Source organism: Bacillus rossius, chromosome 1, assembly GCF_032445375.1.
Source record: "Bacillus rossius redtenbacheri isolate Brsri chromosome 1, Brsri_v3, whole genome shotgun sequence".
NCBI classification, from domain to species: domain Eukaryota; kingdom Metazoa; phylum Arthropoda; class Insecta; order Phasmatodea; family Bacillidae; genus Bacillus; species Bacillus rossius.
Genome location: NC_086330.1, coordinates 8,232,436 through 8,809,151, shown reverse-complemented (window position 1 = coordinate 8,809,151; position 576,716 = coordinate 8,232,436). Strand labels below are relative to the sequence as shown.

Here is a 576,716-nt window from a genome sequence, read left to right as displayed (position 1 = left end):
TGAGACTGTGGGCATCCCTCTCTCGTACTTCTAACCCATCTGCTAGCGACTCTTCGTGAGACCGCAGGCATCCCTCTCTCCTACTTCTAACCCATCTGCTAGCGACTCTTCCTGAGACCGTGGGCATCCCTCTCTCCTACTTCTAACCCATCTGCTAGGGACTCTTCGTGAGACCGTGGGCATCCCTCTCTCGTACTTCTAACCCATCTGCTAGCGACTCTTCCTGAGACCGCGGGCATCCCTCTCTCCTACTCCTAACCCATCTGCTAGGGACTCTTCGTGAGACCGTGGGCATCCCTCTCTCGTACTTCTAACCCATCTGCTAGCTACTCTTCATGAGACAGCAGGCATCCTTCTCTCGTACTTCTAACCCATCTGCTAGCGACTCTTCCTGAGACCGCGGGCATCCCTCTCTCCTACTTCTAACCCATCTGCTAGGGACTCTTCGTGTGACCATGGACATACCTCTCTCGTACTTCTAACCCATCTGCTAGCGACTCTTCGTGAGACCGCAGGCATCCCTCTCTCCTACTTCTAACCCATCTGCTAGCGACCCTTCCTGAGACCGCGGGCATCCCTCTCTCCTACTTCTAACCCATCTGCATAGGACTCTTCGTGAGACCGTGGGCATCTCTCTCTCGTACTTCTAACCCATCTCCTAGCGACTCTTCGTGAGACTGCAGGCATCCTTCTCTCGTACTTTTAACCCATTTGCTAGCGACTCTTCCTGAGACCGCGGGAATCCCTCTCTCCTACTTCTAACCCATCTGCTAGGGACTTTTCGTGAGACCGTGGGCATCCCTCTCTCGTACCTCTAACCCATCTGCTAGCGACTCTTCCTGAGACCGCGGGCATCCATCTCTCCTACTTCTAACCCATCTGCTAGGGACTCTTCGTGAGACCGTGGGAATCCCTCTCTCGTACTTCTAACCCATCTGCTAGCGACTCTTCGTGAGACCGCAGGCATCCTTCTCTCGTACTTCTAACCCATCTGCTAGCGACTCTTCCTGAGACCTCGGGCATCCCTCTCTCCTACTTCTAACCCATCTGCTAGCGACTCTTCGTGAGACCGCAGGCATCCCTCTCTCCTACTTCTAACCCATCTGCTAGCGACTCTTCGTGAGACCGTGGGCATCCCTCTCTCATACTTCTAACCCATCTGCTAGCGACTCTTCGTGAGACCGCAGGCATCCCCCTGTCCTACTTCTAACCCATCTGCTAGCGACTTTTCCTGAGACCACGGGCATCCCTCTCTCCTACTTCTAACCCATCTGCTAGGGACTCTTCGTGAGACCGTGGGCATTTCGCTCTCGTACTTCTAACCCATCTGCTAGCGACTCTTCGTGGGACCGCGGGTATCCCTCTCTCTTACTTCTAACCCATCTGCTAGCGACTCTTCGTGAGACCGTGGGCATCCCTCTCTCGTACTTCTAACCCCTCTTTATAGCGACTCTTCGTGAGACAGCGGGCATCCCTCTCTCTTACTTCTAACCCATCTGCTAGCGACTCTTCGTGAGACCGTGGGCATCCCTCTCTCGTACTTCTAACCCATCTGCTAGGGAATCTTCGTGAGACCGTGGGCATTTGCTCTCGTAGTTCTAACCCATCTGCTAGCGACTCTTCGTGAGACCGTGGGCATCCCTCTCTCGTACTTCTAACCCATCTGCTAGCGACTCTTAGTGAGACCGCAGGCATCCCCCTGTCCTACTTCTAACCCATCTGCTAGCGACTTTTCCTGAGACCACGGGCATCCCTCTCTCCTACTTCTAACCCATCTGCTAGGGACTCTTCGTGAGACCGTGGGCATTTCGCTCTCGTACTTCTAACCCATCTGCTAGCGACTCTTGGTGAGACCGCAGGGATCCCTCTCTCCTACTTCTAACCCATCTGCTAGCGACTCTTCCTGAGACCGCGGGCATCCCTCTCTCCTACTTCTAACCCATCTGCTAGGGACTCTTCGTGAGACCGTGGGCATCCCTCTCTCGTACTTCTAACCCATCTGCTAGCGACTCTTCGTGAGATCGCAGGCATCCCTCTCTCCTACTTCTAACCCATCTGCTAGCGACTCTTCCTGAGACCGCGGGCATCCCTCTCTCCTACTTCTAACCCATCTGCTAGGGACTCTTCGTGAGACCGTGGGCATCCCTCTCTCGTACTTCTAACCCATCTGCTAGCGACTCTTCGTGAGACCGTGGGCATCCCTCTCTCGTACTTTCAACCCATCTGCTAGCGACTCTTCCTGAGACCGCGGGCATCACTCTCTCCTACTTCTAACCCATCTGCTAGGGACTCTTCGTGAGACCGTGGGCATCCCTCTCTCGTACTTCTAACCCATCTGCTAGCGACTCTTCGTGAGACCGCAGGCATCCTTCTCTCGTACTTCTAACCCATCTGCTAGCGACTCTTCCTGAGACCGCGGGAATCCCTCTCTCCTACTTCTAACCCATCTGCTAGGGACTCTTCGTGAGACCATGGGCATCCCTCTCTCGTACTTCTAACCCATCTGCTAGCGACTCTTCGTGAGACCGCAGGCATCCCTCTCTTCTACTTCTAACCCATCTGCTAGCGACTCTTCCTGAGACCGCGGGCATCCCTCTCTCCTACTTCTAACCCATCTGCTTAGGACTCTTCGTGAGACCGTGGGCATCCCTCTCTCTTACTTCTAACCCATCTGCTAGCGACTCTTCGTGAGACCGCAGGCATCCTTCTCTCGTACTTCTAACCCATCTGCTAGCGACTCTTCCTGAGACCGCGGGCATCCCTCTCTCCTACTTCTAACCCATCTGCTAGGGACTTTTCGTGAGACCGTGGGCATCCCTCTCTCGTACTTCTAACCCATCTGCTAGCGACTCTTCCTGAGACCGCGGGCATCCATCTCTCCTACTTCTAACCCATCTGCTAGGGACTCTTCGTAAGACCGTGGGCATCCCTCTCTCGTACTTCTAACCCATCTGCTAGCGACTCTTCGTGAGACCGCAGGCATCCTTCTCTCGTACTTCTAACCCATCTGCTAGCGACTCTTCCTGAGACCGCGGGCATCCCTCTCTCCTACTTCTAACCCATCTGCTAGCGACTCTTCGTGAGACCGCAGGCATCCCTCTCTCCTACTTCTAACCCATCTGCTAGCGACTCTTCGTGAGACCGTGGGCATCCCTCTCGCGTACTTCTAACCCATCTGCTAGCGACTCTTTGTGAGACCGCAGGCATCCCCCTGTCCTACTTCTAACCCATCTGCTAGCGACTTTTCCTGAGACCACGGGCATCCCTCTCTCCTACTTCAAACCCATCTGCTAGGGACTCTTCGTGAGACCGTGGGCATTTCGCTCTCGTACTTCTAACCCATCTGCTAGCGACTCTTCGTGAGACCGCGGGCATCCCTCTCTCCTACTTCTAACCCATCTGCTAGGGACTCTTCGTGAGACGGTGGGCATCCCTCTCTCGTACTTCTAACCCATCTGCTAGCGACTCTTCGTGAGACCGCAGGCATCCCTCTCTCCTACTTCTAACCCATCTGCTAGCGACTCTTCCTGAGACCGCGGGCATCCCTCTCTCCTACTTCTAACCCATCTGCTAGGGACTCTTCGTGAGACTGTGGGCATCCCTCTCTCGTACTTCTAACCCATCTGCTAGCGACTCTTCGTGAGACCGCAGGCATCCCTCTCTCCTACTTCTAACCCATCTGCTAGCGACTCTTCCTGAGACCGTGGGCATCCCTCTCTCCTACTTCTAACCCATCTGCTAGGGACTCTTCGTGAGACCGTGGGCATCCCTCTCTCGTACTTCTAACCCATCTGCTAGCGACTCTTCCTGAGACCGCGGGCATCCCTCTCTCCTACTTCTAACCCATCTGCTAGGGACTCTTCGTGAGACCGTGGGCATCCCTCTCTCGTACTTCTAACCCATCTGCTAGCTACTCTTCATGAGACAGCAGGCATCCTTCTCTCGTACTTCTAACCCATCTGCTAGCGACTCTTCCTGAGACCGCGGGCATCCCTCTCTCCTACTTCTAACCCATCTGCTAGGGACTCTTCGTGTGACCATGGACATACCTCTCTCGTACTTCTAACCCATCTGCTAGCGACTCTTCGTGAGACCGCAGGCATCCTTCTCTCGTACTTCTAACCCATCTGCTAGCGACTCTTCCTGAGACCTCGGGCATCCCTCTCTCCTACTTCTAACCCATCTGCTAGCGACTCTTCGTGAGACCGCAGGCATCCCTCTCTCCTACTTCTAACCCATCTGCTAGCGACTCTTCGTGAGACCGTGGGCATCCCTCTCTCATACTTCTAACCCATCTGCTAGCGACTCTTCGTGAGACCGCAGGCATCCCCCTGTCCTACTTCTAACCCATCTGCTAGCGACTTTTCCTGAGACCACGGGCATCCCTCTCTCATACTTCTAACCCATCTGCTAGGGACTCTTCGTGAGACCGTGGGCATTTCGCTCTCGTACTTCTAACCCATCTGCTAGCGACTCTTCGTGAGACCGCGGGTATCCCTCTCTCTTACTTCTAACCCATCTGCTAGCGACTCTTCGTGAGACCGTGGGCATCCCTCTCTCGTACTTCTAACCCATCTGCTAGCGACTCTTCGTGAGACCGCGGGCATCCCTCTCTCTTACTTCTAACCCATCTGCTAGCGACTCTTCGTGAGACCGTGGGCATCCCTCTCTCGTACTTCTAACCCATCTGCTAGGGAATCTTCGTGAGACCGTGGGCATTTGCTCTCGTAGTTCTAACCCATCTGCTAGCGACTCTTCGTGAGACCGTGGGCATCCCTCTCTCGTACTTCTAACCCATCTGCTAGCGACTCTTCGTGAGACCGCAGGCATCCCCCTGTCCTACTTCTAACCCATCTGCTAGCGACTTTTCCTGAGACCACGGGCATCCCTCTCTCCTACTTCTAACCCATCTGCTAGGGACTCTTCGTGAGACCGTGGGCATTTCGCTCTCGTACTTCTAACCCATCTGCTAGCGACTCTTGGTGAGACCGCAGGGATCCCTCTCTCCTACTTCTAACCCATCTGCTAGCGACTCTTCCTGAGACCGCGGGCATCCCTCTCTCCTACTTCTAACCCATCTGCTAGGGACTCTTCGTGAGACCGTGGGCATCCCTCTCTCGTACTTCTAACCCATCTGCTAGCGACTCTTCGTGAGATCGCAGGCATCCCTCTCTCCTACTTCTAACCCATCTGCTAGCGACTCTTCCTGAGACCGCGGGCATCCCTCTCTCCTACTTCTAACCCATCTGCTAGGGACTCTTCGTGAGACCGTGGGCATCCCTCTCTCGTACTTCTAACCCATCTGCTAGCGACTCTTCGTGAGACCGTGGGCATCCCTCTCTCGTACTTTCAACCCATCTGCTAGCGACTCTTCCTGAGACCGCGGGCATCACTCTCTCCTACTTCTAACCCATCTGCTAGGGACTCTTCGTGAGACCGTGGGCATCCCTCTCTCGTACTTCTAACCCATCTGCTAGCGACTCTTCGTGAGACCGCAGGCATCCTTCTCTCGTACTTCTAACCCATCTGCTAGCGACTCTTCCTGAGACCGCGGGAATCCCTCTCTCCTACTTCTAACCCATCTGCTAGGGACTCTTCGTGAGACCATGGGCATCCCTCTCTCGTACTTCTAACCCATCTGCTAGCGACTCTTCGTGAGACCGCAGGCATCCCTCTCTCCTACTTCTAACCCATCTGCTAGCGACTCTTCCTGAGACCGCGGGCATCCCTCTCTCCTACTTCTAACCCATCTGCTTAGGACTCTTCGTGAGACCGTGGGCATCCCTCTCTCTTACTTCTAACCCATCTGCTAGCGACTCTTCGTGAGACCGCAGGCATCCTTCTCTCGTACTTCTAACCCATCTGCTAGCGACTCTTCCTGAGACCGCGGGCATCCCTCTCTCCTACTTCTAACCCATCTGCTAGGGACTTTTCGTGAGACCGTGGGCATCCCTCTCTCGTACTTCTAACCCATCTGCTAGCGACTCTTCCTGAGACCGCGGGCATCCATCTCTCCTACTTCTAACCCATCTGCTAGGGACTCTTCGTGAGACCGTGGGCATCCCTCTCTCGTACTTCTAACCCATCTGCTAGCTACTCTTCATGAGACAGCAGGCATCCTTCTCTCGTACTTCTAAATTCATCTGCTAGCGACTCTTCCTGAGACCGCGGGCATCCCTCTCTCCTACTTCTAACCCATCTGCTAGGGACTCTTCGTGTGACCATGGACATACCTCTCTCGTACTTCTAACCCATCTGCTAGCGACTCTTCGTGAGACCGCAGGCATCCTTCTCTTGTACTTCTAACCCATCTGCTAGCGACTCTTCCTGAGACCTCGGGCATCCCTCTCTCCTACTTCTAACCCATCTGCTAGCGACTCTTCGTGAGACCGCAGGCATCCCTCTCTCCTACTTCTAACCCATCTGCTAGCGACTCTTCGTGAGACCGTGGGCATCCCTCTCTCATACTTCTAACCCATCTGCTAGCGACTCTTCGTGAGACCGCAGGCATCCCCCTGTCCTACTTCTAACCCATCTGCTAGCGACTTTTCCTGAGACCACGGGCATCCCTCTCTCCTACTTCTAACCCATCTGCTAGGGACTCTTCGTGAGACCGTGGGCATTTCGCTCTCGTACTTCTAACCCATCTGCTAGCGACTCTTCGTGAGACCGCGGGTATCCCTCTCTCTTACTTCTAACCCATCTGCTAGCGACTCTTCGTGAGACCGTGGGCATCCCTCTCTCGTACTTCTAACCCATCTGCTAGCGACTCTTCGTGAGACCGCGGGCATCCCTCTCTCTTACTTCTAACCCATCTGCTAGCGACTCTTCGTGAGACCGTGGGCATCCCTCTCTCGTACTTCTAACCCATCTGCTAGGGAATCTTCGTGAGACCGTGGGCATTTGCTCTCGTAGTTCTAACCCATCTGCTAGCGACTCTTCGTGAGACCGTGGGCATCCCTCTCTCGTACTTCTAACCCATCTGCTAGCGACTCTTCGTGAGACCGCAGGCATCCCCCTGTCCTACTTCTAACCCATCTGCTAGCGACTTTTCCTGAGACCACGGGCATCCCTCTCTCCTACTTCTAACCCATCTGCTAGGGACTCTTCGTGAGACCGTGGGCATTTCGCTCTCGTACTTCTAACCCATCTGCTAGCGACTCTTGGTGAGACCGCAGGGATCCCTCTCTCCTACTTCTAACCCATCTGCTAGCGACTCTTCCTGAGACCGCGGGCATCCCTCTCTCCTACTTCTAACCCATCTGCTAGGGACTCTTCGTGAGACCGTGGGCATCCCTCTCTCGTACTTCTAACCCATCTGCTAGCGACTCTTCGTGAGATCGCAGGCATCCCTCTCTCCTACTTCTAACCCATCTGCTAGCGACTCTTCCTGAGACCGCGGGCATCCCTCTCTCCTACTTCTAACCCATCTGCTAGGGACTCTTCGTGAGACCGTGGGCATCCCTCTCTCGTACTTCTAACCCATCTGCTAGCGACTCTTCGTGAGACCGTGGGCATCCCTCTCTCGTACTTTCAACCCATCTGCTAGCGACTCTTCCTGAGACCGCGGGCATCACTCTCTCCTACTTCTAACCCATCTGCTAGGGACTCTTCGTGAGACCGTGGGCATCCCTCTCTCGTACTTCTAACCCATCTGCTAGCGACTCTTCGTGAGACCGCAGGCATCCTTCTCTCGTACTTCTAACCCATCTGCTAGCGACTCTTCCTGAGACCGCGGGAATCCCTCTCTCCTACTTCTAACCCATCTGCTAGGGACTCTTCGTGAGACCATGGGCATCCCTCTCTCGTACTTCTAACCCATCTGCTAGCGACTCTTCGTGAGACCGCAGGCATCCCTCTCTCCTACTTCTAATCCATCTGCTAGCGACTCTTCCTGAGACCGCGGGCATCCCTCTCTCCTACTTCTAACCCATCTGCTTAGGACTCTTCGTGAGACCGTGGGCATCCCTCTCTCTTACTTCTAACCCATCTGCTAGCGACTCTTCGTGAGACCGCAGGCATCCTTCTCTCGTACTTCTAACCCATCTGCTAGCGACTCTTCCTGAGACCGCGGGCATCCCTCTCTCCTACTTCTAACCCATCTGCTAGGGACTTTTCGTGAGACCGTGGGCATCCCTCTCTCGTACTTCTAACCCATCTGCTAGCGACTCTTCGTGAGACCGCAGGCATCCCTCTCTCCTACTTCTAACCCATCTGCTAGCGACTCTTCCTGAGACCGCGGGCATCCCTCTCTCCTACTTCTAACCCATCTGCTTAGGACTCTTCGTGAGACCGTGGGCATCCCTCTCTCTTACTTCTAACCCATCTGCTAGCGACTCTTCGTGAGACCGCAGGCATCCTTCTCTCGTACTTCTAACCCATCTGCTAGCGACTCTTCCTGAGACCGCGGGCATCCCTCTCTCCTACTTCTAACCCATCTGCTAGGGACTTTTCGTGAGACCGTGGGCATCCCTCTCTCGTACTTCTAACCCATCTGCTAGCGACTCTTCCTGAGACCGCGGGCATCCATCTCTCCTACTTCTAACCCATCTGCTAGGGACTCTTCGTAAGACCGTGGGCATCCCTCTCTCGTACTTCTAACCCATCTGCTAGCGACTCTTCGTGAGACCGCAGGCATCCTTCTCTCGTACTTCTAACCCATCTGCTAGCGACTCTTCCTGAGATCGCGGGCATCCCTCTCTCCTACTTCTAACCCATCTGCTAGCGACTCTTCGTGAGACCGCAGGCATCCCTCTCTCCTACTTCTAACCCATCTGCTAGCGACTCTTCGTGAGACCGTGGGCATCCCTCTCTCGTACTTCTAACCCATCTGCTAGCGACTCTTTGTGAGACCGCAGGCATCCCCCTGTCCTACTTCTAACCCATCTGCTAGCGACTTTTCCTGAGACCACGGGCATCCCTCTCTCGTACTTCTAACCCATCTGCTAGCGACTCTTCGTGAGACCGCAGGCATCCCTCTCTCCTACTTCTAACCCATCTGCTAGCGACTCTTCCTGAGACCGTGGGCATCCCTCTCTCCTACTTCTAACCCATCTGCTAGGGACTCTTCGTGAGACCGTGGGCATCCCTCTCTCGTACTTCTAACCCATCTGCTAGCGACTCTTCCTGAGACCGCGGGCATCCCTCTCTCCTACTTCTAACCCATCTGCTAGGGACTCTTCGTGAGACCGTGGGCATCCCTCTCTCGTACTTCTAACCCATCTGCTAGCTACTCTTCATGAGACAGCAGGCATCCTTCTCTCGTACTTCTAACCCATCTGCTAGCGACTCTTCCTGAAACCGCGGGCATCCCTCTCTCCTACTTCTAACCCATCTGCTAGGGACTCTTCGTGTGACCATGGACATACCTCTCTCGTACTTCTAACCCATCTGCTAGCGACTCTTCGTGAGACCGCAGGCATCCCTCTCTCCTACTTCTAACCCATCTGCTAGCGACCCTTCCTGAGACCGCGGGCATCCCTCTCTCCTACTTCTTACCCATCTGCATAGGACTCTTCGTGAGACCGTGGGCATCTCTCTCTCGTACTTCTAACCCATCTCCTAGCGACTCTTCGTGAGACCGCAGGCATCCTTCTCTCGTACTTCTAACCCATTTGCTAGCGACTCTTCCTGAGACCGCGGGAATCCCTCTCTCCTACTTCTAACCCATCTGCTAGGGACTTTTCGTGAGACCGTGGGCATCCCTCTCTCGTACTTCTAACCCATCTGCTAGCGACTCTTCCTGAGACCGCGGGCATCCATCTCTCCTACTTCTAACCCATCTGCTAGGGACTCTTCGTGAGACCGTGGGCATCCCTCTCTCGTACTTCTAACCCATCTGCTAGCGACTCTTCGTGAGACCGCAGGCATCCTTCTCTCGTACTTCTAACCTATCTGCTAGCGACTCTTCCTGAGACCTCGGGCATCCCTCTCTCCTACTTCTAACCCATCTGCTAGCGACTCTTCGTGAGACCGCAGGCATCCCTCTCTCCTACTTCTAACCCATCTGCTAGCGACTCTTCGTGAGACCGTGGGCATCCCTCTCTCATACTTCTAACCCATCTGCTAGCGACTCTTCGTGAGACCGCAGGCATCCCCCTGTCCTACTTCTAACCCATCTGCTAGCGACTTTTCCTGAGACCACGGGCATCCCTCTCTCCTACTTCTAACCCATCTGCTAGGGACTCTTCGTGAGACCGTGGGCATTTCGCTCTCGTACTTCTAACCCATCTGCTAGCGACTCTTCGTGAGACCGCGGGCATCCCTCTCTCTTACTTCTAACCCATCTGCTAGCGACTCTTCGTGAGACCGTGGGCATCCCTCTCTCGTACTTCTAACCCATCTGCTAGCGACTCTTCGTGAGACCGCGGGCATCCCTCTCTCTTACTTCTAACCCATCTGCTAGCGACTCTTCGTGAGACCGTGGGCATCCCTCTCTCGTACTTCTAACCCATCTGCTAGGGAATCTTCGTGAGACCGTGGGCATTTGCTCTCGTAGTTCTAACCCATCTGCTAGCGACTCTTCGTGAGACTGTGGGCATCCCTCTCTCGTACTTCTAACCCATCTGCTAGCGACTCTTCGTGAGACTGCAGGCATCCCCCTGTCCTACTTCTAACCCATCTGCTAGCGACTTTTCCTGAGACCACGGGCATCCCTCTCTCCTACTTCTAACCCATCTGCTAGGGACTGTTCGTGAGACCGTGGGCATTTCGCTCTCGTACTTCTAACCCATCTGCTAGCGACTCTTGGTGAGACCGCAGGGATCCCTCTCTCCTACTTCTAACCCATCTGCTAGCGACTCTTCCTGAGACCGCGGGCATCCCTCTCTCCTACTTCTAACCCATCTGCTAGGGACTCTTCGTGAGACCGTGGGCATCCCTCTCTCGTACTTCTAACCCATCTGCTAGCGACTCTTCGTGAGATCGCAGGCATCCCTCTCTCCTACTTCTAACCCATCTGCTAGCGACTCTTCCTGAGACCGCGGGCATCCCTCTCTCCTACTTCTAACCCATCTGCTAGGGACTCTTCGTGAGACCGTGGGCATCCCTCTCTCGTACTTTCAACCCATCTGCTAGCGACTCTTCCTGAGACCGCGGGCATCACTCTCTCCTACTTCTAACCCATCTGCTAGGGACTCTTCGTGAGACCGTGGGCATCCCTCTCTCGTACTTCTAACCCATCTGCTAGCGACTCTTCGTGAGACCGCAGGCATCCTTCTCTCGTACTTCTAACACATCTGCTAGCGACTCTTCCTGAGACCGCGGGAATCCCTCTCTCCTACTTCTAACCCATCTGCTAGGGACTCTTCGTGAGACCATGGGCATCCCTCTCTCGTACTTCTAACCCATCTGCTAGCGACTCTTCGTGAGACCGCAGGCATCCCTCTCTCCTACTTCTAACCCATCTGCTAGCGACTCTTCCTGATACCGCGGGCATCCTTCTCTCCTACTTCTAACCCATTTGCTAGGGACTCTTCGTGAGACCGTGGGCATCACTCTCTCGTACTTTTAACCCATCTTCTAGCGACTCTTCGTGAGACCGCAGGTATCCTTCTCTCGTACTTCTAACCCATCTGCTAGCGACTCTTCCTGAGACCGCGGGCATCCCTCTCTCCTACTTCTAACCCATCTGCTAGCGACTCTTCGTGAGACCGTGGGCATCCCTCTCTCGTACTTCTAACCCATCTGCTAGCGACTCTTCGTGAAACCGCAGGCATCCTTCTCTCGTACTTCTAACCCATCTGCTAGCGACTCTTCCTGAGGCAACGAGCATCACTCTCTCCTACTTCTAACCCATCTGCTAGGGACTCTTCGTGAGACCGTGGGCATCCCTCTCTCTTACTTCTAACCCATCTGCTAGCGACTCTTCATTAGACCGCGGGCATCCCTCTCTCCTACTTCTAACCCATCTGCTAGGGACTCTTCGTGAAAATGTGGGCATCCCTCTCTCGTACTTCTAACCCATCTGCTAGCGACTCTTCGTGAGACTGCAGGCATCCTTCTCTCGTACTTCTAACCCATCTGCTAGCGACTCTTCCTGAGACCGCGGGCATCCCTCTCTCCTACTTCTAACCCATCTGCTAGGGACTCTTCGTGAGACCGTGGGCATCCCTCTCTCTTACTTCTAACCCATCTGCTAGCGACTCTTCCTGAGACCGTGAACATCCCTCTCTCGTACTTCTAACCCATCTGCTAGCGACTCTTCGTGAGACCGCAGGCATCCCTCTCTCCTACTTCTAACCCATCTGCTAGCGACTCTTCCTGAGACCGTGAGCATCCCTCTCTCGTACTTCTAACCCATCTGCTAGCGACTCTTCGTGAGACCGCAGGCATCCCTCTCTCCTACTTCTAACCCATCTGCTAGCGACTCTTCGTGAGACCGTGGGCATCCCTCTCTCCTACCTCTAACCCATCTGCTAGCGACTCTTCGTGAGACCGCAGGCATCCCTCTCTCCTACTTCTAACCCATCTGCTAGCGACTCTTCGTGAGACCGCAGGCATCCCTCTCTCCTACTTCTAACCCATCTGCTAGCGACTCTTCCTGAGACCGCGGGCATCCCTCTCTCCTACTTCTAACCCATCTGCTAGGGACTCTTCGTGAGACCGTGGGCATCCCTCTCTCGTACTTCTAACCCATCTGCTAGCGACTCTTCGTGACACCGCAGGCATCCCTCTCTCCTACTTCTAACCCATCTGCTAGCGACTTTTCCTGAGACCGCGGGCATCCCTCTCTCCTACTTCTAACCCATCTGCTAGGGACTCTTCGTGAGACCGTGGGCATCCCTCTCTCGTACTTCTAACCCATCTGCTAGCGACTCTTCGTGAGACCGCAGGCATCCCTCTCTCCTACCTCTAACCCATCTGCTAGCGACTCTTCCTGAGACCGCGGGCATCCCTCTCTCCTACTTCTAACCCATCTGCTAGGGACTCTTCGTGAGACCGTGGGCATCCCTCTCTCGTACTTCTAACCCATCTGCTAGCGACTCTTCCTGAGACCGCGGGCATCCCTCTCTCCTACTTCTAACCCATCTGCTAGGGACTCTTCGTGAGACCGTGGGCATCCCTCTCTCGTACTTCTAACCCATCTGCTATCGACTCTTCGTGAGACCGCAGGCATCCTTCTCTCGTACTTCTAACCCATCTGCTAGCGACTCTTCCTGAGACCGCGGGCATCCCTCTCTCCTACTTCTAACCCATCTGCTAGGGACTCTTCGTGAGACCATGGGCATCCCTCTCTCGTACTTCTAACCCATCTGCTAGCGACTCTTCGTGAGACCGCAGGCATCCCTCTCTCCTACTTCTAACCCATCTGCTAGCGACTCTTCCTGAGACCGCGGTCATCCCTCTCTCCTACTTCTAACCCATCTGCTTAGGACTCTTCGTGAGACCGTGGGCATCCCTCTCTCGTACTTCTAACCCATCTGCTAGCGACTCTTCGTGAGACCGCAGGCATCCTTCTCTCCTACTTCTAACCCATCTGCTAGCGACTCTTCCTGAGACCGCGGGCATCCCTCTCTCCTACTTCTAACCCATCTGCTAGGGACTTTTCGTGAGACCGTGGGCATCCCTCTCTCGTACTTCTAACCCATCTGCTAGCGACTCTTCCTGAGACCGCGGGCATCCATCTCTCCTACTTCTAACCCATCTGCTAGGGACTCTTCGTGAGACCGTGGGCATCCCACTCTCGTACTTCTAACCCATCTGCTAGCGACTCTTCGTGAGACCGCAGGCATCCTTCTCTCGTACTTCTAACCCATCTGCTAGCGACTCTTCCTGAGACCGCGGGCATCCCTCTCTCCTACTTCTAACCCATCTGCTAGCGACTCTTCGGGAGACCGCAGGCATCCCTCTCTCCTACTTCTAACCCATCTGCTAGCGACTCTTCGTGAGACCGTGGAAATCCCTCTCTCGTACTTCTAACCCATCTGCTAGCGACTCTTCGTGAGACCGCAGGCATCCCCCTGTCCTACTTCTAACCCATCTGCTAGCGACTTTTCCTGAGACCACGGGCATCCCTCTCTCCTACTTCTAACCCATCTGCTAGGGACTCTTCGTGAGACCGTTAGGATTTCGCTCTCGTACTTCTAACCCATCTGCTAGCGACTCTTCGTGAGACCGCGGGCATCCCTCTCTCTTACTTCTAACCCATCTGCTAGCGACTCTTCGTGAGACCGTGGGCATCCCTCTCTCGTACTTCTAATCCATCTGCTAGCGACTCTTCGTGAGACCGCGGGCATCCCTCTCTCTTACTTCTAACCCATCTGCTAGCGACTCTTCGTGAGACCGTGGGCATCCCTCTCTCGTACTTCTAACCCATCTGCTAGGGACTCTTCGTGAGAACGTGGGCATTTTGCTCTCGTACTTCTAACCCATCTGCTAGCGACTCTTCGTGAGACCGTGGGCATCCCTCTCTCGTACTTCTAACCCATCTGCTAGCGACTCTTCGTGAGACCGCAGGCATCCCCCTGTCCTACTTCTAACCCATCTGCTAGCGACTTTTCCTGAGTCCACGGGCATCCCTCTCTCCTACTTCTAACCCATCTGCTAGGGACTCTTCGTGAGACCGTGGACATTTCGCTCTCGTACTTCTAACCCATCTGCTAGCGACTCTTCGTGAGACCGCAGGGATCCCTCTCTCCTACTTCTAACCCATCTGCTAGCGACTCTTCCTGAGACCGCGGGCATCCCTCTCTCCTACTTCTAACCCATCTGCTAGGGACTCTTCGTGAGACCGTGTGCATCCCTCTCTCGTACTTCTAACCCATCTGCTAGCGACTCTTCGTGAGACCGCAGGCAGCCCTCTCTCCTACTTCTAACCCATCTACTAGCGACTCTTCCTGAGACCGCGGGCATCCCTCTCTCCTACTTCTATCCCATCTGCTAGGGACTCTTCGTGAGACCGTGGGCATCCCTCTCTCGTACTTTCAACCCATCTGCTAGCGACTATTCCTGAGACCGCGGGCATCACTCTCTCCTACTTCTAACCCATCTGCTAGGGACTCTTCGTGAGACCGTGGGCATCCCTCTATCGTACTTCTAACCCATCTGCTAGCGACTCTTCGTGAGACCGCAGGCATCCTTCTCTCGTACTTCTAACCAATCTGCTACCGACTCTTCCTGAGACCGCGGGCATCCCTCTCTCCTACTTCTAACCCATCTGCTAGGGACTCTTCGTGAGACCATGGGCATCCCTCTCTCGTACTTCTAACCCATCTGCTAGCGACTCTTCGTGAGACCGCAGGCATCCCTCTCTCCTACTTCTAACCCATCTGCTAGTGACTCTTCCTGAGACCGCGGGCATCCTTCTCTCCTACTTCTAACCCATCTGCTAGGGACTCTTCGTGAGACCGTGGGCATCACTCTCTCGTACTTCTAACCCATCTGCTAGCGACTCTTCGTGAGACCGCAGGCATCCTTCTCTCGTACTTCTAAACCATCTGCTAGCGACTCTTCCTGAGAGCGCGGGCATCACTCTCTCCTACTTCCAACCCATCTGCTAGGGACTCTTTTTGAGACCGTGGGCATCCCTCTCTCGTACTTCTAACCCATCTGCTAGCAACTCTTCCTGAGACCGCGGGCATCCCTCTCTCCTACTTCTAACCCATCTGCTAGGGACTCTTCGTGAAACCGTGGGCATCCCTCTCTCGTACTTCTAACCCATCTGCTAGCGACTCTTCGTGAGACTGCAGGCATCCTTCTCTCGTACTTCTAACCCATCTGCTAGCGACTCTTCCTGAGACCGCGGGCATCCCTCTCTCCTACTTCTAACCCATCTGCTAGGGACTCTTCGTGAGACCGTGGGCATCCCTCTCTCCTACTTCTAACCCATCTGCTAGCGACTCTTCCTGAGACCGTGAGCATCCCTCTCTCGTACTTTTAACCCATCTGCTAGCGACTCTTCGTGAGACCGCAGGCTTCCCTCTCTCCTACTTCTAACCCATCTGCTAGCGACTCTTCCTGAGACCGTGAGCATCCCTCTCTCGTACTTCTAACCCATCTGCTAGCGACTCTTTGTGAGACCGCAGGCATCCCTCTCTCCTACTTCTAACCCATCTGCTAGCGACTCTTCGTGAGACCGTGGGCATCCCTCTCTCCTACTTCTAACCCATCTGCTAGCGACTCTTCGTGAGACCGCAGGCATCCCTCTCTCCTACTTCTAACCCATCTGCTAGCGACTCTTCGTGAGACCGCAGGCATCCCTCTCTCCTACTTCTAACCCATCTGCTAGGGACTCTTCCTAAGACGGCGGGCATCCCTCTCTCCTACTTCTAACCCATCTGCTAGGGACTCTTCGTGAGACCTTGGGCATCCCTCTCTCGTACTTCTAACCCATCTGCTAGCGACTCTTCGTGAGACTGCAGGCATCCTTCTCTCGTACTTCTAACCCATCTGCTAGCGACTCTTCCTGAGACCGCGGGCATCCCTCTCTCCTACTTCTAACCCATCTGCTAGGGACTCTTCGTGAGACCGTGGGCATCCCTCTCTCCTACTTCTAACCTATCTGCTAGCGACTCTTCGTGAGACCGTGAGCATCCCTCTCTCGTACTTCTAACCCATCTGCTAGCGACTCTTCGTGAGACCGCAGGCATCCCTCTTTCCTACTTCTAACCAATCTGCTAGGGACTCTTCCTGAGACCGCGGGCATCCCTCTCTCCTACTTCTAACCCATCTTCTAGGGACTCTTCGTGAGACCGTGGGCATCCCTCTCTCGTACTTCTAACCCATCTGCTAGCGACTCTTCGTGAGACTGCAGGCATCCTTCTCTCGTACTTCTAACCCATCTGCTAGCGACTCTTCCTGAGACCGCGGGCATCACTCTCTCCTACTTCTAACCCATCTGCTAGGGACTCTTCGTGAGACCGTGGGCATCACTCTCTCGTACTTCTTACCCATCTTCTAGCGACTCTTCGTGAGACCGCAGGCATCCTTCTCTCGTACTTCTAACCCATCTGCCAGCGACTCTTCCTGAGACCGCGGGCATCCCACTCTCCTTCTTCTAACCCATCTGCTAGCGACTCTTCGTGAGACCGTGGACATCCCTCTCTCATACTTCTAACCCATCTGCTAGAGACTCTTCGTGAGACCGCAGGCATCCTTCTCTCGTACTTCTAACCCATCTGCTAGCGACTCTTCCTGAGACCTCGGGCATCACTCTCTCCTACTTCTAACCCATCTGCAAGGGACTCTTCGTGAGACCGTGGGCATCCCTCTCTCGTACTTCTAACCCATCTGCTAGCGACTCTTCCTGAGACCGCGGGCATCCCTCTCTCCTACTTCTTACCCATCTGCTAGGGACTCTTCGTGAAACCGTGGGCATCCCTCTCTCGTACTTCTAACCCATCTGCTAGCGACTCTTCGTGAGACTGCAGGCATCCTTCTCTCGTACTTCTAACCCATCTGCTAGAGACTCTTCGTGAGACCGCAGGCATCCCTCTCTCCTACTTCTAACCCATCTGCTAGGGACTCTTCGTGAAACCGTGGGCATCCCTCTCTCGTACTTCTAACCCATCTGCTAGCGACTCTTCCTGAGACCGCGGGCATCCCTCTCTCCTACTTCTAACCCATCTGCTAGGGACTCTTCGTGAAACCGTGGGCATCCCTCTCTCGTACTTCTAACCCATCTGCTAGCGACTCTTCGTGAGACTGCAGGCATCCTTCTCTCGTACTTCTAACCCATCTGCTAGCGACTCTTCCTGAGACCGCGGGCATCCCTCTCTCCTACGTCTAACCCATCTGCTAGGGACTCTTCGTGAGACCGCAGGCATCCCTCTCTCCTACTTCTATTCCATCTGCTAGCGACTCTTCGTGAGACCGCAGGCATCCCTCTCTTATACTTCTAACCCATCTGCTAGCGACTCTTCGTGAGACCGTGGGCATCCCTCTCTCATTCTTCTAACCCATCTGCTAGCCACTCTTCGTGAGACCGCAGGCATCCTTCTTTCGTACTTCTAACCCATCTGCTAGCGACTCTTCCTGAGACCGCGGGCATCCCTCTCTCCTACTTCTAACCCATCTGCTAGGGACTCTTCGTGAGACCGCAGGCGTCCCTCTCTCGTACTTCTAACCCATCTGCTAGCGACTCTTCGTGAGACCGCAGGCATCCCTCTCTCGTACTTCTAACCCATCTGCAAGCGACTCTTCGTGAGACCGTGGGCATCCCTCTCTCGTACTTCTAACCCATCTGCTAGCGACTCTTCCTGAGACCGCGGGCATCCCTCTCTTCTACTTCTAACCCATATGCTAGGGACTCTTCGTGAGACCGTGGGCATCCCTCTCTCGTACTTCTAACCCATCTGCTAGCGACTCTTCCTGAGACCGCGGACATCCCTCTCTCGTACTTTTAACCCATCTGCTAGCGACTCTTCGTGAGACCGTGGGCATCCCTCTCTCGTACTTCTAACCCATCTGCTAGCGACTCTTCCTGAGACCGCGGGCATCCCTCTCTCCTACTTCTAACCCATCTGCTAGGGACTCTTCGTGAGACCGTGGGCATCCCTCTCTCGTACTTCTAACCCATCTGCTAGCGACTCTTCCTGAGACCGCGGGCATCCCTCTCTCCTACTTCTAACCCATCTGCTAGGGACTTTTCGTGAGACCGTGGGCATCCCTCTTTCGTACTTCTAACCCATCATCTAGCGACTCTTCCTGAGACCGCGGGCATCCCTCTCTCCTACATCTAACCCATCTGCTAGGGACTCTTCGTGAGACCGTGGGCATCCCTCTCTCCTACTTCTAACCCATCTGCTAGCGACTCTTCGTGAGACCGCGGGCATCCCTCTCTCCTACTTCTAACCCATCTGCTAGCGACTCTTCGTGAGACCGTGGGCATCTCTCTCTCGTACTTCTAACCCATCTGCTAGCGACTCTTCCTGAGACCGCGGGCTTCCCTCTCTCCTACTTCTAACCCATCTGCTAGCGACTCTTCGTGAGACCGCAGGCTTCCCTCTCTCCTACTTCTAACCCATCTGCTAGCGACTCTTCCTGAGACCGCGGGCATCCCTCTCTCCTACTTCTAACCCATCTGCTAGCGACTCTTCCTGAGACCGCGGGCATCCCTCTCTTGTACTTCTAACCCATCTGCTAGCGACTCTTCGTGAGACCGTGGGCATCCCTCTCTCGTACTTCTAACCCATCTGCTAGCGACTCTTCCTGAGACCGCGGGCATCCCTCTCTCGTACTTCTAACCCATCTGCTAGCGACTCTTCGTGAGACCGTGGGCATCCCTCTCTCGTACTTCTAACCCATCTGCTAGCGACTCTTCCTGAGACCGCGGGCATCCCTCTCTCCTACTTCTAACCCATCTGCTAGGGACTCTTCGTCAGACCGTGGGCATCCCTCTCTCCTACTTCTAACCCATCTGCTAGCGACTCTTCCTGAGACCGCGGGCATCCCTCTCTCCTACTTCTAACCCATCTGCTAGCGACTCTTCGTGAGACCGCGGGCATCCCTCTCTCCTACTTCTAACCCATCTGCTAGCGACTCTTCCTGAGACCGCGGGCATCCCTCTCTCCTACTTCTAACCCATCTGCTAGCGACTCTTCCTGAGACCGCGGGCATCCCTCTCTCGTACTTCTAACCCATCTGCTAGCGACTCTTCCTGAGACCGCGGGCATCCCTCTCTCCTACTTCTAACCCATCTGCTAGGGACTCTTCTTGAGACCGTGGGCATCCCTCTCTCGTACTTCTAACCCATCTGCTAGCGACTCTTCGTGAGACTGCGGGCATCCCTCTCTCCTACTTCCAATCTTCCTGCTAGCGACTCCTTGCGAGACCGCGGGCATCCCTCTCTTCTACACCCAATCTTCCTGCTAGCTACTCCTTGTCAGCACGTCCTCGATCAGCTGCACTGGGCCGAACGGTCCACTCCCGCCTCAGAGTGTGAGGCTGCTCTACCCAATAGCTGGCGCCGGGCAAACAACACAACAACTGAACGACCGAGCGACGTCTACCCCGTCTCCACAGCTTCATCAGAGACGATTCCGCGACAACTATATACACAGCCAAATCCATTCTTATTTTTGTTTAACTTTCTAAATATTGTCTGAAACATTTCGTTAAAATACATTTTAATGTAACGAACCATTATTGAAAGTGGTAGAAATAACAAGATTTGAAAGAAAAAAATTAGTACTTTTTTAAATGTATAAACTATCAAATCCATTATAATTTAATGTATGAATTTTAAACTTTATCTGAAACTTTGATTAAAACAATTTTTTATGAAACTAAGTATTACCGTAAAACCATGGTTTGAAATTTTAAAAAAAAAAAAATAATTTTCTTATTATTAAATTCGTTCAAATTTATTTTAACCCATCTTAATTTGTCTTAAGCCTTTGGCAAAACAAATTTTTATATGACTGCGTTATGTATTATTGCAAGGAATAAAAATAGGTTTAGAAGGTCAAAAAAAAGTTGGCATAATACGAAATTCATTCTAAACTTTTCAATGCTGGGTGCATTGTGTTAAAAAAAAAAAAACATTCACAATTTTCACTGCATGGACAATGAGAACATGTTTAATCTATTATTTTGTAATGTTGAAGAACATCAATATGTTGTGTGCTTTTAGTTCATAAAATGTTCCAGAAGTTTATTGAAGTTAAAAAATATAAAATAGGTACTTAGAAATTTACCTACGCCTGCCAGCTGTGCCGAAAGGGATATTTTCACCGCTGCTATTAGATTTATGGCCTTTAGATGCAGCCTCCTGCACTTAAGCTTTATAACTCTTATCTCCCTTCCATTTAAGGGAGGGTCACCCCTTTTTCATACCCTCCTTACAGGCACGAAACGTCCCGCCATCTGCTTCAGTAAGTTTCTCATGGCAACCCCATTTTTCGTCCAGACCTTCAGTCTCTGCCCGCCTACAATACTCCATCAAGTATGCCTCCACCCACCACTTTATCTGTCCTACGCCACATTTTTACGGCTTCCTCTCGCCTTTTCTTTTCCACCCACCGTCCCATTTCAATCTCCACCACCGGGACCCTGTGGTTGCTGATTCCCTCCATGTACTTCTTACTGCCAGCTCCACCGGTCTCTTTAGCTCCACATCTAACAGGTCTCGATTTTCCTCCTCCGCTCTAACACTACCTTTCCTGGAGTTCTCCCCCACCACCTGCCCCGGTCCTCTCTTTACCAGTTGAGCTACCCATTTCTGGTCCCTGCTCCCACACCAGCCAGCTACAATCTAGTCTATCCTTATTAGCTCCAGGATGTTCCCCCCCTCCCCTTGTACACATACAGCAGCCTGATCTGTCTCTCCCATCCCCTAACCATCATCTGCTTGGTCACTCACCCATTCAACCCTTCCAACAACACCCTTCCGAAAGCATACCATCAACCCAGCGATAACAGATATCATATTTTCTTTTTAACCCTACTATTAATTTTAATAGTGTGACTACTCTGATGGGACCAAATTTGAGACAGTATTTTGACGAATTTCTAAGAGGGGCACTTTAGGTAAAATAACCTTAGAAGCATATGATTATATTTGTCGAAATCCAAGTCTCATGTTCGTGAAGTATGTCAAGCTTAGTATTTACAGTTATTTCCACAATGCATAAAGCATGGAAGCTAACAAATCTCAAATCAACATTCGTCTTTAAGCGAAAGTACGAAAACAGTATATATATATATATATATACATACATATATATATATATATATATATATATATATAGCAGTGGCGTCTCGTCAGGGCAAGCAAGGCAAGCAGTGCTTGCCAAGGCAGTTTCCAGACATTGTATTTTTTAAATAAATATTTTATTCAGTATAGTATTTTACTTTGGCTCGTGCAGTTAGGTGTATGTATTTTTACACTATCTTCTTGGAACCCAATACTGTGCGCTGTGCGCTATTAGAAAATAACTCGTTGACACACAAAACATGCTGTTTTAGAAGCGTTGCTAGGTTTAGAAGCGCTGGTAGGACCGCTTTCAGCAAGAAGGCTGCCGCAGTAGTTTCCTTTCGGAAGGGGGGTGGCATGGTACAAAGGTTCGAGGAGGGGATTGGCTGCAAAAATACGTGGTAGAAGCTACGAAGGTAACGCTTTCTTGCCGAACTGAAGCGAACAAGACCGAAGCAGACGGTGGAATTCTTCCGCCGACTGCTTCGGCTATGTCCGCTACATTTCGGCAGGGCAGGTGGCGAGGTGGCGTTTCAGGAATGATTGACGTGCCAGTTTCTTGGTACACATACCAGTTAACAGAGTTTCTGATCACGTATGAAGATAATTTCTTTTGTGTTGGTACGATAATACCAAGATTTAATTTTTACTATTCTAGTACATTTTTATGAGGTTCTTCTCTTTTTTTTAGTACTTACTTTGCCATGTGTTGTCTGTTTATATATTTTGTACCAGATATCGATGATACTACACTCCCGCTTAGTATATAAATAATGCAGAGTAGGTATTTTATTATCAGAATAATGTAAGTCAAAATTTATTATTTTTCAAAAATAATTTATAATTTAAAAAAATGTTAATTTTTCTACCTGTGGAATAGTCAATGTTCAGTTAAGAAAACTACTTAAACAGCACCCTTTTGTACCTTGAAATCCATATTTTCCTGGGGGAGGGCCCCCTGACCCCTCCCCCCCCCCCCCCCCTCCCGAGTCATGTTTAGGGGTGAACGGAGTAGTTGTTGCTTCCCCTCATGTAAACCTCACGCCTCGCCACTGCTATCTGGCGTATTCTGCTGATGGAAGTAGGGGAACAAGCTGCATTGTGGGAAGAAGAGACCACGAGTGGAAGTGTGTGTTGGAGAAAGGGAAATTCGTTTTTCGTGAGGACAGTGCAACAGTAGTGTATGCAGGAAATTTTTCGTGGTGGGCTGTGTTGGTAGAAGGGGTAGGGGTAGGGGTTGAAAAAATTACAAATTAGAACACGTCTATTAAAAAAAACTTACATTAATATTGACACTAACGCACTGACAGATGGGTCTAGAGAACTAGCCCTAAGCGATGCTGCTTCTCACAAAGTTGGCATCGCAGGTGTTGCAACAGATCGCCTCGCATCACCTAAAATAACCTTCACTGGTACTTTGAAAATCGTTTCCCAACTTTGATGTGTGGGGAAGGGGGTGGGGTTATATATCCCCTCCACCCCCCTGCGTCCGCCCACAACATGCAAGAGTGGAATAGACTTCACGTTTCAAGGTTGGTATTAGCACAGGGACTAAGATATTGGAAGTGAGAGGAACAGGGAGGTTTATTATATGTTTGGGAGAATAAATAGGAATGATAACTGCCTGCACAGTGTAAAAGATGAACCAAATGTAGGCACGCAACTCGAGACACTAATAAATCTCGATTGCTATGAGAGTCGCTTGATGAAAAACAAACACACATTTCCCTATTGTGTTTTGTAACTTTGTACACTATTCGTGTGATACAAGAAAAATTATTTTTCTGACAGTGGCGAAAAGAGCAACCTGTAACGAAATAGATTAATGTTTCACTTAAAATAAATTAAATTGTATTGCATGAATAAGGAAACATTGAGTCTGGGGGGTCAGGTCACTTGATGCCCATACGATACGGGTTCGAGGTACAAATTGTTTTCCCCAAAGGCGTTTGCCCTAAACGTAGGGCAAAATGATTTTAGAAGAAATAATGTTATAGCAAACGAAGTTTGGACCAACGGCTCTAGGTAAGATGCTATGAACTCCGGGTTCAAATCCCTGTGGGGTCAAATCCAGATTTTTTGCAAAGCGGAAACATTGCATGTGTTATTATGATTCTGTGTTTGTTTTTGGGTTTTCGCCCACCCAAGCATTCCGTGACTCTTCCAGTTCACAGTTTCACCTTCCATCTGCATCGATGAAGACCTCAGTCTGTTTGTGCCAGATGACTGGAACATATGCCATTTCCCGAAACGTCGCAACTGTTTTGTCATAGGGAACTTGCTGTGTTAGTCTGTGCTGTTGTCGTTGTGTTGTCCATAATACATGTTTAGGTTCATCGTTGGGTCCATCTGTTCGCTGTGTGGTCCAGGGTTCCTTATTATTAGGGACTGGAAAATTTCTATTCGGTTTCGATGACCTCTAGGATCGATTCCACGATCCTCTATGTACGCGGGAAAATTACACCAGCTCATTGGCTACTGACTCGTGACACCTGCTAAACTGGGATGTTTGTGATTAGATACTTCTTCCGTTGAGGGTCATTCATTGACTCACAGTCCTTCAGGCAAACTGCGTTCCAATTACTGAAGCGGCAATAAGTTACACGCATTTGGATTCTAGCCTATCGCGAAATGAAATCGCCAATTTTTCCAGTCTCTACTTATTATGCATTCTTGAAATTTTTTATACGACAAACAGTGCGAAAACTGCAATGTCATATGTTCAAAGAATAAAATTACCCATTGCATGCATTCCATTGCATCGAAGAACGTATGATGGCCTTGATATTGAATGTATTAAACATTATTTCTTGCACTCATTTCTCGCCGGGGTCGTTTAGAAGGCAGCCGTACGTACATACGTAAAGTCCCGGTCACTAAGGTCAAAATAAAAGAAATTATATCAGGGGAATTAAAAATAGGCGAAGGGCGCACATGACAAAGAATCAAAAGACCCGTACATAACATTTCCAACAATTTAAAAAAAAAAATCGCGGCTTTCACAGCTAAGCTCAATACGATAATAAAAGATGGCTCACAATTTGGGCGGGAACTCGTGCACGAAGTAGGCCAGCGGCCTTTACAAAAAAACGTCACGGCCATGAACACGCGGCTGCCAAATTACACAGACGCCAGAGCGTTTAGAACAGGTCCACACGTTATCGACCATCTGCGTGCGACCGCAGCGCGTGGCTTCCCATCCGCCGGCGCGATATGTGGACGCAGTTCCTCCGGCTGCCGAGAGGTGGCAGAGTGGTGCCTGTCCCCCCTTCACTCTCGTTTCCCTGTGCCAGCCTCCAGCTGTTAAAACTGTGTCTCGCGCGCAAGGCAGAGACACACCGCGCCTGTCGTCCGACGAAGCCGCCCACCCAGGCAGGTCAGTAGCGCCGCCCAGCGTTTTCCCTGGGTCACTATAGCTAGCTTTTAGGCTAGACCATGAGGGCGAAACTGAGACCTAGTTTTTTGAAGTAGTTATGGGCCCGTCCGCTAGATAGTAGTTTTCGTAAAATGTTAGGAGAAGTAATGCATAAGCTATTATCAGGCAAACAAACCAGTGATAATTCACTCTATTTAGGTAGCCACTAATTTTGTGGTGTGTAATACAATGAGTTTTTGCACCTCCTACTCCTTTATTTATTACATGACGGTTTATTACAAAACAGCATTTAGTATTTTCGCATCGATTAAATTTGTTTTGCGCCGTCGTCAAGGAGATAACTTAATATAACCAAAGAAAAATATTAGGGTAAGCTACTTTTTTTAGTTATTACTGTTGGTGAGAAACTTTTAACACAGATGCTATCTAGAATAGAATTTCATTTTAATGATTGAGTGAAATAAAAGTTATGGGCTAATTATTTTTAAGATAAATATTTTGTAATTTTTCTCTTTACATACAGCTAAGCTCTTTTATGATTTTAATTAAAAACATTGTTCATCCAGATTTATTTTCCCGGAAGCTTTAGTCACAAAATTAATACACTTAAATGTAATGGTTGATTGTTTCTTGTTAAATTATATTACCAAATGTCTTAAAATATGTGGCCTTAAAAGTATAATAGGACAGTAATTTGGCCTCAAATAATTTGTGAAATAGGCACTTGGCAGAGAAATATCTGGCCTAAACACATCTAGTCTCAAAATTGTTTGCCTAAAGTCACTTTGCCTAAAATATTTAGACATACTATTATTTGATTTAATATTGGGCATAAAGTCACTTGGCTTAAAATAAATTGGTCTAAAATTGTTTGATCGATATTAGGCCCAAAATTTTGTGGCCAAGTTACTTCCGTCTGAATTACTGATAATAACCTATTGCTAGTTCAATAAAAAGATTGGTTGTCTCTGTAAAGTCGGTTTACGGACGATAGTTTAACGTGACGTCATAACAAAACATTGATGAAATGATTGCATACTTTTATGAATAAAATTGAATCATTTTTATTGAATTATCACTATTTTGTATGGATACAAAGAATTAGTGAAATGAAATCTACAATTTAATTGATAAATTTACTTTTATTTGCACTCATTATTTCAAATATGTTTATTACTTAACGAAGAGATTATTTTAACTATAACTTTTATACATGTTTGCTATTTAACTTCTAATCTGTGTTATTCTGTTTAGGATATGACGATGATAGGAAAAGTAGGAAACGAATGGGAGTGTTTCAAGTTTAATGTGCTTCGAAAAAGTCAAATCGATGGTTGTTCCAATCGAGTGGAAGAGAGATAGATGCGGCTCAAGCGTACAATGAGTGTAACGGGACACTTTTTCGTGCGTGCAGCCGAAGTTCATCGATTTATTAGACGTTGTCACGCCAAAAAAAAAAAAAACTTTGTATGAGAACCTCTATTCCGATTTTTTATTTGCTGGTAGTTATGGGCCCGCCCAACAGATAGCGACACATGTCACGTGAAACATGGTTTCAGTTTCCACTCTAAATGTCGCACTTCCTTATTTCCCTCCTTGTTCTGTGGGCTAGACTATCAAAGGTTCGTCAGCCATGGCTGGCCAATAAATCCCAATTAGCACAAGATGCACGCGCCCTTGTTCTGCATGATTGAAACCCCGCATGGTAGAATGTATAGGCTTCGGCCTGAGACACACTTAGGTCCTCCCCTAACCTGGACCATCCCCTTACACACTTAGATTAATTTAGGCTAGGAAAAAAAATCATGGTCACGTGACCAGTCCGAGGGCCCCGGAGCGGGTGGAAGGGGGGGGGATGAAGGTAGCTATAAGAATATATTATAGATAGGCTTTTGTTTCTGGGTGGCATACAATATCTTTCGGCGACGTGGAAAAGGGAGGGAGGTGTTTCTCCCTCGGAAAAGTTAAAAAATATATATAATGCTTGAAAAAGCGTTTAATATTTTAAGACATCTAAGTGCTTTTTTCAAAATATTAAATGCTTAAATAAAAATTGGCACTACCGAAGTGTGTTATGTCCTAGTACTTGTTTAAACTGAAGGCTGCTCTCGAAGAGCGTGTCCATCTCAAAACAGAAGGGGGGGAAAGGAGGGCCGCAATTTTCGGAATTCAACCTCTTTCATGGTGGAGGAGTGTCCATAGATTCATATAATTATCAACAATAAAAAGAAAAAAAAAAACATTATTACAATTTTTTGAACATTAGTTTATGAGAATTCGTTACACATTTTCTATACCGACAGGGCCTTGTTCCTTGTCTTAATTTATTTTTTTCCTCGTTGGAAAAAAAAGGGAGGGGTCTGACCCCCCCCCCCCCTTTTTTTTTGCACTCCTGGATGAGCCCACACTATGTAGTTTCAAATTTGGCGTATCCAGTGACCATAAACTGTGTGCCACTTTCATTATTTTAGTCTGGCCCTTGGAAATAGAAAATTTGGGGGGGGGGGGGGGTACTTGGCTCCACTCTACTCCTCCCTGACTAAACCCTCGGGCAGCTGCTATGAAGTACTGTCAGCTTACCGGCTCTTGTTTTCCTGTCTGGATGCACTGTGCGACAGTGAAACAATTATGGTGTTCATGCGGTTTTCATAAACCTTGTTACCATACTTAACTTAATGAATTGTTCTTTGCTTGCAAGTTTGCGATTGGCTCGTTGTTGATACCAAACGCTCTGAAATACTACTATCCAAAAGGGGAAAAAAAAAACTACAGTAATCATGTGCGTGATGTTGCGAAATGGTTGGTAATCACTTTGTTAGTTATATATTCGTGTGAGCTGAAAAGTGTCGTGATGTACTGAAATAAAAAAAATGCCGGTTGAAAATAGTAACAAAATGATAAGTAAGATATGTGAATCTGTCTGTGTGTGTGTTGGTGTTTTCCAAAAATAGCCATTGTTTTTCGAAGAGTAACCCATTTGGTACTAGCCTATATAACTTAGGTGTTCATAAATTATTTTAAGATGGTATATTAATGCTCATCACGGCATTCAGAAGTTTAGCCATATTTCACCACAGCTCGTTTAGTAAAACTGAAGCTTGAACGAGGCGGGTAAATACGTGCCTATAGTCTGTCTCATGCTTGGATGGCAATATAGAGGTAATGTCGCACACGATTGCCCGGCTCGCTAACATCAAAATTATTATTTTGTAAACCATTCATGATTTTAATAGATTTAATATGTAATTTTTTATTTTACTATTTTTTTTTATTTTTCTAAGAACATAAAATATCACTGTTGACAGTATAAGTATAGTTTAATAAATTCTGAAAGGTAAATATGAATTCTAAACACCAATTACTATTTTTCGGGAAACACTATTTTTAGTTTTATATTCACTGTAACTATTTTTACACTAATGTTTTATGTATGCACTCGATAGATTTTGACGAGAGCTGACGATTGAAACCCAAACGAACGTCGTACCTTCTCCGAGTCAAAAGTTTATACTAGATGGAAATCTCGAAACGCAGAAAAAATGACCTCAAAATGGCGGCGCTTCCCCCTCCACCCCGCGCGCGATGCGTCACATTCCTAACTTAGCGTAACGAATTCTTTGATATTTTATCTATCCAGTGGTGTAATTAAATTAAATTTTGAATGGAGATGATAGATATGTAGATAGTAGATGCAACACCAAACTGTAGCCCCCCGATTTTCTTATCATTCGTTTTCTAAATTGCCTCCCACTGGAAACAATTTTGAAGACGTACTCACGTCAAAATGATGGCGCTAAGGGCGACACTGGCCTTCGCGTTACACGCCTCTTCGCCACTAAGCGCCAGACACCGAACTGTGGGACTTTAGGCGTTGGCTCCCTGCACCTCCCCATACCCCTTACAATTCTGTGTTTAGAATTCTTCGTACCTATTAATGTACGTGAAAACTCTTGTTTTAGCCTGTTTCCTGTCCAAAAAAAAAACACTTAAACCATGAAAATAAACTTGTATAGACAAGTGCAATATGTTATTGCCACTCATAATTCCGCGAGTTCTTCGGAATTTTATTGCAAGCATCTATAAAACTGACCCGAAGATAATTCATCACGAAAGAATATCAACATTTCTTAAGCTAAATCAGCAAAACCATCGTCAGAATTTAAGTTTCTAGGTTGGCTTAAAACTTTGTTTGATTTTTTTGAAGTGTAAACTTCTTTAGCCGCGTTGAGCGATTTTTGGTAGGGGCAAAACTCATGGGTTCGCGTCACCGACATGCTAGTGACGTGTTGCGCCAGACTGGCGAATCGCAGCGGCCTGTGTACATGTACACGCATATGTACACTAACACATTGTATATACTCGACTGTATCATGTGCGTGTTGGACTCTTTTTTGGATGGGTAAAATCTTGTGAGTTCGCATCACCGACATGCTGTAGTAGCAGTAAGTGAAGTTAATTTGACCACGTGAATACATGACCTAGGTCTGACATCACTGGTAAGTCATAGCTAGGTAATGAATTTTTACGTGATTTTTACATACCACTGACATCTGTTGTGACAAAAAAAATTATGTAAGGATAAATTATATCATGCTGACATCATACTGATGTAATACCGAAATCATTTTCTTACGTACATTTGATGTAGAAATGATGTCATATTACACATTTAAAAACAAAGTTTTAAGTTTTCACTTCTGTTGACAGTCCCCATGACTGGCTATTTTTTTTTCGAAGTATACAAGGGAGGGCCTCCATGGAAGTACACAGCCCACGGCGCCATTGCAAGTGACGTCATGTTCGATCAAACAAGACTTGGAGCCATGCAGTGCGCTATACTGCCTTGTCGGCAACCGTGACACACAAGTTGCCTGCACGCCAGGCGTTTATCTCGCTTCACATGAGATCTGCTTATCGAGGCCTACTAACCCAGATACTATAACAAAATACGACTAAACTCTTCTGCCAAACCTTTCTCGACCTCCCACCCAGCATCTGAAACATTAATCACTACGCTCTTAATTTACTACTTTACATCATTTGCAAGGCATAGTTTCAAATTTTGGTTCAAAACATACTCATTTGACCTACATACGTTTAATTTGCGTAAATTTAGCTTCATATCAAGATGGTTTTCAGCTCCCTAGCAATTAGTTGGTGAATATAATTTCTCATAATGGTTTGATGGTTTCATATTTTATTTGAAGTTATCAAATTTAATTTTGTATTCACGAATAAGATTGTCTGTAGCCCGTAGAACGTTAGTCCAAAAGCAATGGAACAGTTTTGCTGAAATCAGTCTGAAATACTTGTGAAGAAAGTAAAGATATTGACACCTATGAGACTACTAAACCATTTATAGATCAAAACCAATATTTATCAATAGTTATTTTAAGGGCAAGTTTATATCCAGATAATTGAGGAAAAATTATGAACAATGCTCTATTCAATACAATTTTTTTTAATGAGTTTTGGAATTTTTCCCTGAATTTTTAGCTAAATAATTACGAATTTCCAAGATGGCGACTTAATTTCAAGAGGCGGACACCACAGTAATAAATGATTACAATACTATAGCGTGTCGAAAATAAACTAATATGGTGGCAGCATCCTCTAGCAGACGAAAACAATATGTTGGATCCAAGACGACGGCCTCCAGCAGATGAAAACAAGATCGCGGACGTGACGTCATACTAGCTGGCGCTATATATACCGTGGCATTAGTGGTGGGAGGTCAGTCTGCCGGTGGCTTCCATGGAGGAAGGTTCTGTCACCATTTTTATTTTGGCCCTCACTGTGTTCGAACCAGGGACATCAATATGTGTGTTTTAATTAAAACTTTATTAAAAATTGATTAATTATTTTTTGTCAATTTTAAAATTTTCCCGATTTTCTAGTTAAATAATTACGAATTGACAAGATGGCGACCGTGACATAATCCAAGATGCCGAGATGTTTTTATTAAAAATGTTTTTATTTTTATTTTTAAAATTTTCACCATTCAAACAGATAATAATTACGGATTTTAAAGATGGTAGCCGCAACGGAAATTACAACGGTTACATAACAGTTCTATATGGCGGCCATGGCATCCTAATTGTCAAGGTCATAACCTCAGCGGCTCATAGCTGCTTGTAGATGAGGATTTTAAGCCGTTTTGTGGACTCTTCAAGCCACTGGCAAATGTGTGGACTAAAAAGGTAAATTTTCCCTCAAAACGGGAACTTTTCCCTCAAAATAGGGATATTTCTAGGAATTTTGTGTATTTTTTTAGGTAATTTGACCCCAAAAATGGCCGCTGTGTCTTCCGAATCCAATATGGCGGACGTCGGATCCAGCTCCCACTCCAGGCGCAAGAGAAAGATTTGCATACTATTCTATTTAACTGACGGTTTTACACTAGAATTAAAACGAAAAGAATGAATATTTGACCGTTAATAATTGCATTCAATATATAAGAAGGCACGCGACGATATGTAAATGGTACGGTTCCCAAGTCTTGGCAGATGTGCTCCCTCGCAGAACGGCGCAGTTACAGTCCACGTGTGGAACTGTCAGGGAGTGTTCGCTAGTTCACAGAGACATCCGTGTTAGCCTTGTGCACAACTGTAAAACATTCTGAAACGGGTCATGATGGTGAAAGTAACCTTCGTGGGCCTAGTCACCTGGGAGAACAAGGTGACATTGCCCACCCCCAACGATAGCAAGATTAAATGAAAGGCCAAACTTGCACAATACATGCTTCATAACTGATGTTTTTGACGTTATAACGTCTTATAAATCGATGAACGCCAGCTGCACGCACGAAAAATTGTCACGTTCCGCCTGAGCCGAGCCAACCACCGTGCGAGAAAATCTTCTATAATATCAAATAGGTTAAGGCGGGCTTTTTAACTAATTGTTCGTGATTATATTTAAACAAATGATTTAAATTAAATTTGGAAAAATTGTAAATAATATTTTAAAATTAAAATGTATGCAATTTTTCATCAATGTTTTCTTATGACGTTATCACGTAAAATTATAGTCCGTAAACCGACTTTACAGACAAACCCCCCCCCCCTTTTATTATCTACACGTATTTGTTTCTCATGCCCATGCATTGATATGACTAGGGTGGACGACCCTGTTCGTGTTCTAAAGTTTCGGTGCCTCGTTTTACTTTTATTCAAACCGGCGAAAGCAACTTTTTAGTTTATCTTCAACAACTTTTTTTAACCCTAAATCTTCCAAATTCAAATTTTCTGATAGTATTTATTAAAGTCATTATAATTGGCTATGCCTTATTTTATATGTAAGTGGAGATTTTGTGCCATTCGTTTGTTAGAATGCTATTGCAAAATAAAATATTTCTCCTGAGTCTCTGGTTATTTTAAAATATCCGCCATATCGTTTATTACAGAGCGTTTCCCAAGTATAGGCCCCGCCTCATCAGGGGTGTATGTGTGTCAGTGAGGCGGGATGATGCGCGACGCTCGCTGGTGCTTCTAGCGCGGTGTCTCCTCTGGACTGGCGCGCAGTCTTCTCGTCGTGCATATGAGCGGTGACCGTAACATTATATGGCGGAGAAAGGAAGTTAAAGGTGTAATGCAAGTCCCTTAAGTGCTTTCAAGAATCTGTACTGGTTGTTTTACGCCTAAAAATTACTCCTAAAACACGCCTTTTTAGCCATTCTCACTCTTCTAAAAATAAAAAATAAAAAATAAAAAATAAAAAACTAAATCCGAAATCAAACGTGCTTTTCGGCCCTTAGCGAATTCTTAAATGCTTTTCGTGAACAGACAATTTTGAGCAGTCTTCAAATCAATTTTCAATTCAATTTCAGAAGTTCTTTATTCTGGTATTATCATACACGAGCAGTTTACATAGGTACATTTGACATGCCAGCACATTGTGCTCTTTTGCCATTGATAAATACATTGATAATTTAAAGGTAAGTGAACATTGGTTATATATAACATTTACAGGTTTACAGTAGTTTTAGAATGATAGTTATTGAAGGAAAAGTTTAAAAAACCTTCATTATGTGTCCGGAGCCATTGGCTCAATGTCATTAATGCTAACTTTTTCCACATCTCTGAATACATTTAAATGTTGCTTTGTACATGGTTTTACACTAAGAATATATATTTACATTATTTTACATATATTTACACTTTCACTTTCACTGTCGCTTCAGGCGTGCAGGCTCCTTAAAGGCAATAATTAATGACTTTCTGGTTTTATATATATATATATTTTTATATATATTTCTTGTGTGCGTGTGTATGTCACTGAACTCCTCCTAGACGGCTGGACCGATTTTGATGAAATTTTGTGTGTGAGTTCACGGGGATTCGAGGATGGTTTAGATTCACAATTGGATATTTTATCTCGATTCTGAGTTAAGAAAAACTAAAAATACACGCTTTAAAAGCAAAAAAAACTAAGCATTGTTGATAATTAGCCTCCATGGCAACGGGCTTTTGCATTGTTGTTGCCTTCTGCGTAACCATGGGAAAGGTTTTTGGTAACGGCAGTGGCGTGCCCAAGAGGAGGGGTATGTATAATGAGAAGATACAAAATGTCCAGCGTAGAAATACTTACCGCCATATCCATATCTCACAAAAAGTACATTTGGGCAGGACAATGTCTGTCGGGTCCGCTAGAAAGATATATAGAGAGATAGAGATATAAATAGAAAGATAAGATAGAGTTATAGAGATATACATAGAGAGATAAAGAGAGATGCTTAGTATACGTTTAAAAAATTACAAAAAAAAATTGATTGAGGCATTGCAACGCATGCCGGGCATTATCTAGTTTATATATATATATATATATAGATATAGAAAACTTCTATTTAAAGTCGAGCTGTACCAACTTACGGGCAATAAATGAGCTAGACTAACAATAGATGCAATCGTGCATTCAACGTGTTTGAAATATGGAGTTAAGAGGTGTTTCAAATAACAGTTATTTAAACGACGAGATTAGGAAACGAAAGCGAAATTAGTTATCAGACTTATTAATAAATGCATATTTTAAACGATCAGAGGCGGACAGACAGTCGGTGTCGGGAAGATATCTGTCCCGGTCTACGGCAAGGAACCAGCACAGTAGGTCCTGGAGGGGGGTGCACCACAACGCCGAAATACCACAATGCCGAAATGCCACAACGCCGAAATGCCAAATTGACCACAACGCCGACAGATAGAAAACTGCTGTGTACCACAACGACGAAATACACTAACGCCGAAAAATGTCATTGCAGGACTGACACAAAGGTTAGGTTAGGTTAAACTAGGTTAGGTTAAACTAGGTTAGACTAGATTAGGTTAGACTAGGTTAGGTTAGACTAGGTTAGGTTAGACTAGGTTAGGTTAGACTACGTTAGGTTAGACTAGGTTAGGTTAGACTAGGTTAGGTTAGACTAGGTTAGGTTAGACTAGGTTAGGTTAGACGAGGTTAGGTTAGACGAGGTTAGGTTAGACGAGGTTAGGTTATACGAGGTTAGGTTAGACTAGGTTAGGTAAGACTAGGTTAGGTTAGGCTAGGATATGCTAGGTTAAGTTAGGTTAGGTTTGATTGTGGTATTTCGGCGTAAAGGTACATTTTAGAAACACACACAAATTCATCCAGTTGTTATTTCGGCGTTGTGGTACACATCAGTTTTCTAGCTGTCGGCGTTGTGGTCAATTTTGACATTCGACATTGTGGTATTTCGGCGTTGTGGTAACGACCCGTGCTGGAGTGGTTGTGGGTGCACCGTTGCGCCACCTCGCTGCGCTGCGAGGAGCCTGTGTCCTCCCCCCACCCCTCCCGCGCAGCTGACAGCTGTCGAGAGGGAACCCAGTCGCCGGGCGAGGTTTCCACACGCGAACCCGTCCGGCGGGTGTTTGCCCAACGCCGGGAGAAAGTCGGCGCCTCCGGCCGGGCGCACGCAGAACCAGACACGACGCGACACGACATCCTGTCCGACAGCAGCTGACTGCCACGCACTCACACACACGCAGGATCAGACGCGCCACGACGCCACGAAACAGTCGCGACATCGACTGACTGCTCCAACTTGGTCGCGGGCAGACTGTCTGATGGCTGCAGTGCTCTGTGCATGCGCGAGTATATAATTATATAAAATAAGGGGTGGTTGTCTGTAAAGTCGGTTTACGGACGATAAGTTTACGTGATAACGTCATAAGAAAACATTGATGAAAAATTGCATACTTTTTAATTTTCAAATATTATTCTACAGTTTTTGCAAATTTAATTTAAATAATTTGTTTAAATATAATCACGAGCAATTAGTTAAAAAGCCCGCCTTAACCTGTTTGATATTATAGAAGATTTTCTCGCACGGTGGTAGGCCGGTTCAATTTGTCATTGCCTCTCTATCGCTTGTTCCGCGCTCTCGCTTGCACGCTCGGCTTAAGCGGAATGTGACACTTTTTCGTACGTGCAGCAGGCGTTCATCGATTTATAAGACGTTATCACGTCAAAAAATTTGTTAGCAAAGGCATGCCATATCGTGCATGTAACTGACTAGTTAAAAACTGGTTCTCATTATTAATTTAATTTCAGCAGATATTCACTTGTAAAGTATTTTTTAATCGAATATTTCTCCATATTGAGATGGATTCAGATCGATTAGAATGTTTGGTACAGGAAAAGCCAATTTTTAAAATCCATCACGACGTAACGAAAATACGGCGCTTAAGCTGTCGTGCCGTGTCGCGTCTTGCATGATTCTGTGTGCGCCCAGCCTTGGACGGAGTCTGTGATCCGTTACTCGCACGAATACAACTGCCCCGCACGAGTCATGCTCGTACGATAACGAAACAGTTCTCACGCAACGATTTGTTTCGGTGCGGCGTGCACAGCAGTTATCAGGTACGCACTTTTGATCGTGGCAACTACATGTTACATCAGTAACCAGAGGCGGACGCAAGAGTGAAAGGGTGCGAGGAATTGTAGGAATATATGCTCCACCTCCCCAACCGGGAAGTTATAAAAAAAAATTTGCGACATTTCGGTAAAGGCGATGTGTTATTTTTGGTGACGAAGGGTGAACTAACACGATGCCTGGTGAAACAACAAGCTACACAGGATGTGACTCATGTTGAGATTAATAACGTAACAGTCCAAAACCCTTGTTGTTGACGTAAGTTTCTGAATACAAAAATACTAATTTTATTAATTTTAATATTTTTTCTCAAATCACTTTCCCCGCCCAACCTAAAAAAAGCCTTTCTCCGTCACTGTCAGCAACATGTTTGCTCTCTCATGTTTTGCAACACCATCAGCCATCACGAGGCATTTGGATTTTGTTTTTGGGGAAAATTAAAAGGGGGGGGGGATGTTTAAATAGTCTGATGATTCGCATCCCGCCAATTCTATCAGAGTTCGATTCCCGGTGGAGTGGGTCAGACACGGAATTTTTGCAAGTTTACATATCCTCAAAAATAATATATAATTCAATTAGTGGTTCGGGAGGGGCAATAGCCCCCACCACCCTCCTATGGAGTTGCGCTTGCTAGTGCGTTAGTAATACATGTCCCGGTTATAAAATTCACTAGTTTCAACTGTAAGCGCTGTAGAACGTTGGTTCAAAGACACAATTAAAGAGTAACTCAAACATGCGCGAGTACTGCTTTGTTTTTTTTTATTTCACGCTTGCAAAGCGAAAGAATGGCTCTTTCCCCATTTAGTAGAGGGTGAACCTGTAAACTTTATTTGGCAACAGGATGGAGCCCCTCCACATTGGAATCTCTTTGCACGAGAGTGGTTGAATGTCCAAGTCCCTGACAGCTGGATTGGTCGTAATGGTCGAGACGACAGAGCTCTTTTCCGCTGGCCTCCACGTTCACCAGACATAACGCCATGCGATTATTTATCCTTTGGGGCTAATTTCCGCCAGATTTGCCAGAGTCGAGGCACAGAAATGAAGAGGGCCATTACACTTCCGTCACTCCGGACTCGTTAACCAAAGTGTGGGAAGAATTGGACTTTTGAGTTGGATGTGTACAAGTAATCACCTACATCGGTTGCAGGTCTTCTATCCCCGTCCGAGGTAAAAAATAAATAAATAAATAAATCTCATTGGCACTTTGGAGCGGTGGCTGGGCCTCTCACTCCCCCAACCAAGGCTGATGCTCTCTCTCTCTCTCTCTCTCTCTCTCTCTCTCGGTAAACAATCCACAAACTCTGGCAGTTAGAGCACGTGAAGCCTTCTTTTCACAGACGAGAGAGCCAAACCACCGATCGTGCATCATCGGTTTTTTTTTTGTTTATTGTAAAAGGTTAGGTTAGCTACATTATAAATACTTTAAAACAGTGTGGACGGTTGATTTGGTTAGGATAGCTACATGAAAGATACTGTGAAATCATGTAAACGGTTTCCTAGCCCTGGATAGCTACATATTAAAAAGTTATTTGCTAAGCAACCATAAAATGATTTTACAGTATTTTTAATGTAGCTATACTTACCTAATATAATCAACCATCCACAATGTTTTAAATTATTTATAATGTAGCTAACCTATCCTAATCGAACGCAAAATTTAATGACACACCGGTTTATACAATGAGATAGAACGGGGGAGAAAAAAAAGCGAGCATGAACTCAGGGCCGGTGCAAGGTAAATTGGCGCCCTAGGCGAAAAACCTTAATGCCCCCCTTCCCCCCCCCCGGGCCGGACCACCGAAAAAAATTTTCTTTGCCTCAAAATACAGCACGTAAGCCTAAGATTTTGTCAACAATCGAATGTAGGCAGGCTTGTGTTTTTTTACTTTTTTTGCTAATTATAAATCATAAACAGGTCACCGTGGACTTTAAATAATTACTTATATCAATATAAACATTCCAAACTGTTACAAAAATCCATTTTCATCTAGTTTCAATAATCGTTAAACATATATATATGAGCTGTTATGTGTCGTGCTGCGCCGCCCCCAGCTACTTGGCGCCCTAGGCGGTTGCCTAGTTCGCCTGTATGGACGCGCCGGCTCTGCATGAACTTCGGGGAACTTCGGGCGTGGCTCTCTCGTCTGTGAAATGAATGCTTCCCGGCCTCGGCTAGCGCCGGTCGCGCGAAGTAAACGACGTCGCCTTTCCCCGCTCTTTGCCCCGCCCCGTGACGCGGCAACTATTCCCCGCTCTTTGCCCCGCCCCGTGACGCGGCAACTATTCCCCGCTCTTTGCCCCGCCCCGTGACGCGGCAACTATTCCCCGCGCACTCGCTCTCGTTTCGAATGACAAAACGGAAGGAAAAGCAACGGTAAAATCACAAGGGCACCAAGCCAAGGTTGGCCTCGTAGATTATCATGCCTATAGCGTCCGGGATCAAGTCGTTCCTACAAACAATAGCTTCGCTGTGATCAGAGGTGGGTCCAAGGGAAATGCGTGTTTTGGAACCATACTGCACTGGCTGAAGATGTGTATGTCAACACCAATAAACGTTTGCTGTCATACATACGTTCAACTTTAATTTAAATTTACATTTTTTTTATATTTGCGGTTACAAGCCTACGTATTGAGACAATCTTAGTAATGTTTAACATATGCCTCAATTATTGCTGTTACAAAAGCTGCTATTATTATAAAATAACAAAAAAAATAAGTATTTGATGAAAGCGGGAAAATTACCATTGTCAAAGTTTGTTTTATTTACAAACTCATGATATAGAATAAATATAGTGAGATCATAGCGAACATGTGCATGGTTTTCAAAAAATTATTGCACTTTTCCACCCTTTAATTCTTTATTTATTACGACGAAGCATCTAAATAAATACAGTTACGAATAGGGAAAAACAGGTTCATAAGGATAACCCAATCTATACTTAATATTATAAAGCTGAAGAGTTTGTTTGTTTGTTTGAACGCGCAAAATCTCAGGAACCACTGGTCCGATTTGAAAAATTCTTTCAGTGTTGGATAGTACATTTATCGAGGAAGGAAATAGGCTATATTATATCATCAATAACATTAGGGATACTTACTAAAGGTCCAATTTAGAATCAAATGCGTTGGAGGGGGTTAGATACAACATGCAGTACACGTACGAAGTGTGTTTTGACAATGCCGCAGGCGCTAGAAGTTTATTTCCTATTGCCTATTAACATTGTTGCCACGCACTAGATACCTTATCATTCTTAATTTTCCCACACAAGTAAAAAACGCCCGTGTGATAATAACAACGAAGCAATCAGTACCCTCATAAGAGTTCAATTAGTATTTAAATACTTTTTATCACTTTAAATCGCAAACCTAAACTATTGTTTTTTTTCCTCTCTCTGTGTTTAATTTGTTTTTATTGCCCTATTTTTCAAGTATATATATTTTACAGACTTGAAACTTCACAGTAATGTTCCTTATGTTACACAGGATGACATTTTCCGAAAATTAGATCCCATGGGTGGTTAAAACCAGGCAACAGTGGGTACTTTGTCTGCATGAGAACAGGATTTTGCATTGTTCATGCCTTCTGTGTCTCCATGGCAACGGGCATCGCGCGGCAGTGGCGTACCCACAAGGAGGGGCATGTATAATGAGCGGCGCAAGAGTGATTTGCCTGTAGACTGCCGTAGCGAAGTACGGGTACATCAGTTGTACGTTGCGTGCACGAGTCGGGAAACCATCGCTGCTATTCATTTTCTCTCCGGTACATTATACAGCATTGTAATAAATTTTCACTGAATTTTTTTTAATTTACTATTACTGTAAATGGGAGATGTAGATTAATTTTTTCCATTAGTATAGCCGTGCAAAGCCGGGTCGGGCAGCTAGTTAATTATATATGGATTCATTTGCCACTAATATTTACATTACTAATTAAATCACTACACTTATTGTATGTTCACAAATCACTAAGTATCTGTCAATTCCACAGTTCACACTCCTCACTGGAGTTAGGCTCACCTCGCACCTGTCCACACACACACACACACACACACACACACACACACACAGTATCGCACTACTCAGTCACACACGCACAGTCCCGTCGCCCCTCGCTTGCGCCGCTCGCAAAGGGGGTGTCGCCGCTTTTTTACCCGTGGCTGTTTTTCTGGAACTGACTGGAGCGGTGATGACGTGTTGCGTCCCGCCGGGCCGCCGACCCGCCGCTCGAAGCATCCAGAATAGCGTAGCGTTGTTCGCACCACTCCACGCGGTGGACTCCCAGACCACTCAGGGACAGATGACAGCGCTGAGGAAGGAAGGCGCGCGTGACGTCAGTGGCAATGCGGGGCCGCTAGCCATATATGTATATCGGTCCTATCTTCCCTCCCCACAGCGAATGCAATGTGGACGTTGCTGTCAGCCGGTATTCTTCCTCTCTATCTATCTTTCTCTCTCTCCCTCTCCCTCTCCCTCTCCCTCTCCCTCTTCTCCCCTTCACCCCTGCATTCCATCCTTGATCCATCTTACTGTCCCGTTTCACGCCACTATGTTAGCTAGAGTGCTACGACTTCCTCCTGTCAATTCGGCACTTGTCCCGTACGGCGTGATTAGTCAGTGGCAGACTCCAAAACTAGTGAAGTAGATGGAAGGAGGGCCACAAACTTCCCCCTTGGCTCTGCCGCTGCCTGCAGTTAAGCCCGTATGCTACAGTGGAAGGTCTTCTGCCGCTGCTATCACAGCTTCCACCAAAACTGCTGCCCGAAACCTGTAAGCAAGAAGCTATTGGCAGGGGCGAAGAATATGGTGGAAATATTGCCCCCCCCCCCCCCCCCCAACCAACCAACCCAAAAATAAATCCAACCAAACAAATATAAAGAATTTTAAAGCAAACAGCAGGCAAAGTGTTTCTCTATACCTCCCTCTCCCACCGTAATGAAATCCTGTGCACACTCCTGGCTACAGACGCCAGTGCAATGATCTAAAATTAGAAATAGGTCCATGTTACAGGTTTGAAAACATTGCCAGACCAATTCCTGTGAACTCACTACGCAAAAATGTATTATTCGGAAAAAAAAAAAAAAAAAAAAAGACAACCAAGCTCGCAACAAGTATGTAAAGTAAGATTTTCCCTACAACAGATTTTATCAATTTAACCAATTTATGAAGCTCAGTACCACAGTAATTTAATCCCGCTAACCACCTTCAAGTATGACGGATTGACTCAGGACCTGTTTGATCTCACTTAAGCACCAACCTGAATAATAACAGATATGAAAATTACTTGCTGTCAATGAAGAAATTACAGGTAATTCACAATGGAAAAAAAAGGCCACTGAAGAAAGCTGTAAATGGGTTGAATGAGGGCTCTGAACTTCAAGGCATAAAAAAAAGAGGTTCTGGACGAAACTTGCCGCAGGCTACGCACGCCACAGCCTTTCGTGTGTCGCAACAGCGGGAACTTTCACAAGAGAGGGACAGATCTTGGCTCTCCAAGTTTACAGCTGGTGTCGACAAGACACATGTTCATCCTGAGCACCGAGTGAGGCAATACGTGACATTAGTAAATAAGAGAACTATAAATTTGTGCTCTTCATTATCTACAAGTACGATAATTATGAATTCCTTAAATTGATATTATATTTAAAATAACAGTTATTATTTGAAATGTACCTAGGTAAACAAAATTAATTGTCTGAAAACTCATATATAAACAAATTAACATTTCACTAACATATATGCAATGTTTGTTTCTTTAATATAAAAAACTAGGAAAGCATTAATCTCCCTAACAGTATATTAACTATTTAAAAAAAAACTGAAAAAACACGCTTTTATCAACTATGGACTAAAAAGTTCATGAATTATTGTTTAAAATTCATGCTTTAGCAATAACGTCTAAAATAGGGTTTTACCAGTGGCCATTGAAGAGTTCCACTATCCACCTTTTGGCTCCAACGTCAAATCATTTGTACTGCCATCCGGATTACATCTACTTGCAAAGTTTCAAATCGATATGACAATTAGAAGTAGGTAAAAATAGACTTCCAAGATTTGTTTACATACTACTTTAGTTAGTTACAAGTGAAGCCAATATAAGCGTTTTGAATATGAACACAATTGTGTAAAATTAAAAAAAAAATTAGCATTAGGTAGTAATGATAATGATGCTAGTTCATAAATCACAGCAACACAGGGGCCCGTACTGATGCTCTAAGATGATCGTTAAATTTATCTTGTTCTTTGGTTCTCGTCGCCTGCTTCCCATAGAGCAGTCCCCTGAAACACGCCATAATTCAAACTTGCGTGCTACTGTTTGTGCCAGTCACTTCGCACTTCTTTTTCCGGACATGTTCCCTAACCAAAATGACTTGTTTTGGAATTCCCTGCCACTCATTAAATTTATGCCCTGAAATTCACGAACATACTGTAAGTACTGTACGATATTATTTCTTATAAAGTGGAACTTTTTTTTTTGCATAGTAAAGCTGTGGAAGGACACATAAAGGAGGAGGGGAAAAAAAGGGAAAATGTGTGTAGTTCTTACTTGTGACACTTGTTTTAATTATTTTTTTAAAAATAAAATGAATAAAATGTAAAAATTTACTTCATTTAATCAATTTTAATTGTTATTTGTATGGGGTTGTTCCATAACAAATACTCGTATTTCCATGCTTGGGGAGTATTTATCCTGCGAGCCACATTAATAGAGTTCCATGGCTAACAAACAGGTTTAATGAACACGATCAAACCTGACTGTATTTACCTTCTCAAAACTCACAGCAATTTTTTTAAAAGCAATTCTGATGGTGGTTCTTTTTAACATGTTCCTTCATCAACCACCCATACTTTTTTTTTAGTTTGTCACCATGAATCGAAAGTAACCAACTATTTTTATTTGTGTCACATTTACTCTGAAAATCAGGAACTCGGAAATTATTTTTTAACGTGATAACGTCTTATAAATCGATGAACGCCGGATGCACGCACGAAAAAGCACGACTCATTGTCACGTTCCGCCTGAGCCGAGCGTCCAAGAACCGGACAACCACCGTGCGAGAAAATATTCCATAATTTCAAACAGGTTAAGGCGGGCTTTTTAACTAATTTTTCGTGACTATATTTAAACAAATTGTTTAAATTATATTTTGCAAAAAAAAATAACTGTAAATAATATTTGAAAATTAAAAAAGTATGCAATTTTTCATCAATGTTTTCTTATGGCGTTATCACGTAAAATTATCGTCCGTAAACCGACTTTACAGACAAACCCCCCCCCCTTATTTTATTATTATTATTTCGGATAAATACTGGCTGAAAAAAAGGGGGGGGGGAAATAAAGATGTCACTCTTGTTGACTCTGTTCGTTCAAGAAACCCGTGGCTGAGTGTTTCTCGTGCCGCTGCAGTGTAATGTCTGCGTGGTTCCAGGATGGTCAGGATGATCCTCGTCGCCGCGGTCGCGCTGCTCGGGGCAGTCGCAGCCTTCAAGAGCGGCGCCCCCGACTCGGAGCAAGTGTGCAGGACCATGGTGCCGGAGCACATGGCGGAGATCCAGCCCCTCAGCAGCTTCCCCTACAAGGTGACCGTCGACCCGACGTCCATCAGACCGGGCCAGAGCGTGACCTTGAAGATCTCCGGCAGCGACGACAACCCCATCAGGGGGTTCCTGGTGCAGGCGCGCGTCGGCGGCACTCCCATCGGGCAGTTCGAGGCGGGTCCCCAGGTCCAGGCGATAGACTGCTTGCAGGGCGCCAAGGTAACCCACTTAGCGCTCTACTGTCAACTGGACGTGCAAACCCCGGACCTGTCTGTGGCAGTGACGCACAACTTGTTTCCCCCGGGGAACGAAGGAGTGAATGAATCTCGTCAACATCTGGGTTGTTAGAGACGTCCAGTCGTGGCCCGTCTACAATGGAAGTGTCCTAAACTGTGTCCGAAGGACACTCGTCGCCGATCGGTCCACGCGACCCCTCTGACGTCATGCGTCAAGTGGGCGAAAGGTCCGAACCTACCTGGTCCCGAAGACATTCGTCAATTTGAACCTTTTTGTCCCAACCTGTGTACTTCGGACACAGAAAAAGAACAGAACACTCACGATATTTGAATTTCCGGTTCTCGTTTGAAAATGTGGTGTTTGTTTTTGTTATTGAAGGAAATGGAAGGTGTTGTTAGTCACTTATAACTTACATAACTTTCATAAGTTCAGTCTCAAACTACAAAGCATCAAAACAATAAACAAAAACATTTGGTTTGGCTCATTTACTGCGCTCTGGTGACAACTTTAGAAATCAATACATTCGGACATCGGACATCGCAATTGTGGACAGGGCAGTTTTCGGTGAGACAATGTGACGTCACTCACATTCGGATAAGGACACGGACCACGCACAGGTTCGGGCTCACAAGGGCGTCGCCAGCCGATGGGCTAGAGGGGGGGAGGGGGCAAGTTGTGGGAAAAGTATGTTTTTTTTTTGCATTTGGCTTAATTTTTTTGAATCTCTAGGGCTCTAGGGGGGGGGGGCACCTGCCCCCCCCCCTTACCACCCTGGCGACGCCCTTGCGACCAGTAGTGACGAGACAAGACTGAACCATTGAAGGAAAGTATTGGTGAGGGGAAAAAGGGCTACCATGAGAAAACGCACCTGTTCTCTGCAACGTCAGCCATGTTTCACCCCTTGTGAAAAATCCAGGTTCTGCCGAAAACCGGAATTGAACACCTTGGCGGAAAGAAAATAGTCTGACCATTCAAACCACCAGGTTAGACCTTTATGATCAAGGCTTTTGTACAGAAGCACACACTACTGTAAATAAAATAAAATGAACCCACCTTAATTTAAAAATAAGTACCTTTAAAAATATTACGTGGCTTGGTTTAGCAGTTTTATTTTATACTTTACCACTCATTCCATTGATCTACTAGTATGTAGCAAAAGTTAGACTGAATTTTCAGTCAATTGCATCAATTTCAGTGTGTGATACAGACATCCAGACCACAGGAAACAAGTAGTCTTCAAGACTGTGTGAAGCAATAGGCTAGATTAAATTAGAAGATGTGTCCCACTACGCTGGATTTTTTGCAATGACAGTCGATGTTTTATGTACCAATAGTAGAAGGGGGCATTACCATATCTCTAATACAGCTGAGACAAGCTGAGGGTTCTTCATCAGATGCGAAACTTTGCTTTCGCTTAACTTCGGAACTAAATGATCTACAGACTTGAAATTTTATTTGAAGTATGTGATTTTATAGCTTACTGGATGACGAAAATTTCTGCGTTCTGGTCTTATCTGAAAATGCGGCGAAATGGTTCCAGTAAAGGATGGTACGGCAGTGTTTGCTTCGCGCTCGACTTGGCGGGGGCACTGCCGTGCCCCCCGATAATCACGGGCAATGAACTTATCAGTATAAGTAATTTAAAAAAATGTTGATTGCAAATCAGCACAATAAAAGTTGATTCTGTTTGAACTGAAAATCAAATGCTAACATATTCCAATTAAATAATTAAATTTATTATACACCTATATATATATAATATTGGATTTTGGTATGTATTTATGTATGTATGTATGTATGTATGGCGTTGATAAACTCCGAAACCATTTGACCGATCGCCATGAAAATCGGTATAAATTGATATTTGAACACCGAGAATATCTTCCAAAAATATTGTTTCTCCAATTGCGTTACGCTATATATTATTATTAGTTCGAATTATTTTAATTTGGTTTGATTATATGGCGATTGGAACAGTCAAAAATATTGTTCATTCACGAAAACTATTAATAAAAATGTATTTAATTTATCATCAATTTATTCCGATATTAACAATAGAATATTATCAATGTGAGTAGCTAATCTATTTTTCATTTTCCAAATTTTTTTCTAAAAACCTTTGTAGATTCTAGATTACATACAAAAAATTCCATTTTAGACACACAGAGTTAAATAAATAAACACTGGCAGGACAATGTATGACGGTGTCTGCTAGTAGCATGGCCCCCACATTCTACTACGGGTCCTGGACTCAGGATCAGACACGGACCCCCTATTTTACAGTCGCGTGCTACATTATAACTGCCTGGTTATTTCTCATCCATACTCCTTTTAGAATGTAATTTAACCTGAAAATACAAGTATTATGGTTAAATATTTTTATAGTCGAAACTAAACTTTATTTATAAAATTATTTTATTCAACAATGACCACAGGGAGCATGCGTTGGAGTGGCGTCGCCGCTGACGAAACTTCCCTCCTCTACCGGTTCCCCCACCACGTACCTAACTATTCCCTTCTTGCGATCGAACTTATCTTAACGCTCAAAAGTCGTAGCCCCCTCAGCAAAGAAGTTTCTCTAAAAAAAAAAACAGGGGGGGGGGGGTGTTTGTCTGTAAAGTCGGTTTACGGACGATAATTTTACGTGATAACGTCATAAGAAAACATTGATGAAAAATTGCATACTTTTTAATGTTAAAATATTATTTACAGTTTTTGCAAATCTAATTTAAAAAATTTATTTTAATATAATCACGAACAATTAGTTATAGAAATAAACTGAAATCAAATCAATGTCAATAAATTGTTAATTTGAAATGACGAAATTGGACAAATATATCAATTTTTTTTTTAATTGCTGCTTTTAAAAAGCCCGCCTTAACCTGTTTGATATTGTAGAAGATTTTCTCGCACGGTGGTTGGCCGGTTCTTGCACGCTCGGCTCAGGCGGAACGTTACAATGAGTCATTCTTTTTCGTGCGTGCAGCCAGCGTTCATCGATTCATAAGACGTTATCACGTCCAAAAATAAAAAATAATGGGTAGGCCAGGTCCCTGGACCCATGGGTCCACCCAGCCCCACCCTTGTGGGGGCCATGGCTACTACTACATATAATTGCTAATGATAGCTAGCAATAAACTAATGTAGTTTTAGCAACAGGTACTTTAAGCAAACTGTGAGGTTCCCGACGTGTTGTGGCAGAACGCAGCGACGCACAGCAACGGAGAGAAGAAGCCTGAAGTGAAGCTGGTGTGGACGGCCCCCAAAGACCTCCAAGAAAGCATCAAGTTCAGGTGAGTGAGAGACACAAACTCCACGAGAAAGCCACGAGTATATCCCTTCCACAGTCGACCACTGGGATACCTAAGCAGCTCTACACGCCTTCTTTTAAGGAAAATTATAATACCTACTGTTTTTAGATTTATAAATAATTCAACATTTTCATTTACATACTATATATTGGATGTCTTAATAAAAATGTTACGGATATGATACCAGGTTCGAAGGATAGCCCAATATGTTTTATTCCAAGTCCAATTATTCAAAAATATATTTTTTTTTCGAGTGGGGGAAAAAACGGGTTTTGTAACGATAGCCCAATTAATTTAATACAGTTTTATTTGTTTGAATTATATAAAAAAAATTGGTTGTCTGTAAAGTCGGTTTACGGACGATAGTTTGTGACAACGTCATAACAAAACATTGATGTAATGATTGCATACTTCTATGAATAAAATTGAATCATTTTTATTGAATTATCAGTCTTTTGTATGGATACAAAGAAGGAGTGAAATGAAATCTACAATTTAATTGATAAATTTACTTTTTTTGCACTCATTAATTCAAATATGTTTATTACTTTAACGAACAGATTATTTTAACTATAACATTTATACATGTTTGCTATTTAACTTCTTCCAATCTGTGTTATTCTGTTGAGGATAGGACGATGATAGGAAAAGTAGGAAACGAATGGGAGTGTTTCAAGTTTATGTGCCTCGAAAAAGTCAAATCGATGGTTGTTCCAATCGAGTGGAAGAGAGATAGATGCGGCTCAAGTGTACAATGAGCGTAACGGTACAAAGAGTCAGGGGCGTAGCCAGGGGGGGGGTTTTAGGGGTTCAAACCCCCCCCCCTTAGCGCCAAATCTTTAATTAATTTCTTATTAATCACTCAAACAAATTTCATATTAAAATTAATAAAATTTTTACCATTATAATATTTAAATATAAGTACCGGAAACTGCTAAAATAGCACTATTTTACAACTTAAAATCCAAATTTTCCCGGGGGAGGACCCCCGGACCCCCCGCTTTAATACGGGGGGGGGGGGGGGGGGCCATGCTTCTTAACACCCCCCATACACAAATCCTGGCTACGCCACTGCAAAGAGTAATCCTTTTTCGTGCGCGCAGCCGGCGTTCATTGGTTTATTAGACGTTGCCACGGCAAAAAAAAATAATTCTGTTCAAGTCTGTCACAATAAATATTTCAACCTAATTGTGTCACAATTTACGTATGTCACTAGTCCTTGTTCGAGCACCACCGTCTCCCATCACTCTTACCACCACCGAGTCACGCACTGCATCACAAGCACAGCTCCAATGAGAGGGCAGGAGGGGGCTGAAATTTTAATTTTCTGTTTATTTCACAAGATACATTATTTTCAATTAAGTACCTAAATTCACGGGTTAAACTTGTTAGGTCACGAAAAGTTTCATGAAAGTTGCAAATTTCAGTAATCGAGACCATGAATTTTGTTCTATATTCTATCACCGATCTCTGACTTACTAAATGTCATTCTCTGTAGGAAAACCCCTCCCTAAAAGTCTTTTTATGAAGACGTGGGTCTTCCTCTCTTCAGCTGTGTAGCCCTTCCCCACAAGCTGAATAGACTTCTCTTCGCCTCGGGATTGCAATCGTCGCGAGTATTCACACGCGGCTATCGCTAAGCCAAACACTTGTCTCGTTCCGTGAGCTGACATGCTTACATAGCATACGAAAAGAGGAATGATATCGTAGCTCAATAAATATCCTTTATCTGCGTCCCAGAAACTGCCTGAGAATGTGCGCAAGGTTGTGACCAGAATTTCCGATACGCGATGTCAGCGGCGCAAGAACAAAGGGGGAACAGCATGACAAGGCACGTGTCATCGCTCAGGATGAAGTGTCTCGGAGACAGCTGATGTCAAACGGCGTGCGACAAAGGTAATTCCATCGCTTAGTGAACGCTTAAAAGCGTCATGCCTCTCAAACAACGGGTAGACTGGCCGTCTCTGGAAATATCTTCTCTCAACAATGTCTTTCCAACCATCCTTAAGTCTGATTGAAGTAAAACTGGTGTTAACTAACACCTAAGATATTTGAAGCAGAAGCAGCCCATCATTTTACATTAATACCAACCATCATCAAATGATTGTCGCAGGTTGATTCAGGGTGGTAGGCCATTTGACATGTTATATATAGCCTTCAGCTCTGCCTTAAAATAATTGTACGTATTACCTCAAATGGCTGGCAGTTACATTCTACCCTCCCGTTCTGTAAATGCAGGAATTCTTTGTTTTCCTTTTCAAGCTAATTTTACGTCTAATAACCGCTACTCTGTACACTTTTGTGTTTCAGGGTGACCGTAGTTAAGAAGGGTGATGTGTACTGGGTTGGATACGAGACTCGTCCCATCAGTGTTTCTGCAGTAAGTACAGACAATTCTAAACACGTGTGTGCAATGCAATGGCATCACCAGAGCTTTCATAAATACTTGGTGGCCTTATTGCCATGACACAGAAAACTATTTATATTTAATTAGAGTGACCAATGCCCAAAGTTGGTTGGGAAAAATGTTCACTAAAATCACTGGATATTATCTTTATCTAGTAAAAATAAATTTGAATTATAAACAATAAAAATTAAAATATGTACTTAAATTCAAGAAAACCAAAAATATTTACGAATATTATTACAGATTACACGGTCAAAGGAAAAGCTACACAGAACAATCAATGTTGAGTTTTACAGTGAAACTACATCATAATGCAACTGGAAAAAATAATAAAAAATCACTAGATTTTGTAACTTAATAATTAAAGTATAATTAACTGTTAATAAATGTAAAACAGCTTGTAGAAACCTGGAAAAAAAAACTTTTAAGTGAGGTAGTACTTCAAATTAATAGTCATTTTCAAACATTACTTTGTAGTCTGAACAATTTCAACAATTTTTATACATATTAATTGGTAACTTCAATAACATAGACAAACGAAACCTACCTATCTTTTTGATAGCAAATTAAACTTAAAATCATGTAATTTGTTTACTAAAATAATAAATTGTAATCAGACTTTGTTTAGTAGATATTATATAACCTTTTTTAACCACAATTTTTGTACAAGATGGTATTTGCTTAGTAATCATAAATCTTGCTGTTCTAAAATATTAGTATGTAAAATTCTTGTTATATTTTTAGTCTAGCTTAATTTTTTGGTTTCATTATTATGTATCTTTTTGCCTGTTCTACTGTTGTCTTGTTTTGTATGGTATAGTTGTTCTGTGTGTTTGTGTTGTGTGCTGTATTCCTGCTAGCGTCAGCTGGCTATCCGCTAGCAGTGCCCACCTGTTGTAGTTCTCTCCTTGCAGGCGATGCCTACCTGCACTTAGAGCATGAATGGGTCTGGTGCTTGCGTGCCTGTAGGGACGACAATGTCCTTTGTACCTGTTTGTATGTCGTGCCCACCTAAAACGTTCCCAAACTGTTGGTGGGCAAGTTACAAATTTAAATTAAAAAAAATAGCAAGTCATGGGGACTGTCAACAGAAGTGAAACCTTAAAAATTTGTTTTTAAATGTTTAATATGACATCATTTCTACTTTTCAAATGTACGTAAGAAAATGATTTTGGTATTACATCAGTACGATGTCAGCATGATATCATTTATCCTTACATCATTTTTTTGTCACAACAGATGTCAGTGGTACGTAAAAATTACGTATGTAATTCATTACTTAGCTATGACTTACCAGTGATGTCAGACCTAGGTCATGTATTCACGTGATCCAATTAACTTCACTTACTGCTACAACAGCATGTCGGTGACGCAAACTCACAAGATTTTACCCATACAAAAAAGAGTCCAACACGCACATGATACAGTCGAGTATGTACAATGTATTAATGTACATATGCGTGTACATGTACACAGGCAGCTGCGATTCGCCAGTCTGGCGCAACACGTCACTAGCATGTCGGTGACGCGAACCCATGAGTTTTGCCCCTACTAAAAATCGCTCAATGCGGCTAAAGAAGTTTTCACTTAAAAAAAAAAATCACAAGTGTTCCCGTGCTTAACCAAACAACCTAGTGGTCACTGAACAAGTCCCGAGCATGCACGTGTACCAACTGGCACTTTCAAACTATAAAACAGCACGCAGTACCTCAATAGTCAGTGAGGCACTGTATGCTGCATGGAGGAAACAGACTCTTGACCACCTGAAACTAATAACTTCCTAAACACACCCCACTTCTTTGTTTCAGAGCTGAGATGCGAGCCCTGTCAAGCACGTCAACAAAGCCACCAGGAATTTCAAATGAAAATGTAATTATTCAAACTGATGACTTCACAAAGAAAGCAGCTAAAACATTTTTATGTTGTAGTAATATGTACTGTTCCTGTACATCGTGAGTAAATACGTTGCCCAGGATAAAAAAAAGTTTATTTGGTTTGTACGTACGATACTTTGGAGTTAAAAGAAATGGAACATTGCTGTTACGGAGATGGATAAATTCATCTCGCAACTTTCTGGAACACTAATTTGGTGTGTTCATTTGCACATATAGGTATCAAATCAATTGGGATAGAAAGTGATATGTTGTTGCAAAAGGAGACAAAAACCTGCTTCTATAAAGCAAAACACTTTTAAAAATTATTTCCAAGGATGTATAAAACACCATTAAAATATTGTCTGTTAAAAAGTTTACTTGTAAATGCACAATAATCAATAACACTAGCCAATTTAAGCAGCCCACCTCCCTTGAGCCATTTTGTGAGTTTGAGGCCCATATACAAAAATGAAGAGCATGACACACTAGTATATAACTGGTAGTCATGAGACTTTAAAAGATGTCTCTAATTTGAAGTGACCATCTGTTTATCTCTCTGTAATAACAAGGTATGCATTAACCAAACTTGTATTACTTAAATTTTTTTTTATATAAATACCAAAGAAATTTCAAAAAATTTAAATTATTATTATTTATTTATAATTATTATTATTATTATAATTATTATTATTTAAATTATTTAAATTACATGCATAATACACTTATAAAAAATGACATTTAATATCTGCACCTAATTTTATTCAATACCAATGTACTTTTTTTTTTATACAAATAGGAAAACATTTTTTAGGTTACGTACACTTGCGATCAGAAAAGAGTTTTTGCTACTCTTAAAATACTTGAGACAATGGAATGCAGCAAAGTTTTTTGAATTATGTACAAGAGGAGGAACATATATTTTCCACCTGTTTGCCCCAGTCTATACCAAACCAAGGGGCTTAATTTCAGAATTCTGTGATGTTTGTATTAACCATTAACACACGTAACTGTTTCTCGGTAGGGCAAAAACCACTTTGTATTACATGATAACCTTATTTTGTACTATACATAGTATGTATTATATAGTTCACGAGAGTGAATATACTTTTAGTTTATGAGAGTTTTGAATTAACAGGGTTTTCAATTTTTCATTAATGCAGATTAACTGTGTAATGGATGGTGTTACGACTGCAGCGCCCACGTGACATGTAGCACACTCCGTGTGTAAAGACCGTACCTGTCGTACACACTGCAAGATGGTGCCTGGCGAGATTCGACTGTTCTTTGCTCGTTACCTGATGAGTTCATTAAAGCTACTGTTCTACCTGACCACACAAAATCATGCCTCCTGAACTATAAATGTTTAACATGGGCTTATACTAGAGTCCTGCCTGCTTTAAGACATGTTGGCTAAACGACACACAACAATGCCTAGTTTGCTAGTGAACTAGGTAAGGCCTTCACTCATTATTTATGAGCCCTGGAATCTTGTCTGCTACCGATTGGTCGGGAGCTCACCCCGGCTTGGGATATTTAACTTTGAGTTTTTCACGTGCAGAAGCTTGCAACATAAAACTATCAGCTTGCAAATGCATTTCCTAGTTAAAAATTCAAACTATATACTTTCTGTTTGGTCTAGAAAATTTATTTGTACAACATGCGGTGGAGTTAATACATTCAAATTACAACAGCACAAATTAGCCACATTCAATACCAGTTTGCAAAAACATAGTACCATTTTATTGTAAATTAGTAAAATTACCAAACAATTTGTATGTACATCTGTAGCTGGAATATAAGTTTATGAAGTATAGTATGGCCAATAAACAGAAAACCTCCATGCGTTGTGACACACACTAGTGTACATATTTCTCTTCTCAAGTTTACTTCTGCATATGTGCTAATCACAACAAAACAGATTTTAAAAAGTATCAAATACTGTAACTAGTATTTAATGTCGTTAAGTTTTCAACTCCCCACTGCCATCCTGTAGAATAAATGAAACTACACAAAGTGCAGCAACAGGGAAATAATAAAGGTAATACTACACATAATACACAAAGCTAACCTGTAGTCACTCCGTAAGAAAGCTTCAATGTTTAACAGTGATGTTATATTTATAATACGACCACAAATTAATGCATTGATTGTGTACAAACTACTGCTTTGTACTTATTTGCCATTTGAAGAATCACAAATGTGATGACTTTGTCTGAAGTAACATCAAAAATGTCACACACAGACAAAACCAATTAAAAATAATTAATTAATAAATAAATACATTACAAAAATGCTTTTCACTCAAGTCGATGCACATCTTAAGTAAAAATGTTTAACATATCCAACACTGGATCAAATATCAATGAGCAAAGGGCAAAAACTACCCCAATTACAAGTGAACTACAAAACCAAATCCAGCTGCAAGTTTCTTCACAACTTAAAGAACACGGCATGGAAATATCTCAAGTCTTTGAGTGAAATGATACTCGTAAACATGTTCCTGCGATCACACGCACGTGTTCGCAGTTGCAGCGCATGTGCAACCTGCAACAAATAGCCTGCAACAAAATAACAAGAACCAAGTCAACGACACAACCAACTTGCATTTTCTTGGCACAAACCTAAAAATGTATTTTTCAATGACAGATTACTCAGGTTTTCAGGCTGTCCACACAACAGTGAAACTTTTAAATTCTTTTTTTATGCTTTTTCTAATGGTGAAAATTTTAAGGGGGGAAAAAAATCTTTCACAATTTAACAATTTTTTTTTAAGCGAGTTTAACTTAACCAGATCCAAAACAAGTTAATAAACGATAAAGTATACGGATGATAAATGTGCTGAATAACCTATTAAGTCCATATCATCTGGAAGAAAAATTTGGATTCACAACTTGAAATAAGGCAAGACCATTTTCTCTACCTATTATTTTACATAACTAGACCATTTTTACTTTAGTAAGAATTAATTAATGCATGAAAATATTACAGTTGTTTTCAGCATTGTTGGGTGATTTCTTCCTTCTGAAAATTGAAATAAAATATATAACGTAGTTTACATAAATGCTAGTGATGAGTCAAATCCCAATTTTCTTGAATCCGAATTCTCGAATTAAAATACCAGATAGTACCTTGAATATACCACTTGAATCCAAATATAGGTGTCGTAAGTGCCAAAAATAAAATGTTCAATAAATGAAAAAAAAAAAAAAATTATGGTGTTGAAATATTTTACTCTTTAAATGGTTGTTACACAAATTAAGTTTCCAGAATCAATACATATTGTCATTTTCTTTATATAATTACTAGGGATGGGCCAGTCAAATCCTAGAATCTCACCGAATCACCAGTATTTGGAAGTTTCGGGATTCAAGGAAAAAGATTCGGTATTAGACAAAAAATATTCTAAGGAAAATATTGGAATAAAAAAAAAAGGAAATTAAAAAATTTAACACAGGCAAAAGTTTACTAAGCTTATTAATGTTTATTTTTGTACTTATCCTAATACCATTCCCCAAAATATTATTCTTTGAATATATATATCATATATATAATATATATATTATATATGATATATATATCATATATATCATATATATATCACATAAATATTATATATACTATATATAATATATATTATATATTATATATATATTATTATATATTATATATTGGTGCACCACTAATATATATATATATATATATATATAATATATTATATATATATTATATATGATATATTATATATATATTAGTGGTGCACCGATGCGGATACAGATGAATCGTAATCAGCGATTATGGGTACTTTCCGATTAATCGTAATCACAGATTATCTTAATGATTACTTTGCCGATTATCTACGTCCCGGCGTAATTAAGTAGGTTTTTACCGTGTAATATTTTGTTACACATTTTAGGACAAAATACGGTAATATTTGTATATATTAGAAAATTCATCTAACTCCGTCATATCACGATTACAGATATTTTGTTAAGTTTAATAAATCTCATTGCCTCGAACAATAAAAAATACATTTTTCCTACACGTTTATTTACGTTTTGTCTTTTGTTTTTGTTTAGTGGCCTTGTACATTACCTATAGCCAGAGACGTAAAATAGATGGCACGCAATCAAAATACCACAAGCAGTTGCAGTGGATTCTATGACAATCGATCTTTTCAAGTCGTAGTAGCGGTTTAAAATCGTGGTCCCGATACCTTCTAGAGTTTATCACTGCGTTTTACAAGCTCATTATGGGCGTTTTTGGTAACATTATCCGTTGTTGTTATTTGTATGTGACGTGAAAAGTGAAAAAGTATTTATAATTTTATATATTCAGTCAACATAAATAAAATCTCACGTGCTAGAATTGGTTTTGAGTCATTTTTATATAAAAATAGTGAGATGGCGAGTAGGGAGAAAAAAAAGTGAAGTGTGGAAACATTTTTCTATAAACTCAAGTGAATAAAATAAAGAAACATGTTTACATTGTTAAACGGTAATTTCTCGATGCAACCTTATGTGATAGTCGATAATAATGCTAGTTTTCCGCAACAAAAACTTACCAATTGTAAATTACAATTATTAGACTGTAGTTCAAGTTGTTTACAATAACAAATATAAATAGGAGTTAATATAATTTACACTTTGCAATGACTTAATAGTGTATTTTATATATTTTTATACTGTTATTATAACTGTATTCTCAATTTTACCTAATCTTGTTATTAAATTCACATGGGAATAAAAATTTTTGTGTGCATTATTACACTTAAAAAAATTTGTTCATTATAATCGGTAACTGAATCGGTATCTGCCGATTATTGCTCTCATAATCGGTAATCGGTAAAGTCATATCGGTGCACCACTAATATATATATATATATAAAAAGTATACATCACATGCACTCATCTGGAAAAATTAGTACATGAAACGAATATAAATATACAGGTTGCCATATTAAAGGGTAAAATATGGTGAAGTGCAAAATTTGCGGTAAATGACAAAATCCTGCTGTTTTTGAAGTTTTTGCCCGAAATTTCTCGACATTTGTTTAGGAAAAAACGGTAGTTTGGCGTGGAACATACAGAGATTAGGAAAGGATCCAGACGAAGCATTAGCAGTCAGAAGTGAAGCCTTTTTTTCCTAATTTTTTCTTTCTGTTATACAGATTCCTATATGGCAGATGTTTATGTTTGCATCAGCCCCTTATGACTATTGGTTGTAATTTCAGCTTTTTGGAAGTCTTTTAGAAAGACAATCACCAGTGCATACATTATTATAAAATTAAAGTCTGATATTAATTTTTACAATACTAATGAAACAATACGCGTGAAATTTCTTTCGATCGTCGGTTAAGGTTACGTGCTCCGATGTTTCTAACTGAAAGAGACGTCACATAACTTCTTTAAATTGTCTCGGTAAAAGTTCCCTATAACGTATCCAATTTTGTTTCTTGATCCTGAGGACATGATCCTGTAGTACATGACTGTTGCCGTTTATATTTTAAACGTTTAAAAGTTCTTGTACATAGAAAAAACTTGTGATATAACAATGAATTATGATTGTTAGTTGAACACAAAATAAAGGTTTTTTATTTAACTTACGAACATTATTGATTATTATATCAAGTTTTTGTTATGTGCAGGATTTTTCGACATACTACATTAAAACAGCAAGCGTTTTATGTACCACAGGATCAAGGGATAAACTTGGATACATTATAATATAAATAACTATTATGATTCTCTGTCGGTTATTCAACCCAGGAATTTTTGTTTCACTTAAATTCATTTTCAAAACTGAAAGTTCCAACTGTTTTAATGTTGATTGCAATAGTTGAATACTTGCAACAAAAAAAAACCCTAACAAATTTGCATCTACCATTCTGATACAAAAATGTTAAGTACCTCATCTACCCGAACATGATAACTTCAAATTTCAAACAACTTCAAACACTGTACAAATTCTATTATTACCCAACCTTGAATATTGACTACCTCAAATGTTTTAATAACAGAAAACCATGCATTTTCTGTATTAAATAACAAGTAAATACAATAAGTTTAATTTAGAGAGCTGAAAAATGTTCTCACGACTTACTTTAGCTGGAGACAGGTGGGAACATCAACACACTAGCACATGACGACGGTGGCACATGCCACTCAGCAGAACTTCCACCGATTCCCGCACTCATTGCACAGGACGAACGTGGTCATAGGCTCATCAGCACTCCTGGTCTGAATCTGCAGTTGCACGCAACAACACACATTAACACCAACTCGACGGAAGATATTGCCAGCGCAGTCACAACTTCACGTCAAGATTTTTTATTCTTTTCTAAAATTACATATTTCTTCAGTAATGATTTTAACTTTATATAGGTGTTATATATTACACATAAATGAAATTTATTTTGATTAAAATTTTTTTTTTATTAGTGATGGGATGGATTGATTCCACATTTCAATTCCGATTCTAAATACATACCAATCTTATTTTATTTCTGAATGAAATTATGGAAATTCAAGCAGAAGGTTAACCTGAAGAACAACACTTTAGAAGTCTAAATGTACATACATTTTCTGAAAATTTACATTTGAAAAGCTTACAAGTATTGGGAAACATATAATTAAAACTGATCAAAATCCACGATTTTGTGTTCTCGTGAAATTCCTCTCTCCTGCCATAATCTTTAACAGTCCTGATTGTTGTGTTTCAATTGATGAAGTCAGTGAAAGTTTATATTGAAAATAAAAGACTAACTGATCATAAGATATTTTCTGTTTATCGTGATTCAAATTCAAAATTGACTTAATAATAATGCAAGCTATCGTGGTAATGGCAAATGAAACAACACAAACATAAAAACAGTGCATTTTGTAATAAAAAATTGTTTACATACCGGAAGCAACATGTTACACACTATAATAAATCTTTGGCATTCAATTTTATTAATATATGTCTGTGTGTATTTTTTTTATGTCCGACTGAGAGGCTATAAGCAATACACTCACATAATAAACACTTAATAAGTATTTCAGTAGGTCTTCACCTTTAATGGGTCTCAATAGTCAACATAAAACAATAAATAAAATTTTGAAACTTAAATACAATATTTTAGTTTTAATTCTGTTTTCTATATATATTAGGTATTAGTGTATTAGTATTACACATAGGATATTTATTCTTTAAAAACAACGATCATTGCAGTTCATAAATGATAAGTTTCCAACTTAATAGTTTAAGTAATTGCATTAACTGAAAGTTGATATTTTAATAGTTTACTGAACGACCCAAGTATTAAGTTAAAATAGCCCTATGACAGATTAGATTAGATTGAGAATCTGCCTCGAGTGTTTCACACAATTTCAGAGTAATTTAAGGTTGCTAAGCTCAGAGAATAGAACAGAAGATTCTTGGAGTTAAGGACCTCTGGACCTGTCCCTTGTTGATTCGGGACCTCTGGAATGAAGCTAGCAAGATGTCTACCACTACAACTTAAGTAAGAAGCTGTATTCTGGAACACTGGTGTCATCCTTCGGGTTGGCTGAAAAGTCCTAAATTAGGATTGGCCTCACCAACGATGACATCAGGAATTCTCGAGGCTCCTAACATCGGTCATTGCTCTGCACGGTTGTACACTAGGACCGTGAGCGACTACCCAAGTCTGATCCAAATACAATTCAAGACGTCCTAGACTTGGACTCTAGATGAAATCTAGTTCAAATCGCAGTCGTCACGTATTTCCTGTCTCCAATGCGCGATCCCTGGACCATCGGGATCACCACACACACGCACACACACACACACACACACACACACGCACGTGAGACGTCTTGCCACGTCCAAAGTCTAGACTAGAAATTACATTTCTGTTTCTGATTATTGAAGAAAAGTTACTATTCAAGTTCATTCACTGGCCAAGGAACAACCATCCTAAGAGAAACTACGAAAGACTCAGAAATTCCTACTTGGCGAGCTTAGTAAAAGTGTAGGTGAATATAATGAAATGTGAATTGATGCGTAGCATAGCTAAAAACTGAATATTTAATCAAACAAGATAATTATGTACAGAAGCAATAACCAAAGATATATATAATCAAAACATATACTAGATAAAACATATCTGACTATGTACTGGGTCGCTCAAATACACAACCTGGATACTATGAACCACATAAATTGACAAGTTGCCACATTTAAGATTTAAATAAACAGAGATTTATGAAATACTAATAATAAAAATAACATGTAAATATGTCAAATGTTTACATATTTTTTAAGGCTAAAAGTTTATGAAGATCAATATATCAATGAAATTTTACTTTGTCTATCATACATACAGTGTTTTCTCGCATAATCGTCGCACATTTTATACTAAAATCAAGTTTGAAAAGTAGGGGTGCAACAATTATTCAGAATTTTTTTTTTGTTAGGTAAAGTTATTCATAAAAACCAAACCCGTTCATGGAAAGTACGTTTATTTAAAAAAAAATGGTGGAGTATACAAGAGCACGCCAAACAATTTATATTAATAATTTATGCAACAAAAACCTTTCTTCAACTTTAAATTGAAAAACAAAATCTGTGACCCAAACGCAAGCCACTTGAATCTGTGACGTGAACTAACGCATAACTATCGTTATAGTACACACTTACTACGAAAGAGTGTGGGCTATCAAATGCAGTTAACTCCGTACTTGACAGAGAGCGCGCGTTGCATGAATTGACGAGATATCCATATTCGACTACGTGTGCGCATTCTATACGGGAAGCTACATAACCAAACATGAATAATGCCATCTAGCGCTGGCTACATTTTTATAAGCGGTACACCGCGGCGACGCAGACAAACAGATAAAGGTTATTCCGTTTAAAAAGTCTTTAAAAGAAAATTTACACCTCAGACATCTTCGTATTTCCCTTAATTAAATAAGTGGTAATGTCCGAGAAAATATTAGAATTCTACTTTCAAATACATCCTTTTATACGGAAAAGATAATTACACAAAGCACTCTGAATTTAATAGCTGGACCAAAAACATCATGCGATGTTTACGCGAGTGTTTTTTTATTCAAGTTTTGACGCCCAAAAATATGGGTGCGACGATTATGCACGAGCAACGATTATGTGATAAAACAGGGTAAATGTAAAATTGTGAACACATTTATGAATAAAAAAAGAAAAGACAATATACAATTAAGTGCAAAGAAGAAACAGTAAACTCACTTGGTTGTAGGTACAGTTCCTCTTCTTGCACTTGCCGCACTTGAGCAAGTCTGTCTTCGTGCCTTGCACCGTGGCGAGCTGAGCATCATTGATGGCTTCTTTCAAGAATCTGTTACGAATTGTCTTCATTTCATCGCTTGCCATTTCCTGCAAAAATAGTTTAACCAAATACCAAAGTTTTACAAATATTGGCTAATTCATACATAAACACACACACAGAGAGAGAGAGAGAAAGAGAGAGAGAGAGAGAAAGATAGAGAGAGAGAGAAAGAGAGAGAGAAAGAGAAAGAGAGAGAAAGAGAGAGAGAGAGAAAGAGAGAAAGAAAGAGAGCGAAAGAGAGAGAGAGAGAGAGAAAGAGAAAAAAGAAAGAGAGAATGAGAGAAAGAGTGTCTTAGCTGCCTAAATATGTAAAAAAGAAATTTCTTACTAAACAATAATAGTGTGCCGTGTATTATGGATTTAGGCACGTTTTATTTAAAATTTTGTAATCTTAAATATTTTTTTTGGATATTTATTTTTTTTCTCATCTTATTTTCTTTACGGCCAGACCCTCAGCCTCTGTTCTCAGAGGCGAGCTGATTTTCTTTCCCACCCTCATGCTAGGCTAGCATTCTGGCTAATATTTCTCCCGCCTCCAGGCACGTCGGAGGCTGGTTACTTAATTTCTCCGCATGACTGCTTTTGCCTACAGCAGCTCGTGGAGCAGTGCTGAGCCCTGCTAACTCTGTCACGAATTGGTATAAGGTTCACTAGCAGCAAGACACGACAGGAGGATCCCGTGGGCCTTGCGTCCCACAGACCATGCATTTTTTGAAGCCATCCCCCCCCCCCCCCCCCCGCTCCCCCACCCATTCTTCTCAGAAGTGAAGCCAGGAGTGATGACCGCACGGGGACGTTAACCGAATTCAAGGCCATCTCAGGCTTGACAACTGCAGAGACGATTCTGGACTTTAACGACATCTAGCGATGGCTGTAGTCACTAACGCCACTTGTTGGCGTCGGCAGCGCCGACACTACTGCGCTCGCGCGGAGGTAACGACAACCTTTCTCCCCCTTATGTCTCGAGTCGCTAGGTGGCAACACTGGTTGCTCCATTACCCCCTAGCTTGACACACTCGTCGGCCACAAGTCGATTTATTAGTACTTCTTCTCGCCACCAAAAGATAGCGCCTCAGTCGCGCAGTCATTCCAGTAAGATCTAATTTTTTTATGCCGGACACCTTCGGGTGGGCTCGGTAATTTTCGGCTCAGAGCCTAGCCCCCCTCCCATTCTCTAGAGACCCCGCGCTTATTATATACTGACGATATTCCGCTCTGACTGACTGGTACTGTTTGTAACTGTGATCTTCGGCGAATCATCGGCATCGCACCTCGAATTATGTAGTCTTCTCAGACTAGAGGGATGAAGTCCCTATCTAAAATTAATATTAACCAGTCAGTAGTTTAGTTATGAGTAGAGAAACTTAGTATTTTTTTATATATATTTTTTAAATTAATCATGATGACTTCCGTGTCTACCGCGAATCGTGGTTCGGGTTTTCGAAGACGAGACGCCCTCTCCTGAGCACTAGGACCAACACCCTGTTTTGGTAAGTCTTGACGTCATCCCCCCCTTTAATTTCCCTCTATTGGCCTTTTGCGCCATTTAAGTATACTGTCTGGAAACAGGTCTAATTCTTTGGAATTTGGACTTCTGTTTCAGACAGGGTTCCAAGTTTGAGGCAGCCAAATTCATCTGCCAGAACCACTGGAATCGGATCCTGAGCAGAATCCACCATCTTTAGGCCTACTACCTCGATCACCGTCTACCTACAGCCCCGGGTGATACCCGCATCATTCTATCATTTTCTTATGAACTCAAAAATAGTGTAACCCAGTTAAGACAGCGGACAGTTAAAGCAGTTCGAGAAGAGGAAATTTATATAATGTTTTGCAAGGACTATATGTACAACCTTTAAAGTTACCGATGTTAATTTCATTCATTTCTTTAAATATTGTAATCTTTGTTATACATTCAGGGCCGGCCCTCTCGTAAATAACGTTAAGGAATATAATATGATAAGTGTAATTGTGAGGATTTAAGTAAGATCACTTATCCATGAAAAACAGATGTTACAAACAAAAATTTAATCTATAAAAAAAAGAAAGAACAATGATTAATAAAATAAGGAAGTCTATAGACGTAACTGTTGTTTTTATTTAGTTAATCTATAATAACGATCCTTTTCTCCCAAGTGTTCGCAGGGAGTCACTAAATTTTTTTGTTTACTCCAAGTGTCGCCTCTGTTGTTGACTTTTGATATTTATTAATTGTGGGCTCCAGTACTAAGAGTTTCCAAATCTTTTTAACTACTTATTTAATTATTCTTTAAGACACTTGGGGTATTACAATAGACTCCTTATATGAAAAACATACTATGGTAGAGTCTTGCTATTCTGAACCCGCTTATCCGGTCACCCGGTTAGTCCGGAATGGATTTCACATAAATATAAAAAAACAATATTTCATCATTTTTTCATGTTCAAAACCTAGGTATACATTAAACTAACATTAAAAAAAAAAAAAAAAACTGTAGGAAAAGTTGTATTAAAAAAAATTGTTATTTATATAATTATAATTATCTGAATCTTGTATTAGGTGTATTTTAAGGACAGTTCCGATTAATCCGGACAGGGTCCAATCCCATCTATTTGGGATTAGCGGGACTTTGCTGTATCATGCACTAAAAGGTTAACTTATGCCAGTTTCTTACACTAAATATATATGTATAAATATGTACATATGCATGGACCACCAGGTGATGGAGCTAGGGTGGGGCACACTGCTCAGGACAGTAGAAACACTGATGAAACTGTTTAAGGTGATTAAGGGGGAGATAGGTTGGACAGAGGAAGGTATAGAGTATAGAGGGAGGAGGGATCACAAGTGGAAGGTCCACAGGGAGCGGAGACGAACAGAAAGAGGGAGGCAAGTATTTCTGTGAGGACGGGGCGGGAGTGGAATGGGCTCGGAGAAAGATGGTAGCTGAGAGGAGGGAAGGACTTTAAGGAGGCGACTTCAGGAACTGGGAGAATAACGAAGGGGGCCACCGGGCGGAAGCCCAATCACAAGTGCATGCAATCAATCAAAATAGACAGTATATGTACAAAATCACAAGTAGCTTAAAATTAAAAAATATTTATACGGAGACAAATCAGACATACGATAATGTCTTGGCTTTCCAATGCACAGATTTTAGTGTCGCCTGGTGCCATGGCAGGCAGTCCTAATGCGTCGGGACACAGGAAGCGAACCGAGCCGGCAGGTTCTTGGGGGAGAGGCGAAGGAACGAAGGACAGCCACTGGGCCATGAGGCCTGCCAGTTCCCAGGAAACTAAGAAAGCCACTCCACAAAGTCCCTGCAAGTCGCTCAACGACCCATGCTGCATAAATGCCGCGGAAACTCACTTCCGCGGTCATGACGGCCAACTTTGTGGCGGGGATGGCGCCAACCAGGAAGTTCATTCTCAGCTGAGGGTTCTTGCCGTCCTTGAGGTTGGCGACGCGACTCCGCACCCTGTTCTTGTAGCGCATGTCCGTGTTTCGGAACTCGAGGAAGATGGCCTCCTCCAGCTCTTCCGCCAGCTCCTCGGGGGACGCACAGCCGTCCGGGATCTCTGGCGGACACATCGCGTCACACCACGGTCAGCTTCGACACGGCTGGAGGCGGGCACCCCGAACGCAAGGCATCAATGTGTCACGATGAAGCAATACATAGGCAGTGAAACATCATCATACGGTACCTAATATAAAGGATTTCTCACTTTAACCTATTTATTTTCAGAGCCCCACCACAATTTTAAATGTAGTAACAGTTCAGTATAAAGTTATTTCATTATTAAGTACTAAAATAGGTGGGTTTTTTCAGGTATGTTGTAATGAGATTTCACTGTTATCCCTAAAATAAAAAAATAAATAAAAAAATAAAACTTGAATCAGCCCTTTACTTTTATATCCATATATATAATGCATCTCTTTAATATATGAACTCTTAGAAAAAAACTATAAAAAAAAATGCATAATTTTGTTGAGAACAATGTTACGTTGGCAATGAGTAAAGAAAAAGAGTTCAATTTTTTTAACACCTCATTAACAGTGTTTTTTTTTTAATTGGTGGCTACTGAAATCTGTTGCTTTCCATTTTTTTAAAAATACAAATAAGTCTAAGAACTGGTGTAATAACGAAAAAAAAGTAGTTATACCTTTATAATAAAAACTTATACAAAATATCTTTAGCACTTTGTAATGAAGCAGCTTATAGTAGTCAAATTATACATAGTAGTTAAAATTTAGTTAAACCAGACAACAAGTAATTTTGTTTTAAAATAACATATAGGTGTAAATAACAGATTTCCTCTCTGGTTAATACATGCATAACAGTATTTAAAAGTACATTACCGCTAATAATTTATAACTTTATTTTACTTTTATTTTTCTACTGAAGCATTAACAATTAACAGCAGTATTATTTGTATTGTACATACATGTATGTAAATAGTATCAGTTTGCAATTTGATTGCAGCTTGGAAAAATAAATAAATTTCCTTAATCTACTATAAAACGCTGAAGTGTCAATTATTATTTTAGTTAAAACAATTTAGGATTTCTAACAAAAACAATAATTGGGATGAAAGTAAAAGCAGATCAGTTACATCTCAGCATTTGGACGAGGAAGTGAATACTGACTGAGGTTCCTCTAGTGAAGGAACAAGGAATATCAAGCTAGCCGAACCACAGTCCCTAGGTACCTACTGACATAGCCGGCAAAATGTTCACAGGAAAGCAGTCTGTTGCACAACACAGAATAAAAATGCAGAAAAGCTTTTTTTTCGAACAACACACTATTAAACTTGCTCAGAGTATTAAAATTCATTCCGCAACTACACCAATTTTCGTTTCAATATCTTTGGCCAGTACAGATTTTTTTAAAATTGTTTATTGAAAATTAAGTTTGATACATATGTCAATATATCTTTGGCTAGAGAAAGCTTTACAAAGTTCCACACTCTTTGCATGAAGTAAGGGCTAAAAAAACCAAATGTTTTACCATTTTTCTGATTAAATTAACTGAAAAAGTAGCCCTTTTTTATTTAAATCTAAGTTTTGATTCACACAATACAAAGTTAAAAATAAAAAGAATTAAAAATGTGCAAGATTGTAAGACTTTGTAGATGTTTACAATTCAAGAACAGAAATTCCAATACCAACTAAACGCGTGCAGCGGTGAAAATTCACAATACCAAACATTTATACGGAAATGTGTTTCATGAGGTCGCTTTGCATGGGAAACAGTACAAGTAATTTACGTTATGAGAAGCCCTGTATTATTGTTTATAATTAAAATTTAAAATATGGCCATAAGTTAATTAAAAAATGTCTCCGTCACATGTTATGAACATTTCTTTGCAATTCAAACAGTTGGTATTTTCAGTTGTTTGTAGTGGCGACGATGCTGTAAATACATCAAGTTTTTGTTCTCATATAACTTTACCGTGCTGGTGATATATTTATTTATGATGTATTAGATTCAAGAACATTACTACAACACAAGATGTTTTACGTTTTGATACGTATAACTGGCACACACACCTAAGAAATGATGCGAGTTCAAAGGATGTAATAGTACGAAAAGTGAACAGGCTACTGGTAGAATTTTAGGTTAAGACAGACACTTTCATTTTTCAGTAATTTCAGCCGAAAAGTAACAAACATATTGTGAATTCAACTATATTACCTGCAAAATCGGCTCCTGCCCATTCACATTGGCACATCTCTACCTGAAAGTACCAGGAATTCCCGTACTTTTGATGTAGCAAAAGAACCGGGAATTAAAAATTGATCCCCAGTTCTTTTGGAACTCGACATTGAGAGCATAAAATTTCATTTTTATTGTGCACTAAGGTTACTTCTGTTTGATACTCTCCTCTGGCGATCATGCGGGCGGGGCAGGGCGTTCCTGGGACTGCTGTGTGCGCTAGTGCCTGGGGTCCTTGCCCCAGTATCCTTCGATAACAATATTTTTTCTTTCAAGTTTGTTACGAAAAGAAGAAATGAAATTTTAAGTTTGTAATTATGTGATTTTGCATGTGTTGAAACAATTATTTGTTTAAAATTTTTTTTTCTATACAAATTTAGAGATTGAGAGTAAGACCTGAGAATAAAGTGATTTGTTTTAGTTAGTAGACGATTTTTGTAATTATGAAAAGGTAACACAAATGCTTATCCTTTTACTTTGTCACTAAAACTTGTTTATTCGCTCAAAACTAACTATTACTAATATTCATAATGTGCGCAGGCTTTCACAGCCATTGTCTGAAGTAGCTTGGCTTCTGGGTTGTAGCCGTGTCCTTGGCAGATAATACACCGACGTTTCGGTCAACATTGCAGTCGCCATCATCAGGGAACAGTAGCCAACTGCTCCCTGATGATGGCGACTGCAATGTCGACCAAAACGTCGGTGAATTATCTGCCAAGGACACGGCTACAACCCAGAAGCCAAGCTACTTTATTATTAATTCTATTTCTGACCACTGCTCCATTAATAAAAAAAAACTACCTAGTAGCGAAAGAACAGGGAATTCCCGGTTCTGAAAATCAGTTACTGTTCCAAACACCCTACGAGAGCCTGCATACGCGGGCTCAGTTACCTCCGTCTCCTTTGATCGCAGACGTCAGCAGCTCTCGGCACTTCAACCTGACCGCGTCCGTGGTGTTTGAAGTGGCCGGAGGAAACGTGCTTTGCACTTTCCTCTCTTTCTCCTTGTCTTTCGGTTCGTTGTCCTTTGGTTTCTCTTCTTTCTCTTTGGGCTTCTTGGAGCTGCTCGCAGGTTCTTTACTGTTGGGTGTATTCGAACCTAAAAGTTTAAGAACAATTAAAAAATAGAACAAATATAAACACTTGCAATGAGCACATATTTTATTGCAAAATGAAATGTGTAAGATAGGTTCAGTTGTGCTCCATGTAACAGCTTGCTAACCTACCATATTCATTATGTTTTTTGAAATATTAATTCTAAGTAAACTACACACAAAAATGTTTTTCAGAAACAAGCCATTAAAAAAAAATTATTTTAACAGGGAAGACAGCTCATACTTGCAAAATACTGTTTTTTCCCCAAAATTTTTGTTCCTTCATAAGAGAGTCACAAATATCTGGTATAAACCATTTCATGTTTTAAGATTTGCTAGCTATCAATCTTAAAATAGTAAAATTATGTGCAATTTCTTCACAGTGATTGACTTAAAATAAATACACAGTTAACTACCAACTTGTTTTGAAACAAATGGGTTTAGCATTGGCAAAATATTTTGAGTGAAAATAACGTGGATACTATTATTTCGCAGAAGAAGACACTCTTCAAATAGCACTGAATACATGGTTGCTACAAGCTTGGAATTCCAAAATTCCCTGAGCTGAATTGACAAATTTCCCTGACCTTCCAAACACGAACAATCCCGCAGCACCATTTGATGTCTACGGTTTTTCTGCAAGAAAGGAAGGTTGTATTTTCTGTTCAAATGTCCCATTTTCATGTTAAAACATACGCATACGAACATAAATGAATGATTACACGATAAAACCTCTTTTTATGGAAGAAAACTCTAGCAGACTTAAACTGCACCTATAATATTTTTTTTACTCAGTAGAGCTCACCCTGTTGAAATTAATTATTAGTAATCCTCTTTTCTGGGAAAAAAGTTATAAGTTGAATTTTTACTCCCTGACATAATAATTTTGAATCATTCAAGTTGTTTGCCACTCTGAATGGTTAGGTTTTATGTATTACAATTACATAATGTACTACATATGTATTACAATCATAATAATCAGTTGGAATAGGTTGACTAATATTAAAAATATTTTTAAAAAAGTGAAGATAGTTGGTTAGGCTAGATTAGCAACATTAAAAATACTTTCAATGCATTGGAACAATTGGTTATTATAGCTAACATTACCTAAAATTTTATGTCAAAATGAAAAACCAATAGTACTGAAGTAGGAACCACTTAATAGAATAACGAGTATAACCAAATTTTTAATATAATTTGAATTACAAATAATATAAACTATAATAAATTATTTATTTTGTGTTTACCTGAGGCACAAGCTGAAGTTACATGATTCTGAAAGCTAGTTTTATGAGTCACTCACTTCATACCGCCGTCCTCGCAGATTTGCTGATTATGGTTATGCAACACTTCATACCACATCATATATTTTTCTCTTTTTTTGTTTTGTTTTTAATTTCTAAATGATTCCAGATGCCATTCCCCCCCCCCCCCCCAACATCAAAACATGTGTGGTCTGGTTTTTCGTTTCATATATTTTGTTTAATAGTAACACATAAGCCCTACCTATACATCTAGTCTATACAAACATTTTAGAAATAACAAATATATTCTCCTTGAAAACACTTCGGTCTTCATCTCCTTATTAATTAAAATTTTATCGCAAGTGATAAAATTGTGCTGCTATTTTATAATAACTCCTTGTTAATTTTATCTCTAATAATCCACAGCATCCAATAATCTCCAGAATTATATTGTAAATAAATTCAGTGCTGGATTATTTATTAAGGTATGTCCTAAATTCTGCAAAGTACACATTTTTCACCCAGGCCCCTTAGAAAATGTTACAACAGGGTTCTATTCTTAGATATTGCAAAAAATATATAAGTGTATTTATGTGGTTTAAACAGTATAGAACTCAAAAAAATATATATATATTTTTTTTGATAATTTGAATAAAATCTGTCACAAGACTTAAACCAAATAAATCGCTTGTTTACATATGCAACCTAATAAAAACACTACTCACGTTACATTGAAAATATACATAAAAACTAGAGCAAAAACTACAAATGTCTTTAAACTAAAAGTCCAACTTAATGCCTATGTTCACAACGAAGAACTATCAGGTAACACTATTAACGCAGTAAGGGAAGTAGCAATTTATTTTCCACCAGCAGTAAAATAAATAAAAATGAAAGACATACCTGAAAGGAATTTTTTCCAATTTTTTATGAGTGTCTTGGAGAGACTGATCACGTCGTCATCCGAGCTTGATTTACGCAGAGCGTTCACCGTCATCCCGATTCTTGTTTTCGTGAGGACTTCTAGGTTGACCGGCAACTTCTGCAGCTCTTTCAGAAGTTCCAAGGCCTGCTCCTGACCCTGTGGAAGACAAACACAATGTGCAACAATTTTCAAAGAAATTTCTTCACGCAACTGTTGTAAAAATGATTTATGAAATGATTTTTATTTTTTACTAGGTAGCTGTACCCGACATGCTTCTCAATGCCACGTTAAAAACACAAGTATTTTGTTTGTTCACTCTGTTTATTGAAGTGCTTTTGGATACACAGTATTGTTGGTTTTCCTGTCTTTGACGCACACATAAGTCAGAAGGTTTTCCGACGCGTGAGCCAGCCACACACAGCTGTCCATGTGAGAAGCACCAATTTTCCAAATGTAGTCCACACACTTCTAGTGATGGTCTTGTGCCTTGTTCATGGTCATTGCAAAAGCGAGTCGCATCAGAAACTGCAAGCGTTTGAACTCGAATGGCATATCTGTTTGAATCATTGGGATGCGTGGCAACAGTACATCTTCTCCTTTAAATTTTCCATTTAAAATTGTAGCCTCTATGATAATGTTCATAATTTTCTTCACAAAAGGCCGGTACTGTCGTAAAGTCGCCGTGGATTTATGTTTCGGAGAAGAATGATAGGCACGCCAATTCTTAATGTCAACACTTGTGGCGGCATGCCTGGCAAATCAAGTGAACTCAAAAATTTAGTTGGATAATTTACTACTGGACTTAATGGACTTGTAAGTTCTCGTCTCGCCGGGTATTTTGTTTTGGATGCTGAAACTTATTGCATTGACATAGTTGTATTTAGTTGCTAATATAGCACATTCATCGAGCCACTGATGACTTCTGTAGTTCTGTGTGATATTTTATAAAACTTTGTCAACCAATTTGAAATATGGTTGCTATGATATTAAAGAAGTTTTTTTTTTTTTTTGCAAAGTGATACCATTGTGTGGATTCATCAGTCACCATACTCCCGTTTCCAATATCCAACAATTGTTTTGCGAAACATTCAGCGGATGTATCATCTTGTAAGTGGACACGCATATTGGATTTCAACGACAATTTCTGTACTTGTTGCCATAAAACTACTGACGTTTTGAGACATGGATTAAGTTCATCAGCGGGTGTTGAGCGCGGTATAACTTGTAGAGTTTGTCTAAACTCACCAGACAATAAAATGAGTGCACCACCAAAGTGCTGTTCATTTTTTTCTTCAAATCTTTTAGCGTACGATGAAGAGATTCTAATGATTCTTTGTGGCCCATAGTACATTCATCTCATATGATATGAATGATTGTAGTACTTTCCCCAGAACCTTTTGCTTATATTACATGTTGGTGTCTCAGTATTTGAATATTCAATAACAACTTCAAAGCTGAATGTGCTGTTGGACCACCATGCAAAATGGTTGCCGCAATTCCAGATAATGCAATTACCAGTGCAATATTTTTTTGTGATTGAATAGTAACAAAAATAAGAGAATTAAGGAATGTTTTGCCTGTTCCTCCGAGCGCATCTAGAAAATAAAAAAATCCACTGCTTTTGATTCTGATTGCATGCATCATTCTGTCTGGTCGACTTAGTAGACTCGTTCTTAACTAATGTGCTGAATGTCTTGAAGTTGTGGTTATTCTTCTAAACCACACCACTAATCTTAATGATCTAGTTAAATTTCATTTAGTTCAATTGTAGGGTAGTAGTTTATATTGTCTCTTGCCGTGAACTATAATATAAAAAAAAAATTCTGGTCTTACAAATTCATGCAGTGATTCAAATGTTCTATTATCATATTACAATCCATGAAATATAATATTAAAATTCTTCACGAATTATCATGGAATTCTTCAGAAGAGGCTTGTAGAACAATCGCAAGTGTAAACAACCAATAATAAATAAAAATCAATTACTCATCATTGTAACCTTTATAACAATTAATTAAATTGTCAAATTATACTTCTCACCTACAGTATGGTTTCTTATAGACTGATTTAGTTCTGGAACCTTACTTGTTGATTTCACATCAAACATAAGCTATCAAAAAAAACAGTTTTCTTTACAATAAAAGATAAATACGGTATATATAATTTTTGCACCACTTCTGATTCAATTAAGTATAGGTTTAGAAAAGCATATGAATATAACTATCCAAAAACAAAATAATAAATACTTGAAAATAAACAAACCTTTAACAAAATTTTTCTATATCATAACGAACACATGAATAGATAGTAATTATAACAAGTACAATTTTTTGTTGGAAATTCAGCTGTTAAAATATTTAACACCTAACAAACTAAATCATGCCTCTGGTCGCAGCTTATGAGCAAAAAAAAAAGTGATGGATTTTCTATTGTGTTAGTGTCATGATAGTGCTGTTTCTTAAATGTTCCAGCGATGTCAATTTATTTTATTTCAAAATTTCCTATTTTTTTGTTTGTTTTATCATCCCAAATTTCCTTTGACTTCATTACCCACTACTGAGTATTTCAGAGTTCAGTAGGAATTTAAGATCGCAGTTTTGCATGATAACCAACGAACAATATCAATACTAAAATTACTATTTTATGAATTGTTTTTCACTAGAAGGCTGTGATCCTAATAAATTATACACATTACTTCATCATACATCAAAAGCTTACATTTCAGCGACAATGGGGCCCAATGGCCGAGTGGTCAAACCACTCGCTTCTCACCGAGGTGATTCAGGATCAATTTATGGGGGGAAAGGGGAAGCGAACTCAGAATATTTTGTGAGTGGAACACTTGGTGGACGATGCCACGAGTTGGTAAGTTTTCTCAGGATAGCCTACTCCGTGTTTCCGTTCCAAATCATTCCATCATCGCTCCATTCTCATTTCAGCTCCTCTTACTATCTATCGTTAATGTCACCCCCTCAAAATCAACAAGACATTATGTCTATTCATTCTGTGACAATGATAAAATACATGAGTAATGTCAAAACCCTTAAAATGAAATTGAAAATGTTAGAAGAATAATTTATTATTTTTTGTTTGTATATTAATCTAATGTCGCAGTAAGTATTCAATAGACCTGTTAATTTACACTGCTCTTCCGTTATTCGGAAGTCGGTAAAAGCTGTCGTTACAATTTGAACCTGTGGGCTATCCATATCCTAAGCGAATGATATCACATTCTAAAATGAAAAACTGCAGTCTACAATTGCGATGTCCGACTTCTGATTTTACTGATTTCTAAAGTAGTTACCAGAGCACAGTAAATATACAGAACAAAAGTGAACGTTTTTCGAATGTTTATTTTTTTCATGCACTGTAAATTAGTTTGCAACTGTTCTGAATGTTAATTTAAGTTGTGAATGTTATGCGAGTTCAATAATTAAGGTATTCAGTAAGACAAAAGTAAATGTTAACAAATTATAAATCTAATCACACTCCCAAAAATAAATGTGATTTCGGCCTTTGAAAAACGCTGGTCGCAAACGGACAGCACTAATCAGTAATTTGTTTCTGTCTTCTTGGCTTTCTGTTCCGATCTCATTATCCATTATTTTCTGTTTATCTTTTTTAAACCGGAACCAGAAACAACAAATATAATGAGTGCATGTCTTCTGCTTAGCTACTGAAGGAAAAATATTAGGACAAAAAGTTCCAAGTTGACCAATGTATTCGGACCAGGGAGATTCGGAACATTGTTCAAACCATGACGTCTGATGATCATGTGGACCAATCAGTGATGAGAGTCCGCTGGACACAATTTAGGGCAATGCAATTGTAAATGGGCCATAATTGTTCCTTATTGTTTATCCAGTTTATTTTAAAATAAAAGAAAGGAATTGGTTGTCTTTACTATGCAAAGCTGTATAATAAGAAAAATATATTTGATTTTGAAAATATGACTATATGTAGAACATTGTTTCGGGGAGAAATTGTTGTTTAAAATATCCAATTATATTTTAATGTAAAAAAATAAAATAAATTAAGCAGTTGAATGTGTTTGTGATTCTCTAATTACCATCTTATAGACATACTGAACTTTATATTTCAAACAAAACCCGGGAAAGTACATCACCAGTATTAACACTCACGCTGCCATCTCCAGAACTCATTTTGGTTAATTTTTTTTGAATGCGCATTACTTCTTCTTCAACGCTCATGATTCTTTAGTAATGTATGTAATACGGTGAAGTTTTCAAAATATTCACAACCAACGGATAAAACCACGTTACAAAGAAATACCATCAAAACATCATCAAATTAAAAATTGTTAATGTTATATTTGACTAGCCAAATACTGAAAACATCTAAAGAAAAAACAGTACACCACTATTATAGCTAGATTCTTAAAATTTCTCGATATTGCTTACACAAACAGAAAACACCGATAACTGCCTAAAGGAAAACAAAAAACACAACAACTCGACGAGTGACAGTAGAGCAATAAACAAGAAGAGCATATCTCGCTCAAAACAGAAGAATAAAAATAGAATAAAAGTTTAGAAAATATTAACTTGTAAACACCGTGCGTACAAACATATCGGCCAATTAGCATTAAGGAGATAATTGTTTTTTTCATATAAAAGTTATAGAAATATAACTTAACCTGAAAGTTAAAACTCTTTAAAAAGTATTCCTTCAAAATAAAATATCTGACGACAGTCGTCGTACCCTCCCAGATACAGAGGCCGTACCTGGCCACCGACGCGGGCCTGAGGGGGCCTGTTTTCCCCCCAGTGAACCCCAGTGTGTGCGACGGCCAGGGACGCACCCGCGTGCGCCCTAGCATGCCAACGAGTGTTTTTTCTATGTGACTTTATCTTTTATTTCAGTGTGTATATATTTGTAAACGATTAAGGGATTTGAATGTGTGTAATTAACTTATTTTATTTATTATTCATTGTGCAAGTTCGCTGTGTAATTAATGTCTCGTGTATGTCTTTGTAAATAATTCAATAACTTTTTCTGAAGTGTTTCGCCGTAGTATGTAATTGCAGCCTGGCGCGCCGCGGGACGGAGCTCTCTCCCACGCCGGCCGATTTTCCCCTCCCTCCCCGCCACCCGCGGGCGCCGGCCCGCGGGCGAGCGGGGAGAGGCAGTCGCGTCCTGGTCTCGAGCGGAGACAGACGTGTTCGTTGCTCCGCGAGCCGCGCACGTTGCGCTCGGGATTGAACGTTCGCTCAGTCCGCAGTCGGTCACGGCAGCTGAGCTGCCACCGCGAATCAGCTTAGCATTGTTAACTTACGAGTCATCGGGAGACGTGTCTAGCGGGCAGTTTCTACAACGCGAACGTGGTGCTACGAGTCTCTGAACTTTTCGCCGTCCACGGAACATTACGTAACGGGCCGCGTATGTACAGCGCTCCGTCTTCGGGCCCTCTCTCACTGGGTCAGCCTAGCATTAATAAACTTTACGATTCGCGCCGAAACGTATTTGAGAACCGCCCCGTCATCAGGGAGTCCGTGTCGCCGTGGTAGGGCACTTGTTCCGCGACGGTTCCGCCAGGCTGCGGCAGGACTTTATAAGCGTTAATAAAAGACGGCTCGTGAAATTCGTTAATGCCGTGTTCTGCTTGCGACAACCTACCAACATTCCTCGCAATCACTTCACTCTCCCTCCAGGTCCCGCCTTTCCCGGTCCCGGCCACGTTGGCCTGGACCCACACCTCTCCGACGAGGGTAGTACGGGCATAACAGGACATTTATTTCAACGGGAAAACGGGGACCAAAAGCAGAGGGACGTCATTTGGCGCCCAACTAGTGTGGCCGTAAGCGCACGCAAGCGCACGCAAGCGCACGCAAGCGCGCAGGTGCAGGACAGAACGGAAGCAGGTGCGACAGCGCGGCGTGGGAGCGGCTCGAATTCGAGACGGCGCGCCGGCGCGCCGGCGGGAGATAACGCGGCGCGGGAACGTCGCGAATACGAGTCGTTTTCGGCGAGAGATAACGTGTCGTGGGGGCGACAGAAATACAAGACGGCGGTGCAGCGGTATCCCGGACTGAAGATAACGCGCCGGGGAGGATCGTATTGTATTACTGGGGGAGATTGTGTTCACGATCCGCGGATCAGTAGCACAGGAGGACAGGATGGCGTGGAAACAGGCGGGACAAGAAAGATACGAGCTAATCTGTTTCGAAATGGACTTGTGTGAGGAGGGAGACTCCGCGAAAATGGACGTAAAAAACGAGGTGTGCGGGTCCGGCGGCGCGGCCGAGGGCGCGAACAGCACGGACAGCACAGTTGAGGACAGTAAACGGGAACAGGGGGACAGGCACGCGGACGCAGATGGGCCGGTAGTGCGGTACGTGAGCACGCAGTTTGAGTTGCCAGAGTTTGCGGGGAGAGACAACGAGGACCCGCGGGAGTTTTTGCGGGAGTGTGAACACCTCCTAAAACTGTACGAAGTGCGACGGGCGGAGTGGACGCCGCGAGTGGCGGGACAGCTCCGCGGCGAGGCAAGGAACTGGTGGTCAATGGCCGGGAGTTTTGATACCGAGTGGGGACATTTTGTACGCCAAGTCAAAACTAGGTTTGATAACGATCAGGCGCGGGCAATGTGTTTGCGGACATTTTATTGCCGAAACCAGGAGGAGGACGAGAGTGCAGAGCAGTTCATTTACGAGAAGTTACGCATGTTCCGCCGATTGGGGACAAGTGGGGACGTGAGTGCGGCGTTGCCAACCATTGTCGAACAATTGCTGCCAGAGTTTCGCCCCTTCATGAGGACGGCTGCTGGTCGTGACACGGAGGAGTTCGTGGCCCTCGCCCGCGTGATCGAACGTGACATGTCGCAGTGGAGGACGGCACTCAGGGGCGCGAGAGCTCCCCGTGCTCGCTCGGGGCCGCGGGGGGTCACCGTCACAGAGGTCACGGACAGTGACTTGGCCGTGGTGAGCTACGCCGGCGGCGCGGGACCGCGCAGGACAACAGACCGCGGTGGCACCAGGGAACGCCCGGAACCAGCTGCGACAGGAGGAGGACGTCACGAGCGGACAGCTACGAGAGAGAGGGACGAACGTCCGCCGCAATGCCGTTTTTGCCCGGACGCGTACCATTGGCATCGCCTCTGCCCCACCAGAGCCGCGTGGGAGGAGGCGCGCGAAGGCAACACGTCGCAGGCGGGAAACGCAGGACCGGGGGCGGAGGGACAACTGGGTGCCGCTCCCCGGCCCGCCAGCCACCGGCAGTCCCAGTAACTGACAGAACACGCCGACCACCACCGGCGCCTACCGCACTAACGTCCTGTATGCCGCCGGGAAGCAGGGGACAACAGGACTGCTCCTCATCAGCTGTCCCCACGCCGGGGCAACTGCGGGGACAGCTGACTGCCGGCGCCACCACCGCGGCCCTGAGGCCGGGTATACCAGGGCCGGACCAGCCGCCTCGTCGACACGCCGTCGACGGGGTGGACAATCAGAGCATCAGCGCAGGCATCCCGCCGACCATCTCCGGGCAGGGACAGCTGACTGCCGGCGCCACCACCGCGGCCCTGAGGCCGGGTATACCAGGGCCGGACCAGCCGCCTCGTCGACACGCCGTCGACGGGGCGGACAACCAGAGCATCAGCGCAGGCATCCCGCCGGCCATCTCCGTGCAGGGACAGCTGACTGCCGGCGCCACCACCGCGGCCCTGAGGCCGGTTATACCAGGGCCGGACCAGCCGCCTCGTCGACCTGTCGTCGACGAGGTGGACCACCGGAACGTCAACACGTCGGCGCCGGAGCGAGCCGCGGACCTCGCCGCGAGTTCCCCACGCCCGGACGGCCAGGTGGCCGGGGGCGGTGGGGGACAGACGACTGCACAGCTGGGGCAGGTCGGCCCCGAGGAGCCGGAGCTGCTGCGAATTCCTGTCCGCGCTAACGGGCGGGAGATGCGGGCCCTGGTGGACACCGCCGCCAGCCGAACCTACATCGCGGCCCACCTGGTGGGAGCGGAGGCAGTGACACCGCGGAGGGAGCTGGTGCAGCTGGCCACCAGGGACACCGTAGTTGCAGCAGGGGGCATCACTCAGGTAACAATGAGCATCGTTGGTCACGTTAGCCACGTCGAGGCCTGGGTGGTCCCCGAGCTCCGCGAGGGGCTGATTCTGGGGGTCCCATGGCTGCACGAGGTCGACGCCACCGTGGAAGTACGAGCTGGCCGGATGCACTTCGGCACCCAGGGGCGCTGGACGGTGTACGGCGTGCACCAGGTTCCCCCCAGTCCCCCTCAGTCAGTCATTCGCCTAGAAGACCTTCAGCACGGTGTTCCAGAGGAGTACGTCGATGTCATCAACCATGTCCTCACCTCTCAGGCACAGGTATTTGCGGCCGCGGACCGGCTACGACGGACAAACGTGACGGAGCACCGGATACCGATGGTACCGCACCGCCCTCCCTTTGAGAAGGTATACGGATTTGGCATCCGGGAACGGGAGGCCATACAGACTCAAATTGACGAGATGTTACGTGACGGGGTAGTGGAACCCAGCACCTCCCCGTATAACTCACGGGTGGTGCTGGCCACCAAGAAAGACGGAAGTCTACGCTTTTGCGTAAACTTCAAGGCGATAAACAAACTGACCATTCCCGCCCCGCCCCCGCAGATCAATATCACAGACGCACTGGCAGGACTGGGGGACGCCACTATTTTCACGACACTAGACTTAAAATCAGGCTACTGGCAGGTGCCGGTATGTCTGGAGGACCGCCCTAAGACGGCATTTACGGCACCAGACGGTCGACGTTACCAGTTCTGCGCCATGCCGTTTGGTCTCATGGACGCCCCTGCCACGTTCCAGGCCCTGATGGTACGTGTTCTGGATGGGTACATTGGTGAGTTCGCCAGTGCCTATCTGGACGACGTTATCATCTGGTCCAGGACGTGGGAGGAACACGCGCACCATCTGGCATTGGTGCTAGAACGTATGGCCAGACACGGACTGACGTGCGCCCCAAAGAAATGCCACATTGGGGCCACGGAAATAGAGTTCCTAGGACACATAGTGACGGCGGAGGGGTGCCGCCCCCGACCTGAGCAGTTGGAGCTAATAGAGGGAAAGGGGGCACCGAAGACCAGGAAGCAGCTCCAGAAGCTGCTGGGGCTGCTCAACTGGCTGCGGTCCTTCGTCCCCGACTTCGCCACGGTGACGGCCCCGATGACGGACCTACTGTCGCCGAAGACTAAGTTCCGGTGGACCCCCACCGCGGACGAGGCCTTGCGACAGGTGAAGCGCCGGTTCAGGAACTGTCACACGCTCTCACGCCTGGTGCCCAGCCGCCCCATCTTCATCCAGACGGATGCGAGTCAGGAGGGGATGGGGGCGGTGTTGTACCAGATGGATGACCGGGGCGAGAGGCGCGTGATCGAGTACGCCAGTGCCAAGTTTGGGCAGGCTGAGCGGAAGTATCACGTGAATGAGCTAGAGTGCCTTGCGGTGGTCTGGGCCCTACAGAGGTACCGTCACCACGTCGAGGGCCGCTCATTCACGCTGAGAACCGACAGCCAATGCCTCCGCTGGTTGGACTCCGCTCAGGGCCGGAAGTCTAAGTTCACTCGGTGGGCCATGCTGATCCAGGAATTCTCGTTCACGGTCGAGCACATTCCTGGACGTGAAAATCAGTTGGCCGACGAGTTGTCCCGGAATCCGGACCCTGAGAATGAGTTCCACGACGACCAGGGCTGGGAGGAAGTGCTCCTCCCTGAGCGTGAGCGCGGGGTAGAGGACTCGGTGCCGCGACCGTGCGCGTTGTACGCGCTGACAAGCCCCATTGCTCCTGCACCCGACGCGCGACCCGAGACTATGACTGACCTGCTGGCGTGGGTCCACGCGGCGCAACTCCGGGACCCCGACACCCGGACCCGACTGACAGAGTGTGGGGAGGGGGTGATACCGGGCTGCCGGAGCCTGAACAGGGTGCTCCAGACCAGGGGGGCTCACAGGTCGAGCGGGTGGCGGACCCACGTGCCGCCCGAGGCCAGGCGCTGGGTCCTGAGCTACCTGCATGACCACCCCCTGGCGGGACACCCGGGCGCGGAGCAGACGCTGCGTGAGGTCAGACGGACGTTCCGCTGGCCTGGCGACGCGGCAGAAGTGAGACGCTACGTGCGGGCCTGCCTGCGTTGCCAGGAGTGGAAGTCCAGGCGACCCGACGGCAAGGAGCAGCAGGTCCCACGACGGCCCCGGAATCCCTTCCACACTGTGGCGGTGGATATTATGGGGCCGTATCCTCGCACGTCCCGTGGTCGGCGATTCATTGTTGTGGTCACGGATGTCTTCACCCGCTGGGCGGAGGCGTTCGCAGTACCAAACGTGAAAGCCGGCACCGTGATTGCCCTGCTCGAGCGCGAGTTCTTCCCGCGATACGGGTACCCCGCGGTCCTGCTGACGGACAACGGGGTGCAGTTCACGGGGAGAAGCTGGCGAGTGTCCTGCGCGTGTTGGGGGGTGGAGCATCACACGACGCCCACCTACCATCCGCGCGCGAATCCGACCGAAAGGCGGAATCAGGACATTAAAACTCAGCTGCGCATCCGGTTGGACGAGGACCACACCAAGTGGGACCTGCACCTGCCGACGCTGCTGTTTTGCCTGCGCCGTCGGACGAACGCGGTCACGGGCCATTCCCCCGCTGAACTGGTGCAGGGCCGGAACCTCGCCCTGCCCGGAGAAGCGCGAGCAACCCCCGACTTGCACGACATGACCACGGACGATCTGCGCGAAGACGCCCGACGTCGCCAAGCTGACTACCTGACTAGACGTACGCCGCAGACGCACCAGCCCCCAGCACGACTAGAGCCTGGCCAGCAGGTGTTTGTTAAGTGTCATCACCTGTCGGCTGGCGAGCGGGGCTTTTGCGCCAGTCTGGCTCCTAAGTGGGCGGGGCCACAGGAGATCGTAGACAGACTGGGCACCACCTCGTACCTCGTGCGTCGCGCCGACGGACGGACAACTAAGGTGCACAGGGATGACATTCGACTGATAGGCGACCCGCACGACGAGTACGACCACGACGACAGCGGACCAGTGGACGGTGACGAGGCCGAGGATGACGTCACCGAAGGTGTACTGGCCGACCTCGGCGCCCCTGTGGTGGTACCGCCGGAGCCGGACCTGGGACGTTGACGGGGACACGCCCACCCCAGGTCACTGCGGGGGGTTGGCAGGAACGTTGACAGGGACGACGACACACGGGACGGGACCGATGACAACGTCGCAGTAGGAGTCCTGGTCGACCTCGATGACCCCGTGGTGACGCCACCGGAGCCGGATCAGGGACGTCGACGGGGACACGCCCACCCCAGGTCACTGCGGGGGGTGGGCAGGAACGTTGACAGGGACGACGACACACGGGACAGGACCGATGACAACGTCGCAGTAGGGGTCCTGGTCGACCTCGGTGACCCCGTGGTGACGCCACCGGAGCCGGATCAGGGACGTCGACGGGGACACGCCCACCCCAGGTCACTGCGGGGGGTGGGCAGGAACGTTGACAGGGACGACGACACACGGGACAGGACCGATGACAACGTCGCAGTAGGGGTCCTGGTCGACCTCGGTGACCCCGTGGTGACGCCACCGGAGCCGGATCAGGGACGTCGACGGGGACACGCCCACCCCAGGTCACTGCGGGGGGTGGGCAGGAACGTTGACAGGGACGACGACACACGGGACAGGACCGATGACAACGTCGCAGTAGGAGTCCTGGTCGACCTCGGTGACCCCGTGGTGACGCCACCGGAGCCGGATCAGGGACGTCGACGAGGACACGCCCACCCCAGGTCAATGCGGGGGGTGGGCAGGAACGTTGACAGGGACGACGACACACGGGACAGGACCGATGACAACGTCGCAGTAGGAGTCCTGGTCGACCTCGGTGACCCCGTGGTGACGCCACCGGAGCCGGATCAGGGACGTCGACGAGGACACGCCCACCCCAAGTCACTGCGGGGGGTTGACAGGGACGACGACACCTGGGGCACGACACATGGACGGGCCCCCACGACGACACCGACTCAGCCTCCTACGGGGGGACAGCAAAAGGGGAACGGTGGTTGGCAACTGGCAAGAGGGGGCGGGGAACGGACGCCCGTCAGAAGGGGCGGAAGGGGTCCGCGTGGCGCAAGCATGGCAGAGCTGGAGCGCTTCGTGGACCGGGTGCTCCCGCCTGATGACGTCAGCGCCTACGCCAACGACACTGATGGACCACTCATCGAGGACCTAACACATGACAACACTGCTCAGGGCGACCTGGTCGACCTGAGTGAACCAGTGGTGACGTTGCCGGAGCCTACCCAGAGACGTGGACGGAGGTACGTCCACTCCTGGGAACGGCGGGTGACGGGGACGGACGTGAGCAAGGACGTGACAGACGGGGTAACGGTCCGGCTCCTCAGTGGGGAGGGCGATGTCGACAGGGCCCAGCAGGTGGTCCTGGACTTGCCTTCCGGGGAGCTGAGGATGACCGCTCACGCGGGGAGGGGACCGGCGTTGCGCCGGTCCACGCGTGAGAAGACGGCCCCCCACTACCTCCGGGACTACAAGTGGGGGAGTCAGCGCAAACCCCGAGACGTAAGACAAACGACCGACGGGGGGTTGCGCTGCAGCGTGATGCAGCTCCTGCCCCAGTTTGCCCGACCCGGACGGAATGACGTGACGAGCTCCGACGACCAGACAAGTGGCCGGACGCGGACGCGGCTGCCGGTCTAGGTCGGCGTCGGGGGCCAGGACGGCCTCGGGAGAGGGGGGGCATATGACGACAGTCGTCGTACCCTCCCAGATACAGAGGCCGTACCTGGCCACCGACGCGGGCCTGAGGGGGCCTGTTTTCCCCCCAGTGAACCCCAGTGTGTGCGACGGCCAGGGACGCACCCGCGTGCGCCCTAGCATGCCAACGAGTGTTTTTTCTATGTGACTTTATCTTTTATTTCAGTGTGTATATATTTGTAAACGATTAAGGGATTTGAATGTGTGTAATTAACTTATTTTATTTATTATTCATTGTGCAAGTTCGCTGTGTAATTAATGTCTCGTGTATGTCTTTGTAAATAATTCAATAACTTTTTCTGAAGTGTTTCGCCGTAGTATGTAATTGCAGCCTGGCGCGCCGCGGGACGGAGCTCTCTCCCACGCCGGCCGATTTTCCCCTCCCTCCCCGCCACCCGCGGGCGCCGGCCCGCGGGCGAGCGGGGAGAGGCAGTCGCGTCCTGGTCTCGAGCGGAGACAGACGTGTTCGTTGCTCCGCGAGCCGCGCACGTTGCGCTCGGGATTGAACGTTCGCTCAGTCCGCAGTCGGTCACGGCAGCTGAGCTGCCACCGCGAATCAGCTTAGCATTGTTAACTTACGAGTCATCGGGAGACGTGTCTAGCGGGCAGTTTCTACAACGCGAACGTGGTGCTACGAGTCTCTGAACTTTTCGCCGTCCACGGAACATTACGTAACGGGCCGCGTATGTACAGCGCTCCGTCTTCGGGCCCTCTCTCACTGGGTCAGCCTAGCATTAATAAACTTTACGATTCGCGCCGAAACGTATTTGAGAACCGCCCCGTCATCAGGGAGTCCGTGTCGCCGTGGTAGGGCACTTGTTCCGCGACGGTTCCGCCAGGCTGCGGCAGGACTTTATAAGCGTTAATAAAAGACGGCTCGTGAAATTCGTTAATGCCGTGTTCTGCTTGCGACAACCTACCAACATTCCTCGCAATCACTTCACTCTCCCTCCAGGTCCCGCCTTTCCCGGTCCCGGCCACGTTGGCCTGGATCCACACCTCTCCGACGAGGGCAGTACGGGCATAACAGGACATTTATTTCAACGGGAAAACGGGGACCAGAAGCCGAGGGACGTCATATGTATATAATCCCTCAAAATAAATAATAATAAAAAAGCCTTGGAAACAGATTTATTCTCATTCTTAGGCTTAAAATAGCTCTTCTTTCTTACAAAAAAAAATATTTTTTTTTCCATGGTGCACAGTAGCCTAATATATTGTCGTGTCCTGCACTTGGCCTCGGCCTCCTTGTGCGAGTGCTGCATGCTCATCCCTGAAACAAACATGGCTGCCCCAGACACCGCAGGGTAATTTTACGTAATATCTATGCCCAAGCTAGTTATCCTGTAAGATGGTGATGCACCCGGAGCCAATAGATGGCGTCTGCTGCAAAATGTAAATAATTGGAATTTATTGTGGCATTACTCAGGGAAGGAGTAATCTTCCGCTTGTGTTGGGAGCATCCCGAGATTCCGAAATCAGCATATTACCAGGACAGTCAGTGACATATTATAGAACATCATGGCAACAATTGCTGCCATGGCTGGCCAATCCCCTCCTAGCACATGATACATGCGACCCTCTCTCTGCATGGCTAATCCCAGCATGACAAAACCATGATAGGATTCGGCCTGAGATGCATTTAGGTCCCTCCCTAACCCGGACCCCTCCCAAACACAAATAATTTTTAGTTAGGTTAGGGAAACAAATACCAGGCTGAGATCCTTACCCCAGAATAATCTTGGGAGGGGGGGGGAAAGCAGTGGTCCAGTATTTGGTGTGGAGCTTGTTCTCTCTCCCCCCCCCCTTCCTCCAGGGTGGCCTTCGGGATTATGCTCTGAAATTATTCGCTGGAGCGGCCCTTGGGATTACGCTCTAGCATCCCTCTTCCCCTGGAGCGGCCTCTTGAGGATTACGTTCTAGGTCCTTTCCCCTCCTCTTCCTTGTTCCTCTGTCTAGCTAGGGGGCAGGCTGCAGACCCTCTCTGCCCGGCTGACTGCCCGACTACAGGAGCTGTTCGGCAGTGACGACTGAGGACGTCACACCCCGGGGGAAACTCACCCCACCTCAAGCCACTCCAGCACCGGACGCTGTTGTCGGGACACATCAATTTCTCTATATTTCTTCGCATAACGTTCAAAACCCTGCAGTATACAATAATTGCGACTTCAGTATATGTGTCTGGGTTTTAGATTGCACAGATTGGTCCACGTGACTTTCAGACATTAAAGAGGAGTTGGTAGTCCAAATAAGGACAAAATAGAACATAGTTTTTTGCGAGCATTTTATTTAACTTACAGATGTGTAAGAAATGCCATCGCCGGGGCCTCGGGTTCGAGTCCTGCGGCGAGTATAAGGGGCTGGTGGTGTTTTATGGTGTGTTTTTCCGGGAGGGCGCCAGGTTAGCTCGTACGTCTAACCAATGGGGTGGGTCGATCGGCCCCAGCGTGCTTCCCTAAACTCGTTGGCTGTATCTTAAGGGTGGAGTTAACTGCTAGTAGACAATGGTGACACTCCGACATTGGAAAGGATACATTTGTCCGTGAGTCTACCATCAGACTCAGAAAAGGACCTAAAGAGAATAAGGAAAAGGTACATATAATCATAGAATGCTATTCCAAAATAAGAAATCTACTAATGGACAAAGGCAGAATTTACATTGGTTTCTCCTCGTGTCGAGTAAGGGACTATATAGTGGCCACCAGGTGCTACAAGTGCCAGGCATATGGACACACCGCAGCCAAGTGTCGAGGCCAACTTGTATGCTCGGCATGTGGAGAGCCAGGACATAAGTTTGCAGAATGTAAGGCCAAGGACAAAGGTGAGAAATGTGCTAACTGCAAAAAGGCAAAACGAGACTACAACCATCGTGTAGTCTCAGTGGACTGCCCTGAGTACCAACGAGCTCTGTCTAGGGAACTTGATCGCACTAATATGAATAACTCTGCTTGCCCGCTCAAAATCAGGCAAATTAATCTACAGAGGTCTGCTGTAGCCTCAGTAGAAATGGTTCGAGTTGCAAAAGAGAGAGACTTGAATGTCGTGTTTATCCAGGAGCCATATGTTGTTAGAGGTAACATTCTGGAAATACCTGAAAGGCTATATAAAGTGAGGGCTTCCCCACAGGCAGCTTTATGGATTAGAAATACAAAGCTGATGTTCCTGTTAATGTCCAGTATCAGCAAAGAACACCATGTATGCTTGAAGTTGGAAATGGAGCCTTTGAGTTGACGTCGTCCGACCGAAGGCCACCCTAAAGCCCGACCTGCAACCGCCAGTATTCAACCCCGCTAACGGAATGCGCCCCTAGCCATGGCCCACCCGAGTCAGGCGAGCCACCAGCAACCAAGGTAGAACCCGGCCCCACCAAAATAAACAGACCGTCATTTCAATCAACCACGTTATAAAAACAAACACTGATTATTAAACAGTATTACGTATTAATTTAAAGTCGGTTGACGAAAGTGCGACGTAGGAGTGCCCGGGAACTCACGTGTGTAATACTTCGATACGTGTGTGAGTGTTCCCCTGGCGGCCTTCTGCCTGTATTAGTCAATGAAACCATGTGACATAATTATTCATCCCTCGTGTTACGTTATTACCTCCACCAGAGCAATCCGGCAAGAGACGAACAGTCGCTGGTGTGACGTAAAATTTAAATGAAATAATTCCTAAACATAATAACTTTAATTTGTAGAAGGGACAAATGACCTTGATTCAGCTTTAATATTTAATGTAAGAATTTAACGCCTTTAAATTCTATTATTAACATATCATATCAAAAACTAACGTAAAGAGGTCAACCCTGGCGTGAGGGCCACCGAGCCTCGGCCGGACGCCATGACATGATGCCAGTACAGCGCGACTCGTGGACCGGGGCGGACGCACGTCCCACGGAGAGACATCATCCTTTGTCCACACCGAGTTCACTTCTGGTAAATATAGTCACTTCTTAAAACCTCTTTTTTAATAACCTCTCCGTGCGTACCCGGTCCAATTTTCGGTCCAGGACTTAATCCGGCCGCATAACTTTAAACCCCCCCCCCCCTGCACCACACTTGGTCTGCGGGGTAGGTTCAGCATATGGTACGGGCCGCCTCCCGAAGAACAGAACTTTGGTTAATATCAGTCGCTCCGGCACTGACACCACCCCGTAAGGGAACTTTGAGCGAATTTAGCCGCGGTCCGCGCTCTACGACCGTGGACGCGAGCACTGCCTCGATACGTAGATTTACGGGATTGGCCGCCTCCAATCACCCTCACCCCTCGTTGAGTAACCAGGCTCAGAAACGCCTTGTGCCATGCTAACACGAATATTTAGTGACTTTGTAACGCACCCTCGTGCAACATTTCTTTTGTAAACGTGTGCAACGCAACTCCACATAACATTCATAGACTTGTGCAACGCACCCTCGTGTAACATTTCTTTGTAAACTTGTGCCACGTTTTTATTGAGTAACTTTCAAACTCGTTATTGTGTAATTGTGTAGTTTTTGTATTTTTGTGATGTCACCTGTTGTATGACGTGGCGTGTAACCAACGGCGTTACACCAAGGCCACAGTCGCCTGAATAAATGACGCACGTCATTTATTGTCTCATTTCAGCGTATGATTATTTCACCCTACGATTCCCAACCTCCGCCGAGTAGGGAATCCCTTAAACCCACGCAACATCGCCAACGGTCCTAGTGGGCCACGCAGGGCAATCGACCCCACGACCCACCTACCGATTAGCACCAGAGCTAGTCTGGCGCCCATCCGGACACATTACAGTCACAGCAGCCACTCCCGCTAGGAACCGCACTGGGACTCGAGCCCGAGACCCCGGACGACAGCAGAGTGTGCTCCTTGTGTCTTCGTACTTCCAGTTCTCAGACGATACTGAGGTCCATCTGCAGCAATGGGACAAAATACTGGAATTTGCTAAGAATGAAAGAAAGATAATAGGTGCAGATGTCAATGGAAAATCGGAGATGTGGGGGGTCACCGTTCAACAATGACAAAGGTAATCTAGGTTCAGAATACATTACGGCTAAGGATCTTTGGGTGGCAAAAGTACCTGGTACAATGGCAACTTACATCTCGCCAGCTTGCAACAGTGAGTCTTTCCTGGACGCCACTCTAGCAAACATGAGAACAAAGGAGCACATTCACAATTTGACAGTGGTAGAGGACATAACAAGCGACCACAGACTTATACTTTATGAAATTCACGAAGATAGGAAGGAACCAACGAGGGAAGTTTGAAATGTCAGATATGGCTGCAAAAAGGTGTACTGGCTCTAATTTGATAAAGATTTGAGAGAGGAACTGGATAAATACGACACCCAGAAGTCAATGAACCCAGAACATGACTCTGTTCTCTTAAGAAAAATCATGATAAAAGTGTGTAAAATGAATATGGCCAAATTGAAAAAGAAAAATAGAGAGGGACATGGTTGGTGGAATGGGGAGCTTGAGGAGCTGGGGATAACAGTCAAGAGAAAGAGGAAACAGATGAAACTACAAACAGATCCTGTAGCTAGAATGGAATTGATTCTGAAATATCGCCAACAAAGGAAAGCGTATACAAAAGCAATCAAAAAGGTGAAGAAAGAATCGTAGGAGAAAATGGTCACTGAACAAGGAAATGCTGACCCTTGGGACTTGGTATACAAGTTGTGTGCAGATCAAGAACCCAGTTGGACTTCCTGGTTTAATTTATAACAGTATACAACTGGTTTCAGTTAAACAGAACTTAGAATGTATCATGAATGGATTACTCCCAGATGATGACCCACTCCAGGATACATTCGAGCATAGAATGAAATGAGAAATGGCTAAAGAACTGCCTGACACACCTGAGACACCTCTATTTACCATGGAAGAACTTAAGTGGATAGTAAGAAATCTCAAGCCCAACAAAACACCAGGTCATGACCAAATAACCACAGAAATTATTTGGCGAGTCTTTGATAGAATCAATAATGTGCTAATGGAGTTATACAATAATGCTTTAGATCAAGGAATTATTCCCAAGGAATGGAAAATTGGAGTATTGAAGATACTATACAAAGGAAATGGGAAAGATCATGCGAATTAAGCTCCTATCGGCCGCTAACCATGCTTTCGGTTCTAGGAAAAATGTACGAGAAGCTAATCTGTAACAGGTTAAATGATTTCCTAGTGACCGTCCATGGTATCAGTGACAAGCAATATGGCTTCAGGAAAGACAGAAGCAGGGCCGGCACGTCCATATAGGCGAACTAGGCAACCGCCTAGGGCGCCAAGTAGCTGGGGGCGGCGTAGCACGACACATAACAGCTGATATAATATGTTTAACAATCATTGAAACTAGATGAAAATTGATTTTTGCAACAGTTTGGAATGTTTATATTGATATAAGTAATTATTTAAAGTCCAAGGTGACCTGTTTATGATTTGTAATAAGTAAAAATGTAAAAAAAAAAACACAATTGTTGACCAAATCTTAGGCTTACGTGATGTATTTTGAGGCAAGGAAAATTTTTTTTGGGGTGTCCGGCGGGGGGGGGGGGGTCATTAAGGTTTTTCGCCTAGGGCACCAATTTAACTTGCACCGGCCCTGGACAGAAGTACAGAATTTGCAATACTGGATGTAATCAAGGAAGTAAACTGCAGTAATACCCAGTATGTACTGGCCGTTACTATCGACATCGCTGGAGCGCTTGACAAAGCTTGGTGGCCTCAGATATTATGGCGACTAAATGAATGGGATTGTCCTGTCAACATCTACAGAGCAATAATGGCATTTTTCGACGATCGATCTTGTAGATGTCAAATTGGCAAAAATGTGAAAGAGAAGGTATTAACAAAGGGATGTCCCCAGGGATCGGTCCTAGGGCCGTTACTTTGGAACATCCTCTTTGACGATTTACTAAAACTAGAAATACCAGAAGGCTGTACCATCTATGGGTATGCAGATGATGGACTGCTACTCATACAAGATAATTCCAGGAAGAGTTTGGAAGAAAAGGCAGAAGAGGCACTAAGCATTGTCAGCGACTGGACATCAAAATGCAAATTGAGGATTGCGCCACAAAAAATTGGAAGCTATAATGCTCAAAGGTTCGTTGAGTGCAACAAGACCACCAGTTGTGATGTATCAAGGGAGACCTGTTAAAGCTGTAACAGCACTCAAATACTTAGGAGTGCACGTTGATACTCGTGGACGGTTCGGAACTCACATCAAGAAGGCAAGTGTGGAAGCCATGGAATTGTTTCACAAGCTTCGTGCTGTGGCACCTGCCAAATGGGGACTCTTGTACAAGACATTGAAGACAATCGATGTTGGAGTGTTTCTGGGCGTTATTTGCTATACGGTGGCAGTGTGGTATCAAGAGGTGGAAAATTTACACAAGAAAAGGGCAGTAGAGAGTGCACAAAGGGCTGCTTTGCTTACAATGACAAAAGCATACAGAACAACATCTACAGATGCACTACAAGTAGCAGCGGGTGTTATACCTATTGATCTTAACATCAAGAAATGAGGAGAGTTGGCACTGCTAGCCGCACGAGAAGTTATTTCAGATGAAGATAAATGGATAGCAAGAGAAATAACCCTAGACGAGTGGCAGAAGCATTGGGATTGCTCCAACAAAGGACTGTATATATGTACATCTTCTTCCCTGATGTCCGGAGAAGGTTAAATATGAAATGGCTTAAACCGGACATGGAAATATTAAGTTCAAGTTGTGGGATATGGCACTTGTGCACGATGATCATTGCACAACATGCGAGGTCCAGGATACTGCAGCTCATGTGTTATATGAGTGCAGAAAAACCGAAGACATCAGGGAGAAGTATAGCTGTATAGCCCAAGAACAAGATCTAAGATTGGCTGATATGGTAGGGATGCTACAGCACGAGGCAGGATTCAAGATATGGCGGACCTATATCAATGAAGTTTGCACGAGATTAGAAGAGTTCAACAGATGGATGGAGGAAGAAGGCCCATATGAAAATCAAAATGGGGAGTAAATCAAGATGGCCATTCGCATGGAGACCCATGTGTTTCGTGCGAGAAGGAAGAAATATCCAATCGATTGACAAAATTATTAGAGATGAAACTAGAAAAGGTGAGCATTACTATGCAAAACAATTGGCTTCCTTGAATGTGGATGTACCTCAATAGAAAGAATTGATTACCCACAGCCAGATCCAGAGGTCAATATCAGAATATGGAAACAGTACAGCTCCATCAGTTCAGCTGGAGGATGACATTCCTCAGGTACATACCAGCGCTAAAGGACAAGACCCATCAAGAGTTTATGCCAAACTCGAGTATGACTTGAGGCTCTCCAGGTTGGATGAGCCGAAAATCCAGAAAGCTGCAATAGCAGTGTTGGTGCGCAGTATGGAAGGAGGGAAGATGATCAATTTCCCGAACATGGATATTGTCGATAGACATTTACTTGCGAGGAACAATATCCCTCTGGATATTATCGAGTTGAGGTCCCTGCTTCGAGCCAACTTTGAGAGACTTGGGATAAACATCGATTTCCAAGAAATCAAAAAGGAAGCCGAAATGACATATGGTCGTTTCGTGTTCGATCATAGAAAACCTTTTAATGGATACCACCTGGTTGAAAGGTTGTGATGTCATTCGGCAGACAAGCTTACAACCAAACACGAACAAGGACGAGACAAACCAGAGAAGGAGAGGAAGAAATTTTTACGGATGTGACAAAGGAGAGATTTTATTCTGGACCAACGATTTTAAAAGAAATTTTAGGAAAAAACGAAATTATTGGATATTTTACAATAGACTTGTGATATTTTTTCGGAAACACATAAAAATAGAAATTTAAAAAAAAAAGATTTATAAAATGGACCAAAATTTTAACAAAAGATATAAATTTTATCAGAAAGACAGCAGAAGCAGGAACAAGAATGCAAGGCAAGGAACAAGAAAGCAGGAGAAGGAAAGGGGCTGAAGAATCAGCAGACAGGACAAGGAAAGGCAAATGACAAGATGCAGAAGGAAACGATCGAGAAGACCCAGAAAGACTGTGGGATCAGTGTCCTTGCATGTTCGTTGCCCCGGGTACAGGCAACCGTCCCGGAGCAATGGCATGCAAGAGATCCCACAAGGAATGACTGTAGTGTTTTTAACATCAGCCGCCGTGTACATTTTATTATGCATGGATGCAAAATGGACAAAGTATATCTTATAATATGGCAAAGCTATATTCTGGCTGAAGGCACGGCGGCTAAACAGAATTAATAAGTTGTTTCTGGTCGAGGTAAAAGAATGGTATACACCATTCTAAAAATTGGCATATGGTACAACTGAGGCCAATCGTCCAGATGCCAGCAAACCATCGGTTGTCATCTGCACAAAGTAGTGCTCCTGGTACACCCTCACGGGTTCAGTCCCAGGAGGAGGAGGTGTTGAGGCTCGCCCGGGCTTCGCCCGAAACAACTTGCTCCGATCGTTTGGAGCAGGCTCCAAGGGTTCCCTAGCCCGATGCGGAGTCGTCGTGGTGAGCGACGACACAGCTCCGGTGCTAGCCTGGACAGCTAGCACAGGTTGGATAGGCCTCCACTGGATCATGGGTTCACCGGGTGTTTTGAGGGGTTTCCAGCGTGATGTGGGAGATCGGCGGACAGCTGAGCGTGGTAAAGGGGCTGAGGCGGTGACTATGCTGGGATGGTGGCCCCAGCCACTAGTACCCTCCCGATCAAACAAGAGGGAGCGATCCCTAACAGTTCTGTTTTAAATAAGCTCTGGAATGTTTAATCAAAGCTAACTGGAACGATACTCCCACCCTACCCTGATAGGGCGCATATGTGGGAGGGGAACGCGAGAACGCCGGCCGTAAGGTCGGGATAATGTGCTCCGCTATCGGGTCTGCCAGACCAAGCCCGGGTGTCCGATGTCCTGCACGGAGTCGTCTTCGGCTGCCACTGCTCCGGTTCCCCTATGACCCTCGATGAGCGAGCTGAGTCTCCGGTTCCCACGGGTTGTCCTCGAAGCTGTTGGTCCTCCGTCAGCCGGAAGGGGCTGGTCACCCGCTACCCCCACTCCCTACTCCGGGGACAGGTCCGACGGCAAATCGCTTTCCAACATGGCGGCTTGGGAGCGTGGCGGTGACAGTTACGTATGAGCTGGAAATCCACTCATTCACTGGTCATGCACCTCTTAAATTATTTCTAAAGAAAATTTCAATACATTTACGAATTTACATTTAACTGCCAATCATTCCAGTAAATACGACTTACTATATTACACACAGTTTTTTTCCACACTACTCATCGAAGGTAGAAGTGTCAGGGAGGGTTAGGTCAAGGAAATGTGTTTTAAGGTACCTACAGAATAGGTGTTAAGTTTCAACCTTGTTTTGCCTAGCTTTATCAGCAGACTCAGACATTGTTTTGTGATATTAGTTTCGTATTAAAAAATTTAGTTAATATTTTCAAGTCTTACATTTAAAAATATTATTTTTTTAACTATGCTGAAAATACTTCATATTCATCCAAATAATTTAACTTAAAAGGTTTGGTTTGTCTTGCGAGATTACCGGAGAATGCACTCTGTTACAATGAGGCGAGGTAAAAACAAAACGTTGCATTAAAATTAGGTCTTGAAATTTTGCTCTCATCGCGCCCGAAGAAGTTTCACTTCGGGAATCGCACACTGCAATGGGCGCACGGACCTGCTCCTTCACGAACTCCTGGCATCGAGCCACGAGCCACGAGCCACGAGCACGCGACAGCCCGGGCTCTGCGGCTCGGTTTGTTCGGGAGCGACATTAGGAACCTGCGCCTTCCCCTCTCCCCCGCGCACAGCGCTCAACGCCCTTGGTCTCATCGCCGACACAGGGGAATTCCTCCTTGTTGGTGGCAATGATATTTTTTTTTTTTACAGATTTCTAGAGGGAGGGGCCAGTGACGTAGCCCGAGGGGGGGGGGGGTGGTGTTCGGGGGTCCGGATTCCTCCCTCTCTTTAGGAATTCAAAGGGAAAACAGATGTGTAGACAGATTTGTCCAATTATAGAAGAATTTCTAATTTTCCCATGTTTAAAAATAATAATATTTTGCTTGAATGAAAAAAATTGGTTGTCTGTAAAGTCAGTATACGGACGATAGTTTAACGTGACAACGTCATTACAAAACATTGATGAAATGATTGCACACTTTTATGAATAAAATTGAATAATTTTTACGTGTTTCAAGTTTAATGTGCCTCGAAAAAGTCAAATCGATGGTTGTTCCAATCGAGGGGAAGAGAGATAGATGCGGCGCAAGCGTACAATGAGCGTAACGGGACACATCGTAACGGGACACTTTTTCGTGCGTGCAGCCGGCGTTCATCGATTTATTAGAAGTTGTCACGTCAAAAATAATTGCTTGAATGAAACGTCAATTAAAATATGAAAATACGAACCAATTTTCGAATGAAATACTCAGTATTATCTAGAAGGGGAAAAAAAACTTATTTAATTTAAATGCCCAAACAACCATAGCCATGTGTTGTACTTAGAATATATTTCCTGGCAACTGGTTTTCATAAAAGAACAGAAATTTTTTTTCCCCTCCTTGTGTAGTGAGCCGTGAGCCAGGGTACTCCCGCTACCCCACTCCCCGCCCAACACTAGGCTTCATGCCACACGCGCGGTGTTGGCGCCGGTGCTGCGGTGAGAATGGCAACACCGCATCCTGGACGTGCGCGGCGCGTCGCAGCTGGACTTCCCGTCATCGCGCCGGAAGAGCGGTTTATAAGGCAAGAGGAGGAAGGAGAAGTGGGAGGGGGTGGTTTGTCACGCTTCCTGCGCTATCGGCAGTCCGCGCTGAGATGTGTCCCGCGGCGCTGCTGTGTCTGTGTCTGTGTCTGTGCCTGGGAGGCGTGGCGGCGCGGGACGACGGGACCTGCTCGTCGCGGGAGACGTGCGGGGAGTGTCTGCGCCACGCAGCCTGCGCCTGGTGCGGCGACCCGGTGAGCGCAGCAGGCACTGGCTTCAGCGGCCTCGCGATACTCCGTGTGCAACAACACCTCATTGGTAGAGACCTGCAAAATTCGCGGATTCATTGACCTCTAGGATAAACTCCACAGTCCTTTAAATACTCGCGGAAATGACACCTCTTCATTGGCTACTGACGCGTGAGACGTCTCAACTAGGCTGTCCGTAATTTGGCACTTTCTTGGTTTAGTCTTTCCCATTGGCTCACAGTTCCCGGATAAAATGTGGGCCAATCGCAGAAGCGGTACGAAGGTATAGTTGTTTTGATGCTAGCATATCGCGAAATGAATCCGCGAATTTTGCATGTCTCTACTCATTGGTAGAGACCTGAAAAATTCGCGGGTTCAATGACCTGTAGGATGAACTCCATAGTTCTACGTACACCCGGTCAAATGTCACCCACTCATTGGCTGCTGTGTTTTGAGACGTCCTAAATGTAGCAGCCTGTGATTCCATACAGCTTTGGTTGGGCGTTTCTCATTGGCCCAGAGTCCTCCAGGTGAGTTGTGAGCCAATAGCAGAGGTAGCACTGAGGTATAACTATTTGTATTTTAGCCTATCGCGAAATGAATTCGCGAATTTTTCCGGTCTCTACAAATTGGTTTCAGCGGCCTATAGAATACACTCCACGATACTCCGTGTGCAACACCAACTCATTGGCTGCCGGCTCGTGAGATGCGTTATAACTGGGCAAGGGGCGGATCCAGAATGCCAAATTATATTTACTTATACATTTGTAGTACATTTTGAAATATTTACTCCATTTCGTTTGTGGTTCAAAAAAAGTCCTGTTATCTATAGCACTGCACTATAATAATACTTAAGTAAGTTTGATGAACTGTGATAACAAATTATGAGAAAATTTAAAAATGACACAGTGTTCTGGAGAGAGGGGGAGGGGTCATGCCTTTATGGCATCTCTGGATCCGCCAATGCAGTTAATGCTTGTGATTCAATAGGCAACTTCGTTTTTCACAAGCTCAGAGTTGCTCAGGTAAACTGTAGTCCAATCAATGAAGCAGCATGAAGGTGAAAGAGTTTGGATTCTAGGCCATCGCGAAATGAATCTGCGAATTGTTCCGGTCTCTACCTGTAAGTGTGAAGTATTCTACATAGCTATAATTAGGGCCACGCAATTTTCTCGGTAATAATTCCTAGACTAGCCAATCACGAGGAAGAAACAGCTGGTGTGAATATATATATATATATATATATATATATATATATATATAGCCTGTTGCGATCAACTGAGCGTTCAGGTTGTTTGTTTTCTCTCGGGGAAAATGTCTGCTTTTAGCTATAATATAATACAAATATACGAACTACAAAACATTTGTATCTAAAGAGTGACTACAGAAAGCAAAAAGTACCTCCTTTACACGCATTGTGTAGTGTAAAGAAGGAAAACAGAGCAGTGAAAATTAATTCACTTAATTTTGGTACCCAAATATTTTGTGGTGTGGCATACCAGAAACACTACATCTCCTACTCATTTATATGCAGCATTTTTTTTTTAAATTTTGCACAAGTTAAATCACTTTTATTAAGTATATAATTAATCATCAAGTTAATTAACATTGTATACCTAGCCCTACCATTTGTAACGAAAAATTCATGTTACGTATAAATGAGTAGACGATGGAAACATTTCTGGTTTGCCACACCACCAAATATGTAGCTACCAAAATGGAGTGAATTAATTTTCACTGGGATTGTTTGCATGATAATAGCTTATTCATTACTTATCAACAATCAATGTAGCTAATTACCGCGGGTTCGTAAAGGATAGCCCAATTAAAGATTTTATTACGCGCACAGTTTTATTGATGGCCACTACTTATGTCACAAATAATCTTCTAAGATGGCAAATAATCAATTGCACTTAAAAGAATGTTGCTTCCCCAGTCACTCGTTTCTTACAATCAACACACCTCGCTGGGGCGCACCTCTGGTGCAACTCTCGCCGCAGCGCCCCTCGTGGATCTCCGCCGCGGGACTCCGTCGCCGCCGACGCACTTGCCTTCGCCGAGGATCCGCTCGACGCCTCGCTCGGAACTTCGCTCCGGACTCCACCGCGGGAACGCTCTCACCTGAACTCTCTCTCAACTGAACTCTCTTCATCTTATATTATATATCCACCGCCATTTCCAGAACTCACGAGCGCGGCCGGGGCCAGTCGCGTCATTCCGCGCCGACCCGACGCAGAAGTCTCTCGAAACACGTGTCGGCGGCTCGCGTAACTCCGCAGCCGTGAGGTGTCAGGTGTCTTAGCTATCAGCGCCACGCGGGGCGGCGGAAGGAAGGAGGGGGGAAAGCGACAAATCTTCCAGGCGTGCGTGGCGCGTCTCATGTTGCGGCAGCCGCCAGCCAGCTCTGCACCTGCACGTGACGCGGCCTTGCTCACGTTCGTAACAATATTATGAGAGTCGTCATCTGGCGGACGGGCCTGCAGTGTGGTGGGTACGAGAAGCATCAACTTGCAAACTTGCGCCCGAACACACTAAATTAAATTGAATGATTCCAGCTGGATGGAACACACAGAAGCTTCTGAGGTGACGTTGAATCAGAACACAGGCAAATTTCATACTCAACAAAATTATTATAGATATTTACTTCGTTTAACAAGGTAGATCAAGCATAGGATGTATACGCAAATAGTATACACAATTAATATAATATTAACTTTGTCTTTATAAGGCAATCACAAAACAACAACAAACTACTTCAGTAAATGAAAGTCTCTACCCCCCCCCCCCCCCCGTGGCCAGAAAGGTGGACGACTAGTGGTGGGCAGTGAAATACATACCTGTTACTTTTTCACCGATATCAAAATTTCACGGGTATACCTGTGACCAGTTTCTATAAGTATCAGTGAATTTCTGTGAAATTGATTACCTACAGTAATACGACCACTAGCTTTAAGTGTCCTCATAATCGTTGAATTGAGTTTCTGACGTTTTCAGTCTTAGTACAATCATTTTTTATGTATATATTCTGAAGTAAAACTGTGTGTGGAGTATACGAACTGTATGTGGAGTATACGAATTGCATACATGTAATAATTACAGTAAAAAAAAATCACGGTTCACCGAATGAAAGCCTAGCAGAATATCACGGAAGATAATGAATTCTCATAAATGTTTTAAAATTAAGATGTGTTCGTTATATTATTGAACTGAAAGAACAGGGATATAAATATGGAATCAATATTATTAAAAATATTTAAAAAATGATTATGTAGTGTTTTTCAATTTTAACTCGAAATAAACTCAAAACAAAATGAAAGGTTTCTGTGAAAAACATTGCATGTATTTAATTTCATCATTCACCGAGAGGCAGTGATTTCACTTATCCCCTTTATTTCACCATTTTTCGGTGCGAGAAAGCTGTTACGATTACGAGCATTACTAGAGAGAGATTTCACCGTTCACCGTTTAATTTCACAGGAACCTAAATTTCACTGGAACCGATTTCACTGCTACTCAAAAGTAACAGGTGAGCCCGCCACTATGGACGACTGCGTGTGCACTCGGTCACAGGCGCTGGGGGAGTCGGCGGCCAGCGCGCCGGTGCGGTGTCGCGCGCGGGACTCGGCCCCCGCGGCCTGGTGCCCCGCCCACCTGGTGGACGTGGCGCCGCGCTACGGCGTGCTGCAGAACCACAGCCTCAGCGACTCCAACGAGCTGGGCCAGGTGGTTCAGCTGGCGCCGCAGAGAGTGCGCCTGCGCCTGCGCGTGGGTGAGTCGCCGCCGTCAGCGTTCATCTTCGGTTTTTTTTTTGTTCATTTTAACTCATGATAACTAGAGTCCCGGAAATCTCGCGGATTCCTCTGGCCTCAGGATAGAATTCAAAGTTATAGGTGTGCTCAACCCATGTTTACTTTCCCATTGGTTGATTTCTTAGCGAGAACATTTTTATCCTTGTTATTTGGCACTACCTGATTCGCTTACTTCTCTCCTAGCCGGGCATCGCTGGCTTACGGTCGTAGAGGGACGTGTCCAAATAATTTACGGTCCAATCACGAACACAGTGCGAGAGTGTGAAGGTTTTCATTCTAGCTTGCGACTAAATGAATCCGCGAAATTTCCGAGTCTCTAATGATAACTAATGGTTAGGGGCATGCATTTTTCCCGAAAAGCTTTCGGCACTAGTTGAAGTTCAAAAAACTGGTGTCGTCTGTGTTTCGTGATTGTATGTGTTTCTTTCAGTTACGTATCTACTGTCAGAACACCAATCACAGTAGTTCAGTGCGTAAGCAGACGCGTCCCGAGTGGCTCGGTGAAATAAGGCAACGGCTCTTCTCTCAGACGGCCGCCAATCACAAGAAGAAATCGCTGTTGTGGGTATAATTTGTTGCAGTCTAATGGGTATTCAGATCTTTTTGCGAAAAATTCCTGCCCCTACTAATGGTCAATTAGGTTAAGTTAGCTACATTATAAATACTTTAAAACATTGTGGACGGTTGATTTGGTAAGGATAGCTACATTAAAGATACTGTAAAATCATGTAAACGGTTTCCTAGCATGAACCTCGGAGAACTTCGGATTCGGCTCTTCCATCTGTGAAATGAAGACTTCCCCTCTAACTTAAGGGGCTACGGAAGACTGCCATAATGGCAGCATTCCGCCTGGCCTCTTCGAAAAAAAGGCGGAAAAAGTACCATAACGGAAAAATGCCATACGTTCAAAGGACGAAACGGAATTCCGCCATATTTTCTCACACCCTCCGTGGGATGAGTGCACTGCATTAGCCCTCGAAGTAGTGTGTATAATACTCGGTAGGTAGCGCTGTCAACCCTCTAGCTGTTTCTCAGGTTAACTTTAAAAGTTACATATAGCGCTTCAGACGGTGAAAGTTGCAATAACAAATCACTTCCAGATCGCGGACGAGAAGAAATAGATGTTTCCAAAAGTGTATTATAGGTAGTACTCTATTCTTATTACACGATTTAAAAAAAATACATGTGGTACCTAGTAACCAATCTGCCAAAATTTTTTATACATTCTACGGAATGAGGAAAACGGCCGTAAGCTGGGTTTACGATTGATTTCCTTAAGAATTATAACTTAACATCGAGCACACGATTAAGTCAAAACTACATTTTCCAGTTTATGATTGACATAGAAGTCGTTAATTCTAACCAATCACAGCACAAAACACATGGTCGGCCATTGTTCGAAATGGAGAAGCAGGTTTGAAATAGGTTATTGAAAATGGGATATCTATTTTTCGAAATGGATGATGATTACAAATTACAAATATACGAATTCTAACCCGAAAATACTGCCTCGCTCGGTCCAATAATAAGACATAAACTTCCGGTTGAAAGGTTCCGGTTTGTTGTGATTGGTCGCTTCTCTTAAGTCTTTAACGAAAAATATAAAATATAACCATTTCTGTTAAGTCTTAAGTAATCATATGGTTCGCACACGACCCGTCAAAATTCACACACAAAAATCATAAACCATTTCAATAGTTTACATAGAGTCATATGGTAAGTACACGACTAAGTCTTAATTCTTAATTATTAATTTTCAATCGTAAACCCACCTTTACTCGTAAAATTGTAATGTAAGTAGCTTCATAGAATTTACATTTTCGCACACTGGAATAATTGAAGTAATTGTAGATTATTATGTAATGAGTGCAAATCCAACGCAAATATTCAAGGATTTTCTTATGTAATGTTTTCATTTTTAGGGTGACTGAACACAAAAAACTCAGATATTGTCATCAATAAATTATTTAAAGTCTACAAAATGTGTTTTTATGATGCTGAAATGCGAGAGAAATATATTTGTGTAGTGTAGTTTGTTGGCACAGGGCAAGCAGCACAGGTGCTCTAGGGGAGACATAGGCTCGTACATGGAATGTTGGTGGGCTTTGCACAGACTTGCAGTCTTTCAAAAATAAACTCTGCTGAAATTTAAGTATTTTTCATATTATAAAATAAATAATATTACTATGCGTAGCATATTATCCTGCTTCATTAAAAATGTCAGATCAAATCGAAATCCAGTTTTTTTGTGCCTTATCTATAAACGAATTATGACATAAAATAACAACGAAAACACCTTAACACAAGACATACACATTAATGCGACAAAACACGAAACACAGATAAAGTTCATGTTAACAAATGGGTTTCTTTGGTTTTCACAAAAATCTTAAACAGAAAATTAAAATGGTGTACACGAAATAAATATGTAGATTACATATATACATACAAAAGGAGTTATAATTTTTAACACATTTTATAGTTACTAATGGTTTTAAAAGTGTCACTAATTCTGTAATTGCAAGTTGAAATTCTTAATCCAAACCGAGTCATTATTCCTGAACCAACAAAAATGGTAATAAAATGTAGTAGGTATAATAAAAATTGCATCACTGATTGGACGTCTAATAAATAGAAAATGCTAATAGTTTATATAGGAATGTAAAATATTCAAAATAATTTAAATGCCTGATATTTTTAATTCTATTCAAATTAAAATTAGTTGATGCAGAGAAAGTTATAAATTTAATAAGACCTAAAGAAGATTATACAATAAATGCTATCGTAATTCAGCAACGTTTGTTAACTTGAAAATCAGATCCGGACAGCTGAAATATCTTGCTGAATAGTTTCACAAACATATTTCCCAAATATATTTTTTTCATCAGCATCTTTACTTGATCAATTTTGATTACAGTTGGAATATCATTTATTAAATATTTAAGAGCAACTACTAATTTAAGGAACACATAATACCATGAAATTGCATTAGCAAATTTGACTGAAAAGCGCCTATTTGTAAGATGATTAAAACATATATACCACGCATTGCTTGACGAGGCCTACAAATGATTACTTTTTAATTATAAGATTCAAAGGCTTTGCTCATGTTGAAATAAATAGAATATATTTTATTTATTTTTAAGAATAAAATTCATGTGCCTATAAATATTTTGTCGTCAACAACTGCTAAAATACTATAAAACAAAGGTGTCTGACTAGAGTTTAACCGTCAATAATACTTCAAGAAAATATATACCGATAAATGGTTGAACACACAACCACTCACTGACTGATGTATACTTAATTAAAATATTTTTGTACAAAAGCAAAATTTTTTTTAAGTTTGTTTGAGCTTTATTTATAATATGTATTGTATGATAATGCTACAGTTACTAAAAACTAAAACACTACAAAATTACAAAAAATATTTTTGCAAAACTCCGTTCCCCCGGAGAAACCCCCGGAATGGCCACCGCATGGGGAGCCCAAGAAAAGAAACGGGCTCCCCATTTGGAAGCCACCTGGAAGGTTTTTTTCTGTTCCACCCACCGTTTCTTTGGTAGCCTGACTTGTTACAAGGGATTGTAATCCTACCAGAGAAAATGCCGCCATTTTACCTGGGCAATCCGCCTTGGAGGAGCCGGGGCGCGAACCCGGGTCCTACAAGTCACAAGGCAGGCGCTCTACCCCAGAACCAGAGCGGTAGAGCGGATACTTGCAGTCTTCTTTACACTGACATGATTTCATTCCACGAGTTTACTGTAGTTTCGCGTGTAAACAACACGTGCAGTAACATCTAACCTCGGTAACGAACAAATTTATGTGTCCTTCGTTCAGCATGAATTGTGTAATTTCATAACAGTGAAATATAATTAGTGTAACTAGTCTGGCAATTTTTTAGTTATTTCCGGCAAACAAACTTACAGTCCTGTTGAAATTCAATAATTATATAGAAATATAGACTAGTAACAAAATATGTAAGAGCTGTGGATGGTAAAGTTATTTTGAAATAAAAGAGTGTGTTTAGTTAAAATATGTGAGTGCTTACAAGCATGAAGTTATTGTATAATCATTGATTTATTTGGTTTTCAAACCACAGAAAAGGTAAAAAATTTTATATCACTTTTGGCTTTCTTTTGTTTTACTGTGCTAATATGCGCAGCTAATACTGTAAACTGTGTGCAAATAACTTTAAATATTGGTGGTACTGGGACAACACGAGGCATAACTGGTTAATACTATTTTGTAGTGATACAGTTATTTTCATGTACATGTACAAATTAACAAATATTTAAATTTATATGAATATTTCTGATCCATTTACAAAGATATTTTACGGTGCACAACGGCAAACAGAATAACTCAACGATGAAACTTTACAGATAAAAAAAAAACGACTATACAGAGACGCACAGGTGAACCCAGTGATGTGAATAAACAGTTATGACAGCACATACGAACACCGTAAGCAATAGTTGAGCGAAAATACACATATTTTGAAAACCACAACGATAATAGCGCAGACTAACACAGTATATGATTCCTTAGAGAACAGTAGCGACGTTTCGGGAAAGAGATCTATTTCCTTCTTAAGGCAAAACAGTCTGAGGTTTGTCATGACATACAGTTTACCGAATAATGGCGTGTATCTGAAATTACATCTTGAATTAATTTACCTATTATTTAAAATTTTTGTCAGTGGAAATTTTATTTAATGAACTAAACTGAATTTTTTGATATTAACATAAATACTTTCTTTAAACAGATTTGCGTTTTGTTTGTTTTATGTGTATATTTGTTTACACTTATGTTAACAAGGCACTGGTAGGCTATTAGTGCAGAGAAGCTTATTCAAAAGAGGAACCTATTTCTGTAACAATAAGTGTCCAGAGCCTATTAAAAAGGGGGGGGGGAAGTATGGTTGCCTAATTTATTTAGACAAAGAATTTTATTTTACAAAAATTACAATTGCAGGAATTTCAAAAAGTACTTAAAGGATCGTCAACTAACTTAAAAATGTATTTCAAGCATTATCTTTGTAAAAGAGTTTCCGGAGGAGGGACTGGCTTCTGCCCTCCCCTTCAAATACTGTCTACACCCATGGTAAATGTGTAAACAAAATCACATGTAGTTACACACACTACTACACGATATACTCAAAAGACGTGAATTAAAATGTTGGTGACCGTAATTTTTGATAGTTGTACTTATAGTATTAGATGTCAATAATTTTTCAAGGCATGTGATGATAGCCTACATGGAGTACTATAGTCTGAAACTATGTATTTGTACTGTTATGCTATAATCGAACACTCACGCCTGTAGCATAAGGGATCACTACAAGGAAATCTGAAGATGAGAAAAGATACACTATCGAAGTTTATGGACCGAGTCGCAAGACACTCTATTCGTATTCCAGAGAACATAGGTTCAAATCCCGACTGGCAATTTGTCATATCATTTTGACGTGAATCACAGCGAAACATATGGGTATCAGAAAAAGTTTGACGAAAAGGTCTGTATCATCTTGCTTTAACATTTTCCTTACTATATAGGCTTCGGCTTGAGACGCACTTAAGTCTTCCTTACCTAGACCTCTCAGATACACTTAGTTTTAATTTAGGTTCGGAAAAAAAATTCTGTTCAGTGTAGCTCACTACTCAGGTGTGATAGCGCGGTGATTCGTGTGATTGTGTATAGAGTGTATAGAGATAACACTGGGCAATACAGATTGTACGTTTACCAAAAAAAAATAATTTTTATATTATGCCTTCGGTATCACATATAGGCTATCATATCACAGGCCAGTGTTCAACAGAATTTTCGTCGAATAATAAATTAATAGTTTGCTACCATTTAGTGTCTGTTTTGAATTAAAATCTTTAGTACGTAGTCAATTCCTCGTTTTTATTTTAAACCATTACACTAAAATCGACTCGCTGACAGAAGTTTCACGTGAAACCAACGGCCGTGAGTCTCGATACAGCCCCACCGATTTTTTTTTAAGAAAATTAGTAGGAAGGTTCCGTACTGTAGGTCATGGCTAATTCCTTTCACATTGTCGCTCTACTGTGGCGTTGTGTTTGGCCGTCTGCATTGACCTCGCTATTAATATTATGTTTACGGACAAGCAAGCATTTCAGAATAAGAAGAAAAATAATATCGGAAATAGGCTATTCCCATGGTAAACATACATAAAAATGATTTCAAGGCTTTCATAAATTAATATTCTGAAATGTTTTCACTAAACCAGCTCATTATAGTATTTATAAATTATTTCTTAGCCATTGAGGCAGTTAAAATACAGGTCTAATTTCACAACTACTTAATCAGTAAAACTTAAACAGCAAACGTAAATCGTTCTCAAGTATAACAAATATTATGTATTCGCAGTTCACAGGTTGGAAATGCTGTGATTGTTTTTATATATTCTTAATGGCAATTGATTTTTTCGGTGCATCTATATGTTAAAATACTCTACTAATGGTTTTCACAGCACATGTTAAAAACATAATGCTGGAATCACAATACTCTGTAACATCTCCAACATGACAAAAACAAAACCACAGCCATTAAGAAGTAAGGTAGTAGTGAAGTCAGCCCACGAAAAGAGAACCCCAATAGCCCATCAGAAACATAATGTGGGTATTATTAATGATGTAGTAACGGAAAAAAAATACTTTTTTGTGAAATCATTTATGCTTAAGTTTATTTTATTGTTCTTTTGATAGACATTCCATAAAATAAACTCAATTAAATTGCCACCTCAGTAGTATAGAAGACTATAGGTACACATGATGGTGATAATCTGTCGTGTCATTTTAAACATACGATATAAATAATGATATATTTTACTTACTTAACCGTCGGTTGTCAGGGAATTGTGATTTTCGGTCACTAGATTGCATTTCAATTATCTAGTAGCCTGGAATTAAAACATTAATTAGAATCACAAGACTTTGTATGCTGCTTATTTATACAAATTCTTTATAAGATAATATACATAATTTACTCATGTCGTTCGAGTATTAGGACTCTATGGTCACGTTTTAACTTATGGTAGTTTTCCGTCGACCCCCGTAAAAACAGGAGGATAAGTACCACAATTGAAATCTACCATATTTTTATTTTTACAGATCGCGCTTATAAGTAGGCTGCTTCCTATAACCCATTTTTGGAAACATTAGTTTCTATTAGTGCGCGATCTGTTGAGTTGATTTATGACTGGAACTACAGAAAGTAACCGTCAGAAGCGCTATCTGTAGCCTTTTAAGTTAACGACAGAAACAGCTAGGGAGTTAACAGTGCTACCTAGCGACGTATTCTAAAACTACTTCGAGAGCAAAGCAGCTGTACTCATTCCATGGAGTGCATAAGGAAATATGGTAGAATACCGCCTCGCAGTGGCGTAGCCAGGATTTGTGTATGGGGGGTGTTAAGAAGCATGGCCCCCCCGTATTAAAGCGGGGGGTCCGGGGGTCCTCCCCCGGGAAAATTTGGATTTTAAGGTGTAAAATAGTGCTATTTTAGCAGTTTTCGGTACTTAAATTTAAATATTGTAATGGTAAAATTTTTATTAATTTTAATATGAAATTTGTTTGAGTGATGAATAAGAAATTAATTAATGATTTGGCGCTAAGGGGGGGGGGGGGGGTTGAACCCCTAACCCCCCCCCCTGGCTCCGCCCCTTTATGGTACTTTTCCGCCTTTTGACGTGACGTCTAATAAATCGATGAACGCCAGCTGCACGCACGAAAAAGGATGACTCATTATCCCGTTACGCACATTGTCCCGTTACGCTTTGTCCCGTTACACTCATTGTACGCTTGCGCCCCATCTATCTCTCTTCTAATCGATTGGAACAACCATCGATTTGACTTTTTCGAGGCACATTAAACTGAAACACTTTCATCTTGTATTCTCTTTGATTCTAATAACTTTGAGAATTTGTCGCTCTGTACCTTCTCCCCCTCCCCGTCAACATCTCTGGAAATATTCCACGAGCAGACCTCTGCCTACATGACGGCCAGGTGATATGTTTATTCACGTTGGCAGGCGTTACTACACCTTGACAATGCAGACTGTTTCAGCATGTTGATCCGACAATAATCATGCGGCAAGAAGTCCCCAAAGAGAATGAATAAGCATTCAGTGATTGGTAATTTCATGTGGCAACGCGTTTCCCATAGCAACGCGTTGTTGTGAGCTGCCAAACATGTATAATAATTAATATTTTTTTAAAATGCTAGTAACATGGGAAACAAGAGGCCTATGATTCAGAGCAGCTATGGCTCCATGGTAAGTAAACAATCTGTTAGTACAGGCGGACAACATAGTGATTTCAGTGCAAATAAGATGATTCGGTAGTTTTCTTGGACGAAGCAAATTGAGCGACCCCAGCAACGCAGTAGGAAAACAAAACGTTCTGGAAGCTTTTGTGTAACCACGGAAGGTTCTGTGTCAGACTCCGCAAACGAAAGTTTCCAGAAGGAACAATTGTCCTGAGACGTAGCAGAAACGGATATATAGTGACTCACAAGCTGCAGAGGGTTGTTTTTGGTTCAGGGACGTCAGTTAGCATGTAGAGTCCACGAGAGACGCAGGGGACCACCCTGTACCAGTGATCTGTACTACGAGTTGTAAGACTGACTAAGACAAGAATTGTAATCATGCTGTAGGAGTAACTTGTATTCGAATGTAGCCAGTTGTACGCCTCATTCGTATTAAGTGAAATAGCAAGAATATTTTTGTGAGCAGTAGTTAGGTAATTGCCTTTCACTCTCCTACCTACCCACTCAGCAGAAAAGGTATCCAATCCGCTCGGGGATACAACAGCTGTTCCAATGTAGTCTCTGTGATTTCGATTCTAACATTCTTGCTCCATTTATAGGTTTCTTTTCCCAGAAGTGATATCTTTTGCTCACTGGTTGCTGACCTTGTGGCAAGCGTCGAATGACTTGCAAGTGATCCGGACTCTATGTCGTAACTGCCATTGACTCATGTCACACCTCGAGGCTTGCCCTTATAGGGAGGTCGCCTCCATAGCATAACAAACAACGAACACAACCCGACACTCCGCTGTGACGTCATTCAGCCGTTTCCAGCTGCAATCACACCTGCTCGCTGACGGCTTTCCCTTATCAGATCAGCTGATCGTGTTTATAAATACCTTCACGTGTCTGATAAAACCACACGTATTATATTTCATTTATGCTCTGTAGACTACGATTCACAATGAACAAACGAAATTGTACTTTTACGATTTTGTTATTGCAAAATAATTACATGCGCTACATGACAGTCTAGGTTTATCCAGATGACATACAGTATACGCATATTAAAACCTATGTAACTGTGTTTTGAAACGTGTTTTCATTTTTTCCCCTTTACTCTTCTTAAATGAAATTGTTTTTGGTACCAATTACCAATAACAATGGCGACATCTTACCTCTATTGCTTAAGTAGCTAATTATGTATGATTTAATAAATAAATTTCGCCTTTAACTTAAAAAATATTTATTTTTAAGATGACGTGTTCGTACTGATTATTATAATTGCTTTGGAATTATTCTCAAATTGCTTAACAGGCTGTGATTGAAATGAAAATATCTTAATATTTAAACATTTAGTTTTTCATTGGCTAAAAAAAAACAACAAAGTTTTATTGAAGAAGCCAAACGTTTGTTTTATTTATTATCATGAACATAAACTCTAAAATTTGTCATTAGACCTATTTACCCTCCTTTTCTACGCAATTAACATATCAGTTTGATTTTTTTGAGAATCTATATGAAATAGTATTGCGCATGCGGATATGTAGACAATGAAGAAGCATTCTTTTCGTTTTTTTTTTTTTTTTAAGATTCAGGTTTTTTTGTTAAGTTTTTTTCAAGATTTCCAAAAATAAAATTGAATTCTTTCGACAAGAAAAAAAAAACTTTTTTTTTTTTTTAAGAGTTCGGATTTCTTTCCTAAGCATTTATACTGTTTAATTTTTAGAACGAAACTTGAAATGCTCTCACTACAATGGCATGTTTCTATATCGCTTACATTTTCGTTTGAATCTGAAATTGAAAGACATTCAATTTTTGTTTTGTTTTGTTTTCGCTTCATTTATCTCTGTCTCATCGTCGCAAAAAAGTGTTTTGCCCGACCCGCCCGGCCCAGGGCAGTTGCAGTAGCCCGACTCGCCCGGCCCCGGGCAGTTGCAGTTGCCCGACTCGCCCGGCCCCGGGCAGTTGCAGTTGCCCGACTCGCCCGGCCCCGGGCAGTTGCAGTTGCCCGACTCGCCCGGCCCCGGGCAGTTGCAGTTGCCCGACTCGCCCGGCCCCGGGCAGTTGCAGTTGCCCGACTCACCCGGCCCCGGGCAGTTGCAGTTGCCCGACTCGCACGGCCCCGGGCAGTTGCAGTAGCCCGACTCGCCCGGCCCCGGGCAGTTGCAGTTGCCCGACTCGCCCGGCCCCGGGCAGTTGCAGTTGCCCGACCCGCCCGGCCCCGGGCAGTTGCAGTTGCCCGACTCGCCCGGCCCCGGGCAGTTGCAGTTGCCCGACTCGCACGGCCCCGGGCAGTTGCAGTAGCCCGACTCGCCCGGCCCCGGGCAGTTGCAGTTGCCCGACTCGCCCGGCCCCGGGCAGTTGCAGTTGCCCGACTCGCCCGGCCCCGGGCAGTTGCAGTAGCCCGACTCGCCCGGCCCCGGGCAGTTGCAGTTGCCCGACCCGCCCGGCCCCGGGCAGTTGCAGTAGCCCGACTCGCCCGGCCCCGGGCAGTTGCAGTAGCCCGACCCGCCCGGCCCCGGGCAGTTGGAGTAGCCCGACTCGCCCGGCCCCGGGCAGTTGCAGTTGCCCGACCCGCCCGGCCCCGGGCAGTTGCAGTAGCCCGACTCGCCCGGCCCCGGGCAGTTGCAGTAGCCCGACCCGCCCGGCCCCGGGCAGTTGCAGTAGCCCGACTCGCCCGGCCCCGGGCAGTTGCAGTAGCCCAACTCGCCCGGCCCCGGGCAGTTGCAGTAGCCCGACCCGCCCGGCCCCGGGCAGTTGCAGTAGCCCGACCCGCCCGGCCCCGGGCAGTTGCAGTAGCCCGACTCGCCCGGCCCCGGGCAGTTGCAGTAGCCCGACCCGCCCGGCCCCGGGCAGTTGCAGTAGCCCGACTCGCCCGGCCCCGGGCAGTTGCAGTTGCCCGACCCGCCCGGCCCCGGGCAGTTGCAGTAGCCCGACCCGCCCGGCCCCGGGCAGTTGCAGTAGCCCGACCCGCCCGGCCCCGGGCAGTTGCAGTAGCCCGACTCGCCCGGCCCCGGGTAAGTTGCAGTTGCCCGACCCGCCCGGCCCCGGGCAGTTGCAGTAGCCCGACTCGCCCGGCCCCGGGCAGTTGCAGTAGCCCGACCCGCCCGGCCCCGGGCAGTTGCAGTAGCCCGACTCGCCCGGCCCCGGGCAGTTGCAGTTGCCCGACCCGCCCGGCCCCGGGCAGTTGCAGTAGCCCGACCCGCCCGGCCCCGGGCAGTTGCAGTTGCCCGACCCGCCCGGCCCCGGGCAGTTGCAGTAGCCCGACTCGCCCGGCCCCGGGCAGTTGCAGTTGCCCGACTCGCCCGGCCCCGGGCAGTTGCAGTTGCCCGACTCGCCCGGCCCCGGGCAGTTGCAGTTGCCCGACTCGCCCGGCCCCGGGCAGTTGCAGTTGCCCGACCCGCCCGGCCCCGGGCAGTTGCAGTTGCCCGACCCGCCCGGCCCCGGGCAGTTGCAGTTGCCCGACCCGCCCGGCCCCGGGCAGTTGCAGTAGCCCGACTCGCCTGGCCCCGGGCAGTTGCAGTTGCCCGACTCGCCCGGCCCCGGGCAGTTGCAGTTGCCCGACCCGCCCGGCCCCGGGCAGTTGCAGTTGCCCGACCCGCCCGGCCCCGGGCAGTTGCAGTAGCCCGACTCGCCTGGCCCCGGGCAGTTGCAGTTGCCCGACTCGCCCGGCCCCGGGCAGTTGCAGTTGCCCGACCCGCCCGGCCCCGGGCAGTTGCAGTAGCCCGACTCGCCCGGCCCCGGGCAGTGGCAGTAGCCCGACTCGCCCGGCCCCGGGCAGTGGCAGTAGCCCGACTCGCCCGGCCCCGGGCAGTTGCAGTTGCCCGACCTGCCCGGCCCCGGGCAGTGGCAGTAGCCCGACTCGCCAGGCCCCGGGCAGTTGCAGTTGCCCGACTCGCCCGGCCCCGGGCAGTTGCAGTTGCCCGACCCGCCCGGCCCCGGGCAGTTGCAGTTGCCCGACCCGCCCCCCCCGGGCAGTTGCAGTTGTTAGACCCGCCCGGCCCTGGGCAGTTGCAGTTGCCCGACTCGCCCGGCCCCGGGCAGTTGCAGTTGCCCGACTCGCCCGGCCCCGGGCAGTTGCAGTTGCCCAACTCGCCCGGCCCCGGGCAGTTGCAGTTGCCCGACCCGCCCGGCCCCGGGCAGTGGCAGTAGCCCGACTCGCCCGGCCCCGGGCAGTTGCAGTAGCCCGACTCGCCCGGCCCCGGGCAGTGGCAGTAGCCCGACTCGCCCGGCCCCGGGCAGTTGCAGTAGCCCTACTCGCCCGGCCCCGGGCAGTTGCAGTAGCCCGACTCGCCCGGCCCCGGGCAGTTGCAGTAGCCCGACTCGCCCGGCCCCGGGCAGTGGCAGTAGCCCGACTCACCCGGCCCCGGGCAGTGGCAGTAGCCCTACTCGCCCGGCCCCGGGCAGTTGCAGTAGCCCGACTCGCCCGGCCCCGGGCAGTTGCAGTTGCCCGACTCGCCCAGCCCCGGGCAGTTGCAGTTGCCCGACTCGCCCGGCCCCGGGCAGTTGCAGTTGCCCGACTCGCCCGGCCCCGGGCAGTTGCAGTTGCCCGACCCGCCCGGCCCCGGGCAGTTGCAGTTGCCCGACCCGCCCGGCCCCGGGCAGTTGCAGTTGCCCGACCCGCCCGGCCCCGGGCAGTTGCAGTTGCCCGACCCGCCCGGCCCCGGGCAGTTGCAGTTGCCCGACCCGCCCGGCCCCGGGCAGTTGCAGTAGCCCGACTCGCCTGGCCCCGGGCAGTTGCAGTTGCCCGACTCGCCCGGCCCCGGGCAGTTGCAGTTGCCCGACCCGCCCGGCCCCGGGCAGTTGCAGTTGCCCGACCCGCCCGGCCCCGGGCAGTTGCAGTAGCCCGACTCGCCTGGCCCCGGGCAGTTGCAGTTGCCCGACTCGCCCGGCCCCGGGCAGTTGCAGTTGCCCGACCCGCCCGGCCCCGGGCAGTTGCAGTAGCCCGACTCGCCCGGCCCCGGGCAGTTGCAGTAGCCCGACTCGCCCGGCCCCGGGCAGTTGCAGTAGCCCGACTCGCCCGGCCCCGGGCAGTTGCAGTTGCCCGACTCGCCCGGCCCCGGGCAGTTGCAGTTGCCCGACCCGCCCGGCCCCGGGCAGTTGCAGTTGCCCGACTCGCCCGGCCCCGGGCAGTTGCAGTTGCCCGACTCGCACGGCCCCGGGCAGTTGCAGTAGCCCGACTCGCCCGGCCCCGGGCAGTTGCAGTTGCCCGACTCGCCCGGCCCCGGGCAGTTGCAGTTGCCCGACTCGCCCGGCCCCGGGCAGTTGCAGTAGCCCGACTCGCCCGGCCCCGGGCAGTTGCAGTTGCCCGACCCGCCCGGCCCCGGGCAGTTGCAGTAGCCCGACTCGCCCGGCCCCGGGCAGTTGCAGTAGCCCGACCCGCCCGGCCCCGGGCAGTTGCAGTAGCCCGACTCGCCCTGCCCCGGGCAGTTGCAGTAGCCCAACTCGCCCGGCCCCGGGCAGTTGCAGTAGCCCGACCCGCCCGGCCCCGGGCAGTTGCAGTAGCCCGACCCGCCCGGCCCCGGGCAGTTGCAGTAGCCCGACTCGCCCGGCCCCGGGCAGTTGCAGTAGCCCGACCCGCCCGGCCCCGGGCAGTTGCAGTAGCCCGACTCGCCCGGCCCCGGGCAGTTGCAGTTGCCCGACCCGCCCGGCCCCGGGCAGTTGCAGTAGCCCGACCCGCCCGGCCCCGGGCAGTTGCAGTAGCCCGACCCGCCCGGCCCCGGGCAGTTGCAGTAGCCCGACTCGCCCGGCCCCGGGTAAGTTGCAGTTGCCCGACCCGCCCGGCCCCGGGCAGTTGCAGTAGCCCGACTCGCCCGGCCCCGGGCAGTTGCAGTAGCCCGACCCGCCCGGCCCCGGGCAGTTGCAGTAGCCCGACTCGCCCGGCCCCGGGCAGTTGCAGTTGCCCGACCCGCCCGGCCCCGGGCAGTTGCAGTAGCCCGACCCGCCCGGCCCCGGGCAGTTGCAGTTGCCCGACCCGCCCGGCCCCGGGCAGTTGCAGTTGCCCGACTCGCCCGGCCCCGGGCAGTTGCAGTTGCCCGACTCGCCCGGCCCCGGGCAGTTGCAGTTGCCCGACTCGCCCGGCCCCGGGCAGTTGCAGTAGCCCGACTCGCCCGGCCCCGGGCAGTTGCAGTTGCCCGACTCGCCCGGCCCCGGGCAGTTGCAGTTGCCCGACCCGCCCGGCCCCGGGCAGTTGCAGTTGCCCGACCCGCCCGGCCCCGGGCAGTTGCAGTAGCCCGACTCACCTGGCCCCGGGCAGTTGCAGTTGCCCGACTCGCCCGGCCCCGGGCAGTTGCAGTAGCCCGACTCGCCTGGCCCCGGGCAGTTGCAGTTGCCCGACTCGCCCGGCCCCGGGCAGTTGCAGTTGCCCGACCCGCCCGGCCCCGGGCAGTTGCAGTAGCCCGACTCGCCCGGCCCCGGGCAGTTGCAGTAGCCCGACTCGCCCGGCCCCGGGCAGTTGCAGTAGCCCGACTCGCCCGGCCCCGGGCAGTGGCAGTAGCCCGACTCGCCCGGCCCCGGGCAGTTGCAGTTGCCCGACCCGCCCGGCCCCGGGCAGTTGCAGTAGCCCGACTCGCCCGGCCCCGGGCAGTGGCAGTAGCCCGACTCGCCCGGCCCCGGGCAGTTGCAGTAGCCCGACTCGCCCGGCCCCGGGCAGTTGCAGTTGCCCGACCCGCCCGGCCCCGGGCAGTTGCAGTTGCCCGACCCGCCCGGCCCCGGGCAGTTGCAGTTGCCCGACCCGCCCGGCCCCGGGCAGTTGCAGTAGCCCGACTCGCCCGGCCCCGGGCAGTGGCAGTAGCCCGACTCGCCCGGCCCCGGGCAGTGGCAGTAGCCCGACCCGCCCGGCCCCGGGCAGTTGCAGTAGCCCGACTCGCCCGGCCCCGGGCAGTGGCAGTAGCCCGACTCGCCCGGCCCCGGGCAGTGGCAGTAGCCCGACTCGCCCGGCCCCGGGCAGTTGCAGTTGCCCGACCTGCCCGGCCCCGGGCAGTGGCAGTAGCCCGACTCGCCAGGCCCGGGCAGTTGCAGTTGCCCGACTCGCCCGGCCCCGGGCAGTTGCAGTTGCCCGACCCGCCCGGCCCCGGGCAGTTGCAGTTGCCCGACCCGCCCCCCCGGGCAGTTGCAGTTGTTAGACCCGCCCGGCCCTGGGCAGTTGCAGTTGCCCGACTCGCCCGGCCCCGGGCAGTTGCAGTTGCCCGACTCGCCCGGCCCCGGGCAGTTGCAGTTGCCCGACTCGCCCGGCCCCGGGCAGTTGCAGTTGCCCGACCCGCCCGGCCCCGGGCAGTGGCAGTAGCCCGACTCGCCCGGCCCCGGGCAGTTGCAGTAGCCCGACTCGCCCGGCCCTGGGCAGTGGCAGTAGCCCGACTCGCCCGGCCCTGGGCAGTTGCAGTTGCCCGACTCGCCCGGCCCCGGGCAGTTGCAGTAGCCCTACTCGCCCGGCCCCGGGCAGTTGCAGTAGCCCGACTCGCCCGGCCCCGGGCTGTTGCAGTAGCCCGACTCGCCCGGCCCCGGGCAGTGGCATTTTGCCCGACTCGCCCGGCCCCGGGCAGTGGCAGTAGCCCGACTCGCCCGGCCCCGGGCAGTTGCAGTTGCCCGACTCGCCCGGCCCCGGGCAGTTGCAGTTGCCCGACCCGCCCGGCCCCGGGCAGTTGCAGTAGCCCGACTCGCCCGGCCCCGGGCAGTTGCAGTAGCCCGACTCGCCCGGCCCCGGGCAGTTGCAGTAGCCCGACTCGCCCGGCCCCGGGCAGTGGCAGTAGCCCGACTCGCCCGGCCCCGGGCAGTTGCAGTTGCCCGACCCGCCCGGCCCCGGGCAGTTGCAGTAGCCCGACTCGCCCGGCCCCGGGCAGTGGCAGTAGCCCGACTCGCCCGGCCCCGGGCAGTTGCAGTAGCCCGACTCGCCCGGCCCCGGGCAGTTGCAGTTGCCCGACCCGCCCGGCCCCGGGCAGTTGCAGTTGCCCGACCCGCCCGGCCCCGGGCAGTTGCAGTTGCCCGACCCGCCCGGCCCCGGGCAGTTGCAGTAGCCCGACTCGCCCGGCCCCGGGCAGTGGCAGTAGCCCGACTCGCCCGGCCCCGGGCAGTGGCAGTAGCCCGACCCGCCCGGCCCCGGGCAGTTGCAGTAGCCCGACTCGCCCGGCCCCGGGCAGTGGCAGTAGCCCGACTCGCCCGGCCCCGGGCAGTGGCAGTAGCCCGACTCGCCCGGCCCCGGGCAGTTGCAGTTGCCCGACCTGCCCGGCCCCGGGCAGTGGCAGTAGCCCGACTCGCCAGGCCCCGGGCAGTTGCAGTTGCCCGACTCGCCCGGCCCCGGGCAGTTGCAGTTGCCCGACCCGCCCGGCCCCGGGCAGTTGCAGTTGCCCGACCCGCCCCCCCCGGGCAGTTGCAGTTGTTAGACCCGCCCGGCCCTGGGCAGTTGCAGTTGCCCGACTCGCCCGGCCCCGGGCAGTTGCAGTTGCCCGACTCGCCCGGCCCCGGGCAGTTGCAGTTGCCCGACTCGCCCGGCCCCGGGCAGTTGCAGTTGCCCGACCCGCCCGGCCCCGGGCAGTGGCAGTAGCCCGACTCGCCCGGCCCCGGGCAGTTGCAGTAGCCCGACTCGCCCGGCCCTGGGCAGTGGCAGTAGCCCGACTCGCCCGGCCCTGGGCAGTTGCAGTTGCCCGACTCGCCCGGCCCCGGGCAGTTGCAGTTGCCCGACTCGCCCGGCCCCGGGCAGTTGCAGTTGCCCGACTCGCCCGGCCCCGGGCAGTTGCAGTAGCCCGACTCGCCCGGCCCCGGGCAGTTGCAGTTGCCCGACTCGCCCGGCCCCGGGCAGTTGCAGTTGCCCGACCCGCCCGGCCCCGGGCAGTTGCAGTTGCCCGACCCGCCCGGCCCCGGGCAGTTGCAGTAGCCCGACTCACCTGGCCCCGGGCAGTTGCAGTTGCCCGACTCGCCCGGCCCCGGGCAGTTGCAGTAGCCCGACTCGCCTGGCCCCGGGCAGTTGCAGTTGCCCGACTCGCCCGGCCCCGGGCAGTTGCAGTTGCCCGACCCGCCCGGCCCCGGGCAGTTGCAGTAGCCCGACTCGCCCGGCCCCGGGCAGTTGCAGTAGCCCGACTCGCCCGGCCCCGGGCAGTTGCAGTAGCCCGACTCGCCCGGCCCCGGGCAGTGGCAGTAGCCCGACTCGCCCGGCCCCGGGCAGTTGCAGTTGCCCGACCCGCCCGGCCCCGGGCAGTTGCAGTAGCCCGACTCGCCCGGCCCCGGGCAGTGGCAGTAGCCCGACTCGCCCGGCCCCGGGCAGTTGCAGTAGCCCGACTCGCCCGGCCCCGGGCAGTTGCAGTTGCCCGACCCGCCCGGCCCCGGGCAGTTGCAGTTGCCCGACCCGCCCGGCCCCGGGCAGTTGCAGTTGCCCGACCCGCCCGGCCCCGGGCAGTTGCAGTAGCCCGACTCGCCCGGCCCCGGGCAGTGGCAGTAGCCCGACTCGCCCGGCCCCGGGCAGTGGCAGTAGCCCGACCCGCCCGGCCCCGGGCAGTTGCAGTAGCCCGACTCGCCCGGCCCCGGGCAGTGGCAGTAGCCCGACTCGCCCGGCCCCGGGCAGTGGCAGTAGCCCGACTCGCCCGGCCCCGGGCAGTTGCAGTTGCCCGACCTGCCCGGCCCCGGGCAGTGGCAGTAGCCCGACTCGCCAGGCCCCGGGCAGTTGCAGTTGCCCGACTCGCCCGGCCCCGGGCAGTTGCAGTTGCCCGACCCGCCCGGCCCCGGGCAGTTGCAGTTGCCCGACCCGCCCCCCCCGGGCAGTTGCAGTTGTTAGACCCGCCCGGCCCTGGGCAGTTGCAGTTGCCCGACTCGCCCGGCCCCGGGCAGTTGCAGTTGCCCGACTCGCCCGGCCCCGGGCAGTTGCAGTTGCCCGACTCGCCCGGCCCCGGGCAGTTGCAGTTGCCCGACCCGCCCGGCCCCGGGCAGTGGCAGTAGCCCGACTCGCCCGGCCCCGGGCAGTTGCAGTAGCCCGACTCGCCCGGCCCTGGGCAGTGGCAGTAGCCCGACTCGCCCGGCCCTGGGCAGTTGCAGTTGCCCGACTCGCCCGGCCCCGGGCAGTTGCAGTAGCCCTACTCGCCCGGCCCCGGGCAGTTGCAGTAGCCCGACTCGCCCGGCCCCGGGCAGTTGCAGTAGCCCGACTCGCCCGGCCCCGGGCAGTGGCAGTTGCCCGACTCGCCCGGCCCCGGGCAGTGGCAGTAGCCCGACTCGCCCGGCCCCGGGCAGAGGCAGTAGCCCGACTCGCCCGGCCCCGGGCAGTTGCAGTAGCCCGACTCGCACGGCCCCGGGCAGTTGCAGTTGCCAGACCCGCCCGGCCCCGGGCAGTGGCAGTAGCCCGACTCGCCCGGCCCCGGGCAGTTGCAGTTGCCCTACTCGCCCGGCCCCGGGCAGTTGCAGTAGCCCAACTCCCCCGGCCCCGGGCAGTTGCAGTAGCCCGACTCGCACGGCCCCGGGCAGTTGCAGTTGCCAGACCCGCCCGGCCCCGGGCAGTTGCAGTTGCCCGACCCGCCCGGCCCCGGGCAGTGGCAGTAGCCCGACTCGCCCGGCCCCGGGCAGTGGCAGTAGCCCTACTCGCCCGGCCCCGGGCAGTGGCAGTAGCCCGACTCGCACGGCCCCGGGCAGTTGCAGTAGCCCTACTCGCCCGGCCCCGGGCAGTTGCAGTAGCCCAACTCGCACGGCCCCGGGCAGTTGCAGTTGCCAGACCCGCCCGGCCCCGGGCAGTGGCAGTAGCCCGACTCGCACGGCCCCGGGCAGTTGCAGTAGCCCTACTCGCCCGGCCCCGGGCAGTTGCAGTAGCCCGACTCGCCCGGCCCCGGGCAGTTGCAGTTGCCCGACTCGCCCGGCCCCGGGCAGTGGCAGTAGCCCTACTCGCCCGGCCCCGGGCAGTGGCAGTAGCCCGACTCGCCCGGCCCCGGGCAGTGGCAGTAGCCCGACTCGCACGGCCCCGGGCAGTTGCAGTAGCCCTACTCGCCCGGCCCCGGGCAGTTGCAGTAGCCCGACTCGCACGGTCCCGGGCAGTTGCAGTAGCCCTACTCGCCCGGCCCCGGGCAGTTGCAGTAGCCCGACTCGCCCGGCCCCGGGCAGTTGCAGTTGCCCGACTCGCCCAGCCCCGGGCAGTTGCAGTTGCCCGACCCGCCCGGCCCCGGGCAGTTGCAGTTGCCCGACCCGCACGGCCCCGGGCAGTTGCAGTAGCCCTACTCGCCCGGCCCCGGGCAGTTGCAGTAGCCCGACTCGCACGGCCCCGGGCAGTTGCAGTAGCCCGACTCGCACGGCCCCGGGCAGTGGCAGTAGCCCGACTCGCCCGGCCCCGGGCAGTGGCAGTAGCCCTACTCGCCCGGCCCCGGGCAGTTGCAGTAGCCCGACCCGCACGGCCCCGGGCAGTTGCAGTAGCCCTACTCGCCCGGCCCCGGGCAGTTGCAGTAGCCCGACTCGCACGGCCCCGGGCAGTTGCAGTAGCCCTACTCGCCCGGCCCCGGGCAGTTGCAGTAGCCCGACTCGCACGGCCCCGGGCAGTTGCAGTTGCCAAACCCGCCCGGCCCCGGGCAGTTGCAGTAGCCCGACCCGCACGGCCCCGGGCAGTTGCAGTAGCCCTACTCGCCCGGCCCCGGGCAGTTGCAGTAGCCCGACTCGCACGGCCCCGGGCAGTTGCAGTTGCCAAACCCGCCCGGCCCCGGGCAGTTGCAGTAGCCCGACTCGCACGGCCCCGGGCAGTTGCAGTAGCCCTACTCGCCCGGCCCCGGGCAGTGGCAGTAGCCCGACTCGCACGGCCCCGGGCAGTTGCAGTAGCCCTACTCGCCCGGCCCCGGGCAGTTGCAGTAGCCCGACCCGCACGGCCCCGGGCAGTTGCAGTAGCCCTACTCGCCCGGCCCCGGGCAGTTGCAGTAGCCCGACCCGCACGGCCCCGGGCAGTTGCAGTAGCCCTACTCGCCCGGCCCCGGGCAGTTGCAGTAGCCCTACTCGCCCGGCCCCGGGCAGTGGCAGTAGCCCGACTCGCACGGCCCCGGGCAGTTGCAGTAGCCCTACTCGCCCGGCCCCGGGCAGTTGCAGTAGCCCGACCCGCACGGCCCCGGGCAGTTGCAGTAGCCCTACTCGCCCGGCCCCGGGCAGTTGCAGTAGCCCGACTCGCACGGCCCCGGGCAGTTGCAGTTGCCAAACCCGCCCGGCCCCGGGCAGTTGCAGTAGCCCGACCCGCACGGCCCCGGGCAGTTGCAGTAGCCCTACTCGCCCGGCCCCGGGCAGTTGCAGTAGCCCGACTCGCACGGCCCCGGGCAGTTGCAGTAGCCCTACTCGCCCGGCCCTGGGCAGTTGCAGTAGCCCGACCCGCACGGCCCCGGGCAGTTGCAGTAGCCCTACTCGCCCGGCCCCGGGCAGTTGCAGTAGCCCGACTCGCACGGCCCCGGGCAGTTGCAGTAGCCCGACCCGCACGGCCCCGGGCAGTTGCAGTAGCCCTACTCGCCCGGCCCCGGGCAGTTGCAGTAGCCCGACCCGCACGGCCCCGGGCAGTTGCAGTAGCCCTACTCGCCCGGCCCCGGGCAGTTGCAGTAGCCCGACCCGCACGGCCCCGGGCAGTGGCAGTAGCCCGACTCGCCCGGCCCCGGGCAGTTGCAGTAGCCCGACTCGCACGGCCCCGGGCAGTTGCAGTTGCCAAACCCGCCCGGCCCCGGGCTGTTGCAGTTGCCCGACCCGCCCGGCCCCGGGCAGTGGCAGTAGCCCGACTCGCTTGGCCCCGGGCAGATTTCTCCAATAAATAATAAAGGCATTATTTCTATTGCTTCATTCCTATATGTAATCCCTGTTAGGGTATAATAGGAGATTTATCAATCTAGTAATATTTTATCTTCAAATCATATAATCTTTATATTAACTTATTTTCAAAAGGTTTATAGGGGTTAGTGAGAGATTATATTGACTTGTCCCCATAGTTAATGTTATATGCATATTATATATCTTCATGTAAGATTAATTTCCTCTATCCAAATAAATGTTAAAGTAAACATAATAAATAATATTAAACAAAAATTTTCTTCTTTCTTCAGAATCTTCTGAATATATACCATCACCAAAAATTATAATAAATATTTTCTTCACCTAAAATGGGTTTTAGACTATTATATTTATCACATCTTGAAAGTGAACAAATTTTCCTTCTTGCTTCAAACCTTAATTATATTCCATAACCAGAACTAAATTTTCTTCATCTATATTTAGAGTTTATCTTCATAATGTTTATCACATAAATCAACTGGAGAGAAAATCCTCTAAAATTTTCTTACAGTCAATCTTCATCGCTGTCCGTTTCCACAGATGCATACCACCGGTCAAATTCTTCTAACCGTTTCCCCATTTCTGTTACTAGGTTTCTCCAAATTTCAAAAGAATTCTTATTATGGATAAGACTTCGAAGATCTTTAAAGTCATATCCTAGTGTCAGTAATTCTTGAGTATAGTTTTCTCTGATATCTTCTGTCTTCTTACATTGATTTAAAACATGCAGTACTGTATCTTCTACTTCACAAATCTGACAAAGAGGTGACTGTACTAATCCAAGTGAATAGAGTTTTGATTTAAAATTTCCGTGGCCACTGAGAAATTGCGATACATAATAATCCGGTGTGATCCACCGACATTTAAGTCTTGCGTTAATGTCAGGTATAATATTGTACGTATGTCTTCCTGTTGTTGAGGAGTCCCAAGCTTCCTGCCATCTTGATATAACATTCCGCCGAAGTTCCTTCTTCTCTGCCACAGAGATCTTCCTATCCCTATTTAACTGGGATACTTGCCGGCCCCGGGCAGTTGCAGTTGCCCGACCCAGTTGCAGTAGCCCGACCCGCCCGGCCCCGGGCAGTTGCAGTAGCCCGACTCGCCCGGCCCCGGGCAGTTGCAGTAGCCCGACTCGCCCGGCCCCGGGCAGTTGCAGTAGCCCGACTCGCCCGGCCCCGGGCAGTTGCAGTAGCCCGACCCGCCCGGCCCCGGGCAGTTGCAGTAGCCCGACCCGCCCGGCCCCGGGCAGTTGCAGTTGCCCGACTCGCCCGGCCCCGGGCAGTTGCAGTAGCCCGACCCGCCCGGCCCCGGGCAGTTGCAGTAGCCCGACTCGCCCGGCCCCGGGCAGTTGCAGTAGCCCGACCCGCCCGGCCCCGGGCAGTTGCAGTAGCCCGACCCGCCCGGCCCCGGGCAGTGGCAGTTGCCCGACTCGCCCGGCCCCGGGCAGTGGCAGTAGCCCGACTCGCCCGGCCCCGGGCAGTTGCAGTTGCCCGACTCGCCCGGCCCCGGGCAGTTGCAGTAGCCCGACTCGCCCGGCCTCGGGCAGTTCCAGTAGCCCGACCCGCCCGGCCCCGGGCAGTTGCAGTAGTCCTACTCGCCCGGCCCCGGGCAGTTGCAGTAGCCCGACCCGCCCGGCCCCGGGCAGTTGCAGTAGCCCGACCCGCCCGGCCCCGGGCAGTTGCAGTAGCCCGACTCGCCCGGCCCCGGGCAGTGGCAGTTGCCCGACTCGCCCGGCCCCGGGCAGTGGCAGTAGCCTGACTCGCCCGGCCCCGGGCAGTTGCAGTAGCCCGACTCGCCCGGCCCCGGGCAGTTGCAGTAGCCCGACCCGCCCGGCCCCGGGCAGTTGCAGTAGCCCGACTCGCCCGGCCCCGGGCAGTTGCAGTAGCCCGACTCGCCCGGCCCCGGGCAGTGGCAGTAGCCCGACTCGCCCGGCCCCGGGCAGTTGCAGTAGCCCGACCCGCCCGGCCCCGGGCAGTTGCAGTAGCCCGACCCGCCCGGCCCCGGGCAGTTGCAGTTGCCCGACTCGCCCGGCCCCGGGCAGTTGCAGTAGCCCGACCCGCCCGGCCCCGGGCAGTGGCAGTTGCCCGACTCGCCCGGCCCCGGGCAGTTGCAGTTGCCCGACTTGCCCGGCCCCAGGCAGTTGCCCGACTCGCCCGGCCCCTGGTTCCTGCCCGCAGGCGAGCCGCACGAGCTGAAGCTGCGCTACAGGCACGCCAAGGACTACCCCGTGGACCTGTACTACCTGATGGACCTGTCGGCCTCCATGAAGGACGACAAGGAGAGCCTGTCCAGCCTGGGCGACAAACTGGCCGCCGCCATGCAGAGCATCACCACCAACTTCCGGCTGGGCTTCGGCAGCTTCGTGGACAAGGTGGCCATGCCGTTCACCAGCACGGTGCCCGAGAAGTGAGTCTGTCACCGCACGTCAGCCGGTCCGCGCTGCTCAAGAACTCTGGTCACACGTTGTCCAGGGATCTTCGTGAATGTACCACAACGCCGAAATACCACAACGCCGAACCTACAATAACGCCGAGAACCATAACGCCGAATGCCAAATTGACTACAACGCCGACAGCTAGAAAACTGCTGTGTACCACAACGCCGAATTACCACAACGCCGAAAAAATGTCATTGCAGGACTGCCACAAAGGTTAGGTAAGGTAAGGTTAGGTTAGGTTAGGCTAGGTTAGGCTAGCCTAGGTTAAGTAAGGTTGTGGTATTTCGGCGTTAAGATACATTTAAGAAACACACGCAAATTCACTCAGTTGTTTTTCATTTTGCTCCTGTGCCCCCGCCCCCTTCCCCGCAGCAACATTTTTCGGAATTACTGTATTTCGGCGTTGTGGTACACAGCAGTTTTCTAGCTGTCGGCGTTGCGGTCAATTTGGCATTCGGCGTTTTGGTTTTCGGCGTTATTGTACGTTCGGCGTTGTGGTATTTCGGCGTTGTGGTTACGACCCATGTACCACTATCTTCTTAAATTCACGGACACTAGAACTAAAGTACAAGGGTGCCCACCCTCCTTAAGGGGGTGCCTCCCATTTTATGTCAAGATTTTATATTTACAGTATTCACAGATAAACTTGTAGACTTTATCAATTGTTTAACTTTCACTTAGTGAAAAAAATTGATACAGCTTATACGTTTGAAAAAATTAGCTACCAAAATTAAATTTTTAACGTTTTTTTTGTAGTACAAATAAGGAGAATTAAATTTATTGCAGAACTGAAACTTTTCTTTAGGTTTAACTTCAATGCCACTGTTACTTCGAGAAATGGTTTTTCAATTTCTTTCAGAAAATATTAATTAATTTTACCTGGCATTTCAAAATTCTCAAATTTGTTACGATTTTGACAGCCAAGAAACATGAAATGAGTTTTTGTGATAGAAATGCAAACCATTCCTTGAAGTAGCCAGTGGCATTGCAGTTAAACCAAAAAAAAATTCAGTTTTGCAAGAAATACATTCTCCATATTTGTACAACCCAAAACGTTCAAAATGTAAATTTGGCAGCTAATTATTTAAAGCGTATGCTCTGTATATATTTTTCATTTCGTGAAAGTTAAACAATTGAAAAAGTCTGCAAGTTGATCAGTGATTAATATAAATATAAAATCATGATCTGAAATGGGAGGCACCCCCTTAACTCTCAAGGGTAAAAAATATAGCGTATAAAGGTATTTTTATTTCAAAAAATGATTTAGAAATTGGTATTATTTAGAATTGGTTGAACACTAAATAAAACTGTGAAGTCTAGTTTGGCGATCAAACACACATTGCGAAATTCGTAGAGAAATCATGGATGTTCGCCGTTGAAATTGTCTGTTGTGGAAAACCAAGACTGACAAATAAAATGTATACAATTAGGCTATGTATAAAACACATAAAACCAGCCACTGTAAGCTATTGCTAAAAATAAATAAATACACGCACATGGAATCCAGAAAAAGGAATCAAGCCAATAAAAGAATTACAAAGAAAAAACAGTAAAAAATAATTAAATATACAAAAAAAACTACATAAGCACGGTCAGTGTTTAAAACGGCTCTGGGCGACGCAACGAAGACAGTCCCCACACACACACACACACACACACACACACACACACACACACACAGCAGGGATGTGAGTCTTCATTTTTTGCGTCATGTTTCTGCTACACAAGGTCTCATATTTCTCACAAAATTACTTTCACTCACTGCAGGAAACTTTTAAAGATAATATACTGAGAATTTGTAGGCTCTCTTAATTGTTCGCGAGTTCATCAGGAATCAGGGCAGACTCGAAGCGGGTGCATGTTATTGCTTGCTTGTTAACTGAATGTGACTATGTCGTTTTGTCACTGTCCCGAAGTGTTCCGAAGTGTCTTTGTTATTTTTCCTTCCAGGTTAATAAATCCTTGCGCCACGTATTGCGCGCCGCCATTCGGCTTCCGGAACAACATGCCGTTAACAACGGATACGAAACGGTTTAAGGTAACTGGAAGATCACAACTAATATTTATAAATGAAATACATATGCTATGTCATACGTCAGTATTTTATTATATTTTTTTTACATGTATCTTAACGAATAGTTGTTCTAGTCGAAACCAAGTACACTGTATTATTTTTTTTTTGTAAATGGAACAGAAATATTCATGAAAAATTACAGATATTTGTAAATTTGTTATTTGCATGAAAACAACTACTGTATCACTACAAAATAGTGTTCGCTGTTACACTGGGTTCGGATTCTTACCTGGGAATTTATTCTTTGTGTTCTTAATTTATGAAGTTAATTATTCTTTAAGTAGTTCCAACAGTTAAAGTTAATTGTAAACCGTTCCCTGAATAGCTTTCCAGTGTTAACTATACTCATTAGTAAGCATAATAAACAACATAAAGTTTAATTATTGAATATTCAATTATTTATGGAAGGGGTTGTGGGATAGGTTGTGGGAGGGGTTGTGGGAGGGATGTTGAAGGGGTTGTGATAGAGGTTGTGAGAGGGGTTGAGGAAGGGGTTGTGTGAGGGGTTGTGGGAGGGGTTGTGGGATGGGTTGTGGGAGGGGTGGTGGGAGGGGTTGTGGGAGGGGTATGTATGAGGGGTTGTGGGAGGGGTTGTGAAAGGGGTTGTAGGAGGGGTAGTGGGAGGGGTATGTATGAGGGGTTGTGGGAGGGGTTGTTAGAGGGGTGGTGGGAGGGGTTGTGGGAGGTGTATGTATGAGGGGTTGTGGGAGGGGTTGTGGGAGGGGTTGTAGGAGGGGTAGTGGGAGGGGTATGTATGAGGGGTTGTAGGAGGGGTAGTGGGAGGGGTATGTATGAGGGGTTGTGGGAGGGGTTGTGGAAGGTGTTGTGGGAGGGGTGGTGGGAGGGGTTGTGGGAGGGGTTGTGGGATGGGTTGTGGGAGGGGTTGTGGGAGGGGTTGTGGGAGGGGTATGTATGAGGGGTTGTGGGAGGGGTGGTGGGAGGGGTTGTGGGAGGGTTTTTTTTTTTCCTAGCCTAAGTTAATTCTAAGTGTGTAGGGGAGGGTCCAGGTTAGGGGAGGACCTAAGTGTGTCTCAGGCCGAAGCCTATACACTCTACCATGCGGGTTTTTAACCATGCAGGACAAGGGCGCGTGCATCATGTGCTTATTGGGGTTTACTGGCCAGCCATGGCTGCGATTGGCGCCATGACTGACGCCCCATTGGTCGCCTAGCTTAAAAGCTAGCTAAGTGTGACCTAGGTAAAACCTGCATAGACACAGGGAAAACCCTGGGCCGGTTCATGCGGGGATCAATTAACATGCATTAAGCAAGCAGGTAACTACTGGACAAGAGGAAGAAGGGTCCAGATAAGAAGAGTTGGAGGGGCTGAAAATCAACCTTGGTGGAGTTGGGTGCTTGGGCCTTGCGGCCCGCATTTAAAGTTGGGAGCTCCTGGGTTATTATTAGCCAGGGGCGCATGCGCCCCCAGGGGCGGGCGACTTCGCGTCAGCCCAGCCACAGCTGCCCAGGCAGCCACAGTTAAGACAGAAGCGGGCAGACGAGCCAGTAAACCGGCTCGAACTGCTGGCTCTCGGAGCGAAAGGCAGCCTGACATTGCGCCATCTTCATCTTCCTTCTTCCAGTCAACAGCCAACGACCTTTCAAGCCAGGGTGGGGGTAAGTCGTTCAGGCGAATGAAGTATCTTGCGAGTCGGACCCTCTTGCCCCCCAAATTCCCGGGTCGGTTGAAGGTCGCGCCGCCCAGGCTACCACTGGCTCCAACAGGGCCCCAACTTGAAGGCGCCGCCATCTCTTCCTTCAGAATTCCGATGCTGTTCAGTTCCGTTGCGCGCACGGCAGTCCACAGCTACGCAAGTTCCAGCCCGCAGTTCGTCTACACTTCGCATCCAGGGCACATCGAGCTCCCCTGCGGTGCCTTCGCCGACGAAGCTGCTTTCTGCCGCGCGCCGAGCTACATTCAGGCTACCTTTCTCCCCGACAGCCGTGATAACGACTCCACAGGCCGGCCATTGGTCCGCGGACTGCTATTGGTTATTCACAGGGGATGGGTTGTGGGAGGGGTTGTAGGAGGGGTAGTGGGAGGGGTATGTATGAGGGGTTGTGGGATGGGTTGTGGGAGGGGTGGTGGGAGGGGTTGTGGGAGGGGTATGTATGAGGGGTTGTGGGAGGGGTTGTGGGAGGGGTTGTAGGAGGGGTAGTGGGAGGGGTATGTATGAGGAGTTGTAGGAGGGGTAGTGGGAGGGGTATGTATGAGGGGTTGTGGGAGGGGTATGTATGAGGGGTTGTGGGAGGGGTGGTTGGAGGGGTCGTGGGAGTGATTATGGGAGGGGTTGTGGGAGGGGTTGTGGGAGTGACTGTGGGAGGGGTTGTGGGAGGGGTAGTGGGAGGGGTATGTATGAGGGGTTGTGGGAGGGGTATGTATGAGGGGTTGTGGGAGGGGTGGTTGGAGGGGTGGTGGGAGTGATTATGGGAGGGGTTGTGGGAGGGGTTGTGGGAGTGACTGTGGGAGGGGTTGTGGGAGGGGTAGTGGGAGGGGTATGTATGAGGGGTTGTGGGAGGGGTATGTATGAGGGGTTGTGGGAGGGGTGGTTGGAGGGGTGGTGGGAGTGATTATGGGAGGGGTTGTGGGAGGGGTCGTGTGAGGGGTTTGTGGGAGGGGTTGTGGGAGGGGTTGTGGGAGGGGCTGTGGGAGGGTACGTGTGAGAATGTACCACGGAGCACGCGCCCTGCAGACGGAGGTGAACAAGGCGGAGGTGTCGGGCAACATCGACGCCCCGGAGGGCGGCCTGGACGCGCTCATGCAGGCCGTGGTGTGCCGGCAGATAGGCTGGCGCCTGCAGGCCCGCCGCATGGTCATCTTCTCCTCGGACGCCACGTCGCACGTCGCCGGGGACGGCCGGGTGAGCGAGCCCTCCCCCGAGCAATGACATGCATCCGTCACAGCGATCAAATAACAACTGTTACGTCCCTTAAACGCATAAGGACAGTTTATCAGTTGCCATGAGCGTTGTTCGAGACCGGGCGTGTGTCCTAGCGGGAAAACTGGCTCTTAGTGAAAATGTGTCCGGGAGGGCGCCAGGCTAGCTCTCCGTCTAACCAAATTTGGGTTCTGTGGGTGCGTTGCCCCTGCGTGGCCCGCTAGGACCGTCGGCGATGGTTGCGGTTGGAGAGGGCCCTGGCTGCTAACACGTAACAGGCCCTGTGCAGCATAACATACTGATTCCTAGCTGGGGTAGGGAGACTCAACACAATAATATACACGAATTCGAACTTTGTACTGTCGGTGACACGTCGCGCACGGAGTGTGCGGAGTGGACGTTTAGTTGGTCGAACAGTTACAATTACAGTTTGCACTTACACGACGTACATTGAATTACCCTACGAAATTACATTGACTTAACACTGAGTGCTCTGACGCACTGTCACTAATTTAAACCCTCGCGCCAGTCGAGGTTAAGGGGGGAGGTTGATTGGAGACGGCCAATCCCGAAAATTGCTAGTGTGGCGGCACCCGGGTCCACGTGTGTGGACAGCGGTTCACAGTTAAATTAGATGTAAGTTCTATGTGTAGCCGTCGTCGGTGCCTGTGCACTCAACGTTTAACAAAAAGTCACTGGTAGCGGGAGTCGGCCCGTGCCGTATGTGGAACTGCCCCGCGTAATGTCTAGTGCGGGGAGTTTATAATTAAGCGGCTGGGTTAGGCTCTACACCGTAAAAGGAACCGGGGACGCACAGGGAGTTTACGCAACGAAAAATATGTGGTTTATATGACTATAGTCACCAGCAAGAATGTTCAGAGGAGACAAATGATGATGACTCCCCGTGGGACGCACGTCCGCCCCGGTCCGCGAGTCGCTCGGTACTGGCGTTTGCCCTTGGCGCGAGGGGAGGCCTCAGTGTTCTCTCGCGACAAAGTTTCTAAAGTTCCGTTATTCGGAAATTATTTTAATAACAAGAAGCTGAGAGAAGCTCTAAATTCACACATTAATTATTAATGATTAATCTAAATGGCAGATACTCTTTAAGAATTATGGTTAGCAAATTGACGTAAATTAAGTTTAAATATTAAGAGCCACACCAGAGACTGTTCGTCAATTGCTGACTGCTCCAGTGGCTAGTTACACATAAAAAACAGGGAGGTAATATTTATGTCAACACAACACTGTAATTAATTAGGGCTGAAGGCCACAAATGAGGCACTCACAAACTTGTTAAGGTAAATTCACACGTGAGTGACTCGGGCACTCCTGCGTCGCACTTTCCTTGGGCGGGGGTTTTAATAAAAAGTGGCGTTACTATTAAATTAGGTCTGAATTTTATGAATTGGGGTCTAGGTGTTTGATTAATTAAGCATGGCCCTTGGTTCTACCTGGTCCTCAGGGGCTCGCCTGACTCGGGTGGGTAATGGCTAGGGGTGCGTTCCGTTAGCGGGGTCGGATACTGGCGGTTGCAGGTCGGGCTTTGGGGTGGACTTCGGCCGGACGACGTCAATATATTCTCTTAAAGTTCATGTACAAACCACTCACTGCCTGAAACTTCAAATCATCCAACAAACTCGAACCACCGTACTTGTAAATACTCTCTCTCTCTCTCTAAATATATATATATATATACATACCTATATATATATATATACATCTCGTTTAAAAGAAGAAAGAATAGAAAGTCACCTCGTTGGTGGATGTCAAAAGTATTTACAAGTAGGGACCTTTACGGTGTTTAGAGTTTGTTGGCTGATTTGAAGTTTCAGGCAGTGAGTGGTCTGTACATGAACTTTACAAGAATGCATCCGACTGAAATTCCAATTTTTTTTATGTGTTCAGTTGGGCTGGAAAATGAAGAAGAATGACACGCCAGCCATCCGCAATGGTTCTTTCGTCGAGCCGTGACATCCTTCGAAGTGTTGGCGAAAGACCGAGAAATGAAGGATCGAGCCCGTTGCGTGTCTTCGCGTCAGGTTTTTTTTTTTTTTACACGCAACGCTGCAACGAGTCCCGCCCACACACGCACATTTCGGCTACGGAAAAAGGGATTACATTACGGTCGTTTGCAACACATGGATACGCAACATTTACCATGGCATGCCTGCGAGCGTTGCTGTCACTGTGTTGGTGGGTTATTGGTAGAGACCGGAAAAATTCGCGGATTCCTTTCGAGACAGGCTGGAATCCAAACTCGTTTAGCTTGATGCTACATCAGTGATTGGACCGCAATTTACCTGAAGGACTCTGAGCCAATGGCAAACACTCAACAAAAGAAGTATCGAATCACAAGAATCGCAGTAAACAGGTGTCCCGAGTCGGTAGCCAATGACCAGGTGATAGTTGCCCGAGTACATAGAGAATCCTGGAGTCTATCCTAGTGGTCATTGAAACCGCGAATTTTTCCAGGCGCTAGTTATTGGGGTTCAGAACCCGGAAATCACGGTCCTGAAAGTACAGGGATTTGTACTTTTGAGTTAGTAAAAGAAAACGGTAAATTAAAATCCATCCCCGGTTATTTCGGGACTTGACATCGTCAGGATAAAATTTAGTTGTTATTGCGCGCTAGGGTTACTTCCACGTGATGGTCTTCTCTGGTAAGGCGAAGATAGGGGCGGGTGAGGGGAGGGAGTCTGCTCTCTTCAGTTCCCAGTCTGTGTCCGGACTGCTGTGCGTCTGTGGCTGTCAAGCCAGTGTTCTTTAAATAACTATGTCCTTTCTTTTAAGTTTGTTATGAAAAGGATGAATGGTATTTTACGTTAATAATTCTATAATTTCGCTTGCGTAGAAAAGATTATTTGTTAAAATATTTATTTACAAAATTAAAGATAGAGTAAGGCTGAGAATTGAAGTGATCTTTTCACGTTAGTAGATACCTTTTGCAATAAAAAAGATAGTTCTCTTATTACTTTTGGCCACTTAAACTTGCCCAAATGTTCGAAACTAACTGTTACTACTTCAATCATCGACAGCTACACCATTAATTTTAAAAAATCTACTTAGGCTAGTACCGAAAATACCGAGAATTCTCGTTTCCGTTGAAGACTAGTACTGAAATTCCAAGTTATGAAAATCGGTTACGGTTGCGAATACCCCAGTGTGTATCTGACAAAAATTAATCAACAAGTTTAATAAATCTGAATGTCCACGCGTCGTTAGGCTCTGCATTTACGTCATCCGTACAAGAGGAACCTATGAGTTGACTGGAACGTCTCGTGGCCAACACAAGGTTTATTTTTACTACCACAAAATATCTGGGGAATAGTGGATAATTACTAGGGACTGGAAAAATTCGCGGTTTCAATGACCACTAGGATAGACTCCACGATTCTCTATGTACTCGGGCAACTATCACATGGTAATTGGCTACCGACTCGGGACACCTGTTTACTGCGATTCTTATGATTCGATACTTCTTTTGTTGAGTGTTTGCCATTGACTCAGAGTCCTTCAGGTAAATTGCGGTCCAATCACTGACGCAGCATTAAGCTAAACGAGTTTGGATTCCAGCCTGTCTCGAAATGAATCCGGGAATTTTTCCGGTCTCTATTTATCGTTGTTCAGTTGTTCAGTTGTTGTGTGTGCTTGCAGCTGGCGGGGATCGTGGCGCCCAACGACGGCCTGTGTCACCTGGACGAGCACGGCGCCTACACGGCGTCCCTGGACACCGACTACCCGTCGATACCCCAGGTGAGCCCTGCTGTAGAGCTGCACTCGGTACTGAGTGACGGGTGCGCCATCCAGCACCGGGTAACGAAATCTTACACACCAATGCATTTCGTTAATCGCATTTTTTTGACGTGCCAACGTCTAATAAATCGATGAACGCCGGCTGCACGCACGAAAAAGTGTCCCGTTACGCACATTTTCCCGTTACACTTTGTCCCGTTACGCTCATTGTACGCTTGCGCCGCATTTATCTCTCTTCCACTCGATTGGAACAACCATCGATTTGACTTTTTCGAGGCACATTAAACTTGAAACACTCCCATTCGTTTCCTACTTTTCCTATCATCGTCCTATCCTTAACAGAATAACACAGATTGAAAGAAGTTAAATATTAAACATGTATAAATGTTATAGTTAAAATAATCTGTTCGTTAAAGTAATAAACTTTGAATTAATGAGTGCAAATAAAAGTAAATTTATCAATTAAATTGTAGATTTAATTTCACTCCTTCTTTGTATCTATACAAAATAGTGATAATTCAATAAAAATGAATCAATTTTATTCATAAAATTATGCAATCATTTCATCAATGTTTTGTTATGACGTCACGTTTAACTATCGTCCGTAAACCGACTTTACAGACAACCAATTTTTTTTTCTCGTTACTTTTACACCTCTACTGTCCTGGTCTTCTGCGCTCAGCTGGGCTGCCTCCCTGCCGCCCCCCCCTCCCGCCCAAGAGTCCCACATCCCCTCACATCCCACTCTAGATGCCCTCACGCGCTGTCAACACACGTTTGGCAGCAGAGACGTAGAGGAATTATCGGTCGGAATACGGCTTCCAATTTCCTCCATCAAAAATCTTTGGACAGAATAACCTCAAATATGTTTTTTAAACATGTCACAATCACTGCGCTATCTCAAACATTTCCATTTTTTCCCCTCAATTTTGTAATTAAATAATTTCTCACAGTACTGGACGGTATTTTTAAAATTATTATTATGTTTGTGCATTTTTTTAAAAGTTTTTTGAACATGGGTAATATTTCATCACAGTCACATTCGTTATATAATGAAATATATTTTTCAGAGATTTGGGAACATATGCTAATAATATTTTTAAATAAAATAGTTTCAATTAGGATGGGACTTTATGTCAGCCTATCCGACTTGTTCTTTTTTTTTTAACAATCGAAAGTATTGTGATAAAAGTTCTTTGTTCACAGCTAAGATAACTCAGTTCTGAAATAAACCTACCGAATAGTAATACGTAGAGACCGGAAAAATTCGCGGATTCATTTCACGATATGCTATAATCCAAACAACTGCACCTTTATATTGCTTCTCTGATTGGCTCACAGTTTATCTGAAGGACTTTGAGCCAATGAAAAACCTTCAACCAAAAAAGTATCGAATCGCAAGCGTCCCAGTTGACAGGTGTCACGAGTCAATAGCCAATGAGCAGGTGGCATTTGCCGGAGTGTGTAGGGGATTGTGGAGTCTATCCTAGAGATCATCGAAAGCGCGAATTTTTCCAGTCTCTAGTAATACGTAGATACCTGTAAAATTCTCGGATTCATTTCGCGATAGGATAGAGTCCAAATACTTTTGACATTATTGTGCTTCAGTGATTGGGCCACAGTTTATCTGAAGGACTCTAAGCCAATTTAAATCTTTAACAGAAGAATTAGCGAATCACGATCATTCCAGTCAACAGGTATTACGAGTCGGTAACCAATCAGCAGATGTAATTTTCACGAGTGCATAGAGGATCATGGAGTCTATCCTTTAGGGATTTGAAATCGCGAATTTTACAGGTCTCTAGTAATACGGTACGAATTCGGTAGTATTATTTCAAATAAATGTCCATGTTTGGTTGTTGTTTTTTTTCCTGTTTGCAGATCAACCAGAAGGCGCGGGAGAACAACACCAACGTCATATTCGCCGTGACGAAAGGCCTGGTGCCGCTGTACAGGGCCCTGGCGGAGAACATATACGGGGCGTCGGTGCGGGAGTTGAACAAGGACTCCAGCAACGTGGTGGACCTCGTAGTCGAGGAGTACAAGGCACGGGTCCAGCTAGGAAAACAAAACATTAGGACCATTTTTGTAGATAATTTTATAAGCTACAATATTTGTCTGGGCTATATTTTTGGGGCGACTGAAATGCTGCCCCTTGGAAGGGCAGCCTTTCAGGATTTTTCTGGCAATGGTTTGTTTGTACAGCGACTGGAAGGGCAGCCCATCCAATTTCTGAAAACATGTTTCTTTAAGTGTTTAAGTAATCCTGAAAACTTAACCCCTTGGAAGAGCAGCCCATCAGGATTTTTCTGACAGTGGTGTTTTTGAAAGGTTGTATGAATTGTTGCCCCTTGGAAGGGCAGCCCTTCAGGATTTTTCTGACAGTGGTTAGTTTAGGTTAGGTTATGTTAGGTTAGGTCACTTTACAAACTAACCACTGTCAGAAAAATCCTGAAGGGCTGACCATCCAAGGGGCAAAAATTCAGACAACCTTTCAGAAACCCTACTGTCAGAAAAATCCTGAAGGGCTGCCCTTCCAAGGGGCAACAATTCAGGATTATAAAATTACGAAAATAGACACATTTTAAGATACTGGAAGGGCTGCCCTTCCAGTCGCTTTACAAACTAACCACTGTCAGAAAAATCCTGAAGGGCTGCCCATCCAAGGAGCAACAATTCAGACAACCTTTCAAAAACACTATAGTCAGAAAATTTGTAGCGATTTGAACTGTGCGCGCCGCATCGGCTTCCGGCACTTCGCTCCCCTGCTCCTTCTCCCTCCTTTCCCCCCCTCCCTAGTGTTTCTATGTCTACTCGTTCACCCCCTCCTCTCGTTGATTGGCGCATGCGCGCGCTGCGGCGCGATGTTATAAAAGCTGTGTTTGTTGGTCAGGAGGCCTCTTTCTTCCTTGATTTTTTGTCAGGCTCGGTTGTCAGCGGTTGTAGTCTACGAGCATGTAGTCGTTTAGGTCAACTTAGACCTACGTGTGTGTGCGACCTCAGGGGAAACATGTAAGTTGGAATTGAGTTATGTGTGAGGCGGTGGCCCTTGCTTTAATGTCGTCATATATTTGTAATTTGTTTGTCTAAATTCCCTTTCGGCCGCCACCTGGAAAATTATAAGTTTGGATTAATGTTTTAACGTGACTTAACGTAATCTAACTTGGAAACTTAGTTTTTTTTTTTTGTGATTTTCTTCCCCTGAGTCGTCGTCGCATCTGTTTTGATCTTTTATTTAATTATGTAAATCTTTAAATGTAACTGCGCCTTGCAGTAGCTTTGTCATCGTAACGCTTTTAACTGCACTTTGCAGTAGTTTGAAAAATGTAAAATGTTTGAATTGTAATACTAGACACTGCTCTTACTTCACGTCATCTGCGTTGTTTAATGGGATCGTTACACGGTGTAGCCGGCTTACCATTGAAGCCCGTTTTGTCCTATATCATTGTTCTTTGATTATTGTATTTAAACTTTGCCTAAAATTGTATCGACTTAACAACATCAGTAATTTATTGTTTTGATTTAATTGTTTGAATAAAAATGTCTGTGTACCTGAAACCTTTTACCTTGCTTGCCCAACTGCTCCAAACACGTAATCCGCAGTCCTAGCCAGGCTCTGGTCTTTCCTACTATCCCTAATAGGCCCCCACCTATTTCAAATTCCTGATGGGCTGCCCATCCAAGGGACAAGTTTTCAGGATTATTTAAACACTTAAAGAAACATGTTTTCAGAAATTTGATGGGCTGTCCTTCCAGTCGCTGTACAAATAAACCACTGCCAGAAAAATCCTGAAGGGTTGCCCTTCCAAGGGGAAACAATTCAGCTCCCCCATATTTTTGATAAAACTTACCGTTTTTGAGAAAAATAAAAATATAAACCGAAAATATTGACCTTTGACATAGAATAACCTTTTTAGCACACAGGGGATCTATGGGGACTTTTGGCACTTTATTTCTACTGGTGTACCCAAGGTCTCTACCAAAATTTAGCACGAGTCCAGTTTAACTATTCCCGTGGTCAACTTGTGAGCACTGACCTCCCAAAACCTTAGTATTTAAGGGGGTGCCTCCCATTCCAGCTCATGATTTCATATTTTTAATTAATCACTGATCAACTTTTTAGACTTTTGACGCGATAAAGTCTTATAAATCGATGAACACCCGGCTGCACGCACGAAAAATTGTCACGTTCCGCCTGAGCCGAGCCGTGCAAGAACTGGCCAACCACCGTGCGAGAAAATCTTCTATGATATCAAACAGGTTAAGGCGGGCTTTTTTTTAACTAATTGTTCGTGATTATATTCAAACAAATTAATTTAATTAAATTTTTCAAAAATTGTAAATAATACTTATTAATTAAAAAGTATGCAATTTTTCATCAATGTTTTCTTATGACGTTACCACGTAAAATTATCGTCCGTAAACCTACTTTACAGACAACACCCTTTTTTTTTTAATTGTTTAACTAACACGAAATGAAAAATATATACAGCGCATACTTTTTGCATGATTAGCTGCCAAACTTACATTTTTAACGTTTTTTTTTTGGTTGTACAAATAAGGAGAATTTAATTTATTGCAGAACTGAAACTTTTTTAGTTTTAACTGCAATTCTACTGGCTACTTCAAGAAATGGTTTGAATTTCTTTCAGAAAATATTAATTAATTTTACCTGGTATTTAAAAATTCTCAAATTTGTTACAATTTTGACAGCCAAGAAACATGAAATGAGTTTTTGTGATAGAAATGCAAATTATATCATGAAGTAGCCAGTGGCATTGCAGTTAAACTTAAAAAGTTTCAGTTCGACAATAAATTAAATTCTCCTTATTTGTACAACCCAAAAACGTTTAAAATGTAACTCTGGCAGCTAATTATGTAAAAAGTATGCGCTGTGTACATTTCTCATTTCGTGAAAGTTAAACAATTGAAAAAGTCTTTATGCTTATCTGTAATTACTGTAAATATAAAATCTTGACCTGAAATGGGAGGCAACCCCTTAAGTTCCTTCTTGCATCCACGAAAAACCTCATCAACAAGCGAATTCACGTGTTCTCGTGTTGCAAATAAACCTTATGATACGAAACTCGGACAAAAAAAATAAACGTAGAATTCTTTAAAATAATGCCAAGCGTGATAAACGTACGCAAATTTTGTTTTCAACTACATTTCTGGACGCGAGTCACACGTAGTTTCCGCACCCGCCGCTAGAATTCGCTACCGGAGCAGCTACGTCGAATACTGAATCAATCGATTTGCAGACGGGTCCGATAAAAAAGAAAAACACTTGGAAAAATACTAAATTCCGGCTTTGAACATGATTTTTGATAATGAATATTTATTAAAATACTGTCCATCTTGTTATATTTCATTGAAAAGTTAATTACCTATATAACGCTTTCCTTTGTTTCGGTTTGCATCATCCGCCACAGACGGCAGCATTACGTTCGTTATACGTGACTTCCATTCCATTCACGAAACTACTCCTACCAAATTCCATATGCCGAGTGCTAAGATGTTTAAACATAAAAAAATGTGTTGTTACTACACCTAAAACGCTCAAAACATATTTTTACGTAGTAAAATTTTTATTGGTATCGATTTCAAAGCGTTTCCTATTGATGAAAGAATAGGTACATATTTCTTTTGATACTCACCGGAGTTTATTTTATCTTCCACTGAATATTTAATGAGACAAGCCATACTCCGTAAAGCCCTTTCGGTGCTTTTTTTTTCTTTCCGGTCGGATATCAAGTGTTTTCGGATTATTTGAAAATGCATGTCTGCATGTCCCGATTGCCTGGAGAGCCAGGTCGGCGTGACTTGTTCGCCGTCAGCGCCATCTGCAGACACTCGGTCTCTGTCCGGCGCTCATCGGAACCCTCGGATGTCCGCGGTCAACAGAAGCTGTCGGACAACGTGAAGCTGCTAGACGACCGCAACGAGTTCCTGGAGGTGCGCTACTTCTCCAAGTGCCTCAACTCCAGCCAGCAGGAGGAGACGTCAGAGTGCGGGGGTCTGAAACGGGGCATCGAAGTTGCCTTCACGGTGAACATCACGGTGAGTCTTCGATCCAAACATAAACCAGCTGTGGCTAAGATTATGATTAGAGACCTGTAAAATTCGCGGATTCATTTCGCGATAGGATAGAGTCCAAATACTTTTGACATTATTTTGCTTCAGTGATTGGGCCACAGTTTATCTGAAGGACTCTGGGCCAATGAAATATCTTTTAACAGAAGAATTAGCGAATCGCGATCATTCCAGTCAACAGGTGTTACGAGTCGGTAACAAATCAGCAGATGTAATTTGCACGAGTGCGTAGAGGATCATGGAGTCTATCCTTTAGGGATTTGAAATCGCGAATTTTGCAGGTCTCTAGTGATTAGACATTGTTCAGTGTGGCTAAGCTTACATTTCATGAATGTCTGAAACATATTGTAAACCCGCTGGTACTAACTTTGTCCCTTAGTATCTCCAATAACTTCGTTTGCTAAGAGACTTTAAAAAAACTTAAGACTGAAGTAGCTGTAGGAGTGCTTTAGTCATGATGATACGAATAAATGACTAAATGAGTGGGCTTACCTTCTCGTCGGAATCGAAGTCATTAGAGATGTTGAGGAATGACGAGATTAGATTGGATCATTGACAGAATACAGTAAGTGGCTGGGGAAAACAGGAGTACCCCTAGAAAACCGGCCAGCTCACGGGTAACGTCTGCCACGTTTCCACACTTCCAAAAAAAAAAAAAAAAAAAAACCGGCACGATCCCGAGTGATTGTGAACTGACCACTAAAACCAGCGTTGTCTCTATGGCAATTCGAAAGATCAGCGCACTTTAGAGGGGAAGAAAAGTTGCTTAGAGTATGTCTGGGAGGCGATAAATGAAACAAACTTGTTACTAGATTTCTGTGATTCAACATAATAGCTGGGAAATACTCCGTTGCTAGTTGTCATGGAAAAATCTCAGGAATAAACACGATATATGAACATATAAACACAATAGATGAAAACACAAACACAACAGATGAACACAAACACAACATATGAACACAAAAACACAATAGATGAACACCTAAACACATGAAGAACAGGCCAGTGTCAGCTGATGTCAGATGCTGTATGCTTGGACCACACAGAGAATGCTGTAGAAATAATTTAGTCAGAAAAATGACGACGAACACGACAGGCTGAAAACGACGGACCAGCTGAAATAATGCAGTAAAACAACACCTAAGGGACAACAAATCGACGCCCAGGCGAACTCAGCGATGAAACTACAAAGATAATCTGGACGACACAGACGAAAACAGTACCAATGGTGTATGCCCAGGATATAATGTCAAACCAAAGCTATTTTTTGTAACAAACAGTGAAAGACAAGTGATCTGTGTATGTGTAAGTGTAAATGTAAGTTTAGGTATAGCATCAAAACAAAGATTTTGGGCCAAAAAAAGGCCCCAAAAAACAATGCTAAAAGTTTCTTTTTTTAATTTCCTTTAATACAAATATGTATTTACAATTACCATGTTAGAAATGTATATATATGCCAACTTAGATTAGGCAAAAGAGCACTGAGTACTGGAGTGTCTCGTTGCAAATACCAAAACTGCAAAGAGAAAAATTGTGAAAATATAAAAACCGATTGCATTGAATTGAATTGTCGCAAGAATCGCTCGTGGAAAGTGTTGTGCGCGTGTTCCCAGGCCACAAGCTGCCCCAGGAACGCCGGCGTGATAGAGAAGCAGTTTCTGCACATAAGCCCCGTCGGCATCAACGAGAAGGTCACCGTGGAGCTGGAGATAGTGTGCGGCTGCGACTGCAGCAAGGGAAACATGGTGAGCGGAGACGGCCCAACTGTGCTCGGACATGCTTGAACCAGTTCGTTCTGACACATCTGCCTTGCAATCTCTTGGTTTACGGTTGCCCATTAAAAAAATAATAGCCAGTCATGGGGACTGTCAACAAAAGTGAAAACTTAAAACCTTGTTTTTAAATGTGTAATACGACATAATTTCTACGTCAAATATACGTAAGAAAATAATTTTGGTATTATATCAGTGCGATGTCAGCATGATATCATTTATTCTTACATTATTTTTTAGTCAAAACAGATGTCAGTGGTATGTAAAAATTAATTACCTAGCTATGACTTACCAGTGATGTCAGACCTAGGTCATGTATTCACGTGGTCAAATTAACTTCACTTACTGCTACTACAGCATGTCGGTGATGCGTTACTCACAATATTTTACCCATCCAAAAAAAAAGAGTCCAACACGCACATGATACAGTCGAGTATATACAATGTATTAGTGTATATATGCGTGTGCATGTACACAGGCCGCTGCGATTCGCCAGTCTGGCGCAACACGTCACTAGCATGTCGGTGATGCGAACCCATAAGTTATGCCCTACCAAAAATCGCTCAACGCGGCTAAAGAAGTTTTCACTTCAAAAAAGTGAGCAAGTCTTCCAGTACTCTTCAGTGATGTGTAACATCCAACCTATCGCATCACAAACTATGTATTAACGCAACACGTGTGTTAATACAACACTTATAAAATAATTGAATTAATATTTAATATTATATATTTATTTTTCACGTTCTAGAAAAGCCCATGGCAATGCGTCGCGCTGTTCAAGACTACTGTTAGCGGAACGAACGATTAACAGCTGTGTAATCTCTTTTTCTTTCTTCCTTTCTCTCTCTATCTTTCTTCAAGCGCTAACCGTAGGAAAACCATAAATTGAATGGCGCGCGAATCTTCCTACTTCCTGTAACACATTTCCGACGCATTCACGCAATTACTTCCACAAAATGTCTTTTACGGAGAGCTGGGATGTTACCCAACAAAAATAGAAAAAAAAAGACATCAAGCTTGACTTGAATTGGATAGAATCTTGCTGAAAACAAATTCTGATATCAGAGGTGGGAGTTGCGTCGCTGCTACCATGGCTGCCAGAGCAGATGTCCCTGCAAGGGTGAGAGCAGCTCTAGTCACACAGGGTTCACTGCCAGTGTCTTGTGGGGCCCACATAGTCAGGGGTGTATGTGTGTCCGTGAAGCGGGATGATAAGCGCGACGCTCGCTGGTGCTTCTAGCGCGGTGTCTCCTCTGGACTGGCGCGCAGTCTTCTCGTCGTCACAGGATAACTGTGAGATCTGAGTAGTGACAGTGACATTATATGGCATAGAAATGAAGGTATAGGTGTAATGAATGTCTCGTAATTGCTTTCAAGAATCTGTACAAGGTGTTTTATGCCTAAAAACTACCCTGTAAACACGCCTTTTAGCCATTTTAACTCTTCTAAAAACACAGTTCAAATACTTAAACCGAAATCGAAAGTATGTTTCGGCCTTCAACAGATTCTTAAATGTCTTTCGTGAACACACCCTACTCGGATATCTTGAGCAGTTTTGAAACCGCGTTGTTTTTTTCCTTAAGAGTGGGATAAATAGCTACTAGAAATTCCAGCTGCTTGAAGCGTAACATGTTCGCCTGATATTGTGCGTTAGACCGATATTGCTCTGAGTCCCTCGCGATAGGCGACACTTCTCAGTCCCACGATAAGGGCCGAAAGGGGTGGGGTGGCACTGTGAGGCAGTCGGATTTAGTTTTCCTTGCTGTCGCTGTGTTAGCTTGGGATATATGAATGGATGTTCATTTATAAATGGCGAAAACAAACGCACGTTTTTTAAAAGGTAATGCTCGTGGTAAATTGCATTTGTCTGTGCGAAGAAAACGGAACAGAGGTAAAAATCTAGCAAATTGGAGAGAGAAAAATAAGTACACAAATTATTTATAGTATTCATGGGTCGTCTTCAGTGTATAGCTTCAGGCAGTGTTATTAATAAAAACATGTGTTTTTTTTTAAACCTAGATTTAAGGTTAAAGCAAAGCACAAAGACTGAAGAAAGTACGCCAATTGCAGAAACTACATCTGAGAATGCTTAAAGCAAGAAGAAATTATGTAATGAATGGTTTATATTGTGTATTTTATTTTGTAATAAAGGAAAAACCTTTTTACTTCAGTAACTACTATTCATGAAATATATATGTGCTATATATGTGATACATTATATATAAAATACATTTTAGTGTTAAATGGGATACAAACAAGAGATCTTAATATATATAAATTCAGATTCCTGGTGTTTGTTTCCAGTGAACTCTTCACCGAGTCAACCGATTTCCATGAAAATTGGCATTTATGTGTAATTTTTTCCAACTTGAGAGATATGATAGTTTTTATTTCGATTAATGGACTTAATAATTTATAATTAATAATCAATAATAAATAACCGATCGCCATGGGTAAACAAAAAATCATAGGTCATAAACATAAAAACAGTAATTGTGTGACATTTCTCTATGTCCAACACACTGACATATAGCGCTATCCAGTTTGCTTTAACTCGCAGACAATAAAGCTCCATGTGTTTAGCCCGAGCAACGCCGGGTACTGCAGCTAGTACTTTTATATGCTACGTAATGAAACAACATGATAGCTTTGAAAACTTGTAATATTTTTATGTATATTATCAATTTGTATGTAACTGCGAGGTAAACTATTGTAACTTATGTATTTTGTTTACAAATCAGCTTTAAAGTTTTGTGTAATTATTCGTATTTTGTGCTGTGCTTATAAGTGTTGGAACTGCAAAATCTGTAAAACTTATCCCCCAATAAATGCCTTGCAAGGTAATATCCCACGGTATATTTAGTTCATTTAAATTTTATACAACTATTATTATTTGGTTGAAAATAAGATGTATGCCAAGTAATCTAAAAGCAACTAAAAATTATTAATTGTATATCCACAAGCCAGTTAAATATTTGTAAATAAACGGTACTATAAAATATATATGTGCAAAGAATACTCTAAGAATAATGTAAATGAGGTGGACGCGAATGCAATGACAAGAGAAATGCAGAGTAACCTGACAAGACATGTGTTATCGAAAACCAGACTCAACAAGGCGCAGATAACAGCCGGAACCCGACCACTCTAATGGCGAGGATTATCTACAGTGCTCGGGTCTTGCTGAAGGGATGGAATGAAAGTGTCCTATCTCCAAACAGTGAAGTGGAAAATTTTCGGCTCAAACATGAATGTGCAGTGACTTACGTGTATGCAAGTAACTCGCAATTGTATGAAGATAATTATTTCCAAAAATCATATACTATAAAAGAATGTTACATGTAAATCGTTCAGTTTTTACTTTTTTGTTATTCCGATTACTTAATTTTCTGCCAGTTGTCAAATTTGTGCTAATATAAACCTTTTTACTAATTAATTTTGCTTATTAATAACAACATTAACCACATTCTGACAACTGAGATCATTCATTATACATTTCCTCAATGATGTGTAAAAATCTCATTCATCTGCATTAACTGGTTTGACCTCTACTTGCCGTCGCATTGACCACTAAAACAGCTCTAAATGAAGCCCTTTATCGCCCTCTTAAGCTCTGCGCACCATGTGTGTGTGTGTGCGTGTGCGTCCGGAAACTCCCTTAAGAGTATCGTTGCAGTTCAAGGTGTACCCAACCTGAATCTCGAGGGTCCTGATCGATGCCGTCTGCGTGGAATGGGTGGAGATGCACATCGTGACTTGAAGCCTCTCTCCATCAATCAGCGATCCTCTGGCTTCGCGTGCTTCCACTGTGTTTTACAAAAGAGGGTTCCACCAGGTGTTTCCTATTCCTACGACCTCTAGGGGTATCTACTAATTGGCCGACCTTACTACATCAGGGTGCGGGGCTGTCGAATCTCTGAATTTTCAGACTGTCAGGCCCCGTAGCTGGGTCTATATGGAACCTTCATTGGTTTACACTCACTAGTGCCATGACAATCAGGTGTTGGCATGGGACGATAGTTCAACCCCAATGTGTTTCTCTAAGAGATGCTGATCGTTATGGGCGTGGTATCGTTGGCCTCCAGGCGACACAGCATGGTTCAGTACCGTGGTTCGACCAAGCACTCCTGAACTGTGGGACTCATGTTGGTATGATAGGCGTACCCAGGGGCGCTCCAACAGTGACCAGCTGTGGCGTCTCGCCGCTTGGGCTGGCCCCGCGCCTCACGGGAAGCCACCCTAGAGGACCACAGGCCCAGGAGATGACTAGGGACCGGAAAAATTCGCGGGTTCAATGACCTGCAGGATGAACTCCATAGTTCTACGTACACTCGGTCAAATGTCACCCACTCATTGGTTGCTGTCTTGTGAGACGTCCCAACGTAGCAGCCTGTGATTCGATACAGCTTTGGTTGGGTGTTTCTCATTGGCTCAGAGTCATCCAGGTGAGTTGTGAGCCAACAGCAGAGGCAGCACTGAGGTATAACTATTTGTATTTTAGCCTATCGCGAAATGAACTCGCGAATTTTTCCGGTCACTAGAGATGACAGGTGGTGATGTGATGTGGTCGGCAGAACGAGGCCAACTCCTCGGAGTGCAGCCGGCACGGGGACCTGGAGTGCGGGCTGTGCCGCTGCCACCGCGGCTACCTGGGGGACCGCTGCCGCTGCAAGAGCGACAGCAACTCGCCCGCCATGGAGGAGACGGCCGGCTGCAAGGACGACCGCAACGAGACGTGCTCCGGCCACGGCACCTGCGTCTGCAACTCCTGCCAGTGCGCCGCGCGCCCCGACAAGAAGGAGGTCAGCACCAAGCCCACTCTCTCTCTCTCTGTCTTCAACCCACCCGCTTCTGAAGAGCGCTCACACACTTGCTGCAGACGTGTGCTCCTAGGTTCTAGTTCTTCCTGCGGCAAGTTTCAGGTCGAGGATTGAAGCCCACCATATTGGATTGTGACATCACAGTGGACATTTTAGAAGACTTTGAACTAGACCTTCAAAATTTGCCCAGAATTCACCAAAAATTAGCCAAAAGTAACCCAAAATTCGGGAAAATGTAATAATTACAGTTTTTTAGGAAAACATTTCTCCAAAAAGATCTCCAAAAATCTGATACTTAAAAATGCTCTTTTTGAGAGAAAATTTACTGTTTCCAGGGAAAATTTCCCGTTCTATTCCCAATAATTGTCGAAGGCTAGAAATGTTCCCAAAGCAGGTTAAATTCCCCATCTACCAGCCGACAGTAAGCCACTGCAGACATTTAAACTTGAACATGGCCTTTGATCTCCAAAAGGGTATTTATATTATGATATTTTTTGAAATTTTTTGGTGAAAGCTATTGGTATCCTAAATTGGAATTTTGTGTAATTTTGGTTCAATTTCAGTTTAGTTTGAAGAATGTTGAGTCAATTTTGGCGCATTTTGCCCAATTTAGAAGGTTATGTTTAAGGTAAAGGTCAAAGTCAAGGTCATCCAATATGGCCGTCATGACGTCACAATCCAATATGGCGAACCAATATCCTCAATCTGGAATCTACCGCAGGAGGAACTGTTTTATGCTAGTTTAGCAACAACAATGTGGGCAGCTTCATGCAAGTCCAGTCTGCTCCTTCTGTTACAATAATTATATCTTTTGAGTCATGCCACCAAAGAGCGATACATTGTCTCTTGTTATAAAAGTCATGTGCAAGGGTATCATCAGAAAAAAACACTTTGAAGTGCTTCTCAGGAGCAGGTTATGTTGCACATCATGTAAGTGGGTAAATACCACTAGTTAAAAGTTCTTAAAACAACTTAGAATTTTACTCAGCAGTCCCATAAACATTTTAAGCTAAGTACGTTGATTGTTGTCTTTATGACTGTATATTTTTTCACTTGCTTTCCATTGGGTAAAATGTCAGAAAAACCTCTGGTCTAACTGCAAATATAGTAAAACCTTGAAGGTGTCAGGAGTTTAACTTGTTGCCCGAAAAATTAGGTAAGTTTTCTTTGTCATAGCTTATGTTTTCCTCTAATTTTTGTTGGCAGTAAACAGATCTTCCATTAAAAGTTGGCCACAAAAGCATTTCTGTAAATAATATGTATCCTAAATGTATTTCCATAAAACTTGCTTACTTTACGTTTGCCTTTAAAGTTGATTTATCTAAATTTTATTCCCCTATGTACTTGTGGTGATGAACTCGACCAATAAAGATAAGACTTTGTAGAAGGCCGGTTGATCGTCGAGATCGTCGAGATCGGCGAGGAGCCGTAAATGTCGACAGACGTGTGTGTGTGAGTGTGGCAGAGGTACTACGGGCAGCTGCACCTGCCAGTCTGTGGCTGTGTGTGTGTGCGGCAGAGGTACTACGGCCGGCTGTGCGAGTGCGACAACTTCTCGTGCAAGCGGCACGAGGGCCGCGTGTGCGCCGACCACGGCGAGTGCAGCTGCGGCAAGTGCACGTGCCAGCCCGGCTGGACGGGCGAGGCGTGCCAGTGCGCCGACACGGCGGAGGGCTGTCGGCGGCCCGGGGAGGCCGCCGTGTGCAGCGGCCGCGGCTCCTGCGAGTGCGGCCAGTGCGTGTGCGCGCGCACCCAAGAAGGACACCACTACTCGGGCCAGTACTGCGAGGAGTGCCCGGTGAGGACTCTGTGCGTGGCCCACGGGACATGGCCCCCGCAAGGGTGGGGCTGGGTGGACCCCTGGGCCCAGCCCTGCTTATTTTTAAATGTTTAACTTTTATAATTTTTTACCAACTAGAAAAACATATTGAATATTTTATAAACAAAGCTTAGTTTGGACTTATTAAATAGTAAGCATAAAACCGCTCTGCACACTCCGATTTAATCTTTGTCAGGCCAGTCTCCCCAATCTGTTCCTAGCGCTATATCTGATTTTTGCCGAGTCTTTGCGAGTCAGCCTGTGTCTCGTCTTATCCCCGCTTTGATGCACGCCCGTCGCCTGTAATTCTCCTCCGAGCCGTGATCAAGGCGGCTTATCCCTGCGTTTTCCCAGGGCTCTGTTTTTCTCGGAGCTCTCCTGAGGCAAGCACCTAGAGGCACACTCGTGAGTCGTTTTACTCAATGTCCCGGCACGTCTCTGACCTCTGTAGAACTTAATTTCCCACTGTCGTTCAATTTCCACCCCCCTCTCCAGCCTTTCCTGGGAACCCTGCCCAGAGCAATGACCGGCCACTTACCCCGGCCGAAGCCAAGGATTACCATCGGTCTTCGAAAGTACCACCTCTGCCCTCTCGCGGCGGATTTGCGAGTTATTTCTCCTGGGTGTTTGAACGCCCGCTAAACACCTGCCCCCCTGGCGACTCACGCCACAAGCAGTGCCCTGTAGTTCTTTTGCGAGCCGGCAGAGCCCTGCACTAGTCTCCTCCATAAGCCCCCATGCTATCGAAGTCGCCTCGGGCGAGAGATGCTTTAGTCAATTTCTTCTTGGTTCGGCCACTCCTCAGTAGGTCACTAACACCAACATCGACCACCCCCTTCGGAAATCTTCGGAACCTTTCGGTCCGTAAGCCAAAGTCCCCCTTCTTTCTTTCGAAGAAAGCGCCGCGCTGCGCTAGCAGACTGACCATTTCGGATCCTTGGCCAGCACAAAACAAGACTTCAGTCGGTCGTCGTACGAAAAAGGAATTGGCTAGTCAAGGGAGGTTTTCCATAATTTGTATCTTAACCAGTAATTAGTCAGTCTGTGTGCTTAGTAGAAATTGTTTTACATTGCTAAATTCCTAACTATCCTAATTTATGGAAGCGTCCGCGGCAACCGCGCGTGTTCGGCGCTTGTCTTCACCTCACATCCTGGAGGACTACCTTCCTGAGCGCTACAAGACACACCCTGTTTGGTGAGTTTTTGCCAACCTTTTTATTCCCCGGCCATCACCGTTTTTGGTGGGCATCTTTGCCCATTTACTTACTGTCTGTGAACCAGTTCTGACAATGTTGGACTTGGGCATGTTCACAGACAGGGTTCAAGAGCCTGGAGCGGGCATCATGACCGAATCCCCGCTCCTTTCCTCGGGGACCCAGGACGGCTAAGGCGCCCTGGTAGCCTGTAACACACCACCTTCGACCAGCTAATTTCAAATCTCCACACCTCCAAATTCTCAGTGATGTCTACAGTGTAACATTTAGATTACTACTTTGAAGAGACTGGAACATCCAGAACTATTTATTACTTACAGTACTTTAATAACTCTAAGCACTAAGAATTGAAACTCTGGGATTGTTTGTTTTGACCTTTTATTGTTTCTTATTCTGTTTAACTATGCCAAAAGAAACCTAACAATTATATTCTAATTAGGGCCGGCCCATACATGAAATGTTATAGTTTTAATATAATTGCCAACCCATATAGCAAATGTTATAATTTCAATATATTTGGGGAAAAAATATGTAAGTTAAATTACTTTTTAACCTGTTTACTGAGATCATGTTTGGTTAGTTTATGTTCGCTTGATTAAAAGTAAATTAAATATAGAAGCACAGATATATAGACGAAATTGCATTTGTTATTTTTTTTTTGTATTTGAAACTAAAAGATCCACCAGGCGCCCAAAGTTTTATTTTAAGGGGACATTTACGTCACCACCAGGAGAAGAGAGTGTGACAAACACTAAGAACTATGGGGCGCGAACCGAATGGTGGTGTTTATTACTTGGATAGCCTATAGCCTACAGTTCACAAGGATTTTTTTCCCTAACCTAACTATAAACTTAAGTTAAATTTTAGGATGTGTCTATGCTAGGGAGGAATCTAGGCGCATCTCAGGCCAAAGCTTGCGGATTAGCCATGCAGGGAGAGGGTCGCATGCATCGTGTGCTTGTGCGAGGATTGGCCAGTCGTGGTAGCGATTGGCGCCATGACTAGCTCCCCTATGAATGCAAGGGTGTATTCAGGATACAGAGGATGGCATGGATGAAGAGCTGGTAGCATTCGGGGGGTTGGAAACTTGGACCTGTAGTTCGCTTTCATATCTTGTATCCATTGCTGGATTAATGACCAAGGGCGCTCGCATCCCTGGTGATGATAAACAATAGGTCTTTTTTTTCCATTAGGGTATGTTAGGTTATGTTATATTAGTGTTATTTAAAATATTTTATGGCCGTAAAATATATAAAATGGTGTTTTTTTCACGAATGATCGGCAACTTTCGGAGAACTTCGGAACACTTCGGGTGTGGTTTTCATTCCTGTGAACTGTATGTAGGCTTCCCTTATTCCTTGGTGGCATTGGTTGATGTTTACGCTTGTCTGTGACAAGGACATAGTACTTTAGGAATTGTCGCCTCGCCATCGCCATATTGTCACACTTAAAACATTTCGGAATTGGTGCTAAGAAAATGTCGTTAAACACAGTCGTTTCAATGAAATACAGTAATTTGAAACTGTTTACACAATTAAAACACTACACTTCAGCCAATGTTTTGGGCGACTAACCAAAATGGGCAGACCATGAGCTGAAAAAAAGAATGGCTTCACCCGGTTACCATATAAACACATAGGCATGGCCACTCCCTGACTAAATAGAAGCCCTGCAAAAACAAAATTTAAAAAAATGGGTTGAGCCGGAAAGGGGGGGGGGGGTAAATAACTCATTATAATAGACCATCAGACCAAACGCTCATCTATGATTTTTTTTCAGTTAACATATCTCGAAATAACAGTGTGATAATGCTTCCCTATCTTCAACACAAAATAAAATACCTATAGCTCTCATTTTTCATTCGATTAAAAATGTTATGTAATATGGATGGTGAGTATTTTTTTTTTACCCAGAGAGCAAAATAGTCTTAAATAAAGCTTGAATCAAGTTGGCCATTGTAATTTTCTTAGCTTTAATCAAGCTTGATTCAAGCAAACTAGTTTACACATGTGACAAGCTTGCAGCAAGCCTGCCATAATCTCGCAATGGCAAGCCTGCAAGCTTGTGGCATTGGTTCATGGTTCAAAGCAGGCTTGAATCGAGCTTGACGTGTCAAGCTTGCACTGTGAGCCTAATTCAAGTCGTATGACGAGCTTGTTCGCAAGCTTGCATGTTGTGTGGATGTGTTCTGATGGTGTTCAGCTTGTTATTTGCAGTCTTGTCCCGGTGCGCTGTGCAAAGACTTCGAGGTTTGCGCTCAGTGCAAGCTGAATGACACAAAGATGCTGAAGCAAGTGGAGATGTGCAGCAAGTGCGGCTACATAACTGTCGTGGACAACATACGAGCCAAAGGTGATCGCCGGCCTCCAAAGACAGTTGTAATTTGCGGGAATACCTACCTGATTGTTGTACTTGGACACGCCATGCCCATGTTTGCGATGTGTTGTTATTTAGCGGCTACGATCAGCGGGAAAATAACTCATTCCTTAGTTTCATGTGCCGATGAGACTGCTGATCCTGTATTTAAGAACGTTTTGTGAATCACCTGAAAAAGTACTAATGTCATTCTAAAAATTATTTTACCACTTAATGAGTAATACAAAAAATTTAAGCATTTTCTTGACGCTAATAATTTTTGTAATTACTTTTATTGTACCGGAACAGTCACGTGGCCTACAACTAAATTTAGAAAATTCTTTTGGCGCCTGTGTTACTGATTTTTTCATTGGCAGTTCGTATTTATGAAAGACATCTCGTCGTACCCATGTTAAGTTGGTAACTCCACTTCTATCTTTTCAGCATTAATTCACCATCGCATAGAGGGCGAGACAAAATAACTGTGGTTTATTCATTAACACAATGCTGAACTTAAACGGTTTGATGCATATCCCGGAAATTATATCTGTTCACAAAATGTGGTTACTAAACTTTCGATAAACATAAGTAATGACAGTTAAAACTGGCTCCAGTAAATATAAACTGTGGTTATTTCCGAGGCGAAAATAGACCAGGATAGCAAGGTTACGCAGCGAAACCCAGCTGGTACACAAATGCTTATTCACGTGGCTTGTGTCTCGTCAACAACGAGGTTTGTGGAAAAAATAACCGCACTTCGGGAAAAGATTCGAGGGGATTTGGACCTTTCAACGACCTAGGGGAAACCAAAGCAGGAAAGTTCGAATTGGGATTAGACTCGGATCCCACCGAATGAGAATGAGAGTCCATTCCACTCGGTTGTAAGCAGATGTGCAATTCCTGAAACTTGGTTTACGTTATATGAGCTCCTGGCCTAGACCTTTAAGCACGCAAGCAGAATCATTAATTAGCCCATTGGAATAAATAAACAGATCTTTTCTGGTCTCTGACAATCAACCGATAGATCTCTCGGTATGTTCAGTTGGGAAACCTTGCTTTTTAGATCTACTGTCAGCTCATGCATTATCCCCCTACTTACATTAGTTTGTCCCACCAGTTATACAAAAATTTGTGTGTATCAAAGGATCTAATATAAGGGGCCACATAACACGATTGTAATTAAAAAAAAGCTATAAAACATTGTGTACTAAGAAGTGTGTGCAATGTGACTGCACAGTGCAGTTGTTCACTGTGTGTAACGGCGGCCTCCGTGGCTCAGTAGCTACTGGATGGACCACAAGCTTCGCACGGTAATGGTCCCGGTCTGACTCCCGGCAGGTTCAATTCATGCGTTCCGAAAGTGGTCGATGGATTTTACTTTTCCCCCTCAACAATGTATTCCTTCAGTAGCTTTACGTTGGCATCAGTAGCTATCCAGGCGATGCTAAACGCGTACCTCATATAGTCTGCCTCATGCTTAAGACTGCAGTACAGAGAAAATGGCATCAACTGTTACCTAAGGAAGTATAACTTCAAAAAGTGTGTTGTTTTGACGTGATAACTTCTTATAAATCGATGAACACCGGCTGCACGCACGAAAAATTGTCACGTTCCGCCTGAGCCTAGCGTGCAAGAACCGGCCAACCACCGTGCGAGAAAATCTTCTATAATATCAAACAGGTTAAGGCGGGCTTTTTTACTAATTGCTCGTGATTATATTTAAACAAGTTATTTAAATTAAAAAACTAAATTATATTTGAAAATTCAAAAGTATGCAATTTTCATCAATGTTTTCTTATGACGTTATCACGTAAAATTATCGTCCGTAAACCGACTTTACAGACAACCCCCCCCCTTTTTTTTTTTTGGAGTATCTATCATTTGCAAAGAAATGCGCGTTTATAATATCTGCAACATCTGATGTTGACAGTTCTGATGGCAGATCGCAAGTCAACGTTCGCATCATGCACATAAGCAAAAATCTGTGTACATCATATCTTTACTGTACGTTTGTAGCGACGTGGCAAATGTTTCCAGACGAGGACGACTACGACAGCTACGACAGCAACCAGGACAAGATCTGCCCGATAGCCGACGCCCAAGGCTGCACGCTCTACTTCCGCTACCGGTTCATGGACGGCGCGCACCGGATATGGGTGCAGAAGGAGAGAGAGTGTGGACCGAACATACTAGGCAAGTTACAGGCAGTACACTTCTTGTTTGTATAGTACTAGCTGTAGTACCACCCGGCGTTGCCCGGGCTGAACACGGGGCGAAGGGGACCTTTTTTTTTTGTCGAAATCAGATGTAGACAGTAATTGTCTTCTGAACGTCAAGTGTGCAAAATAATTGCCATCACTGGCAAAACCCGGCAGACGTTGTTCGGTTAGTGTAAATTTATCTAAAAATGAATGGCCTGTAGCTATGTAATATAGAATCTATAAAGCTTTGTAAAAAAATTGAATATTGAAAGATTACTTATACTAAAAAGATTCCTTTATGTAGCTAATGTCCAACATGCGTTTCAATGCTTCATTCAATTTTTTTTTGTAATTTTGTTTAAAGTAGGTGTACACATACAAAGCACCTCACTAAGCGGACGGGTCTCGCCAAGGAGAAGGATAGGAAGTAGCCAAACCTTGCTTTATGACCGTGATGCGGACATAGAGGAATGACACACACTCGTTGTTTGGATGTCTATGACCTATGATTTTCTTTTGTAAAAAATTGAATTTATCCATGGCGATCGGTTGAACGATATAAATGTTGATGCGCTGCAGCGCCATCTAGCATAAAAACATTCTCTGTGGAAAAAAAAACATTCCGATGAGCCAAATTTCATGGTAATCGGTCAAACGGTGTGTTTCTCAACATCACACATACCAACATACACACACATATATACAGTCAGCCTAAAACAGTTCAATTTTTTTAACCAGACTTTCTTTGGTTCGGCACATTCTGTGGTCCGACACGAATTAAACCGATTGCATTCACACCTTCTTCGTCCGATAGTTTTCTTCCCTGGCGGGAACCGGCAGTGGTAGAACTTGCCAATAGCAGGCCAGAACAGCGCGGTTAGGATTGGAGACCTGCAATGTTAAGGTTGTTTTCTGCTGACATGCTAAACTCCACTGTCCTGAAGATTGTTGGATCGTCTGACGTAGAGAGACCGGGAAAAACTCGCGGAATTATTTCGCGTTACGCTGGAATCCAAACACATGTACCTTCGTGTTTGCTTCTGTGATTGTCTCTCAGTTTATCTGAAGGATTCAGAGCCAGTGTAAACCTTCAACTGGAGAAGTATCCAACCGCAAGCATCCCAGTCCACAGGTCTCACAAGTCAGTAGCCAATGAGCGGGTGGCATTTGGCCGAGTATGTGGAGGATTGTGGAGTCCATCCCAGATGTCGCTGAAACAGCGAATGTTTCCAGTCCCTACTGATGTAGTAGTTACGGCGCCTCATTGTTGATCAAAAGTTCCGTCGAGGGTTGGGTCCCTCAAGTATGAAGAATACTCTTCCTAGGGTTCAAAGTACCTGTAAATGTGTTATCTCTTCATTCTCAAACTACGGAAGGCAAATGGGAACTAGTGCAAAATCACATTCCGTAGTTTTTCTTGGAATAGTCGCGGTTGTTGAACGTCGTGACCTCATATAAATTATCCCTACCATAGCAGTTCTCTAGCTCATCCATGTTGGTGCTTCAACCATCATCGCTAGGCCAGTGTCAAAGCCAATGATTTTTCCGCAGAAAAATTGTAGCAGACGCTAGGATTTTATGAAGCACCAGCAAACCATAATGCTTTCTGCAGTAAGCAAATGCTGTCCACAATACTGATTCGAAAAGTTCATTCATAATCTGGATTCACGTCAACACACTTAAACGTGAAAATGATGTCACAGCGATTGATAGGTACAAATAATTTCTGCATCTTTCCACGAAAATTCACTAGCCAAATTCATGGAAAACAACTAAATTCTATAATTCAAAATATTTTTTCCCCTCCTTTGTGAGGCATGTATGTCATTATCGTTGAACACTAATTGCTGTTTTTTTTTGCAGGTGTAATTTTCGGAGTGATCGGGGCTACAGTTTTCCTGGGACTTCTGATTATCTTGATATGGAAGATACTTACCACGATTCATGACAAAAGAGAATACGCCAGATTTGAGAAGGAACGTGAACTCTCAAAGTGGCATAGGGTTTGTATGATGTTTCTTAGATGTTCATATGTTTAAATATTTTTATTTGTGTAGCAATGAAAAAGGCATCATTGTAAGAATTAACTATTGTTTCTTTTGTTTTTAAGGATGGGAATCCTCTGTACCAAACTCCAACGTCAACTTTTAATAATCCGACATTTAAAAAATCATGAAGACATCAATGAAGAGATGGGTATCAAGTGACAATAATACAGAAAAAAATCTCACTATATCTTATACCAAATCTATTGCCTGTGATACATTTTTTTGCAAAGAGGATTTTGAATACATATTATTAATATTAAAATATACTATAGAGTAACATTTTCAAGTGTAAATATTGCTTTTTTATCAACACATGATTTAAAGAAATGTTAAAAATATCATTGAAAAAAAAAAGAACAAGATTGTTATAATTAATCCAGTCATTCCCCCCTTCCCCTATTCAAAAAGTGATTGCACGGTGTCTGACTTGTGTTCAGCCGCTGTCTAACTTGTTTTCAGCCACTGTCTAACTTATGTTCAGCCAATTCCTCGAGATAAAATTTTAAACGGCACTGACTACAGTAAATAAAAAAGGAGAGGGGGATAAACATATCTTAAAATATGAAAATTGTTTCAATTTTGTAGATGTATTTTTTAATAAAAAGCTGTTATAAAACTATAGAGTCCTACCATAACTAAACTTCAAGATAAACCTTTTTTTATTTTCATTCTTTGCGTTCACAGTATAAACGATAGATAAGTGAACTATAATTTATGTAGGCGAGAGTAATTTATTAGAGGTGAAGAAATGTTTTAACATTGTAGTAACATTACTAAAGATAACAAAAAAGATATATTTCCAAAAATTGCATTGTTAAAATCTCATAGTAATTAACCCTCTCCAGCATGTAACTAATTATAAGACGTAATGTATCACGAACATCGACTTCAACTACTGTCTCAAGCTTTGTCCTTTGGTTTGTCGAGCCATAAAATGGAATAATAAATCTGCAAACTGTGGCTAGTGTTTAAAAAGTTCAAAATATTTAGTTTTATCACTATCAATTACTATATTTAAAAGAAAAAAATGAGCATTGTAAGTATAATTTTCATATTTTTTAGCTGAAGTTTTGTTGTTCATTAATATTTTATGTATACTTTATGTGCCTTAATACTAATTATTATATATTTTACTATAAGAAAATTGTGTGTTATCAATCAGAATATTGTTTATCTTGTAAATAATTAGTATCGCTAGAAAGTATATTTTATATGAAAAAGTATTATTAAGTATAAAATTTATGGAAGATAATAATTTGTTATTTAGTGAGATTATGGAAATAACTAGATCAACTATTATTTCATGACGCATTTAATTATAGTGTTTTACATTAATTTATTATTTGTTTGAACGATTGATGATCAGACACACCCAATAAGGCGGCGCTCAGATAGCGTAGAACATTAGTTTCTCTAGCTGTTGGAATTCATGTGGCTGGCTCGGAAAAGACCGCCAATGAATGAAGGAATATTTCTCGAGTACGTACAGGAATAAGGAAGCTAAACAGCTGGAAAAATACGCTGTGAGGTATGAGGGTATATACGGTGATGTTCTTTTATACAGTATCAACATTACAAAACTATACAAAGTTATTATGTAGTATTGTGTGTAAATATTTTAAGTAGGCAATTATAATAAATATTTTTTTGCTAATTGCTTTACTAAAAATAAAATGTACTGTCTCAACCCCGCTCTTTTACTATCATCCCTAATCCTTCTGTTCACTACAATACCTGCCTTAACGTAGGTTCTGAGCGACACAATAAATCTGAATTGAAAGATTGATAATTCATTACTGGAAGTTTTGGAGCAGTTTCAATCTATTTCACGCAAACTTCCACTAATTTACAGTAGCTTTAACAGATTCATACGTAAAGTACACAAAGAAAATATTTTCCACTATTGGAAGTTAATTACTCCACAGATTTGGATGAAACCTTGCAAGGAAATAATATATGAGCTGTACTGACATACAAGGTAATTTTTATTATGACTTTTATTTAGATTGCCCAGGTAATTGCTGCAAAGAATAGTAGGTACCTACCTATATAGGTTTTTTTTCATTAAAAAATCTATGTAGATAAATTTTTATGTCTGCTAATCAAATGGTTCAATAGTCGACGCAGCTACTACAAACCGGCATTAAATATAGACTTCTAGGATACAATTCCTGCTGCTTCTGTGTGGAGGCATGTTGGGCTAGATGTGTGGGACGAAATGCATTTATTGTAGGACACTAAAGGGATCACAATAATATTTCCATGTTACCTTATGTTATGTAGCTAAGTTGCTGTAATTTTCTAATTCTGCCTTCACTAGTTTTTTTACTTTAAAATCCTTGAAGGAAGGGTTCAGAACCCCCCCCCCCCCCCTAACCCTTCCTCCTCCTGCTACAGCCCTGTCATTGGTCAATGAAACAAGAGGTCACATCCTTTGGCAAGTTTCACGAGAATTGTTAGAGATGGTGATTTATCGCGGAAATGATTTTCTCCAACATGGCCTGCAAATGCTCTGTAACATCCTTTGGCTCTTGCTGTTGGAACAAATACGAGTTACTCGGCGAAGTTATTTTACGGTTAATCACGGAGGTTCTGCACTGCAAAGTGTGTTTTCTGATTGGCCGAGTCGAGTGCGGTACGAGATTTCCTCCGCGGGTCACAGACAATAAGAGAAATGATTCAAATACGTACCAAAGACTTCAAGTCTTTCAAACAGTCGGATTTTGCCACGATAAATCACCACGTGTAGCGATTGTTTACAACTGGCTCAGAGTCTTCAAGGCACTGTATTTTTTTTTGTAAATGTAACAAAAATAGTCATGTAAAATCCTATATACAGTAACGCTCATCGCTGACTTAATAATCACGTACCGCTGCGAGGCAGCGCCTGCCTGCAGAATGCCAGCGTGCGCGGCGGGAAGTCTCCCACCAGGAGACTGAGACCGGCACTCTGCAGGTAGCCGCACTTGCTGCTTTACGCTCAGCAACACTTCCGTGTTTTTATATCTTATAACTTATAAGAAGTGCATTTGAAGTTTTCACCAAAAGATGGCGTTAGAAGTTAAATAAGAGCTTTTTATTTTTATTTAATTTGTGAAGATTTTGATCATTCTTTTACTTTACTAATTTAAATAATTAACTTCGCAAATTAAGTAAATATTTAATTAATCGCTGAAAATAAATTTTGATTACGTGAGAAGTCGTTATAATTCATTAAATATTATTGAATGAGACGATTCACACGCAGTAGAAGTTTTCAAAAGGTTTTTTCTTTAAAAAATTGTTTTTGCCAAAAACTTTTTTATCATTATATATATCAGTAATAATTTTAATTTGCTCAATATTTAAATAAATAGAAATTTTAATAAATATTTCGTGTATATTAAATTGTTTGTTATATTCAACATTTTTCAACGGGCGCCTTACAACTAACTAGTGAGAGATATTTCTCAGTTTGGACATTTACGTGAAAAAAAACTGCATCGATACAAAATTGTGTTCGCAGTAATACTAGGTTCGGATTCTCACCCGGGCATTTAGCTTTGTGTTGTCCCATTATCTCTAGTAGTTAAATTTATTAGTAAACCGTTCCCTGACTAGCTTTCCAGTATCAACTGCTCACATAATAAATAAGAATGATACCAAAAAATAAAGTTAAATTGTTGAATATTGCATTATCTTTTCCATGTTTAAAAAAATATATATGCTTTAATGAAACATTAGTTAAAATATATGCATTAAAATATATCAGCATTTGTCGTAATTAATGGTCAGTATCATCTCGAAAAACACATTTTATATATGCAAATATAGTCGTACCCATGTCTTTCTGGTAGTGTTACAGATTTTTTTTTGTAAAAGTACAGAAAAAAGGTTTTCTTAGTGTCGTTCAATCACCGACGTGAAGTAGCTAGCTGCATACGTGCTTCAAGTATGCTTCGCTTCAGAATGAATGCAGGAAGTAATCGTTGGCTCTGGAAGCAGGGATTTCAGACGGCCACCCAGAAATCCTTGCACCGAGCTCGCTCAAAGCTGGTATAAAGAACGAAAAACTGGTACCTCCGTGCTCTACTGCGGCGCTACCAACACTACAACAAATACAAACTGTGTCGGAATCGCATCCCAGAGAAAAAATATATATATATTAGATTCTTATTCAGTTAAAAGAGGGCAGTCATCATCGAACGCAAAGAAGAAATGTCACATTAATTATTTCATTTTGATATTTCATCGCATTTCTGATCTAAAATGTAAATAACATTGAAAAACATGTAAAAATTATTCATATCGAAGATATTCGTCTGAAACGAGGGTTCATTCACTTGAGCAATGAATTGGGGGAGGGGGGGGGGGGGAAGTCAAAAGTATAGGCCTACACATTTAAATCATGGGGAAAAAAAAAAAAAAAAAAACATTTTTAGACTCAAAATTATTCATTGAGGATATTCAAATGCAAATAATTTCTTTTGAAATCAGTAAAGTGATAGCGATATTCATTTTGATGTGGTGTTTATTCTGGTAAACTATATGAACCATGTAAGTAATGTAATTTTTATTTTTTATATCAAATAGTATAACAAATTATTAAAATATGTATTAAAAAACTCTTAATAAATCTAGTACTTTTTTTTATCGAACAATATTCTGCATTGCCAACGCAGCGTCCTTCGTACTCTCATAAACTTCGACTGAGATTTCCTCGAATATCACGTCCGAATAGCAAATGGTCAAGCAGTTTTACCAACAGTAGCTACAGTGGCAATACTGGCAAATGACAATCGACCGTGATTTTTCGCTCTGTGTTATATTGGCGTATTTGTTCGGTTAATGGCTAACGTTGGTATTTTGTCGGTTAAAGATTATTGTTAGTTTGCTAATCTTGGTATTGTTGCGTACAAGGACAGAGTCGTCGTGGTACATGGTACGTGACCCTGAGAACTGGTGTGCGCACCAAGAAGCAGGGTGTCCACAAGGAAAAAATATTTCGTACCAATTTAGGCGAGAAAAAAGTACTAAATTATATTTTCTTATGGTTTTAACAATTTAGGAAGTTATAATGAAATTGCAACGCTCTAACTTAAATATCACACCACACACACATACATTCCATAGTTTTTAAAAATAATCACGCTTAATAATAAAACATATTGCAGTTACTGTAATATTATTATATTAAAGAAAAAAAGTACTAGATCTGAGCGTAAATGTACTAGACCAATAAAAAACTTATAAAAGTACTAGATCTAGTACGAAAGTACTAACTGTGGACACCCTGCCAAGAAGTTGGTACGTCTGGAAGTGAGCTGTCCTGCGGTGACGAGAAGGGGAAGGGCGGAGGGACTTCCGGCGGCGGCGGGCCGCATCCGGCGCGGCAGCTGCCCCCTGGGCCGGCGGCCGCAGTCCGCCATGAGCCCCCTGCCGGCGCTGGTGGCGCTGGTGGCGCTGGTGGCGCTGGTGGCGCCGGTGGCGCTGGTGGCGCCGGTGGAGCCGGTGGAGCCGGCGGCGCAGACCCCGTGCGCCGCGGCGCGGGACTGCGGGCAGTGCGTCACCACGCCTTCGTGCGCCTGGTGCGCGGACCAGGTGCGTGTCACCAGGACCATCCGCCTCGTGCGTGCGTCTCCAGGGTTTTCTACGTGCCGGTCAACACAACTTTCAGATTATGATTCAATGTTAGAAAACACTTGTAAAGCGTTTATTGCCACGTACGATTACTCAATTCCACCGGGATTTGATTGTAAGCATTTGTAAAACTGACCAGAGGATAATTTATTAGAAATTAATATCAAAATTTCTTAAGATTCATTAGCAAAATCATCGTTGAAATTTAAGTTCCAGGTTGGCTTAAAATTTTCTTTCAAAGAGTTAATTTTTTTTTTTAATTTCCCGGGGAGGGCTTCCATAAAAGAAAATAGCCCAGGGCCCCACCGTTCGAGAGGAGACGTATCTCGTGGAACGGACAATCCACTATCCCGCGCGCGTGGTCACGGACACTGGACTTGGACCAGCCCTTCCGTGTGTGTTGCTCCGTTGCGACCAGTCGAAGCCGCGCTGGTAGCCATGTTTGTTTACGTTTTAACACGTTCAACATTATTTGATACAACAAAAACCTGGCATTCTATGTGTAGAGACCGGAAAAATTCGCGGATTCGTTTCGCGTTATGCTGGGATCCAAACAGCTGTACCTTCATATTACTTCTGTGATTGGCTTTGAGCCAGTGAAAAAAACTTCAGACAAAGAAGTATCGAATCGGAAGCATTCTCGTTGACAGGTCTCAGAAGTAATTAGCAAATGAGCATGTGGCATTTGCCCGAATATGTAGGGAATCGTGGAGTCTATCCTAGAGGGCATTGAACTCGCGAATATTTCCAGTTTCTATCTATATGTATAATTGTTTTCTTGTTTATTTTTACTAAGATGTAAATGAAGAACGTGCTACGTTCAGGTATCTGAAATTTGTTTTAGTATAATTAATTTTTCGTATTAGGTAACCGTGGAATTCTGTCTGGTTTGTTTGCCTTTTGTTACGTTTCCGTGTCGTTGTGGAACGAGTACAAGTAACAGTTAGTTGTATATAGTTTAGGTGGGACATTTTTCGCAAAAATATCGTCTTTCATTTATTTTCGCACGATTTAGGATATCGTTACTGAAATGAAAATTTGGTTAGTTAGGTGAGCTACATTTAAAATAGGTACTCCAAATTCCGTGGAGATGTATGAAACTTTGCAAAATGGCATTTTTTGTTCCCACGGCGGATTTGCATGATCGATAGGCCAACTTCGCGTAAGTTCGGGATTGATCGGGGGTCAAGGAATCTTGGGCTTCCCGTATACTGGCCGTATACTTCCCGTATAATGGCTTTAAGGTAGTACTTCTTCTACGCCCGCTCGGGAGTTGTCTGTGGCCAGAAGGGGCGGGTGGGCAGGAATTAGGAATGTGAATGCCGGGTTTAGTGATGTAGCGTTCTGACTCAGGATGTGCATCACAAAACAATGTGATTCGCAAATAATCAATTTAAAGTTATAATATATTTGGTGAAATTACACGGACAACAATTTAAATTTTAAAAAAAGTGAAAAAAATTTTATACGTTCAAATATGTATTATCTTTTGATTTGCCACTTTTCTCGTAAAATTAAATTACTAGGCCTACTTGTAAATTATAGTTATCGTAGTTGTTACTAACAAAAATATTTATTTCACAAACCTTCATGATTTCGGGAGGTCTTAACACTAAATATGTTACTGACTAATACCGGACAGCTCTATACAAAATTCTATAGAGGCTATTTGTCTATACTAACAAGAACAACATAGGCGAGATTGTGAAAAATGACCTAATGACAAGAGGCGTGTCCAAAAGAAATATTTTTTAATGAATCCTAAAATTACACATGTTATCTGGTGTAAAAAAAGATAAACTTTTATTTTTATTTTGAAGCATTGAAGGTTTTCCCCCATTAATATGTATCATTATTAAACCATTTTTAAGGGAAAATAGTTAGATTTGTGTCATAATGTTGGTACCATAATATGTATTAAACAGATACATTGTTCATGCCAGGCATGCCTTTTGCCATCTATCGGCCTGATACAAAAATCTTGGAGCTGTCCAGTAATATTTTGGTGTATTTGATAAAACCTAATTTATTTTATTCTACATCTACTACACCTTCGGGTCCAGAAGTTGCAAAAGGTCCAGCCCATTCGAAATAATCCAGTATAGTCTGACACTTGTTTTCTGCGCAGTCACTAGCTCACTACTTGCCAACTGAAATGTAAAAATCAACTGGTGCTCTTATGGTAGAGCTAATGAAGCATTAAGCAGTTCACGGTCACCGAACATATTTTAATGTACGAGTAATGAAATATCAAAGTACTTGTTGCATTCAACTCGAACATGTAAAGTCCCGCGATACTTTAAAACCGCAACTGCTGCTTCCATAATGACACAGTTTGACTGGAAATCCACCCTTAAACTGACTGGTAGCGTAGCTTGCACGCGCGACTTTCATTCCTACTTAGTGGAGTCGCGGAACTATCGCACACTCTTCTGACCTCAGGGTAGAATCCAAAGTCATAGAATGTTTGCTTTCCCATTGGTCGATTCCTTAGCGAGGACATTTTTATCCTTGTTAATTGGCGCTGCCTGGTTCGCTTTCTTCTCTCCTAGCCGTGCATCTTTGGCTCACGGTCGTAGAGGGGCGTGTCCAAATAGCTGCGGTCTAATCATGAACACGGTGCGAGATTGTGAAGGTTTGCATTCTAACTTGCGAATTAATGGATGCGCGGTATTTCCGTGTCTCTACTACTAAGTATATGGTTTCACCAAAAGTCCCAGAGGCTTTGGCAAGTTTATTTTGGCAATCCCCCAAATCCCGCAGACGAGAGCTCCTTTATATTCCGAGGCCGCTGTGGAATACAGAATAATATTTTTTTGAAGTATAAGTTAGAAGCTATTTTTCCTTCTGCGTGGCAATACTTGAGAGCAGGGTTTCAGACATTCTCAGCAGTAGCAAAAAAAAAAAATGGCGTAAAATGACGATACTAGTAGGACATCAAGCTATATAACTGCTCATAAATCTGAAATGAATAGATTGTTATAAAATATATTAACATTAAAATCGTTCAGATGTGGAACAGGGTCAATGTTAAATACCTAAAGTTGTAAAGAACATAATTTCATTAGTAGGGACCGGGAAAATCGGCGGGTTCAATGACCTCCACGATAGATTCCACAACCCCCTGCATACTGAGGCAAATGCCACCCGTTGACTGGCTACTGACTTGTGAGTAGAGACCGGAAAAATTCGCGGATTCATTTCGTGATAGGCTGAAATTCAAACTTGTGTACATTTCTGCTGGTTCTGCTATTGGCTCGCAGTTTAACTGGAACTCTCTAGGCCAATGAGAGACTATCGACCAAAGAAGCGTCGATTCACAAGCTACCCAGTGGAGACGCCTCACAAGTTAGCACCCAATGAACACGCGTGTTTGCTTGAGAAATGCAGAGGATAATGGAGGCTATCCTAGAGGTCATTGAATCCACGAATTTTTCCGGTCCCTACTTGTGAGGCATCTCGACTTCATAACCCATGATTCCATACTTCTTCACTTGAGAGTCACTTGCTGGCCCAGATTCATCGAGATCAAAAGTGAGCCAATAGCAGAGGCAACAACAAAGGTGTAGCCTAAGCATTTTAAATTTTAGCCTATCGCGAAATGAATCCGAGAATTTGGCCTGCTTCCATTTACTAGCCACAGCAGATGCCATTATACACACCACCGACACCGCTGACGAGTGTTCCAATACCTGGATCCACGACACACCACAGAACAAGGAGGGAGATTTAGAAGTGCAACTCTTACAGTGGAAACTGAAACCATGTTTCACTTGACATGTGACGCTATCTGTTGGATGGGCCCATAAATACTGGGATTGAGGTTCTAGTTATTTTTAAATTAAAGGTTTCCCCACAAGAGGAGTCCTCACCAAAAAAAAAATACATCTTTAATATATGAAAGGTACAAGGTAACACAAAGAACAAACACAGTGTGCATGGCCACAAAGGGCGAATTGGTGACATATCTTTATTACGGGTAGGGAAACGGGGCAACTCCGACGACAGGGTCCTGAAGCCCGGCTACTTGTTGGGATACAAAGTTTCATGTTAATATTGTTAATATATCTATTCGACGACTAATTACTAGAGACCTGCAAAATTCGCGGATTCATTGACCTCTAGGATAAACTCCACAGTCCTTTAAATACTCGCGGAAATGACACCTCTTCATTGGCTACTGACGCGTGAGACGTCTCAACTAGGCTGTCCGTAATTTGGCACTTTCTTGGTTTAGTCTTTCCCATTGGCTCACAGTTCCCGGATAAAATGTGGGCCAATCGCAGAAGCGGTACGAAGGTATAGTTGTTTTGATGCTAGCATATCGCGAAATGAATCCGCGAATTTTGCATGTCTCTACTAATTACTTAGTAATTTTCACTGTGCGAAGAACACTTAATGGTGTTTTGTAATAAAAAAAAAAGGTCATGCTACGTATAAATGAGTAGGAGATACAAACATTTCTGGTTTGCCACACCAAAAAATGTGTAGAGCTACAAAAAAATATAGTGAATTAATTTTTTTACCGGGTTTGTTTGCCTGATGATACTTTCAGCATTACTCCTCACAATCAATGTAGCTATATTAGGAGTATATTGTGAAAGCTACTATCTAGCGGACGCGCCCGAAACTACTTCAAAAATCTAGGGTCTCGGTTCCGGCAATTACAGTTTCTTCCCCGTGCGACACACCGCTCTCGACGTCAGCGGCAAGACAGGAAGTGCGGTCACCGCACGCACGTCTGTGTGTCTGTGTGTCTGTGTGGGATGGGACGGGGACGCACCACAACGCCGAAATACCACAACGCCGAAATGCCAAATTGACCACAACGCCGACAGCTAGAAAAATGCTGTGTACCACAACGCCGAAATACACTAACGCTGAAAAATGTCATTGCAGGACTGCCACAAAGGTTAGGTTAGGTTAGACTAGTTTAGGTTAGATTAGGTTAGGTTAGACTAGGCTAGGATAGGCTAGGTTAAGTTAGGTTAGGTAAGGTTAGGTTTGATTGTGGTATTTCGGCGTTACGGTACATTTAAGAAACACACACAAAGTCATTCAGTTGTTATTTCGGCGTTGTGGTACACAGCAGTTTTCTAGCTGTCGGCGTTGTGGTCAATTTTGACATTCGGCGTTATGGTATTTCTGCGTTGTGGTAACGACCCGATGGGACTCTCAGCTCACTCTCGGCTGTGCCTTCGCGCCAGGAAGTGACCGTCACTGCACGTGCTCAGGACTGCGTCACTTCACGTCGCGGAATTGAAGCGAAGCTCGAGTTGAATCACTTCCGCGGCTCCGTTTCCTCCGGATGAGTGACGCGTTCCCACTTCTTGGAAGCTCGCCGTGGAGGAAACAAGCGTATCACGAGGGCTGACGCACATATTCTTGGAGAAGTCATAATAGTCTACATCATAATACATTATTAGAGACCGGAAAAATTCGCGGATTCAATTACCTCTAGGATAGCCTCCATTATCCTCTGCATTTTTTAAGCAAACGTGTGTTCATTGGGTGCTAACATGTATGGCGTCTCCAATAGGTAGCTTGTGATTTGATGATTCTTTGGTCGATAATATCTCATTGGCCCAGAGAGCTCAAGTTAAACTTCGAGCCAATAGCAAAACCAGCAGAATTGTACACGTGTTTGGATTTCAGCCTATCACGAAATTAATCCGCGAATTCTTCCGGTCTCTATACATTATGTATAGAGACTGGAAAAATTCGCGATTTCGATGACCTCTAGGATAGACTGCACAATCCTCTACACACACTCAGGAAAAATGCACTCTGCTCATTGGCTATTGACTCGTGACACGTGTCAACTGGGACGCTTGCGATTCGATACTGTTTTGGTTGAAGGTTTTTCATTGGCTCAAAATCCTTCAGATGAACTGTGAGTATATCACAGAAGCAATATAAAGATACAGTTGTTTTGATTATAGCGTATCATGAAATGAAACCGCGAATTTTTCCGGTCTCTAATTATGTATATATTTAGGAATAATTAAGAAATTATTATGCTTTTTTTTCTGTCAGTTGGTAAATTTAAAATTCAATCTTTGCAAGCGTGTAAATATGCCTACTCCTTCCCACAGCTTAGCAAAATCTTACCCAAGCAATGACAAGCATCACCTTGCTGAGTTAGTCACAAGTCAGAGAGAATAATTTCGTGTCTAAACATGTTGTTGAGAAAGTGATGAAATGGAAGTTGAAAACATTAGTATTACATAAAATAAAATTAAAACTTTTAACATGAGAATGATACTGAAAATCGAACATACGTTACGTATTCGTGTATAATAGTGATGGCAAAATTTTGTGGCAATGTCTTATACATAGAAGAAAAAAAGGCTGGTTGGATGTATTTTAAAGGTCCATGAATCAATTAAAAATTTTTAAAAACCTGTAAATTTTGTGCTATATTTAACAAAAAAAATTGAGCCAACTTTAACTCGAATTATGGGCAAAGCGACATGCCCTAAATAATCATATGTTGATAGTAAAATAGTGAAATTCACTAGACCAAACCATGTACTTTCAGGATTGAGAACTAGTGTGTGCTGGGGTCTTAGACTGGTACCGGTTTCTGAACACTGTTTTAGAAAATTCATAGACAAATCTAGAGTAAAGAAGGGAAAGAAAGTGGCTCCAAAGGGGTTTAAGCCCGACTTCCTCATTTTATGATCGCAATCATTACTTGATGAAATAATTTTTTCTGTAAAAAAAAAACTAACAAATTGATTTGTTTCCGAAACAAAAGCCTCCCCCTACTCGTCCTACTACCTTCTGGATCCTCCACTGTTGGGAATCACCAGGTATGTTATATGCAACCAAACCCTATAACTAGAGACCTGTAAAATCGCGATTTCAAATCCCTAAAGGATAGACTCCATGATCCTCTACGCACTCGTGCAAATTACATCTGCTGATTGGTTAACGAATCGTAACACTTGTTGACTGGAATGATCGTGATTCGCTAATTCTTCTGTTACAGATTTTTCATTGGCCCAGAGTCCTTCAGATAAACTGTGGCCCAATCACTGAAGCAAAATAATGTCAAAAGTATTTGGACTCTATCCTATCGCGAAGTGAATCCGCGAATTTTACAGGTCTCTACCTATTACTAGAGACCGGAAAAATTCGCGGATTCAATTCGTGACATGTTACAATTCTAATAATTATACCTTAGTGCTGCTTCTGCCATTGATTCACTGTTAATCTGGAGTAATGAGGGCCAATTAGAGACCCTCACTCGTAGAAGTGTCGAATCACAGGCTACCCAATCGAGACGACTCACAAGTCAGCAGGCAATGAACAGTTGGTATTTGCCCGAGTGTGTAGAGGATAGTGTAGTCTATCCTGGAGGTCATTGAACCCGCGAATTTTTCCGGTCTCTACCTATAACTAACTTAAAAGTCCTGAATTTCGCAGGAATTGGACGAGAAATTTGGACAGCTGCGGTGTCGGAGCACCCGGGACAAAGAGTCGCTCGAGAAGTGGTGCAGGAAGGAATACCTGATAAACCCAGAGTCCGACAGAACATCGCTCATCGAAGACGAGCCCTTCAAGGACTTCAGCGCGGACGAAGGGACAGGTCCGGTGCAGCTCCGACCCCAGCGGGTGAAACTAAGCATGAGAGTAGGTGAGTACAGCTCATTAATAACATGTTCGCAGGCTTTCACGGCCATTGTCTGAAGTAGCTTGGCTTCTGGGGTTGTTTAGCCGCGTCCTGGGCCAATAATTCACCGACTTATTTCGGGTCGACATTGCAGTCACCATCATTAGGGAGCAGTTACCTACTAGCTTGGCTTCTGGGTTGTAGTCGTGTCCTGGAAGAGTCATTCACTGACGTTTCGAGTCGACATTGCAGTCGCCATCATCAGGGAGCAGTTGACCTAATCCTACCTACCTAGTAAGCAACTGCTCCCTGATGATGGCGACTGCAATGTCGACCCGAAACGTCGGTGAATATCTATTCCTACTACATAGTAGGTAACTGCTACCTGATGATGGCGACGGCAATGTCGACCCGAAACGTCGGGGAATATCTACTCCTACGACCTAGTAGGTAACTGCTCCCTGATGATGGCGACTGCGACGTCGACCCGAAACGTCGGTGAATCATTCACCTGAGACACTGCTGACAACCCCAGAAGACAAGCTACTTGAGTAACAGCTCATGTTCAACAACAGCAATGAGCGCTAGAGATTTCCGGTTACCAATATCCTGGCTAAAGTTTATGTCGTGTATTTATCAAAAGGGGTGACATATTGTTTATTACTAACCCAGAAGATCCCTGGGTGATTCGCAACCAATACTGGAAGTTGTTAAGAGTGTTAAGGGTGTGCCTCCCATTTCAGATCCATATTTTATATTTACAGTAATTACAGATAACATTGTAGACTTTTTCAATAGTTTAAATTTCACGAAATTGCATAATTAGCTACTAAAGTTACATTTTTAACGTTTTTGGGTTGTACAAATAAGGAGAATTTAATTTATTTAAAAAATGAAACTTTTTTAGGTTTAACTGCAATTCCACTGGCTACTTCAAGAAATTGTTTGAATTTGTTTCAGAAAATATTAATTAATTTTACCTAGCATTTCAAAATTCTCAGACTTGTTACGATTTTGACAGCCAAGAACACATGAAATGAGTTTTTGTGATAGAAATGCAAACCATATCATGAAGTAGCCAGTGACATTGCAGTTAAACCTAAAAAGTTCCAGTTCTGCAATAAATATAATTATTCTTATTTGTACATCCCAAAAACGTTAAAAATGTAACTTTGGCAGCTAATTATGCAAAAACAATGCGCTGTAAAAAAATTTCATTTCGTGAAATTTAAAAAATGGGTGCGTGTACTACTTAGGTACGCGCGTGAGAAGTTATACTTCTTTGGCATCATTAAAAAATAGTTTTTAATTGCATGCAAAAATAGTGCGTGGAGTCCCTCCGCGCGGAAGAAGTGAAACTTCGTAATGTGGAAATGAAAATAGGAAGGGGTAGAAATATATTTTTAGTGAAATCATATTGTATCAAATCAAACTAAAAAAATAAAGGAAATAAATTTGTAACGATTCATAGTTTGATTTTCAGAGAGAGAGAGAGAGAGAGAGAGAGAGAGACCTATTGAATGTCTATAAAACTAACTTTTTTTATGAGAGCAGATTTTCATGAAATAAATCGTGAAATCATTCAACGATAAAAGCTGTTTATTTATTTAAGCAGACGAGTTCGCCCCAAGGAGAAAATTGACGCGGCGAGACCTGGTGGACATTCAGAAATGACAAACACTCACTATTTATGTGTCTATGAAACATGATTTCTTTCTGCAATTTAAATTGTAATATACAAAAAGGGTATTTAAAATTGAAACAAATATGGTGACACTACAAACTGTCAGGATCTTTATTTTTTTCTTACTCTCTACTTAGTTCCTTACAATAGCATTCACTCTCGCTCTCTCTCTTTCTATTCCCCCTCCCCAGGAGCGTTAAACGTTTAACGCAAACTTGTTGGAAGTCGCATTAGAAGTATAACTTCAATAACTTCAACAATGGAGAAATTTTAAACATTGGTTAGTGATTAATATAAATATAAAATCATGACCCTAAATGGGAGGCACGCCCTTGTGAGAGAGTGTCTGGGAGGTGCAGCAGCTAGGATATTGTTCCGTGTTTCTCGCAGGAGAGTTCTCCAACCTGACGATCAGGTACCGGCGGGCGAGACGGCCCGTGGACGTGTACCTGCTGCAGGACGAGGCGAGCCATGGCGTCGCGGCGTCGCTGTCCGAGGGTCTGCGGGGCCTGGCCCCCGGACTGAGGGTCGGCCTGGGCAGCTTCCTCGACAAGCCCGCTGCGCCCTTCACCCGGTGCGACATTCCCCCTGCTGCTGGTCGACAAGCCCGCTGCGCCCTTCGCCCGGTGCGACACTCCCCCCTGCTGCCTGTCCACACCTGCCTGCAGAGGGTTTACTATTAACATCCCTCCTCGACAAGCCCGCTGCGCCCTTCACCCGGTGCGACACTGCCCCCTGCTGCCCGTCGACACCTGCCTGCAGAGGGTTTACTATTAACATCCCTCCTCGACAAGCCCGCTGCGCCCTTCACCCGGTGCGACACTGCCCCCTGCTGCCCGTCGACACCTGCCTGCAGAGGGTTTACTATTAACATCCCTCCTCGACAAGCCCGCTGCGCCCTTCACCCGGTGCGACACTGCCCCCTGCTGCCCGTCGACACCTGCCTGCAGAGGGTTTACCATTAACATCCCTCCTCGACAAGCCCGCTGCGCCCTTCACCCGGTGCGACACTGCCCCCTGCTGCCCGTCGACACCTGCCTGCAGAGGGTTTACTATTAACATCCCTCCTCGACAAGCCCGCTGCGCCCTTCACCCGGTGCGACACTGCCCCCTGCTGCCCGTCGACACCTGCCTGCAGAGGGTTTACTATTAAAAACCCTCCTCGACAAGCCCGCTGCGCCCTTCACCCGGTGCGACACTGCCCCCTGCTGCACGTCGACACCTGCCTGCAGAGGGTTTACTATTAACATCCCTCCTCGACAAGCCCGCTGCGCCCTTCACCCGGTGAGACACTGCCCCCTGCTGCCCGTCGACACCTGCCTGCAGAGGGTTTACTATTAACATCCCTCCTCGACAAGCCCGCTGCGCCCTTCACCCGGTGCGACACTGCCCCCTGCTGCCCGTCGACACCTGCCTGCAGAGGGTTTACTATTAACATCCCTCCTCGACAAGCCCGCTGCGCCCTTCACCCGGTGCGACACTGCCCCCTGCAGCCCGTCGACACCTGCCTGCAGATGGTTTACTATTAACATCCCTCCTCGACAAGCCCGCTGCGCCCTTCTCCCGGTGCGACACTGCCTCCTGCTGCCCGTCGACACCTGCCTGCAGAGGGTTTACCATTAACATCCCTCCTCGACAAGCCAGCTGCGCCCTTCACCCGGTGCGACACTGCCCCCTGCTGCCCGTCGACACCTGCCTGCAGAGGGTTTACCATTAACATCCCTCCTCGACAAGCCCGCTGCGCCCTTCACCCGGTGCGACACTGCCCCCTGCTGCCCGTCGACACCTGCCTGCAGAGGGTTTACCATTAACATCCCTCCTCGACAAGCCGCTGCGCCCTTCACCCGGTGCGACACTGCCCCCTGCTGCCCGTCGACACCTGCCTGCAGAGGGTTTACCATTAACATCCCTCCTCGACAAGCCCGCTGCGCCCTTCGACCCGGTGCGACACTGCCCCCTGCTGCCCGTCGACACCTGCCTGCAGAGGGTTTACAATTAACATCCCTCCTCGACAAGCCCGCTGCGCCCTTCACCCGGTGCGACACTGCCCCCTGCTGCCCGTCGACACCTGCCTGCAGAGGGTTTACCATTAACATCCCTCCTCGACAAGCCCGCTGCGCCCTTCACCCGGTGCGACACTGCCCCCTGCTGCCCGTCGACACCTGCCTGCAGAGGGTTTACTATTAACATCCCTCCTCGACAAGCCCGCTGCTCCCTTCACCCGGTGCGACACTGCCCCCTGCTGCCCGTCCACACCTGCCTGCAGAGGGTTTACTATTAACATCCCTCCTCGACAAGCCCGCTGCGCCCTTCGCCCGGTGCGACACTGCCCCCTGCTGCCCGTCGACACCTGCCTGCAGAGGGTTTACTATTAACATCCCTCCTCGACAAGCCCGCTACGCCCTTCACCCGGTGCGACACTGCCCCCTGCTGCCCGTCGACACCTGCCTGCAGAGGGTTTACTATTAACATCCCTCCTCGACAAGCCCGCTACGCCCTTCACCCGGTGCGACACTGCCCCCTGCTGCCCGTCGACACCTGCCTGCAGAGGGTTTACTATTAACATCCCTCCTCGACAAGCCCGCTACGCCCTTCACCCGGTGCGACACTGCCCCCTGCTGCCCGTCGACACCTGCCTGCAGAGGGTTTACTATTAACATCCCTCCTCGACAAGCCCGCTACGCCCTTCACCCGGTGCGACACTGCCCCCTGCTGCCCGTCGACACCTGCCTGCAGAGGGTTTACTATTAACATCCCTCCTCGACAAGCCCGCTACGCCCTTCACCCGGTGCGACACTGCCCCCTGCTGCCCGTCGACACCTGCCTGCAGAGGGTTTACTATTAACATCCCTCCTCGACAAGCCCGCTGCGCCCTTCACCCGGTGCGACACTGCCCCCTGCTGCCCGTCGACACCTGCCTGCAGAGGGTTTACTATTAACATCCCTCCTCGACAAGCCTGCTGCGCCCTTCACCCGGTGCGACACAGCCCCCTGCTGCCCGTCGACACCTGCCTGCAGAGGGTTTACCATTAACATCCCTCCTCGACAAGCCCGCTGCGACACTGCCCCCTGCTGCCCGTCGACACCTGCCTGCAGAGGGTTTACCATTAACATCCCTCCTCGACAAGCCCGCTGCGCCCTTCACCCGGTGCGACACTGCCCCCTGCTGCCCGTCGACACCTGCCTGCAGAGGGTTTACTATTAACATCCCTCCTCGACAAGCCCGCTGCTCCCTTCACCCGGTGCGACACTGCCCCCTGCTGCCCGTCCACACCTGCCTGCAGAGGGTTTACTATTAACATCCCTCCTCGACAAGCCCGCTGCGCCCTTCGCCCGGTGCGACACTGCCCCCTGCTGCCCGTCGACACCTGCCTGCAGAGGGTTTACTATTAACATCCCTCCTCGACAAGCCCGCTACGCCCTTCACCCGGTGCGACACTGCCCCCTGCTGCCCGTCGACACCTGCCTGCAGAGGGTTTACTATTAACATCCCTCCTCGACAAGCCCGCTACGCCCTTCACCCGGTGCGACACTGCCCCCTGCTGCCCGTCGACACCTGCCTGCAGAGGGTTTACTATTAACATCCCTCCTCGACAAGCCCGCTACGCCCTTCACCCGGTGCGACACTGCCCCCTGCTGCCCGTCGACACCTGCCTGCAGAGGGTTTACTATTAACATCCCTCCTCGACAAGCCCGCTACGCCCTTCACCCGGTGCGACACTGCCCCCTGCTGCCCGTCGACACCTGCCTGCAGAGGGTTTACTATTAACATCCCTCCTCGACAAGCCCGCTACGCCCTTCACCCGGTGCGACACTGCCCCCTGCTGCCCGTCGACACCTGCCTGCAGAGGGTTTACTATTAACATCCCTCCTCGACAAGCCCGCTGCGCCCTTCACCCGGTGCGACACTGCCCCCTGCTGCCCGTCGACACCTGCCTGCAGAGGGTTTACTATTAACATCCCTCCTCGACAAGCCTGCTGCGCCCTTCACCCGGTGCGACACAGCCCCCTGCTGCCCGTCGACACCTGCCTGCAGAGGGTTTACCATTAACATCCCTCCTCGACAAGCCCGCTGCGCCCTTCACCCGGTGCGACACTGCCCCCTGCTGCCCGTCGACACCTGCCTGCAGAGGGTTTACTATTAACATCCCTCCTCGACAAGCCCGCTGCGCCCTTCACCCGGTGCGACACTGCCCCCTGCTGCCCGTCGACACCTGCCTGCAGAGGGTTTACTATTAACATCCCTCCTCGACAAGCCCGCTGCGCCCTTCACCCGGTGCGACACTGCCCCCTGCTGCCCGTCGACACCTGCCTGCAGAGGGTTTACTATTAACATCCCTCCTCGACAAGCCCGCTGCGCCCTTCACCCGGTGCGACACTGCCCCCTGCTGCCCGTCGACAAGCCCAGTGCGCCCTTCACCCGGTGCCACACTCCCCCCTGCTGCCCGTTGACAAGCCCGCTGCGCCCTTCACCCGGTGCCACACTCCCCCCTGCTTCCCGTTGACAAGCCCGCTGCGCCCTTCACCCGGTGCCACACTCCCCCCTGCTGCCCGTTGACAAGCATGCTGCGCCCTTCACCCGGTGCCACACTCCCCCCTGCTGCCCGTCGACACGTATAGCGTGGGCAGTTGGCGGTCCGCTGGTCCGACAGAGTGGAGGGGACCTGTCTTCCAAATCTGGTTCAGATGTTGGGCTCTGGATTAGTAAGACGACTCCTATTCCACCCTTAAAGGGCGCAGACATAGGAGAAGGGAGGTGGTGGGTATGCCGGCCTTAGGGCCGGAAGACAGTGCTGGTCGACACCTACACACGGTCATAGTTTAGCAAGCGCGGGCGGGGCCATACAGTGAGAGGGCCATGGCCCCCACGATCGAACACACAACACCTCCCCCTCCACCCATTTTTAACATCACGTGCCTCATTATAACTGCATGGTTTATTTCTTACTTACACTCTCTTTAGAATGCTGGGTATAATTATGTTTACTATTTTATATGTCCAAACCAAGCTTTATTTATAAAATATTCAATATGTTTTTTTCTAGTTTGTGAAAAAATTACAATAGTTATCATTTAAAAATAAACCAGCCCCCTCCCCCGTTTTTCCAGGCCCGGGCCCTGGACCCAGGGGTCCACCCAGCCCCACCCTTGTGGGGACCGTGGTGAGGGCCTTCTGAATTCCAGGGGGAGTCTATGGTAGACTACCATACTGGAAGACTACCATAATGATAGTATTCCTCCAGGCCTCTTCGTAAAAGGCGGAAAAGTACCGTAACGGAAATCTGCCATACGTTCAAAGGTCGAGACGTAATTCTGCCATATTTTTGTATACACTCTATGGAAAGAGTACAGCGACATTGCCCTCGAAGTAGTGTATAGAATACTCGGTAGGTAGCGCTATCAACCCTCTAGCTGTTTCTCAGGTTAACTTTAAAGCTTACAGATAGCGCTTCAGACGGTGATAGTTGCAATTACAAATAACCTCCAGATCGCAGAAAGAAAGAAATGATTCAAAAAATGGTTTATAGAGAGAAGCACTGTATTCTTATTACGACGATTTAAAAATATATATATATATATGGTAGTTTTTACATGCACGATGGTAAATTCTGCCAAAATTTCTTATACATTCTATGAAATGAGGAAAAGGGCCTTACTCGTAAAATCGTAATGTAACTAGCTTCATAGAATTTACATTTTTGCACACTGGGATACTTGAAGTAATTGTAGATCATTATTTAATGAGTGCAAATCCAACACAAATATTCAAGGGTTTTCTTATGTAATGTTTTAATTTTAGGGTGACAGAACACAAAAAACTCAGATATTATGATTTTGAATGTCCATATTAAATTATTTAAAGTCTACAAAATGTGTTTTGAAGATGCTGAAATGCGAGGGAAATATTTTTGTGTAGTGTAGTTTGTTGGCACAGGGCAAGCAGCACATGCGCTCTAGGGGAGACAGGCTCGTATATGGAATGTTGGTGGGCTTTGCACAGGCTTGCAGTCTTTCAAAAATAAACTCTGCTGAAATTTAAGTATTTTTTTTTCTATTAGGAAATAAAAAATGTTATTATGCGTAGCATATTATTCTGCTTCTTTAAAACTGTCAGATCAAATTGAAATTCAGTTTTTCGTGCCTTACAACACTTATAAACGAATTATGAAATATACATTAAAAAACATTAGGTACCATATAAGCACAAAGAATAACAACCAAAAACACATTAACACCAGACATACACTGAAACATATCAATAACTTTACGACAAAACACGAAACAACACAACACACAGATAAAGATAATATTTAATTGGTTACTTTGGTTTTCAAAAAAAATCTTAAACAGATTATAAAAGTTTTAAATAATGTTTTGCTTAATTTTTTTACCAATGAATGTTTCTAGATTATTCAAAAAGAGTTATAACTTTTTACAATTTTATATATACTAATTAATGAGTTAATGGTTTTAAAAGTGTCACTAATTCTATAATTGTAAGTTGAAATTCTTGATCCAAACCGAGACATTATGTCTTAAGAATCAAAAATGGTAATAAAACGTATATATATAAACCATATATATGTGTGTGTATGTCTCATTGAACGTCTAATAAATAGAACATGCAAATTAAATTTATATAGGAATGTAGCATAGGTACCTATTTAAAAGCCTGAAATTTTAAAATATTAATTTAAGATTTTTTTCTGCATACTTTCAATTCTATTACAATCAAAATTAGTAATTTAATTCCAAATAACGATTCAAATTTCTACTTCATAGCTAATCAATTAGAAGAACAAAGTATACAATCAGGTATTGATGCAGAGAATTTAATAAATTTAATTAATAACTAAGAACTTCAAGTGTTGGTGAAAAATAAAAACTTGGCATCCACTATAACTCGAAGGTATTAAAAGTGGGCACCAAATTTAATGTCATTTCTTACTATGTGATAATTCTAATTAATTGAATTAGTTTTTTATACTAAATATTATACAATACATGCTTTCATAATTCAGAGACGTTTTTTAACTTGAAAACCAAATCTGCACAGCTGTAATATCTTGCTGAATAGTTTCACAACATATTTCCTTCTTTTTTCCTTCAGCATCTTTTCTTGATCAATTCCGATTACAGTTGGAATATCATTTATTTAATATTAAAGAGTAGTTGAGATAAACTACTGATTTAACGGAACATCTAATACCATGAAATTAAATATATATATATATATATATATATATTCATTCACAAATACTGTTTATGTCAAAGACGGTCTCCCTGAGAGAAAACTACGTAGATTTCAGAAATAATATTTTTAGGAATAAAATGAATGTGCCTATAAATATTCTTTCATCAAAAACGTCTAAAATACTGCATATCAGAGGTATTGGTCAATAGTGAATAAAATTTAACTGAAATAATAATTCAAGATAATATATACCAATAAATGGCTGAACACACAACGTCGGTATAGAACAACTCACTGACTGATACACAATTAATTCAAATATTTTAGGTACAAAAGTAAAAAAAAAATGTTTTAAATGTTTGTGCTTTATTTATGACATGTTGGAATGATAATGCTATAGTTACTAAAAACTAAAACGCTACAAAACTACAAAAAAATATTTTTGCAAAACTCCGTTCCCCCGGAGAAACCCCCGGAATGGCCACCGCATGGGGAGCCCAAGAAAAGTAACGGGCTCCCCATTTGGAAGCCACCTGGAAGGTTTTTTTCTGTTCCACCCACCGTTTCTTTGGTAGCCTGACTTGTTACAAGGGATTGTATTCCTACCAGAGAAAATGCCACCATTTTACCTGGGCAATCCGCCTTGGAGGAGCCGGGGCGCGAACCCGGGTCCTACAAGTCACAAGGCAGGCGCTCTACCCCAGAACCAGAGTGGTAGAGCGGACACTTGCAGTCTTCTTAACACTGACACGATGTTATTCCCCGAGTTTACTGTAGTTTCGTGTGTCATTAACACGTGTAGTACGTGAAGTAACATCTAACCTCGGTAACGAACAAATTTATGTGTTCTTCGTTCAGCATGAATTGTGTAATTTCATAACAGTGAAATATAATTAGTGTAACTAGTCTGGCAATTTTTTAGTTGATTTCCGGCAAACAAACTTTCAGTCTTGCTGTAACACAATAATTATATAGAAATATAGACTAGTAAAAACACTGTCGATCGTAAAGTTATTTTCAAATATATGTTATATATTAAAATAATGTGTTTAGTTAAAATATGTGTGTGCTTACAAGTATGAAGTAATTGTATAAACATTTTATTTATTTGGTTTTAAAGCTACAGAAAAGTTAACTTTTTTATATTACTTTTGGCTTTCTTTTGTTTTACCATGCTTAACATGTGCAGCTAACACTGGAAAGTTATTCAAACAACTGTTTGCAAATAGGCATTTTCAAAATCTTAAATTAAGTACTAAATAAATGATAGTGTCGGAGATGTCAGACTGGTCACAGGACCCACCAATTGCTATGATTCTAAACAGGAATTTCTTTACTGATAAGGTTCTAGGAATACGTCTTTCTGTTGCAGGTTTACGGGACAAGGGGTGTTGAGCCATGATGGTCATCGACGCATGCACAGCTTCAAAAACCACGTGGCGCTCACGGAGAACATAGATCTCGTACAGGTAAGCTCGTAACCTATGAAGATACAGCTACTTCAGAACTACTATAGGACAAAACAAACATTTGCGGTGCTGTGCTAGCTTGTTTGAATTAACATTTAGTTTGTACCACACGGAATGATTTGAATTACTAAGTTAATAATAGATCTAGGATTCGAATCATAAGGAATTTTTTTTCGAATCCACTCTTCGAATCAAGATGAAATTCTCAAATGCGAAAAAAATATATAACGTACAAAAATTTAAACATTTATATTGTTAAAATATTTACTTCGTAAACATGTTGAAAGTACAACACATTTGGGCCTAATAAACCTTTAGTTGTCAGTGTCGAATTTTCTGAATTTCCTCAAATATGTATTCATTTTAATTCCAAATATTTTAAAAAACTTAAGTTTCAATGGTATTCAAGAGCTCTGTTTCGACCAGCCCTTTGTTAGTTTTAAAACAAATACTCAATACATACTGTACATGTGTGGAGTTATCACAGAGAAATCCCACTTTTTCATAAATTTCAAATTACTTTGTCCGTATTTGGATAATTTCTATTCTTATTGTCTGTGACTCATACTGCAATAAAGAACCTCCATGTTTCGCCGTAAAATAACTTCGCGAGTAAAACATATTTCTTCCAACCGTAGGAGCCAAAGGACGTTACAGACTATATTGGCGAAAAAACATTTCCATGATAAATCACCATCTACATACATATGTACTCCTACACACTTCCGCTCCCTTTGCTAACGACTGAATTTTTATAAAATATTTCGTATAAGGGATTCTTTATCTTGATACTTACTTAAAAACTACGAAAAATTATTTTTATACTTTCTGTTTGTTATGCACATTTATTACTTGAAGGTAAATCCTCGAAAGAACATCGTGATTTACAAAGTAAATAGAATTTTAAAGCTATAACCACCCACTGCTCATAATGGTAGAGTTGTGAAATCTCTTCTAGGGAAGACAGTATCTTAGAGGTTAAGGCTTGTTTTAATGTAGTTTAAAATGTAACATTGTAGCCTGCGTAGGTCACCGACTCAATGGAACATTTTTACTTTACATGAAACTATTTGCATCAAAACAACAATACGTCGTCAGTTCATTATTCTAAAAATAATAAAATAACTTAGTTGAACTTTTAAATTTGGGACATAATATCTGAAACTCGTCTTCTTTTCATGGGAGAGAAGGATTATTTGGGCCAGTAAATAAAAAATAAATAAACAAAATTTACTAAAACAAAATGTTCAAACAAAAGTTTGTGAAGATAAGTTACAAATTTTGTCTAAATATAAGGCTTAGTTATTTTCACCACCCCGGAAAGGGCAGGCAGCTAGCCGGACACAAACACATGCACTCCTCCGCGGACGCCTGGTTTGTAGCAGTTCATGTTATCCCTCCATGTGGCATCAGAGGTATCGGAGCACAATGTTTTACGGTTCCCATGGGCAAAAGTCGACATTCGTACAGGTGTAAAAAAGACTAATTCGTTTTATTTATGCAATATCCAAAGCTTAATACGAATGTTCCCGTATGTGTGTGTGCATATATATATATATATATATATATATATATATTCCTCCATTTTTCTGGAATCCGAATCTCGAATTCGAATCCTGAAGAGAGCTTCGATTATACCCCTTGAATCAGAATCTAGGTTTCAAAATAAAATAAAGTACAAGAAAGGGAAAATACGAACAATGGTGTTGAAACATTTATATATATATATATATATATATATATATATATATATATATATATATATATATATATTCCTTTTCTTGTACATTATTTTGAAACCTAGATTCAAGGGGTATATTAAAAGTTCTCTTCGGGATTGAAATTCGAGATTCGGATTCCAGATAAATGGAGGAATATACACACACATGCGGGAACATACGTATATATGTATGATGAAAGCAGCAGTAGATCGGGGGCAACGGTGCCAAGCCAGAACTGGAGAGGTTGCCGGTGTGCCCCAGGCGGCCGCCGGGGCGCTGGGGGCGGGCGAGGCCCGGGGAGACGCCCCGCGCGGACTGCTGGACGCCCTGCTGCAGGCGGCGGCCTGCCCGCGCGAGCTGGGCTGGCGTCGCGACGCCCTGCGCCTGCTCGTCGCCGCCACAGAGGCAGACTTCCGCGCGGCGGGGGAGGCCAGGGTGAGCGCCTCTGCACCTCCACGCCTCTACGAGTGTGCGTTCTTACCGCGGGGAAGCCTTCATTTCACACACGAGACTGCCAAACGCCCGATCGTGCATCTTCGGTTTTTTTTTTTTTTTTGGTTCATTGTAAATAAATATGGTGCAGGTCGATAAAAGGAAAGACCATGAACAAGGCAACGGTATTTATTTGTACGCCGCCATATTTTTCGTTTGCCGTGTGGCCGTGAATGTTTATTTTGGACAACTCATGACAACTAATGGTCAATTAGGTTAGGTTAGCTACATTATAAATACTTTAAAACATTGTGGACGGTTGATTTGGTTAGGATAGCTACATTAAAGATACTGTGAAATCATGTAAGTGGATTACCCCAAATAAATGCACCTGTTGTGGTACGAAAAAAAAAAAAAGCTAGCATGAACTTCAGGTGTGGCTCTCTCGTCTGTGAAATGATGGCTTTCCCTTGCCACGCGCGGGCAACCGCCTCCCTGCCCCGGGTGGGGGTGTGTTTGTGAAGGAAAAAAAAAAGAAGGCTAAAAACAAAGAAAAATCAAATGCGTGCTTTTAAATCATATTATTCAGTGATCGATATTGAATACTGGTCGATGGAGGTTATGTTTTCTTATTTATAATAAAAATTAATAATTGTAATAAACATTGATTTTATTATTAATTAAAATTTATCTCAATTATTTAACTAAATTAAATATTGAATTTAATTCACTTTTTTATTACTTATTAATATCGACTATGGTATTTATTTTTATATTTTATGGCATTTATTTTTCAGCAGTATTCCTAATATCACTCCAGTTCTTTTATTATTTTATTTATATCAATTATGTACGTTATAACTAATCTGCACCCATTTATTTTTTATACATTTTTGTTACTTTTTATCGTAGATAAAAATAGTTGCTGGTAGATTATCAGACCTTATAATGCACTTATAAAGGATACTTTATAAATATGTACATATATTTATATATTACTATATTTAAACATTATATATAAAATAAGTATATAAAGTGTCAGAGAAACATTTGGAGTGGCAATTATTCCCTCCCATGCGCTGTCCCAAGCACAGATGCTTCAAGCTTGCCAACAACCTCAGCCAAGAGTAGGCAGTTATCAGTGGCGTCTCGTCAGGGCAAGCAAGGCAAGCAGTGCTTGCCCAGGCAGTTTCCAGACATTGTATTTTTTAAATAAATATTTTATTCGGAATAGTATTTTACTTTGGCTCGTGCAGTTAGGTGTATGTATTTTTTACACTATCTTCTTGGGACCCAATACTGTGCGCTGTGCGCTATTAGAAAATAACTCGTTGACACAAAAACATGCTGTTTTAGAAGCGTTGCTAGGTTTAGAAGCGCTGGCAGGACCGCATTCAGCAGGAAGGCTGCCGCAGTAGTTTCCTTTCGGGAGGGGGGGTGGCATGGTACAAAGGTTCAGGGAGGGGATTGGCTGGAAAATAATTTTTTTTTTTTTTTTTCCTAACCTAACTAAAACTAAGTGTATTTTGGAGGGGTCCGGGTTAGGGAGGGACCTAGGTGCGTCTCAGGCCGAAGCCTATACGCCTAGTCATGCTGGGATTAGCCATGCAGGGAGAGGGTCGCATGCATCATGTGCTAGGAGGGGATTGGCCAGCCATGGCAGCGATTGGCACCATGACTAACTCCCCTCACTCTTAAATCTAGACTATAACTAGAGATAGGTTGGGCCCAGGTAAAACCTGCATAGACACAGGGAAAACCCTGGGCACATTCATGCGGGATGCAAATTGGCATGCATTACGTGTAGGAGTTTACAGGAGACAGAGGATGGTCTGGATGAAGTGTTGGACAGAGTAGAAAAGAGTCTACCATGCGGGGGTTGGGAACTTGGACTCGTAGTCCGCTTTGCTTTTTATCCAGGACTGGATTTAGTGACCAGGGACGCAAGCGCCCCTGGTGGTGAGTGGTTGCACTGACCACTCACTCCGCCGCCAGTCAGCACCTAAAAAAACTAAGAAACTAGGCTGGAAAAATACGCGGTAGAAGCTACGAAGGTAACGCTTTCTTTCCGAACTGGAGCGAACATGGCCGAAGCAGACTGTGGAATTTTTCCGCCGACTGCTTCGGCTATGTCCGCCACAGTTCGGCAGGGCAGGTGGCGATGTCGCGTTTCAGTCGGCGGTCGTCTCTCGGGGCGCGCGCATCTCTCCCGCGGGCTGTTGGCTGGCAGTGCGTGGGGGATTTGTGGGCGTACGATGATACTCCACTCCCACTTAGTATATAAGTAATGTAGAGTAGGTATTTTACTATCAGAATAATGTAAGTCAATCATTATTTTTCAAAAATAATGTATTTAAAAAAAATGTCAATTTTTCTACCTGTGGAATAGTCAATGTTCAGTTAAGAAAACTACTTAAATAGCACCATTTTGTACCTTGAAATCCATATTTTCCCGGCGGAGGGCCCCCAGACCCCCCCCCCCCCCCAACCTCATCATGTTTTGGTGTGAACGGAGTTATTGCTTCCCCTCATGTAAACCTCACGCCTCGCCACTGCCAGTTATGTGTGAGGCTGTGTCCACGTACTGAAACCGTTCAAGTGTGTAGTTTTTGGCCTCCTATTAACGGTTCTAGCCTGTTAAAACATTTTACTTTTAAATACGTCAATGACAAACAAATTACTTAATTCTCGTAAACTACGATCGTTATATTTGCTTATGTTTGTAATTAGTAAATTAAAAAATATTCATAAACTTTTTAATTGCCAAACTGTCTGTCAAAATAAAAAAATTTTTTTTTTCCAAATGGTGACGTTTCTTCAAGTAAGTGAGGTAAGTAAACAAATCCGTTTACATGCAAACGGGGTAAAAATATATTATTAATTACTTGCTTTGTCCATGTTATCTGTTCTGTATCATTGTTGGGTTATTCTGTTTGTCGTTGTGTTTTCCGAGGTTGTTTTTGTCTTTATTTACTGTTCATACTGTCTCGTCATTGTTTGCCCTCCTCCCTTCCAAGGATATTTATGTGCTGTCTATTTTTTTAAAATTTCAAATAAAACGAGACTTGGAATGAAATTAATTAATTTTATCTGAAATTAGAAAATATTTTTGCAAAACTCCGTTCCCCCGGAGAAACCCCCGGAATGGCCACCGCATGGGGAGCCCAAGAAAAGAAACGGGCTCCCCATTTGGAAGCCACCTGGAAGGTTTTTTTCTGTTCCACCCACCGTTTCTTTGGTAGCCTGACTTGTTGCAAGGGATTGTATTCCTACCAGAGAAAATGCCACCAATTTGTCTGGGCAATCCGCCTTGGAGGAGCCGGGGCGCGAACCCGGGTCCTACAAGTCACAAGGCAGGCGCTCTACCCCAGAACCAGAGTGGTAGAGCGGATACTTGCAGCCTTCTTAACACTGACAATATGTAATAACACTGATACATACAAATTAAAATCCACTTATAGATGGGCTAGAAACTTGAAATTTGCCATCTCGTATATCGCTGCCTGTAACTGATAGATTATTTTTAAAAAAATAATTTTTAGTTTTTAACCCCCGGATAAATTAAAAATGCCGACGTGCCTTTAAATTCGGCGTAGACCTTTATTTGAAGGTTTACTGTAGGTAATCGGTAAAACCTAACGAAATACTGATTGCGTCAATAAATCAGAGGATTTGGTTTATCTGATTTGATTTTTTATTTCATTCAATAGACCATACAATGGTATAGAATATGTGAAAATAAAAATTACAAACACATAAACAGGTACAAGAACAGTATTAAAAGCATTACAAAATTAAAATAATAAAATATAACAGCTGCTCTTCCATGAATAAACACCTATTATATATTATATACTTACCTATAAAATAAATTAGATATAGAAGAAAAGTCATACATAAAAAAAAATTACGAAGCTAATTCCTGTTCATAGTCATCTATATTATAAAAAGCCTTATGTGATAAATGAAGAAATAATTCCTTTTTAAATAAATTATATTGGTCCATATTTTTTAGAACTGATGGTAATTTATTGAATAATCTAATACCAACATCTCTAACTGACTTTAAAGTTTTTTCTTGTGAACCCTTTGCATTAATTCGCGTGAAATGCTCATGAATATTAGTATTTTTTAAATAAATTAATTTGTTTTTATGAATAAACAATAATACTTTGTAAATATAAATACAGGGCACAGTAAGAAGACCTAAGGATTTATAAATGTCACGACAACTGTCCAAACGTTTCATGTGGAGTATAATCCTGATTAATTTTTTTTGTATAATAAAAACTGATTGTAGATTATGTCTATTACTCCCCCAATACATAATTCCATAGCTGATTAAAGAATAAACATAGCCAAAGTAGGCAGACCATAGGCATTGTTTGGTAGTTATATGAGAAAGTACTTTAAACATATAACACATACTGTTTAATTTATTTAGCAAACCAAACGTATGTTTGTCCCATGATAAAAAATCATCAATCTCAAGTCCAAGGAATCGTGAATGTGCCACAAAATTTAAATCGATTAAACCTAAAATGGAATTATATTTGTAGATCACGGGCTAATTAATATTTTTCTTCTATTATTTTATTAATGAACAGCTGCGGTCTTCGAACTCTGCATGCCTATCCACATTGAAAAATAGCAACAATTTTTTCTTCTTTGAATTTTCATTGTCTCCATCTAGAGTTATAAACATGCATATTTTCAAAATTGGCACGCATGTGTGTTTGCCAAAAGTAACCTTAGAAAGTGATAGAAGAGATACACTTTGAGATATGAAGTAAATTTTTGTAATTTGTAATTCATGATTAACGGGCAGCCACAGAAATGAAACTTGGCTGATCGAAGTCCCCAGTTTTTTTACACGCGTGTTGTGTATATCTATATATTAAAAAGGTAAATGTTTTTAGCTATATGAGTATTCAGTATAGTATAAGGTGTTGACTGTCGCAGCTTGCAGGGGTGGTGGAGCCTCATGACGGAGATTGCCACCTCGACGCCAGTGGAGATTACACACATTCTCTTCTGTTCGATTACCCGTCCATATCACAGGTGATGTATACACAGTCACCTGTCAGACGCACTCTCTTGTTAAACCCCTGTCCTGAACACTCGCTCGGCCAAGACGTCGTGAAACCACGCGGAAAACTAACTAAAAACATTTAGATGAGCAAACTGAAACTACACTTTAGCTTAAATATTGTATAATGCAATGCTTAGTGAACTATCAGTGTTTAAGTGATTTTATTTGTTATATTAGGTTTCCGACTCATTCCCGTATATGTGGAATTTTTCATTTCCATTTGTATTGTTTAAGATTATTTCGGTTAATTCAAATTAAAATGTACAGTAAGGAAACATTACCACACATTTCAGTCCTTTCTTTGATTTATTTCGTTACAATTCATGCATTTAATCATTGAAATTCGTTTCTATTAAAATACATTTATTTCGTTAAAAATGGGTTCCTTTGATGTTTTTTCATGTAATTTTACTTCATTTTATTTATTTAATTACATTAAGTGCCAAGTAATTCAATTTATATTTAATTAATACAATTCATGGTTATTGTTATTTGTTTATAGCTAAGTCAAAATTTTAATTCGTGGTATTGTAAAAATAACTGCAACATAACAATTTGTGTTTAAAAATTCAAATTTTGAATTAAACGTCCAGAGAAGATTTTATATAACATATGGTTTAGATTATTTGAATAAAAATGTATTTTTGTTGTAAAATGTAATTAATTTAACGAGTCAAAATGATACTAGACTATGGACTACATTTAACAAGTAGAATGAATAAGTAGCTAAAAGGGCATTAGTATTAACAGACAATTAGACAGTGTGGCTTTGGTAGAATGGTCTCCCACGAAGAATCTGGTTCGATTCCCGCCGGGCTCAAACATTTTTTTTCTGTAAATAGTAAAAGTGACGTACTTTGAATTTTCTTAGATTACTCCGTGTCCTTCGCCGCTAATCCACTCGTCACTTCACTTTTCAGCCTTCTCCAAACTCGATGTCGACGAAATTTTTTGTCATTACTATTATTTGAGGGATATTTATTTAAATTTATTACAAAAGCTATCTTTTTATGTTAAATATTCCCAGCATGTTTTTACACATTTACTCAAAGAGTTCTTCATTTCTAAATGGGCCAAAGTCCATATTTGTAGTAAAACGTTTTTATGGACGGAACATAAATTTCAGAGGTCGACAAAAGGGTTTTGGACCAACGCCATTGTTGATATTACTGTATGTCATAAGGAACCTCAACAACAGACAAGAGGATAGCTATGCAAACGCACAGAAAACAAGCCAAAATCACAAGTGTTGTCGTAGCAAGCCTACATTGTTCGGCTGTGCTATCGTCGTTGTTTTGTCCATATTATCTGTTTAGTATCATCGTTGGGTTATTCTGTTTGTCGTTGTGTTGTCCAAGGGTTTTTTGTCTTTATTTACTGTTCTTGTTGCTACTGTCTCGTCATTGTTAGCAGACGTCCCTTCCACGGAAGTTTCTGTATTATGTTTTAAATTTTCGAGACGACCTGATTTGTGTGTACGCGTATGTTTCTTGTCTGTTATTGATGTTTCTTATGATGTAACGTGTAATCAGCAATGGCGTGTGTCCAGAACTACATCTTGAATCAAAAGAGTTTCATTCCTCTTGCATAAATCTATGCGTAAGCCGAAAAACGTTCCTCTGCGAAATTGACAGTTTTTTTAGATCTACTATTTTTTTACTAAGGTTACTTTTGAAAGGAGCTATTCAAATAGAATATGATTTAATAGTGGTAAAATCTTGCAAGTGTTCACTATAATCATTACTTGAGTGTTCTTTTACAGCGCGAAAGTTAAGGTCAGTAAATATCTGGTAAGAAATTTGTGACCTTAATTAGTAGAGCAAATCAATAAAATGAAATAACCAAACCTGCGTGGGACACCAAGCCTTAAAGAATTTCATATGAAATAACTTAACCTACACAAAGAAACATCATCGTAAGATATGCATATATATATATAATGTTTACATTTTGGCATATGGTTGTCAATTTTAACTTTCTTTAGTATTTTTTCGGTTTTCTTGAAACTCGTCACTACAACCTTTATTTTAAAAGTTTTAAAAATTTAAAATTATTGGAAATATATAGTTCTTCATTTGGAACTCGGCCTTAATTTGATAATTTTTAATGATTTTGGACAAAAAATTCTTTTAAAAGTAATGTTCTATCACCTCAAATACAAACAGCGTATAAATATTAATACTAAATGTTTCCCCAGTACTTAAGTTGAAATTTATGTATTAAATTATGCAATGACTTATTTAGCAACAGACTATATAGACATAGCCATGTATAGAATAAGCTTAATTATAATAACTACACCTGTCTACTGAAAAAAGTTGTAAAACCAAAAGTAGACATGGTTTTCGTACATACAATCAATTAAATAAATTCCTTAAGCTGTTTATTCCAAGCAAAAAGTATGACCAGCTAACCTTGGATGTATTAATTGGTCTAATAGTCACATGCAACTACCGTGTTACAAGATTATTGAAGTACCGAAAGTGTACTGTAATAATTTTTAAAAAAAAATTATTTTTTTTAAAAATTAGAAATGTTTTGAGTAATTTTGTTTATTCCCTTTCGTTCCTATAATAATAGTTTTATGACTGTAAACGATACAATTTCCTTAAAATACATGCCGATTTGTTTGGACTTTTAAATAAAGCATGTACAAGATCATTCTAGTTTAACTAATGTTCAACTTCATGGCTCTGTTGGTACAAACTCGATGTTCAATTTGATCACGCAGGTGAAGAAGACGTCGAAAGAAAACAAAATCAATGTAATAATAGTTTCCCCCGAGGAATCAGCGGAGCTGTATCGAATTTTAGAAGAATCAGTCGACGAAGTCTCAGTTCTATCGTACCACGAAACCCAAAATTTTTCTTCTTATATTGCAAGGGAATACAAGGTAAAACTCTTTTCCATTAGTAGAGACCTGAAAAATTCGCGGATTCATTTCGCGGTAGGTTTGAGTCCAAATACTTTTGACATTATTTTGCTTCAGTCATTGGGCCACAGTTTATCTGAAGGACTCTGGGCCAATGAAAATAATTTTTAACAGAAGAATTAGCGAATCACGATCATCCCAGTCAACAGGTGTTACGAGTCGGCAACCAATCAGCAGATGTAATTTGCACGAGTGCGTAGAGGATCATAGTCTATCCTATAGGTATTTGAAATCGCGAATTTTTCCGGTCTCTATCCATTACCTATTAGTAATAACATACCCTCTGGTAGACTTATACTGCAGCATTGTAAGCTACTTATTATTTACTTATAGTATATTAGCATAGTTATACTATTTTTCATCTGTGTGAGTCTTAAGTAAAATAAATGAAGTTTTTATTTCAAAACAATTGCCTGAGCTTCATAGCGGCGAAATTGGTTTTTGCCGAATAATTATAGCGTAGGTAGACGCGTTTAAGACGCACCTACACACATACCCCGTAAGAACACTTCAATTCATTACACTAGAGTAAATTAAGTATACACGAACAAGCCTAATCGCTACGTCCTAGTATTCTGAAGCTGCAAATGTTAATTTTAGTATTTTTTTCTTTGACGTGATAACGTCTTATAAATCGATGAACGCCTGCAGCACGCACGAAAAATTGTCACGTTCCGCCTGAGCCGAGCGTGCAAGAACCGCTCAACCACCGTGCGAGAAAATCTTCTATAATATCAAACAAGTTAAGGCGGGCTTTTTAACTAATCGTTCGTAATTATATTTAAAAAAATTATTTCAATTTAAATTTTCAAAAACTGTAAATAATATTTGAAAATTAAAAAATATGCAATTTGTCGTCATTGTTTTCTTATGACGTTATCACGTGAAATTATCGTCCGTAAACCGACTTACAGACAACCCCCTTTTTTAGGATAAAACCAATGATTATTAATATTTATTTTCTTTATACAGTAAGTAACAGGCTGAATGCGTAGTTGCAGAATCCACTTTCTAATACCGTATTCCGAGAGCAAAGACGTTACAATATAATTTAAAAAAGTGACTGCTCGTACTGCGGATGAATGAACATTCACATTGTTATGGACACACATTTGGCACACACAGTTGGCTGCCTGAAGCGAAGTTTATAGTTTTGTGTATCGAGTCATCTCAAGTATGCATATTTTGCTCAACAATTTACAGAGTTATTGTTGGCGGGACAACAATGGTTATTTTTCTAACAATTTGACAATTGCATGTGTTTTACGGATGGAAACGTAGATACCAAATTGTAATTTTGTCTGTAGTAAAAAAATCACCACGAGTTAGCTTATTTTTTCTGCCGCAAGTTGTGGAACACGTATTTAGAAGAGCCTTTACTTATCAAACTGGTTCATAACGATAACTCCTTTTGAAATATGGACAATTGTTACTTACTACAACATGCATGCAAAAAAAATTCTCGTTTAGTCAATATGGGCTAGTAAAAATGTAAAAAAAAGGGGGGGGGGAGTTTGTCTGTAAAGTCGGTTTACGGACGATAATTTTACGTGATAACGTCATAAGAAAACATTGAAGAAAATTTGCATACTTTTTAATTTTCAAATATTATTTACAGTTTATGTAAATTTTATTTAAATAATTTGTTTAAATATAATCAAGAACAATTAGTTAAAAATCCCCGCCTTAACCTGTTTGATATTATAGAATATTTTCTCGCACGGTGGTTGGCCGGTTCTTGCACGCTCGGCTCAGGCGGAATGTGACAATGAGTTATGCTTTTTCGTGCGTGCAGCCGGCGTTCATCGATTTATAAGACGTTATCGCGTCAAAAAAGAAAACTAAAATTTTAATTATTTGTTACGTAAGGGTATTACTTTGTTGATGCAGCAAAGTTAGACAGGTGAATTAGAACGGACTCGTGATAGTTAGACGGGAGTCTCTAGGCCCGGCAGGGTCGGAGAACCAGTACCCAGTGCCTCTGCTGCGATGAGAGCAGAGTGCCACGAGGAAACACCCCGGCTGACATGGGCAGCCCTGACCAAATCATTTTATTTCTATTGTATCGAGTGATTATGTTTGATGTATTAGGTTTGCGACTCATTTCCGTATATGTGGATTTATTTCATTTCCATTTGTATCGTTTCTGATTATTTCGGTTATTTCACATTAAAACGTACAGTTAGGAAACATCACCACACATTTCCAGTTCTTTCCTTTGATTTATTTCGTTACAATTCAATCATTTAATCATTGAAATTCGATTCTATTAAAGTACGTTTATTTCGTTATAAATGGGTTATTTTGATCCTTTTTCATGTCATTTTTATTTCGTTTTATTTATTAAGATACAATAAGGTAGGTACAAATAATTCCATTTGTATTGTATTAAGTGATTTTATTAGTTACTAGCTGCCCGACCCCGCTTCGCACGGTTGTATTAATTGGGGGGGGGGGAATGAGATCAAATCTCTTATTTACAGTTATAATAAATGAAATAAAATGAAAATTAATTAATTTTGACAAAAACTTAATACAATGCTTTGTAATGTACCGAAGAAAAAACGAATAGCACCGATGGTTTCCCGACTCTCGAGCACGCAACGTTGTCATGGAGACGAAGTGCCCACTGTTTCCCGGGCTTAAACACCAATCAACATTGATAATCAGTTTATTATTAATTATAAATTATTAAGACCATTAATCGAAATAAAAACTAGGTATCATATCTCTCAAGTTGGAAAAAATTACACATAAATGCCAATTTTCATCTAAATCGGTTGACTTGGTGAAGAGTTCGCTGGAAACAAACATCAGGACACTGGATTTATATATATTACTAGCTGCAGTACCCAGAGTTGCCCGGGCTGAACACAGGGTGAAGGGGAACTGTTTAGAGATCAGATGTAGTTAGTAATTGTCTTCTTAATTTGAATGTCAAGTGTGCAAAATAATTTATATCACTTTCAGATCCCGACAGACGTTGTTCTGCCAGTTTATAGTTATTTACCTGGTCTGTATGTAATCTAGACTCTATAAAGCAATATAGAAAAAAAACTGAAAAATAAGGGATTACTAATATTGAAAAGATTCCATTATCTAGCTAATGCTCGGCATGTATTGCAATGCCTCATTCAGTTTTGTTTTGTAATATGTTTGAAGTAGGTACACATATACAAATAATCTATCCATGTCTCTAAATATATATTTATCTCTATCTACATCTATAGTCCTAATTATATATCTATGTATCTCTCTATCTGTATTATTTTTTTTATATCTACATATATACATCACACTATCTCTATGTATTCTATATGAGGGTACTGATTGCTTCGTTGTTAATATCACACGGGTGTTTTTTACTTGAATGGGAAAATTAAGAATGATAAGGCATCTAGTGCGTGGAAACAATGTTAATAGGCAATATGAAATAAACTTCTAGCGCCTGCGGCATTGTCAACACACACTTCGTACGTGTACTGCATGTTGTATCTAACCCCCTCCAACGCATTTGATTCTAAATTGGACTTTTAGTAAGGATCCCTAATATTATTGATAATATAATATAGCCTATATTCTTCCTCGATAAATGTACTATCCAACACTGAAATAATTTTTCAAATCGGACCAGTGGTTCCTGAGATTAGCGCGTTCAAACAAACAAACAAACAAACTCTTCATATTTATAATATTAGTATAGAAGATATTAGTTTTCCTGACCGCCGCCCAGACAGCGCCTCTGACGGACCTGCCCCCTCCCCACAGAGGATCGCCGAGGCAGTGCGGCTGACGGACGACCGGGCAGACCACGTGGACCTGAAGTACTACAGCAGCTGCGGCGGCCGGGAGGTGTCGGAGCGGCACAGCTGCCTCCTGGGGGACTCGGACCAGGAGGTCGTCTTCACCGCCAGGATCAAGGCAGGTCCCCCTTCCGGTTCAGCACAGGCTGGCTGGCAGCGGGCCGTTACCACAACGCCGAAATACACTAACGCCGAAAAATGTCATTGCAGGATTGTCACAAAGGTTAGGTTAGACTAGGTTAGGTTAGACTAGGTTAGGTTAGGCTAGGCCAGGATAGGCTAGGTTAAGTTAGGTTAGGTTATATTACGCTAGGTTAGGTTAGGTTAGGTAAGGTTAGGTTTGGTTATATTACGCTAGGTTAGGTTAGGTTAGGTAAGGTTAGGTTTGATTGTGGTATTTCGGAGTTTAGGTACATTTAAGAAACACACACAAATTCATTCAGTTGTTATTTCGGCGTTGTGGTACACAGCAGTTTTCTAGCTGTCGTCGGCGTTGTGGTCAATTTTGACATTCGGCGTTATGGTCTTTTTTCGGCGTTGTGGTAACGACCCGCGCGAAAATACACCTAGTTGCCTCCCCCCCCCCCCCCCCCAAACCCAGTGCGGACGTAAAGTCCAAGCGCCTAACCCCCCCGCATGGCAGATTCTTTCTGCTCAGTCCAACTCTTCTCCCTGAACCATCTTTCTGTTTCCCGTAACCAACCTGTTTGATATCAATGCATGGAATTTTTTTGTATCCCGCATGTAAGTGCCCAGGGTTTTCCCCCGTGTCTATGCAGGTTTTACCTGGGCACAACTTGTCTAGTTATAAGTCTAGGGTTAAGAAGAGAGGGGAGTTAAGTCATGGTGCCAATCGCTGCCTTGGCTGGCCAATCCTCCTCCTATCACACGATGCACATGACCCTTCCTTGCATGGCTAATCCCAGCATGATTAGAGCGTATAGGCTTCGGCCTGAGACACATCTAGTCTCCTCCCTAACATTGACCAATACCAAGCACACTTAGGTTTTAGTTAGGAAAACAATAAACCCCTCGCGCCAATATCTCTACGGCGTTCTCAAATACAAAACAATTAATATTTTCGAGTGTATATTATTCTTTTTTTAAACACCTATGTTACAAAAAAAATTGGTTTTTAAAAACTGTAGTTTTAGAAGAGTTACAATGGCTAAAACGCATGTTTTCAGAGTAATTTTTAGGCGTAAAAGAACCTGTACAGATTCTTTGAAAGCACTTAAGGGACTTGCATTACCCTTTTATCTTCATTTCTCAGCCATATAATGTCACTGTCACTACTCAGATCTCACAGTTATCCTGTGACGACGAGAAGACTGCGCGCCAGTCCAGAGGAGACACCGCGCTAGAAGCACCAGCGAGCGTCGCGCTTATCATCCCGCCTCACTAACACACACACACCCCTGACGAGGCGGGCCCCTTAAATTGCAGGAGTTTGTGGACGTGGCGGGAGTTTCGGTGCGCATGGTTGGCGCGACTGGTTATGTGTTGCCGCGGGTTAGCGCTAGTGGCGCGGCGCCCGGGGTGGCGGGGAAGGCGGTAAACTTGCGTCAACAGTGTACACGAATTTTTTCCCCTTCTTAACTTAGTTTAGTTAGGCTGGCTGGTAGCCTGGTGGGAAACGACAAAGTCGCCCCCGAAACAACCAGTGCCACCAAATGCGGACAGCAATGTCCAAGTTCCCGCCCATTTGCATAGTAGTCTTTCTACTCTGTCCAACTCTTCTTCTGTTTCCTGTAACCAACCTGCTCGTAATTAAGGCATGAAATTTCGCATCCCGCATGTCAGTGCCCAGGGTTTTTCCTGTATCTTTGCAGGTTTTACCTGGACCCAACTTATCTAGTTTTTAGTCTAGAGTAGTCATTGAGGGCAGTTAGTCATGGCTGGCCAATCCCCTCCTAGTACAAGTAGTATAGGAATGTATGTCCGAGATCTGGCTTCTGGCTGAGGTGCGAGGTGCCGGTGTCCGCCATCTTGGATTTGTGACGTCACGGCGGCAAAAATTCCTCAAAATTCCTCAAAAAAGACTCAAAATGACTCAAAATTTCCCGTTTTAAGAAAAAATTTCCCGTTTTCGAGGGAAAAATTCCCGTTTCGAGGGAAAATTTCCCGATTTAGTCCTTAAAAATCCCAACGGCTAGAAATGTCCTGATAGAGGCTTAAGCATCCTTAACTCAAGCCTCAGTTAAGCCTCTATCAGGATGTGACCTTGACCTTTGACCTTGACCCCGACGGCCATCTTGGATCCACCATCTTGGATGACGTCATTTCGTTTTCTCGAACATTCCGTCATTGTGTTATCGGCCATATTGGATGATGACATCACCGTTGCAATTTACGTTACGACCGCCATCTTTAACTTTTTTATTTATTATCCGATTTTAATGAAATTTTTTTTAAAAATTATAAAAAAAATTAAATAATAAAATTTTTAATAAAATATTTAAAAAACAAACATTTACAACACGGAGCTCGGAGTCCTCGGTTCAAACCCGGTGAGGCCAAAAAAAAATTAAAAATGGCGACCGATCCTCCTCCCGTGGTGACGTTTGGCAGACTGACTCCCACCACTTTTCTTAAAGCATATATATATCGTCACCTAGTATGACGTCATGTCCGCCATCTTGTCTTCGATGCTGGAAGCCATCATCATCATTGTATCGTCGACGAGAGTGCGCTGACACCATGTTAGTTTAGTTCGTATCCGCTAGAGTGCAGTAATCATTTATTATTACTGTGACACCCGCCATCTTGAAATATGGCCGCCATCTTGAAAATCCGTAATAATGTAGCTAGAAAAGCGGGAAAAAATCCAAAATTCATTAAATAAATCACTCATTAACTTACATATTGATTCGATCCGCTCCAGTCTTTGGTTCGATCCCTGAATGATGCAAAACATTTAATTTTATATAAAAAATAATAATTTCAATAAACCATGTTCAAAATTCTTAAAGAGACTTTAAATCCTCTACTACCATCATCCTATCAGACACCAAGACCACCATATTGGAAATTCGTAATTGTAATGCTAGAGATTCGGGAAAAAGTTCAAAATTCATTAAATAAATTTGTAATCTATATACTGATTGATTAGATCGACTAAGGTCCTTGGTTCGATCCCTGGCCGATACAAAACAACTTTAATTTTAAAAAAGTACCAGAAAAGTGTAAGGTTCGAAAAATAAAACACCTCAAAGTCTTTTACAAACATAATATTTATTACACAATTTCTATCCTACTACAGAATCACTTGCGAAAGCCAACAACAATCTTATAAACATTTAGACCTGCATAGACGTGCAACGACTACTTCTTAGCTCCAAATGGCTCCCAAAGCTCCAACAGCCTCCAAATGCTTAACACAGCTCCAAATGACTCCAAATGCTCCAAACGGCTCCAAATGCTCCAAATGTCTCCAGCAGCTCCAAATGCTTGACAGCTCCAAATGCTTCAAAAGGCTCCAAATGCTCCAACAGCTCCAAAAAAAAGGCTCCAAATGCTCCAATAGCCTCCAAATGCTTAACACAGCTCCAAATGGCTCCAAATGCTCCAAACGGCCTCCAAATGCTTGACAGCCTCCAAATGCTTAACACAGCTCTAAATGGCTCCAAATGCTCCAAACGGCCTCCAAATGCTTGACAGCTCCAAATGTCTCCAGCAGCTCCAAATGCTCCAACAGCTCCAAAAAAAAGGCTCCAAATGCTCCAACAGCCTCCAAATGCTTAACACAGCTCCAAATGGCTCCAAATGCTTGACAGCTCCAAATGCATAACACAGCTCCAAATGGCTCCAAATGCTCCAAACGGCCTCCAAATGCTTGACAGCTCCAAATGTCTCCAGCAGCTCCAAATGCTCCAACAGCTCCAAAAAAAGGCTCCTAAAGCTCCAACAGCCTCCAAATGCTTAACACAGTTCCAAATGGCTCCAAATGCTCCAAACGGCCTCCAAATGCTTGACAGCTCCAAATGTTTCCAGCAGCTCCAAATGCTCCAAATGCTTGACAGCTCCAAATGCTTCAAAAGGCTCCAAATGCTCCAAATGCTCCAAACGGCCTCCAAATGGCTCCAACAGCTCCAACAGCCTCCAAATGCTTGACAGCTCCAAATGTTTCCAGCAGCTCCAAATGCTCCAAATGGCTCCAACAGCCTCCAAATGCTTAACACAGCTCTAAATGGCTCCAACAGCTCCAAAAGACTCCAAATGCTTCAAAAGGCTCCAATTGCTCCAAGAGCTCCATCTTCAATTGGTTCCAACTGATTCCTATTACTTTTATCGAACTTGGCATGATTACTAACATGTCTTTATCAGTATACATTTTGACTGGCAGTGGTAACGTTTTTTTACACCTTTAAGTTATAAGTTTGATTTAGAAATCAGATTTCGATAAATGATAGCTTCCATCTGGAAAGAAAATATATTAATTTATCTTCAAGTTTATACACATACATTTAATTTAATCCATTATTGTATGTAGCCAGCTTCCCTCAGTTCTTTGAGTATGAAGGATATTTCTTTAATGTTCGAATAGTTTCCTGCACAAAGCGATCCATGTAGTAGTCGTAGCCTGTTAACCAATATGTTAGGATCTTCCCATGAGGTATAATCAATCTCTTCTGCTGCCTTCATCATCCTTGCATGTTTATAATAAATATTATCTCTGGTGTTTATCGTTTTAACACCAACCACAAGGTCACTTTCGTCATCTTGCCAGTGATTATCACAAGCTTGATCAGGATAATTTATTTTATTACGCCGTTTCCATCGTTTTGGTCTCAAACCACCATCACAGTCTTCGCTCTTGCATGCTTTTGGTGCTTCAGTACAGTACTCAATCATGTCAGCCTCAGATGTGTCACCACAATCTTCAATCATGCCAGCTTCTGATGTGTCACCACAGTCTTCAATCATGTCAGCACCACAAACTTGATCAGGATAATTTATTTTATTACGTCGTTTCCATCGTTTTGGTCTCAGACTGCCATCACAGTCTTCGATCTTGCCTGCTTTAGGTGTTTCAGTACAGTACTCAATCATGTCAGCCTCAGATGTGTCACCACAATCTTCAATCATGCCAGCCTCAGATGATTCATCAAAGTCTTCGACCTTGTAAGCTTCAGGTGGTTCTCCACCTTTCACATTTTCATGGAGACGACTAGATATTGGAGTAAATATATTTTCATTTCTAATGTGGTTACAACTTCCTTCGTTTGTTTTAAATTTTAAATTATTATCTTGATCTAGATCAGTAATTTTAGCATTAGCTTTTTCGCCTTCGTTCCTCTTCCGCGATGTTGTAGCCCAGTCTTCGTTATCTTTATTCATCTTAATTGTACAGGTCTTGTAATGTCTATCCAAGTAATATCTTCTACCAAAGGATTTCTGACACTGACTGCAATGAAATGGTTTTTGACAAGGACCCAAATTACACTCGCTTCTCTCATGTCGTTTAGCATTCTTTCTCAAGGTAAACACCTTGCTACAGTATCTACAGTGATGACGTTTTGATACAGCAACAAATCCCGTTTCAGGATTCATATTAGTTATTGAGACTAATGCCAGATGCAAACTAAGAGTTTTAAATTAGATATATTACTTAAATAGAATTTTTTAATTATTTCATCAGCGAGAATTAATTTATCTCATTCAAAGGTACTTGTTGCAAGTAGTTCTGCTTTTCAACAACAGATGTCGCCACATGTTACTTGCAGGTAAATAATATTTAGTTCTTTTATGCGGGATGCGGGATGCTCACTAACGATCGCAAAAGAAGGATGGCTTCGCTAGACTCCAAGGAGAAGGAAGTTCGTCCATCCTGTTAGTGCTTCTTAGATTTCTCAGAGATTATTTGACTGAGTAATGATATTTTTTTTTAAATTTCCACCTGATAAAAATATTACAAGTGCTGATTTATTGGCAGAATTTCAATAATTAAATGCGACCTTGAATAAAAAATGACATGACTCATTAAGTAAAAAAATTCTTCATGCAGAGATCAATTCCTAATCAGTAACCAGAAGCACCCAGAGAAAACCATCAAAATATTGTCAAGAATAATCAGGAGCACACGGAGAAAACTACCATAATATTGTCAAGAATAAACGGGAGCACACGGAGAAATCCACCATAATATTGACAAGAATTATCAGGAGCACACGGAGAAAACCACAGCAAGTTTTCTTTGATATCATAAAATTTCAGGAAAAAAATAATACTAAAAATAAAAATAAATTAATAAAAAATTAAAAAAAAATAAAATAAAAAAAATACATAAAATTCTGGCTTGTACTAGAACTCTATCTTTGTTCAACAATGAGAAGTTCACAAGCTAGCAGAATATATTTATGTATTTTTTTTATTTTATTTTTTTTTAATTTTTTATTAATTTATTTTTATTTTTAGTATTATTTTTTTCCTGAAATTTTATGATATCAAAGAAAACTTGCTGTGGTTTTCTCCGTGTGCTCCTGATTATTCTTGTCAATATTATGGTGGATTTCTCCGTGTGCTCCCGTTTATTCTTGACAATATTATGGTAGTTTTCTCCGTGTGCTCCTGATTATTCTTGACAATATTTTGATGGTTTTCTCTGGGTGCTTCTGGTTACTGATTAGGAATTGATCTCTGCATGAAGAATTTTTTACTTAATGAGTCATGTCATTTTTTATTCAAGGTCGCATTTAATTATTGAAATTCTGCCAATAAATCAGCACTTGTAATATTTTTATCAGGTGGAAATTTAAAAAAAAATATCATTACTCAGTCAAATAATCTCTGAGAAATCTAAGAAGCACTAACAGGATGGACGAACTTCCTTCTCCTTGGAGTCTAGCGAAGCCATCCTTCTTTTGCGATCGTTAGTGAGCATCCCGCATCCCGCATAAAAGAACTAAATATTATTTACCTGCAAGTAACATGTGGCGACATCTGTTGTTGAAAAGCAGAACTACTTGCAACAAGTACCTTTGAATGAGATAAATTAATTCTCGCTGATGAAATAATTAAAAAATTCTATTTAAGTAATATATCTAATTTAAAACTCTTAGTTTGCATCTGGCATTAGTCTCAATAACTAATATGAATCCTGAAACGGGATTTGTTGCTGTATCAAAACGTCATCACTGTAGATACTGTAGCAAGGTGTTTACCTTGAGAAAGAATGCTAAACGACATGAGAGAAGCGAGTGTAATTTGGGTCCTTGTCAAAAACCATTTCATTGCAGTCAGTGTCAGAAATCCTTTGGTAGAAGATATTACTTGGATAGACATTACAAGACCTGTACAATTAAGATGAATAAAGATAACGAAGACTGAGCTACAACATCGCGGAAGAGGAACGAAGGCGAAAAAGCTAATGCTAAAATTACTGATCTAGATCAAGATAATAATTTAAAATTTAAAACAAACGAAGGAAGTTGTAACCACATTAGAAATGAAAATATATTTACTCCAATATCTAGTCGTCTCCATGAAAATGTGAAAGGTGGAGAACCACCTGAAGCTTACAAGGTCGAAGACTTTGATGAATCATCTGAGGCTGGCATGATTGAAGATTGTGGTGACACATCTGAGGCTGACATGATTGAGTACTGTACTGAAACACCTAAAGCAGGCAAGATCGAAGACTGTGATGGCAGTCTGAGACCAAAACGATGGAAACGACGTAATAAAATAAATTATCCTGATCAAGTTTGTGGTGCTGACATGATTGAAGACTGTGGTGACACATCAGAAGCTGGCATGATTGAAGATTGTGGTGACACATCTGAGGCTGACATGATTGAGTACTGTACTGAAGCACCAAAAGCATGCAAGAGCGAAGACTGTGATGGTGGTTTGAGACCAAAACGATGGAAACGGCGTAATAAAATAAATTATCCTGATCAAGCTTGTGATAATCACTGGCAAGATGACGAAAGTGACCTTGTGGTTGGTGTTAAAACGATAAACACCAGAGATAATATTTATTATAAACATGCAAGGATGATGAAGGCAGCAGAAGAGATTGATTATACCTCATGGGAAGATCCTAACATATTGGTTAACAGGCTACGACTACTACATGGATCGCTTTGTGCAGGAAACTATTCGAACATTAAAGAAATATCCTTCATACTCAAAGAACTGAGGGAAGCTGGCTACATACAATAATGGATTAAATTAAATGTATGTGTATAAACTTGAAGATAAATTAATATATTTTCTTTCCAGATGGAAGCTATCATTTATCGAAATCTGATTTCTAAATAAAACTTATAACTTAAAGGTGTAAAAAAACGTTACCACTGCCAGTCAAAATGTATACTGATAAAGACATGTTAGTAATCATGCCAAGTTCGATAAAAGTAATAGGAATCAGTTGGAACCAATTGAAGATGGAGCTCTTGGAGCAATTGGAGCCTTTTGAAGCATTTGGAGTCTTTTGGAGCTGTTGGAGCCATTTAGAGCTGTGTTAAGCATTTGGAGGCTGTTGGAGCCATTTGGAGCATTTGGAGCTGCTGGAAACATTTGGAGCTGTCAAGCATTTGGAGGCTGTTGGAGCTGTTGGAGCCATTTGGAGGCCGTTTGGAGCATTTGGAGCATTTGGAGCCTTTTGAAGCATTTGGAGCTGTCAAGCATTTGGAGCATTTGGAGCTGCTGGAAACATTTGGAGCTGTCAAGCATTTGGAGGCCGTTTGGAGCATTTGGAGCCATTTGGAACTGTGTTAAGCATTTGGAGGCTGTTGGAGCTTTTGGAGCCTTTTTTTGGAGCTGTTGGAGCATTTGGAGCTGCTGGAGACATTTGGAGCTGTCAAGCATTTGGAGGCCGTTTGGAGCATTTGGAGCCATTTGGAGCTGTGTTATGCATTTGGAGCTGTCAAGCATTTGGAGCCATTTGGAGCTGTGTTAAGCATTTGGAGGCTGTTGGAGCATTTGGAGCCTTTTTTTGGAGCTGTTGGAGCATTTGGAGCTGCTGGAGACATTTGGAGCTGTCAAGCATTTGGAGGCCGTTTGGAGCATTTGGAGCCATTTAGAGCTGTGTTAAGCATTTGGAGGCTGTCAAGCATTTGGAGGCCGTTTGGAGCATTTGGAGCCATTTGGAGCTGTGTTAAGCATTTGGAGGCTATTGGAGCATTTGGAGCCTTTTTTTTGGAGCTGTTGGAGCATTTGGAGCCTTTTGAAGCATTTGGAGCTGTCAAGCATTTGGAGCTGCTGGAGACATTTGGAGCATTTGGAGCCGTTTGGAGCATTTGGAGTCATTTGGAGCTGTGTTAAGCATTTGGAGGCTGTTGGAGCTTTGGGAGCCATTTGGAGCTAAGAAGTAGTCGTTGCACGTCTATGCAGGTCTAAATGTTTATAAGATTGTTGTTGGCTTTCGCAAGTGATTCTGTAGTAGGATAGAAATTGTGTAATAAATATTATGTTTGTAAAAGACTTTGAGGTGTTTTATTTTTCGAACCTTACACTTTTCTGGTACTTTTTTAAAATTAAAGTTGTTTTGTATCGGCCAGGGATCGAACCAAGGACCTTAGTCGATCTAATCAATCAGTATATAGATTACAAATTTATTTAATGAATTTTGAACTTTTTCCCGAATCTCTAGCATTACAATTACGAATTTCCAATATGGTGGTCTTGGTGTCTGATAGGATGATGGTAGTAGAGGATTTAAAGTCTCTTTAAGAATTTTGAACATGGTTTATTGAAATTATTATTTTTTATATAAAATTAAATGTTTTGCATCATTCAGGGATCGAACCAAGGACTGGAGCGGATCGAATCAATATGTAAGTTAATGAGTGATTTATTTAATGAATTTTGGATTTTTTCCCGCTTTTCTAGCTACATTATTACGGATTTTCAAGATGGCGGCCATATTTCAAGATGGCGGGTGTCACAGTAATAATAAATGATTACTGCACTCTAGCGGATACGAACTAAACTAACATGGTGTCAGCGCACTCTCGTCGACGATACAATGATGATGATGGCTTCCAGCATCGAAGACAAGATGGCGGACATGACGTCATACTAGGTGACGATATATATATGCTTTAAGAAAAGTGGTGGGAGTCAGTCTGCCAAACGTCACCACGGGAGGAGGATCGGTCGCCATTTTTAATTTTTTTTTGGCCTCACCGGGTTTGAACCGAGGACTCCGAGCTCCGTGTTGTAAATGTTTGTTTTTTAAATATTTTATTAAAAATTTTATTATTTAATTTTTTTTATAATTTTTAAAAAAAATTTCATTAAAATCGGATAATAAATAAAAAAGTTAAAGATGGCGGTCGTAACGTAAATTGCAACGGTGACGTCATCATCCAATATGGCCGATAACACAATGACGGAATGTTCGAGAAAACGAAATGACGTCATCCAAGATGGTGGATCCAAGATGGCCGTCGGGGTCAAGGTCAAAGGTCAAGGTCACATCCTGATAGAGGCTTAACTGAGGCTTGAGTTAAGGATGCTTAAGCCTCTATCAGGACATTTCTAGCCGTTGGGATTTTTAAGGACTAAATCGGGAAATTTTCCCTCGAAAACGGGAAATTTTTTCTTAAAACGGGAAATTTTGAGTCATTTTGAGTCTTTTTTGAGGAATTTTGAGGAATTTTTGCCGCCGTGACGTCACAAATCCAAGATGGCGGACACCGGCACCTCGCACCTCAGCCAGAAGCCAGATCTCGGACATACATTCCTATACTACTAGTACATGATGCATGCTACCTCTCATGCATGGTTCATAACCTGCATGCTTAGAGCGTGTATGCTTCGGCCTGAGACGCACCTACCCGTACCCCTCCCAAATACACTTAGTTATTAGTTAGGTTAGGAAATAAACGACCCATTTAACAAAAAAAAATTGGTTGTCTGTAAAGTCGGTTTACGGACGATAGTTTAGCGTTTCAACGTCATAACAAACCATTGATGAAATGATTGCATACTTTTATGAATAAAATTGAATTATTTTTATTTTAATAATAAAAGAATAAATACTTGAAATTATAAAAGTAATCAGATTTTTAAAATGCAAGAATAATTAACCTTTATTGCCGAAATTATTGTTGTTGTAATAAGCAATGAAAACCACGTCAACTTTTCACGTGTAGATGACTTGTAATTAATTTTAAAAACTGGCGTCTAGCTATAAATTTTAAATATAATTATGAACAAGTTTTCATATAAATAAACTATCATCAAATATCTATCATCATTTATATGAATCACCATAATTTTTTAGTCAATTGTAACATAACCTATTATTACTGCACTCGCCGACAGCGTAACGGAACAATGAGCGTAACGAGACACAGCGTAACGGTTCAATGAGCGTAACGGGACATAGCATAACGTGACAATGTGCGTTACGGGACACTTTTTCGTGCGCGCAGCCGGCGTTCATTGATTTATTAGACGTTGTCACGTCAAAATTGAAACATTTTTATTTTAATAATAAAATAATAAATACTTGAAATTATACTAGTAATAATACAAGAATAATTAACCTTTATTGCCGAAATTGTTGTTGTAATAAGCAATAAAAACCACATTAACTTTTCACTTCACTTTATAAACAGTCGACGAAACAGTTCACTTGGAGATGACTTGTAATTAATTTTAAAAACTGGTGTTTAGCTATAAAGTTTAAATATAATTATGAACAAATGTTTATGTAAATAATTTATAATCAAATATCTATCATCAATTATATGAATCACCATAACTTTTTAGTCAATTGTAACATAACATATTATTACAGCACTCGCTGACAGATGCTACTTTTTTTTAATAATAAAAGAATAAATACTTGAAATTATACTAGTAATCTTATTCATTTTCTTACGTACATTTAACGTAGAAACACATTTATAAACAAAGTTTTAAGTTTTCACTTCTGTCGGTGCGGCGCAAGCGTACAATGAGCTTAACTGGACACAGCGTAACGGAACAATGTGCGTAACGGGACACTTTTTCGTGCGTGCAGCTGGCGTTCATCGATTTATTATACGTTGTCACGTCAAAAATTGCCAGACTAGTTATACAAATTATTTCACTGTTATGAAATTACACAATTCATTCTGAACGAAGAACACATAAATTTGTTCGTTACCGAGGTTAGATGTTACTACACGTACTGCATGTGTTAATAACACACGAAACTCGTGGAATAACATCATGTCAGTGTTAAGAAGAATGCAAGTATCCGCTCTACCGCTCTGGTTCTGGGGTAGAGCGCCTGCCTTGTGACTTGTAGGACCCGGGTTCGCGCCCCGGCTCCTCCAAGGCGGATTGCCCAGACAAAATGGTGGCATTTTCTCTGGTAGGAATACAATCCCTTGTAACAAGTCAGGCTACCAAAGAAACGGTGGGTGGAACAGAAAAAAACCTTCCAGGTGGCTTCCAAATGGGGAGCCCGTTTCTTTTCTTGGGCTCCCCATGCGGTGGCCATTCCGGGGGTTTCTCCGGGGGAACGGAGTTTTGCAAAAATATATATATATTTTGTTTTTAGTAACTGTAGCATTATCATTCCAACATTTTATAAATAAATATTACCAAACAAACATTTAAAACATTTAAAAAAATTTGCTTTTGTACAAAAATATTTTAATTAAGTGTGCATCAGTCAGTGAGTTGTTGTGTGTTCAACCATTTATCGGTGAATATTTTCTTGACGGTTTAATTTTAGTCAGAAACCTTTGTTTTGTAGTATTTTAGCAGTTTTTGACGGAAAGATATTTATAGGCACATGAATTTTATTCCTAAAAACCACATAGTTTAGGATCAGGAATATCGTCTTTAACACACGCAACGTCAAGCAATGCGTGGTTTAATATGTTTTTATTATCTTACAAATAGACGCTTTCCAGTCAAATTTGCAAAGGCAATTTCGTGTTATTAGGTGTTAGTAGTTTATCTCAACTACTCTTTAATACTTATTTTGTATACACCATTTTTTTTTTTACGTGATAACGTCTTATAAATCGATGTCACGTTCCTCCTGAGCCGAGCGTGCAAGAACATATTCTATAATGTCAAACAGGTTAAGGCGGGTATTTTTAACTAATTGTTCGTGATTATATTTAAACAAATTATTTAAATTAAATTTTGCAAAAAAAACTGTTAATAATATTTGATAATTAAAAAATATGCAATTTTTTTCATCAATGTTTTCTTATGACGTTATCACGTAACATTATCGTCCGTAAACCGACTTCACAGACAATCTTTTTTTTTTTGTGAAAACCAAAGTAACCAATTAGTTTACGAATTCATTTTCGTCAGGACACCCATCCACCGTAACCGCAGCCCAAGGGAACACACACCGCGTGCTGGTTCGTAAGGACGGTATGTTCGTGGAGCGCGGAGCACGCCGCCAGTCTCCTCGACTGCTCGCAATCAGCCCGTGGCGGACCGCCATGTTCTTCTCGGCCGTGCAGGTCGCTGCTCGTCGCGCTCCAGCTGCCGTGCTGCCGCGCGCCCAACGTTTTTTTGACGTGACAACGTCTAATAAATCGATGAACGCCGGCTGCACGCACGAAAAAGTGTCCCGTTGCGCACATTGCCCCGTTACGCCGTGTCCCGTTACGCTCATTGTTCCTTTACGCTGTGTCTCGTTACGCTCATTGTTCCGTTACGCTGTCGGCGAGTGCAGTAATAATAGGTTATGTTACAATTGACTAAAAAATTATGGTGATTCATATAAATGATGATAGTTTATTTATATGAAAACTTGTTCATAATTATATTTAAAATTTATAGCTAGACGCCAGTTTTTAAAATTAATTACAAGTCATCTACACGTGAAAAGTTGACGTGGTTTTCATTGCTTATTACAACAACAATAATTTCGGCAATAAAGGTTAATTATTCTTGCATTTTAAAAATCTGATTACTTTTATAATTTCAAGTATTTATTATTTTATTATTAAAATAAAAATGATTCAATTTTATTCATAAAAGTATGCAATCATTTCATCAATGTTTTGTTACGACGTTGAAACGCTAAACTATCGTCCGTAAACCGACTTTACAGACAACCAATTTTTGTTTTCGTTAAATGGGTCGTTTTTTTCCTAATCTAACTAATAACTAAGTGTATTTGGGAGGGGTCCGGGTAGGTGCGTCTCAGGCTGAAGCCTATACGCTCTCAGCATGCAGGTTATGAACCATGCAGGAGAGGTAGCATGCATCATGTGCTAGGAGGGGGATAGGCCAGCCATGACTAACTCCCCTCATTGACTATTCTAGACTAAAAACTAGATAAGTTGGGCCTCAGGTAAAACCTGTAAAGACACAGGGAAAACCCGGGGCACTGACAAGCGGGATGCAAAATGTCATGCATTATTTACAGGAAACAGAAGGATGGTTACGGAAGAAGAGTTGGACAGAGTAGAAAGACTACTAAGCAAATGGGCGGGAACTTGGACATTGCTGTCCGCATTTGGTTTTGTTGGCATTGGTTGTTTCGAGGGCGACTTTGTCGTTTCCCCACCAGGCTGCCAGCCAGCCTAGACTAAGTTAAGAAGGGGAAAAAATTCGTGTAAGCTGTTGACCCAAGTTTACCGCCTTCCCCGCCAGCCCGGGCGCCGCGCCACTAGCGCTAACCCGCGGCAACACATAACCAGTCGCGCCAACCATGCGCACCGAAACTCCCTCCACGTCCACAAACTCCCGCCTCGTCATGTGTGTGTGTGTGTTAGTGAGGCGGGATGATAAGCGCGACGCTCGCTGGTGCTTCTAGCGCGGTGTCTCCTCTGGACTGACGCGCAGTCTTCTCGTCGTCACAGGACAATTGTGGAATTTCGACCGTAACATTATATGGCCGATAAATTAAGATAAAGGTATAATGCAAGTCCCTTAAGTGCTTTCAAGAATCTGTACCTGTTTTTTTACACCTCAAAAATTACTCTGAAAACATGCGTTTTAGCCATTGTAACTCTTCTAAAACTACAGTTTGAAAACTTAATCCGAAATCAAAAGTACTTTTCGGCCCTCAGCGAACTCTTAAATGCAGACCCTACTCGGATATCTTAAGTAGTTTTGAAATCGCGTTGTTTTCCCTGAAGGTATGCACACCGTATGGGTGCCCGGGTAGGCGGAGCCCTTAATGTCCGGACGTGAAATCTTTTTTCTGGGCCATTATTAAACATTAAATAATTAAAGAAATTACAATTTGGGTTATTTTTTGTTATTAAAAATAAAATTAATAAAAAATTAATCAATAAAATGCGCCAAAAATTTTAAGTTATACAGAAACAAGGTAATGAAACAATTATAAACCATTTCTTGTGGCACATGTACCACGATATAATGTTTTCGGATTTACCTCTCGCAGACAAGTAAGTACGTCATTAATAAAAGAGCACATGATGTCGCCAGTCAGGAAGACTGGAGAAGTAAGGGAAGCCTTCATTTCACAGACGAGAGAGCCACACCCGACGTTCCCCGAAGTTCATGCTCGCTTTTTTTTTCCGAACCACAACAGGTGTATTTATTTGGGGGAAACTGTTTACATGATTTCACAGTATCTTTAATGTAGCTATCCTAACCAAATCAACCGTCCACGAATTTTTAAAGTATTTATAATGTAGCTAACCTAATTTACCATTAGTTGTCATGAGTTGTGTATTTATTTTCATTTGAACCAAAAAAAAAAAACCGAAGATGCAAGATCGGGCGTTTTTTGGCTCTCTCGCCTGTGAAAAGAAGGCTTCCCGAGAAGGAACAGGGCGCGGCCTGCAGTAAGGACGCGAGCGCTGGCGTCTCTGCGCAGGTGGCGAGCTGCCCGGGGGCGGAGGCCGGGGGCGGCTGGAGGCGGCTCGAGATCGCGGCCTCGGGGGCGGAGGACCGCCTCGTGGTGGAGCTGGATGTGGCCTGCGACTGCGCCCGCTGCGACGCCGACCCGCGCCTGGTGAGAGAGAACTGCCGTGGCCGTCGCAGTTGAGGTTATGTCCACCCACAGCTCTTAATGCGCTCGAGTTCCCATGCGACTGGTCATTCATATTTCCCATCTAGTGCATTCAAAAATGTTTTTTTTTTATAAACCAGCCTGTGCGCTATTGTACAATTTGTATATGAACGCAAATGTTTTTTGTTTGACGTGAAAACGTCTAATAAATCAATTAACGCCGGCTGCACGCACGAAAAAGTGTCCCATAACGCACATTGTCCCGTTACGCTCATTGTACGCTTGCGCCGCATCTATCTCTCTTCCACTCGATTGTAACAACCATCGATTTGACTTTTTCGAGGCACATTAAACTTGAAACACTCCCATTCGTTTCCTACTTTTCCTATCATCGTCCTATCCTTAACAGAATAGCACAGGTTTGAAGAAGTTAAATAGCAAACATATATAAAAGTTATAGTTAAAATAATCTGTTCGTTAAAGTAATAAACATATTTGAATTAATGAGTGCAAATAAAAGTAAATTTATCAATTAAATTGTAGATTTCATTTCACTCCTTCTTTGAATCCATACAAAATAGTGATAATTCAATTAAAATGATTCAATTTTATTCATAAAAGTATGCAATCATTTCATCAATGTTTTGTTATGACGTTGTCACGTTAAACTATCCACCGTAAACCGACTTTACAGACAACCAATTTTTTTACTTACACTTATATACTTTCTAACCATTGACTCCAACCATGAGAGCAGAGTGGCGCAGTGGAAGCGTGCTGGGCCCATAACCCAGAGGTCCGTGGATCGAAGCCATGCTCTGCTAATAGGCTTTTTTTTGTATCAGCTGATTTTTACAGTTTTCCTTTTTGTATGATAGCTCCTTGTGATGCAATATACTCGTGGTGGAATTGTCCAAATTACGTTATATTAAAAACATATCCATTGCGTATTTGGTGCATGAATAGCTTACAGTTCCACAATGTTTCAACAATTTCGGAGCCTCAACTATAATTCTTTTTCAGGCCCGTTCTACAATAGCAAGGTAACGGAGACATGTCACGTAGACTGAGACAGATCTACCGGAAACATTTCACTTCGCATCTGATTCTTCCGTAACGGATGGAAACGTAACAAATGGCAGTCAATTAGATTACATTTCAAGATAACGAAATACATATTATTTTCATTTTTAAAAGAAATGTAATATGCTTTGAGTTCTTAGCACGGAAAATAACTAGCATATATAATGAAAATAAACCACTAGTCATTCTTGTACCTGTAACAATTTTTAACGTATTTAGAATACAAACAAACATGTCCACCACCTCAGCCAAGACCAAGGCTTCTATTGCTCACACGGTAGCCGAGCTAATCCGTACAGGTATGTCTCCGTCTGCGTGCTGTTGGAGAACCACTGTTCCGTGATATCCATCTCCATTTAGGTGATGCGTCCCCGCTTACGTGTCATTTCGGAATTCAGACTGGCTAGGTTTAAACTGTGTGTTGTTTTGAGGGGTCCCAGTGTGATGTGGCAGGGTTGAGAAGGTCAAAGGGCTGAGAACACAGCCAACTGTCTGGTTAGCCGAGTGAGCAAGGGGGGGGGGGGGCAGGGGGCCGAGATGTTGACTATGCTGGGATGTGTAGTCCTAGCCTCTAGTCATAGCTGAAGCCCCAACAGCTTCCCGAACACAAGGGGGGAGTAATCCCTTAACAGTTCTGTCTTAATTTACATACTACCAATCTACCCTTGAAGGGCACTCATTGGGAGGACAGACGAGGGTTGAGAGGAAGCCAGTGTCTCTGGAAGGGGGAGAGAGACTCTGCAGGGGGGAAGAGTGTCTCAGGAAGGGGGAGACCGTCTCTGGAGGGGGGGAGAATGTCTCTGGAGGGGTAGAGTGTCTCTGGAAGGGGGAGAGAGTGTCAATGGAAGGGGAAGAGTGTCTCTTTGAGGGGGAGAGTGTCTCTGGAGGGGGAGAGCGTCTCTGGAGGGGGGAGAATGTCTATGGAGGGGTAGAGTGTCTCTGGAAGGGGGAGAGAGTGTCTATGGAAGGGGAAGAGTGTCTCTTTGAGGGGGAGAGTGTCTCTGGAGGGGGGGAGAGCGTCTCTGGAGGGGGGAGAGAGTCTCTGGAGGGGGGGAGAGCGTCTCTGGAGGGGGGGAGAATGTCTATGGAGGGGTAGAGTGTCTCTGGAAGGGGGAGAGAGTGTCAATGGAAGAAGAAGCGTGTTTCTGTAGGGGGGAGAGTGTCTCGAGTAGGAGGAGGGGGAGAGTGTCTCTGGAGGGGGGAGTGTGTCTCTGGAAGGGGTAGAGTGTATCTAGTGGGGGAGAGTACTCTGGAGGGGGGAGACGGTCTCTGGAAGGGGTAGAGTGTCTCTGGAGGGGGGCGAGTGTCTATGGAAGGGGAAGAGTGTCTCTGGAAGAAGTAGAGTGTCTCTGGAAGTGGTAGAGTGTCTATGGAGGGGGAATAGTGTCTATGGAGGGGGAAGAGTGTCTATGGAGGGGGAAGGGTGTCTCTGGAGGAGGGAGAGTGTCTATGGAGGGGGGCGAGTGTCTATGGAGGGGGAAGAGTGTCTATGGAGGGGGGGAGAGCGTCTCTGGAGGGGTAGAGTGTCTCTGGAAGGGGTAGAGTGTCTCTGGAAGAAGTAGAGTGTCTCTGGAAGGGGTAGAGTGTCTATGGAGGGGGAATAGTGTCTATGGAGGGGGAAGAGTGTCTATGGAGGGGGAAGGGTGTCTATGGAGGGGGAAGAGTGTCTATGGAGGGGGAAGGGTGTCTATGGAGGGGGAAGAGTGTCTATGGAGGGGGAAGGGTGTCTCTGGAGGAGGGAGAGTGTCTATGGAGGGGGGCGAGTGTCTATGGAGGGGGAAGAGTGTCTATGGAGGGGGGCGAGTGTCTCTGGAGGGGGGCGAGTGTCAATGGAGGGGGAAGAGTGTCTATGGAGGGGGGCGAGTGTCTATGGAGGGGGAAGAGTGTCTATGGAGGGGGAAGGGTGTCTCTGGAGGGGGGAGAGTGTCTATGGAGGGGGAAGCGTGTCTCTGGAGGGGGCGAGTGTCTATGGAGGGGGAAGGGTGTCTCTGGAGGGGGGAGAGTGTCTCTGGAAGGGGTAGAGTGTCTCAGGAAGAAGTAGAGTGTTTCTGGAGGGGGGAGAGCATCTCTGGAGGAAGGAGAGCGTCTCTGGAGGGGTAGAGTGTCTCTGGAAGGGGTAGAGTGTCTCAGGAAGAAGTAGAGTGTTTCTGGAGGGGGGAGAGTGTCTCGAGGAGGAGGAGGGGAAGAGTGTCTCTGGAGGGGGCAGAGTGTCTCAGGAGGGGAGAGAGTGTCTCTGGAAGGAGGAGAGTGTCTCTGGAGGGGGCAGAGTGTCTCAGGAGGGGAGAGAGTGTCTCTGGAAGGAGGAGAGTGTCTCTGGAGGGGGGAGTGTGTCTCTGGAGGGTGGAGAGTGTCTCTGGAAGGGGGAGAGAGTGTCTATGGAAGGAGGAGAGTGTCTCTGGAGGGGGGGAGTTTGTCTCTGGAGGGTGGAGAGAGTGTATCTGGAGGGTGGAGAGTGTCTCTGGAAAGGGGAGAGAGTGTCTCTGGAGGGGGGAGTTTGTCTCTGGAGGGTGGACAGAGTGTCTATGGAAGGAGGAGAGTGTCTCTGGAGGGGGGAGTTTGTCTCTGGAGGGTGGAGAGAGTGTATCTGGAGGGTGGAGAGTGTCTCTGGAGGGGGGATTGTGTCTCTGGAGGGTGGAGAGTGTCTCTGGAAGGGGTAGAGTGTCTCTGGAAGGGGGATAGAGTGTCTCTGGAGGGTGGAGAGTGTCTCTGGAGGGGGGATTGTGTCTCTGGAGGGTGGAGAGTGTCTCTGGAGGCGGGAGTGTGTCTCTGGAGGGTGGAGAGTGTCTCTGGAAGGGGTAGAGTGTCTCTGGAAGGGGGATAGAGTGTCTCTGGAGGGTTGAGAGTGTCTCTGGAAGGGGTAGAGTGTATCTAGTGGGGGGAGAGTGTCTCTGGAAGGGGGAGAGTGTCTATGGAGGGGGGATAGTGTCTCTGGAGGGGGGAGAGCGTCTCTGGAGGGGGGAGAGTGTCTGAAGGAGGTGGGGGAGAGTGTAGCTCCAGCTCGCACGTGTGTTGCAGAGCGAGGCCAACTCGTCGCGGTGCGGGGCGCGCGGGGACCTGCGCTGCGGAGTGTGCGCGTGTCTGGACGGCCGGCTGGGCGCACACTGCGAGTGCCCCGGCTCCGCCGCCCCGCGGGACAGCCCCGCGTGCCGCGGCGCCGACGGCAGCACGTGCTCGGGCTACGGCGCCTGCGTGTGCGGCACGTGTGTGTGCGCCGCCAGGCCGGACCCCAGCCAGGTACCCTCTCTCTCTGCCCTGTCCTTGTACCTGCATGCTTCTTAGCTCTCGGCACACGGCGTTTGGTAGCAGGCATTTCGTGGATGGCGCGAACTTTTTAACAACATGGCCAGTATTCTAATAACATTCCTTAAATTTAGAAGTAGATTGCAATAACTTGCAGCCAGTGTCTAATAAGCTATCTTTACTTTCGAGGATGAGCCCTGTCGAAGCAGCATATTGTGTATATCCAAGAAAGTTTCCCCAGAATTTCAGTTGTCCTAGATATTGATTTCCCTCACTTGCGTTTGCTTTAAAGTAAATTTCCCCACATGCTTTGTCATAAAATACTGTACGCGTTGAGATAAAATCGGACAGGAACCGGCACATTTGAAAAAGTTAGGCTCTGGACACACTTCAATTAACATTTTTGTACAAATTACGTAAATATAATATACCTATATATAGTTTTTTTTTTCAAATTTTAATCAACTTATGACAAATACTGAATCGTAGGTTTTCGTTGGCCAAACGGTGTTGGATTTAGGGCATACATATGGAAAGTTAAAGTATCCGAAGTTCCAATAGGCCTTGTTGGAGCGGGTCGTTACCACAACGCCGAACGTACAATAAAGCCGAATACCATAACGCCGAATGCCAAATATACCGCAACGCCGACAGCTATAAAACTGCTGTGTATCACAACGCCGAAAAACAGAAACGCCGAAAAATGTTGCTGCGGGGAGGAGGAGGGGGGGGGGGGTGCCACAGGAGCAAAATGAAAAACAACTGAATAAATTTGTGTGTGTTTCTTTAAATGTATCTTAACGCCGAAATACCACAACCTAACCTAACCTAGGCTAGCCTAACCTATCCTAGTCTAACCTAACCTCACCTAACCTAACCTTACCTTTGTGGCAGTCCTGCAATGACATTTTTCGGCGTTACTGTATTTATAACTGTCGGCGTTGTGGTGCGGCAGAGGTACTACGGCCGGCTGTGCGAGTGCGACAACTTCTCGTGCAAGCGGCACGAGGGCCGCGTGTGCGCCGACCACGGCGAGTGCAGCTGCGGCAAGTGCACGTGCCAGCCCGGCTGGACGGGCGAGGCGTGCCAGTGCGCCGACACGGCGGAGGGCTGTCGGCGGCCCGGGGAGGCCGCCGTGTGCAGCGGCCGCGGCTCCTGCGAGTGCGGCCAGTGCGTGTGCGCGCGCACCCAAGAAGGACACCACTACTCGGGCCAGTACTGCGAGGAGAGTCCGGTAGGGTCCTCGCTCGAGCCGCAGAACAAGCAGTGCCACTCTTACTGTGGAAACTGAATCTATGTTTCACGCGACATGTGTCGCTATCTGTTGCGCGGGCCCATAACTACCAGCAAATAACAAATCGGAATAGAGGTTCTCATACAAAGTTTTTTTAGTTAATAGGTTTTTTTGGTTGTATTAAGTTATCTCCTTGGCGGCACTGAACTAATTTAATCGATGCGAAAATACTTAATGCTGTTTTTTAATAAACCATCATGTAATAAATAAAGGAGTAGGAGGTGCAAAAACTCATTGTATTACACACCACAAAATTAGTGGCTAACTAAATATAGTGCATTTTGACTGGTTTGTTTGCCTGATAGTAGCTTATACATTACTTCTCCTAATAAATAAATGTAGTTATGTCAGCAATATATTATGAAAACTACTATCTAGCGGACGGGCCCATAACTACTTCATAAAACTAGGTCGCAGTCTCGGTAATTAGAGATTCTCCCCCATGACTCGAGCCGAGCACTCGTCAGGGGTGTGTGTGTGTCAGTGAGGCGGGATGATAAGCGCGACGCTCGCTGGTGCTTCTAGCGCGGTGTCTCCTCTGGACTGGCGCGCAGTCTTCTCGTCATCACACAGGATAACTGTGAAACTTGAGCGGTGGCCATAACATCATATGGCCGAGAAATGAAGATAAAGGTGTAATGCAAGTCCCTTAAGTTCTTTCAAGATTCTGTACTGTTTTTTAACGCCTAAAAATGACTCTGAAAACATACGTTTTATGCCATTTTATCTCTTCTAAAAATACAGTTTAAAAACTTAATCCGAAATCGAACTCTTAAATGTTGTTCGTAAACAGACCCCACTCTGATATCTTGAGTAGTTTTGAAATCGCGTTGTTTTTTCCTGAAGCTCTGTGCACCGTTTGTGTGCCCCGGAAGGCGGTATTCGAAGTTGACGGGTAGGGTAGCTAATAAACTACATTGTGGGTTTGGCTTTGGTTTTCAAAAATTCTGTTTATTCAATGAGTAAAGTGAGTACAGAGGCAACGAGGCCAAATGTATACAATAATGATAATAATCATACACAAAAATCTGGTTACTCAAGAGTCGCAATTCCAAACGTTAAAGTCTCTTCCTGCGAAATTGGTTACTGGTTACGAATAAACGCAAAAGGATGAAATAATATACATGATATAAAATACACCATAAACATACAGAACAACATGGGGGATATCTACATTGTTGGACACGACCATAACCTAACTAGCGGGCTGTGTTACATAAGGTTTCTAAACAGTATTCTAGTAAGGAAACAAATCGGCAACTGTTTTATTAAACGGTGCCCTGTGCGAGACACAGGAATTCTAGTAGAAGTTTTGCAACCATCGATACATTTTATATGACAAAAATAATAGAGATAGCAGCGCCATCGCATAGAAATAGATTCGCATTTATGAATTTGTTGTAGTATATATCTTTTCATTTCCTGTGAAGATTGTACTTTCTTCGTTAGTTCTCAGTTTTAAATCATTAGCAAGATCTAGAATAGTATTGTTAGCATTAGCATTTTTATTCTTCATGATTATTATAGTCATCTAATATTTTACTTTCATTCCACTTATAGGTGTTGTAGACCTGTCCTCGTCATCTTTAGTCAGAAAAGTTGTCCAGGACTTGCGATGTTTATTCAAGAAATATCTTCGACCTAAGTTATTCTGACACTGAATGCAACGAAATAGTTTTTGGCAAGGACCCAAAATACACTTATTCTTCTCATGACTTTTAGCATTTTTTTCTCAAGATAATTTCCTTGTTTCAGTATCTACAGCGGTGTCCTTTTGATAATTTTTTTTTTTTTTTTTTTTTTTTTTGAATGGGGGACCTCCCGCCAGGGGGTCCGCCCCGCCAAAAATTAGCTCTTTATTATAAAAAGGAGAATACAAATAGAAAAACATGGAAGAAAACATCTGATACACTTACATTAAGGTATTTACAATTAAAGATACATACATTTTTTGTCCCTTCCAACATTCAAGTCCTTGGGGGCAGGTGATTTGTGTGAGGTGAAGTGTCTATTTACATTTGGGGGTGAGGGTGGTGATGATGTGATGGTGTGGCCGGGTCCGTTGGCTCGGGCCCGGTCCTTGCGGCCGGCGTCGGGATCTGCGTTTTGGTGGGGTGGTCAGGTAGAGAGTGGTGCAGTACCGTGGTGTGATTGGTTCCGCAGTGCCTTCTCGTAGCTGTGCTGGTCCCCAGGGTTAGCCACCGGCCCCTCCCGCTGGGTCGATGTCGTCCTCGTCGGTGGAGTCCTCTGCCTGGAGATGATCCGTCGTGAAGAGCGGTCTTCTGGGGTGAGGTGAGTTGGGGGGAGGGTCAGCGATCTGTCTGATGAGGGGGTTGAGGTTGTGGGAGCATTTTTGGACGAATTTCTTGGTGGTTTTGGAGATGGTGTCGTGGATGTGGGGAAGACTGGTTTCATGTAAGAGTTCTTGCCGGGGGGTGGCACGGGGAAGCCCCAGGATCAGACGGGTGCCAAGGAAGTACGTCCTGGTGATAGGTCTTAGGTTGTAGAGGGATGAGTGAGACCAGGTGGGACAGGCATACATGAGGTGGGAGATAATGTGGGTGCGATAGACAGTGATTCTGTTCTGGAGCGAAGTGCCGGAGGTGGGGCGGAGGACTGGGGCTAGTTGTCCCATGACTGCTCTGGTTTTGGCACAGATACTGTTGAGATGTGGGAGGAATGTGAATGATGCGTCCAGTGTGACTCCCAGGTAGCGGATGGTTGGTGACCAAGGGATGGTGTGTTGGGTGATTCTGGGAGGATGGTCATGGCGAGGGTGGTATCTGGAGAACAGGATGGCGTTGGTTTTGGCGTGGTTGATCCCGATGCCGTGCGCTAGGAATTGGGTGTTCAGGGAAGTGAGTCCGCGACTGAGGCGATCCCTGAGCAACGGCTCAGAGACAGAGGAGGCGAGGAGGCATGTGTCATCAGCATATTGGACAAGGTAGGTGCCAGGTGGAGGGGTGAGGTCTGCAATGTGGAGGATGAACAGGATGGGGCTCAGGATGGCTCCTTGGGGGACACCAGCCTGGATGGGTCGGGGGTTAGAGAGGATGTTCTCCACTCTCACCTGGAAGGAGCGGTCCTCCAGGAAAGAGCAGAGAAGGCGGGTCAGGTGCGGGGGGATTGCGGTGGCGGATAGGCGGCGGATGAGTTGAGCATGTGGGACAGAGTCAAAGGCTCGTGCGAGGTCGAGGAGCACCATGCCCGTGTGTTGCCGCCTGGAGAAGCCCTGTACCACCAGCAGTTCCACCCGGGCGATGGCGTGGGATGTGGAGTGGTGGGGACGGAAGCCGAACTGGTGATTGGGGAGTAGGTTGTGGTCAGTGATGACAAGGAGGAGGCGTTGCAGGATGGTCCTCTCCGCGACCTTTGATAGGATTGGAAGGAGAGAGATTGGTCGGTAGGATGAGGGGAGGGTCGGTGGTTTGCCAGGTTTGGGGATGGGGCAGACGATGGCTGTCTTCCAAGAGGAGGGGAAGTGGCAGTGGATGAACATGGCATTGATGAGCTTGGTGAGGAAGACGATGGCTTTCCGGGGTAGGTGACGTAGGATTGGGGTGGGTATTGAGTCTGAGCCGGGGGCCGCAGAGAGGCGGAATTGAGAGATGATTTTTTGGAGTTCCCTGGGGGTGACCAGGGGGAAGTTGGGGGTGTCGGGGAGTAGGGGGAAGGTTACGTGGTGAGAGAGGGGGGAAGCCTCGTCATCGGAGGAGTCTGATGAAAGGGAGGTGTTGGTGGCTGAGGCGAAGGTGGTTTGCAGGTAGGCGGCCAATGCCTCGGATCTCTCCTTGGCAGTTTCTGCAACTCCTGTGGGAGTGGTGATGGGTGGGATGGTGGATGGGGTGGCTTTGAGTCGCCTGAGGTAGGACCAGAGGGAGTTGGTGGTTGTGGAGAGGGAGGCGAGACGCTTTGTTTCCTGCCGGACCTTCCACTCTGTCGTCAGCCGGCGGCACCAGCCCCGCAGCAGGAGGAAGATCCTCCTGCTGAGCGGGGACCGGTTGGCCTGCCAGCGAGCACGACAGCGGTTCCGGAGGGACAGAGCGTCTCTGATGGTCTGCGGGAATGGGATGAGGCGGGAGCGGTGGGGGGCGAGAGGGACATGATCGTGAGCCGCATCCGATATTGCATGGGTGAGGGTGAGGGTGTTGGTGTCAATATCGGCCGGGGAGTTGAAGGGGATTGTGAGATCGAGGGAGTCGGAGAGGGAGTTCTGGAAAGCGAACCAGTTCGCCTTCGGGAAGTCGAAGCAGGGGAGGTGGGGGTTGGTATGGGGGAGGTAATGGAGTGAGCCGATGACGGGGATGTGGTCTGAGGTGCCGGTGGTGATGGTGCGGAGGTCTGTGATGAGGGGGAGAGCTGAGGAAAGGGCGAGGTCTATGATGCTAGGATGTCTGTTTTGTTGAGCTGGGTAGAATGTGGGTGTAGGGGGGGCATGGAGTGAGAGGTGGGAGGTGCGGAGGAGCTGACGAAGTGAACGGCCCCTTCTGTTGGCCGTCATGCAGCCCCAGAAGGGGTGTGTGGCATTGAGATCCCCCGCAAGCACGACGTGTGCATCCAGCCTACCGAGGGCCACAATTTCAGCTGTGGGGAAGAGGTGTTGTGGGGGGAGGTAGAGGGATACCAGGGTGAGGGCGTAGGGACCTCCGTGGAGTCGAACAGCGACCGCCTCAGTCGCGGGGGACGTTTGGGTGTTGCGGCGATGGTGGGAAATTCTGGAATGGAGGAGCAGTGCCACCCCCCCACCCCTCCCGTCGCGGTCGGAGCGGTGGGTGGCATAGCCGGGGATCAGGAGTTGGTCAGTGGGAGAGAGCCAGGTTTCTGAAAGGAATACGACATCGGGGGAGTGGCTCTGGATGAGGTGGAGGAGGTCTGGGAGCTTGGGGAGGAGGGAGAAGGTGTTCCAGATGAGGATCTTGAGGGTTGGCGTGGGATTCCTTCGAAGAGTGAGAGCAGGGCTTGAAGGAGTACCTCAAACTTTTCGGTTTTGGTGGGGGCTTGGGAGAGGGCAGTCATGGTGTGGCGGATGATGGGCAGGTAGCTTTTTATCCAGGAGATGATGGTGTGAAAGGTTTCGGTGAGGGAGGTAGCTTCTGCGGAGGTGGTTGGGTGGTTCGTGGCCGGGGGAGTGGTGCTAGGTGGGGGGAGGGGTGGCGTGGCGATGGTTGGCGGTTTGGTCCAGGCGTTTCCCTTGAGGGGGGGAAATGTTCGGTGTGAGGTGGTGTTGGGTGGTGGTGGTGCAGAAGTGGGAGTGGGAGCATCTGTTGTGGGTCTGTGTGGGTGGCGTTTCGTGTAGGCGATGAGTGTGGGGCATTCCGGTGAAGTGGCGATGTGGGCACCATTGCAGAGGCAGCACTTCCTCTTCTCGGGGCCGGCGGTGCACTCCCGGGACCAGTGCTCCCCGGCGCACTTGAAGCACCGGAGGATGCGGTCGCACTTGTTGGAGCGGTGGCCAGGGGTCTGGCAGCGATAGCACTGCGGAACTCTGCCAGATCCACGGTACTTCTCCACCTTGACCACCCAGCCGCCAAGGTTCCTGATCTGGAGGAGTTGGGGGGCTTCCCCTGTCTGATTCGTGGACACCAAGAATGGCTTGGTGTCCGCGTCCGGGCCCATCCTCAGTGGGACCACCGTCGACACTGGGTAGCCATCTTGCTGGAGTTGTTCTCGGAGTTCGTCAGCAGTGGTTGCTAGGGGCAGTCGCTTTATGACCACCCTGTCGCATTTTTCATCGGGGCGTAGTCCAGTGAAGGGTTGGAACCCTTTCTGTCTCAGGGAGTCGTACAGTATGGTGTGGTCATGAGCATTTGATGTGTAGAAGGAGGTCTTGTCCTTTATGCTGGTGATGGTAAGGATGCCAGTCAGCTGTTTCTGGAGTCTTGCTGCTGTAAGAAATGGTTGGGTGTGAGCTGGGACGATACAAGAGATGGGTGGCATTTTGGGCTGTGATGAGGGGTTGTTCTGGGCTGGGGCAGAGGATGGGCCAGGGGCGGAGGAAGTGGAAGGCTGTTGGTGGTCTCTTCGTACAGTGCGTTTCTGTTGGTGCTGTCTTTGTGGTTTTGGTTTCGGTTGCGTCGTCGGGAGGGTGGGGGCGTCGTCGTTGTCGTCTGCATCCAGGTGCAGGTTGTCCGCGAAGCGGTTACTGGTGGTGATGGTGGAGGTGATAGATGAGACAGAGCCGATTGAGTCTGTCCTGGGGCGTTTGCATGTCTTTTTAGGCTTTACGAAGCCATCCTCCATGATAATGTCCTGGGGAGGCGGTGGTGCTTGGTGCACTGGTGGTGGTGGTCCAAGTGGTAGGTCAAGCAGGGCAGGAAGTTGTCGCTGTTGTTGCTGTAACTGGAGCTGTCGGAGTTGCTGGTTAATCTGTTCCTGCAGTTCTTGTTGATGCTGTTGGTGTTGTTGTTGGTGTTGTTGTTGGTGTTGTTGGTAGTCAGTGCTCGGAGCCGTACACATGTGGCTGAAGATTGGCGTGCTGCTTAATGTCGAGGTCGTGATCGTTGTTGTTGTCATGGTGCATGGGAGGCATGATGTGGGGATAAGTCCATCAAGTCGGCGCTGTTCGGATACCTTTACACAAGCTGTTTGTGTTTTGTGTTTCTCGTTCGGAGTCACTGGGCGCGAGGATGGGTCGGTGTGGTCACTGTTTGACGGTGAAACAGTGCCATGAACGACACTAGTTTCGATGTTGTTATGGGCATTTATGTGCACTGGAGAGTTTCTTGGTGGTGTGGCAATCAAAATGGGAAGAGAGGGATACTCCCTGTCGTTCTGCATCTTAAAAAGTTGGTAAAGTCACTAATTTATCGCTAATCAGAGTGAAAACCAGAGTTGTTTTTGTTCTATGCACACCAAGCAGCGCGCACTCTTTCTCCTTGGCGCGGTGCGCGCGCAGCGCTCCTGGGGGAACGCCTGCGAACTCGGTGTGTATATGTGCGGTAATTTGTTCACAACTAAAACCGAAAAACGACCAAACCGAGCACTGAACGATATTTAAAATTGAAAAACTGAACATGGGACTATTTTAAGATAATATAAGAGTACATTATACAAGTAAATGTCCGGAATAATGAAATAAATAAATAAACAATTTTTTCACAACTTCGATTATTATTAAAAAAAAGTATCTGGTCTCTAATAGTTCAAAAAACAAAGATATAGGTAGAATAAGGAATAAAAATGAGTATTGTATTTATAAGAACAGTACCCTGTCAAAATCGCGCACAGTTTAAGCTGTGAAGTCAGTTTATTTAGGTTAGAAAATAAATAAGAGGTCTGTTAGATGTAGCGACGCATACTTCCGCGGAATGGCTACCGCGACAGTTGGGTACACTGAAGCAAACACTAACCTAATCTAACCCATTGTTGCAGTAGATATTTACAAGGCAAAAATGTACATTTGTAAATAAAGTTTCTGTTGAAATTACTGCAGGAAAACACTCACATTTATTTTCAGGTGTGCAGCAGTGTTCCTTGAGTCGATGCACACACGAAACGAGTCCGATAGCGATCTCTAAACACTGAAAACCGCAAAATTAGATGACTAGGTGCTTAATGAAATATATTTAAACTGTGCGAAAAACAATAACCTTTTGATAATAGGCATCGAACAGGGATCCATATAAGCTTGTGACTAGTACCATATGCTTACTGAGAATTTTAAATTGAAACAATTGCTTCAATATATATATATTTTTTTAATATTTCGTCCGCGAGAGTTAATTTATCTAATGCAAGAAACTTGTTGCAAGTAGTTCCTATTCTTGTCAACAGATGTCACCACCTGTTGTGTTGAGGTGTGTGTGTATATATATATATATATATATATATATATATATATATATATATATATATTTATTTATTTATATATATATATATATATATATATATTTATTTATTTATTTATTTATTTATTTATGTGAGATACGGGATGCTCACTCACAATCGAAGAGGAGGGATTCGCTAGACATTAAGGAGTAGTTCACAAGCTGACAGAAGTTTTTTTTTGTAAATTTGGAATTTTTTATTTTTTTGCGATTCGCTGATTTTGATTTAGCAAAATGTGTCTTAGGTTCTCCGTGTGTTCCTGATTATTATTGGCAAGGCTTCTTCTATTGGTTTTCTTCTAGTATTTCTAGTTATTCCTAGAAAACAATCCCTGCATGTATTTTTTTTCTTTGGTGATGAAACGTGTAATTTCATTCAGAGTTTCGTTTAATTATTGAGTTTCTGTTACTAAATTAGCACTTGTAATATTTTAATCAGATGGAATTCAAACGAAATAGGATACATTACAGAGTCGATTTATATGGGAGGCCTTTTCACAGACGAGAGAGCCAAACGCCCGATCGTGCATCTTCGGTTTTTTTTTTTTTTCATTGAAAAAGGTTAGGTTAGCTACATTATAAATACTTTAAAACATTGTGGACGGTTAATTTGGTTAGGATAACTACATTAAAGATACTGTGAAATCATGTAAACGGTTTCCTAGCCCTGGATAGCTACATATTGAAAAGTTATTTGCTAAGCAACAATAAAATGATTTTACAGTATTTTTAATGTAGCTATAGTACTTACCTAATATAACCAACCGTCCACAATGTTTTAAAATATTTATAATGTAGCTAACCTATCCTAATCGACCGCAAAATTTAATGCCACACCGGTTTATACAATGAGATAGAACGGGGGGGAAAAAGCGAGAATGAACTTCGGGGAACTTCGGGTGTGGCTCTCTCGTCTGTGAAATGAAGGCTTCCCGATTTATATGCCTTGAAATACCTGAAAAACGCTATCATGTGTGTGTGTGTTTTTTTTTCCCCTCCGCCTTTTTTCTGAAACTAAGAGAACTTGTGCATTGCAGACCGGACCCGGACTCAAATGCAAGTTGTTCCAAACATGCGCCGAGTGCGAAGTCAACATGGTCCAGTCGTCATACGAGTGTTTGAACTGCTCCTTCTACAACACCGTTCTGCTGGACGACATTACAGGTATCTCGTCCACTCCAGCCGGCCCGAACATCTAGGGAATTTTCTTGACGTGACAACGTCTAATAAATCGATGAACGCCGGCTGCACGCACGAAAAAAGTGTCCCGTAACGCATATTGTCCCGTTACTTTGTGTCCCGTTACGCTCATTGTACGCTTGCACCGCATCTATCTCTCTTCCACTCGATTGGAACAACCATCGATTTGACTTTTTCGAGGCACATTAAACTTGAAACACTCCCATTCGTTTCCTACTTTTCCTATCATCGTCCTATCCTTAACAGAATAACACAGATTGGAAGAAGTTAAATAGCAAACATATATAAAAGTTATAGTTGAAATAATCTATTCGTTAAAGTAATAAACATATTTGAATTAATGAGTGAAAATTAAAGTAAATTTATCAATTAAATTGTAGATTTCATTTCACTCCTTCTTTGTATCCATACAAAATAGTGATAAATAATTCAATAAAAATGATTCAATTTTATTCATAAAAGTATGCAACCATTTCATCAATGTTTTGTTATGACGTTGGTATGTTAAACTATCGTCCGTAAACCGACTTTACAGACAACCATTTTTTTTTTACTTTTAGCTGCCCTGATTAATACGAGAATTCAATTAGGGTGTCTTAAACATAGTGATGTAGTTAAAAAAATTATGCAACTTTGATTCAGTTACAAATTTCACCTTTGAAACGTTTAAGCAATCATATGGTGTGGAAAATGTACTTCAGTAAAATTCTTGACTTAACACCACTAATGTTTTGGAGCCTTTCAAACATCAGTTTTTTTTTGAGAGAGTATGAGTGTAAAATATGTGCTAATCACGCCTAAATATTGTACTCGTCAATCTGATTCCAATACAATATTCACAAACATTTCGGATGATGATATTAAATGTTAAAAAAGAAAAAATCTGGTGAGGTGCATTCTTTAGTAATCTGAAAGATCGGGTTCAATTCCCGCTGTATTAAAAATGTTTTTTTTTTTTTAATTTTTTTATTTATCGTAACTAAACAATTAATTACAGAAATTAAATATATTTAAATAGTTAAATGTATATATTTAAAATGAATATATTATATTTAGTAAATCTTTCTTTAATTTAGTTAATTAATATATTTAAATAGGAAATGTTTTCAATGATACTTTTTGGAATTGTTTATACTGTCGATTATGGTTTGTGATTTAAAATTTTGTCCTTCAATAGTAACTTTTTTGTTGTTATATCCTCATTTGATCCTTTTTCTTTATTTCGTTTGTGCCTTCAGAGCACATGGCCCGATCAGGTGTTTCAAATCCTCTATAGTCGGCCATTAGTATACATTTTTTCCCTACAATTTATAACAGTCTCTACAGTTGTGATCAGGATCTGGCTACGTGTCTGCAGCGATTTCTTATTGTAAAATGGAAACAAATTAATGTTTCTTCTGATAATAAATATGAGCACGGTAGATAATTAATTTAAATAATTTTCTTAAATGTTTATTTTGTTCAAAACCTTAACTAATTATGTAATTAAACTTTTTTAAATACATTTAATTTCTCTAATTAATTGTTTAATATTGCGAGAAATTAAAGAAAATGTAAAAAATAAATTCTAGTTGGTATGGTATCTACATTATTGTGATCCGATTGCAGAAGTGCTACAGAGGATCACAATATATAGGCCTACATATAAATGAAGGCTAGCATATGACGAAAGTGTTTCTAGAATTACTAAACTTACCCTCTCTTATTTTTAACTCAAGTAGATATCGAAATAAAAATAAAACTAACAGCTAATTCAATTACTTATTTTTTTTCAGACGATGGTTACGACAGCAACGTTGATAAAATCTGCCCGGTGTCACGTGATGAGAACTGTGTATTTTACTACCGCTACAGGTTTCAGAACGGCTTGTATCACCTCTGGGTTCAAAAAGAACTGGACTGCAGTCCAAACATACTAGGCAAGTGTGAACTTTCTACTATCGCGAGCGCTCAGCATGCTGGGAAACACCGCTGGTCATGCATATTGGCTTGTTTGTATGTTTTTTTCTTTCTCTGTGAATTTTCTCAAGGCATTCCCATTTCACCTTGCTTCAAAGCGGAGATAAAATGAGCGCACCGTCTGGCATGCACTGGGTCGACATAGAGCTGGGAACAGATTGGGGAGACTGGCCTGACAAAGATTAAATGGGAGTGTACAGGAGGCGGAAAAAGTTTAAGTGTTACCAGCAAAAATGACTGCCCAAATAATTTTTTTAAAATTCAAATATAGAATTGTGCCAAAAAAATGCTGATTGGCGGCACGCAATATTATATGTAATGATAGGATAGCTTGTGAACCATACTCACTCATGGCAGAAAAAAAAGATAAACTCGATTAAAGTTAAGTCAACTCAAGGTTACGCTATATTATAAAGACAGGCAAGGACGTATCTGCTCAAAACAGAAAAAAAAAAAATAGGAGGTGGGAAGGATTTTCCAGAACTTATGAAGATTTATGGGGCCAGATAAAGACAAAATGAAAATATATATATTATTTACTGTTTTTTAAAATAATGGAACAATTATATGATAGGATTAATTACAAATTTTCCCTCACTACACGGATATGCTTTTTTTTCTCTTATGTATTTATTTCAATTCGGAAGGAAGGCGTGTGTTTCCTCTCCTTCCATCAGTAGGGACCGGAAAAAATTCGCGGGTTCAATGACCTACAGGATGAACTCCATAGTTCTACGTACACTCGGTCAAATGTCACCCACTCATTGGCTGCTGTCTTGTGAAACGTCCCAATGTAGCAGCCTGTGATTCGATACTTCTTTTGTTGAGTGTTTGCCATTTGCTCAGAGTCGTTCAGGTAAATTGCGGTCCAATCACTGACGCAGCGCTAAGCTAAACGAGTTTGGATTCCAGCCTGTCTCGAAAGGAATCCGCGGAGTTTTTTGCGGTCTCTGTCCATGAGTGAAGTGAGGTGACGTGTGCTGGTCGCCGAGTGTCAGCTGAGCTGGCTCTGCGGCTCGCAGGGATCGTGTTCGGCGTGGCGGGCTTCACGCTGCTGGCGGGGCTCGCGGCTCTGCTCGCCTGGAGGCTGCTCGCCGCGGTGCACGACCGGCGGGAGTTCGCCAGGTTCGAGCGGGAGCGCGCCAGGGCCACGTGGCACCAGGTCAGCCAGGCGACTGCGCTCCACCTCCCCCTCTCACGTGCCCGGCTCTTGTCGCTCACCCTCTGCTCCTGTCTGTTCCAGCACGGCAACCCCCTCTTCAGGCCCTCCACCACCTTCTTCACCAACCCCACCTTCGGCAAGGAGTGAACATCGGTCGTCCTCTTGTTTCCTCTCAGACATTGTATTTTTGCTACATAAATCCTGTTAAGAAAAATTTTTGGTCTTACGAGTGTTTTTAACATCAATCTATCTCCCCCGCTTGGTATTAACCTTTTTTTTTATAAAATAAAACTGTTAAAGCAATAATTCTATTAATTACAAGAGCAACTTCCTCAAATACACGTTTCCCATGAATTAATGTGTGTCCGCTTCTGCGGCGATATTGTGATTACAGTATTACGGAGAAAAAAAATTACAAGCAGGAATTATTTTCTCAGGAATTACCGGAAACACACGGAGGAAAACCAACAGAAGACTCGCTTTGGAACGTAACTGATGTCAGATCCAATATGGATGCCATAACAAAAAAAATACAACGATGATGTCGTACACATCAAAGATGACGGGCGTAACTAAAAGTGCATCGTTCGGGGGAGTGCCCTTAAGAAATAAATATGATATACTTACATTTTTGTAGTTCAGCTTACACGAAAACGTTTCCCTTAATAGATTCATTGCAGAATATGTATCTTCAACGATTAATAATCTAAAATATCCAGATTATATAACGTTCGTGGTGGGACGAATCGTATTGTCAGTTTAATAACTATCAATTTTTAAAAACCACATTTGTTTCCGTTCACAGGTAGTCAACTGTTATCTAGGTAACCTAAACTAAAAGTGATGGGATTTTATCTTCAAGAATAATGAAAAAAAAAAGTAATTCCTTAAGTCAGAAGATTGCTTCGTAAACCTTAAACTTGTATTGTAGTTAGATATCTTAATGCAAAATATTGCATGTTTTAATATGTAAATTTTTTTCTGATATTTAAGGGACGCAGAAAACAAAATTATTTTTGTTATTTACCAACAACTGATAAAAGAAAACTTCAGCGTAATACAGGACAATGCATTTGGATAGTATTTACAGGAGTACAAATTTAAAATTACATTATGCTCGTAAGAGGTAATAAGCAATCTGAAATATTACAAAATTAAACATTTAGCTACATGTACAAAGTTCTTTCCAACCATTCATTCATAGTAAACGAAGCTATGTTGGGTGATGACTCGGACGTATGAAGTTTGAATACATCTGAAACAAAAAAAAATCAGTCGATATTGACAATGTTTCCAATAGAAAGTAGCCTACATATAAATTTTATGCTAACTGAAAAAAGGAAAATCTACATGTAGTTTCCCGCCTGAGGCAGGATCAGCATGGATGGAACGAAGCTGACTCACAGGAGCCGGCTGCCCTGCCCTAGGTACAGATCTATAGTTCCAGTCAGCCTGAGAGTGCGTGGGGTGAGATTATGGGTATAGTTCATGCTGAATCAATTAAAAAAAAATTCTCATAACTAAACTTTAATAGAATGAAATTCTCAATTGTATATGTACACATACAATTAAGAATTTTATTATATATATATATATACACACACACAGGAATCTAGTTTTTCCGTGTTTTAATGCCATATTAAATGATTGTTTTTTATTTTTTGTTACCAGTATCATTCATATATACATATATATATTTAATACTGGTAACAAAAAAAGGAGAGTTCGTCTGTAAAGTCAGTTTACGGACGATAATTTTACGTGATAACGTCATAAGAAAACATTGATAAAAAATTGCATACTTTTTAATCTCCAAATATTATTTACAGTTTTTGTAAATTTAATTTAAATAATTTGTTTGAATATAATCACAAACAATTAGTTAAAAAGCCCGCCTTAACGTGTTTGATATTATAGAAGATTTTCTCGCACGGTGGTTGGCCGGTTCTTGCATGCTCGGCTCAGGCGGAACGTGACAATTTTGTGTGCGTGCTGTCGGCGTTCATCGATTTATAAGACGTTATCACGTCAAAAAAATAAAAAAACAAACATTTAATAAGTCATTAAGACACGGAAACAGTAGGTTCCAATGGTCATCGTATATGGCTTTCAGATTGGAGGTCATGGGTTTGATGCCCACAGTAGGTACACAGGTTCATTGAAATCAGTTTGTTTTTAAACGTAGTCCTTGATGGATCATCAAAACTGAATTATTTTTTTCCAAGGTGGGAGTAGGCCTACGTATGCATGACGGACGCACACGTCAGCACAGTAGGATGGTCATGGCCCATGGCCTACAGCGAGGAACCACCTCTGCAGCTGCCTGCGGTACTTCAGGGCATCAGGAGGGCCTGGCAGGTATTCGAGCCCGGGTCCTCCGAAATGCGAGCGCAGTGCGTTACCACTGCGCTAACTCGCTGCAGTCGGCGGGCCTTAGGTTAGGCCCGGACAAGAACTGAGAGATGGCCATTTTGGTGTCAAAGAGATTTTATGCCTAACAATATTCCATAGCTTGATTTTCAAAAATGTCCATTAAAACATAGTAGATAATTTAGTGGAATGCCTGAAGGTGACTTTGACTAACAATTGCTACAAACAGTTTCTTATGTTAAGTCATTGTCATTTAGTATTTAATTAACTTTTGAGAATAACTGTCAATATATTATACTAAGTGATGGTCTTTTTAAATCTTTTACTGTCTCAACGAAGGCAAATTTGCAACATAAGCCAATAAAAATTGATGAAACCAATGTAATGTAATGAGTTTCGTTAATAAGGATCGCATGCGTTCACAACCATCGCATCCCGGGTGTTTTACGCGTGGGTTTAGTCTGGCCTGTATGCACACAGTATCCAGGAAACATTAAAAAATATATATATAACGAAAGTTTACCATAAAACATAAGATTTTACGTTTACGTTTATCAAACCCTGTTTCACAGTCATGATTTTGGAAGCACTAGCGGTCCCTTCAGTGAGGAGATTCTTAATTCCGTGGGGGGGGGGGGGAAGGTGGGGGCTGGAGACCCGTAATCTACGCGCATGGTTGCCCTGGTGATAGTGACTGCAATGTGACCCGAATTTTTGACCCCAAAAAAATTGGTTGTCTGTAAAGTCGGTTTACGGATGATAGTTCAACGTGACAACGTCATAACAAAACATTGATGAAATGATTGCATACTTTTGTGAATAAAATTGAATAATTTTTATTGAATTATCATTATTTTGTATGGATACAAAGAAGGAGTGAAATGAAATCTACAATTTAATTGATAAATTTACTTTTATTTGCACTCATTAATTCAAATATGTTTATTAATTTAACAAAGAGATTATTTTAACTATAACTTTTATACATGTTTGCTATTTAACTTCTTCCAATCTGTGTTATTTTGTTAAGGATAGGACGATGATAGGAAAAGTAGGAAACGAATGGGAGTGTTTGAAGTTTAATGTGCCTCGAAAAAGTCAAATCGATGGTTATTCCAATCGAGTGTAAGAGAGATAGATGCGGCGCAAGCGTACAATGAGCGTAACGGGACACAGCGTAGCGGGACACTTGTTCGTGCGTGCAGCCGGCGTTCATCGATTTATTAGACGTCACGTCAAAAGAATTGGGTGTGGCTGTGTCATTGACTCGGTTGTGTGTTGTACGTAAAAGCTAATATTTTCTATACAAAATATAAAATACGCTATTTTTATTTTTATATTAACACCATCTATATTCAGTGTAACTATTTTACACAAATGTTTTATATACTGTATGCAATCGATAGATTTTGACGAGAGCTGACGAATAAAAATCTAAACGAACGACGTAGCTTCTCCGAGTCAAACGTTATACTAATTGGAAATCTCGAAACGCAGCAAAATGACCTCAAAATGGCGGCAATTCCTCCTCCACAGCGCGCAATGCGTCGCAGCCCTCACTTAGAGTAACGAATTCTTTGATCCTTTATCCATGCAGTGGTGTGATTAAATTTTGAATGGAGATGATAGACATGTAGCTGCAACACCAAACTGTATCCCCCGATTTTGTTATCATTCGTTTTTGACGTGATAACGTCTTATAAATCGATGAACGCCGGCTGCACGCACGAAAAAAGCATGACTCATCGTCACGTTCCGCCTGAGTCGAGCGTGCAAGAACCGGCCAACAACCGTGCGAGAAAATCTTCTATAATATCAAACAGGTTAAGGCAGGAATTTTTAACTAATTGTTCGTGATTATATTTAAACAAATTATTTAGATTAAATTTGCAAAAAAAACTGTAAATATTATTTAAAAATTAGAGTATGCAAATTTTCATCAATGTTTTCTTATGACGTTATCACGTAACATTATCGTCCGTAAACCGACTTTACAGACAAACACCCCCCCCCCCTTCCTTTTTTAATTGCCTCCCAATATGGAAGAAATTTTAAGGACGTATTCAGAGACCGGAACAATTCGCAATTTCGATGACCTCTCGGATAGACTCCACAATCCCCTACACACTCAGGCAAATGCCACCTGCTCATTGGCTATTGACTCGTGACACCTGTCAACTGGGACGCTTGCGATTCGATACTTTTTTTTTTGGTTGAAGGTTTTTCATTGGCTCAAAGTCCTTCAGATGAACTGTGAGTCAATCACAGAAGCAATATAAAGATACAGTTGTTTGGATTATAGCGTATCTTGAACAGGGGCGTAGCCGGGGGTGGGGGGGGGGTGTAAGGGGTTCACCCCCCCCCCCCCTTAGCACCAAATCTTTAATTAAATTTCTTATTCATCACTCAAACAAATTTCATATTAAAAATTAATAAAAAAATTTACCATTACAATATTTAAATTTAAGTACCGAAAACTGCTAAAATAGCACTATTTTACACTTTAAAATCCAAATTTTCCCGGGGGAGGGCCCCCGGACCCCCCGCTTTAATACGGGGGGGGGGCCATGCCTCTTAACACCCCCCCCCCCCCATACACAAATCCTGGCTACGCCACTGATCATGAAATGAACACGTCAAAACAAAAAGACTCGTGGTGTGTCTCGGTCCCCACCACACAAGGAGCCGAGGAGAGAGGACCACTCACCGATCATGTTCTTGAGGCGGATGGCACACAGCAGGTAGTCCTGGAAGGACACTCGCCCCAGCTTGTCGCCGTAGCGCCGCGCCAGCAGGCTGAGCACCCGGTAGTTGACGCTGTAGCCGGCCGACTGCAGCGCCTCGCGCAGGTCTGCCAACCCCAGCGAGCCGCTCCTGTCCTTGTCGTACAGGCCGAACACGCCCTGCAACCAACCAGGTGCACCGCGTATCTGTGTCGGCGAGGCGGGATCAGGGTCTCCACAGTTAGTACTTTCGTACTAGATCTAGTACTTTTATAACTTTATTAGTGGTTTAGTACAGATCTAGTACATTTTTCTTTAATATAATAATATTATTGTAACTCCAATATGTTTTATTATTAAGCGTAATTATTTTTAAAAAAACTATGGAATGTATGTGTGTGTGGTGTGATATTTAAGTTTGAGCATTGCAATGTCATAATAACTTCCTAAATTGTTAAAAACCATAACAAATTATAATTTAGTACTTTTTTTTCTAATCTAGTACTTTTTTCTCGCCTAAGTTGGTACGAAATATTTTTTCCTTGTGGAGACCCTGGGCGGGATGATGGGCGCGACGCTCGCTGGTGCTTCTAGCGGGGGACGCACCACAACGCCGAAATGCCAAATTGACCACAACCCGACAGCTAGAAAACTGCTGTGTACCACAACGCCGAATTACCACAACGCCAAAATACACTAACGCCGAAAAATGGCATTGCAGGACTTCCACAAAGGTTAGGTTATGTTAGACTAGGTTAGGTTAGACTAGGTTAGGTTAAGTTCTAACTCGAAGTAGTATGTCATTAGTAGCTTGGCTTCTGGGTTGTAGCCGTGTCCTTGGCGACTGCAATGTCGACCGAAACGTCGGTGAATTTATCGCCGCCAAGCTACTTAAGATAATGGCCGTGAAATCCTGCGAAAATTATTAGTATGTAATTAAATTTGGTGCGAATATTTGTTCTGGTCGTTAATTTCGAAGGACAAAAATATACTCACGGTCCAGTAACCAACGTCTGTCCACAGAACGTTAAACTCTTCAAAGCTCAGCTTTCCTGAGTGATCGACGTCCATGATGGCTATCAGGCTTCGGCAAACCTCCTTTGAATAGCCGCTGGGGTTGCTGTCTGAAACACCAGAAGGTTAGCTGGTATCGTCAGAGGTGCGTGCAATGTTTACGGTAGGGTTTACTGTACACGCCAATGAATTTGACTTCGGTTCCGATGTGAGCTGACCTTTAATATACGGCTGAACAATTCACAAATTTGACCCCTAACAAAACATGTGGTTAGTTAGTATAGTGTTGAAATAGTTTCATACAAAAAAGATAACAAATACAGTGAAAAAATAGATAATGTTATAAAGAGAGGTGTGGAGAAAAATGTATGTACAGCGAAAATAAACAAATAAATATGCTGGAATAGATTTAGAATGTAATTGGATTCGTCTTCTTTTATGTACAAAGGTTATTGCATCTTAAAACTTTATGCCTGTAATTTTATTAGCGTTATCGAATACCAACTACATATATGGGTATAGAGCAAGAACGATATAGGTGAGTTAGACATAAATGATATACGGAGAGGAACAGGAAGAGAGATAAATAAAGTTGTATAAAAGGAGAACCCTGGGTACTGGTTCCCACCGCATTTCAGTTTGCCAGTCAGTAGTGGAACGTAAATTATTACATGTTCAGTTAGAAATATGGCTTCGTGCGTGTCTACGGTAAGAAGAAAATGTAGATGTCGAGTGGTTACCTGACTTGGTGAGAATGTCGAGGATTTCCTTCAACTCCTCCCAGCACACCTCCATGTCATTTCCGGCCAACTGCCGGAAATGCTCCTTCTGCGCGTCGTTCAGTTCCGGCTTCTTCACCTGGCAGAGAAATACGCAAGTCGTGGAGCTTGTTAGCATACATATTTACCGTCTTACCTGCGACAGCCTGGGATTCACTGCAGGGAGACGTACCCTCTGGTCTCCAGCGGACAGGCCGACCACGACGTCATTTTCCCTGTGGGAGGGAAAAAAAATTGGTCGTCTGTAAAGTCGGTTTTACGGACGATAGCTTAACGTGACAACGTCGTAACAAAACATTGATGAAATGATTGCATAATTTTATGAATAAAATTGAATCATTTTTATTATAATAATAAAAGAATAAATACTTGAAATTATACTAGTACCTAATCAGATTTTTAAAATGCAAGAATAATTAACCTTTATTGCCGAAATTGTTGTTTGTAATAAGCAATGAAAACCACATTAACTTTTCACTTCACTTTATAAACAGTCGACGAAACCAAGGGCGCAACAACTAAATTACCAAAGGGGGGGCAATATACATTTTTATAAAGAATCATCGATCCCCCCAGGCGCGTAGGAAGCAAATATTTCATGGGGGGGCAAAGGAGAGTATCATTATAAGTGGTGGATTTACCGGGCTCTCCCCCGGTAGAAAAAAAAATTGTATTCTAAGGAGCAAAATGGTGCTATTAAGCATCTTTCGTACATAAAAATAGAATGTACTACTAGCAGAAATTATAACTTTTTTTATAACAAACTTATCGAAAAGTCTTAATTTATTTTAAGAATAAAGTAGCGCACAGACAAGAAAATCCCACAAAACCACTTAGCATTGCAATGAAGACAATGCCTCTTTTTCATCTGATGCAATGGCCGGGCAAAACCATCACTTTGCCCGGCCATGAAATGTTATGGCCGGGCAGTCGCCTGGGTCGCCCCCCCCCCCCCCCGGTTTCTATGCGCCTGGATCCCCCCCTATTGAAGCGGGGGGTCCGCCGGGAAAATTTGTATTTCAAGGTGGAAAATGGTGCTATTTAAGCAGTTTTATTATCTAAAAATTGATTACACAGCACTTTCTTTGCCCCCGTTTGCCCCCACTTCAAGGTTTCAGAGGAGGGGGGGAAATACCCTTGCCCCCCCCCCCCTGTTGTTGCGCCCCTGGACGAAACAGTTCACGTGTAGATGACTTGTAATTAATTTTAAAAACTGGCGTTTAGCTATAAAGTTTAAATATAATTATGAACAAGTTTTCATATAAATAAACTGTAATCAAATATCTATCAACTATCATCAATTATATGAATCACCATAATTTTTTATTCAATTGTAGCATAACCTATTATTACTGCACTCGCCGACAGCGTAACGGAACACAGCGTAACGGAACAATGTGCGTTACGGGACACTTTTTCGTGCGTGCAGCCGGCGTTCATCGATTTATTAGACGTTGTCACGTCAAAAAGAACTTTCTTTAGAAACTTTTTAAAAGTCGTATCAAGTGGCGTTTAGTGAACAATAAATGAGGAGCTTTCGTGCAAAACTCGACGTGTCCGTCACCAGTAAAAAATGTATGTTTCACGTGTTTTGAGACCCTTTTTCTGAGGCTAAGAACACTACCATCTCACGACGGACGATACAAACCCCAACATGTCCAAGTCATTTACGAGTATGAAGTATGGATTTTGTGCAAAAAGGGTCTCAAAACATGCATTTTTACTGGTGATGAACATTAGTTTTGCACGAAAGTTACTCAACTGATATTAAATAAATATGATAGTTCAAAACACACATTACATTTTGTTGGTCTCGCTTGATTATTTAATTTCTGCACATTCAAACCGTCAATTATTTTTAATAATTAAACTCAATTTTAAAACAAATTTTATCTGACATGAATTCGAAATATCTTGTTTTTCTAACATCTCCGCTACCTTAATTGAGAAATAAGTTTCAGCTTTTATATTATCATCTCTACTTGTTCTGTCAAACCTTGTTATCTAAATTTTATTTAACAAGTAGTGAACTCAAACTATTTTCAAACATCACTGTGGATGTTGTAATCCATATGTTGCTTCCATTACTTATATTCAAGTGGACAGTGAGATAATCAGAGACTAAAAAAAAAAACAAAATTCAGGAATTTTGGGGGAAGAAAACTAACGAACGAATCAGACTAGCTTGTTCTCTGCGTTTTATATTCTCCCGAATCATGTTCAGCTTTCGAGTAACAAGACTCTCAAAAGAAACCCATCCTTCAAAAAAGCGAACGAACCGTATGCTTTCGTTCGCTCGAAGATCCGTTCATATTAGGAAGGAATCGCTCGCGGACGACGCGTCACTGGACACTGGACACCGGACACCGGACACCGGACACTGGACACCGGACACTGGATTCTGGACACCGGACACCGGACACTGGATTCTGGACACCGGACACTGGACACTGGACACCGGACACCGGACACCGGACACTGGACACCGGACACTGGACACTGGACACCGGACACTGAACACCGGACACTGGACACCGGACACTGGACACCGGACACCGGACACCGGACACTGGATTCTGGACACCGGACACTGGACACTGGACACCGGACACCGGACACCGGACACTGGACACCGGACACCGGACACTGGACACCGGACACTGGACACCGGACACCGGACACCGGACACTGGACACTGGACACTGCACACTGGACACCGGACACCGGACACTGGACACTGACACCGGACACCGGACACCGGACACTGCACACCGGACACCGGACACCGGACACTGGACACCGGACACTGGACACTCACTCCATGGAGCTGCCGCACTCGGAGAAGACGCGCACCAGGAACTCGCCCTCCTCGTCGGGCTCGAAGGTGGACGGCACCACGAGGTAGGCCCCCGCCGCCATCTTGAAGCGGCACGTGGCCTCGCGCACGTTCGCGAAGTGGGGCGTCATGGCGACCGGCTGGTTCGTCCTGAAGAACTCCTTGCCCATCGGCTCCGCCAGCGCCGCCGCGGCCGCTTTCCCCAGCTGCGGACAACCGACACGATAAGCCTATATGGCCCGTCTACAATAGCAACGTCCTAAACTGTGTCCGAAGGACACTCGTCGCTGATTGGTCCACGTGACCCTCTGACGTCATGTGTCAAGTGGGCGAAGGTCCGAACCTACCTGGTCCCGAAGACATTCGTCAATTTGAACTTTTTGTCCCAACCTGCGTACTTTGGACACAGAAAAAGAACAGAACACTCACGATATTTGAATTTACGGTTCCCGTTTGAAAACGCGGTGTTTGTTTTTGTTATTGAAGGAAATGGAAGGTGTTGTTAGTCACTTATAACTTACATAACTTTTATAAGTTCAGTCTCAAACTACAAAGCATCAAAAAAATAAACAAAAACATTTACTGCGCTCTGGTGACAACTTTAGAAATCAATACATTCGGACATCGGACATCGCAATTGTGGACAGGGAAGTTTTCGGTGAGACAAGTTGACGTCACTCACATTCGGATAAGGACACGGACCACGCATAGGTTCGGACTATTGTAGACGGGCTCTCAGATGTACATCAAGTTCTGTCCCTGCCCGAACACGCCCAAATATTCACCTTCGGCTAACCTCGGATTTATTTATATATATTTACATTTCTCTGTTTATTTTTTAATGTGGCTATACTAACCTAACTAACTGTCCATTGTGTTTTAAAGTGTTTTAATGTAGCTATCCTAACCGACCACTTTTAATATTTTATTTCATTTTCCCTGCTCAAAAATAAAACAAATCCCGAGGTTGGCCGAAGGTGAATATTCGGGCGTGTTCGGGCAGGGACAGAACTTGATGTACATCTTAGGTCTCTCACAACCGACACCCCGCGGGGTCACCGGGGGAATGCTACCAGCGTATACATAGTGCCGGCCAAAAGTCCTTGCGCGGTGGGCGGAAACGCGTATCTCTCTGAACGGGCCGGCAGAGACAAGCATTTTGCGGGACCAAATAGAGCCAACCGTACGGTTACACATCAACGGTTTCAAAAACATCGGTCACCGCAATAACTCTGGATCTCTCACTAAGCAACAAATTGCCGACGTATTTTGATCGGGTATAGTATGTGAACAAAAAAAAATGGCGTGGCTGTGTCATGGACGAGGCCGTGTGTTGTACGTGAATACGTGTACGTAACAGGTAATATTTTCTATACAAAATATAAAATACGTTATTTTATAAATGTTATAATCATGTTTCAACACTAAGAAGTTAATTTAACACCATATATATATATATATTCACTTACGTTTTTACACTAATGTTTTATACAGGTAATCGATGGATTTTGACGAGAGCTGACGATTTAAAACTGAATTGAACGTCGTATTTTCTCCGAGTCAAAAGTTATACTAAATGGAAATCTCTAGACGCAGCAAAATGACCTCAAAATGGCGGTGATTCCCCCTCCACCGCGCGCGATGCGTCACACTCCTCACTTAGCGTAACGAATTATTTGACCCTTTAGCTATCCAGTGATTTAATTAAATTTTGGATGAAGATAATGGATATGTGTCTGCAATACCAAACTGCATCCCCCGATTTTGATATCATTCGTTTTTTGAATTGCCTCCCACTATGGCAGCAATTTTAAAGACGTATTCACGTCAGAAATGCTGCGCCCAAGGAGGCTTTCAGCCTCCTCGACCATGCCCCATTGATACGTCTTCCTTTCCCCTTCCTTCCCTTGCCCCACACTTACCCCTCACACTCCTATTCCCCGCGCTGGCAGCTCGTGAGACGTTTGGCCCGCACTATACAAATGTTTTTACTGTCAACAATGAGAGAAAAATTTTACCATGCAAAATATTTATTCGTGTCTGAAACAACCATAAGAAACAAACTGTCCACACCCTAACTTCATAAGAGTCACGGAACCGTTCTCTTCGTCTTAGTTGTGACAAAAAACCAGATTCCAGCAAACGGACTTAAGACTTCCCAACTAACCCACCTTATGTAAACAATGACTGGCAATGTGTCAGCTGCATACGTCTTAGGCCAGTATTATAAACTGCATAAAAGACACGCGACCACGCAAGAACACAAACACGCAACCGATGCTAAAAAAAAAAAAAAAAAAAAAGGGAGTTGTCTATAAAGTCGGTTTACGGACGATAATTTTACGTGATTACGTCATGAGAAAACATTGATGCAAAATTGCATACTTTTTAATTTTCAAATATTATTTACAGTTTTTTTGCAAATTTAATTTAAATAATTTGTTTAAATATAATCACGAACAATTAGTTAAAAAGCCCCGCCTTAAGCTGTTTGATATTATAGAAGATTTTCTCGCACGGTGGTTGGCCGGTTCTTGCACGCTCGGCTCAGGCGGAACGTAACAATTTTTCGTGCGTGCAGCCGTCGTACACGGTCGTTCATAAGACACAATGAAACAAAGACTGACTAAAGACGTCACCGACCCTACAAGTCAGAATTGTAAAACATTAGAAAGCAAATACTCACGTGAAATATCTGGTAGCCGATGCTGAGGTCCTCCAGTCCCATCTTCCTCTGGGCCCGCCGGTTCTTCTGCATGAGGGCCACGATGACGATGGACGTGCCGCCGTCCTCGGAGCCCTCCACGGTGATGCGGTACTGCGGGTTCCTCCAGAAGCTGTCTGCGGCGGCACAGAACAACATACTCGGTAGGCAGCGCTGTCAACCCTCTAGCTGTTTTTCAGGTTAACTTTAAATATTACAGATAGCGCTTCTGACGGTGATAGTTGCAATAACAAATCATATCCAGATCGCGGACGAAAAGAAAGAAATTTTTCCAAAATTGTATTATGGGTAGTAGGCTACTCTATTCTTATTACGACGATTAACAAAAAAAAATACATGTAATACCTAGTAACCATTATCCATCCTATACAACTTATACATCCTACGGAATGAGGAAAACGGCATTACTCGTAAAATTGGAATGTAATTAGCCTCATATAATTTACATTTTTTCACGCTGGAATAATTGAAGTAATTGTAAATCATTATTTAATGAGTGCAAATCCAACGTAAATATTCAAGGATTTTCTTATGTAATGTTTTCTGTGACTGAACATTATTTAAAGTCTACAAAATGTGTTTTTAAGATGCTGAAATGCGAGGGAAATATTTTTGTGTAGTGTAGTTTGTTGGCACAGGGCAAGCAGCACAGGCGCTCTAGGAGGGACATAGGATCGTACATTTCGAATGTTGATGGGCCTTGCACAGGCTTGCAGTCTTTCAAAAATAACCTCTGCTGAAAATATTACTATGCGTAGCTGCCAGATCTAATTGAAATTCAGTTTTTGTGCCTTACAGCACCTATAAACGAATTATGACATAAAATAACAACAAAAACACATTAACACAAGATATACACATCAATACGACAAAACACAACACACAGATAGATAAAGTTCAGTTAACCAATTGGTTACTTTGGTTTTCACAAAAATCTTAAACCGAAACTAAAATAGTTTATCCACATAAATATGTAGATTACAACAGTTTTACCAATGAATATTTGTAGATTATTCAAATTTTTTTACACATTTTATAGTTACTAATGGTTTTAAAAGTGTCACTAATTCTGTAATTGCAAGTTGGAATTCTTAATCCAGACCGAATTATTGTGTATGAACCAACAAAATGGTAATAAAATGTTTATAATAAAAAGTGCAATAATGATCGAACGTCTAATAAATAAATGTAGCATATTCAAAATAATATGAATGCCTGAAATTTTTAAATATTAATTTAAGAACTTTTTCTGCATACTTTCAATTCTTTTCTAATTAAAATCTTTTGATGCAGAGAAAGTTTTAAATTTAATAAGACCTAAAGATCTTCATGTGTTGCTAATAGTATTATCTACATGTTGGTGAAAAAAAGCTTGGCATCCAATTTAACTAGAAGGTCTTAAAAGAGACACAACGTTTAATGTCATTACTTACTATGTGATAATTCTAACTAAATAAATTAGTTTTTTGACTAAAGGTTATACAATAAATGCTATCGTAATTCAGAGACGTTTGTTAACTTGAAAATCAGATCCGGACAACTGAAATATCTTGCTGAATAGTTTCACAAACATATTTCCCAATCATTTTTTTTTTTCATCAGCATATTTTCTTGATCAATTCTGATTACAATTGGAATATCATTTATTAAATATTAAAGAATAATTGAGATAAAATACTACTTTGCGTAACACCTAATACCATGAAATTGGATTTGCAAATTTGACTGGAAAGTGTATATTAGTAAGATAATTAAAACATAGGTATATACCACGCATTGCTTGACAAGGCCTAAAATTGACAATTTTACTAACCATAAGATTATGTTGGAAAGCATCAAAGGCTTTGCTCATGTTGAAATAAATAGAATATTTTATTTACATCAGGATGTATACTGGTACACACACATATATATATAAAAAAGCGTGTGTTAAAGACGATATTCCTGATTGAAAACTATGAGGTTTTACAGAAATAATATTTTTAGGAATAAAATTCATGTGTCTATAAATATATTTCGTCAAAAACTGCTAAAATACTACAAAACAAAGGTTTCTGACTAGAATTTAACCGCAATAATACTTCTAGAAAATATATACCGATAAATGGTTGAACACACAACCACTCACCAACTGATGCACAATTAAAATATTTTTGTACAAAAGCCATTTTTTATGTTTTAAATGTTTGTTTGGTAATCTTTATTTATAACATGTTGGAATATTAATCATACAATCACTAAAAACTAAAACGCTACAAAACTACAAAAAATATTTTTGCAAAACTCCGTTCCCCCGGAGAAACCCCCGGAATGGCCACCGCATGGGGAGCCCAAGAAAAGAAACGGGCTCCCCATTTGGAAGCCACCTGGTAGGTTTTTTTCTGTTCCACCCACCGTTTCTTTGGTAGCCTGACTTGTTACAAGGGATTGTATTCCTACCAGAGAAAATGCCACCATTTTGTCTGGGCAATCCGCCTTGGAGGAGCCGGGGCGCGAACCCGGGTCCTACAAGTCACAAGGCAGGCGCTCTACCCCAGAACCAGAGCGGTAGAGCGACAATCGGCAGTCTTCTTAACACTGACATGATGTTACTCCACGAGTTTACTGTAGTTTCATGTGTCATTAATACGTGTAGTAACATCTGACCTCGGTAACGAACAAATTTATGTGTTCTTCGTTCAGCATGAATTGTGTAATTTAATAACAGTGAAATATAATTTGTATAACTAGTCTGGCAATTTTTTAGTTGATTTTCTACCCACAAACTTACAATCCCGCTGAACAATAATTATATAGAACTATAGACTAGTAAAAAATATGTAAAGAGCTTGCACTGTCGATGGTAAAGTTATTTTGAAATAAATGTTAGATATTAAAATAGTGTGCTTAGTTAAAATATGTGTGCGCTTACTTGCATGAATTTATTGTATAACATTTTATTAATTTGGTTTACACAAAAGTTAACCTTGCTTTTCTTTTGGCTTTTTTTTTAATTTTACCGTGCTTAACATACACAGCTAATCCCTGGACTAAATATTGGTGGTACTGGGGCAACACGAAGCATAAATGGTAACACTATTTTGTAGTGATACAGTTATTTTACATGTAAATGAACAAATTAACAAATAGTTAAGGTTACATGAATATTTCTGTTCCATTTACATAGCAAATTTACGTTGCAAAACGGCAAACGGAATAAGTCAAAGATGAAACCAAACAGATAAAAATTGAAAAAAAAAAAAAAACAACGGCTATACATAGATGCACAGGTGAACCCAGTGATGTGATGACAGCACAAACACCGTAAGCAACAGTTGAGTGAAAAAACATATTTTGAAAACCACAATGATGATAGCGCAGACTAACAACTAAGAGAACAGTTGCGACGTTTCGGGAAAGAGATCTTAAGGCACAAACAGACTGATGTTTCTCATGACATACAGTTTAATTAGTAATGGCATTTGTCCGAAACTACATCTTGAATTAATTTACCTATTATTTAAAATGTTGTTTGTCAGTGGAAATTTTATTTAATGAACTATACTGAATTTGTTGATATTCACATAGATACTGATTTTTTTTAAACAGATTTGTGTTTTGTTTGTATATTTGTTTACACTTCTGTTAACAAGGCACAGGTATTAGAGCAGAGAAGTTTATTCAAAAGAGGAACCTGTTTCTGTAACAATAAGTGTCAAGAGCGTAGTAAAATAATCTTATCAAATTAGTGTATTGTCATCGGTCCTCGATAAATCTACAAAGTTTGAATGAAATCTGGCCGTTTAAAGTGGGTCAAAATCGCAACCAAAGGAGTCGGTTACAAAGCTACAAAGCGGTGAAGCTAATTATAAAGGATGTAAAAAAGGGGTAAAGTAGGGTTGCCAGATTTATTTTGACAAACAATTTTATTTTACAACAATTACAATGGCAGGAATTTCAAAAAGTACTTAAGGGATCGTCAACTAACCTAAAAATGTATTTTCAAGCATTATCTTTGTAAAAGAGTTTCCGGAGGAGGGACTGGCTTCTATCCTCCGCTTCCACAAATACTGTCTACACCCATAGTAAATGTGTAAACAAAATCACATGTAGTTACACGCACTAGTACATGATATACTCAAAAGACGTGAATTACAATTTAGGAGACCGTAATATTTGATAGTTGTACTTATAATATTAGATGTCAATAATTTTTCAAGGCATGTGATGATAGCCTTCATGGAGTACTATAGTCTGAAACTATGTATTTGTACTGTTATGCAATAATCGTACACTCACGCACGTAGCATAAGGAATCACTACAAGGCAATCTGATGATGAGAAAAGATACACTATCGAAGTTTATGGACCGAGTCGTAAGACACTATATTCGTATTCCAGAGAACATAGGTTCAAATCCCGACTGGTAATTGTCAAATCATTTAGACGTGAAACGTCTAAAAAATCAAAGCGAAACATATGGGTAGCAGAAAACGTCTGACGAAAAGGTGTGTATCATCTTGCTTTGACCTTTTTTTTTAAATATATAGGCTTTGGTCTGAGACGCACTTAAGTCTTCCCTACCTATACCTCCCAAATACTCTTAGTTTTAATTTAGGTTCGGAAAAAATTTATTTTCAGTGTAGCTCACGATTCAGATGTAATAGCGCGGTGATTCGTGTTTGGGTAAAATGACTATTTAATTAAAAACATGTCACACAAAAACCAAAAAATTTTAACTTTCAAGTGTAATATTTTGAAAACTATGTTTCTTAAGCGACAACTGCAATTTTAAAGCATGCCTACACAACTCTTTTACATAATAAAAAAAATTCTGTGAAATATGGTTTTCAGTCACACTTCCATTACACCCTGGCTCCCATGTGTGAATACTTCTCTACTATGTTTCACAATAAAAGTTAAAATTAAGTGTCTTCAGTATGTGGTCTAAACACCCGCGTTCCGACACCATAACAAAGGTTCTACACAAACAACGTGAAGGATTCACTGTGGTCGAGTGACGAGCACTTGTTTCCCATCAAGGAGATAAGGTTCAGTTTCCGGCGGGATTGAACGCGGAGCTCTGCCGTATGGGATGACATGGCGAGCGGTAACTTGGGGTGGTGGGTTTCTCCTGGGAATTCGTTTTGTCATTGCTCCACTCTCATTACACCGCACCGTCTCTGCGGTCTTCAGTGTCTACGAGACCTTGATTCCATTCGTTAACTCTTTCATTTTAAATATTTTTCTTTTAATTCACCGCTTTGATGGTTGGTCGGATTAGTTACATAAAAAATAACATAAAATCGTAAGCCACATTTAAAACTTTGTGCAAGGTTGATAAGTAGAGACACGGAAATTTCGCTCATTCATTTAGTCGCAAGTTAGAATGCAAACCACACTCTCGCGCTGTGTTCATGATTGGACCGCAGTTATTTAGACACGCCCCTCTACGACCGTGAGCCAACGACGCCCAGCTAGGAGAGAAGAAATGAATCAGTTAGTGCCAATTAACAAGGATAAAAATTTTCTCGCTAAGAAATCAACCAATGGGAAAGCGAACATGAGTTGAGCACACCTAAGACTTTGAACTCTACCCTGAGGCCAGACGAATCCGCGAAATGTCCGGGTCTCTATTGATAAGGTTAGGGTAGCTACATTTCAAATAAATAAGTGATTTCTAACCAAACGTTTAAACTATTTCACTGATTTGTATTTCTAGCTAACATAACAGATGCAACCATTAAAACGATTTTACAAAATTCCAAATGAAGCTAACCTAACTTCACCAACCGTTTGAATGGTAAACTACTTGTACACTACTGGCAATATTATGCTGCCATTTTTTTTTAGAATCATCAGAAAAAAAATATCAGAGAACGAAGTAAATGACTTCAGTTTTGGAAATAAATTTTGCATGCGTCCCTCTGCTTGGCGAATACCCGGTTTTCATCTTTTGAGGTCGTGGAGGTTGAAATCGCACCTCAGAAAGTGTGTAACTGGAATATGTAATGCCTTACTGTGAAGGGCCTGAACAGGTGGCTCCAGAGGAAAGGATTGGGAAGGGGGGGGGGGGGGTGCTTTGCCGGGCAACCACCCAGGACTCCACACCGACCTTTTCATTTTCCCTTTTTATCTATTTTTATGTAAATAATTGTGGACATGAATGGAAAAAGGAACAACAGTTTAATAGTTATTAGCAAATTATTTAAAGTACTGCTCAATATCTTTCAAAATTTATATTCCCTTACATAATGAGATAATTTCACCGGAGTTTGATATTTGGAATTCATAAAATCAACACAAGTGTAATTTTTAACAGGAAAAGGACATCGAAAAATTTTTCCAAGATAAATTAGAAAATCATCATCGAATTTGAAGTTTCAGGTTGGCTTGAAAAAATTTGGTTGGGGCTGAGTCGGTGCACACGGCCGATGGTGTAACGTGAAACGTCTGTGTCACTGGACATGTCCACTGCGCAGGCGCAGCAGCGGTGGAGGGGATCGCTGTGTCGCGCCTGGAGGCTCTGGGAGACAGTCTCGCTCGGCGTCTGTGCGGGGCCCACAGCGAGAGGCGTGGTTTATACTTACTGGCTGAGACTCACATAAAGAATTTTAAAACTTTTTATAGGCTTACTTCACATTTTTACACGTGCATTGCCCGAAATACACCAATTTTGGAGTAAATCTATCTCCCATCAATAGGGACCGGAAAATTTCGTGGGTTCAATGACCTGTAGGATGAACTCCATAGTTCTACGTACACTCTGTCAAATGTCATCCACTCATTGGTTGCTGTCTTGTGAGACGTCCCAACGTAGCAGCCTGTGATTCGATACAGCTTTGGTTGGGTGTTTCTCATTGGCCCAGAGACATCCAGGTGAGTAGTGATCCAATAGCATAGGCAGCACTGAGGTATAACTAGGTATTTGTATTTTAGCCTATCGCGAAATGAATTGGCGAATTTTTCCGGTCTCTACCAATCAAACACAAGAATCGCCGCGCCATCACGTCTGAGTCGTGAGCTGCACTGAGTAGAAAGGAGCGAGAGCGCCTGTTTCGACCAATCAGCGCGGTTCCCCTTCCCCGCCAACCCGCTCGCCCACGACGCAAACTCAAGGTCGTATCAGCGAGCTGACTATGTACGTTAAATAATGACACCGCACTCACGCCTCTAAGATTAATAGTTAGGGAATTATTAAGTCAAGACGATGTATACCTTTTTTCGTTATGGTGCAAATTTCTGTTCTGATACCCTTTCGGCGTGACTTCAAAGACGTTTCACATCAAAACATTGTTTTAAATTTTTTTTTTCAAATGTTCCAATGGATGGACGCGAACCCACACCCCTGTTTTCTCTGGGGGATATCTTATATATCCCCCCTTCTTCTCGGGCCACCCCAGGGTTGCCACTGTGTTACACATCAGTAATAAACAGAGTGAACAGTAAACCTAAGCTCTGCTATCATTTTGTCACACTTCACTCTCTCTTGATGATTTGTGTAACTTGTGGATCTTTTAGTTTCACAAAGATAAATAATGATTTCGTCTAGATATAAGTACCTCTATGTTTATTTAACTTCTAATTACTTTTTCATTAAAAAATAATAGAAAATATAAAGTATTATTACCGAACCATGAATATGTAACGTGTGTACCCACGTACACACTCAGAATCAACAGTGCCCCTAACAGTCTGTGGATGCCACCCGCGCAACACAGAGAGCGCGGGGGCTTTGAACGCTGCGGCTGGTGATCGGGCGTCATCGATAGCGCGCCGCTTCGCCGGAAAAGGAAGTCGGCCATCGTTCCCCCAAACGTACGAGACTATTCTGTTCCAGCCTGGGTAGGAGACCAGCGAGTATAAAAGGGCATGCTTCGAGTCAACAGAGGCAGAACAACTGGGACTTCACCGAGGCAGGCCGCCGCGCTGCTCGGACACCGCTCGCCGCCTAGAGACCCCGACGGACTTCATCTTGGTGAGACCTCTACGTGGCATAAACATTGATAGAGACAAGAAAAGGAAGATAGTGTCGCTTTGGAAGCATAAAACTCTGAATTCAAGTCTCAAGTTAGAAGTCGTAATAGGCGAGTGCAAAGGCAACTTCCAGGAGGGCGAGCGAGCGGAGTCTACAGTAAAATTTGCAGAACACAACACGTAAATGCAAACACTGACGTCGACAGAGAACTCCCTACGTAACGAACATCGGCTAACGTACCACTTTCACAAGATAAGTTGCAGTATGAACACAGGTCACGACGGGGATAAGAATAACGGGGAAATACGTGTGATTTGGATGACGGCGAAACATTTTATGGACGTAATTAAAACTCTAAACTAACTTCTACGGATATTACGTAAGTTATGTACATGATCAGCAATATTGTCTTTGTTCTATTTGTTCAATTATTTATAATCTTTATGTAAAGCTCACCCAGTAAATCTAAGGCAAACATTTTGTGATTGACGATGTATGCGGCTTAGTTTGAGCCGAGGCAGGCGACTTGATTAAGGATGTTGCTTTGTTAATTGATCATATTGTTCATTTTTGTGTGTTTTGTGTTATAGCCGTCCACGACGAGTATTCAAGCCCACCACTCAGGGGTGCCGCTTCAAAAGATCAATGTCAGTTCGAGAAGGAGATGAGCTATTTGTTTGTTAGAACCTTGCTGTTAATAAAATGTTGTTTTTACAAAATCCTCTGGGCACCTAATTCTGACACACTCGCATCCGTTCTTTCCTGCCTTGTTAGGGTTTCCTATTCCTCTAGTGAAACCCGAGACAACTACTTCTACGGGGTACGCAGACTGAATAATTACTAATTATTAAAGTTGTAGGGATCACATCCCCTGTATATCTGATTACATCTTTAAGCGACGACCGGAGCGAAGTCTTGATGTGCGGCTCGCCAATGATGTGGTGTGATCAATCTGCTGTCGCGACGCGAAGTAAGTTTGGGGCGGCAGCGACTCATAATTAAAAGACGGCGTCAATCAAAGGAAGAGGGGATGCTTCGGCTTCTGGACCGAAATGTTCCGAAGATTTCCCAGGGAGGGGACGAGACATACTGTCTTCGATATCTCGAAGTTGGTGGTACTGGCCGATGTCAGAGCGACCTACTGATGGGTGTCCGAAACAAGGAGAGATCGACTCACACGAAGTGACTGGTAAAGCATTGAGCTTATGGAGGTGACTAGACCAGCACTCTGGTGGCTTGGAAATGAACTAAGGGGCACTGTTTGTTGCGTTAGACGCCAGGGGGCAGGCATTTAGTGGGGGTTCAAACACCCAGGGGAAATAATTCGCAACTCTGCCACTAGAGGTCAGAGACGGTACATTCTAACGCTCGTGTCCAGACCTTGAGACAGGTCGTCCCTGGCCGGGGTTAAGGACCGGTCACTGCTCTGGGCAGTGTTCCCAGGAATGGCTGGAGAGAGGGTAGGGTGGAAACTGCGATACTAGTGGGAACGAGGCTCTACTGAGTCCGGAGGCGTGACTGGACGTTGGTGAAAATGACTCGAGATCATGCCATGGAGTGCTCACGTCAGGCGAGGTCTTAGAAGCAGCCTGCCATGATAACTTGCAGGACATAGCAGTTCTTGTCACGGCTCGGAGAAGAATTACAGGCGACATACGTGCGCCAAAGCGGGGATAAAATGATAGCACATGCTGGGTCATTAGATAGTAGGCCAAATTATATTTATGCTGGGAACGATTGGGGAGACAGGTCTGACAGAGATTAAAAGGGAGTGTACAGGAGGCGGAAAAAGTTTAAGTTCTTGCAGCAAAAAATCCAAATTTAGAATTGTGCCAAAATACTAATTGGCGGCCCAACTGTGCGTGGGTGCTAGTCAAAGTGAGGGTGGGGGAGTGTCGGGTACCTTGGAACTTGCCGCAGCCGCCGGCGGTGAGGCCCTTGACCCAGCTGCCCTGGAACTCGCTGGAGCTCCAGTGGCGCTCGTCCACGCGGCGGCCCATGCGCGCGGCGAGGCAGTCGAAGCTCAGGCTGCACAGCTCCACCTCGGTGAACCAGCGCTGCAGGTACTCCAGGCTCATCCAGAACTCCCCGTCGTCGTCGATCACCAGCCCGCACTCGCGCTTCTCCTCGTCCGACACGTAGCGCCACTCGGTGGACCTGCGGGTTCGCAGCGAGCCCTCACACACACGCTTCAGCCTTGAGGTCAGACGGAGATGGTCACGCCATGGTGTACTGTGCATTGCGGATGTAGAGGTAAGGTGTATTGTACAACATGCAGAGGTGTAAAAGTAACGAAAAAAACCATACCCATATGTATTCGTTACTATAACAATTAGTACTCGTTACTGTCGTATCGTTACGTTACTCGTTACTTCTGATACCGCATAACATGCTATGTTATGTTGCAGCAACGAATCGAGTCGTATTGCGTACGCGTACAGTATGACGTCGCGTAAATAATAATAAATCGAATATTAACAATTAACAATATTTGATAATTAACAGCTTTTGTTAACCAAGAAACAATTAAATCTCATTAGAGCGGCTTTATTATATTATCTCTTTTAAGATAAGAACCAAAAAAAACGAAAAATACGCGATAATAAAAACAAAAACATACATATTTCTAATTTGTAAAAAATACTTTCTTACGTTGTTTTTGTTCCAATCTCAAACTTTGTCTACACACACAATACCTTTAATATACAGTAAAAAACTTGGACGACGAAATACCAAATTATACTTTACTTGATAAACAAACATCGTTCTTTGTAACGTACGTTTTTAAATTCATCGAAAATGCGCGCGCATGCGTAAAACATACGAAAAATGAGAGTAACGATATGCAGCCGTGTGTAAGGTTTCGTTACTCGGTACTATATGGCGCACCCGTTACTCAGTACCGAATACATACGGTATGCTACAGCTCTAACAACATGCAAAAGCAACTGCAAGGATTGTAATACCTATAAATTTGACTTAAGTGACCAAATATAAGAGAGCAATACTTATTGCATTTTATAACCACCTAAAGAAACAGTTAATTTTTTTCCACTATATTACTGTTACACTAAGAACTAATATTGAGTTCAGAAAGTGACCATATTCTGTAGTTTATAGAATCATAAAATAAGTTATCAAGTCCATACTGCAAGTTATGACCTAGGGCGTGAAAGGCCATCAAGTTCATACTTCAAGAATCCCATACTCTCTTTAAGCCATTCTGTCATAGCTATGCGACATGAAACCCTGTGTGTTTCTTTATCAAAATCACAATGCATATGAACCGAAAAAGTGGATCGTTGGAATAGCGTGTTGGAGCTCGGGCTCAGAGCCTCAGGCATATATCCTGATGTCTGTTTGCCGTGGTTTCCTTGAATCCCCCAGGTATATACTGAATCTCCCAAGCATATACTGGGGAGGGTTCCTTGAATATCCACAGACAAATGTTGGTATGGGTTCCTTGATTATCCTCAGGCAAATGTTGGGTGCGTTCCTTGAATCATTCCAGGAAAATACTGAGTTAGGTTCCTTAAACCTCCCAAGGAAAATACTAGGGTGGTTTCCTTCATTCTCCCCAGTCATATACTGGGGTACATTCCTTGAATCTCTCCAGGCATATACTGGAATGGGTTCTATAAGTATCCACAAGCAAATGTTTGAGTGTGTTCCTTGAATCTCCCCAGGAAAATTCTGAGATAGTTCCTCACCACAGGTCAGGATTAATTCCTTCTCCTTTTTTTGCTGACTGGTGTAGTATTTTCCTGACTTTAGTGACTTCTTTGTCAACGAGATAGATATAAAGATTTAAAAAAAACGGTATGTTAAAGTATGATGAGGTACGTACTTGTCACTCCACGGGCCGGTCCACTCTATCTTGCCCCAGGGGTTCCTGAGTCGCACCAGAGTCTCCTTGCCCTCGCTGCGCCTGCTCCTGAACTCCACCACCTTCACGCTGGTGATGCTGTACGCGTGGCCCTTCACGAGGCCGTCCTTGGTCACCGCCTCCATGTCCTGCGAGGTCGCCTGCAACAGGACACGTCCGTCACTTCTTCGGGGGCTTCTTTCTGCTCCGACATCGCGCACGTTGTCCAACCACGCCTGGTGACTCGAGTGTTGTGCACTGCGCTACACACCGCTTGCACACCTCTCGTTCCAAAAAAAAGTGCGCTCAAGGGTATCCTAGAACTTTGAAGCACTCTTATTATATTAAAGTTTTTCCCTGAATTTGCAGCTAAATAATTACGGATGGCGGACGTTACATCATAATTTCAAAATGCAGAATTCTTTTAATTAAATTTTTATTAATTATTTTTTTTATTAAATTTAAAATTTTCCCGATTTTTTCGCATAAAAATTACAGTTTTTCCAGTTTTGTAACGATAAATGCAACGGTGTCGTCATTATTCGAATTGGCGGCCATGACATCATTATGGTCGTGGTCATGACCTCGGCGGCTTAGTGCGGCTTGCTCATGGAAACTTTTACCGCTTTTGAGGGATTTTCAAGCCGTCGCTATTTTCGAGAACTAAAAGATAAATTTTCCCCTAAAATTGATTTTTTTCCCCCCCTCGATATAAAGATTATTTTATATATTTTTTTTTTGTGATTTTTGGCTGATTTTTCCCCTCCCTAAAAACCTGGAAATTTTGGCTTGTCCTCGCTCCAACGAATCGACACGCCTGGTTGTTCGCCAGGCAGACAACCTGTTGTACATTACCGTCCCATAGGCATACTTGAACCCTCACGCCTTCTATCAGATTTAAATTGTACAGTTTTAATTAGATTTGTATCACTGTATTATACAAAAACACGAACAGTAAGTACATTTTTTAAAATTTTCTCATATGCCTTATATCTACACGTAATAAACACATGGAATTATAGTACACGTAAATTGCTACCATAATAATTTCTCCAATCGCTCATACATTTAACATTTTTTCCATGATGTAGCTTTGTCATAAACTATTGGCATAGGCCACTGATTGGCCAGACCGCCCAGCCAATCTGATTGATCCCACATCTGCAGCCAATCAGGAAACATAAACCTCGCAGGCGAGAGCATTTAAAAGAAAGACTACTTGGAAGTATGTGCGGCCTTGGAGCTATACACTACACTCACACAACGAGATTAATTATGCCATTTTTGCGCAAACTCCACACGCCTCTAAATACAGACATCACGACACTTTCATGCATCAGTTAGCCAACTAACTGAGGGGAAAGGGTGACCTCTCCCCGCCTGACATCTACACTATTGAAAATAGAGCCAAGCAACAAGCGACAGCTATTTTATTACTTTCTGGACCGTGAGCCACCCTTAATCTTAAAATCGCACACTTCGCGCCCCGCCGTCGTTTCCAATGATTCTATCAAAGTGACGGGGTCGCAATATTTATATTGGCAACCACATAGCGAGTTATGGGAACATAATAGTTCCTGGTATCGCTGTCACACGCTCTCGGCCGAGCATATGAGGAAACGGCGGCGAAAGACAGATGTCCTGGAGATGCTAAAACGTCAAACTCAAATGATGCCATCAAAAGCCTGCGTACCTTAGAAATAGAGTAGTGCGGAAATATTGTAAATAAACACATATGTTATAATATTTTAACATTATATTTGTAAATAATGGACCCCCTCACTAGCTGAAGCCCGTGAAAGAATCACAAACTCATACCCCTTTATCCACCATCGCAACCCTTTCTCTGAGCCGTTCTGAAGTTTTAAATATAGTGGTGGCCAAACTTCCTGTGAGCTGGGCTCCGTAGTTCTATGGGAACATGCTGTTCATAACTGACCGGCAGAGCCAGATAGTAAGTGAAGCTTTGAGGAACCAAATAGTGTCATCTGCACGGCCCAGTTACACATCAACTGTTCTAAGAACATCATCGTCGCTTTTCTACACTTTCCGCTCGGCTCCATCGCTCAAAAGAGCACTTCTTGTTCAACGTATTTTGATCGGGTATGGCAGTCGAAGGGAAAAGCCGCCCTTGAGGATATTTTTAAAACTCCTTTGTCACGCCCCACTGATAGTAATCCGTCCTTCTACTCCACCTTCTGACCTGCTTACCATTCCTCTCCTCATCAGCGCACTGACAGCTCTCAAGACACTGGGCCAACACTACACAGGACCTAACATGCAGCTCCCAAGACGCTTGGCACACACTATACAGGACCTAACATGCAGCTCCCAAGATGTCTGGCCCACACTATACAAGACCTAACATGCAACTCCCAAGATGTCTGGCCCACACTATACAAGACCTAACATGCAGCTCCCAAGATGTCTGGCCCACACTATACAAGACCTAACATGCAGCTCCCAAGATGTCTGGCCCACACTATACAAGACCTAACATGCAGCTCCCAAGATGTCTGGCCCACACTATACAAGACCTAACATGCTGCTCCCAAGATGTCTGGCCCACACTATACAAGACCTAACATGCAGCTCCCAAGATGTCTGGCCCACACTATACAAGACCTAACATGCAGCTCCCAAGATGTCTGGCCCACACTATACAAGACCTAACATGCAGCTCCCAAGATGTCTGGCCAACACTATACAGGACCTAACATGCAGCTCCCAAGATGTCTGGCCCACACTATACAAGACCTAACATGCAGCTCCCAAGATGTCTGGCCCACACTATACAAGACCTAACATGCAGCTCCCAAGATGTCTGGCCCACACTATACAAGACCTAACATGCAGCTCCCAAGATGTCTGGCCCACACTATACAGGACCTAATATGCAGCTCCCAAGACGTCTGGCCCACACTATACAGGACCAAACATGCAGCCTTAAAGATGCTTGGCCCACACTATACAGGACCTAACATGCAGCTCCCAAGATGCCTGGCCCACACTATACAGGACCAAACATGCAGCCTTCAAGATGCTTGGCCCACACTATACAGGACCTAACATGCAGCTCCCAAGATGCCTGGCCCACACTATACAGGACCAAACATGCAGCCTTCAAGATGCTTGGCCCACACTATACAGGACCTAACATGCTGCTCCCAAGACGCCTGGCCCACACTATACAGGACCAAACATGCAGCCTTCAAGATGCTTGGCCCACACTATACAGGACCTAACATGCAGCTCCCAAGATGCCTGGCCCACACTATACAGGACCAAACATGCAGCCTTCAAGATGCTTGGCCCACACTATACAGGACCTAACATGCAGCTCCCAAGACGCCTGGCCCACACTATACAGGACCAAACATGCAGCCTTCAAGATGCTTGGCCCACACTATACAGGACCTAACATGCAGCTCCCAAGATGCCTGGCCCACACTATACAGGACCAAACATGCAGCCTTCAAGATGCTTGGCCCACACTATACAGGACCTAACATGCAGCTCCCAAGATGCCTGGCCCACACTATACAGGACCAAACATGCAGCCTTCAAGATGCTTGGCCCACACTATACAGGACCTAACATGCTGCTCCCAAGACGCCTGGCCCACACTATACAGGACCAAACATGCAGCCTTCAAGATGCTTGGCCCACACTATACAGGACCTAACATGCAGCTCCCAAGATGCCTGGCCCACACTATACAGGACCAAACATGCAGCCTTCAAGATGCTTGGCCCACACTATACAGGACCTAACATGCAGCTCCCAAGATGCTTGGCCCACACTATACAGGACCTAACATGCTGCTCCCAAGACGCCTGGCCCACACTATACAGGACCAAACATGCAGCCTTCAAGATGCTTGGCCCACACTATACAGGACCTAACATGCAGCTCCCAAGATGCCTGGCCCACACTATACAGGACCTAACATGCAGCTCCCAAGATGCCTGGCCCACACTATACAGGACCAAACATGCAGCCTTCAAGATGCTTGGCCCACACTATACAGGACCTAACATGCAGCTCCCAAGATGCTTGGCCCACACTATACAGGACCTAACATGCTGCTCCCAAGACGCCTGGCCCACACTATACAGGACCAAACATGCAGCCTTCAAGATGCTTGGCCCACACTATACAGGACCTAACATGCAGCTCCCAAGATGCCTGGCCCACACTATACAGGACCAAACATGCAGCCTTCAAGATGCTTGGCCCACACTATACAGGACCTAACATGCAGCTCCCAAGATGCTTGGCCCACACTATACAGGACCTAACATGCAGCTCCCAAGATGCCTGGCCCACACTATACAGGACCAAACATGCAGCCTTCAAGATGCTTGGCCCACACTATACAGGACCTAACATGCAGCTCCCAAGATGCCTGGCCCACACTATACAGGACCAAACATGCAGCCTTCAAGATGCTTGGCCCACACTATACAGGACCTAACATGCAGCTCCCAAGACGCCTGGCCCACACTATACAGGACCAAACATGCAGCCTTCAAGATGCTTGGCCCACACTATACAGGACCTAACATGCTGCTCCCAAGACGCCTGGCCCACACTATACAGGACCAAACATGCAGCCTTCAAGATGCTTGGCCCACACTATACAGGACCTAACATGCAGCTCCCAAGATGCCTGGCCCACACTATACAGGACCAAACATGCAGCCTTCAAGATGCTTGGCCCACACTATACAGGACCTAACATGCAGCTCCCAAGACGCCTGGCCCACACTATACAGGACCAAACATGCAGCCTTCAAGATGCTTGGCCCACACTATACAGGACCTAACATGCAGCTCCCAAGACGCCTGGCCCACACTATACAGGACCAAACATGCAGCCTTCAAGATGCTTGGCCCACACTATACAGGACCTAACATGCAGCTCCCAAGATGCCTGGCCCACACTATACAGGACCAAACATGCAGCCTTCAAGATGCTTGGCCCACACTATACAGGACCTAACATGCTGCTCCCAAGACGCCTGGCCCACACTATACAGGACCAAACATGCAGCCTTCAAGATGCTTGGCCCACACTATACAGGACCTAACATGCAGCTCCCAAGATGCCTGGCCCACACTATACAGGACCAAACATGCAGCCTTCAAGATGCTTGGCCCACACTATACAGGACCTAACATGCAGCTCCCAAGATGCTTGGCCCACACTATACAGGACCTAACATGCTGCTCCCAAGACGCCTGGCCCACACTATACAGGACCAAACATGCAGCCTTCAAGATGCTTGGCCCACACTATACAGGACCTAACATGCAGCTCCCAAGATGCCTGGCCCACACTATACAGGACCTAACATGCAGCTCCCAAGATGCCTGGCCCACACTATACAGGACCAAACATGCAGCCTTCAAGATGCTTGGCCCACACTATACAGGACCTAACATGCAGCTCCCAAGATGCTTGGCCCACACTATACAGGACCTAACATGCTGCTCCCAAGACGCCTGGCCCACACTATACAGGACCAAACATGCAGCCTTCAAGATGCTTGGCCCACACTATACAGGACCTAACATGCAGCTCCCAAGATGCCTGGCCCACACTATACAGGACCAAACATGCAGCCTTCAAGATGCTTGGCCCACACTATACAGGACCTAACATGCAGCTCCCAAGATGCTTGGCCCACACTATACAGGACCTAACATGCAGCTCCCAAGATGCCTGGCCCACACTATACAGGACCAAACATGCAGCCTTCAAGATGCTTGGCCCACACTATACAGGACCTAACATGCAGCTCCCAAGATGCCTGGCCCACACTATACAGGACCAAACATGCAGCCTTCAAGATGCTTGGCCCACACTATACAGGACCTAACATGCAGCTCCCAAGACGCCTGGCCCACACTATACAGGACCAAACATGCCGCCTTCAAGATGCTTGGCCCACACTATACAGGACCTAACATGCTGCTCCCAAGACGCCTGGCCCACACTATACAGGACCAAACATGCAGCCTTCAAGATGCTTGGCCCACACTATACAGGACCTAACATGCAGCTCCCAAGATGCCTGGCCCACACTATACAGGACCAAACATGCAGCCTTCAAGATGCTTGGCCCACACTATACAGGACCTAACATGCAGCTCCCAAGACGCCTGGCCCACACTATACAGGACCAAACATGCAGCCTTCAAGATGCTTGGCCCACACTATACAGGACCTAACATGCTGCTCCCAAGACGCCTGGCCCACACTATACAGGACCAAACATGCAGCCTTCAAGATGCTTGGCCCACACTATACAGGACCTAACATGCAGCTCCCAAGATGCCTGGCCCACACTATACAGGACCAAACATGCAGCCTTCAAGATGCTTGGCCCACACTATACAGGACCTAACATGCAGCTCCCAAGACGCCTGGCCCACACTATACAGGACCAAACATGCAGCCTTCAAGATGCTTGGCCCACACTATACAGGACCTAACATGCTGCTCCCAAGACGCCTGGCCCACACTATACAGGACCAAACATGCAGCCTTCAAGATGCTTGGCCCACACTATACAGGACCTAACATGCAGCTCCCAAGACGCCTGGCCCACACTATACAGGACCAAACATGCAGCCTTCAAGATGCTTGGCCCACACTATACAGGACCTAACATGCAGCTCCCAAGATGCCTGGCCCACACTATACAGGACCAAACATGCAGCCTTCAAGATGCTTGGCCCACACTATACAGGACCTAACATGCAGCTCCCAAGACGCCTGGCCCACACTATACAGGACCAAACATGCAGCCTTCAAGATGCTTGGCCCACACTATACAGGACCTAACATGCAGCTCCCAAGATGCCTGGCCCACACTATACAGGACCAAACATGCAGCCTTCAAGATGCTTGGCCCACACTATACAGGACCTAACATGCTGCTCCCAAGACGCCCATGACCCTCACTGCACAGGACCCAGCACTCACGGCGATGGCGCAGCCCATCATGGACTTGCGGTGGTGCGCGGTGAGCAGCACGTGCAGCAGCAGGTCCGGCCTCATGCCCGCCAGGTCGTAGTGCTCCGACACGCCGCCGGTGAAGTCCACCATAGCCTCGCACATGGTGCCGCCGTCCAGGGCCTCGTACGACCCGTACAGCCTGCGCAGTCCCGGTCAGCAGGGGCGTACCAGGGCGCCCAGGACCTGGGGCGACGTGTCCGGCAACAGGTTGCTCTGATTTACCTACAGCTGCAGCCAATCAGGAAACACTCCCCTCCCAAGCGAGAGCATTCATGTGCAGGAGAATTACCAAGAGCCTCAGTAGTTAATTGTTACCCTGATGATGGTGACTGCAAAACCAACCGAAACGACGGTCAAATTTTATTCTTCGACGCGGCTACGGCCCAGAAGCCAATGGCGAGAAGACCTGTGATCCTTAATAAATATGTTCATATTTTATATAAAAAAAGGGGGTTGTCTGTAAAGACGTTTACGGACGATTATTTTACGTTATAACGTTATAATAAAACATTGATGAAAAATTGAATACTTTTTAATTTTCAAATATTATTTACAGTTTTTTTGCAAATTTAATTTTAAAAAAGTTGTTTAAATATAATCACGAACAATTAGTTAAAAAAGCACGCCTTAACCTGTTTGATATTATAGAACATTTTCTCGCACGGTGGTTAACCGGTTCTTGCACGCTCGGCTCAGGCGGAACGTGACAACTTTTTTCATGTGAGCAGCTAGCGTTCATCGATTTATAAGACTTTATCACGTAAAAAAAATGTTTAGCTCTATGTGCCTCGAACAATTGCAACCAGTTTTCTCAGGTGACCAAACATTGGGGTCGGAGACGCGAAGAGCGCGTGTCAACGAGTCACTCACTTGGCGTATGCCTTCTCGAAGAGCGCGCTCCAGAACTCGTTGGTCTGCGAGGAGCAGGAGAACACCAGCTTGCCGTCCCTAGAGGGCAGCCGGTCGTCCACCACCACCTCCACCCAGCGGCCGAACTGCCAGAACCTGCCCCAGAGCACCAACAACCCCATCCGTCACGGCACAGCTCCGAGCTCTACATCCACTGGAACTTCGACAACCACTCCTGCGTTCGTTCCACACTGCCCAGTGTTCAACCCGTCACAGCGCAGCTCCGAGCTCCACGTCCACTGGAACTTCGACAGTGTTCATTCCACACTGCCCAGTGTGCAACCCGTCACAGCGGAGCTCCGAGCTCCACGTCCACTGGAACTTCGACAGTGTTCATTCCACACTGCCCAGTGTGCAACCCATCACAGTGCAGCTCCGAGCTCCACGTCCACTGGAACTTCGACAACCACTCCTGTGTTCATTCCACAATGCCCAGTGTGCAACCCATCACAGTGCAGCTCCGAGCTCCATGTCCACTGGAACTTCGACAACCACTCCTGTGTTCATTCCACACTGCCCAGTGTGCAACCCATCACAGTGCAGCTCCGAGCTCCACGTCCACTGGAACTTCGACAACCACTCCTGTGTTCATTCCACACTGCCCAGTGTGCAACCCATCACAGCGGAGCTCTGAGCTCCACGTCCACTGGAAGTCAACAACCACTCCAGTGTTCATTATTCACGTGATAAAGATAGTTGTATTACGAAAGGTAATAAAATTTGTTTACGTTCTTAAAACACCAAATTGTTTCTAATCGTTATATTATTGAGAAGAGTATGAAAGGGTTTTTAGGCGGAAAATTGTATTATCTTTTTTTTATTACCTAGTGATATGAGGGTTTTTCTGCTTAATTTGGTTTAGGTTTCATTAATATCGTTTGATTAGAAATATATATAGAAATATATATTTAATACGTGTTTATTTTTATTACTATGCAATGAGTTTTCCCATCTTCTGGTAACAGCTGTGGAAAGATTGCACTTCATATTGTTGCGAGGCGGCCAGAGATGGCCGGGCGCGCTGACTGCGCCTATCACTGGGGAACCCCCACCACGACCCAGCTCCCCTCCCCCTCCTTCCCGTACATGGACTCCATTAGCGGGCTGCTTTCTGAGAACCACACCTCTGGCCCTCGAAGTTCGCAAGGACAACACAACTAAAAATAAACTTTTAAAAATAACTGTTTAAGAACACATCCAGCCAAATATATATTAGTTGGTTACATTTATTTACTTAAAGTAATAGTACATAGAACTATTCGTTAGAGACTTAAATTGGTCTGTGGTCGTTACAATTTTTTTTTTCCACTGAAAAGTTGTCTACAAAAAGTGATTATATTTTATGTTGCTCTACAGCTTGTAAGTTCCATAAATAACGGACTAAAAACAAACACAAATCATTATATTTTTTAGTTGTATAGACAACCAGTGAATTAAAATAAAGAACCTGAAGTGAAATATCCCAGCATAATCCTTCCCGTAGCTCTGGTCGAGAGGAACGACGTAATCAAAGAATTCTTTGACCAGAGTCAAATTTGCCGCGGCAGCGAGAAACCAGCAGTTTCCTGAAACAAATCTGAAATTATTTATGTCATAACACTTTTCCTTTACAGGTGTTTCACTACCTGCATTGCATAGTTATTCCTTTCTGTTGTTTATTCTGATGACAGAAGTATTCTTCACGTTATCTGCTTCTTGTTAATAGTTAGGAAAATATTCATAATTCAATTTTTTTTTGTCTACGTCAAGATTATTTACAATAAGTTCATACTATATGTGTGTACAGTCGCAGTGCATATAACTTTACTTTCTTAGTCGCAGCCTCCACATATATCTTCATTAATATCTGGTATTATAAAAAAAAATTGGACGTTAAGGGCTCCGCCTACCCGGGCACACACACGGCGCGCAGAGCTTTAGGATAAACAACGCGATTTCAAAACTACTCACGATATCCGAGTGCGGTCTGTTAACAAAAAGCGTTTGAGAGTTCGCCGAGGGCCGAAAAGAACTTTTGATTCCGGATTAAGTTTTTAAACTGTATTTTTAGAATAGTTAAAATGGGGAAAACGCATGTTTTCAGAGTAATTTTTAGGCGTAAAACAACCAGTACAGATTCTTTTAAGCACTTAAGGGACTTGCATTACACCTTTATCTTCATTTCTCCGCCATATGATGTTACGGTCACCGCTCATATGCACGACGAGAAGACTGCGCGCCAGTCCAGAGGAGACACCGCGCTAGAAGCACCAGCGAGCGTCGCGCTTATCATCCCGCCTCATTGACACACACACACCCCTGACGAGGCGGGCCCCTTAAGGGTGGAGCCCAGCCTTATTTAAGTTCTCATTGGTCCACGCATATTCTTGTCCTGGCACCGGATAAAGTGTAGACGTGATCTGCTGTGTGGGCCTGCACGCAAGAAGTCGCGGAGGTATACAAGGAGGAACTAATCTCACTATCTTCAGAACTATACGTTCACTTTACTGTTTTATTGGAGTGATTCCTTTCACATTTTATAGTATTTAGAAATTAATTTATAGTTTATACACGAATTAGTAGCAGCCTCATATAACCTCAATAATTTAAATAGATTTGAATTTATCCTTCCGAGAAGGCTGCTCTAATAATGATTTCGATTTAAAACAAAGACTTTCATTTTAAATGACCAGTAGTCTGTCATCCGTAACAGCAGCTGCCTTGCAAGGAAGCGTGGAAGCTTCCTAGGAATCTGCCGTCATGTCATAGGGGCTTAACTGATTTCGACAAAAGGATTTCGTTAGTAAACACTATATCACTCATAACATACTTGGAATGTATTAAATATTAACCATTAAACCACTAAAAATCAAGAAAAATATTATAAAGAAACTTAGATTAAGCACATTTAATCGAACCTGAAATTAAATTGTCGTTCAATACAACTTAGCGAATAATATAATAGTTTTTTTTTATTTGAATTCACTTTAATTCTTTCAGAAATATATGTTCTATCTTACCCAGTGAGCGGACGTTTCAAATACACGAGAAAACTAATTTTACAACTTAGTATGAATTGTCCTCTATTGTACGTATGTCATGACTAATTCAACCATTAAGAGAAATCCAAATAAATAATAAATGTTGGAAATTACTACTTACCAAGATTCCCTTGCTTTATGTCGAATCTTGATGGACCTTCGACGAAAAATTGCGGATTTTTTACTAGTTCCTAAAAAAATTAACGAAAATTAGAAACAAACCAGTATTTTCAGTGATAGACTACAAATTTATTTCTAAGAACTCAATCATAGGTGCAATATATATGTAGTTTCTTCTACTGTGAAATTTATTATCTTTTAGATAGGTGTATGTAAGATCAAAGTGCTTCCAGGTAGCAATGATATAAGAGATTGCAATTTAATTTAAAGTTCCGAGAAACTGTCAAGTATGTTTGAAATTCATTCCTTTCTTAGCATTCGCAACTAAAACTTTCGTAACCACTACATTTTTTTTTCACCTAGGCCAAAAAAGTTTGACAATCATTCCGTATCAAACTATAACACCTTGCTTGTCTGTCGGTTATAAGTTATTCAAGCGAGCACTGAGAAAATATAATGAACAGACTAGCCAAATAATACAATTTTTAGTGTGGCAATGCATTTTAAAAAATCAAGAAGATTTGATGATAATGTTCGCAGGCTTTCACGGCCATTGTCTGATGTAGCTTGGCTTCTGGGATGTAGCTGCGTCCTTTGCGAATAATTTATTGACTACTTAAGGGAGTAGGTAAGTGCTCCCTGATGATGGCGACTGCAATGCAATTATTCGCCAAGGACGCGGCTACAACATAGAAGCCAAGCTACTTAAGATTTGATGATGGTGAATATGAAGAAAGATAGAGGGAAAGTGATGTACAGATTGGTTGGTTTAATATATGTCCAAAAAAAAAGGGGGGGGGGGGGGGTTGTCTGTAAAGTCGGTTTACGGACGATAATTTTACGTGATAACGTCATAAGAAAACATTGATGAAAAATTGCATACCTTTTAATTTTCAAATATTATTTACAGTTTTTGCAAATTTAATTTAAATAATATGTTTAAATATGATCACTAACCATTAGTTATAAAAATAAACTGAAATAAAATCAAAGTCAATAAATTGTTAATTTGAAATGAAAAAAATGGACAAATAAATAAAAAAAAATTAAATTGCTACTTTAAAAAGGCCCGCCTTAACCTGTTTGATATTATAGAAGATTTTCTCGCACGGTGGTAGGCCGGTTCTTGCACGCTCGGCTCAGGCGGAACGTGACAATGAAGCATGCTTTTCTGCGTGCAGCCGGCGTTCATCGATTTATAAGACGTTAACACGTCAAAAAAGGGTTATACCAGGGGCATAAATGATGGTCAAATATTTCAAACGAATGCAAGTTCGTGCTCGTTACTAAAAAGCTGCTCCTCATTTGTTTGTACAAGCAAGTGATGATTGACAGGATGACAACTGAGAGGTGTAGGAATGTGTCAGCATTGCCACTCACCTGCGGCCGCCGCCACTTGCACGTGAAGCCCGGCTGGCGGGAGAAGTACAGCGAGGAGTTGTCCGCCGGGAACTCCGGGTCCTCGAACAGCTGACCGCTCCCCAGGCACGCGGCACGCAGCTGCTCGAAGTCCTGCACCTTCGTCCGGCCGCGGACCCCCGAGCTCTTGTCCCCTAGCTGCCACGACCCCCGTCCTCGCATCACCCGCAGAACCCCTGGTCCCTGTAGCCCGTGGCCGTGGCTTCCCCACGTGACTGCAGGTAGACTCCTAGCTGCCACGACCCCCGTCCTCGCATCACCCGCAGAACCCCTGGTCCCTGCAGCCCGTGGCTTCCCCACGTGACTCCAGGTAAACTCCTAGCTGTCACGACCCCTGTCCTCATCCACCCTCGCATCACCCACAGAAGCCCTGGTCCCTGTAGCCCGTTATTTCCCCACGTGACTGCAGGTAGACTCCTAGCTGCCACGACCCTCGTCCTCGCATCACCCGCAGAACCCCTGGTCCCTGCAGCCCGTGGCTTCCCCACGTGACTCCAGGTAAACTCCTAGCTGTCACGACCCCTGTCCTCATCCACCCTCGCATCACCCACAGAAGCCCTGGTCCCTGTAGCCCGTTATTTCCCCACGTGACAGCAGGTAGACTCCTAGCTGTCACGACCCCCGTCCTCGCATCACCCGCAGAAGCCCTGGTCCCTGTAGCCCGTTATTTCCCCACGTGACAGCAGGTAGACTCCTAGCTGTCACGACCCTCGTCCTCGCATCACCCGCAGAACCCCTGGTCCCTGTAGCCCGTGGCTTCCCCACGTGACTGCAGGTAGACTCCTGCTTTAAACTGGTGGCCAATGCCCAATGTTTCAACATCGAGGTTCAGTAAACATAATTATATAATTTATGTTGGACCAATTTGTATCTATCATGGGTTTTTATTACGGAGTTAACAACAAACATACACCTGTTTAACATGGTTTCTGTTTGTAGTAGGCAAAACAATAATTTAGAAATTAAATTAAGGTGACTTTTCCTTTTTTTTTAATCCCCACAACAAATTTGCTGGTTTCCCCCAGCGTGAATTGATATTGTTTCATCATTAACATGTTGATTTTTTTTATACTAAAATTCACTTTCGATAAAGCTTCGGAATCCGAAGTGAATTTAACTCCAACTGCTGCCGCCAGGTTATCTGTTGATCTCTTTGGATGTCTCCTGATATCTGTTCATAAACCATCACAGTTTTGTGACCTGAGCCATTGTTGTGCATGTGTACTTGGATGGAGCAAAGTGTTTAAGGAGGTAGTATCCTAAATTAATTTGTTTCTAATATTTCGTGTATTTGTACGAAATATCATATTATAACAATATTATTTGTTTGTAAAATATACTAACCCCTTAAGGGAGAAAATACCCGTGAGATTATTTAAACTTTATAACTTCAGTTTATCTAGCAATAGGATAAAGAAGACTTTTTCCGTTAGTGAGGCAGGCCACTGCCCAAGCAACAAAATGGCCTCCGGGCCTTTGGTTGTTCATTCCTCTCTTATACGTGAGGGGGCCAATTCCCTCACCCATGTCCATAATGGAGTGTTTTTTCTGGTGGTCGCTGACACGCAGATCCCAACTGAGATGGTAACCAAGTCTTACCTGATGTAATCTCGGCGCCTGAGGCCGAGCACTCGAGGCGCGAAGCGTCGAACCCGAACTCACGCTGGAGTCCTGGTTGACGGGGATCGAAGCCCTGCTCACGTACATCCTGGCCCAGAGAGGAGCAGTGGTCACCTGGGGCGGCTCGTCTGTCAGGCTATCTTATCAGGGCGGCCCGGCGGATCCAGTCTCAATATCGGCAAGGTTGCGCGCGCACCTGATTACCGACTCCGTTATCTCGGCTCGCGGATGAAAGTAACTGTGAATCAGCGGTGACGATTTTCTTTTTACGGCGAGATATATTTGCATTCTGAGTTGAAGTGTAAACACGCCCATGTTGGACAAGCTGACTAAGCGATAATACTCTGTCCGATTGCAACAATTCTCATATTTTATTTGCTCGGTTAAATATTTAACTCATTTTATTCAATTATATTCTATCCGAGATTTCAACACCGATTGGCAGCAGTCATTGACTAGCAGCATGCTGGAATCCGTTTCATTATGAAAAATAATGTACATGATGAAACCCCCTTTCCCAATTAAATTAAATATTTAGTAGATTGTAAAAATAACTTTAAAATCATGTTTTAATTTTCTTTTTTACTTACGAAAAGTATATAAAAAACTAATGTGTACAAAGGACCACTAAATTTTTGATATTTTCAAATGTCATGTTTTATCTTGCCCAATTTTAGGTGAATCCTCTGGCTCGAAAAGGATATCACAATTTCCAGACGCAATCTTGAACATAAGACCTGCTCATCTTCTCTCGACACTCCATAGGTTTGAATCTATTGAGGCTACCAGGTGGGACTGAGGTCTAGACCATCCCTACTGTCGTGCTCTCTAAAGGATCGCTTTCCAGGAAGTCACACCACAGCCTTTTCGCAGGGACATTTCTCAGTTTTTGCCATTTCGAAAACTTCTGAAACCTGCATCAAGCAAGAAGCTTCGGCCACTTTCCTCCACGAAATCAACCACAGCCATTTGCGATGGCAGGGCCAGCCTCGCCAGTTATTCGAAGCACTTGCTACTGTATTGTACCCACTAGTTTTTCGCCTCAGCTTGATTCCACTGCTCCAAAAGAAGCTCTTATTCATCCAATCAGTTTTGTCTGCAAGAGATACACCAACAATGGTCAGCCACATATTGGGAAGGAGCAAGTGTTCGTAAGCAACAAACCCAGCTAGGAAAATAGGCATTGTCTCTCTTTCTGTGAATTTCCATAAAGTCCCCATGCACCAAATTCCTCCTGACCCCATTAGCAATTCAGTAAACCGAGTGTTTTCCATCCCAGACCTCTATAAAGGCTGTGTAATCGCATTTTACCCCTTGTCACAATATTTATTTTGCAGACGTTAGGATTCATTCTATAATAAATCATGTTTACAATAAATTTTCCAGCTTAGTTTCACCAGGAGGATCTGTGTGGTGTTACATGCAATTAGAATGAGGCTTCCTATCTCAATACCCCCCCCCCCCCTTGCACTTGTCCCTGAACCTATCACAGGCTGGCAGTTCTTTAAAGCAATCACTCACTTCCAAGGAATTGTGGAAATTAGCACATTTTTGGTTATCTATAATGCATCCATATTTTTACCCTTGTACCTGACCCATATCGCGTACATGTAGGAAATTTTAGTTCTATTATGTTGTGTTTACATGATCAGTTTTTTTTTTAATGTGGCCAAAGGAGGTAACTCCACTTATATTGGCACTGTGGTGTAAAAAAAAAAAAGTTTCTTGATTAGGAAGCAAGAAACTTTAAATTATGACTTTTGGACTTTTCAGCTCATTTTACATTCCAAAATATTAATCGTCATGATGCTGTACTTCCCTCTACGAGACTAGCCCTTTTACTGAACCTCCGATGGGCTGCTGGCACCAGGCAGCTGGGCAGGAAGAGGGTGACTCCTTTGTTAGGCATTCTTCACGCCCTGCTGGTCAGAGGCGGGTATGTACTTGTGTATATACAACAGTGCTAGTTAGAATAAACGTACTTGCGGAGTCGTGAAATGCAGTCTGTGCTGAAACAAAAATCGGCCAGGGTCGTAGCCAGGGGAGAGATCCATGGGGTCCGGACCCCTTTCTTCCAAATTTAAAAGAAAGAAAAACCAAGAGAAGACAGAAATAGAAAATAACAACTTAGCTTCATAAGTTTACACAATGATTATTATAATCCTTACTGGGCTACAATCGTTTATTTCCGCCACCTTACAGCCGGACATGCTTCACACATAAAAGTGACAGGAATTTTGTTTCCAAGAAGTCACTATTTAAAGTCGGTTTGTATACGTGTTACTGTAATCATGTGGATGTGTGTTTCATGTATTTAATATGCCATCACCCGACCTATGTGAAAGGCCCGGGGGTACCTGACGGGCGCTACGGGCATCGCGATGCTGTTGTTGTCTAGAGGGACGCCAGGCTAGCGGGCTGCTAGGCCGTTGATGTTGGGTCGTGGGTACTCTGCCCCCCCTCCCCCATGCCCCGCCAGGTACACGGCTTGAATCTAACCTGAATGGTTCTCTCTTGACTGTTAAGGCCGCTCGGCCGTGTGGAGGACGGAAGACTACGGAAAATGATTGTACACGAGTTGGTCAGAATTACATTTAATTTAAGATCTTCACCGGGGGTCCGCGTGGGTACACGGTACGCTCTACAAGTCCGCACCGCGGTTCAGTCCCGCTACAAAAACTCTCACCAACACTTGGCGACATCTAGCAGTTACACAATTACCTAACAAAAAAAAACACAACACTACGCGACACTGAAATGGTTACTGCGGCAGTCTCGCGGGACGTGGGTCAATGCTCGCTGGAGACGGCCAGCGCCGAAAGTTAACGGGTGCAGGGGGGGCTCGATGAGCGGGCTGCTAAGTTCGGAGAAACACTTACGTGAGTGCAGCCGGCAGGCATATGCAAGGCTTCCTTAATTAAAATACTCTCGCTGGAGTCGGCCAGTACTGTAAGTTCCGTGATACGATACGCAGCGCAGTATCACAATGAAGACGGTCGGGATAGGCCCGGTTCCGCAAAATACGCGCCGAGTCGATGTGGGCAGCGGTATATTAATAAAAGGATTTAAATTTGAAGATGTAGTGCAGAATAAAAATAATCAATGAAACTAGCTTGAATGCTGCCCACGAACACACGTCTGTTCCTGGCGTGGATTGGTTGGAGACTGCCGAACATGGCCGCCTCGCAAGGAAGAGAAACTTTCTCTTCTTTGTGAGTCGGCACCAAAAACTTATAATAATTAAATTTGTTATATGATGAGTAAAAAACATACTCCAGGTGCTTGATTAAAACATTGCACCTGGTAAATAGTTGCCTAAGGCTTAACAGTTGTTTTAATTGATTTATTAATTTAAAAAGCGTCACCAAGTTGGCGACTGTAAATTTAACTACAAATTGTCTCAATGTGCACTGTTTGGGTTTGAATTCCCTTAGTTTGGCTAGACCAATATCATAGGCCAATTAATCAAGGCTATTAGCCGCTGTGGCTAGTAACGAGGATTGTTTTCTGTTCCGTGCGTGCCGCGCACGAACGGAATCTCTACGACGCACTTGTTCACTGCTTGTGATTAATTAATTTCGTCCTAGTGCATCGTTTGGGAATTGTTTTTCGTAGGCGAGCCCCCAGGGTTTCGTGTCCTGATGTTTAATTCAGTTAATTGGGGTCACGCCCGGGGCGCTCGCTTGACTCATTCCGGCTGGGCAAGGGGCGCGCTCCGAAAACGGGATATGGTACTGGCGGTGCGGAGCATGGGCTTAACGGCCATGGTCGGTACGACGTCAAATAACATTATAAAATATGTACTTATAACTTGTGTTAAAAAATTAATCAAACATCTGCCATCACCCGACTTCTGTGAAAGGCCCGGGAGGTACCTGGCGGGTGCTATGGGCATCGCGATGATGTTGTTGTCCGGAGGGGCGCCAGGCTAGCGGGCTGCTAGGCCATTGATGTCGGGTCGGGGGTACTCTGCCCCCGCGTGCCCCGGCAGGTACATGGCTTGAAATCTAATCTGAATGGTTTTCCCTTGGCTGTGAAGGCCGCTCGGCCGTGTGGAAGATGGAAGACTACGGAAATGATTGTAACACAAGTTGGTGAGAAGTATGTTTAATTTAAGATCTTCACCGGGGGTCCGCGTGGGTACACGGTACACTCTACACGTTCGCTCCGCGGTTCAGTCCCACTACAAACACTCTCACCAACACTTGGCAATGTCTAGCGGTTACACCGTTACACTTACAAAACGATCAAAAAACAAAAGAACACAACACTACGCGACACTGAAATGATTACCGCGGCAGTCTCGCGGGACGTGGGTCAATGCTCGCTGGAGACAGCTAGCGCAGAAAGTGAACGGGTGCAGGGGGGGGGGCTCGATGAGTGGGCTCCTAAGTTCGGAGTAACACTTACGTGATAGTGCAGCCAGCAGGCATATGCACGGCATCCTTAAATAAAATGCTCTCGCTGGAGTCGGCCAGTACTGGTGAGTTTCGTGATCCGATACGCAGCGCGATATCACTTTGAAGACGGTCGGGATAGGCCCGGTTCCGCAAAATACGCGCCGAGTCGACGTGGGCAGCGGTGAATTAATAAAAGGATTTAGTTATGATGGTATAGTGCAGAATAAAATAATCAGTGCAACTAACTTGAATGCTGCCCACGGACACACGTCTGTTCCCGGCGCGGATTGGTTGGAAACTGCCGAAAGATGGCCGCTTCGCAAAGGACACAACTTTCACCTGCTTTGTGAGTCGGCGCCAAAAACTTATAATAACCTAATTTGTTATACTATGAGTAAAAAACATGTTCCAGGTGCTTGATTAAAACTTTACACCTGGTAAATAGTTGCCTAAGGCTTAACAGTTGTTTTAAATGATTTAATACTTTAAAAAGCGGCACCAAGTTAGCGACTGTAAATTTAAATATAAATTGTCTCAACGTGCACTGTTTGAGTTTGAATTCCCTTAGTTTGGCTAGACAACTATCACAGGCCTTATTATCAAGGCCAGTAGCCGCTGTGGCTAGTAACGAGGTTTGATTTCTGTTCTGTTCGTGCCGCGCACGCACGGAGTCTCTGCGACGCACTTGCTCACTGCTTGTGATTAATTAATTTTGTCTTAATGCCTCGTTTGGGAATTGTTTTCCGTAGTCGAGCCCCCGGGGTTTCGTGTCCTGATGTTTAATTCAGTTAATTGAGTTCACGCCCGGGGCGCTCGCTTGACTCATTCCGGCTGGGCTAGGGGTAGAGGTGGGTTGTTACAGCAATTTTCGGTATCTGTTCCAACCTGATACTGATACAGTAATGGACCTAGTTACAAGTCTCTGATACTTTTGTATTAGAGCAGTAGCGGTCCCAGGAAACGACAAGGTATCAGCATTCTCGTTACAGGGTACACATCCTCCGTGCCGTCATCACCAGCGTAAAAAGGTATCGGTGTCTCTTTAACATTATTTATCACGCCCGGTAATTCTCTACCTCTGTTACTCTCATGCCCGCCTGATACAGCCAGTATCAATCAGTTCAACATTCACTGCAGTTCGTCCTGGCCATGTATTAATTACCACCATGTACATTGTTGCGGGCTGTCATGCTTTGTAGTTAGTATCTTTATAGTGAAATAAGGAATGGATAAGTGCAGGAAAAAGACTTAATTTGTGTGGAATTTTTTTACGGAAAATAATGAGTATGCTAATTGTAATTTGTGTAAACAAAAACTGAGTTATAAATCATATCATCGACTAATCTGAAGAAACATTTGAAACGTAAACATTGATATAGTATGCTCACTAATGTACGTATCTGTTTTTTTTTATTTTTTATTTTTGATAAAATCGTAATCTTTTAATGTATGAAAACACTAGTTACTAATTGTTTTCGGGAAAAAAGTCTATCTGTTGATTACATCTGTTATTAGTGTCAACTGAGAATTTATTTGCATTTTCATAGCTGTTAGGTGCACAAATATAAATATTATATTTTGTATTAATGTATTATTATTATTACTTAACCTGCAATTGGGCTTTCACCCGGTGGCAAGAACTCCCACTCACTCCCCTCTCCCCCCCCCCTCCATCAGCTTTCTCCTCAGCTCCCTCCCATCCCTGACCTCCACCATTTCCTCCCCCAGCCCATTCCACTCCCTCCCCGTCCTCACCAGGAAGGTGTTCCGCCCTCTCTCTGTCCGCCTCCACACCCTCTGGAGCTTACATCTGTGGTCTCTTCGTCCTCTGTACTCCCCTCTATGTACTTTGCTTCCCAATTGCCCCCATCCCCCTTCCCCCTTCAGCACCTTGAACATCCTGACCAACCTTTCCACTCTTCTTCTCCTCTGTAACGTTTCCCACCCCAACTCCTTAATCATTTCCGTTGGGCTATGCAGTTTCCCATCCTGCCCCTCCCTCCTTCTCCACATTCCCATCACCCACCTAGCCGCTCTGCGCTGCACCCCTTCCAGCTCCTTCACCTCAGTCACCAGGTAGGGGTCCCAGACCGCCGCCGCATACTCCAACATTGGCCTGACCAATGTGGAGTATGCCTTCTCCTTTGTCCTCCTCCCAGCTCCCTTTTTAATATTAAAATTTCATTAGTTTTATTATTGAACGAGACTGTGCACGCACTGCGCACTGAGCGTACTTTGATGTGGGACAATAACCAAACGACTCGTAACAATTTCGCTTTGCGCCTCTCCTTCAGCGCCTTCCCCTGCGCTTCCTCCCCTACATTATTTCCCTTCTTTATCCCTTATTCGTCGTTCCTGCTCCCTCCCCTTTCACAAGCTCCGCCCAAGTGACCGTCATCTCGCCGCCTGAGAATTGGAGTTTTCTATATCCATTGAAGTAAGAACTGAGATATAAGCATTTGAAAGTTTAAATTACTATGAATAGCATGACATAGAGCAAAATAATATTGGTCTTAAACTAAGAACAAACATTTTTACGTGCGTAGACGTGTGTGGATATAGTACAAATGAATACAAATATTAATTTCGTGTCCATAGCATAAAAAACCTAAAAAGTGGACATAGAACACTCCAATACTCAGGCGGCGATCTGCGATCGGGTTCTGCGCACGCGCACATTGGCCATGGTGTTGTTCCAGGCGAATTCTGAACTGATACTAAAGTACTTGATACTTTTCAAGTGTACTCGTTTGCCATTCCTGATACAGGCGCGTATCAGTGATAAAGTATCTGGTTGATACTTTTCGACCCACCTCTAGCTAGGGGTGCGCCTCCGAAAACGGGATCCGGTATTGGCGGTGTGGAGCACGGGCTTCAAGGCCATGGTCGGTATGACATCAAAAGAGTATGATCACAATATTACCACGTATACGTGTATTGTTTTTAATAGAACTATGATATCCGAATTATTTCTACTAAAATTACATATATATAAAATTACTCGTTCTCAATCGTATTCGTTAAAAACGTTCGGGAGTGTGATGGCTACATGTACTTACAAGGCCATCGTGTGAGACGCGAGGGAAAAAAAACATCAAACAAAAACAGAAGAATCTGGAAAACAATTTTCTGTAAAGTGTGAGGTTATGTGAATCTTGGTTTTGATCAATTAAATTAGTTTGGCCGTTTTTAAGTGTGTTAAGGAAAAAATATATTCCGATTTTAGTGTAGCTCATTGTATATGTTTTTCATAAGTTTTGGAGCCGTCAAATCATACAATTTCAAGTTTTCAGTGTAGGACGTGTTTGTTCATATAATAAACAATAGGTCCAAGCAATATAAAATCCCAAAAATATAAACGTTATTTTAAGATGGAGAATAGTGAGAGTGGAGACGATATTAGTAACACTTTTTTGACGGTTGATTCACAGAATTACATTGTACAGGGGGAAGACCTTGATGGTAAGTATCTTGAGGATTTAAATTAAATAGTTAATACAATTGCAAATAGTGTTGGTAGTTTTTAGATGCTTATGTGGATTTTATGTATAAATTGTTGCTTAGTCTGATCTGAGATTATAATGATTTGTGTGTGTGGTAAGAAGTGCATGCCTGCAAGTGTGTAGCAGTTGTAAATTTTTGGGAACAAATCTACCACTCTATCTAATTTTCTGTAAAATTAATTTTAAAATAATGCAGTTTTTTAATCCATGTACACTTAAAATAGTTTGAGTCAATTTAATTTAAGATAATTAGATGGACTGTAGAACGGGTATCTCACACTATCATAACGCTTTGAATTTGAACACAATAACACTGTAAACTTTAAAAAAATTACTGTTGATTTGCAATTATTTCAACAATAAGTAGTAAATACAGATCTCACCATATGTTAGGTTATTCAACATTTTCTCAGAAATAGAAAGATTATGGTCACTCAAAGATTTTTTTATTTTGTAATGCCATATAAACTGAAATTTGGAATGGTTTTTAGTATTATTTTCAACTGATGTATTTTTTTACAGTGTATTATAATTCTAATATGCACACACATCAATAAATTTAAGTTTCCTAGCAGTTTGATGTTAACATTAAGTGTAAGTTTCCCATTTAAATATAAGTATCAATAAATTTAATATTTTTTCTAGATTTTAATTTAAATATTACTACAACACTTTTATTTTGTTGAAAATTAGATTTCCCAAACATATGCAGCTGTTACACTTTTATATATATGTATTTTGTACTGAGAGGGTTCAGATTAGTAATAACAATTTTAAATGAAAGGTTATTTAGATGTCACAAGTTGTAAAATTTACTTGTAAAAGTCAATCGTAAAGAAATTCAACAGTAAAAAAAAATTTAGTGTGGAAGTTTTTAATCTCTAGTTTGACGTTGAAATACATTTTAACTTAGAATCGAAAATATAAACTTCAAATATGCAAGTCAACCAAGTAGCCTAAATAAAACCTTTTTATGAAAATTTGTGTAGCTATTATGAAAACATTTGATTATATATTTTAGACTTGGGTTGTTATTAGTAAGAAATCACTATTAATAGTAATTTTTTGACGTGATAACGTCTTATAAATCGATGAACGCAGGCTGCACGCACGAAAAAGCATGACTCAAGGTCACGTTCCACCTGAGCCTAGCGTGCAAGAACCGGCCAACCACCATGCGAGAAAATCTTCTATAATATCAAACAGGTTTGGGGCGGGCTTTTTAAAAGCAGCAATTTAAAAAATTTGATATGACATCACTTAAAATTATCGTCCGTAAACTGACTTTACAGACAACCCCCCCTTTTTTTTGTAATAGTGTAAGTAGTTTAAATTCCTCAAAACATAGATTTTGCTTTCTTTTAATTAAATTTTAGTTGTTTTACACTGGCGTGTGACCGCTGTTAGCGTGGAGCCGGGCTCATGTGCCGCAGATGACGGGGAGGCGGGGCTCACGGCGGAGAACACTGACGACTCGAACCAGGGCGGCAGCGACAAGCAGGGCTATCTGCTCCGCGAGCAGGACCGCTTCCTGCCCATCGCCAACATCGCCAAGATCATGAAGCGGGGCATCCCGGACCCGGGCAAGATAGCCAAGGACGCGCGCGAGTGCGTGCAGGAGTGCGTGTCGGAGTTCATCAGCTTCGTGACGAGCGAGGCGAGCGACCGCTGCCACATGGAGAAGAGGAAGACCATCAACGGCGAGGACATCCTGTTCGCCATGACCAACCTGGGCTTCGACAACTACGTCGAGCCCCTCAAGATGTACCTGCAGAAGTATCGCGAGGTGATTGTGGTTGGTCGCTGCTCGGCGAGGTCCAGGCCCGGAGCAACCTGTGTCGCGTTGATTGTCTGGGGGGGTTATAGTTCTTGCTAATTCCATAATATTTTATTGATAATATGTACACTGAAGATAAAGTTACATTATCTCATCTTTGTTGACACCATTTTTGGTCTTACATTCAGGAGCAAGTACAAACAATTTAGTACAATCACAAACTTAAAAGAACATGCTATGTATTTATGTACATATATGTTATATATGTTGCATAACTGTAACAACATTTACTCAAATACTTACATGGGAAAATTCTACATTTTTGCTGAATTAATAATTGTTGTTGAAACACATAAATTAATGGTAAATTGTAATATTTTGATCTGAAATGGGTAGTTTGTTTGTATGATTGGAATCCTTTGTATGTAATCTTTTTCTCCTTTCGCACATCCGGGAAAAATAACAATGAAGTTGCAACTCCATTATGTAAATGTTTTGGTGGAATCAATTTTTGTTATAAATAATCATCATATCTTTGGTACAGTTTGATTTTAATTTCAAGACAGTGGCATCAGGCTTTATTGAGTTAAATTGTTTGGTACAGACAGACAAAAAATGTTTTAACGTTAGATTATTTAGGTAGGTATGCTGTCTAATTTTTAACACACACAGGAATTTGAGTTTTTATTTTAGTTTTGATTATAATATTATATCTATTTATTTATTACTTACCAGTTGGTACTTATGGTAAATTTTCTTTTTCTTTTAATACTATTTTATTGCAGTTTTGCACTGTTTGTCATTGAAAAAGCTCAAGAATGCAAAATGAGAAATAAAAATTAAAACATAAACCCACAGAGAACATGCCTACATCAGCTGATGTCAATGTTTTCTTCATTGTTCAGTGACATTTGGGCAAATAATTTATTTGTGATTTTAGGTTTGGATAAAATTTATTTTGTTTTTATTTAACCTACTTCCAATGAAGCGCTACTTTCAAAATGTACCAACTGCAGTAGATAGGTATTACGTATTACCTAATTATGGGAACACAGAAAATAGACTTCCAGTGAATGATGACAATGCAATTAGTCAGGCAAGAAAAAAAAGGCTTAAGGGCAAAGGGACAGTCTTGATTATAGTGGGCTTCGAACCACTTGGATACTGAATGACTCACTGCGTGTGAATTTGAGTCATGCGGGGTTGTTGGTATCGAATCCTTGACTGTTGCAGTGTGAGCATGTGTTAGAACCCTCAAGCCTAGTGTTTTAAGTTTTTAAAGCAATAAAGCTTTCTTATGTTCTATAGTTGAGTATCTAACTAGAATTTATTCCAAAATATTTGTGAAGTTATACTTCTTTAGGCGCTTTACGAAAAAATGATAAGAGAGAATATGTGCACAGCATGCAACAAAAGTTGACAGTTTATAAAATGGCTACATACAAATAAAAATTATATATATGTTCTTTTAAATCATATACTCTAGTGATTAATATTGAATACTGGTCCTTATAATTAAAGAACTTATTTATTGTGAAATATTAGTGATAGAAATTTTGTTCATAAACATTTTCAAGTGTATTTATATAAGTGCAGTTATGTTCCCATGTGTATAATTTATTTGCATTACAAATTATTAGGTATTATTAATTAAAATTTATAATTATTATTTTACTAAATTAAATAATTAGTTTTACACACGTATTTAGATATATTAATATTGTTGCGAGCATAATGTGGGGAGAAAACTGGGTTTGTAAGGTATAGCCCAATTAATTGGTTCAGTTTTATTTATTACCAATGTCTACACCATAAATTTAATTAATGCACTCAATATTACTGTCCACAACAATTAGTCTTACACAGATCAAGGGAACATTAAAACTTTCCACTGGAGCTTGTCTCAACAGTGGTTCGCTCTTCTGTCCGCTTCCTCCGCACACTCACACACACCGCGCCGCAGTACAGTCACCAACTATCGCTCGTCGCACCCGACTGGCTCGTCAGGCCTTCACTCGCAGGTATCGCCTCCCGATAGGTCCGGTTCGCTCAGCAAGGGCCACTTGCCCTCTTCACCTCTCGCTGATAGCAAAGGTATCGCCAGTAGCACTCCCCAAGGGGGAGATTCTCTCCCCTGCTCTGCTCTTCGCTCTTCGCTCGGAACTCTCGCGGAGGCCGGCGTCGCTGCTTTTATACTCTTAGCAGACTTTCTGGAACCGAACTGTCTTGAGGGAGGGGGGATGGTTGGACATGTTGTATCACCTTGAGCCAACCCAACACCCGAAAAGTTCAGAAAGGCTGTGTTTGTTTGTGCCACTCTGCGCAGTGGCATCGGGAAACCCTTATGATTCCCAGGCAGCTAAAAGGGTCATTGACAATGGCCTGAGGCATGACATTTATGTGGGAGGAGGAGGAGGGGGTAGGTAGGCACATATGGCAATCTTACGTCAATGGACGGTGCGTGACGACAGTGCAGGGCTGTAAGCCAGCTCAGAACCTGGAGCGCATCGTGGTCCTGTCTGCGTCTGCAACAATATTTAATTCTGTGTATAATAGCACTCCAATCATTTTATTATTTTATTTCTATTATTTGCATGCAATATTAAAGTTAGTTTTTTATCACGCCAAGTAAGTATAACTTCCAGTGCACGTATATAAGTGCTAAAATTTTGACCATCACTCGTGAACTGCCTTATTAAAGACAAGAATTTGAGTTTTAGTTCGTTCCTCGTCAAAAGAGGAGAGAGACTCGGTGAGCATGCAAACAGTGGGTAAACGTGGACTTCCTTGCTTGGTTGGTTCTATTATGAAAGTACCTAGTGCGTGTGCTGTTATAGTTTGTCAGTAATAACTCATCTGTGCGACTTGCTTGTGTGCTTGCAGACAACGAAAGGGGACAAGCCCATGTCGGGGCCGGAGATGTACGTCGATGAAGATTTGGCCGAAGAAGCGTTTAGTAAGTGGCTTGTAAGATCAAACTTCACTTACTCCAGCAGAAAAATTCTTTGCAAATGAACGCTGTTTGGAAAACGTTTCGCTTGTGGTTTCTCTGCTGCACATGAGGTTAATCAATGCTCTGAGACAAATTTTTGTGCGGAAAGTAGGATGATGAAATCAGGTAGTTCAACTTCAACCTTTCTACCTCAACAATTTTATGTCATATTTAGGTTATGGTTACTAATGTGAACAGTGTGTGAATATGTCATGCCTCACTGTTAAGAATACTTAAGTTTTGTAGTCCAGTGGGGATGGCAGATGCCACCTCTCCTTCTTTGGCACTGTGCTTTTTTTCTCTTATTGCCTGTGTTTGCTCGTAGAATGATTCGGAACGGTTATAAAGCGTTCTTTCATTCTCGGGGCCACTTACCTCCGCGGACACTCGGTACCTGGTGCTGTCTGTGTCCAGGTGCGCAGGCGCTGGGCGGCAACATCCTGACCACGGACCAGAACGGCCAGGAAGACACTGTCATCTACTACCCGGAGCAGATACAGCAGTACCAGCTGGCGTAGTGCGGTCGCGACACACCGGTGTATCGGCAGAGTGCTTGTGGATCAGTGCCGTGTACGGAGGTGGTCAAAACTAAGGGTGCATCTTCCATCGAACACGGCAGTCCGGGCGGGACTAGTGGAATATTGGTTTCGTGTGATTTCTAGCTGTATCGAACAGTTATCGTAAGCAATTTTAGAATTCTGTAACCTGTATTATTGTAATTACTTACTCCGGTGTTTTTTTTTTTATGTGAATTGATTCTCGTTGTTTAACTTTTTTATTTTAAAAGGTTTTGAAATAAAATATACTGTAGTGAAAGTAAGCTATTTATAGTTGTACCTTTAAATAATATTTGTGGTGTCAGTATTTGAAAAATTAGACTTCACAAACAGATGTTAACTTTTCTGGATAAGCTTGGGAAATCAATGACTTGGGGCAGACGTTGGAAAATTTTAACTATGTACCTACTCACTTAAGTTAAAATACTGAATTAAGAAGTAGTTTTAATGATAAGTAAAACTGTATATTTCAGACTTTTTTTTTTCTCTCTCTCTATAATTTCTAAAAACATTTTGAGTGTGTTAAGTTTTTGAATACGATGGTCTTGAAACTCTTGCCTAGCCTAAGGAATTCTAGAAAGAAGGATACATGTTTTATCTGTGTTTTTCTTTAGTAGTGTTAATAGTATTCTCAAGATGTATTCTTCTGGAAGTTAAATTTGGTCACTTTTGCAGCACACTAAGAATATAATACTTTAGTTCATGCACATAATTACCTATCTCTCACTTGAATATAGCTGATAAATAGCCCAACTTCAATCACAACACCTGCACCAGCAAATATTGATGTTAGCTTACCAAATGTTAATAGATAGCACGAAAGTCTTTTAATGCAACTTATTTCAGGAAAATACAGACTGCCAATTACAAATACTGCCCAATGCTAATAACTGTGGTAAGCCTTACTATTGTTTAAGGCCCACCACAATTGCCACACTCAGGTTGGGTTATTTCCAAATTCAGAATTTCAAGTTTCATAATGTTTGGATAAAAAAAAATTGTACCCCTCAAATTTAGACACTTAATCCTACTCCTAAGTATGGAACTATACAACAGCTTCAAAAGTTAGCGGGAGAAACCTTAGGTAGCAAACAAAAATAAATGATCTGCCATTTCCAAAAATTATGATTATGTGAACATCACATATTTTGCACAAACCAGAATTGTACGAATGATTACATTCATTTGGCTTTACAGAGGAACAACTTTCAAAAACTCTTCAACATTGTGTACTGTATACCATGTTAAGTTTAATATAATCATCATCTTATCAAACGGCTGGTCTGGGTATATGTATTATTAAATAAAATACTTAACAAATATTATTCTACTCAAAATTTACAGCAGCTGTACAAATGATCAGTCTTATTGTTTTATCACAACTCAGGGATGTGAGTAAGATCAGTCTCTAAACTGAGCTTGGCTGTTGCTTGCTGTTTGACAGCTCAAATGCGTTTCTTGCTGTTTTGACAGCTCAAATGCACCGAGCATCGCTCTCGCTTCACCAGAGGCACACGATGCAAAGAAAAAGAAACTTTTTTCCTAACATAGTGTATGGAACGTGCACCCAACATAGGCGATGTGTAGAAACAAGATTTTATGATTTTATTTTAAGGCCAATTTTGTTTTTAAAACAGGAGATTTCAGTGTTGCTGTTTTGTATTTTTTATTAATTCTGTTTATTCACAAAGATAGCACCATTTTCAATAAATATGAAACGTACATCTTCAATGATACCTACTTTACTAAAACAGTGTCATTTTGACTGAAACATGCTGCACTTTAAAATATAATAAATTGTAATAAGATTGTCAAAATGCTGGGAACAATACAAATAAATCAGCAACTTTCTTTATATGTGACTAAAAAATGTACCGAAGTTGGTATGTAATAATTAGTAACAGTTGCAATATAAAAAAAGCAAGAATTTATTCCAATCTATTTAGTAGTACATACATTTTGGTACTAACTCCACACTTCATTGAATTTAATGTATTATAAGATTATATTTTTGTAATCTGAGTTCAAAATTTGATTAGGTAAATATGCTCGTCAATTTCATGATATTTTGTTGCATTTCAATGCTTATTGGTGTATTAACTTGATTTTCGGTGTTATATGGTGAATTGACATGATTTTCTGTGTTATTTTGGCTTTACTGCAGTTCACCATATAATCTTTGTCACTATTGATGTAATATGTGATTCTTCACAAAAGTTAATGCCATGCTTTTTGCGCACACCTTTACAAACATAACTCGTCAGGTTTTGCAAAAAACAAGTCTGTTGAACGAGCAATGTCCACCTCAGTTATTATTGCTCAAAATCCAGACAATATTTTCATATGCTGATTCAGATGTAATCATTGTTATTCCGCTGCACACTGTGGCCAGTGTGGTTGCAAACTGGCAAGTTTCTCCCCGGGTGGGGGGTCTGGGCCTCTCGTGACTTACAGTTTTGAAGTTCTGGACGGTCTCGTGACAAGTATGGGCGCAAATAGCTTTTGCATCCGTCGTAGACGGACATGGCCACTGTTACGGGGCACGCAAATAAATTTTGTATGACACCAGGTTCCGCTCTGACCTGTCCACGTCACGCATCGTGTGAATCCAGCGTCCGGCCTCTTAACTCACGCCCCCAGCACCGTCATAGCCCACGAAGAATGTGTTACGACATCTCCAGGTGTGTTCCAGATTTTCCACACAGCATTAAAGTTCGAATCTTTCATTTAAAATATTTAAAATGAAATAAAGAATTACTTATCAAAATTTCTACCATCAAATACAAACATAACACCCATTTACAATTCTTATTAAGCTCACATCAATACTTAGTTTTGAAGTAATCCAAATAGCATTCAGCAATAATGCTGCCAACCCAGCAAAAATTATAGTAGATGCACAAAAATATTAGTGGTTAGAAAGACCACGGAATAAAAAGGTATCATTTCGCCACACAACTTTATTTGAAGGGCTGTTTCGGTGTCAACAGGGCTGGTGCATGTAAAATGTTTTGCTGATGCCTTCACCCCCTGGATATTGAGCACACATTCAGATAAGCCTGGATTTTGTGCAGCCTAGAATGTATCAAAATGTGTTGAGAGATTTCCTGTAGACAAAATGAGAAACTAATACATTATGTGTACAGTTTCACATTATTTTTTTACTCATAGGGGCCTAAATAAATATTCTACCTGAACCTTGAACTCAAGCATACTCAACAAATTCTGTGAGTGGCATGTGCCCTCCAGTTCCAACACAGCAGCAATTTGGAGAAACTCTTGCAATCTTGGATTTTTTTAATATTTTTCATCACTTTAAATTCAGCTTCAGTATTACGTTTTCTTGTTTTGACAGGGCATTGCATGGGACCCAGCTTTGAGTTTTTGTTGATCATGAAATAATCATTATTTCCTCTAGGTTGTTACAAAATGGGGATATTAATAAAATTCAGACTGCAATAAGGTATAAAATCTTGCAAAGCTTATGATCTATGACTTGTGCTAAAAAAATTGTTTTGTAAGGCTATACCTAATTAAAAATCATTTTTTTACTTTTTTTTTTAACATTTAATTTGTATTTTGATATCTCCCATGCCATTGTGTAAAAATATTTATATGTATGATCAAATGGACAAAGAATTAATTAATTAAATGATATGTTGGGAACTAATTCCCTTAAACAGAAAAGGAATTTTAGAAGGTTGTGAGTGAGTATTGTAAATTAAATTAAAAGATATTTCTGGTACAGCTAGAAAAAACTGTGACTTAAATTATACTTATATTACATATTAGGTATCAGGTTTTACTTTAAAAAATGTTAGTGATATAAATTAAAGGAGGGAATAAGTTTCTATGTAACAGAATGAGTATTCCTGGTGCTCCAGTTGTTAGTCAATAATTACTAAATTTGCTATAATAATGTTAGCATTTTCCAACTGAGTCACAATATTGCACATTTGATTTTATTGTATGTTCCCTGTTAATAAATTAAATAGCTGGGTATTTACAGCTCTCGAAAAAAAAGTCTCAAAATAAATGGTAGATGTGTTGGATTCCATGAAACTTTCATATTCAGAAGCCTTTTGGTAACTTATATTTGGTTTTATGAATCCTCGCATCATTTTATCGTCACACATTTAATTTAAATATAAACAGTTGGAGACTGCCCTCTTAAATAGTGTGGAAATTATTTCTGGAAAGGTTTTAGTTGTCTAACAAAAATTGGCATGTTCCTGCTAATGGCAGACATAGTACTTATTATGTTTAGTTTCCTTTTTATGTATGAAAATGATTATGTAATTTAAAAAAGTTGTAAGAATATATTATTAAAAGGTCCTGAAACTTGTTCACAAAGCATCTGTAACTACCCTGAATAGTTGTAAGGTTAATTTTAAATTGATTTAGCTTTTGTGGTGCAAGTATTACCATTTTGTGTAGCCATACAAGACCCATAGCCGCCTCTCATAGTCCCAGGCTTAGCCAGAGATGTGCGTGGGAGCGTTGGTTGCACTCCCATTTTCACCACTTATTGTATTAAGATAGCAGTAACCAATGTACTATACTTTTGCTAATAGTAAAAAGAGGTGTTAAGTTATTAGGCCTACCTATGTTTCTGTGGCTTGGGTACGCCCAATGAATATAAATATTATTATCAAAGTAGCCAAGCCATAAAAAAAAAATTATTTTGCTCTTTTGAACACTATGGCATTGAAATTTCTTCATGTCGGTGAGCAGGGGAACTGTACTTCCAGGCCTGCTTAAAAATGTTCTCAACAGAAGCATGTATTTGATATAGAGGGGTATATAAGACGTGTGTAATCACGCCAGGGCGTCACCAGCAGATGGCCTGGGGGGGGAGGGAAGTTGTGGGAAAAGTATTTATTTTTTTTGCATTTGGCTACATTTTTTTTTAATCTCTAGGGGGGTGGGGGGGATCTGCGCCACCTACCTACCCCCCCGCCCCCTCCCCTGGCGACGCCCTTGTAATCACGTGTGAAACATTCTAAACACGGCGGGTAATGTAGTGATGTATGAACGTGTGAGTGTAGGTACGACGTCCCGCTGTGTCCGCGTTTGTCGCGTGTCGCAGTTCCCCCCGCGCGTCGCCCGACCCTTCCCCCCCCCCCTCTTGTGAAGGCAGGAAGTTTTAGCGCGGGGGAGGGGGGAAGTCCCGGACCGCGCCGTACCAGACCCGCCGACCATTGGCACGCGAGCAGTCCCCGCGGGCAGCAGTGGTTTCCGTAGCGCTCGTACAGCTTTCACATTCATTGCATTCCCCCTAACCCTTCCGTCATCACCCTGTCCACTAACGGGAAACCTTCTTTTCACAGACGAGAGAGCCAAAACCCGAAGTTCACCGAAGTTCATGCTTTTTTACCGTATCTTTTAAGTAGCTTTCCTAACCAAATCAACCGTCCACAATGTTTTCAAGTATTTTTAATGTAGCTAACCTAACCTAATTGACCATTAGTATCCTTTTATCAACACCGCCATATTTATTTACAATGAACAAAAAAAAACGAAGATGCACGATCGTGCGTTTGGCTCTCTCGTCTGTGAAAAGAAGGATTCCCAAGGCCTGTTCTACACTGACACGTGGACTGCGGCGGATCTCACGGGACGTGGAGTATCCACGGTGGCACGTATGCGGACGCAGGCCCGCGCGGATTAGCTCGGCAATGCCAAAGGCCTTTCGTTTCACGTAATTTACGTATTGCCAATAGAAGCAGTGGTGTTAGCCATGTTTGTTTACAGTTTAAATACATGAACAATATTATATTAATGTTCTATCATTACTTTGAGGTGGATATTTTTTATTAAATGTAATAAATAATTTAAGTGTTTTGTTCCGGATCTCAATAATTTTTTTTTTAATTTCAATATTATTGGTTGCTGTTTTTTTTTTTTTTTTTTTTACGGTTACGGACATTGTAGAAGCGACGGACTTATAGTGAAACGTAAATATCTTTGCGGGCACGGATCCTTTCCCGTTTTTTTACGTTTCCGTGTAGTTGAATAACGGTCCTAAACGTTTAACGTCTCGCCGGCAGGAAGGCCGTTACAGACTGTAACAAACAATTACACAGACCATGCCTACTGCGAAAGAACGGCAACTATGGACTACATTTGTGAGGGCCAGTAATTTTTGTTTTTTAACTAACCTGAGAGCCATTTACACATGAATAATTAATACTAAACTTTTACAACAATGTTTTATGTCTTACATGTTCTGTACAGTGACTAATAAAATATGCAGCGAGTGATGAAATAACGAACAATAGCCTAAAGTTGGTTTTACAAAAAAAAAAAAATAACTTTAAAGAATAGAAGAAAGTTTTTTTACTGAACATTATATAAGTTACAATAATAGAAAGTATATTTTATTGGGTAATTCTGAGAGAATACTGCGACCTTTTAAACACATTATAGCTGACAACGTTAATCTACATACTTGCAAAAAAGACGACTTGTAAAAAATAGTATACGTAATAATATATTTTTATTAATATTATGTTAGGCGGTCCGAGCGAAGCCGTACAGCGGGTTGGTCATCGCTAACACGCAGTAAGGAGGCATCTGTGGAGCTGATGGGAAGCCATCAGTTCGTAGTCATCAGATCTGACTGACAAGTCCAGCTGTTAGTGCGGAGTGATCGTGTGGGGGCCTTTACCTTCCTGATATCCTGGTCTGTGTCGTTTAGTTATGTCGTATCTAATGACCTCGCTGTCAACGAGACAGGCTGAAATTAAGGAACAGCTTTTCTGAAGTGGTCGCGGAAGAAAAGACCGCTGAAAGTAGGTTGATATCTTCACAACGTTGCTATGCAGAGAATGGGACAAGAGAGGCTGCCTATGACTAAGAGACCGGAAAAATTCGCGGGTTCAATGACCTCCAGGATGGACTCCAATATCCTCTACACACTCGGGCAAATGCCAACTGTTCATTGGCTGTTGACTTGTGAGTCGTCTCGACTGGGCAGCCTGTGATTCGACACTTATATGAGTGAGGGTCTCTAATTGGCCCTCAGTCCTCCAGATTAACAGTGAACCAATGGCAGAAGCAGAACTAAGGTATAATTATTTGAATTTTAGCATAACACAAAATTAACCCGCGAATTTTTCATGTCTCTACGCTATGACAATGATGGAGTTGAAATACACAGTAGGACCAAGGAGGAGGTGGGGAGAACAGATAGTTAAAGGCGTGTGGAAGATAGGAGAAGAATGGAACAGAGTGAGGAAGAGGAATAGCGGAGGGAAAGAGGAAGATGGACGCTGATATGGCCGCAGGGTTCAACCTTGAAGCAGTTGATGATAATGATTAGAGATACAGAAGTTTCGCACATTCATTTAGTAGCAAGTTAGAATGCAAACCTTCACACTCTCGCACTGTGTTCCTGATTGGACCGCAGTTATTTGGACACGCCCATCTACGACTGTGAGCCAGCGACGCTCAGCTAGGAGAGAAGCAAGCGAATCAAGTAGTACCAATTAACAAGGATACACCATTTCTCGCTAATAAATCAACCAATGGGAAAACAAACGTGGGTTGAGCACGCCTATGACTTGGAAAACTACCCTGAGGCCAGACGAATTCGCGAGATTTCCGGGTCACTAATAATGATTTTAGTGGCGAACTACGCACTGTATCCCCAGCGCGTTCAAACTCCTAGACGACAGTAGCACTGATTGCACGGTTGATTGCGAAAGACGTAGCCGGTTGAAGATACATGTCGCGTGCTCAAGGACTAGAAGTATTGCCCCTGCATGGGTAACACTCGCCTTTTACACTTATTAAAAAAAAAAATTGGTTTTCTGTAAAGTCGGTTTACGGACGATAGTTTAACGTGACGTCATAACAAAACATTGATGAAATGATTGCATACTTTTATGAATAAAATTGAATCATTTTTATTGAATTATCACTATTTTGTATGGATACAAAGAAGGAGTGAAATGATATCTACAATTTAATTGATAAATTTACTTTTATTTGCACTCATTAATTCAGATATGTTTATTACTTTAACGAAGAGATTATTTTAACTATAACTTTTATACATGTTTGCTATTTAACTTCTTCCAATCTGTGTTATTCTGTTAAGGATAGGACGATGATAGGAAAAGTAGGAAACGAATGGGAGTGTTTCAAGTTTAATGTGCCTCGAAAAAGTCAAATCTATGGTTGTTCCAATCGAGTGGAAGAGTGATAGATGCGGCGCAAGCGTACAATGAGCGTAACGGGACACAGCGTAACGGGACAATGAGTAATCCTTTTTCGTGAGTTCAGCCGGCGTTCATAGATTTATTAGACGTAGTCACTTCAAAAAAAAGAATGTGTTAGAGCTCTGAACAAAGGTGCTATTGAATTTTTTTATTTTGTTTCGGGGCTGGAGTCGAACCGGCGACCCTCGTTACCTCCGAGAACTCGTGCGCGCGTGCACGCCACGGAAGTGAGGCCGTGGACCCTCCGGCAGCACATCCTCCGTGGCTGCGGTTCCAGGATGTTCCTGCTCGCCGTAACCCCTGCGAGGCACGCAACCCGCAGTGCCAGGCGCCGCCCTGCTTTCCCCCTCCACCCTTCGCCCACCCACAACCCACAGTCATCATGGCCCTCTCTCTCCGGGCAGAACTAGCGCCCCTGTGTCTAGGAGGGGAGGAGGGAGGTCTCGCCATTCGTCGTTCGTGGCATGCTCGCCTGCTCACGTCGGGTCATTTCATTTTCGCTTCATTGTTTTTTTGTATATTTTGGAATATTTATGTTAATACTTAACAATAATATAATCATGTATGTACAAAGTACTGTAGGTAAAGGTAAAACCGCAGAAAAAAAAAGAATATCAAAGGAAAATATGTTTACTAGTGTTTACTAGTGTCGAAATTTGAAAGATTTTTTTTTTTTTTCCGAAGTCTCTGTTGTGGGGGCCCTCTGTTTGTGGAGTCTCCGGGGCTTTCACCCCGGTTGCCCTCCCCTAAATCCGGCCCTGGCTTACGTTGCACTATACCTCAATTAATTAATTAATTTATATTTTTTAGTGGATATATTTTATATGTTACTGGCTTCATAATTTAAATTTTTGCTCGAATTTAGTGTCTTTGGCACTGACTAGAAGTTTATTTCCTATGGTTCCACTGCAACGCAATGCTTCAGATTTTCCAAATGTAGATCCGACGTGTCTTGAGATGACTTTGCACCAGTGGGAAACACTAATCAGTCTAGTAGGTACCCAAATTTTAAACATTTTTTTAAAAATAAAGTTTAGTATTATATACATATAAATCAATAGTTCTCTTGATTTTAATACTGTGGTTTACTTTGTAAACTTGAAAAAATAATATATTTAAGCGTATAATTATTTTCTGAAACTGATTTTAAAAGGTTAGCGTTTCAGTTTTTTAAAGGGACTTTACTTTCAAACGGATTAGTTTTCTCTCCTTCCTTACGTCCAGTAACATTAGCCCCTGTTCTAAATAACAATTCTTAGACTTACCACCGTAACTGCGAGAAATATGTGTAACATTGGAATTATTTTAACACAAAATCATTTAAAAGATTTCTGCCCGTCTAGTAATGGTTTGATGATTTCGTTCAATTAAGTCATAAATGTCAAATTTGTATGAAAGACAAAGTTACGGGTGTCAAGTTTTCAATCCGGCAATAAATACAGACCGACTACTTGTAAACACAATGCCTGCCGCTTCTGCACATGAATCATGCCGGGCTGTAATGGGCAGGAAATACTTTATTGTAGCCCACCACAAATGGCCACGATTATTAAAAAAATAAAATAAAATAATGGTTGTCTGTAAAGTCGGTTTACGGACGATAGAACGTGACAACGTAATAACAAAACATTGATGAAATGATTGTATACTTTTATGAATAAAATTGAATCATTTTTATTGAATTATCACTATTTTGTATGGATACAAAGAAGGAGTGAAATGAAATCTACAATTTAATTGATAAATTTACTTTTATTTGCACTAATTAATTTAATATGTTTATTACTTTAACGAAGAGATTATTTTAACTATAACTTTTATACATGTTTGCTATTTAACTTCTTCCAATCTGTGCTATTCTGTTAAGGATAGGACGATGATAGGAAAAGTAGGAAACTAATGGGAGTGTTTCAAGTTTAATGTGCCTCGAAAAAGTCAAAACGATGGTTTTTCCAATCGAGTGGAAGAGAGATAGATGCGGTGCAAGCGTACAATGAGCGTAACGGGACAAAGCGTAACGGGACAATGTGCGTAACAGTACAAAGCGTAACGGGACAATGTGCGTAACGGGACAATGAGTCATCCTTTTTCGTGCATGCAGCCGGCGTTCATCGATTTATTAGACGTTGTCACGTCAAAAAACTAGCATTAATTTTTATTATTATTATTATTATTATTATTTTAGCTTACTCAAACTATTTTCACCACAATCACAAATTAATTGCTAACATTCTCTATTTACTAAACAAAATTATTGTTAATTCCTTTAATTACTATCCAAATAATTTGTAAAGTAGATATCATTGACACAACTCAAGAGTAAGTATGCCTATTTTTAATTGAGTGTTTTACCAATTCTTTTATCGTGTAAGTAAACAAATTAAGCAAATACTATTGATATTTTTACCTCTAAATGGTTTGGAAAACTCTAGGATGGCAACTGCCAACCCCTTGCCGCCCCCGAATTTCGTCTATGGTGCTGGGGAAGATCGTCTAGACCACGACAAGCATATTAGCTCCGTGGTAAATGTTCGTGTAAAATGGCGCACCCCGCGTCTGGCTCACGAACACGTACAACATTTGCAAGTTTCCGACATTACTCCCCTTTTCATCGAAACACTCCCCTCTCCTCTATAATATTTATTACATGATATAAATTATTGTTCAGTAATTTTTTGAAGCTATAGAGACATAATTTCCTGTTTACACATAAAATTATTTCGCACACAACATTCATATTATCATTATTTTTGTTATTTCCATTTTATAACTTCTCTAATCGCCCTTATGTTCTTCACCATTTTTAAGATTCGATGTGATGAAAACGGAAGTCATTTCCGTTTTCGATTGACGCGGTTTTGATTGGCTGATTGCATCCAACAACCCGCAAATTTTATAACCTGTCCTATATGCAAAATATTTTATGGAAACTCAAGTCATTCGACTTGTCAAAACAAACGTTGCTGCCCTAGTGATGTTTTCGGTGACGTCATAACCCTCTAACTTTATTTCACAAAACACATCGGCAGGTGTTAAAGACGAAAATTTGACACTGTAAAAGGGCCTAAGCCTTTTCCGTCCAATACTTCCCCTCAAACTCCATTGTCAAATAAATTGACAATGTAAAATGTCCTTTAATGACCTCGTTCTCGACAAGACGTCAGGGGCATAGCCAGGGGGGGGGGGTTAGGGGTTCAACCCCCCCCCCCCTTAGCAGCAAATCTTTAATTAAATTTCTTATTCATCACTCAAACAAATTTCATATTAAATATTAATAAAAATTTTACCATTACAATATTTAAATTTAAGTACAAAAAACTGCTAAAATAGCACTATTTTACACCTTAAAATCCCAATTTTCCCGGGGGAGGACCCCCAGACCCCCCGCTTTAATACGGGGGGGCCATGCTTCTTAACACCCCCCATACACAAATCCTGGCTACGCCACTGCAAGACGTAAACCCAAAGACTGGAGTATTCAACTTAAATTGTAGTTACGAGATAAAAGTTTTCCAACTAGCCTAATAGTTTCAAAATAGCCTTTAAAAAAATGTCGCAAACAAGCATTTCGAATAGCCCAAACCGCTAACTGGATTTGGCAACACTGGTACGGTGCTTCCCCGAGCCGAGTGCGCACGAACACTCCCGAGGAGCTGAAGCGTCATGGCGGGATAGTCCGTGCAGTTCCTCCGACCGCCGGCAGAGGCGCGCGCGCCTGCCCAGGGTCCGCGGACGAAGCAAGGGCGCCGCAGTCGCTGGCGCGGCCATGTTCGGTGCGGGCGTCGGCGGATACAGCACGTACCCGCGCAGAGCAGCCAGCGGCGGCCTGCTGGTTCGGCCGCGCCTCACCACGCTGCGCCACTCGAGCAGACCGCGCGTGCACCCGCCCGCCGCCGACATGGGGCGCGCCGCCCGCAGGACCAAGCCGAGGTACACTGCACTCACGTTACCATGCTCAGTAGACAAACCTTACAACATATACGCACACACAACTGCCACTAATTCATGCAAAATAAATATTGCACATTTATCCTCAGTAGGCTAAACAAGAAAAATAAAATAATTTTTTTTCTTAAATTTAAAGTTATTTTACCCTGCAAAGGTCAATAGAACTATCAACAATTTACAAATACTTAGTTTAAATTTATTCTTGGTAAATTTAAATATTAAGAAAAAACTAATTGGATTGTTTATACAGTTTCGCTCCTATTTAAAGTTCTGTATGTTTTTATAGTAATCGATTCCATTGTAAAAGATTTTCAAGACTTAAATGTCAAAATTGTACCTTTTTTGAGAAGAAACTTTTCTCTTCTCGTATTGAGAACGAAACAATATATGAAAAACAAGAGGCTGTAACTTATTCTGCTTGCAGACCACAATAATTTTCACTATAGTGCCACCCACATTCAAAATTGAACTTCCTATCGGCGCTATTAAGCTGTTTGTCTTGTGAATCTTCCTTGCTCCATCAAAACTCTGGCTTTGTTCGTGTGGACTTTACTTTAGTGTAACTTTTGCACCTAAAGATTGTAAAGAGAAAACAAAATTCATAGGTGCTGCAGAAAGTACATGTGTAAATGTTCCTCCAGAAAATATTTTTAGCTTACCTATTTTTGATATGTGTAGGTAAAATTATTATTATTATTATTTTTAATCCATTTAAATTATTTGTTGATTTGTCGATTTTCCTCAAATAAAATCTGCCTAGTAATTTTTCCTTGTTGCTTATCCAATTGCATTTCAACATAAAATATTAAAATAGAGAAAGTATGCTAATTGGAATAATTTGTTATACAAATCTGTATAATTACGAAAACAAATTTGATTTTAAAAATGTGTATAATACTTTGGGGAACGTTGTTCCCGGAAGCATACCGTGCAGCATATCCAATTGTATTTTAACATAAAAAAATTAAATGAAGTAAGAATTGAATGTGTTTGCGATTTGAAACTGTACCAAAGTATTTTTTGATTTAGAATATATGCATTATAAATCTTAGATGTAAGCTGGTTATACGATAAGGAACAATTACCCATTTGGAAAACTATTATTTAAATTCGTGATTCCCACCCACCTGTACCCACTACTTCTCGAGTGGGAGTAGCATGTGTAGCACCCGGGTGCAAACGTAGTATTAACACTGAGTCACTTGTACCAGTAGAACGATTTGGGTGTGTAAACTTACAGTAGCAAGAACTAGTTATTTTTAAATACATTTGGATCCAAAAGTTTTCAAAGGCTTAGCCCACGTGAACAAAATTTGTTCTATCTATTCTCTATCGATTTCAAATATTAGAGAAATGTGTGCTTGTAATGTTGGTTAAATTGTTGGCAGCGCGCGCAAGGCGCGGACATCAATATGATAGGGAGTGTTTGTGTTAAATGTTAATTTTGTTGTATAACATATTCGTATAGTACAGACATACAATTTAGGAAATAAGTACGTTTATTAAATCACTTTTCATGGATTTAATACATACATACCTGGAGACGTTTATGACGAAAGAGTTTTGGTTTTTCTCGTTGATCTCACCCCTTGGACGCTACAATTTTTCGGATAGTCGTATAGATGCGGTTTGGTAAATACTGGACTTAAGTAATGGTATGTGGTTTACTTTGTACAAATTTTAATTCTTTTTAATCCCATGGAGGTAACAAGCATGTTGGTTAGCTTAAAATCTAACTGTATTCTGAGAACATTGATGAGAGAGAAGCTAACAATGATCTTTTTTTTCTCACTTTAATCACAAATTTTGCTAAATAGTAATAAACGATGTTTCACTCGCTAACCTCTCAGTTCATACAACATAGAAAGCGTGTTTTTTTTTTTGTTTTTTTTAAATATTTTATTTTACTTAGCTAGTGTGACTAACTTAACCTAGAATAGGTGAATCATGGAGACATTCTATAACCTAGCCTAGATGCACAATTCATAGGAATACCTTATTGCTGTTGTAGACTGTATGAACCTATCAGTATTTAAAAAATTCGGGAGTTGTCTACTTTGCGATTCCATAACAATACTGATGACGTAACCAAGATGGCATAGTTTTACATCATCACCACCCCTGCAGTCTTACAGGAAAAAGCACGGAAAAATGGGGGTTTTGGACAGAGAACTAGGTAAATATTTACAATCGCGGTAGATGCCAAAAAAAATGCTAAAAATCTGAAAATACTTTTATTCTGTGCCCTTTCACTTCCTCTTTTCAAAACAACCGGCGGAGGTAAGAAATTCCAAATACTTTAGGAGATATCAAATTTTTTAATTTCATCATATGTAGAGTCGCGGTGTATGCCAAAAAAATGCTAAACATCTGAAAATACCTTTATTATATGCTCTTCAACTTCCTCTTTTCATTAAAAGCGGCAGAGATTAGAAATTCCAAATACTTTAGGAGATATCGAATTTTTAAATTTCAGCACAAAACCAGCGCATTCCTGTGGCGTGCGTGTACCATTGTTTCTTGTTTACGTACGAGTATCTATTTTTTTATTGGATAATGATGTCACGTGATTGTTCGTGATAGGCCAGAATTCAAATGATCTAATACGTGATTATTTAGTTCAATTATTGTTTAAAACGGTGTTTAATTACCGCCTCCAACTTACGTGAGTTTTTAACGTTTCTAATTTTAAAGTCTTATTTGTTATTTTGATATTGTTGCGCAAGTAATAAGTAACAAAAAAAAATACGTGAGTTGTTACTGTACATCCTTTGTTACGGGTTTGTTAGGTAAGGTCAGTTACATTATAAATAATTTAAAACTAAAGAATAATTAAAATTAATTCACATTATTTTTAATATCACCTTAGTTTTAAAGTATTTATAATGTAACTGACCTGACCTAATCGACCATTTTAGTTTACTGTTCAACCTCTGTCCGGGTTTGTTTGGTCAGGTCAGTTACATTATAAATATTTTAAAACTAAACAGCCATTAAAATTAATTCACAAAATAATTTTTAATGTCGGCTTAGTTTGAAAGTATTAATAATGTAACTGACCTGACCTAATCAACCATTTTATTAATTCCGCATTCACGATTCACGTATTTACGAACACGGCAAAATAACAAAAATGGCGCCGCTCGAATGGTTCCACAGGTCTTGTATTGCAAAATTAAAAAATTCTATATCTCCTAAAGTATTTGGAATTTCTTATCTCCGCCGCTTTTAATGAAAAGAGGAAGTTGAAGAGCATATGATAAAGGTATTTTAGGATTTTTTACATTTTTTTTGGCATCTACCGCGACTCTACATATCATGAAATTAAAAAATTCGATATCTCCTAAAGTATTTGGAATTTCTTATCTCCGCCGGTTGATTTGAAAAGAGGAAGTGAAAGTGCATAGAATAAAAGTATTTTCGGATTTTTAGCATTATTTTTGGCATCTACCGCGATTGTAAATATTTACCGAGAACTATAAATATGTTGATTTTTCACGCATTTGATTTTTTTGAATATTATACTTTTTCAGTATCATAAAGTATGCTATAATTCCCCTTGCCCTAGTCTATTTTGCGATACCAATATTTCATTTCCAAAGAAATTAATGTGTGTAAACACAACTTATGGCAGTATTGTAAAATTTAACAGTGTGCCCTATTAGCATACTTCCTGATCAGGAAAAATAAAAGTGTGGGTTGGAGTGGTAAAATATGAGGAATAAAATGTTTTGCAAAATAGACTAGACTTGGTGGAACTGTAGTCCATCTAATTCGTGATACCGCAAAAATATGATGGCAAAATGTCTTACTTTCATCAAATGAAATATAAGTATTGGTAAACAACCTACACCTGGTAGGATTTTAATCTATTTTACGATAACCTAATCCTTTAATTTAACTAAATGAAATATGCCAAAATTACTGTATCTCAATTCTCTCTCGCGAAAACCCATAAGTTTTACCACTTATACTGTAAGAATGTTCAGGTCCTAATTACTTTAGCATGCCTTGTTGATGACTTCATCCTTACCATATATATTTTTTATTGGCTGACCTACCCTCGTCAAAACTTTTGCTTTGATTTTCTCTTGAACAGTTACAAAACTAACCTAACACACAACTCACCTCTCACCTAAAACATCAAACAAAATGCACATAAAACTACAAACCACAAACATTTAAAAGCCATAAAAACCCACATACCTTTCTTGGCTTTATGGCAATAATCTTTTACTATCAATATTTCTCTTGAAGGTATTAAATTTAGGGCAAAAACAATTGCCATTCCTCCATTTAATATGTTCTATATTGTGAAACACGAATCATTGTTCACATCAGTTAACTGAATTTTAAATGGTACCTTCTTAATGGAACCTATCCTAACCAATCATTCATACCATTTTAGTTTTTTTTTTATATACCTAACCTAACCAACTGTTCAAAAAATTTTACAGTATATTAAATATAGCTAACATAACTAATCATCCATATGGTAAAATTGTGATAAAATTCTTGAAATATTGAATGGAACTCCTATACATAAACTAATTTTTACAATTTAATTTTAATTTTTTTCAGACAAGCTCATACTCAAAAAAATTACCATATTTTCCTACAGTGAATCACTTGATGCATTATAAAATAAACTTAAGTATGGAACCATAAATTTGTACATTTGATTAGGCATATTGAAAAACTCTTATGAACACATAAATTATGTACAGAATTTTCAGAATTTCAAACACTTAGTTTCTGGCTATTATTTCATTATTTGTTTCTTCAAATATTTCAGCCAACTTCCACTTGCAGCAAAGCAATTGTATAGTTTTACACAGATTACAATGCTAAATTTGCCTTTAGATATTTAATCTAGAGGCCCTGGGTATATAACAGAAATTTATAATTAAGATTTAAGTCAAAAACCCTTTTTTTTTTTTGTAATAAATCTTTCAGTAATTGTTCCATATCAGTATCCAAGTTTATCCTTTGATCCTGATGGCATGACCCTGTGTAATTTATCCCGTGGTGCATGATGCTTACTGTTTTAATTTAGTGCTTCGAAAGATCCTGTGGACATGACAAAAATATCACAATACAAGCAGATTTGATCAGGTCTTGTAGTATTTTATTGTATTCAACTTACGATCATAATTAATTGTTATATATCACAAATCAGGATGTTTCGACGTACTAAATTAAAACAGCAAAGATCATGTACTACAGGATCAGTGTATATGGGATCATGCCATCAACTTAGATACGTGATGCGGAACTTTTAGCAAACTGTGCCTTTGGTGAAGGCCCTAAGCCGACAAAACCTATTTCTGATAATAGATTCTAATTTTTTCAGGAAATCAAATGGATTTCATAGAATGGACTCGGCTAAGAAAAGGACCCCTGACTACACGGACATTGCGTACAGAGATGCCGTGGCACGCCTCAGGTACTTGCTGGCGGAGTCTTACGCCCCAAGCAGCTCAAAGTATGCACAGGTACTGTACCACTGCTTTTGTGAAACCTTGACACCTTCTCCGACGACCCACTTCATGTTCTCGTGCAATTGTCAACTCTTCACATGTGTCCGTCTCACGTTTGTTTCCGGGCGAACGTTTAGTGGCTTAACACGTCAGCGCTCACTCCCGTGTTCAAAAAGCGATCTGTAGAGGTTTCACCTCAGGGTTCCATTTTTGTTCGGCCAGGCGATCTTCCTGGCTTTGCCAATCGTAAACCTTGCAGCTTCTGTCCTGTCTTTGTGCCTAACGTGGAGTGGTGTTTAGGTTCCACACACGCCTTAACTACACAACTGCGGTTTTATATAACTATTATTTATGGTTCATCGCGACTAGTTAAAGTTTAAAAAGTACGGCATCTAATTCCCGTTGCTCACTGCGCGTCCCCTGCCTTCTCGTCGACCCTCATCCCGATCCTATCGATCCCTTGCTTCGACTTCTCGAAGCTGAGCTGATGTCACGGCAGATGGGTAGCGGGTTGAGTGCCCACGTCAGACTCAAGGTTACCATACATTACGTTTAATACTAGACCAGGGTTGGGGAATTCAACAGGTTTCTTTTAAAAACCAAACCAGGATTTTTTTTTGTTTAAGCCAGGTTTTTTTGGGTTTAACCCATTTTTTTTTTAAACGTTAGTTATTTTGGTTCTCAGCATGTTGAAATGAAATCCATACAACATCCCGCTTTCTGCCGCTCATGTTGAACCATAAAAGTTATAACATCAAAGAACTGAAGTCCAGCAAATCTGCACATCTGACTGGGACTTCTCTACAGAAAGGGGATTCTCCATAGAAAGGGTGTATCCCACAGATTGGGGATTTACAGTACAGGCAAGGATTTCCCTCTGAATAGGAATTTTTTTTTAATAATAAATTTATTTATGTTCTCTTTTTTTATATACTTTGACTTCAATTAACTAATTAATGTAATTTAAAGTAGTATTTAGCTGGGTATAATTTACAATTTATTCAGATAATTTAAATGATAAGATCTTGATTAGTATATAATTTTTTGTTCCTGTAAATCACAAGAAACATTAATGAGCAAAATTTTGCTGTTATTAGAGTGGAATTACACCTTTCTATAAAAAAAAAATCAAGATATTCTATTTTAAAATACATTATTTAAAAAAAGTGGTTTTTTTTTTACAAAAACCACTTAGTTTAATCCGTGGTTTAAACAGTGGTTTAACTAACAATATAAAGCTTAGGAAGATGTAATTTGTGCTTTGTCATGCCAGAGACTTGGTTTAATAACTAAAATTATAGGCGGAAAAAATAACTAAAACAAAAATTTTTGAGATGATTTATTTATCTCAGGCTTGCAGATTTCACGGATTTTATCCGTTTTCACTGAATTGACGCTCGAGCGGATTCCCAGATTTTACTAAATCAAGAATTTTTTACGTGATATTTTTGCTTCTTGAGTTGAGAGATGTGCATGTTGAAGCATTTCAAAATGTCCACTTTTAATGGTGAGATTTTCTTACACAGTTTTTTTTTGGACTCTGTAGTTTGAATCAGCCAACCCTGTACTGGACAGAATTAAGGAGTAAAAGAATGTTGGAAAATGCCTCCTAGTTTCTCAGCCAGAGAAATGAAAGTGGATTGCACTTCAGAGCTGTGCAGTGTAGAGAGTCGCGGTGCTTGCAGGCCCACGCCAAGCGGGACGAGAGCGACAACGAGACGGAAGCGTCGTTTGCCGCAAGCGACCGGTCGCGGCACGGCCACACACACACGCACATGCACACGCACTACCGGCCGGCGGCCTGCAGCGCGAGGCGGGCCCTACTCACGGACTCGCTGCCGAAGCTGACCCCCGCGTACGGCTCGGCGAGCGTCCCTCCGGGGGACTGCGCCCCCAAGGCAGAGGGGCCCGGCCAGCCGCCCGCTGAGCTGATGGCCTTCATCGAGCGCCAGGAGGAGTACATAGAGCAGCTGGAGAAGGAGTCCCAGTACTGCCGGGTAAAACTGCGGCACGTTGGCTCGACTGCTGATTGGCCTCTGAGTTGAGACGACTGTGTGTGGATATAACAACAACAAGATCAACTAAAATATTAGTATAAATTAATATTTAAATAAAAAAAAATTTATAATAAATATGATTAGTATAAGAGCAACTTATTTATGAATCTAAAACATACAATATTATTAATTATAATTATTATAAATTATGAAATGAAAATTAGTGTTGTTCCTTTATTTTTATTAGTTAATAGTATTTTAAATTCATTATTTATTATTATTGATGGTTTTAATAAAATAATTTTTAAACCGGTTATTTATTATTCAAAAATAGGTAGGTATAATTCTTAACCAAATTATTGTTCTAACGTGTTTGACGAAACAAATGGAACTGAAATACAACCATATAAGCCCGAATGAATTGAAACCTTATTTATCAAACAAATTGAATTGATACAATACAAATGAAATGATGTGTACCCAAATGTAATGAAATAAATGAATTGTAGTAAAATTAAATGAAACAGGATCAAAAGAAACCAATGCTTGTGAAATAAAACTATTTTAATTGAATCGAACTTCAATGAATTGAATGTTTGGATTGTGCCTATTTCTGCATTCTCTTGTTGCAGCCATCTTCAAGAGCTGTTAACATTTACCATCATCGAAGTTCCTTGGTGGTCATGTTCACTCACGAGGGCCCCAGCACTTAGTCGGTGTCCAAGTGGTTCGAGTACACTGTAGTCTTGTTGGTTTTGTTGTCTGAAGCCTCTGTGATATTAAACCCTATCAATAAATAAAAATGACCACTCTTGAAGATGATTGCATGTCATGTCATTTCACGGCATGTCATGAAGTTTCACAAACTTGATCTCAACCCACCGGTCATGAAAGCCTGGTATAATCTGACAGCTCGGCTTTTCCGTGAAGTAATAATAAAATACTGAAAATACTTTTTTAAACACTAGAAACTTCCCTGTATTTACCCTGTAAACAGCATTTCTGAATTCCTACTGGTTTCTGAGAAATCACAGTTTATAACTTATGTTATAATACGTGTGCATTGATGCAGCCGTGACCATTTGTTGCTTTCCCATGTGGTTCTGTGTGTGTACATGATTCGGTTAACTTGGGTTAAATCGTGAGAATGGTCGATTGCATTAGGTTAGTTACATTAAAAATATTTCAAAACATTATGGACAGTTTGTTGGGTTAGTATAGCTATTTTTAAAATACTGTAAAATATTTTTAGTTGTTGCGTAGGAATTACCAATTTAATGTGTAGCTATCCTGACCTAACCAATAGGTAGATTTCAAAGAAATACTTTTGTCTGTTTTGAAGTATTTTTAATGTAGCTAGCATAACGTAATTGACCATTTTCACAATTTAACTAAAGTTCTCCAAATCATACACACACAGACCCACATGGGAAAGGAAAATAACGGGACTGGCTGTGTCAATGCACAGGTATAATAAAGTAACCTATTTACGGTGATTTCTCTGAAATCAGTCTCAACATATAAAAACTATTTTCAGGGTGAATATAAACGTCTCAGTGTTTGAATGAATGTATTTTCACGTAAAAGCAGTGCTGTAAGAATATTGTGAAAGCCTCCCGTCCATGTTATAGTTTGAATGGTTGTGTTACGATTGCAAGCCAAGCAGTCGGGTGGTTCGCAGGATGAGCTCTCCCATCTTCTCGGCAAGGTGAAGGACGTCATTTCAGAGAACGACGGCTTGCGCGCCAAGGAAAAGGCAGGCTTGCTGAAGTCTGTTTTCGACAGCTACGAAACAGGCGATGACGACGAAGAAAATGAAGTGGATACTGATGAGAAGGTGAGCACCAGTGTTGCTAACTTGGATTTATAAATACTACATAACACAGTTGGCAATACGTGTTGCATATTGTAATTGTGGTCACGATCCAGCATAGGATGTATCGTTGGCCACTGGTTGAATTCAGCATTTTTATAAAGGTGTGATAGATCATCATGCCAGTTGTAGTAATCGCAGTGAAGTGGTGATTGCAGACAGGAGCCTGTTGCCGTGAATCAGACTATCAACATAAAGCTTAGGAAGATGTCATTTATGCTTTTTCATGCCAGAAACTTGGTTTAATAACTAAAATTATAGGACAAAATTAATAAATCTAAAACTAAAAATTTTTCAGATGATTTATTTATCTCAGGCCTGCAGATTTCCCGGATTTTATCCATTCTCAATTAATTCACGCCTTCAAACGGATTCCCGGATTTTACTAAATCATCATGGATTTTTACTTGACATTTTTGCTTCTTGAGTTGAGTTATGTGCATGTTGAAGCATTTAAAAATGTCCACTTTTAAGGGTGAGATTTTCTTACACAGTTCTTTTTGGACTTTGCGTATACATACTAGCATGTCAACATTTAATTAATCACAGATATTTATTGGAGACAATTCTGTTAACCGAACACAACTAATTTCAAAATAATTGCTTACATTTAGGAATAGAAAAAGTTACAAATGATTCCGTTTTAATTTCTTGGAAATTCAGTGATGCCAACTACCTTTCCGAAATATTTCTAATTTTGTAAAATGAGCATCGCAATGCAATGTAATGCAATTTTACAGGAAATAGGTTAGGTATGTTGCTTTAAAACTTATTTTAGTAATGGTCTAGTAATCCACTGTTTATTTTCTCAAAAACCACATTTACAACTATTTATGCATAATACATAAATGTTTAAAGGAAAGAAATATCAAATGAAACTTAATTTTCGTGTTGACATTACCACATTTTTGTTTCAAGGCTGTAATGTTTACCATAGCAAGTAGTGCAAAAAATGTACTTTTTTTTTACATTGGCAAACAAAGCTGCTGTGACCACATGCAGCAAAGTATAATAAATAAACTTCATACTATTCACTTTCAACTTTTATTGTTCCTTCTAAACTTTTCTGATGGTTTGCTGTTTAATTATGGCACAAAGTGTCCACATGTGAGAGAATTAGCAAATCACATTTTCCAACACACTTTAAGTTGGCAAAAGTAATGTTGATTCTCTCTCGCAGTAATGCAGGTGTAGAGATAGTATTCAGCCATTTAAAACTCATGAAAACAGCTCATTGGTCATCTCTGGTGTCACAAATGCTACATGCTTTGATGCAAGTGTCTGCTAGGGAACAAAAGCGTGAATTCAAACCCACTCTACAGATGAGGAAGAAAGAAAGAAATCTTACAAAGTTAGTTGGTTTCAACTAAGTATTTATTTTTCCAGGATAGCAGTCCGGTTTAAACAAGACTAAAAATTACCGAACTAATGCTCTCGAGTATAACTTCTTCCTGGTATGTACTGGCTAATCACCACAGCTCTTACAAATTTATCAATTAATCACAAATTATTTCATTCCAAAATTACAGATGAAAGTTCATTTTCACACTGTATCAAAATTATGCCCCAATCAAATCTGTTCATCTGTAAGGAGTATTCTGCTGAGATTATTCAGTCATTAAATAAAAATTTACAAATCACAAATTACAAAGGAGACTTTTAATTGACTATAAACAAAACTTGAAAATCGAATATAAAGTATCCAATGAAGAAGTTAATTAAACAATATTAAAACAAAACTATAGAGGTTACACTCACAAGGAGTAATTTGGTAAAAGTAATGTTAAAATATTGAATTAGCAATTCCTTTATAATACAAAGATGAAGAATCATTATAGTGATTGTTTTATTTAGATCGTGAGTATTTCAGTTAAAGTTTTTAGGATATTTTACAGGATTTCTACTTTGAGTTTCCAGGATCTTCCAGGATTTTTTTAGTGTTGAGTGCAGGATTTAAGTTTTAAACCAATGGCAGCCCTGATTTATCTGAAAATCAGAAATTATGCATTCACATTAAAGTACATTCATCAGTTGGATTATGATTTTAAAAATAATGAAAATGACATTGTACAAAATCTTTAAAAAAACTACACCTTTGTTTGTACTTAAGCTTATCATTAATTGATTGTGAGAAGCCTGTGTGGTTCATACTTCAGGAGAAAAAGAAGCAACCAGAGCTGAAGAAGAAACCCTTGGAAGGGCCGAGCATAGTGTTTGAGTCGCGCATCAGTGAGCTGGAAGCCCAGCTCACTCAGACCAAGCTGGATCTGAAGAAAGCTCAGGAGGAGGCCGACATGTACAGGAAGAAACTCTCGGAACAGCCTTTCGCATCCGATACGTCTTTCCTGCCAGTGCCGAACTCTTTAAGACAACAACTGGACAATCTGCAGAGGTTAGTTTGATGTGATGTTCTGAATCATATGTTAGTTTTGCTAAGAGAAAATTTTTATGAAAATTATTCACAATTCTTTCAGATTTTTTTTTTTTTTTTAGGTCCAACATACTATAAATATTGTCATACAGTAGAATCCCGCCGATGCGACCCCCCTCTGATGCGTCCATTCCGTTTATACGACCGTTTTTTGAGAAACCGTGAAAAATTTGAGCAGAGAAAGTCTAAAATTTGAGTAAAATCGGCTGAAAAACAAGTCTGTTACACTTTTTTGGGCGCTGTGTGTTCACAATTATCTTGGCGAGCGCTGTACTGTAAGCAGGCAGGCATACAAAAGACGGCTAAAAATAGATACCACCCCTCTAGACTGGTCACGCGGCAGTGTCTAGCCGAGCTCGGCGCATCCACTATCGCACGAAAAGCCGTCTATGGTGTCATGTTATCTTACCCGCCCGCACGAAAAGCCGCTGTGGTAGCTTCTGCGAGAGCATAAGAAACTCATCCGGCCAGGCTGGCGGTAGCGGCGGCTTGACGTCATTACGTGATGTGACGCGATGCTTACCTCTCCCATTCCCCTGCTAATTCCTCAAGGCTCATATTTCCCAGAGCCACAAACCATGTAAAAAACAACCCCCCCCCCCTCCCCTTTTCAACTAACATTTAAACACATTCCCTTCCTTATTACAACCTTCTGCGTGAGAAACTGTCAGCATCCTCCTCCCCTCCCACACCGTGTGCGGCAACATTCCAACGTTTTTTGTTTCTTTTTTTTTTACGCTGTGAAGGGACGTGGAAAAGATAATTGCTTGAGCTGTCAAAATAAACATCGCTGACGGCAAGGGTGGAAGCGCATCCCGGTCTGTCGCTGTGATTATCTACTCTAAAATAATGTCACAGCGTTTCAGGATAGCATTGTTCTTATATCTTTCGTTTATAGCCGAATGTTTTCTACCTGATCTACACAAGCTTCTTCGCCACGTTTTGAACGAAAATAACCACCAGCCGGCTAAGATAGCCGAAGTCGCGTGACACAAATTCACTTTATAATTTTTTTTTTTTTTTTTTTGGGAGCTGGGGGGGGGGGGGGGGGGGAATTGGCCCGAATTCTTTATTGCGACCATTCCGTTTATAAGTCCTTTTTTTCGGAAATCGTGAGGGGTCGCATCAGCGGGATTCTACTGTACTAACTTTTTTCGTTGAATATAGGTACTTGTATATTATTGCTTGTCGTAAATAAACTTATTCCACGTCTATATTTTTCCTTTGATCTGTGATGAATAGCACAGCTGACGTGATTGTTTGTGTTTGTTGCAGAGAGAAAGAAGAATTGTCTGAGACTGTGTCAAAGCTGCAGTCTACATTGGCCCAGTACCGGGAGAAAGAGGCAGAAGCAGCCCATAAGGCAAAAAAAAGCCTGGACATCGTTGACCAAGCACAGTTTGAAAAAACACAGGTACACGTGATGTATAGTAGAGTGAGGGTGTGTTATTGCTGTGTGCGTTATGAGATGTTGACCAGGTGGCAACTGTGGGTGGTATTGGGTGATGAGGAGGCATGGCGGGTGAGTGGTTCAAACACTGGCGTCCCACCTAGGGGATTGGAGTGCAATTCCTGGTTGGGATTAAACCAGATTCTTGGCACGTACGGAACTTAATGTACGTTACAGTGAACCTATGGATTATCTCAGGGTACTTCCATTTCCATCACCCATGCATTCCGTCGCTGCTAAATCGCAACTTTCCATTTATCGTTGGCCTCCAATGACTTCAGTGTGGACAAGATTTTAAACCACGTACCTGGTTCACACTTAAATGATCATTTACAGGAGTTCTGCTTTAGATCTGCTTTCAGTATCCCTCTGCCTGAGGCCCTAATATCATTGCACAGGCAGCATCGACCAAGGTGAAATTGTTACCACGTGGTTGGGATTTTAACCTGTCATTGGTCGTGCTATGAGTATTTCTCTTTTATGGTTTTATTTTAAGATGAGTCAAAGCAGCCTTGTCCTCTTGTCTAGCTGAGTTTTCATCTTTCATTGGACAACACCCAAATTTGTTGCAACCAACGATGCATTGATGACCTCAAAACAGGTCTCTGTATACTGGCATCTATAGTATGTGAGAACTTTTCTCATTGCACGACCAATTCCGTTTGTTAAACTGGAGGAGACAGTTATGAATATTATCACCAATACTACAGATTAAGTTTTTTTTTCCAATGGTGCTGAAACATAGTTTATTAAATTACATCTGTTCAATTTGTCTTGCAGAAAAAAACACATAAACTACAAAAATGTGCATAACATGTGAAAAAACCATCTGCCATAAAGTTTCTACTTAAACATGTTCAACCTGCAAAGGTCAATATTTTGTGTCGTTAAAAAACTTCACATATATACTTAAGTATTTTGTATAATTTCTAAATTACTTAGCATTAATTATGAAGAATAAAAATAAACTTATTATATTTAAATAGGTTTGTAGTTTTTTTACACTTATGTTCATGCTAATGAAATATAAAAAAAAACTGTACACAAAATATACAGAATAGATAACACAATTTTCAATAGGTATTACGGTATTTTGATTACTCAGGTTTTAATAACGAAAGAAGCAAATGGAATAATTCTCACATGTAACAAAAGGTGTGACATTGAAACAAGCGAGTGATGAGTTAAAAATGTTGCTGTGATGCCGCTAAACCAATTAGAAGCCACAATACCTCTTGATGATGTATGTTAAATTGATGCACTGTTATTGTGTATGTGTGTGTGTGTGCATGTATACACACACACACACTCACACATACTACATACCAGAGCACGCACACTTTCCTTCCTTGCCAGTTCACGGATGGTGAAAACTTTTCTGTGGTTTATTTTTTAAGCCGGAATGGAGGGAACCGAGTATGTAGGCTCTTGTCGACGAGCTCATTATAGACACGGAAACAACGTGAGTCAGGGCCAAGGGAAGTGATCGCCACGGCCTACCAGAATAACACCATGATGAGAGTGTGCAGAGACGTGTCGGTGCGTGGCACGGCTGGTCCGGGAGCGAGGGCGGACGGCGAGCGAGCGAGGCAGGTAGAGATGAGAGGGTGTGGCAGGGCCTGGTCGCCTGGAGGGGTGCGGGAGTGAGGGCGGACGGCGAGCGAGCGATGCAGGCAGAGATGAGAGGGTGTGGCACGGCCTGGTCGCCTGGAGGGGTGTGGGAGCGAGGGCGGACGGCGAGCGAGCGAGGCAGGTAGAGATGGGAAGGTGTGGCACGGCCTGGTCGCCTGGAGGGGTGTGGGAGCGAGGGCGGACGGCAAGCGAGCGATGCAGGTAGAGATGAGAGGGTGTGGCACGGCCTGGTCGCCTGGAGGGGTGTGGGAGCGAGGGCGGACGGCGAGCGAGCGAGGCAGGTAGAGATGAGAGGGTGTGGCACGGCCTGGTTGCCTGGAGGGGTGCAGGAGTGAGGGCGGCCGGCGAGCGAGCGAGGCAGGCAGAGATGAGAGGGTGTGGCACGGCCTGGTCGCCTGGAGGGGTACGGGAGCGAGGGCGGACGGCGAGCGAGCGATGCAGGTAGAGATGAGAGGGTGTGGCACGGCCTGGTCGCCTGGAGGGGTGTGGGAGCGAGGGCGGACGGCGAGCGAGCGATGCAGGTAGAGATGGGAAGGTGTGGCACGGCCTGGTCGCCTGGAGGGGTGTGGGAGCGAGGGCGGACGGCGAGCGAGCGATGCAGGTAGAGATGAGAGGGTGTGGCACGGCCTGGTCGCCTGGAGGGGTGTGGGAGCGAGGGCGGACGGCGAGCGAGCGATGCAGGTAGAGATGAGAGGGTGTGGCACGGCCTGGTCGCCTGGAGGGGTGTGGGAGTGAGGGCGGACGGCGAGCGAGCGATGCAGGTAGAGATGAGAGGGTGTGGCACGGCCTGGTCGCCTGGAGGGGTGTGGGAGCGAGGGCGGACGGCGAGCGAGCGATGCAGGTAGAGATGAGAGGGTGTGGCACGGCCTGGTCGCCTGGAGGGGTGCGGGAGCGAGGGCGGACGGCGAGCGTGCGTGCTTGCTTGCGTGCGCAGGCGGAGCTGGAGGCGCGCCGCCTCAAGGAGGAGCTGGACCGCCAGCACGACCGGCTGTGCGAGCTGCTGCAGGAGCAGGCGCGCAAGGTGCAGGAGGAGCGGGCGCAGGCGGAGCGCCGCTACGCGCACCAGGTGGAGCAGCTCAGCACGGAGCTGGCCGCGCAGTGGGACAACGCCTCGCGCCTGCAGCTCGAGCTGGAGAAGCAGAGGCGCACGGAGCAGGAGCTCAGGCGCGAGCTGCAGCAGAAGGCGGCCATCGTCGACGAGCTCAAGAAGGAGCTGTCCGCCAAGACCTGTGAGTCGCCCCCTCGCCCCGTCAATCAAGCTTTTCAATAAATGATACGAGGGCCAGAAAAAATCATTTAGGGTTTTTAATTTACCTATGAAAATAAGACATCTGTTTCATTAAAATCAAATTTTATGTAGATTTAGAAGAAATACTACCTATTGTAGCCGTTACCATGGTGGGACTTACGGAAAATTTTTATATAGTTTTTCGCATCATGATCCATAGACCCCCAAAACCATCGCCAACTCAAAAGTTTTATCACATTTTTATGGACACGATAACTGCCGTATTTTTTTCTACAAATCACTTCCCAACTGACACACAAAATATATTCGTGGAAAAATCTCGGTCGAGTTTGTTAATGGGCAATATCCAACCGAAGGGGCAGAAATGGGGAAGGTATTTTGTAAAAGAGAAAAATCGGGAAACCCCCGTAACATGTTAAACATTACATCCGTTTGAACATATTATAACTAGTAGGGTAATGGCAAAAACGTTTGTCTTATACATTTTTAATACGACCGACCATTACTGTAAGGGGTGGAAATAACAAGGTATGAAAGTATACTATCAAATCCGTTATAATTTATTGTATAAATCCTAAACTTTATCTAAAACTTAAGCTGAAACAATCATTGATGAAATGAATTATTACCGTAAAAACAGGGTTTGAAATTTAAAAATAAATCAAAACTTTCTTGTGTCAAATAAGTTCAGATTTATTTTAAACCAACTTATTATCTTAAACCTTGGTGCAAAGCAAATTTTTATACAACCACTTTATTAGTGCAAGGGATGAAAAATAGTTTTTGAAATTCAAAAAAATTGAATAATTACCTTAGTTGGCATAATATGTAATTTGTTCTAAGCTATTCAATGCTGGATGCATTGAGTTAAAACATTCATAATATTTTTGCTTCATGGAAAGTGAGAAAATGTTAATCAATCATTTTGTAATATTGAAGCACATAAATATGTTATTTAAATTAAATTCTTAAAATGTTCTAGAATTTTATAGAAGTTTCCAAAATATTTCCAGAAGAAATAGGTACTTCGAAGTTTACCTATGCCTGTAGGCTGTGCCGAAAGGGATTTTTATTACAAACCTATTTAAAACTTTAGAAGTAGTGTACAAAGTGTGCACTTATTGAAACATCACGATGCTGAAAATATTTTTTATCTTAAGGTGCTCAGTAAATTTCTATCAAGGGCATCGCAATTTTGCAACTTCCTGTAAAATACAATGATTACCTACCTTTCCCTGCCTTTTACACAAATAACTATAAATTCATTTCAGTTATATACCACTCTAGATCTGTTATCCCCACTATTTGACTTTTTGATAAGTTTTTGTTTTGTTGCTAAATCAAAGAGAAAATTCTTCACAGAGTTTCACTGTAGTATGTGTGGACCCAAATAGTTAATTTGAGGTATAAATTCTCGTTTGACGTTTTCTTGCATTATGTAACAACCTGTGAAGAAAACTAGAAGCAGCGTCTTCATATTCAACATAAAAAAGTATATGTGCTATTGAGCTTTTGGTAGAGACCTGCAAAATTCGCGGATTCATTCGGCGATAGGCTAGAAGTCAAACACATACATATACCTCTTAGATAATTTTTCTATTGGCTCACTGTTCTTCTGGACGAATCTCAACCAGTTGTGAACCCTCGACCAAAGAAGGATCGAATCGCAGACAAACCAGCTGAGACGACTTACAAGTCGGCAGCCAATGAACTTGCGTTATTTGCCCGAGTGTACAGGGGTATGTGCGCAGTCTATCCTGAAGGCCATCGAAACTGCGAATTTGGCAGGTCCCTAGCTATTGGGAATTGAACTTGAAAGCAGAAGGCAAGGCGTGCTGTTTCCAACGGAGACGTGCGTTGGCGGTGAAGCGTGGCCGCTGCTGTGACTGGGAAGTGTGCGGTTGTAGCGGAGAGGGAGGCAGTGTGGGGCGTGGGGGTTGCAGCCGGCCTGCAGAGCGAGGTGATCCAGGCGGCGGCGGAGCGCGGCTCCGTGGAGCAGGAGCTGGCGGCCAGCCGGCTGGCGGCGGAGCGAGTGGAGCGAGACGCGCGCCAGGAGGCGTCGCGCCTGCAGGCGGAGGTGGCGGCGCTGCGCCAGCGCCTGGACCGCGCCGACGCCGACCTGCTGCACAGCCGGCGCGAGAACCTGCGCCTGGCCGAGCAGATCGCCTCGCTGGAGCGGGAGGTGTGTTCGGCCGGTCGAGGGATCGGCAAGTGCTCGGACTCTGAGTAACTCCCCAGTCGAAAATAAATTTGCTGATTTGTGTTCAAGTAAACCATAAATAGTCGAATAGGATAACATCACAAAAAGTCGCACCCTGAGTACAAGACTATCGTAACTCAAAAATCAGTGCAATACTATCACAACTCAGATGCCATAGTCTTGCACATATTCTTATATAATGTTTTCCAGAGTGCAACACTACATTATTTGCCTTAAGTCCCGTAAAAGTAAATATAATATTGCGATAGTCTTGCAGTGCCTAGATAATGATATTTTCCTGCTTATGGTAAAAATATCTCATAAACTCAATTTTTTGAGTTATGATAGTCTTGTACTCAGGGTGCGAAGTGTTTTTTTTTTTTTTTTTATGTAAAGTTTTGTTGAAATTCTGAGTTACTCCCCTACCCGTTAGTTAATTTATGTTCCAGTGTAGGCTGGAGCCACGAAAAATATATATTAAGATTTGATGTGTTTTTTTTTTTTAATACATCTTGTTAAAATAAACTGAAAATATATTTCAGCGCAAGTAAGCTTTGATTTAAAATGTTTTTTTTTTTTTTTGGACATACACCTGGCATTTGTCAAAAAATGTCCAAAATCAATATTGCTCACCGCAAGAACCAGTCAAAGAAAGTAAGTGAGATTCTACATCTGTAGAACAAACAATTTTTGATGTTGACCACAAGTTTGCGTTTTCGGTTGTTACTTAAAATTACACATACCAGAAACAGTAACAAACTTTGTAACAAAAACCCTTTAATAAATGGCTACTAAAGTTTTCATGAGTTCTGTTGGCAAGCAATTTTACTCTTAAGAACATTTTAACAACTCTGCTAACAGTAGCCAGTACCATTTGGACTACTACAATAGAAACAACTGATGTGAGCTTCATTTTTTAAAAAACAAGACTCTTGGCTTATATCCGATTACAAAAAAAAATTCTTATGCATTAAATATTTCTACTCTGGTTGATCTTGAAGCATTTTCTTGGATACTAGCTTTTACTTGACTCAATGAAGAAAATAAATCTCAGGTGCTTAAAAAAAATAGCCAAAAATTCATCCATTAATAAATTTTTTTTATACATAAAATATATACCTCATTTTTTATACTACAAATCATCTATCTCAATGTGATGTGATGTGTAATTTGGAATGTTGTTGCTTGCATCTGTTCTGTCAATATTTACACACAAAGAGAGTTTGGTTGTTCCAAATAACCTTTTAGCCACAGCTTGCAGTGTAGATTTATAATTTAATTTTAATAAATATTTTTATAGTTCAACACAATACAGAACTTACCTTTGTACACTTTTCAAGACAACATTGATGGCTATCTGCAGTCACCTATGTAAAATATTTCATTATTTCCTCATGATAATTACATGCTGGTGTACTAAAACTAGACTATAAAAGTGTAAAAATCTTACAATAATAGAAATTGGAAGTGAACATTAGCAGGACCTCTCCCATTGATACTACTGCTGTTCGCTAAAGCCCTTACAATGACAGAGGAAATTCTTAGAGACTCATAATTAAGTGGATTTAGTACACATTGATTGTTGATTGACCTTCTAATATGCTGTTTATTTTTTTTTTGTTAAGTTTTTGTATAAAACTTTCTATAGTAATTAATCAGCCTTTTAATATTTTTACAATGATAATCTCTACAATCAAACATTTTCTGTAACACATTTGTAAAAACATTTTTAACTAAAGTAATCTTGATCATATGCCGTCTATCAGAGTAAATTTAAGCTGAAAAAATTAGGTTCGTTTGCTCTTCCGAAAAATTGTACTAAAGGGTGTTACCCTTGTTGTGTAGGTAGGTATACTGCCTGGGGTTCTAAACGTTAATTTTGTTCCCAAACATTCATTATTTTTATCTATAGTCAAACACTGGTGGTTTGTTCTTTAAACCATGTAAAGTGAAGCTCACTGAAACATTGGAAGGAAGTTTATAATTGAGTTCTATGACATCGCTCAAAGGCAATCCAAGTGTGAAATCTTTCAAGTTTTATGTCCGAAATCTGATAAGTTTTAGGATTACTTATGTTGAAGCATCTTTGCTTGTGAAATTTGTTATTTAAACTAAAAAAAAAATTCAAAGCAGTCATGAGGACTGCTGACAGAAGTGAAAACTTAAAACTATAAACAAACGGTTTTTATTTTTGGATAACCAAATTAATTGTTTGATCTTACATTAAAATTTGTAAATCAAAGTAACTATTATTAATATTAATACTATAACTAAGAAAATACAAATATTATTTGAAATAAGAAATACTAACGTTGTAAAATATAATTGTGTAACATAAGAAAAATTTTTTTGATAAAATCAGAGATGTTTTCACAATTTTTAGGAAAAAATATTATCACACAACAAATTTGTTTTATCAAGTTATTAAAATAACTCCTAAATTACAATAAAATATGTATTGCATAGTAATTGTAGGTACCAATTAATATAAAAACATTGATGTTCTTAATTTTTAGGTTATATTGCTACAAAGACTAAGTTTTCTTTGTTATTCAAACTATATATCTATTTGAGAATATCAATATATTTTATACTCACTTTTTACTGCACAGTAATAGTATACTTAAGATTTAAAATATAAATTGAACAAAAACACAATTTCAACACTAATAGGAACAGATATAGTGTTATCATTAACACGTCATGTGACCATGTCGATGACGACTTACATGAATTTGCTCCCTATCCAAACCTTCCTATAGAAGTTTTCACTTAAAAAAAAATAATACATTTAACATGTGTATTGTAGTTTATTATGAGTTTGGTGATCTGATTTCACCAGTATTATAACTAGTGATAATTTAATGTTCTTACCATTGAACCAAAGGTTTTTATACTGCATTGTGTTTATGTGACGAGCAGCTAAACCTTGCCAGGATGATGCGCGAGAGTTCGGAGAAAACTGCGGAGTCTCCTGCGAAACAAAAGTCTGGCGCGCGAGACAAAGACTTGTCGTCGGTGATCATGGACATGGACGCTAAACATGGTGAGTGTCGGTGTGGCGCAGTTGCAAACTTGTGTCGGTGAATCGTAGAAGACTTGCATGCGATGTTGTACATCATGGCATACCTTGATATTACACGGATGTGTGATATGTACGGACAAGGTTATACAGTGGATTGCGATAAAACCAATATAACATTGAAAAGCATGTCAAAACACCGAAATGCATATAGCACCAAAATGAAATTTACATCATGAAATTAAGTAGCATGTAACAAAAATAATTTTTTAATGTTTGATATTTAAGAAATGTTTTATTGTTTATCTCATATTCAATAAATTTTAAACCATAAATACTCTCTATTTTAATTTTATTGTTCTGAAAGTATCTGTTTTAGACCAATTTATTAAAAACTATTTTATTGTAAAAATGCAGCGCTAAAATTTTACTCCTATTTTGGTGGAGTAAGTTTAAAAAACAGCTTTTATAGAAATAAAAACAATATATCTGTAATCCTCTGTTTTAAAAACAAAATTGTACTAAAAATAAAACCCTAAAATCTTGTCTCTAGTAATAAGTCTGTCAATCCTATTCCTAGTTTTCACCAGATTTTTAAGTTTTTGTGTATCACATTTACATCAGCACATTATGAACTGAGATTGTTAACTTGAGTAAAATTTGATCACTTAAACATATTTATGTTATATTGGGTTTTTATAATTTTTAATGTTGTATTAAATTGTTAGTGTTTACCACTTAATTTTTTTCACAATGTGCAGTGTCATAGCTGTTCATATTTCACTGCAGTAAAATTATAAGCAGGTCAGATTTAGTCTCAAAGTAGAGACCTGAAAAAAAGCAAACTATTTTTTCCTAAAGTCTGTTTTTTCTACAAAATTAACACTACAAAAATTGTTTTTATTTTATGTATGCTTTTTTTTTTCAAGACTTAGAAAATCAAAATAACTGCACAGAAATTATATTTGGTAAATGTCTTATCTTACACTTTTAATGTTTTAATACTAAAGGTGCAGGGAAAATTCTGTCAAATTTTGTACTAGTCATCAAAAGACAGCATAGTGAACTCTTAAACATTGGCTTCTTTCTGGTTTGTGTTGCATTTAGAAGACCATTTCTGGTGCCACTTTTGTCAATTCGAGTGATTGACACTAACACTGCTTCATTTAACAGCAAATGGAAGATATGAATAAAAAATTTTGAGTTATGCGATTGAAGAAGAAAAGTCATAGTTCAGATATCAAGCATATAAGACAAATTAGATACAAAATTATAAGCATAGCTTAATCTTTATTACATACATAGCAATAGGATTTCTGAAATTAAGAATTGAATAAAAGTTATCTTAACATAAAAAAAAAATTAGTAATGAGTTTTTTTGCTAGAATAGTAACAAAAGTTAGTTACAAAGTATGGACAAATAAAGTTACTTTCATGTTCGTGTAGCAGAATACCTAAATGAATATAGACGAATAGATACTAAAGCTTCTAGTACTCTTCGCTTTCAAAAATTTAGGTTTTTAATCTTCACTGTGTAATCGTGGCCTTAACTCACATTTCCTTTCGTCAAACTAAATGCGACGAGAAGTTTGGCGGGCGTTGTTCATTCCTGGTGCAACTCTGCAGATACGCTGCAAGAGGCAGTCAGGAGAGTCTCCCCTAAGTGCTAGCCGTCCGCTTGTATGTGGCTCGCGCGAAGGGGGAGACGGCCAGAACACGGGAGGGGAGTGGAGTAGAAGTGGAGTTGCGAGGAAGGGAGTGACCAGAAGCTTCGAGAGGGGGCGGAGCGTATCGAGTGGAGGTGTAAGGGGGAACAGATGTGTAAAGAGCGAGAGGGAGGAGATGTGGCGCAAGTGTGAAAGCAACAAAGCCAAGATTGACTCAATTAAATTAGCAACAAGTTTTAGGTATTCTATGCTCTTTTTTCTTTACGATACACTGTTTTCAAGATTCTGTTGACAAGAAAATCATGAAAAAGAATCATTCCTAAAATGAGAACCTATTAGTGTTGGAATTAATATAATATAGTATATATATTAAAATCATGTTTCAACCTTAAAGCATCATAAATCACTTTATTTTTTGAGTTCCTGGTGATCACAAATTTTTCAGGGCTCTACTAATGTCATGTATATCTAGTTACGTTGGTTTAAAGAAGCTTAATAATTATAAATGAATTGGATGACTAACTCTTATAGTATTAATTAACCTCATACAATATAAAATAATAACTAAAAAATGAATTGAGAACATTTTGAATATCTGTGTGTTTTCATTAATGAAATAGTCCAATGCCATGGTCCAAAAGCAAATTTATAATGAGATAATGATTTATGTTGTTGTTAAAGTAAGCATCTTAGTACGTAGTTTGTTTGCAAATAAAGTTCAAAGTTAATTAAAATGCATATTTGGTTTGTCGCTTCATCATTCAAAAAGTTATTTCTTTCTTTTATTTTTTTAATTCTTTTGTTTTATGGTTTCTAAATTTAGTCATTTCCTAACATTTTTATCAGTGCATCATCTGAAAGATTGCTTTTCTATATGTTACTTTAGAAACTAAGGGTATTTGAAAATCTGGTAAATTTGAATGATATTGATCAACAAATGAAATTTTGTTCTAGCTTGGAAAAAATTAAAAAACTCTGTAAGAATTTTCCTTTCAAATGTTTTATTGTTTAGTAAGCATGAATAATTTGGTACACAAGAATATACGAGTATTTTGAAGCTTTAATGTTTTCCCGATTAACATACATAAATATTTTGGTAATTTCAAAATTTTCTTAACAATTTTTATTGTAGTTTTATGTTGTATTATTTTATAGTAATTTAGAATATGATTTGTGTAATAATATTCAAGCATTTATTTTGATATCCTAGTGTCAATTTCAGTATAAAGAAGAATATTATAATTTTATCATGTAAAAGAGTTTTAAATTTAACTTCCAAAAGGAAACAATTTCAAGAATAAGAAAAATAAAATAAAAACAGGACATACCTAGTCATATTATTATAAGTAGAGGTATGTTAATTTGAAATTCATTTTTTAGTATTTTGCATCTGAAATTAAGCATTTTGTAGCTTTCGAATTAAAAAAAAAATATTGCACATTTGAGCACACTTCTTTTTCGGATATTTGATTTCTTTTGCACTCGCTCAGATAGTTATTTTACATCTTCCTATCTTAATTCACAACTTTTCTTATAGTGAACATTGGTCATTTGGCTACTCACAATAAATACTAAATACAAGTGAGGCTAGCAACATTGCCAATGTTTTGGAATACACACTGCATCGAAAACATTTTTGGTGTAGTTTTAGCTTTACTAGAAAATACTAGTGAAGCTCGTGTACAAGAAAATAGTTGTGTGAAAAAAAACTTAAAATATTGATTAAAGAAACATAATACATGTTTGCTATCTTGATTGGTATGGTCAGGCAATACATCGTTGTTGATTATCGGAAAACTGTGTTCATCTGCAAGGTATTGTCAACTGTTAACTCATCGTTTATGATTAGCATGAAAAAAATTTAGAACAACGTTCCATCCTATCTGAAGTTTAATTTATTTCTTATTAATTTAATTTATTGTAATTGATTTATAGTTTTCACAAAACGAAGTATGCTGGAGAAAAAATTTACTAAAATCCTTCCTTTTTGTAAAATATCTTTAAATATCTATGTATTTGCCTAGTTTCAAAATTTAGCATGTATAATAGTATTTAATAAATTATTTAGAATTTATATAATTTTTTTTTTATTCCTCTATTTTATACTCATAAGTCTATCTAAAATACAAGGCAGTCTTTAAATAAGAGGTGCCTTAAATGTAACTTATTTTGAATGTAAGACCTTGAATATAAGACTACCTCAAATTCAAGGTATTTAGAATTTGTGCAAGGCATTTAAAAATATTTCCCAATATGAAACATAAGGGTACATAAAATAGAGGACAAATTTAAGCACAAAAACCATATGTAAAATAAAAATGTTAAGAATATTTCATTATTTATGGAATTAAGCTCTTATAACATAAAAGAGCATGAATATTCTTTAACTAGAATTTAAGGTAATTTTTAACACTATAAGCTAAGTTGTAATTTGGTATATAAAAATCAAAAATCTATAATTGTGTGTGAAACACAATATCAATATTCCTTCACTTACAACCCTTTGCTTTTAACCACCTCACAAGAAGACCAGCATACCTGCAAAGACACCCGGGCCATCTCGAAATGCCGTAACGACAGGATTGGCTAGTGCTCTCTTGTGTTCTCACAACCTTGTCTGTCGTCATGGCCTCTCCAGATGTTTGCTGTTTGCAACCTCCTAGGCTGTGGTTAGGGTGTGTTGGACGTCAGCTGCAGACACTTCCATATGCGCTTTGCGCCAAAACAGTGTGTGTCAGGTAGTTAGAACAGGAGGGGCGTTTTCACTATTTTGATTATTCGTCTCGATAAAATAGCATCAGATATCTATAGAATCGCAAGGGATACCTGTTATGTGAAATTAAAAGGTGTCACTCCTTCCCTTTTGAAGAATGTCAAATATTATTACAAATTTGTTAATAGAGGAAGAACTCCATAGCATAAAACATCATCCATGGAAGTGTAGTTTCATAAAAAAATAGCTTTTTATGTTTTGCCCTATACCATTGCTGAATATGGTTTTCAAGGGTAACTATAACCCTTAGGTTGTAAAAGGCTTTATAAACTTTATCCAGGGCTATCTTCACAATTTATAACTTTCCGAAATATTTTAAGTGTGTTTCCAATCAACCTGTACGTAAAATGTTTTTGTAATTTTGTGGAAATGCATAGAAACAAGTTGAAATTCATCAAAGCAATTTGCTTGTCATTTTGTTACTTTCTAGTAGTTACCGCAATTAAATAAAGATTTTTTTTACAAATAGTTATAGTGCATGCTTCTGTTCTGGACACAATAAATGCACGTTGGTATGTACTTTGGAATGCTTGTTCAATGTCTACAAGTTAGTATGTTTAGTTTTGCTTTCGTTAAATTAAATTTCAGAGACTATTTTGTTCTGCAAATATTTATGTAAGATAGTAATTTTTGTTTTGTTTTGTAGATTAAGTATTACATATATGAATCCTTTTGCAAGTATGAATCATCTATAGCAGGGCCATTCATATAGCAGACTACCAAGCCTCTCAGATAGGCCAGCTGTTTAAAGCTGTCACTGGAGAACATTTGTATTTACCTGCAAACAGTGCAGATGCTGTCGATAAATGACAACTGGATGGATGTAGATCTGAAAAATAAATAGCAAAGTGCACCAGATTTGTCTTTTAATTTATTAATCTTTTAAACTTGGTAAAATTGAAAAATTTCAAACATTAATACCATGTATTATGGCCTGCAAAAAAAATTTTTTTTTTTAATACTCTGTGACTAAGTGAACAGCCCTGGTTAGAGATGTTAAACTGATTTATTTTGTTTAGTTGATATTGTTTTGATGTTTTTGGTGTAAATACTGTACATAGAACAATGTTTAGTAATTGCTTCCCCTCACAGTTATTTTTGATACACAAGTTATCTGTGGCTTGGCTTTCTGGAGGCTTGCTAACTAAGTTTAACTATATCTTTCACAAGTAAATCTGAGAATAAGATTTTTTCTCATTTTAATCCATTTTCAGTCCAAACTGTTGCCGAACTAGAGAGCATGATTCAGTCCCAGAACCAAGTCATGGAAAAACTGAAAGACGAGTGTCATTTGCTCACACAGAAGCTGGAAGAAGCGTCCTTGCGACACAAGTAAGCACCATTTATCCTCGGCATTCTTACACACACTTTATTTTCAGCACAGAGCCTGTGTGTTTCATGACAGTGAACTTCTACGCAATGCAGTGTTTTGAGTGATTTTTTCGTTGCACGTCCTTTTTTGTTGCATGTTTGTAGTTTTTTTTATTTTGTGCTTAGTATTGAGAATAACACAATTTGGTTCATTGCCAATTTCATTTAGTATTGCATCTATCTCAGGCATGTTTTCTTGCTGATATGACACTGGCTACTGAAATCCACTTTTTTTTTTAGAATTTGGAAACTCCAAAATGTACTAACCTATTTTTTCAAGCCTTATGGGTTTTATTATTATTTCTATATTACATTTTTTTTTAATTTCAAGAAACAGTTTATTCAGGTGTTATTTTTTCCTTCGAATAGGTATAAATAGATTTGGTTCTATTCTTATTGGTAGTTTATCTAACGGCTCTCCAGTTTGTGTTAGTGATTCTTCATGTGCAAATATCTCTGTCATGCCGTAAAATTTTGCCTATAAATCCATAAATCCTTTTTGTAGTCTTATGTAAGTCACTCTCTTTGGTGATGGTTCTTCTGTGTAATGATATATATGTGAACATAGTGAAGCACTGCTAAAATCATTTTCTTGTGAAATGACGGAGAACGAAAAAAGTCAAGGCTAGGTTTCTCTGATTCTCAGTGTTGCGTAGAGACTTAAGATGGTGGGACCTACCTTCCTCTATTACCACTTCCCTTCCCCTTTCCATTTGATACATTCCTCTGGTTTTGTCTGTGTGCAAACGCATGCAAAGGAAATGTTTGTTGTTCTGGAGGAATGACGAGTGCCTGCTGTGGAAGTGTTGAGTTGTTCTCAGTGTGTGGTACCTGCACGGGCGTAGCGTAGACACGCTCAGCGCACTCTGTCTAACTCGGCTGCACGTGAGCAATGTTACACCTCACTGAGGGAGCATCAGAGCATGCTAGAGGCACCTCTCAACCACGACATTGTTCAGAATGTGACGGTTTCACACCACACCGCAAAACAGATTGGCTGCAAATACATCTGCTATTTCAAATGAACTGAGTTTTTATATATATATATATATATCCGGAAAAATTTGGATTTGAAAGCGCAAAATGGTACTATTTAAGGTGTTTCTGAACAAAAACATTAAATACACAGATGTAAAAATTTTAACATTTTTTATGACGAACTATGGCTTTGAACGTTATAATCACCAGAAAAACTACTAAACTCTTTACAGTTTTAAGCTTTGTTGAGCCATAAAGTAAATTGCACAAACTGTTTGCACGGAATTCATGCTGGTGGCTTTGAAAATCCGTACAAATAAATGCTATAAAAACATTCTCAAATGTCAAGTTTTGAAATCAACAAATCAAGGGAGTTTTTGTAACATTCCTTAAATATGTAAAATATTAAAATAATAAAAATACACAAATAAGAGTGGGCAAAAGCTTTAACTTTTGGAATACAACAAAAATGTTTTGTCGGCGACTGAATATAAGTCATCGAGTAAGCCTATCCTTTTAACTAACTAAACTCTCTCTCTTTTTTTAAATAAACCCTGGCGGACGGCGGCTATTATTCCGTGCGCCTGCCGAGTGGAGTGAACATTGGACACCGAGCGCGCATTCTATGTAATTCGAGGAGAACTAGGAGAAGTATTTACATTTCAGAAGTTTCGTAGCCGCGGCCTGCGTGTACAACACAAGTAATTGCAACTGGCTTGTTTCCGTGTGTATAGTTGTTTCGATTGATAATTGATATACTGATAGTGTTATGAGCACATATCTGTAACTCGACACGATTGGAAAACATATTTTTTTGGAAATAATACGGATTTTTGTATGTATTATTTCTGCTTCTAAAAAACCAAATAACGTTAACCCTAATGGTGGTGCCAAGGCACCTGTGGCACCTACCGTGCGCACGCTTATGCATATACATATATATAAAGTGCAGAGTAGCACAAAGGTAAAACAGCTTTTAGTTGCTGGCTTAGCACTAGAGGGTGTGGTTTTTTTCCTGTCATGTCATGGTTTAAAACCTCAGGAGCATTTGTAACCATTGGTACAGATACTATTGTATTACTACAGTACAGTACAAGCACTATTTTTAATTGTTATTATTTTTATTTTTTCATTTTTATTTTTAACATGCCTACTAACAGATACAAAATTTTTCATGTAGGCACAACACAGAAGGAGACTTACTAAGGACAAATATAATAATAAACGACAAGACGAGCAGTAGTAAACTAGTAAACAAAACTATACCTGATGCGGGCACTACACACAAGGCACACACTACCACATGTAAGCACCAACCACTAAGTATTTAAACTTGTTCACCAGAAGTTCTTCAGCATTCTGTGTAACTGTGCACTAAGGTAAACACACAAACACAAGTACTACTGCAGTACAACCATGATGGTACTACTTCACTACTGTGGAGCAAGGTATCGCAGTGGTAAGACACTGGACTCACGTTCCAGAGGACTCAGTTTCAAATCCCTGTCTGGTCATCTCGGGGGTTTAAAACAATAGTTGAAGTTTATACAGGTTTTGTTTATTACAGTTGTGTCTCAAATTTGTTTTTTGGCCATGGCAGCAGTTAGATCATAAAGTTACGATGTTAAAAATTATGTTCAAAATGTCACAATGAAAATGTTAAATAAAAATGACTGGTTGGATACATTTTAGAAGGGAATAGATAAAATATTTTATTCCCCCTTAATTAAGTTCTGTTGAGATTTATTAAAATCATTATAAATTAAAATGATTATAATTGGTAGAAGTGTGTACGAGTGTTTGTGGAAGGATGGCAGCGTGTGGGTGTCTCGTTAGCCAAGTAGAGGGAGGAGGGGTGTAGTTAGCCACTTGCTGTGCTGAGGCTGCCGGAGTCTGAGTTGTCCTTCCCCCCCCCACAGCAGCGAGCGGCCATCTTGCCGACTGGCCACAGCCGGCGCCTAAGCCAGAGCAAGTCAAAGTAGATGTTTCAGTAAAAGTGTCTCCCAAGCAGCGTAAGGTCAGTCAGATACTTTATAAAACTACTCAAACTGTGACGTTTTGCCTGTTTGTATTTGTTAAAAAAAAAAATGTTTTTTTTTTTTTTAAGTTTTTGTCAATTGTAGCATTTTGAAGACTCTATTGTGACATGTAGACTGTTATGACTGTAATATTTTACAAGTAACAAATTCAGTTATTGTTTATTAATTTTTTACAGGGATAGATAGCATTTCGAATGCAATGACTGTGAGTGTGAAATCATTAAAACTTCGTCTCTTCCTGCTGGTATTTGGTATGCACAGTTGCGGACATTTATATTCAGTGTTAACTGGACATGCATGTTCCTTGTTTCCCTGGGGATGTGAGGGAACCGTTGGTGTCTTTACTTTCAGGGTTCAGTGAACACATGATAAGTAAAACTTTGCATTTTACATTAGTTTAATTTCCCCTGAGATGGCGTATTTCTTTTCCTTGAGCAATGGAGGTCTACTGTTTAACAGTGCCTTATTTTGAATTAATCATACAAGCAACAAATACTTATGCAAAAAACTCAAGTACAACTTTAAAAACTTTGGAAGGATTTGACGAGGGGTTTTGCTGACTTATGCAAGCTTTCGTGCACGATTCAAGCTTCCTTTACATAGTAACAAATAACGGGCATCAATTCCACTTTTTTCGCAATGCCCATTTGCCATTCTCTTTTTCCCATACATTTTCCATGCTTTATTTTTGACATTTCATCAACAGGAGCTGAGAAACTATAAATTAATTTTCAATAATAATAATAATTTCCATGTTATTACTAACCACTTTTAAAATATAACTCAGTTTTTGCTGGCAACATTTTCCTTGAACAGGTTACTACAATTTTGAAAGGAGGTACAGCACAAGATGTCATGAAAAATGAATTTGGATTTTTTTCTCTGTTCCATAATGTTTAAATTGTAATTTAATTGAATGACACAGGAATGTTTAAAGAATCTGTTTCATTAACAGAATCTTTTGTAATACATATTTAACTCATAATATTTTGTATTATGTTTCATTTGTAGTCAAAGCCAAAAGTCATGTAAAATTATTGCATTGGGTGGCATAGAATGAACTTGTGTATCACATTTAGATTTGTCTGTCCATTAGTCATATTAAGTGTTCTCCAGCTCATTTTGTTTCTTTCAAATGAAATGTTACTGGTCATGAGAATCAAAATGACTTATGAATTTTGTGGCATCATATGTACATATTTTAGTGTGGTAGTTACTATTGCTGATTGATATTCTAATGTTTATCACGCTAATATTGTTACAAAACTATTTTTACTTAAGTAATCTCACTGTATTTACGCTATACCAAAGCCTTTGAATAAAATACAGAAATTAAGTTGCTGTATTTTGAACGTTAGCTTACATTACGTTGGACTGTGAAAGAAAATAAAGTCTTATGTCATGTGTAACGATGTACTACTTGTGGCAGTGCATTATTTGTTGTGGCTTTCATTGCAGAGAAGAAAGAATGGGCTTGAAACAAGAGAATGCCGGGTTGACTCGCAGACTTGAACAGTTGTGGGAGAATTGCAAGGACGTGTTGAATAGCCATGAACAGGTCAGGTTTATGATGGGAGCAAGCAGGTTGACAAAACATGTGACAGGAATACAACTGTGTATTGTCATGTGGAGGTTGGAAAACTTTTGTTTTTAAACATGTATTCATACTACATTACGACTATTGTTACATTTATTTGTAACTGAATGCAAGGAAAAATTCAATGAAGTCTGTAAAGTGATCAACTACACACTTATGTTTTTGACATCTTAGCATAATTTAAATTTTAACCTTCAACTTTTCCAATTGTATCAGAAAAACTGATCATTTTAAGTCCAATCTAATTTTTTTTGGAAAATTTAATATCGATGAAATATTTCTTTGACCTTCTATCGTAAGGTATTGTTTTGTCAGGATTGCTTGGTCCCGAAGGAAAAAAAACTATGGTGTGTTATTTCTGAGGGTTGAAATTTTTGTTTCAGGGAAGAAATGGCTGGGCTACAAAGTAATGTAGAGTATTTGAATAGTAAACTTGAAGTTTCGTTTGAGGCACAAGAGTGGAAAGGTAAAGAACCGCAGTGCTGTTATCGCACGTAGGCGCATAGCGTTTGCACGAGCCAATCGCAAGCCTCGTAGCACCCGCACACTGCTTCAGCACTGTACCTAACAACCTGCAAGCGGATAAGCCACATTCACCATCTGCCAAGTTGCAACTCCCTTTAAATCTTTTCAGTCGCCGAAAATCATTCTATAAATTGTGTGTTAGTTCAACTTAAATATTTATTAAATTTGTAAAGTTCACTATAAATGTGTTGCTTATATTGTGGGGACAGTTTGAAAAAATATAAATAAATACTAACAATCATTTTAATACCTTAAAAATAAGAATCGTGTTAATTACTTCAAAATAAAATTTACTAAGTGTTAATGTAAAGCTAAAATGCTAGAATTTCAGCAGTAGAAATGGATGAACTTCTGAAATGTTTTACATACAGATATAAAAGTTGGTCTGCTTAATACCTCAAGAACAGGTCTGAAATATTGCAATTAGTCAGTCATAATGCACAAGTTTGGTTTGGTTGTATGAAACGAGTATACTATTGTGGCTGTTAATAACTCCTAGCTTGTAATTCTGAAACACATACACTATATCTGTGTCTAGTGTGATACCAAACACTGCAAACCAGTAACAACTGCTATTAACAAATATTTTGTATTGGTTGTAATATTTTCTAGCAGGGTTTTTTTCTGCGTTAGGTCTACATTACAGCAGCTATCCCATCATTCTACAGTTTCAGTTAGCTTGGTTTTTAATCATGTTTTACTTTGTTACAAAATAATTTGCATCTTTGTGTGGTTTTCATAAGTGTAAAAGTATCATTTTCAGATCTGAATGGCAGGCAACCTTTGACCTTCTACCTTGTTTAAAGTTTTATATATAAGTATAAATTAACAGGCATTAATATGTATGTTTTTGCTTGAAACTAAATTATTTTGGTACTGGCTAGCCATATACATGTGGCATTTACTACTATATGGTTAGTTGATTGGTCTAAACACTAGCTAAGTCAAAAAATACTCATTTGGTTACAATGTATGAGTTAGTTTAACTCTTTATGAAGTATTTCTATCTGACATAAGTGACACAAATGTGTATAACATAGTGTGTGCTGATAACTGTGAACAGTTTTAATAAATCTTATATTTTCTTTAAAATATGTATTAGCTACCAAACTATATCTTCAGTACTCTCAATTTGCAGTTAAAACACCTGTTTAATTTGACACTACACATATCTATTATAGTCTGTAACATAATGTACTAACATTCTAAAATTTAAGACCATGTATCCCAGCCATTTCACATTTGTCTGTATTATGTTAGTGAACAATATGTATCACTAAGTGTTATTTGTTGGAATAGTTCTTAATTTAAAACATTTTTTTTTACATCATACTTCATGCCCGGTCTGCATACTGCATGATGTTGTCAAGGCAAGCTATAGCTGTAGACAATAATGAGATTTAATTCGAATTGAGGCATTTTTCAGTGTGCTGCTTGCTTAGCCAAATGTTACAATCTCAAGCATAAATGCATGAATGATTAATAAAACACGTATAATGACATTATCTTTGAAAGATTTGTGCAATGGGAGTGCATGACTTTATGTAAGCTTTTGGACATACGCCATTGCTAAGCACATGTATGTCTGTAGAAGAAAACTACAAAAAAACACAAATTAAGCAAAAAATTGCTGTTGTCAGGATATAAACACCACACAATACTCCACAACAGGAATATGGTCAACAAACAAAGAAAAACAAAGAAAAATGGACTAACAGAACGAAAAAAAAAAACCCACAAATGATGACAGCCCAAAAATACTGAACCCAAAAAATTTAGCACAACAGTTGAAACGAGACAAAAACACAGCACCAGTTCTGTTAGTCCATTTTTCTTTGTTTGTTGACCATATTCCTGTTGTGGAGTATAGTGTGGTGTTTATATCCTGACAACAGCAATTTTTTGCTTAATTTGTATTTTTGTCATTTGTGTTTTTTTGTAGTTTTCTTCTACAGACATACATGTGCTTAGCTAAGGCGTATGTCCAAAAGCTTACATCAACTCACGTATAATGACATTGTTTAGTAAAAAAAATTTGTTGTTTGTTTCAGGAAACACCTACAGTGGGGATCCAGGCAGCCAGCATGAGCGAGCAGACAACCAGCCACAATATGAAACAGAGTACGCACAACTTGAACATTACGATGACCCCGACCACGGACCCCAGTACGAGACTGACCCAGCAGCACAATACGAACACCCAGGTGAGCAGTCTCATTACGATCAGCAGCCCCCGTACGACGAAACGCAACCCCAGTACGACGAACAGCAACCCCCGTACGACGTACAGCAACCCCCGTACGCCGATCAGCAGCCCCTGTACGACGAAACGCAACCCCAGTACGACGATCAGCAACCCCAGTACGACGAAACGCAACCCCAGTACGAGAGTACCAGGCAGTACGCTGAGCCACTCCAGTACGAACCTCCAAGCCAACTGCAGCACACTTCCCGCACCGACTCCCCCCAGCGACCTTCGCCCAAGCGGCAGTTCGAACCGGTGGCCAAGCAGCAGGACTACCAGGCTGAATACGCATTCCACGGGCAGCAGCAGCCCAAAAGAGTCGAGTCGCCCGGACAGAGACGTCAGCCTCCCGAGTTTGGATCGCCCGGTCGACGGACGGTCCAGTCCCCCGTCCAGCGAACCCTGCGTGCAGAGACCCCCGAGCAGCCCGGGCGAGAGCGACAGCCGCTCCAGTCCCCGGCGGAGCCCCCACGACAGAGACCGCAGCAGGGCCCAGCCGCGCCCGGCCTCCCCCCTCCGTAGACCCGCCCCGCACCCCGACAGCTCGGAGCCCCCTGTGCACGGTCACCCCTGCCTCCTGGCCTGGAGGCCGCATGCGGTGGCCGTCACGCCACTCTCGCTCGAAGATCTGGCTACTGACAGCGAGTCCCGCGACTCGCAGTCTGCACAGCTTTTTGTCTTCAGGTAGCAGCCGTAGCCTGCACGATACGCTTGTTAGTCTGCATTGCCGAGCGGAACTCCACGGTCGCCGCACTATTGTGTTGTTTCTAGCCATTTCAATAAGGGTGACAAACTCTGCTAGTGCAAATTTCCAAATTTTTTAATTCAAGATAGTTTATAGTTTGATTTTAAAATTATGTTTTTATGATTTGATAGGGCAGTGCTCCACAGATAATGCTTACTTCAAATTGAAGGTCAATTATAAGTTACTGTTACATTTATAAATGACCTTAAAATTATTTTAAAAAAAAATAATACTGTTAAATCTTAATTGCAGATCTGAAGGGACCATAATATTTGGCACTTAGTAATAATTTTATCAATACAGTATTTACTAGTATGTAAAACAGTTTTTAAGTTTATAACTATAAAATCATAAAAATATAATTATGCCAGCATGAGTCGATCCTCTTAAACCAAGAAAATTTGTCTAAAACTGATTTGTTATTTGTTAGAAGGTTTTTTTGTGAAGTTGAGGTTGTTAATTTTGGTCTCTTTATATCACTGCCTTGTGGATTGTGAAGTGCAATATGTCGTAAGTATTTATTAGTTGGTTTTTATAGCAATGAAATATTTAATTGCAGTTTCTTGTATTTGTGGTAAGAGATTATATATAAAAATGTAAAAATATTGTGAGGTTAAATATAACTAAGTACTCTGTATTTCCAACTAAGGTAGAAGTTGTTAATTCATTATAGCGATCTGAAAATTTGCATATTTTATATGTGCACATGCATGTGTGTGTGTGCTCTTGCACATTTATCTTAACAAAACATCACAGACTTTAACTTCCTGTGTTTATGTGCGTATACACACGTACATGAAAATACACTCCACAACTAGTTTAAACTATTGCATAATAAATACTCTGTTCAAAATATGAATTTTTAATAAATGCATCACAAAATTACAGCAAAAAATTGCAGACAGAAAAATGTACAATTATAAAATATACATTGGGTACACAGCTTTTTTTCCATTTAATAGTTTTACAAATAGTCATAAAATTAAGTAAAGAGAGCATTACAAAATGTAGTCGTACTAAGTATGCATCTTGACTGACAGCAGTGCAACACTTGGCAATCTCAAAAGACTTTGTGTCAAACCAAATTTGTGCTTTCAAGAAAGCAAGACTATTTTTTTGTCACAACATGTAATATAAACTAAAGTTATTAGACATACAGCATGTTAAATTTCACACAATGATTTTGGTTCTTTATTATATAAATGCAATATTCATTCTCCTGCTACTCACATTTTTCCAAAGAAGAACAATTTTAGCAGAGTAAAATATTTTAGGTTTTAAAAGTGGTGAAAGTAAAAAATTAATGATTGTGTAAAAAAAAAAGTTTTTTCCTATGATAAAGTCAGTTATCTTTCATTTTATAAACAATGTTGAAATAAAATTTTAGCTGTTGTGATATATTTCATTTCTTCTTGTATTAATTCATTCTTTACTTGCACAATTTACCTAGGTTACCTCTTAAACATTGTCTTCAGGCATGAGAGTTCAAATCTAATGTAAATTTTATAATTCTGTTGAAGAGTTTACAAGTATTGATAACACATTTTTGACTTCACTCACCCTGCTACACAAGCATCTAACCTCAAAATTAATCTGTTAGGTCTGCAATTGATGAATTACAAATTGTTGTATTTTGACCCACTGCATCCAACACATCTGTGTGACTTAAAAAATGAAAAATCTTAATACCGTATTTACTCGTGTATAGCGCGCCCTCGTGTATAGTGCGCACCACGATTTTTGCAACAAATTCCAAAGAAAAAAAAATTTGAAATTTTTTTTCCCCATAAATAAATTTTACTAACATTTTGTGGTACCTGATTATTTAAATTGATGTGTGGCGATGCGTCAGGAAAATACTTAAACTCTGCTGTGTAGACGGAAGATAATGAAGCGCTGTATCGTCACAACTGGTACGTGGGCGGGAGGAAGGGTGAGGAAGGGAGGGAGGGAGGCAGGCAGGAATGTGACACGGACGACTAGATGACTCACCGGTAGCAGCTGCGACAAAGCGAAGGAAGTGGTAGGGGGGACTGGTGTCAACATTTTCTCTCTCTCTCTCTCTCTTTTATTTTACTAGCTGTAGAGGGGGAGGTCTAAAAATAAACAAGAGATCTGCGTGCTTGCACGCGCACGTGTGTGTGTGTGTGTGTGTGTGAAAGAGAGAGAGAGAGAGACCAGGTTGCGTGCGTGCGTGTGTGTGAAAGAGAGGCCCTGTTGCTTGTGCGTATGTGTGGTGGCTGGCCAGAAACGTCACCCGTCACCCGGCAGTTAACGACTTCCACTCCTCCCCGCACCAAATTTTTTTTTTTCCGTGTATAGCGCGCATCCTTATTTTTTTCCTTTACTTGAGGGGAAAAAAGGGCGCGCTATACACGAGTATATACGGTAATTGCAGAGTTTATATTTAATTTCTCTTTATTACTCTCTCTCAACCCCTCCCTCCTGACGTGAGCTTTGACACTATTAGTTGTTTCATTGATTTACGTCCAAGAACTTTACTTTTGGGTTAAACCCCAACTGATCATGAGATTTAATTCTGATTCAAATTCGCAATATAATTAATAACACAAGCTGTGGAGGCCACTACACATGAAACATCAACACAACCATGCAAACTGTTCAAAACTAGGTATGTTCAAACAATCACTAAACTAGTGGTTTTTTAAACTTGTATGCAACCTATTTGAGGTGGAAAATGTTGATGTACAAGTATCAAAAAATGGTACTTTTGTCATTTAAAAATAGTGGATTTCATCTTTGACATTAAAAATTAAAATACATACAATATGTAATAAGCACATATCAAGCATAACTACGTTGATCAACTGTTTCAACAATTCTTGGCAAGACACTTAAACTGTGTACATAAAAAAACTATGTAATATACCGTATTCACTCGCGTAATGTCCGCCCTCGCATAATGTCCGCACCCTTTATTTATATATCCTTAAAAGAAAAAATTAAAAATTCACATAATGTCCACACCAGTCGTCTACGGCGGGCCACACAACTTTGGCCACCCCTAAAGGACGCAGTACGAATGGAAAGATGACGGCTCTGTAAACAAAGCCGTGACCTTGAGCTGTCCTTTCTCTCCTGTTCTGAAAGGGTGGGGAAATTCGTTGAACTGAACAAAGCACGGTCAAAGGCCCCACCCGCGTATAAGCCCCCCTCATTTTGTAAACATTTTTGAGAAAAATTTAAAAACGTGTTTTTCTGGATTTATCTGAGGGTAGGGCAGCTTGGCATGCATCAAACAACAAGCCATGTATTGTGAGCGGCGGGAGGTGATTTTGTAAGTGTCCGTTCTCAGTAGGACCGTCGTGAGCCATGCCAGACGTAAGCAGTTAGTCCTATCTCAAACGACATAAAGATAAAGAAAGCTGGTCTAGCGCGCTGCTGCTGTGTTGATGTGGAGTGTTGTCGGAGAAGAAGAGGGGAAGTGGGTCAAGGATTCTAACACTCCTTTGTCTGGTTGGCTGGCTAGCTGGCAGGAGGGAGGTTAAGCCACGCCTCTGCCTCTCTCCCCTCCTGCCACAGCGCTGCCTCTGCCTCTGCCCCCGTTCTCCCCCCTGCGGAGTCGTTGCCTCTCTCTTCCTCTTGCCGCGTCGCTGCCTCCCCCACCCTTCCTCATTAGAACAAAGACGCACGACTTGAATAGAACACAAAATTTTGTATTTTTGTATTTTTCCTCGCATAATGTCCGCACCCCATTTTTTGGGCCAAAAATGTGGTCAAATTACTGCGGACATTACGCGAGCGATTACGGTAATAGTAAGTTAAATTAAAAATGCAACTTAAATGGTGAATACTCAAATGTTCCTTAGTTTACAAGATAGTTATAAGTATGAACATATAAAGTACAGCTTAATATTATTATTTTTAAATTCAATGTCTTGAGAGTTTTCCTTTTTGAAGTATAGAGCACTAATAAATAAAATGACTCAAGACCAAAATCATTATACTAATATTTTTCTTTCTGATGTTTCTCTGTACACCTATAGCCATGTCTGTATGGTATCAACTATAGATTGCTATTATTTAGTTTACTTTGAAAAACAATACGTAGTGACTAAGTGAATTTTTTACTTAGAATATAATATTTAATTAACTAAAGATTTATGAAATAAATTCTATATTTTAAAGGACAAAATGAGGTATTAAGAGTTAAATTTAGCTGCATTTTGTGTTAAGCCTTGCATTTTAGTGCTTCGCAATGTATTGAGTTCAATTTCAGTGTTTGGCTGTGAATCAAAGGTGGACGGGTTCCCGATACTCAGGATAAAAGTCAATAAAGATATTCCCGAACATCGGAAAAAAAATTTCCTCCCATGCATTAAATCTTTGGAATAAAAAATTTTAATTGTAAAAATTTCTGACAAACTAAATCTACATCACGTAACAAACCACAACTTTGCAAATGTATTGACCAGAAAAGCAAAAAGATATCACCAAAAACACATATCTGCGAAACGTAATTCAACCCTTGTTCATAAATGCTGTTAAAAATAAAAACTCAAGGCTAAAAGCACTCCAATGTGATCAAATATATTTTTTATATATATATATTTTTTCTTCTGGCGAACGTAACCATCTATACCATTTTGTTAGGTTGTGTTTGAAAATGAACTTCAGCAATGAAAAATGTTGCCAAACAACAGAAAACTCAATTTTTAAGAAACAAAAAGACGCCATTTCTGTTACAAACATTAAAGGCATAAATATAAGTTTCTTTCAGAAACATCAAAGCGGTTTTAAGTTTTTACAGTTAGTCATCTTATATGTTCAAAAGTAAATTACGGGAAATGCATAGGGAATAATATGTTTATTTTTATTTCCATTATGTGTTACTTATGCCATCATGTATCAATACTGTATTTGCTCGCGTAAAGGCCCCGCCCGCATATACGCCCCCCCCCCCCCCCCCCCCCCCTCTTCCTTTTTTGTAAACATTTTTGAGAAAAAATTTCAAAACGTGTTTTTCTGGGTTTATCTGAGGGCAGGGCATCTTGGCATGCATCAAACAACAAGCCATGTATTGTGAGCAGTGGGAGGTGATTTTGTAAGCGGCGGTGATACAGAGACTGGTATTATAGTTTGTCCACTCTCAGTAGGACTGTCGTGAGGCGTGACAGACGTGCAGTTAGTCGTATCTCAAACGACATAAAGATAAAGAAAACTGGACTCGCGGGCTTGTGTTGATGTGCAGTGTTGTCGGAGAAGAAGAGGGGAAGTAGAGGGGAAGTGAAGGAGGAAGGGAAGTGGGTGGAGCTGGTATTTCTAACACTCCTTTGTCTGGTTGGCTGGCTAGCTGGCAGGAGGGAGGTTAAGCCACGCCTCTGCCTCTCTCTCCCTCCTGCCGCGTCGCTGCCTCCCCCACCCAGCTGTTTCATTTAATCAAAATTTAATTGGTGTTTAAATAAGTTGTGGCGGTATTTCATTTTGCTTTTATTAAATGTTAGTTTTTCATACCTGAAAAAAAAAGAAAAATCTATTTTTTCCTCCAAATTTGGAAAAAAAAAAAAGGGGGGGGGGGGCTTTACGCGAGTAAATACTGTATTTTTTTGTGAACTAGAAATCATTTGCACTACTAATGGTTTATGGGATGGATGAGATGTTTTTGAGAGACATGTTAATGGAAAATATTTTTTTCTGTATACCAAGTTCAGTGACAATTACAATGCTGTTGCTCCCGATCCCCGACATCCAATATCTTTCCCGACCAATTGGTGTCCCGAAGTAAAAATGCTATTCCTCTCCACCTCTACTGTGTATAGACTTTACATTCGTTATTTTGATTTTTATCGCTATTCACCACACAATCTTGCTTCTAATTATGGTATAATTGCACTTTTATATCCTTTCGCACTTCCATGCTTTCTCACTCACTATATGCTATACACTCTGCTGTACACTTGTATAATTGCACACTTGTATGTGTGTTTCAAATAATTGTGTTCTCTAAAAATTCAATAAGTTCCTATTCCTCCATCTGTTAAGTTCAACTTCAAACACATATGGCAACCATGCACTATTAACTTTTGCAGAGATAACAAATGTGCCAAATAACTCACACCAACATATTTAATAATAATAATAATAATAATAATAATATTTTTTTCCCTCAAGTCCTATGACATCACCGTGTCGTTACATTTAATATAAAATATAATCAAGATATGAGTAGATGCTTTCTATACAATCGCTAATGGGAACAAAGTTGTGGGGGGGGGGGGGGGGAGAGAGAGAGAGAGAGAGAGAGAGAGAGAGAGAGAGAGAGAGAGAGAGAGAGAGAGAGAGATAATGGAATATGTTCAAATTATAAATATGTTGAATTTCAGTATAACTGAAGAACCAAAACCATTGAGTTATAAAAATATATAATACCTAATTAAACTAGCTGAAAAGTCACTATCACAAAAACTATATGCAAATGTAGTATAACAAAATCATATGAACATTTCCAAACATGATGCAACCAGTAGTGCTAATTACATAAATGGAATTAATCAAATTTCTACATTCTTGATCTGTAAAAAAAATGTACATAAACATCAAAAATTTATCTAGGATGTCTTTTTCCACTATGTAGATAATACTGGCATAATCAGTCACTTTTCTATACACGTACAACTATGTCTATAGTGGTCAGAAAATACTTTCATGCCACACATGAACACAATACATACGTTAATATGACAGCTATTTACTGCATGCCAAAGTATTGCACTTGAAAGAATTTACAGTAATTATTCTATAAAAGAATTTACAGTAATTATTCTATAGAAAATTACAGGTGTCACATAAAACACCCATTTATAGTTACAGACATTACGTTACATGTAATGGATATAACAAACATATGCTTGCCATCAGGGGCATATCCAAGCTGAAATCCTGGTGTTATACATCTTTACGTCTTTCATTCTGGCTACCAATAACAATACCTTATATTACTGGTATGTTTGGGTCAAAATTAATACTGCGTAGCAGCCCCTTTTGTTTAATAATTTATATAATAAATAATGTTTGCATTCGCTTGGCAAAGAAAGATTCTGGCTACACTCCTAGAACCAACAATAATTGTTTCGGCCAGGCCATACATTCCCGCTAGCCACAATAATACTTATAAGAACACAATAATCACTGTACAGTCAAACTTGTTTGATTAGAACCTGCAGGGACTTAGAAATTATTTCAAACTGAGAAAAAATTTTAATCAAAAAATTTATAATTTCTGTCATTAATTTAAGGGGAAATTTCAAAACCATATTTGCCCCTACAGAAGTGTTATTCAATCCTCACTAAGCTTGCAGACACTGCAGCGCTCATTCTTGAAAAGTTAGAATTTTATCTGGAGTACACTTGAAAAACATTTCCATCGCATCCGAGCTAAGAATGTCCTGAAACTAAACATGAACGTACCGTCAAACTATCACATTGCTGCAAATTCTCTTGTTGTCATCTTGCGCTTGGTCTTTTGTCACCCAGTACTCACTTCATTTACGTTTCCTGGTCTACCGATCCTGATATACCCACTTAAACACACAGCCTTTCCCTTCCGTATATTCGAGTGTTATTTTTCTGTGCTTTCTTACTAAAATTTTCTTGCTTTTTTTTTTTTTTTTTTTGGTAAGTAGACAGAGAAATTAATTTCCAAAAACCTGCATGCATTTACAAAAATTATTTCATTCTGTTATGCACTTCTTCTATGAAGGCATTTTTCTCTGGTAGTATTGCACACTCAGGTGTAGATAGTGACAGGAGACGAATAAAACAATAATAATAATAATTATGATGTTATACATAAATTTTTTTAACATAAGCTAAATAGAATATTAAAGAAACAAGCAGAAAGTTTTGAATCATCAACAATTTTAAAAATAAATAAGTTTGCACTAAATAGTTTCTACCATACTTATTTCAGATTTTTTTACTTTGAATTAATTTTTATGACATAATACCAAATAAAATTTTAAAAATTTAAGAAATGTTTTTTTTTGTTTAATAGTCAGACATTTTATGATTTTTAGATCTGCTACCAAGAATTTTCTACCTTTGTTTTCTGCAGAAAGGCACACAAATGTACACCTCATTCAAGAAGTTACATATATGATAAATCAGCTGCATTGTGACTATAGGGATATGAACGTATCGTAAGTTAAATTTCGACTGATGACTTGGTGACATAAAAATATAGTGTCACACATCTGTTAAGTCAGCATAACACTTGGCATTCTTGAATACTTACTCCGGTATATCATTGACGTATCTCAGTATTCGTCAACTTCAACCTCAAATTCTTCTTCTTCAAACAGGACTTCATCCAGCACTGAAATCAAGAATCACACACCCTGCTGCTTAACATGTGTTTGTAAAAAAATATATCTTAATTTCAGCAAATGATGTAGTAGACACTGAAAATCAATCAGATGCACTAATCTATTTCATATTCTATACTCACATTAGAGGAGTAAAAAATAATCACTTAAACGATAGTCGGAACCTATGCACAATACAAACCAAAGGAGTGAAGTCACATTACTATACTAGTATCAACTATGCCAATTGTTTTATAATGATAAACAATTTACTTATCCAAACAGATCGCAAACCAAGATAAATTTAAACAGTGCATAGAAATAAAGTAAGGTAATCACTTCATCCGGCAGCATTCAATTTATTTATCCAAATTATGTGAGCACCATTTCCAAAGCATGTGCTTCCAAGCTACAATATTGGTAAGTATGTATTTCGTATTCTTTTTTTTTTTTTATGATCCTGACCCGTTAACAGTCAAACAATAATTCCTTCCCTAACCAACCATCTCCAGTTCCAGAAACCCCGCAACCCTAGCTAGCGCCTCGCAACTGTCTGCCGGCACTGGACGCGAGGCACCTTTGAGGACGTTCTCCAGCTTCTTGAGGTTCTTGAGCGTGCTGGAGAGCTCCTTGGAGGGACTGCGCGTCTGCGGCGACGCGCACGCGCTGTTCTGCAGCTGCTCGATGGCCGCGCTCAGCTTCTCCGCGCGCTCCGCGTCCCCCTCGTACAGAACCCTGCGGCACACGGCCATCCACCTCGCGTACCTGCCAGCATCTCATCAGGATGTCAAAACACACACTCTTTCATGTGAGAGATCCTCTCTGCTAACACACACACACACAAACATTTTACAACATGAAAATTTGTTTTGTGAGAGAATTAGAGGCAGAGATACCCTGTTATATCGCGTGATCGCCGCACTCGCGTAATTGTCGCACCCGTATTTCAAGCCAACAATATTTTAGGATTAAAAAAGACTTCTCGCGTAAATGTCGCATGTTGTTTTTTGGTCCCGCTATTAGATGCCGAGCTATTTGTGTAGGTATTTTTTTTTCCGTATAAAATAATGTATTTTAAAGTATAGATCTAATATTTATTCGGACATTACCACTTACTTATTTAATTAAAGGAAATACGAAGTTGTCTGAAGTGTAAATTTTTTTGGAAGACTTTTTATTAAACGTTATAACCTTTATCAGATTGTCTGCGTCGCCGCGGTGTACCGCTTATAGACATGTAGCCAGTGCTAGTTGGCATCATTCATGTTTGGTTATGTTGCTTCCCGTATAGAGCGCGCACACGTAGTTGAATATCGATATCTCGCCGATTGCGTGCAGCGCGCGCTATCTGTCGAGTGCCGAGTTAACTATATCTGATGGCCCGCACTCTTTCGTGGTAAGTGTGTACTATGATGATAGTTATGGGTTCGTTCAGGCTCGCATTCGGGTCACAGATTTTGTTTTTCTATTTAACGTTGAAGAAACATTTTTGTTGCATGACTTATTAATTTAAATTGTTTGGCATGCTCTTTTAAACTTCACTTTTTAAATAAGCGTACTTTCCATAAATGGGTTTTGTTTTTATGAATAACTTTACAAAAAAAAAATTTTTCTCGCATAAACGTTGCAACTTTTCAAATTTAATTTTAGAATAAAATGTGCGATGATTATGCGACAAAACACAGTACTCTTAATGTGAGTAATCCTCTTGGCTAAAACATACACATTAAAATTTTACAAAATAAAAATTTGTTTTATGAGAGAATTAAAGACAGAGATATTGATTTAATCAATGTACAAAATCGTAACTGTACTGCACAATCAGTTTTTATCAGCAAAAATATTTCAAACCTATTTCAAACAACATATAGGACATTTTCTGTGAGAATAGTGTCTTGCATATTTTTTATCCTAACTCTCTGGTTGACCTGCATTTTGTCTATCCCAGATCTGCTCCAATCCCAATCCATCTGACTTAAAGAGGTTTTACTGTACCAGGGACTTAAAGAGGTTTTACTGTACCAGAGATGTTGCTGAGTGGGTTAAGTGCACCTAATCCATGCCTTTAATGGGGAGGAATCATTATCACCCTCATCACCCAGCTGTTATTGAACTGACTGTATAAAAATAAACCCGATAAAAAGTATAAATCTTAGGGATGGGCCAATCAAATCCTCAAACAGCATCAAATCCTTAGTATCTGAAGAAAAAAGATTTGAGGGAAAAAAATAGAGAAAATAAAGTAAATTAAATTTTAAAAAAATACTGATAACCTCTCAAATTTACTGGGTGAATTTTTTTTCCTTCATTCCTATCCTTTTACCACTCCAAGATATTGTAATTGAACATGTAATTATATATAACATGTAATTATTTTAATTCTGGAAACTCAGTGAAACAAACATTTAACGAGTTGACATTTAAGGAGTTGAATGTTTCAACACCAAGATTAAATTTTTTTTATTTTTAACACTTTACATCTAGATTCAGATCCAAGGGGGTATATCTGAGGCACTCTCATGGGATTCGGATTCGAGGAAATTGGTATATCTGGCCCATTACTAATCAGTATAATTTCGTAAGGTGTGAAAGTTTAGGTCTGCTGTCGTTTCTCGTGGAAGTGTGAGACAAACCGTCCGGCAGAATGCACGACAGCAGACATAATCCCTAGGGACACCTGTATTTCGCGAGTACATTTCGTGTCAAGGTATTTCACAAAATACTGTAGCTTTTCTCCTGTGGTTATTGGCTGAGGTCGGTGAGGTGTGTCGTCCCGCTCTTGACGGGGCCAATGAGAATGTGGTCAGCGTACTGCTGCACCCTCACAATTTGCCATGACCTCTTAGAAAAAGCTACAGTGTTTTGTGAAATACCTTGACGTGAAATTAAATCGCGAAATACAGGTGTCCCTAATAATCCCTGAAGCTCCTCGTCTGCCCGGCGCGTCACCGACCTCAGTTTCCTGAGCAGCGTGCTGGAGCTGGCGCGCAGCTTGTTGGAGACACCGCACAGCGCCGCCAACACGAGGTTGTCCAGCGCCTGCAACACACCGCGCACGCACGCCACTGCAATGAACCTTTCCCGGAAGAGGAAATATGGGCCCCTGATTCCCACGAAATACAAGCACTGCCAAGGAATTGGTAAGCTACAAAATTTTTAACCCTCGACCTCGAGTCAGACCCCGCCAAGTTTTAAAAAATATAATCCCGTGAGCAAAGCTCCGAACTGCCTACTGAATTTTTGATCAGAGTCATTTCTTAGCCCTGCCCGAAACTTTAAATGCATGCAGAGTAAACAAACCACAAATATAGACCTAAATAAGAATACATCTACATGTATGAACATCCCCCCCCTCCTTTTCCCCAAAGTAAAACCAGTTGGACATCTAATAAGTTTTGGTACTGAACTGTCTCAGCAAGGAGAAAAAAAAAAAAGACTAATTGCAGGGAAGATAACCCAAAAACTAACCTCATAAACTTACATTTGAGAAATATACACATCTATAAATTCCTGAGGATTAAAACCAGACACTTACCTGCTTGATACAAATAATTTATTCACACGTTTAGGATTTGAAAATGTGTAATATTCCTATAATACAAAATTTTAGCTTCATATATATGTAAATTATTTCATGAGAAAAATTAAAAAAACAATGGCATAGTTAATATATTTTCTATGAATTGGTCTAAAATGCATTTTTTTAACACTGTTAAAAATGATAATTTAATGGTTTCTTATGAGAAAAAAAGCGGGTGATTTATTAGTAACCATTAATATATTTAGATAGTATATCTTCCATATAAATTTATTCTTAAGAACACATGTCTCTCATCAGCAAAGGAAGAATAAACACTAGACCTATGCGAATATGTATCAGTTTTTTGGTTCAAATTGAATATGAATATTGAATTTGAATAGTAAGAATGAGAATTATAATCCTATAAAAATGTTTTTTTAACACATGTAACAACATTGGAAAATTAGACAAACATTACTAACGTGAAAGGTTCATTAAGTCAGCTACAATAATTATAAGAAAAATGTTTGTTAAAATATTTAAATATTGATTTAATTGTTTTTAATTATGCAGCTAATCTAACTTAAACTAACCAACCAACCTTTCATTTCAGTTACTATTCACCTTATTTTCCACAACCTGATACTCTAATATTGATTCAGAAAATTTTCACAAACTGCAAAACACTGTGAAATTCATTGCAATCTTTTTTATGAAAAAAGTGAAACTGTTTTCAAAATTTTTTATTCCAAAATTAGTGATTGAATGAGCTCATATTTACATATTTAAACCGTAGTTACAACTTTTCATTGTTAACGACAGCCAAATAAACAGTAATTTTGTTCATTAAGATTATTAAAAAAAAAACATAATTTTTTGCTTGAAACTATGACGATTACTTGTTTTAATACCCATCTCAATTGAGTGTCCATGTTTTGTGGTGTTTTAGTCTATGGTTATTGATGTTTTTTTTTTTTTACACTTCTGAAGCGTATAATGAAAATAATACAAAATATATTGTGTTTTCAAGTTTAGAATGACAAATATACAGTATTTTTGTATTGTTTACGCAATTTTTTTCCATCACTGTTTAGAGAGACAAGCAGAAGAAAAAATTTTTTTTAATACTTGTTGCATATTTAAAATGTGGCTTATTATTCATGTTTTTGATTCTGAAGTTCCATTAATCATCAAAAAATGTTAGTTATATCGCACAAATGACTAAATAGCAGTGAACATTGGTATATGACACACTAATGAGATATGCTATGTCAAGTATTTGTAAGCAAACAAATATTTGTTATTTCGAAGTGTTAATATTCAAGGTCAAATCAAATATGTATAAATACTTTATTATTTGTATTCAAAAATTCAAATATCCGCACAGGCCTACCGCTAGGTGATCAGTGCTGTTTTTAAATTTATTAATTTTTCAATTTTTTTTTTAATGTACTGAGGCAGTACTAAGCACTAAGCATACAACACATTAGGTCAGTGACAATACAACCCTTTATCATTAGCTAGCAAAAATAAATTATAAAATTTTCATGCCATTTCTTCCATTTTTGGTGGGTTTTGAAACAATCAGGCATGTGTGAATACTGTAAAACCTCAGGTTCACAAAATTGAAGGGTACTGGTTTTTGGGTGTGTGTGTTATAGTGAGATTTATTTACGAGGTGAATTCAAAACTAACAAGTGATAAGTACTACAAAAATAAATACAGTAGAACCCCGATTATCCGTGTTAATGAAGGGGACGAGTGAGTCGGATAATCGAAAATCGCGGTTAGCCGAGTCATGCTTGCCTCAAAGGTCATTAGCCCACAGACAGCCATCTGTGGACATTCGGAGATTACATATATACACATGCTTTGTGTTTGTGTGCGGTGTTGACATAGAAGTGGACTGCTTAGTGCTGGGCAGCAGTGGTTTTTAAGTCTTTCGTGTGCGGAGACGTGGGCACGCGAGTCGTTGTTGCACTGAGGTGTGTGACTAGCCGCCCGCCAGTCCGAGGGCCCAAGACGGCTGATAGCTGCCAAGGTCACGCATTCTTTTCATCGCCCGTAAGCGACGCTGCCACACTTAGCTCATTGCTCTGTTGTCAGTAACACAATCGGGCGGTTATTATTTTACAGAACGACTGCCTTCAAAATTCTTTTCGAGATAAGATTTTTCATACCAGTGCATTGAGACTTGATTTCATGGTTTTGAAACGGTGTGTCTGTCTCGTATAATTCACGGTGTTTCTATCCCCCTTTATTTATATAAATTTTAAATGTTAGATTTTTTTTAATTTTTAGCTTGCTGAACGTGGACTTAGTGCAAAAACGACCTATTATGACTTAGTGTTGCAGATGGGTCGGAAATCTTATAACGACCACCTCTCTATAACGACCCTAATCTCGGGAACCGTGAGGGGTCGTTATATCTATTCTCCATTCACTCTTAGCTGAGTTTTGAAATAAACAAACACCGTCGTATCACTGCGCCGCGTCAGCAAGTGATAGGCTGAATTTATCATGCGTGCCAAGCACTAGTTGCAACACACACACTTCCGTACAGTCGGTGCTCATAAAATAACGGAGAAGTAATATAACAGGAAAAATGGTTCTTCTGTCAAGCCTAGTTTTTTTAAAAAATTTGCGTCTGCTGTGATATAATTACGCCACTTAATGGTACACCCTCCGACCTTTTCTGTTGAAACCATTCAAACAAACAAGCGTCCAAGCTGCTAAATGTGGATTCTTTCATCGTCTTGCGTTTATTTAATCCACTTGAAGTGTCAGCCTGTGAAGCAAACTGAGGGATTTTTTCACAATTTTTTATGATGTCGCGCACTGTTGTGTTACTGACATCAAACTCAGTCGCAAGTTTGCAATTGTTTCTCCACTCTGAAATCTTTCTATAGTTTTTGTTTTGCTGTCGATGGACAGTACCACTCGCTTTCTTTTCTGTTCATTTGTTGACATGATGAAATGTTGCGCTCAACACTTCCGCACAACACAACGGTATAATCCATCGGAATACAGATCACTGTTACAATACATAAAATTATCACCACCTTCATGCTTCAACAACGTACACTAATGGACTGTCTCCATGCGCCGGGTAATCTCTGTGGCACGGCGCCGTGCTGCGCGCGGGAGTGTACAGTCGGGTAATGCGGACATGGAATCGCGCACCAGTGTATAATCTATTCACGTAACATGGAACACAAAAATATTATGTACATACGTATGTATGTACTAGTATTTTTTTTTAAACTTTCTGTGTATATAAACGCAACTGAGTCAAAGTACTTTGACCAACATACATTTTGCAAAGTATTTTAACATTTACATACATTTTGAATCATTGGTTATATGTAACTAAAAAATTGGACTTAATGGACATAAATTGCGGTTAATCCGCGAATCGGATGATCGAGTCGCGGATAATCGGGGTTATACTGTAGCTGCATAATTAATACAGTTGAATTTGGGAATCTAAAGGTTGCTTGCAGAGTCAGGTAAGTAAAAATCTATGTAAAATATTTGCAGATTAATCAAATGGAGAAATACTTCACTTTTCCTCAAGTCATGACTGCAAACTGGCCTAAATCTTTTGGTTAGGTCGAACTTTTTGCCTCCCTCAACAAAAACACAGAATTTTCAGTTTTGTGGTAAAAGATATTCCTTGAGATATTGTGTTCATGTTGATTAAGTAAGATTTCCTAAGACTTCCTAAAGTAATACTATTCCTTTTTGAAAGACTGGTTACATTTAAAGAATAAATATAAATGATAATCATCCTAAACTGTATATATTTTTTTTGTTAATTATAAGGTTTTTTTAGATTTGGTACAATTTAGGGTCCTGGTGGTCCAATTTAAGATAACAATTGCGTTAATTGGACCGAAAGACAACCTTACATAAATAATTTTTTACTACTGCCGACTATGCTACAATATTAACACATTGATACTATTTAGTTACTGAATCAAGCTATACTATGAGTCATGTTACATATTTATAGCTTGTCAAGATTTTGTGACATGTGCCATTATGTCAAAAGTGATCCAATATAGGTTACTCTCCTCTACATTATTTTAGTTCAGCAAAATTACAAATACATTTTCTGCTAATTTCCTCTGTAATCCGGAACCATTGTTTACGTTTATTTTGTTTTTGAGTGGCAATGTCTGTTTCATTATTGATACATACAGCAAGTAAGCTGCTACTATGTATCATGGTGGACAATTGTGTTGTATGGCGGTAGAGAGATTGTGACTATCGATTCATAATACCGTTGCAACTATTGCATTCACTTGCATTGGAAAAGTGTGTCCACGTTTATTGTTGTAATCCATTGTAGACATTTATATGATATCATTTTCACACTACTAGTACATGACTACATGCAACGAAACAAGTAGGCCTACAAATACCTAATAGTTTTTTTTTTTTTTTTTTTTTTTTTTCAAATTAAATTGTTGCAATAGCTTGTTTTGTAATCGCCCATGTGATTTCTTTCTGCTACTGTTTTGTGAGACAGTAGTGAAATAACTATGAATATTTATTATGTGTTTAAAATGCCTCGTGTTGTCCATGTTTTTTATTTTGCAGTCCCGCTAAAACATCAAAACTAGGTATTATTTATATCACAAAAATAACTTAACCTCAATAGTGAATGTTGGTATAAAACAAACTCAAGAGGTGTAATATGTCATATATTCATAAACAATTGAATATTTGTCATTTCAAAGTTTTAGTATTCAACATTGAATTGAATATGAATAATAAACTATTCATATTAGTATTTATACATAGGTATACCCTAACAGATCTTTAATCAGTTAGGTATCTCAATTATTATCATAATCATGAAATATGGTTTATGAAGAAAAATCATTAATGATTCTATTGCAAGAAATAAATTTAACATTGTAAAAAGTAATGACTACACCTCTTTGACTACAAGTGGAAAACAATGTAATAAATTACAAACTAAAATAACTGATTAAGTTATTGTTATTGGTAACCTGATTCCTTGTAACTCGCCACATATAATCATACACTGTGAATAGCGATAAAAGAGAAATAACACCTAAATTCAAGTCAATAAATTGCACAACACTGAAATTCATGGAAATCCAGCCAAATTTAATTTGTAAACATTCAGAATTTGTAGCCTACTTAATGTCATTAAAATGTGCGTGATTACAATTGTAATAGTTAAGGTTCCTTAAATGTTTTTAAACTTTACAATGGATCCTATAAAACGTCTTTGTAAATATTTAATTTCAGTCGCATGAAAACACATTTTTTACCATTGCACTGCATAGTTTCTTTATTTGCACGGAAGTAATCTCATTTCAACTGGAGGACCACACATTCACTGGCAATATAATAAATCACATCCACGGAACTGTCCGCGCACTAGTCCCGCATCACACAGCCAGAATTGCGTGCACGGCACACCCATCGTGCCATCGTTCTTCACGTCACAGCCCACTCACACCCACACGCGACTGGTCACAATGACGCCTGGTAACGGTGTACTTCAACGATCAGTGCCATCAACAAATCAAAAGTTTAATTATGTCATACAAAAAATTTTCAACGTAATCTATGGTCTTTGTACACAATACAAATTGAGTTGCGTGGAATTTTTTGTTCTTTGTTAAGCACTCCGCCAGCAAGCAGCGTTTCACAATACTGTTTAGCTCCTAAACACATTCATGTGTATTAAACAAAGTCATTAAAATTTTTAAATAACTCCTTAATGTTAATTTTTTGTAAAAAGGTACAAGCCATGACCTTTAGTTAGTATAAATTTTTTTTCCTAATGGGCCAATGACACAAAAAAAAAGTATGTACGTAAATCGGTTCCAATAGATCTGAATCTTGTTTTGATACATAAATTGAGATACTGTATTTACTCGCATAAAGGCCCCGCCCGCGTATAAGCCCCCCTCCTTGTTTTGTAAACATTTTTGAGAAAAAATTTAAAAACGTGTTTTTCTGGGTTTATCTGAGGGCAGGGCAGCTTGGCATGCATCAAACAACAAGCCATGTATTGTGAGCAGAGGGAGGTGATTTTGTAAGCGGCAGTGATACAGAGACTGGTATTATAGTTTGTCCGTTCTCAGTAGGACCGTCGTGAGGCATGCCAGACGTAAGCAGTTAGTCCTATCTCTAACGACATAAAGATAAAGAAAGCTGGTCTAGCGCGCTGCCGCTGTGTTGATGTGGAGTGTTGTCCGCTGTGTTGATGTGGAGTGTTGTCGGAGAAGAAGAGGGGAAGTGAAGGAGGAAGGGAAGTGGGTCAAGGATTCTAACACTCCTTTGTCTGGTTGGCTGGCTAGCTGGCAGGAGGGAGGTTAAGCCACGCCTCTGCCTCTCTCCCCTCCTGACAAAGCGCTGCCTCTGCCTCTCCCCCCTGCGGAGTCGTTGCCTTTCTCTCCCTCCTGCCGCGTCGCTGCCTCCCCCGTCTTCCTCATTCAAACAAAGACGCACAACTTGAAAAAAAAATCTATATTTTCCTCCAAATTCGCGTATAGGCCCCCTCCCCTTTTTTGGAGTCAAAATTTTGGAAAAAAAGGGGGGCCTTGACGCGAGTAAATACGGTATATGTCAACTTTGAGAAATTTTCATTAATTTATGTAAGATAATAATTACATACATACAATAATTATAAAAATTAAATGATAAAAAAGTGTAATCTGAAATTTGCTGCGATGGAATCGGTTGGAACACAGAACCATGAACTCTTGGCCCTGGCCGTCACGGACAGAGGGAGGAAGCATCACCTCCATCTTGTTCCTCGCGCGGAGTGAGGAGCTGGAGGCGGCGCTGTAGAGCGACGCACGGCTGCCTCCCAGCACGCCTTCCAGCATCACCTGCACGCACGGGCACACACGTCACATCACATCCCGACTCGGTCTTACAAGCCCAGTCGCTTACTTCATCTCCTCGCCTTCGCCGTCGGCTACAAGGATTTCCCTGTAAATTTATTCCAATAACTTTTTTTTGCATTCGAGGTTGAGTCACAAATTTTTCTCATCAGATATTTACTAAACGTTACTTTCAAGCTGTAAGAGGTCACACAGGTGATCCTAATCATATAACTATATGCTCAGAAAATTTGAAATGAAACACACGACAAAATAAAAGAAGAACAGATCCCCACAAAGCCGAATCGAAGACTTATTTTCTTTAACTTTGTTACATCCCAGGTCGGCCCGGCCAAGCAACCCACAACAGTGAGTGACAAGACACTTTAATCTCTTGAAAAGTTTATGAAGTTTTTATATGATCATTTTGAAGTTATGTTTTTAAGTTAGTCTTGTTGCCAACATTGAGGATGAATTATTCCCTTAAGATAAAAGTTGGTATTTAGTTCTACTTACAATGAAAGAGTTTTTTAAGAAGTCTTTTGTTTTATTGTTATAAATCCAAATGATCTTTCACACATTCACTGAGGATCCAGCTCATTCCTCGATTACAAAAAAAATTCAGTCCTTTACTTATCTTGTAAGTAAGGAGCGATATCCCGCGGATATGTCCCGGAAGGGTGACAACAGTCACCCTGGGCTGATGCCAACGCCTGAGGTTGAATTTCTAGTCAATCAAGTCCGAAGAAAAGAAAAAGAAAGAAAAAAAAAGGTTAAACTTTGGCCTGGCCCCGACCAGCACGCATTACATTATCCCGTAACGACACGAGCTGCCAACGACGTGCCACACGCTGCCACCACCGCATGGCTCTCCCTGATTGGCTGGCGAAACAGCACCCAGCAAGAGTTCTAGTCCACCGCTGCGCAATCATGCGCCTACGCGCTGGTTTTCCCCACTAACTTGGGGCGTGGAAATTGACGCTTGCCCGCCCTATCTATGTTAAATATCACGTTACTTTACGTTATAATTAGGGATGGGATTTTCGAATCTTGGATTCGTCGAATATACCGAATCCTATGGATTCGAGGATTCGTAGGATCCGAGGTGGGATTCGAGGTAGGATTCGAGGTGGGTTTTTAAGAGTTTTAGGTAGTAATTGAAAATTGTAGTGCTGGGCGAAGTTATAAAACTTCGAACCGAACCATTACGTTCGGTTCGGTTCGAAACCTCTTAAAATATATTCGTAAAACCGAACGTTCGTTTAAAAAAAATTACGTTTTTCTAATTTTCTAACCCCCATTTGACCATTCACAAAACAGCACAACAAAATTCCATTATTTGTAATATTCCGACTTTTATCGCATTATCTTTGTCTCAACAGTTTCAATCGCAGACAAAATAAAATAAAAATTTATTAATCGTCGCATAACTCGCATAGGATTTTTTCATATAGGCGCGCTTTGTTTTTTGTTTACTTTAGAGAATTTTGTATGCATTTCTCGTACTACGTAATATAAACTATCGTACATATGCCAAAGGTATTGTACATTATACCTTTAACTATAGTGCATGTACGAGAAGTATTGTAAAATCACCAAAGATTGCGTACCCCATACGTTAAACTTAAGCGCATGTACGAGAACTCTCGTATTTTGGCAAAACTAACGTGATCAAGTTAATACAAGACAAATGCGGTAGGAAATGATTACGTAAATTACGTATTTTAAATTACTGGGATGTATTTATTTTCTTTGGCCTTTTTGGTTATAACTAGCAGGTACTGAAAATATTAATTTAATCTTCTGTATTAAAAGTACTGGTCCAGTAAATTTTACAGTAGGGTACAAAGTTGACTAGCGTAGTCGCGGCAGCCATCATTATTTCTCGTGTTTTCTTTTTTTCGACGCAAATTTCTATAACCACACTTCTTACGTTACGTTTACAATATTATTGTTCTTGAGGTGATTTGCGATGAGCAGGCTTACGTCGTTTAAGTTTTCCAATTGAAGACAAGATAATGACGACCCAGATGACCCAGAACCACCCCAAAACATGTCTAAAGTTTCTTCTGACATGCAGCATTCTTCCAAGAAAACAGCAACTGCAGTCAGCGGGTTTTGTAACGTAGATAGGTAACTTAATTCACATTGGACTTTTTTTTAATGTCCTATTAAAAAGTTTTACTTATTAAAAATGTTAGGTTATGTCAACCACAAAAATATGTTATGTGGCCTTATGCTGAATGTTCGTCATCTTTATAATATTTATATTTTTTTAAATGAAGGTTAGTGTACACTGAAAAAGGAAGATAGTCTTTTTTTAATTTAGATGGAACTTCTTCATGAATTAAAAGTGTGTGTGTATAATTAAATGCAAAATGATTTTCTCTAAATTGTTTTCTTTCCTTCATTATTTATTGCATAAACTTAACTTATAAAATGTATTTGCAATGTTTTAATAAAGCTAAGTAAGCTATATAATGTTTTAATTTTACATATGGCTGGAGAACCTTTATTTCTCACCATTCAGTTAAAGATCAAAATGCTGGTTTCGGTTCATTTTAATTCAAAACAATTATTTCTGTTTGAGGTTCGGTTCAGTTCGAAATTTTTTTGCTATGGTTCGATACAATAGAACTGAGGTTCGTCCAGCTCTAGAAAATTGTATACCTAAACTATATTATAAAGGTAATAGAAATAGCACAAACATAAGATAAACTACGCTGCATTTTGTCAATTAGCATAACTACTCGATCATTTCCAACCTTCAATAATATAACATTGCAGAAAAAAACGTAACTTTTTTTAAATGGTGTCTGTTATACAAACGTATTTTATTGAAAACATAGGAAGGATAAATTTAACAATGAATTAGACAGATGCAAACTTACGTGTGTGGTTTTTGAGGTTATTTGTCTCTATTTTATATCAGGTGTATACACTATGCACTTATTTTATAATTTTATAAATACACATGTGATTTTTTTAATACATAGGCGTATGTAATGTATTAATATAAATGTGTGATTTTTTTTAATAACATGTGGTGAAGTTTAGTGTGGGACTGGGATTCGAGATTCGATGACAAACACTGAGGATTCGAACAAGGATTCGGATTCGACCAAAATGTGGATTCGTCCCATCCCTAGTTATAATTAAACCCAAAACGAGTTTTAGTAAGTTCAGAAGCAATTCAGGGAAAAAGGTATTTCGGCAGTAGGCCTACTCACATAATATGCGGCGACAAATCTGTGCGACGTTGTAGGTTATAAACAAAGCGACGAACAATAGAATAATTCATTAATGCAACCAACCATCTTCGCCCTTTATTTTTTTACGTTGTTATAACCACACATATTAATGTACTTCAGAATATAATTGTAAAAATGAACGAGTTATGTATACAAATGTATATTTTTCTTTCGCCACAGCTGAACATGTACATTGGTACGCCATCTTGTGACCGGCGATCTACCAACTGTACCTATTTATATTTTATAAAAGTATAAAATTAAGTTGTGAAAGCAAGTTTAAATACTTTTTGATACATAAGATTGAATATATATATATATATATATATATATATATATATATATATATATACACACACACACACACACACACACATATAATTATTTATGCCACGTTTATCTTTTCTTTTTAATTATTAATATCTAGTTTATACTTCCACCACCAGGGCAGGGAAATTTCGGCGAGAGTTATGCGCGCGCATCTCATCCCTTCCAAAGAGGAGTTAGTTCGCCCCTCCCTTCCTTTTCTTCGTTCCCGTGCATTTCTCCCTATATAAAGGCGAGGTCATCCACCTGAAAGCAGTTGATCGGCCCGACGGCCAGTGAGGCTGGAATCCGCCCACTGACCATAGGACGATCATAGGGGGAGCAGCAGAACGACTGGCTATCCGTTTTCTGCTGCTCGCACCCCTCCTTCACGAGTCAGGCCATCCGAGGACCTATCTCGGCCTAGGGAATTTGTTCCCCCCCCCCCCCCCCCTTCCATGGCGATAGGGTGTACTTTGTGTAAATTCAGTGTGTGTTGTGGAAGCCGACGCAGGCGACCAATTGAACTGTTTGGACATTCAGGACAATTAAAATTTTCCTTGTTAAAAATACCGACATTTTTCAATGAATAGTCTGGCCCCATCCCTCACCCCTCTAGCTATTCATCTACGCCAGCAGACCGCACTTCCGAGCATCCGTGCATCCACCATCAAGAGAATGTGAATCCTGCCGCAAGACCAGCTTGACCTTCTCTACCCCTGTCTACCTCCGGAAACAGGATACCTGGCTCTCACCCAAGAGGGCTCGGTGCGAGAGAAGAGGAGATCAAAATTAACTTACTGGCGACTGAGTCTCACGCCCATGTCTTCCTTTCTTTTTAAACCATCTAGAATGTTATAGCCTCACTAGCCAGAATATGCTTTATAATTGTAAAAACGTAATTAATATACATTATAATTTTAACTGACCAAACAAATTAAAGTGAAAAAATAATAATAAAACAACATTCAGCTTTCCTGTAAAACCTAACCCAAGTTATTAATTAATAGTTAAGCACAAACTTAATGACTTAAAAGCCTATGCCTAATAGAAGAAACATGAGTAGAAATTAATTATGAAACATGAAGAGGACATTAGTAACATAAAACATTCTCATTTTAAATGTTATGAATAGCCAGGGGCTATATATGCTTTTAAACCCCCACCCCATAATTTTGATTGAATTTTAAAAATTGAACCAGAAAGTATACAAAAAGTTAAAAATGTCATGCTAATTACTGTGGCCCCCAGGCCACATTTATTTTATTTATTTATTTTAGTTGTTATTGATTTTATGAATTATTTCCATTTTAATTGATTTCTTTTTGTAAAATCTTATTTAATGTTATTTTGGTTAATTATTTAATGATTGTGATTATTTCCTTTTATAGTTTTATTCTGATTTGGTGTCATTATAGTTTTATTGTTTTTCAATATATATATCGATTGTGTTTTCATGGCCGGCTACTGGGAGCGCGGGTTCGTTTCACCAATGACGTCATGAGCGCCCGAGTGCCGACGGGCCCGGACTGAACTGTGGGCCGCGAGCTGTTGGTTTTTGGAGTCGCCGCGACCGGACGTGTGTCGCGAGGCAGGGAAGACGGCTTTTCGACTCAGCACCGGCCAGTCCTCGCCGGGGCCTGCTGAGATGGGGCCTTGCCTTACCTGGAGGCGTCTTCAGCAGCAAGATATTCGAAATCTACGCTAAGGTAAAGAGGCGACACATAGCATTGGCAGTAGCGGGTTGTGGATCAAGATTTATTATTAAAAAGAAGCATAGTTTTGCGAGGCGAACTTTTATATGAACTGCGTATATCTGTGCAAGCTTATGGATTAGACCTTCCCGTTCTATAAAATGGGTCAATGCTACTTTGCTGAATTATGATAAATGTGGAGTGTAGAAATTGCTGCTATGCCATGAAGAGATTTATTATTTAAATTATGTTTACCTGCGAGATTTGCCCTCAGAACTAAAAACATTTTTAGTGCAGCCGCCTCATTGCGACTGAGTGATATTTTGCATGGCGCATTCGACTGAACTATATCTACGCATTTTCTGAAGGTCACGGTCATCAGCTGTTTGATTCTTGGAAGCAAGACGTGCAAATATTCATGATCGTGCACGTGTATAAATCCGGCTCCCAGTAGGACTCTTTTTGGAACGTTTATAATTAATTGTTTTTATTATCTAGTATTTGTATTTTCTGAATATATAGGTATTTTGGATCTTTTGAAATGATATTAATAATAAAATTTTGAGTAGCCTTAATCTGTTTGATTGTTGAAATGAGCCAAAGTCTTGCTGTATACGTTCGTAGTTTTTCTGCCTTTGATAGCTCGACCGCCCGGGTGCGACTTTTTTGGAGCGAATTACCTTTTTTTGTTTTTCCCTGTTTTTGTATTGATAGTTACCCAGGGTGAGTCGGGGACGGGACCTCCCTTCCTATTTGACCGGAAGGCGGGTTTCATTACTATAAAATAGTAATATGTTAACAACTTATCACATGATTTATCATAAGTTTTATCACTGCATTGACAATTATCGTTCATGTTCATCATCAATATCAAAATAAAAATTATGATATTACCTTGAGTTGAAATATATTGTAAAAAATACATATTTGTCACAAAGCAAGTCTCACCGTGAAGTACTCCTCTAACGACAAATACGACCGGTCTCACCTTGGAAGGTGATGCGGTGGTGAGGGGAGGGTATCCGGACACCGGGGAATCCTCGTCAGCCGAGAGCGTCATCTCATCCTCGGACGAGACATACTTGGGCGTGAGGCCACCAGTTCCGTGGAAGGACGCAGATCGCAGGACAGGATTCTGATGGCTGCAACAAAAACACCATAACATGGACTAAAACCCTTTCAATAAGTTTTCCCACCTTTTACGATTATATAATTTGGCACTGGTTATAAAACACCTACATAATTAAACCAATTAAAGAAAATGATCTTGATAAAAATGAATATAAAAAATTTTCTGCAACTTCACAAACTTGCTAAGGGAGTTACAATCTCCATCTTAATCTTAATACACAAAATATGTTAGTCTGACTCCATGCATTCAAACACAAGCCAAGAAACTTTACCATCATATCCATGCACACCCCAAAAGCAAACATTAATAGCAGCATTTATGCAGAACTCAGAACAACTTCAATTAAAAGTGGCAACCTGAGTTGTTTCTCTGTTCCGAAATACAGTAAGTTCTGAACGTATGCCAGCACTGATTAATGAATTTCCTCAGGATTCTTTCAACGTACATATTTATCAATTGTTTATCTTTCATTCTGAGTTCTCAATTCTTATAAAGGTTGAGTCAGGATTAACGGCTTAGTAAATACCACCAAGTATAACATCACAATAATAACGCAGTTGCTTTTCATTATGTACTTTGTACTTCAATATACAATATTTATGTACTTCAATAGCAATTATTTATAAACTTAACCAAAATCTGAAAAAATGTAAGTAAAATATATGTACACAAGATAGGTACTGAAGCAGTTCTCACTTAACCGTTGACGGTTATAAGAAAAACTCCAGAACTCAATATATCGACTGAAATATTGATTGCTTAATCTTCAGCATCTGGCTTGCTGGTATTCACGTATAGAAGTATATAAATCTTTGGTAAAAGTTCCATGTTTTTTCAACAGATGATGCAGACACATTAAACCCAAACCATAGATAAGAAAATCATGTATATGGACATTTATCATTTTTTTCTTGCAATTTTTAAGTCCAAATGATCATGGAAAGTAATGTAAAGTAACATTTAAAATGCCAATTTTGCAGTATTCTGAGATTTCGGAAAAGGATTCTCTGCGTTTTTATTCACGTTTTCGACAAAAAAAAAAAAAGAGCAGAAATTCATAAAAATTTGTTTTATCACAAATGTGATGAATGCATATTCCTAGTGATGTGAAATTTAATCCTATAGGGAAAAAAAAAAACAATAAACTATAAGTGAACCAAAAATTCTGGCAGTGCAGTAATGTGACCTGACCAAGCCAACATCAACAAACTTAATCCAATCGGAAAATTTTTGAATGCGAACAGCTTGTCAGGTGCCGGATTACAGAATGAACTGAAACATAAAAGGCCGGATTACAGTCCTCTCACTGCACTGGAACTGAAAACAAGCACTTCCTTATTATAATTGCAGACTCGAGGAATCCCAAGTGAATGTAGAAATGAAAAAACACTACCATACAGCCCATTCAGGTCTTTGAACACTTGAAAACAAACTTTGAGAAAAGCCACCAGATATGACTGCATATAATTCAACCCAAACAATAACCGGCTTAAAATGATCAAGTCGGCAACAAATCCATAAAAGCAGTTCCTCACCTTAACTTCTTATTGAAAGTGCTACATCTAAAAATGAAATGGTTTTCTTTTTTTTATTTCTGAACATGAAAGTAAGATTTGGCATGAAGGTTTAAATATTCACATTTGTTAAAACGACCAACACATGATACAAGTCACTCTGCCAACTAGACAAGTGTTCGACTGAAGCCTGCAAGAGAGGGCGCGGCACCTGGGAGACGCCTCAGGGACGGCGAACGAGGACTGCGTCATGCTCGTGGTCATGACCGCCTTCTTCGCCGCCTCTTTCTTCTTGCCCTCCGCCGCCGCCTTCATCGGGTCGTAGCTCTTGCGGCGCTTCCAGTTCTGGAACTCCACCTCCTTGGAGGAGAGCGTGGAGTTGCTGCGAGCGCCCGGGCTGCCCTTCTTCGCGTCCCTCTTGGCCGCGCCGCCTTTCTGCGCGTGAGGCGCCTGCACAGACCCAGCCTCCGTGTCGCGTCTCACGGACACCTGCGTGTGAGCAGCACTAGGCTTCTGCGAATCCTGCTTTTTTTTTTTTGACGTGATAACGTCCTATAAATCGATGAACGCCGGCTGCACGCACGAAAAGGCCATGTCTCATTGTCACGTTCCGCCTGAGCCGAGCGTGCAAGAACCGGCCAACCAACGTGCAAGAAAATCTTCTACAATACCAAACAGGTTAAGGCGGGCTTTTTAAAAGCAGCAATTTAAAAAATTTGATTTATTTGTCCAATTTCGTCATTTCAAATCAACAATTTATTGACATTTGTTTTGATTTCAGTTTAATTCAATAACTAATTGTTTGAATTAAATTTGCAAAAACTGTAAATAATATTTGAAAATTTAAAAGTATGCAATTTTTCATCAATTTTTTTTATGACGTTATCACGTAAAATTATCGTCCGTAAACCGACTTTACAGACAACACCCCCTTTTTTTACATGAATCTAATATAAAGTTATTCACAAATATCAAATATTTTTTTAAAATGAATCAACACATAGGTATACCGGAACTTTCTTTTTTCTGCACTTCAAAGGAATCATGGAAAATTCGGTGCAAAATACAGTAAAATAAAACCACAATAGTGTGATGTGAAATGCAAGGGAAAAAATACAAGGCAATGCATTTTCTTAACCAGTAAAATGTTACGTTGATATAACTAATTATGTACATAAGATAAGTATAGAGTATTTTTAACCATTTTTAATCATTATTACAGATTATTTGTTACGTGTAAAAATTGTATGTATGTATTATGTAGAAGAATAATAATACCAATTTCTCACTAAATATTCTCAGCTTATAACACGTTACCTTTTTTTATTTAAAATTTTTGTGAATGAGTCTCACTTGGTATTGAATAATAAAAAAAAAAACAATATATTATTTGATTTGAAATGTCTAATCAAAGTTCAAATTACAAATATCAAACATTTTTTAATACTCCCAGTCTGCTACTCAATACCACTTGATACATCTAAATGAAAGAACTGAGCATAGATCCAAACCTAGACTACTTTCAGATACTCCAGAGACTGAATGGTTGCTTGGTAAAGCTGGACTTAACAAGTCAACTACATAGTAGACTTGATTCCAAGTGAGTTGAGATTGCTTGTTTAAATCGACAAAAATTTGAATTTTTGTGGAACTTGAAAGCTATTTATATTTCTGGTTCAGTGGTATAAAATAATGTTTGTTGTTACTAAAAGTATCAAGTACAAAAATTATTGAAGGTATCGAGCTGATACATATCAATTATTAGATATCCAAGGTGTCTACAAATACCCGATGAACCAATTTCTGGACTTTCGTAGAACCTTTCAAACACATTTAATTTTTATACCACCATACATTTTTATATATATAATAAACAAAATAAGACATTACACAAAATGGATCTACTATTCACAGAAATGTTTTCAGATCATTCCACATTATTTCTGTGGATAGTCTCCAACTACTTTTATTAAAACAACTATAACAACAGCAAGGTGTCAAAAACAATATTAAAATAAGCAAAAGGATGTTGGAAAATTAAGTTTTGTGACTTCTGCAGGGTTACTGTTAACTTTGTGACTTTTTGTGACTTTCATGACCAAACCAGTTTTGCAACTTTTTCAAGACTTTCAAAACCTGTAGATAGCCTGGTATTGAAATGATGATGTCCAAACTATAGTAAATAAAAACATACTATAGTTAAACCTTCCACAACACAAACCTGAAGGGACCATAATTTTATCACTTTGCTATAATGTTTGTATTACCAAATTTAATCACAATTTTTATATAATTTTTAAATACAACCTGTGCTTCAAAATGTTTTTTTGTATTGTACAACTTTTTAAAGGATTTAAGATGGAAGAATAAAGCAAAGGTTTAAAAAGTACTTACAAAAAGACATATCATTTAGGAAGAATATGTAATTCAAAGCTTTTTTCCCTTATCTACACAGAACCAAAGTAATGGCATTAACATTTTATAATTTGAAACTTAACACTGTTTCTTTACATTTTTCCTTGTATTAAATGCTCTTATTAATGAGGTTTCACGGTATGTTATTATCAGCAAGGAAATCATAATTGCTAATACAAAAAAAAAAATCGTACCTGAGAAACAGTCTTTGGACCTCTAACGCTAATTCTACCAGCATCTGTTCTTGAAAATGTGTTTTCGGGTTTAGCATTCTTAAGTTTATTACTCTTTGCCAAGTTGCTTTTCACTGGTTCGTTAACTTTTTTTGCTTTGCTGACGGATGAAGCCGTTGCTTCTGCCGTTGGCTTCTTCTTCTTTTCATTTGGATCATCAAGCCTTGCTCGTCTCAAACTGAAAAAAAAAGAGATATTATTTTGCAGTTCACGTCCACACTTAAAAAAATATCCAATGCTTATACATACTGTAAACTTGATTAACACAATTTGATGGGAAACGCCCACATTAAAAAAACAACTAATAATGTTAATTTTTAATGCATAGCCTGTACTGTAATTTTTAATTATTTATGTACGTCAGTAGGTATGTACTACAGCAAAATGGGGACAAAGTAAAAAAGTGTAAAAAGCGGGAAAGTGTAAATAAAGGGAAAAGTAAGAAATACGTTAAAGTTAATTAAAATAGAGTCGCATCCTGCAGCGTTCATAACAAATATGGGCTACATTACACATACGCATTGAACCACAGTAAAAAAACCAAAAAATAAGGGCCGCAAATTGGAAATTTACCGTCAATAGCGCGCCATGCGCGGAGAAAGGTCGTTGTATTCAATTAGCTGTTATGGCGCCTGGCGCGGCGTAGCCGCCAGCTGGCTCTCTCTGTTCTCTGAGCTGCGCATGCGCAGTATAACTCACTCAACGCTCCGCCCAGACTCGTGACGTTCCATCAGCAGCCAGCCAATAGATGCGAGCTTAGCGGAAAAAAATATAAGCTCCACCTCCCGTGTACCAGTTTGGTCCAGTTATAATACCATTTTATTGGTATACCCACCAGTTTTCTCGCTGCCGTGACACGTTCAAGTTTATGTTCATCTTGATGTCTTGATACCAAAAATTAATTATTTACGATCCTCGGAAATAAATGGTTAGTTTAAAAAATATGCGTCAATTGTACAATACTACTTCCGAAATTATAAAATACGTTTAAAACAGTTAACAAGACTCCGTTCATTTTATCTAGCGAAGTTTATGTCTCGTACCAGTATTTCGGCTAAGTTGTGACATAAATATAGTATCAGAACGTTTATACATTCGTGAGTTTACGTTTTTCCCGAGTACATTTTAGAAAGTCTCCTGCTATAATTACTCGAACTTTTACACACCTAGGCTTAAATTATTATATGTTTAGAAATAAAAGCAACTTTTCATGTTATAAAATATGTTTATTTTGCGATTTAAAATGTCCACTGCCGACTATAAAAGTTACGTTTTTCACAATGTTTTTAGGCCTACTATGGTTGTTACGTGACGTAAATAGCGGGATGGATTAGATTTTTGAGACGTAATTCGCGTGAAAGTATTGTATTGGATTAAATGGGAACCAAACGGGACATGAAGAATATAGTGCAAATAACGGGAAAACGTAAATAACGGTAACGTAAAAAAGGGGTATGTATATCTTCCAACATATGTAGCTTGGGGTAGCCACTCCCGGCAATAACCAATTCCAGGGTTTTTTTCTTCCAGTTTCCTCAAGGTTTTTCAATGTCTTCTCACCGAATGTTCATAACTACTAAAACTTAGTGCAAAAAAAATATTAAAATGAAATAAATTACAATACTGTAAATTTATAATCAAATGACCTATAGTAAATTATTTCTCCTGAATACACTTTGGAAGCATTTACATGGTGCTTTATTTAACATGAACACACAAATTAAAAGAATACGTAATTACAGCAAACAAACACAGCTGTAGGTTTATAGCACAGCATGCTTGTGGAATTAAAAATGTCACTGTTTCAAGGTCACAGCTTTCACACGAAAGCCACGACCAGAAGTATAGAGGTCAGAGCCGTTGACTTCTAACCATGTGGCACTGGTTCAAAAACCATCTTCAGCACAAATTTTTTTTTTTTTTAAAAAAAAAAAAGGGGGGGGGGGGGGGCAATTTATGTTAACTAATAGGAAAAAAAAGTGTGTGTTGAGTCCATGCGTGACAGAAATAAAACTTATTGTTTATTATGTCAATATAGAGATACATTATTAGTATCTTTTTCTTGAAAAAGAGATAACTGAGAATAGTACGTATGTGGGTATGATAAAAAAAAAAGGGTTGTCTGTAAAGTCGGTTTACGGACAATAATTTTACAAGATAACGTCATAAGAAAACATCGATGAAAAATTGCATACTTTTTAATTTTCAAATATTATTTACAGTTTTTGCAAATTTAATTTGAATAATTTGTTTAAATATAATCACGAACAATTAGTTAAAAAGCCCACCTTAACCTGTTTGATATTATAGACGATTTTCTCGCACAGTGGTTGCGCGGTTCTTGCATGCTCGGCTCAGGAGGAAAGTGACAATTTTTCGTGCGTGCAGCCGGCGTTCATCGATTTATAACACGTTATCACGTCAAAAAAAAAAACTCAGGAGTAGACAAGCGCAAGCAGCGTAATGAGAATCCCGTAGCATCGCTGCTGCGTCATTTCTACCTCTCCCCTACCATCTCCCTTCCAGCCGTTACAACTAGCTCAGAGCATGCTGCACTACGTACCTACCCCCTCACCTTTTATATTCTTCCCTTTTGACCGCTAGTGCATGGAGTGGCGTCGCCGCTGATGCACTCTCCTGCTCTATCAGTTTCCCCACCACGTACCTAACTGTTCCCATCATGCAGTCAGAATTTTCACAATGCTTCAAAATTGGAGCTCTCTCAGCAAAGAATAAAATTCAAAAATAAAATGGTATTTTCTTGATTTTATTTTTACTTTGCGGAAAAACTGTGACGTAAGATATTGACTGAAATACCCTTTTTGTGGTTAAGTCTCAGTCAGATGTGCAGATTTGCTGGACTTCATTTCTTTGATGTTATAACTTTTCTGGTTCAAAATGAGTGGCAGAAAGCGGGATGTTGTAAGGTTTTCATTTGAACATGCCAAGAACCAATTAACTAATAAATTATTCTAATAATGTAATATAAAAACCTGGTCCAAACAAAAAAAAAATGTTTTTTGGTTTAAAAAAAACTGTTTTTTTTTCTTCCATATCCTGTTTCTAATGGATTTCTCGGCACCAAAAAAATTCACTGAAATTTTTTTAGTTTTCCCGATTTTCCCAGTTGGGTGGCGACCCTGGTTGTTTTTAACAAACCACGTGCACTTAAAGAAAAAAACATCCAGAACTTTAGAAAGAATAACCATTCAGGTTGTAGATGTATCCAGAAGCAACTTGGCCACACATAAAACACTGCATAGTGAACATGAATCAAATACTTCCAACTATTGATGCACGTTCTTTTCAATGCACTGTCATTTGCATTCATATCTTAGGTCTACTTGCAAAGTTGTGTCTCATGGCAAGCTACAAAATATATTTTAGGTTTTCCTTATCTGACTGCAAGCCAGCCTATAGTACTATTACTAGGGCCCCCTGAAAGTGGTAAATAAAATTTTCAGATTTAGTCATTAAAAATAGTAAAAGAGGTGTTAAAATTCACTTAAAAACACAAAAGCGGTGCTAAAATTCACTTAAAAACTCAAAAGCGGTGCTAACAACTTGAAAAGTGTGTGTGTTACTGTAAATATATCTGAAATTATTTAAGTTAAATAATTTTACTTTAACCTACTCATTACTGAATACCCTAAACAAATAGGTTACATATATTTATACGACAAACTTTTATTTTGACACTGATTATTAGTTTGTTCACCATAAACTAATCTGGAAAACTACTAATTCCTTTAACAAAATCCATAACACACTGTTGACCATCTAATCATCATCGTCACACCATTCGAAAATAAATGTTTGTTTACATTTTTCCGCTTTTTGGCACCATTTAAAATGCTTTATGCTTGTTATTACGACGCTGTTCCAACTATGTGCCAGCACCCCCGGCTGACGTGGTATGGCCACTCACGTAAGGCTGTTCCAAACACCGTTCGCCACCATTCGCCCAATCATCTGCTTGCTTTTGTATTTATCCAGTGTCGCTGTTCCAAGCTGACGTCAGTGCCCCGAGAGATGTGCGTAGGCTTTAAAACTTCGCCTGTGTGTCTTATCTATCCAAACATTATGCCGGAAAGGAAAATAAACGCAGTAGTTTTGCGTATTTTTACAGTATATTTTAGGGTTTAACATTATAACGTGATCGTGTGTAAGCTTTTGTTTTGCTTTAGTGCATTTATGACTAATGTTCAGTGGCGGCCATGTTGCGGTGTTTGTTTAACAGTGACGAGACAAGTCTTTTACCCAGTATTTAAATTTCGCGTAAAAACACTGCGATTTCGCGTTTTAATACTAAATTTCATGTAAAAACGCTGTGTTATGGGGATTTCGCGTAAAAACTGTATTTTACTGTGATTTCGCGTTTATCGTCGTTTAATCACGATCGCGAAAAGAACAGGCCCCTAACTATTACTATTCAACAATTGAAGCATACTATCTTTGGAGACGGTGCCATGTTTTCGAACATGGTATGAAAGTGTAAATATCCCACCTTCTAGGCCACACCCACAACACATGCTATGTGCTAATAGTGCTCTTTTTTTTGCTATTCATAAAATAATTAATAATTAAATTGGTAGATTTAAATTTTCTGCATTAATAAAATTTTTAAAAAAAGTACAGTAGTAGACCCACTTGTGTTAAATAAAATGTTATAAATATTTATCATGATGGATACTCTTTAATAAAAAGACATTTTTAAATATGTTTATTGTTTAAGAACTGTATTTTGGTATTTAATTTTATCATTATTTCCACAGAGACATAATTGCTAACGTAAATAAGTAAATATACAACATTTACAGTTGACTATAAATATCACTGGAAAAAACTACGCACGCACACAGACAATCAGGTGATTCAGGCAGAGCCAAGCAGAAATAATCAGTAAATGCCTGGCGGGTACGGCCAGATGCAGGAGTGAGGTTTACCTGAAGGCCCTGTTGTACCTGGTGGACAGCGGGGCTGCGGGGGCGGGCTCCTTGGCCCGGCCCCGGAGGTCCGCGTCGCTGCTGCTGTCGGAGCGCGCGCCCCCCACGTGCCGAGCCCGGGGCCCGGGGCTCACCTCCTCCTCCTCAGACTCCCCGCCGGAGTCCGGGGGCGCCCCCACGCGCGCCTGCATGGCCGTCACCACGCTCTCCGTCGTGCGCAGGAACGACTCCGTCTCGAGGCTGCCGTCGCTGTGGCGCTCCGCCCCGCCCCCTTCCAGGCTCGACAGCGAGTCCTGCACCGACGTTCACCGGCTACTTGCACGGCCGTGCCACACACAACCACACGAGCAACTAGCTACTAGCAACCACCCACTGGAAACTGCATCAATAAAAGACTAGTGTCATCTTTCTTATATATTTATATGTGTTTTTATCTACAGGTGAAAAATACAGTTGTTTGACCTTTCTTAAATGTGTGGGTTACTTGATATCAGTTGTCTCATGTTTAGAGAGGATGAAAAATCGTTTTTAACGATATAGCCGCGAATAAATGTGACAAACCCGTTTACCAGCGATAAAATGCGATAAACTAACCAACTTGCGAATTTGCGCTACATACTAAACTACCATTGTGTTATTTTGAGCTACTGGAATTTTTTTTTTCCCGTCAGAGCACATGTTTTGTTTCCAAGCGGCAACCGGGAAGGCATTAGGCAGCTGCGTGTGCTTGTGTGTGCGCTTGTGTGTGCAAATGCGCATGTGTGCGTGCAGCGATAAGCCAGCGGAAGTTATCAAGGCCAACCAGTACAGTCTGCACTAACGTGCTGTAAACACAACTCGTGTCCCGGGCAATGTGTACAATAAATTACTGTACCGTATCTCTTTGCCTGTCACTCACGGTCACGGCCGCTTCTATTTCTGGATATTTTCCTTGTTTCATCCTTCGAAATGCTCGCTTATCTTTCGGTGCCTTCAGTAGTTATGTTTGGCTGCACCAGTCAGTCTTGACATTGGTTGCTGCCGTATCTTATTTTCTCACCGCCACATTTTTTTCCGTTTCATTTGGCATAATTCACAGCTTTCTGTTTGAACTCAGCTGTATAACTTGTTATTTTCCTCATAAACACTACCCGGTAACTGTAAAACAAACTTCCCTTCTCCCCTCGCATTCCTTACGAGCAAAAAAAAAGTCTCTCCCACCCCTCGCCGTCCATCATTCAACAAGCCACCCTCCGCCTGTCCTCCCTTCTCCCGCCGTGCGTCACAACAAACCACCCACGTTCATTGGACAAGGAGGACAGAGAATACCATTGAAACATGTTCAATGCTTTCATTTAATCATGAATTATCATGAACATGATGTGTAATTTTTTTAGTGTGTAAAATTTCTCTGCTACAGTATGTTGTGTTACTAGAGGTCAGAAACAAAAATTTATATGATTGATTGTCCCATGTAGCTGTATTTGTAATTTGTATTTTGATTCAATTCTTTATTAGTTTATTACTACGTATATGTAATTACAATGTCAGTATTGTTATATTATATTCCTATATTTTTAAAACACATTTTTTGAACATCACACACTACAGGACTTAAAAAAATTATAAATGCTAATAAATGCTACAGAACAAAAAATAAATGCTATAAAGTAGCTTTTTAAATGCTATTTTTCATCTTCTCTACTCATGTTACATGAAACTAATGACCGACATGCAAATGCAATAAACCAATGTTCAGGGTGAAGTACACCCTTAATCATTTTTTTTTTGGGGTTGCACCAGAACTAGCAGCAATCATTCCAAGTGTTTTGGGTTATAACCCAGACAAAGTCGTTGGTTTAAAAAAAAAAGGCTCTTAAAATTGTGTAGCATGCTCTTCAAAACCTATGCCATCTAGTCCATACAATCTAACAAAAAAAAAATCTCTTTTATAAAACATTACAATATTTTTAATTTATTGTTTAAAATTTCAAAGAGTTTCATCTGTGCATAAAACAAAGGAACTCTCAAGCAATGACAGACCTTTATTTGAACAAAATTCAACATGCTATAAAAATATTGTCCATTTTAAAACATTTTATTTTAGTTTCTTAGTAATGACTACTTTTTTTTTAATGCTTTCCAATGTGAGTGTAGACAAGTTACTTACGTGCGAGAGAAAAGTTTGCATGTTCAAGGGAGAGTGAATCTTGCGGGCGTGTTGAGGCGAAGGATGTGCTTTCCGCCCGGAAGGCAGGAGGAACCCAGGACTATTCACAGGTGAAGGGATCCTAGTCATCCCAGCTAAAAAATAAATAAAATAAAATGTGGAAAGGAACTAGCACTATGTCCATAACATTATCCAGTTACTATTTATTTCAATATCAACATGCTTAAATTTATGTACCTGGATATTTTGGGACCGGTATTGGTGAGAGGGCTTTGGACGCAACCTGTTCATGTCCATTGGTATTGTGGTTTACAACATGAGTCGCCCATTCTTTGATCCAGTTGGAACTGTCCTTGAACGTGCTCATCTGCACAGCAAAATAAAAAGTAAAACAATCATTACAGAGACGCACACACACTTGCGCAACTACAGAGCATAACCTACAGTATTTCATGGATATAAAAATACGAGGATTATTTTTTCAGTTTCATTATGTCAAAATGTTGATTCTATATTGCAAGTAGATAAAAAAGGTTACATGTCATTCTCTGGTGTGGTGCTGTTTGAACTAGTGGCGCACCTACATAGGTATTGTCTTTGAAAGATTTGTGCAATGGGAGTGCATTACTTGATGTAAGCTTTTGAACATACGCCATTGCTAAGCACACGTATGTCTGTAGAAGAAAACTATAAAAAAAACCAAAAGACAAAAAACACAAATTAAGCAAAAAATTGCTGTTGTCAACAGGATATATACACCACATAATATTCCATAACAGGAATATGGTCAACAAACAAAGAAAAACAAAGAAAAATGGACTAAGAGAACCAAAAAACCCCCACAAATGATTACTTGAACCCCAAAAAAATTCAACACAACAGTTGAAACAAGACAAAAACACAAAAAAAACCGAAAAGACGAAACAAACACAATAGTTTTCCAAAACAGAAACAAGCGACGTTTCGGGAACTGCTATCTGCTCCCGTCCTCAGAAGTTTTCTTCTACACAGACATACGTGTGCTTAGCAATGGCGTATGTCCAAAAGCTTACATCAAGTCACCTACATTGGTAACTAGTAATCATAACAAAACAACTAACACTAATCAATGATACTGATTATTAATTGCGATCATTTAAATTATTGGTACGGATAACCCATTCAACGGCCATCCCACCTTGAAGCTGCCGTCCTGGCTCCTCTCCAGCGGCTGGGCTCCGCTCGAGCCGGCCACTGCCTTCTCCACCTCCAGGCGCGCGCGCGTCACCTCCGCGCACGGGGCGTCCTTCTCGATGGTGTAGGTGCCCGCCTCGCTGGCCGTGTCGTTTGTCGCCTCCTCCTCCTCCTCCTCCTCCTCCTCCTCCTCCTCCTCCTCCTCCTCGTCTTCGTCCTCGTCCTCCTCGTCGTCCTCGTCCTCGTCGTCGCTGGGCGGCGCCAGGGGGACCCCCGGCTGCTCCTCCGCGAAGTCCCCGAACTGCTCCTGCCCCGCCTGCGCCGGCCCGCTCGGCTGCTGCTGTGACATGATCTTCTTCTCCTGGGCGAGGTTCGTCGTCCGCTGGACTGAGGCACAAACCAAACCACTCCGTCTCCAATCGGGAGCCTGCGGCGTCCACATGTCCACACAACAACGCAGCCTAACCCACTCACAATATTTCTATTTTCCAATTAACTTGAATCTTTAAGTGCTTTTTTATGGTTGGAAAATCACAATTTAGACAGTTAGTTGCCTTCTTCAACCGTTAACAAATTAATTTTTTTTTTAAAACAGTGGATGAAGTCCCACATTTTCAATGTTTCCAAGATTTTTTTTTTTTTTTTTTTTTTTTTGCTGGAGTGTTGATACGTTAAGAATTAACCTAAACTTTATTTGTAACTGTAAATATTTTTTTTTGTTTTTGTTTTGTGTGCTTTAAATTGTATGCTTTAAATTACTGGAAACTTAACAGTAAAGTATACTTCCACCAAAGTAGAAATTAAAGAATTAGGTTTTAAGTTGTTGTTAACAGCCGTGAGGTGGAAGGAAACGAGAGCACTCCTAGCCAACTCACCAACTTCCCGCAAAGCCCGCCACTTTTGCCCACTTGCCTAAGTTCCTTGTTTGATCACACCACCAAAGATTTGACCACTCAACTACAAAGGACTCTTGTTGAAAAAATGAGTTGTGGATTAAGAAATTATGTTTAATATATTGCAATGAATATTCAAATAGAAATAATGGAGCTGAAGAAAATCCTTTTTGACCCTACAGTGACATTTTACCACTTGAATTATCAGGAACAATTTTTTTTTGTTCTCATTTGACTGTGACACATTATTTTGACAGTATTGAATACACACATCCATAAGTGCTGATAATAACTAACACGCATTCAGCATGTAGTCTAGCAGTTCTTGTCGTAACAAAGGATTTGTACTGAATTTAAGTTCACCCACCGCAAATGGTATGTAAGATTTCCCTTTAATTTTGCCAGTCATATAAGTTTGTTTTCTCTCCATTTTTAGCCTTTATTTCTTACTTATTCACAACGCATGATTATTCTTGCTGCATAGTGTGGGTTAAACTTTATCACCCTGTCCACCTCCCTGTATGGGCCTACAGCCAAAATCTCAATCTTGGCATGGATCCCAGTAGACCACGATTCCCGGGCCTTTTTCCTTTGGGCTCGCTTTCCGTTTTTCATCACAGCGTAACGGTCTTCTTCTCGGAGCTGGCACGGAGATAAGACTCTACTAGCATGTAACACGATTTGAAAAGTCATAATTATCTCTCTCTCACAACTACCTAACGTGAGCAGACATAATGCTTCAAAATAATTACCAAGAACATCTTCACAGTTGAGTTTAATTAGTACAACTTCTATTTGTTTATCTGTTTCAGTGTGATTTGATAATCTGAGTCAATTCAAAGTAAGAATATATCTGTACCATAGCCGTCCACTTTTTTTTAAAGCTTTTATGGATTTCAGCTAGTAAGCTTAATTTATTTAAAACACAAATAAAAAAATGGATCACTAGTAATAAACCAAAGTCAAAGGGAAATTCCTGTGTTCTCATTCATCTGTTTTACATTGGGTGCCTCTACCATGCAAGCAAACTTGAAAACAGGAATTTAACTTTTACTTCTTAAAAAAAAGTTTATTTTTTAATTTTTTTAGGATGTTACCAAGCCACTCAACTAACGATTCATAATAACTATACAAGAAATTTGTATTAGTTTAACTAAATTTATCTGACAAAAACTGAGCATCTCCTCCGAATCCTTAAATACTTTAATAGAATATTAAATTTTATTTTGTTACAAACATCAACACTTAAGAGGAACTCCTGACTTTCTGTCACAACCAATCGCTTTCCATGCAGCTAACAATTTCCATGTTAATATAATGAAAACAGAAGTTATGATGAATTAGGCTTCACCAAAACACCCACACAATCCATTACCTTTGTCGAGATTCCTGAATTTCTTCACGAAGAACTCGTTGCGTATCTTGACGTCCTCCTCCTGGTCGCTGGAGAAGTAGCCCTCCGAGTGGTAGCCGGCTCGGCGGCTGACCAGGCACTTCCTGACGGGCAGGGGGGACAGCCCCACCGCCCGCACCATGTTGGCACAGCTCTTCGAGTCCTGCACAGACAGGACTCGTCCGTCTCTCGTACCACACCCCCAATCACGGTCTCTCCTCCAGCACTTCCCGGGCAGAGGCCACGAACGCCAGAGTAGTTTCAACCCGAATGCTAAATGTGGAATGGTGTAATGCGACCCGCTAAAAAAACAGGAAACACTGTACTGAAACGACAACAATCGGTAACAATGAACTCTGAGCGAACTAAAAACGCCGGCAGCGCAGTGCTGCGACTGGGAACCAAGGTCAACAACCGGAATCCACACGGAAAAAAATTAACGCAAACAGTTTGGTTGGTGCCAGACTACAGAATGCCGGAAGACCTTTCACACTAATGTCTTAAGAAAAAAAAAATGAATTTCAAAATATATCAATAATTAGAGATTATAGTCCATCCACGGTAACCTCCTACTTTTTTTAACGAACCTTTGAAAAAACACACCAGGATGCAGCATGTTTGGTTCGTTTGCAAAAATACTTTCCATCATATGCATATTAAACATGCATTAACACTAAATTACCGTATAATGATGTTAAATAAAATTTTACAAAAAAAGTAACTATCTATGTACAATATTATTAATATTAATGATCTCGCATGTGTGTAAATGAAACAGTGAGAGAAGTGGTGTGTTGGCAATGATTAGAACGAAATAGTTCCATAGCCAAAATATATATTTTTTGACTTTCCGCGTGTATTTAAGAATTTGTTTGGGTATTTGTTAAGTTTGAACATTTTTTTAAATCTCTGGTGAAATAAAAACGTTATGTTAACGGTAAAAAAATATTACGTGCCGAAACCGTGGTCGCGCATTAATAATGTTAATAGTCACTTGTTTGTTTTCTCTTTCAGCCGTTTGTCTGCAGTCTGCACTCTTTACGCCATATTGCAGTGTGTTTTAATATATTACTGACCGTGAAATAACGTACAGTTTGTGTTTCAGGATTTTGTGTTAATATTGTGTATTTTAACTTTGTTATATTATTTATTATCTACTATTGTAATGATGGAATTTGTTATCGTTTTGATATTTTGTGTGGTTCTTGTGATTGCTGTAATGGTAATTGGTTCCGGGATGGGGAAAGCTACTTCTTCGCAGCGTCAGATGGACATCATTAACGTCGCTCAGAACTTATATGTTTTAATTAGGAAAGGCGACTTGAAGAAATGTGACGTTACGCAGACGACCGCGTTTCTTCTCAACATCGCAAAGTCAACTGTTCTCAAGTAAGTAGGCTTTTTTCGTTTTCATGCACGTAAAAAAAATATTGACTGTGTCCTAAGTATTGTCGGCCTGTGTTTTAACTCACGAGGTTTTTTGTGTTTTATTTCCAATTTATATTTTTTGGTGTGAGACAACACCGCCATGTGGCGTCTCTGTTGAAAAGTTAACCTAAAATCATATTAGGCCTACTCAGGTCCTAACAATAACAATATAGGCACTTTCAAGTATTTTTATGGGTGTGATACACGTTTGTTTATAACGATGTTTATAAACTGACGGCTGCTCGCGCGTTACCGGTGAATTTAAGATGTTAAATATGGGCGCCACCACGTGGAAGGGCACGTGGACCCGGCGGAGTCTCTCTCTCAGGGCGTTACGTAGCCCAAGTGGGGACGAGTTACCAGCCCTTTCTATCCTACCTTTCCAGACCTGGCCCGCTCTAGGCGTCGGGCACGCCACACTCCTAGGCTAAGCCACTCACCACGTGGTTAAATAAAATACTCAGTTTATATTTTATTCCCAGATTTAATTTCACTAACACGTTATCTCCACGTCCGTTACACGTTACACGGTAGAAAAAGCCTGAGGCACGAATCGACTTAGGTGAAGGCATGGTCCACACACGTGGCCATGCTACAAAATTTACTTATTACACGATTGCTGAAAACTCGACTGAGACAATTAATTAATTAAACAGCCCGCTGGCCGAGAGCTGCCCCGAGGATGACGAGCGAAAGAGATTCAGAAATACTTAACGAGACAGAATTACTTGGTCAGTGCAGAACAAAGGTGAAGTCCCCGGGGTGCTGGCGCGTCTGCTCTCGGTCAGTGATGAAGATGGACTGGGCTGAGCTCATCGCTCGCAGGTGGCAACATGGCGCCCTTCGCGCCAACACAATTACCGTTACTATATTCTACGATTCCGTGCCCCGGCGAAAGTTGAGTAAATTACAGATAAACATTAAAAATATATAAAAATTACTGACAATGGAAAGTTCGTTACTATTTACTTATTTAATGACAATTTATGTAAAAGCATTCCTACCCTCGTCCAAGTCCGTGCCTGTTCGGGTCCGCCCGGGCAACGTCTATAGTTATTTAAGGTAACCTATTTAAATTAAAGAAAACACAAGTAAATTACACAGCACTGGGGCGAAGATGGATGAAAACAACAAAAAGGCTTACAATTAATATTAACATAGCAATTTTAGGGATCGCCGCACTGCTTCTAAGCGCCCTCTTGTGGTAGTTCGTGGCGCGCAATTCAAACACACGACTACGTACATGGCGGTACAAATGCCGGGGAAGGGGAGAGGAATGTTGAGGAAACGGAGACTGACTAGGCTCATGGGGCGTAGCCCCGGCTGACGTCAATTGCCCCCCCCTCGAATAGCCGGTCATGTCGACGTTTCCGCTGGGTCGCCTGTGGGCGTGGTCGCCCCCTTATCAACAACAGCTGTGCTTCCTCGCGATCCCTCGGGGTCGTAGCGTGTATCGCGGAGCCGGAACTGGGTCTTGTGACGCCCGGTCTCCCCTCTCTTCCCGCGGTGTTTCGTCTTCCTGCGGTTCGGTTACTGTCACCCTGAACGTGGAGTCTGCCAACGAGTAATGCAGCGGCCATAATGGCTCGTCCGGCGAACCCGGCCTACTCTCTACTTCCTCCGGCCACCTTATCAGTGGTTGGGATGTCGACTGGCCCTCCGTCACTCCGGGCGTGTCCCTGAGAAATCCCCTGAAAGGCGAGACGTCACTCCCCGAGTCTTCGAACAGCCGCCTCGGCCGGACATCTGTGACTGCGAGGGGCGTCGCCTGTCCCGCCCCCAGGTCCGGGAAGCCTCTGAACCCGCCCCCGTCTGTTGGGGTGGACGTGACCAGCTGTGCGGCCGCCCTCCCGTCTGTCTCGTCCGCCGCCTCCGTCTCTCTCTGCCGCGTCCCTGCTCCGTCACGTCTCGTTCCCGTCTCTTCCGCCCCGCCCGCCGCCTCCGTCTCTTCCTGCCCCGTCTCCGCCTCGTCCGCCGCCTCCGTCTCTTCCTGCCGCGTCCCTGCTCCGTCACGTCTCGTTTCCGTCTCTTCCGCCCCGTCCGCCGCCTCCGTCTCTTCCTGCCCCGTCTCCGCCTCGTCCGCCGCCTCCGTCTCTTCCTGTGCCAAGCGCACATCGTCCCGGTGATATTTCGCGGCCCGGCCTGAGGGTAACTTTATCACGACCGCCGTGGGCCCCGCCTTGACCACCGCCACCGGGCCAAACCACTTTGGCGCCAGGCCGGCGCAGAAGTTGCGTCGGCCGGAGGAGAGGGGGTGGAGCCTCGCGTAAACCAGCTGGCCTGGTTTCAGTTCAGGGGGCGGGCGGGTCGTCTCGGGTGTGCGTTGTGCTTGGTAAGCTGCCTGGTTACGTCGCGCCCTATCGTGCGTCTCGGCCAATCGCCTCAGGCGTCCTTCGGGGCTCTCTACGTCCGGGTCCGTTTGTTGTTGCCGCACGTGATATTCCCCGGGGAGGGTGAGGTTCCGCCCCTGGACCATGGTGGCTGGTGTTTCGCCGGTTGCCGCGTTCACCCGTCGCCGGATGCAGTACAGAACGTCCGGGATGTGCGTGTCCCATTGGGCGTGGTCATCCGCGAGCCTCAACCGCAGTTGAACCTTCACCTCTTGGTTGCGTCGTTCCGTGGGGTTCGCGCGGGGGTGGTACACGGGGGTGGTGTGTAGGATTACCCGCCATTTTCTCCCCAGCTGCGCCCACCGGCGCCCGACAAATTGGGTGGCATTGTCCGACAACAGGACCCGGGGGTACCCCCACCTAGGAAAAAACTCCGTTTCCAGGCTGCGTGCAATGGTGCCGGCGCGGATGTTCGCCAGGGGGTAGGCCTCCACCCAACGCGTGTAGCAGTCTGTCACCACCAACAAAAATCTTTTCCCTCGGGGCGTGCGGGGATATGGTCCCATTAGGTCTATGGCGACTGTATGGAATGGCTCGGTGGGCTGCCTGGGTACCTGCTGGGCTGTCCCGTCGGTGCGGCGCGCCTTGTGCCTCTGGCAATGTTTACATCTCCTCACGCAGTCCCGTACAAACTTGTTTACCCCTGGCCAGTAGAACTGTTCCCGCAGATCGCGTCGCGTCTGGTCTGCGCCGGGGTGTCCGGCTAGCCTGTTCACGTGATACATGTCAAACACCTCCCGGCGGGTGGCGGCTGGCGCGAACGTCCGCCATTGGCCAGCTGTCCCCTTAGGTCGCGCCTGCAGTGTCCCGTCCAATACACGGTAGCCTTCACATTCTCCGCTCCCGCAACGGCGCACGATCTCCTGTGTGTCTGTGTCCGTGAGTTGGGCCGCTCGCACGTAGGCGTCTAAGTCATCAAGCTCCGCGCCTGGCGGTAATGTCGGTGTGACGTTAAGGTTTAGGGCACACAATGCGGCTTGGGTTGTCGGGGTGCGCGGGGTCCTGGGTATGCGCCCGCTGGGTGGTGGCAAAAGCTCCTCCCACTCCGCATCGTCACAGGCTGTGACGGTGACGTCCGGATCTCGCGACAGCTCGTCCGCTAGTTCGTTCTGTTTTCCCGGTACATGCTCGACTTCGAAATCTAAGGCCTGTAGAAGCATGGCCCAACGCGTCAGCTTCGAACGTCGCCCCTGCATCGTGGCCAGCCATTTGAGACATTGGCTGTCAGTTCTCAGTACGAATTTCTGCCCCTCCAGGTGTGGGCGGTAGCGTCTGAGGGCCCAAACTACGCCTAGACACTCACGCTCGTTCACGCTATACCGCTGCTCGACGTCGCCGAACTTGGCGCTTGCATATTCAATCACCCGGGGCTCGCCGTCGTCGCCGAGTTGTAACAGGATGGCCCCGATGCCCTTCTCGCTCGCGTCTGTTTGTACGATCAGGGGTCTGCCTGGGTCCAGCCGCGCGAGTAAGTGGCACTGTTGAAATCTGCGTTTTAGCTCGTCAAAAGCGTTCTGGGCTTCCACGGTCCACCTGAACGGACGTTTGGGTGACAGCTGTTCTGTCATCGGCGCCGCTACTACCGAGAACTCTGGGACGAAGGCTCGCAGCCAGTTAGCTAGCCCCAAGAACTTTTGCAGTTGCTTGCGCGTGCGTGGGGGCTCCTTGTTGATAATTACACTCAGCTGTTTTTCCGTGGGTCGGTTTCCGTCCGCGTTAACCACTAAGCCCAGGAAATCTAGTTCTGTGGTCCCCAGGTGGCATTTTTCGCGATTGCATGTCAGACCATGGCTCGCCAGGCGTTCCAAGACTAATGCTAAATGATGCGCATGTTCTTCCCACGTCTGAGACCAAACAATTATGTCGTCCAGATACGCGGCCGCAAACTTGCCCGAGTAGTTGTCTAAGACCCGTGTCATCATCCCTTGGAAGGTAGCGGGGGCGTCCTGTAGGCCGAATGGCATCGCGCAAAACTGAAATCTCCGCCCGTCTGGGGCTGTGAACGCCGTCTTGGGTCGGTCCGCCGGACGTATCGGCACCTGCCAATACCCAGATTTTAGGTCGAGGGAAGAAAATATCTTGGCGTTACCCAGGCCTGAAAGTGTGTCGGCCATGTTCAGCAGGGGGGGTGGGGCATTAATTGTCACTCTATTGATAGGTTTGAAATTGACACAGAAGCGTAGTTTCCCGTCTTTTTTTTCTGCCAACACGACCTGGAAATTATACGGACTTTCGCTAGGCTCAATTATCCCGTCATGCAACATGTCCTGAACCTGGTCTAGGATGGTCTGTTTACCAACGTGGCCGTAGCTACCGGGTGGGATAAACATTGGCTCGTGAGGATGGGTCGGGATGGCATGCTCAGCTATGGTGGTACGTTTCAGCGGGTCCGCGGACGCAAACACATTACACTGATGATCGAGGACCTGCTGGATGGTAGCACGAAACTCGGGGGGAACTCCGTGCTGGAACTCGTCGAGACTGACCTGGTTTACTGCTGGTGGAGTAGGCTTACCCAGCCCGTGGATGGTCCGCCGCCCCTGGGTGCCGACGTGGACGCAGCCGGCCCGGATGTCGATGGCTGCGTGCTGCTCGTAGAGCCAGGGTAGCCCCAGAATGACGTCATCACGTAACTGCTCCACCACCAGCGCCGTCGTGACGGACCGTTGGTCCCGCACGTCCACCTCCAGCGTCGCGACGCCCTGGGTGTAGCAGGCGTCCCCCGTGGTAGCCAGCTGGAGTTGGCCCGGGTGGTACTCGAAGTTGTCACGGCCAATCACGCGTGCCGCCACACAGTTGTGGCTGGCGGCGGTGTCAACAAGCGCGTGGACTGCGCGCCCGTTGACAACCACCGGAATGCGCAACAGGTCGGCCTCCGCCGCTCCCACGTGACCCAGGAGAGGCCCCGCCGCCGTAGGTCTGTTGTTGTTAGGTGAGGCGGGGGAGGTGGGCTGTCTTAGCGCGCCGCCCCCTTGCCGTCCGTTTCCCGACGGCTGCTGCGCCGCGAAGTCAGGCCGGAACTTGTTCCTCACCGGGCAGTTCTCGTGCCAATGGAACGTGCCTGGTGGACACGTGTGGCACTGAGGTGGTGGGCTGCCGCCGGTAGTCCGTCTCCGCCATGTCAGCTGCGCGTGGCCGCTCGGTCCGGGTTCGTCGCGCCTAGCTTGGTCTCGGGTGGGCGCCGTGTAGGGCACCAGCGCCTTGGTGTCGGCGGGCGTCGTGTCTTCCTGCTTGGTGCTCAGGGTGGCGTGGATCCTGGTCGGTCTGACAGCTCGTAGGTCCTGCTCTAAGACGCGCGCCTGTTGGACGAACTCCTCTGCCGGACGCCGCGTCATCGGGCGTAAATACGGGCGAAATTCCGGGCGCATCAGCTCAACTACCCGCTCCAGCACTCCGGTAGGTTCTTCTCCGGGAAACAGCCGCTTGTACAGACGTATTTTTTTCATGATAAACGCCTCCGCCGCCTCCGTCGCGCCTTGCTCGAGACAATACAGCTCCGTCCGCACTCTCATCTCTGTCTTCACGTCCGCGAATCTGGCCTCGAACAATCTCGCGAACTCGGTCCACGGCATGTCATACTCCTGGACGATCTGCCACCACGTCTTGGCGTCGCCTTTGAGCGCGGTGCTCACCCTGTTCGCCCACTCACACTCCGGCACTCCGTAGCGATTCAGGCGTTCCCGACACGCGTGTACAAATCTCCGCGGATCGTCGCTGGTTCTGCCCGCAAATTCCGGTAGCTCCACGTGTCCTATGAGAGGTACCCTGCTCCGTGGTGTGTCGGCGGCGTCTCTCACCGGGCTGCGGCCTGACGGGCCCGCTATTCTCACGTGGTGGCACCACTGGCACGTGTACCACCCGTCTTGAAAGGAGATTATTTCGGACTTCGCGAGACACGCCGTGTGCTTGAACGCGCGACAGTTCCGGCACCAGCCTCCCTCCCGCGTCTTGCCCTCACACTCCGCATCCGTGCACTTCCCGTGTCCCGCCTCAAACTGATCCGCCCGTTCTGCCTGCTCGTGGTTCGGCTGCGCTTCATACTGTCCTACGCACACGCACGTGTCCGTCCACGAAGAAATCGCCGTCCCGCTCACCTGGCGCGGTCGCGCGCACATAACACAATATAAGCTATTCTTTTGAAACAACTCACTTGCCTTAATCGCGCCCGGATTTTTGTCAAGTCCGTGGTTGTCCGACATGGTCGTGTGGTGGTGAGGCCGGTCGATTGCCCCTCTTCCCTTCGCTACGCGACGCGACGCGGATGGCGGTACACACACACACTGACCTGGCCCGGCTGCTGTTGTCGCGAGGAATGCGGCCACCTGGCTGCTCGCAGCGAATTCCTGGAAGCGCGCGCCCGGCTGGTCACGTGGCCGGCGCGCCAGAGTCCCGCTATACGCTCCGCGCGAACAATAGTTCCAGCGCGAACTTTAGTTCCGCGCGCTCCGCGTAACAACCGCCTATCTCACACGCTCGTACAGGTCTGGTTTTCGCGGAAGATGTAACTCGCCCCACGCTCTTGGGCGCCATTTGACGGCTGCTCGCGCGTTACCGGTGAATTTAAGATGTTAAATATGGGCGCCACCACGTGGAAGGGCACGTGGACCCGGCGGAGTCTCTCTCTCAGGGCGTTACGTAGCCCAAGTGGGGACGAGTTACCAGCCCTTTCTATCCTACCTTTCCAGACCTGGCCCGCTCTAGGCGTCGGGCACGCCACACTCCTAGGCTAAGCCACTCACCACGTGGTTAAATAAAATACTCAGTTTATATTTTATTCCCAGATTTAATTTCACTAACACGTTATCTCCACGTCCGTTACACGTTACACGGTAGAAAAAGCCTGAGGCACGAATCGACTTAGGTGAAGGCATGGTCCACACACGTGGCCATGCTACAAAATTTACTTATTACACGATTGCTGAAAACTCGACTGAGACAATTAATTAATTAAACAGCCCGCTGGCCGAGAGCTGCCCCGAGGATGACGAGCGAAAGAGATTCAGAAATACTTAACGAGACAGAATTACTTGGTCAGTGCAGAACAAAGGTGAAGTCCCCGGGGTGCTGGCGCGTCTGCTCTCGGTCAGTGATGAAGATGGACTGGGCTGAGCTCATCGCTCGCAGGTGGCAACATGGCGCCCTTCGCGCCAACACAATTACCGTTACTATATTCTACGATTCCGTGCCCCGGCGAAAGTTGAGTAAATTACAGATAAACATTAAAAATATATAAAAATTACTGACAATGGAAAGTTCGTTACTATTTACTTATTTAATGACAATTTATGTAAAAGCATTCCTACCCTCGTCCAAGTCCGTGCCTGTTCGGGTCCGCCCGGGCAACGTCTATAGTTATTTAAGGTAACCTATTTAAATTAAAGAAAACACAAGTAAATTACACAGCACTGGGGCGAAGATGGATGAAAACAACAAAAAGGCTTACAATTAATATTAACATAGCAATTTTAGGGATCGCCGCACTGCTTCTAAGCGCCCTCTTGTGGTAGTTCGTGGCGCGCAATTCAAACACACGACTACGTACATGGCGGTACAAATGCCGGGGAAGGGGAGAGGAATGTTGAGGAAACGGAGACTGACTAGGCTCATGGGGCGTAGCCCCGGCTGACGTCAAAACTTTATGATAGGTTTAACTATAACATAAGGGAGTGATTTTATAATTTGCATTTAATTAGTTTTTCATCTGTTTGGGAGATCACAAAATAAATAAAAAAACACTTCATTAATTTCGTGGACAAAGTCTGTCATGTTTCCATTTAGTGACCACAAAGCAAATATTTGTGACAAAATGCCATATTTGGAACACTGCCTAACTGCGTATTGTGAACGGGTCCCCGGAAAAGTGTTATGACAAATGTTATTTTTTTTGGTTAGGTACTACAAGAAAGACATTGAAGAAGTTTCAACACCAGGAAAAAAGAGGAAAAAAAGGCCACAGGAAGGAAAGTCACTTGACACAGTCGACGATTTCACAGTAAATGCAATCAGGAATGCAATTTACAGGATGTACGCTGAAGGTAAAAATTTGATACTGAAGAGTAGTTTCAATATCACTGGGGTAGGCCCTACTTAATTGTATTCATTTCATATATCCATATGCAGATTGACCGGTTCAGTTTTTTTCCCGATATCATCTGTCCTTTAAAAATACTTAACATTTTTGGGTGGTTTGTTAGGTTTCTTTATTGATATGGTATTGATATATAGAATATTGTGCAACATATGAAATAGGTACACGTCCTTTTAAGGTTAGGTTAAAGATAGAAAGAAAATTGTTACATTCTAAAACTACAAGTAATGCTTATATCGTTATACACAGTATACATATTAAATAACCTCAACTTTTATGATGTATCAGAAGGTTAAATAATGACTATTTCCAGTATCAATAATATCCAGTTGTGCGCTTTAGCAGTAATTGGTTACAAATTAGTGAGTTGTGGTCTAAGCAAGCATGGTTATTAAAAAAAAATTGGGATTCTTAATTGGCTAAATTGTACTGTGTGGCAGGGTCCAGTACAATATATATTCTATTGCAAAATAGTGTCATGCCCCGCCTAACCCTTTAGAAAATATAGGGGTATTGTTATTTTATAAACAATAGGTCTACTTCATTGTAATGAAGTATCATATGAAAACACAACTTAGCCAGACAAACTGTGTGTTAGTGTATGAAGTAACAGAAGGTTATAAAACAGTAAAAGTTTAGTATCGTGTATCCGATTCGATACATTGATCCTGATCGCATGATCCTGCAAATATTGATCCTGTGATTGATGATGCTTGCTTTTCTAATTTATTACGTTTAAAAATCCTGTACAAAACCAAAACTAAAAACCTGTGATGTAGTAATGAGTTATGATTTAAAGTTGAATAATAATGAAAATATATATGTTTTATTAAACTTATCATAATTATTCTTGCTATACCACAACATTTGATTATGTTCAGGATCTTTGATCTGAATAAATGAAAAAAAGCATGCACCACACGATCAATAGGATGTACAGGTTCATGCATAAAGATCTAGGGATCACATGGGATACACGATACAAAACATTTACCTATAACACAGTGTAGAGCTTGTAACTTATTGATTGCTAAATTGAATGCTGAAATACTAATGTTTTACACAACTTCAATACAAACGCGCAATATAATCGTCATATCATTGCAGACAAAAATACTGCAATGTAGAATTCCTCTAAGCAAACTACAAAATTTAAATTAATTTAAAAGTATTTTTGAAATGTAAGTTTATTAAAACTATTTAATAAATGTAAATTGTGCACTTAAATTATCTTCTACGGGGTTGTGGTTTCGCTTAGTTTTGTGTACCTCTGTTATTTCATGTATTGTTAATGTATGCAATAAATTCACAGGTTTGAATGTTACAGTCGACACCATTTTGAAAGAAATCAGGGAAAGACAAATAGATTATTATGGTGGAAGATCAAGTCTTCATAAATTGTTAAAGAAGATGGGATTTTCATGGACAACTGTTGATGGACGAAAAGCTTTGATAGAGAATGAAAACATAGTATTGCAGCGAATAGATTTCTTGAGAAAGTATAAAGAAGAAAAAGAAAGAGGTGCCAATTTCATATTTGTTGATGAAACATGGATTTTCCAGAGAGGCAAGGCATTAATTTATTTGAAAATTTGTTCTGTGGTCCAATACAAAGTATTTCATTTCCATTTCATATATTTTTCAGGAACTGTATCAAAGTCATGGCAGGACAAGAGTCTACAATCTGCGAAGAGACGTACTGTTGGAGATGGTAAAAGGTTTATTGTTGTTAATGCTGGAGGGCGCACTGGCTTTGTGCCAGGAGCAGGATTACTTTTTGTTTCAGGTCAGAAGACTGCAGACTACCATGGCGAGATGAATGGGGAAACTTTCTTGATGTGGTTTGAAGACATGTTGGTGCATCTTGAGGAACCCAGTGTCATCATAATGGACAATGCTTCATATCACAGCACCCAGGTATGTGCAATGGTAAAGCAGTGTCTTTTTATTGCTCAAATTGTAATGTGAAAAATTTACATGTGTTTATTATTGTGTATAAGTACGAATATTCGAGACTAATACATTTTGCCAGCAATAATTGTTATCTTAATAGTATGCCTACACTACATTTTTATAAACTATAATGTTTGAGCTGAAATTGATTACACACACACACACACACACAGACAGACACACACACACACATATATATATATATATATATATATATATATATATATATATATATATATATATATATATATATATATATATATATATATATATATATATATATATATAATGTAATTGAATTACATCGTAGTGCAAACTAATTTAGTAGAGGGTTTGAAATACCAAATAAATTTTTTTTATTGCAAATAGCATTTGAAAATGACATAATTACTTGTTTGGTAAAAGGACCCACTTTATGAATGCTCTGTTGCCCTACTTAATAAATTAAAATAATATTTTCAAAAAAATTTCTAGTCACTAAACTAACATGCTTTGTTATATTTAGAAATTCATTACGACAATATGCCAAAACACATGTTTGCTTTGCATAAGTACAGTAGAACCCTGTTATAATTTGTTTTTAAGGGGCTACAAGAAAAAAAAAAAATAAGCAGGAAATTCAATTTAGTACTTTTTAGTGTAGATTTATTGCCAATGGACTCAACAAGCTGCATAAAGATATATTTGATGCTCCAATTTGCTTGTAGCAAGCCAAAAACAATTTTTCTTCTGCTTTGTCTTTACTTACACATTGTCTCATTGCTGTAAAATTGTCTCATTTCTGTATAATTGTCATAATTCACGACAGTGTTTACAGTGGAAATGCTTAAGTCCAGTTCTTTTGTCACTTGAACATGTGATTTAAGTGAATACATTTGAAAACACACAGAATGGCTAAAAATTTATGAATTTATTTGTTTTCCAAGGGTGTCAACAGGCAGTTAACTGCTAACATACACATATACATAGACAGTATAGACAAAGGCTTTTAATTTTTTTCGTCTTCTAAAATTTTATGAAGTGAACATTACAAGCACGAAACTCATAATTTGTGAAACATTATATCCAGGAATTAAATACATTGTCCTTATAGGGAAAATATTGGACTTGAAAAATAATACATTATAGGCAGGAAAACTTTATAAGCAGTAAAATTGTAACAGGGTTCTACTGTCATGAATTCTTATCAGCTACTTGAGTATTTAGTTAAATGTTGGCATAACGTAGGTTGAGAAAACACCTACAACGAACTGGACCAAGGATGCACTGATCGCGTGGCTGGAGAAGAATGAGATAAAACATGAAAATAATTTTTTGAAAGTGGAGCTGCTGAGAATAGCTAAACAAAACAAGCCCCGAATACGGTATATTATTTCGTTTTTTTTACAGCATTTCTTTAAAAGTGAGATAGTTGCAAAAAATTACGTATACGCCTTGTTCTAACACACTTTTCAGATATGAGGTAGACGAGTTGGCTCGTAACTATGGCCACGAAATTCTACGACTCCCACCCTATCACTGCCACTATAATGCAATCGAACTAGTTTGGGCTCAATGTAAACACCATTACAATAGTAACGTGGGGCGGGCCAAGAGATTTGACAATGATGCAGTTGCAGCCATCTGGAAAGAGGCTCTTGATGCTTCCACACCAGAGAGGTATTTTCATGTTGCATGACCAATGGGGTATTCCTTTTGAAGTAGAAATTGTTTTATTTTCCTGTAGAACATTCCTCAAGCTTCAGCAAAACCCTTACCATACATTTTTACATAATACGTAAGTATTGTTGCCTAGCAGCCTGGTCCTACCATTCCTTTTGATAACTTTGTGTGCTACTGTGTGTATAGTGTGATTATCATTTTGTGTATATTCATATACCAGTAATACAGTTTTAAAACAATTGGTAAAAATAAGTGGTTTGAATTTGTGTAGTTGTCGTTTTGAAAATGTGTTGCATGTATGTGTTTGTGTTCGTGTTTGTGTTTGTAATTTTATTCCCATGTGATTCATACATATCTGTGTAGTTTCTAGATCAGTGGTTCTTAACCGGTGGTCCGCGGACCACTGGTGGTCCCTGGAGGCATTCCAAGTGGTCCGCGAAGCCATCCTAATAATATGTGACGTAATGAGTAGAGTCGAAACAACGCGAGCCGCGCGTGGCACGAGTCCGAAGGCGAAATGCGGTGCAAGAGGGCGGGGGGTGGCGGTTTCGTTCCATTCATTCTTTGTTTTATCGGCGTGGGTTGCCGATCGTCACTTGTAGCGTCGACGATGTAATGAGCGGTAGGGATTTGTAACGTGGCCTTGAGAGAGTGACGAGTACCTACCTACTACAGTACTTGGTTTAATTTTTAAAGTTCGTCAGCAAAAAGCAAATTTCCTTAGTGCACGAAGGTAGTTATAGTAAATAACTACTCCAGATATAAGTAAAATAAATATCTATTTGTTTGGTTTAGGTATGCCACACAACTAACTAATTGCGGATTACTAATTTTACTTTATTTTCGTCACATTGTAAATCTGCTAGGTTTCTTATTAGGTACCTACTGTTGTTTTTAATCATTTTTATAAAACGGAAAATAATGCACATTTCAGTACTTTTGTAGGTTAGGTTAACCGTTTTAGTGAGCAATTAAAAACCAGCCTTATTTGACTTGCATTGTTTTTTTTTTCGGGTTAAACCTTAAGGTACGATTCCACCGGTGTGCTGCACAGTATTTTGGTGGAATCGTACCATTACAACTTAATATTTCAAAGCAGTTATTCTCAACCAATTGAGAGGCAAAGTCGGGAATACATAATAATGTCATTTCGGTGACAATGCAATTGTTTGGTATAATTGAGCAGATTATGATGTATATGTAAGTATAGGTACCTACTTAATAATACCGACGTATTTGGGCTCATTTGATACATCTTGAGTAGTAGATTCTTTTACCGTCATTCCCACAGCTGGCCATAGACCTCACAAATAAAAGCTTGTCAAAACAACACATTTTTACTATCCATAAGATACGGTATACATGTAATACATAAGGTATACATAAGATTATACCTGTCTGTATTATCACTAAAACTTTGTTTTCAGGAAAATGCCACCAAAAAGAAAATTTGACGACTATATTAAGCTGGGATTTACTTCAATAGAAATTAATGGAGAAACTAGACCACAATGCGTTTTATGTGCAACTGTTCTTTCTAACGACGCTTTAAAACCGGCAAAGTTGGAACGTCATTTGAAGACCGTGCATCCGAAGTTCTGTAACCATTTGCGAGAATTCTTTGAAGGCAAACTAACAAATCTTAAAAAAATGAAACTTGGACTCAGTGGAACAAGTTATTCAACATCTGAAAAAACATTATCTGCATCATTTGAAGTTTCAAAATTGATTGCGAAATCGAAAAAAGCACACACAATCGGCGAATCTTTAATAAAGCCCTGTATGCTCAAAGTTGCAGAGGAGCTTTTAGGCGCGGAAGCTCAAAAGAAAATTCGTGAAATACCGCTTTCTAATGACACAGTTAAGTCACGCATTCAAAAAATGTCAACTGATATTGAAGACCAAGTTATTGACAAGATTAAAAACAGCCCTTATTTTGCATTAGAATGTGATGAGTCTACCGATGTTTCGCAATGCTGTCAATTACTTGTATTTCTTCGATTTTTGGAGGACAATAAAATGTTTAAAGAAGAGTTATTATTTTCTCATGAACTTAAAACGACGTCGCAAGGTGCAGATGTTATGAATGCTATAAGTCAATATATGGAGGAACATGGACTTATGTGGGAAAGGCTTGCCGGGTTTTGTACTGACGGTGCTCCTGCTATGCTTGGTTCTCGCTCTGGTCTTGCAGCATTGATAAAAACCAAAAATCCCTCCTCAATTACGACGCACTGCGTTATTCACCGTCAAGCATTGGCTGCCAAAACGCTCCCGGAATGTTTCACTATGGCTCTGAAAACTGCTATAAAAGTAGTTAACTTCATTAAAAAGAGCGCACTCAATACTCGTCTATTCAAACAGTTGTGTTCTGACATGAACTCTGAACACGAAACTCTGCTTTTCCACACAGAAGTTCGTTGGCTTTCCAAAGGAAACATGCTGTGGAGGCTGTACGAACTAAGAGAGGAAGTACAAATATTCTTAACTAACAAGGAAAACAAAGAGTTGCTAGATCAGTTCTGCGAGCCCGAATATAAGGTACGTTTTGCTTATTTGGTCGACTTTTTTGCGCAAATAAATAAATTGAACCTTCAACTGCAAGGGTTAGGAAATTTGAAGTTGCAAGGCATGAGCAACATATTTGCATATGAAGATAAAATCAGGGCATTTATTGCTAAAATCGAGCTATGGATCAATAAGGTCGAAAGAAAAAACTTTTCTGCATTTGATACGCTCAACCAAATTATTGACGGACTAGGTGCAGATATTAAAGAAGAAATTCAGAAGAACATGATGATCCATTTGACTAATTTAAAAAGTGAATTCAATCGCTATTTTCCTGACTGTGAGGACAAAAGTATTCAGAAACTGATCCGGAATCCTTTCATTGTCAACGTTTCCAAAGTCTCTGATGAAATTCAAGAAGAAGTGATTGAAATGCAACACGACACGAACTTAAAAGATACATTCAAATCAGGAATAAATCTTGAAGATTATTGGAGCCAAAAAGCAATTTCTTTTCCAAAGCTTCGAGACATTGCTATATGTTACCTAACTTTATTTTCATCGACGTATCTATGCGAGCAGGGTTTTTCGACGCTTCTGATTATTAAAAACAAGCATCGAAATCGGTTGGATGCCACTGCCGACATGCGTTTAGCTTTGAGTAGCACTGAACCAAGAATTCAGAAGTTGGTAAAGAGTATGCAGCCACAATAATCACATTAAATTAAAATCTGTAAGTTTTAGATTTTTGCCAAATAATTAAGAAATGAGTGCTAATTATAAAATTGTGCTTGTTTTCTTTATCAAACAACCCTTAATTTAGGTTTTTAGGTAAACCAACTGGGTGGTCCCCGGCAAGACATACATTTGGTAAAATGGTCCCTCATAACTAAAAGGTTAAGAACCACTGTTCTAGATCTAACAGTGGTGACTTATTTGCAAGGTTTTTTTTTTTTGTAATTGCAGTCCATTTGCAATTGTTTCATTTCCATAAATAGTTTTGTATTTATTAGTAATTGTGATATTACTTTCTGTTATGCTTAATCTTGTGTCAATGACTTTAAAGTTATGGTGGGTTCAGTGCTGTAGGCAGATTTCAATATTCAGATAAAATTTCAACGTAGAGAATTTTGAATATTTTCATCTAGCGAACTTGAATAGGTATTTACACATGTAGTTCTTACACATTAGTATTTTCAAAAGTTATGTTATTATAGTGAAATACATATACAGTAAATCATCAAAACTATTCAAAAAATTAAATTTTCTCTATATCTCACTGTTTTTGTCTGGGACAAATTTTAACCAAAAACAAACACAAAACTTATGAAATAAATATTTTATCATATGCATTCTAAGCCTTTATTGATAACATAGAAAATATTTACAGCTTTATTATATCTTGAATAAACCACTATAAATTTTTTTTTTTCAGATAACATAAAACAAAACATGTTACTTCAAGTATTAAATAATAGCTTTGATAGTTGAGGAAAACACATTAAATGAGTTTTGTTGTGTTTAAAAATAGTTTCTTGTGGAGTGAGTTCAAAATTGTATGTAATAAAGAGCATGCCATGCATTGTTTACTATGCTGTTTTGACAGAAACAAACATATTTTGTTATAGAGTGGTTTTTGCTATAAACAGGTCATTTATATAGAGGTTTTACTGTATACATTAATTTTTTTAGATGGGCGAGGTGTGTGGATCACGTGGAGAAGCTAATTCAAGCAGACTGGGAGAGAGAAGTCCACATAGACAGCGGCACCATTCCTCCACTCATCATCCACCTCGGCGAGGATAGTTCAAGTGAAGACAGTGACAGCGAAGAATTTGAGGTTACGACACAGCAAGTAGATGGAGACAGTGAAGTACTGGCAGTTCCTCTTGATGATTTACCCGGGTGTTCTTATTGAGGTCTGTATGTAATAAACACCTGGGCAACTGTAAGTATTGGGGTTTGAAACATTTTTTTTTTCTTTTATGCATTCCCATTAAGTATGTTGATTACTGGAACTTTATGTATTAACTTTATATTACACATATTATGAAATTAATAATAAATTTCATTTCTGGATTCGTATAGGTGTATGTGAAACATTTTATTTTGTTGTGTGTCTTCATTTTTCAGTGAACTTACTTGGAAAACAAAAAGCCAGTCCCCATCCAGGGCCACAAATAAATAATGCATATAAGTGGTATAGAAATTACTGTCAATTCTTTACCACAATTTTACTGTTCATAAAATTATGATTTTGTCTAATAAGTATACTCAGGAAAATGTATATAACCATATTTTTATTTGTGGCCTTAACCGGCAAAATGGTAGGGGTTTATTAAATAAAAGAAGAAAATTCATTTTTAAATGTTTTCATCTGAATTTGTTAATTTTATTAAACCTTCAATCCTTAGTCTTTTCCAGCTTGCTTAGATGGACAGCCATATGTATAATTTACAATACTTTTTTTTTCAGATGCAGAAAACTGTGTTGAACTGTACTAAAGGATGATATTTATTGCTTACATAAATGTTGTAAATTTATATGTTCTCCTAAAAATTTACTTTAAATTATATGTTATTTCTTTAGCTAACAAACTTATTTTTTAATATTTTTACCATTGGGTATCATAAATGTTATGAACATATACATGTATACTTAGATCATATTCAAATTACTTATATATATATATATATATATATATATATATATATATATATATATATATATATATATATATATACATACATACATACATTACATACATACATACATACATACATACATACATACATACACACACACACACATTGTTTTGACAGCTGGTGATTGTAAACAAACCATTTGACATTTGTCACATGGCAATGTTTTATTTTACATATGGCGGAAGGATACATAGTGACATTAAAGTAGATCCGGTGAAAAGCAGGGCTTCAGAAAAGTAGGAGGTTACCGTGGATGGACTATAATTGTATCTGCATCTCAAATGACGAAACACAAATTTACTATTCTGTATTAATTTTTCGTCTAATTTTATTTTAAGTACGGTGGAATCTCTTATTAATGAGGCTGTTGTTTTAGCAAGTTGAAATAAGATGGATTAAATACTATTCATAAACAGAAGGGCTTGTAAGCCAATTAAAATTGGTTTAAAGTGTCTATGAGATATGTACACTACCTACTTCCCTGGAGAGTTTAATGGCTTTGTCTGGCCGCTGCATGGTTCTAAGTTCAGTTTAAAAAATCTGGGTTAAGATTCAACCAATCTTTGGAGATGTGCACCATTGCCCATAACAACACTATGCAAATAGTTTCAGAAGAAAATTTCATATTTCTGGAGGAAAAAAAATTCCTAGACACCTATTTATATGACATTTGCTCTTTGTGAGAACAAATTGAACATTACAGTTGAAATAAAAATATATTTTAATTTTATGTGTTTATCTAAATGTATTTTCAAACTTATCCAGCAAAACATTTCCTAGAAATCATACAAAAAAAATTCAAAGCAGCAAACCTTATACATGAAATAAATACCATTTAGGTACTTATTTTATATATATTAAGCATTATTGTGCACAAATTCAAACACAATAACAGTTTACGAACATAAAGTCACATTATTACACACTAACGTGACACAAAAAAAAATTAATAACATAAATTGATTACCTTTGCAATCTCCACGGAGGGATAGGAGGGGTTCCTTCGGTGTCCTGAAGCATACTTATTGAAAGACTCGGACAGTTGTTTCGGCGAAACTGCATCTTTCTTATCGGCAAAATGTATGGTGAACGCCATCGGCTGCAGCTTGCGGCCCTCCGGAGACGACGCGTTGTTCTGGCGGTTGTCGGGCGCGGGGTTGCCCTCCACGATCAAGCCAGGGTACTCCTTGTTACTCAGTCCCTCCATCTGTACCGCTCATCTTCACGCCTCATGCGACTGCCACCTCTGCAACGCAGGAACAACTCGTCATTCGTATGTCCTCCACGCTTCACACATTACCGAACCCTTGCCAGGAAGTCCTTAACCAGAGACATGTTCACACATGTGAAATATACAAAAAAAATAAGTTCACCATTTGCTCACACCAAAAAAAAAAAAAATGTGCGCAAAATATATAAATTTTTCATCAGCCTACTTCAAGGTCTCGCGACCGTGCAACAATGCGACTGCTGAGATGACGAACGACAATGGCGCTGTCAATAAACTCCCCCGGAGAAAGGAAAACACATTGCACAATTGCGGAGGAACAACGGCCGGCAACGGTAACCGGCCGGGCAGAGCGCCGTGCTTGGCCAGCCAACCAGCACCAACTTTCCACCGCGGGCGGACGCACAGTCCGCAAGCACACGCACACAAGACACTGCAAGCACGAGTCTCACTCTGGGATGTTCACTGTTGCTCACAGCTATCACTGATTTTGGATACCGGTGCACTACTCATACTACTGAATAAGCAGCAATTACCAATACATAGTTACAATGCTCAGAATTATTTTCCAACTGCCAACTTTGATAGAGAATTTATGTGCAGTTATACTACAACTTTTACTTACAACGTACTATAGTCAGCATGATAAATCTTCCTCACATTATTAAGTCTTCACCATTCCCCATTACACTGGTTGGCAATGCCTCATCACATCCATTCACTAACATTACCTGATTTTAAACGACCAGAGACTACCACTGGAATGATTATGACCATTTTTTTCAAACACTTATCCAAACTGTAAATGTAGCCTACCCCTCAAGCTATTTGCAGGCTTTCTATCATGATAAAAGTAAGTCAACTATAAATTCATTTCTAATACAGAACAGTGGTGTAAAGTGTGGCAGACGATATCATTCAAAAGATATAACCAATGGCAATGAAATAATTATTCTGAAGAAAAAATACATACTATATACTTATATTTAAAAAAAAAACACTTATTTGTAAGTTACATTGGTGTGTGTTTATATATATTGTCTAATGCTGGTATTTTCACAATTTATTCAACTGGTGGCAAACTGCTATTGGATATATTCACTGTATTAAACCATGTTATCATGGATTCCCAATATCTAGGTCTCTGTAGAAGCTTAAATCCAATACATTTTTATACAATTGTTTATATAAAAAAAAAATTATTACCCAAAATACAAGAATGTTGCATTCTTTAGAAATTTTCCCACCTATATAATTAAATTTAAAAAAAAACTCTCAAAAATGTATTTTTATTGGCTTTTTCCAGAAGACTATAAATTTGAACAAATAAATCTAGGTGAAGTGGAGGTTGCTTATGATATGTCAGTTACATTACTACATATGTAAAATCATTGTTACAATTCTAAAATTCTCAAAAAAATAAATATTTTTAATCACACTTACTTCGCTAGAAAATTCCCTAGCTGTGAAGGGTTTTAAAACAAAACAAATTATGTGGTTAGGTATAGTAAAAACATGTTAATATAGGCCTAAATGTACAATATTTTAATTGGTGAAAATAAATTGTTGCAGCAATTTTTTATATTTTTGCTATGTTGTTATAATGTTATTACATACTTATTTTTGACCCACAATTTCCCCCATCTTCGTCCTTTTACCACTATAACGCAACAAGAGAGCAAAGAACCGGGTGGTCACTGACGAGCGCATCAGAAAGGGAAGGGGGTCGGTCAAGCAGCTGTTTGTTGGCTGAGAACATAGGCCACATGCGGTCCGAGACGCGCGATCCTACTTACAGAACGACTACACGGGAGCCGTTTACAATGCTGCAACACATTTCAGTGGAATTTTGACGATGTCGCTGAAACAACCAGTACTGCAACAGGTGTTACAATATCAACGCTAGAACAAATTCTAACACCAGTAATGGTAAACCGCAAAACCAGTTTATTTGACACCATCGGATAAAATAAACAGAGAGAACAGGACAGTAATTAAAGTAGACTGAGAATAGTCCTAGAATATTATTCTCTAAAGCAGTGGTTCCCAAACTTTTTCAGCTAGCGACCCACCTTTCCTTATAGGTAGAGACCTGAAAAATTCGAAAATTCATTTCGTGTTATGCTAAAATTCAAATAATTATACCTTAGTGCTGCTTCTGCCATTGGTTCACTGTTGATCTGGAGGACTGAGGTCCAATTAGAGACCCTCACTGATAGAAATGTCGAATCACAGGCCGCCCAGTGGAGACGACTCACAAGTCAGCAGCCAATGTACATGTGATATTTGCCCGAGTGTGTAGAGGATATTGGAGTCCATCCTGAAGGTCATTGAACCAGCGATTTTTTTCCGGTCTCTACTTATAGGAATACCTCCACGGTCTATTGATCCATGGTGGAGTAAAAAACCTTATTTGTATCGAATCCCTTTTTATGTATATATAATTTACCATCAAATATTGCAAATGTATATATATGTGTATATATATATGTGTGTGTGTGTGTGTGTGTGTGCATGTGTGTGTGCTTTTTTTTTAAGAGACCGACTGATTGTTGATAAACAATTTGTGTTCCGATTTGAAAATGGTTGACAAAATATAAGCACTTTGTAGCAAAACAGTTATTTATTTAACAATAGATATGTGTTTGCACACAATTCAATTTGATTCTATTTTTCTCATCTTTTCTGATGGTTTATTCGATGGTATCTTGCAGTTTTAGGATCCAGTCGTGACCCACCCGTAACCCTTCCGCGACCCGCTAGTGGGTCGCGACCCACCGTTTGGGAACCGCTGCTCTAAAGGAATCGGTCCCAAAATTAAAAAAAGTTAAATCAGGCTTTGCAAGAAGACAGTGGTTTAAATTGCAGGGAGATACTTGAGAAATTTGTTGCTAGGTTTTCACCGGGAAAAATGTCAAATGGAAAATAAATATTTTGGTTGAAAAGCCTGGACTAACTGTTTGCAGAGGACACTAACTTGAACAAACACGTGACTTTGGTAAGACTGGTGGAACCATAGTTATAGTCGACAAAATCACGTTCGAACAGGGTGATTTGTCATCACTCATGCATGAACAGTGGGCTCACTAAATCCACTGGGAAAGTTACACAATTAATTACTGTGTGCATGCATATGCCCTAAGGGCTTGATTTGCTTATTTTTAAGTCAAAGAATAAATCTGGAGATTACCTCAATTATATTAATTTTGAAAAAATTTTAATGTATGGGAAAAGTAAATTACTGTTAAATTTCCCTAAAAAATTTTTTATCATAGTGTTTAGTTGGGGGAAAAAACCTACAGCTTCATACCTAAACAAGGCATTCAAAACTGGCAGACTAGATAAATAACAAAAGTGCTATCATTTGTTTTTAGTAAAACATGTTTCATCAAAAAAAATTGTTATTATTTTTCTTGTTCACGCATGGTAGTACTGAAATGGTATATATGTGTTAAATGGGTACTAAAGCACTTTGGTAAAATATTGGTGCAATAATGTTTTATCCATATCAGTTTCTTCAGCCATGCCTTTGTAAGAGCCTTTAAATTTATGCATATCTGAAAGAAGTTTGTATGAGTATTCTGAGTTACACGATGAATTGAATAAACATTTAGTTTCCATTCACATCATTATATTTCATTATAGTAAAAAAAATACTCAAAACCACAAGGGACATAGTATTGTTTGGACACCAATTTTAAAAAGCTGGGACTTGATTAGGTTACGAAAGGAGTGATCAAATAAATTTCTGAACCCCAACTTTGCTGCTTGTGCAAGACTGACTCAAGCGTAAGGGTTGTTTTCCACTCCTCTCCTGTCTCGCCGCGGGAGGGGAAGGTAGTTAATGCATAGAGAGAACTAAGGAGGTTTTTTTTGTTTCTTGTCGCATTATAACAAGGTTATAAGGATCCAGTTTAAATTAAAAAATTCCTCTTCACGAGATAGAAAGTAACATTACAACTACAAAAAAATAAATATAATACTGAAGAAGTAAGGCTTTTCGTTTAAATAAGTTTCTAAAAAATATGAAAAAGGCATTACTTACTTTCTATTAACTATTCCTCAATTCCATGAAAGGAAACTGTGATAAGGTTGTTTATTAGCTGTCAGAGATTTTTTTCTGGTACAACTGAATGTGTTGATTGATAAGTGCCATACTTATTGTGATAGAAAATAAAGTTATTTTAGTGAAGTCTCTATTCGGATGCATTAGTCAGTTTTCGGCAGTGTGATTATTTAAGAGTAAAAGTGTGTTTCCGGTGAAGGCTTGTCTGAACTGTGATTTCGTTATTAGTAGTCTGTTTAAGGCTCCATCTAAAATGCTATGTTGATTTTTAAAAATATTATTTAAGGGATAATTCTACAATTTTAACACATCTCTCATGTTTTTATTGTTATGTCACTATATTTTCAACAGATATTTACTGAGTGTAATTTAATAAGTGTAAAAAGTCACACAAGTCATAATTATTAAGAACACTTGTGGACTTTTTACACTTAGTGAATATCTTTGAAAATATTTGTGACAGAACAAAAAATGCATAGTTGTTAAAATGTGTTAAAATTTAAACAACAGTAAGGACAAGAAAATGAAAATATCAACATGGGTGTGCGAACTAACCGTAAGAGCAGTAATTGAGGAACTATTGCTGTTTGTTTGCAGTTTCGTTTGTGTGGATGAAATGGCTTGCGGTTCAAGGAGTGTGCCGGGAAATGCAGATGTGTCTGTGGCAAGTGTTTCCATTGCAGTTTGTGAATTTGTGGGAATATTGGGTTTCTTTAATTAAAGTTTTGCTTGATCATGGTGTTCTGTCAAGTAAAAATAAGTGTCCAAGATATGGGGCGGTTATAAAGTTGGCTGAGGAGAGGGAATAGTTTTGATGCCAATGAAGCACTAAGAATCATAAAAAATTAAACTGAAAAATATATTTTTAAAAAGTTTTTCATAAGAGCAAACTGTTTTCACAGAGCCATTTTTCTATTTAAACTTTAGTGAAGAGGACAAATTTTTTTAAACCATTCCACATCCACAATGCAGATACAATTTTACATATGAGTGTAAAAATGGATACAGTTTGGTAATTAGTTTGTTGAGAAGTGTTTATTGAATGAAGTATGATAACGGCAGTAGGAAAACTGGGTGAAGGATTTGTTGTAGATATTGATAAAGCAAAGTTTTGACAGTAGGAAACCTAGAGAGACATACAAATAAAATATTTTTACATTCCGGTTAACAATAGGACTAGTATAACTCTGATCTACATAATCAAAGAGTTTATTCTGCCATAACAACAATTGTTAAGTGACAGTTGGCAAGCTTACAACTGTCTTTCTGATCACTATTACGGGCATCTTCGAGTAAATCACAGTTTAAATCATAGATACAAAACGAGGAGCAAACGCACAAAGAATAAAAAGGGTGTAGCATGATGTTAGACAAAGGAGTAATATCACAGCATGGTTGGGGGAGTCATTTTGTTGGATTCCTTTGGATCCCTGTTTCGCCTGAGGTATTCAGACGAACGGAAAATTCTGTACCATTTGCTACTCACTGTAAGTCATATCTGCCTTCATCAAAGGCGAGGGCTTCAGGTTTTTTAAGATGTATTACGATTGGTAAGAGGGTTTTCGTGAGATTTTGTTTATTATAACGTTAGATGTTAGGGGGTTGAATGCATTTTTTGTGATGTTAGGTAAAACAATAAATTTTCTAGGTTATGTAACACAGTAAATTTTATAGGTTAAGTTATAGAGTAACTAAACAAGGTTATTTTTGCACTTAGAAATGTATAAGACAAATTATTTTTTCCTAAACAGAGTTTTTTTTTATTTCCACTAAAATCTGTGCTCGAAAACGGCATTAAAGTCTGAAGAAACTAGTGGTTTAAATGTTTAAAAATTAATAAATATTGATAAAAGTTTATTTAATTTGCTGTAATTTGTATGTTGCAGGAGTTTTTTTAGTTTTCAAAATATGTTTTGTCCTTAATTTTTATTACTGCAAAATTTTTCTTGACTTCATTACTGTTAGCACTACCAAGTATTTTATAGTTCAGTTTGAATTTAAAACACTTTTTTCAGGTAAAATTAAGGAACATCTGTAGTTCTCAAAAACATCATACACATATAGAAGAAATGGCAGCACTTTTTAAGAATATACCATACTTTTTTTTTAACTTCAATTTGCGTACCAGTAAAGCTGAATTCAAAATGATTCTTCGTGTTGATCCAGTACCCATCCGTCTGTCAATCATGTGACCTCAAGCCAATCTGAAGGGCTATAAAATTCCATCCATCTGTCCATCTGTCAAAAGCTTCCCAAGATGGAAATAATTATAATGTTCAAAATGTTATATTAAATGTTTTGATGGTTATTATTTTTTTTTTTTTTAGCTTCTTCCATTGAAGGCTTTTTAACTTATGCTTGAACATATTTAAAACTTTGATAGTTGATAGAAAAATTGACAGATGTAGAAGTCTAATTATTAATGTATGGTAAAACTGAAAATATTATAATAAATACCAGAACAAAAAAATGGAGTTTAATGATTTATAAGTGTGTAACTTTCATTATCATTAGAGCCACGGAATTTTCGCGCATTCATTTAGTCGCAAGCTAGAATGCAAACCTCCACACTGTCACACTGTGTTCATGATTGGACCGCAGTTATCTGGACACGCCCCTCTACGACCGTGAGCCAACGATGTCCAGCTAGGAGAGAAGTAAGCGAATCAGGTAGTGCCAAATAACAAGGATAAAAATGTTCTCGCTAAGAAATCAACCAATGGGAAAGTAAACATGGGTCAAGCACACCTATAACTTTGAATTCTATCCCGAGGCCAGAGGAATCCGCGAAATTTCCGGGACTCTAGTTATCATATTGCTAATCTACCAATACAAGAGAAATTTCCACTATTAGTTAAGTATTCTATTTCGTTGGCAGGATCAAAATGACAAAAGTATTCGACTGACATGCGGATCATGTGAATTGGTTTGCTTGCTGACGTACGGATGAACCATGGATGGGTGATGAGTGGATGCGATGGATCACTGAGAGTCCACCTTAACCATCGTACAGGTAGCAATACTGAATCATTTTAATTCCAAATTCTCTATACATAAATAAAATCTCTGCTTTGTAACTACTGTTCCATCAATATTCAGTAATTTTCTTATGTCACTGCTTTACCAGGAAAAATATGATGAAATTCAAAATAAAATTTTTACTTTATTCAAAATCTAGCGAAATTCCTCTATTTACCCTGACAACTTCGTTTCATAATTCCTAATGGTTTCTGAAAAATTACTGTTTATACATCACATTAAATAGACTTGGGCAGTGATGAGGCCGCCACCATTGTGTTTACCCTAACAACTATATTGTGTGGCTCTCAATACGTAAGTATGTGTATATTTCGTATTTTTATTTTATGATTCAGTGGAAATTACCTAAATGAAAATTTAAAAAATATGCGAGTCCCGAATATGCAACCAACCCAAGCCTAAATCCTGACAGGGATTTTTTTTTGCACGTAGGCGGAAAGTTCCGACGTGTTACATGCGATTGCAAATAACCTGATGTAAAAAAATAATTTTCATTAATTACGTGTATCAAACGTAGCTACAAACTAAACTAATCGGCGCTCACAATTGGGTTTGGATACACTATAGGGAATCTCATATTTTTTTTTACTTTTATTTACCTTCCAATGCATTACAAAATCCAAATCCAAAATATAGGTACATGTTCTTATATTAGGAGAACCATAGGATCAGCAACACAATTAAAGCAAAAAATGGCAGTGGCCATGTCAATGAACTAGGATTTGTTGTGTAAATAAAATACTGAAATTTCTCAGAAACCAGTAGGAATTAATAAACGTTGTTTACAGGGTAATAGAGGAACTTTCCTACTTACTGTGTAAAATGACACTGCGATGATCGAAGTAATTTAACAAAAATTACCACTTTAATTGGAAGGTTAGATAAACGATTCTTTAGTGATCACAACTCGTAAAGTAAATATAATTATGTAAATAGCCCAGACTATTCTCCAAGAGATATACCCCAGAACCAGTTGTCGCCACGCTACTGTTTACTAGATACTAGCTGTAACTTGATCCTGTGGTTCTCCAAAGATCTTTAGGAATATAGCATAGCCGAGACTGTTTTCAAAAAGACAGGGATTTTTAATGTTAGTACTTTATAGCTCGGGCCAAGACTGTTTTCCACCCTACCAAGTTTTTATTTTCAAGCGTACATTGAACAATATTAAGGAATTATCAATTTGTATTTTCCGTTGTTTCAATGCACCCCTGTCCTGAATAATATTCCTTCAAATTCTAACCCATTAAAATGACAATCAAACTTAAAATGATGTATTATAAAACGTCTTCAAAAAGTGTCATTTGGCATTTAACACTGCCAAAGGATTTTCTAATTCTATAACAAATAAAGGCCTGTTGTTGGTCCATTTTTAACGACATACACAAATGTTTGCAAATATGAACAGCTGTTTTCTGTTGTTTGAACAAGATAAATTAAAAATATAACAAACACACGTTATAAGTTCCTATAAATACATAAAAAAGGAAATCGTAACAAACTGTCAAACTCTTAAAATGAAATAACTTATTTACTCAAAAGGAAGAATATTGAAATAAAAGTAATGATACTTAACCTTTCGTTGTCAAAACCCCAACAATTTATGTATTTAATGTATGTGTACCACATATAAGCCAAGATTCAAGTTATTAAAGTCAAAAAAATCCCATCTCTTAACGTTTGCATAGCTTATTATCAATTAATTACAAATCCATAACCAGAAAATTACAATGACACAAAACGACTACTTTTACGTCACAACAAGACCATAGAAAATATAAACATTTAATTAAGTATACAAAACAAAGGCGAAACATGAAATATGTTCTTGTTACGATCCTCTTTCAGAATTTGTTATTTTTCGTTCGATTTGATTTTTAAAACTTCAACTTAAACCTATTCTTGTTTATACATTTCCCCTTTATTTAATGAAAGCATCAAAATAAATACTTTTTCATCCATCATACTAAACATAATCATAGTAATGCAGGATACCGTCTCTTGGTGACTAAAAACCCGTTTGCAATTGTCAATTTAACCACTGTTCCTAAGCAACTCACAAGTATCACGAACGCACTTGTGTGCAATGCTAGGAACTGACTATTTCTCAAAGGAAATTCCAAAACTCTATTAAAATATAAAAAAAATGTATTAGCAATTTTTTCCAGGAGACAATAAATCATGTTTTATTACAATTTTTTTTATATTTTTTATTATTGTTCGGTTGTTCTAAAATGCAATGATTCCTTTTAATCATATAGGTATTCCACATTCACGAGGTGCTGCACACATCGTTCGAAACACCATTTTTCGCCAGCCTTACTCTGAAATATTTGAACAAGAAATCATACGAGTTTTCTGCTACCATCGGTGAGATAACATGTTTGCTAATTTCCACAGTAACCACAGTGCCAATATAGTGTGACGATAGTCGTCTGTGCATGCTATACTCACACAAGCAGTTATGACACATTGACATCTCGCCAGGGATGTGGGAGAAAGTACGCGACAAAATCAGGTTTAGTGCCATGTGGGGCAACGATCTGATCAGGAACATAATCAATTAGTGGTTAGCCACACGTGTGGCTATCGCCTAGTGCTTCGAACATTTAATTAAGTATATAATCACAGGGGTAGCACAAGGTCGTGCGATGGACGTGGGTTATTACGCCTAGAAGATTCCGGAAAGGGGGGGGGGAGATCAGCTTGCCGTCGCCCGGGTTCTCGTGTTCGAGACTCTGCGGTGTTCCTAGCACGAAGGCTGTTTTCATGCGGGGAAACGTGTCCGGGAAGGCGCCAGGCTAACGCGGTGGTTAGCCACAAGGTGGGTCGTGAGGTCCGAAAGCCCCTGCATGGCCCACTTGGAACGGCGGTGGTGGTGATGATGTTAGGGGTCCCTAATGCCTGCTGTACCACTGGCCCTATACAGCATAGGACGCTGATCCCTAACTGGATTGGTGAGGTCCAGAATTAACGTACACAGCTTTGCACTGCCGTTTACACGCCGCGCACTGAGTGTGCGGAGTGGACGTTTAATTACGTTAGCAAATTACACTTGCAATTACATTCACACGATTTCCCTACATAAAGTACACTGTCATTAAACACTGGGCGCTCTGACACGCCGTTACTAAAGTTACGTCCTCACACCAGTCGAGGTTGAGGGAGAGAGTTTGATTAGAGGCGGCTAATCCCGTAATTGGTGAACAGCGACGCGCGGGCCCACCTGGGTGGACCGTGGCTCGCTATTAAATAAAGTAAAGTCTACGATTAGATGTAGACAGTGCCTGTGCACTCGGCGATTAATTAAAAGTCTGTTGTAGCGGGAGTCGGCCCGTACCGTATATTGCATGGCCCCACCTAATGCATTGGCAGGGCGTGTTAAGTTGATGCGGCTGGGTTAGGCCCTACACCGGAAAAGGACCGGGCGCACACGGGGAGTAGTTAAAAAAGGTTTCGGGGTTTGACTATAGTTACCAGATAGAAGTTCAATGAAGACAAAGAGATGATGACTCTCCGTGGGACGTGCGTCCGTCCCGGTCCGCAAGTCCCGCTGTACTGGCGTCTGGCTCTGGCGCGTGGGGAGGGGTGAGCTCCCTGTCGTGCCAGAGGTTCTAAAGTTCCCTTATTCGTAAAATATTATATTAATAACAAAAGGTAAGTGGCTCTAAATTCACACAATAAAACTTAATGATTAACTTAATATTGACGTCGTACCGACCATGGCCTTTAAGCCCGTGCTCCGCACCGCCAGTACCGTTGACGCCGCCGTAGGTGCTCCCTCTGAGAGCACAGGCCGTTATGTGTCCTCAACACCTGATAAGTGCCGCGCCCCGAACGCGCCCACGCGCGCAACGTAGTGCAGTGCCCCGAACGGCATGACGTCAGTCACGGCCTCCTACGTGTGCAAAGCGCCCGGCCGGGTGTGGCACTGCGCAAGGGTATTGTTTATTCATGCATTCGATAATATAAACAGAAACTAATGAATCTAAAACCATCAATAATCAATGTTAATGTAATAATCATTTTATAAAGGATTATAATTCACAAAACTGGCCGAAGTCATCTTCCCGCGCTCCGCAGTTTTCCCGCGGATTTTCCCCCCTCCCTGGCCCGGCGGCCAGGGAGGTTAGTCAGTCGCCATCCAGCACTCGCCCGGGCCGGCAGCCCACGCACGGGGAGCCTTCAACTTTCGCGCCAACATCTTGTAACTGCAATAGGTAATTATAGCCAAACCGTTTTATATCAGCTCCTCGGTCGGCCCAACTCGGCCGTTAGCAACCTCGCGCGGTCTATTAATAAAATGTGTATCCCATCAGGGATTTTTATATTTTACGTAAGCAATTAGGTGATCCTTCGTGGCACCTGCGCCTCACGCTATAACGTCCCACCTCGGGACATAGTTCTTTGCCCACGCAGGGCAGCACTGCGCCAAACGCGACCACAAACATTCGGACGAGTCATCAACTGGGACGTGCCACGGCCACGTGTGTGATATCGTACCAGATTCCACCGTGTCCGTTCCCAGCTTAACGTGGCCTTCGCCACCCCGCGGACTAGCCACTTGTGCATATCCTCCTGTGCGGGACTAATCACAGTAATTTAGTGTAATGTGTTTTCATAAGTAAATTCGCGGGACCTACCGTCCTTTTAGTTGACGCCGTCCCCGCTACCTCCGATTATATCGACGTGATTTTTGTCCGGTTCGTGTTCTCAGGGAGGGTTCGGCCTTGTGGCTAGAGGTAGGGGTCAACGCAGTAGGGCCCCCCGAGCTGTTGAGGCCACTCGGGACGCCTGAATAATAACACAAAACCTCTTCAGATAGTTGGTGAATTTAATACAGCACAGCCCAATACATGGTGCTGCCCGTTCTGGCCGTAACGGTTTGCCCGACGCGACTAGTCACACGCGCAGCTCACTTCCTCAGTGGCGGCTCACGATTCTTATGCGCGTGAGGGGCAGACTCGTATACGTGACGCGAAAGTTACAAAAGACACTGACATGGCACACGATATTTTGAAGCACAATACACTACACTAATACCTAGCTCTGGATAAACTGGGCTAGCAACACGTAGGCCCGTGTCTCCGGCGACTCTACGTGGTGTCTAGGTGTGTCCCAGGGACTGAATCGTTATTAAGTTGGATGGCACGTGTCGCCTGCTGGCTGCCCCGTGCGGGCCAAAACTAAGTAGCCTGTAGGCTAGGTTGGGCGTGAAGCGCCGACGTAAAAACACATACTCTCCCCACAGTACTTACGTATGACGTAAAACACTCATCTCGGAGCACTGATTGAATTAAGTTAAGTACCTCATGGTAAATTTAGGCCGACCGCGGAACTGTACAAAAGGTTGAAAAGAAATTACACTATGGAAAAACTACATGTCGGTGAATGCAAAGGTTGAAGGTTCCGCGTTGCGCGCAGGCTGCCGGCCTGGTTGAGCTCTCGAAGGACACTAGCGGTGTCGCCGCGCGCGACCCCCCTCCCCCGCCAGCCCTCCCGCGGAAACGTGTGAATTTCGCGGGAAACTGAACCGGCCAGGTTCGGGACAAATCGCACATTGAAACATGATTTTGCAAAGACTTAATTATTAATTAATGAAAAATAATGTTTAATAAAATCCTGTGGAAAAACATAATTATAACAATTTGTTGTAGTGCGGCGGAAGGATATGCCACACCCGGCCGGATCCTTCCGCCGGCGCAGCACTCGTTGCACGGCGATCGCCTCGACGCACGCACTACACTTAGCTGCGCGCACGGGCGCGTTCGGTGCACACGCTTCTAGGAGACGTTGATGAGGCATAGCGGTCTATGCGACATAGAGGAGCATTGGCGGTCGGCGTCATAGTGTAATGTGTTTTCATAAGTAAATTCGCGGGACCTGCCGTCCTTATAGTGTCATGTGTTTTCATAAGTAATTTGCGGGACCGATCGCCCACACACCTCACGTCGCGTCCGAGTACTCTCGCAGAAGCCATAACAGGTTCATCGTGCGCGGAGCTTAGGTCGACGATGAAGCGGCCAGTTACGTGAACGTGTGGCGTGTAGACTGTGCTACGCAATAAAACGGCTACAAGTACGTGTGTGTTTCATTAATAAGGCGTCCTGGGAGGCCATAACAGCCCGGGGAGTCCTTTGTCGCCGCATCCCTGCCTGCAGCCACGAGGCCAGGAACCCCACCCTTGAGATTCAAAATTAACCCACCAGTTTAAATTTACGTAAATTCAGATCAGGCAACGGGGACGGCGTCACCGTATCCCGTTTTCGGAGCGCGCCCCTTGCCCAGTTGGATTGAGTCAAGCGAGCGCCCCGGGCGTGACCTCAATAGACAACAAACCACATTAACAGTCACCGCAGCCACTGGCCTTAATTAAAATGCCCGTGACTATGATCGTGTCAGATTAGAAGAAATCCAACTAAAACGGCTCACAGTGAGACAATATGTTGATAAATTTACAGTCGCCAACTTGATGCCACAATTCAAATAATTAAATACTACTATAAAACAGTTGTTAAGCCTTAAGCACACAATTACCAGGTGCTACCTTTCAATTGAGCACCTGGAATGTGTTTTTAGCTTATAATAGAGCAAATTAAGTTAATATAAGTTTTTTGACGCCGACTCACAAAGAAGAGAAAGTTTCACTTCCTTGCGAGGCGGCCATGTCCGGCAGTCTCGTACCACTCCGCGCCGGGAACAGACGTGTGTCCGTGGGCAGCATCCAAGTTTTCTTTCTGTGATCATTTTATTCTGCACTAAATATTTAAATTTAAACCTATTATTAATTCATAAGCTGCCCACATCGACTCGGCGCGTATTTTACGGAACCGGGCCTATCCCGACCGTCTTCATCGTGCTACCGCGCTGCAGATCGTATCACTCACGTAAGTGTTTCGCCGAATTAAGGAGCCCGCTCATAGAGCCCCCCCTGCACCCGTTAATGTTCGACGCTGGCCGTCTCCTGCGAGCATCGACCCGCGTCCCGCGAGACTGCCGCGGTAACCATTAGTGTCGCGTAGTGTTATGTTTTTTCTGTGTTAATTGTGTAACGGCTAGACGTCGCCAAGTGTTGGTGAGAGTGTTTTGTAGCGGGACTAGATTAAAGGTAATTCTCACCAACTCGTGTATACTAATTTTCCGGAGTCTCCCGTCCTCCACACGGCCGAGCGGCCTTCACAATTAAGGGAGAACCATTCAGGGTAGATTCAAGCAGTGTACCTGGCAGGGCACGCGGGGGCAGAGTACCCACGACCCAACACCAACGGCCTAGCAGCCCACTAGCCTGGCGCCCCTCCGGACAACAAGAGCACCGCGACGCCCGTAGCGCCTGTCAGGTACCCCCCGGGCCTTTCACATAGGTCGGGTGACGGCAATATATTTATGTTTTAGAAATGACATTTAATAAATTTGTATAAAATATGTTTGAATTAATGTCACACTGGAGACTGTTCGTCGCTTGATGACTGCTCCAGTGGCGAATGATAAATGCTAATATGGTCAGTTTGAGTTAAGTCACATATTACACTATTGAAATCAGGCTGAAGGCAGCAAGGGGAGCACTCACAGCTGTTTTAGTAAAAAAAACTACACGTGAGTGACCCGGGCACTCCTACATCACACTTGTGTTGCACGGTGTAGTTCATTCAAAATGGCGTATTCATTAAAGTGTAGTGAATTTACCGTGTACATGACTCGGTTTGTCCTGCCGATTAAGTAAAGGGCGTTGATAATACCTAAGTTCCGCGGCGCATGTCTGACTCGGGTGGGCCATGGCTAGGGGCGTGTTCCGTTAGCGGGGTCGGATACTGGCGGTTGCAGGTCGGGCTTTAGGGTGGCCTTCGGTCGGACGACGTCAAGTTTGTGTTTGTTATTTGAATTACATATGCACTGGATTCCCTATGCGCATCGCTACACCCGGCCGGGCGCTTTGTACACCTAGCCAGCCGTGACTGACGTCCGTCCTCAAAGTGAAGCTCCTTCCCTATAGGTGAGGCCGGTATTTCTTCATGGCACAGACTACCACCAGGCCCTCCTGCTCATTACTGTGGTACCGGCATTCGGCTGGCCCGAGCTTCGCGCTAGCATAATCGATGACCTCCCTGTCGCCATTCTGGCCCATGTGAAAAAGCACCACACCCACGCCGAGTGCGTTGGTGTCTGTCTGAAGGTAATGGCGGCGCCCGGGGTCCACTCGCGTGAGAGTATTGCAGCGGGTGAAGGCGGTTTTTATTTCGTCAAAGGCACGTTGGGTGTGTTCGCCCCATCGGTACCGCGACTGAGGGGATAGCAGGTCGGTCAGTGGGACTATTGTCTGTGAAAATTCGGGTATGTACCCTCTACGCCAGTTCACAAGGCCAATGAAATGCTGTAATTGTTTGCGCACCCGTGGGGGTTCCGCTTCCGCGATCTTACACTGGTGACCAGGCTGTGGTAAATTGCCTAACGTGCTTACAAGGTGACCCAGGAATTCCACCACCTGGGTCTTGATGTGGCACTATTGTTGTGCCGCTGTTAGGTGGTGTGTGGCCAGGCATTCCAAGACCAGCGCTAGGTGCCTGACGTGATCTTCCCATGTCTACGAGAATACTATCACGTCACCAAGGTACGCGATTGCGAATTGGCCTAGGTAACCTTCCAACACCCGGGTTTTCATCCCTTGAAAGGTAGCTGAGGCACATTTCAAACCAAAAAGCATGGCGCGAAACTGGAACTTCCGTTCGTCTGGGATCATGAATGAGGTTTTTCCCCTGTCTTCAGCTCGTATGGGCACTTGCCAGTAGCCAGTCTTCAGGTTGAGGGTGCTGAAGACTCTGAAGACTCATATGGGTTTCATTTCTATCACCGCATCCCGCTCAGCTAACCACTGTTGGCCTAGCACGATCTCCTCGTGTAGGTCCTCAACAACAAGGGCGGTCAATGTGGTGGTGAAGTCCCGAAGGCTTAGCTTGAGCTCTGCTAATCCCACCGTCACTGCTGGTTGGGTGCTGATTGTTAACCTCAGCTCGGCCTGGCGTGGCTGCAGCATGCCGGGCGGTACTAGGTGAGGGGCCATGAAGACGTAGCTCACACCTGTGTCCACCAGGGCCGCCGCTGGGCGTCCGTTGACTTCCACCATGGTGGTCAGGTGGAGTTGGCCTGGGCGCGACTCGACGTCGGCGCGGACGACCACGCGCGCGGCCACGCAGTTATGGCTGGCGGCGGTGCCAACAAGCGTGTGGACTGCGCACCCATTGACAACCACCAGGATCCGCAACAGGTCTGCTTCCGCCGCTCCCACGTGACCCAGGAGGGGCCCCGCCGTTGTTGGTCTGTTGTTGTTGAGCGTGGCGGGGGAGGTGAGCCGTTTCAGTTCGCCGCCCCCTGCTGCCCGTTTCCCGACGGCCGTATGTTCATGATGTCGGGCCGGAACTTGTTCCGCAATGGGCAGTCCTCGTGCCAGTGCCGCGTACCGAGCGGGCACGTGTGGCACTGCGGTGGTTGGCTGCCGTCAATGGTACGCCTCCGCCCTGCCGGCTGGAGAGGGCCGCCTGGCCCTGACTTCTCGCGCCGGGTGTCGCCCCGGGTAGGTGTAACGTAGGGCACCAGCGCCTTGGTGTCGGCGGGCGCCACGTCCTCCTGCTTGCCTCGGGAGGGTGTGATGTCTCTGGTCGGCCTCGCGACCCACAGGTCTTGCTCTACGGCGCGGGCATGCTGGACGAACTCCTCGGCCGGGCATCGCGTCAGCAGGCGCAGATGTGGCCTAAGTTCCGGGCGCATCAGCTCCACCACCCGCTCCAGTACCTCCGTCGACTCTCCGTCGGGGCTTAGCCTGTCTTGAGTGGTACCCATTACCACGGTAATGGTACATGAGGTTTTCCCGGCGTAGTCTCGTACCATGGCCTGACCCAGGAGTGATCAGGGGCCTCGATCGGGTGGGCTGAGCAGTGACACGTTCTGTACCATGGCAGTGATCCCATCAGCAGGTCTACTTCTTTGGGCAATAGACAGCGTGCGCACATGACGCTCGTAGGTGGTGCCTGCATGTTGTTATGGTTGTTCTGGGCTATTGTTTACTAGTGCTGGCTAGTGCATGCACGCGTGTAGTGCGCGTGGAGTTGCGGCCGGCGGCTGGACAGATGCCCGGACAGCCGCACAAAACGTAGGATGCAAAACAGGCGGTGGGTTGGCAGCGCGTGCTGCTCCGAATTGCCTCGTAGAAGGGGTGGCGCAAAGGGGACTCGCGGATGGCCGGTGGATGGGAGAGAGAGCCCGGACAGCCGCACAAAGCAGAGGTGAAAACGGTCCGCGCGGAGAGGAGATGCCGGTCTTGACGTCACCCGCCCTTGCCGCTTGCTTCGTCGGAATGTCGTGCAGAGGTGGAGTAATGGAAGTTCCTTTGTTCGCTCGCCTTGTCGTGCCGGTCTGGCCCTAATCCCTTCTTACGCACAATATGGCTGTTTCGTGCCCACGTCGTTGCTTGATGTTGAATTTATTGTAAAAATTGTCCGAAAAAAGAGAAAAAAAAATTTTTTGCTTGCTGTTTCTTCGCCCCACACAGTGGGCGCCAATTGGCGTCACCTGGGGTCTCGTGCTCGAGACCGGGAGTGTGTCCTAGCAAATATGTGGCTTTTAGGTGTTTCTCCAGGTGGGCGCCAGGCTAGCTGCTCTAACCATGATGTGGGTGTGAGTGTTTCGCCCCTTGCGTGGTCTACTAGGATCATCGGCAGTACTTACTACAAATAATGTACACGGGTTTTCTGAGACGTCTTTTAAGTGCGCACTGATTGGGCATAGCCTGCAATGTACGAATGTTTGCAATTACATACGAAGTTACACGATACCTTACACAGGAAGTTACATGATAAATTACACTGTAAAATTACGTAGGTTGAAAGGCACTGCTTCCTACGTGATACCCTAACGCCCGTCTTGGTGCCAAAGTATCGCTTGCAGCCGAGGGTAAATCAACTAGGGTTGATACTGTACTTTTAAATTAACTTAATGATGTGATTAAAGTTACATATTTTTATTACAACATAGTGCACTAATTAAATAATATTCACGTTGTGAATTAGCACATTTGTAACATTGCCTGACAAACTCCGCAGTTCATTCCAAGTTGAGGGCGTACCGGTGTTGAGGTGAGAATATCGGTGGAAATTAATGGGCGCAAACACGTGAGTGGGCACGTGGACCCGGCTGAAAGACTCTAACTCAGGGCGTTACGTGGCCTGTGTGCGACGAGATATTAGCCCTCCTGATGTTTTACGCAGCTCCTGTCCCTAACTAAGCCCGCTCTCAGCATCGGGCACGCTCCTAATTGTCGCAGTGGGCTCTCAGGGCGTCCCACACGCCGCTGACCAGGTTAAGGACCCACGTGGTCCCCCCGAACACAAAACACGTAACTCAGTTAATAGGTTTTTATTCTACTCACGGTACACATCTTTACACGATCCTCCGCTGATACAACTATAAAACGCCCGAGGCACGAATCAGATTAGGTGAGGAGGCGAACCACGCACGTGGCCGCCTCAAGCCGTTACTTAATACACCGGTGAGATAAAAACTCCGAAGAGAAAATAATTATTACTTATGCAGTCTCTCCGACCGAGAGAGGCCCCGAGGATGGAAAAAAAAAACGATTTGGATAAATTAATTTACAGAACTATTAATCGGTGAACCAACGGTGATGTCCTCGGGGTGTCTGCAGAGACGTCCGCTCTCGGCCGGCTGTAGAAGGAGACTGGGATGAGCTCATGGCTTGCGGGAGGCAACATGGCGCCCCTTTGCGCCGAACACAATTACCGTTACAACTTAGCTGTAGCGTGCCCCGGGTTACTATTAGAAAATACATAAATACTTTTACAAAAATTATTAAATTACTTCCATGTCCAGACCGTCTGTAATAATTACTTATAAGAATAAAACATGGTTCAAATGAGTTGCATGCTAGTTCCTCCGTCGCCCGCTAGGGTGCGTCCTTGTTTATGCTTGGACTTATTAAATAACAAAAGATCATGAATTTGTTAATTAAAAGACACTCACATGCATAGCCATCGTAACACTGTTTTGGGGCGGAAAGAAAAAGGATTACAATATTAATTAATATATATTAGGGGTGCGGCGCACTGCAGCTAAGCGCCCTCTTGCTGTAGTTCGTGGCGTGCAGTTTGAATCTCACACGGCTACGTACGTCACGACACAAATGCCGGGTGGGAAAGGTGGTGGGAAAGGGAACGGAGGATGATCAGGCTCGTGGGGCGAAGCCCCGGCTGACGTCAAAGTCTTTGTGGAAAGCTGGCTCCTTCAGGGCTATGAGCGTTTCGCACCATGGAGTCCCTTAATTTTTGTTTATCATTGACCATGTTTTCTGCATTAGTTTAAGTTTTCACATTTTCGTCCATTAGCTTCGTGGCTAGCCCCTCACAGCTGGATTGAACTCACTGGCCATTTAACTTAATTATCAGTCCCCACATGCAGGAAGTTCTATTTATTGCATTATTTTATACTTCCAGTCTGGATGCAGGATGCATTTCAGACCCATTTTAGAGACTTTAGTCGTCAAGAAATGTAGCACTGGGCCATCGTATTAGGTGATCAATACAAAAAAAGTAAGGATTCTTAAATACTTGAAAAAGAAATTAAAGCCATAAAACCCCATCCTGTGTTATCTTGTTCTTAAATAGTATGAATGATTTTTCTGAGTAATTATTAAGTAATATTATAAATGTAGTTTTGTGTATAACAAAAAAAAAAATTGCATCTGTACAACTTGGAATACTATTACATAATCTAATTAGTACCCACTCATTATATTTTACTAGTATGGTTTCTCCTGTCACCGTTGTCAAGAGGCACTCTGTAATGAAAATTTTCTGTGGAATTTGTTGAGGAATGTTCGTGGATAGCAGATGTGCTTTAACGCGCAAGTGTGTTCCAAAAATACCATCTCTCTCACTACAGCCAAATGTTCACAAAGAGATGACAAATAAATATTTACATTGCTTTGCATGCTGAGGAAAGTACATATTTGGAACCAATGTGTCACCAATTAAACCATCGGAACACGTCCCACGATGCAAAAATCCAGTCGACACAAAAAAAAAATCCTTGTAAAATATTGAACGGGCAAAAAGTTCCGTGATGTTCTGAAGTTGAGTGACGTCACGGCTTCCACCTGACCCAGGTAACTGCACCGGGCTGTGACTTTACAGTCGTAAATTGTACCCTAGCAATCACAAACTTTTGCAAAAAAAAAAAAACATTACAATGCTTCAGTAATGTAATGTCGCACTTCGTCAATGTCTCTGAACCATAGTGTGCAAGATGATACGCAAGGCATCGGCCCAATGTCCGCACAAGCCAAGTCAAACACAACGCTCGAGATAAGTGTTTTTTGTGCACCAGTTCTGCAGCGATTTGCAATACTCCTTGACAAGCCCCTGCTTGACCTCTGGTCCAAGGCCATGTGACGCTGTGGGACAATTCAGTCCTCCTCCAGACAGCATTTACACTGTCACCTGGAAGAAGTTTCCCTACATCTGGTTTCGGAAAGTTTAGTTTGGGTGTTCCGTGACGACGGAAGTTAAAGAATTCACCCGAAAATTGGTGAATTCTAGCAGCGCCCAGCACCAAATTGTGTCTAGGCGGCCATCATAAATTTTACTGTCTTTTGTTGGACACACAAGCTAGGAGAAAGTTTCGTCCACATCCACCCAACAAACAAAATAAAAACACTGTGACATGTCCAAGCTCCAAGCACAAACAAATGAGAAATATTATATACAAATGGTCATTTTTTTTTTTCAAGTCTGTCACTGAACATCGAGCGTGGTGAAAGAACAAAAAAACATATTTTTGGTAAGCTTGGACACTGAGAATCATGAAACTTTTGGATGTGTTCATTAGCAATTCGAGTAAGACATCAATAAAGGCTAGATTATAGGATGAATCAGAATTGTAGCTTTAAAACCGAAATAACACTGAAATTGAAGTAATACACCGAAAGGGAAGTTAAAGCACCCCTAAAAATTGAAAATTCACCTAAACTACATAATTTTGTGTATTAAAATTTAAAATTCAATTTTTAAATATTTATTTTATGCTTTCATAAAAAAAATAATTATGTACTGTGGAAGCAATGATTTAGTCTGACACTATAGGATTATTTTTTTCTAAGTACTAAAAAAAAGTAAAGTGAAAACAGTAAAAAAAGTTAGCATAGTTATTATTTTCCCACTGCTAATTAAGATATATGGTTTAGTTGTTTGTTTCTTATTTTGATACATAAAATATGATACATGTCACAATTCAAGTAATTTTAATCTTTACTAGTAATAAAATAAAAACATTTTAAAAAAGATAACAAAAACTTAAATTTTTTACTATAAAATAGGCCAATCTAAGAAATCATAAAATCTTTGCTCTAAGAATTGATTTATGAACACATTCAAAGTGACTTACTACTAATTAGTACAATTGTTGAAGTAGTTAATCAATGCTGTTTTTTTTGCTGCATGCATACATATTTTACACGTTTCAATTTTTAAGACGATAGAGACAAAATACATTGTTTTTAATGACGATATTAGTTATTTTTTAATACCACAATGACTGGGCTCTAATGTTCAATTTTCAAAGATCAAAAAGTTAAAAGAAAAGATTTAGCTTAAAAGAAGAGCAATTTTGGTTAGCGTATGAGCATTGATTGTAAGACAAACTCCCAATTTTAAAGCCACAAATAATAAAATTGGGTAAATTCATATAAAATCTAGGTGAACTTCTGTAATGAGTTCTCACCTAAATTGGAAATCATTCTTTAGTCCTTAGTGTGTTCATGCTTATTAATATTTTAATATTTTTTATTTACATTTTACTTACATATATTCTTGCCTCAAGTAATAATAAAGTCTATGGGGAAAAAAAATTTTTTTTTAAGTATTTACATGCGAAGAAGGAATTTTCTCTGTGTACATAAAAAAAAAATATTCCCACATACTGCAAACGTAAATTTAACTGTCCAAATTCTGTTGAACGTTAAGATGTAGTTTACCATTTGGCAATAAAATATAATGTGATAAAATAATTTTTTTCTTTCTTTGCTCTGAAATGCATATATATACACATTATGTTGTTTGATTATTTCATCTTTTTCAGTTTCAAAAGGTGATTCCTCAATGCAATCTGAAACAGGAAAAAAAAAGTTATTACTTTTATTTTGTAGAATCATGAAAATCAAAAAATACTTTAACAATGCCATAATGATAACAAATGAAAGAATTAAATAATGAATTCAGATTTAAGGTTTCACAGACAAATGGGATAAAACAATGAGCTATAGATGAAACTAAATAGTCAACGCATTAGTTACAGAAACTAAAGTATCCTTAGCAAAACCAAAGGTTCATGGCAAAGTCCACTAAAATTTCCCCAATTGTGAAAATCAGTATGACATGATGCTAAAGAGTACCAGTGATATTCCTACATATAATTAGTAGAGACCCCGAAATTTCGCAACTCGCGAAATTCTACAAATATGTGCACAGTGGCTGGGAAAATGCTGGCTTGTTGTTAAAAACTTATTTTCAGCTATTTTTATTCACGATGCACTCGCAAATTTTTTTAACTATTTCTCCTATTCGCGATTTTTTAAAAGAACCCACGAAATCTTACAAGTAGTAACGAATTTTCGGGCCTAACACCACAATGTTGTCACACTTCGAATTTACACTAACAATTATCTGTATTTTTTTCGGTCATTAAAACACATATTATATTTCAATTGTACGAGCTCTAACAATTAGTACCACCACCACGTTCTTACTATTCTTAGAACGTAACAAAACATGAAATGTCTCTGTGACTTCCACAAAAATTGCCGCCATTTTAAAGTCATTGGAATGGCATGGCCAACAGCTACAGTCACACGGCAAGAAACAGATATACAGTAAAACCGTTATGACGACTACGTGTCTATAATAACCTGGTTTTGAGAAACCAAGAATTTTTTATTTTCTTAAATTTCAAACTGGAAGGAACTCAGCCAAAAAATACGTTTCTGAGCGCAGTGTGCTATAGAATTCGCCGAGCTACCGATGTCGATAAATGGGACGGGCGTGCACTCTATACGAGCATCAACGTAACCAAACATGACAATCAGCACTCACGCGGCGAGCTATCGAAACCGATAGTAGACTACGACTACGACATGCGTGCACTCTGTAGAGGCAAAGCGTTGGCAGTTTAAGAGTTATTTTAATAAGAAAACAGTATTGTGTCAGTGTTTTTAAACTACAATCAAATATCCACCGATTTGAATGGAAATTTCACACTCTAAATTTTCCTTTTCCTTTTCCTGTTGTAACAGTCAGACACCGTCCATGTCAACTAGGCTTTAAATTCACGGGCACGGCGATAGTATCTCGAAGTTTGCATGTACCATCCTGTGCTTGTAAACAATGCCACCTAAATTATCGTTCAGTGAGAGAGCAAAACAATTTTCAAATGATGGAATGGTAAAATTTGGCGATGTGTTGCTATGCCGGTTTTGTAATAAAAGGGTTTCTTGGGAGTCATCAGACGCTGTAAAAAAGCATATTGCAAGTAGATGCCACATTGAAGCTACAAGCAATGGAAAAAGGCAAAAAACTATTTTTGAAGCAGTCAGTGATACTAAAGATGCCAAGGTAAGTTTAACATACTTTGCAGTTGGGAAAATTATTATCTATTTAATTTATTTTAGAGATTTAATAGGTAAATATCTGTGATGTAGTAGGATCAACTTGTTTATTTTGAAACATGCATGTACGCTGAATTGTTAAGTGAATTAGGCCTATTGTTAACAGGTTTTCCTTTGTGAAATTATTTTAAGCCACACAATTGTTTAAATCCATGTAGCTCAAACTTTCTTCAGTGTGATGTCCATAATCCTCCGGAATATTTTTTATTGACTTGTTGTTAAAAAGGCCTAATTGCTTTAATTTTGAGAATGACTATTTAAGAAAATCATATATTCATGTAGGTTAATTAGAACATTTCTAATTCTTCAATTTAAATTACCATATATTTTCAACACTTTTATTATTTTTGCAGGCTGCTAAATTGGATTTTGTGACCACAACGCTGGAGATGAAACTGATTCAAAAAGCAGATCACCCAGCTTTCAGGAGCTGGATGCGCCAGAATGTTGTCCGTGGTGGAGAACTCCCTGGCTGTGATACATTGAGAAGAGAGTACCTACCTTCATTGGCAAGCTCTCGCAAGGAGAAAGTAACTGATGCTTTGAAGGATAAGACAGTTGCTGTAATGTCGGATGAAACTACCGACAAGAAAGGTAGGGCAATTTTTGTAGTGATACTTACCACTGTAGAACCCACAGATATAAAAGAACAGTATGTTGCTTCAGTGACATCTTTGAAAGAGGTCAATGGCCGTTCATGTGCTAGAGCAATTTCAGATGCCCTTCAGGATATGAAAGTTGAGTATTCTCAAGTGGTCGCATTCGTTAGTGATGGTGCCAGATACATGAAGACATGTTTTGATGGCCTTTCTATCCTCTTGTCAGACGAAGTAATCCGTGTTCAATGCTGGGCACACAAAAGTCATCTACTTGGTGAATTTTTAAAGGGAAACCTTGCACAGCTCAACCAAACTGTGATTGCAGTCAAGCATATTTTTTTGACTGCAAGCAAGAAATGCAGTGCTTTCAAACAATTTTTAGAAGACAAGGGGTTAACTATTTCTCTCTTCTCAATTCCTGTGCCAACTCGCTGGAACTCCTGGTTAAAATCTGTTGAGTGGTTGGCAGATAACTGGGAAGTTCTTTTCTTGTTTCTGCAGTCACAAGAAGAGAATGAAAGCAACAGTGGCTCTAAATTCCTTCATAATTTGAAGGAAGACGAAGCTAGTGTACTACATGTTGAGTGTGAATTTGTCAAGTCTCTGAGTGCTGTGTTTAAACCTCTATTGATGACACTGGAAACCAACTCTGTACAATTGGCAGCTGACCTGTATCCGAAGCTGCAGCATTTGAAAAGAAGATTGCACGTTAATGGCAGTGGTGTTTTCAGTGACAATGTCAACGACGGACTGAAAAAGTTGAAGTGTGTGCACAAAGCCAAAGCAATTGATGTAATGAAGAATACTTCAAGTCATATTTCTTTGCAATTGGACAAACTGATCACAGAAGATCCAGCTCATAAATTTTTTGAGTCTGTCGCAGACTTGTTCAACAGGCAAAGTGTACTGACCCAAGAAGTTTCAGGGGACAGGTTGAAGGTGTTATTTTCACAAGTGCCATCTTTGAAGAAGGTGCCACTAAATGAGGGTGTACCAATCCCTTGCATAGCACGTCTTCAATTAATGTGAATTCAGTTAGCACGATGTAAATTTTACTGCCCTAGTCTCGAATAGCACGTCTGTAAATTTCAGTTAGCACGAAATCGCCACAGGCTAAAAAAAATCTCGGAAACGACGCGACGTCAGGTATGGAATTCGAGGGGGGAAGAGTGGTTTGGAATGCGAGGGGAAAGAGATACGCACGCAGATAAACAAACACCGGGCCGTACTGTTGATGCCCGGCCGCAGACCAGGCCGTACCGTACAGAAACCAAAGCAGATGAAATTGGACACGTTTTTTTAAAAAAAGCAAGATGATAGTGTTAATTTCACCCCAGAAAATATTTAACTAACTTTTATGTTTTGTATATGTACATATTGTACATATTTTAATGTTATGTTTGTGCTCTAGGGAAAATCTAAATCTGTTTATCTGTTAACTGATTTGTTTACATAGCCGCTTTTATAAGAGGTGTGCATAACAAATTAAATGTTTACATATGGCTGTGTGTTTTAAAGTTATATAAAACCGGTTCTTAATTTCATAAAAGTGTTTTAATTTTGTTAAGTTTTAAACGTAATAACAAAGGATCCAGTTGCTTGCAACAGCAGGCAGACAGACGCACGCGCGTTGAAGGTCACGCCTGGGCGGGCAAGCCAACCTGCTGACTGACGGTAAATATGTTACCACTTATCTCCCGTTACACTGTGCCATGTTTTCTTTATCTAACGTATTCGGTGGTAGGCTTAAAAAGATAAATAATATGACATATGCATTTTCAAGTATTATTCTACGCATTTATATTATGTAAAGATTACTTCCCTACACATCTTGGAACACATTAAATAATTTAGCCTTATATTTATGGGGACTAATGCTTCAGAATACTCGATTTCGATTAACACGAACATTTTTAGGAACAAATTAGTCGTGCTAAGTGAGGGATTGGTGTACATGCATACATGGATCTCAAGGAGCAGCTGCAAAAGAATAGTGATTTGAGTGTGCTTGAAGTACTGAAATCAATGCACAGTGAACATAAGTATTTTGTGGACAGTGCATTAAAAGCTTTGTGGGTTCCAGTCTCAAATGTTGACTGTGAGAGATTCTTCTCAAAATTTTCATGTGTACTCACAAACCGCAGAACAAATTTGAACTTAACCAACTTGGAACTGTTGTCATCCTATGCTTATGAAGCATACAACTGAATTGCTTTACGATTGTTTTAAGTTAACTGTTTTTTTTAATCATACATTGCATTACAGTTTTTTTAAACTTTGTATTTTAATAAGTGTCAGTAATTGTATCACATATATAATAAATAATAAACAGAAATTTTCAATAACCCGTAATTTTTCAAAACCATAACGTTTATCTGCACTCAAGAATTGTACTACATATTTCTACTCAATAATTTTCCCTTTTGTAACCCAAGAATTTTAGTTACTGCAACCCAAGAATTTCCCGGGTCTCTAATAATTAGTAGTATGTATTTAAAATTTGTACCTTACTAGCTATTTTTTAAAGTGATTTAGCTATAATAACTATGTATGAATTTAATATCTTCCGTCTAGTAAACACCTCAGGGTTTTTCATGACTACATTACTCACCTGCTTGTCCTTGAAAGAACGCTTGACTTTTCCACGAGCTTTGTGTCGGATCATCATAAAGTTCTTGGTCTTACGTTTTTCTCTGTTTGTTTTGCTTGCAAATGGATTCTGCCTGCGATCTTGATACCCACTGTATTTTATTCTCTCTTGTTGTCCTCTCTTGTAACAAAAAAAGATTAACAATTAAATAGGGATTGGCCAATCAAATCCTCAAAACGATAAAATTCTTAGTATTTGAAGCATTCAATATTCAAGCGAAAATAGTAGTGGTGCACCGATGCGGATACCGATGAATCGTAATCGGCGATTATGGGTACTTACCGATTAATCGTAATCGGAGATTATCTTAACGATTACTTTGCCGATTATTTACGTCCCGGCGTAAAGTAGGTTTTTACCGTGTACTATTTTGTTACACATTTTAGGACGAAATACGGTAATATTTGTATATATTACAAAATTCATCTAACTCCGTCATATCATAATTACAGATATTTCGTTAAGTTTAATAAATCTCATTGCCTCTAACAATAAAAAATAAATTTTTCCTACACGTTTATTTACATTTTGTCTTTTGTTCTGTCTTTTGTTTAGTGGCCTTTGTACACTACCTATAGCCAGAGACGTAAAATAGATGGCACGCAATCAAAATACCACAAACAGTTGCAGTGGATTCTATGACAATCGATCTTTTCGAGTCGTAGTAGCGGTTAAAAATCGTGGTCCCGATACCTTCTAGTTTTTATCACTGCGTTTTACAAACTCGTTATGGGCGTCTTTGGTAACATTATCCGTTTGTTATTTGTATGTGACGTGAAAAGTGAAAAAGTATTAATAATTTTATATATTCAGTTAACATAAATAAAATCACATGTGCTAGAATTGGTTTTTAGTCATTTTTATATATTTATAGTGAGATGGCGAGTAGGGAGAAAAAAAAGTGAAGTGTGGAAACATGTTTCTATAAACTCAAGTGAACAAAATAAAGCAGCATGTTTACATTGTTAAACGGTAATTTCTTGATGCAACCTTATGTGATAGTCAATAATAATGCTAGTTTTCCGCAACAAAAACTTACCCATTGTAAATTACAATTATTAGACTGTAGTTCAAGTTGTTTACAATATCAAATATAAATAGAAGTTAATTTAATTTACACTTTGCAATGACTTAATAGTGTATTTTATATATTTTTATACTGTTATTATAACCGTATTCTCAATTTTACCTAATCTTGTTATTAAATTCACATGAGAATAAAAATTTTTGTGTGCATTATTACACTTAAAAAAATTTCTTAATTATAATCGGTAACTGAATCGGTATCTGCCGATTATTACTCTCATAATCGGTAATCGAATCGGTAATCGGTAAAGTCATATCGGTGCACCACTAGAAAATAGTCTAAGAAAAATATAGGAAATGAAGTTAAAAAAAAAATTAAACACTGATAACGTGATAACCTCTGAGGTTTACTAATAAAAATTTTTTTCATCATATATATCCTGTTACCATTCCCCACGATAATGTACTTTTAACATGTAATCATACAAATAAAACACAACATGTATTGATTTTGAAAACTTTGTTTGTGAAGGAAAAAAAAACATTTAAATGGTTGAAAGTTTCAACACCAAATTTTATCTTTTTAATTTCTTGTAGATTATTTTAACTTTGACCCTTGAGATCTAAATTCAAGAGGTATATTCAAGGTACTCTTTAGGATTCGAATTTTATTTTCTTATTCGATAAAACTGGGATTCGACTCATCACTACAATTAAATAAAAAAATTATTTTACATCAGATTTTGTGACAGGTTCTGGAACTAAAAGCCTGAACTTCTACAGTTGTTACAAGGTAAGTACTGAATTGTGTTTCTGATGAAAAATCAGTAAAATTTACCTTGACAGTTTCTAGCCTCGCCTCTTTGTCGTGTCTTCGTTTTTTGTAGATGTTCTCGATATCTTGAAGACAAACTAATTCACCACTGCAGCAGAAACAAAATGGGACAAAAAAAAAATTAAAATCCTGTTGGAGGCAAACTCTGTGAGTCTAATTTTTAACTAAGTTCATCATGATATGCCACGGGGAAAACACAATCAAACAAAACTGGTACACATAAACTACTCTATTTTGTTATTAAATGACTTTCACTATTTTAACATCTTTGTCACTTAGTGACAACATGAATGAATAAATGAATGCTAACTTAACATTTAGTCAACATCCAAGTCATTAGAGACAGGCAAAACAATCAGATGGAACCACAGCAAAATGCATGTGATGAAAACAGGAGCACCATGAAAATGTATTGTGCCAACAGTTATCCTCTTTTATCGCATAATCGTCACACCTATGTTCTAGGCCGTCAAAATTGGGATAAAAAACTTCTCGTGTAAACGTCGCATGTTGTTTTTGGTCCCGCTATTAGATGCCCAGCACTTTGTATGTTTTCCGTATAAAACGATGTATTTTAAAATAGAAATCTAATATTTATTCGGACATTACCACTTACTTATTTAATTAACGGAAATACAAAGTTGTCTAAAGTATAAACTTTCTTTTAAAGACTTATTAACGCAAATGCAAAGTTGTCTGACGTGTAAATTTGCTTCTAATGACGTTTTTAAACGTTATTTCCTTTAACTGATCATCTGCGTCACCGCGGTGTGCCGCTTATAAAACTGTAGCTAGCACTAGTTGGCATCATTCATGTTGCTTCCCGTATAGAGCGTGAGCACGTAATCAAATTAGTGATGGGTCGATTCCGATTCCGGAATCGGTCGGTTCCACCGATTCCACTGGAATCGTGGGATTCAGAATACAATGGTTTTGGAATCGACCATGACCGATTCCTGCATTGTTTTTAAGTTTGCAAAATACATAATCTACGCAACGTAAGAAAATATTAAAATGCATGCAAATATAATTTTTAAAACTACATAATACAATCTTTTTTTACGGAACTGATTTACTTATTACGGTGATTAACGTATTTATTTACTTGCACCGCCATTTTCCCTACTGTACAAATGCAGTATCTACTTTCCCACTTTAAGCGAAAGCATTTTTAGGAAATTACGTTGCAGCAGCACTGCATTTGATAGCAAACCTTCAAAAATAATTAGACAAAACCATAAATGTTTAAAGAAAATTATGTAAATGTAAACTGCAAATAATGTAAACGTTAACTATTTGATCATGGCAGCTACATTTGCCATTGTAAACAACCTAATTTTTTTTTGTGCTACCTGCCATGGTAAACCATACGGCCATGAACAAAATCTTTGGTGACGTGAACGTGAACATCTCTACACATTAAACTTTAAAGAATTAAAATGAAATAATTTTTGAATGAAATTTTACCCAAATTCACAGTGGATTATTGCAACCATATTAAAATAAGTTTAAAAGCAACATAACCAAATTGCTTTAAATCGGCGTTCTTGTGCGTGTTCAGCGATGCTTGTTTTACGTTAGATATATTTTGGAAAGGCAGTTGGCAAGTCTGAATTTCCAAACATTGCTGCGGAAACGTTCGTAAATTTTTATTACCAAACGGCAAACATAAACAATCTTGTGAAAGTAGTTGTGTTAGTTTAACAGAATTGTTTCCGATAAATTTCTGAAATGAATTAAATGTTAACACGCGATTATTTGAAGAGTTTAAATATTTTGTGTAAGAAAATCTCACCATAAAATGTGAAAATTTTGAGATGCTAAAAATTGCACAGAACTTTCTTAATCAAGAACCGAAAATTTATTTTCTCTTTACGATTGTGAGGAACTGCAAGACTGGATGGATTTATTCTTTTAACCAAGTGAGATAATTAAGTTCTAGGTAATATATTAAAACGTAAGCATCTCTGACATTTTATTTTAGTGTGGTGCATATTTGTTTGTCATTTCCATCATAATGAGATAATAAAGTTTTATTTTTACATTTCCCTTTTTTATTTTTTTTCGCCATGGTCCCTTGAAATATGTATAAACGAGGTTATATTGACATTTTATTTGGATCATTATTTAGTTGTGCTTGAAAATAAAATTCTTAACCTAACCGTACAAACCCTCTTTTTTTACAATTAATTAATTGAGTTGATAATGTAAGGTATCTAAAGTTTGTTAAGTTATAACATTATTTACAATTTAAGTCATTAGACATCTTTGATTATTGGCAGTGTTTGAACACGTGTTTCGTCTAACTATATGCAAGGTTAAAAGGCCAAATTGTGCTAGAAATACAAGGTAGCGTAACTTGATGGTAATGAACATACTTTTTAACATTATATAAGCTGTATATAATGTTAATTTCTGCACAGAAAATGAAACACAACATAATTACATTTTTAAAATCATAAACAACCTTTTTTTTCTTAGTATATTACTCTGTTGAACATTGTCAGATAAAAATTAAGGAATCGGAATCGGATTCGAAGAATCGACCCTTTAATTTAAGAATCGAAAATGGAATCGGAATCGGTATATTTTAGGAATCGGCCCAACACTAAATCAAATACAGTAAAACCTTTTTGTTGCGACCCCATTTATTGCGACCACCTCTCTATTACAACCCAATTTCGAGGAACCGTGAAAAAATTGCCGAAAATCCGAAGAAAATCGGACAGAAAATAAGTTTTTTGTGGTGAGTAGCGTGTTACTGCGTTTCTCTTGCCGAGTGCTGTACTGCCGTAGGCAGCGCATATCTAAAAATAGATATCACTTCCTGTCGACAGCTGTCAGCGCTTGACAACCCCCATTCCACATCCCTTTGCCGGCAGGGTGCAGATAAAGGTTTTTGTGGCAACGTGTTTACGTTTAGCTTTTTGCGAGTGTCTAGTGTGGTACGCAGTTAAGGCAAAGCTACCTGCTGGATTTCTCTTGATTTTGATTACTATCGGTTGACAATGTTTGCTTAGTTTTTGAAGTCCAATTTGGTATATTTTCTCGCTTGAATTTGTGAACTATTGTTAATGATTTATGCAGGTTTTTTCCTTTTTTTCTTCTTCCGATTTTGTGCATTATGACTTAATAAATAAAATATCATTAAATATTAATTACTATTAATACAATGCAGGAAAAACCCTCCGGCCGCAGCGTGTGAACATGGTAGTCGGTCGCTCGCTCGCCCTTGCTCACCCTCTCCCCGTACCGTGCGCTGCGGCCGATCTCGGATGCTGCTTGTACTTGTTAACAATCACGTTATCTGCTTCATTTTAACGAGAGTAAAAATAAAACTGTCAGCAAATTGATAAAAGCTTTATGTGTCCGCAAAACAGGGCACAACACTGGCCCGCCAGATGTTATCATTCAAAACGTGGCTAAAGAACTTGCATGGATCAGGCTGAAAACATCCGGCAATACGTGTAGGTTATAACAAGGAATCTTGTTATGAATTGAGATGTTATGTTTTTCGAGTAGATATACACAGCGACCGACTGAATACATGCCCGCCTCAACTTGTTTTGACTGCCGCAGCGATGTTTATTTTGACAGCTCAAGCAATTATCTTTTTCCGTGGGTTGATAGAAAAAGGTCGCTTCTCCCAGGAAAAAAAAAAAAGAAGAAAATAAAAGGGCTACGCCACTTATTCCCCACGCAGAAAACACACTGGCTGCCGTCTGTCTCCCCCGCATTTATCTTTCTTCTAACATTCCACGTCTCGCCTCTCGCGCGAGCAATAATGCAGCAACCACGCATTGGACCGTTTTATGCTTTGTTTGGTGACAGCAGCTTGATTTTATTCGGTATATTCCTTTTCATAGGACCCTTGCTATTAAAATACATTTATATTTAAGTTTGAAAGCTTGTAAATTCCTTGCCAGAGATGACTATACTCGAACTTGGTGTGAAAAGTGACATATTTTGACATACTTTTTTTTTGGCGTGTTTTGGTGGGGAGGGAGAGGCCCGAAAATATTTACAACGATCTTACCCCTCCCTCATAATAGCCCAAATTTTACGGGAGAAGGGAGGGTGAAATGAGCATTTTCTCACTGAAGGTTTTTCAAAGGAGAGCGAAGTTGGGGGGTAAGGGAGGACACTAGATGGTTTGTTGTGTCTGGGAGGGATGAGCTAGCCTTGAAGAATGTTACCGAGAGGAGGGAGGGGTGAGCTTATGCGTCATGAAGCCGCTGCCGCCAGCCAGCCGGGCGAGCTTAGTGTGCGCCCACTCGCGTTGCAGAACCTACAGCTGCCATATTTATAAAGGAAATGTCCCATTATTTTTTTGTTATTCTTACATGAACATTATTGGAAGTATTGAAGCCGACACAAAAATACGCAGTGTGTTAAAATTAACAGATTTTAATGATCTTTCATTTCGTTTTTCTTTTCTTTTTAATTTTTTTCTGATTTTCACATTTTGGTCAAAATGTCCAATTTTTTGACAGTTCCCGAGAATGTATTCGTAAAATCACTGCTTCGTTAAATCCGGGGTTCGTGACATCGGGGTTCTAGTGTATTTAACTACGGAAAGCAGAAAACGTACATGTAAACTAACCAGTAAAAATAAACTGTCTTTTGACATATTTTCTTTAGAGGTGGCCTGTAGGGCGACGGTCTTGTCATGAAGGTTGAAGTGGGTTTAAAGCAAAGCCGTCTAGCATTGTGAGTGACAGCATCCTGCCATTGTACAGCTGGTTTCTTAGCGAGTAGCGGTGGGGGGGGGGGGGGGGGTGGGGGGGGAGAGAGAAAGAGAGAGGGGGGAGTTGATATCAACTGAAAATTTCGGAAAACATCTATTACGAACCTCCCTCTATTACGACCCTATTCCTGGGAACCATAAGGGGTCGTTTCAGAGAAGTTTGACTGTATCGATATCTCACCGATTGCATGCAACGCGCGCTCTCTGTCAAGTGCCGAGTTAACTACATTTGATGGCCCGCACTCTTTCGTGGCAAGCATGTACTACGACGATAGTTACGCGTTAGTTCACGTCTCAGATTCAAGTGGCTTGCGTTCGGGTCACAGAGTTTGTTTTTCTATTTAAAGTCTTAGAAAGGTTTTTGTTTAATGAATTATTAATATAAATTGTTTGGCGTGCTCTTGTATACTCTAAATGTTTTTTTAAATAAATGTACTTTCCATGAACTGGTTTTGTTTTTATGAATAACTTTACCTAACAAAATTTTTTTTTCCCCCACAGAATCGTCGCACCCCTACTTTTCAAAATTGATTTTAGAGAAAAATGTGCGACGATTATGCGACAAAACACGGTAAGAGCATTTTCGGGTTAGTGAAACTGGTTAAAACAGTAATTTTTAAAGGTTGCGATTGCGAATCACTGAGGGAAGCTGTACAAGAAGCAGCAAGGAGCGAGTGCGAATGTGATGTCCAGAAAATGCTAGTGGCTATTGGGACTGAGCATCTTCAGTTTTCAGCAGCAGCACTGAAAGCCATTCGGAGTCCCACCAATAATTCTGACAGTGAACGTTTACTGACTCATTAAAACTATCAATAATATTAAGAAGCTAGAGTAACTAAAATTGCATAGGACTACTTGATGTGTAAAATCCAACATGTTTTATCATTTTGGCCTAAAGAAAGCCTGAATTTCACTGATAGTACTCTGATCATTAGTAGATACCTGAAAAAATAGAAGTTATTTTTCTCGAAAATAGATCAGACAAATGTCAAAACTTAAAAGAAGTAAATGTTGAAAGCTTTAAGATACTTTTTTTTAATGGTTAAGTCAAAATAAATTTCTATCTTCAGTTATAGAATACTTCAATTGCTAAAATATGTTATGATTATATCAGAACAGTTTTTTATAATTTTGTTAAATTTGTGTAGTATTTTTAAAACAGAATTTAGTGTTTCTTAACAATCACTTCTGATCTTGTAAAAAAAATATTAAGTTAATTTGAAACTAAAACATGAAAAAAAATCTTGGAAAAATTAAATTTTTTTTTAAAGAAAGATAATACCTATTTTTAAGTAATTTTTTTCCCCAGGTTTTTACTTATGATTAGAGTATTATTATGGGTAGAATTTAGGCTTTCTTTAAGGCTAAAATGGTAAAACATGTTTGATTTAACACATGAAGTAGTCCTATGCAATTTTAGTTACGCCATCTACTTAATTTTATTGACGTAACAGCAACAACTAAACACAAAAACATGTGATACAAACTTGGAGTTTTTCTCCTCAGTCGCAGGCCGCTTCTTCGCTTTGCGAGCCGACGTCACTTCCTTGCTGAGTTGAGCCGCGTCAATCTTGCGGAAGTCCTCGTCTGAAAGAATTCGCAGGGTGCTTGCTAGGGCAGCTTTTGTCTCCTTTTCCGTAGCAGTACCGTCTCCCTCTGACGTGCCGGCAGCAGCCTTTTCCACCTGTGGGCATATCAACCAAGCCTCTTCATGTGTTCCATTCGCATGATTCAGAGTAATTTAAAATTTGGCAGTGTGCCGACTTGAAGCTCGCATTACCTGCCATACTGAATTTTTTTCACTTATCTCTTATACATAGACACAAAATTTTATAGTATTATTTTGTGATTGAGTTTATTTTTTAATAAAAGATTTGGGTTTATTTTTTTTTAAATGTAAAATACTCTTTGTTTTGTGAAGATAGTACAATATTTAATGCACAAGAAGTGATCCTATATGTTAGTTAATACGTTTTCCCAACAGAATAGTGTCTTTTGATAGTGCTGCACGCTGCATTTTATAAGGGGAGAAAAAATTGATTGGTTAACATTTCTGTGTTTAAGCAAGTACAAGTTATAAACTATAAGAAAAAACTGAGGAACATATAACATTAATTTTTTTGCATCTGCTTGGTTAAAATGCATTCTGACACTTGTTATTTCAGTTTTACTGCAGTACACCATAAAATTTTGTCCCTTCTTATTTGTATGTGACTTTTACAAAGAGACATTACAAAAAAAAATTTGATTAATAATTTTTTGTATGCATTGCTTTTCTAGTGCAAAATCTCAGCAAATGAAATTCTCATATGTGTTCACAATGCTATTAGTCAGGCCATAATTCTAATTAAAAATATTTGCCTGACACATTTACTTTTTCTTTTTTATATGTATTTGTTATGATATATGAGTAATAATTTTTGTAAGACTCGTATTCAATTATAATTTGATATTTGTATTCGTGTTAGATTAGAACTAAAAAAAACTTATATTCGGACAAGCATAGTGACAGAAAAACAAATGCAAGGAAGGTAATATGTTAAGATATCATAAATATTCCTTAAATAATATCATTGATGAGAAAATTTAAAAAAAAATCAACATGGTGTGGGAGACTGAATGATAGCCTTTCATGGAAAAATTTAAAGTAGTCAATTTCAGGTAATACTTTTGAAACACAACAGCTATATGTATTGATGCGAAGGACTCCTTAACAATGTTTCAATTAAACACGCTCGATGACACTTGGGTGGTTCGCTCCAGTACCTCGTCATTCGCGGCAGATTCCTCAGGCTGGTTCGCGTCTTCTTCGCCCTCGGCAGACGAGTGATCCATGTCAACCCACTCACCGTCGTCGTCTTCGCTCTCAGCGCTGTCCACTGCCACAGAATCCTCCGGCTTCTGCAACGATCACGACACATATTTTTACATCCATTATTCTAAATTTAAAAATATTACATATTTTTTCATACTTTAGACAAAAAAAAGGATCTAAAAAAACATGTATCTATAACTAATATTGAGCAATGATAATATATTACCCAATTCTGTAGTTTTCCAACTCATAAGCTATTACAACACTATGTATGGGTTGAGGCGGGTAATATTAAAAGACATTATTTTATATATTGTAAAATTCATGAGAAGATTTAATTAAATCCTTCCAAGAAAATTTCCTGTACATTAAATTTTAAAATAATTTAGTATTCAGACTATAAATACAAACAGTTTTTGCCTTTTAATATTCACCTGTTAGTTTAATTTTCTAGGTACCGTACAGTAAACTCTCAACAATCCAGGCTTGGAATTACCAGTTTTCAGGTTGTCCATGCTTAATTTAAGTTTCATTATTAGTTTGTTATATTCTGAAGGTATTAAAAAGCTATGATATCGCTCTGACGCACTTCTTCACTTGGCAGTTCTACATTTTTAACCACCCTGCCACAGTGTCAGAAAGCCGTTTGGTCCGCAATCTTCACGTGTCTTATCACAACACTTTTTCATAATGCCAACAATATCTTTTTCTCCTGCTAATTATTTCCCATGCTTGTAACTGCAACATTTCATGTAGAACACTGCAGCAGTGTTGGCTGATTTAAATCACAATGGTTTAAACCATGGTAAAATCAAATGAATTTTATAAAAAAATGGTTTTTAAAAAAATTTATTTTTAAATAGAATACCTTAATGAATTTTGATGGAAGGTCCAATTCCATCCTAATAACAACAATGGTTTGTTCATTAAAGTCTCTTGTGATTTACAGGAACAAATAAATATTTTATGCTATGTAATGAAGATATTATTATCCTTTAAATTATCTGAATAAGTTGTAAATTATAGGCAGCTAAATACTACTTAAATTAAATTAATTAGAAATTTTAGTAAAAAAAAAAAGAGGAAATAAATAAATTTATTGGTTGAAAAAAAAAATTGCTGTTATGTGGGAAATTTCTGACTGTACTGTAAACCCCCTTTCTTTGGGAAATACACATTCTATGGAGAATCCTCCTCCTGTGGGGAAATACCCTTTCTGTGGTTCAAGTCCCAGTCAGATGGGCAGATTTGTTGGACTTATTTGATGTTATAACTTTTCTGGTTCAACATGAGCGGCAGAAAGTGGGATATTGTCCATGGCTTTCATTTGGACATGCTGAGAACCAAAATAACTAATGTAATAAAAAAAACCTCGATTACGTTAAAAAAAAAAAAAAACTTTTTCCCCCCGACCCTGCACCGCAGCCACGTATCCGCAAGATGTGCACGTATTGCTGCATTCATCTTTGATTTATGGAAACTTTCCTGTGTTAGGTCTGTGAAAATCACACGTTGGTAGAGTTGGTGTATTAAAATAGGTATGTGTTTTATATATTTCTCAGGCCTGACACAAATTTCTGTGTGTGCTAGTTTTATGAAAGAAAAGGAACTGAGAAGAAAGAATAACTTAAACCCCCCCCCCCCCCCCCCCCGAGGAGTATACAAAGTTAAGGACAGGAAGAAAGGGGGAGAGGAGGGGGTGACTGTCGTCTCTCCAGCAGACGGAGGAAGACCATATGGCGACAGTGTTGTATTGTTTACATCCCAATAAGCCGAGAGACAGTACACAAAGACCTCACTTGTACTAAGAATTCTACTAAAGATAAATATATGCCAGTGACCCAAATTTGAGGGAGGCCCTTATAGTTTAATGGATTATCCGGAATTTTCTTTACTGGATTTCGATTATCCGGACATCAGTGGGTCCCAATTAACATGGACAATCAGAAGTTTACCGTACCCTTGAGAAACTTCCAACAGGGTTTTGCTGTACAGCAAGGCAACTTGCCGGCTCAAAATGCTGAGAGAGTTGTGTGGAATACATCAGTGCAGTCGCATTACTTGTAATGTATAGATGTTATTTGTGTATTTAAAAATTTTATTACATTCATGTATTAACTTTGTATTTCTTCTTCAGGCTAAAAATACATTTTCAAGACAAATTATATGACAGTATGCTGACACAAGTGTGTAAGCATTTGTAGTATTACCTAATACAACTGGAATAAAGAGGAAGAAAATAGTTAAAATCATTTTCATGTAGGAACTAGCATCTAAAACAAAACTGGTGACTAGGTGTTTTCTATGGTGTAAATAACAGATTAAAAACTTTCACCTTACCACAGATATCAAATCAATCTCTTTGAACTGATGCAGTTAATAAGACTAGGTGCGTAGTTTATTACCAACTGTCACACAACAAACGGTACCTTGTTTTTGTCCAACAAGACCTCCGCTCCAGGAACGTACGATTTTGCGTCCACTTCTCCGTACTTCTTCTGCTTCAACTCAGCTCTAGCTTCAGTCGGCCGACCCTGTACACACACGACACAACTGCGTTAGTAACATCGTGGGAGTGGAGTTGTGTCGCTAGGTATATTGATGGCTTAGAATGAAAACCTCGTATCTCAATTTTTGGACGAACATACGTTTTTTATGTTTTTGGCTGGAAAACCTGGTATCTCACAAAATGTTTGGCTGAAAGAAATAAAATGTGCATCCTACTGCTTTCTAACGGGAAAAAAAGAAACCACGTATATCAGTAGCACTCCACATTGTAGAGAGAAAACCTTGTATGTTCGGTATGAGATACAAGGTTTTCATTCTAAGCCATCAATATAATGTATTTTTCTTTTTTTTAATTTATTTTTACATAAGCGATAAGCCTGCAATTAGTAATTTCATTATACTGTAATGTCTATGTTTTGTATGTATTTCTTTTTATGCATTTTATATTTTGATGTTTATTTTTAATAGTTATACATATTTTAAACTTTCCTTGTTTGTATTTTGTTTGTGTTGTTTATATGTTGTCCTTGTATATATGTGTCGTGCCCACCGCCAAAGCCATCGGCCTGTTGGCGGGCATGTTACAATGTTAATAAATAAATGAATAAAAAGAAGGATGATTTGAGGCACTAAGAGAACCGGACGCCCACCCGGTCCTTCTTGCGCAGCATGTCGGGCATGGAGACGCGGAACAGGTGGATTAGGGACTGGGCGGCCATCATGACGCTGCGCTCCCGGTACTTCTTGTACTGGGTCAGGTCCCGGAGCAGGTCCTCGTCCATGGCCAGCGGGCAGCGGCCGCACAGCTCCCGCACCGCGTTCAGGCTGTGGAGGAGGCCACGCCCGTCACCTGCTGTGTTCCCTGACCGTCGTCTGCACGGGTCTGCGAGGACTCCCCAGAGATATCTCACACTCACCAATAATTTCACATTCAACTTTTCAAACTAAATATAATACTATATATATTTTAATGATTTGTCACCACTAGAAAGGAACAAGATTACGGTAAGTGGTAATGACCGAACAAATATTAGATTTCTACTTTAAAATACATACATCGTTTTATACGGAAAAGATGCCTACGCAAAGCGCTCGGCATCTACTAGCGGGACCAAAAAATTCCATGCGACGTTTACGCAAGAAGTTTTTTTTATCCCAATTTTGACAGCCTAAAATATGGTTGCGACGATTACGCGCGTGCGGACCATCAAGCGATAAAACACGGTATATGGTGCATTGCGGTGAAACCAAAAAGCATGTTGGTACACCAAATAACACCCAAATTAAAAGTTACTACAACCACAAAGTTTCCTAAAAGCAATTTAAAAATCAGGAAACTGGTGATGGGTCAGTCCCCGGTTCTTACTTCTCGGTACCGCCGGTATTCAGGGAATTAACTGGCAACGAGAACCGTAAATATGTCGGTACCATTACCGGTACCTTAGGAAGGCGTAACAGTGAAAATGCAATTGACTCCCGGTAAAATGCCGCAGTGTATCTCGGCGGCCAACAAGCACACGTCTTTTCAACTTCACTCCAAGCCTCATGTGACAAAAGAACGGTTGGTAAATATTTGAAAATTTCAGGCGAAACAGACAACGGACAGTCTCCCGTTCCCTACTGTCACCGTCTTGCGTTCGCCGCTCGCCTGCACAGATGGGAAGATAACATCGGCAGGAAGTGTCGGAACGTAAACAGAGTTCTTTATGGCGAGATCCCCATCTCTTTCCACTAGCAGACAAGGATGATCATTTAAACTATAAATAGGACTTTAGAAAAATAATGCAGGCTCAGTATTCTTTTAAAAAATATCAAATAAATAAACTACCATGACTTAAAGTTGTCAAATACTAATTAACTTCAGGTATTATTACCCATGAATTGATGTTTAAAGCTTTACATCACTTATAACTAAAAACCCGGAAATATCGCAACTCATGAATTGGCAAAAAAAACACCAAATACAATTAAAAAGTAGGAAATGTGTTTTAATGAAAGTTACATATGATTTAAAAGGTATTTTGACTTTGGATTACTTGCAACCTTATTTGTAAATAATTTTAATCCTGAATTTTCATACCTAGTTATGAATATTTTAGTTATTTAATTTTTTTTTCTTTGCTCAGAAATATGTGCAAGTGCATGATAACAGAGGTATGCTGAACCATATATATAGTACATTGCATCAAATAATAAGGTACCCTATTCAGGATTCAAAATTATGGTACTTGACTGCTGATTGTAGTAAAACAACATAGGAAAGTTGTCAAAAAAAAAACAAAAACAACGGAGACACGTTATGCAGCTCATTCTAGCGGCAGGGCCTGATTCTATGCCTTTAGTGCATATGTGATAAGGGTTTTTTGGCCACACAGAATGTAAGTTTTTTCTAAGTTTTCTGCAATTGTGGTTATTTATCATGGCTAAAACAGTACATGCAATATTGGTTGTAACAATTATAATGTTGCTAAATGATCAAAGTTGATAAAAATGTTCTAGAATACACTTTATAAAAATTAATAGTCACACAAAGAAATAGTCGCAACTTAAAAAATACATTATAATTTTGGGGTTGCATTATTGATATCACAGTATTTTACACTTTGTGAAGGTAGATGTATTTAGCATTGCAGTATTATGCATGCCCAAAGAAAGAAGATTTTGAGATTGAATCTTGTCCGTTTATATTTATATTTTCTTATATGAATCATCATCATTAATTTCAACACCATAATTTAAAAAAAATCATATTATTAATTGTTATTGTTTAAATAACTGGTATAACAGTAACTTAAAATACACAGCCCAGTCCATCGTATGGTTATTTTTACAGTAGGTAGGCATATAACATTTATTTTTTACTTACGATAAAAATAAATCTTATAAAAATAATCTAAATTATTTATTGGGTAAACGTGATTGTGTGTATATAGATAAATGTAAAGAAGAGTTTCTGTTTGTTTGTATTTTTTTTTTTTTTAATTTAAAGTTTTATTCAGAGCTTAATGGAATTTTACACAATAAACCTTCAAAATAAGTATAATGTCACTGTCTACATAAGATTTCTAAAAACTAGCCCCTTTACCCTTTCCGCCTCTTTAAAATAGAATTTTGGTACTTAGTGAAATTTTACACATTGCAATCAAAATTACGATGGATAAGCATCTTTATAAATATTAAATGGTAAATTTCTAAAGTTTGGTCCTCCCAAAAAATATTACACTTAGTTTACATAAAGTTTTCGGGGTGTTGATGTACTTTTATATTGTGGGCCGCTTATGTAATAAGTCTCATTTACATGTCACTTATGTATTGCATCCTAGTAAAAAAGTAATGCTCTGTAATGATATCGTTATACGCAGTTCCTATTTTTCATCCTTGTTAATTATATTTTGCTTTTTTGTTATTTATTTTCTTATTTTCCTTCATTTTAAACTTTTAAACTGTTCCAAATACATTCCTTTCTTTTTCGTTTTACTATATTTTGAATCAATTTTTCTAGAGCTCCTGTAAAGTTTAAAAATCAGTTTCACTGTATGTTAAAATTTTATTCCAAAAACATTTAATAATTTTGAATATTGTGATAATCGATTCAAAGTTTGATTCAAAATTCAAATCAAATAAAAAAAAGAGTTAATAACATTAAGTAACCATCATTGACTGCCAGTCTGTAAAAAAAATTATTTGTTTGACAAAATTTTGAAAAGATACCATACTGTCTTATTGATTGTGATCACGTAGTTCATTATGCATTAAAATAATACAAAGCTGTATGTATCCCTTACTTTTAATTAATTACGTAAATATAACATACATATTACAAACACACAATACGCCACACCGGTTATAAGACATTATGATACAAAGTAGTATAAAAAATTGATTATAGTCTCGTAATGGAGCTTTTATCAATTTTTCTGTGATTCCTTGGTTTTGAAGATGACTTTCCAATGCCCCAATTTTCTCTGGCTGCTGGAACCCTGTTCACAATCACTATACGAAAACCTTTAGACGTTGTCTACTTACCCCACCGCCATTACATCGGACGAGTTTCTCTCTGTGACAAAGTTATTGACGAGCGTTTTCAAGAGAGGTGCTAGTACCTGCAAAGGAGATAAATAAAGTTCGCATTAATAACGTAACAAATAAAGTTTTTTTCCGGGTAAATCACATTATGATTGCCAAGCACTTACGTCTGGTGGTACTAGTTCATGTGCTGATTGTGCCAAGCACTGCAAAATCTTGGTTACCTCTGAAAAGGAAACGAAAATATATATGTAATATAATCATTAAAATATTTGTTAATGTGTATAACACAAGTACAGACAACTAAAGAGACACGCAAAACAGTACATAAACGATAAAAATATAGACATATATTTGGAACACAGTATCCATAAGGGGTACAAAAAAAAATTTGCCTTCTCATCATGTGATAAATTTAACAACTTAATAACACTTCCTGCAAAAATTTTTTCTGATGTTAGCTGATCACAAAAAGCCTTACGATAATATAGATATGTGGTAACTCCATACGTTTATAGAATATGTTGATGGGCTATTGTTGAATATTTGCTGCAATATATTCTAGTCACACAATTTCCTCGTATCAGAATTATTGCTGGTTTAAACTTACATTTAATTAAAAACTTACTGTTAAAAATGAGATATGATTATCAAGGTAGTATTGTATAATGCTGGAAATTCTGTTGCCCTGTCCAGTAATAATGTGCACCAAACATTTTATATCAAACAAAACTTCTAGAAGGACCCGCAGAGAGTGAAGTAGGGGGAGGACTCCTTATCACCACGAGGAAGCCCAATTACCGGTGTATATTTTAATCTAAAAAAATTAGGGTTGGCATAAGTTGGGCACAACCCCTATGTTTTATCGTGAAATCAATTCAAGTTCAAAAGTGCGATGTTATGATTTTCTGATTCCTCTGGGTGGTCCACATCCATTGATTCCATATTCAATGCATTATCGTTGGGTTGGGCCGATGTAGACGGCTGAAGCGATCAAGGCATCGTATTTTGTCACGCGCGCTCATCCCTTTGGGCCACCTGCGTTGTATTTTCTGGGCTTCTTTCTTTCCTAACCAATAGAGCCGACATCTCTCTGCACCAGAAAGTCTAGGTGGCCGGTTAGAAATGGGTGGCACTCTTAGCTTCTTCGATATCTTCGTTTTTGGTTAGGGATTATTCCTCGCTGCTTGTGTGAAGAATTATTGTGGACAAAATATTGTAGTATTTAGTTTTTTTTACAAAATGTAGTTAACATCCTAACGTAAAGAACAAAAGTTGTTTGGAGCAAATCGACCAAGTACTTTCGTTGCTAGCTCACTTGCTAGCATGGAAGATGATGGGGTTGGAGGGCGTAGAGGTGCATTGGACCCACCATTTCCTATCGACGTCAGAGCGGGCTTTACGATGGTACAGTTATTATTAGACTCAAGTGTATAGTTTGGCTGTGGTGGGCGTTTCAGAGTATCCTATTTTCGTGTCTGATATCTTACCACTAGTAGCACCCAAATGAAATTTCTTCCAAACTGCAATTCAAAAAATTGCAAGCTATTGTTGATCAGCATGTTTCTCATTCCATAGATCTGTATCGGCCAATTGGAATTAAAAGTAGTACATTCCTATATTCACGAAACAGCAGGCGCTTGAACAAAGTTCACACACGGGGTGGGGTCCTAGTGGTTAAGATGCTGTCATGCGAGACTGACGAGGAGGCTACCTCTCTGGTGCGGCTGCAGGAAGCGCTGCAGGAAGGGGTAGTAGTTGAGCAGCAGCAGCTGGTGCAGGCCCACGAGCCGAGACACCACCTCCATCAGCAGCAGCTTCACCTCGAACCTGTCGTTGCTCCTCTCCAGCTGCTGGAACAGCTTCTCCGCCAGGCCTGCGGGACAACACCTCCGTCACTCCAGGCCTGCGGGACAACACCTCCGTCACTCCAGGCCTGCGGGACACCCTCCCGTCACTCCAAGCCTGCGGGACAACACCCCCGTCACTCCAGGCCTGCGGGACAACACCCCCGTCACTCCAGGCCTGCGGGACAACACCCCCGTCACTCCAGGCCTGCGGGACAACACCCCCGTCACTCCAGGCCTGCGGGACAACACCCCCGTCACTCCAGGCCTGCGGGACAACACCTCCGTCACTCCAGGCCTGCGGGACAACACCTCCGTCACTCCAGGCCTGCGGGACAACACCTCCGTCACTCCAGGCCTGCAGGACAACACCCCCGTCACTCCAGGCCTGCGGGACAACACCCCCGTCACTCCAGGCCTGCGGGACAACACCTCCGTCTCCGTCACTCCACACCGCACCCACCTGCCTTTTTAAAAGAACAGTGAAACCTCGTAACAAAGTCTTGGAGGATTCTCCGTTTTCAAGAATGTTTTTCACGTCCCCACAAGATGCTTTACATTTCGTACTTTCAATCTTAAGAACCAAAACTGATGTTTTTAACCTTTTACAGGTACGTTAATGAAATTTCACTACAAGACCCTGACATTGTCCCGGGCTGCGCCCTTCTGAGCCCGATGTGCCACCACCGTCCGGTCCCATCCACCACCACCCTCTACGACCGCCTGCCGAAGTGTGTGTGTGTGTCGGCCCGCGCCTACCGGTGACGCCATTGCTCCGCTCCCGAGAGTTGCCGAGCGAGGACGAACGGGCAGTGAGTCGCGAGTGCTGCTAGAGGAAGGAGCTTCATGCACCTGTCATCATTTTCAGAGATTTTCAGTGAGACAGTGGAAACGGGCCTCGCCACACTCGGGCTACGTCATGGCCCTGAGAACAGAGTAGCCGGGTCCTCATTCCCTTTATACATGTGGTGGCATCCTAGGATTCGACGAACACTTCAACCCCCATTGCGGTAGCAACCCAAGAGAAATTTTACACATTCATTAAAAACTATAACATACACAATTTTTGATTAAAACACTTGATTACAAATACATATGTATAATATAAATACTTAAATGTATACTAACATATATTTAGTTGACGTCGTCCGGGCCTGCGGCCCCTTTTGAGCCCGATATGTCAGCGCCCAACCACCATCTCTGTTCAAACCTCCCGCTCGTGTGTGCGTGTGTTGCTAGCCCGGCAAGAGGGCGCTTAGATGCAGTGCGCCGCACCCCTAATATATATTAATTAATATTGTAATCCTTTTTCTTTCCACCCCAAAACAGTGTAACGATGGCTATGCATGTGAGTGTCTTTTAATTAATAACTTCATGATCTTTTGTTATTTAATAAGTCCAAGCACGAACAAGGACGCTCCCTAGCGGGCGACGGAGGAACTAGCATGCAACTCATTTGAACCATGTTTTATGCTTATAAGGAATTATTACAGAAGGTCTGGACATGGAAGTAATTTAATAATTATTGTAAAGGGATTTATGTATTTTCTAATAGTAACCCGGGGCACGCTACAGCAAAGTGTAACGGTAATTGTGTTCGGCGCGAAGGGGCGCCATGTTGCCACCCGCAAGCGATGAGCTCACCCAGTCTCTCTCTCCCGCCGGCCGAGGGCGGACGTGGCTCTACCTTGAGGCGACCACGTGCGTGGTTCGCCTCCTCACCTAATCTGATTCGTGCCTCGGGTGTTTTAGAGTTGTATCAACGGAGGATCGTGTAAGGACGTGTACCGTGAGTAGAATGAAAACCAATTAACTGTGTTACGTGTATTGTGTTCGGGGGGCCACGTGGGTCCCTAACCTGGTCAGCGGCGTGTGGGACGCCCTGAGAGCCCACTGCGGTAATTAGAAGCGTGCCCGACGCTGAGAGCGGGCTTAGTTAGGGACAGGAGCTGCGTATAACATCTGGAGGGCTAATATCTCGCCGCACACGGGCCACGTAACGCCCTGAGTTAGAGTCTTTCAGCCGGGTCCACGTGCCCACTCGCGTGGTGGCGCCCATTAATTTCCATCGATATTCTCACCTCAACACCGGTACGCCCTCATAGTGAAAAACTTACCAAAATGAAGTATTACAAGTTTACAACCAAATTACAAAAATACTGTTATAGACAAATAAAGAAATTACATAACTATTTTAGAACTACATATAGTCTGTTTTGACTTTTAGCTTTACTCAAATTTGACAGTTATAAAAAAAGTAGTACCAGCAATTTATGTCAGAGAAATGGATTGCCACTGGTACTATTTTTTTAAACTGTAAAATTTGAGACAATTTCCCTGACAGCCTGATATCTTACCATCAGTAGCACCAAATGAAATTTCTTCCAAACTGCAATTCAAAAAATTGCAAGCTATTGTTGATCAGTATGTTTCTCATTCCATAGAGCTGTATCGGCCAATTAGAATTAAAAGTAGTACATTCCTATTATCCTGAACAGCAGGCGCTTGAACAAAGTTCACACTCGGGGGAGGCCTAGTGGTTAAAATTTTGTTAAGTAACAAACTAAACAAAAACAGAATGGCTTACTGTGCTCAAAATCACTAACACATGCATTCATGAAAAATTAACATGAAAGGATAGCATCCAGGCCTTGATAGGATTACATCATGGCACACTAACAATGAATATAGGTAAATAAAACAAATGAACAATGAGAATAATGACATGCAGTAGCTTGGCTTCTGGGTTGTAGCTGCGTCCTTGGCGAATAATTCACTGACGTTTCGGTCGACATTGCAGTCGCCATTATCAGGGAGCAATGTCGACCGAAACGTCAGTGAATTATTCGCCAAGGTCACGGCTACAACCCAGAAGCCAAGCTACTTCAGACAACGGCTGTGAAAGCCTGTGAACATTATTTAAGACATGTCGTGTTTCCAAAAGAAAAAAAATTTCTTTAAACTCAAATGCAGATCTACCCACAACTGGGCCTGCAACAGGCCGGAACAGGACTAGCTGATCCTCAACTGGACCACAAAAGCCCTGGTCACAGCGAACCAAACTCTAGAGTCGCAACGAGGTGCAAAGGAACAGCAACTAATGTGCATATACACTCACCTTGAGGATCGTGAATCAAGTGAAGAGCAGAGAAGTTGTAAACTGGGACTGCATTTTTCTTCTTTTTCTTTTTCTATAAAGAATTTTGACGCAATGTAATTTCAGAAATGAAATAAATGGAATTAGGAACTAGTAAAAAAAAACTATTGGTTAGTAAAAGACATTAAATAACTTAAATAAAGTTACAATTCACTGGATATCTATTTAATTTATCAATCTTAATACCGTTAAACTGCAGATAAATTTAACATTTCATCTAACAAATCTGTATACGTACATTAAATATGTTCCCCGTAAACATTTTACTGAATGATGTCTTCGAATTAACATAAAAAAATTTTAACTACACAACCCCAAAGCCTATTGATTTCACTGGTAAAGGTAAAAGCTAACAGAGTGTAAATAATCTTACCTGAACAATTTGTTTAACCTTCTTGAGTTGCTTGTCCCGTTTGCGAGTCTTTTTGTTTACTTTATTTGCCATGATGACCTCTTTCGCTGAGATTTCATTCTGAAAAGAAAAAAAAGTACAACAAAAACCAAAAATATTCAGCAAGGCACATATATGTACCTCTAAATGCTCTATAACTATGACACTATGAGTATAAATTCCCCTCTTCTTTTAAATTCCCTGAACTTAAAAAAAAATTCTAGTTTTTCCATAAGTATCAAAAAAGGTTTTGCTAAGCATTAAAACAAAAGATCTTCCAGACCACTAGAGTACCAACTCTGTTCCCAAAAACTAAAATTCGCCATGCTGGGATTCAGGTTGAACCACCACTCCTTCCTACACCAATAGTGTGGCACTTTGGTGATTGCAAACACGAGTGTGGTACTTTGATCGCAATCACACAGCATGGTAGCATAGTGGATAGTCAGTAAAATTCCAACACAGGAGTTCCCAGCCACTGCAGGGTTGTATCGGATGACACTTTTTCGAACCAGGAACATCAGTAAACAGTGGAGAAGACACTGTCATGGTGTGGAGGTTTTCTCAAGGTACTCCTAACTTCCCACATCAGCTGCTGCTGCTTCACATCATGGTTATATCACGTCACATTTCGGGACGATGAGCATCAGCGATTCTTCGAAGCCAGTTAATTTGGTTGCTCCTTATCGAGAACACAAGTTAATAAAAAAAGATACCAAATCAGGCTACGACTATGTGATTCAAAACCATCTCAAACCTGGCTACCACTAAAAAGTTCAAATCCTTTTAAAAATAATTTAATTCTTGACTTACATCAGAGTCACTGTCGTCAGAATTTTTGTCAGGTTCGTCGGACCCCAGAAAGAATTTCAATGCTGCAGTGACCACCTGTAAATACAAAAAACCAACAATTTTATCAAGTTTTGCTATCTTTGTGCATCAAAGTAGCCACTGATTACAAATAAGAATCTACTACAACAACTTTTACTGAATACAACTAGAAACTACCAATAATGATTTATGCTTTATGCTCTTCCATTTGTCCACATTTTCATTCCAGATTGCTTCCATCAAAGAGAGTAAATTCTCTTATAATTTTTTTAGAGATTTCTCTTCTGATATATTCAGAACATACAAGTTAAAAAAATATCTATTGTAGCTGTGTTGGACCTGCTAAGGGCAGGAAACAAATATTTTGATACAATCATCACTTCAGTAATTGGCAACTGAATCTGTGTTAACTGATAATGTTTTGGTAATATAATTAATGCATAATAACCTGGATTAGAATTTAATTGTACTTTACAACATATTAATAAATAAAAGTAAAACTTGAAAAATAACATGATCGCTAACTATGATCTGTCTCCTTGCACCGAGCCCTCTTGGGTGAGAGCCAGGTATAGGGTGGAGAAGGTCCAACTGGTCTTGCGGCAGGATTCGCAGTTAGCTGGTGAAGGCGAATAGCTAGTGGGGTGAGGGATGGGGGTAGGCTGTTCATTGAAAATGTCGGTATTTTACAAGGAACTTTTATTGACCTGAATGTCCAAACAGTACAATAGGTCGCCTGCGTCGGCTTTCACTACATACACAGAATTTATACACAGTACACCCTATCGTCAAGAATAGGGGGGGGGGGGGGGGGGGGGGGACAAATTCCCTAGGCCGAGATAGGTCCTCGGATGGCCTGACTCGTGAAGGAGGGGTGCGAGCAGCAGAAAACGGATAGCCAGTCGTTCTGCTGCTCCCCCTATGATCGTCCTATGGTCAGTGGGCGGATTCCAGCCTCACTGGCCGTCGGGCCGATCAACTACTTTCAGGTGGATGACCTCGCCTTTATATAGGGAGAAATGCGTGGGAACGAAGAAAAGGAAGGGAGGAGCGAACTCCTCTTTGGAAGGGATGAGATGCGCGCGCGCATAACTCTCGCCGAAATTTCCCTGCCCTGGTGGTGGAAGTATAAACTAGATATAAATAATTAAAAAGAAAAGATTAATGTGGCATAAATAATTATATGTACCTACATTAATATTCAATCCTATGTATTAAAAAGTATTTAAACTTGCTTTTACAACTTAATTAGTTAAATTTATACTATTATAAAATATAAATACAGTTGGTAGATCGCCGGTCACAAGATGGCGTCACAATGTACATGTTTAGCTGTGGCGAAAGAAAAATATCTACTTGTGTACATAACTCGTCCATATTTACTATGATATCCCGAAGTAAATTAATATGTGTGGTTATAGCGACGTAAAAAATAAAGGGCAAAGATGGTTGGTTGCTTTGATGAATTATTCTATTGTTCGTCGCTTTGTTTATAACCTACGACGTCGCACAGATTCGTCGCCGCATATTACGTGAGTAGGCCTACTGCCGAAATACCTTTTTCCCCTGAATTGCTTCTGAGCTTATTAAAACTCGTTTTGGGTTTAATTATAACGTAAAGTAACGTGATATTTAACATAGAGAGAGCGGGCAAGCGTCAATTTCCCCCCTAGTGGCGAGCGTTACTTTACGGGAGAAGAAGCTAGGACATCTTGGAGGAACACTTTACACATAGATAACTGTCAGTCTCTGTAGTGTACGAGTCTCTGGGTTATCACTTCGGATATGGCTTCTTCAGCTTTCTGGAAGTCCTGATTGGGGACAGCTGCCGGTGGTCTCCTGGGAACGCCTATTGGGACAGCTGCCGGTGGTCTCCTGGGAACGCCTATTGGGACTGCTGCCGGTTGTTGTAGGATTCGGCCATTGGTAAGGCCGTCGGTTTGGTGGCCGCCAAACTGTCTCTCGGTACCGTCCTGGTAGGTCCTTGGGGTCTCCTTTGCAGCTCCGCCACGGCATCTGGCGTCGCTGTGGAGTCTGGTAGAGGCCTAGTTGGGGTTTGACTGGCCTCTGCTGTATGAGCTCCGTTGGTTTTGGGTGCTGTCCTGTGTTGATTTCCTCGGAGTTCAGGGGCTGCCTTGAGGCACACGGTTGCTCTGGAGCGGTTGGTTGTCCTTTCCCTGGGAGATGTTCTGGATCCTTGCCCTTGGAGTGGTTGGTCCAGCCCTGGTTATCCTGGAACTGGGTTGGTTGAACCTCCCTTGGAGTGGTTGGGAGCGGGGTTCTGGTCGAGGTCTCCTGTGCTTTCCAGGGGTTCGTGGTAGGCATCGCGCCTTCTGGCTGGAAAGTCATGGGAGAATAAGTTCCCTTGGTTACAGAGGGCAAGATGATGGGTTTATCACTTGCTTTACCCATGGTGACTTGCCGGTTTCTATTGTCAGCTACTGAGCTCGGACAACCTTCATCTTCCTAATTTTCCATTGCTGGGGTGAGTATGCCTCTTCTTCTTACTTGTGTGGGAGGAGGACTGGGAGCCTCCCTCGGTATAGTAGTTGATGGTGCTGGCTTCAGCTGGTCACGAGATATTTTCCGTATTTTCCCATGTGAGTCCTCTATCCAGTAGACATTTCCTTGTCGCTGGAGGACTTGGTAGGGTCCTTCCCACTTTGGTGCGAATTCGGCGCAGAAGTGGTTAGGCTTATTGCTGAGTGGATGGGTCTTGGCGAGTACCATTTGTCCTTCGGCAAACTGGTGGTTGGGCGGATTCTTCAGTGTAGGATACTTGTGGGCTAGGTACCCTAGTTGAGCCTTTCGTGCAGCGTCTACTCTGGTGGCAGCTCGTAGATGGATCTCTTCGGCTGAAGGATGGTATGTGGGGTTGGAACTCCATTTCCAATCTCCGGGTCGCTGGATCTGTCGTCCCAAGTTCAATTCGCTGGGGCTGGTTCCGATTGCTTCATTGTGCCTACGCCGCAGTGTGAAGAGGATTTCTCCCAGGTAGCAATCCCAGTGGCGATGATTGCCCGATGTACGCAACCTGAGCCCTTTCTTCAGATCCTGATTACGGCGCTCAGTAGGGTTTGCCTGGGGATGGTAAACTGGAGTGGCCCAGGTTTCTATTTCCCATTTGGCGCAAGTGTCGGCTCATAGTTTGCTAGTGAATTGCACCCCATTGTCTGTAAGTATGCTTTTGGGGTATCCCCATCGAGGGAACACTTCATCTTGGAGTTTCTTTAAGATAGAAAATGAATCAGCTTTAGCGAGGGGAAAGGCTTCGATCCATCGTGAGAAAAGGTCTGTGACCACGAGTAGGAAGTACTTACCTGTCGTGCTTCTGGGGTAAGGTCCCATCAGGTCTAGGGCTAATTGGTTCCATGGTGTTGTTGGGCGCCTCGGTGTTCCTGTAGGGTGTTGTGTAGCACTTGCTTTGGTTGCTGCACACATGTGGCATTGGCGGACATATTCTCGTATGTCCCAGGTCATTCCTCTCCAGGAGTATCTTCTCTGGATTTCTCGGATCGTTTCTTGGATGCCAGGGTGTCCTGCCAATGGGTGATCATGGAAGTGTTGGCAGATGGATACTCGTAGTGATTGTGGTACCCATATCTTCCACTTGGTGTTTTGGTTGGGGTGGTACCATATTATCCCTTGGTCCTCTTTACAGGTGGATGGACAAGTTTCTATTAATTGGTGAACCTCTGGGTCCTTCTGTTGCTCAGCCATTAGTCTCTCCAAACTATTATCATGCTTGATAATTTGGAGATGGTGGTAGGCGGTCGGCGCAGTGGTGAAGGTGATGGAGGCAAAGTCTCCTCCCAATTGTGCAGCGGGACTGTCTCATATTTATGAGTGGGTTGTCGGGACAGAGCATCGGGTAAATCATTTTCTCGTCCCGGACAATGCTCTATAGTGAATTGGAACTCTTGCAGTAGTAGCGCCCATTGGGACAGTTTGGTTTTCTTGTCCTTGGCAGAGTTTAACCAGGTAAGGGCTTGGTTGTCTGTCTTCAGTACAAAAGGGCGGTCTTCCAAGTAGTACCTGTATTTGCGTACAGCCCAAACAATTCCCAAGCATTCTTGTTCATAGATGTTATATTTCTGTTCAGCTTTGGTCATCAAGGTACTGGAGTAACTGATGATTTTTTTTTGTTTCTGGGGTCCTTCTTGGTATAGGACTGCTCCAAGTCCCCTGTGGCTGGCATCTGTTTGAAGTATTAGCGGTATTTCCGGTGTTGGCCGGTGTAGCTGGGTTGGTTGCTTGAACTTTTCTTTAAGCTGCTGGAATGCCTCCTGGTGTTGGGGCGTCCACTTCCAGCGCTGGTTTTTGGAGAGCAGTGTGGTCAGAGTTCCCATGTTGGGAGCTACATTGGGGATGTATTCCCTCAACCAGTTGCATAGCCCTAGGAAGCGTCGAAGCTGCTTCCGGTTCCCAGGTACGGGTGCTTCTTGAATTGCCTGGATTTGTTCTGGTCGTGCTTGATTTCCCTGAGGTGTGATAAGGTGTCCCAGGTACTCGATAGTTTCTTGCCCAAACTGACATTTCGGTAGGCGGGCGGTAAGTCTATGGATTGCCAGGCGTTCCAGTACCAGATGTAGGTGCCTTTGGTGTTCTTCCCAATCGCGAGAGTATATGATATCATCGAGGTAGGCACTGCAGAATTTACCTATGTATCCGGCAAGGATAGTGGTGTTCATCATTCTTTGGTAGGTTGCCGGTGCATTTTTCAACCCAAAGGGCATGACACGAAATTGAAACTGTTCTCCGTCAGGCGTGGTGAAGGCGGTGAGGTGCCTGGCGTCTTCATGAACTGGAATCTGCCAGTAAACGCTTTGCATGTCGAGGGTAGAGAAGATTTTTGCTTGTCCTAGATCTTTAAGGGTATGCTGGACGTGAATGGTTGGAGGTGCGACCATCTGGGTGATTTTATTGAGGCGAGAATAGTCTACACAAAATCGCAGTTCCCCACCTTTCTTAGGAACCAGCACGATTCGAGAGTTGTAGGCAGAGTTGGTGGGTTCTATTATTCCTTGCCTCTTCATCTCCTCGACTTGCTCTCGTATGATTTGCTGTTTCGGTACAGATGGTAGGCTTGGCCGATCATAAACTGGTGTTGGGCTGTTGAGGTGAATCTGATGTTCTGTTGAGGTTGTTTGCTGGAGCCGCTCTCTGACTTTGAATACCTTAATGTGAGTGTTGATGAGACTCAAGAGTTGAGGTACTTGGTCTGGTTTTAACTGGTGTGTTACTTCGCCCTCTGTCAGGGGTTGGAGGGGTGCTGGGTCTTGCGGTGTTTCCCAGTTGATGGCATATCTCTTTGTGTTCCCAAGGTAGATTCTCCTTTCAAGATAGTCCAGGATGCAATGTTGTTCCAGTAGCCAGGGTTGTCCTAGGATGATGGGTTCTTCAAGGTCTCTGGCTAGGAAGAATTTCAGTTCATTGGTCCCAGCTGCTGTGGTTAGTGGTATCTGGACGACTCCTTGGATTGGTAGATATGTGCCTTTTCGTGCTAGGCCTACCCATCCTTGTGGTAGTGAGTAGATCTGTTGAATATCAGGTGGTAGTAAGGTTGGGTTGATGAAATTTGATGTCGCAGCTGTATCCAATGTGGCCATAGCTTCGTGGGTTCCTACTTGAACTAAAATTCGTGGTGGATAGTAGGCTAGGTTTTCCACCTGTTCTTCCTTTAAACTGAGGGCCTGGGGTTTTGTGCCGGGGGTGGCGGCCCGTTGAACTTCCCGGCGTTCCTGTTTCCCTGTAGTTTAGCGAATTCGGTAGTTTCTGGTCGCTGCCATTGTTGTGGCACTGTCTTGGCGCTGATTCTCTGGTGATAAATAGGGCAGTCTCGATGTAGGTGGCGTTTGGGGCAGTACCAGCATTGGGGTAGTTCCGTTTTATTGGGTGGGATTGCTGGCTTAGATTCCCTGGTTTTGCTTTCTGTATAACAGGGTCCCTGATTGCCATGGGTCACCTTGTGATCGTTTTCAATCTCATTAGCTCTCTCGATGAGCTCCTCTAGGTTCTGCGCTTTGGGTATCCGAAGGAATGATCGTATTGGTGCATCCATAAGTCCTAGGATAGTGCTGATACAGGCTTCTTCCGTCCCATGTGGAAACACTCTTTAGTATATTTGAGCCTTCCTTCTGATGAATGTTTCGACATCTATGTCGGGGGTCTGGCGGATACTGTAAAGGTCCTGGGTAAGCTGGGTTACCACATCAGGTCCGGAGAACTGCCTCTGAAGTCGTGTCCTGAATTGCTGCCAGGTAGTGATGAATTCTCCATACTTGTCCCACCATTGGCTGGCTGGTCCATGGAGTTGTCGCCGAGCTTTCTGTGTCCAGTGTCCTGGTGGTAAGTGATTTGCTTGAAATTCTTTCTCACATTCGGCCAAGAATATTTGTGGATCTTCATGCGGTTTCCCGTGAAACTCTGGAAGTGCGAGATGTTCAGGTCCACCCCATTGTGCCCGTGATGGTTCCGAGGGTCTGTGATCCTGGCAAGAGGCTGCGTGGACCATTCGGCATGGAGGGCAGCGATAGGTCATACCTTCCAGGCTGTGGATGGTGTCTGGCCACCCCAAACATAAGTTGTGGAACAGCCGTTGGCAGTAATCACACTGAATTCGGTAGCGGCCTTGCCCAGGGCATTGGTCCAGACTGCAGCAGGATTGTCTCTGCTGGCATGCGGGGCATCAATACTCTAGTCCGGCGTGATCTCGGGGCTCGTCTGGCCATCCAAGACAAGAGTGATGGAACAAGAGTCCACAGTGAGCACAGCAGATCTGGTGAATTCCGGTGCCAGGGCAGTCTTCTACAGCGCAGAGTCGATGGGCTGCGTCCACTGTCGTTGGGTATGTACAGGTAGGTGAGTTGTTGGGCGCCAGGAGAGGAGGCTGTTCCCCTCCGCTGTCTGGGTCTGCTTCTCGAGAATCCCTGGTGGTAGGAAGGTCAGGAGCACTTGCCTGCTATCTGCTGTTCCCGGTGTGGGCCATGGTGTGCCTGCTGTTGGTTAAGTCTTCTATGAGCTGCAAGTGGTGGCAAGGGTCCATTCCAGTGGTTGTTGGCTAGTCAATCTGGTAGAGCTTGCAATGGGTCTTCACGGGTATTGTAGAACAATCAACGGGCCCCACGTTGGTGCACCAGAAAATTTGCTCCGTCTCCTCTTCTCTCGCACCGAGCCCTCTTGGGTGAGAGCCAGGTATCGGGTGGAGAAGGTCCAACTGGTCTTGCGGCAGGATTCGCAGTTAGCTGGTGAAGGCGAATAGCTAGTGGGGTGAGGGATGGGGGTAGGCTGTTCATTGAAAATGTTGGTATTTTACAAGACACTTTTATTGACCTGAATGTCCAAACAGTACAATAGGTCGCCTGCGTCGGCTTTCACTACATACACAGAATTTATACACAGTACACCCTATCGTCAAGAATAGGGGGGGGGGGGGGGGGACAAATTCCCTAGGCCGAGATAGGTCCTCGGATGGCCTGACTCGTGAAGGAGGGGTGCGAGCAGCAGAAAACGGATAGCCAGTCATTCTGCTGCTCCCCCTATGATCGTCCTATGGTCAGTGGGCGGATTCCAGCCTCACTGGCCGTCGGGCCGATCAACTGGCTTTCAGGTGGATGACCTCGCCTTTATATAGGGAGAAATGCGCGGGAACAAAGAAAAGGAAGGGAGGGGCGAACTCCTCTTAGGAAGGGATGAGATGCGCGCGCGCATAACTCTCGCCGAAATTTCCCTGCCCTGGTGGTGGAAGTATAAACTAGATATAAATAATTAAAAAGAAAAGATTAATGTGGCATAAATAATTATATGTACCTACATTAATATTCAATCCTATGTATTAAAAAGTATTTAAACTTGCTTTTACAACTTAATTAGTTAAATTTATACTATTATAAAATATAAATACAGTTGGTAGATTGCCGGTCACAAGATGGCGTCACAATGTACATGTTCAGCTGTGGCGAAAGAAAAATATCTATTTGTGTACATAACTCGTCCATATTTACTATGATATCCCGAAGTAAATTAATATGTGTGGTTATAGCGACGTAAAAAATAAAGGGCAAAGATGATTGGTTGCTTTAATGAATTATTCTATTGTTCGTCGCTTTGTTTATAACCTACGACGTCGCACAGATTCGTCGCCGCATATTACGTGAGTAGGCCTACTGCCGAAATACCTTTTTCCCCTGAATTGCTTCTGAGCTTATTAAAACTCGTTTTGGGTTTAATTATAACGTAAAGTAACGTTATATTTAACATAGAGAGGGCGGGCAAGCGTCAACTACAAGATGTGCTCAGAATATTACTAAGATGTATTGCACACATACAAATTATATTTCTTGAAATGAAATGAGCTAAACACTACAGTAATGGTTTCATTAGTTCATTACTACACACCACTATGACTTTTACCATGAAATGATGATGATGTTAAAAAATGCAGCCAATAAATACTACTGTTTAATAAATAGATTTTTTTTTTTTTTTACCTTAGCAAACTTAGAGAAACATGCTGTAGAAATAACATTCACTGTTTTTGCATCATTCCAAACATTCTTTCTGTACAGTTCCACCATTATGTCCTGCAATCACAACAGTAAAAAACATTACCACAGTTTGCAGATACAAAATATTCTCTGCTTTATTGACGTGTGTATTATATCATGCCTTATTCACTCCAAATGACAATGAAAATACTTCAAGACACTCACTGCTGTTGAAAAATATAAAAACCTGTCACTACTTTAAATAACATAAATAAATTAGAATGTTATTGAACCAATTTGTAAATTAATCGTGACAACATATTTACATATAATTTTATTTTTAATTACATACCTGGTATAATCAAAACTAATAATAATAAATACAAAATAACTACAGTTTCACACTTTAAGGTTAAATAAAATATTGGATAGTTAAAACTTATTAAAGTTAAAAATTAAGAACAGTACCTACCACTGACATTTTTGCTGCTTTTGCATTGCTGTCCTTCAACATACTAAACATGAAATTTTGGAGAGCCTGTAACATAAATTGAAATTAATGAGCAAGGCTATATTGAAAAATGTTGCACATGTTCAAAATCAATATCATTTTTGTGGTCGGTCAAAAATGGCAAGAAACTCACCGTGTTGACGCGGACACTTTTGTTTTTTGCATTCATGTTCTTTATGTCAGTGACGATGTGGTTTTCGAGAAACTTCCTGAGTACTTTGTCCCTGCAACGCAGCAGCTGAAAGAACTGGGACAGCAGATCCATTGGCTGCAGAAGATTCTTGTTGCGTAGCAGAATCAGAGCCCGGCAAAATGTCTGCAACAAACATGTTACAGTAACTACATCACCTTTTATTGTTATTTTTTTCACTGGAAAATGATGCAGTTGTTGGGAGACGTCAGGTTACTGGTCTCCAACTAAGATGATCCTGATTCAGTTCCTGATGGGGTCAAACCCGTATTTTTCACAACCAGGAAATGTGGCGGATGATACTATGATACTATGAACCTCTGTGTTTTCTCAAGGTGTTCACGATCCTCCCACTAACGGATTCCATCTCTGCTCCACCCTCATCACTTTACCCGTCTTCACCTCTAGTGACATCAGAGTCGATGAAACATTTAGCCTCACTTCATACATCCGTGGTTGGGAAAAAAATTTTTTACTTATGTGCAAAAAAAAAAAACCTATTATAATTTTACTCCTTCCATGAATACAATAGTATAGACAAACTAAGACAATGTGTTGGCCTGCAACCAACTGGACTCGCTGTAATAATTCAAAATTGTCTCAATTTTGAAGCTGTCCAGATTACACACACCCCGTTCCCCATGAGAAAGCTTAACCCAATCTTTAAAATTCTTACCATGGTAAATTTTTCGTTATTTCATTTTTCGCAGTTTCATTTTATTTATTATAATAATCATTATTATGTTGTGCTTATTCTATCCTCATTTCCTGATATTTTGTTTGTTTCATCGTGTCTGCTTTTTGTTACTGTTAATTCCGTGTTGGTCACTTCAATTATGTAGCACGTCACTCTTACGTGAGTTGGCCAATTGCGGATGTGCCTACCTGTTGTGGATTCCACTTAGGTAGTGATTGGCTGCTCTTGTTAGCGACGGGAGGGGTTGTCCACGTATTTGCAGTAACGTTTTTATCTTTTTGTTATTTTGTCCTTTTGTCATTGGTCACTTTGTCTTTGCTGTCTTGTCTGTAAGTGTTGTACCCAACATAAAAGCCCATGTATGTTGGTGGGCGTGTAATAAATAATATACAATAAAATAATTTCCTCATACAAAAACACTGCTCACTAGTAAGACGAGGATGCTCTAATGCAAATGTACGTACCTGCACTATTGAGCCTTGAACCAAGTTGGGTACTCAATAGAGGTGAGACGATACTACACTTTCGATACTCGATTCTGTATTGTTTTTTCAGTTCGATATTTTCGATACTTTCGATACTCCAGGGAAAAATATTTTCCCATTAAGTAACAATTATTACAAATAACATAAATTAGTTTTAAACATTATAAATTCAATCTATCATACCAGCATTATGTAAGATTAAACTTAAATACATAATGTGTAAATAATTGCATTATATTAATGAAAGATATGAATTCATCATTATATATACATATAATAAAACCACCAGAAATGTAAAATACAGTCCATAATCAAGTAAAGCTGACATGAGAAACAGTGGCCTTACAAAATGTTTCAAGTCCTTTCTTGGAGGGGGGGAAAAGTCACCAAGCCTAAATTAGAAATAAAAAAAATAGGCTATTGTAAATAGAAAATCAGAAATTTTTGCTTGTTTGTTTCATTTTACAAACAACTTTATGCAACAGAATAATTTTCAATAAAATTTTAACTTGAGAAACCTAAAATACAAAACAATCCGATCGTAAGAAAACAATAACAAACAGGTATATTCAGTTCAAAGATTAATGAATGCACAAAATATGAGATCCGTGCCTTGGTAAAGCGCGTGCACCATTTTCATAATCATTGCTAGTTTGTGCCACTAGTCTCGCTTGGTGCTGGCCATAGATGCTACTAGCGAAGAGCACAGGCTTTCTGATACTATCCATATCTATGGTGCGATAAAGTAATTTTCTTACGTTTGCAAAGCTAAACAATGAACGTTTTTCAAAATAAAAGCATTAATTAAAACGTAATTTATCAGGAGGAATATATCTAACATAAAAATTTGTGAATTTTAGGACATTTCCGCTTCGTAAAAACGTATGAAACAGGAAATTAATGATTTTATAAGTGCATGTTCCGGGAAAGTAAACCATTGTAAATGTAGTACTTTCGGCGGGACCAAAATTAATCGGCGTATGACACGGGAAAATGTATGAAACGGGAACGTATCATCGAGGTTCTACTGTAGTTGTATTTTGTACGATGGCGACTCAAAACTTAATTCAATACAATTAAACAAGCATTACGGTATCGAAAAAATGTATCGAACTTAGTTTCGATACTCGATACTTTGCAATACCGTCAAGTATCGAAGGTATCGAGGTATCGAAAATCCCATCACTAGTACTCAATCAAGGCCACATTATTATGTACCAACAGCACCACATGGTGTGGAAAATGACAACACTAATAAAAATAATATTAGTACTAATTACTAACAGATGAAATGCTTTATAGGCCCTGTCACAACGGATCTACAGATACATTCTTTAAAACCAGGGAGATAAATACAAATGTACAGATTGATAAAGATTGTTTTTTAACGAAGAATTTTTTTTTTTTAACTGAATAATTTATTGTTGGTAAAATTTATTTCCATGTGTTGTATACTGCATGCAATAAACAAAATTAGCAACTACAACCTGATACTTTTGTTCAAAAATGTTATTTCTTTTAACTCTAGCGAAATACTTATTTTTTTTTTTGGTTGGTTACATCAAAAAATTACTATAATTTGTATTTTTTTAAATAATGATACAACAAATTTCAATGTTGTAGCAATGTACAACTAAGTCCAAAACCAATTGATTGGTTTAAAATTTTTTTCCAAAAGTTTAAGATTTAAAAAAAAAAATAAAATTATTTTTCATAATCATAAACAGCCCCTGGTTATTGACACTTCTTTAAAAAGAGTATACTCACTGCTTGATTAAACTGTGTACTTGACTTCCCCCCCCCCCCTCCAAAGTGGCGGATCCAAGGGAGGGGCACCAGGGGCAAGTGCCCCCCCCCCCTCCCCAAAAAAAAAACCAGTTGTCTGCTACATTAATATTGCCGACAAAAATGATATTGTTTCTGAAACCAATAAAATATCTTTATATATATATTTCTTGTGTGCGTGTGTATGTCACTGAACTCCTCCTAGACGGCTGGACCGATTTTGATGAAATTTTTTGTGTGAGTTCACGGGGATTCGAGGATGGTTTAGATTCACAATTGAATATTTTATCTCGATTCTGAGTTAAGAAAAACTAAAAAAAAATCACGCTTTAAAAGCAAAAATTGCAACGCATTATTAGAAGCCATTAAGTTTTGCTATTGTAAGGAACTAAGTTGAGAGTAAGAAAAAAATAAAGATCCTGACAGTTTATAGTGTCACCATATTTGTTTCAATTTTCAATACCCTTTTTGTATATTACAATTTAAATTGCAGAAAAAAAATCATGTTTCATAGCCACACAAATAGTGAGTGTGTGTCATTTCTCTATGTCCACGAGGTCTCGCCGCGTCAATTTTCTCCTTGGAGCGAACCCGTCCGCTTAATTAAATAAACAGCTTTTATCGTTGAATGATTTCATGATTTATTTAATGAAAATATGCTCTCATAAAAAAATTAGTTATATAGACATTCAATAGGTGTCTTTCTCTCACTCTCTCTCTCTCTCTGAAATGTATGTAGCTTGCTCGCGGGTCAGTAATGCAGACAATCTTTACATTCTAGCTCGAGACGGAAAAAACAGTAAATGTGGTTTACAAAGACATTTCATGAAGTGTCTTCCCGTCATTACATTTGAAAGTAGAAACATATTTACTCAAAATTTAGGTAGTAACATATTTTTATTGCAAAGACTGAAATAGAGGTGAGAAAAATTATCATTTGTGAACATAAGAAAACTACTACAACTGTATCAACTGTTATGTTATAATGTTTAAATTTCTAAATGGTGCAAGATAATACAAAATTCCATGCGGAAAAAGTCGTGGGCAGCAGATACGTATAGTTATAGGTGTGGGGCTATGCATGCTGATTTTTCATATACTGCATGAATGCGAACATGTAAGAATAATCTATCTATCTTACTATAATAAAACAGTACTTTTTCTGTCTGTCTGTTTGTACGCGATTTTGATGAACTTTTGTGTGTGAGTTCACGGGGATTCGAGGATGGTTTAGATTCACAATTGGATATTTTATCTCGATTCTGAGTTAAGAAAAACTAAAAATACACGCTTTAAAAGCAAAAAAACTAAGCATTGTTGATAATTAGCCTCCATGGCAACGGGCTTTTGCATTGTTGTTGCCTTCTGCGTAACCATGGGAAAGGTTTTTGGTAACGGCAGTGGCGTGCCCAAGAGGAGGGGTATGTATAATGAGAAGATACCAAATGTCCAGCGTATAAATACTTACCGCCATATCCATATCTCACAAAAAGTACATTTGGGCAGGACAATGTCTGTCGGGTCCGCTAGAAAGATATATAGAGAGATAGAGATATAAATAGAAAGATAGAGAGAGTTATAGAGATATACATAGAGAGATAGAGAATTAGAGAGATAAAGAGAGATGCTTAGTATACTTTTAAAAAATTACAAAAAAAATTGATTGAGGCATTGCAACGCATGCCGGGCATTATCTAGTGTTAATATAATTAATGAATTTCTTGTAGGATCATAAAATCTGGTGGTTGGATGTTAATGTGTAGTGTGAGTAGATTAAATGCAAATTTAGTAATTTTAAGACATTTTTTTTTCCTCCGGCTTCTCTGGAATCCTAGAGTGCCCCCTCCGAGGTGAACGTTTGGATCCGCCACTGGCCCCCTACCCCTGAACATGGTTAAGTAGGTAAAAATGCCGGATGCGTGTGTGTGTTTACCATCCGCATGGCGCTGTCCAGGACGGCGTAGTGGCTCTGGAGCAGGTCCAGCAGCTCCTGGGGATACTTCTCCAGCGCGTCCGGGTAGCAGTGGGCCACCTGCACGGCCCACACACTACACACTGCATCTTGCACACATGTGACACAGTGACGCCATTCTGATTGTGGAGTGAATGGTTTCGAACAACGTATGTAACACAAATTGGTCTGAAGCAATGGGAATACATAATGTTGCTCATGGCGTAAAAAAGGAAGCGCGGTGGCCGCGACTACTGGCGTTTTTCAGAGTACGTAAAGGCAGAGCTATTGGATTTAGATTTAAAGACTGGAGCGATTATAAAGCCAAAGCTAGGTTTATAGGCATCGGAGATGGAATATCAAGCACATTCAAATTTAATAAAACCATGATTTGATGTAAGCTTTTGGACATACGCCATTGCTAAGCACATGTGTGTCTGTAGAAGAAAACTACAAAAAAAAAAAAAAAAAAAAATCTTCTACAGACACACATGTGCTTAGCAATGGCGTATGTCCAAAAGCTTACATCAAGTCATGCACTTCCATTGCACAAATCTTTCAAAGATAATAATAAAATCATATTTTGTAAATAATAGTAATGACATAAAAGAAGTGAGAAGAATAAACAACAACAAATAAAAAAACTTTACTTGTGGTTATGAAAACTCACACCCACCAGAACTACAGTAGAATCTCAGTACTAAGTACTTACAGGGACCTCACGTTTTTGTACTTAGTACTGAAAGTACTTAGTACTGAAACATACATACATATCATCTTTACAAAGAGAAAAAAAAATATTAAAAAAATAGCGACATTATAAGATACATTATTTTTTGGCCAACATCTGACTTCAGTTAAACATTGGTGTGTATGTATAACTTAAGTTTAGTTATTTTTAAAAAAAAATCTGTTATTTCAGTTTGTTTTTGAGCTTGAATGATGCTCTGTTGAACAAAATGTTCTATCTCATAGAAAGATTTCCTGATCCCTTCTGGAATCTTTTCGTGTTTAGAGATAAATTTGTTCAGTTTCTCTAAGCTCTGAATAGCTTCTGTAGCTGTCACAGGCGGCTCCTCAGTGTCAGAATCATCATCTGATTCGACTTTTGATGACTGTGATTGAATGACTTCACTAACGATGTCACTGTCAGTCAACACTGGTGTTGTTTCTGTTTCATTATCCACAGACACATAGTCTGTGAATTAAACAGCATCACACTGCATGGAGGTTGACACTTCTTGCCATACTTCAGGGTCAATGTCATTGCTTTCGCATGTTTGTGCTGCAGTATGGCTTGCATCCTGGTCTGATGAAGTTGCAGTGAGCTCGTCAGCGTTACAGTTCTCAATGCCAGACTTTCTCCAGCAGTTGGCAATAGTTTCTGGCTGAACATTCCACCATCCACCAGTAATCATCTCAATTGCCTGAAGAACATTGATGTTGGTGGGCACTTTCAACCTAATGTTGATGAGCAACCTCTCAACAAGATGTTTTCGAAAATGCACTTTAGCATTCTGAATAATGCCTTGGTCAAGGGGCTGTAACTGAGATGTGCAGTTAGGTGGCAGAAACATCAGTTTGATTTTTTACAGTCGAAGATCAACAGTGTGTGCTGCGCAGTTGTCTACCAACAAAAGAATTTTTCTTCCCTCTTTCTTCATGTCCTTATTGGTTTTCATGAGCCAGTTTGAGAACAGTTCTCTTGTCATCCATGCACGGGTGTTGCTTGCATAATCAGCAGGAAGCCAAGAAACTCCCTTGAAACACCTGGGAGACTTGTGTTTACCAATGATTAATGGCCTCAATTTTTTTGTTCCTGTGGCGTTGCAAAAAAACAACACAGACAACCTTTCATTTGCTTTTTTCCCTCCAGTGCATTTTTCACCCCTATATGCCATTGTCCTGTTCGGCAAAAGCTTGTAAAAAATGCAGTTTCATCAGCATTGAAAATATTGTCTACTGAGTATGATTTAAAAATACTCTCCGACTTTACTTCCTTCCACTGGTTTGCTGCCTCTGAGTCTGCATCTTTGTCCTCCCCACAAACAACCTTCCATGATATACCACGTCGTTCCCGGAACCGGTGCAACCACCCCGAACTGGCTTGGAAGTCTTGAATCTCCATAAGCAATGCAAACTGTTTTGCTTTAGCTTGCAACATTGGGCCAGTTACAGGAACATTATTTGATCGTACTTCCCTCAACCATTTGTTCAAGGCATCTTCCAAACCTTGATGATCGCCGGAACGAAGCCTTTTGCGGTCACAACCAAACAAAGATTCTTCATACATCTTTTCAATATTTGCCCGGTCTTTTACAATAGTACTAACAGTCGTCGCCGCAATGCCATATGTCTTCGCAACTGCGACTTGCTTTTTCCCCTTGTCTAGTTCCCTTAATATTTCCACTTTTTCCTTAAGCGTTTATTGCTTTCGTTTCTTTTTATCTCCAGTCACTCATTTTGTAGCACAAATACAATGCAGTGTCTAAATAACGTAACCTGAAAATAAACTCAACAATAACAATAAACAATCCCGGCACAGACGTCAAACAGTATATTAGCGTAGCGTAACACTTTTGTCTAAATAATTAATACTTCTCTCAAACTTCCATGTTTCGATGTATCGAATGGTGTTGTGTTGCTCACGTCGCATACTACGTATGGTTTAATCTATGGTAGTGCGCGCAACTGTTTGTTAACTTTGTTTTGAGGGTTTAGAGGTTAGAAAATACGTCGCGGTGGTATTTGTTAATGTTTGTTCTACAACATTAATCATTTAGCTGGAAATTTATTTACCAGTTTAAGTAAATTTTGGTGTAGTAATGCCACGCTACTAGTAGAATTTATACGTTATAGTGAAAATATGATACTTTAAACTGAAACAGTTTTGCATGGTGAAGATACGATTTTTGGCTGGGACTTAAAAAAAATACGTTAAATTGAAATATACGTTATAATGAGGTACGTTGTACCGGTATTCTACTGTATAACTATTATTTTTTTTGAAAAATTTGTATTTCTGTCTGAAACCTACTCAAGAAGTACCAGTACTGTGTATTTGTAGTTCTATATTATGATATGTAGAAGGTTGATTGATGAGTTTGAGTCCAGCGTCTCACCATGGCACAATCTCGTTTCGTCAGTCAAGTGAATGTTGCAAAAAACACTACTCTACAGAACTCTGAATCAATTACTTTTTGATCTTGGGGAAAAAAAAAAAAAAAAACACACAAACACTGAATAAACTGAAAAAAAATATATATATAATCGGAGGTTTGCTTAACTATAATCTTCTATCATGCTTTAGCTTGTGACGTGGTTTCGAGCATGACAAATATAAATGCTGTCCCTGACTAGACCAGGGTATCCACACAAAACTATACTAAAATATCTGCAACACAAATTTTAAATTTCCTTGAAATATTTTAAAAATAACTTAACTAATTTTTTTAATTAAAAAGAAAATCTAGCCTCCAATAACCCATAGCTGACCCAGTTCTCTCTCCATTTTTTTTTTTTTTTTTAATTTTACGGAACATTGTATACGCCATTTTAAAGTGTTTAACTACCTATGTACTAAAACACAATTTGAAAAAAAAAAATAATTCTTGGTGTTGGCAAACTTGATCATTACATTTTCCCTTTTAAATTGCCAACACTGTGGATCTCCCACGCCTCGTCCAGGGTTTCGAGTGAGTTCCCCGAATCCGCGCGACCGACTCACACGTCCCTGGGCCCCCAGAGCGAGAGGACTGAACCCTCGATCGCAGCTGAACACACCTGCGCCAGGAACATCACCAGCTCGTCCAGGTTCTTGTCGAACTTGTCCGGGTGCAGGCAGAACAACTTCACCAGCGACTGGTAGTAGCAGTGCTGCTGCAGGAACTGCAACACCACGACACGAAAACAATCACACACACACACACACACACCCTCTCGCGCGCTTAAAAATTAAGGAGTTTTTACGGACCCCTTTACTTCGTTGTCCTTGCCGCGAGAGGCAGAAAACTATGTATTCGCAATATTGTAAAATACCTCAAGAAAACAACAAACTATAAATAATCAATAAAAAAAATACTTTTGTTGGTTAGTTCAATCCTTACACATGAGTACCCGAATTATCTCTCGAACACATATCTAACCCAAGCATAGTGCCTAGGTATCTGAAATTTGTAACCCTAACATTTAATTTGACCACTAATTACATTTACTTTATACATTTACAGTAAGAAATACACACATTTTTAATAAAAAGGTGAGATATAAAATTTGTATGTATGTATATGTACACACACATACATACTATATATATAGTATGTATGTGTGTATATGTATATATATGTGTGTGTGTATGTATTTATTTATATATATATTTGCCTGGCCTGAAATTTGCTAAGTGTACTGCATATGCACAAAGTGTTGTTTGATGCCAAGGCTGAAACAAAATAACATTAAAATATCAGCATAAACCCATTACTTAAATGCTTTCAGTGGAGCTTTAAAGGATTCTTAGTGTTATTTAAGGACTTTTAACGGCCCTTATTCAATTAATATAAACAAGATTTTATAGTTTTATTTTTTGGCAAATTTTTACTATAAAATAATTTGTAATAAATTTGTCGAAACACTCAGAACAAAAAAATTAATTAGTGAGAATTAGTGTTTTAAAATTGATTCAATGAGAAATGTACAATAAAAAAAATATATTTTTTTTTCCATTCATACACTTTTAAGTACTATTTTTTGTCCAGAAAACACATTCCTTGAATTTCAAAAACTAAAAGATTCTTTTTTTTTATGATTTGAATAAAGTTTTGGTTAAATGCTACTTGATTCCAGGATATAACTTGCATTGCGGTGTTATGCGGTCTTTTGACAACCTTTCCAGTGTTATTTCTGTTTTACCACAGTTCAAAAATAAACTTGTCCCTACCAATTAAAGATAAATTAAGGATTTTTTTTTTTATTAAGGTGGTGTACAAATCCTGTACATACTACATACGTACTACTTTGACATCAAACAAGTGTACTGCACACTTCAGAGCATTCATTAAGTGCACGGCAGTCCGCTGCAGATGGGGTGTGGGTGGGAGGGGGGGGGGGGGGTGGAAGGGATAAAATCCCCCTTCCCCGAAATCATGCAAAATTTTTTTTGCAAAATAGCAGAGAAGACAGTATGTTAGGTAAATATGTAGTTGGGCAGTATTGGTGAAAAAAAATTTTTAATCCGAAAATACTTTTATTATATGCTCTTTAACTTCCTCTTTTCATTAAGCCCGGTGGAGATAAGAAATTCCAAATACTTTAGGAGATATAGAATTTTTTAATTTTCATAGTTAGGCGATATTTGTTACAAAAAATTTTAAAATTCCGAAAATACTTTTATTCTATGCTCTTTAACTTCCTCTTTATATTAAACCCGGCGGAGATAAGTAATTCCAAATACTTAAGGAGATATCGAATTTTTTTTCATTTTCATCACAACACCTGTGCATCATGCGGAATTCACTTTGTTTCTTGTTTACGAGTATGAATTTTTTTTTCGCGACATAGGTGAACGACTACATCATTTTCTACTAATGGCAAAGTAATTGTACCTGCCTCTAACTTAGGTGAGTTTTTAACATTTCAAATTTTAATGTTTTATTTGTTATTTGGATATTGTTGCGCAAGTAATAAGTAAAAAAAAATTGCGCGAGTTCCTACTGTTCATCCTTAGTCCCGGTTTGTTTGGTCAGGTCAGTTACATTATAAATACTTTAAAACTAAACAACCATTAAAATTAATTCACATTATTTTTGATGTCTGCTTAGTTTGAAAGTATTTATAATGTAACTGACCTGATCTAATCGACCATTTTAATTAATTAGGCATTCACGAACACACTGCAAAATAAAAAAATGGCTACCGCCGAATGATTGCACAGGTATTGTATTGCAAAATAAGAACGGCGATATCTCCTAAAGTATTTGGAATTTCTTATCTCCGCCGGGTTAAATGAAAAGAGGAAGTTAAAGTGCATAGAATAAAAGTATTTTCGTATTTTTAACATTTTTTTCCCACAAATACCGCCCAACTACATATTTACCGTATGTTATTTCGGGTGATGCAAGGTGGGCTATTAAGACACCTGCAATTTAAATTGTGTCAGAAGCCACATCACCTACAGCTACTTATGTAAGACCATACGTGAGTGGCTGTGTGTGAATAGTATATTTTTAATGTTCATTTAAACACATGTGTTCAAATTATTACTTTTTGAACCACCTCGCCCCCCCCCCCCCCCCCCAAATCTACGTTCTATGAATGAATTCACTCCACCGCTCAGGCCCACCTCTTCACGATATGATGCAGGGTCACGCTTGATTAAGTTCTGTAGCTGAGGGAGATTGTCTGGCAGCTGGTTGTTGTGACGGACCATTGTGAACTGTTGCTGCTATCTGCTCACTGAAACAGAATATAAACACCACATTTACTGTAGGTAGTACCTTCAATCACACAGCCCAGATGTTTGAGTTCAACTCACCCATACATAAAATGGTGTAGAGCATGTCATATTTTAAATACAACAAAATTGTATCATTGCAATAAATAAAATCCGCCTAAGAAGTAAAAGTTCTGTATCACGTATCCAAGTTTATCCCTTTATCCTGATGGCATGATACTATAAATTTTGATTGTGTGGTAGGTACAAAATTCTTGCTGTTTTTAGTACATCAAAAGATCCTGAACATTACAAAAAACTTGTGATATAACAATTAATTATGATCTTAAGTTGAATAAAATTGAAAATATATTTTGCATTCAACTATATGACAAGTTTTTGGGAATTATCCTTTGACGTAGTAAATTAAAACAGCAAGTATAATGTACCAAAGGATCAAAATTTACAGGATCATGCTATCAGGATCAAGGGATAAACTTCGATACGTGCTACAGGGATACGTTCTACAGAAAATTTACCCTTAAACACACATAAGTCAAAATAAACACATTACGTTCTGAAACCAAGTTTTTTTGTTTCAGTCCATAAACGTATCTACATAGAGTAAATAATTAAAACAATGGTTCTCCTTTTGAATTACCGTACATATTACACAACATAAATTATATTCGACCTTAAAAATATCTTAAACACAAAGAAAAATGTAAAAATAAACACATTACGTTCTGAAACCACGTGAAGTATTTGTTTTCATTCCTAAAAACTTATCTCCAAAGAGTACACAAGAGTAATTACCAGTAGTAGAACACACTACTTAAAAAATATTCTATTCGAATAAATGAACCACCAATACATGTATTATTTATATTTGTTTTCAATTTTTTAAAATTATTTTAATAATATTATATGCATTCCTAAGAAAGACAATATTTAAAATTTTTATTCATAATTTTCGATAATTTTCCTACTTTGGGCTTAAAAGTAGAAAGGCAAACTTACATCTACTCGATTATGTACATAAGAATCGTGTGTGTGATGTACGGGAGTTATATAAATAGGAGAAAAAGTAAGGTATAAACATTGTTGTGGTAAAAATGCTCTTAAATACTCCAGCAATATTAGGGGAGTGGGTACAGAATTATTATAAGCAAGCTGGATATATTAATTACATTATTTTAAATAATTAAATGAAGCAGCTATAACCATAAACCATCTGCACTTAGTTGACTCGATGAATGAACAACGTTAAGTATATTATGGAATAACGCGTAATTATAAATACTTCAGATATTGCGGAGTGTGTAAGCATAATACTGCTACATTTAAGGTATCACCCAACGACCTAGAGATATCTCTAGGTCGTTGGTATCACCTCATAATTCCATATCTTTTAAGCTTTTCGATCTGTATCGACTATCGATTGTTAATAGCGGTTCAACGAGGACAACGACAAGCACATGTGCACTACAGTTTATTTACGTACGAGGCCGGGTATGGCTGATTTCGAAGATGACGAAATAAATGAAAACTGTTGTGATTATGTATGGTTTGATGATAATACTATAGAAGAAACAACACAAATGGATGCTTGTTTTACTGCTTTTGACAAAGATGGGTAAGTACTTGTAAAATTGTATTTTAAAAAAACTTCCTGGGCACGAATTTACCGCGAAATTTAAAATATGAAATTATGTTTGACGGTAAATTTATATGACTGGAAACCTGCGTTTATGTAAAAAATATATTTTAGACACCTTACAGGGTGCAATTTAAGTACTTTAAATCATTTAATATTCTTATAACATACCATTAAAGTAGAGTGCCTAAGTTGGGGTGGTTTTGTGTAAGATAACTAGACAGTTCATAACTTGTTTGGTAAATGTATTGGAGATAACTAAGTTTTTTATCGAGAAAATAAATTAATATTTTCAAAGGCCTAGAAATTTTAATTGTGGAGTGCCATTTAAATATTTATAAACTTATTTTAATAGATCTATCAGTTCAAAATTGCAAAGTTACAAACTTAATGCAGCATTAACCCAAAATTTTTACTGAATATAAATTACTAAAATTACTGCCCTACTAGCCTCCACAGTATTAGTGTAGGCCTACATACAATTCCATAACAATATAGACAATTTCATCATGGTGACAACGTTACAACCACCCCTACAGTCTTACGCTACAATTGTGGAAAAATAGGGGATTTTGGACAGAGAATACTAAACATATTTGTTTTCCACAATATTTATTTATTAAGAAATGTGAATAAACGAATTAGGTTTGGTTGTTATGTCCTTGTTAGTTCGGAATTGCCAGAGGGTGGCATGCTGTGATGTAGGTGAAATCACTTTTTTACCTCGCTATTGCCATGTTGTATCCATCCAAAACTTTGCGGAAAGTTTGAATTAGAATCTCCTTCATTAAAAGCAGCCACATTCATGACAAAAAAAAGTCATTTAAAACTGTTTCCTTACTGAAAACACTACACTTGAGTCAATTTTTTGGCCAATCAACCAATATGGCACAACAATTAGCAGAAGGAAAAATAAAGGCTTCATGCAGTTAGCGTGTAACCATACAGACATGACCACCCCCTGGTTGTGTTCTTGCTCCTGGTAGTTAAGCAGTTTTTTTTTGTTAAGTTGGAAGTACTAGAAAAACATGGTGGTATTGAATTTGAATCTTGCTTATCCTCAGTTAAAATCTAAACAATATAAGTTAAAATTGTTTAAAAAAAGAAGGGTTTAAAGTATCACTTTAAAACATAATCAAGAAAATAGTTTTTCTACGTGGTAGGTAACACACGGTAAGTCAAGCTTCAGTAATTTGTTATTTGGTAGCAACACTCCCGAAGCTACTTAGTTTCTATATTTTGATTTAGTTAGCTTAAACATTACTAGGTAGTTTTTTGTAGGTACTTTTCTTCTTTCCAAATTCAAGCTTCGATTATGGAAAAACTACATGTTCCTTATAACTTTCAACAACCCTATCTCAGTGTTTAGCTTAAAATGTGGTGTGCTATGATCCTTTGAAACATAGTGGTTTTTTATGCTCTTTGTTTTATTAGTTTTTTACAGTTAAAAAACTGTTTCAATTTTTTTCAAGTAAAATACAGTTATTAAAATTTCTTCCTTAATTAGATTTTATTGTGTTATTTATTTAGCTGTGGGTTGGTTTCATAAATTAATCAATTCTGATTCCTGTGCTGATTATGACAAAGTAGGTACGTATTTATTCTTAGACTGATTCTCTATCCATTTTTTGGACAAATTTAAGATTAACAGGTCTTAATGTCACAAAAGTAATGAAAGTAGAGGATTGTTCATGAAAGCCACAAAAAAATTCTGAAGCTTACAGTAACAGTGCTGGAAATCTCTAAAAAAAAAAAAAATTGCCAAATGTATTTTGCTAGTTTGCATTTAGTTTTTTTTATATCTCACTCTATATTTGTACTAGTTGGCTACTGTCCACTTAAATCATGTGGAAATTAACTCTGGAAAGATTCCAGCTTCTAAAACAAAAATCTGCACATTCCTGCAAATAGTAGATTTATTTCATGTGATGTTAAATTTCCCATATTATGTTTAAACATTGACTCTGTGACATAAAATGTAAAAATATTATTTTTAGAATGTTTTGAAAAATTTTTGGAATCTGTTCACCAGGTTTTTGTAGACACCATGGTTAAAGTTACGTCTTTATATAGCCTCGACATGACGTCGGCGCATGCGCAGCGTGGACAGGTCCAACTCAGGAGGGGCAAGGAAGGAAAAATCGGACCAGAGGAGGGGAAATCTCCAGTCCCGCGGCGGGCACTTCAAAATCCAAGTCATTACGTCGGGCTACTGAGTTTATGCTACAGTAAAACTATTGAATTATAAATCAGAACCAAATTTTTTAGTCAGAGACATAAACAATCAGAAGCGAACAAATTTTTGGTTTTTTAAAGACATTGTAAGATTATAAATTAAGATTGTAAAATTATAATGAAATGACTCGAATAAATCTATTTATTTACCATCTAAGTTCAATAAAGAATATTTGGAAAAATGGAATTAGCATGTGTTGGCGATATGAGGTGTTGTATGTAAAAGTTATCGTTCGGCTGGTTTGAAAGAGAGAAAAGAAAAGCACTAAGAAGAGTTCTTGCCCCGGGTGGAAGCCAGCCTAGTCACGTCCCTGAGTCCGCGCGCCAGATCTAGCTGGTGACTTTGTTTTGTGCAGCCTGATTCAGTAATCTGTCAACATAAGTGTTTGCATAAGTGGAATAAGTTGTCAACAGACACTGCTATGAATCCTTGATATCTTCACAGAACTATTGAAAAAAAAAATAGATATATTTATTTACATTAAGTATTGTTTTATAGTTATACCTTTTTAGTTTTTATTTGTTAATTTTTTTGTTTTGGTGAATTCTGTTTTTAAGAGAATTATATATTTATTTTTTTGTTTCTTCATCACATGTCATGTATTGGATTAATTGGTTACTCAACAGGAATGCATGACATAAAAAAATTATTGTGAGATATTTAATATTGATTAAAATATGATATCTGGGCCTCGAAAAGAGTGAAGTTGCCCGTCACTTATCTTTTTGATCGATTATAACTGTAGTCTACTTGTGCAGTGTATGTTGAATTAATTTCAGCTCACTATAATACTTTTACTTGCTTTATGATGCATACAGGTTTTTGGTTTTTTTTTTTTATAGGGATGGCTTCTTGAATTTGAAGGAATTTACATGTTTGTGCCGTGCTTTATTTCGAAATGACAAAGGAAAGATATACACTGTAGAACCCAAGAGAATAAATGATATGTTCCAGGTTTTTGATAAAAACCAGGTAAGTCAGACTTTACTGACTGTTGTCTGTTCTAAAGAACCTTTTTAGCATAGTTATTACTTCATGTAGGGCTTATGCCAATTGTGTACCTTATTTAGTGCATTATAAATACATTTCACATAATGTGGCATGCGTTTTATTTCAAGTTGCAGATTAGTTTGTCGCACCTCACTGCAGCTTCGTAAACTGCGCCAATTGTTACGTCTCAGATTTCTAGCACATTCTACATCTGTTGCGATCTGCTTATTTGCCTACATATAAAGTTCTTACAACGCACCTACTTTTCACTTAACTTGATTAATGTACCTATACAGACTGCTTTATAAAAGTCTATACCCAATAATGTGTCTTTTATCAAAAAATTGCCACAAATTTATTCCTTCACTGAAGATGTCTTCCTTGTTCATTTTCCTTTGTTACCCAATCCATGCCTACCCTTTGAATTTTTCAGTACAATAGAAATATAAGGTGTGAGTGGTAAACCTTGGATCGATTTGGAATCGGAACTAATACTGTAGTGCGAAGCAAGCTTGCTGTTCATAATGCTACTTAGCTGCTTCATTTATAATAGTTTGGTAATGAAACTGGAAAATTAAATTGAACTCATACACAGAGGGTTTTTTTTATCATAGACAATGGTTTGTGTTAACAAGCACTTATTTATTTATAATTTTTATTGTAGGACAAGAATTTCATACTTTTAGCTATTGCTGTTTTGTAATTGGAGCATGAAACAAAATTTGGACTGCTTCTTGATGTCATTTTAATTCATATTTAAAATATTTTAAAAAAAAATACATTAATGTATATTTTAAATAGTGAGCACTTTTTAGGAAAAAAAATATTTTTCAACATTGCTTAGAACCTATTTATAATATTCAAACAGTATTTTCTCAACTTTTAGTTCTAACATTATTTACGAGTTAGAAGTCTCTGATGAAAAAGCAGAGCGACAATAATCTGTTGGATCATTTGGGTATGGAACTTTAAAAAATTAGTCACTCAGTATTAAATAATGAAACGGGTTGGCTTACTGGCAAAGTCTTTTTTTATATAACATTGTAAGTACCTAGGTTTCAGAATTTCTGTACAGACATCATTTTTTAAATTTTTAATTCACAAATTTGCTAGGTTTGTAGTAAACCCTTGTGCAAAGTTATTGCTTTAATCTACTAATGAATGTGACATAATCAAAAAGTATACTTTTTTTTAACTTTGGAAGAGTAATATTTTTTTAGGAGTCAGCCACAGAAGTGTCTTATAAAGCACTAAAAATATGTATCTCTTGAAGTTTTTGTTATAGTTTTATTTTATCAATGGTTTTTATTTTATTTTAGGATGGTTACGTAGACAGACAGGAATTCCAGTTCTGTTGGAACAACTGGATCAAAAAGGTAAGTGACACATTTCTATGCATTAAAAGGCTGATTTGTTGTTAATACTGGCTTTCTATTAAGCCCTCATCTTCCTTTCAACTCTAAGCGAATTGAACAATTCCGAGGAAATGCATCAGTTAAGAATATGAATAATGAGCAAGCTGAAAAAAAAAAAGTAAAAGTGTAGCTCCTTGTCACCTGTGTTAATAAACTGTTTACTCCATCACACATACAACATCCGGATGCTTCGGTTTCTGGTGCACCAATCTTCGCACATGAATTCCACACTCGCAGTTCGCTGTCGCCCACCAAGGGGCCACTCACCCTTTTCACTTCACTCCCCTCGCAGATCACTCACAAATGCCGGTGTCGCTATCAGCTAGGTGGGCCTCCGTCTAGAATACCTGCCAAGTTCCGACCTGGAAAGGTCTCGTAGCCCTCCAAAGTGTCGCATCATCAGAAGTTTCAATTTTACACTCGAAACTTCCAGAACAATGGCGTCCTAGTTATGCCACTTCACGCAATGGGGCCCTGGGTGTGTGTAGAACCCTCGAGAGCCGCAGAGAATTCTCTGGCCTCAATGGGAAAGCACTGGGTAAGGGTAATGTGGGTAGTGAGATGTCGCCGCCAATGCAAATCGGATTTGGCATGTAGCTGTTATTAAATGTGCTAAACGCGCGCAGGCTAGCCAACCTCATTGCCTCGCCTCTGGTATCCTTGTAGCACTATCCCCTATGTTCGTCCCAAACAATTAACAATGTGCTGCCGTTCATGCTGCGATGCCTTCTACATAGCTGTCATTCATAATGGATGTGGCCCACTTCTTGACAGATGTAACATCGCGGCCTTCCTTCAATTCTTTGGGACCATAGATCTGCTTTGATATTATTCTGTTCTTCTTTATTTGTTGCCATGGTGTCTCCTTTCTCATCAGGCAGTCCTTTTGGGTATGGTCCTGTTCTGGGCACCTCCATTGGCATACGAAGAATTGTGGGCAACTTCCTGACCTCCGAAGCTGTTCGAACCATTGTTAGTACTGGAACCGGCAGTCACTTTGTGGTAAGGTTTTATCACAGTTTGCCTCGCCTTGATGCTCATTTTTCCTTGAAGGAGTGAAGGCACCTTCAATTTCCGAAGCGTGAACAACAGCATCGCATCTCTTCTTGCGGCGAGCCAGACAAAGTGTTTGATGGACTCTGCATCTTTAGGTCTATATAAATGTACTGTTAGCTAGCTGCTGTCGGAACTCTGCAGCTTGTGCACGCCTGTTCGAGCTGAATTGGCTGTTGCTCCAGTCGGGCAAGTCGATGTTCTTGTACGAGATGCTACCTTCAAACACTGCACTTTATCTTCAAACTGAATGGTGGTTTTCTCGATCTTCTTTCTAATTTCCTCTTGAGTAGCCATTAGTTCACCTCGCAAGTCTTCTTGCGCCGCCACCAGCTCGTTTCGCTTATAGTATTGTACCTCTTTAGTTTCATCAATTTCGCTCTTCTTGGCTGTCCCTGATTTCATTCTTCATATTGTTACCCTGGCCACCGGCTGCCGCAGAGTCCGGTAGGCAACGGACCCTTGAGACCCCCAGTGAGGGAGGTGTATGTGTCGCCTGACCACTAGTGGCCAGTCAGTCACGACCTTCCCCCTCCACGCACCCACGGCGTCAGCCGTGGAGGCCGCCAGTCTGAAGACCTGGGCGGCGAGAGGTCTGGAGACTTCTGGGGTCGTCGCCTCGGGGGATGGGCGGGTCGGGGACACTCGTGACGCCACGCGCGGCTTCTGGGTGCTTCCACGCGGGTATAAAAGGACTCCGCCTCCGAGGGAGGGGTAGAGAGAGAGTGTGTGTGTACCTACCGGCGAGTGACTGCTCGACGGCTGAAGGCCTGGCCGCCGAGGAAGGGTCTCTGTGACCCGCGAGGAGTCGGGGCGGTGTTGCGGTGAGGCAGTCGAGGACTGCGTTGTGTGGACAGAGGAGCGAGCCACTGTCGAGCCGGGCCCCAGTGTGCAGGCGTGAGACCGACTTAACGGACAGAGATTGGACTGAGAGCCGACCTCCGTAGCGTAGTCGGATGCACACCGTCTTACGCTGCGAGGGGTCCTGGCTTCGAGTCCCGGGTAATACATGGGTGTTCATCTACGTACTGCAATTTGATCGATGATATGGTAATATAAAATGCTTCGAATAATTAAAAATTGACCCTATGGCCGTGGGCGGAGAGCTGTAGGCCACATAGCATATAAAAATATTGGATCGAGAGTGTTCTTGATTACATTTAAGATGTAGTTATTAATAATCACTAACACTGTATAAATTCTAATCGGGCTATCCTTACGAACCCGTTTTCCCAACATTCATAACAATATCCTCTTGGCTCTATCCATTTTATTTCTTCATTTCCTCCCGGTTACTCGCCATTTTATTCTTCAGTGCATCTTGTTTACTCTCCATTTTATTCTGGCAACTCTTTATTTCGGCCAAGAAGCCGTTACGTTCCTAAGTTCGTCGGTAGCCATCTTCCTCGTCAACATGCACTAAAACGTGACTTTCATTTGTGTAACTAGACTTGACTTTTCACTTACTACCTAGCCTAAAGTTATACTCTAAACTAGCACTAACTTTATTACACTCAAAACTACTACTAACGTTCTTACATTTAAAACTAACTTCAGTTCTTAACACTAACTTTATTCTCGAATGGCTGATTCTAATTTTTTTATTAATTTTTCTCAGCCAAATAACTTCTGAAAAATTTGCCTTGAATGCCTTGTTAAAAATAATTATATATTACATATTTTATGTAATAGTTTTATTATATATTAATGTTTATAATAATATATACCGATTAATATCTATAGTGTATATACAATTATAAAATAAATATTAATTAAATAAGTATAAATAAATAATTTACTTGTTACAACAATGCATGTGTATGTGACGTTACTGCTTGCTTACTGTAATGATATTGGTAATCGTTCTGAAGGAATAGACCTACAAACGTTTCTCTCGCCTTAAAACTGTCACCTCGAATAATGCTTAATGCTTAAAATCTCGTCGAAGCACGCAATGGACATTCGGAAGTAGATGCAACATCGCTTGTCAACTCTTTAAGCAGCTCAGGAACCAGAGTACGGAATTCTCCTGATGCTTCATATTCTTCTTCTGCAAGACGTACTTTAACACGCAGTGCAGAATTGTCTGGATTCTAAAGCTGAAATATTTTTTTTTTCTTTCAATGATGCGTTTCAAGTATCGTGATAACTTGTCTTATTTTCTTTATCTTCGTCCTCTGCCATTGCTGGTAGTAACGGAACGTATTCGAAATCGTCGTAATTAACGGAATTCGGTACGCGCGGTTTACTGTGCACGCCGCAGAAAATTGTATCGCTGCAATACGGTACCGCAAAAAAAAAAAATGGTTGTCTGTAAAGTCGGTTTACGGACGATAGTTTAACGTGACTTCATAACAAAACATTGATGAAATGATTGCATACTTTATGAATAAAATTGAATCATTTTTATTTTAATAATAAAAGAATAAATACTTGAAATTATACTAGTAATCAGATTTTTAAAATGCATGAATAATTAACCTCTATTGCCGAAATTGTTGTTGTAATAAGCAATGAAAACCACATTAACTTTTCACTTCACTTTATAAACAGTCCAGTGGAAGAGAGATAGATGCGGCGCAAGCGTACAATGAGCGTAACGGAACAATGTGCGTAACGGGATACTTTTTCATGCGTGCAGCCGGCGTTCATCGATTTATTAGACGTTGTCACGTCAAAAAAAAACATGTGTGTGTGTGTGTGTGTGTGCGCGCGCGCGCGCGCGCGCGTGAAATCCACGTGCGACATAATGAAACTTCTTGCTTGTTATATCATTACGTAGGTACAGGAAACAAAATTATCTTTGGCTGAGGTCGCAGATAAAAAAATATATACATATATATGCAAGTATACAAGCGCTAAATTATGCTGTTGCGCAAGTTTTCATGGGTGGAAGTATGCAAGTGTGGAAGTAATGCAGTTGTGCAAATGTGGAAGTATGCGTGATTGTGCGAGTATGCTGCGCCATTTCTACCTCTCCCCCCTGCCATCTCTTCATCTACCGGTTCCCCCCACGATTTACTTAAATATTCCTATCGTGCTGTCGAAATCTTTGTAACGCTCGAAAATTATTGTAAACCCCTCAGCAAAGAAGTTTAAATCTTAAAAAAAGAAAGGTAGTGCCGCTATCAGAGAGTGGGGGGCCTTCAGGCGTGTAGCGTTCATGGCCCGAGCCCCGCCTGCAAGCACGTTCCGTCGCCTGCAGTAGCCTCGTAAAAGCATATTACCTTTGAAAGATTTGTGCAATGGGAGTGCATGACTTGATGTAAGCTTTTGCACATACGCCATTTCTAAGCACTTTTTCTGTAGAAGAAAACTAAAAAAATACCCAAAAGACAAAAACACAAATTAAGCAAAAAAATTGCTGTTGTCAACAGGATATAAACACCACATAATATTCCATAACAGGAATATGGTCAACAAACAAAGAAAAACAAAGAAAAATGGACTAAGAGAACGAAAAAAACCCCACAAATGATGACAGCACAAAAATATTGAACCCAAAAAAAATGAAAGTATGTACTCACAGGTTGGCAGCATGCCCTCGACTTATGGAAAGTGCTGTATTTATAAGGAAGTCCATAGTAATCAGGATTATTTTTTTTTTTCCCCTTTTCGACACGTGTCCGACATCCATGTAAAAATACGGATTAGTGATTCCTCTTCTTAAAAAAGGGGGTTGTCTGTAAAGTCGGTTTACGAACGATAATTTTACGTGATAACGTCATAAGAAAAATTGATGAAAAATTGCATACTTTTTTCATTTTCAAATATTATTTACAGTTTTTTGCAAATTTAATTTAAATAATTTGTTTAAATATAATCACGAACAATTAGTTAAAAAGCCCGCCTTTAACCCGTTTGATATTGTTGAAGGTTTTCTCGCACGGTGGTTGGCCGGTTCTTGCAAGCTCGGCTCAGGCGGAACGTGACAATGAGTCATGCTTTTTCATGCGTGCAGCCGGCGTTCATAGATTTATAAGACGGTATCACGTCAAAAAAAATAATTAGAAATGTTCTTTAAGTATGACCTAACGGCCGTTAATATTGAAGAACGGTACGTGCCGTTGGAAATTATTTCAAAATTCACGGAAACTACCTCAGCTGATATATCCCGATGGTAACAAGACTGAAGGACAGTTTCCAGTAGTCAGCTTTTGCCAACTTTGCCTCACTTCAATCATAGTCGAACATGAAGTGTAAATAGCGCGATACTGTCAACCTATCACGTATAAATTATCTCTACAAAAAATTATTTTTCTAAAATAAAAAATTGGTTGTCTGTAAAGTCGGTTTACGGACGATAGTTTATCGTGACGTCATAACAAAACATTGATAAAATGATTGCATACTTTTATGAATAAAATTTAATAATTTTTATTGAATTATCACTATTTTGTATGGATACAAAGAAGTGAAATGAAATCTACAATTTAATTGATAAATTTACTTTTATTTGCACTCATTAATTCAAATATGTTTATTACTTAAACGAAGAGATTATTTTAACTATAACTTTTATACATGTTTTCTATTTAACTTCTTCCAATCTGTGTTATTCTGTTAAGGATAGGACGATGATAGGAAAAGTAGGAAACGAATGGGAGTGTTTCAAGTTTAATGTGCCTCGAAAAAGTCAAATCGATGGTTGTTCCAATCGAGTGGAAGAGAGATAAATGCGGCGCAAGCGTACAATGAGCGTAACGGGACAATGAGTCATCCTTTTTCGTGCGTGCAGCCGGCGTTCATCGATTTATTAGACGTCACGTCAAAGTCGCCACATTCTTGCGAATTGGGGTTCAGTTTGTTTATTATGTATAGATATGACCTTTTTATGTTAAAAAAAAATTGTAAGAAAATTTCATTACAAGGTTTTGAAAAGGTCCTGAAATTGGTCTACCAGATATTATTAGGCATTCTCTATGTCAAATTTAGGAACCACCATGTTTTCTTGAGTTGAGACGTGCAATTGGTGAGAACTGTAGGTGGCTAATAGTGCCCCTCTTCATTTAACTGCGCGAAATCATGTAACAAAATGCCTTTCAGCAATTCAGTTTTATTATGTTGCGTGAAAGTTTTCTATGTTTGCGGAACCTTTTTAAGTGAAGTAATTTTCAAGAAATCAAATGTTTATGCATTAGTTTTGCATAACTAGTTGTATAATTAGCATTTTTTATTTTTTGGTTACATAAGCACAGTACCTATACTATTAAAGCCTGAAAGTTATATCCCGAATTATTTTAACTGTGCAGTTACGTCGGGCCTTCAGAGAATGGGCATTTTTTTTTTTTTTTCGAAATTTCTTTAATATTTCTTTACGGTTATTATTAATGCTTGGTTCCTATTGTAAAAAAAAATTACACAGTACAAACAAATTTCAAAGTAGTTACATGAAAATTCTTTGTTTAAGCTTTGTTGTACGTACATGTGATTTGTAGTAATGATATATCGTCACATTTACATATAACAAAGCTGTAACAAAGATATTACATATAACTTTCTAATATATATATTTTTTAATTTACAGTATGAACGAAGCAATGTGCAGGCGTTCTGTTTTGTAAAGAATGTTAGAGTCGGAAAAGATATAAAATGTATAAACTCTAACTCTACACAATTGTTACAATATGTAACTTGGCATATTTCAGAGCAGTTAACTGTGTCCAGACATATACTGGTTCCTAGTCTCGCCGCAGGCGCTCTGAGACGTTTCTTTCGCGGCATCATTCGAAACAGCAAGGAAATTCTCAATAGTGTAAAACATCCAAGCATTGAATACGTCATAAGTATTTCCTGTAATTTTTTTGGCATGTTTCCCTACGCCTGGGGAACATGTCATCTGTAGAGACCTGTAAAATTCGCGATTTCAAATCCCTAAAGGATAGACTCCATGATCCTCTACGCACTCGTGCAAATTACATCTGCTGATTGGTTACCGACTCGTAACATCTGTTGACTGGAATGATCGTGATTCGCTCATTCTTCTGTTAAAAGATTTTTCATTGGCCCAGAGTCCTTCAGATAAACTGTGGCCCAATCACTGAAGCAAAATAAAGTCAAAAGTATTTGGACTCTATCCTATCGCGAAATGAATCCGCGAATTTTACAGGTCTCTAGTCATCTGGTTTGACTTGACTCGCGGAAAGTCGTGTGTGATTATTTGTGCCCAGCAGTTGGTAGGCATTCTCCCGAGACCCTCTCCCGGCAGCACCGTGTAGCAGGCGCAGCGCCGAAGACATCCCCCCCGCGTTGAAAAAGTGTTATATCTTTGCCGCCACTTTTTGAGGCAGATCGATGGCTGTGCCAGCAGGTGCTAAGCGTAGACCCTCCCCTAGCCCCCACCCCTCCACCCCTACACCCCCTCGATTGTCATCCCCCCACCCGCTGCCGCTAACCTCACCGAAATAAACCGTGGCGTGGTCGGTAGTCCGGCGCCGTATTAAACGTCACTCTAAAACTGCCACGCGACTCTTCCGATAAGGTGGGTTGCTTTTCAGTTTCACGGCGAAGCTTGTTTATCTCCCGCCTCTGTCGGAAAGTGGAACACGCGAGCGATTTAAACTTCCACACGTGTCTAGCTGTCCTCTGGAGGTAACTCGGTTTGTTGGAAACGTCATAACTAGAGACCGGAAAAATTCGCGAATTCATTTCGCGATAGGCTAAAATACAAATAGTCATACCTCAGTGCTGCCTCTGCTATTGGTTCACAACTCACCTGGATGTCTCTGGGCCAATGAGAAACACCCGACCAAAGCTGTAGCGAATCACAGGCTGCTACGTTGGGACGTCTCACAAGACAGCAGCCAATGAGTGGGTGGCATTTGACCGAGTGTACGTAGAACTATGGAGTTCATCCTACAGGTCGTTGAACCTGCGAATTTTTCCGGTCCCTACATATCTATTGTGCTAGTGCTTCCGAACATTTTTTTTTTTTAACTCTTTAACTTTTTATTTCTTAACACAGGACGTCCCAAAACCCAAATGTCAAAGCCGAGAACAGTTGTTAGGCAAATTAATTACAGTTCTGAATCAGAAAACAAAAAATTCAAAAAGTGTCGTAGTTTTAGGTTTTTTTTTTTTTTAAGTTTTTAAATCCCACCCTGCACCAAATTATTTTACGCTGTGACTAACAGTTCTTTGCTGCGCGATCATAAATAATCCTACTTTTGGTAGCAATTAAAAATAAAATAAAACATGCTGTAATTTTGGGGAAGTTAATTTTTTGCACTATTTTTATGCGACAGCATTTTGTAGTCTAGTAACTTTGACTATCCACAATTTAAAATAAAATAAAAATGTTTAACTTAATATTATTATTGTTTCGTGATTAATCTGTAACCGAAGTTTGTCGAATTCGTACTCATTCTGTATATAAAAAAAATTGGTTGTCTGTAAAGTCGGTTTACGGACGATAGTTTAACGTGACAACGTCATAACAAAACATTGATGAAATTATTGCATACTTTTATGAATAAAATGGAATCATTTTTATTGAATTATCACTATTTTGAATGGATACAAAGAAGGAGTGAAATGAAATCTACAATTTAATTGATAAATTTACGTTTATTTGCACTCATTAGTTCAAATATGTTTATTACTTTAACGAAGAGATTATTTTAACTATACCTTTTATACATGTTTGCTATTTAACTTCTTACAATCTGTGTTATTCTGTTAAGGATAGGACGATGATAGGAAAAGTAGAAAACGAATGGGAGTGTTTCAAGTTTAATGTGCCTCGAAAATGTCAAATTGATGGTTGTTCCAATCGAGTGGAAGAGAGATAGATGCGGTGCAAGCGTACAATGAGCATAACGGGACAATGTGCGTAACGGGACACTTTTTCGTGCGTGCAGCCTGCGTTCATCGATTTATTAGATGTCACGTCAAAAATATACAAATATGTATAAACTTTTGAGTTGACTATACTATTGAAGTATATGGACCATGAAATGAGAAACTACTTAATGTTTTCCGGAAGTTGCAACATGGTAACGGCTAAAATAGGTTGTCTTCTTTGGAACTCTACCTAAAACCTAATCGTTGTTGGAATACAAATAGGATTGGAGCCTAGCTTACTGCCGGAAGAAAACGTGAAGCTTGCTTAAAATGAACGAAACTTTCTTTATGGCGTGAGCTGAGAAAGAAAACACGACTTTTCAGTGTGTGTGTGTGTGTGTGGGTTTTTTTTTTTTTTTTTGTATGTACTGTAGTTAGATGAATAATGTAGCGTTTTAGGTTTAATGACCACACAAAATATAAAATTAAAAAAAAAACACAGTTATAATTGTGTTACATTTTAAAATTATACAATATTGAAAAAAAAATTGACAAAGTAAAGAAACTTAACTTGCTTTCACTGTTGTATTACCTCAATCCTATACATATTCAAGATCCAATAGAGTTATAATAAGAGTATATACATAATAAAACTAGTAATTATGACATAATATACCGTTTCGTTTTCAGTAATCAAGTGGAGATTTTAATTTTTTTAATATTTGCCTCATATTTCACTATGTTTTTTTGTGGGTCCATTCTGCGCCTCCTGTAGCTCGGAGCCCGAGACAGACCCCCTCCCCCTGTGCCCCTGTAACCACAGCAGTCACCTTGACCCGCCACGCACCTCTATGGTCTACTTTCCCGTGCGCTTTCCGTCGCTGGCCTGTCGTTGGGGTCTCAGACAGAGAAGTCGAGCCGAGCGTTGTTTGTTTTTTTTTTTGCTTTGTTTGATTTACTAAAAGGATAAACAATTTTTAAAAAACCGTGATCCAAATGTATAAGATCATAGCCTGACCAAAAGAATAGATCATAGCCTCACCAAAAGAATAAGATCATAGCCCCACCAAAAGTATAAGATCATAGCCTCACCAAAAGTATAAGCTCATAGCCTCACCAAAAGAATAAGATCATAGCCCCACCAAAAGTATAAGATCATAGCCTCACCAAAAGAATAGATCATAGCCTCACCAAAAGAATAGATCATAGCCTCACCAAAAGAATAAGATCATAGCCCCACCAAAAGTATAAGATCATAGCCTCACCAAAAGAATAAGATCATAGCCCCACCAAAAGTATAAGATCATAGCCTCACCAAAAGAATAAGATCATAGCCTCACCAAAAGTATAAGATCATAACCTCACCAAAAGAATAATATCATAGCCCCACCAAAAGTATAAGATCATAGCCTCACCAAAAGAATAAGATCATAGCCCCACCAAAAGTATAAGATCATAGCCTCACCAAAAGAATAAGATCATAGCCCCACAAAATGTATAAGATCATAGCCTCACCAAAAGAATAAGATCATAGCCCCACCAAAAGTATAAGATCATAGCCTCACCAAAAGAATAAGATCATAGCCTCACCAAAATTATAAGATCATAGCCTCACCAAAAGAATAATATCATAGCCCCACCAAAAGTATAAGATCATAGCCTCACCAAAAGAATAAGATCATAGCCCCACCAAAAGTATAAGATCATAGCCTCACCAAAAGAATAAGATCATAGCCCCACAAAAAGTATAAGATCATAGCCTCACCAAAAGAATAAGATCATAGCCCCACCAAAAGTATAAGATCATAGCCTCACCAAAAGTATAAGATCATAGCCTCACCAAAAGAATAATATCATAGCCCCACCAAAAGTATAAGATCATAGCCTCACCAAAAGAATAAGATCATAGCCCCACCTAAAGTATAAGATCATAGCCTCACCAATAGAATAAGATCATAGTCCCACAAAAAGTATAAGATCATAGCCTCACCAAAAGAATAAGATCATAGCCCCACAAAAAGTATAAGATCATAGCCTCACCAAAAGAATAAGATCATAGCCCCACCAAAAGTATAAAATCATAGCCTCACCAAAAGAATAAGATCATAGCCTCACCAAAAGTATAAGATCATAGCCTCACCAAAAGAATAGATCATAGCCTCACCAAATGAATATCATAGCCCCACCAAAAGAATAAGATCATAGCCTCACCAAAAGAATAAGATCATAGCCTCACCAAAAGAATAAGACCATAGCCCCACCAAAAGTATAAGATCATAGCCTCACCAAAAGAATAAGATCATAGCCCCACCAAAAGTATAAGATCATAGCCTCACCAAAAGAATAAGATCATAGCCCCACAAAAAGTATAAGATCATAGCCTCACCAAAAGAATAAGATCATAGCCCCACAAAAAGTATAAGATCATAGCCTCACCAAAAGAATAAGATCATAGCCCCACCAAAAGTATAAGATCATAGCCTCACCAAAAGTATAAGATCATAGCCTCACCAAAAGAATAATATCATAGCCCCACCAAAAGTATAAGATCATAGCCTCACCAAAAGAATAAGATCATAGCCCCACCAAAAGTATAAGATCATAGCCTCACCAAAAGAATAAGATCATAGCCCCACAAAAAGTATAAGATCATAGCCTCACCAAAAGAATAAGATCATAGCCCCACAAAAAGTATAAGATCATAGCCTCACCAAAAGAATAAGATCATAGCCCCACAAAAAGTATAAGATCATAGCCTCACCAAAAGAATAAGATCATAGCCCCACAAAAAGTATAAGATCATAGCCTCACCAAAAGAATAAGATCATAGCCCCACCAAAAGTATAAGATCATAGCCTCACCAAAAGAATAAGATCATAGCCTCACCAAAAGTATAAGATCATAGCCTCACCAAAAGAATAGATCATAGCCTCACCAAAAGAATATCATAGCCCCACCAAAAGAATAAGATCATAGCCTCACCAAAAGAATAAGATCATAGCCTCACCAAAAGAATAAGACCATAGCCCCACCAAAAGTATAAGATCATAGCCTCACCAAAAGAATAAGATCATAGCCCCACCAAAAGTATAAGATCATAGCCTCACCAAAAGAATAAGATCATAGCCCCACAAAAAGTATAAGATCATAGCCTCACCAAAAGAATAAGATCATAGCCCCACAAAAAGTATAAGATCATAGCCTCACCAAAAGAATAAGACCATAGCCCCACCAAAAGTATAAGATCAGAGCCTCACCAAAAGAATAAGATCATAGCCCCACAAAAAGTATAAGATCATAGCCTCACCAAAAGAATAAGATCATAGCCCCACAAAAAGTATAAGATCATAGCCTCACCAAAAGAATAAGATCATAGCCCCACAAAAAGTATAAGATCATAGCCTCACCAAAAGAATAAGATCATAGCCCCACCAAAAGTATAAGATCATAGCCTCACCAAAAGAATAGATCATAGCCTCACCAAAAGAATAAGATCATAGCCCCACCAAAAGTATAAGATCATAGCCCCACCAAAAGAATAAGATCATAGCCCCACCAAAAGTATAAGATCATAGCCCCACCAAAAGAATAAGATCATAGCCTCACCAAAAGTATAAGATCATAGCCTCACCAAAAGAATAATATCATAGCCTCACCAAAAGTATAAGATCATAGCCTCACCAAAAGAATAAGATCATAGCCCCACAAAAAGTATAAGATCATAGCCTCACCAAAAGAATAAGATCATAGCCCCACCAAAAGTATAAGATCATAGCCCCACCAAAAGAATAAGATCATAGCCCCACCAAAAGTATAAGATCATAGCCCCACCAAAAGTATAAGATCATAGCCTCACCAAAAGAATAAGATCATAGCCCCACCAAAAGTATAAGATCATAGCCTCACCAAAAGAATAAGATCATAGCCTCACCAAAAGTATAAGATCATAGCCTCACCAAAAGAATAATATCATAGCCCCACCAAAAGTATAAGATCATAGCCTCACCAAAAGAATAATATGATAGCCTGAATGGAAACAGTTGGTAAACGACCAGGATATTCGTACTCGCCCTGTGCAGCTGACACTCGCCGAGCGCGTGGCGTCACGCTCGCTGCTGCAGAGGCGGGAGTTTCAGCCGAAGGTTTTTTTTTCCTTCATGTTTATAGTTAGTAATAGTTAAACTGTGTGTATTTGTTAAAACGTGTCAAGCGACTTGCTTTCATATTCTACTGGCACAAGAGCATGGTGCGCTGGTGTGCCACTGTAACAAATGTGTGTATTGAACATAATGTGAATCAATAAAGACTTTTGATTTGTGGGAAGAAAAAAAAAATTGTTCGCCCACTTAAGTCTAGGGCAGGGGTCGGCAACCTGCGGCTCGCGAGCCACATGCGGCTCTTTGGATGTGAAGCTGCGGCTCTTTAGTTCCATACCAGAAATACTGCATCACCAGGTCATTTATACAGAAAATACTTTTTTATTACAAACCAGTAGTAAGCCTGGTTTTTTTTTCCACGCTTGTTATATTTTACTAAACAATATATCAAGCAGTTAAATTATCAATTTAAAGCTATCCATCCGTCCAAGGTTTTCGTTTTACTAGTACTTACGGGCCCACCCAACAGATAGCGCCACTTGACGCGCAAACATGGTTTCAGTTTCCAACATATCAGTCGCACTTCTATATCTCCCTCCTTGTTCTGTGGTCCGTCGGAAGCTCTCGAATGACGCCGTCGTCGGATGTTTCTATGTAGGATTTAATTCGTTTCGACGCAAGACAGTTTGGCGTCTTCACCAGTGCTTTGGCTGTGACGTATAGTTTGTTGTTTCAAGTAGAAGAGTTAGAAGCGAATTATCTTCTCAGAGCTATGTATGTACATATATAATAATAATAAAACCGAAGTAAAGCTAGGTAACATAATAAGTATTATATTTTTAACACTTTGAAGGCTGCCGACGTAATATTACGTCATTGTGTGTTTTGGTAAAAATGCGATCGACGCAATATTACTGCGCAACTTTATTTATGCAAGTACTATTTATTGTTGGCAAGAAAAATTTTTGTAGCTCTTTAAAAACTTTGAAATTTTGTAAATTGTCATTTTTGGCTCTTCCGACTCAAAAGGTTGCCGACCCCTGGTCTAGGGGATAGCGTGTCTGGCCGGCGGGATCCAGGGCTGGGCGTTCACCTCCATCCCGCGCGAAGGCAGTGGCGAACCATCGCGGAATCATCCTGTCGCGGCTGTCGTCATCGTGACGTTGTCTGTGTTCACTTCGCCCAGTAGTTTGTTAAACTAATCACCAACCGCCATCAGCTCGGGTAAAAGTCACACGGCATGATAACATTTCCCTGAATTCTCCAGCGCTGTTTTTTTTTTTATAAGACTTGAGATGCTTGGCTTTTCAACAAAATGTGCCCACAAGCTGTTCTAAGCTAAAATGTATGTAATGTTTGTTTACTATTCTACATTGCGATTCTTTTTTTTACACGCTTTATATTAGCTTCACCTGTATGTTTGTAACCGACTCCTTTGGGTGCGATTTTGACCCACTTTAAACGGCCAGATTTAATTCAAACTTTGTAGATTTATCGCGGACCGATGACAATACACTAATTTGATAAGATTATTCCTTTTTTTTTATCTGAGTTTGTACACGTAATCCAAATTACGTCATTGATACCCGTAGACGTTTTTATGGTTAAAGAATTTCATACTGCTAAATGAATTATTTTTAGCTGACTGTATCTCAGAGGGAAAATTTAAGGGTGTTTTTGTTTTCTTTTATTCCAAATGCCCTGATTTGTGTAGGTTTGTGGTGTTTCCAGGCGCCTGACGCACTGGCGCTGCTCTAGGGACACGAGAAAATTATCGATACTTCTTGGTATCGAGTATCGAATAGTTTTTTTTTTTTTTAAATACCGATACTTCTTTACTCGAGTGTTTGTTCGAAGGTATCGTATGAAATAATCTTAGATATAATAGGAAAGTATTAAAAAAAAATGTATATATTTTTATTAAATCCTAAAACTGTCACTTTCTATTAGTTACGCTATATTCCTTTGAATTTTTTTAATTTATTTACAACAATTGAGCGAGTGAGGGAGTAAGCGAAAACATTTACGATGCTTTGATCGCTCTCATTCGTTACGTTAGCTTGTCTTGTTCAGTGCTTGTTTGTTTGATTCACGTGATAATCTCTTCAGTAAATTTCGTGTTGTTTCATTTTTTTTTAAATTAGTTTGCAACGGAAATTTGTGGTAAAAATATTGATTGGTTTATCGCGTGTTTGGGTATTTTGCTTTATTTAATGTCGGGAAAAAACTGACGCTAGTTATCTACGGAATATTGTCGATACCTCAAGGTATCGATACTTTTCATTCGATACCATGTCCCCTGCACAGACCAGAGGGAAGCCTTCTTTTCACAGACGAGAGAGCCTAGCGCTGGATAGCTACATATTAAAAAGTTATTTGCTAAGCAACCATAAAATGATTTTACAGTATTTTTAATGTAGCGATACTTACCTAATATAACCAACCATCCACAATGTTTTAAAGTATTTATAATGTAGCTAACCTATCCTAATCGACCGCAAAATTTAATGCCACACCGGTTTATACAATGAGATAGAACGGGGAAAAAAAAGCGAGCATTAACTTCGGGTGTGGCTCTCTCGTCTGTGAAATGAAGGCTTCCCGCGGGGCTGTGCCCACCCACTTCCGGACATTGTGAGAGCGGAAATTGGGCCTGTCGTGTGACGGCGACCTTCGTAGGGGAGTCGAAGCTCTGTTGCGCCGCTGGCGCATCTGACAGGATCGTCTGGTCGACACTGGAGGGGAATTTAGGCACTGTTATCCTAGCGTGAATCACCTTCAAACAATCAGAAGTTAGTCATGGAAGGCCTCGGTAGTTCATTGGACATCATGGGTGTAGATCCGGCTTGTGTTTGTGTAATCGTGACTGTGATACTACGTTTGATAAACTCAAATGTCAAAACTGTGTTTATGGACAATGTTCTGCATATTGCACGCATGTAGGCCAGAATATGGGCAGTAAACATCACACAGCGATGACTTGTGTCGGTTAAAGCTCTCGGGCCGCGCGGGGCCCCCTGGGAATCCTGCAGATTTGCGCCCCTGGACCACTCTGGTAGTCATCACTCGCCTCTTGCCAGGGTGATCAGGGTTCGATTTCCGTCGGGGTCACAGCCCAAATTGTTCGTGATTGTGGACGTTCATCCAACCTTTTCATTCCGTCCATGCTCCATACCCTCACCCACTCCCCGGGCTGGCCGGGACGGCAGGGCAGCCAACTGCTGCGAGTGTCGGCCCCGGGTCATCCATTCGGATCCTGCCACAGGCAGGGAGACCACAGGGAGAGAGATCTTTTTAAAAATTTAATTCAGTAATGCATACTTGCAGCGCTCTCCCGATTTGGTTTCTGTAGCCCTATGATATGCGTAGTGGCTTACGATGTGCTTAGTACATAGTACATAGTATAACGTATAAAGTTGTTTTTATTTTTATTTATTTAACTGCAAATCCTTGGTATAAATTCTCAGATTCACTAGGTATTTGTGTAACATGTATCTCAAAATCTATTGATTTGCATTTGTTAATTAATTCTTATTTATCAATGTGCTACAGACAATGATCTGCTATTTATATAACTATATTTTTTACATCCAATGTGTACGTAATACTTCAGCATAATAACATAGTACAGTAAATATAAACTACCCGACATGTCTGGAACCTTCATGGGTTATAGTGTTTTTGTTAACCTTCCAAGTCATCAACGGAGGTTATGTGAGATTCTATAATCACTGAATGAATTCCAGTTCCAAAATTATGTGTCATAACACCCTTCAGTGGTATACGGCATGAATCACACAAATCGGATAGTTAATGGGTTGGCTATGTACTAACGAGTATCTTAACATGAGGAACAAAAATTGTTGTTGGGGTTAACGTATGGTTTTTTCCGCCCTGGGTTGAATAAGGCACGCTGTAAATTACTGTGGTATTAAAGCGAAGATTAGTGAGCTGCTCCACGAATTGTTGCGCGTGATAAGTGGCTTTGGTGAAAAGTGAAAGTCGCACAAACTAGTTGTAGGATTTTTTTCAGCAGATTTCTGGGAAGTATTTGTACCGTTCCATCTCGACTTGCCTGGCGGCCACGTGAGCACAGAAGCCCCACAGCTGGTCCTGTGTGAAGCAGGGCTACCAACTGAGGGGGAGCTTGAACTGGTCTCGTGGGCCAAACTAAACACCCCATACACTAGCGGACATGCTCGCCGACTTGGCTTGTGCGGGCTGGTCCGGCCTCTGTCAGACCGAGCATGCTCCGCTCGCCGTCGGATGGCAGTTCCCTCTGAGCCGAGCCCCGGACCGAGCATATCCGCCAGTGTGTGGGCTGGTCCGGCCTCTGTCAGACCGAGCATGCTCCGCTCGCCGTCGGATGGCAGTTCCCTCCGAGCCGAGCCCCGGATCGAGCATATCCGCCAGTGTGTGGGCTGGTCCGGCCTCTGTCAGACCGAGCATGCTCGGCTCGCCGTCGGATGGCAGTTCCCTCCGAGCCGAGCCCCGGACCGAGCATATCCGCCAGTGTGTGGGCTGGTCCGGCCTCTGTCAGACCGAGCATGCTCCGCTCGCCGTCGGATGGCAGTTCCCTGTGAGCCGAGCCCCGGACCGAGCATATCCGCCAGTGTGTGGGCTGGTCCGGCCTCTGTCAGACCGAGCATGCTCGGCTCGCCGTCGGATGGCAGTTCCCTCCGATCCGAGCCCCGGACCGAGCATATCCGCCAGTGTGTGGGCTGGTCCGGCCTCTGTCAGACCGAGCATGCTCGGCTCGCCGTCGGATGGCAGTTCCCTCCGAGCCGAGCCCCGGACCGAGCATACCCGCTAGCGTGCGGGCTGGTCCGGCCTCTGTCAGACCGAGCATGCTCGGCTCGCCGTCGGATGGCAGTTCCCTCCGAGCCGGGCCCCGGACCGAGCATATCCGCTAGTGAGTGGCAGGTCCCAACATGCTCGCCCCGAGTAGGGTTACCAGACGTCCGGCAAAAGGAGGACATGTCCTCCTTTTTATGTATTTTTTTGCGTCCGGCCGGATTTTCCTTAATGCTCCAAAATGTCCGGCTTTTTTATAAAGTGAGATAATTCCTGCAGTTACACTCTGGGCAAAGCGCGCGCTGTCCGCAGAGTCATCCCACTAGTAAGTAGTACTATGACAGCTTGACAGGTAGCAGCACATGCAGAAGCACGTGTTTTTAATATGCTGTATATGCGTAGTTTGTTTGATTCTTTATACTGAAACTGTATTAAATGCCAAAACATTGTAAAATATCGTACTCCATTGTAATTAATTCATGGCTTTTTTAAAAATATATATATTCCTCCTTTTTAGTGAAATGTCTTCCTTTTGCGAGATGAATGTCGTCCTTTTTTATTATCAGTGTCTGGTAACCCTAGCCCCGAGCCCACAGCGAGTGTGCTGTCTGACGTCGCATCGTCATGTCTTATAATTACAATAAAGGTTTTATCTCACTATTCGACCAGTGTGGGATATAAGGAGTAATGAATATGTCAATAGGCATATATGACAAGAGTGCTACGAACAGCTAGTGAAAAAAGCTAGAGAAATGTTTCCAGACGCCGATGTCGACTTTGTGAAGGGAAAAAAAATTCACAATTTACGTGCAAGTTTTTGCTGTGAACTGCGAAAAATTAAAACATCCAAACAAAATAATCCGCCGAACAGTGCAATGATACTTGCAGCTATTGTGCAAGTACAACTCCGGCTGTCTTTGTAGAAAGAGAGAGACGAGCATGCTCGTGTAGCTTGTGGTAGCGGCCATGCGTCGAGCATATCCGCCAGTGTACGGGGCGCTTTACCGGATACTTGGACGGAGTTTCGACATGTTTGAAGTCTGCAGAGCCACTCCACGCATTAGCAAACTGCACGCCGTGGAAAGTGGTTCAAGGTGGCGGGCGAATTAGAAAGGCACAGACTCACATTAAGGAGGTGCCTCCCATTTCAGATCATGATTTTATATTTATATAAATCACTGATCAACTTTTAGACTTTTTAAATTGTTTAACTTTCACTAAACGAAAAATATATTCAGCGCATGCTTTTTTGCATAATTAGCGGCCAAAGTAACATTTATAACGTTTTTGGGTTGTGCAAATAAGGAGAATTTAATTGATTGCAGAACTGAAACTTTTTAGGTTTAACTGCAATGCCACTGGCTATTTGATGATATGGTTTGCATTTCTATCACAAAAACTCATTTCATGTTTCTTGGCTGTCAAAATCGTAACAAATTTGAGAATATTGAAATGGCAGGTAAAATTAATTAATATTTAAAATCTAACATTTAAAATTCAGTTCAACTGTCAAAAAAACTGTCCATTGCTGTCAGCGGCTCGTTGGCAATGAAAAATCCTGTCTTAGTGATATGTATGCGTCTCTTAAGGCTCTTCTACAACTGTGGGCGGTCTGTGTCCTTGTCCTAATGTGAAGGATGTCGCATTGTCGCACCTAAATCTGCGCTGTCTACAATTACTATGTCAGATGTCGGAATCTACTGAATTCTCAAGAAGTCACTAAAGCACAGTAAATGTTTTTTTCGATTGTTTTTTGTTTTTATTGTTTTCATGCATGTTTTTCGAACGGGAACCGGAAACTCATATAGGACACGGATTGAGACAAAGCGTTCAAGTTCATCAATGTATTCGGACCAGGGAGATTCGGACCATTGCCCACATTGTCCCGGGGACCAATCAGCGAGCCGTGTCCGTCGGACACAGTTTAGGACATTGCAATTGCAGACGGACCTTAAGGCGAGTCTACAATAGTCTGAACCTGTGGGCGGTCCGTGTCCTTATCCTAATGTGAATGACGTCACACATTGTTGCACGGAAAACGGCCCTGTCTACAATTGCTATGCCCAAAGTCAGAATCTTCTGATTTCTAAAGTAGTCACCAGATCGCTATATATATATATATATATATATATATATATATATATATATATATATATATATATATATATATATATATATATATATATATATATATATATATATATATATATATATATATATATATATATATATATATATATATATATATATATATATATATATATATATATATATATATATATATATATATATATATATATATATAGTGCCAAAATAAATGTTTCTTTTTCGAATGTTTTTGCTATTGTTTTCATGCATTGTAAATGAGTACGCAGCAAAGTTTTGAATATTCATTTAACTTGTGAAAGTTGCTGGGGGTTAAATAATATTTATTTATCCTGTGAAGCAAATGTAGATGCTAAAAAAAAAAATGAATTTCTAAGCACCCTTCAAAAATGAATTCGTGTGTTTGGCGCAAACGGAGATCACTAATCAGTCACTATCTTGTCTCTGGTCTTCTTGGATTCCTACCACGCCGTCCGTTATTAAAACGTTTTTATTGGCTAGGTTTTGTCGCGGTTGACACTCCCGGTGTCACACCACCACAAGTTAGAGGTGGGTTGTTACAGCAATTTTCGGTATCTGTTCCAACCTGATACTGATACTGCATTGTACCATGTTACAAGTCTCTGATACTTATGTATCAGAAGTTCCCAGGAAGCAACAAAGCTCCGCGCACGCAGACCGTGCGACCGGAAGGAGAATCTGATACATTATTTATCACGCCTGGTAATTCTCTACCTCTGATACTCTCATGCCCGCCTGATACAACCAGTATCAATAGTTCAACATTCACTGCAGTTCGTCCTGGCCGTGTATCACCATGTTGCGGGCTGTCATGCTTTCTAGTTAGTATCTTTATAGTGAAATAAGGAATGGATAAGTGCACGAAAAAGACTTCATTTGTGTGGAATTTTTTCACGGAAAATAATGAGTTTGCTAATTGTAATTTGTGTGAACAAAAACTGAGTTATAAATCATCGACTAATCTGAAGAAACATTTGAAACGTAAACATTGATATAGTATGATCACTAATGTACCTATCTGTTTTTTTATTTTTTATTTTTGATAAAATCGTGCATTTTTAATGTATAAAAACACTAGTTACTAATTGTTTTCGAAAAAAGAAAGTCCATATGTTGATTACATCTGTTATTAGTGTCAACTGAGAATTTATTTGCATTTTCATAGCTGTTAGGTGCACAAATATAAATATTATATCTTGTATTAATGTACTTTTTAATATTAAATTTTCATTAGTTTTATTATTGAACGAGACGGTGCACGCACTGCGCACTGAGCGTACTTTGAAGTAGGACAATAAACAAAACGACTTGTAACCAGGGCTGCCACTCTGATATTCATGAAAAACCTAGATAACCTACAAAAAAACCCAGATGCGTCTAAAATGCTATCGTTGAAAATGTTTGCGTACTAATTCAAAAATATAAACATAACTGGTTTTAATATAAAACAATTAATTACCTTACAAGACTGAAAACGGTTAAATACAATAACCAATACAAGAAAATTACACTGCAGCAAAATGGCTGTATAAGTAATTCTTGGACCAGCACATATCATAAAAAAACCTACAAATATATACATGACAAAACAAACACCATCACTGCATTCTTTAAACCGGTAATTGTTTTTATAAAACTGCATCATGTACGTTAGTCTTTATTCAGAGTCTGATTCTACAAGATTGGTTTGAAGGTTAATTGTTGCATTGGTTTTGTGTTCTGCAAGCCTCTTTGAAGAATGTGTCTAATTTAATATTCGACTTAGCTTCTTGAAAACTAGTTTTGTGTTTATACGTATTTTTGTGTGTGAAACACATAGACTTGTTTGCATTTATCAAACAGATATTGCAACAGATACAGTAGCTACTACCTTTATTATTGTTTTAGGTATAAAAATAATTAAAATTATAAAAAACCTAGAATTGTTGGAATTCATTATTTAAAAACCCAGAAACCCAAACACCATTGGAAAATCCCAGATCTGGGTGGAAAAACCCATGAGTGGCAGCCCTGCTTGTAACAATATCGCTTTGCGCCTCTCCTTCAAGGCTTCAACGCCTTCCCCTGCGCTTCCTCCCCTACATTCTTTCCCTTCTTTATCCCTTATTCGTCGTTCCTGCTCCCTCCCCTTTCACAAGCTCCGCCCAAGTGACCGTCATCAGCGATCGGGTACTGCGCTCATTGGCCGTGGTGTTGTTCCAGGTGAATTCTGAACTGATACTAAAGTCTCTGATACTTTTCAAGTGTACTCGTTTGCCGTTCCTGATACAGGCGCGTATCAGTGACAAAGTATCATGTTGATACTTTTCGACCCACCTCTACCACAAGTTAGACACCCGTCTGGGAACAGCCTTCAACACTCCAATCTTGTTTATCTTTTTTAAGTTATTATTTTGCACGCTGCTCCAAAAAACGAGTGCCCCAAAATTCATAAATAAATTATTCAAAAGGTTTTTAGAAAAGGAAGAGATCAGATTAATAGTATTTAAAATGAAAAGAACATAATTACTCGAAATGTGAAAAACTTTAATGAGACCATTTGCGCATGAGCATGGTAAGGAATTTAAGTTACGACCAAATATCAAAAAAATTACAATTATATCTAAAACCATTTGCCCTATAAAGTTATAGAGGCTTTTAATATAGCCACGTTTTAATATATACCAATAAATAATAAATACTGCAATAAACGCATAAATAAATTCAGACATTGATACAAAAAACGTTCTAAAAATATATATATGTATAAATAATAAATTACAATACTATTCAAGTAAAAGTTAGTAAAAATTAATGTCTCTCTAAAACATCTTGATTACACCCGGGTGAATTTATTTTACGGCGCTTCATGGCATGCTTGATGGAAGGTTCGGTAAAAATGAGTACGAGGACGCAACATACACTCAACGTGGGAATTAGGGTCTTTTGGCAAAAAAACATTTTTAAATTGTTCACTGTTATGGTGGGCAAAGTTTATATCAACGCCCCGGGGTTACAGGGGCAAAAGTTCGGAGCCGGAATCACTTACTTGGATTAAACGTTGTATGTCGCATCCCACCCCGGACCTCCTGGCCCGGAGTTTAGCCGACTGTACTTTAGCACACATGCTAAATGCTTCATTAACAAAAAAAGGTAGCGTAGACTCTTCATCCTCTTGGCCGCACCCGCCACAATCTAAGTATTTGCCGAAGTTCAATATACGTCAGCTGATTTATGTTAAAAAATATTCAAGAGTCCTCGCCGGCCCAATACCACGAGCCATCACCCGCGCTCGTCATGCCCGAAGCGCATACACGTCCACCACGGCGATCAGCTGACGACTCCCTCATACAGCTCATTCCGTCCCTCTTGACGTATTTTCCCCCACCCCCTTATTGCCTTGGAACAGTCCATTTCAATCTTCACGGGGGGGGAGCGTCGTACACCGTATTATGATTCAAAGTCCAAAACGATATAATTAAATATGAAGAAACTAAACCATTTAAAAAAACATAATATAAAAACATATTTAAAAATAAGATTAACAAAACTTATAAAAGACCAATACTTATAAAAAAAGAAAAAGGGCAAATACTAAAACTAAAATTACGTCACAGCCATAATTCAACATTAATTAAAATAAATATAAAATCAAGTGGCCATGCCACCTATGGCCACAAATCTCCCCGGCCAAAAAAAATCTAAAAATAGTAACTAAAATACATAATCTTACAACTACCTATGTTCCACGTAAGTCTAGAACACTTAAAGCAACAAATAATAAGGCAAGTATGAAAATTAGAGAAAAGGAGAGTATTAGAAACAGTCTCAACAGTCTCAAGGCACAATTAAGATGCTTCACAAAATAGAACAACACGTAATTAGAACACACTCGTGGAACAGGTACAACTATGGAAAACTTAAATCAGTAAACTAAACAAAATTTAATAAACTTTTCCTAAACTTACATACTCATTACCTTTTACCACAAAATTTCTTAAGATGCGTAATATGAGCTTTTCGCACTCTTAACTTATTTCCTACTTCTTCGAGCAACACTGTTGCTGGGCCTAGAAATTTCTTAATAATAAACGGCCCCCCGTATGGACTTTGCAACTTAGCGGCACGGAATTTGGCTTTGTTGCTCTGCCAAAATTGACGGCACACTACTTCTTGACCCACAGTGAAAGGATTGGGTAGCCGGTCTTTATCATATTAAGACTTCATTTTAAGCCTCACTTTATCCAAATTTGTAGCAACTTGCTCCCATAGCTGCTCTAATTTTCGGGGGCTGTGTATAAGCAAATTATCGGCTTCCAACCCCCAAATATTTAACAATGGATGGCATAATTCACGCCCTATAAATACATGCCCGGGGGTTACTCCTGTGGCACTATGCCTGGTCGTATTAAAGGCCAAGTTTAAAAAAGGTAAATATTCATCCCACTTGCGTTGATCGCGTTGGTGAAAAATGGTTAGGGCAACTTTAACATTTTTGTTTACTCTTTCTACCAAATTCGGGTTTGGAAAATATGGACTAGTATTAATATGCTTTATGCCCCAGCTTAAACACATACGATTAAAGGTTTCACTATTAAAATAACTAGCATTATCCGAAATTAGTTGCTCTGGGGCCCCGAATAAACTCCACACTTTTTCTACCAAATTCTTCACCACTTGAGCACTTTTCATATCGCGCATAGCCAAAAATATGCAAAATTTACTAAAGCCATCTACCAGTATAAGTAAGCAATTATTCCCTTTCATAGACCTGGGTAAGGGACCAAAAACATCAATATACGCCCTTTCCCATGGTCGAGTAATTTTCTCCACGGAGTATTTTCCCACTTTAGTGTTACGTGGCTGTTTGGCCAACTGACAAAGTTCGCATTGTCTCACATACTGCTCCACGTCAGACCGCATCCCAGGCCAATAAAATTTGGCCGAAATTTTTTCAAAAGTCTTTTCAATGCCCCCATGAGCCCCTACTACGGAGTCATGAAAATATCTAATGACCATATTAATTAATCCTCTCGGCACATAAACTAACCTTTTTCCATTTTTTATGAAATACACTTTATCTTTAATAACCTGAAAATCTTGAAATTTAGGTTCATGAATACCCGCTCGGATCTCACTAATTTCCGGGTCCTTACTTTGCCATTCCTTCAAATCTACAAAACATTCGGGAAACTCTCCCAACACGTTACAAACTACCATATCCTCAGCTTCACTACTCCCATCTAATTCATCCACCTCACTATATTCTTTCTCAGTCTGAAAATCTTGAGGATCATACATTCTGGATAACGCGTCGGCAACGGCATTTTCACTACCTTTTACGTGTCTGATTTGGAACTTAAAACGGGTTAGGCGCATTATCCACCGCCCTATTTTCCCTAATTGGCGGGGGTGGGAAAATAACCATGTAAGCGCCTGGTTGTCGGTACAAAGCTCGAACTCGGCATGTTCCAAAAAATTTTCAAAACGTTCTACAGCGAAAATACAGGCCAAGGCCTCTTTCTCATACACGCTATATTTACGTTCATGCCGATTAAGGGTACGACTGACGTACATCACTGGCTGCAAGCCTTTAGGACCTTCCTGTAATAACACCCCGCCCAATGCTAAACTAGACGCATCCACCTGCACAATAAATTTTTTGTCAAAGTCTGGCAACGAGAGTATTGGGGGTTCCGAAAGGGCTTTCTTCAGTTCCTTAAATGCTCTATCTTGCTCCTCTCCCCATACAAAAGCTACACCTTTTTTCTTGAGATGATTTAAGGATGCACAAATTTCCGCATAATTCGGAATAAATCTACTAAAAAACCCTACCATTCCCAAGAAACGCATAACCCCTTTTACGTTCTTAGGGGGAGGAAAACGCACAATCGGTGCCACTTTCAAAGGGTCCAGTTCTAACTTCCCATTTCCTACCACAAACCCGAGAAAATGTATTTGGTTTTTGGCCCAACAAACTTTGTCAGGATTAATGGTAAATCCCACAGATCGTAATTTTTCCAACACTACCCTCACGTGTTCGACATGCTCCTCTAAGGACTCTGAATAGATACAGATATCATCAAGAAAACTAAGCACAAATTTAAACTGCTCTTCATTCAAAATTTTCCCCAGAATACGTGATAGGCATTGAGCACCAAAATTTACTCCAAAGGGGACTCGTTTCCACTCGTAATGACCCCAGGGGGTGACAAACCCCGTGTACTTACGACTGGATTCGTGCAACATACACTGATGGAAAGCTGAATTCAGGTCCAAAACCGTAAAAAATTTAGCCTTGCTCAAATATTGCAATAGAACTTCTATTTTCGGCATGGGATGGGGATCTAATAGCACCTTCTGGTTCAACAATCTATAGTCCAGCACAAGCCTATATTCCCCTGGCCTTTTCTTCTTTACTAAAAATGCGGGAGATGCATACGGTGAGTCAGAATGCATAATAATATCCTGTTCGAGTAAATCTCGAATAATACCCTTAAAAGCCTTCATTTTCGGGGGAGCACACTGGTATGGGGCACATTTTATTGGCACTTCATCGTTTACTTTAATGACATATGGGGCCAACTCACATTTCCCTATCCGAGTAGTAATAACATCCTTAAATTCCTCTATTACCTGCTGTATCTTGTCGGCCTCTCTTTCACTTAACCTTTCCCGTGCCTCTTCTATCCCCCCACACACCATCCTTTTAGTCTTAGGTTTTTCTAACATTATTAGATGCCGAGGTTCAAATCCAAAATTCAATTTTCTCTGTTTACAATCAATAATAGCCTTAGTATCGCTCAGGAAATCCATACCTAAAATTAAATCAAATATCAAATTAGGTATCACGTAAAATTTTCGGTCCCAGGAAAATTTTTCAACTTTTATGTGCAAAATAATGCTTGATTTACTTTCATATATTTTACCGTCCGCCAGTTGAATTTTTAAGTGACAGGGGTTCACTTTTCTCTTCCCTAATCCTTTTTTTATTTTCATGCATTCATCCGCGAATTTTTGATTCACAAAACTTTGACTGGCTCCCGTATCGATTAGGCTAGTAACCTTCCTATCACCCACTTCAACCTTCATACAAAAATTATTGATATTTCACATTACCATTAGTCTGTGTTTTTCCTTAAACCTATATTTCTTATCACGCGATTTTATCCTACACCAATTCGCGAGATGTCCCTCTTGCCCACAATAGCCACATATTCTCGGCCCTCCATCTCTTTGGTTACAATTCCGGCTTAAATGCCCAAATTTCTCACAAGAAAAACATACCTTATGCTCAACCTTCGCTCCCTTTCGTGGCCTTAAATTATCTGCATCATTTTTATTATCTTTAATTATACAACATTTAATAAAATCATTTTTTCTTTGCCTTAACTCGTAACCCGGAACCCTCTTCTCTTGTTTACATTGCCGCACATAATGCCCTGGAACATGGCATCGGTAACATGTTCGCGTAATTACCTTTTTCTGAAAATCCTCCCTCTCGCACTCAGCAGTATCATTTTTTATACCTTGAACACCCTCTCTCTTATTATCGACGCGCGCGGTCCTTTCGTACTCTACCCGCGCGAACATTAAATTATCCACTTTCGCGGCCCACTCTAATAATTCACCTACCCTTTCAGGTCTCTTTAGGAATGAACACTCCCTACGAACTTCGGGATTCATATTCTCCAAAATTAAACTCACTACTTCTCCCTCCAAAAAATTATCTTCAAAAATTTTCGCATATTGCAAAATTTCCTGCACGTAACTACCCATTGACTCATCCCTTCTTTGAAACCGATTCACATATTGATGGATTATCCCGTATTTAACCCGTCTAAGACACAGGTTATCCCAAAGTAAACCCTTAACCTCTTTCCAACCTAAATTTTCCGCGAGTCCGCGCGCGATAATAGTCCGCCCCACACCGGCGCATTTACCAACTATGCATTTAAAAAGGCTGGTCGCGCTCGTAAAAATGCGCAATTGCAACAATTCCTCTACGCCTTTACAAAAATCTAGCAATTCCATGGGACCACCCTTCTGCAAAAAAGGCAACGAGTCAATCTCTTTAATTAATTGGTTAACTTCTACTTGACTCACCACATCCCTTTCTTTTGTGCAAACAGGCTGAATATTGTCGCATCCCCCATGTAAATTTTCTTTTATCATTTCTATTAATTTGAGCCGTAGTATCTCTACGTCCTCATCGTCTTCGACCACTACTCCTGCCGCTTCTAAATTAGCCATAATTCCGCCCCGCTCAAGTTCATATACCCAATTTACCGCCATGCTCAAACACAAAATAGTCGCAAATACCATTAAAAATCTGCTCTTCCAAGCAGAGTGGCGCACTTTGTCGCGGTTGACACTCCCGGTGTCACACCACCACAAGTTAGACACCCGTCTGGGAACAGCCTTCAACACTCCAATCTTGTTTATCTTTTTTAAGTTATTATTTTGCACGCTGCTCCAAAAAACGAGTGCCCCAAAATTCATAAATAAATTATTCAAAAGGTTTTTAGAAAAGGAAGAGATCAGATTAATAGTATTTAAAATGAAAAGAACATAATTACTCGAAATGTGAAAAACTTTAATGAGACCATTTGCGCATGAGCATGGTAAGGAATTTAAGTTACGACCAAATATCAAAAAAATTACAATTATATCTAAAACCATTTGCCCTATAAAGTTATAGAGGCTTTTAATATAGCCACGTTTTAATATATACCAATAAATAATAAATACTGCAATAAACGCATAAATAAATTCAGACATTGATACAAAAAACATTCTAAATATATATATATATATGTATAAATAATAAATTACAATACTATTCAAGTAAAAGTTAGTAAAAATTAATGTCTCTCTAAAACATCTTGATTACACCCGGGTGAATTTATTTTACGGCGCTTCATGGCATGCTTGATGGAAGGTTCGGTAAAAATGAGTACGAAGACGCAACATACACTCGACGTGGGAATTAGGGTCTTTTGGCAAAAAAGCATTTTTAAATTGTTCACTGTTATGGTGGGCAAAGTTTATATCAACGCCCCGGGGTTACAGGGGCAAAAGTTCGGAGCCGGAATCACTTACTTGGATTAAACGTTGTATGTCGCATCCCACCCCGGACCTCCTGGCCCGGAGTTTAGCCGACTGTACTTTAGCACACATGCTAAATGCTTCATTAACAAAAAAAGGTAGCGTAGACTCTTCATCCTCTTGGCCGCACCCGCCACAATCTAAGTATTTGCCGAAGTTCAATATACGTCAGCTGATTTATGTTAAAAAATATTCAAGAGTCCTCGCCGGCCCAATACCACGAGCCATCACCCGCGCTCGTCATGCCCGAAGCGCATACACGTCCACCACGGCGATCAGCTGACGACTCCCTCATACAGCTCATTCCGTCCCTCTTGACGTATTTTCCCCCACCCCCTTATTGCCTTGGAACAGTCCATTTCAATCTTCACGGGGGGGAGCGTCGTACACCGTATTATGATTCAAAGTCCAAAACGATATAATTAAATATGAAGAAACTAAACCATTTAAAAAAACATAATATAAAAACATATTTAAAAATAAGATTAACAAAACTTATAAAAGACCAATACTTATAAAAAAAGAAAAAGGGCAAATACTAAAACTAAAATTACGTCACAGCCATAATTCAACATTAATTAAAATAAATATAAAATCAAGTGGCCATGCCACCTATGGCCACAGTTTCTTGTCCGTGTGTTTGTTCGATACAAAATTTGATATCTGTATATTAAATCGCTTTATTTTCAGTTTGTTACAAATTTGTTTTGACGTGACGTCTAATTTATCGATGAACGCCGGCTGCACGCACGAAAAAGTGTCCCGTTACGCTGTGTCCCGTTACGCTCATTGTATGCTTGCGCCGCATCTATGTATCTCTCTTCCACTCGATTGGAAAAACCATCGATTTGACTTTTTCGAGACACATTAAACTTGAAACACTCCCATTCGTTTCCTACTTTTCCTATCATCGTCCTATCCTTAACAGAATAACACAGATTGGAAGAAGTTAAATAGCAAACATGTATAAAAGTTATAGTTAAAATAATCTCTTCGTTAAAGTAATAAACATATTTGAATTAATGAGTGCAAATAAAAGTAAATTTATCAATTAAATTGTAGATTTTATTTCACTCCTTTGTATCCATACAAAATAGTGATAATTCAATAAAAAATTATTCAATTTTATTCATAAAAGTATGCAATAATTTCATCAATGTTTTGTTATGACGTTGTCACGTTAAACTATCGTCCGTAAACCGACTTTACAGACAACCAATTTTTTTTCCTTAAGGCCCTGTCACACTGTCAAATTTTAGCTTCCAACACCTTCCAATATGTTGGATCCAATATCTTTGAGGGTTGTGACGTCACATTAAACGTCACTATCGCAGCCATGTTTATTTGAGAGATTGAATGTCTAGTGTTTCCTTCAAATATTTTACGTATAGGACTGGTTCTAAAATATGTTGGATGTTGGATGGGATCAGCCAATCAGAGTTATCTAAAATAAATCGGCCGCTTTTGTTTCCGTTTCCGAAGTGTAATAGTTTAAATATCAGCAATGGCGAATGGGAAATAAATGCAGTAATTGAATTAATACTATTTTATTTCCTGCTGGAATATGTAATTGTTATTGTATATTTTAGGGATGGGAAATTTTCAAAATTTTCGATTCGATACCGATTATCGAGTCTTGTTGCGATCATCGATTCTTATCGATTATCGATTCCAATCAATTAGGTTAAGTTATAGATTCTCATTTTCGGGATTGAAGTATAAGTTACAATGGAATCAGTAAACATACTTATTGAATACACTAAAAAAGCATTTTTCAAAATAATAAATAAATACTATTAAATTTAACACATAAAACAAAACTTTACATTACTTGAAATAAAGAAATTGAAATTACTATTCTGTAATGTGTAATGTGTAGGGCAAGCATTATTTTTTATGTGGATTATGTTTAATCCAGTTGAATATGTAATTTTGAAAAGAGAATACGTAATTTAGTAATAGGTCAGTAGTACTAATAAAAAGTGAATTGTCGTAAAGTCATCAAAATACTAACAATTTCATTGGAATACAATTTAATAAATAGTATATTAATTACTAAATGTACAATCATTAACATTTATCAATCAAACTTTAAATAGCCACAAAAAGTTGTGATTATTAAAAATATTGTAAAAAACCAGAAACTACCAAATTCAATCTTTATACCTTTGAAATAAATGACAACATAGTGAAATATCATAAAAACAACACTTTTGACAAAATAAAATTGAAAGTTCTTAAAATAATAAATGAAAACTGGCAAAGCATCTTATTAGATCACAAAGTCTTATTAGATCCTAAATTCTTATTAGATCACAAATTCTTATTTAAAAAAACCAACATTTTGACTCGTTCAGGATCTAAACGGTTCCGTTTCTGATCAACAATCAGTCCTGCAGTGCTGAATAATCGCTCGGAATGTACAGTTGAAGGTGGAATGCAAAGAAATTTCTTTGACAGTTTTTTTAAACATGGGTACTTGGTATTTTCTTTCCAATACTGGAAAACGTTGGTACTTGAATTTTGAATAGGTTCTTCCAAGTAAACATTAATCTCATCTTCAACTGATGCGATGTGGCTTACACTTGGGGCAGTTTTCATTATGTTTGAGTAAAATGTCCACATACCATGGCTTTCCATTGCTTGGCTGGATGTTTGCGGCACAGACTGAGAGAAAAGCAACAAAATTTTCAAAATTAAAAATTAAAAATGAACAAACAAATGTGTCAACATAAAACAGCAGAAGTAGACAAATAAGAATACACTTAATGAATTACAAGGAAATTAGCACCTAACTTACCTCAGTTTCAGGTTGTTTCAAACAGATAGTTTTTCTTGCTTCTTCAATCAAAAAAACTTTCGCTTTTGTGACATTACCGTCCTGCACAAAAACATGGTGTTTAAATCGTGGGTCCAGTAATGTTGCAACTGCGTACAACATATTCTCTTCAACATCAGAATACTTCAAAGTTATGGCAGCAAGCATATCATTTTTGATGCCCTGTACACCTGATCCAGTAGGTGCTGGTTTCCTTAGCTCTTCAGTAGAACTGTTGATTATAGGTATGACTTCTGAGGCTGTCACACACTGAGTACTTACAGCCAATGTTGCATGGTTGAAAATACTTAAAAGGTTTGCTCAATTCCGATGAATGTAGCCTTTGTTTCTTCGTCTCATGAACGTAACTCCCATGCTTGTTTTCGAGATGTTTTTTCATGTTTGTTGTAGTTTTAGATTTACCGCCACGTGAGATTGTACATTTACAGATTTGACATATTGCGTAGCCAGAATTTTGTCGGTCGATGACAAAGTATTTCCACACTTCACTAGACATCACGTAAATAAAAATGTTATTTTACTATTCGTATTGCGCTAACATTACCCAACATTCAAACAAAGAAGCATCACTGGAAACAAAAGCATGTAAGAAAATTTCTACAGTTGCCGTACTGGTAACTTACTGGAATGAAAACGTGTTTCAAAAACGTCCATTGAAATTTTATGTTTAAGTTGCGTAATTAACTGGTGATTTAATGTTTACTGTTATTAAATAAATTACGGAAAATACGTAACTCGTAAAATGTTACGGGCTATGGCCACATTATTCTTGCATTTTATCGTTAAGTAATTGAGAATAAGATCTGTACCGGAAGTTGGCAAACCTGTGAAAGTTCATGTATAGACAAATGCTGGTTAACAAAAAAAATCATTGACGAAAATAAATATGCAACAACGCAAGTGAATAAATATACTAGAAACGTAGAAAACGTGGCACACTTCTCAGTAGAATCTTGAAATTTTGTGCACATGCGTTAATAAATAAATAACCCTAAATGCACAGTACGAAATCGCCAACCTCCGTTCCCGCTTACGGGATTGTGGCAACTGAGCTGTGGTAAGCTATGTTATATTTCATTTATTATTTATTATATCGTTTATGGTTATTTATTTAGTTGTAAAACTGACTAAAATTACTGCAACGACAGCGATGAACCGCTGCTAGGCAGCACTTTACGTCTACATCCTGCAGAATTTTAATAATCGGTGATTTTCGCCGATCCTCGATTATCGATTATGTATCAAAAAATCGGGGTATCGAAGAATCGACGGATCGACTTTCCCATCCCTAGTATATTTTCCTCCAATTGAATCTGTATGTACGGAAGTGCAGGTTAATATATTTGACTAAAAGAAGTTACTGTAGTTTTGGAATATTATGGTCCTTAAACCAGAAAAAATCTTCTATTCAACTTACGATCATTATTTGACTGCTATACCAGTTTTGCTTATGTTCAGGTATTGTTGATACACTAAATTAAAACAGCAAGCATTGCGTACAAAATGTGCCATCAGGAATGAGGTATCAAAACTAGGATATGCATTTCGGAACTTTTACCTACAAATCCAAATTAATAACACCTAAAATAAATTTTAAAATATTTTAATTCAGAGACTTAATGTAACTAAAATTATTTTGGCTTACCCAATCAATCTTTCTTAAGTCATTGTTCTCATTATTTCACAATAGCTGCTACTCTGTAAGTATTGTCTGGAATTTTCTGGAATATAGACTCATAATTTCCTGACAATAGATGGTACTGACTTATGTTAAAGCAGCATCTCTGAGTAAGCAAGTAGCTCTGGTGATTTCCAAGAAAGGCCTAGAAATATTAAAATTCTGCCTACGTATTTAATTATTATTATTTAAGTTTTGAAAGTAATACCATTTTTCGTGAATGTAAATATTTGTGTAGCAGATCCTTGTCAGTAAGCCTATACTTCCCAGGCTGTACGAAACAAGCATACCTGGTCTAATATCTCGTTAAAAAATTATTTTAAAGAGATAATGTGACTGAGGTGAAGTTAGCTTAAAGGCTCAGGATGAGGTTTGTAACAGTAAATACACTTAATTCAAAATAAAACAAAATTGCCAATTTCTAAACACAGCAAAAATTAACACATTCACTTTAAAGTATAGGAACAATTTTGATGAAATACAAGTGAAAGTGTCCATACAACAGCAGCTAGTTGGGTGAGAAAATAAGCGGGAATGAGAAGGGATATGCCTACTTGCAGATTTACATTTAATTATATGTTTTATTCTTACTAAACATACCTTTAAATATTGTTTTTGAATAGCACTATAAATTGCACTACAAATTTCAGGTAAAAATTTTGAGATGGTGTTGTGTGGAATACTTGTAGAGAACATAAGGGACTTAAATGATTCCCCTGTCGCCAAAAATCTTAATGTAACTGCCAGCCTCTGCTTTGCTGGTATAGACTGGCACAAATGAGTATCCTTCTTTGCAATGCGAGACTCCACAATTGAAAGAAGAAGATCAAAACTTTCAGAATCCATTATTACATAGTTCGGAAATGAATCGGCATCTTCGTATCGAAGTTCAGGACAAAAAGGGGTAAAACACCATTTGTTTGCCGGGAAAGTATCCACTGTCTTGTCCACCATCTGCGTTTCCTTTTCTTAGATTTCTCTTCTAGTTTACTGAGACTTGCTACAACTGCAATTACAGCTACAGCTTTTGAAACACTTTGATGCTCTTAATGCAGGCATTGCAAACACCTGGAAAACGTAAATTTTAAACTGTGTATGATCACAATATACCTAAATTGGAATATAACCTACTTAAAAAAGCCCGCATTCCTTGACCCAAAATTTGTTTTTGATTCTAAATACTGTCATTTGCAGTTCTCTACAGAATGTTTGGTAAAACGAGCTCACTCAAAGAAAATTGATAGTGTGAAATGACTTCAAATATATTTTACATTGCTCGTCAAATAATATTGAATACAATATATTTGAAGACGTATTTCATCCAAAATCACCCTTCAAATTTTGTTGTCCAATTTATTGGATACAATATATTTGACAGTGTGACAGGGCCTTTAGCAAAACACCCGGATTCGTGGCGTTAGACTACGAGCAGAACAGTACAGTGTTGCGGGATGCATAACGCAGCACTCGCAGGCGGTGCCTGTATCACGCATACAGGGCTAGGAGAAATGTCCTGTCATATAGTAATATCTGGCAACTTCCTATCCTTCTCCTTGGCGCTACCCGTCCGCTTAGCAAAGCCCACAGCAACTAGCGAACTAACGGCGCTGATAACAGTTTAGTTTAGATCTTCGTCAATGTATGGCATTTCATTAAATTTTATACCTACTGTCGTTTGGTACATCAGTCACGGCTTACCTCCGTACTATTAATCAACTATTTCAAGCGCCCCTGATTTTTAATTTTAAACCTTACAAGTATTTTGATAGGTATTTAAATTCACTGTTACAAATTTTTTTTAAAATCTATATGGGTTTAGGAATAAAATCGGATACTTAATCTGTACTAAAATTAAATAAAATTAATTGAAAAATTTCACACTCACTAGACTAAAAAAGAAAATAACTGAATAAATTTTTTTTTTAATGTACTAGAATGTATAAAATAATTTCTCCTGGCCCCGTAACGATTTGTAACCCCATACCCTAAAAATTTGTGATTGTTGATTTTTAACACCCATGATTGACTTGTAAGATTTAAAACTTAAAACGTGGGGCACATGCAATAAATAATTGATGCATGAATAGTTCACTAACAATTTTATTGCCCTGCGAAGAATAAGAACTATTGTGTGAGTTTTCTAGAAGACATCTTCTCCCTACACTCCTTACTATTATTGATCACTGTGCCCCACATTTTTCGTTTTAAATCTTACAGGTTAATTCATACTTGTTAAAAATCAACAATCACATTTCAATGTGCTAGAATTATATTTTAAAAAAATATGCTTTTTTTTTTTTTTTTTTGTTATTTGTTTGTTTCCGCAGGACCTCAGTGTCATGACATGTTTGAACACACACTAAATTGTAAACATTTTTTAATGTTTTTAAGATCTAAAAATATAAATATATTTTAAACACTCTTTGTATTTCTTAAAAACTGTAAATCTTAACTCATTGTACTTTTTCTAAGTAATTTTGCCTAAATAATTTGAAAAAATTACTTAAGAAAGGCATACTGTAGAAATCTGTGATTTTATGTTTTTAGTTCAATACTATGTTTGTGTTTCTGCTGATGATTTAATTTAAAGATTGAAATCCAAGCAAACATTTTTTTGGACCTTGAGTAGCGATTGTTGGGTTACAATATAATTCCTCTCCCTTCTCTTCTCCTCTTGGAAAAGTGTATCATAATCTAGTTTTAGAGAACAGCTAGGTTAGACATAAAATTTTATTTAAATTTTTTTTCCTGACTTTTTGTTAATTACTTACAGATTGTTCGACCAGTCAGCGTGTTCTTGATCGTGGATGTTCAGAACGACTTTATTTCTGGTTCCCTGAATCTCAGCCATTGTTCGGCGAGGCAGGATGGAGGAGAGGTGTGTATATTTGCAAAATTATTATTTTTATGATGGTGTGAAACTTGCAAAAAATAAATATACATGGCAGTAGAAAATTCCTGTGTAATGCAATTGTAGGAAGAAAATTACCTACTATGCACTAGCTCATATGCACCATGTCATGAAGTCATTGAGGCAAATCGCTACTAGAAGTTGTCAAAGTTGTGTTAAAATTGGTTTTTTAATTCTAATTATTATTATTTTAAGTTGGATTGAAAATGACCCAGCTTTTATTCACACATAGCATAAAATGCAATTATTGATACAGAGGAGGGGGAATTATATCCTTTCTCTCCCCCATCCCCTCTTAAGCTATAAAAAAGTTTGCGAGTTTTCTTTGAAGCCAGGTAGTGACAACCCAAACAAATTCCTGCCAAATATTAAGTGGGAGTCGTGAACCAGACTAAAACGTATTCCTAAAATGGACACAAAAAAAATTGGGATTCGAATCCACAACTTTGTGGTCTTTTGGTAATGCCTATGCAACTTGACCATGGAGGTCGATGTGGTTCATTGTGTTTGTGAAAGTGAAGTCTGTATATCACTTTGGAGGTATTCGCTACAAGTTCCGATAAAAGCTTCCTCGAGATGGTGGTTCCTGCTGCTTTAACTCACAGTGTCTGGAATATTCAACAGTACACAGAGCCTTATTGTTTTATCGAGGTGATTCACTAGACTGACATTTGGGAGGTCACGAGTTCTAATCTAAAGAGTGTAAAGGATCGAGACTGCAGAAGAAATTAATGTAAATAAATCCCACTACCGATATTCAAGTGAAACTAAAAATTCCATTCTTGTCTAAAAGAATATTTCGATGGCTGCAGCAGGCGAGGGAAAACCCCCCCCCCCCCCCCCATAATTAAGAGATGTGCTGAAAACTGCACCATTGTCCGTGTACATTTTAATTATTAAAGTGCTCATTCCTTGTGCCTTGTTACTCTAGAGTTTGTAGTATGCCAAACCATACTATCAAGGATTTCCTTCTACTGTACTGAATTTTGAAAAGTTCCTCAACTATTTTTTTGAATGCATTAATATGTTTTTGGGCAATGTATTGCAGGTTATTGAGCCTATAAATAAATTGTTGAGCACAGTTGAATTTCATACTGTATTCTACTCTCTCGACTGGCACCCAACCGATCATGTGTCCTTCATAGACAATCTACCAATGCGCAAGTTGCATTCTTCAAGCAAGGTAAGTTAACATTTGTAATATATAATAGTATGGGGGTGAAACATGTAGCTATGCATCATGAACCAAGTGCAGACCCATGCCTGTACCTCGTAGACATCCACTATCCATGAAGGGTATCTGGGATGAGGAATGACGTCAGCCGGGGCTTCGCCTCGTAAGCCTGGTTCGAGTCCACTGTCCAGTTCCCCTCCTTCCCGACATTTGTACCGCCGACGTGCGTTCAAATTGCGCGCCACGGACTACCGCAAGAGGGCGCTTAGCGGCAGTGCGACGTCACCCAAAAAACCAAGGACAACAATTATTATTATCTGTTATTATAAAAAGTAGCGGGTGTTTACTATTCTGAGTGTGTATAAATTGTCTCTTCCTTAAAACTAGCCCTTGGCGCGGGGTCACAGAGGAGAATAACGGTTTCGTTCCGGCGGGAAGCTGCCTGCTGCCTGCGCGCAGGGCGCTGCTCGCCCCAGTGCCTCTTCGTCATCGGCCGAGACCAGACGTGTGGCCACGTGTCGCCAACCCCGTGGTATCCGTGTGTGTTAAGCGGTGTGGTGTGCCCGACGCCTAAAGCGGGCCCGGATCTTAAAAAATTAGCTCGATTAATAAGAGGACTAATATCTCGCCTCACACTGGCCACGTAACGCCCTGACCGGGAGTCTCAGCCGGGTCCACGTGGTGGCGCCCACTACAAACACACAAATCGTACAAACGCATAAAATCATTATATGCTACAGTCAAAACACATTTTGAAAATTATTTTGTTTGAAGAAAAAAAATTTCAAAGCAGTCATGAGGACTGCCGACAGAAGTTAAAAACTTAAAACTATCAACAAATCTGTTGTTATTTTTGGATATCCAAATTAATTGTTTGATCTTAAATTAAAACTTGTAAATCAAAGTAACTATTATTTATATTAATGATTGAATTAAGAAAATACAATATAAAAAATTTAAAATAAGCAATACTAAATTTGTAAAATATAATTGTGTAACATAAAAAAATTTTTTGATAAAAATCAGAGACTTTTTCGCAATTTTTACGAAAAAAATATTATCACACAACAAATTTGTTTTATCACATTAGTAAAATAACTCCTAAATTTCTTTAAAATATGTATTGCATAGTAATTGTAGGTATTAAAAAAACTTAATATGTTCTTAATTTTTAGGTTATATTGCTACAAAGACTTAGTTTTCTTCGTTATTCAAACTATATATCTATATGAGAATATTAATATATGTTATACTCACTTTTTACTGCACAGTAATTGTATACTTACGATTTAAAATTAAAATTGAACAAAAACACATTTTCAACACTAATAGGAACAGATATAGTGTTATCGCTAACACATCACGTGACCATGTCGATGACGACTTACATGAAATTACTCCCTATCCAATCCTTCCCATATAAGTTTTCACTTCAAAAAAAAATATTGCAGGAAGAATTAGTTGCCAGCCATAGGACTTTTCTGGGCAGAGACAATTGACAGCCATTCTGAATATACATTTATTTACACTTGATATTTTGTTGCAGCAAATGTCAAGAGCAGAGCTCTCTGCCTTGAAACATTCTAAAAATATTGTACTTACAACTCACTTCATGTGAAACTAGACTGACATTCCAGACCTCCGCTCTCATGCTCGCACCAAGCGTGGCAACAGTTCTTTTGGATGTGTACATCTCAGAGTTCACTCGGTACTTAAAGCTCTAGTGACCATCCTACGCTTGTTCATTATCTCATTCATTTAATTCCACCAGGTGGGCCGAATGGTGGAGAAGTGAGTGTGAACAGGGCAATATGTGTCATATATTGTTATGTATTCATCTGAGACTGGACTAACCTTCATCTTGAATAGATAGTTGTGACAGTGAATAGAGTTAAGTTATGGCTAGTGTATAATATATATTTACAACAGGACAATACAAGTCATAAAGGACTCACTTAAGTAGTATGAACTAGATGTAAAAAAATAATAGCTGATAATAGAAACTTTGATAATGTTACTGCACAGAGTTTATCAACATGCTGTTTGTGGAATTGGTTTATGCAGGTAGGTACTAGTTAATGCAAACTGACGTCGTCCGACCGACGACCATCCCTAAGCCCGACCTGCACCCGCCAGTATACTCTCCCGCTAACGGAACGCACCCCTGGCCGTGGCCCACCCGAGTCGAGCGAGCCACCGAGCCGAACGGCCAAACCAGACATTATTATTATAAAGCACACTAAATCCGAGTGGACTAGAGACGAACCACACCCATTCCCCCTCAAACAATTAATTACGAATTTTGCGACCTTAAAGTCTCTTCCAGACGCAGTCAATTAGTTTTTAACGTAATGAGGTCAAGCTTGGCGCGGCAGGGGCCGACGCGCCACCGGACGCCATGCCAGTTCCGCAGTTCTACTCGACTCGCGGACCGGGACGGACCTACGTCCCACGGAGAGACCACAACCATTGTCTTCATCGCAAGTAACGTCCGGTAAATATAGTCATTTAGCATAAACCAAACCTTTTTCTATTCACCTCTCCGTGCGTGCCCGGTCCGTTTTTTACGGTTCAGGACCTAATCCGACCGCGTAAACGTAAAGACGCCCCGCACTACACCTGGTGCGCAGGGTCGTTCTTCAGCATACGGCACGGGCCGTCTCCTGCAAACCACAGAACTTTCTTAAGGCCACGCGCCTTCGCGCGGACCACAAACCCGCAAGGGAAACTTCGCCAAGTTTAGTGGCGGTGCGTGTACCACCCAGTGGGCACGGCACCCGCGTAGAAACAATCGCTTACGGGACTGGCCGACTCCAGTCACCCACAAACTCTGTGTGCCACGTCAATTGTGCGCGCCTAATTTTCATTAAGTGTACTTTGTTAACGTAACTTTGCGCCACGTCATTTGTGCGCGCCTAATTTTCATTAAGTGTACTTTGTCAACGTAACTTTGCGCCACGTCATTTGTGCGCGCCTAATTTTCATTAAGTGTACTTTGTCAACGTAACTTTGCGCCACGTCATCTGTGCGCGCCTAATTTTCATTAAGTGTACTTTGTTAATGTAACTTTGCGCCACGTCATCTGTGCGCGCCTCTCTTGCATCAAGTGTACTTGGCCTGCATACTGTTACCCGAGAAACCAGTGCCACGAAACATTGAACATGTACCGGCCTGCACCCCGCAACGGACAAGTAGCCCTCAGGGGCATGTCTGTACTCAGTAATTGTATGGTGTGACGTCAATCCCTTGAATAAAGGCACGTCACTACTACAGCAATCCCACGCATTCTTCTTTAACGTAAATTCCCAGGCAAGACCGCCGACGGTTCTAGCGGACCACGCTGGGGCAACGAACCACGAACCCTCATTGGTTAGACACCGAGCTAGCCTGGCGCCCTCCCGGAACATAAGACGTTAGTCAGACCAGCCATCCCGCTAGAACTCGCGCCCGGACTCGAACACGAGACCGCGGACGACGGCAAATGGCGCCCCTGCGTGTGGCCAAATTTTAAGCAAGAAACGGGAAAATTGAGCAAACGGCAAGAAAACGGCCATTTTGGACGCACCAAGAGCGGCGGACAAAGGATCCATCAACCCCCACCCCCAGCGCTGACATTCCAGCAGAGCGTGCGACGCAGGCGGACAACATCACAGCCCAGCACCACCCCCAACCCCCCATCCCTCCCACACCGGCCCGCTTTCACTTCCGCGCGGCGGTCAGAGTACTCTTCCCCCCCTCCCACCTAACCACCCTTGTTTTCACTCTCCGCTTTGTGCGGCCATCCGGGCGCTCGACCCCCACCCATCCACCCACTATCAACTCTCCGCTTCGCGCGGCCATCCGGACAGCTCCCCTCCCCTTTCAATCCTCCACCCGTCCGCTTTGTGCGACTGTCCGGGCACCCATCCAGCCGGCCAGCGCGGCCCGCGCGTGGAACAGCCTAACAGCACAGACTGCGCCGCTGGCGAACAGACAACACGTGCGCCCGCCCGTCAACAGAGCTCAGCTGTCAATAACCACGCACCATGCTGTCACACGGAGCCCACGCGACATGCGCGCAATGCCAACGGCCGAGAACAATGGACCTACTAACGGGACCATTACCTTGGCAGAACACCTGCCAATGCCGATCACTGAACAGAACACCACCGGAGACCGACCCGAAACACGAACAATGGGAAGTGAATTGGGATCAAATCTGGAAGGGAAAAATAGAGACGGGGTTAACCATACCACTACAACCGGTACCAATCACCGCCGCAACCGATACGAAACCACAACCGCGCCAGGAGTGCGGACACGCAACCCGCACCAACACCGCTGCCGAGGGCGGGGCCATCACCCAACCCGAGGCCACACGTACCTATACGACGCGGACAGCGAACTACATGGCGAAATTACCAGAATTTAGCGGAGCACCCCACGAAGACCCCCTAGCATACACACACCAATGCGAAGTGCGCCTGGCACGCAGCGGGATAACCGTCGACGAGTGGCCTGAGAGGACCAGCGAACGGTTGCGGGGACCCGCCCTCGACTGGTGGCAACTATGGGGGCGGGCCGACATGGAGTGGCCCGAGTTCGCAGAGGCCCTCAACCACCGTTTCAACGCCGGGGCTACACTGGTGCAATGCACCTCACAATTCTACAGTAGCACGCAGCGGGAGGGAGAACCAGTGGAAAATTTCATAGCCCACAAACTACAACTATTCCGCCGGATATCACCACTCGTGGAACCAGCCAGGGCACTACCCACCATCACCTTACTCCTCAGAGACGAACTCCAGCCCTTCCTACGCATAGGACGCGCCACCACCGTCGAGGACTACGTCCAACTGGCAGTAGCCACGGAACAAAATTTCCAGAGGGCCTGGTGGAGAAACCCGCGCAGGACAAACCGGGAGGACCCCAACCCGCCGAACGACCGGCGCCCACTAGCCATCCAAGGGGCACCACCGCCCCAACAACGCAGGCCCTCACACCCCGACAACCGACGCCCGCCCTACGCGCTGGAGGCGCCTCAAGCGGACGCCAACACAGCCCCCCGACCGCCTCCCTGCCAACTGGGGTGCCCAAGGGGCACTTACCACTGGCACAATGAGTGCCCACGGAAGGGGAATACGCAGAGGGAGAGCCACCAACAAGGGCCGCGCGACACACAACCGGCGGGAAACGGGCCAAGGGGGAACTGAAACAGAGTCCCCCAACCCCCCAAGTGACCACCACCCACCTTCCAGCGACAACAACGGCCGCGGGAACTACCGCACACACGAACGCACTGGTAACGAACCGCCGCGCCGACCCAACAAACGCGATGACCAACACGACCCCCGGGGGGCACAAACCCCCAAAACTCGGGCAGCTGACCCAACCACCGGACAACTTGCTCCTCATACCGGTAGAGGTCAACAACACACCAGCCATTGCACTCGTGGACACGGGAGCGAGCCACGTGTTCATCCACCCCTCGTTGGTACCCCCCGGCTCCCTCCGCCCGCACCGGGGTGAGCTACGCCTGGCCACCGCCACACACGCCGGCCTAATGGTGGGGTACGCTGACGTCCAGGTAAGCCTAAGAGAGCTAAGTACTAACGTGACCGCCATCGTTGTGAGTGACCTAAGTGAGGAACTCGTGCTAGGTCAGCCCTGGTTGGCCGAGCACGACGCCGTTCTGGAACTAGGCCCCGCCAAAGTGAATGTCGGTCAGTCCGAACGGTTCGTAGTCTACGCCATAGGACGAGCCCCCACACCGGCAAACGGATGCGTGACTCTCGCCGAATTGCGTCATAACGTTCCCCCGGAATACGAAGCCGCAGTGAACAAGATCTTACGCGAACAACGGGACGTGTTCACGACCACCGAGCCCCTACGGCGCACCACGGTAGCCGAACATTCCATCCCCACCACCACCGATCAACCCATCTACGAGTCACCTCGCGGGTACGGGTTTCGCGAACAGCGGGTAATATGCGAACAGGTGATGGAGATGCTACACAGCGGAGTAATAGAGCCCTCCAACAGCTCATATAACGCGTGCATAGTACTGGCCGCTAAGAAGGACGGCACATTACGTTTTTGCGCGGATTTCCGCCCACTAAATGCTGTGACAATCAGTTCACCACCCCCACGGATCAGCGTCGAGACCGCTGTGGCCAGTCTAGGTAGAGCCCGGATATTCAGCACCCTAGACCTCAAGTCGGGGTACTGGCAAGTGCCCATACGGCAGCAAGACCGGGAGAAAACGGCATTCACGGTCCCCGATGGCCGACGTTTCCAATTCCGAGCCATGCCGTTTGGCCTAAAATGCGCGCCAGCAACCTTTCAAGCCATGATGACCCGAGTGCTGGAGGGGTACCTTGGCCAGTTCGCTCTCGCATATTTAGATGACGTCATCGTCTTCTCGGAGACGTGGGAGGACCACTGTCGCCATCTTGCCCTAGTCCTCGAACGGCTCGCCACCCACCACCTAACAGCCAACCCGGCGAAATGTCATCTAGGCACGCGGGAAGTAGAGTTCCTAGGGCACATGGTTAATGCGGAAGGGAGCCACCCGCAACCATCCCACCTGCAAAAAATCGCAGCGGCAGAGACCCCGCGCACACGGAAACAATTGCAGCGATTCATCGGCCTGGTGAATTGGTTAAGGAACTACATACCAAACTTCTCCCACGTAATTTCACCACTCACAGATTTACTGTCCCCCCAGTCCCGCTACCGCTGGAACACCTGGGCCCAACAGGCATTTGAACGGGTAAAGGGCGCGTTCACCAGGTGTCATACTTTAGCACGCATTGACCCCGAACGCCCGTTGATCCTCCAGACCGACGCAAGCGCACTAGGGGTAGGAGCGGTGCTATTTCAAACGGATGACCAGGGGAACAAGCAGGTCATTGAGTACGCCAGCGCGAAATTCGGGTCCGCTGAGCAAAATATCATAGCAATGAACAAGAATGTTTAGCCGTGATATGGGCCGTGAAAAAGTACCGCCCCCACCTCGAAGGGCGGACATTCACCCTCCGCACGGACAACCGCTGCCTTACCTGGCTCCAGACCATGCAGGGGCGTAAGGGAAAACTGATACGCTGGGCCCTCCTTCTCCAGTCATTCGATTTCGTAGTGGAACACGTACCAGGAGAGGAAAACCAACTGCCAGACATGCTATCCAGACACCCTAGCGATCAGCACGAAGTAACAGATGCCGAAGGGTGGGAGGAGATGCTACCCCCCTCCCCGAAGGACAGCTGGCACCACTCACCAGCCACGTGCACACGCATAATCACGGATGAGGAAGGGGCTGACACACCACCTAACACTGCCGCTGACCTGGACCTCCGGGTACTAGCAGCCCAACAACAGTCTCCCGAGGCCGACCGACGGCGACATCGCCTAAGGGAGGAACCCCACGCAAATTGGAGGGTCGAAGCTAACCGCATCCTAAATCGTGCCCCAGGGGGCGCGGGAGGCTGGAAGACATACGTGCCACCCGAAGCACGCGAGGCGGTACTACGCTTCGTGCACGACCACGACCTTGCGGGCCACCCGGGGACAGACCAAACCCAGAGAGCGGTCTCACAACACCACCACTGGCCCGGGATGGCGAGGGACGTCAGGGAATACGTGCGCGAATGCGAAGTATGTCAAGTGCGTAAAGCACGCCGACGGGACGGCGAACAACAACAACAACCCCGCCAACCAACACAGGCATTCCAGACTATCGCGCTAGACGTGATGGGGCCCTACCCCAGGTCACCCAGAGGCAAACGATTTTTGCTCGTGGTGACCGACATGTTTACGCGATGGATGGAAGCCTACCCCTGTAGCAACGCGAGGGCCAACACCATCATCCACCTCATGACTCACGAGTTCCTGCCTCGGTGGGGCTATCCGCAATCAGCGTTGACGGACAACGGCAGCCAATTTCTTGGCAAACAGTGGCAGGAGTGGTGTAACGGGATGAGCATCCAGCACCACACCACCCCCGCCTACCACCCCCGGGCCAACCCCACGGAGCGCAGGAACCAGGACTTGAAGGTCCAACTCCGCCTCAGACTCGGCGACGACCACACCCAGTGGGACCAGCACGTCGCAGACGCGTTGTTTTGTACCCGCCGCCGCGTAAACGCCGCGACCGGGCGAACCCCGGCGGAAATGGTACAGGGGAACAACCTCCCACTACCCGGCGAGTGGGCCACTCACGGCGTCCCACACACCGGGGAAGGAGAGAGGGAGCGTGCACGGCGCCTAACAGCAATGCACGAGGCCGCCAGACAGCGCCAAACGAACTATACGCAGGAAATCACCCCCAAAACCGCGCGGGAGCCCCCCGCGGTGCGAGCAGGTGATCGCGTATACGCTCGCGTACATCCACTGTCCGCAGCGCCTCGCAACTACTGCGCCGGGCTGGCACCCCGCTGGGGGGGGCCCTACACCGTGCAGAAATCTCTAGGGAGGACGTCATACCTGGTCCGACTCGGGGGCAGACGAGTGCGTAAAATCCACCGCGACGACTTACGCCTCGCCTCGATTCCCGGGGAACCTCCCCCAGGAGACCAGAACTTTGACGAACCACCAGGATACGACGAACCGGAGGAGGGTCACCGTCCACCACCCGCAGGTGACGGCCGCGATGACGCACCACCGATACTAGAGGCGAACGCACAGAACGCAGAAGACCTACTATCACCCGCGCCAGAAGTCCCGCACGAGGCAACGACACCGCACCAGCCAGGACGACCGACAGAATACGAACATGCCACGATCACCGAAATGACGACTGGGGACTTAACACCTCAACCGGATGACGTGACGGCAATCGCAGTGGAACCGGAGGAACTTGACGCGGACCAGTTAGTAAGCCCGACACGCGGAGCATGGGGACACACGGCCTCTCTCGCGGACGCCACATTCCGGATGTTCGTAGACGAACCCGATGAGGGAAACCCTGCACCGCGCCCAGGACCGGAGCCACGCCAGCTATTCGACCCCAACGACACGGAGACGAGCGAAGCTCCAGGTATCCCGGAGCGCAGGAGGCAACCCTACGCAAGTGGGTCACAAGCGGGTGACGTCAGGGACCAACAACTGAGGCCCGACCAACCGAACATGCCAGCAGACTCAAGGACACACTCGACGCACGGATCAGAACCCGCGCCACCAACCCCACAGACGGGAAGACCCCAAAGAGACCGGCGACAACCGGGGTATCTGGCTGAGTACGACCTCGGGAGACCCACAAAGCGAAACACCACCACCCATCACTCCGAGCCGCCAACCCAGGACGACCCATCCGCAAGGGACAGGGTGTACCAGCTGCGGCCGCCACGGCCCCCGCCAGCTCGGACGTGCTGCCACCCCTAAGGCGGCAACACTCCCGCCTCCACAAGCACCACGACGCCGCCCCCGGCACACCTGCCACGACGGCAACCGGGGCGGCGCACACGCTGGCCCAGTCGGCCACAATCACCAGGTCCAGTGCGCTGGCCCTACCAGCCGCTGACCCCACACCGGCGCCACGACGCCGCCCCCGGCACGCCTGCCATGACGGCAACCGGGGCGGCGCGCACGCTGGCCCAGTCGGCCACAATCACCAGATCCAGTGCGCTGGCCCTACCAGCCGCTGGCCACCACAGGCGCCACGACGCCGCCCCCGGCACGCCTGCCATGACGGCAACCGGGGCGGCGCGCACGCTGGCCCAGTCGGCCACAATCACCAGGTCCAGTGCGCTGGCCCTACCAGCCGCTGGCCACCACAGGCGCCACGACGCCGCCCCCGGCACGCCTGCCACGACGGCAACCGGGGCGGCGCGCACGCTGGCCCAGTCAGCCACGATCGCCGGGTCCGGTACGCGGAGCCTATCAGCTGCAGAGCCGCCAACCGCAACTGGACAGGGCTGCCGGAGCTAGGGGTGCTACCACGTGGCGGGACCATAAGCGGCGCAAGGTTTGGCTTCTCGAGGGGGGGGCGTTTGACGTCGTCCGACCGACGACCATCCCTAAGCCCGACCTGCACCCGCCAGTATACTCTCCCGCTAACGGAACGCACCCCTGGCCGTGGCCCACCCGAGTCGAGCGAGCCACCGAGCCGAACGGCCAAACCAGAAATTATTATTATAAAGCACACTAAATCCGAGTGGACTAGAGACGAACCACACCCATTCCCCCTCAAACAATTAATTACGAATTTTGCGACCTTAAAGTCTCTTCCAGACGCAGTCAATTAGTTTTTAACGTAATGAGGTCAAGCTTGGCGCGGCAGGGGCCGACGCGCCACCGGACGCCATGCCAGTTCCGCAGTTCTACTCGACTCACGGACCGGGACGGACCTACGTCCCACGGAGAGACCACAACCATTGTCTTCATCGCAAGTAACGTCCGGTAAATATAGTCATTTAGCATAAACCAAACCTTTTTCTATTCACCTCTCCGTGCGTGCCCGGTCCGTTTTTTACGGTTCAGGACCTAATCCGACCGCGTAAACGTAAAGACGCCCCGCACCACACCTGGTGCGCAGGGTCGTTCTTCAGCATACGGCACGGGCCGTCTCCTGCAAACCACAGAACTTTCTTAAGGCCACGCGCCTTCGCGCGGACCACAAACCCGCAAGGGAAACTTCGCCAAGTTTAGTGGCGGTGCGTGTACCACCCAGTGGGCACGGCACCCGCGTAGAAACAATCGCTTACGGGACTGGCCGACTCCAATCACCCACAAACTCTGTGTGCCACGTCAATTGTGCGCGCCTAATTTTCATTAAGTGTACTTTGTTAACGTAACTTTGCGCCACGTCATTTGTGCGCGCCTAATTTTCATTAAGTGTACTTTGTCAACGTAACTTTGCGCCACGTCATTTGTGCGCGCCTAATTTTCATTAAGTGTACTTTGTCAACGTAACTTTGCGCCACGTCATCTGTGCGCGCCTAATTTTCATTAAGTGTACTTTGTTAATGTAACTTTGCGCCACGTCATCTGTGCGCGCCTCTCTTGCATCAAGTGTACTTGGCCTGCATACTGTTACCCGAGAAACCAGTGCCACGAAACATTGAACATGTACCGGCCTGCACCCCGCAACGGACAAGTAGCCCTCAGGGGCATGTCTGTACTCAGTAATTGTATGGTGTGACGTCAATCCCTTGAATAAAGGCACGTCGCTACTACAGCAATCCCACGCATTCTTCTTTAACGTAAATTCCCAGGCAAGACCGCCGACGGTTCTAGCGGACCACGCTGGGGCAACGAACCACGAACCCTCATTGGTTAGACACCGAGCTAGCCTGGCGCCCTCCCGGAACATAAGACGTTAGTCAGACCAGCCATCCCGCTAGAACTCGCGCCCGGACTCGAACACGAGACCGCGGACGACGGCAAAACTTAATATTCACAGAGTTCTTAGGTAAGTGATTAACAAGCATGCATTCCACCACTTTGATCTGGGTTTGATTACCAGCAGAAACTTCCCAGATTTTCACATTTGGAGAACACAGCAGGCATGTATTCCCATTCTCCAACTACATATTCCCCCACCACTCCATGTAGGGTCTCATTCCTCATGACTGCTTTGAAATTTTTTTTCTTCAAACAAAATCATTTTCAATGTGTGTTTTGACTGTAGCGTGTAATGATTTTATGCCATTTTTTTTATTTATAAAAATAATGTTTGAATTATAGTCATGTGTGTTCCAAGTAAAGCCTGAAACAATGTATCCTTTATGGTAAATAAGAGCTTTTAAGATTAACTTATCGATTTTTAACATGTATATTGAATTGTGTTAGTTTTTATCTACATTTTTTTTTATATCATTATATATGTATATGATATTGTCTATAAGTAATGTATATATTGTATATGTTTTAAGTGTTATTTACTTATTGTAATGTATATCTTAAAGACAAGCCCTATATTCTGTGAACATATACCTCGTTTAGGGTAAAATTTCAATCCGGATTGAACCTGGAGTGGAGTGAGGAATCTAGATTGAAATATTACTTAAAACACTTTGTTGTGGACTGAAGTTGGAGTGAAGTGAGATAATCCACTCCACTTGTTGAGGTGGACTGGACTGAAGAATCCGGATTGAGATTTTACTTTAAACACAGACTGGAGTGAAAAGAAAACACGCACGAGCAAGCCGCCGCCATATTGCATTGTTTGTTATTGGTCTCTTTGCATTTCAGGCATAATTTGTGAAAATGGCAAAAAAAAAGAGCAGAGAAATGTGTGGACAGAGATGGAAGTAAAGTTATTGTTGGATGTAATGATTGAAAAACATATTTTAAGATTCGCTGGATGGAAAAAACCACAACATTTTCAGTCAATGTTGACTCCAACTTCGATCTTGTTTACATTTCAATCTGGATTGTGATATTTACAATAAACACATTTTGTCAGTCTATGTTCATTACACATTCACTCCGAGTTCACTCCACTCCAGGTTCAATCCGGATTGAAATTTTACCCTAAACGAGGTAATACTGTTCAAAAATTGAATCTATTGGGTGCAAATAAAATAAATAAATAAATAATGTAATGCAATGCAACGTGTTGCACCCCACAGGTGAGTGCGGAAGAGGCGAAGATGTACGACACGGTTATCTTCGAGGGTCCGCCCCTGATGAAGCAGAGACTGTGGCCGAGACACTGCGTCCAGGACTCCTGGGGGGCGGAACTCCACAAGGACCTGAAGGTCTGCTTGCGTTCACAGACTTGCGATTAGAAATGTGTGGATTTTTGTCTTGGCACGTGCATGTTAATGCTGATCTCATTAGAAGTTGAAAATGTCGAGATCTTGAAAGTAAATCATATCAACATAAAGGAACAGGACAAAGTTTTGTTTCGATTAGAAATCACGATCTTATAATGATAGAGTCCGGAAAAAAGTACTTACTTTAAATCGGTATATAAACTACCAACTTGCATAACATGCATCTTGCTTGCTATTCTTTAGTTAGGTTTTCACAATCTTATAATGGTAGTGTCTGGAAAAAGTAATACTTACTGTAAATCTGTATATAAACTACCAACTTGCATAATATGAATCTTGCAATTCTTTAGTTACGTTTATTTACATAATTGATTTTATGCCTTTAGACTAATTGGAGGCTGCTTGCAAATTCAACTTAAACTAAATATACAATTTTAAAACTCCACCACACACATTCACAACCCCAGATTGAACAACTCGGAACATCTTGCTACGAAGCGCCGTTGCAACTTACGTAATCCTGCAGTCATGTAAGTTACAGGCGCATTAATGCAAGCTTGGAAACCTGCCGTATCTGCTGCATGCAACAGTCCGCTTTGTGTATCTTTGCATGGTTTTCTCGAGTCACGCACATGCCTATTGGTTATTTATTGAAGTGTAATCGTCTTAGCTCTCGGTATACGGCATTTGGTAGGAGTAATTTCGTGCAAATGAAATAGGAATGCAATACAACAGCGCAGCATCTGTGCAGAAGTAGAAGTCTCGGTAACATCAAAAAGAAGGTGGACGCACTTGTGACATAAACCCGTATGTCAACACTTTGGTAAATATTAGGCTACACACCAAACGTATTGGTGAACCAAATGAAACTTTATGTTAGTGAAACTACCTCGGAATATATTTGGTAAACTAAAATAGTGTTGGTAAAAAGTAATCTCAAGTTTTAAATGACCTAAAAATAACTGGTTTTACAGTGATTATTATTATAATACATATTCTCCTTATTGCTTCCCAACGGTCTTGGTAATATGGTGGTAAGGTGTGCGCTTCATAAAAATGAGGTCCGTGTCTCAAATCTTGTCGAAAGAAGAATTTCGTTTTTACTTTTTAATATTATTATATAATAATGTTGAATCAGCTCAGTAAGGTTAAGGTTAGTTTGTAGGATTTTAGTTGTTTAAGCAAAAACAAATACACAAATATATACTTAGTGTTATGTGTTTTTAATTATATCAGGTTAATATTTTAGTGTTGAAAATTTTTTAGTATTAACTGTTTAATGAATTTTAAAAAGATGGGCAGTATTTTAATACAATTGCGTGTTGAAAATCAAGTCTAAATCTGGGATCTATTGGACTGAAACTTTTAGTTTGAAAAAATACTTCAAAGATAGTTCCATGTTCGTAATGCTTTAGAAAAAAAAAAAATATTAAATATCTTTAACGCCATGTTTGTCCCAACACAATTTTCCTGGCTTATAAATTATAGGGATTTTTAAAGTTGCTATTATATTTTGTTATGACTATTCAAGTTTACAAAATGTATTCTAGGACAGTTTCACTACCATAAAGTTTACTTTGGCACACCAATACACTTAGTACATTCCCCATGGGTCCGCCATCTTCACAACTTCAGCTTATGACTATAGCAGCAGTTTCTGCGTGCACGCACATTAGACTTTCAATCTTTCAGATTTCTGTTGTGTAATGTGTTCTTATTTCATTGTATTTCTGGTGCACACCAAAATCTCACCCTCAACATGCCTGAAGAATTATAACCTCAAAAACTATAGTACCATCTTGTCAAACAGAATTATAGTTTGGTTTGAAAAAAGGGAAAAACATCTTTACTGTTTTTCCCTAACATGAAAAATTTTCAATTATTTATCACACTCTGCATTGTTTTAAAGCATTCTACGTTAATTTTGGTCTTAGTTTTGTATTATAAGTTTATTTTCAACATGAGAACTCATCAATTTAATAAAGATTGCAGGCTTTCGCAGCCATTGTCTGGAGATGCTTGACTTCTGGGTTGTAGCCACGTCGAAGGCAAAAGTATCAACAGTGATATCTTCACCTTTGACACAGCTGCAATCCAGAAGCCAAGCAAATCCATAACATGAATTTACTCCTTACCGAGGTTAGATGTTTACTCATCTCTGGCGAATACTGACAATACTCACAAATTTTTTTTTAAATTTTCTCCTTAAAATAATAAAAATAACAGTTTTTCACGTTGGCCTTTTTTTCATACATTTACAGTACAATCTCTTGTCAGATGCTACTTAGATGGTTATCACATTATTCAGCACTTTATCTTGTTTCAATGTATTTATAATCTCTTTGATTAAACATTATCATTGTTCAAAGACTTACATTGCACATACATAGCTCCACATCTATGTCAACCAGTGTCCATCTTACTACTGTTTCCTCTCTCTCTCCACTGTCTCCTGTTACCAACATCACAGCATGCATGACATTCAGAACAAGTTATGCTATTAGATAAAATAATATGTAATTAACTGAATTCAATTTTTTTTTTACAGATGTGTAACATGACTTTTGAACAACATTGTGGGTAAAATGAACAATCATTACAAATACTTCACAAGTATGTTTTCAAATATTTAACATGAGTTCCTGTGTTGACCTAAGTTAAAAATCTAATTTCTTAACTTGGCGAAACAACCTAACATTTAAGTGAGTACACAGGTGTCTATTGTACTAGTTAACAACTGGCAACTACACGTGTAACCACTACTGAGTAGTTGGTATCATCACAACAAAAATGCTATTTGATTAAAGATTAGTCTAGTCACTAGACTCTAGTGGTATATGCCATGTGTGATGGTACGTAACGAGATGTTCTTGTCTACTCAGATATCAGTGTTTCTAGGTCTATTATTTATACTTCCCCTTGGACTTTCACTTGTGGTTATGACTTTAGAATTTCATTATATATAATTTTTTTTTATTGGTTCCATTAAAACTGTTAAGTAAAGTATTCACTTTATTTTTACAGAAATAGTATTAGCCATAAATAACCAAGTAAAGTCACAGCATCAGACATAGAAAGGCTCGTTTGTCTTGGAGGTTCAGATTAAGCCAAAAAAAGGTACTATGAAGGTTTTATTTTTGATGCGGGTATGCAAGGAAGCTCAAGACGACGGCACCTCAAAGATTATGGTTTGTTTCGAACAACTTGCTTGGGTATCGACTTGGTACTCATGAATAAAGACATGTTTGGAAGTGAATCCAAGACCCTCACCACACAATTGTGTTTGTTACACATTAGTCATCACCGATGCACAGACACAAGAGACCCAAGTGTTGAACAAAATTAATGAATTGTTGAAAACTGTTTCAGATTGTTGAGAACTCAATAAAGATATACAAGGGCACCTACCCTGATGTTGATTCCTACTCAGTTTTTTGGGACAACAAAAAGCTAACGGAGACGACTTTAGTTTCTGAGCTTCAGAACAAGAATGCTACAGATATCTACGTGTGTGGACTGGCGTATGATGTTTGTGTTGGTAAGATACCACTGTCTTGTGCTATAGAGTGCAGGCTATTGAAGATCCTGATTTGTTAGGCAAAAGGATAAAATGAAAATATATTGAGTTAATGTGAAATGCACTAAAACGTGGTTTAATTGGATTGGGAAGGGGAGGGGAATGATTATTTATTTTGTATAACTTTCAGGAAAACTGGACAAAACGTTTGAAATTAAAATTGTAATAAGAGGAAAATTAATTTGGTATATAAATTAAATAAGACAAAATAAATTGGTCGACAAAAAAAAATAAGTGTATGATTTTGATTGTAGGGTTGAGCAAGAATGTTTCATATTTTATGTAAATTTAATTATAAATTTCTCTTAAGTGAAATAAGGTAACATGAATTAAAAACCAAGTCAGGGAAATAATGTTAGTGGGTTTTAATAACTTACATCATCTTGTGCTTAGCAGTGGTTTAGAGCAAATAACATTCAGGTATTTCTTTGTCCCCCCTGACCTGGATGTGAGATGCTGGCCCCCAAAAGTTCATCCATGTTAAGTTCCTGGCAGGCAGTTCCTGCTTTCACTAGCGCTAAACATGGTGGGCATTGCCCGTGGAGATTTATAAAGTTACGTTTTGCTTGAAATTGTTGATATTCGGTAATACTCTCTTCATTTCTAAGTTAAGGTCTTGGAGATCAAGGCACACTCAATATTCCATCAGATTTTTCAACTACGATAAGATTGCTGATCCATGAATCTGGCATGGTCACTTTCTGTACAATGACTTTCTTCTTCAAAACTGCAAGTGTCTCCTTCAACTTAACTGCAATAGTTTGAGGAGGGTGCCATGATGGGTACATTTTTGGCTCTGCATTTGCTTACACATTTATCTAACAGTCATAGGAAATTTTCTGAGCCCTGTAACAATTATCTTCATTATTTTCAATAGAAGTGTACTTACTTTGTACTTCTTTCTCTGTCAACTTCAAACTTATAGATGGTTTATCAATGATCTTCTCCATTTAACTAAATAGTGCAAACAATATTACCTTTAAAAAAAATGTATTTATTAACAGTAATCATCACTAAGCAAGTGGTTTCAACAGCTATAAATTACTCACCCAAATGTATCGGCACCTTTGCCAAGGCCATTGAGGAAAACCAAGCAAATACTATTGTTGGGCTCCTCTCTATTGTTTGATGTACAATTTTTCAAACCCCACAATTTAAAATAAAAACTGTTAGCTTGTCTTTCAGTACACGGCTGAGATGTGTAACATCTAACCTCATCTAACGGGCAAATTTATGTCTTCTTATGTTGAAAACACGCTTATAATATTAAATTTAACATAGAATTCCTTAAAATGATGCTGAGCATGATAAATACCGTGTTTTATCACAGAATCGTTGCACGCGCGTAATCGTCGCAACCATATTTTAGGCTGTCAAAATTGGGATAAAAAAACTTCTCGCTTAAACGTCGCATGATGTTTTTGGTCCCGCTAGTAGATGCCGAACGCTTTGTGTATGTATCTTTTCCATATAAAACGATGTATTTTAAAGTAGAAATCTAATATTTATTCATTCATTACCACTTACTTAATAAATTAACGGAAAAATATGACGTTGTTTGGCGTGTAAATTTTCTTACAAAGACGTTTTTAAAAGTTATTTCCTTTATCTGATCGTCTGCGTCGCCGCGGTGTAGGTATAACCTAAAATTTAATTTCGGTCATTACCACTTATTTATTTTATTAACGGAAATACAAAGTTGTCTGACGTGTAAATGTTCTTTTAAAGACGTTTTTAAACGGTATTTCCTTTATCTGATTGTCTGCGTTACCGCGGCGTACCGCTTATAAAAATGTAGCCAGCGCATCATTCATGTTTGGTTATGTTGCTTCCTGTATAGAGCGCGCGCACGTAGTCGAATATCTATATCTCGCCGACTGGATCCAACGCGCGCGCTCTCTGTCAGGTGCCGAGTTAACTACATTTGATAGCCCGCATTCTTTCGTGGCAAGTGTGTACACTACGACACATTAGTTCACGCGTTCGCGTTAGAGTTTTGGTTTTTCTATTTAAAGTTGAAGAAAGGTTTTTGTTTAAGAAATTATTAATATAGATTGTTTGGCGTGCTCTTGTATACTCCGCCTTTTTTTAAATAAACGTACTTTCTATGAACGGGATTTGTTTTTATGAATAACTTTACCTAACAAAAAAATTTTTTCCTCACAATGGTCGCACCCCTACTTTTCAAACTTGATTTTAGAATAAAATCTGCAACGATTATGCGAGAAAACATGGTATACAGAAATTGTGTTTTCAACACGCCGCTAGAATTTGCTGTCGGAGCAGCTACATCGACTATGGAACCATTCCACTTGTAGACAGAAATTTTAAACTATGTAATGAAACGGCTCCAATAAAACTGAAAAAAAGACTTAAAAATTCTAAACCCCGGCTTTGGATCTGATTTTCGACAAGGAATTTCATTAAAATAATGCCCATCTTGTTTTTAAGTTCATTAAACTGTTAATACTATGAAGTTTCCTTCTGGATTTGTGAACTTCGGTTTGCACAATCTGTCACAGATGGCAGCACCATGGTTATACATTTCCTTTCCATTCACAAAATTACTCCTACCTAATGCTGTATTCACAGACCTCAAAAATCTAAAGACTTCAAAAACGTTTCTGTGGCCATAACTGTATATGTATGTGATCCTGTGCGCGAGTTACCATCCCCCGTTCCCCCCCCCCCTTTTTAGGTCCTAACCATTGTACTACAAGACATTGCGAAACAGGAATTCTGGGAAAAAATCTTTCATGGCCTTTGGTGATTCCAGATACAGTGGAAAACCACTATCAGAATGGGCAGACCAGGATTCCAAACTTTAATCCTTCGGAGTGGGAATTCAGTGTCTACCACTGTACCACCTAGCTCTATTACTTAGAAACTGTTGTTAAATATTTATTTAGTATTTACATAAACACCAGCCAGTCAGAAGTAGAGATGTTTGAAACTGCTCCCCCAACATGTTCAGTATTCGAGAAGTGTCTCGAATGTTCTTCCACTTGTGACGATGCTTCGCCTGCAGGGGCGACGGCCATAGATGCACTCACCAGCGGGTACCGCACTATCCTCATAGATGACTGCAGCCGAGGAGTTGATCTCAAGGACATAGAGAAAACTAAACAAACCGTTATTGCAGATAACGGTGTCATTGTCGAGTCTTCACAGGTGAGTTTAAAAGATACTTAAGCGTGTAACATGAATGAATGGACAGGATGTAGTTCAGTGACTGTACAGATAGTAAATAATAGACTACACAGTACACAGCTTCAAAAACAAAATTTTGCACCACCAATGTTGATAGAGCTACAATATGTAGTTTTCACTGACTGCAATCAGGGTGACCAAAGACCAGGAAAAGTCAGAGAATTTAAAACAGGTCAGGAAAACCTGGAAAAGTCAGGGAATTTTTTGATGGGTCAGGGGAATTTTTGAGAAAGCTTGTTTCTGCATCATAATGGTTTCTTCAATGGTAATTTTTGTTATAAAAATGTGTATTACTATATCATTTTCAAAATTATTTCTGCAAATTTCTGTATTCACCCAAATAATCAGCACATAATGTTCCTATAATGCATTTGAAAAAGGCATTAAAGGCATTGTGCACGGGTATTCAAAATTTGGCAATGCTGCATAGCACAAGTTCTTTCATGCTCTAATATTGGTTAACTTGTGGTTTCAAAATGGACAACTGAAATCTTGTACTTTGGTTTGAACGTATATTTTTATGATAAATGCTATTATTACCGAAGGTTTGCGGTTGCTATTAAAAAATAAACTGTATTGATTAATAACACTATGTGACATTTTAAAATTTTTGGAACAATGTTTATGACTGTAAGGTGATTTTATAAGTATTTTTATGCTGATGTTAAATATGATTTTACTTTTCCTGTACAGTAAGTCCTCGGTTTACGTCGGGGTTACGTTCCTGAAAACCGCGACGTAAATAGAAACGACGCAAAATGAGCCATGTTTCATGCCACCGGCCGGCCACGGCCCAAGGTCGGCCGGAAGCACTGGCATACAGACGTGACAACGGGCAATTTTATCAGCAAATGACAACCGACAGCGTGGGAAACAAGTCCAACTAGTACTTCTCAGCTTTATAGAATGGTTATTTAACCAGCTGCTTTATTACCTTTATTGATTGAAATATAAAGCAGCGGAGAGCAGGAAGCGTCCCTCATGATGTATGATAAGATAAGGCGGTGAACGTGTAGCTTACGCTACATAGCATAAATTAACTACCGAAGGAAACAAAGAATTATAAACGAATTATATACAATGTTTTGGTTAAAATAAAGATTTACGGTTATTGTGAATCGGCGATAACTTAAATTGAAACATGAGTACTCAAACATTAGCGACGTTAATCCGAAACGACGTAAATCGGTACGACGTAAATAGAGGACTTACTGTATCATGTAAAGTTTTTTTTAAAGGGCAGTAAAGCACTCCTGGCCTGAACAAGCATTTTCGGATGCTAAATTGTGCATAACTTCTTTAATACTTTGTTTATAATGACCATTGTGGCACATAATTTAGATAATAATGTAAATGAATTATTAAAACTGAAACCATTAAAACATTTTACGCTGTAAGAGAGAAAATTGCTGACAACTTAAAATTAAGTTGGTTTTCACCAATTTTATCTCTTATAATGTAATATTTTTGATGGTTTCACTTTTAATAATTTATTTACATAATTATCTAAATTATTTGCTGCAATCTTAATTATAAACAAAGTATTAAAGAAGTTATGTGCTATTTAGCATCCCAAAACGCTTGTTCAGACATGGGGTGAATAAGAAATAAAACCCCTTAAGTAAAAGACATTTTTGGACTGTGACCAATCAGTTGTTAATATGATTTTGTGGCTCCCTACAAACCATTGGAATTGCTAAGGGCATTGATTTTTTTGCACTATTTTTCCACAGTGTCAGTCCCTCAACTCATGTACAACATACCTTGTGCGGTGCCCAGTTTTTGGTCTTGATCACCAAGCTTTATGCCGAAGTAAACATAATAGACACTTCTCACAAAATTACTGATGTCTTTGCTTAGCAGTTACATAACTACTACAAATATAACTTCACACTACAGCTTGTAAACAATGAATTACAGTTTCCCCTCCTAAAGCCAGCTGGGAGTTATGTAAATTTTGTTACAGATTTGTACGAGAACCCACTTATGTGTTAACTGCTACTTAAGAGATTTCACTCAGCTCTTTACTGATCATGTTCACTAAGACACCTCACTCTTGTGATGAGACTAGGCGAGCAATTAGATCCCAACCAACTAATTTATAAGCACATAGTAGGATAAGAATCCAAGAAATTTGGAGCAAACTATAATTTAGTACATCATTTTGCTTTCACTCGTACATAACATGAAAAATTAAACTATATCTTAATTGAAATGATAAATAATTCTAGGCATCCTTACATGCTTTAGTTTTTATAATTAAAAAGGTTCAGGGCCATTGATTAGAGAGCCCTAATGTAAGAGCCAACAGTGACTTTCATTTCAGAAAGTGTGTTCCAACTTGTTCCTGGAACTCCCATCTTCCTTGTGTAGTATTGTCCGTTAGCTGTATCCTGCTATTTCCCTGTTTTTGCTTTCCTTCAAACTTACCTTAAGGGGCCCGCCTCGTCAGGGGTGTATGTGTGCTAGTGAGGCGGGATGATAAGCACGATGCTCGCTGGTGCTTCTAGCGCGGTGTCGCTTCTGGACTGGTGCGCAGTCTTCCCGTCGTCACAGGACAACTGTGAAATCTGAGCGGTGACCGTAACATTATATGACTGAGAAAGGAACATAAAGGGGTAATGCAAGTCCCTTAAGTGCTTTCAAGAATCTGTACTGGTTGTTTTACGACAAAAAATTACTCTGAAAACACGCGTTTTAGCCATTTTAACTCTTCAAAAAATATAGTTTAAAAACTGAATCCAAATCAAAAATACTATTTGGGCCCTCAGCGAACTCTTAAATGCTTTTCGTAAGCAGATCCCATGCAGATAACTTGAGAAGTTTTAAAATTCCGTGTTTTTTCCTAAAGCTCTGCGTACCGTGTGTGTGCCCGGGTAGACAGGGGCCTTAACATCACTCCTTCTTGTAACATGCTTTCCTGTGTAGACCTGCTTGTAGAATGTTTCCTTTTCTGGCAAACTCTGCTCGGGACCTCTTCACTGGATGTTCAATCCATCCGCTTAATTGTCTCTGTTCTTCTCCAACATCACGATACATTCCTGTCGATACTTCCTGAGAGTCCACGTCTCTGCCCCTCAGCGCAACGCTCCAGACACAACACTTTGAGTACTTGCAGACAAAACAGAAACTGTTAAAAGTGCTCCAAAATTATTTCAATGTTTTTTTTCCAGGTGAAGGCAATGGTAGAAGGAAGAGACAGACGCCCAGAACTCGGCTACAAGCTAGCCATGGAACTAAAAGCCAACTCGGCTTAAATGCACACTTCAACATTCCACAGTATTGGTGTAGTTTTCCTAGTGGTTAGTGAAAGGATAGTTTCTAAACCCACTCGAGTGGCTTAAACATTGTTTGTTTTTGATTTGCTTTTTTTTATGTTGCACAAAGTGCATTTTATAGTTTTGGTTTAATACCTGGTAATTAAAAATAATTTATTATTCGTTCTATAGAGTAGTTGAGATTTTGTACACATTGAAATTTAATTACATTTCTAGAACTTGCATTTAAATAATGTATTTTAAAAGTACAAATTATGCCTTATCAGTATATTTTGGACAATGTTGTAATGGGCCTAATAATGCACCATACAAGCTATAAAATTAGGTCTCCGGGGCATTCAATGCCATATTATCTAGGGATGTCCACCCCATCATATCAGATTTGGATGAAATTTGGTACATTGTATCTTCAGACAAATATAATAACCCCCCCCCCTTTTTTTTTATTTTTTATTAATGGCTCTAGTTTGGAATTTAAAGCCCTTCAGAGTTTCCCTCTGTTGTTGCGAATTAAAAAAATTACACCAAAGTCAAGTGACGCATCTTGCTTCAACTTCCATTATTGTAATAACAGTTATTAATGTAGAATCGTGAAGTTCACCATACTTGTTCAGAATTTTTAATAGATTTCAAATATTACTCGTCAAATATAATTAAATGCCCAGAAGTATGTGCAATTTATGTTGGAAGTGCAAAAAATGAATTACCAAATCTTGTAAACATCAGTTCACTAATCCTATTATGAATTTTTTCTATTAATCTTTACAATCTCGGAGTTGGTACCATTAGACACAGCACAAAATAACTGTTATTAAAAATATAAGTTGAAGCAAGATGTTTCACTCGACTTTGGTTGTGGATTAAAAAAATTCCTCCAATCAGAATGAAACTTTGAAGGGCTTTAAATTCCAAACTAGAGCAAATGTTCCAAAAATTAAAAATATGGGTTTCTTTTATTTTTCTGAAGATACAGTGAACCAAATTTTATCCAAATCTGAGATGGTGGGGTGGACAATGTGTATATTGGCTGGATGATCTGGAATGTGCTATTTTAATGAAAAAATATAAATTATGCTTGACATATTTTGTGTACTTGTACCGAAACATAATTGTTATCAACCACATTTGCATTTATTTTTAGACAGCTCTCTTCCTTTTTGTGAATAATTGTAAAGTTCGTGTTATATATATCTCTGTGTATTGTATTCAAATTGTAGAAATACAAAAGACACTAGTTTATTTATAATAAAAAAAGATATGTAGTAGTGTGATGCAGTTAGCCACTCGTTACTTAATGTAGGCATTGAACAATGTGCTTAAAATACTCAGGAACCTTAACTTGCATGGTACTTAAAAGATTGAAGTTATTTAATAGACTGTCATTGCATGAACATATATATGCTTGTAAAACAAAAATGGTATTTCTGGAGATGAAAAAACATTATATTTCATTAGTTTTAAGGGGCTTGTCTTCTTGGAGTTAGTATTATAGATAGAAGGAAGGGCCAAGGGTGGTACTAGTACGCTCGCCCCTGAGCATAAATTAGGTCACCTTTAGCGACATTTACAGACTTCAATAGATTTAATGGCAATTTTTATTGAACACTTAGTAAACAAGATAACAAAAAAAAATTACCGTGTTTTCTTGTATAATCGTCGCACATTTTATTCTAAAATCAAGTTTGAAAATTAGGGGTGCGACGATTATGCGGGGGAAAAAAATGTTTGGTAAAGTTATTCATAAAAACAAAACCCGTTCATGGAAAGTATTTATTTAAAAAAAGGTGGAGTATACAAGAGCACGCCCAACAATCTGTATTAATAATTCCTTAAACAAAAACCTTTCTTCAACTTTAAATAGAAAAACCAAAACGCGAACGCAAGCCACTTGAATCTGACGTGAACTAACGTGTCGTAGTACACACTTGCCACGAAAGAATGCGGGCTATCAAATGTAGTTAACTCGGCTCCTGACAGAGAGAGCGCGTTGCATCCAATCGGCGAGATATCTATATTCGACTATGTGCGCGCACTTTATACGGGAAGCAACATAACCAAACATGAATGATGCGCTGGCTACATTTTTATAAGCGGTACGCCGCGGCAACGCAGACAATCAGATAAAGGAAATAACGTTTAAAAACGTCTTTATAAGAAAATTTACACATCAAACAACTTCGTATTTTTCTGTTAACTTATTAAGTAAGTGGTAATGACCAAATAAATATTAGATTTCTACTTTAAAATACATCGTTTTATACGGAAAAGATACCTACACAAAGCGCTCTGCATCTACTAGCAGGACCAAAAACATCATGCGACGTTTACGCGAGAAGTTTTTTTATCCCAATTTTGACAGCCTAAAATATGGTTGCGACGATTACGCGCGTGCGACCATTATGCGATAAAACACAGTAAATAGAAATGCTATAAAAAATATGCTGCGTAAGCAGAAGTTAAAATTATGCATTCTCAAACACAGATGTAATTTCAAGATACAATTGCTTCATTGAATAATTCATGAAGTGTAAAATATCAACAAATCCATCATATAGCAGTACCGTGTTTTTTTATTGATGCAATTAAAAAATGCTATAAATCTAAGCTAGAAGATTGCGATAAAGAAACAAACTCAGTACTTGGTATTAGAGTAAATGTAAAGAATGAAAATGGCACAAATAAATCTAGCAGCAATTGTCCAAAATGTTAAACACACCATTCTAGTCTCCAGTATTATATGCTTGTAGAAAAACACACCCAACAATAATTCTGCTCATTTATCGGGGGGGAAAAAATGTTCATCTGCTCCTTCCACCCCCCCCCCCCCCCCCCCCCCCCCACCTGTGCTTCTCGAGCATAAATGGACAATGAGACCACCTTGTAAATGGTGACATGTTTGTTCTAAAGAGCCACGCTAGTTCTCGGCAGGCAGTGTTTAGTGAAAATTTCCTATCTAGTCTAGCTTACAACTAACAGGATTGTATTATTCCATCCCTACTTCACTTCTGTTTGAAATTTTTCTGGGTGAAGTTTCAATTGGGATTTATCACTTCAAAATGAATTTTTTTTTTGTAAATGCAATGTGTGCTTAGTTTATGTGCCTATTGTAAAATAATAATAATAATTAATGAGCTGAGTACAAATTATTATTGTAGGATGTTAAGTAGGTAAATAATATACTAGTGATATTTCACAACTTTTCTATATAATTCTAGTCAACACAAAACTTAGTTTTTTTTATATATATATTTTAGTTGCACGATGGTAATTGGTGCACAATGTATCTATTTGTTCTTATATGTATTTATTTTAAGGATTAAGTAGCCTCATTAGATCATAGAATATCTAATATACTTTTTTTTTAGCAAGTGCAATTGTACTAGGGTCATATTGTATTAAAAGTCTACGGGCAGAAACCTAAAGAATAATGTTGTATTTATGGCATTACTAGGTGTACTATTTTATACTAGAGGTTAGTAACTGTTTTTGATTACGAAATACTGTTAAAAAAATATTTTAGAATATTAAATGTTTATTTCTGGTATTTTAAGTTATGAAGGTAATAAATTTGATTTTCAGTTTTTTCTGCAGTTTGAAAGTGTTTATTAAAACCCATCCATACTTTTCCATACAGTTTGATTACCTTAAATGGAAAATTTTTGTAAGCCTTGTTTCAAATATACTTCAAAATCTTTCCGCCAGATGGAAAATTCAACATTGCAGTGGGCCCAATGACATGCATATGACTGACACAATCGCGAAAAAATGTACAATTTTACAAACTTAAGGATATTTCTTTACACCAGGTTTTACTCTCATTTTCATAAAAGAAAGTCAGTCAGTCAGCTGCTTTTAAATGTAGCGCAATCAAAACTAAATTAAATAGTGAAGCTAGTTTTCTTAGTTTCGCTGCCAACTTAGACAGGATGTAAGCCTGACTAATTTGCAGTTACAGGCAGCGACATTTTAAAAGGCTGACTTTAACAGTGTTCAGATAACTGAATGGACTGTAACCTTTTTTTATGGATGTTATAAGTATAGCTTGTAATTTTGTTTCTACAGACATACATTTTAGACATGTTGTTAGATGCATTATGTCCTTAGTGACTGTAATGTATGACATTGAGTTGCAAACATCTAGGTTGGCAGCCATGCGAACGGGTGTGGGAGACCGTAAGTGTGAGTCGGTTATGGTTATGTGGTTCGCGGTGCAGTAAAAAAAAACGGCAGCAACCAGAATCACAACACATTGGGTTGAGAACTATGTGTAGACATAACAGTGATCAAGACCGCTAACATGTCGTGATCATGTTGCAAACCCAACACCCTAGCATGACTCAAATTTTTATGAACAAGACAGTGCCCAAGTCGTTCAGAGACTTCCGACTTAAGACCCTATCAAACAAACTAGTGGTTGTTCTTATGATTGATAGGTTACATTTTATTACAAATAATTCTAATGCACTTAACATGTAGAGTTATGTTTCAAGAACACATTTTTCTAATGTGCATTTGACCATGGATGATATTATTTTAAGTATCTAATTGCCATTTAGTATTTATCTACAAAAGAAACTGATATACTTCTTTTGCTATAATATGTTAATACATATATGTAATTCAGCATCGTTCTTAAACAAGCACATTCGTATTTGCTCACAATGAATAAGGAAAAGTATGAGGGACGTTCCGAAAGTAAGTTTCGTAATTTGTTTTCACGCTGGAACTTTGTGCCAAAAACAAATACACCATGACATCATAAACTTATACACCTGGCACTATTTTTTGACATAGTCGTCACCGACATTTGAAACATTTGTCATAGCGTACAATCAGTATGAAGAAACCACTCTGGTAAAAGACCAATATAGAGCAGACTATTATAACTTGTTTTAAATAACATTAAACTGTACAATAATTTTTCTTTGGTATTCCCATTTAAAAAAACCATTTTTACGTAAAATGACCAAGCAAAATCCCTAATCCGGCGTGGCCTGCTCCCGAATGTGCTGGTTTAAAAGGACCAAAGAAGCACAACCGCGACGCACCGGATTCATGTTCCCGAGGCCCTGGGTCGGAGTTCCGGTCTGTGCCATGTGTTGCTGCCTTCAGTGACCGCCCCGCCAACAAGACTTTATGCTCGATCAAAAATAAGAAATATAAACTCTCCAACTAAGTGTCAGCATATCGTTCACAGTTCTTTCACATGCAAGACTGCACCACAAAAGTAGGCCAACTTTCTGCACGTCTGCTCTCGTTATTTTTAAGTGATGCTTGCTTGTAGATTGGACACACAAAAGCATTATCTACATTCCTTCGCTACCTTTGAAGCAGTTATCCATGCTTCTTTCCAGAGACCAACTACCATGGTGTTGCTCTTCACACTGTCTTCGTTCTCTGCATTCGTCCACTGACTGTTAGTCTCCAGGTCCCACCTAGTTAAGTCTTTTTTCTTTTCTTTCTTCTTTTGTTCCCTCTCAGGCCAGGCGGTCAGTTCTGTGCTATTTAAACTTCTACACTGGACTGCCCCAAAGACTTTTTTTTAAAAATATCCATTGAAATACATCACCCTCTGCCAATTCTTCTAAACAGCCAATAGTTAATTACTGACAACATGAGCCTTAAGTGAAATCTAACTCAAAAATAATTGTTTCCGAGTTACAGTTAAGTTGATTAAAAAATAACCTACAAAAGCATACACAGGAAATATAACTATAAAAATGAATGCACTTTTCTCACAAATGAAACAGATCAAACACTACTGATGACAGAGTTGTAACAACATTAATTGCAGATGAGTATTCATCAATAAACTGGTACTTAACAAAAAAAAAGTGTGTGGAAAGAACTTCTATTTAATGGAAAATACAAAACATATATTTTTTTCTATATGTTTCTGTTACATTCTGTACCTATTTTGAATAAGATTGTCATAAGAAAATTTTTTAATAACAATTACCTGCTAAAATAAATACAGGTCATTTATTTTGTGTAAAAATATTTAGTCCATAAAAATTGCTACAGAACATATTAACTATACCTGCATGTCACAAAGACTATATAAACATCTATGCACGCTATCTGTATACAAAATTATAAAATGCCTAGTTATAAAAGTACATTTAATATGAGGAACAATCAAGTTTTCACATCTACTTGATACTATACTCATCATGAGATCATTAATTACACTTTTCATGCAAAAATATTACAGAGTTATGTACATCAAAATTAAAAAAGGAACTATGAAGATTGAACTTGTATGCTTCACCTTAATAATTTAAAATGTACATCAATCATACACTTAAGTACAACAAAAATGTATCAAAATTATAGTTTTAACTAATTTATAATCAACAAGCAATTTTGGCACTCAATGTAATAAACCGATAAAATTATTTTTACATCAATATTGCACATGAAAATTAGTTATAAAGTAGAATAAAGCACAAAAATATAAATATCTTTAGTAAATTTTATTGAAATTCTATGTAGTTTGATGATGTGAATAACTTATGACTCAATATTAGAGAGAACAATGCATAAAAATCTTTATCTTATCAGCATTTGTGATAATGAAAATGAGTTCATATTTTTCACCTTTACAGATGAGAAACATTATTATGCTATAATATGTTACCTGAGGGTAGTAAATAAGTGCAACCATTATACTGACCAAAATATTTTAATAATTTAACTACATTAAACGTGGGTATAATTTTCCTGTCAAGACTGTTATGGATATGAATGAATACACTATAATGTTTCTAATGGGAAATTTTTCATATGAAGACTAAAACATTACAGCATCTCACTCATTAAAAGTAATATAGAAGAAGATCTTATGCAGCTCATTAAACTCAAGAGTTAATGGAAGCTTTAAAATTTTATCACTGTACCCTTCAAAAGTTACCAAAAAAAATATTTATCCGGTTTAATATGCACACTTTTTTTAATAATAAAAATTAAATGCATGGCACTGGGATTGTATTGATTCATTATATGTATTGAATATTTAATTTTTAAATCACAAACATTGGTTATCCAGATTTTTTTTACCGGATCTTGCTTCACGCTCTTAGAGCGAACACTCGTGGTCTCTGTACGTCCCGTCATTTGCAGTTGCCCACGGGACATACACGATTCCCTCGTGGTCATAACTGCTCTTCAATAACAGATAATAAAGGCATAAAAGAAGCTTGGAAGGATATTATTTATGCTTCGTTGTGCCAATAATTAGGATAGATATTTCAAAATAGGAACTATAGCAAAACAATTTGCCTTAAGGTCTCACATGACACTGTGATTGAATTTTTTTTATCATTACTATTTAAGGGCCATTTCTAAAATTTTTAACTAGATGTCTTCCTTAAATTCGTAGTTCTACCACAAATGGTTTCAACGTATATTCACTTAGAGTAATATCTGCTGAAAATATTTGTGGCACAACATAAAAACGTAAGGGAAGCATCAAGTTAAAAGTTAAGAAAAAGCTGTTACATAAAAGTAACGAAGGAAGAAACTAAATAAATCCCCTTGGCGTATGTGACAGAGCCTTAGGACTGTTGCAATATACAAACAACTTTGCCTCTTTAGCTAGTTCCAGTTGGCCCACAGACATTGGTCACACCATCAGTTTCATTTGAAGATCAACAAGTTTCGTTGAATTCTTAGTACCTACTACATAGATAAAAGGGTCCCTTTGATGTGACACAAAAACAGGACAGCAGTCAAACAATACCCTCCAGTGCCACACTCAAAAACTATTTCAACTGTTTCACAGCCACACTGTTGCTGATCCTTCATGCAATTACCTTTAGAGTGACTCAACAACTGATGATGACAAATTTACACAACAAAGCAACAACAACACAGCAAATGATCATAAAAATTATTTTGGAGTACCTTTAAATTTTCATATTAATTACTACAGGACTCTGATCACCTCAAAAACTACAGGAATGCTCTTATAAACTACAAATAAAGAAGTTTAGGTCAGAATTACTGCCATTACTTTTGTAAATGCACTCTGTCAGAGATGGAATACATATTTAATAAACTTAATTGCACACTAGTTCATTTTTTTTAAAAAAAAATTCATCTCTGAACAACACAAATGCTACAGATATATTAACATTTAAAAAAAATTCTCATTTAAAATATGACAAAAATAAAACTGTAGTACAGGAAAATTATTTACTCTCTGCAGAAACATCTAAAAAATTGCTGTCAGTGTTTTAAATTTAGAAGTTGAAGTGAAGCAGCTACAGTAAAATCTGTTAAATTATTTATAATTAAATTCTGATGAAAAGACAAGAATTTTCATAAACTTGAAGCCAAAAATGTTAATAGTTCATTTGTTTGTACAATCCACAGTTGAATACTTTTTGCAATAAACAAAATTTCCAAATTTTGTGGATAGGCTGAACAATATTTACACAGTTTTACACACTAACTTTAATGTAAAATTACTAATAATAATAATAAAATTAGGGGGGAAATACTAAAACATAATCTGGAAAGTAGTTAGTATCAGTCTTATGTAGATATACAAACATCATTCATATTTTACCTTTTAGATGTGTCTGCATGTGTCTCTTTAGCTTTGATCGCTCAAAAAAAGATTTCTTACACCAGGTGCATGTGAACGGCCGCTCACCCGTGTGGGTTCGCTGGTGAATGACGAGATGCTGTCGTTCGTAGTAGGACTTGTTACACTGATCGCACGAGAACTTCTTGTTTCCCAGATGAAACAGTTTGTGCCTGTTGAGTTCTCGCTTGGTGTAGAAACAAACGGTGCAGATGTCGCAGGGGAAGGGCTTCACGCCCGTGTGCAGGCTCTGGTGGCGCTCCAGGCCGGACTTGGTGAAGAAGGCCGCGCCACACAGGTCGCACGGGTAGCGCTTGCCCTCAGTGTGGTGCCGCACGTGCGTCCTGTAGTTGGACGAGGTGGTGAACGACCGCTGGCACAGTGCGCACGAGTACGGCTTCTCCCCCGTGTGCGTGCGCTCGTGGGCCAGCAGCCCGTCCTTGGAGGCGAACGCCTTCCCGCAGACGTTGCACAGGAAGGGCCGGACGCCGGCGTGCAGCTTGGCGTGGTCCCGCAGGCGGCCCGGCGTCGCGAAGGCCTTGCCACACACGGCGCAGACGTGGGACTTGACGGCCGAGTGCACGGCCTTGTGCTGGGTCAGCGCCCCGCGCTGCTTGAACGCCTTGCCGCACTCGTCGCAGAGGTGGGAGCTGGCCTCCTTGCGCACGTGCGTCACCCGGTGCTGCCTCAGGTACAGCTCCTTCGTGAACGCCCTGTAGCACACCGTGCACTCCAGCGAGGAGTCCCCGTCGCCCGCGCTCGCCACCCGTTCACGCTCCCCCTCGCGGTCCTCGGCGTGCGTCCGCAAGTGCTTGCCGAGGTCGCCCGTGCGAGAGAACGTGCTGCCGCACATCTGGCACGCGTACGGGCGCTCGTCGCTGTGGATCACCGAGTGTCGCTTCAGGTACACGTGTTTCGTGAACACTTTCGAGCACACCTCGCAACTGAACGTCTTGCTCTTGCAGTCGGCGTCGCCAGCATTCTTACCACCGTTCGAATTTGTGACTTTACCATGCGTCTTCATGTGCCGCAGCAGACCTCCGGAGCGAGCAAAGTTGCTGTTGCACTCGGAACACGTGTGAGGTTTCTTATCGCTGTGGATCACTTCGTGCTGTCTCAGGTACGTACGCTTCGCAAACGACTTAGGGCAAAATTTACACGAGAACAAACTTCTGTTCGGATTATTTTGACGAGGAGTTAAAACAGATTCTGTGTACTCCGCTTCATCTTTAGCTGTGCTGTCTGCCAAACACTTGTCTTCAGTTACCACGCGATTGTGAGCAGAGTCATCCGATTCACTGCTGTCTTGCTCGTCTGAATTATCTGTGTTCGCTGAACCCGCGTTCTCATTTTCTACTATGTTTACTTCACAAAAAAGCTGTGCCTTTCCCAAATCAATGGAGATTTGCGATTTTTCCTCAGCAGTCTTTGGCTTCAAATCTGGAGGAGAATTATGTTGATTGTTACTTAATCCATCCTCTTCTTTGACTTCAACACCCTGAGACATGTGAAACCAACCAAAATATACATATTTCTAATTCTTAAAACACAAAATATTATTTTTAAAAAAAAGCTTACAAAAGTGAATGCAATAACAATAAGTACTCACCCCTGATTTATCAGCTTCTTGAAATAAATAATTATGAAGAGCAGCATCTGACTTCTGGCATAACTTTTTAAAATCATAAAACTGATTGGTAAGCTCCAAACACAGACAACAAATTTTTTCTGGATAGCCATCACCTTCAGATACCTGCAAATCAAACAACAAAATAAAATCAAGCTATGATTTGCACATAATTACAGTTAAATGCCTGTTTATGAGTTTCCTGAGGAACTTGAAGATTTAAGCTTAGAGCGAGATTTTCTTACGACTTTACTTTATTTAAATGAATGAATAAAACTACTCAAGTTCTAGCCATTATGTTACAATAATCCTAGACTGTAAACCAGAGGTGTAAATAATAGCCACAGAAATAGAGTACATAGCCAAATGAGAGCTGCCTAATTCAGACAGATAGGAAGATAAATTAATATATATGTATAAAAGTATTTGGTTTATTTTCCTTTTATTTTCTAGACCACACCAGCAGCATGAAGGTGAGTATTACCTGCCATTAGGCCCTCCAATGCAGACTACAATATCCAAGCCTCAAACCCTAGACAATACAGACAATTTCTGTCCACAACTCATCTACTAGACTATATTTGATATTTCATTTTGATTTGTTACACTCACAACGGGGCTTTCATCTGGTGGCAAGGGTCCTCTTCCTCTCACATCTCCAATCTAATACCTCTAACGAGACACTGTTTTTCTGAAACAACTACGCCCAGATAAGCTTTTAAGCCCATATTTATCCTGCATGAGTAAGCTAAGCATTTTCCAGGTTTTAACGATGCCTACCCAGCGATAATGATGAGATAGTCGAGTTGGTCATGGTCCGTCATTCCCCAAACTTAGCACTCAATGTTCCCACATGATGAAAATGTGGATTTGATTATCAGGGGCTTGGGTTTACAACTGAAATAAACCCATCCTGAACATAAGTAGTAACATTATTATGTTACGTTAAAGGTGGAAATTTTTTTTTTGTTTATTTTATAGCATACATTTCAGTAAATATTTAATGTCACTGCTTTTTAGAACGAAAAGAAAAGAAATTGGAAAACAAGGTTTCACACACTTCACATGTCCCTAAATTTACCCTGAAAGGATGGTTTCTTAATTCCTACTAGTTTGTGAAAAATAATAGTTTATAACTTACATTACTATACCAGCATCGGACATTACAGATTCGTGGAACTAAAAGTAAATAAAATCGGAAAATGTTTTCAAGTACTAGAGACGTCCCTAAATTTACCCTGAAAACAAGGTTTCTTAATTCCAAATACCTGTGTTTTCACTATGCCTCTGCCAGTCATTGTTTAACCACGATCACTTATCTCTTGTTTGGCACAACTGTAGCTAACTATGGAGAATAAAAATAGGCTAATTCTTCAGTTTCATATATTGAAGTTTATCCCTGTTTTAATTCAGTTATGTCGAAAGATCCTGAGAGCATGATCCTGTTAGCTTGATCCTGTTGTACATGATGCTTGCTGTTTTAGTTCAGTACGTCGAAAGATCCTGGACAAAATAAAAAATTGAATATCACAATACAAACAAATAGTCACACAGGTCTTGTGAAATGCATTCTTTCATATACATTTTAGGATCATATTCATTGTTATATCACAAGTATTTGTTATGTCCACAATCTTTCAACGTACTAAATTAAAACAGCACGCATCATGTACCACAAGATTAATGTATACAGTATAATGCCATCAGGATCAGGGAATAAACTTGGATATGTGATACAGAACTTTTACTGATGATTACATTTACTAGGAAAATTGTTAGCAATGAAAATAAAGAGAATTTTAATAGCCCAACTCCTTGTGATGAAGGAACGGGGTGGTAGAGAAGGGCGGAAGGCATTTGGAGTGGCTAGTTAGGGCGTATAAAGTATTTAACAGGGTAGCGGGGTGGGAAGAGCTGAATGCTGAAGCAAAGAGTTGTGAGATGGAAGCCTAGAAGTAGAAGGGATAACTCCAAGAAAAATTTGAAGGAGAATGGACGCAAGGAAATGCTCAATGGTAGTGACGATAGGGGAATCCAATGTCTCAGATGAGATGTGTGTAGGCAAGGAGTGTGACTCAATTCAGGAGAAGAGCGAGAGAAAGGTAGGGTGGGTAAATTGCAATCCTTGCCACCGGGCCTGTGCCCAATTGCAGAAATCTGACAATTATAACTAAAATAATTAGGTACTTACTTCAACTGATAAACAATAAATCATTTTCTCAGCGATAGATGTTTGACTGCCTCGATCGCCTTCGCTTACGAAAATTGGTACTTTGCCTTCTCGAGACAAACAAAGCCGACAAGTGTCTGGCTTGCCCTCATTCATTTCCAAAATGTTGACTTAAAACTTGAAAAATATATAAAAATTAACTTCTAATACGTTATTTATTTTCTCTGTAAAAAAATATGTATAAAACTTAAGACATATTTGTGAGCTTTGACTTCGTTCAACAAAATGTCAGGACTACGATCACATTTAAACATTTACGTTATAGCCATGTTTACAAATAACAAAATAAGGAAACCCATAGAATAAGGATCATAGACTAAATACAACAATAGAGATTCAAAAAGGTGGACACTAAGGAAATTTCTTAACATCTACGTCATCTTCACTTTCGTAAGACTTATGGATACTTTTTCGTCTACTGCCCAGGAGAGACTAAACTGTGGGGGTGAACAAGGTGAAATATGCCGGAGTACTAGTTGGCGGCTGCTTGACCGTAATCCAACTTACGGAGACATGAGACTCTTAATTATTCTCGGGTGTGAAGTGACCACGTAGCATTTGAGACAAGGCAATGAGCAGGATAGAGCTATCCCAGAACACTATACTAAAAGGCTGGTAAAGTAAAAGTGCCAGTATTCAGGTAAGAATGTTTCGTTGGCCAAACGACCCTCGTACAATAATCCTGGATGGTGAGACTGGTTTCCTTACTCTAGACCAGAGCTGTTTGTTACACGCATCATGTTTGCAGATGGAAGACAGCATGTGGCCATTGTAGGATCAAACGGAAGTCACACACAAATTTGTTGACCACAACACTGCCATTATGTTTGGTGATTCGGAGATTTGACACTTAGGTATGCCCTTATATCACTATAATACATATTCGCACTAAAAAAGAAAGTCTGAGGTGACCACACAGGTCATAAGTTCACAAAAAAGCTTCGCGCGTTGCAATTTGAAGGAGCTGAGAGTCCGAGGACCTTAATTGTAAATGTATGGATTCACTCCAAAGTGGGCCTATTAGGGAAAATCTGAAAAAGTCTGAATTATGATGTCCATAATGGGATTTCTAGTGCACACATGTGTCCTAGTTACAAAGAAATGTGGTGATAATTGAATGTACAGTATGACACCGACCGCCAATGCTCCTCTATGTCGCATAGACAGCTATGCCTCATCAACGTCTCACGAAGGCGTGTGCACCGAATGCGCTCGTGCGCACACCTGAGTGTAGAAAGTGCAACGGGGCGAACGCCAGGTAACAAGTGCTACGTCGGCGGAAGGATCTGGCCAGGTGTGGCATTTCCCTCTGCCGAACTACAACAAATGTAATGTATGTATTTTTCCACAGGATAGTATTAGACATTATTTTCATTATTTAACACTTTATTTTCTCCAAAATTATGTTTCACCGTGCGCCTTGTCCCGAACCTGGCCGGTTCAGTTTCCCGCGAAAATCACAAGTTTCCACAGGAGGGATGGCGGGGGAGGGGGGTCGCGCGCGGTGAGAGCGGGAGTATCCTTCCGGAGCTCATAGAGGCCGGCAGCCTCCGCGCAACATGGGACCAGCAATTCTTATTTTCACCTATGTGTAGTTTTCAATAGTGTATAATTCCGCAAACCTTTTCTTACAGTTCCGTGGTCGGCCTCGACTTACCGAGTGATATTTAACTTAATTATTCAGTGCTCCAAGATGAGCGTTCGTTATGATACGTAAGTACTGTGTGTGAACTACGAGATGTTACTTCGGCGCTTCACACGATATCCTAGCCAATCGGCTCACTAGTTTCAGCTCGCACGGGGCAGCCAGTAGGCAACATGTAACATTCAAGCTTACTAACGCGTCAATTTCTGGGACAGTCCTAAGATTCAGGTAGCGTCGCCAGAGTTACGGGCCTACGTGTTCTTAGTCCAGTGTACTACGTAATTGTAATTGTGAAGTGTAATTGTTGATCAGGATTCTAGTGTGTTATGTTAGGTTTTATTTTGTTATCACTGCATCGTGTCCAAATGAATGACCTTACCGGGTAATAAAATCGTGAGCCGCCACTGAGGGAGTGGTCGCGCGTGTGACGATTAAATTCGGGACAACCGTTACGGCCAGGACGGGCAGCACTATGTATAGTGCTGTGCCGGAATAAATTAATCAGACATCAGCCGGTATTTTCTTGTTCTTTCCAGGCATCCCGAGTGGCCAAAAGAGCTCGGGGGCCCTACTGTGTCGAGCCACTACCTCTAGCCACAAGGCTGAGCCTACCCTGAGATTCCGAATAATACTAAAATCACGTAAATTTTCATAGAGGTAGCGGGGTTCGCGTCAAGTAAATGCATTAAAATAATTATTGATGTGGTCATATACAAAATGTACCAGGTGGGAATGACAATAGAGCTAAAACTAAACAGATTTATATAAATTGGGCTGTCATCCTGCTGGGATCAGTGATATAATTGACGAAGTCGGTGATTGATTGTTGATCGCTGAGGGCGCCAACGTGCCTAGATTAACGATTCTGCTGGCTAGTTGGCCGGCAGAGTGAGACTCGTCACGAGGCGTGATTCTGCCATGTGGCAAGCAGTAATGACTAAACAGGGGCTCCCCCGGCTGTTACAGTCACCAGGGATGTTGGGTTGACGGCAGGTTGACACACACAAGACATCACGAAATCTGCTAGGATTGGTTTTATTCCGTGTGTTTATTATATAATACATGGCACTAAGTGGCTCATGGCTTGCTCTACACCCGAACCAGGGTTTGACATAGCACATGTGTTCTGGTTATTTCCGCGGCATGATGGCGGGCAAAACTGTTCCTACCATCCTTCAAGACCCATGGCCTTAAACACGACTATTCACGATGTAGGTGTTCATGGCTACAGTTTTCACGAGATGTGGGGATGCTCTCCACATAAATGTAATGTTACTTAAACGTAACAGAGCACTATCTGCCGTACCCTACCTTTACAAGTGGTAGTGTAATCATATGGAACTGAATATTACTGAACACTAATAACATAACAAATATGCAAGCGCACAGTGGAGACCCTAACAGTGGCACACTGCCCATACGAACAAAGACACTAGAAACATTCTGGAACCCTAACATATGAAATTGTCAACAACCACTCTAGCATAGTACAAGAATTAAATAAGATGTGATGTCGCCGTCGGTGCTCCCTCTGAGAGCAGAGGGCGTTATGTGTCCTCAACACCTGAATTAGGGCCATTGCTATGAACACACCCGCGCATGCAACATAGAGTAGGGGGGGCAGTGCCTCGAACAGCGTGACGTAAGTCACGGCCGGCTGTGTGTACAAACACCCGGCCGGGTGTGGCAATGTGCAATGGAGAGACAGTGCATATGCAATAATAATTACAAACATTAACTAAAACTTTCAGCGGGAGATCCTCCCCTCCCTGGCCGGGTTGCCAGGGAGAATCGTCAGTAGCCTTCCAGCACTCACCAGGGCCGGCAGCTCCGTGCACGTGGAGCCTTCACTTCTCGTGCCAAAATCAGCATGTAGCTTCAATCGGCAATATTTCCAAATTCGTTTTCATCTGCTCCACGGTCGGCCCTAAATCGACCATATGACGTGTCGGACGGTCATTCAGTAAATATGTGTGACCATGAGTCGTTTTAGTGTGATATGTTATTTTTAGTGTTTTTGGGCAGCCCGCCGAGGTGCCTGCACTTCACGCCTTAATCACTCCGACAGGAGAATTGAACTTTGCCCATGCGGGGTGGCAGTGCGCCTAAAGCGAACATTGACACTCTAGCGCATCAGTTCCTGTGATGTGCCACGGACGCGGGTGAGTTTCCACGTAAGGTACCACCGCGTCCGCACCCAGCCTAACGTCGCCCCACGCCACCACGTGGGAGACCTCTCGATTACTATTTAATTACCCTGAGCGGCACCGCCGTATCAGTATCAACCCGAGCTACGGGATTTTTCCTTAGTAAACTTTATTCACGGGTATAAATGTTAGTGTTAGTTTTCGCCATCAGTCATGTGTAATGTTTAATTCCAGTGTTTTATCTAAACCGTTTAATTAAGAGACTAGTGATTTTTCCTTGTATCCCACTGTCTGGACTACCACCTTTTAGAAAGCTAGATTCATCACGTGCCTTCATCGTCTCCACCGTCAACCTCAGGATAGCCGGCGACACTGGGTGTGGTAGTCTTCCGGAATCCCGTGTAACAGTACCACCAATCGAGGGCCGTGTGTGCAGAGATGAAAATGTAGACGATGATACGGCCAGTTACGTGAAGAGGTACTGTACGAGGTGATGTACTGTATGGTGTGACGTATCAATAAAACCAGTTATGTTTACGTGTGATTTTATTAGTTACGGCATCCTGGGTGGCCTAAACAGCTCGGGGGGCCCTTTGTCGACGCGTCCCTGCCTGTAGCCACGAGGCAAAGAACCCCACCTCTGAGACCAGATTCTAGTTAATGTAATTTAAATTCAATAATTTCAAGACAGGCAGCGGGGATGGCGTCAGATTAAGGGCCGATATTATGACTTCCGGCTAAATCCTCAGGTTAGCTAGCCTCCAGGTAAGGCTAGCCTCCGGTTAACGAACGAGGGGTGTATTATGACCCATACTTAGCCTGCGGTTGGCTAACCGGAACCTGACGAAGCGTGTGGTGTAATAATGGTTGTGTTGGTAATGAAATAAAACAGAATTTGGTAACTTTTGTTGCAAGACAGTTATTTTTTCTGGTAGAATGTTAGTCAGCTGTTTGTTTGTATTGTGATTCGGAATGTTTACAGCTGCAGTAAAGAAATATGCCGCGAACTTTATCTTGCAACAGATATAATTAAATTAACCAAAAATTACTTTGACGTCAAACCTGCTTTGTATTAAACCATAAAATTACAATTTACGATTCAAAACCGTGTGTTTTCAACTTTACTCTTGTATTGAAACACATGATTTTGTTAGGTTATATATTAAGCCAAAACTAACGAAGTAATTCTATACCAACAAATAAATAGGGATGACATTTTTGCTAGAGAACACTTATTTCTTTCATAAATTTATTTCATAATCAAATAATATAGACCCCGTTTCGGGAAAATACTTGTCGATTTTCATTTCACTGGTGTAGGTTTCATTTTTGTACTAATAGTTTCGTATCACGTATCCAAATTAATCCGATCCTGATGGAATTAGTTTGTGGTATAGGATGCTTGCTGTTTTAATTTAGTAGGTCAAGAGATCCTAGATATATTCACTGGGGAAATAATTATGATTGTAAAATGTATACGAATGAAATATATTTTTACAAGACCTGACATAGGCTAATTTGTTTGCATCGTGATATGTTAGGTATTTTGTGTTATGTACAGGATTTTTCAACATTCTAAATTAAAACAGCAAGTATAATGTAAAACAAGACCAACATATAAAGGGTCATGCCGATAGGATCAAGGGATAAACTTGGATACGGAAAACAGAATAATTCCAGTGCTGTTTTCGTTTTACACTTGCGTGGCAGGTAGATAATAAGTACGGTACCTAATGGTTTGTAAGATAGGGAAGGGATAATTGGGTAACATTTATTTTCACATTCAATTGTATTCATTGAATTAGAACCACGTCTGAAGTCGTATGAAGTGCATTTCATTCCCGGCATATGTCCACTGTATTACGAATAAAAATTCACAGATACAACTTCCACGAAAACACACATTTTATAGGTAATAATAACCCTCGTTTTGCAATTTTAAAATTCACTTATTTACACATATTCTTAAGCAGGAACATTTAAGTTTATATACATAGCATACGTTTATGTACTTCGTGATCAATTAAAGTCAAATAATAATACACGACTCGACGAAAATAGAAAAGCGTGACTACACTTTCATGCCATGTAATTTTTAATAAAACTTTGACGAATACGGCGAAGCATTTTACATTTAGTAATAAATTATTCCATCGCATCCTGTAAATATTCAATAGAATTCCTCAAATAGTCATCATCACTATCAACAACTAACCTCGCCTGATACATCGCCATTTTATTTTCTGTTGCTTAGCCTCCGGTTAAGCAGCTAGCGGCCGGTTCATCCACCCGCTAGGTTAGCCGGAACTTTAGCTGGAAGGTAGACGTTAACAGGGAGTCATAAAACCGAAATAAGAGCTAGCCTGCGGTTAAATTTTAGCCGGAACTTTAGCCGGAGGTCATAAAACCGGCCCTAAGAATTAATATTGGTGTATATTCCTAAATTAATTTAACCTCGCATAGCCAGTAAGAGAGCAGGCCCCGAAGTCCTCAGGCCATTTAACGAAAATAATATCTTTGCATTGACGCTGTTCCCACTATCTCCATTGAATTTTACGTGATTTTTATATGGTTCGTGATCTCAGGGAGGGTTCGGGCTTGTGGCTAGAGGTAGGGGTTAACACAGTAGGGCCCCCCGAGCTGTTATGGCCACTCGGGACGCCTGAAGAAGAACACAAAGTTACTAATTGATGCCTGATGAATATATTATGGCACAGCCCTATACATAGTGCTACCCGTTCTGGCCGTAACGGTAGTCCCGAATCGAATAGTCACACGCACAGCCCACTTCCTCAGTGGCGGCTCATGATTTTACTATGGGTGAAGGATGTACTCTTGCACATGATGCGGCGGTAACAGAATAAAACCTAACATGACATACTATACCCTAACAGACAAAACACTTCACTACTGCCGTCAGCCGCGGTCTCGTGTTCAAGATCGGGCGCAGGTCCTAGCGGGGTGGCTGGCTTTCTTAGAGATTTCTGTTCCGGGAGGGCGCCAGGCTAGCTCGGTGTCTAACCGTGTGATGGTCGTGGGTTCGTTGCCCCAGCGTGGTCCGCTAGAACCGTCGGCGGTGATGGAATTTGTTTCCTGATTAGGTTCGGTTGTTTAGGTTAATTTACATACACTGTTCTGTTTGTTCTACGGGTCGCACGTCGCGCACGGGGGGTGCGGGGTGGCCTTTTTTTGTTCACGATTGACACTGGTTCATTACATTGGGCGCGAGGTTTACTCGGCGGTACATGACTGCCAATGAGGCGTCGGAACACGTAGAAGTTTTGATTACACTATTATTACAATTACACTTGATAAAACGGCACTCTGTGGTGCTTTTATGTACACGATTACACTGCACACGTTATCTGAGAGGGACACCTGCGTGCCTCTACGTGCGTTTACTTAAGTCCTCACGCCAGTTGCAGTAGAGGGAGAGCGTTCGATTAGCATCGGCTAATCTCGTAATCTGTAACTTGCGACGCGCGGGCCCACCTGTGCGGACCGTGGCTCGCTTTTAAATTAAAAACACGTTTGAGCTTGAATGTAGCCTGTGCCTGTGCACTGGGCGATTAAATAAAGTTCTGGGGTGGCGGGAGACGGCCCGTACCGTATACTGCACGGCCCCACGTAATGCTTTGTGTGGGGCGTGTTAAATTGACGCGGCTGGGTTAGGCCCTACACCGGAAAAGGACCGGGCGCACACGGGGAGTATTAAAAAAAAGGTTTTGGTTGTGACTATAATTACCAGATGGACGTTCGGTGAAACGAAGAGATGCTGGCTCCCCATGGGACGTGCGTCCGTCCCGGTCCGCGAGTCGCGCTGTACTGGCGTGCAGCCCTGGCGCAAGGGGAGGGGTGAGCTCCCTGTCGCGCCAGAGTTTCTAAAGTTCCGTTATTCGTAAAAATCTATATAATTAACTAATTTTAAGTGGCTCTAAATTCACATAATAAACTTTGACGCCGTCCCCGCTACCTCTGACTATTTAGACATGATTTTGGTTCAGGTTCGTGATCTCAGGGAAGGTTCGGCCTTGTGGCTAGAGGTAGGGGTCAACGTAGTAGGGCCCCCCGAGCTGTTATGGCCGTTCGGGACGCCTGAATAATAACACAAAGCTTCTGAAGATAGTTGGTGAATTTAATACAGCACAGCCCAATACATGGTGCTGCCCGTTCTGGCCGTAACTGTTTGCCCGGCGCGACTAGTCACACGCTGAGCTCACTTCCTCAGTGGCGGCTCACGATTTTTATGTGCGTGAGGGGCGGACTCGTACACGTGATGCTATAGTTACAAAAAATGCACTCTGATATGGCACACGATATCTTGACGCACAATACACTACACTATTACCTAACTCTAAATAAACTGGGCTAGCAGCACATAGGCCCGTGTTTACGGCGACTCTACGTGGTGTCTAGATGCGTCCCAGGGACTGAATCGTTATTATGTTTGGCGGCGCAATGCCGTACGACGGTGATACATAAGCCCTGACATGACAGATAACACTTGAGCGGACAATTGGTTTACGAATACATTACACTTAATAAACTGGGCTAGCGACACGTAGGCCCGTGTCTCCGGCGACTCTACGTGGTGTCTAGATGTGTCCCAGGGACTGAATCGATATTATGTTCGATGGCACGCGTCGCCTGCTGGCTGCCCCATGCGGGCCAAAACTAAGTAGCCGGTAGGCTAGGTTGGGCGTGAAGCGCCGACGTAAATACACATAATCTCCCCACAGTACTTACGTATGACGTAGAACACTCATCTTGGAGCACTGATTGAATTAAGTTAAGTACCTCATGATAAATTTAGGCCGACCGCGGAACTGTACGTAAAAGGTTGAAAAGAAATTACACTATTGAAAAACTACATGTCGGTGAATGCAAAGGTTGAAGGTTCCGATTTGCGCGCAGGCTGCCGGCCTGGGTGAGCTCTCGAAGGACACTGCCTGTGTCGCCGCGCACGACCCCCCTCCCCCGCCAGTCCTCCCGCGGAAACGTGTGAATTTCGCGGGAAACTGAACCGGCCAGGTTCGGGACAAATCGCACAGTGAAACATGATTTTGCAAGGACTGAATTATTAATTAATGAAAAATAATGTTTAGTAAAAACCTGTGGAAAACATAATTATAATAATCTGTTGTAGTGCGGCGGAAGGATATGCCACACCCGGCCGGATCCTTCCGCCCGCGCAGCACTCGTTGCACGGCGTTCGCCTCGACGCACGCACTACCCTTTGCTGCGCGCACGGGCGCGTTCGGTGCACACGCTTTTTCGAGACGTTGATGAGGCATAACGGTCTATGCGACAGAGGAGCATTGGCGGTCGGCGTCAACTTAATGATTAACTTAATATCTATATATGTTTTAGAATTGACATTTAATAAGTTTGCCTAAAATAAGTTTGAATATTAGAGTCAAGCTGGAGACTGTCTGTTTCTTGATAACTACTCCAGTGGCGAATGATAATGCTAATTTGGGGCGGTTTGCGTTACGTCACACGTTTCACTACTGAATTTAGGCTGAAGGCCGCAAGGGTTGCACTCACAGCTGTTTTAGTAGAAAACTACACGTGAGTGACCCGGGCACTCCTATGTCGCACTTTATTAATTAGGGGCTTTTGTTTGTTTTTGATTACTTTATTATTGTGTGGGGAATTTTGTAGGCATGGGGAGTGCATTGCATGCATAATTAAAATGGTCCGCTATTCTCTACCTTGGGCTGCGGTCCGCTCACTTGTCTCGGGTGGGCCATGGCTAGGGGTGCTTTCCGTTAGCGGAGCCGAGTACTGGCGGGTGCAGGTCGAGCTTTGGGGTGGCCTTCGGCCATACAAAGTCAAACCCCCCCCCCCCTCGAGAAGCCCGACCTTGCGCCGTGTGTGGCTCCGCCACGTGAGGGCGCCCCTAGCTTCGGCAGCAGCACCGCTGCAGCGGTGTCCGTGATGGCCGCAGCGGGTAGGCTCTGCGTCCTGGGTGCTGGCCTGTTGACGTTGTCCCTCAGCGTCTGGTACGGCGTGGATGGGTACAGCCTCCTCTCCCGTTCCGGTGTACCGGGCGGGTTTGGAGTAGAGGCCTCCTCGTCCTCGTCGTTCAGTTCCGTCACCATGGGGTGGTGTCGGCGTGGTCGTTCTGCGGTTGTGCCCTAAGCACCTTCCCGGACTCGTTCTCGGGGGGTGACAGTTGTTCTGAGTGTGGCTGCGGTGTCTCGCAGCGTGCGGCGGTGCGGTGGTGGCCAGGGTGCCGGCCGGCAGGGGCGGCGGCGACCAAGATCAGGTGGCTCTCGGCAGGCGGGCAGCAAGCGCGGGCGGCGCTCGGCAAGGCCCGGCTCAGCCTTGCCGACATGCGGGCGTTTCGCGGCCCGTCGTGCCAGACGGATGACAGGTGTCATCGTCTGAGTGACGGTCACGTGCGGTGGTGGGGCGGTTGGGCGTCCAGGTACCGTGGCGTCGACCTGCATTGTGTCAGGCAGATGCAGGGAGCTCAGGAGTCCCGGTATCCGCGGTGACGTCACGGTGTTGTGGCGCGGTGGCTTTGGGGGCCAGAGTGCGCGTCGCCTCGGCGGCAGCTGTGGCAGGCCGGCCGAGGGGTGGCGTCGTGGCGCCTGTGGCGGCTTGAGTGCGGGTCGCCTCGGCGGCTGCTGTGGCAGGCCGGCCGAGGGGTGGCGTCGTGGCGCCTGTGGCGGCTTGAGTGCGCGTCGCCTCGGGGGCTGCTGTGGCAGGCCGGCCGAGGGGTGGCGTCGTGGCGCCTGTGGCGGCTTGAGTGCGCGTCGCCTCGGCGGCGGCTGTGGCAGGCCGGCCGAGGGGTGGCGTCGTGGCGCCTGTGGCGGCTTGAGTGCGCGTCGCCTCGGCGGCGGCTGTGGCAGGCCGGCCGAGGGGTGGCGTCGTGGCGCCTGTGGCGGCTTGAGTGCGCGTCGCCTCGGCGGCGGCTGTGGCAGGCAGGCCGAAGGGTGGCGTCGTGGCGCCTGTGGCGGCTTGAGTGCGCGTCGCCTCGGCGGCTGCTGTGGCAGGCCTGGCGAGGGGTGGCATCGTGGCGCCTCGGGCGTTCCTGATGTCGCCTCAGGTGGTGACAAAGACGGCGTCAGCGTCGTGCGCGTCAGTTTCGTTCTGGCGGGTTGTATCGACTGAGCCTTGAAGCCAGGCGGGCACCGCAGGGCGAATCCAGGCGGCGGGGCCTCGCACATGCGTCTCGGCGTCGTGGCCCTGGGCGTTGCGTTGTCCAGCGTCCCTTTCGAGACCGTGTACTCGTGTGGCAGTGACGACGGCTGCATCACGTTGAAGCTAGGCGGTGGCGATGGTGTGGCGTGACGTGTCGGTGTCGAGTCTGGTGGCGTCCTGGATGAGGCGTGTGTCGGAGATGACGCGGGTTGCGTCGGAATGGTCCTTCGCGGCACTGTGACAGTGGTCAGGTGCGGTGGCGAGGCCATCCCGGCGTCGTGAGGATTCTCCGACTCAAGGCGGGTTCGGGATGTCGTGACGGACTGCGGTGGGACGGTCGGCATCTTGCGTCGTTCGGTCGGCTTCGGCGGGTCAAGCATCGTCACAGCTATGTGGAGTGGCGTCAGGTCTTCGAGGGTTGTTGAGGCTGGTGGCTTTGGGCCCGGATGCGGAGGTGGCGGGATTGGCGGCGAGAGTGTGACGAGCGTCGGCGTCGGGACGGAAGGCGTCCTTGGTGAGGCGTAGTGTGTCGGCGTGAGTGGCGTCAGGTTGATGAAGCGTGGTCTCGCTGGTGACAGTGTTTCCGGACTTGGGTCGGGAGGCGTCAGGTCTACGAGGGATGCCGAGGTTGGTGGCTCCGGGACAGGAGGCGAAGGGAGCGGGACTGCTGGCGTCAGGAAGCCGAGCGTCGGCGTCGGGACGGTAGGTGGCTGGAACATTGTACCCGACGGTGCGGATATCGTCGAGATGTGCGTTCGTGATACGTCATGTGTCTGCGTGAGTGGCGCCTCGATGTTGTGAATCGTCGCGGCGTATCGTAGGGGAGGCATTATTAGCGTCGCTGCCGAATACTGCACCTGGGTGGCTCGTTCTGCGGTACATCGCGCGCACGTGAAGGTGAAGGGCTCACGCCGCAAAGTCCCTTCACGCTCGTTGGTGCAGTCTCGATGCCATAGGCCGGCACACTCGTCGCAGTGGTAGCCCATGCTACTTCCTCCAGGACATGACAGGTTTCCACACATCGTCATTCCATATAGGCGATACTCTTGACAATAGCCACACTCGTACCCCGCGGCGATCATGCCGTTTAAGTACCAACTCGGGTAGGGGTGGTAACACCCGATGCATTCGTCCACATACATCTCTGGTTATCGTGCGTGTTCAGCTGTGTTGATTCGTCCTTTCATTCGTGGCGTCGTGCGCGCGGGTCAGTCTGCGCGCGGGGTTACGCTCGCTGGCTGGGCAGGTGCCGGGACAGCCGCACAAAGCAGAGGCCGAGAATGGCCACGGCGCGGGCGGGGGTGCGGATGGGCGTGCGAGGCGATGGCCGCGAGCGCCCGGACAGCCGCACAAAGCGGAGGTCGAAACTGTTAGCGGCGGAGGAGGGGGTGCGGATGAGCGTGTGAGGCGATGGCCGAGAGCGCCCGGACAGCCGCACAAAGCGGACGGGTGGAGGATTGAAGGAGGGGGAAGCTGTTGGGATGGCCGCACGAAGCGGTGAGTTGCTAGGGGGTGAAGAGGTGGGTGGTGGGGGGAAGGGTGTTCAGCCCGTCACGCGAAAGAGAAAGCGGGAGGGTGCGGAAGTGAAGAGGGGTTGGGGGTGGCCGCTGGGCTGTGACGTCGCTTGCCTGCGTCGCGCGTTCTGCTGGAATGTCGTGCGCTGGGGGTGGGTGAGAGGGATCCTTTGTCCGCTGCTCCTAGCGCGTCAGACTGTCTAACCCTCGCGCGTCCAAAATGGCCGTTTTCTTGCAGCTTGTTCGATTTTCACGTATTTTGTTCAAAATTTAGACACACGCAGGGGCGCCATTTGCCGTCCGCCGCGGTCTCGTGTTCGAGATCGGGCGCAGATCCTAGCGGGGTGGCTGGCTTTCTTAGAGATTTCTGTTCCGGGAGGGTGCCAGGCTAGCTCGGTGTCTAACCGTGTGATGGTCGTGGGTTCGTTGCCCCAGCGTGGTCCGCTAGAACCGTCGGCGGTGATGGAATTTGTTTCCTGATTAGGTTGGGTTGTTTAGGTTAATTTACATACACTGTTCTGGTTGTTCTACGGGTCGCACATCGTGTACGGGGGGTGCGGGGTGGAATTTTTATTGTTCACGATTAACACTGGTTCATTACATTGGGCGCGAGGTTTACTCGGCGGTACATGACTGCCAATGAGGCGTCGGAACACGTAGAAGTTTTGATTACACTATTATTACAATTACACTTGATAAAACGGCACTCTGTGGTGCTTTTACGTACACGATTACACTGCACACGTTATCTGAGAGGGACACCTGCGTGCCTCTATGTGCGTTTACTTAAGTCCTCACGCCAGTTGCAGTCGAGGGAGAGCGTTCGATTAGCATCGGCTAATCTCGTAATCTGTATTTTGCGACGTGCGGGCCCACCTGTGCGGACCGCGGCTCGCTATTAAATTAAAAACATGTTTGAGCTTGAATGTAGCCTGTGCCTGTGCACTGGGCGATTAAATAAAGTTCTGGGGTGGCGGGAGACCGCCCGTACCGTATACTGCACGGCCCCACGTAATGCTTTGTGTGGGGCGTGTTAAATTGACACTGTTGGTTTAGGCCCTACACCGGAAAAGGACCGGGCGCACACGGGGAGTATTAAAAAAAAGATTTTGGTTGTGACTATAATTACCAGATGGACGTTCGGTGAAACAAAGAGATGCTGGCTCCCCGTGGGACGTGCGTCCGTCCTGGTCCGCGAGTCGCGCTGTACTGGCGTGCAGCCCTGGTGCGAGGGGAGGGGTGAGCTCCCTGTCGCGCCAGAGTTTCTAAAGTTCCGTTATTCGTAAAAATCTATATAATTAACTAATTTTAAGTGGCTCTAAATTCACATAATAAAACTTAATGATTAATTTAATATCTATATATGTTTTAGAATTGACATTTAATAAGTTTGTCTAAAATAAGTTTGAATATTAGAGTCAAGCTGGAGACTGTCTGTTTCTTGATAACTACTCCAGTGGCGAATGATAATGCTAATTTGGGGCGGTTTGCGTTACGTCACACGTTTCACTACAGAATTTAGGCTGAAGGCCGCAATGGTTGCACTCACAGCTGTTTTAGTAGAAAACTACACGTGAGTGACCCGGGCACTCCTACGTCGCACTTTATTAATTAGGGGCTTTTGTTTGTTTTTGATTACTTTATTATTGTGTGGGGAATTTTGTAGGCACAGGGAGTGCATTGCATGCGTAATTAAAATGGTCCGCTATTCTCTCTCTACCTTGGGCTGCGATCCGCTCACTTGACTCGGGTGGGCCATGGCTAGGGGTGCTTTCCGTTAGCGGAGCCGAGTACTGGCGGGTGCAGGTCGGGCTTTGGGGTGGCTTTCGGCCATACGATGTCACTACTACATATTACGTATTACACTGGGCTAATGACACGTAGGCCCGTATCTCCGGCGACTCTACCTGACTCTTAGACTGGTCCCAGATATTGACTCTTTAGTAAGTTTGGTGGCACGATACCATGCGGCGTTTACAGAATAAACCCTAACATGACATATTATACCCTGACGACTAAGAATACTTCACTACTACATATATACGTATTACACTGGGCTAATGACACGTAGGCCCGTAACTCCGGTGTCTCTACATGACTCTTAGACTTGTCCCAGATATTAACTCGTTAATAAGTTTGGTGGCACGTGTCACCTACTGGCTGCCCCGTGCAGGCTTAAACTATTTAGCCGGTAAGCTAGGTTGTTGCGTGAAGCGCCGACGTAACATCTCGTAGATTCCCCACAGTACTTACGTATTATGCTGAACACTCATCTTGGAGCACTGAATTATTTAAGTGAAATACCTCATGGTTAATTGAGGCCAACCACGGAACTGTACGTAAAAGATTAAGAAAGATTTTAACTATTGAAACTACATGTCGGTGAAAACAAAAGTTGATGGTCCCGCGTTGCGTGGAGGCTGCTGGCCTCTCCGAGCAACAGAAGGATACTGCCGCTCTCACCACGCACGACTCCCCTCCCCCGACAGCCCTCCCACGGAAACATGTCATTTTCGTGTGAAACTGAACCGGCCATGTTCGGAACAAGGCACACAGTGAAACATAATTTTGAAAGGACTGAAATATTAAATGATGAAAATAATGTCTAATAAAAACCTTTGGGAAAATATACATAATTGCATTTTTTGTAGTTCGGCGGAGGTAAATGCCACACCCAGCCGGATCATTCCACTGACGTAGCATTTAATGCCTGGCATTCGCCTCGTTGCACGAACTACATTATCTTACGCGCATGAGCGCGTTCGGTGCACACGCCTTTGCGAGACGTTGATGAGGCATAGCGGTCTATGCGACATAGAGGAGCATTGGCGGTCGGCGTCAGCATGTATCGCCTTATGTGGGCAAAATGACGAAGTCGCCTGATGGCAAATGTACATAGCTTAGGTCCTGAGGCATAACCTCTGTACCTTGACTAAACAAAGAATTATGTAATACAAAGAAAAGTTCCAGACGAAGGCACACACGATTAGGTAAAGCAGTTGGTGAATTCGGGCCGACCCAGAGGCTAGCTGCGAAGCCAAATTAAATTATTAGAATAAAACTTACTCTATCGCTGAGATAAAAACAGGACACAAAGGTTGTATGGCTCTGCGGAGCGACACATGCAGTTAGCTGCGCTGAGAGCTGATCACTAACTCCCGAGTCCTGGTTTGCAGCCTGCCAAACAGGACCGGCTTTGCGCGCAAACATGATTTGTGCAGTGAGTTAAGTTCGGATGTAGTTGCTAGAATTCGATAAAGTTGTTACATTTTACTACACTGCTTTTTATAATAAAATAATGTCTAACATTTTTTATTATCGGAAAACACAAATGCAAGTTCCATTATAGTAATAGTCGCATGCCACTCGGGACACCACAAATTACCTTTAGCCATTTGACGCCGCCCGTCGGTGCTCCCTCTGAGAGCACAGGCCGATATGTGTCCTCAACACCTGATTAGGACAAGTGTAACAAAAACGTCCACACGTGCCAGGAATAGTAAGTTAGGGCAGTGCACCAAACGGCGTGATGCTATTCATGGCCGGCTGTGTTGTGCGACGCGCCCGGCGGGTTTGTGGCGATGCACCATCGGAACATAGTGCACATGCAATTTGTAATCAAGGGAAAAACTAAAACTTTTTATGTCTTTAAAATCTCCAAATAATTAATACATGTTGATTAAGGTGATTTTGTGTTACAACGCTGGCCATCACCATCTTCCCGCGCTCCGCAACTTTCCGCGGGAAATCGAGCCCTCATTGGCTGGGTTGCCAGGGAGCGGAGTCAGTCCTAGTCTAGCACTTATCAGTGCCGACAGCCCCTCGCACGTGGAGCCATCACTTTCATGCCAAAATCAGCATGTAGTTTACAATAGTTCAATCTTTTAATCCATTTTCATCAGCTCCATGGCCGGCCCTAAATCGACTGTGCAAAGTTCTCGCGATCCTTTAATAATTATATGTGGCTCAGGCATTAGCAGTTTTATTATAATACGTAAGTACTTTTGTTAAGGGTATCACGCCGATGTGGCCGCGCTTCAAGATGTAATACCTCCCCCAGGAGTTTTGACTTTGCCCACGCGGGGCGGCGTATTAGCTAAACGTGCTCAGTGACGATTTACTAACGATTCAGTTGCTGGGATGTGCCGCGGTCGCGTGTGAGTTTTCCGTGCCCCGGTACTGCCGTGCCCGCACCCAGCATTCGCGTCTTCTACGCCACAGCGAGGACTAAACTCTGGTAACTATGCCAAGCTATCCTGAACCGTATTTCTGTGTCACATTCGCTTCACTCTGCAGGACAATTACATGTCAGATTTTATCCTACCGTAATAATTCTAGTCTTAGTTTTAACTATCAGCTACGTGTGCAATCTACTTATGTCAAGGGCATAATAAGTGGGGTGATAGCCACCACGTGTATTTTCATAACTCCATAATTTAATGTAAAGGTACTTTAATTAGTTAATCATAGAGATTTCCTTGCTTCGCCGTCCGCCGCACCCTTATTCGCAGCCTTCCGACATGTCACGCTCCATCATATTCCCTACCGCTAGTCTCAGGATAGCCTGCAACCCCCGGTGGGTTAAGTCTGGGACGTTCCGCAAGCCGTGAATCAGTACCGCCATTCGAGGGCTACGTGTGCGGAGATTAGAAGGTAGACGATGATACGGTCAGTTACGTGATGGCGCCATGTACCATGTGATGTACTGTACCATGTGATGTATGAATAAAATCAGTTAACATTCAAGTGTTTTCCCTTAATCGTTACAGCATTCTGGATGGCTTAAACAGAACGGGGAGTCCTTTGTCAACGCGCCCTGCCTGCAGCCACGAGACAAAGAACCCCGTTCTCGAGTTAAAATTTCATTTTCCACAGCTTAAATCATTAATTCAGTAATCAGGCAGCGGTAACGGTGAAACATTTTACACTCAGACTTGTTTCTTCAAACTTTTTTTGTCTGGAAAAAAGCACTGATATTTCCCGGTTATAGTCAGATTTAAGGCTTCACCAGGACTTTTCTAATATAATTGGATATAATGGCGATATAAGTAACCCATTTTAGAATATTTGTTTATCGCAGAAAATCAAGATTGACAAATAATATAACACAGAATACAAGTCAATATTAGCTAGTGTCTCAGAGAGTTAAAATATGCCGTCACCCGACCTCTGTGAAAGGTCCGGGGGGTAACAGACGGGCGCTACGAGCGTCGCGATGCTGCTGTTGTCTGGAGGGGCGCCAGGCTAGCGGGCTGCTAGGCGGTTGATGTTGGGTCGTGGGTGCTCTGCCCCCGAAAGCCCCGCCAGGTACACGGCTTGGATCTAACCTGAATGGTTCTCCCTTGGTTGTGAAGGCCGCTCGGCCATGTGGAGGATGGGAGACTACGAAAAATTATTGTACATGAGTTGGTGAGAATTACCTTTAGTTTAGTACCGCTACAAAAACTCTCACAAACACTTGGCGATGTCTAGCGGTTATACAATTAACAAAAAAAAAAAACACAACACTACGCGACCATAATGGTTACCGTGGCAGTCTCGCGGGACGTGGGTCAATGCTTGCTGGAGACAACCAGCGCCGAAAGTTAACGGGTACAGGGGGGCTCTATGAGCGGGCTCCTAAGTTCGGAGAAACACTTATGTGTGTGCAGCCGGCAGGCATATGCACGGCGTCCTTAATTAAAAATACCTTCGCTGGAGTCGGCCAGTACCGTATGTTCGGTGATATGATACGTAGCACGGTATCACACTGAAGACGGTCGGGATAGGCCTGGTTCCGCAAAATACGCGCCGAGTCGACGTGGGCAGTGGTGAATTAATAAATAGTTTCAAATTTGAAGATGTAGTACAGAATAAAAATAATCAATGAAACAAACTCGAATGCTGCCCACGGACACACGTCTGTTCCCGGCGCGGAGTGATTGGAGACTGCCGAACATGGCCGCCTCGCAAGGAAGAGAAACTTTCTCTTCTTTGTGAGTCGGCACCAAAAACTTATAATAATTTAATAGGTTACATGATGAGTAAAAAACATGCTCCAAATGCTTGATTAAAATGTAGCACCTGGTAATTGGGTGCTTAAGGCTTAACAATGGTTTTAATGTATTTAATTATTCAAATTGTGACATCAAGTTGGCGACTGTAAATTTACTAACACTAACATATTGTCCCACTGCGAATCGTTTTAGAGGGATTTCTCCTAGTCTGACTTGATCATAGTCACGGGCATTTAAATTAAGGCCAGTGGCCGCAGTGTCTGTTAATGAGGTTTGTTGTCTGCTCCGTGCGTGGTGTACTCGCCCGGAGTATCTACGACGCACTTATTACATGTCGGGTAATTAGTAATTTCGTACTAATGGCTTTTCGCTTAATTGAATTATGGGTTCGAGCCTCCGGGGTTCCGTACCTTTAAGTTTCATTACGTCTATTGGAATCACGCCCGAGGCTCTTGCCTGACTCATTCTGGCTGGACAAAGGTGCGCGCTCCAAAATCAGGATACAGTCCTGTCGCTGCGTGGGCAGCTGGGCCGGAAGGCGGCGCCGCGGTGCATGAAGTGTCGGCGCAGGCGGATGCCGCCTCGGTCGCTGTGTGGGCAGCTGGGCCGGGAGGAGGCGCCGCGGTGCATGGAGTGTCGGCGCAGGCGGACGCCGCCTCGGTCACTGCGCGGGCAGCTGGTCCGGTAGGCGGCGCCGCGGATGATGAGGTGTCGGCGCAGGCGGACGCCGCCTCGGTCGCTTCGTGGGCAGCTGGGCCTGGAGGCGGCGCCGCGGCGCTTGGCATGGGAGGCGGTGCCACGAGCCCGCCCAAGACGTACTCAGCCAGGTAGACCGGAGGCCGACGCTCCCGTCGGGGTCGCTCTCGTGGGCTACCTTCCTCCGGGCTCGTTGGGCCTTGCCGTCTGTAGGGCTGGCATACCCGCTCCGGTATCCGCCCCAGGCTGGGTGAGCTCCACCCCGGAGTGGAGTCCAGGACGAACTCCCGCAACCTCGCTGGTCTGCGTCTTGTCCGACGGGGACGTCCAGCCCCCTCATCGCGCGGTTGTGTGACGGTGACGTGGAAAGTTGCGTCGGCAAGGGAGGCCGCGTGTCCCCAACCGCCTCTGGTCGGGCTCGGGGGCGATTCCTCTTCGGCCACGTCTGGGTCGGATATGATGGGTTCGGGGTCAGGGATTGCTCTGGCGGGTCTTCGGAGTCGTCCCCCCCAACTTCTGTCACTCGGCACCGGACGTGGCAGGGCCGACCCCTTCTCCGCCAGCGCAGCATGGTGTGAGTCTCGCCCTCGGGGGTCTCTCCTGGTGGCGTGGTTCCGGCGGGATGGGGTGCCTCGCCGGGGTCGCGGGGTGCGTCCGTTTCCAGTTCCCTGTCGGTGAGGTACTCGGGCTCATCTGGTGTGGTGTCCTCGGCTTCCTCTCGCTGTTGCTCGAGTCCTCCAGGAGGGAGTGCATCAAGGGGGATGTCTGGACCGTCTGCCGTATACCCATGTTCGGGCTCGGTCGGGAGTGGTTCCCCGGGGGTCGCCGTCACTCGCAGGTGGTCCCGGTGGATCTTCTGCACGCGGCGGCCACCCAAGTCTACCATGTAGGACGCCGCCCCCAGGCGCCGCGTCACGGTGTAGGGCCCCTCCCAGCGGAGAGCGAGTCTGGTGCAGTAATTGCATGACGCCGCCGACAGGGGGTATGCTCAGGTGTACACCCGATCGCCGGCCCGCAGTTGTGCCGGGGGTCGCGCTGTCTGCGGCGTGATTCCCTGACTGTAGCGGACTTGTCTTGCGCGTGCCGCTTTGTGCTCCTGGATTTGTCGCTCGTCGCGATCCTCCTGTTCTCCTGGGTGCAGTACGCTGTGTGTTGTCAGCTCGCCGGGCAGCGGCAGGTTACGCCTCTGGATCATCTCGGCGGGGGTCATCCCAGTGGCCACATTCACGCGCCGCCGGATGCAGAACAGAGCGTCGGCGACGTGATGGTCCCACTGGGTGTGGTCCTCCCCTAGGCGCAGCCGCAGTTGAACTTTCAGTTCCGGATTGGCCCTGGGGTGGTAGGAGGGTGTGGTGTGGTTGATGATGTGTGCCTCTTGGCACCATCCTCTCCACCAGGCCCCCAGGAACTGGCTGCTGTTGTCTGTCAGGACGGACTCCGGGTAGCCGAACTGAGTGAGGAACTCGCGCGTCAGAACTTCGATGATGGTGGCCGCCCGTGCGTTGCCGCAGGGGTAGGCTTCTGTCCAGCGGGTGAACATGTCGGTCACGACCACTAGGAAGCGCTTACCCCGCGGCGAGCGGGGGTACGGCCCTATCACGTCCAGCGCGAGCATCTGGAACGGTGTTGACGGCTGGCGAGGCTGCTGTTGCTGCGTGCCGTCGCCTCTGCGGGCTTTGCGGCGCTGGCAGATCTCGCACTCCCGGACGTAGACCCGGACATCCCGATTCACCCCCGGCCAGTGGTAGTACCGGCAGACGGCTCTCCGGGTCTGGTCCGAGCCTGGGTGTCCGGTGAGGTCATGATCGTGGTAGAACAGCAGTGTTGCCTCGCGCGCTTCGGGTGGGACGTAGGTCTTCCACTCGTCCTCTTCCCCTGGCTGTCTGTTCATGACCCGGTCGTCCCGGAGCTGCCAGGAGGGGTGGTCTCCTCCGCACGCTGTCTCACGGTTCCGGTCGGCGTCCAGCGAGCGGCGCTGTGCCGTGAAAACGCGCCGCTCCAGGTCGGCTTCGGTACTGGGAGGGTCTTCGGTCCCTACTACGCCGAGCGTGAGGCGGGTGCAGGTAGGGAGCCCATCGGCAGTCGTGCTGGTTTGGGAGGGGGGCAGGATTTCGTCCCACTCCTCCACATCTAGCACCTCCCGACTGCAGTCTGGCTCGCGCGAAAGCAGGTCGGGGAGCTGATTTTCTGCGCCTGGCACGTGCTCGACCGTAAAGTCGAACGACTGTAGGAGCAGCGCCCAGCGGATCAGTTTCCCCTTCCTCCCCTGCATGGTGTGGAGCCAGGTGTGGAGGGTGAAATGCCTGCCTTCCAGGTGTGGACGGTATTTCTTCACGGCACACACCACTGCCAAGCACTCCTGTTCGTTGCTGTGGTACCGCCTCTCCGCCGCGCCGAACTTCGCGCTGGCATAGTCCACCACCTGCTGTTACCCGTGGTCGTTCACCTGGTACAGAACGGCTTCGGTTCCCAGGGCGCTTGCGTTCGTCTGGAGGACGAGTGGGCGCTCGGGGTCGATGCGGGCCAGTGTGTGGCACCGGGTGAACGCGCTCTTGACGGCCTCGAATGCCATCTTGGCGGGTGAGCCCCAGTGGTAGCGGACTTGGGGTGACAACAGGTCCGTCAGAGGCGCGATGACTTGTGAAAAATTCGGAATATAGTTCCGGAGCCAGTTCAGCAGCCCGATTAAGTGCTGCAGTTTGCTTTCGGGTGCGGGGACTTCTGCCATCGCGATCTGCTGGAGGTGACCTAGTTGGGGGCGGTTCCCCTCCGCGTTGACCACGTGGCCCAGGAAGTCGACCTCGGGGGCTCCAAGAGTGCATTTAGCTGGGTTGGCTGTCAGATGGTTTGTGGCCAACCGCTCCATCACCAAGGCCAGATGGCGGCAGTGGTCCTCCCAGGTGTCTGAGTACACTATGATGTTGTCCAGGTATGCTAGGGCGAACTGCCCGATGTAGCCCTCCAGCACACGGGTCATCATGCACTGGAAGGTGGACAGGGCGCACTTTAGGCCGAATGGCATGGCTCTGAACTGGAACCTCCGTCCGTCTGGCACCGTAAACGCCTTCTTCTCCCGGTCCCCGCATCGTATGGGCACTTGCCAGTAACCGGACTTCAGGTCCAAGGTGCTGAACACCTGGGCCCTTCCCAAGCCGGCTATGGCGGCCTCGACGCTAATCTGGGGGGGGGGGGGGCGGGGCGGAGCGCTGACTGTCACGGCATTTAACGGCCGGAAGTCCACACAGAATCGGCTTGTCCCGTCTTTCTTGTTGGCCAGCACAATGCACGCATTGTACCGGCTGTGGGACGGCTCGATGACTCCGTCGTGCAGCATCTCTTCCACCTGCTCCCGGATGATTCGCTGCTCGCGAAACCCGTAGCCACGAGGCGGGTCGAACACTGGTTCATCAGTCAGGGTGGGGATGCAATGTTCGGTGACGGTGGTCCCCCTCAAGGTTCCGTCCACGGCAAACACTTCGGGTCGGGCGGCGTGGACCTTGTTTACCTCAGCCTGGAAGGAGGGGGGGACGTAGTGGCGCACGTCCGCCAGGGTCAGCGCCGCGTCCTGTCGGGGGGGCATCTTCCCTAGAGCGTACACCACATACCTCTCGGCTCTTCCCAAGTTGAGGCGGGGGGGTTCTAGCTCCTCCAAGACCGCATCTTGCTGGACCAACCAGGAGAGTCCTAGCACCACCTCCTCACTTAAGTCTTGCACAACTACTGCGGACACACTACTATTTAATTCCTGTGTACTCACCATGATCTCAGCATGCCCCAGCATCCGTCCGGTGTGTGTGGTGGTATCCAGGCGCAGCACGCCGCTGCCCAGACGCAACGCGCCTGCGGGAAAGAATGCGGGGCGTACGAAAACGTCGCTCGCTCCCGTGTCGACGAGCGCGGCAGCTGGCCGGCCGTTGACCTCCACGGGGATGCGGAACAGGTTGTCCCGCGGGCGGCCCAGCTGTCCCAAGGTCGGGAGGGCGCGCACCCCGCCAGGCGCGGGGTTTATGGTCTGTGCGGGGGAGGGAGCTTTAATCCCGGTCCCCCAGGGGCCGTTTCCCGACTGGGCCCGGCTGGTGCGCTGTGGCGGAGGTGGTACCACGTGCGTCTCCTGGCGCGGCGTTGTGGCGGGTCGCGCCGCCTGGAATCACCGCGGGATCTCGCTGTGCCAGTGGCATTCGCCACGCGGGCATCCGAAGCGACACAGGGGGACTTGCTCCCGTGCTCCGGCATCCCGCGGTTTATCACCCCCCCGGGTGCTCGTGGTCGGGCCGCTTTTGCAGGCTCTCTGGAAGTTGCGTTCTGTCTCGCGTGCTTCCTGCATGTACTCAGCTACACCGCCGGTGTGGTAGCGAGGCAGAAAGGGCTGCAGCTCGTCCCTCACTAAGCCCGTGATGATGGGCAGTGCCCTGGACAGGGGGGTGCCGGGCGAGATGCGGCGAAACAATTGGAGTTTAGTGGCGATGAACGCCTCCACTGCCTCGCTGTCCTTCTGCCGAGCCCCATAGAAATTAGCGGAACACTCGACAAGGAGCGATCCTGTGTCGAACCGGTGTCGGAACGTGTCCGTGAACTCACCCCATGGCATGGCAAACCGGCCCCACATGCTCCACCAGCTCCGAGCGGTCCCTTGCAGCTGCTCGCTGACCTGCTCTGCCCACTCCGATTGGTGCGTCCGGCACCCGATCAGGTGCGCCTCGCACTGCGTCAGGAATTCCCTGGGTCCTCGTGCGGGGCTCCGGCGAACTCTGACAGAGTCGCTCTGCGGGGTGGCAGGGCTCGTGCCAGGTCTTCCAGGCCGGGCCACACGCACTTGGCCTCGGTGATGTCCAGCACGTACGTCACATGGCCAGGGTGCGAGCTCCAGTCGCTGGCGTGTGTGGTTGGAGGGGCGGTGATGGCCAGGGTGGTATGTCCCGGTAGGGGTGTAAGGTCCACCGGTGGTGTTCGCTCCTGTAATTCCGTCTCCGTGCTGTCGTGCTGCGGTTCTATGAGCGCTTCGACCTTGATTGCCAGCAAGTTGTAATCCGGTGCGCATTTACAAGTCTGTAGAGGGTTCGCTTTCCCCGTTACCAGATCCCTGCCCTGTGGCCAGTAGCAGACTCGACAGGTGTTCATCTTGAGTCTGTCTGCCATTGCGTCGCGCGGCGTGTCGGTTTTGACAGCTGCTAAGTCCGCGCACGTGGCTCTGTTTACAAACAGACTCCCGGCGTATGCCGAGGGGTGAGGGGGGTTGGCGCACGCGCTGTTTCGGGCCGCTGGCCGAGAGGCACCCGGACAGCCGCACAAAAGGGAGAGCCGAGACTGGCCTCTGCGAAGGGGGGATGCGGATAGCCGTGTGTAGCGGCGGCCGAGAGTGCCCGGATAGCCGCACAAAGCGGAGAGCGCGAGGATGTGAAGGGGGTTGGTGGTGTGCGGCCGAGGATGTTCGCTGAAGGCCCAAGGGGGAGGGGTTGGCGTGAAAGTGAAAGTTGGCAAGGGTCGGCGCGGGCGGTGACGCACTCTTCCGGGTGGTCCCTTGGTGCTGCTCATCTGTGCGCCAAATTCCACTGGGCATGTCCAAAATGGCTGTCTTCTGTCCCCTTTGTGTGATCTTGCTGCGTTTTTCGTGATTTTTTGGCTGTAGTTAGACCCAACGCAAGGGCGCCATATGCAGTCACCCGACCTCTATGAAACGCCCGGGGGGTACCTGACAGGCACTACGGGCGTCGCGATGCTCTTGCTGTCCGGAGGGGCGCCAGGCTAGCGGGTCGCTAGGCCGTTGTTGTTGGGTCGTGGGTACTCTGCCCCCGCTTGCTTCGCCAGGTACACGGCTTGAATGTAACCTGAATGGTTCTCCCTTGGTTGTGAAGGCCGCTCGGCCATGTGGAGGACGGGAGGTTACGGAAAATGATTGTATACGAGTTGGTGAGAATACATTTAATTTAGGGGTTTCACCGGGGGTCCACGTGGGTACATGGTACACTCTACAAGTCCGCTCCACAGTTCAGTCCCGCTACTAAACTTCTCACCACACTTGGCGACGTCTAGCCGTTACACAATTAACACGAAAAAAAACATAACACTACGCGACACTATTGGTTCCCGCGGAAGTCTCGCGGGACGTGGGTCGGTGCTCGCTGGAGACGGCCAGCGCCGAAAATTAACGGGTGCAGGGGGCGGGGGGTCAATGAGCAGGCTCCCAAGTTCGGCGAAACACTAAAGTGAGTGATACGATACGCAGCGCGGTATCACGATGATGACGGTCGGGATAGCCCCGGTTCTGGGAAATACGCGCCGAGTCGACGTGGGCAACGGTGAATTAACAAAAGGTTTTAAATTTAAAGATTTAGTATAGAATAAAAATAATCAATGAAAGAAACTTGAATGCTGCCCACGGACACACGTCTGTTCCCGGCGCGGAGTGGTTGGAGACTGCCGAACATGGCTGCCTCGCAAGGAAGAGAAAACTTTCTCTTCTTTGTGAGTCGGCGTCAAAAAACTTATATTAATTGAATTTATTCTATTACCATTTAAAACATGTTCCAGGTGCCCAATTAAAATGTAGCACCTGGTAATTGGGTGCTTAAGGCTTAACAATGGTTCTAATGTATTTAATTATTTAAATTGTGATATCAAGTTGGCGACTGTAAATTTACTAACATATTGTCCCACTGCGAATTGTTTTAGAGGGATTTCTCCTATTCTGACTTGATCATAGTCACGGGCAATTTAACTAAGGCCAGTGGCCACGGTGACTGTTAATGAGGTTTGTTTTCTGCCTCGTGCGTGGTTTACTCGCCCGGAGTGGCTACTACGCACTTATTACATGTCGGCTAATTAGTAATTTCGTACTAATTGATTTTCTTTTAATTGAATTATGGGTTCGAGTCTCCAGGGTTCCGTACCTTTAAATTTCATTATGTCCATTGGGGTCACGCCCGAGGCTCTCGCCTGACTTAATCCGGCTGGGCAAGGGGCGCGCTCCGAAAACGGGATACGATACTGGCGGTGCGGAGCATGGGCTTAACGGCCATGGTCGGTACGACGTCAACGTCTATTGGGGTCACGCCCGAGGCGCTCGCCTGACTCATTCCGGCTGGGCAAAGTTGCGCGCTCCGAAAACGGGATACGTTACTGGCGGTGCTGAGCACGGGCTTAACGGCCATGGTCGGTACGACGTCCAAATATTACGAAATTCTGAAGACGAAATAGACACTAAAATCATATATAACCATCCGGTGGCTACATCTACAGAATTACTTAGAAATTGGGTGAAGCCATTGTTTTTCAGTTCACGGTTTGTTCCGTGTTTGTTAGACGCCCAAAAAGTGACTTCAGCCTATGTTATAGCATGCTAACTCCTAATGATAAATATCTCCATGTTTAAGAAATACGAAGAAAAAAATGCTTTAGTTATAAAACAGATCAAGCAATAAAGTCACAAAATGAGAACGTTATAAATATAGTAAACGTTATTCATAAAAAAAAAGTTTTTGTTTTAATAAACAGCGTTCTGCTCACATTTTAAGGTACACAGACAAACGATTGCTTTTTTGGTAGGAATAAATTTACTGAGGTATTTATAATTTTGCAGCATCCGTTGCGCTTTACTGTAAGTATATTGGATCTATAAGCTATTCAACTACTCTTTACACTCTACGCTCTACTGTATGTTACTCCATGGAAATAAAACGTTCGGCGGCAGTCAGTTTTAAAAATTGAAAATAAAGAATAAATGGTATGTACTGAGTGGGCATACTAAAATATTTTATGATATTCATGTTCAATTCACTTTATTTGAAAACTGTTCATTTTGTAATTAAATTTTATAAACTTAATTTTAAATGTACATACAGTATTCGTTATTTACTAGTTAATACCGTTTTATATTATGAACAAGTATTAAATATCATACACTGAGAAGAGATTGCACTGAAGCTATCTCAAATATTTGCTGGTAATTATGATATGCAAGCTATTTTGTTTTAAACATTTTAGACAATTTGTTTCAATCTCAGTTTGTGTAAAGACAAAAAGACAATAGCCTAAACATTGCTTCATAAAGCTTGGTCTACCATGACAGCAGCAGCAGTTGTATAAGTTGTAAGTCTGTTTGCAGTCCTAGTACTTTGAATACCTACTGCATCTCTCAATAATATTGTCACGACAAGCCAATAACATTTGGTCAAGATTACAGGAACAGGGTGTCCACAATTAGTACTTTCGTACTAGATCTTGTACTTTTATAAGTTTTTTAGTGGTCTAGTACATTTACGCTCAGATCTAGTACTTTTTTTCTTCTTTAATATAAAAATATTACAGTAACTCCAATATGTTCTATTATTAAGCGTAGTTATTTGTAATAACAATGGAATTTATGTGTGTGTGATGTGATATTTAAGTTCAAGCATTCACTTCCTAAATGGTTAAAATCATAAAAAATTATAATTTAGTACTTTTTTTTTCTAATCTAGTACTTTTTCTCACCTAAGTTGGTATGAAATATTTTTTCCTTGTGAACATCCTGTATGGGAATCAAAATTACACGTAAGCTTGTTTCTTTGTTGTCACAGCAAGTGTTCAATATTGTTAGGCAAAGAATCCCTTAAAAGTACTCCCCCTGAACAATGTAGTCCTTACCTCAACACAATAATGATTCTTCCCTACATAAGCACAGCTTGTTCTCAACAATACACCTACACTTAAATTTTCCTGCTCTGTGATTTACCAATACAAAGAAATATTTTAAGAATATTGCATAATTGTGTACAGCCATTTTAATGAACAACAGTTTTGTGAAAATTTTTAGACAGAAAGGTTTAAAGCATATTTTTTGCAGCAAAATAAAACTTTACTGTAATATTAGCTCTTCAAGAATCTGAACTAAGACAACCAAAACTGACCAAATGTTTTAAGGCTGAATGTGCTCTTATGTTGAATAAACTAATAAAAATTGTTCTGAAATGTTAAAAATATTTTTTTTTGTCAAGTAAGTTGAACTACTATAATATGAATATGTAATTATCATTACAGTTAGATAATTTTTATGAAAAAACTGTGCCTTGCATTAAGTGATCAAAGTATGTAAAAAAATAAATAAATTCATACCATATAAACATAAGCAACTATGGGGCATGATTCAGTTGTGCAAAATACAAGAAAGAAAAAAACCACGAGAGTAAATATGCGGTTATTTTATACAGTACATAAAACTCTCATTAACGTACATCTTATATCTACAGGTAAAGAAATGGCTACAAGATGTAAAAGAAGAAAGAATTTTGTTACACCTGTACTGCCAGCAGTTTCTGACAAAGAGAATGTTAAAAGTAAGTCACCCTGTTCACCTTTTAAATTTTTATCATGTGTGAAATATGATGTAGGAACAGGTAAGTACACTATCCTTTGCCAAAGATGTTGGATCACTGCAGTTCACAGCTGTGCAGGAAGCAGTTAATTGCTAACTACCTTTTGCTATCTCTGAAAGAGTATTCAAGAGTTATAGTTGAAATATTGAACACTTTACAAACCACACAAGACACCATGCTCACTGTGTTTGCGATGATCGCTAAGCGAGTAAATATAGCCAGCTGCATCTCAGGTGCCACTGGCCACACCAAGCTGTGTTCGCTGTGTCTGCTATGTTGGCAATCTTGGAGACATTGCCGGGTGTTTGGTTCTCGGCTATTTTACTTAACGTCACCGACTTCGCACATGTGTAGATAATAAAAAACATTGGTTTTCACACTGAATTGTGCTATACTTCTGCTTTTGCTTTAAATTAGTATTATGTCAATGAAAAAGATCATTGAAAAAGTACAAAAATATATAGCCCTAAGTTTATGTAATAAATCTATAGAATACAGAAAGCAGGATATACTGAATAATACTTGGGATTTTATTTCAAGGGAGGTTTGCTATTGCTGTGTGTTTAAAAAATAATTATTGGTGTAAATTCCCATTGTTCTTAGTTTTCCTATTATTATGTTAACAATTAATCTTTAAAGAATTATATTGTTATGATATCATTCTTTACTTACCTCAAGCAAACTGCCAATCATTCTTCTGCTAAAATGCCTTTCCTGTAAGTTAGATTCTTCTTCTCAATTTTACTCTTGATGAGAAATAAAATGCTATCAAACTGAGTTGTATTTATTCTGAAATGATCCATAAATTTGTCTTCATCCTCATGCTACTGCTTCACCAAATGATGAAATTCTCCAAATACTTTCCTTGTTAAATTGACTTCATGAGTCATTCTTTTTTTTTTTTTTACATTTACATTCTGTGAGAGCCAGCAGAACATTATCATCGTCAGAATCATCACTCGAATCCCACTGCATGCGTCTCTCCAACATCGTGAACTAGGCTGACTCTGTCTGACCTCCTAGCAAAGCAAACATCGTGAACATAGCGTATATTTCTGTGTGGCCTTGGCTTAAGGGTTCCTTCACACTGGGCCACTGCGAGCCCACCAATAGAAACTCGCCACACTGTGGCACCGTAAAACCAAACAGAGCTATTCACACCGAGTGGTGCATTCATGCCAGCAGAGGCCAGAGGTTGTGCACACACCGGCACATTTTTAATCAAGTCACTTCCAGCAATATAGCTGTTTCTTTGAGTGATGGCGCAATCAAGTTCCCACACCGAAAGGATTATTCTAGAAGCGCAGAAGGGAATCACGATCTGGGACACGCCTGCAAAGGAGTACTCAAGAGTTAAAAAATAAGTGTTGGTTAGATATCGTTATGTCATTGCTCAACAAAGGATCGTATAAATACAATATATTCTGTTTTTATGGCACATCTTTCGTTGTAGAAACCACAGTATGCACTTGCTTCCTCCAAACCTATTTCTTTACCAGCATTTGGTAAAACGGCGGAGTGGTACATTAGCAGTAGCTCAATACAATTCTTGTGCATTTTGAGTGGCCCAGTGTAAAGGAGCCTAAATAAGTTATAGGCTTGGAATATTTACAAATTTATTTTATAGTTTAAAACAACTTTTAATGAAAGAAAAATTTAACACATTAATTAAAGTATTTAAGTTAACATAATATACCCTAACAACTAAATATAAAATTTTGGCCTCGGGAGGGGTTATTGCCCCACCCTCCTGGATCCACGCTTGATTGGTATCCAATATAAATAGATCACCTGTCAACTGTCAAAAAATTTATTTTTCTAATAGTTGTCTATTAGAGGATCTATGTTGAGATATAAGTACTTAAAATCTGCCAAAAATATAAAATGGCCTTCGGCAGAAATATTTTAAACTATTAGATGCTTATCTTTATGAACTGCTATAAGCAAATTTTGTGTGTCCAAACTTTACTAACTATATTTTTATTTTATCTTGCAACAGCACATATACCGTTTTGTTCATGTACAGTACATCAGTACTTATTCAAACTACCCTTAAACTTGGTACCGTTAACAGAAAAATACATTTCCTGTTGCAGGAAAAATTACTGCTGCAAGCTCACCGCAGAAGCAAAAAAAATTACGACTGGCCAAAAGAAGCCCACAAAAACCGTTGGCCATAGAAGGCGGTTCTATCGGTAATATTGTTAACTTATTCCAAACTCCCCTCATGCCAAATAAACTTAAGAGAGTGTTTGTGAAAGCTGATGAAGAACATTCTAATGAAAGAACAATAATTAAAGCCAAAGCTACACATTCACAAGCAGACGAAACTGACATACTGACTAAACGTGTTGAAGAATGTAGTTCAGCAATTTTAACTGAAACAAGGTTAGAAACTTCTGCTGAAAATACAGCAATTGCTTCTTCACGTTCCATACAGTCCATGGGTACACTGAAAAATGAACCATCAGAATATGGTGAAATAACTTGCAAATATGAAACGAAGAAAGTAATTGAGGAAAATGCTAAAGTCTTAACAGGTCCACAAAATGTTGACACAGAGCAAACAGATAAACAATTTTTGGAGCTAGTTACTGAGGCTCCAACCTCAAATGAGGAAGTAACTTGTGATGCAAAAAAGATACTTAAACGGGAACATCTTAGTACAGAGCCACCTGTTTGTGTCTTAACAGAGCAAAACATGGAAGACCGTGGTGACATAACCTGCATCTCACATGAAAAGATGAAAGTAATGGAGGAAAGCGGTAAAGCATTAATAGGACTGCAAAAATTTGATAACACTGAAAAAACAGAAAAATTTTTTTTGAAGTCAGCTGCTGAGGCTCCAACCTCAAACGAGGAAGTAACTCATGCTACAAATAAGACCATCAATGAAGAAGAACTGGAAAATGTTAGCACAGAACCATCAGTTTATGTTGGACAAGTCTTAAATGAGTATGATACAAAAGACTGTGACGAAAGCAGTATACAAGAAACTTCAACACTGAAAACTGATACTGATACTTGTCCAGACAGAAGCAATATCCTGCATCACTCACAAAATGAAATAAGTGAAGACAGAGAACTGGAACAGAAGTCAGTTTCACCGAAAACAATGATCCAGGCATTACCGGTTCAAGAAAATTGCTTGGTTATGAAAGAAGAACATAATGCAAAAAATGAAACCTGTTCTGATGAAAAAGTAAATGCTGCAACAGAAAGTTATATCAAAATGCCGAAAACAATTAGTAACCTAAAAGAACACATGGTGAAAAATATAGGTGTATTGGAGAGTTTCCTAACACAAGCACATGAAAGTAGCACCAAGGAAGAACCTTCTGATGGTGAGTGCTCTGACATCATTGGGAATTCTCAAGACGAGAGTACGAACCCTGTTTTACAACTTACCATGATCAGCAATTCAAGGGCACAGGAAGATCAAGACATGTTCAAAGCTTGTACACAGCAAACATCATCAAGTGAGCTGCGTTGTTCACAAAACACACGATCGATTCCATCAGATAAATCAAAACAAGAAGGAAGCGTTGATGGAAGTGTATCAGCTGAAGCTGAAATCAAAGGTGAAAAAATTAACCATGCTTTTGAAGATGAAAATTTTGATCACCTTTTCCTAAAGCAAGGATTTGATACACATGACAAACCATCACAAGATTGCAATCAAAGCAACAAAAATAAACTAATTCCAGATAAACAAGAATACGAAAAACAACAAAATGAAAATCAACCAGAGAATGACAAACTTGAACCAGAAAGTTTTTCCAAAGAAGCAGAAATAATAATTGAAGCTGAAATCAAAGGTGAAAAACTGAAGTGTGCCTTTGAAAATGAAAATTTTGATAACCTCCTACTAAAGCAAGAATTTGACACACATGAAAAATCAACACAGGATGGCATTCAAAGTAATAAAAGTAAATTAATTCTAGATGAACAAGAAGATGTAAAACAACAAAATAAAAATCAACCAGAGAATGAAAAACTGGAAGAAAGTTCTTCCAAAGAAGCAGGAAAAATATGTGTTACACTTAAAAATCAATCCCAAAGTAAAAACCAACCTAAATCAGAAATCTGCTCTCAAAAATCTGCTGTCAAACAGAACCCTATCCCGGAATCAATTGCTTCAACTTCTGTGCAGATTGCGAACCTTGACGACGAGTTGGAAATAAGTACCTCGCAGTTGCTGGAGCTAGAAACTGAATTCGGCAACGGGGCAAGATTGCAACACGACAGCCATCCCCAGCAGAGCCTCAACGAACCAACAGAACGGCAGTCACTGCTTCCCCGACAGCTGCGCATGCCTACCGTGGACTGGACACAGAGGGCAGAACACAATCGCCAGAGACTTCAGTCCATCATACAGGACATCTGCAAGCTGAAGTAAGTTCCTTCTTGCACGCTTATCTGTTGTACATGGAAGAAAAAGAGTTGAACACAGAATCATTTACAGCTTTTATTTGAAAGAAGGTTAAGGATGGTCATTCCGTTCCCGGTCAATATTTTATATTTACATGTAACTCATAAACATGTACACATTTTGAATGGCTTAACGTTCACAAAATGAAAAAAAAATATATATACATTGCATACATTTTGCTTAATTAGTTGCCAAAGTCACATTTTTTATATTTTCGGAGTTTAACAAATAAGTATATTTCTATGGTTCACAGAACTGAAACATTTTAGGTTTAAGGCAGCACTAACGGATTACTTAATGAAATTTTTTTCAATTACTTTCATAAAAATTCTCAAATTTGTAAGGATTTTGATGTCAAAATGAAATAAAAGAACTTAACATCGTTAAATAAATTAGACTTCAAATGGGATGCATCCCTTTAACTTCTGTTTTAAAGGAAATTTAAATCCCTCCCTTCTTTATGTCAGGCTGTAAACTATGTAGGGAACAGCTTACTTCAGAATTAATTATATAAGTACAAGCAAATCAAAACTATGACCCCAGTCACAACAGTAAACTGTACCATAGATGTTACATCCATTTATGAGTTACGAAAATTCTTGAATTTCACATGCATTTAACATTATAACTGGCGTAAATACCAATTCTTGTTGAATGGTAGAGAAAAAAAAAGAATGAAAAATGGAATGTACCTCCAACCTAGTGACTTATTTATTGTCGCCCCCACAGCTGACAGGCAGCTGAGAATCACACTGCACAAGCTATTCACTTATTCCCTAGAATGCACTCACTACACAATAGTTATTCCTTCAGAAACCAGTCTGAGTGTGTAATGGCTAAATGTAATTTAATTCCCAATGATTTCAGTGCGCTGCTTATGCGTGCTCGCAGAATGATGTGGAAGCAATAGCCACCAACAGAATTGTGACGACTTGAGACCAAGCAAGACGAAAGAATGTTACAATTTGCAACTTTACCATGTAGCGACAAATATCTGGTTTGTAGACAGCAAACAGGAGCTGTGAATATAATTTTATTGTATTCTATAATATCAACAACTTTAGGAGGTGTTGAAAATTTTCAAATATATTTTCCTGTTTTAAGTTATATTACCTAAAGAAACATAATATTTTGCCAACTTAAACATAGGTTGACTTCTATTTGTTCCACTTTTTTTTAAGAGTATTTAATCAACATTACATACTTTCACAATGCATTTTTTCAGCAAAATTCCAGAAGTAGAAAATTGAGTTAATACTGAGCTATTTGTAATATATAGTTTGTAAGAATATGTAACTTAAAAATAAATTAATATTTCTGTATACTATTTAAAAATATTTATTTTTAAGAATTCCACTTATTAAGTATTTTTACCTATAATAATAATGGTCTTCATTTCTTATTAAGTGTAATGGGTTTGCTTTTATTTTTAAAATTATTTTTAATAATTTAACATCTAAACATCTTACAATTTACTTAGTTAAATTACCCATGTGGGAAACGACTGACAGAAGGTCTAAATATGTGTGTATTATCAAAATGGCAATTTTTTTATTCAAAAACCACCAGTCAAACCAGAGACTGTTCTTAGCTTGTGGGCTACTCTGTTACCTGGATCCAGACTATTTATATATTATTAAGTACACTCATTGAGCACTACTTAATAAATCTGGCCTGGGGCCCCGAAAGATATTAACGCATTGGTCAAACCAGGTTCTCTTAAGGGGTCATACGCCTAATTAACGATAAACTTTCTTTTGTGAATATTATGACTTTAGAAAAATTCTTACGGGAATTAAATACACTGTTACTCATACAGGTGCCTAACACATGGTACCGAGCACTTACCTAGTTGCGGACACAATCACTAACTTGACTCATGCGGACGTGATGCAAGGGTGCTTTCCGCCAGCGGGGACCGGTATTGGTAAAAGAACTTAATAAGAAATTATATTATTTTAAATACTATACAGAAATATTAATAAGTATAAAAAAACATTGCTGTAACCTAGCACTATAACTATACTTGTAATAAATATGAATATAGCTTTGTTATAGTGGTAGACAGTGTCAATCCAAGATTATGTCTTTAGTACTTAAAACTTATTTTTAAAAATCCTATCACCCAATACTATAAAAAAGAGTGCTGACCTTATAATTTTGAACATAACTAGTACTATAAGTTTAAACTTGGCGCCAGTCACAAGATGGCGGCCTTCAGCAGACAATACAGTCATTTATGATGTCTATGGTTATTTTGAATTTACTGCCAATAATAAAGATTGCCATACAGCAGACAAATGTAATATAAAAAGATGGCTGACTTTTGAAATTTTAACATAACTAGTACTATAATTTTGGCATCACCTTTAATATTTTTGAATGTGCACTAGTATAAAAAAATGGCTGCCTATAGCAGCCAATTAAATTTTTTTGTTTAAATTTGGCGGCACTTTAAAAAAATAGATGACGCTCCCTAGCAACTGACTTTTTTTAAATTAGGAGCCAATGACTATAAAAAATAATGGCGGTCTACAGCATACAATATTTTATCAATTAGATGCCAGTAAAAAAAAATAAAGATGGTGGATTTTAGAATTTTAAACATAACTTAACTAGTAACATAACTTGGCACCCCTTTGGGTGTACCACCACCAACTGAAACAAGTATTCATTATTTAATTCTTCCTCCCTCAACAGGTGCTCTGGTCTAGTGGCTAGCATTACTGCCTACTAATTTGAGTCTTGGGGTTCGGGTGCGGTCGCCACAATAAATTATTCTTAAAACTAAAAAATAATACCACAATAGCGCTCCCAAGATGACCGCCGTCTGTGATGACAGCAGCAAATGACAAGTACGACACCCCCCTCCCCTCCCGACACACCCTGCCACCTGTTGCTCTATGGAGCAACCGTTCGCTATGTTCACGTTTGGTAGCCCAGACCGTCCCGGCTACCATACTTAAATTTAAAAAAAACAAAGTAACCAAAATTTGTGTGTGCACAGTTTGCATGATCCTATCTTGAGCCGTCTTGATTTTTAAATTTCCCTTTTCGACCGTTGTAAATGATCATGAACTAACAATATACGTGCAGGCAATCTTCACGTGTCGTATCACCATATTATGTTTGCATGAAGCCAAAAATATTGTTTCCTTATGCTATTTCCAATGATTGTAACTGCAACGATTCACGACATACACTACAGTCACGTATCCGCAAGATGTGCACGTATTGCTGCATCAATCTTTGATTTATGGAAATTTTCCCGTGTTTGGTCTGTGAAAAGCACAGCTCAGAGAATTGGTGTATTGAAGTGCTTCTTATATATTCCTCCAGCCTGGCACAAGTTTTTCTGCAAGCTAGTTTTAACAGAGGACGCGGAGCTGAGAAGTATGAATAACTTGCTGAGGGGTAGAAAAATTAAACACAAGGAGGGAAGAGGGGGTGACTGCCGCCTCTCCAGCAGACGGAGGAAGACCAATGGCAACAGAGTGCCGTACTGTTTACATCCCTATAAGCCAAGACTTCAGTTGTACTTGGAATCCCACTAAAGACAAACATATGGTGCAACCTGAATTCAAGGGTGGCCCTTTCCGTGAATATTTTTATTATTTTTTTTTTTTTACAGGATTTCAATTATCCTGGCATCGGTTGATCCCAATTAACACAGATAATGGAGAGTTTACATTGTATTTATAAATTTAATACTTTAAAAAATATATATTTTTTAGTATGCTAGGAGTTTATTGCTACTGCTGGTTTTACTTTCAGTACAGTTTCCTTTTTTCTAGGGTTACATTTCACATTACATGTCACTGGTACTTTCTGCAGTGATTTTTTTTTAAAAAACCAACGCTCATCTGTATTATTTTACTATTAAGGCACCTTAATACAACTTGTTTTAAACACCATTGTATTGTGTAATAGTTTTTCTTTGGTATTTCTGTTAAAACTATATAGACGTTCAATTATGCAGCAAAATCGCTATTCTAGCATGGCCAATGTCCAGGACATGCTGGGTTAAAGACATTTCACTGTATTAAGTTTTATATGCCAATCCAGCAACGCACCACACTTCTTAGTAAGTGTGTCATAATACAAGTGGAGGAAAAGTTTGATGCTTAAATCCCAACTGCAAAATATGACTCGCTAATTTATCACCACCCAATTCAAACCTTGGTTTTTCGGAGCTTACAACATTCTATGGAGGTCAACATGCCTCGAGTCATTGTTTTCATAGACACTGTGAGGTAACACCCAACCTTTACCTTTTGCCTCTTGACTCAGTGTCTCCAGGGTCTAGTGTGAATCCTGATGTGCTACAACAGCTTGTGTTTCAGGTCGCTGGAGCAGTGGGTATAATCACACAAAAATACCATAATTCATTACATTCTTGTTATGATACATGTAATGTGTAAAGTTTAAAACATAATATCACATTTTGTAAACAACATTAACAATGGCTTCATGCTCAGTATAAAACACATTGAAGAATATCCAAATTTCATTACCACTCAGCTTCAGAACTCGAAGTCATCACGCTGTAAAAAAAAAAAGGAAACAGCAACATTGTTTACCTCCTTAGTGATAAATATGCTTAAACTACAGTATTACTAAAACATGACGTGAGCAACCACGAAGGAATAAGGCATGTGTGTTAGTGCAGCTGTTGTTGAAAAAAGTATCTGAGAGTGAGTAGGGAATATTCACTGCCATCTTACTGTCAACACGTTTACAAACCTGTGCATGTGTATTTACACTACACTGCTATACACCTACAAGGCAAAGGTAACACTGTGCAAGAAATTACGGTCGCTGCTATACACATAGACCTCAGTTCAGTGCTGCCTTACCTTTATCGCAACAAGGGTTGGGCAGAGGAATGGGAGAAAGCAAAAGAGAGACCTTGAAATTCACACGTCCTTGTTGCATGGATATGGTGGTTGAGTGACACCCTATTTGACACACTCAAGCATTTTACACCACTTTTATAAATGACCCCAAGCAGTTTTTTTTTTGTAATTTTTTAGTTTTCAGCCATTTTTTCTGTAATTTATTTTACTCGTACCTGACAAGTTTTAAAATAAAGATTTACTTAAGTGTAGTATTTGTACTTAAAAAATTAATATATTGATTTTTAACTAAATTAACTGCACGTGCAAAGAATATTTAAAATTAAATGTTTTTGTTCAACAATTAAATTATTTGGATGATGCAATACCATTTCGTTGTACTCCAGCACGTGTCTCCTTATTGCCGAAGTATCCACCCATGTCACAAAATCTTCAAGGTTTCTAAAACAAAACAAAGCACATGATCTACTTTACAGTGGACTCTCTCCCTATCATACACCGAGTTAGCTATTTCATTCTCTTGTCATTACTGTTAATGACTATTATTAAGTACTGTTATGGGATTTCCCTGTAAATTTATTCCAACAGTGCTCTTGCATTTGTTGTTAGGTCACAAATTTTCTCAGCCGATATTTACGAAACGTTATCTTTAAGCTGTTAAAGGTCACACAAATGATTAAGACTATGAATACTTGCATTACTGTTTACTACTTCAGATAATATTTAGTAAATAGCAGTATATTATATTGTAATTTTGTTAATTTGGGACAAAACATAAAATGAAAGAGCACTATTGTAATAAAATTACAGAAACATTTCTTAAATAAAAACAGGTCCTTCAATTAGTTTGTTAGCCCCCCCCCCCCCCCCCCCCCCACACACTTTACAGCCCCTTACACGCTCACATTCACACACACACACACAAAGCCACTGACATGAGACAAGGATGTTAAGGTCTTCTGAAACTATGCATAAAAATATTAAGAATACCTCGTCACAAGAAAAGCAGGATCCTTCATTATTTCCACGCCAACTCTAACGTGACCTTGTTCGATGAATTTGGTTGCCATCTTGATAGTTTCCGACATCTTGCTTTTCACCATCATGACCGGCAAACGTCTGCGACAGAAACTTGAAGCGTTGACTTTGTCACATAACGACAAGTCCCACTTTGTAGGTATGAGACCCATTATGTACCTGCGACATGTTTCAAAGGTATCACACATCACAAAGTTTTGTGTATGTGCTCAATACACACAATAATGCATGTTTATTATTTTCCAGTGTTGAGTGATTGACTGAGAATCTATAACAGGCCAGCAGTTAAATAAATAAAAAAAATTACTAGTACACATTCACCAATAGATACAGTATAAACCTGTTAAGTCGAATATAACAATACTTGTAGCATTTTCATGTCCCAACATTGAGTGAAGATAGCAAATGACAAACATTTCTTGTGTTATTGGCCTAGTACCAATTTTTGTTCATAACTTAACCACAAAATCAGCCTCTAATACTATGGTGACTAACATCAATGGAATGTACTTCATAAGTGGTACCACAATGCTTGAGGTGAGGTAGAGGGGGGAGGGGAACCACGTGTACAATTGAATTGGTCTCATTATTTCTTCGAAGACCTGTATCAGGGGGTTCACTTAAATTCCACATTAAAACTTTCGGTCTCTCAAAGAAATGTATTGATGATATTGTTCCAAGGACTCTAGCGACAATGCTAGCCAGCCAGCCAGCCAGCCAGTGCACCTGCCTGCAGTAGGGGAACTATTGAAGGTAGTACCCATCCCTCCATTACTGCTACACGCCTGATCCCATTAGCAGCGGCGCCTCGATAACCCCCCCTTCCTCTTCCCCATTGAGCCCGGAGAATTCTCTGTGGCTCTCGCAGTGTTCTGCACGTTCCCAGAACCTCGACTGTGTGAAGTGGCGTAACTAGGACACCAATGTTTCCAGAGCTTTGAGTGTTAAGTCGGGGATTCTGATGACGCGATACTTTGGAGGGCTGTGTTACCTTTCCAGGGCAGGACTCGGCAGGTTCATAAATGGAAAGATAGACCTGCGTGGGCAGTCACGTGAAGAGGGGGCGTGACCCCTTGGTGTGCGAAGGACTTTGTGTGCAAAGGCCGGTGCATCGGGGACCGAAGCATCCTGTTACATGTGCGGTGGACGAGTGAATAGTGCGAGGCAGTGTGTTGAAACACCGGTGCACATTAATATACAAGCAGTAGAGAGAGCCACTGTCTGCCATTCTCCAAGGGGAGAGTAAATTGTGGACTTAATGAAAGAATGATTAAATTTACAACTCAAAAAAATACTGAAAATATTAGGTAATAAATAAAACTGTATTTAATTTATCGGGCTATGCTTTTCGGACCTGCTTTCCCACTAGTAATAATATTCTGATTTGTGAGTTTAGACTTTCTTTCTCTGACACACACTACTCAAACATGTACATAACTACTTCATTAATTTTATAACATTTTTTCAACAAAATGAAGCTTTATTACGGGGTGCATACATGTATGACAAGTATTTTTTTCATAATTAATAGGAGACTACAGTTGTTCAGTGGTCACATCACTTGTCTCCCAGCTAATCCGGGCTACAAACAGGAATTTTTCGCAAGTGGGGAACATGGCTAGTATTACCATGAGCCAGTGGGTTTTATCGAGGTACTCCCATTTGCCCCCCCACTCATCCAGTCAATGCTCTGTTCTCATCTCAACTCCCCTCACCATCTGTAATGATCCCGCCGACAAAATGTTAGACCCAGTCATTCATTATCAATTACATAATTTTGAAAAGAGAATTTTAGTATGCATAATCTGGCTCTGCCTGTCTGATTAAATTTCCCAATATTACCAGATTTACTAAGAGAGTGGATTTAAATTATTTAGTTACTCTCAGAGACCAACATTTATTTATTTATTTAACAACTTTTTAGGTGGCTCAGTTATGATTTACACATTTCCTTACACTTCACATTTGTAAATAAACTAGTAGAAAATAAACTTAAGTACTTAAAAATTTCATAAAACAATAATTGAACATTACGAAATAAAATCAACAACTAATTAATATATTACTCTAAATTAATTATAGGTATGGGTAAAACATTTCAGACTGCCAAACTAAGAGAAACATGCAGTTTTCATCAGTACACAAGTCACAAAGTGATTAAATAAAACAGAAATACAGGTGTTATTGTTATAAGCTTACAGCTTTTCAAGTAGCTGTGCACTGCATTCCACCCGGAACGGGTCTTTTGGATCCAATTCTTTTATCTTCCGGGCCAGTTCTCTTATTTGCCTGGAGAGCTTGTTGTACCTGTAAGACAAACAAAATTCTTAATTCCTTAAAGAAATTCTTAGTATTACTTAAAAACCTTAAAAAATACTTATTAAAAAAATTTAAAACATTATTTTTAAGCCATTGAAGCAACACACACATACTATCATATTGTATTCATTTGTTGCTTTCATATCCATAGCTGAGATACTTTTGAGTGAATTAAATACCAACTTTACAGTAGGTATTAATTTATTTCAGTAAGTTATTATTGGAATTAATGCTAACATGGGAGAGGTTTAAAATGACCAGGCTGAATTGGTTTGCTTCACCATCTGAACAGAATAAATACTGAGATTTTGAAAACTATGCATATGAATATGAAAAAGAATACCTCAGGAAAGATCAAGGTTGGAAAATATATAAATGGATAGAGCTTAACGTATCGTAACATCAACATGGTTCGTACCCTCTTGAGCAATAAAGAATTGAGGAGTTCTTAAGTACCCCTTTACTTCACTGCCTTGATCACTATCAAAAGGTAGGAAACCATTTGTAATAACACAAATGTAACTCAAGCAAATAACAATGTTTAATAGTTAATGCACACAAAAATTTTTTTGTTGGTTGGTTAAAGTCCTACAGATAAGCCCCTACTGTTCATAATTATCTGTGGAACACATCTAACCCAAGCAGTGATTTGAATTTTACACACCAACCATTTACTATCATCACTAATTATATTTACTTTAACGAATTCCAAGTAAGGACAATAAACACACCTTTTTAGTTTAAAGGTGAAATACAAAAAATGAAAAAAATATTAATTTTTTGTACATAAAATCTAATTACTTGGCCCAAAATTTGCCAATTTTACTGGGCACGCACAAAGCGTTGTTTGCGACCCAGTCGGAAAGAAAAGAACATTAAAATACCCACATTTATCCATAACTTGCAAGCTATCTGTGTTTATTAAAGAGTTTTTAAGGATTCTTAGTGAAATTTAAAAGACTTTTAAGGGATCGTAATCAATTTAAGACCAATTAAGGATGCTTTAATGATATTAAGCAGGCGTACGAACCCTGTTCAAAGTCATCAGAGACGATGAAAGGTGATGAGACGCTAATGGACCATAATGGTACGAATGGACGGGGGGAAACAGACTCAAGGAAACTCACCGCCGGATCACCTTGTTGCGAGACGAGCGAGAGATCGCACTCTGTCACCCACGGCTCCGGAGACAAGACGGAACGGAGGGACTTGATTTAAGTGGTTAAGGGCATACGTCCCACTCCAGGTCATTGTTTAATTTTTACATTTAACATGGTTACACTCACAGTCTTTTCTAGTGGCCAAATTTCAAAAAAATTTAAAAATATACGTAGTCTTGTGCAATATGGATAAAGAGAACCAAATGGAATTAAAAAACCGCAAATTTTGGGTTTAAAGGCAATGCTAGTGGCTACTGCACTGTATGTTTCAGATTTCGTTCAGAAAAAATTTATGAAATTTAACTAAACATTTTTAAAATCATAAAAATTTGGAGAATTTTAAAAGGCTAGCTTAAATTATATAATTTTTTCTGAAAGAAATCAAACCATACGACATAGTAGCTGGTAAAATTGACTTAAAACTTAAAAAAAATCCAGTTTTATATTCTATTTCATTCTCCTTATCGATATTGCACAAAAACATTAAAACGGCAACTTTTGCAGCTAATTATGCAAAAAAAAAAAAAAAGTGATAGGCCTATCTATATAATTTCATTTCGTAAAAGTTCAACCTCTCAAAAACTCTGCAAGTTCAACCGTGTGGAATGTAAATATAAAGTAATGACCTAGAACAGTACATACAACCTTAAACAATTAGTTATGAGATTTGTCTTCCAGTCGTGAGGGGCTGGTTGACGGAAGTCATGACTGTGTGCAAAATTGAAGGGGTAAGTCATATCGTGAAAACAGACGAGGCTGCAGTCGGGAAACGCAAATGTACTGAAACTGAACAGAAGACCGTCCGTCCACTTTCTATAATTCAAAGGGGGGAAATGAATAGTATCCCTCTTGTCTGCATAGAGAACAGTACATCAACAAACTCCTGAGCATCATACATACCTGTTAATGCCTGGGACGACAGCTGTCGGCTATTGCTGGCGTGAATGTTAGGGTGAGTATACTGTGAATTTCGATGATCCCGACAAACCAAGCAACCATCCAAAGCATAGAGCAAGTTAAAGAGAATGTGTGGCACAGGAATAAAATAACCTCTTTCCAGCAAATACATCTAGATTCAAATTTGGGTGCACATTTCCAGACAAGCACAATTTTCTGCTTGCTGCAAAATCTGAAAATCATGTGCAGTTTCTAAGCAGTCATCTCATGTGGAGGGCTCTCAACTAACGTATTTTGTTGGCTATTAGTATTCAACACCTACATTAGTTCAGGATTTCATTTATTGCCTCTGTTGTTAACTTGGCATTGTGTTTTTAGGCAGTTGTTTTTGAGCCAAGTCCTTGTTCAGTCTTACCTGAGTTTTGTCATACGGTACTATAATTATGGTTATGGTATGTGTTTCGATTCGAAGCTGGAATTCAAAGGTATCTTCATCTCAGTTGTTCAAAAACACAATTGTTGGTAGGTTTTCAATTTTTTTTTTTTTTTATGAAAGACCCGCGACCCTGACAATTTACTCTCTATACTACCGAATTATTCGACTGTGGAAGATATCGTGTCTGTAAATAATTTTGAAAGCAAAAAATAATTCACAACATTTTTGAATAACTATCTTTTCTAGTGAAACTTACTTGGTATAATCCTCACGTTTCTGAATACAATATCGTTTAAGAATCTTAACTTCATGAAGATTGTTGTCAGCTTCCCACGATATGAAATCAACTTTTTTTAAAAGCTTCTGTTCGTGAAATTTTAACTTACGCACCATCGTTACTCGTTCATCAACACACCCTGGCGCACGCCTGTTTATTTATTCTTGACTCATCAGTGGTTGGTTGCATCAAAGACTGCAAACTCAGTGCTACTTTTCGTAAGTTCTACCCTAGCGCTCTATGTATATACTTGTGAAACTAACAAAAAACAAATGTAGCGACGGTAAATTTGAATATAAGCACGCGTAGTCTATTAAAAAACGATTTATTTCCCACGGAAATATTTCAACTATTATGTTTACTTTGACAACTGAATTTTTTTTTGCAAAGGAAACAAACTGACGCCGGCCGCCAATGCTCCTCTATGTCGCATAGACCGCTATGGCTCATCAACGTCTCGCAAAAGCGTGTGCACCGAACGCGCCCGTGCGCGCAGCAAAGTGTAGTGCGTGCGACGAGGCGAACGCCATGCAACGAGTGCTGCACCGGCGGAAGGATCTAGGCGGGTGTGGCATATCCCTCTGCCGCACTACAACAAATTATTTTAATTATATTTTTCCACAGGTTTTTATTAAACATTATGTTTCATTAATTAATAATTCAGTCCTGTCAAAATTATGTCTCACTGTGCGATTTGTCCCAAACCTGGCCGGTTCAGTTTCCCGCGAAATTCACACGTTTCCGCGGGAGGGCTGGCGGGGGAGGGGGGTCGCGCGCGGCGACACCGGCAGCGTCCTTCTGGGAGCTCAACCAGGCCGGCAGCCTGCGCGCAACGCGGAACCATCAACCCTTGCTTTCACCGACATGTAGTTTTCAATAGTGTAATATTTTCTTAAACTTTTGCGTACAGTTCCGTGGTCAGCCTCAATCTGCCATGGGGTATTTAACTTAATTAAATCATAGCTCTGAGATAAGTGTTCTACGTTATACGTAAGTACTGTGGGAAGTTTGTGAGGATTTACGTCGGCGCTTCACGCCCCAACTTAGCCTACAGGCAACTTAGTTTTGGCCCGCACGGGGCAGCCAGCAGGCGACACGTGCCGTCGAACATAATAACGATTCAGTCCCTGGGACACATCTAGGGGTCACGCAGAGTCGCCGGAGACACGGGCCTACGTGTCCCTAGCCCAGTTTGTTAAATGTTAGAGAGTAGTGAAGTGTATTGTTCGTCAAGAGATCGTTCGTCATGTTAGAGTGTATTCTGTAACTATCGCGTCACGTGTACAAGTTCGCATCTAGGTAT

General features: G+C 41.9%; 14 protein-coding genes across 34 annotated transcripts; 8 read left to right on the top strand and 6 right to left on the bottom strand.

The window, feature by feature from the left end:
* The first annotated feature begins 24,904 nt into the window (after positions 1 to 24,904).
* LOC134531889 (putative defense protein 3) lies at positions 24,905 to 51,895 on the top strand. Its single transcript, XM_063367906.1, has 5 exons — positions 24,905 to 25,010; positions 43,320 to 43,647; positions 46,867 to 46,958; positions 49,287 to 49,356; positions 51,192 to 51,895. Exons 2-5 carry the CDS (start codon positions 43,321 to 43,323, stop codon positions 51,195 to 51,197), a joined length of 495 nt encoding a protein of 164 aa, XP_063223976.1. The 5' UTR covers positions 24,905 to 25,010; position 43,320; the 3' UTR covers positions 51,198 to 51,895.
* Positions 51,896 to 52,880: 985 nt separating this feature from the next.
* On the bottom strand, positions 52,881 to 74,068 carry LOC134531875 (transcription elongation factor S-II). 2 transcript variants are annotated; one of them, XM_063367886.1, is made up of 7 exons: positions 73,687 to 74,068; positions 69,523 to 69,700; positions 67,174 to 67,380; positions 63,935 to 64,143; positions 60,486 to 60,632; positions 57,357 to 57,499; positions 52,881 to 53,815 (listed from the first exon to the last, which is right to left on the bottom strand). In XM_063367886.1, the coding sequence occupies exons 1-6, from the start codon at positions 73,753 to 73,755 to the stop codon at positions 57,419 to 57,421; spliced, it is 891 nt and encodes a 296-aa protein (XP_063223956.1). In that variant the 5' UTR covers positions 73,756 to 74,068; the 3' UTR covers positions 52,881 to 53,815; positions 57,357 to 57,418. The 2 variants fall into 2 exon arrangements, with proteins under 2 accessions (XP_063223956.1, XP_063223964.1); XM_063367894.1 differs by having other exon boundaries at positions 73,966 to 74,042.
* A 20,056-nt stretch (positions 74,069 to 94,124) lies between these two features.
* On the top strand, positions 94,125 to 154,276 carry LOC134531867 (integrin beta-PS-like). The gene is made up of 15 exons (XM_063367874.1): positions 94,125 to 94,296; positions 97,861 to 98,059; positions 121,303 to 121,531; positions 123,513 to 123,600; positions 126,329 to 126,496; positions 130,169 to 130,267; positions 132,149 to 132,313; positions 136,172 to 136,327; positions 137,974 to 138,105; positions 142,707 to 142,934; positions 144,472 to 144,750; positions 148,202 to 148,337; positions 150,378 to 150,533; positions 152,405 to 152,544; positions 152,652 to 154,276. The coding sequence occupies exons 1-15, from the start codon at positions 94,156 to 94,158 to the stop codon at positions 152,715 to 152,717; spliced, it is 2,382 nt and encodes a 793-aa protein (XP_063223944.1). The 5' UTR covers positions 94,125 to 94,155; the 3' UTR covers positions 152,718 to 154,276.
* LOC134528624 (integrin beta-PS-like) lies at positions 154,046 to 224,036 on the top strand. The gene is made up of 16 exons (XM_063362376.1): positions 154,046 to 154,068; positions 157,914 to 158,169; positions 165,640 to 165,850; positions 167,901 to 168,084; positions 176,078 to 176,174; positions 178,157 to 178,330; positions 183,290 to 183,388; positions 186,151 to 186,312; positions 190,120 to 190,272; positions 205,924 to 206,061; positions 210,157 to 210,375; positions 211,337 to 211,615; positions 220,539 to 220,665; positions 222,477 to 222,620; positions 223,683 to 223,822; positions 223,904 to 224,036. Exons 1-16 carry the CDS (start codon positions 154,046 to 154,048, stop codon positions 223,967 to 223,969), a joined length of 2,472 nt encoding a protein of 823 aa, XP_063218446.1. The 3' UTR covers positions 223,970 to 224,036.
* An 841-nt stretch (positions 224,037 to 224,877) lies between these two features.
* Positions 224,878 to 262,415, bottom strand: LOC134531860 (calpain-A-like). The gene is made up of 15 exons (XM_063367861.1): positions 262,186 to 262,415; positions 260,548 to 260,724; positions 259,169 to 259,238; positions 257,475 to 257,592; positions 255,989 to 256,123; positions 255,086 to 255,257; positions 248,074 to 248,252; positions 246,130 to 246,383; positions 236,231 to 236,385; positions 233,527 to 233,750; positions 230,881 to 230,923; positions 230,670 to 230,787; positions 229,912 to 230,039; positions 228,900 to 229,095; positions 224,878 to 225,077 (listed from the first exon to the last, which is right to left on the bottom strand). Exons 1-15 carry the CDS (start codon positions 262,291 to 262,293, stop codon positions 224,989 to 224,991), a joined length of 2,166 nt encoding a protein of 721 aa, XP_063223931.1. The 5' UTR covers positions 262,294 to 262,415; the 3' UTR covers positions 224,878 to 224,988.
* Positions 262,416 to 269,634: 7,219 nt separating this feature from the next.
* LOC134531854 (nuclear transcription factor Y subunit beta) lies at positions 269,635 to 280,013 on the top strand. The gene is made up of 4 exons (XM_063367848.1): positions 269,635 to 270,068; positions 271,543 to 271,895; positions 274,770 to 274,842; positions 275,293 to 280,013. The coding sequence occupies exons 1-4, from the start codon at positions 269,978 to 269,980 to the stop codon at positions 275,394 to 275,396; spliced, it is 621 nt and encodes a 206-aa protein (XP_063223918.1). The 5' UTR covers positions 269,635 to 269,977; the 3' UTR covers positions 275,397 to 280,013.
* A 7,439-nt stretch (positions 280,014 to 287,452) lies between these two features.
* LOC134531782 (serologically defined colon cancer antigen 8 homolog) lies at positions 287,453 to 324,795 on the top strand. 12 transcript variants are annotated; one of them, XR_010075088.1, is made up of 12 exons: positions 287,453 to 287,590; positions 292,962 to 293,103; positions 294,774 to 295,085; positions 296,767 to 296,922; positions 299,115 to 299,350; positions 300,665 to 300,803; positions 303,406 to 303,700; positions 305,664 to 305,902; positions 308,843 to 308,966; positions 314,597 to 314,714; positions 317,651 to 317,748; positions 319,751 to 319,817. XR_010075088.1 is itself a non-coding variant. In XM_063367741.1 (12 exons), the coding sequence occupies exons 1-12, from the start codon at positions 287,559 to 287,561 to the stop codon at positions 322,657 to 322,659; spliced, it is 2,592 nt and encodes an 863-aa protein (XP_063223811.1). In that variant the 5' UTR covers positions 287,453 to 287,558; the 3' UTR covers positions 322,660 to 324,795. The 12 variants fall into 12 exon arrangements, 10 of the variants coding, with proteins under 10 accessions (XP_063223811.1, XP_063223767.1, XP_063223836.1 ...); XR_010075087.1 differs by lacking the exon at positions 319,751 to 319,817 and adding an exon at positions 319,229 to 319,317; XM_063367741.1 differs by lacking the exon at positions 317,651 to 317,748 and adding an exon at positions 321,944 to 324,795 and having other exon boundaries at positions 319,751 to 319,833.
* Positions 324,796 to 329,248: 4,453 nt separating this feature from the next.
* LOC134531828 (tau-tubulin kinase 1-like) lies at positions 329,249 to 391,534 on the bottom strand. 2 transcript variants are annotated; one of them, XM_063367804.1, is made up of 14 exons: positions 391,344 to 391,520; positions 382,402 to 382,680; positions 362,683 to 362,863; positions 360,419 to 360,801; positions 359,479 to 359,608; positions 359,242 to 359,375; positions 357,093 to 357,385; positions 352,108 to 352,324; positions 349,710 to 349,948; positions 347,841 to 347,994; positions 341,518 to 341,607; positions 334,160 to 334,245; positions 331,784 to 331,941; positions 329,249 to 331,217 (listed from the first exon to the last, which is right to left on the bottom strand). In XM_063367804.1, the coding sequence occupies exons 2-14, from the start codon at positions 382,639 to 382,641 to the stop codon at positions 331,159 to 331,161; spliced, it is 2,364 nt and encodes a 787-aa protein (XP_063223874.1). In that variant the 5' UTR covers positions 382,642 to 382,680; positions 391,344 to 391,520; the 3' UTR covers positions 329,249 to 331,158. The 2 variants fall into 2 exon arrangements, with proteins under 2 accessions (XP_063223874.1, XP_063223865.1); XM_063367795.1 differs by lacking the exon at positions 329,249 to 331,217 and having other exon boundaries at positions 331,233 to 331,941; positions 391,344 to 391,534.
* On the top strand, positions 363,266 to 381,239 carry LOC134531838 (uncharacterized). 3 transcript variants are annotated; one of them, XM_063367827.1, is made up of 6 exons: positions 363,267 to 364,089; positions 372,411 to 372,553; positions 373,919 to 374,128; positions 374,252 to 374,523; positions 375,787 to 375,923; positions 380,422 to 381,239. In XM_063367827.1, the coding sequence occupies exons 1-6, from the start codon at positions 363,866 to 363,868 to the stop codon at positions 380,645 to 380,647; spliced, it is 1,212 nt and encodes a 403-aa protein (XP_063223897.1). In that variant the 5' UTR covers positions 363,267 to 363,865; the 3' UTR covers positions 380,648 to 381,239. The 3 variants fall into 3 exon arrangements, with proteins under 3 accessions (XP_063223905.1, XP_063223897.1, XP_063223888.1); XM_063367818.1 differs by having other exon boundaries at positions 363,279 to 364,089; positions 373,919 to 374,523; positions 380,422 to 381,227; XM_063367835.1 differs by lacking the exon at positions 375,787 to 375,923 and having other exon boundaries at positions 363,266 to 364,089; positions 373,919 to 374,523; positions 380,422 to 381,215.
* Positions 391,535 to 404,582: 13,048 nt separating the features above from the next.
* On the bottom strand, positions 404,583 to 453,261 carry LOC134531770 (protein SDA1 homolog). 3 transcript variants are annotated; one of them, XM_063367673.1, is made up of 20 exons: positions 453,195 to 453,261; positions 452,362 to 452,474; positions 449,808 to 449,912; positions 446,007 to 446,105; positions 441,050 to 441,232; positions 440,878 to 440,943; positions 440,409 to 440,501; positions 431,902 to 431,976; positions 431,071 to 431,169; positions 430,659 to 430,731; positions 427,408 to 427,569; positions 425,861 to 425,919; positions 425,694 to 425,770; positions 422,318 to 422,492; positions 421,589 to 421,693; positions 419,111 to 419,245; positions 417,832 to 418,028; positions 411,601 to 411,685; positions 409,698 to 409,856; positions 404,583 to 404,932 (listed from the first exon to the last, which is right to left on the bottom strand). In XM_063367673.1, exons 2-20 carry the CDS (start codon positions 452,446 to 452,448, stop codon positions 404,888 to 404,890), a joined length of 2,079 nt encoding a protein of 692 aa, XP_063223743.1. In that variant the 5' UTR covers positions 452,449 to 452,474; positions 453,195 to 453,261; the 3' UTR covers positions 404,583 to 404,887. The 3 variants fall into 3 exon arrangements, with proteins under 3 accessions (XP_063223743.1, XP_063223734.1, XP_063223753.1); XM_063367664.1 differs by having other exon boundaries at positions 453,113 to 453,216; XM_063367683.1 differs by having other exon boundaries at positions 452,554 to 453,209.
* A 637-nt stretch (positions 453,262 to 453,898) lies between these two features.
* Positions 453,899 to 522,633, top strand: LOC134531913 (uncharacterized). The gene is made up of 9 exons (XM_063367956.1): positions 453,899 to 454,087; positions 457,187 to 457,316; positions 458,654 to 458,710; positions 494,980 to 495,084; positions 496,166 to 496,300; positions 508,840 to 508,968; positions 512,356 to 512,524; positions 515,592 to 515,734; positions 518,947 to 522,633. Exons 1-9 carry the CDS (start codon positions 453,930 to 453,932, stop codon positions 519,028 to 519,030), a joined length of 1,110 nt encoding a protein of 369 aa, XP_063224026.1. The 5' UTR covers positions 453,899 to 453,929; the 3' UTR covers positions 519,031 to 522,633.
* A 2,257-nt stretch (positions 522,634 to 524,890) lies between these two features.
* On the bottom strand, positions 524,891 to 531,779 carry LOC134531906 (gastrula zinc finger protein XlCGF57.1-like). Its single transcript, XM_063367943.1, has 3 exons — positions 531,460 to 531,779; positions 529,251 to 529,394; positions 524,891 to 529,139 (listed from the first exon to the last, which is right to left on the bottom strand). Exons 1-3 carry the CDS (start codon positions 531,592 to 531,594, stop codon positions 527,613 to 527,615), a joined length of 1,806 nt encoding a protein of 601 aa, XP_063224013.1. The 5' UTR covers positions 531,595 to 531,779; the 3' UTR covers positions 524,891 to 527,612.
* A 26,521-nt stretch (positions 531,780 to 558,300) lies between these two features.
* On the top strand, positions 558,301 to 566,504 carry LOC134531756 (uncharacterized). Of its 3 annotated transcripts, none has more exons than XM_063367644.1 (4): positions 558,301 to 558,368; positions 559,873 to 559,959; positions 562,095 to 564,393; positions 565,298 to 566,504. In XM_063367644.1, exons 2-4 carry the CDS (start codon positions 559,881 to 559,883, stop codon positions 565,338 to 565,340), a joined length of 2,421 nt encoding a protein of 806 aa, XP_063223714.1. In that variant the 5' UTR covers positions 558,301 to 558,368; positions 559,873 to 559,880; the 3' UTR covers positions 565,341 to 566,504. The 3 variants fall into 3 exon arrangements, with proteins under 3 accessions (XP_063223714.1, XP_063223704.1, XP_063223724.1); XM_063367634.1 differs by having other exon boundaries at positions 558,351 to 558,587; XM_063367654.1 differs by lacking the exons at positions 558,301 to 558,368; positions 559,873 to 559,959 and having other exon boundaries at positions 562,094 to 564,393.
* Positions 566,505 to 568,823: 2,319 nt separating this feature from the next.
* Positions 568,824 to 575,599, bottom strand: LOC134531741 (U3 small nucleolar ribonucleoprotein protein IMP3). Of its 2 annotated transcripts, XM_063367624.1 has the most exons (5): positions 575,393 to 575,599; positions 572,524 to 572,631; positions 570,277 to 570,483; positions 569,655 to 569,727; positions 568,824 to 568,974 (listed from the first exon to the last, which is right to left on the bottom strand). In XM_063367624.1, the coding sequence occupies exons 1-5, from the start codon at positions 575,527 to 575,529 to the stop codon at positions 568,954 to 568,956; spliced, it is 546 nt and encodes a 181-aa protein (XP_063223694.1). In that variant the 5' UTR covers positions 575,530 to 575,599; the 3' UTR covers positions 568,824 to 568,953. The 2 variants fall into 2 exon arrangements, with proteins under 2 accessions (XP_063223694.1, XP_063223687.1); XM_063367617.1 differs by having other exon boundaries at positions 568,824 to 569,727; positions 575,393 to 575,586.
* Between the last annotated feature and the right edge of the window lie 1,117 nt (positions 575,600 to 576,716).

Coding starts and splice junctions, on each gene's coding strand:
- LOC134531756 (XM_063367644.1), top strand. CDS start 559,881: ATGGCTACAAGATGTAAAAGAAGAAAGAATTTTGTTACACCTGTACTG. Junction 559,960..562,094: donor TGACAAAGAGAATGTTAAAA/GTAAGTCACCCT, acceptor TTCCTGTTGCAG/GAAAAATTACTGCTGCAAGC. Junction 564,394..565,297: donor CAGGACATCTGCAAGCTGAA/GTAAGTTCCTTC, acceptor CAATGATTTCAG/TGCGCTGCTTATGCGTGCTC.
- LOC134531828 (XM_063367795.1), bottom strand. CDS start 382,641: ATGGAGGGACTGAGTAACAAGGAGTACCCTGGCTTGATCGTGGAGGGC. Junction 360,802..362,682: donor ATTCAGGAATCTCGACAAAG/GTAATGGATTGT, acceptor TTTGTGCCTCAG/TCCAGCGGACGACGAACCTC. Junction 357,386..359,241: donor TGCAAACTTTTCTCTCGCAC/GTAAGTAACTTG, acceptor ACGTCGGTGCAG/GACTCGCTGTCGAGCCTGGA.
- LOC134531906 (XM_063367943.1), bottom strand. CDS start 531,594: ATGAATGAGGGCAAGCCAGACACTTGTCGGCTTTGTTTGTCTCGAGAA. Junction 529,395..531,459: donor TTTATTGTTTATCAGTTGAA/GTAAGTACCTAA, acceptor TTTGATTTGCAG/GTATCTGAAGGTGATGGCTA. Junction 529,140..529,250: donor AAGAAGCTGATAAATCAGGG/GTGAGTACTTAT, acceptor CACATGTCTCAG/GGTGTTGAAGTCAAAGAAGA.
- LOC134531741 (XM_063367617.1), bottom strand. CDS start 575,529: ATGGTGCGTAAGTTAAAATTTCACGAACAGAAGCTTTTAAAAAAAGTT. Junction 572,632..575,392: donor AAACGTGAGGATTATACCAA/GTAAGTTTCACT, acceptor TTTGTCTTACAG/GTACAACAAGCTCTCCAGGC. Junction 569,728..570,276: donor CCTGCTTTTCTTGTGACGAG/GTATTCTTAATA, acceptor GTTTTGTTTTAG/AAACCTTGAAGATTTTGTGA.
- LOC134531860 (XM_063367861.1), bottom strand. CDS start 262,293: ATGTACGTGAGCAGGGCTTCGATCCCCGTCAACCAGGACTCCAGCGTG. Junction 260,725..262,185: donor AGGCGCCGAGATTACATCAG/GTAAGACTTGGT, acceptor GGGTCGTGGCAG/CTAGGGGACAAGAGCTCGGG. Junction 246,384..248,073: donor ACCGGCCCGTGGAGTGACAA/GTACGTACCTCA, acceptor GCGAACCCGCAG/GTCCACCGAGTGGCGCTACG.
- LOC134531913 (XM_063367956.1), top strand. CDS start 453,930: ATGTGCACTACAGTTTATTTACGTACGAGGCCGGGTATGGCTGATTTC. Junction 454,088..457,186: donor ACTGCTTTTGACAAAGATGG/GTAAGTACTTGT, acceptor TTTTTTTTATAG/GGATGGCTTCTTGAATTTGA. Junction 458,711..494,979: donor GGAACAACTGGATCAAAAAG/GTAAGTGACACA, acceptor AATTACTTACAG/ATTGTTCGACCAGTCAGCGT.
- LOC134531867 (XM_063367874.1), top strand. CDS start 94,156: ATGTGTCCCGCGGCGCTGCTGTGTCTGTGTCTGTGTCTGTGCCTGGGA. Junction 138,106..142,706: donor ACTGCAGCAAGGGAAACATG/GTGAGCGGAGAC, acceptor TGTGGTCGGCAG/AACGAGGCCAACTCCTCGGA. Junction 152,545..152,651: donor AACTCTCAAAGTGGCATAGG/GTTTGTATGATG, acceptor TTTGTTTTTAAG/GATGGGAATCCTCTGTACCA.
- LOC134531854 (XM_063367848.1), top strand. CDS start 269,978: ATGGAGAATAGTGAGAGTGGAGACGATATTAGTAACACTTTTTTGACG. Junction 270,069..271,542: donor ACAGGGGGAAGACCTTGATG/GTAAGTATCTTG, acceptor CATGTGCCGCAG/ATGACGGGGAGGCGGGGCTC. Junction 274,843..275,292: donor TTTGGCCGAAGAAGCGTTTA/GTAAGTGGCTTG, acceptor GTCTGTGTCCAG/GTGCGCAGGCGCTGGGCGGC.
- LOC134531770 (XM_063367673.1), bottom strand. CDS start 452,448: ATGGTCCGTCACAACAACCAGCTGCCAGACAATCTCCCTCAGCTACAG. Junction 409,857..411,600: donor CGAGGCTAGAAACTGTCAAG/GTAAATTTTACT, acceptor TTTTGTTACAAG/AGAGGACAACAAGAGAGAAT. Junction 404,933..409,697: donor GTTCTTTCAAGGACAAGCAG/GTGAGTAATGTA, acceptor TTCCTGTTTCAG/ATTGCATTGAGGAATCACCT.
- LOC134528624 (XM_063362376.1), top strand. CDS start 154,046: ATGAATGAAGGAATATTTCTCGA. Junction 186,313..190,119: donor ATATTGCAAGGGAATACAAG/GTAAAACTCTTT, acceptor CCCTCCCCACAG/AGGATCGCCGAGGCAGTGCG. Junction 206,062..210,156: donor GCGACGCCGACCCGCGCCTG/GTGAGAGAGAAC, acceptor CGTGTGTTGCAG/AGCGAGGCCAACTCGTCGCG.
- LOC134531782 (XM_063367697.1), top strand. CDS start 287,559: ATGGGGCGCGCCGCCCGCAGGACCAAGCCGAG. Junction 293,104..294,773: donor GCAGCTCAAAGTATGCACAG/GTACTGTACCAC, acceptor CGGTGCTTGCAG/GCCCACGCCAAGCGGGACGA. Junction 308,967..314,596: donor GGACATGGACGCTAAACATG/GTGAGTGTCGGT, acceptor ATCCATTTTCAG/TCCAAACTGTTGCCGAACTA.
- LOC134531889 (XM_063367906.1), top strand. CDS start 43,321: ATGGTCAGGATGATCCTCGTCGCCGCGGTCGCGCTGCTCGGGGCAGTC. Junction 43,648..46,866: donor ACTGCTTGCAGGGCGCCAAG/GTAACCCACTTA, acceptor GTGTTGTGGCAG/AACGCAGCGACGCACAGCAA. Junction 46,959..49,286: donor CAAGAAAGCATCAAGTTCAG/GTGAGTGAGAGA, acceptor TTTGTGTTTCAG/GGTGACCGTAGTTAAGAAGG.
- LOC134531875 (XM_063367886.1), bottom strand. CDS start 73,755: ATGAGCGTTGAAGAAGAAGTAATGCGCATTCAAAAAAAATTAACCAAA. Junction 69,701..73,686: donor TGAGTTCTGGAGATGGCAGC/GTGAGTGTTAAT, acceptor TGTCTTCCACAG/GGTCAGGAGCAGGCCTTGGA. Junction 64,144..67,173: donor TGCGATCAAAGGAGACGGAG/GTAACTGAGCCC, acceptor TGTGTCCGCCAG/AGATCCCGGACGGCTGTGCG.
- LOC134531838 (XM_063367818.1), top strand. CDS start 363,866: ATGATGGAATTTGTTATCGTTTTGATATTTTGTGTGGTTCTTGTGATT. Junction 364,090..372,410: donor GCAAAGTCAACTGTTCTCAA/GTAAGTAGGCTT, acceptor TTTTTTGGTTAG/GTACTACAAGAAAGACATTG. Junction 374,524..375,786: donor CTTCATATCACAGCACCCAG/GTATGTGCAATG, acceptor GGCATAACGTAG/GTTGAGAAAACACCTACAAC.